Source organism: Xenopus laevis, chromosome 4S, assembly GCF_017654675.1.
Source record: "Xenopus laevis strain J_2021 chromosome 4S, Xenopus_laevis_v10.1, whole genome shotgun sequence".
NCBI classification, from domain to species: domain Eukaryota; kingdom Metazoa; phylum Chordata; class Amphibia; order Anura; family Pipidae; genus Xenopus; species Xenopus laevis.
This window is the reverse complement of record NC_054378.1, coordinates 79796593-80373308: the sequence shown is the minus strand read 5'-3', so window position 1 is coordinate 80373308 and position 576716 is coordinate 79796593. Positions and strand designations below refer to the sequence as shown.

Sequence of the window (576716 nt, the reverse complement as noted above, 5' to 3'; positions counted from 1 at the left end):
ACTAATTAAGTGTATAAATAAAATAAGAATAGCTTATTTTTTTAAAACTGCGAATGTTTGCCAGCCTGCTTGGATCTCAGACTCCAGATTCCATTTCTGTCCTGCTGTCCCAACGCTTAGCACAGATTTACAGAAGCATACCCCCTGCAGACTGGACAATTTTATATATTGGTGCTGAGCAGCTGGCATGCATTTGACAACATAACCTAATATTTTTTATGCTCTATGGTGATTGCATAATTTATATTGTTCACACTAAGTGGCTGAATTATGATAATTTAATCGTTGGGTATGGGTAAAATAAAGTCAGAAAATGCAAGTGAGTTTTCTGCCATCCATTGCTTTTTATACATTTGGGTGAGATTTATTCCCACAATATGAATTTTTTAAATAAAAAGTGTAAAGCTTGCCAGGTGGTGCAATTCTGTTGTACATATGTATGAGAGTTAACACATTGCTTACTTTGGCAGAAGCATCAACAGAAAATACAGTTGGTATAGAATGCCTAGATGCTATAATAAAGGATGCATTAGCCAGGACGTAGCAACCTGGAAGCTCTTATACAGGTATGGGTTATCTGGAAACCCATTCCGAATTACAGAAAGACTGTCTCCCATAAACTCCATTAAAATCCAATAATCCAAATTTTTAAAAACGATTTCCTTTTTCTCCGTAATAATAAAACAGAACCATGTACTTGATCTCAACTAAGATATAACTAATCCTTATTGGGGGCAAACCCCCCCCCCAGTGATTTAAAGAAGAAGTGCTACGTTCACATGATATCCTGTGCACTCAGTCCCAATGTTTGTTTAATTAAAACATGAATATAACAATAGATTGTACCAATTAATTTAATACTTTGCATTAAAGTTTGCAGTTTTTCTGTTCCTTTTTTACTTATTAGACACTAGATGAGTGTTGCTGCTGTGTGTTTTATTAGAGAACTGTCTTCAATTTTACATGAGATACTTATAAAGGAAATATTTTTCACACAATAGTGCTTACTGTATATATCTCCACCCATTTAATTGTCAGTGTCAGGAGTCATTTTCTCATCACCAAAAGCTTTTGAATGGCTCTTCTTTCCTCAGTTCAGGGTGTATAATGATTAAAATTGATCAGAACATCTGCAATAATTAGAGTTATTTAGTTGTCAGTGGGAAGAGAAGAAATTAAAAGGCAAATGTACTGTAACAAGCAGGCTATTTTGCCATTAAGAGAGCATATATATTTGTTTTTAAAGTCCTTCTTATTTAATTGAATCCCATTAGCAGCCATTGTTGTGGATTCTTATTAACAATATAAGAAATAGTTATAAATAGCCACAAGCCATGCCAAACCCTATTCACATGTATGTATAACTTTCTTTGTAAAGCGCTGTTAAGGAGCCGGGGCACCGTCCAATGCATAAAAGTACAATATAAATAAAGATACAATATATAAAATTACACACAGGGAGGACAAGTCAAATAATAAATACACACAGTACACAGAGTTTAAGCACTATGTGATAAGAGACACATTGGGAGGGAGGTCCCTGTCCTGTAGAGCCCATTGATTCTTACATTTTAGTATGACATTTTAAATAATCGGCAAGACTGAAAGAAGTATGCTTAATTGGGTTCAGAGATAAAATCTAGATAATTTATAAGATTATATTTAATCTATGCCACGAAGCTGATAATCATGAAGTGGATGAGCAACCAGTCACCGTCCATAAAAGCACGGATAATAACTGAATTCAATCAAACTGACTTATGAAGCTAGAGGTTGTCCAAATAAATGTGAAAAAGCGTGGTCACCTTGGTTAGGCTTTAACCCTGCTGTGGAATTGGTGTAACCTCAGTTTATCCTAATAAAACTCCAGAGATTAGACTCCCTCCTCTATCTGATGCTCTAATTATGATGCTTGATATGATACACTTTGCATGTCTACAAATATAATAGTGAACTTTGGTATTAAGTGCCACTGTATTATTTGCTTTGAACAACCCCTCTGTGACAAGAATTTGTGCACAATATTATGTTTTTAAGTTGTTGATACTAAAAGCAAAATCAAACCGTAAAAAAAAAAAACGCAAATTGTCCAGAAATCAAACTGGTAAGTACCACTGCAGTGTGTAAGTGGGTAAATGTAATCACCAATAGTAAGAATGCAAAGTTACATAAAAGAAAAATATATAAGAATATGAATTTTGGCTACAGTTATATTACCTGTCAGTTCATCTTTCTGAGCGAATATATGCTTCAGTATTTCTCCACACTGGTATTTACTCTAATCTTGTTTTCCACAAAACACTCAGAATAAAAGAACTCACATGAATGTTGCTAGAAACCCCATAGTCTGTAATTAGATTATAAGAAGATACTTGCCTGGTACTTCAAATGTACTTTATAAGTTCTATAAGTCTGTTGCCATAATAGATCCATTTACAGAACAAATGCTAAAAAACAAAACAACAACCAATTAAATAGTTTCCAACGTATAAATATCATGATTTTTTATCTGAAAAAAAAAATGTGAAAAAACTGTATTTACAGGCATGGCCACCACTAGGGGAAGATCTGTCTGGGGCCAGATAACCATGGTGGGCCCCAAACAGATGCCTCTGGCCCTGATCAAAGCAAATTTGACCATGGACATTTAGACTATACATAATCTGCTCAACTGGCAAGGTCCAGCTAGGTAGAATACTTCCTGAGCCTATTGGTGCAAATGGGCCCATCCAGCTAAGCACAATTGATTTCTTATAGCATCCCTGATATAGGTAAATATGCAAAAGTAAAATTGCCCTAATTCATTTTTATGAAGCTAGGGACAGAAAATTGGCTGATGTACTACAGATCCCAATACACAATGCCAGGCACTGGTTATCAGAGGATGCTGGGATATAGCAAGATATGACGAACCAATAAAAATGGTCTAAACACCCATATAGGATCTTTATCACCCATGGGGCTGCTTTACTTTCTTTGCTCCAAAGAAATTTGCTGGAGAACCAACACAAAGTTAGTTCCTCTTAGAGCCACCGCTTGGTCACACCACCCACTTAGACTTCTGTACCTTATCTTAAACCATTCTCTTTTGCTGCTCCTTACTTCTTGAATTCCATCCACTATTTTGTCAATAGAGAATTTATTACAGTCTTAAAACTAGATTGCCATAACATCTGCTTTAGTCTTAACACATTGGTTATGATCCTCCCTCTTAGATTGTAAGCGCTGTGTGGCAGGGACCTCCTTTTTTGTGCCTTAATCCTTAGCACTATTTGAATAATCTTGAATGTAAATGTATTTTAGCATTTAATTACATTGTGTTGCTATCAAACTAACAGTAGATCACTCCATAATCTCCCCTAAATATCATGTTTAGAATCTTTATTTGGCAGTCGAATACCCAAAGCAGTGAGAATATTGCCTTGAATAACATGTATTTACAGCTCAGATGACTAAAGTATGTACAATGAAGAGGTGAAGGTTCATAGAAATGTGTTATGGTGTCCATAGTTTCCTTTGTGATAAACCATTGTTAGTGTAGAAACCTTTTAAACTAGCTAATTATTTTCTTTCTCTGTACATGCCATCATTATTCTGAGTGATATTTCAATATTCAGACCTGGCAGAGATTTCTGACTGTAAATAAATGGCATATGCAGTGATAAGCAGTACTACAGAATTGCAAATGAATAGAATCCATTCATCCGCAGGCAGTTCTGGTTTATTAGTATATTTCTCCAACTTCGCTAACCAAACTAAAAATAGCTTTGTTATTTCATCTACTGAGTCCCTTTCAAACTAGAATAAAATATAAAAATAAAATATTATAACCTGTACTAATTATGCAACTAAATATACACGTGCTATGTGGTTCATTAACATCGGTATCCCCAATAATCAGGTTTCTGGAACAAACACTGTTTATAATTAAAAAGCACCATATTTTCACAGTATAGTCACCTAAAAAAAATCTTAGTCTGGGCAGACTTTGGCTAGAAACGGTATGTTTTGGTCACACCTGGGGATAAAAAGGTCCCTAGTTGGGACCAAAATGATGGAATTGATGCTGTTTCACTACGTAAAATAAAAGACATCAATGAGAGTGCTGATCCATCCTTGTTTCTCTCTCTCTCTCTCTCTCTCTCTCTCTCTCTCTCTCTCTCTCTGTCTCTCTCTCTCTAAAATTTTACATTTCTGAGAGCTAAATGATACTAGAACTTGGAAGGCAGGATCACAGTAGGTTTTACTTATTTACCTTCTCCCATATCTACTCCAGATCAGTTGTTTTGAGATATTTCACCAGAAATAAAAACTTATTTACCTTCTCCCATATTTACTCCAGATCAGTTGTTTTGAGATATTTCACCAGAAATAAAAACTTTTTTTCAATTTCTTTTTTTTTTTTTTTTTTTACAGTTTTTCCAAAATTGAAGTTTAATGTTCCTGTCTCTGGTATTTCAGTCTGGCAGCTGAGTAAACCAGGTGGAGATTCTGAACTGTTACAATTTGCTACATTTAGTTTATACATTTCTCAGCTGCAGCTGTGGATTATTAGCAACTATTGTATCAGTTCTAACAGCTGTACGGAAAGCATTTTAGGACATCCTCAGGGGAAATCGCTCTCCTGCATGCAATCTCCTAAAGCAGAGGAATGCAGCACCGCCTGCATTTTCTCTCACCCATACGGAAAGGCTACAGTTGCACCTCCGTCCTGGGTACTCGGTAACTCCGTATTTAGCCTTCAGCCATCAGCTTTTCCTCCTCAGCCCTCTCTTCTCAGACATCAGCTGTCAGCCCTCCCTCCTCAGTCCTCAGTACAGATGCTCTCTGTCCTCAGCAGTCCCTCCTCAGCCCTCAGTACAAACGCTCTTGATCCTCAGCCCTCCCTCCTCAGCCATCAGCCCTCCTTCTTCAGCCATCAGCCTGGCTTAGGAACTGAGGTCTGAGGTGGGAGGGCTGAGAGCTTAGGATGGAGGGCTGGGGATGGAAAGTGTTTGTACCAAGGGCTGAGGAGGGAGGGCTGAGAGCTTAGGAGGGAGGGCTGAGAGCGTAGGAGGGAGGGCTGGGGATGGAGTGTGTTTGTACTGAGGGCTGAGGACGGAGGGCTGAGGACCGAGTAGGGAGGGCTGAGAATTGAGCCATGAGGGGGGAGATCGCAACAGCATATGTGGGCAGCACGGAGGTGTAACTGCAGCCTCTTGGGATCAATGAATATAATAAAAGGCGAGTCTGCATACTTCTTCGTTAGGGGAGCACATGCAGGAGCAATGCGTACAGCTGCCTTTAATGAATCTCAGGAATTTGTTTCAGCAGGGCCAAATGTAAGAAATTAATCAACTAAATGTATTGATTTAAAAGGTTTACAGAGTCAGTGCCCCCCACCCCCGTCCCAGAGCAAGACATAAGAAGGTGAAAATTTAATTTTACACTTCAATATTTTAAAAAATATCACAAATACAAAATAGAAATTCATTTAAAAAATTATTTCTGGTGAACAATCTGCAAACAAAAAATCTGAACAAAAAAAAGTGTTTGAAGGTGAACAACCCCTTTAAAATGAAACAGTTACTACTAGACTGTATGTAGAACATCACTGCGTAATACCAACAATGTCCAAACTGCCACTCTCCATTTTTGTTGGTCTACAGTTCCCTAGATTGTCAGATATTGGTAGGAGTTGCTGTAAAACAGTTTAAGAGCTGCAGCACATACAGTATACCCCTGTTCTTGTTCAGTGAATGGAAGACTTTTGCAAGTGAGAGATCGATCCTAACCAGTGTGGAAGATAAGATAAAAAAGAGAAATGATCCTCAAAGCAATATTCCCAAGACCAATGGAGGTTTCTTCTGTCTTTCCACCTTGATATCAACCATTCATGAGTGCTGGTAATGGAGTCTGTACATTAGTGGAGCAAGCTGCATCAGGCAAGTTGCAGTGACAGTGAATTATTTTGAAATAAACCCCTAGTTCTTCCATTTCTCAGTTCTTTTTCCATTCTCACTGTAGAATTAAGAACATTTTTTTCACTGAGCTATGACAGCATGTCTAATCATGCAGATTGTATTTTAGAATTAGAACCAGGAACAGAACAAAGTGACCATCTTTGGAGAGTTCATTTGAAGTACCATTGTCTGAATGTAGAATTAATGTAATTGTACTTGTCTCATATACGAGCATAGTTCTGTTACTTAGGGTTTCTTCAGAACTAACTAGAAAATTCTCACATAGAGTGACTTTTTTACTCATGAGGCTCATTCAACTGTAAAAAGAGTTGGGGAGAAACACAAGCATGAAAAAATACTCCCTGGGCATGCCAAACAGTGCTGTGGTTGGCTATTTGGTAGCCAGTATGTGCACTTGCAGTCTAAAGGAGGCTCTATTTTGCAGTGCATCTGGTTTTATCAACCAAAACGTGCCACCAAGTTAGGAATTAAAATATTAGCTCCTACTTTGACGTAAGTGGGAGCCAAGGAGTTGCTCGTGAGACACTGGTTGGGGATCGCTGCTCTATGGGATGTCCATCTCTAGCAGCCAAAAAATACACCTGCTGTACTCATTCCTATAAATACAAGTGACAGCCCTACCGGTTTGTAGAACTTATTCAGTGCCAGACAAGGAGTTCACCATTTAATCAATGTATTTCTTTTAGTCCCATAGGAATGAATAGAAAGTGGATTTTTGTGTGTGGATTTTTGTGTGTGGTGAGCTCATTAGTAAAGTATTAGCATGCCCTCATCTTTCTGGCACCTTGGAATTAACTTTGAGTATCTAATGCCATATTGGTGTCATGGGGGTAAATTTATCAAAGAGTGAAGTTCCGCCATTAGAGTGAAATTCCGCAGCTCTATTTCTATGGGATTTTGAAAGGCGTATTTATCAATGGGTGAAAGTGAAATTTCACCCTTTGATAAATAAGCCTTTAAAAACCCCATAGAAATGAATGGGAAGTGGCAGAATTTCACTCTAGTGGCGGAACTTCACTATTAACTTCACTCTTTGATAAATATACCCCATGGTGTCAGTCAGATAGAGCAGATATCAGTGTGAAAGTGAATAGCTTCACATTTTTGTGTCTGAACACAGGCTGACACTGTGCCTTTCGGAACAGAGACATGGAGCAGCAGAGGGGAGTGCACTGGCTTTATTCCACCTGTACAGTGCATCTCTGATTCTGTAAAAATGACCACCTCCAACTACCTCCTTCGCTTCCCACTGGCTTCAACGGGAACCACACTTTCCAACCTACAATTCTCAGGGTAGAAAATGCTCACAGAACATTATATACAAGGAAAGTGGCAAATTGTATGCCAAGCAGATTATATACAGTGGGAGACAGTGGTTTCCTTCACACCAAAACACTTTTCTATGAAATGAAAGGCAGTGGCTACTGATACACCAGAAGCATAATTTACAGTGGGGGACAGTCTACCAATGTTCAGTCACAGGAATATAGAACAGTAAACTCATTTAAATCACTTATTATGTTTGTATGTTAATGGCAGATAAGACAACATTTTTAAGCACTGTGGGAGGGGCACAAAATTGCATTTGGCAGTGTGCAGAGGCCTGCAGCTTCCCCCAGAATACATGGGGTGAGTGGAAGCACATAGGCCCCTACAACTTGTCATTAGGACAAGCAAGTTAGGTAACATCAAGAAGCACAAGCTCCAACAGTCCCTGCAGCACCAGGAGGCACAGATGAACCCTAACCTTACTGCCTGCAATCTGCACCTTTTGCAGCTCCCTAACTCATATACCTTAATTATGCACATTTGAAAGGAAAGGGAGAAGGGGAACATCCTATGTGACCAATACAGCACTAATTAACACAGTCAGCAATGTATTAATGCAGGAAACCACAGGTCTTTGCACTCCGAAATGGCAATTTGCACACAGCTGATTGCACCCCCTTTTTTGCACTTTGCACACTGCATTCAACTAAGCAAATAACCCCTATGCTCTTGAGCACAAATACTGTAACTGTGATAGAGTCAAACATTATGCTAGCAAAGGCTTCTCCTAGGGTTCTATGTCTCATAAGGGACTAGCAGTGCCCCTAAAGAGAGGCAGATTAGTAGGTCACCACACATTGTTAAATCGGACCCCTGTTCTGTCTGCCCTTGAGGTAGCTGTAGTGTCAATCTTATGGTGGCAAAAATGTCTAATTATTCACCAATGAGCAGGTCAATAAGGAGAAAGGACACAGAACTCCTATCCCCATACTAATTGTTATATAAGGGGCATCCCATTCCCCATAGTATCACCTGGCCAGGCAGGCATGGCAATCTGACTGGGTTTCTTCCCTGTGTGCTCCCTCTGGGATGTGCGTGTGCGCGCTCTCTACTCACTGCCAGTCATTTCTGTTCCACTGTGTGGGCAGGAGACTGCTTTTAACTCTCTTTGCTCTCTCTTCCTTTTTCACTCTATTCTTTCTTTTATTTCCCTTTTCTTTTATTTTCCCACCCCCTGCTCTCTATATCCCCTCCTCCCTTTCCTCATATCCCCTCCTGTTTTGCTAGCCTTTTATAATATAAATTATTTTCTTTGGAATAACACACACGCTGAGCTAGCTAACTGCAGAAGCCATACATTAAATCAAGGTAAGCTCCTCTGCTTTCTTCTCATTCTTTTTCAGTCCGTTTACATCTCCTGTTACATTTGCTCTTCAGCAGAAGCTAGTGGGGAATTTTTATTTCAGAACTGCTGTCTGTGTTCAGGAAGGCAGACCTCTTAGCTGGAGCAGTTAATGCTACCTGTTGTGGCAGTTCTAGGAATCTGTACAGACCCCATCCCTAGCTCACAGAAATCTCTTCCCTCGGTGACAATGATACACAGCTGCAAAATGTATTTACTTTGTTATTCTTCTGAATTGTCCTTGTAAATGGGGAATGTTAGATTTGTGTGCAGCACCTGAAGGCAATAGTTTTCATACAGTGTTTGAATTGTGCTTCATTTTATAACCCACCCCCCCTATCTGTACATGTTTTGATGTTATGGTGAAGAATTTGTACTGAGCTGTATTCTGATATTTAGACTTGGATGTGCATATATTTATTTAGAAAGAGTTTGAATTGAAGTGTAATTTGAAAGATAAAGCTCCAGATATATTAAAGTTTAGTTCCCCTTTATCGTTCTGAGTACAGAGCAGTACAGGCTTTGTTCTGCCATGCCTCCTCCTTTTCAAGGTTTGCATTGCAATTAAAACGTTAACAATTCTTTTAACAAGTTTGCAGACTTGCTGCGATATGTCCGATGTTGCCTGTTATTTGCTATTTTTAACAGTGTAAACTGATTTGCATCTATTTAAGCAATGAAACATGGATATTTAACAGATCATTGCCTTTTCTGTATTATTTGGGATTTTTTAGAGCCCCTTCATTGATATTCAGCCTTTTTACACCTTTAGCTGTTGATGAACTGCAACTCTCATCATCACTTGAGCTTGTCACGAAGGACTACAAGTTTAGCCTGCGGTAGTTTGTGCTGATCTTCTGTTGCCCATTTTATCTTTCCATTTATTTAACTTGCATTTCTGGTTTGTAATATCCATTGCTATGACAACCCTATTTTTAGGGCTTCCACTTAGAGGCAGATAATCGGCATTCCCTAATCCTGATTCATAAAAATTTGGTGTTTTTCCTTACAAGCATGACAACAGATCTAGGGAAAATAGCAACAGGTTACAGATGCGTTCATTCTAAAGGCCCTTTGCCTTGCCTCATTAGCTTTCAGCCAATAAACAAAGAAGTAACATATTGCCTAACCTTTAAACCTGCTCTGGTTTTCTTTTGTAATCTCCATAATTTGCATAATAAGCAGCAATTAAAAAGATGTATGTCTGATTTACTGTATGTATGCGTGTCCATTTGCAGCTATAAGCACTTGAGTACAGGCTTGGATATTTATTACACTGGATATGGGAATATGGGAAATGGATGGAAATGTGTTTTTTATCAAGGTGCATTTTTCTTTTCCTCAGAGCAAACCTCACACCTGCAACCTGTGGATTAGCCTACAGGTGTGTCAGGCAGCAAATCTGTGTGCTGATGTGTAGCCACAGAACAACAATGTTCAGGTGCAAGTGATTTGAGCAAATCTCCCACCCCCCTATAGAGACATTATGGGGAACTATCACTGGTAAAACAAATAAAATCCATTACACTGTAGTGGATATTAAATGAATGTATGATCCCTGTAAAGTCTGCGTAAATGTGTCAGCACTATATTTTATATACTTCTTTCCTAGTAGCGATGAGTCAAATTTTATTGCTTGGCATGGATCTGTGCTGCGAGAGGAAAACACATTTAAAAAACACCCATTGACTTCAGTGTCTTCTGCACACAAAAAAATGCAAGCAAAACTTTCAGTGCATTTTTTGATTTTTTGACATTTCGCTAATTTGTCTGAGAAATGGGACAGATTTGCTCATCACTATCTCCTGGTATTCCTACAGCACATAGTTCTGCAACACTTACAAATTATAAATCATTTGTTTCACCAGTGGAGCTTACAATCTAAGAGTTTCATCATATTCACATGCAGTTGGGTCAAACGCTTTAAAAACCACCAGAGGGAATAACAGACTTTGTCCAAGCTACAAACAATTTGAGGCATAATAAAAACTTGGAGATAGTGCCCAAGGCAAAATCAGACTCAAAAAGTGTGTTTCACATATTAACTTGATCATTTTTTTTTCCTTTCACTTGCCTCTGTTTGATGTTTTATTAGTGAGTTCCTTAACCTAACATTATTTTTCTGCTGCAAACAAAACACTTCTGCTGTGAGTCACTGACAGACCTTGTCTGATCTAACTGTCAGCCATTCTTGGTGCACTACTGGCTCAAGGTAGGCCAAGGTAGCACACTAATACACCATTTAAAAATCACTTCAATCATGGGTATGGAAATCAGAGGCAAACAACAGAATACCTGCTAACAAGTGCTTTATTGTGCGTCCACACAACATGTTTCGGGCAGCAAAAAGGCCCTTTTTCAAGTGTTCACACACTTGAAAAAGGGCCTTTTTGCTGCCCGAAACATGTTGTGTGGACGCACAATAAAGCACTTGTTGGCAGGTATTCTGCTGTTTGCCTCTGATTTCCATACCCATGATTGAAGTACTTTTGTGGTGACTTGACGGAACACCAGAGGGAATCAAGGCTTGCAAATAATGCTGGGCGATTTGTGTGTTACCCTGTGAGTACCATTTAAAAATCTGACACTGTAAGGGAAAAAAACCCAACAATAAAAAAATTTTGTGAGAAAGAATCATTAATCATTCATTACAGTTTGGGTGGATGTTTATTTAGTCCGAGTATGGATTGGTGTCTTGACATTTACTGATGGTCTTTGGTGACTGGTGAAAGCTCCCCAGTTTGGCATTAGGACTCATTGCATGTAATATCTCTGGTATAGTGGAAAATCAGCACTAATTGCACACTGGTCTCATTCCCCCCGCAGTGCTAGAGGTTCCCCATTATTTATTTAAACCTGCAATTGATTTTGCTTAGGAAAGTAGTTAACATACACCACAGGCATCAGGATACCCTGCTGTATAACACACATTTTCATCAGCCCTTGGAAATAGGCTTGAAAAATACTGTGGAATATACTCTCTGACCGGAAATCATTCTGCCAAGATCTGTTCTGCGGACACGTGCTTTGTAACTCAGTAACAGCACATGAAGTCAGTTTTTATCTATAGCAGTAAATGTGGGCATGGGCTGGAGAGTCTTCTAGCAGCAGCAGTGCCTGCCTGTATGTCCATAGCTCATTTATGGTAGGCATTACTGATGGGTTATATTGGGGCAGAGAATAGCAAATCTCTTATTATACTGGCTTGCAAATGTTTAATCCTGTTAGGCAGAAATCAACACAAAGTATCTACCAGGGAAGCAGTGGGTGTGACTACACTTGAGCCAGCCCCCCATTAGGACCTTGTGGAATCACAGGCGCAACTCCAGAGTCACTGCATAGAGGCCTAACGGTAAGATCGAACACCGGCCGTGTTTTCCAATGTTACTGTAAAATAATAAAGAATATACAATGGGTATATAGCAGAAATGTAAATTACATCTATACCATCTATTTTTATGTTCTATATTCCATTTGGATATGTAGAATGGCATTATTAAATGGCAATAGTTCTTTCCTTTTTTAATTTCTCCAAACTTCTGTGAAGCTATTGCTATCTAAGCTTGTATAGTGGTTTTAGCTTTGCCTAATTAGCAGTCATCTGTGTTGCTGGAGAAGCTCAAGACAGCTGTAAGCTCTAGGTTGTTGAGTTGCCACAGCTGTGTGCCTTGGCTCCCAGGTGCCCTGGATATCTCATTGTGTGCCAGTGAAATTGATTCAAATTCCGGTGTTTCACAAAGAATGTACATACTGCAACTCTTCTGCTTTCATTGATGGAGCTTCTGACTGCTCTAATAACTAACCTTAGCCTGACTCTCAGTTGTGTAGTGAATTACAGGTATAACCTGAAAAAGAAAATCCAACACCTGGTATCAGGAAAAAACCCTAGTCCTCCCTGCATTCAGTTATTTTCAGGAATTCCTTTAATTACAAAGAAGGCTCATATAAGCACATCAATTGTTTGGGGAAGGAACAGACTGACCTTATTCCTCATTACTTTCTATTCTCTAAATTGGTAAATATTGCAATATTTTGCACAGGATGCAATTTTCCATAAGGCTTGGCCCTGCCATCTTTACAAATTTGGTCATGTTTTAGGAACCCCCCCCCCCGGCTTTCAAACCTCACAACCAATATCTCTAGGTCAATGGGTGCTCTTTATTGACTTTGCTTCTGAGTGTGAGGGGTTTTCTATTTTATTTGATGCTAAAAAAAACCCATTCATACAACTCCATTATATGTAGTTCTATGCAGTACAGAACTCTTTCTTTGAATAAAAGAGGTAATGGCCTTGTATATATTGTATCATGGCAAAGGGAAATATTAATGTTAGACCTAAGCAAATTAGAAAGAAACACTGACAGGAAACTGACATTTAATTTCTAACACTATCACAATAATGTGATAATAAAAGGGGTAGGCTTTCTGTGTGAAACAGGGTTGCAGGACTGTTGTCTGGGAACATATAAGTATTGGTATCATTCTTTAGAGACAACTTTAGATTATCTCTTATCAAGCACTGCTACATGCAATTGGAATGACTGTGACATCTGTTACCAGAAAATCTAATTGATACAGCAAGCTGTACTGTGTGTTTATTTGTGTTCACTGCAATTACCTGTGGGACAATCCTTGATCATCACTACACAAATACTCGGCCTAATCTGTCATTAGATCTATTAGACCCAGTGGTGGAATTGGGGAGGGATGCACAGGGATGCCGTCCCTTCACTTCTTTATTTTTGTGAAATAGCATCTCCTCAGAGGGAATGCAAGAGTTTAATCCCGGAACTTTCTTTTGCTCCTCTCCACTTCTGCATGCAGATACAATGCAGAGGTAAAATATAATATAGTTAAATATATAGAAGATAAAAGGAGAGGAAAGATTGCTGGGAGACAAATAGAAAAGAGATGGAGAAGTGTTAAACAGATAAAGAATTTGGAGGCATCAGAGTGGCAGTTTCCGGCCGTACGGAGGGGGGTGGGGCCCGGAGGCACGTCCTGCGCCAGGGCCCGCCCCCCTCTAGTTACGTCTCTGGCATTCTGAGTTTAGTAAATAACCCCAATACTCTATATGTGACTGGGTGTTTATGAGCGACAGCATTGTTTTCAAAACTGTACTATTAAGTTTGTTTTCCTATTAGCCTTGTTATACAGACCATACAATTCTGATTACTTCTTATTCAGGGAAACTATGCTGTGTTTTTTTTTTTTTTATTGCACTGTTCCCTCCAATGAAATGAATGAAATATTAATGGCAATGAATGAAATATCAACGTGATTATAGTTATTTTTTTGATTTTGTTACTACCATGGATACATGATGTTGGTGGCTGTGAATGTTACACACAGCTATAGCACTGTTTAAATATTTGCTTAAGCATGATTCAAGTATGATTTCAGCCCTGAGAGCATCCACCTTGATAAATATTATATATGGGCATGGCTTTTTTGTGCCAAAGCAGAAGTTGAACTTTCCAGCTCTAGTATATTTGTAGTGTTCATCTGACTCTATGTCAAAATAGGCATAGCAATGTGGTAAATACATGTAAATACACAAGTGATGTGTTTCATTACTTTAGAGGTGGAGTTCCAGAACCTGCAAATATCCTTTAATAAAGACCAAAAATATTTGTTGTGCTTTTATACTCAAAAAGAAGAAAAGCTGATACAGGAGTTATCACCTGTAATAAAGTATAGTACGGTATGGACCTGTTATCCAGAATGGGGTTTTCTGAATAATGTGTCTTTCCTTAATTTGGAAAGATTTGTTATGCAGAAAGTAATTTAAACATTAAATAAACCCAATAGGCTGGTTTTGCCTCTAATTCTTGCCTCTAAAAGGATTAATTATTGCATATTTTAGTTTTGATCAAGTACAAGGTACTGAGACTGGAGATTACCAGGGACAGGGAACCCCAGCTTTATGGTACTTTAGTGTTCACATGGTGCTTTTCCTCTTCATAAAATATATATATATATATATATATCTGGTAAAATTCACTGATCTCATTGTAGCACTCCAACCTACCAACAGAGTTAGTTTTACTCACCTGGTGGAGATATCGTATACCTCCGGCTGGTAGCACAATTAGGTGAAATTTAGTGTATTAACACTGGTGCACCACAAAATTGTTTAATGCCTACTAAGGAATATTTTGTAAACACTTTTAAATACCATTACCTGGCCTAAAAAAAGAGATAGATAAATAACAGATAGATAACACTGTTATTGCAAATTTTGTAAAAATCCCAGTTTTTTTCATTTTTAATAGTCTGTCAGAAAAATATACTTTTTGAAATGGTTCTTTCATCCAGGTAATTCTACACATTAGGTTATTTACTAAAACTCAACATTTTTTCATTATTTTATTAAAACAAATTCCACCAAACTCCCATCCACAATTTTACCTTATCAATTAAATAACTCGAAAAAATTTGGTGTGGGAAAAGACTACATAAAATCGCGAAAAATATTTGAATCGTACAATTTTTTTAGATACGACACCCAAAAATTCTGAATTTTTCAGATTATCACCTGAGTACCAAAATTATTTAGATTATTGTACGAAACCCACCGCAGATCACAATATCTTCCAATTGTAAAAGGGACATCTGCCATTGACTTCTACATGACCTCGACAGGTTTTAGATGGAGTATTTTTGGAATGGGACTTTTAGAAGCCTTGGGGTATAATAATTCTTGAATTCAAGTTTTTGATCCACGATCCTATTTAAAACCCTAACCAGAATAATTTGGGTTTTAGTAAATAACCACCAAAATTTTATTCAAAACAACTTTCCCATTTACATCAATTAACACTTTTCAATGGTTTTAAAGTTATTTGTGAACATGGTTGCCGTTGAAAGCGTTTTTTTTGGTTCTCTAGGTCTGACAGTTGTTATGTTTTGGTAGCCGAGGATGAGTCTTACAACAACATTGTAAAAGGATTCAGTTCTTCTTCAGGTTCTATATTGGCTAGCTTGCAAAATTGTTTCAGGAGTCAGAGCCAGCAGTGCAGAGAAGCAGACAAACTCTGCTTTTAATAACAATAACATTTACAAAATACTGTTAAACCTCTGAAAAATTTGAACCAATATATACTAATATAATACACTGTATTCAAATTACATTTTCTCCCTTCATTCCAAAAAAATAGTTTTTGGGTAGAGGATCCCTTAATAACAGTTTTTAGCTGTTCAATCTTCCTCTAAGAACACTTTTTGCGACATTCCCTGTGAGAGAGCTTCCTTAATTAGGATGCTCGAGGTGAAAGAGATTAACTGGGGATGAGTCACAGCAACCATTATCCTCTTAATTAGGCCCCCAGGCGTGAGACTTTTGCCTTGAGAAATCAAATCAAGAGGTGAATTGATGGCAAAGCAATGGGGTTGTATGACTGTCCCAGCACCAGTTCACACATCAAGAGGCAGTTTTTCTCTGTCCAAAATGAATTGCGTCTTTTTTCATACCATTTGCTTCCCATACTTTCATTTACAATCTTGCAATATTCTTGGCTTACTTGGATATTTTTGAAACTATTGTCATTTTCTTTTATTTCATTATATGTTGAGTCTGCTTCCTCTATAGCTGTTAGAAATCCCTACCCTGCAGCCACTTCCCTACCTACCGTGGAACTAGTAGGTGGGGAATAGGGGGCACAAGCGTGTGGTTGCTTTTTGGTTTGTTGTAGTTACATTATTAGTTTCATATTATACAGCTTCTTATTGTGAGCTCATGGATGGATTCTGCCTCTTTATGTGAAAAATGACTGTAATATAGCTATTAAAACCACTGTAATTCAATAAAAAACGTGGTTATTGACCCATGCATCAGATATGTAGAAAATTATAAATCATAACATTTATTTTGTTTGAGGCACACATGGTGAACGATAGTTGACCTTGTTTTAATCATGTTGCTAATCATGAAATATAAAGCAATTGGAGTGGATTTAGAAGCCTAACTTGACTCTTAGATAATGCAGTGCAGAAAAGTATAGTAAATAGGTACCATATATCATTCTATCACGTTGCCCTTTGCAAGCTGGTAATACATTGATTTTTTTCAGGCTGTGAGTTTGCATAATTAAGTAAATGTTTGGAGCAACATTATAGTTGATCTGTATGGCATATACACATGGATTTAGGATTAATGTATTCCAAATTAAGACTAAGCAATAAGGGATATGGCTCAGTATGAAAACAAATATATATTATTAATGGCTGAGTACATTGTTTTCACTGTTAAGGCATACAGATAAATTACAACCTTTGGAAATACAGTAATAATAGACATGCAAAAATGGCTGGGCCAAATGGCTTTACTTCAGTGGCATTAATATAATTCAATAGACCACCCCACTCATTCACAGGGGTGAGCAGAGGGACAGGTGGCTGAGACAGCTGCATCCCTTGTATACTAGAACCCCCTCCAGCTTTTTTCAACCTTAAACTTTGTTGCACACTGAAAACTAGCAGAAGTGGGCAGATAGGGAGCTGGCCATTGAGTGTTCTTGTGGCTCCATTGGCTTGTTGTTTTTCTGGGGATGGGATGTCACATCATTACAATGCCAAGCACTGTATTCATAAGGGGTGGTTGGTGGAGGATAGAGGTTTCCCCCTCCCACCCCTTATCCATCCGCTTAGTTGCTTGTCATTCTGATGTTATGCTCTTCACCTTGTACCAGATTTGTTATGGGTGAGTGAGGTGCAGAGTGCAGTCAGAACCTAGGTAGACGAATTGCCTGAATGAGCACTATGTGGATCACTCTTGTGCTCCTTAGAGGTTTAGCACTCTTTCCACAGGTCTAGGTAATTTACCCCTATAGGTTACACATCCCAAACTGTAAATACTACATTTGCAAAACTCAAAATGATATTTATGGGACATGTAACGTTTCTTTGCTGGCATGTTTCCACTGACAGAGAAATACTAGATACCCCTCTGAATTGTCTTAATTGAAATGAAGGATAACCACCTTTCACAGCTGTCATTTGTCTGTTTTTCAGCAATTGAATTTATAAACCTTAATTCCTGAAGGCCTTGTTGCTATGTTAACAGTTTAGGACAGCCTTGTTTTTTTCATTGATAACCTGATGCTGATTAGTGAGCTTAATGTAATACATTCATGTACTGTAGTTAACACTAAGGAGGCATTTATAGCTGTCCACTAACAGAATTATATATTGACAAAAACATAAAAATTAGTTACCTCTCCAAATTATTTGTGATTGTGAGCTAAAAGAGCCTTCACTGCAGATCAGGAGAAAACTCCCTTAGCGAGTGGCAGGACCATGCATTTTGGGGCACACTCTCATTATGCATGTTTGTGACACACATGGGGTACTTGCTCAGTAGCTTGCTCATATGTGCTTCATCATGGCTGCGTGAAGAAAAGGGCATGAGCTTCAGTAAGGGTTTTTTTTTTGTTTTTTAAATAATACTATTTTTTTCTTCTGAAGTGTGGGTTCTGTTAGCCTTTAGTGGAGGATGCATTTTTATGAACTATTGTCTATGCTTACTTGCATAACTATACTGGGCAACTGTGGGGTGGCAAGGTGGAACAGAGGGCCCTGGTTTCATGTGGAAATGGTTGTGTTTCCTGAATATTTGGCAGGGGAAGGGCCATAATGCCCCAAAGTTACAATAGGACATTAGGAAATATAAACATAGAAGTAATAACATTATTGTGAAATGTATATATAGTGAGAAATACAAAGAACCCTAACTAAGACCTCTGTTATTGTTATTTGAACAACGCTAGGGGAGTCTTTTCTTGTATCTCACTCTATGCTGCAAAATCCTTTCATAATATTTATTTTACTCAGCGCTGGTGTATAGTTTCTCTTGTCTCAGCGTAGATTAGGGCTCTATAGCTGTATTCCAGGAATGAAGCTCCAGTTCCATACGCAACATAACGTTGGTTCTGACCTTTGAGTGGGCATAAGCATTTATTCTGGCTTGAATGTGTGTGTGTGTGTGTGTGTGTGTGTGTGTGTGTGTGTGTGTGTGTGTGTGTGTGTGTGTGTGTGTGTGTGTGTGTGTGTGTGTGTGTGTGTGTGTGTGTGTGTATATATATATATATATATATAAAAAGCTTTGGAAATTTGGAATAAAGCATTCCCAGGCCAACACCTCGGAGTTCCATGACTTTTATTAAAACACTCGGCCTTCGGCCTCGCTACCTAAGCTACCTCAGTAACTTATAATATCCTTATATTTTACAAGAGGGGGTACTTTATTCACTATATATATGTGCCTGAGGAAGAAGAAGAAAAAGGATTGTAAAATGTGCTTATACCATTGTAGAAAGGGGTGAATTAAGAATTCAAATGTCTCACATGTTCTGTATTTAATGTCACTCTGAATGAAAGGCAATCCATTCAGACATTAATGGAACACAGTGTAATTTCTGTGTGCTGTTGTCTTTTGTTGTTAGTGCAAGTTGTGTCCCAGTGTTAGCATGTGGACCTGTAGTGGGAAATATATTTCCCACTACAGCCAGATAGATAGATAGATAGATAGATAGATAGTTAATATGGTATTCTGACTTCTTCCGCAAGGTTCATTGTTTGAAAACGTTCTATCAATAGAGAGAAACTTAGCTTTTCTCCAATCTGGAAACTATTTAAATGTAACACGTTTCAATTGCTGTGTAAGAGCATAGGGGCAAATTCACTAAAGGGCGAAGTGACTAACTATAGCGAAAATTCGCCAGCATGACGTCATTTTATTACTTCGCCAATTTACTAATGGGGGCAGGCGTAACTTCGCTAGCGAAGAAGATAGACTCTAGCGTTACTACGCACTCTAACGCCAGGCGAATTTTTGCTAGTGGCAAATAGACGTAACTACGCAAATTCACTACGATGCGGATTTCACTGATCGTTAACTCTTGCGCCAGACTTGCCTTCGCCACAGGATACTTCAGACCAGGCGAAGTTCAATAGAATAGATAGGACTTCCTCAAAAGGCTCCCCCCCTACATTTCCTTACATATGGCACATAAACTATACACTGGGCTCATGTGTAGGGCAATATAACAACTGTATTTTCTTTTATTAAGGTTTCCCGAACTTGTGTAATGTATTTGCTGCAACATATACATCCGTTGAAACTGAACTTTCAAATTAGCCAACGCTAGCGCAACTTTGCTTTGCTTGCCGAATTAACGATAGCGAAACTTTGCCACCTTTCGGCGCCCTGGACGCAAAATTCAGCTCTTGCCAGTTCTTACAGTATGTCCATTTAGCCTTGAAACAGAAACGAAACTCAAGTTTAGGTTCTAATCAGTATATTGAGAGAAAGGGGAATATTTAGGGAGTTATTTACTAAAGTCAGATTTTTTTTCTGGTTGGACTTTTATTAAACACAGCCTGAATAAAAAAACGACTCCATCTCAAACCTGTCAATGGCAGATGTCCGGTTTACAGTTGGAAGATATCTTGATCTGCACTGCGTTTCGTACAATAATCAACATTTTGTGGGTTTTGGGTGTCAAAAAAGTCTTGAGTTTTTGGGTGTCAAATCCCAATCGAGTCTTTTCCTGCACCAGATTTCTTTCATGAAAATGTATTGATAGAAAAAATCTATGACATTTAGTTGAAGCGGTTTTAAGAAAGTACTGAGAATTTTAGTAAATAACCCACTTAGTGTTGGTGTAAATAAAGTTATACACCATGATCCCAGATTTACCTGGTCCCCTTGAGATATAGACAAACTGTAATTATATATATTTTGAAAATGATGTGCTCACTGGGTGAGACATGGCATAATTCATTAAATACTTGCCATCTTGCTTACATTTCCAACACTAATTTCAAATGCAGAGTTTTAATTTGTCACCATGCCGCAAGTACATTTGAAGCAACATCTCTGGTATTGCAAATGGTGTAAATCTTTTGTACTGAGAGGGGCCCATTTACTTTAGTTCGAGTGAAGGAATAGAATAAAAAAACCTTCGAATTTGAATGTTTTTTTTGGCTACTTCGACCATCAAATTGGCTACTTCGACATTCGACTACGACTTTGCCTCGAACGATTCGAACTAAAAATCGTTCGTCTATTCGACCATTCGATAGTCGAAGTACTGTCTCTTTAAAAAAAACTTCGACCCCCTACTTCGCCACCTAAAACCTACCGAGGTGCCATGTTAGCCTATGGGGAAGGTCCCGATAGGCTTTCTATCAATTTTTAGGTCGAAGAAAAATCGTTCGATCGATGGATTAAAATCCTTCGAATCAAACTATTTGCGGTAAATCCTTCAACTTTGATATTCGAAGTCGAAGAATTTACATTCGGCAGTCGAATATCGAGGGTTTATTAACCCTCGATATTCGACCATAACTAAATTTGCCCCTAAGTGTGTTATTGCTGCTATGCAAAGGTTTAAAACAAAAGCATCGTAATGTCAGGAGCAATATCTAATTTATACAGTGTTGATATAACGGTTTTATGGTTTTCCATTTTACTGCATGGGGTGTACTGTATGTTATACAAGCTGACCAGACGTCACTGGTTTCCTGGGACAGACCACAGACTGAAAGAGTTATGCCTGGATTTATATAATCCTTTTTTTAAACTTTAGATTCCTGGAAAAAAAAATGTACCCTCTTAAAGAGGAGGGCTGGTGAGCTGATGATTACTATTTTACCCGTGTCAGATACTTGAACTATTATTCTGCAGTGAACCAGTGCTCAGACAGGTTAAAATTAACATGGGTTTAATGTCTAACTATTCTTTTGCTGTGTATCTGATCCCAGCAAGCATGTGCATTAGATTGATTAGGCCCAAATAAAGTAGAAGCCTACTTGTTAAATAAGTGAAATGTACACAAATGATGTAGAGAAGAGGATCTATGAGTATAAGTGCCATGCTTTCAATTAGACAGACATACAAGGGTTGTTGTTTGTCATAGGCCTGGTTTAATATATATATATATATATATATATATATGGAATAAAGTACCCCCTCTTGTAAATTATAAGGATATTATAAGTTACCGCGGAGTTTCATGACCATACAAAAACACTAGGTCAAAGGCCGAGTGTTTTTATACAGGTCATGGAACTCCGAGGTAACTTCTAATATCCTCATATTTTGCAACTGGGGTAATTTATTTATTATAATACACAAATTTCAGTGAGTCATGTGACATGTGACATGTGACAGAAATGACATCAGAACTCACTGTTTATAACTGATGACATCAGAACTCACCGTTTATAAGGATATAATTTACAAGATATTCATATCTTTTGTGTATTATATATATATATATATGAATTATCGGCACTCACCATTCACATAGTCACCATTCACATTTGCTGGGTGCTAACCAAAAAATTTTATAGCAGTCCACGAAAGCACTCACAGCAGTCGCCATCCAGCGTGTATCAAAAAATCATTTATTGGTGCATGGTGTATCAACGCATTTCGGCTCACCTGGAGCCTTCCTGTATAATGAAGCAATAGAATTCTTAATGAATCAGATGAAAATTTAGTGTAGGACTGGCCAGATATGGGATGACTTTGACGTAGTTGGCCAGCTTAAATATATTGCAATATATGGACAAACAATCCCTGTTTTGTTTAAAGGGTAAGGCATTTTTCAGTAGCAGTATGCACAAAATGTCTCTGTCTTAAATATATTGATAGTGGGTTGAGTGCAGAGGACTCTTGTATTTGTTTATATATATATATATATATATATATATATATATATATATATATATATATATATATATATATATATATATATATATATATATATATATATATATATATATTCCACCCTGGGACAATTCTCATTTTCAGCTACCTGGCCACAGTCACAGATTGCTTGGCAAATGACCTGACCGGTTTTTAGTGCTGCATGGATGATCTTTTTTATTTTTAAAATGTTGGGTGGTATGCATTTATCTGCTGTTTTGGTTCAATCCAGCTGGAATGGCAGCCCCATAACTTCACCACACTTTAGTGTGTGTACTGTACTGATTGTGTTTATATTTTGATGCATATAAAACTTTCTTTTTCTACTGGCCCTTATTACATCTAGAAGCCAAGATCAACCACCATATTAAATAATATAGAGCTGTTTTCACTGATATTTTGCATCCTTTTGAAGGCCTTTCTCTTGAATCCATATGATGAATTTCAGTTTTTACTTAATATTACAGTTGTTCAACTATTTTGTGCACTTCATTCGGTTGAGTGTAGTAAACACCAACTGCATGATATCTGCGTTTATGTCGATTTTTGGATGCTAGGTGCCCCTGCCACCATTACTACTTTCTATATTGTACTGCTTGGTTTGTAAACATTATTAGTGCTCGTTTTGTGGTCATCTCTTTCTTGTGCAGCAGAAAGCAAGTTACTCCAGTTTTGATTTACAAGTCAGTGTTTGCCTCATTTTATTGACCTTCAATTGCTTAACATGTACAAAATGTAGGTGATTGGCAACGCTTTGTAGCTACTAGGTGATTCAGTTTTGGAAGGAATCATTGTGGTGATTTGTGTTGTTTTTTACTGTAGCTCTATATCAGAATAAATGTGTTAAATGTTTATTCATGCTGTTTTAAAGTAATAGCTGCTGTATATAGGCTAGTTCAAGTTTCTGTCAAACATGAAAAGGGCATCTGTCCTAGAGTTTCCAGATATCATACAGAAAGTTAGAAAAGGTAATAGGCTACAAATACTGTACATGCTGCAAGAAGCAAACCCCAATAATTTTGTGAAGGCCAAAGAAAGTGTTAATTTAAGGGAAAAAAATGTTTAAATTAACGTCCAGCCAGGTTAAGGAGCCATTAAGGAGCGTGGTCATTTATACTGGGGGTTGCCCAGCCAAAAAAAAGTGAATGAGCTTGGATAAATATCTTGGTCCCCAGTGGCAAATACTTGAAAGTATTAAGGGTCAAACATCCATAGTTCTGTTATTTGTAGTCATAAAAAGATCTTCTATTGCAGTCTGGAATTGATTTCATAAACATACTGTCCATAATAGTATATAGGGATTTTCTCATTAGATGTAATTTCATCCCCCCAAGTTGCTCATTGTCAGTCACTTATACATGAAAAACATTCCCATTTCTGCAGTGTCCTACCATATCAAATAAAACTGCCTCAAAGCTATGTCTAGCAGTCTAATTGATGGTTACATGGTTACATAGTTAGATCGGGTTTTTTGAAGAGAATGGAATGAGGCATATATCCATAATACCCATAGGCGGAGGGTGATTGTTTTGTTTGGGTAGGCTAAGTCTAATGTTTCTTCAACAGTTTCTTTTGCACTGGAAGAGAAACAGATGATTCGGTCCCATGTTATAAGCATTGACAAAAGTTGTAATTCACATTTAACATTAAAATATTTTTATTGGTATACTTGCACATAAGATAAAACACAAGGGATATGCTTACTGTGTCATTTATAGGACATCTTAATGCAGAAAGTATAATGCAGATATAGTTTGGTCCCTTTGCAAAAATCATCAGCTACCTATTTACTGCAGTTTCAAAGTACAGGTATGGGATCCGTTATCTGGAAACCCATGATCCAGAAAGCTCTGAATTATGGAAAGATTTTCTCGCATAGCCTCCATTTTATCCAAATAATCCATATTTTTAAAAATGTAATAAATCGGCACCTTGTACTTGATCCAAACCAAGATATAATCAATACTTATTGGAGGCAAAACCAGCCTATTCGGTTTATTAAAGGTTTAAGTTAATTCTTAATAGACTTAAGGTATGAAGATCCAAATTACAGAAAGATCTATTATCCGGAAAACCCCAGGTCCTGAGCATTCTAGATGCATTCCAGATCCCATACCTGTAATACAATATAATAGTAGATGTGATTGAAAACAATTTGCATTCAACCATCAACACAAAGGGGCAGATGTATCAAGGGTCGAAAATCGAGGGTTAATTAACCCTCGATATTCGACTGCCGAATTAAAATCATGCGACTTCGAATATCGAAGTCGAAGGATTTTGCGCAATTCGTTCGAAGGATTTTAATCCATCGATCGAAGGATTATCCTTCGATCAAAAAATTGTTAGCAAGCCTGACATTCTCCTCGGTAGGTTTTAGGTGGCGAACTAGGGGGTCGAAGAAATTTATAAAAAAGAGACAGTACTTCGATTATCGTATAGTCGAAGAGTCGAACGATTTTTCGTTTGAATCGTTCGATTCGAAGGTCGTAGACGAAGTAGCGAATTCGATGGTCGAAGTAGCCAAAAAAAATTCGAAATTCGAACTATTTTTCCTCTATTCCTTCACTCGAACTTAGTGAATGGGCCCCAAAATGTGTGTGTAAGTGAAAGCAGCCTAACTGATCTGCTATCTTATCCTGAGGAAGATGAAACTAAATGAAAGGCATGAATGCTGCAGTCTAAATTGTGATACAAATATATTTGGTAGGTAGCTAAGGTTACAAGGCCTTTAACCCCTTAAGGAAACAGTCACTAATATTCAATCAGAATGGTCCCATTGATTCAGCTAGGTGTTAGCTGAAACTCACACAGGTGTGAATGTGTCATCTGTTCACAATGGTACCAATAAAGACTTCATCACACCTTGACAGTTTCAGCTAAAACTTGGTTCAATGGAACTACCCTTGATCATTATGTTTTGTGCCAGTAACCCCTTTCTATAACTCCTTCCAAAACCACTTATCCAGGATGAGTTGAGATGTAATGTAAGTTGCACATACCAGACACACAGGTGGAGGACAGCTGCTTTGTTTCTTGGCCCTGATTCCTAGCACAAATAACCATCCTCTGTAAAGCTCAGCCTCACCTAGTAACTGTACTTGGCACTCAAATCAGCTGTTAAAGTTTCCCATCCGAAATCTCACATGATTTTCCGTGCAATATCTCATGATGACATCTCTAGAGTTACCAGATAGGGATGCTACAACAGAACCCTCTGCCCCTCCCCCAGACAAGCTCAAATAGATACATTGGTGAGACAGGATTTTAAATGCTTTTTCTTTTAAATTTTCTTTTATTTTTTTAGGCAAACTTTGGGGAGGCTTAGTCTCTCCAAACCTTAATGCAAATATGCCTATGCATATACCAGCAAAGCAAAGTGAGTGAGTGAATATACAAGTTGATCACAGCAAGAAAAAGGTAACAGTGAACATGAAGTTAGGTGTAATGTGAAGGATGGGGGCTAAGAAAAATCGATGTATGAAGATGAAGAATTGTAGTGTAGAATCGAATCAGAAGAGCAGAATTTAAAGTGGATAGCACAAAACATATAAGGGAAAGTGTAGGTAGGTGGCGGTAGGTGAAAAGAGAGGAAACAGAAGAGATAAGGTAGTTGTTAGGAAAGCTGGTGAAAAACGAAATGAAGAAAAAAAGAGGAAAACATATAAAAATTGAAAAGGCAGGAACAAGCTTTGCTCTCTGGAGGAGAAAGAGTCATTATAAGGCCTTGATCATTAAGTTTTATCGACCACCAAGTACTGTACCTCAACTAGAATTAGGACTGTTAAAAATCTCGGGGCCCAATAAAACAAAATGGTGTTCACCTCCAATGCCTGTGGTCATTACCGCCAACCAAGAGAATTTCACGGGTAAATCAACGGGTATCTCTGGCTTTTATGCAGGAGAATTTCATTGATAAATAAACAGGTGTCTCTGGCTTTTATCCATTACTCCTCTTTTCTCTATTTCCAATCCTGCTAATACTCTTTTGTAAGTAAAAGGGTTAAACCGAGACCTTCAGCTACTTTTAACTCTCTAATTTCAAAGCCCTTAGAGGTTCCTTTCAGAAGTTGATGATGAAACTAGTTCCTATTCTCTGTTCTTATTGAAGTCCTTGAGTCAGCCCACCTACTGAAAGCTTAACACTGAGTCACTGCCTTTTCACATTATGTTTTTATATAATGTCAGTCAAGGCAATCTCAAGGGAAATTCTTGATAATTAAAAAAATAGTTTTCAATATGATAGGAGAGAACACGAATTTACAGACCTCCATAAGCCAATGAAAATATGAATTAACAATCCTTGGGCTATCTCTCTAGTGATATTGATATTACGAAAATGTTATGAACCTTATATCATCCATCAACTCAACCAAGAATAATAATAAAACAGTTCAATAGAAATAATAGAAGAACTGTATTTATTTTCAAAACCCTTCCAGCATAGTACTGCATTTGGTTTTAAAGGGGCAGAACATTTTAAATGTAATTTATGACGCAGATATCTTTGCATGAGATTACCATGTTACTATAATCTGCCTTCAAATTTGCAGTATGAGAAATATTTCAAGGCACTGAAATTGTCTTTTTGTCTTTGTTAATGTTTTGATCTAACAGTTAGCTGGTTGCTAGAACCCCACTTAGTCTAGCAACCAGCCATTGATTTAAACAAATTTTTATTTAACAATTTTCAAATTTCCAATTTTAACTAGATATACAAATGTAAGAAACGGAGAGAGATGGGAAAGCAAAGTGAGAAAGTGAGCCCAATTGGGCAATTTAAGACCAATAATAAGGGGATTAACTAGGTGAGTATAACCATTCAGGCCCTGGAGTGTGGAGTGTGCTATTCCAGCCAGGGGCCTCCAAATCCCTTCAAATCTATCAGGGCATCTACAGTATGTGGCTAAGAAATAATTTACTATTTTTTTCCAGAAAATCGGTGAGGGAGGCTATACTAACTTCTACTGAAGTAGTATTGCTTTCTTAAAAAAATAGAAAAATTGCAAATAGCAGAATTTGGATATTGCACATAGGTAGCGTTCCCACAATCCCAAGAGTACACAAACTGGGGGAAAGAATATAAGGAAGATCAAGCGTGCCTTCTATGTATGTCAACACTTCCCTCCAGAAACCCTGCATCAGGGGGCACTCCTATAATCACCCATTAATTTGGATGGTAAACTAATGCCACACTCTTAAGGGGAGTGGACTTTATATGTACGTATATTTCAACCAACCCTTTTGGTTGATGGCCTGACATTGCCAGGTTCCTTCCTGGAAATGTCATTTTGTGTTTCTATATAATTCACTTCCTCTCTGCCACAACCCTACTCCTTAACTGTTAAATGAACCCCCTACATTTATTTTCAACCATGTTTATTTACTCATCTCTGTCTGTCTCCCTCTACTCTCTTCTGAGTTTCACTGACCAGTACTCCTTGGAGATGGTATCTACTGCCTTCCCTGCTCCTTCTCCATGATCCTTTCTCATTCCACATGTTCTCTCTACTTCCCCCTGCTTATTACCCTAACACCAGTTTAATAAAAGGGTACATTTTGCTAGGAACCTTTGTTCAGAAAAAAATTACTTAAAAGATGACAAAGCTGAATTCCCCATATCTCACAAATGTTGCTGTCCCTTGGAAACAGTACATGTGGGTAATTGCTCCATCTCCTGGGCAATCTTCCTTTTTACAGTAGATCTTCCTACGGTGTTTACAGCTCTTATTTTGCCTCATGGGTATGTAGATCTGCAAACATTATTATGTATAGTGTATTGATCTATTTTGTGTTACTGTATGCAAGTCATCTTGCAGCCTCCCTGTGACTTCTGTCAAAAGAGAACTAAGGCTGCAGTAGTTTGGACTAAAGCCAGGCTGCCTGCTCTGTACTAATATTTACAGCTCCTGGAGTGAGAGCTGTCATGTGTTAGTAAGGCTTGCTGTCCTAGTAGTCATCACCATTGTGGGTGGTTTAAAGCTAGAGCTCAGCTTGATATATGCCTTTTATATATATATATATATATATATATATATATATATATATATATATATATATATATATATATATATATGTGTGTGTGTATATATATATATATATATATATATATATATATATATATGTGTGTGTGTTTTTTTTCAAAACACTGCTTCAGTTGCATGACATGTATTTGTATTTAATGAGGGGCACCTTAAGCGGCACAAGCAAATATCATAATTGAGCTGTGTGTTTACAGACTTTTTACCTTTCACTAATTAATATTCTTTAATACTGTTGCTTGGAATAAAAGCTCTGCATGCTGATTTGCTTGCAATGTCTCATGGTGATATGTTAAATAGTGACAGCCAGTGAAACAGAACCCTTAGCTACATACTGCTTTATATTTAACAACCAATTGTTTCTTTTTTTAGCTTCACTTCCTATTGAGTAAAGGCTCAGACTTGTTTAAATCACAATTCATTCTCACTGGCTTTACCTCTCAACGATCTTTCCATGCTTTACTGCACCTAGAAATAGATAATTCAATTTTCTCCTGATAGTTCTATCTTTATTTTTAAAGAGTTTGGAAGCAATTTGAAAATATTAGGAGGCTATTGTACTAAGGAGTGATGTTGTGTTTAGATCATCTTTCCTTCATGTGCATGAGTGAATCAAATACATGTTCCTTTGGAGATTATTTCCATAACTTAAATAATAATATTTCAAGAGACCTTTGACTTTTCTCAAATAAAAAGAGAGAGGCATATTTGTATTATAATTTTGTGGTTTATTAGTTTGTTCTATGTGTGTCATTGTGTGTCCAAGCTTCTGATTAATATGGTATTGTTTTTACATGGAGCTAAAAATTTATTTTATCTTTAAAAATAGCCCCTTTATTGGAGCTCCCTATAGATGTACTCTCGTCCCTGTCTGTGTTTCAAATGAGGGATGGGCGTGTCCTAATGGTCCCTGCTAGAAGCACAGTAGGAGGGGGACAGCCAATCAGCCAACCATCCCTGCAGTCACACAAGCACAGACAGACTTCAGTTCCCTATCAGGTCCTGTTAGCTGCTGATTGGTTCTTGGCCTACAGTGCAGTGAGCTGAGAGCCGTCGGCTCCCCTGCACAGCCTGGGAATTCAGGGAGCAGGAAGTGGAAGAGAAGGGAGGGATTATTGGGGTTTTTGCAGAAATATTCAATAAATCAGCCTGAAACACTACTTATTTAAGCACAATTCTTCTATATCTAAAGGAGGCTGATACATTAGATTGCTTTAAGAAGGGGTTGGATAGCTTTTTAGCAAGTGAGGGAATACAGGGTTATGGGAGATAGCTCATGGTCCAAGTTGATCCAGGGACGAGTCCAATTGCCATTTTGGAGTCAGGAAGGAATTTTTCCCCCTCTGAGGCAAATTGGAGAGGCTTCAGATGATTTTTTTTCCTTCCTCTGGATCAACTGGCAGATAGGTAGTTAATAAAAAGAAAAAAAACAAAAAACTTACTTACTTAACTATGTTACTATGAGTATAATGCACTGCTACATTCTTATTTTTTTACACAATAAAGTTTTTAAAGTTTTATCTTACATGTTTTAAGCTTTAAATGATAGATTTTCCCAGTGAGATGGATGTTTTGTTTGATATAGACAATGTATTCAAAGAGAATGTATAGGGATTTATTTTTTACTTGTTCTTATTTTTTACTTATGTCGAACAGCTCTCCAATTTTTGAATTTCAGCAACAATCTGCTATATAGGAAACTGTAGCGACCAGGATAAGAATAGGACATTCTATAACATATCAAAAATGAACTCAAAAACAAACTAGCTCATAAATTCTGATTGTACTTTCAAAAAACTGGGCAGTGCCGTAGGGACGTACATTTCTGGTGTGTGTTCAATGGCACTGTGGGCAAGGCTTTATTTATGAGGACTTTAGGGTGTTGGACCACTGGTACCTTGTACTGGATCAAAACTAAGATATAGTTAATCATTATTGGAGGTAAAGCAATCCTATTGGGTTTAATTAATTTTTAAATTATGTTTTGTACACTTAAGGTATGGGGATTCAAATTTCAAAAAGTAGCCTTACCCAGAAAACCCAAGCATTCTTAATAAAAGGTCCTATACTATGTATATTAAAAAACACACTGTAGACTTGTGGCTAAATCCATCAAGGATTGATATGAGGAGCACGATGCTGCTTCCTTTTACAATCTGAGCATGTACAAGATGCAAACACGTCCCAGTTGCCAAAGTTCGGGGGGTCCAAAGGTCTGGTGTCTAGGACATACATCCCAATAGTTTTTGACCAAACAAAATTACTGTTCTGACTGAGATATGTATGCATTAAGAATATTTCTAAGAAAATATTTGAAAGATATAGCAGCAGCCTGTGTTTGTGACTGTCAGACTGTTAGAAATGCCCTACGGGGAGCTATCAATTATTTTTAGCTGCAAAGAACATGTTTCTACAAGGCTGATAATATTTTCTTGTAAGTTAAAGCATTGAAAGATATGTCTATAAATGTGCATGAATAATAACCAGTGGCTTAACATAAATACAGAAGGCAGTATATTTGAGCATCACCCGCAAACAGTAACATTGTAGCAAAGCTCCAAAAGCACAAGGGTGTTATAATGAATACCCTGTTGACAGATGATGAGGAAGATCAGTTGTTATGTCCTTTACACATTTAAGCAGCTACTGGTTCATTTTCTCTTTCTCTGTGCAGCGATAAGGCTATAAATCCAGATGAACTGAATAAAATCTGACCTTACTTGTGAACTTACTGAACAGTAAATTATACCAAGTTTAACTGCCCTGACATACTTCTAGAATATTTCCTCTGTATCATCTTGGTTATGTAATTTCCTATGGTAATTGCCTGATGATGATAGCCTTGCCCTTAAGAGCAGACTTTTAATGCATGTTCCAGTCACTGAATATTACCAAACTCATATGATGCACACCATGTACTGTTGAACTCTGATAAAGTTAATCTAACCTAGGTGAGAGCTTACCAGGGGAAACGTGCTATATGCCAAGGAAAGAGAATATAGAAAAATCCCCAGCATGGTGGTGCTACACCAAACTAAGGTTTATAAATGTGCAAACATCTTTATTAGTACCTTTGACAAGAAATGGATAATCAATCTTATAATAAAAACACACACCATGTTAAAATGAAACACACAGGGATAGCTGTAAACATATACAGTATAATGTATAATTCAAACAGGGTTTTTTTGATGAAGGAAATAATATTTTTGTACGACTATGAAGATTTTCATTCATCCAGGTCATGGTCTATCTAATAAAAGTAGTTCTAAAACAATACTCAGCAAGTCCAGTTGTTTTAGAATTACTTATATCAGATAAATATTTTTGTATATTACTATGTGTTTTGGGTAGCCGAGTAGAGTATAACGGTGCTTTATTAGCAGGCTCATGCAGGCATTACATATAAGTATGAGAACAGTGACATCTACAGGCCATTTGTATAAACACCACATATTCCCCCTATAGTAGGAAAGCATTTGGGCAAATGTAATAAACAACAACAATGCATCTTAAAGTAATAATATACATTATTCACATCACATAGTCCTGGGTCCATGCAGGTAGTTTTCTGATTCTCTCAGTACGCCTTATAGGTTCTTTCCTCAGGCCTATTGCAGTTGACATCAGGAGTAGGAAAATGTCCTTCATCAAATGGAGCTTCTCCAAAGTCATATCTAACAGGAGCAAGACAACTTGCTTTCCATATGCGTCTATCAGACAGTTCATATGTGTATGGTCCTCGCTGGTGTCTCACTTCAAGTGGTGTAGTAAATTTAGATTGTATTCCTGGTTTAATTCTGACTAAAGATCCAGGCTGAAAATGTACTTCTCTTGCACCATGTTTTCTGTCAGTATAAGTCTTGCATTTGGCTTGGTGAAGTTTCACAATGTCAGCAGTAGATGATTTTGTAGGCATAGTATTTTGTGGAAGTTTGATGTCTGCAACATGTAGCTTAGTGTGCATCTGTCTGCCATGTAATAATTCAGCTGGAGATGATTGGGTTGTTACATGGCGCGTTGCTCTATAGTTATGTAGGAACTCTGTTGTAAATACTTTCCAAGATTTCCCATTAAGATTTGCTGTCTGAAGTGCTTCTTTCAGACTTCTGTTGATTCGCTCGATTTCTCCATTTGCTTGTGGGTAATACACTGAAGATTTCCTATGCACAATATTCCTCTCTCCCAGAAAGGATTCAAACTCATATGAGACAAACTGTGGTCCGTTGTCTGATATTAACTCCTTTGGATTACCTTCTCTGCTGAAGACTGTAGACAGAAATATAATTACTGTAGCTGATGTTATATGAGAAACAAATGCAATTTCAGGCCATTTACTGTAAGAGTCTATCAAGGTTATAGCAAATCTACAATCTATAGGAGCATCTGTAAAAAGACCGACAATATCAAGTTTTTCCCATGCTGAATCAGGGAACTGTACTGGCTGAAGTGGTGGTGTATGTGTAATAGCTGTTTTGTCATGATTCTGACAAGTAACACAAGAATGAATGGCAGTTACCACATCAGCATCCATTGCTGGCCACCAGTATAGTTCTCATAGTCTTTTGTTTTGTACGTACAATTCCTTGATGACTGTCATGTGCAAGTTGTATGAGCTTTTCTCGCAAGGACTCTGGTACCAGTAAACGGTGAGCTCCACAGACAACATAACCATCTACTAAGGACAGTTCGTGTCTAATCCTGTAGTAAGGTTGAAGATCAGGACTGAGTTTCTTCTCAGCATTTGGCCATTTGCTTTGTAAGATGTCCCGTAGTTTTACTTGAATTGGACATGTGAGGCAAGCTTGCTTAAAATCAGCAGCTGTAACTGTAGATGATAGTAAATCAGTCAATGCTACAACTTCTATGTCCTCATCCAATGTATCAGAAGCTGCAGGTAAAGGTAAACGTGACAAACAATCAGCAGTAACATTTTTCAAACCTGGTTTGTATTGCATTTTGTAGTTGAAATTCAGTAGCCTTGCTGACCATCTAGCTATACGCATTCAAGCTCTTCCTAGTCCCTTTGTTGTAAGCAGTGTAGTTAAAGGGCTATGATCAGTGCATAAGGTAAATTCTCTACCCGATAGGTAGGTTCTCCATTTTTCTGTTGCCCAAACACATGCTAGAGCTTCTTTTTCAACAGTGGAATACTTACGCTCTGTCTCTGTAAGTGTTCTGGATGCAAATGCAACAGTTTTCTCTGTATGATCAGCATGGATCTATGCCAATGAGAACTGCACCAATGCCATAGTCTGAAGCATCTGTAGTAACCATAGTGGGTAGTGGAGGATCAAATAAAGCTAGTGCTGGACTGTTCACAATTAGCTGTTTCACTATTTCAAAGCTATGTTGAGCAGACTCTGACCACACCAGACTTAACATTCCACGTAGTAGTGCTTTAAGTTGATCCACAATTGAACTGAAGCATAGTTGGGAATAAACTTAGAATACCATGTAGTAAAACCTAAGAAAGCTCGTAAGGTCTGGAAATCAAATGGAGGAGGTACTTGTGTAACAGCGTTGACATGGTCAGGGTCAGGCAGTAATCCATCTTGTGAGATTATATGACCCAGAAATGACAGTTGAGTTTGTCTGAAGTGGCATTTGGAAAGGTTCAGTTTCAGTCCTGCAGAATCAATGCATTTCAGAACCTTTTCTAGGGACTTGTCATGACGATCCATAGTTGGACAGCAGACAATTCTACACCAGACATTCTACACCAGGTATGCCATGGAGTATAGAAGACATCAGTCTTTGAAAACAACTCGGTGCTGAAGCCAGTCCATAAGGTACACACTTGAACCGAAACAAACCATCATGGGTGATAAATGCAGTGAGGTCTCTACTTTCCTCATGCAGTAATACTTTGTGATAAGCACTCTGAAGATCCAGAGTAGAAAAGATTTTTGCTCCCTCCAGTTTTCTTCATTGTTACAACAATTGGTTAAAACCCATTCAGAGGATTCTGATTTTTCAATCACATCTTGCTCTACCAGTTTCTTTAGTTCCTGTGAGACAGTCTCCTTTATAGAGTAGGGCAATCGCCTCAATTTCTGGCGTACTGGTTTTACATCTGGTCTCAACTTAACTTTGTGTACAAATTTCTTTGCACAACCCAGTGATGTGTTGCTTTGTGGTGAAATTTTAGACACTGGCTGTGTGCAGGCACTGGTGCTGTAGTAATGAGACCATCAACTAATTGTAGTTTTAATGCAGCAAAGAGATCCCTTCCAAGTATAGCAGTACCCTTATTCACAATGTAAAAGTGCAATATTTGATTCAAATTGTACAGTCGCTGGAAAACAACCAAGCACAGGGATTAGATCCTTTAAGTAACTGACCAGTTTCAGGGCAGGTGCAACAAGTGGATCTTTTGCAAAGTATTTCAAGAAAATATCCTTTGGTAGTATAGAAACAGCTGAACCTGTATCAAGCATCAGGTTAATGGGGTGTCCCTTGTCAGCAGAAGCAGTATTGACACTGACAGTGCATCTAAACTTGTCTGGAATAAATGTACCAGCTTTATCCACACTTAATACTGTATTAATATAATATTTGTTGAAATGACTTCATGAACATCTTTAGCAGAACTACGGCAGATCTTAGCAAAATGTCCTAATTTTGTGCATTTACGGCACTGTTTACTTTTGTAGGACATGTAACATGATTGTTACATGATGTTGAACCACAGCGAAAACAGTATTTTGTATTTGCTGCACGGTTTTGCAGTGTAGGTGAATTTTGCCTGTGGCTGTGCATTATTAGGCCACAGTGTTGAATTCACAATCTGTACATTCCCAGCAGTTCCCTGACTGAGCGTTTTATCCTCTGCCACTGCTGTTTCAATTTGGCTAGCAACTGTAATAGCCTTTGCAAGGGTTAAATCCTGCTCTAGGAGCAGTCTCTCTCTAATGCGAGGTGAGTTTGTTGTTTCCACTATTTGGTCTCTTAGCATTTCATCTGTTAGATTCCCAAACTCACAGGTAACAACCAGCTCTCTCAAAGTTGCTACAAATTGTTCTGTGGATTCACCATTACGTTGTCCACGTTGGTGGAATTTATATCTTTCAGCAACCACATTTACTCTTGGCACGAAAAAGTTCTTTATAGCAGTAAGAGCAGTTTCATAAGTATCATCAGGTAATGGTAATGTATAGAATATATGCTGTCCCTCTGCTCCCAGGCAGTGAATAAGTAAAGCATGCTTTCTAGCAGCAGAAATCTCCCCTTGGTCAGCAGCAATAATGTACTGTAATTTTCAAACATAGGGATCCAAGCAGTAAAAGGTATGGTAAGCTCACCAGGGTTTGGAAGAACAGGTGCAGGCTGCTGCAGAGGTAGAAGAGCCATCTCGTCCTCAATCTGTTATGTTTTGGGTAGCCGAGGATGAGTAGAGTATAACAGTGCTTTATTAGCAGGCTCATGCAGGCATTACACAACAGTAACTTTAACTTATAAGCTACCAGGAAGTATGCACAGTATAAGTCTGAGCACAGTGACATCTACAGGCCATTTGTATAAACACCACACTAAGATTTTTTGTACAATTCTAAACTTTGGTTTGGTGTAGTCCCATGTTTGGGATTCTCCTATTTTATCTTTTTTTTCCTTAAAGGGAATTTATGACCCACAGCCCTAACCAAGTACAGGTATGGGATCTGTTATCTGGAAACCGATTATCCAGATAATTCCAAATTACAGAAAGGTTGTCTCCAATAAACTCTATAATCCAAACTTTTAAAAATTATTTTCTCTGTAACAAGAAAACAGCACCTTGCACATGATCCAAACTAAGATATAATTAATCCTTGTTGAAAGCAGAACCGGCCCATTGGGTTTATTTCATGTTTTCAGGATTCTCTAGTAGACTTAAGGTATGAAGATCCAAATTACAGAAAGATCCATTATCCAGAAATCCCTAGGTCCCAAACATTCTGGATAAAAGGTTGCATATCTGTAGTAAATGGCTTTCTGTGTGTAATTTTACTACTATCCTCCTGTCCCTAATCATGGTAAATTAAATAAATGGAAACCAAAAAGCAGACCAACAGAACAAGTCATATAAAAAAATTACCCAGTAGAAAAGGTGGTCCAAATTCACCAGCCCCAGACCCTACATTAAAATACTTAACATCTACATAACCCCCCGTTTAGGGCTTCAGGGGCAATATTAAATTAGTGTCCCACTGTATGGAAAAAATGGAAGAGCACTGATATGAGTATCCCTTCAGCAAAGAAATGTGGGAGCTGAGGCATATCCACAACAAGGGAGAAGCAATATTTGCTGGTTTTTTTTCTAACATAGAAATTTCCTCTTCTGCTTCCTGGTTTCTGCTTCCTGCCAATGTACATTTTCGTCAGCCTTATGTTAATTTCAGCTGTTGTTTAGTATTCCAGGAATTAACTGTTTTTGTGCCTAGTACTAAATAGAATATAAAAAAATTAAGAAGCATCTTTCCTGGTTTTGTGGTTTCTTGAGGCCAAAGTACTTTTTATTAGCTGTCCACTCTGCAGTATATAGAGTGCTCCCACTTTGGGCATATAAGTGAAATATCCAATTTTTGTAGAAAGGTGCCAGTCCCAGAATTCACACTAGTGTAAATGTAATGCTAATGTATGACATGCTGTTCAGGACATCTGCTGCATTCTGCCCCTCCCTCCCATTTACAGAACTGCTCCAAGTCACTGTTATTTCTAGAAAACTTCAAATTGGAGCAGGTTGTCATGGCACTTTCTTTTCTTATGAATCACCTAGAATGGAAGAGTTATAGCTGCACTCAGCAGGTGTAATGACAAACTTTGAGCTGAGCTACTATTAGTTACTGTTCAATAATTAAATTACCAGAATACAGTCTCCTCACTTTGTAGTAGTGGTCCATTAAACAGAGGGTGCACTGGCAATTTAATTATCTACCTTGCAAGAACCAAACATGGAGTAGCTTCAGTTTTTAAAAATATCAGAAACCATAGACTTTCATTTAATGATGAAAATACTAAAACATAAGGCAAATAGTATGTTCAGCAAAAGCCCAATTTATTGAACTCCGGTTGAGTGCTGATCTTTGAGTTATCCTAATTTGGCTTCAGTGCATGGCATACTTGTGTAGACTTACCACACCTGTGCTGACTAGAAAAACATCTACTGGAGTCACTAAAACATTAAGGGGGTTATTTATCAAAATTCAACATTTTCTCACTATTTTCTGAAGACTCTTCCCCCCCCCCTATTTATCAATACATTTTCATGTATTGAGGGAAAAGACTCGATAAAATCGTGAAAAAAAATCCAAATCATACGAAACTGTGACTTTTTCGGATTTGATGCCCAAAACCATGAAATCTTCAGATTATTGCATGAAACCCAGCGCTAATCAGGATATCTTCAAAATGCCAATGGGATATCTGCATTGACTTCTACATGAACTCGACAGGTCTGAGTTGGAGTACTTTTTTATATTGACTTTTAACACCATCAGGGTTTAATAAATCTCTAAAAAATTCTAGTTTTTGTCTAAGAAAAAATTATGCTCTTCCCCTTTAAAAGTCTGACCAGAAAAAAAATGGACTTTAATAAATAACCCTCATAGGGGGTTATTTTATTAAACTCTGAATGCAACAATCATGAAAAATGTGATTTTTTAAATAAAATCTGAATCCCGAATTTTTCAGAATTTATTAAACCCCAAGGATGGGAAAAGTCAGAATCTGAAAATCTGGCATCTCAGACCTGTCGAGGTTGCATATAAGTCAATTGGAGAAGTCCTAATGATTTTTTGATGTGCACTGGGTTTTTGGCAATACCCCGAAGTTTTTGGGCAAATTTTTTTTTTCTGATGAAAAATCTGAAAAAAATAGTGAAAATCGGATGTTTCACGATTTATTCCCACAAACAAAATTTTCGGGGACATGTATTAATAAATAAGCCCAGAAAACCCGTCGGATTTGGTCGGAGTCTTTTTCAGAAAATATTCAGATAAATTCGGACTTTGATAAATACTTCCTTAAGTTTTACGATATATTTTTTTTTATCAAAGAATATTGAAAGAATATTCTTGTAATCCTGGTACTGTAGTTTAACAGCAAAATTCCTTCCATTATTAACCTGCCTCATAGACATGGTTGGACTGGGCCAGCAGGACAAAAAATCAGGAAAAAAAAGTCTTGCAGTGCCTGGCTTTTGTGGGCATCACAACTCAGACATGGTCATCGCTTTCCACCAGGAACTTTGGACACTCATTTTAAACCTCATTGCTGATGACAACCAAGATAGTTTTGTCTGAGGGGTTGTTTATGGTATTTAGTTGCAAAAAAAAAATCTTTTGTGTGCACATTCAAAAACACATTAGAGGGAACTTTGGGCCGATGTATGACCATCTTTAGAGCACTCCTTAAAGAAGTGAGTCTTCAATCTGAGTAGATTAACAGCTTCACTTCCTATTGATATTAATTAAAGGGGACCCTTTGTACATGGGTGAGACTTTAACCAATAAAAATGATTAAAGAATCTGGCATTTTGTTTATTAAGCTCAAGAAATGTCACTAATTTCCCCCACATTTTGTTGGTAACTGACTAAACATCCAAAAATAGCAGGACTAGTGAACATAATGACCCTCATACTTTATTGGATACTTATGCTCAGTTTTTCATATTTCAATAATTACCCATGCAAGAAGACTTATGTCTCTTCTTACTTTGGCAGTAACAGAATAATTCAGATATCCTTTATTGTTTCTTACTTTGACAGTAACAGTATAATTCCGATATCTTTTATTGTTTCTGAATTTTATTCAAACAGGTTCTCTGATTATATTTTAGCAGTGAACCTCCATCTCCTACTGCAGTTGAATTGTCTTTTAGACTGCATTTAATTAAGGTGAAAAAAATCTATAAGAATGTTAATGCTAACTCCAAAATCAATTTCTAATTAGAAAATCACATTAAAACACAAAAATGGTAATTATCTAAAGTCTGGAGTTAGACTGCTCTAATGTAATTAGATTTTGGATACAGTGTGACGTCCAACTCCACATCTAAAGGACCTTAACCATTTAAATATTTGGTTTTCCTACAGTAAGGTTGCATTCCCACTTTGTGCTGCATATTTTCTATTTTTGCAGATGATACTAAATTGTGCAGAACTATAGGTTCCATGCAGGATGCTGCCACTTTGCAAAGTGATTTGTCTAAACTGGAAAACTGGGCAGCAATCTGGAAAGAGGTTCAATGTTGATAAACGCAAGGTTATGCACTTTGGCAAAAATAATATAAATGCAAGTTATACACTAAATGGCAGTGTGTTGGGACTTGGGAGTTTCCTTAAATGAGAAGGATCTAGGGGTCTTTGTAGATAACAAGTTGTCTAATTCTGGGCAGTGTCATTCTGTGGCTACTAAAGCAAATAAAGTTCTGTCTTGCATAAAAAAGGGCATTAACTCAAGGGATGAAATATAATTATGCCTCTTTATAGGTCCCTGGTGAGGCCTCATCTGGAGTATGCAGTGCAGTTTTGGACTCCAGTCCAGGGATATAAATGAGCTGGAGAGAGTGCAGAGACGTGCAACTAAACTGTTTAGAGGGATGGAAGACTTAAATTATGAGGGTAGACTGTCAAGGTTGGGGTTATTTTCGCTGGAAAAAAGGCGCTTGCAAGGGGACAGATTACACTTGACAAGTACATTAGAGACAAATAGGGGACCTTTTTACCCATAAAGAAGATCACCACACCAGAGGCCACCCCTTTAGACTAGAAGAAAAGAACTTTCATTTGAAGCAACGTAGGAGGTTCTTCACAGTGAGGACAGTGAGGTTGTGGAATGCACTGCCGGGTGATGTTGTGATGGCTGATTCAGTTAATGCCTTTAAGAATGGCTTGGATGGTTTTTTGGACAGACATAATATCAAAGGCTATTGTGATACTAAGCTCTATAGTTAGTATAGGTATGGGTATATAGAATTTAATGAAAAGTAGGGAGGGGTGTGTGTATGGATGCTGGGTTTTCATTTGGAGGGGTTGAACTTGATGGACTTTGAGAGAGAGAGAGAGAGAGAATATACAGCTATGCTGACCTATACATTGCAAAGTTTTAGGCTTCCCTATGAAATTTCCTGTATTAAAATCACTTTAAAATGCAGCCATTATATCACATAATTACCTATTGCCTTGCTTTGTGGATGTATTATCATAAGTGATATTAACACTTATTTATTAATTGCCAAAATATTCCACAATACCGTACATGTTTACACAATCAGACTTCTGTACACCACTTTTTTGAACATACTGGTGCTTTTAAGAAGGGAAGAAGGGGCACAGAATTGTCTTTGAGTTGTCGCCCTACATCATTTATTATGAATCTGAAGACAAAGGCAGTAGCTTTTGCTGACAACCCCTTTGCTTTATTCCAAAGTCATAATGATAGTTTCCAAATCCACTACATTACATGTATGATCATAAAACTGGTATTTCAATCTAGCTCTACTGCCAAGATTATTTTAATACACCAATTTGTAGTAAAGCCATGATTGCCTCATTAGAGTGAAATGTTAGACTCTTGGGGGCCCATTCACTAAGTTCGAATGAAGGAATAGAGGAAAAATAGTTTGAATTTCGAATGTTTTTTTTGGCTAAGTCGACCATCGAATTGGCTACTACGAACTTCGACTTCGATTCGAACTAAAAATTGTTCGACTATTCGATAGTCGAAGTACTGTCTCTTTAAAAATTTCTTCGACCCCCTAGTTCGCCACCTAAAACCTACCCCATAGACTTGCTAACAATTTTATGATCGAAGGATAATCGTTCGATCGATGGATTACAATCCTTCGAATCGTTCGATTCGAAGGATTTAATCATCCGATCGAACGATTATTCTTCGATCGAACGATCGAACGAATTTCGCAAAATCCTTCGACTTCGATATTTGAAGTCGAAGGATTTTTATTCGCCAGTCGAATATCGAGGGTTAATTAACCCCTGATACATCTGCCCCTTGCTGTGTTTTGAAGGATATACAGTAAGATGTACCATGTCTCATTGTATAGGTTGTGAGGGACATAGGATGCAAAAAGCACCTCCTGCTCCTTCACTTGGAAGGTCCACAATTATATGTATTTGATCATCTCTTTTCAAGCTCTTTTAAATGAACAGTTCAGCGTAAAAATAAAAACTGGGTAAATAGATAGTATGTGCAAAATAAAAAATGTTTGTAATATAGCTAACTAACTATATTAGAAACATTTTTAATTGTTCACAGTCTATCTATTTACCCAGTTTTTATTTTTATACTGAACAATTCCATTAAAATATTAACCAGGTTATATTGTATTTTAGCCCTCAATTTGCTCTAGCTTCTTATGTCTCATCTGCAGTAGTCATGACTAAATCATGTAAGCTTTAAGCAGTTTCATCTTTTGCTGCTCAGACAGAACACTTAGGGGCACATTTACTATGGGTCGAATATCGAGGGTTAATTAACTATACTACTATAATTTCAAAGTTTAAAGAGGGAAAAATGACGCATATGATGAAAGGGACACATTTTTTACATGGTTTGTACAAATGCGTGTAAGCTGATGCATCCATCCATGGCCATGCCATTGAGTCAGTCCTAGTGATGGGCGAATTTATTCGCCAGGCGAGAATTTGCAGCGAATTTGCGCGATTCGCCGCCAGCGAATAAATTGGCGAAACGCCCGCGAAAATTCACCCACAAAATTCGCTGGCGTCAAAAAAAAATTTCGCTGCATCAGAAAAAACGGACGCCGGCGCCGGTTTGAGAATTTTTCGGCGCAAATTCGCCCATCACTAGTCAGTCCTAACTAAGTAAAGCCCCTTTGAATAAGTCTGCAGTTAATGAAGTCCTTAAAGACCATTATTTCCTTGAAAGAGGTCATGCCAAATAAAGAAATAATCAGATATAATTTTTCTTCCCAAAGGATAATAACCTTGTTTTACTTAGGGCTAATGCAAGGACACTACTATAACAAGGTGTGTCAACTTATTTTACAAACCATATAACTAAATGTGTCTGCATATTTTATACCTGGAAAAATAAATGCTAAACGTAGCCACATAATGGCATTATTATCCTTCAGTCTGCATACACTTAAAGGGATACTGTCATGGGAATTTTTTTTTTCAAAATGCATCAGCTACAACAGAATTCTGCACTGAAATCCGTTCCTCAAAAAAGCACACAGATCTTTTTCTATTTAATTTTGAAATTAAAGACATATGACTTGTGCTCTGATAAAATTCACTTACTCTGTACTGAAGTTGGAGTGAAATAACCCCCCCCTCAGCAGCCTAACAACAGAACAATGGGAAGGCAACAAGATAGCAGCTCAGTGTAAACAGTGTAATTTAGAAATAAAAAATATATCAAAAATCATGACAGAAGCTTGGTAGAAGAATTATAGGGGTATATATAAAACAAATTTATAATTAAGGTTTACATTCATTTTATTTTCTGTACATATGTACAAAATTCCCCTTTTTTCAAAGAACTAGAAAGCCATATAGTGGTCTAGTTGGTTACTGAGTTCTGAAACTATAAAGATTAAGTTCTTGAGTAACCTCCAATTTTTATAAATCACAAACACGCCTTTAAATTTCAGAGATCAAAAATAAAACTGGTTTCTTGACTTGAAACTCCAGATTTCTGTCCTTGTTTTCAATTATCTCAGTGATAAGTATAACACCATTTTCACTTCTAAACACAATGGATACTTGCACGCCTCCTAACACACACACACATATTTATATATGAAGTAACATAATGGCAGATCTATAAAATACTGAAACACTACCAGCAAAGTTACAGAATCAATTTAACATAAAAGGCAACTTTCTTTGTGATTTTTAACAGAATGAACAAGCATAATAGTAGCTTTTAAGTAATACATTCAACCCTTATCACAACTAAGGGGCACATTTACTAAGCTCGAGTGAAGGATTAGAATGTAAAATACTTCGAATTTCGAAGTTAAGAATATCTTTAAACTTTGAAAATATAGTATCTAGTTTCCTTTTTGAGTCATATAGAGTACCTGGGTTTAATATGTTTCATAAATACAAACATTAGTTGAACAGTTTATCTCTCTTCCTATAATGATGGCAGAAGTATTAGAAAGATAGGCAGCAGTATTATGGCAGGACACGGGGCCACAGTCTAACAGGTGGCTTGATAAAGGGTCCAGTGGGCCTGAAACGTTGCCTGTTTGATATGTGGTTTTTGGGCTAAATAAATCAATTTTTGCAATCACTACAACTGACTTGGTGTGCTGCTGGAAAATTGACTTGAGACAGTCTAACAGGTGGACTTTTAATATGGGAACAAATCAGGGATTGTGGAGGGCATCGAGGCAGCTAGGGTTGCCACCTTTCCCAGTCTTCCTTTCCAGGGAGGTGGGAGGTGATGTCATAGGGGCGTGGTTGTGACATTGGGGGCAGGATGATGATGTTGGGGCAGGTTAATGACACAGGGGTGGGACTAGGACATGGTGACTTCCAACTGGCCAATCGCCGCGTAAATCTAAGAGAATCCTGCCCCATTTTCCTCATTTGGAAAACAGGGCAGGGAGTTTTGACCCGGCAGCCCTTCTGAAAACCAGGTATTCCAGGTCAGGGCCAGACAGGTGCTTAAGTTATTTTTGTATGTGTTCACCAAGGTTAAACAAACATTACAGATGAAGGATTGTGTCTTCTCAGACAAGGATACAGAAAGTTTAAAAGGTTACCAAACAAGGCAGACCTATCTATTCTGAGTAGGGGTACTGGGGAGTCATGGAAAATCAATTGCAAATTTCCTCAAAATATTGTTCTCTACATCATTCTAAAAGATATTTTAAATGCGGAAAACCCCTTTAACAAACCAATTACATTTCTGCAATCACATACCATTGTAAAATTCCTATAGGCATCTGCACAGCATACGTGCCATGCTTTTGAGAGTTCCAGTTTTTTTGGGATATGATTCAAATGTATAAAATTACATGCATCATATTAATTTCTAGGGAAAATGGCTTGAAGGAAAGTGTTCTTTGTGATAATGTTATTTAAATTATGGCATTTTGTTATATGTAGTTTGTACAGTAGAAAAGGCGGATTCTGTAAATCAATTTTTGGGTGTGAATTATTGATTTTACATTTTTTTTTGCTGCATACCATTACTGGATGAAAGGAAACTACCATGAAAACAAAAATGTTACACAAGCTTCATCTTACCTAATTAAAATCAATAATAAAAGTTGATTGATATTTAGGTCCCATGCATCATCTTGGCAAAGTGTGCTCCAGTTTCCGGTACTGGTTTTTTTTTTTTGTTTTTTTTAGGACAAGGTATATTTTTCTAATAAACTAGATAACATTTTAGCAGCCTCCCTGTGTTCAATGTGACTGATAAGCCAGAAGAGTAAGGTTGTGGGTTGGGAGAGCAGAAGAAAAGCTCAACTTGCACCTGCCCATGACCTGCAGAATGTGTGTGCCAGTCAGCCCGAACTTGCATGACCCGTGGGTGTTGGGTTGACCCGCTCATCATTAACTGCTATTAAAGATGGTAATGCTCTAAAGTGAGTTTTTGAAAACCACCTGTTCTTGAGGCAATTTCAATTTACATAGATAGAAAGTGGCATGGGTTTCAGCTGTTTCTCTGTTCTGTCGAAAAACTATTTGAATTAGTGTGTACATTAAAGTATATATGTATACACAAATAGAACAAATGAAGCAGCACTCAAATCATGCAAAATAGTATATTAAAAAGTCAACGCATCACCATTGCAGCAACATTTCAGACAAACGATGTGCCCTTTATCAAGCTAAATGAACAACAGCATTACACAAGTGAAATTTTTAAAGGCAGTAGAAGAAATTACTCATAATTAGAATGTATATTCGTCCAAACCAATTTAGCATATAAAGTATCATGAATACAAAAATAAATCATAGTCCTTGTTTAAACCTGATGGATATCAGATTTGAGTGCATAATGCAATTGTAAAAAATGGTACAGTGACTGTCAAGAAGAATGTCCTGAATACATTATACAGTGAAAGGCAAAGAGTAGCAACATCAAGTGCAAAATATCCAACGGTTTACTAGGAAAAAGCCATAAGCAGATCTTGCTGCAAAAGTGTTTTATTTCCACGACAGCCCTTCATCAAAGTGTTATATACAAAAATACATTGTGCAAACATTTATAGTGTACCCGGAAGTGATGTCACCTCCTCTTTGGGTGGTACTATGTGCAAATTAGCATACAAGTCCATATATTCCACAGATAGTGTAGCTGCAAGTATCAGTCCATAGTAAATTTCACAAATCCAATAAGTGCATCTAAAATTCAAATAAAGAAAAAATAAATAATACAACCTATTGGAACTGCCCTTACACTAGGGCCTACCACAGAACTTGATGTTACATGCAGTGAGAACAAACGTAGGAAGAAATAAATGCCCAATAGTCGTAACCATTAATAACATATTATATAAGTGATATACTCACTAATCCATGTTCAATTATAATGGGCTCATAAGCAGTATTGCTTTATCTGTAAGGAAAAAGAATGTGATCAATGTTCACAAATAAATGAAAGTCATCCAAGAAAGCATTTAATACTCCAGCTATCATTTAAACCTTTAGGTTGTAATGTGTCTAGTTTTTTAATCCAGAATGCTTCTCTCTGTAGCCAAGTTTGTAGATGGTTTTTTGCAGCCCTGTGCTATGAATATTACAACTTGCTTTAAAGATACCACAGATCTCTTATGTAGACTGAATGAATTACATGTGCTAAACCCTGATGTTTCCCTATGTAGTATCGACATACAAAGTTTATACACTTCCATACCCCAAGATGAATGGATTCAAATGTCGAGGAGGCCTTACTCGATACAGATACCCCACATCAGCTAATATACTTTTTAATTGACTGCCTAAACATTGTATTGAAAAGAAATTATTTTCGTTTTGCTGGCGAATTCTATTGGCAGAGACAAGGAACATCAATGGGTGCAGCGGTCGCTCCTTCCTTTGCCAATATTTTCTTCCACAGGTTGGAGAAACGCTTGTTTCTTATTGATCCCTATCTCCAACATATATTGGGATATTATAGATTTGTGGACAATATATTGGTGATATGGGACGGCCCTATTACTGGGATCAATGAAATGGTACAATCAGCAAATAAAGCCCATCCAACAATCAAATTTACTACAGAAATAGGGATTCATACTATCAACTTCCTGGATGTTACAATTAAATTGGAAAATGGTCGGTTTAATACAGAGCTGTACCGTAAAAGTACAGATAAAAACAATATTTTACATGCCTCTAGCTATCACACACCAAAGGTGATTAAGACTATACCAAAAGGCCAATTTATTAGAGCTCGAAGAATTTGCTCAAAAGATAAAGATTTTAAAAATGCAGCCATCACCTTAAAAGAAAGATTTGTGAAAAGAGGGTATAGACCTAAGATAGTGGAAGGATGCGCTAAAGAGGTAGGGGATTTACTAATCATAGTAAAGATATTGAACGTATAGTATACAGATATTGGCCCATTTTGCTACAAGATAAGTGCTTAAAAAATGCCCTTACTAAACCACCTTTATTTAGCTATACTAAGGGTAAAAGTCTCTGAGACACTTTGGGGCAAATTCACTAAGATTCGTAGTTGCGCCAGGCGTAACTTAGCCGCACTTCGCCACACTTCGCCAGGCGTAGTTTCGCCAGCACTTCGCAAATTCACTAAAATCCGAATTTGCGCTCAGGGGTAGCGTAAGGTTGCGAAGCTGCGCTAGCGTTGATTCGTTAAGTAAAGCAAAGTTACGCTAGCGAAGGCTAATTTACATACGGCGCCAAATTCAAATTTCAATGGAGGAATACGTATCAGCACTACAAATGCCTAGAAAACCTTCAAAATATTAAATAAAAATTTTATTTTGCCCTACACGTGCCCACTGTCTAGGTAAGTTGCCATGAGTCAGGAAATGTAGGGGGGAAGGAGGGGAGCCCCAAAAAAATTCTCGATCTTTTTCAGCCTATCACCCATAATGTAGAAAACACGCCAGCGTTTTTTGGGACTTAGAAAAAATTATAACTTTTTTTGAAGCAATCCCTATCTACTCTATTGCGCTTCGCCTGGTCTGAGGTGGCAAAGGAAGTCTAGCGTAAAAGGTAGCGTTCAGTACATTACGCGCGTTAGTGAATTTGCGTAGTTACATCGCTAGCGAAACTTCGCCAGGCGTAAGGGTGCGAAGTAACACTAGCGAAACGATGCCAGCGTTCGTTAGTGAATTTGCGCAGTAACGAAAATGCCAAACGCTAGCGAAGTAACGCTAGCGTTCGGCACTTCGGCGCTTAGTGAATTTGCCCCTTTTGTCAATTGGAAGTTGTTCATATTAAAAAAGGTACCCAGAGATTTTTAGGGAAGCCAAAAAAGGGAACCTATCCCTGCTTAAATTGCATTTGTTGGCCGTCCATCATTAAAGGAGAAGTGTTACGGCATCCTACACAAGGCACCCCAATAAGATGCAGAGATTTTGCAACATGTGATACATGTAATGTTATTTACTTACTAAAATGCCCCTGTGGCAAGGGGTATGTAGGACAAACCTCGAGAGCCATTAAAACACGTATTAAAGAACACAGAGGCAGTATACGGAATTTTAAACAGGGGACAGCCACAGACACATCAGTTGCACGACATTTCCATGAAGTAAATCACAACCTCACTCAGTTAAAATGGACCGTACTTGAGGTAATACAACCACTACCCAGAGGAGGAGATATGAAAAAATTTCGCTTACAGAGAGAAGCATTCTGGATTAAAAAACTGGACACATTACAACCTAAAGGTTTAAATGATAGCTGGAGTATTAAATGCTTTCTTGGATGACTTTCATTTATTTGTGAACATTGATCACACTTTTTCCTTACAGATAAAGCAATACTGCTTATGAGCCCATTAAAATTGAACATGGATTAGTGAGTATATCACTTATATAATATGTTATTAATGGTTACGACTATTGGGCATTTATTTCTTCCTATGTTTGTTCTCACTGCATGTAACATCAAGTTCTGTGGTAGGCCTTAGTGTAAGGGCAGTTCCAATAGGTTGTATTATTTATTTTTTCTTTATTTGAATTTTAGATGCACTCATTGGATTTGTGAAATTTACTATGGACTGATACTTGCAGCTACACTATCTGTGGAATATATGGACTTGTATGCTAATTTGCACATAGTACCACCCAAAGAGGAGGTGACATCACTTGCGGATACACTATAGATATTTTGCACTTGATGTTTACACCTGAGGCGGGGGTGTGTACTGGGAATTAAAAGCCTGGAGTGAGCCGCACTTAGCTACCTGCACTGACTAAAGAGTAGCAACATAACAGGAAATTGTTTATTACTCGCCGTAATTTCTGTTTCCTGGTCACCTTCCATTGCAGCATTCACCAAATGGTTAATCGTCCTCTGGGCCAATGGACAGAACCTCCTCCAAAGTTAAAAAGTAATCTCCTCCCTCACTTACAAGAATAGAAAGAGAATCGCACACCAAATATGTTGCAGGTGGGGAACTTCCCCTTTTCTTTATTGTGACCACCTGTGCATCAACATTTCGGGGGGGATTAACCCTCCCTTTGTCAGGATACAAACACTTGTGCTACAAACATATTTAAGGCATTTGGGATACATGTGATCTCACCCCTTTACCCATAGTCCACCAGGGTTCAGTGTGCTCCAAAGTGAGGCTTGACACACATTCTCCATATGTAAATATGCAAATCCAAAAGTCCTCCCTCACTTACCCGTCTTAGTTATAAGCTTGTCCATCTAGGGTGGGAATTCCCTGGTTAATGCTGCCATGGAAGGTGACCAGGAAACAGAATTTACCGTGAGTAATGAACAATTTCCTGTTTTGCTAGTCACCCATGGACAGCATTCACCAAATGGGAACTACCAAAGGACTAAGAGGGACTAATACACCATTGCAGTGAAATCATATGCTTTTATTCAGCAAAATGTACAACTGATTGCAAGACTTTTCTTCCAACTCTGGCTTCTTGCAAGGCAAGGACATCTACAGATTACTTCTGGTGATGCTCTGGCCTCCAGCGCCCAGGAACTTGCCAACGCTCTTGTGGAATGGGCTTTAAGACCTTGGGGAACCTTCCTGCCTGCTGTATTGTACGCTTTAGCAAAATCCGCTACAATCCAAGATCTTATGGTCCTTTTTGATGGGACTTGCCCTTTTCTAAAGCCACAAGGAACCACAAACAAATGATCCGAATTTCTCCAGTCACTTGTTCTTTCTAGGTAGACCTTTATCACCCTGACTAAATCCAACGTATGCCAACAAGCTTCTTTTTCCGATCTTGGAGCCAGACAAAATGAGGGAAGTATCAGCTCCAAAACCATATAAAACATGGAAACTTAAAGGCAGGACACAGTACCACCTTGTCCTCAAAGGTGGTAGTAAAAGGTTCTGATGCAGATAAAGCAGACAATTCTCCTACCCTGCAGGCTGAGGTAATTGCCACCAATAAAATAACTTTCAAGGTAAGGTTCCACACTGAAGCTTCCTGTATTGGTTCAAATGAAGCCTGTGTTAAAGCATCTAACACAAACGGCAAATCCTATGGTGGAGACAATCTCTTAATGCAAGGTTTTATTTGCATTAAAGTGTTAAAAAACCATTGGACTAATGGGATCTACTTTCCTCAGTACTTTCCAAATGAGGGGAAATGGGGGAAAAACATATATCAGTCTTAGGCCGTCTAGAGCCACTGCTTCCTTGCATGTGAACCTTGAAAAGAAATTTGGACACTTTCTGTTTCTTATTGATGCCATGGCATCCATGTCTAGGAGCCCCCAAATCTCTACAATGTCTTGAAAGATGTCATTGTGAAGGCTCCATTCTCAAGGATCTATAGTGACAGGGCTTAAAAAAATCTGTTTTTGATTCTCTATGCCTGGAAGATTCACGGCTGTCAGATTCTCCACTGATAACTGTGCCCAGTGAAATATTTTTTCTGCTTCTTTTGGGAGTACTATACTTCTGGTTCCTCCCTGTTTTTGTACACAAGACACTGCTGTAACATTGTCAGACATCACTTTTATGCTTTTTCCTTTTAGCAAATTCCTGAATGCAAATAGGGCTTCTCCTATTGCCCTTAACTCCAAGACATTCAACGATACCTGACTTAATCCCCATGAACCTTGGGCAAACTCTTGCTCGACGTGAGCACCCCAACCAGAACCTGACTCATCGGTTGTTAGGATTATCCACTCTGGTTCCTCTAAGTAAAACCCTTTTCCTAGGTTTTCTTGAACAAACCACCACTTCAACTTGTTTTTTTAACTCTAGAGGCAGTTTTAACTTCCTGTATAAATTTGATTGAGGATCTTTTAAATTTGATTGAGGATTTGATTAAGGAAGTACTGTAGAAACCTTGAATGCCATCTTGCCCACTTTACTAATTGGATTGTTGAAGACATTAAGCCTAAGATCTTTAGACAATCATGAACTGTTACTACTTTATAGAGTACTGGTAAGGCCCCATCTAGAATATGCTGTACAGTTTTGGTTCCCATCACTCAAACACGACATTATTGTATTATAGAGGGTGCAGAGAAGGGCAACTAGGCTGGAAAAAGGTATTGAAAATCTTAGCTATGAGGAAAGACTGGCCAAATTAGGGATGTTCACGCTGGAGAAGAGGCGCGTAAAGGGTGATATGATAACTATGTATAAATATATAAGGGGACCATATAATAATCTCTCCAATGCTTTATTTACCAGTAGGTCTTTCCAGCTGACACGAGGTCACCCATTTTGATTAGAAGAAAAGAGGTTCCGCCTAAATATTCGGAAGCGTTTTTTTAACAGTGAAATCTGTGAAGATGTGTAATTCTCTCCCTGAACCAGTTGTGCTGGCTGATATATTAGAGGGGTTGGATGGCTTTTTAGCAAGTGAAGGAATACAGGGTTATGGAAGATAGCTCATAGTACAGGTTGATCCAGGGACTTGTCCGATTGCCATTTTGGAGTCAGGAAGGATTTTTTCCCCCTCTGAGGCAAATTGGAGAAGCTTCAGATGGGGATTTTTGTCTTCCTTTGGATCAACTGGCAGATAGGCAGGTTAAAAATAGTAAAAAGGTTGAACTTGATGGACGTGTGTCTTTTTTTCAACCTAACTTACTATGTTACTTCTTCTTGTCTCGTGAAACTCGTCACAGCTTGGACTATTTTCTGTTGCTTCTCGGATGGTAGGCTTACTAAATTATCTCTTGTTTGAAATTATGCTCAGAGATCTTGTCGGGCATAAATAGCTTTTTCCATTTTGATGACCCAACCGTGCTCTTGAAGAAACTCCAACACTCTTCCTGTGTGGGACTTTTGAACCAAATGAAGAAACTAAAAAATGATCTCTTTTTGGTGGTGTTATAAATTCTAGGCAAAAACCATCTCAAATTGTGTCGCACACCCACTGATCTTGAACACTTTTGGCCCAAACTTGAGCAAACAGCATTAATCTGTCTCCAACTTCTGTCTGAGCCAAGACAGTTTCATTGTCGCTGTGACGTGTAGGCTGAGGAAGAAAAAAACACCACCTCCTCTTGAAATTTGCCATCCTGACCTCCACAATGATTGCCTGGAATACTCCCTTTTAGGTCTATACTGTCTTGATGCTCTAAATGGTCTTTCCTTCTCTCGGGAGAATGGAGGTTCTTGTCTCCCTCTCTTCTTCTTCCTTTCCTGCGGAAGAGAAACACTTTTTCCCCCTGACATCTTTTTAATGATTGCATCCAGCTTCTCTCCCAAGAGCATCTCTCCTTCAAATGGAAGCTGTCATAAATTATAATTTGAAGCGGCATCTGCAACCCACAGCTTCAACCACAGTGCCCTTCTTGCTGCTACTGACAGAGCCATCAATCATGTTGTAAAACGCACAAGTCTACTGAAGCTTCTGAGATAAAATGTTTTGCAATCTGTTAGCATCTCCAGCAAAGTTTGTCTCTTCACATTGGATGATACTGCTTCTTCCAAATTTGATAGCCAAACCTTTAAGGCTCTAGAAACCAATGTGAGCGCCACCGCTGGTCTACATGCAGTCCTGAATTCTATGCGCTTTTCCGTGGGTTCCTTAAACACTACAGCATCCTCCATTGGCAAAGTGGTTCTTTTAGCAAGGCTTACCACTGTTGCATCCACCTTTGGTGTGGTATCCCAAAACCTGGAATAACTATCCTCAAATTGATATTTTTTCAAAAATGTCCCCGCTGTTTGCGGTCTCTACTCTGTCTTCTTCCATTTTGCCAACACTATTTCTTTAATTGAGGTATGTACAGAAAACAGGCTGACCTCTTTTTCAATGATGGAAATAGTTTATCTGCTGACAACAACTTAGAAGACTCTGAAGGAAACCTCAGTGTTTGATGCTCAGCCTTAATCAATGGCTCTATCACAGCCAAATCAAAATCATACTCCTCCTCTGAGTCAATCTCCTGAGAATGTATTTCCGAAATGTCAGATAATCCGCCTTCTGGGACTTCGGACACAGAATCAGTTTGCCTTGCATATGAGTGTCTTGGCTTTTTCTTGGCCCCTGCCACTTCCTGGAAACCTTGAACCACTGCTTGCTTAATGACTGTTGCTAATGATTCTGCAAAGGTGTGGTTTCCTTGTATTTGAGTTGTTCCTGGTTCTTCCTGGATCTATGTCACAGGAGTAGATTTTTCTGGTGCCTTGTCTATCTTTTCAGCGGCAGGAAGGCTGCATAATAACTGAAGCATTAGTCAATAATGACACTCACTCTGCCTCTCTCTTTTTTTTTTTTAAACTCACCTTTGCCCGGCATCCCAGAATCCAGAATCGTACTGCACATAACGAGCTAACCTCTTGTGTTCCTGGTGAAAAGGAATATATCCTTCACCTACCTGTTCTCAGGCTATGAACTTGCATCAATTTGCAGCTAAAAATGGCAGTACATAGGAAGTCCCTATTCCTTATAAGGACACTGCCTGTCTTCAGAATATTCTATATTTCCCTGCATGGATTTAAGGGATTATGATTCCTCCATGCCCCCTGTTACCATGCTACTGCTGTGTTACTTTGGCGCCAACTCCTACTGCAGTGATGACTGGCCTTTTCCAAAATGGCGCCTACTGCGCTTCTGGTTCCCCTGCATCTGTTCCCTGAGACATTGCTGTGTATCGTAAAACTGCTTGTCTTATGTAAGTCTGGCATCAGGGCTGTGCTAACATCGGCGCTTACTTTCACCACCCCCTCCTTGGCTGAAACTGCCATTCTGACTAGCTGCGGTTGTGATGCGGATCTCCTGGCTGAGGCGCCTACATGTGACTTCACTAAGCCGCGCCTGCCAACATCAACTGCAGATGATTCTGAGCGGTGATACAAACTGTGCTCCTCTTGTTTGAGTTTATCTCTTCGCTCTCCTAAACCCACTAATGGGTAGAAATGGCTGCCTCCCTGGTTAAAATTCCACCAGATCCAGCCTTCCTTAGCTAGCCCCAGAGCAGGGAGCCTCAGGACCGCCAAAAATAAAAAAATGGGGGAAGAGAGCAGAGCAGCTAGAGAGAAACCCCCTATAGCTGGGCACTATAACGGTCATGAGTGTGATGACCTGTATACATCGTCCTCCGGACAGGACAAAAAAAGACGGGTAAGTGAGGGAGAACCTCACTTTTTAGCTTTGGAGGAGGTCCTGTCCATTTGCCTGTAGGGCGATTAACCATTTGATGAATGCTGTCCATGGGTGACTAGGAAATACATTATACAGTGAGAGGAGAGGCAATTGGTTCACCCTAAACTTATACACTTTAGACTTCCCAAAAGTATGTAATCTGAAGACTAGATAAAGTTTCAGCATTATATATATATATATATATATATATATATATATATATATATATATATATATATATATATATATATATATATATATAAATGAGTATTGGAAAAACCGCACACACAGGACTTGTATGAATGAAAAAACAAAATTTTATTACGATGTTTCGGCTCTGATACTAGAGCCTTCCTCAGGTGAAATACACAGTGCAAATAACAATCTATTTAAACATAAAATGGCGCCAAACATCAGCTTGTGATGTCATCAGAGCCTGGGTGCGTCACTAATTAGTGGTGTATAAATCAGTAGCACTAAGCAGCCGCTATTCCTATGTAGGTGAGTGTCCCAAGTGTATGTGCAGCATACTGTGCGGCAGTGAAGGTGCTGCGTGTGCTACAGCCGTGCTGTGATGAAACCCATATACTGGTGCTGTTTTAAAATCAATCGCCACTTACCCAGGAGGACCGCGAGGAGCAGAGGGAGAGGAGCGCTCGTCATGTCGCTTCTGTAGACAGGAGGCGTGTTCCATAAGGAGATGCTGCAACCCCTTTACCTATCCTTCCTATGCGCAACGTAGAAAAGGCGTGAGCTTACTGCCGGTGTGTACTGGTGTGTGTATATATATATATATATATATATATATATATATATATATATATATATATATATATATATATATATATATATATATATATATATATATATATATATATATATATATATATATATATATTACATATATGAGTATAGCACCCAAACAGGAGAAATGACTTGCACTTTGCTGTGCCATCTGTTTTTGACAACTAAAGGTTGTAGATGAAATGTGTTATTTGCAATGTATATAGTGTCATGACAGAACAACTCTAAAAATGGAGACCACAATCCCTAAAGATTTTTCTTGACTAGATCCATGATAACAACAAATGCCCTTTAAGGACACATTAGCGCCTGTTTACACCAATGAAGATTTTTGTGAAGGCTACAATTTTTCGCAATATTTGAGCCATTTGTACTCTTGGTCTATCTGAGATGAAATAGACCAAGCATTAGAGTTCAATGAGTGTCACTGGCAAGACAACAGCTGTTCAAGCTAGAACTATAATGAGCAATTAATGAAACAAAGTTGACCCCTTTATTCAATCTTTAAGGCTCAGAAAGGTATCATTATTTTTGTCCAGTGTAATGATTTCCTTCTGATATCCCCTTCCACCAAATTTTTCAGTCTGATTCAACAACGAGACCACAGTCCCGGTTACCGTGTCTTCTCCAAGCTTTGTGGTGTCCCAGGGAAAGTGAACAATCAGGCAGTAGAACCTGGGACAACTCCACCTCTCCTCGTTTTTATTTTCCTACTTAATAATTCATGCAAGGTGAGAAGTTGGTTTAAACAATTCATTCTTAATTAATTTTACTGGCTACCAATTAATTCTCTATTTTTAATACTATGAACTGTTAAAAAAGTTACATAGTTACATAGTTAGATTGGGTTGAAAAAAGACAAAGTCCATCAAGTTCAACCCCTTCAAATGAAAACCCAGCATCCATACACACACCCCTCCCTACTTTTCATTAAATTCTATATACCCATACCTATACTAACTATAGAGCTTAGTATCACAATAGCCATTGATATTATGTCTGTCCAAAAAATCATCCAAGCCACTCTTAAAGGCATTAACTGAATCAGCCATCACAACATCACCCGGCAGTGCATTCCACAACCTCACTGTCCTGACTGTGAAGAACCCCCTACATTGCTTCAAATGAAAGTTCTTTTCTTCTAGTCTAAAGGGGCGGCCTCTGGTACGGTGATCCACTTTATGGGTAAAAAGGTCCCCTGCTATTTGTCTATAATGTCCTCTAATGTACTTGTAAAGTGTAATCATGTCCCCTCGCAAGCGCCTTTTTTCAGAGAAAACAACCCCAACCTTGACAGTTTACCCTCATAATTTAATTCCATCCCTCTAACCAATTTAGTTGCACTTAGTCTCTGCACTCTCTCCAGCTCATTTATATCCCTCTTAAGGACTGGAGTCCAAAACTGCACTGCATACTCCAGATGCTTACTTACCAGGGACCTATAAAGAGGCATAATTATGTTTTCATCCCTTGAGTCAATGCCCTTTTTTATGCAAGACAGAACTTTATTTGCTTTAGTAGCCACAGAATGACACTGCCCAGAATTAGACAACGTGTTATCTACATAGACCCCTAGATCCTTCTCATTTAAGGAAACTCGCAACACACTGCCATTTAGTGTATAACTTGCATTTATATTATTTTTGCCAAAGTGCATAACCTTGCATTTATCAACATTGAACCTCATTTTCTAATTTGCTGTCCAGTTTTCCAATTTAGACAAATCACTCTGCAAAGTGGCAGCATCCTGCATGGAACCTATAGCTCTGCACAATTTAGTATCATCTGCAAAAATAGAAACAGTACTTTCAATGCCCACCTCCAGGTCATTAATAAACAAGTTGAAAAGCAAGGGACCTAGTACAGAGCCCTGCGGTATTCCACTAACGACACTGGTCCAATTAGAAAATGTTCCATTTACCACCACTCTTTGTATTCTATGTTTTAGCCAGTTCTCAAATCAAATCAAATGCTTTAGCAAAGTCTTAGTAAATCACATCCACTGCCATCCCAGAATCGAGGTCTCTACTTACCTTCTCATAAAAAGAAATTAAGTTAGTCTGGCAAGATCTATTACGCATAAAACCATGCTGGCACAAACTCATAGTATTATGATTTGCTATGAAGTCCAGTATCTTATCCTTTATTAACCCTTCGAAAAGCTTTCCTACCACTGATGTCAGACTAAGTGGCCTATAGTTTTGAGGCTGAGAACGGGATCCTTTTTTGAATAGAGGCACCACATTAGCAATTCGCCAGTCTCTCGGCACTATGCCAGATCTCAATGAATCCTGAAAAATTAAGTAAAGAGGTTTGGCAATCACAGAGCTAAGCTCGCTAATTACCCTGGGATGAATACCATCTGGCCTAGACCTTTGTTAATCTTAACATGTTCTAGTCTCTTTTGAATTTCTTCATGTGTGAACCATGCATCATTCGTTGTATTACTAGAATTGGTACTATTAAGAAGGAAACCTTCACTTACTGGTTCCTCATTTGTGTAGACAGATGAAAAATATGAGTTCAGAATCTGCACTTTTATTTTGTTTTCATCAACCAGCTGACCCCCCTCTGATAGTAAGGGTCCCACCACTTCCTGCTTAATTTTTTTACTATTAACATATTTAAAAAATAATTTTGGATTTGTATTACTGCTTGCTGCAATATCCTTTTCTATAGCAATTTTAGCTTGCCTTATAGCTTCTTTGCATGATTTATTGGCCTCCTTGTACCTTATAAATGTTTTGGCTGTACCAGCTAACTTGAAAGCCTTAAAAGCACGTCTTTTCTTACCCACCTCAACACCAATGCTTCTATTAAACCAAAAAGGTTTTGCTTTGCATCGACGTTCCTTGCTTACAAGTGGAATATACTGACAAGTATATTTATTAAGCAGCATTTTAAAGACTTCCCATTTTTGTTCTGTGTTTAACCCAGTGAAAAGCATTTCCCACTGAATATGTTGCAGAGATGCCCTTATACTGTCAAAGTTTGCACGTCTGAAATTAAGTGTTTTAGTTACTCCCTTATAGAATTACTTCTGCAACAGAATCTCAAAGGAGACCATGTTATGATCACTATTCCCTAAATGCTCACCCACACAAATGTTAGAGATGAGTTCAGTATTGCTAGTTATTACAAGGTCCAAAAGAGAGTTATTCCTAGTAGGTTCTTGAACGAGCTGGAATAAAAAAGTTATCATTCAGCATATTTACAAACCTACTAGTGTTTTCTGTCTTAGCAACCCCATTACCCCAGTCAATGTCTGGATAATTGAAGTCACCCATAGCAACAACTTGACCCAGCTGTGAAGCCGCTTGTATCTGCAAGAGTAGCTGGGCCTCATACTCGACACTTATACGAGGTGGTTTATAGCATACACCAATGATAATTCTTTTTGTTACCTTTTGCCCAGTCAAAATCTCTACCAGAGTGATTCTACACCCTCACCAGTGCCAGCTATTGATTTATTGCAGTTATTTATTGAATTGCACTTTAAATTAATCTAAATTAAGCATATTCACTATATCACTAGTTATCGGTATAAAAACCATTTAATTGAATATATGGAATCACTGAAATTAACTTAATTCATGATTTATTACACTGCACTTGAATTACTATGATTAAATAAGTCCTATGGACCAGTATGGAATTAATTGATAATAAGTATATTTAGGAGATAATTAATGATCATCTTGCACAGTGAATTGAGAATAATTGAGAGACATCTATTGAATACGTAAACGGTGATATAAGTGGGGTTCTTTCTCTCTATAATCTGTTTAAATGAATTGCTATAGTGACGTGTGTCTCGCTCCAATTATAAACAAAGGGATATAATTCTAATTGGACAGACCAGGGGTATTCCATAAACTTTCATTTCAACAGTCTGATTTATTCTCTGATTCATGATTCATACAGTCAAAATCCCTAGAGAAGTTGTTCATTTCTTAGAATATGTATCTGTTGACCCTTATTCATACAATGGATCGAATGATCACTTTAGGTTTTTTTAAAAAAAGAATTCTTATTGTTGGAGCATTGAAGGAAATCAATAACAACCACATGCGCTTATGCTGGCAAGTCTGCCTTAATTTATGGTTGATGATGATGGGACTCTGACCAGCTAGGGAATATAATTTCTGCATAAGTAAAATAAAGGAATATAGAGTAAGTGATGAAATGAGTCAAAATACCAGGCTGAGTATTAAGACATGCCTTCCAGAATATGAGCTCAGGTATGGCAATGCCAGGGTACAACACCAAGCAGTTAGCTAAGCCTTAGATGCAACAAAGGAGGACCAAAAGGTAGACTGTATTTAAGACAAAAAAAAAAAAAAAGCACATAATCACTACTCCCTTATATATTGGTCTTTTCAATATGTGATTTGGACCACTTTGCAGCTATAAACACTGAATTGAAACTGCTCAAATATATATTCTTTTATTGTATGCTTTTAATGTCACAAACAGAATGTAAATATATTGCTGATTGAACAGCCCATTACAGCTTTATATCCTAACAAATGTATGTTTGAGTAAAAAATTGATTTACATGCATAAAGTATTTTTTAAATCTGCAAGAAAAAAACCCCTGCATTCTTTTTCCAGTAGTTTCAAATATACTGAGATAGGGAAAACACTACTAAGGTGTTTGAGAGGAAAATGCTAAATTATAGGGCTGCCATAACTGTTAAAATTAACATTATAAACATTATAGAATAGAGAGTAAAGGAAACCACAACAAAAAGAAAGAAAGATGTTTTGAGTTAGTGTGACAGCATGTTTCTTGTTGTACATTCTCTAAGTGGGTTTATGTGTGAGCATGCCAAGAGCAAGAAATTGGCTTGACAGTGATAATATAGAAGCGCTAAGAGGGGGGACAATGAGTATTATGTAGTGCTGCTGTTCTGTAGCTTTTAAAAGAAGAGTTATGTCCGTGAATGACCTGGAACGTAATTCCCTAAGAAAATCATTATATCCTTGATTTAGCCCTCTGACAGGTAGTACTGAAGAATAATAATAATAATAAAGAAGAATTTCTTTTTAAAACACATACAGTTGTTTAAAAATTTTTTATGAGAAATACTCTATATGAAACTGGTGTCTGGGGAGTTGCATAAAACCCTTTATCTTCAACTATGTATATAATGTATATTTGTATATATTTTATGCTCTATGAGTTATGTTACAGGGGGAGTAGTTTCACACCATTTCACAACATCTGATACATGTATCACATGATATTACGATTATCTTAATGAAAAGGAGAATCATGCAGAGGGGGCTACAGTTAATTTTCCATAATAGGATACCTGTATAACAACAGCAATGAGATCCAGCTGTTATCACAAATGGAGGTGGCTTCACAACTAGGTTGTTATTATTATGGGGGACTTCACTTATCCAGACATTGACTGGGGTAATGGGGTTGCCAAGTCAGAAAAAAACTAGCAGGTTTGTAAATATGTTAAATGACAACTTTTTATTTCATCTCATTCAAGAACCTACTATGAATTACTTTTTTGGACCTTGTAATAACTAATAATACCTAACTCATCTCTAGCATTTGTGCTGGTGAGCATTTAGGGAATAGTGGTCATAACATGGTCTCCTTTGAGATTATATTGCAGAGGCAATAACAATTTTGTTACTCTATAAGAGAGTAAATAAAACACTACATTTTAGACGTGCAAACGATGCCAGTATAAAAGCATCTCTGTAACATTAAGTGGGAAAGGCTTTTCACAGGGTTAAACACAGACCAAAAATTGGATGTTTTTAAAGTGCTGCTTAATAAATATACATGTCAGTATATCCCACTTTTAAGCAAGGAACGTGGCCACAAAACAAAACCTTTGTGGTTTGATACAAGGTGGATAAGAGGCATTCAAGTTAGCTGGGGCAGCATTTATCAGGTACAAGGAGGCCAATAAACCATGTAAATAAAGCTAAAATTGAGATGGAAAAGATAAATATGTAAATAATGAATAAAAATGAAGCTGGAAGAAGTAGGACCCTTAATATCAGAGGTGGCTCAGTTGATTGATGCCAACAGAGAAAAAGCAGAGATTCTGAACTATTATTTTTTGTCTGTCTACACAACTGAGGAACCAGATAATAAAGGTTTCCTTCCTAATAGTCCCAGCTAATGATGCATGGTTCATGTACAAGGAAATTCAAAAGAGACTAGAAGATGTAAAGATAAACTTTACAACTAAAAATTTACAAGCTTATCTCTGTGATTTCCAAATCGCTTTACTTAATTTTTCAGGATATATTGAGGTCTGGTTTTCTGTCCTCCCTACGTATTACCCTGGGGCAGTGTGTAGTTCAACATACAGCTAAACCTCCCCACACTCCAATAAAGAGACTGTGAACTGAAATCTGTAGATTTTACTGGATAGCAAAGGGGAATATGTGAAACTGTAACAAATAACAGAAAATAAGGTAAATAGATTGCAATGAACAGTGCAATATAAACATATATGCATATAAATGCAACATCAAATGCTAGCTGGCATGAAAAGTCTATGCAGCAAAGTCTCTGGGGGTGCTGGCAGCTGTGGAGGTGATTTGGTGCAACTATTTGCTTACCAGCGATGCTACCATGAGGAGAGATGCAAACTGTGCGTGCTTCTTCCACAGCATGGTCTGTAAAATGGAGTCTTAGCTCCCACAAGGCACTGCTCTAGGTCACATGGTATGAGTATGGTAGCCATAGTGGGAGTCCAAATGCGGTTCTGCCATAAGCCATGTGGAGGTGCTGAACAAATACAGGAAGGCCTTGCGCAATTACAGCAACTGTCCAGCAGAGGGAGTTAGTCAAAGGGAGCAATCAAATACAACAACATGATGACAGCTTATGCTGGGACATGACATCTGACATAATGCTGAGAGACTGGCAAATTGCTAATGTGGTGCTGCTATTCAAAAAGCGATCCTGTTCTCGGCCTCAAAACTATAGGCCGGTTAGTCTGACATCAGTGGTAGAAAGTTTTTGAAGGGTTATTAAGGGATTAGATACTTGACTTAATTGCTAATAATAATACTGTGAGTTTGTGCCAACATGGTTTTATGCGTAATAGATCTTACCAGACTAATTTAATTTCCTTTTATGAGAAGGTGAACAGGAACCTTGATTTTGGGATGGCAGTGGATGTAATCTACTTTGACTTTGCTAAAGCATTTTATACAGTACCACACAGAAGGTTACTAGTTAAATGAAGGAATATTGGCCTGGAACATAGTATTTGTACCTGGATATAGAACTGGCTAAAAGATAGACTACAAAGAGTGGTGGTAAATGGAACATTTTTTAATTGGACCAGTGTTGTTAGTGGAGTACCACAGGGGTCTGTCCTTGGTTCTTTGCTTTTCAACTTGTTTATTAATGACCTGGAGGTGGGCATTGAAAGTACTGTTACTATTTTGCTGATGATACTAAATTGTGCAGAACTATAGGTTCCATGCAGGATGCTGCAGCTTTCCATAGTGATGTGACTAAATTGGAAAACTGGGTAGCAAACTGGAAAATGAGGTTCAATGTTGATAAATGCAAGGTTATGCACTTTGGCAGAAATAATATACTGTAAATGTGAGTAGTACACTAAATGGCAGTGTGTCGGGGGTTTTCTTAACTGAGAAGGATCTGGGTTTTTTTGTGGATAACAAGTTGTCTAATTCTGGGAAGTGTCATTCTGTGGCTTCTAAAGCCAATAAAGTTCTGTCTTGCATAAAAAGGGCAATAAGTCAAGGGATATTAATGAGCTGGAGAGAGTGCAGAGAGGTTCAACTAAACTGGTTAGAAGGTTGAAAAGCTGAAATTATGAGGGTAGACGGACATGGTTGGGGTTGTTTTCTCTTAAAAAAGACACTATGTAACTATGAAATATTCCATATCTCATACCATACAAAGCATACAATGTTATTTTTACTTTGCAGTATGTAAAAAAATTGACAATCATATGTCTGTAAATACTGCAGAGCTGAGGTCAGCTTTCATAAATTCCTAAGAACGCCTCCCTTATTCTGAAACATATCAACAAATTCAATTGCATTTTACTGTCTGTAATTTTAAAAAACAGCTCTTACCATATTCTTTTGGTTTTGATGTAACCAGTGTACACCCCAGCATACTGCTGGCTTTGGAGGTGATAATCTGCTGTGTCTTATGGAACTAATACTTGACATGTTATTATAATTTCTTTCATTTAACCCCATGCCTTTCAAGAATTGAATAGCAGATTGCCACGTGCACCAATTTAATCATGTGACTTCTTAGACCATTCTTTTATAAAACCAGGAATAGTGATGGGCGAATTTATTCGCCAGGCGCAAATTCGCGGCGAATTTGCGCAATTCGCCGCCAGCGAATAAATTCGCGAAACGCCCGCAAAAATTCGCCGGCGTCAAAATTTTTTTTTTTTACAAAAAACGGACGCCGGCGCCAAAAACGGGCGCCGGCGTCAAAAATGGGCGCCGGCGTCGTCAAAAACAAGACGCCGGCGCCGTTTCACGAATATTTCGCCATTTCGCAAAACGGCGCAAATTCGCCCATCACTAACCAGGAATGCTCCATCTGCTCAAACCCATTCATTCACAATTAAGCAACTGTATAATATAGTCTGGAAGGGCATCAACATAAGTGTGCTAGTGCACTATTACACTTCTATTGGATGTTGAAAAATGAAATAAAGCCCACACATATCATGGCATTTGCATTTACAGTCAGCTATCATAATACATTCAAGCAGCTTTTGACTGTTCTTGGCAACCTCTATGGCCAACTATTACAACCCTGCTGTAATTTTTGCAACGTGGTAAAACAGTACTGATGGTATCAGATCTATGATTCTGAATCCTTTCTACCCACATGGGATATGTACTTGTTAGGAAGTGTGGATTTAGTTAGGTAATAGTGCTCAGTGCTGCTACAGAGTAAAGTTAAGCACTGTACAGTATAACCCCCCATTTTCAGAGGAAAAGACAGAAATGTGTAAATGCAGGGAAATGCATTATGTATTATAGTGTTACACAGTATATTGGTGGAACCACAAAAACAACAGTGGAAAATTAAGGAAAAATTAAAAACAGGGGATGTAAAGTTTCTCCTAAACAGAAGGAAGTGAGAAAGCTCAAAGCATTTTATTTTCTTCCATTTAAGAAAATATAATCATTGTGATTATGGATTAGCCAAATTATAGATAACACAAAATTTTACTACATGAGACATAAAAAAATTGTGAAGAAGTGGTCAATTAGACAATCAATTTCTGCGGTGAGCATGGGAGAAGACCACACTAAGGGGCAGATTTATTAAGGGTCAAATTTAATCCAATTCGACTAGGGAATTATCCAAACTTGATTCGAGTTTTTTTTTAAAAATTCCAATTTGATTTTCGAGATTTTTCATACCCTGGCCCTTTAAGAATTTGAATAAGACTATTTGCCTCCTAAAACCTCACATGAATTCAAATTTGACCCTTAACAAATGTGCCTCCCCCGTGCTTGCTGACATTTGATGCTGCCTTGACACAACACCTGCTATACCAACTGTGGGGGGAAAAACATTTGCTTAATGAGTCCTGTGATCTGCATTTATGGAGCTTGGCAATCAGTGTCATTGTTAATTGTTTTAGACTGTAGTTAATAACCAGCATTCTATGTACGGTTTTGCATTAGACAGTATCATTTAAAATAGAACTTGTATAAATATGCAGAACAAATGTGTTTTTTTATAGTATAACAATGCTCCAAACCTTAATTCACCCCTAAAACTTTCTTATATTGTGCCTATTTGCACAGTTCTCCTGCTTAATTTAGGTGCACACATGGTGAGAAGCCTAATTCTTTCACAGGGGCTCTGTAGAATGTTCAAAATGCAGCTGGAACAGACAGTGACTTGTTGAACATGTAAAGGAAAAACTAAACACTTTTGTGGCATCTTGCCATTCCTCTGATCTTGAGCACCTGCACTTTTCTCCCCATGCTGTCCAACAGATAATAGATGTTTAAAAAAGAAAATATTTTACTTAAATAAGAGTCACTAGAACCACTGACAAGTTTTGTTGAAACTGCGTGTGGTGTGTGAGCTGCAAAATGTGCTGTCAAAGGTTCAGCGAGTGCCTAATTGCCCCTGTTTAGCTGCTCCCGAATGACATGATCGAAAGCAGCTCCATTCTCCAGAGTTCCTAAGGCTTTGTCACTGTCATATTGCATACAATTACTTAACATTGCAAACGTTCTTCAGATACTCTGCATTCACTTACTGTAAATGTTTATATTTCAGAAGCGCTTGACAACCCAGGAAATGAGTTGAAAGCACTGATTTAATATCCCCCTACACTCCAGTCTAAATTGTCCAAAAAAACAAAAAACTATGTGCCCCCTAATACCACTTTATAGCTTAACTCTGCTGTTAGTGATTCTGACTGGGGTGGTTTAAATCCCTATAACTTTAAATATGCACTAAAGGGATTAAAGCATAGCTTCCAATAAAACTGTCAAGTTTTGGTGAATTTCATTAAGGCTGTAAGATACTTGTATAATAGCTTTTGTGCTGCATGTCCAAGTGTATCCAAAGCAGAAGATGGGCCCTTGTACTCAGTTGCATCAATATGGGAACTATTATCCAGAATATTGGAACCTAAGGTTTTTAGCATAAAAATATATTGTGCTCAGTTCTCTGGATGCTCCTCTCCGTAGTTAAAAATTAGAAATGCCACAAACAAAAATGTTGTGTATGGTGTAGCTGCTCCCTTATACCATAAAATATATACTGTAAATTGGCTATTGAACAGAAAGGACAGTAACAGCTCTATTCAGCATTTTACTTACTATTCACTTACTTACTATTCAGGCTTTTAGCTATGGTTTTTGTTTGCTAATCCGCTAAATCCGAGTATACAATTTTGTTGTGACTGCACCTTTTTTCTTGAGAATAATTATTGGTAAATTAAGGGAACTCCGGTTTGAGATAAAAAAACAAGTTTTAGTATATACCCCCATTAGGTTTTGAACTTGCTAGAAAAACGTTTTGGCATTCCCATATTTTATTTTGCTTCCCTATAAATAATAGTGGCATCATGCATAATTTCTACCCATCAGACTGGTAAAATACTGGTCAAGTGTCAGGAAACCTGGGGTATACCCATAGATTGCAGGACAGAGTCTGGAAGCCATGATAACGTAAAGATTTTATGAAAAAAGGTGCAAAACAGGCGAGAGGAGACATACTGGGAACAGGCAGAGTCAGGAACATAGATGAAGAGTTCAGGACCAGCCCCAGGTTATCCAGATAAGGGGTATTTCCATAATTTGGATCTCCATACCATAAGTCTACTAAAAAGTAATGCAGACATTAATTAAAGCCAATAGGATTGTTAAGCCTCCAGTAAGGATTAATTATATCTTAGTTTGGGTCAAGTACAGTACAAGCTACTGTTTTATGTTTATTACAGAGCAAATCATCTTTAAAATTGGAATTATTCAATTCTAATGGCGTCTATGGGAGATGTCCTTCCTGTAATTCAGAGCTTTATGGATAATGGGTTTCCCATACCTCTATCAAGTCATCTAATTTTAAACTTGCATATTAACCCAATATTTGCAGTCATCAGTGTGCAAAAGCTCTGGGGTTTAGCTCATGTTCTTTATATTAGAAACTGCATATAGGGTTTCTGAGTTTACACTGCCCAATTCAATTTTTTAACAGTGCAATTATCTAACCTGGCCATACTGTCACTGATGTATCCAAAGCTTAGCATCTTGTCCATAACTAAGCATGCAGCTGCCCCTTGTGAAATATCAAAATCCGCTAAATATTACTATATTACTATATATTTTTATTACAGATTAAAGCTATTGTATGTTTTGTCAATTTTTAAAAATGTAGCAAAACAACCAAGTAATGGATCCAATCTTCATGTCTATATTGTGTATGAGCAGAAAAAGAGCAATGATTGCCATCATTAAATAGCACAGTGACTCCAAGTTTTAAATGGTACAGTGGCCTTCAGCATTACATAACTGAGTATCTTGTCCATGACACATGCTATTAAATGCAATACTCATTCTACAAACCTGCTCTCCATAAATATGCATCGTATTTCCCTACAATGTCAGTTTACATCCATTCTCTTCTGCAACTCTCTCTCCTTTTTTTTTAATTCACTGGCTTGCTCTCATGTTTACTGTTTTTGTTTCTTTCACTGCTTTATCCAGTAGCACATCCACACCTTGTCCACCTTGCTGTAGTTGGGCTATGTATGCATACTAATGTCCTGTTGTGTTGCTTTCCTTTTTGCAGTTGTCAATTCATGGTTTCACTATTAAAAATACAGAGCATCCCAACATTTCTGCCAGAAATGGCAGCCTGAGTTTCCCCAGTTAAATGATGGAGACTGGAAGGAGATTTTTTGTCAAATTCCTGAGACTAATATCTCTAGTAGAGATAGGTACATACTAGGGATGTCGCGGACTGTTCGCCGGCGAACTTGTTCGCGCGAACATCGGCTGTTCGCGTCCGCCGCAAGTTCGCGAACGTCGCGCGACGTTCGCCAATAGGCGTTCGCGTCAAAATCGTTCGACCATTCGACCATTCGATCGCTAAAATCGAAGGATTTTCATTCGAATCGAACGATCGAAGCCATTGGATTGAATGAAATCATTCGATCGAATGGCTTCGATCGTTCGATTCGAACGAAAATCGTTCGATCGAACGATTAAAATCCTTCGATCGTTCGAATCGAACGATTTTCGGATGTTCGAAGTTCGCGAACTGTTCGCATTTTTTGCCGGTGTTCGCGAACGGCGTTCGCGAACACATTATCGGCGGTTCGCTACATCCCTAGTACATACACACAAAGTTTCTTAACCGCATATACCTGACATGTATTCCAGAACTGTCCTGAAATACAGAGATTCTGGGCAGAAATAATGCACTATGCGGAGAGTAAGCTTGGACTCCCCAACAAAGACGTAACTAGAGGGGGGCGGGCCCTGGCGCGGGACGTGCAGCCGGGCCCCGCCCCCCTCCGTACGGGTGGAAATGGCCGCAGAACAGAGTGCCGCGCGAGCTGCCGGGGGGGCCCTGAGGGGGTGCGGGCCCTGGCCCAATGCTCCCCAACGTATGTTCCCCTGAAGTTTGCTTACTGGGAATAACTGAAGATCTAGCTTTGAGCTCCAACTAATGGATATGCCTTTTGCAACTATTACATTTTGCCAAAAAAAGCCATCCTGATGACTTGGAAAGCGACGGCACCTCCGACTTTAACCTTCTGGAAAAAATGAATCAACAGCGTTCTTCCCAGTCAAAAGTTAACATATATGGCAAGAGGCTGCCCAGGGAAATTTGGGAAAATATGGAATGCATGGTTGGGGGTGGGCCAGAATTTTTGAAAGACATAAACCTTTTCTGTGCAGAAGACAACATGGGAAACTGCATGTTTATTGTGAAAGGACGAGGCCTATTGATATTTAAGGACAGAAACTAACCAATACACTTTTGGCCACATTGGGCTGCCCAATTGGCTGTTCGCGTCCGCCGCAAGTTCGCGAACGTCGCGCGACGTTCGCCAATAGGCGTTCGCGTCAAAATCGTTCGACCATTCGACCATTCGATCGCTAAAATTGAAGGATTTTCGTTCGAATCGAACGATCGAAGCCATTGGATTGAATGAAATCATTCGATCAAATGGCTTCGATCGTTCGATTCGAACGAAAATCCTTCGATCGAACGATTAAAATCCTTCGATCGTTCGAATCGAACGATTTTCGGATGTTCGAAGTTCGCGAGCTGTTCGCATTTTTTGCCGGTGTTCGCGAACGGCGTTCGCGAACACATTATCGGCGGTTCGCTACATCCCTAGTTGTAATGTGTGTAGTTATGTGTTGTAACTATCTTACAAGCAAATTGAGGTAGAACAAATACCTCATTAATGATGCCATTCCCATGACAAATGTTTGGAATTCACAGATCCATGCTGAACATTCCAACTTTTGCCATAAAAGTGCCGCTCTTATTGTTCATTATTCAAATGACTTAAATGTGTAATTAGGCTGAATTTGGTCCACACTATGTTTAATTCCATGGGCTCATTATTTAACATTTTTTTAAAGACTGATTAGCACAGCAGAGCACTGTATACCTGGTTATGATGAAGGTGGGCCAATAAGTGTCAAACGGGAAGCAATTAGCATTTCAATTGATTTAGCATGACAATAACTGCAAGTAATTATGCTTTTTAACACCTTTTAGGTAGCATTAATTAGATGTTATATACCATAGTTGTACAGATTTTGTGCATATAAACCGATTACTTATGCACATGCATAAAACAATTTATAAATAACACAGGCCAGATAACAAAGCCTTGCTATTTAATTAAAAATGCATGTGGTGAAAGAGAAGTGTATTGCACTTGTGGAAAAGCAAAGCAAACGGAGGGTGCTAAAGCAAGTGCAGGGCAGAGAACTGGAGACTGGGCAGAACAGAGTACAAATAATTATACTGGTAATGTGCTGAACCTGGGCACTGTTCCATCATAAGACTCTGACTCCTGGTAATTAAAAATATTTTATTCTTTGAGAATATTTTTATCAGTTTTCTCTCTTCAATTTGCAACGATTTTTATGTGTATTTTTGTATGTTCTCTGTTTAATTGAAATGTACTGTATGAGCAAGGAAACCGGATATTATCGCAGCACTTTTAGAATGTGCAAGCCTCTAGGTTAGTGTTTCTTAACCTTTTTTTTCAACTCCTCCCCAAAAAAAACGGTAGTATAAAGTCTGTTACCATACCGCTCCTCTTAGAGCCCGTGGGCTACAGTTACCAAGATCTTAGTTTTGAATAAGTAGGGGCTTCAACCTGTTTTCCCCCCTTAAAGGAAAAACAAACCCTTAATTAAAAAAAAAACCCTACCCTACATAGTCCCCCTCCCCTCAGCCTAGTTGCCCCCACTGGGCAAATGCCCCTAACTTTTTACTTACCCCTCCATGGCAATTCTGTCCAGTGGAGTTCACAAGCGCCATCTTCTTCTCTTCAGTAATCTTCAGAATGAGCCCGGCAAAGCGATGCATACGCATTTGGAAAAATTCTCTGTTTCGTGACAACTGCGCTTGCACCAAAACTCACGATAATTGCAGAAGCGCTGGTCTCTTTCTGAAGATTACCGAATTGGCTGAAGATGGAGCACGTGAACGGAATGGACAGTATCTGCACATAGGGGTAAGTAAAAAGTTAGGGGCATTTGTCTGCCCAGAGGGGCAGCTAGGCTGGGGGGGAGGAGGGGTAGTGTTTTTTTTTATTAAGGGTTTGTTTCTCCTTTAAGCTTTTCACATTTATTGAAACTCCGTACCACCAGAAGTACCTAAGTGCCCCTGGTAATGGTCGCCTGACAGACAAAAGGAAGCATAGTCACAGACTAAATCTCTGTTTGGGCAAAGACTGGTGCTTTCTGGAGTTCAGTGAGAGTGGAGGCTGAATAGTGGGAAGGGACTTTCTGCACAGGACCTGGTCTCCTATTCATGAAAGGAAGGGCAGGAGGAAGCCCTGATTACTTCCGGCTAACTGTCACAATTCTGTTAAAGAGGTTAAAGGAATTGTTCTGTGTAATAATAAAAACTGGGTAAATACGTAGATAGGCTGTGCAAAATAAAAACATTTTCAATATAGTTAGTAACTGGATGTCTAACATAATAGTCAGAACACTACTTCCTGCTTTGCAGCTTTCTTGGTTTCCAGGCAGTAAACTATTGAAGTTGAGTAGCTGCTCTCATCCTATTAGTCCATTTTAATCAATTTAGACTTAAAGGGGGTTTCTATAATTGTCCAAAAACATAGAATTTGTAGAGGATTTCTTACTATTTGGATCATTATTTTTTCTTTTTTCAATCGTGTTTTATATTTGGATATCTTAATACATTTCATGACCTTTGCAGTTTGAGTGGCGGAGGGGGGCTTGATGCGCAAAATAAGAAAGTTGCAGGAACATTGTTTCATTAGATTAGGTTTAAATTTTGGTTCATATCATTACTTGTTTTTATGACATCCCATGAGATCTGATAGGACGATCCTGCATGCAGTGATGACATAACTTCCCTTTTTCCTCTTATTGTGTCTAGAGGCATTATTGGACAGCTCTGGTATAGCAACCAGTGCCTGTGATCCCCTTTGAAGTAATAGAATAAAGGGGAATGTTATGTGTTTTACCAAACAAACTTGCTGTTCCTTTTATCTGCCATTGGGATGAATAAAGGTAGTAGTCTGGTATGCCCAGTTTCAAAGAATTTATTTTGTTTTCCTACTCTGGTGCCCTCAGTACCCAAGGTGTTCCAACAGTTTTTGTTGGGTCTTGGTATTGCTGATTAGTGATATATGTACGTATTAGGGAATAGTAAATTCCAGAGTCATGTTCCTCAAAGTCCAGTTGTTAGCTCTTTTGGCCAGAGCCCTCTTTACCTTTTTTATTGCTTTTTGTTTTTTTATATTTCTATGTTCAAAGCACTGTATATTCCAATTTGTTGTGCAGTGCTGCTCAATATGTTGCTGCTTTATAAATGCACATTAATGGTAATAATAATAATAATAATAATAATAATAATAATAATAATATAATACAAGTATGGTACTTCTTATTTGGAAACACATTATCCAGAAAGTTCTGAATTGTGGAAAGTCCATTTTAAACAAATATTATTTTTAAAAATTATTTCCTTTTTCTTTGTAATAATTAAACAGTATCTTGTACATTACCCTAACTAAGCTACATAAATCCATATTTTATAACAATCATATTGGGTGTTTGTAAAGATTCTCATTCGTCCAGGTCATGGTATATTCTATCTATCTTATAATTTTGGGTTTATTTCATGTTTAAATGGAGACTTACAGTAAGGGGTTTTACTGTAATCTGGACTTTAGTATCTCATCTGGAAAACCCCAGGTCCTAAGCATTCTGGATAATATATCCTATAACTATAATACCAAGAACACTCATGGATAAGGTAAATTGGAGACACCTGCTGTTTCCTTGAGAACACCTATCATATTACATTTTTCTGATCTGTGAACCACTTGTTCCCAGGTCACTTTATGTCATTTGGGCACAAGAGGGTCTTGGCGGTCTTAAGCTTTATGCATTGTAAATTGTGTATGGAAGGCTCTGTATGAATTTACAGCCTGGTTCTACTGGAACTGTAAATGTGTGTCTGCTTACATATTGAATACATACAAATGCATATATTGCATTTGTGAGTTTAACATGCATTTCTCTATTTTTAAATATATTTTGAATGTATAAAATTCAGCAAATTTATCATTAAAAAAAAGTAAAGGAAAATTTTTACCCTCAAAATGTATACTTAAGCAACAGATAGTTTATCATATAGTGGCATGTTAAAGAATCTTACCAAACTGGAATATATATATTTATATACTGCAGATTTACTAAAGGTCGAAGTGAATTCGTGGGAATTTTCGAAGTAAAAAATGTATACTTTATTTATACTTTGACCATCGAATAGGATACTACGACTTCGAATTTACTTCGACATAGATTTGAAGTAAAAATCATTCGAATATTCAACAATTCGATAATTGAAGTACTATCTCTTTAAAAAAATTCGACTTCAATACTTCGCCACGTTAAACCTGCTGAAGGGCTATGTTAGCCTATGGGGACCGTCTACAACCATTTTCTAAGTCTGTACACATCGATATAAAAATCGTTTGATCAATCGCTGAAATCGATTCGAAGGATTTAATCGTTCGATCGAACGATTTTTATTCGATCGCAGTATTGCCAAATTTGTTGAAAAAACGTCGAATTCGATATTCGAAGTTTTTTAATTAGAATTTTAGGTTTTTGTACTTCGAAATTTGACCCTTTGTAAATCTGCCCCTAAGTGTGGAAGCAATAGAATGCTGTCCATTAATTGGCTTATTTGTTGGTTTATTTGTGTGCACAATGAATCATAGGATCCAAGGGGGTGGCCGTTAGTTCTTAAAATGGCAATTTTTTTATTTAGGATTACCCAATGGCACTTACATTGTTTGGTGGTATAGTTTTCTTTAAGTGGAAGCTACATTGCTAAAACGTGTATCTTAATGCTTCCAGGTACAACCAGGCAGAATAAAAAGGAATCAGTTATCTTATACATTTAAGTGTACCTGAACTCTCAAACGCACCAAAACACAATCATGTGTAAGGACCAAGGCTTCCTCTAAGTTTTTTGCTAGACCTCAAAGTAATGTTATGAAATAACAGGACTTTCCTCATTAAACTAAGGTATAAATGCATGCCTCCGTGTGAAAGAACAAAACATACAGTGAGAAGAATGCCTGTACTTAGAGTTTATGGAGTATTACAACAGACCATTTACTCCTAGGGCTACTCCTAGGGCTATGTAACCCAGGCCTAAATTAACTTGTCATGAAAAAAATACTTGCATTGATATATCTTTATAATCTCCCTCAACAATCGGCAGGTAAATTCTCTTGATAAATGTGCAATACATCTTATCAGATTTACATTTTAATGCTCTGGGACATCTTTTATGACTTTAATTCCAGTACATCAGATTTTTTAAATCACTATATGAGAAAATGTATTTAATTTTGTTAGCATTTTTCCTTAAAAAACACCTGTAGATGTAACTGTAGATGTAACCTTTGGAACTGGTAATTATAAAGCTACTGAGAACTGAAAGCAAGTATTCATTGTGCTCCTAATGTGAAGAGTCAGAAATTCAGGTCACATGGAGGTAATAAAAGAGCTTGACAACATTAATTAAATCTGAATCTTCGGAAAGAGAATTGACATTTAAGACACAAGATAGATATCTTGAACCCTGATGCTTTATACAGACATTAAAATAGATATTACCGTAACAGTATGCCTATAAATGTATAAAATAGAAATAATTACATATTCAGACCAATAGTGTCTGCATGTTTCTCTTCCTCTTACATGTTTTGGAGATCTGACCTCTATTCATTTAATTTGAATGAGTGCCAGGGATCAGGGAATTACTAAAACAGGTGTAAAATATGGTTGTATTTATTACAGAGTCAAGTATAAAACGTATTGCTCATCTTAGCCCTTTGGATTTCAGTGAATAATTTAGTTATTACATTACTCATGCAAACTCATGCTTTCAATAGTCTGTATGATAATATATCTTTATGACTTTTCCTATGAATAATACTAAATTGTAATATGATAGGCTTTATAAAAAAAAAAGGAAAGTAAATCTGTTAATTAATACAGAAACCAGTTTCCCAGTATTTGTTCTTTACAACCCCAACAATATCTTCATTCCACACCATTGGATGGCTGTTGCTGGTAGCTGCTGGTCATTTGATTGTCTCTATGCTCTTAGGGGGAAATGTAATAAAATTGTCAAAGAGCAACACGTTGCCAATAAAAATTCGCCTGTCGCAATGAATTCGCCTGTCGCAATGTAATATTCTTCATTAGGCTTTTATTGCATTTCGAATCTTAATTGCGCATTGCGAACCTTTAACACCTGCTACAGAGTCGTTAAATATTTTGTTACATAAAATGACCGCAAACTTTATGAGGAAGTCGTTGAGGTCTTTAATCAGTCAAAAATGGTGCAAACATGGTCGCAAAATGTTTTTTGCGATAACGAAACATATTACATTTCTCCATTAGAAAATATAAATATAATATTATTCAATTTTGTTTGTTTCTTAAACGGATATTTATGGTGTAGTTTATATTTCTAACTACTTCTTACATGAAAAATAGTTCACACAAAATGTTATTGCTGAACCAACAAATGTATTTTTTATAATTGTAATATTGATGTGTAGGCAGCCATCTCAGATCATCGTGCCTGATCCTGTGCTTTCAGAAAGAGACAGCACTTGGCAATGGACATACTTTCAGATAAGCTATTGTTTCTCCTACTCAATGTAACTGGAGGAGGTGCAGTGGGACTTGAATTTTTACTATTGAGGGCTGTTCTCATACTGTATCACTAGGGAGCATTTTTAGCAAAGCAGGTGTCAGGGGTCTGCTTACCTGTCCATTGTTGAAAGGCTGCTGGAGGGGAAGGGGGTTATATTACTCCAACTTGCAGCACAGCAGTGAATAGTGACTTAAGGTTATCAGAGTAATAATAATGTACAGTTAGTACCATACTTGAATCTACTAAATCTGCTGAATTATGTATAAGACAAACAATGCAGTTATGTGCATGAATGTTATTAAATGCTATTTTCACCAATTTGATTATAGCATAAGTTACAGCCAAATTAGTATAGATACTGTACATTCAAACTTCCCTTAATGCACATAGAATACAGCTGTAGATTACCAAAACTCAACTGAGTATCTCTGGTTCACAGCCCTATTTCAGTCTTTGTTTTCATAATAATCTCAGATGATTTCCAGAATTACATGAACGTGTACCTTAAAAGCAGTTTGATTATGACAAACACTATGTCAACTGCATTGTTTATGGTGGGGTAAATGAATCCACCCTATACAATAATTACTTTTCATGTCACATAGACAGTGGCATTTTTTCTGCAGCTTTTCGAGTCCTGAAAATGGGAAGCAAGACTACCCCCCACACCAAATAAAATGTGTGCATGCTATTCACTTTCTGCAAAAAAAATATTTTTTTTGCTTGTCTCATATTTTGGAGCTTGCATAATGATCAGACTTGATTGGTTTTGGAGCAGTAATGTTTCATTGGAATCATTGGACAAGTGACGAGTACAGAAATAACAAACAAGGGAAAGCTGTGCTCACCAATAGTTTTTAAAACATTAAGTTGGGGTGCAATGAGGCTGTGGCCACAAAAAGGGATGACTTTGATGTAGTTGGTCCCTGCTTTGTTTAAAAGGGAGAGCATTTTTGTGGTAGCTTAAGGTACAAAATGTCTCAATGTCTTAAAGGAGAATTAACCTCCCCACCAAAATCCCCCCCTAAACTTCCTGGCATTGCCCCCCTCCACTCTCCCTCCCTGTGATGTGCTTTAGTATAAAATAAAAAACTTTAAACGTTATACATTTAACGTCTGACTCTTAAATGTAGAGAAGCACAGCGGATCTCCAGGTCGCCATCTTCCGGCTCTTCGTATAGTCTTTGGGTCACAACGCTGATTTGTGCATGCGCAGAGACCCAAATCTTTGGACAGAGACAACTTTTTTTCTAATTTTGGTTCTGTACATTACGACAATGAATTTTAAATAAAACAACTCGGATGCAGTTCAACTGTTGGACTTTCAGCTTTAATTCCGTGGGTTGAACAAAAAATATTGCATAAAAATTTGAGGAACTAAAGCCTTTTTTAACACAATCACTTAATTTCAGGGGCTCAAAAGTAATTGGACAATTGACTCAAAGGCTATTTCATGGGCAGGTGTGGGCAATTCCTTCATTATATCATTATCAATGAAGCAGATAAAAGCCCTGGAGTTGATTTGAAGAGGGTGCTTGTGGTCAAAGGAGCTCTCCATGCAGGTGAAACAAGCCATCTTTAAGCTGAAAAAACCCATCCGAGAAATTGCTGCAATATTAGGAGTGGCAAAATCTACCGTTTGGTACATCCTGAGAAAGAAAGAAAGCACTGGTGAACTCAGCAATGCAAAAAGACCTGGACATCCACGGAAGACAACAGTGGTGGATGATCGCAGAATCATTTCCATGGTGAAGAGAAACCCCTTCACAACAGCCAAACAAGTGAACAATACTCTCCAGGAGGTAGGTGCATCGATATCAAAGTCTACCATAAAGAGAAGACTGCATGAAAGTAAATACAGAGGGTGCACTGCAAGGCGCAAGCCACTTATAAGCATCAAGAATAGAAAGGGTAGATTGGGCTTTGCTAAAAAAAAAAAATCCAAAAAATCCAGCACAGTTCTGTAAAAACATTCTTTGGACAGATGAAACCAAGATCAACCTCTACCAGAATGATGGCAAGAAAGTATGGAGAAGGCGGGGAACAGCTCATGATCCAAAGCATCTATAAACTATAAAACATGACAGAGGCAGTGTGATGGCTTGGGCGTGCATGGCTGCCAGTGGCACTGGGACACTAGTGTTTATCCATGATGTGACACAGGACAGAAGCAGCCGAATGAATTCGGAGGTGTTCAGAGACACTGTCTGCTCAAATCCAGCTAAATGCAGTCAAATTGATTGGAGGTGTTTCATAATACAAATGGACAATGACCCAAAACATACAGCGAAAGCAACCCAGGAGTTTATTAAAGCAAAGAAGTGAAATATTCTTGAATGGCCAAGTCCGTCACCTGATTTGAACCCAATTGAGCTGCATTTCACTTGTTGAAGACTAACGTTCAGACAGAAAGGCCCACAAACAAACAGTAATCGAAAGCCGCTGCATTAAAGGCCTGGCAAAGCATTAAAAAGGAGGAATCCTAGAATCTGGTTATCTCCATGAGTTCAAGACTTCAGACTGTCATTGCCAGCAAAGGGGGTTTCAACCAAGTATTATCAGTGAACATTTTATTTTCAGTTTTTTAATTTGTCCAATTGCTTTTGAGCCCCTGAAATGAAGTGATTGTGTTAAAAAAAGGCTTTAGTTCCTCACATTTTTATGCTCACATTTATATACTAACTGTATATATAAAAAACAAACAAGGGAAAGTTGTGCTCGCCACTAATTTTCTAAAAACATTAAGCTGTGGTGCAATGAGGTTGTTATAGGGAAGAGCTTTTGATATGAAACATAACAAAAGTGGTGTAAAGGTGGTACCTTTATTGGCTAACCAAGATGATAATCACAGCAAACTTTCAGAACATTGCAGTTCCTTCTTCAAAGCTGATTACAATGAAGCTCTGTTGGCACTGACATATATACAGTATTTTGTTTACAAAGAAGACTGTGTGGGACAAAAGGAGAAACAACACATAAGCATAATTTGTATTACAAGCAGGGACAGATTTACAGAGAGGTGGGTTATGCAAAGTAGTCCAGACTAGGCACAAATTAGACCTACAGTGTGAAACAGATTCCCGTAGTAGTTTGTTGTCTCCACATAAAAAATGAATGTGTTTGTTGCTAGTCTTGGTAATTTGCCATGAATCCATGGCCTAAATTTAGTCCTGTCTCCAGAGTCTTGAACGTTTGCATAAGTTTGTATTCCCACACTTTGCGTTAATTTTCTGTTTTGAAATTGCCTTTGATGACAGAAATGTGAAAGTCTCCCAGACTGTGGTTGGGGCTATTAAAATGTTCACCTACTGGTGTGTCCAATTTTTTATTGTTTATTGTGAACCGGTGGTGATTGGTTCTTTTTCTGAGGCTTTGTCCAGTTTCTCCAATGTAAATGCCTCTTGTTGGGCATTTTATCCACCCATGTGGAAGAAAGAGATGTAAGACATGCCCACACATCCTCTCCACAGACAGAGTACAAATTCCTGGCACAATAGAGGAATACTATATAAACGGCCACTACATCTGCTCATCCAGCAATGTGGTTAATGCAATAACATGCACTATATGCCCAATCAAAAGATGCAATGAGGTTGTGACCACAAAATTCACATATATACGGCCAACTACGTCAAAGTCATCCCGGTGTGGCCACAACTTTTCCTTGTTTGTTATAGTTTTTACAGGAGCAGTGACCAGCTCCATGTTGTAGCTCCCACCCTTTCAGCTATAGTTATGGGATCCCACTAGTGGCCAATAAAAGGGCAGCCACGTTTGGGAGTTTTACTTTGAAAGCAGCAAGTGAGCAGCAAGTAAGTTGCAGGTAAAAAGTTCATCTAACACTGTGATTTATTTATGGGTAGGATGATATTAAGGGTTGAAATATCACAGTGTTAGATGAACTTAAATGAGCAGGGATTAAGGTCCTGAGATCCATAGACTGTAACAGTAAATTACCAAGTTTCAGTATGTAAGAGTGTTAGTTCAACGTAATACACATTAGGGGCCCAAGAAACAAAGTAGCATCCGAGTGGCAGTAGTTAAGTGGTGTACTCAGTTATATATGTAGTAAATTTTTAATAAATACTAAAGGCTAAACTAAGAGATAAACTGAAGAAAGTGAAGGGGACATTTGATACTGGATCTGTAGTAAACGAGGAAGAACACATTATATACTATTTATTTAGTGACTAGTAGCTATTACACATAGCATTACACCATTAACATTTGCTCAGAGATTGACACATTGGCAACAATGTTTATTTAATTTAAGTCTATATGTAACAGGATTGATAGATTTATATTGCTTTTTTGTGTCTTGTTTTTAATTTTAAATGTAATGATGAATTGTTTGTATATGGAGTACATTTAAAAAGTGTTTATATTTGTCTGTTGTATGTATTTACAGTGATACATAAAATGGTTGTTTCTTAATTAGAACAATGATTTCATTTCACTGTTCATTCTGCTGTTTCCTGCCAAAAAATAGATTTAAGGCATGTTAACTGTTGTTTTCGCACTTTGAGAAAGGCCTTGGATTGGGCCGAAACACTCAAATAAAATTTGTTTCTATGTTTAAATCTTTCCTCACCACATTTCTTGTAGAGTCGGATCACACTCCCTTAAACAGTGATTAACCCTTTGCAATCCAGTGCCATGAGTTCTCTTTGTGAATGAAAGATACTGGGAACTGGGATTTACAGCGCAGGGCCTCCACATAGTGAGCACTGAGCATCACACCTCAGGGGAATTCCACTAGGAAAATAAACAGATAAACACACAAACCAAGAGAAACTTTATATAAAGAATAAAGTAAAGAATAGGTTAAGCAGTGCAATGCAATAATATTCCTACTCTGGGGAAATTTGGTTCTGTCTAGTAACTAGCACAGTCTCTCTCCACTCCTGGTGGAGTGAACACAGTTCAATTCACATGAAATGCCCCTTTTTCCCAGAGCTCTTTTTTACCCAGGTAGCGCTACCTGCCCCAATGTACCTCTCCTTTAGGATAAGGCTGTAGCTCCCATGTGGCAGGCTCACAAGAAATACCTGTCCTCACACCAGCGACATACAAGGTCTGCAACTGGCATCCAACCTTGAGCAGAATACAGGGCAACCTCTCCTTGGCTGAAACTCAAATGTGTCCAACTGAGCACAAAACACAGTTTCACTTAATACTACATCTCTTTCACATTAAATGCTGCACTTTCACTCTCCCTGTTGTCTCTCTGGGACTGACTGGCTGCTGCAGTAGGGGCTCATTTTATCAGCTCTGTCTGTAACCCTGTGCATTTGGCTCCAAAATATGCACTCCCCTGGGTCCTCCTCCTCTCCCAGAGATGCACTGGGTGGCTCTCCAGCCTGTAACCGGGCTTTTGTGGTCCCACCTATATATTATGAATAATACATTTCCCTGATTTTACATTTTCTAAATACATACACTCCATTATCTCCCTAGTTGCTGGGCAGATGCCTGTGTATCTAGTTATCTAATTTATATTTTTCAGTCATTGGCCTACTGGCCTATGACCACTTTCTGTCACACTGTAACATAGTGCCTGGTTAGAGTTGGATCTTTCTCTTTGGCTTCTGGTTTCTGACCCAGCTGAATCTGTTCCAGGGAGCCTGGGTCCACCAAGGCCCAGTAAAGCTGCTTTGCCCTAGAGGGAACAGTACCTCTAGAGATAAGTCTAGGAACAGGGACTCAGTGAATGAGGCTAGTCATAGACATGTTAGATTATTTTATAGCACTCTCTAGTAGAGTCAGATGGTGAGTTCAAGTAGCATTAGCAGCCTGTGCTCCAACCAGGATCTTAGTAGGGAATAGCTCTCCACTTTGCTTTAAATCTGCCTATAGGGAAGGGACGGCAGCTGGATAGGGAATCAGGCTTTAGATTCAGTCTCCCTGGTTATTCCACTGTATGGGATCCGGACCACGCCTGGGCATTTCATTAACTACTCTATTTCTTCCACCTGGTATAGCATCTTGCTGCCTCTGCCTAACTGTCCTGGTATATTACATATGTACTACCTTGTCTCTGTGGATGTGAGTATAACCCCCTGTGGATTATTTGTTTTGGACAAATAAACTGTTCTTTGGTTATTGCAAGAACCTCCTGGCGTCCTTATTTTACTTTTAAGCACAGCAATCTATGGGAGTTTTAGTTTCACTACCCCCAGCCTTCATTTCTTCCATTTAGCAATGGTCCAGTCTGTGTGCTAGAATCAAATCTAACCCCTGCTCTATTGCCAAATAGCTGGACAACTACCCTGGTACAGAAGCCCAAAACATAAAGTACAACATTTCTAGCCTATTTCTTTAGTTCTCCTTTAAGGGGAAAATTAGATATTATACCTGGTCTAAAAATCAGAATTGGTGTGTTCTGAACATTATAGAAATTAAAGACAAAAATCCAATATCTAAACCAAGCACTCCATGTTTTATTTCCTGTTTGGTAAAGGTCTGTGTTAATAATTGGGAGACCCCCTGTTCTGCCAATATGTATTTCCATTTCTTCTTGCCCTCCCCCAGGAAATGCATGCTGTGGAGCTAATGAATAAAGGCAGCATTAGGAGGATGCTGTGCTGAGCAAAGTGCTGAATCTTTTGATGAGAGTTATTAAAATAGAATCATGCTCTTTGTGACCCATAATTCAGGCAAATGCCAGCTTCTCTTATTCACACCTATTATTCCAGGGAGAACGGCTGCTTCATGTTCTTGCTGCAGGATTAGTGGGTTACAGACAAGAGCATGCTTTCTCCGCTCATAGGTAATTGCAAATATGACCAGAAAAGCTTCAGCATACAGTAACTTTGTGTGTTTTATTTAACTGAGTCCAGTTGTGGCAATCTGTGATCTCGTTCAAAGTGGCAAAGATACTTTTGTTATATTGGTTTAACTGAAACACAGAAAACTGGAAAACAAATGCTTGTTCTTATGGAGAGAGGAAATATACTCTGCAGATGTATACACTTTGCAATTCTTAAATTGAGTAATTGTGCCTCTGTGTTTCACCTTTTTTACAGTATATGCCAGCTATTTCATGGTTAGAATGCATATTTTTCTTTACTAATGATGTATTGTGTGTTTGGTACCAGGGTGTAGGCTTTATAATTGGGTATTACCCCCCACATTTACATCACCAATAGTTTGTAAGGACTGAATAAACAATTTATTATTTCACTAAAAAAGACCTGAGGGCCATATATATGGGTTCTTTTGTTTTACGTTTTTTCTTTAAAAATGTCCTAGTTACCCAGAAGCACTGTAATGTACTGTGTCACTTAGACCAATAGGTCAATGGGCAATTTTTCAAGTCAATTTTTTGTTATGGTGACTTTTTTGTCTTGGTGACTTCTTTTTTAACGGCAAAATTTTTTCCAACAGATTTTTGCCTCAGTTTCGTGAAAAAATGTGCAGATGGCGAAGTGCAGAATTTTGCTGCAAATCCATGCCTGGCGAAAAAATTTGCTCATCGTTAGTCATTACCCTATTCATAGGGTCATATTTTATTCTGAAAAGTTGCCCTTCCATAGCTTCAGCTTTGCAGTTTTCAGGACCTGGGGTTTTCAAGATAAGCGGTCTTTCTGTAATTTGGATCTCCTTACCTTAAAGGAGAACTAAATTCTAACAATGAATATAGCTAAAAATGCCATATTTTATATACTGAACTTATTGCACCAGCCTAAAGTTTCTCAATAGCATCATTGATCCAGGACTTCAAACTTGTCACAAGGAGATCCCCATCTTGTAAAGTGTCTGCAACACTTACATGCTCAGTGGGCTCTGAGCAGCTGTTGAGAAGCTAAGCTTAGGGTTCATTGCAAATTATCAAGCAGAAAATTAAGTTTGTCTTTAATATAAACCGATGCTCCTAGGCGGATTCCCTGCTAAAGAATTATTTTTGCCTTGGGCTGATACAGAAGCCCAAAACATAATGTACAACATTTCTAGCCTACTTCCTTAGTTAAGCTTTAGTTCTCCTTTAAGTCTACTAAAAAGCATGTAAACATATACCAAATAGGATTGTTTTGCCTCAGATTAGGATCAATTATATTTTAGCAAGGAACAATGCACTGTTTCATTATTAGACAGAAAAAGAAAATCATTTTTAAAAACTGGGATTAATTACTTATCATGGGAAATGGCCTTCCCATAATTTGAAACTTTCTGGATAACAGGTTTCCAGATAATGGAAAGAAACATGTTTACAAAAATGTTTTAACATTTCTGATCTTTTATAAAAATTGCTGCTCTGAATATATGAAACTTTTTGCTAGACTGTCAGTGTTCAATTTAGTTGCGTGTCATAGTTGTAATATGTAAAATTATGTAGATTGTAAGATACAACTGTTCAGGTTATCATACATATTTCATCTTTTCACGTAGCATATCTTATTGGTAAGCCTTCTCATTCAATTCATACACAATCATCCCTGTTTCTATGGTGCTTCGTCCTGGTAATTGCTCTTTCATTGGTAATTTAAACACTGATGGTGATAGAAGCACCCTACAGAATATATACGTTCATGTCAAATTCATGGTATTTTATTTTTTAAGCAGAAAAAAAATCATGAGAAATGGTATAAAGTGGGTTTTCACTTTTTCCTCTTAATTATGTTGCAATTGTTTGCAGGGTTTTTGGTAACTAAAGATTTCTTTATTCTGTAATTTATTTTTGGATGTTTTGCTTACCTGAATAAGCTTTATCCTGGGATGTTTCCTTCAGTCAAATGAATTGCATAAGGGTGTGATACCTGGACAGTTCAATGGAGGAATCGGGGTATGTCCACAGTGATCCCTTGCAAAAATACACTGCGATATTTGCAACAGTCAGCAAATATATGTACAGTTACTTGTGTGTGCTATGTGTTATAGCAATTTTATGGCACATACATTAAAGGACATTTTTACTACTAGGGGTGTAAATTTCCAAATTCATCTTTGACTGTTATGTAGTTTACTCCTTGGTCTGCTAGAAGTCTCCTAATGAGCATTACTATAGTATTTTTAAGAGAAATTTAGTATTTTTATTGTTCTAGAGGATTTTTCTGTTTGCTTTGAAATCAGTGCAAAACAATTTGACGCTGAAAAGAAAAATGAATGCACTGATACATTAATTATTGTGTTATTAAGCTGTTACAGAGCAGTTTATAATTGAATTGTAAATTGGATTCAGTCTTTATAAAAAACACCTTAATGTTCTCTAATGCTATACGCTGGACTATTCTAATTAACATCTCATTAGTTAAAGCCTAGCATGCTAAAAGAAGATAATGTACAATCACAGTAAAGTGTAAAAAGGCATTATAACTGACATACTACTTAAAAAACGTGAAAGAATACACAATAGGGTATTTCTGGCAGCATTTAATTAATATCTATAGAAATAAATCAAATCAACTGGACTTGTTGTGTTTTTCTTGAAGACGTTTCACCAGTCATCCAAATGGCTTTCTCAATTCAGAATAACTTGTACATAGGATCTTGCTTCACTATATATCTCTGGAATGTTGCTCTAATCAGCATAATCTGTTTATCATAATCCACAATGATGTCATTAGGAAGCCAGTTGGATGACTGGTGAAACGTCTTCAAGAAAAACACAGCAAGTCCAGTTGATTTGACTTATTTCTATAGATATACCATGACCTGGATTAATGAGAACTTTCACAAACACATTTACTTAATACTTTATTTGTGCCTCTCAATCTTAGCCATAATGACGTGGCTGCCACACTCACAGGACACAAACAGACCACATAAATAAGCTATTTGAATTAATTTAGTGTATAAATATTTTTAACATCAATTTCATATTTACTCATACATTTGCAAAGACTGCAGTAGCATATGCCAACAATGTAATCAAGAAAAGGATGTACCCATGTTTTATGTGATTTCATGTCAGTTTTTGGGCAAATCTATTAAATGTAGAGGAGAAGAAAACTTGGCACAACATCAAATAAAAGAAGGCTTCAAAACACTGTTGTAGGCTTTTGATGTACTAAAAGAAATGTATTTGACAATATTGATAGGTATGCCCCAAAACATCTTGATTTCTGATCAAGATTTCATGTATCGCATACATTAATATGATTATAATGCAGTTAGCCAAACAAAAATGTAAAAGAAGAAAGATTAAAAGCCTATTTAAACTTCCCATAGATGCCAATGATATTGTCAGGTTGAGCCACAGGTGAGTGGCTAGCAGGTAGGAGCCTAGGTGCTGTGTAAGTGGGTATTTGAGGGGGTGATAAGCCAGAAACACATTATGAAGAATAATTATTTATTAACGTCAAAATAATAGAGATAAAAGTGAGATATAAAATACACAAATTCTTACACCGGGCCAGTGGCCAGGGGCAGGCAGCAACAATGGCAGGTTCATATAACAGGTCGAGTTTAGGGGCAAGCTTAAGGTAATGACAAGTCCGTATAGCAGGCCGAGGTCGAAGGCAGGCTGAAGACAGAGAGTAGTCCAGTAAACAGGTCAAGGTCAAATACCAGGAGACCCAACAGAGTACAGGTAAGTGGAATTGGAGCAGAAGAACAAGGGTACGGAACAGGAAACCAGGCAGGAACAACGTGCAGGAACCAGGCAAGGGAATCACAGGACTGAAGAAATGTGAGCTAGATCTGACAGAGAGGCTTAATGATCAAGCAAGGAGGGTTACTGGAAGTCCTCTTATAAAGCCCATTAATTGCAGATTGAAACCATTTTACGATTAATGAAATAGGTGGAGAAGTGGACAGCAGGGAGCCATAATGGACAGATCTCAGAATATCTGACCAGCATCAACCCAATGAGCCCCCCTGGCTCAGAAGTTTGGTGCAAAAACAGTCCACTGATTTCCAGTGCTTCCTGACAGATAATTCCTTATTTCTGTGCCCATTTTATATCTTGCTAGTGACTGTGCATATTGCTGCTTAGGTTACATATCATGTAGTTATATTTCCAAAATCATCTTAGTTCCTAAGGAAAGCCTTAGTTATGGGTATTTTCTGTAACATACCCTTGCGTTATACTAGTAACATACTTTAGTTGGCAGCCTCCACCTTTCTTTTGAAGATGATCACTGGTTTAGGGGTAGTTTATCCTCCCCCATTGTCATTCTGCTTAGTTCTGGAAGCCTGCATTTACCTTCTATACTGGAGACATCTTTAGATTAACCCCTGGTTGTAATGAGGTGGTAACAAGCTGTTTTTACACAAGGAACCAGGGCTGTATTTTATTGTATTTTTTTATTCAAACAGTTGTAGCAATTAGATGTTACACATATTAAGGAGTGTACCATAAAATATGTATATTTGTTTTATATCCAAGAAACAACAGTTCTGTTATAACAAAATCTTCACTAGCTGCATGAGGGGAAAGGCTTAGGAAAAGCTATAGTTGAGAAATTAAAGTAATTTATAACAGAATAACAATACAAGATCATCGAACTGTGTAAATAATACCAACAATTGAGATCTAGAGAATTCTGCTTCATTATATTGAATATTGGTAACACATTTTGAGTATTATTATAATTAACATGTATTTTTAGAGCACCAGCATATTGTGCAGTACTGTACAATGTGTTTATACAAAAAACATATAGAATTACATACAATACCAAAGGTGAAGAGGACCCTGCCCCAAAGAGCTTACATATATAATAAACGAAATAAACATGAAAAGCATGAATCAATCGGATCATCAGGATAAGCTTACCGCTTTCCTAGTTGGGTCCGGGTGCTCATGCCCCAGACCTTCAGCATAGGGGAGTAATTCACAGCAATTCAGTGATAGGCAGGCACCACTCCGGAACATCTATCAAACAAGTAGTAGAATCCAAGAGCCAAAATTTGACTATAAAAATAAAATGTTTATCTTTTTTTAGACATAATGTAAAATAAAGAAAGCCTTATGCGTTTACAATGTAAGCTCTTTGGGACAATGGTTTGTGCTCACCTCCTCATAAAAAGAAATGAAATTAGTCTGGCAAGATCTATTACGCAGAAATATTAGTATTGTTATTTGCAATAAAATCAAGTATCTTATACCTTTATACTCCTTCGAAAAACTTCTTACCACTGATGTCAGACTAACTGGTCTATAGTTTTGAGGATGAGAAAGGGACCCCTTTTTGAAGCGCGGCAACACATTAGCAATTTGCTAGTCTCACAGAACCATGCCAGACCTCAACCAATTCTGAAAAATGAAGAGGTTTGGCAATCACAGAACTTAACTTGTTTAGAACCCTGAGTTAATTGACTTCTGATTACATTGGCAAAATATATAAAAGTGATTTACTGCAGCTTCAACTTTAAGGGGCAGATCTATCAAAGGTCGAAGTGAAAATTCTAATTAAAAAAATTCAAATTACGAGCTAATCTTTGTGTACTTCGACTAGGGAATAGTTCAAATTTGATTCGAATTTGTAAAAAAATGGAAAATTCAAATGTCTAAATTTATCATACACTGTCTCTTTAAAAATTCGACTTTGACCATTCTCCATCTAAAACCTGCTAATTGCTGTTTTAGTCTATGAGGGACCACCTAGAACCTATTTGGAGTCAATTGGTGGACTCGTGGAAAAATCGAAAAGGATTTTTTTGGAAAAACTTTGTATCGTACGATTTGAATGTGCTATTACTTCAATTCATACAATTCTAATTCAATCGAAAACTGACCTATTTGATCGAAAACTGACCTATTCGGGCAAAAAAAACCTTCAATCTAATTTTGGTTGGTCTTTTTGAATTCAAATTTTTCAAATTCAAAATTTGACCCTTGATAAATCTTGCCCTTAGCGTTCTTCATTATAACACATTAGCCCATGGTACCTGAAGGATCATTAATCAGTATTCCCTGTAAGGTGCATTCATTCTTGGCTGTACACGCAGTATTTAAAAACGAAGGTCACACAAATATTTTTGCAGTTCCATTTAATATATCTCTCATAGCTTTTTAATCAGGCATTTGCTACCAATTACATTGCTATGTCTCTCCACTCAGAAAATAACACTTTATACATGTTGTTCTTTAACCACTTAAACCCACTTAAATGCAATTGAATTTTGATTTTTCTTACAATAATGATGGAAAAAATTGTAATAGGAAATGCCATTTTTCTGTCACTTCAGGCAGTAAAGAGGTAAATACCATGAATCGATTAACATCATTGCATCTAAACTGACAGTCAAAGTGCTTTGGGATTGGTACAACTAAACAGACAAAAGGCTGTAAAAGCAGAATGTTAAAAAAAAAATTTTCAATGATTTCTCACTAATTTAAAGATATACCACTGGGGAAATCTAAAGGAGTAAGCAGGAACAATGAGAGGGAGTGACACAGCCAATGATTTGTTTATAAAACATGGAAAATCTCAGATCTTCACTCAGTTTGTTGCACCAATGGAAGATAGTCATTCTATGCAACTTTACAAATGATAGCAGTATTTATATACAGGTATGAAAAATAAGGATAGGAAGGATAAGGAAGAATAACGGGTTTCCCTTTTTAGTTTCTCTCAATTTTATAAACATGCCTCATTGTTAAATGATTAAAAAATGAAACTCTGCTTAATGCATGCAAAAAATAATATTATATTTAAATAATAATATATATTTAAAAGTATGAATAAAATATTATAAGATCCACTCATTTAGAGAGGTGACCAAGCGAGTGTATTTTTCACCGATATGCCCATCTTGTAGTGGGCAAAATGCAGCTGACACAATTGTTTGGCCCTTATAATTGGGGCTTTGTTGGCTATTAGATTGAGGAACACATCAACATGCATGTACAGTCCTTGATCCAATGGGAAAATCAAACCTGACCAATTGACATCTGGCTGATTTTGGCCCAATATCAGTTGGCTAGGCCCATCAGTTTAAACCTGCCTGTGTATGTCCTTAAAGTGATACTTTTTCACTGATAGTTCTGCTTTTGTAAGTAATTGTTACTTGAAGTTCCTAAACTTGACTGTTTAGCCAACCTGACTGTCTCTTCTCAACTTGTCAGTAAGAGTTTCTAAAGCTACCGGCCTACTTCTGCACAAATATGGCAGCTCCCTCGTTTAGGAACATAAGAAAGGTAATGTAAAAGTATCAGGCAAATACCTTTATGCAAAACTATAAATAGCATTCAAAGGCAATGTTACAATAGATATTTAAAAAAGTTTATTTTCTGGTGCCAGTATCTCTTTAAGTTACATACTATCTTACTCATACCGGAGTCCCTATACCTCATAGTACGTATAGTCACATGACAGCTTGACAGATAAGGTCTTTATTGAAATTGTAGGTGTGGGAATATAAGCCGGAACATGATTTGATTAAATATTGTTGAAAGTAGCAGAAATCTTTTTTTTTTTTAAACACAATATCATGTATGTCCTTTGCAGCTAGAATACATAATTGGTGGTTTTCTTACCAATGTTGTACTTGGCTATATTGACATAATGAAGGCAGGATGCTAAAGTCTAAAGGCTTCTGTGAAAACATAGGGATCAGGTTGTTCTGCCTACAGAAAATTGAACATGAAGCAAAACTATTGTACTGTATATACCCTTTAAACAAAACAGTGCTTGCTTGCCCATACATTGCAATATATTTAAGATGGCCAACTACGTCAAAGTCATCCCATATCTGGTCAGTCCTACGCTCGATTTAAATCTGATTATACATTTTACACAGGGATTAAGTTTTACCTGCAATTTACTTGCTGTTTTCAAAGTGTAGCGCTATAATAAACTGACTTGTGCTAGGGCAGTTTTAGCTACTTTCCTTTGTGGGCTGAGACCACAGATGAGCTCTCTTTCTCAGGGGTAAGCCCTCGCAACGCGGTGGAGGCAGGGTGTAGTGTAACTGTAACCAGGTGCGATAGCACAATGATGGGCGCCAGTAGTTCTTTAACGGTTGAACAAAGAACTGTGTTTATTGAACAATAGCACATAGATCATTTAGCACATTGATCCACAATGGAGTATAGAACATACACAGCAGCATAAAGGAAGCGTATACTCACAGCACGTATAGGCTGAATCCCCACAGGCTAGGGAATATACAGCAGAGAGTAAGTTGACAGCATGTGATGGGTATAGCCCAGTTTTCAGGATATCTTCCAGTGGCAGACTAGGGGAACTCCTGACATCCCTATCTCAACACTTGGTTCCTTACTCTGGGTCAGTAATACCCTGGGATCTTAATCCCTCTAATCTCCTCGGCGGAGCCTTGAGCTGCTCAACTAAATAACCTCTCTATTACTCCTAGAGCGATCTATAAACGAGTATAGCTGTCTAATTACTAGGGCCAAAGCGCCTAGGGTCAGCACTACCCATTCCCTTCCAGCCTGCTTGGTTGGGCTAAAGCAATGGACCCAGAGCACATGGGGGCAAATTCACTAAGCACCGAAGCACTAGCGTCAATTCGCTAGCGTTGGTCATTTTGGTTACTTCGCAAATTCACAAACAAACGCTGGCGTAAATTTGCTAGTGTTACTTTGCACCCTTACGCCTGGCGAATTTTCGCAACGGACGTAACTACGCAAATTCACTAACGCGCGCATTGTACTGAACGCTACCTTTTACGCTAGACTTCCTTCGCCACCTCAGATCAGGCGAAGCGCAATAGAGTAGATAGGGATTGCTTCAAAAAAAGTTCACATTTTTTCTAAGTCCCAAAAAACGCTGGCGTTTTTTCTATATTATGGGTGATAGGCTGAAAAAGATCGAAAATTTTTTTGGGGCTCCCCTCCTTCCCCCCTACATTTCCTAACTCATACCAACTTAACTCTACAGTGGGCACATGTGTAGGGCAAAAAAAAAATTTATTTGATGTTTTCAAGGTTTCCCAGGCATTTGTAGTGATTGTACTTATTCCTCCATTGAAATTTGAATTTGGCGCCGTATGCAAATTAACCATCGCTAGCGTAACTTCGCTTCGCTTAGCGAATCAACACTAGCGCAACTTCGCAACCTTCCGCTACCCCTGAGCGCAACTTTGGATTTTAGTGAATTTGCGGAGCGCTGGCGAAACTACGCCTGGCGAAGTGTGGCGAAGTTACGCCTGGAGCAACTACGAATATTAGTGAATTTGCCCCATAGTTCCTAAACCTTTTATACTCTGGCACAGTGCCATCTGGTGTACACTGTGTGAACTACAGGGGTTACATAAGCACAAGGTCCCCATAAGGACCCACTGAGGTGTCCATATTACTAGGGATGTGCCTGTCTGTAAAGTGTAAGGGTGTCTGAGATTTTCACATCCCTACAAAATTAAAACTCCCAAACTTGGTTGCCTTTTTATTAGCCACCAGTGGGATCACCCAGCTATAGCTGGGAAGGGTGGGGCTACAACTCTACTTCTCCCACTGGTGGATAATAAAAGGAGTTTGGGAGTTTTTAATTAATTTTCATAATAGATGTTCTCTTGTTATGCTTTTAACTAACAAATAGTCTACACTACAGCAGCATTTTCTGACTTTTAGGAAAGCAAGAAAACACACTTTAATGAAAGTATCACTGAATCAAAGGACTTTAGCGTTACAGACTCCTGAAAAAGACAGCATCCCAACTGTGCGGCCTACTCAGTTAATTGTCTGGGGAATAGTTCCAAGTATATCTTCTCCAAAGGAGTATACATGCTGATATACTGTGGAAGGAGAGTTTCAATAGTTTCACAATGGGAAATGTGTAAGAGAACCACAGGGAATAGGTGATTGGATGAAGGAAGAAAGAACTAGAAGCTTGCAACATAACTCAGGGTCAGGCAAATAGTTTATATCCTTTCCATGCTGTTGAGTTAGCAGCATTTCACTTTTTTTCTATAGCAGAAGGACATTTTTTTATCAGAAGTATTTTAAGTAAAATATGAATTTGCATTATTCAGCAAGGAAAATGTATAATTACTTTAACAAGGTGAACTAATCTTTTAGATGCAGTTACAGGTTTAGGTAAGTTCAGTCTCGGGTCTTCAATACTCCAGTAGAGTTGGCATAATTATATATAACCTTTTCAAGCTTGGTATTAATGAAACTGGAAGAAATATACTTATATATATTATATGTTGTTTGAAGTAACAAGGGATCTTATGACCTGTAGCAAAATGGGTTTGGATAGAACTTCAGTTGAAACTCTAATTGGACTGAGCACATTATTTTAACATTGCTTGGAAATGTAAGCAGATTAATGCACTCCCCTATAAGTATATACAGTATATGTCTATGTGCATGTTTCTTTTTTGAATGAAACCCAGGTTCAATCTGATATTCTAGTTTTCCTTGTAGAATTACAGGTATCTGGAAACCCATTATCCAAAAAGCTCAACGTAATGGGAAGGCCATCTCCCATTGACTCAATTTTAAAGGAAAAGTAATACTAAAAATTGTTTTAAAGGAATGACAATATCATTTATTGTTGCCCTGCACTGGTAAAACTGGTGTGTTTGCTTCAAAAACACTACTATAGTTTATATAAAGAAGCTGTTGTGTAGCCATGGGGGCAGCCATTCAAGCACAGTATACATGGCAGATAAAAGATTCTGAAGAATTCCATTGTATACTACAGAGCTTATCTGTTATCTGCTGTGTATCCTGTGCCTTTCCTCCATTTCAGCTTTGAATGGCTGCTCCCATTTTGGCCAATGCCTTTGCTAACATGTGCCATAACCCCCAACTCAATCAAACATTATACTGTGCAGGGAGGGGATCTTATTGTGTTTTATTTATTTTATATAATATATTGAGAAGCATTAATTCACTCAGGTAATATATATTCATATAAAAGCATCTCTATATATGATTCATTCAGTTCCCTATCAAACATATTGGTGCTTTACTGACAGCCAGAGGGATAGAGCTGCTCCGTACAGTGTAATTTTTGAATCACTTTGTCAATTGGATCATGTCGGCAGTCTAATAGTGACCTGATACCATAAGTTGCTTTGCAGAAAGAAAGCACTGTATCCATTTGCCCTGGCTTTTTCCAAAGGGTCTTTCTCAATATAAAGGTTAGAATGGCCATGGAGTCATGGTTCAGAAGGTTAAAAAACATTCATTCTTTTTAAAAACTGACAAAAACAATTTGGAAGTCTACAGTCTCCATGAATTTAACAATCACCTGTCTTAGAATGGTATGAGTCCCTCTCAAAGCTTCCCTAGCCAGTAGTGTGCTACAACCTAATACAACCTAATGGCTAGATTATTTTGCTATTTACTTTTTTCTGAGATGCATGCTCTGCTTTAAAGGCTTTGAAGATGTGTTCATATTGGTGGGATGCTTTTTTTTCTCTTGATCTTTAAAATACCCTTCCTACAGCTAATAAACCCACACTTTGCATGGTGTATAGTGGAGTCATGAAGATTGTTATAATTTATGGAAACAGGAGGTGTCCCCAGCTCCAAAAGTTTTATTGGTTTCTTTCAAAAACCTCTGTCACTTCTTTCCATTCTAATCCCAAACGATTTGACAAGTTTTGAAATTGGACACATTGATAAGTACTATTTGTTAACCATTCTTTGAACATGCAACCCAAAACTAGGGATGTAGCGAACTGTTCGCCGGCGAACTAGTTCGCGCGAACTTCGACTGTTCGCGTCCGCCGCAAGTTCGCGAACGTCGCGCGACGTTCGCCAATAGGCGTTCGCGTCAAAATCGGTCGCCCATTCGACCATTCGATCGCTAAAATCGAACGATTTTCGTTCGATTCGAACGAAAATCGTTCGATCGAACGATTAAAATCCTTCGATCGTTCGAATCGAACGATTTTCGGATGATCGAAGTTCGCGAACAGTTCGCGAACAGTTCGCAAATTATGCCGGTGTTCGCGAACGGCGTTCGCGAACACATCGGCGGCGGTTCGCTACATCCCTACCCAAAACACTAGTATTTAGTGATGTGAGAATTTGGGGCGTTTCGCTTAGCCGAAAAATTCGCAAAACGGTGCCGGTGTCTGTTTATTACGCCGCCCTCCTTTTTTTTTGATGCCGGTGAATTTTCTCTGTGGTTTTGCTTATTTATTCGCCAGCGAGCGAATCGCGGGAATTCGCTGCAAATTCGCGCCTGGCGAACAAATTCGCCCATCACTATTAGTATTTTGTAAAACTTAGATGAAAATCATCTGTATCACAATATTTCAGGCATGACGTGAATTGTCGCACGATTTTGTCAAGACTTTTACAGTGTGTACAATTTTTTTGATTTTGTTAGTAAATTAAGCCAAATCAAGGATAGGAGTTAGGTCGAATTTTTATTTTTAAAATAATGAGAAAAATTTGAGTTTTAATTTAAAAAAAAAAACTTTTTCTAGTCAGATTTTTTAAGGGGAAAACACAATTTTTTCAGATGAAAAAGAACTTGTGTTTTTTTTTATGATTTATTAAACCCCGATGGTGTTAAAAGTCTGAATAAAAAAGTACTTCATCTTAAACCTGCCTAGGTTATATAGAATTTAATGACAGATGTCCCGGAAGATATCATGATTTACACTGGTTTCATACAATAATCCGAATAATTTGTAGTTTTCTGCTGATAACCGGAAAACAAAACAGTTTTCGGGTGTCAAATCCAACATATTGTAGAATTCGGATTTTAAACTATTTTATTGAGTCCTTTCTCACATCAGATTTTTTTAAATTAATTTATTGAGAAATACAGTAAAAAGGTGTGGAGTTTGGTCTAAGTGATTTTAAGAAAATAGTGAGAAATGTTTGGATTTTAGTAAAAAACCCTTTTAAAACTCAGACTTTTCTACAGGCCATTTGCATGAATACCACATATTCCCCCTATGGAAGCATTTGGACAACTATAATAAACAGCAACATTAAACAGTATGCATTTTAAAGCAATAATATGCATTATTCACATCACATAGTCCTTGTTCCATGCAGGTAGTTTTCTGATTCTCTCAGTACGCCTTATGGGTTCACTTTCTTCAGGCCTATTGCAGTTGACAACAGGAGTAGGAAAATGTCCTTCATCAAATCAAGCTTCTCCAAGGTCATTCCTAACAGGAGCAAGACGACTTGCATTCCATATGCGTCCATCAGCCAGTTCCTATGTGTATGGTCTTAGCTGGCGTCTCACTTCAAGTGGTGTAGTAAATTTAGATTGTCCTTGTTTCAGTATTCCTGGTTTCTTAGTTCTGATTAAAGATCCAGGCTGAAAGTGTACTTCTCTTGCACCATATTTTTTGTCAGTATAAGCCTCGCATTTGGGTGTTGATGTTTCACAATGTCAGCAGTAGATGATTTTGTAGGCAAAGTATTTTGTGAAAGTTTGATGTCTGCAACATGTAGCTTAGTGCGCATCTGTCTGCCATGTAATAATTTAGCAGGATTGGGTTGTTGAATGGCACATTGCTCTATAGTTATGTAGGAACTCTGTTGTAAATACTTTCCAAGATTACCCAGTAAGATTTGAAATGCTTCTTTCAGACTTCTGTTGAATCACTCGATTTCTCCATTGACTTGTGGGTAATACACTGAAGGATTCCTTTGCACAATATTCCTCTCTCTCAGAAAGAATTCAAACTCGGATGAGACAAACTGTGGTCCGTTGTCTGATATTAACTCCTTTGGATTATCTTATCTGCTGAAGACTGTAGACAGAAATGTAATTACTGTAGCTGATGTTATATGAGAAACAAATGCAATTTCAGGCCATTTACTGTAATAGTCCATCAAGGTTATAGCAAATCTGCAGTCTATAGGAGCATCTGTAAAAGGACCGACAATATCAATATAGGGAAATAGTTTTTCCCATGCTGAATCAGGGAATGGTACTGGTTTTACATCTGGTCTCAACTTAAACTTTGTGTACAAAGTTCTTTGCACAGCCCAGTGTAGTGTTGCTTTGTGGTGAAATTTTAGAAATTTTAGACACTGGCTGTGTGGCAGACACTGGTGCTGTAGTAATGAGACTATCAACTAACCGTAACTGTAAGTGCCTTTGCAAGGGTTAAATTCTGCTCTAGGAGCAGTCTCTCTCTAATGAGTAAAGCACACTTTCTAGCAGCAGAAATCTCCCTCCCTCTCCTTGGTCAGCAGCAATAATGTAATTTTCAAACATACGGATTCAAGCAGTAAAAGGTATGGTAGGCTAACCAGGCTTTGGAAGAAAAGGTTCAGGCTGCTGCAGAGGTAGAAGAGCCATCCTTGTCGCCATTTGTTATGTTTTGGGTATCCGAGGATGAGGAGAGTATAACAGTGCTTTATTAGCTTTCACTTTCACTTTTAAGCTACCAGGAAGTATGCACAGTATAAGTATGAGCACAGTGACATCTACAGGCCATTTGTATGAACACTACAATTACTGTATATTTTTCAATGTAAGGAGACTCTTTTTTTAAAAAAAAAATCTAGATAGTTCATTTAACTAAGTTCTGTGTTAACTGGAGTTCACAAGCTCATTCAACTGGGCTTAAGTAAATAAGCTTCACAAATCAACTGCCAAAAATAAATATAAATATTTTATTTTTAGAGACGTCCCATATTTTACAGAGTGTTGCTCAAAAGAACCACTTCCCAACAACTCTCATGCTCATAGTTACTCCTCAAGCCTTTTCCACTGTGAAGTGATGGATTCTGGGGCATGAAGTAAGTAAGGAAAATAAAGGTACTACCTATGTCCAACCCCATCACTTCCCAATGGAACAAGGTGAAGGAGGGGTTGGATCATTCTGTGGAGTGGATTATTTTCTGCATCAAAGGCAACTATCTGGGTTTTCTCAATTGTTTTCTTGTTTGTGGAATCAGTTACAGTATGTCTGTGTACAAAAAAATAATTACCATTTATTCAATCATGCACCTTTTTTACATAAGTCCAACTGAATGAGTTCATGAGGGCTATATATATTTAAGTTTTAAATCAAGCTAGAATGGCTTGTTATGTAGATATCTATTTTGCTTTACTTCGTTTTGGGTCTTATACTTTTATACATTTTTACAAATATGATGTTTGTCTTTTGGAGGAAGGTTAATATGGGAGCACTGTAATTTACTTTCTACAAGCGGGGAAGATCTTGTCGGTATTTAGCTGGAATATGTCGTTGGTATCAGTGAATTAATTTAGCAGGGATGGTCTGTTTTTTATAGATTTATAGATTTATTTATAGATTTATAGATTTAGTTGATGGCTGTCAGTCCTGCATAGACATGGAAATTAACTCACTGTGTTTTAACTATTAAGGGTTAATAAAACAAGTGGTATGATTCTTGATCTTCCAGTGAAACTATCAGTAGGATTCTGTGCAAAGAAGGTGTTAATTCTAGTACAATGCTTCTTGACTTGTTTGCCTAATGTAACTTGTTTGATGGCAGTGAAAGGGGATTTAATAAAGAGGCTGTTAACGGTGTAGGTGTCAGGAGGAGTTTGAATTACACTGTACAATGTGAGGTGAGCCTAAGTGATATAAGATGAAGCAGAACTCCTGGCTCTGAACACCCACTTTATCCAGGTAGGCTATGTGTATTCTTATTTTCTGATGAAACACTTGTTAAGCAAAGCCTGATTTTTACTAAATTTAGCTTTTTATAAATGAACAGGAACAGTGCTGGGTTTATTCTGTTCTCTTATCTATCTGTAGGTTATGTTTTTTTTAAAGATGCATGTGCCTGGAGAGAATAATTCAGACACAGAGTTGTTATTATCCGCAAATCCTTATAGCAAAATGGTCAGATACACGAGAGAGACTTCAGAGGCATAGTTACACAGAACCAGCCTCTGAATTCCTTAATTTGCGGTCAGAACTATAAATAAAAAAGGCCTACACCACAATGTGATTTTTTTGTCACATTAGCTTTATAAGGCTATTAAATGAAGAAGATCATGAAAATATACTGTAGATGATAATGTACAAATGAATGTTCCATTTAAGCTGCATAAAATAATCAGGGAACCAAGGGTGAAGAAGGCCCTCTTAAAACTGGGTAACTTCTCCTTTTAGCACCTCTTTTAGTGTGAACTTAAATTACCCAGTTTTTAAACCTTGCAGTTGGGTATCTAGTGATAATGCACACAAGGCAGCATAGGGAGATGGTGCAAACGGCTTTGAATAGACATACAGGTACATGTATTGCAGCCTCACCATTTGACTATATTAATATTACAATTAAATAAATATAATTATATGTATTTAAGTATGATTTTGCAGACTAAGGAACAGCGATTTGGCCAATGTTCAAATATTGGAAAGCTGAAGCAAATATGAGATAAAAAGGTTTATCGTACAAAAGATTAGAATTAAGCATTTGAATGCAATATAGTGACTTTGAACACAATCTAGGTATAAATCACTGCATAGCAAATTATGTACACACCACTACCATAGGTCATATTTACCTCATATAGGTGATTTCCTAGCTAATAATGCACATTATTAAAAACACCGCAGCATTACCACATCAACATAAGAACCATTTCAGCCACCAGTAGTTCTTTACCTATGTCTATGGTTCCAACTTTCCATCTGGTTTGACCATTAATGTGACCCACATCTTGGTGTTTGTGGAGTGTCTGGGAGTTTAATATTTGCTTAGCATTTTAAGATTTGATACTGCTACTAATAGATACACGCAAGTTCCTTATCTTACTCATGTTTTCTGGCATTGATTGCTTCTTTAGGGTCGGACTGGGCCGGCGGGACACTGGGAAAAACCCAGTGTATCCCACCAGCCCAGTTCCGACCCCCGCTCTCCACTAGGAACTTAGGCACTCCTCTCCCACTCTGATCACAACTGCAAGTAAGAGAAATGCCACGCAACACGACACACCAGAGGTGGTTATGTTGGTGGCATGTGGTGGAATTTGTGACTGGGATAAGCAGCCCCAGAGGTGACACCCACCCCAGTCCCCACTGGATTTTTTGTTTTACGAAGGTTTTTTAAACCTTGCAAGCTAATTTTGGAATTTAAAAAACTATCAAAGAAAAAAAAATTAATGTGATATGGAACCCACTAGTTTACTGGTATCTTTCTGTTATCCTGAGTCTGATGCTCAGTAAGTAATAAATATGCTCATTAGTGGCATCTACAGACCAGTAGGAGGAATGCTGATACATCTAAAAGTAGCCATCATCAGTTGGCTGCATAAGAAGAGATTAATGATTTAGGCAATCCCCCAAAAAGACCAACTGCTATATATAAGTCCAACAATGAGAATCCTTCTATTGCTATCTCTTTTACCTTCTACATCTGGTTGGTAGAAACATGGTAGTAAGAATGGCCAAAAAGCCACTAAAAAAAGCCAATGATCTAAAAGCATAAAAAACAGAGCCTTATAAAAATGGGGAGAAATGATTATGTGATGTATGGAACAAAGCTCTTGTTAATTAAGTTGTTGATAAGGATGATTTTCTGATGATACCCTGAAACATTAATTATTCAATTTAAGGTGAAAATGTTATTTATTTATTTTCAGTTTTTCCATAGAATTAATTGAAGCTTTTATGAGATAAACCATGAAATCAAGTTAAATCTGCCCCATTGTCCGAGAGATACCTTGCATCCTGAACAAATAATAAAAATATATTTTATCAAGATAATGAGCAAAAGTGTAAGACTGCAAAGAAGCAAAGGTTCTAAAAAAGAACAATATGTGAAAATATATTGAAATCAATATCTGATATTCTGTATTTTGCAGTTTTGTTTTGTTTTGTTTTTCCAGTTGGGAAACCAAAGCATTGTGAACATGCTAATGCAGGGGTCCCCAACCTTTTTCACCCATGAGCAACATTCATATTTAAAAAGAGTTGGGGAGCAACACAAGCACGGAAAATTTTCCTGGGTGGTGCCAAATAAGGGCTGTGATTAGTTATTGGTAGCCCCTATGTGGACTGACAGTATACAGTAGTCTCTGTTTGGCAGTACATCTGGTTTTTAAGCATCCAAAACTTGCCTCCAAGCCTGGAATTTAAAAATAAGCATCTGCTTTGAGGCCACTGAGAGCAACATCCAAGGGGTTGGAGAGCAACATGTTGCTCACAAGCTACTGGTTGGGGATCACTGTGCTAAAGCATTTCTTTTTTTTTTTTAGTATGATATACAGTACAGGGATTCACAATTAAATGGTGCACAATTCTGTCCATAATTATACTGAAATTCTGCAGAAAGGATTGCACTGTCTCTGAGTTTGAACTCCTTTTGACTCTTGGCAAAGCATTAAAATATAAATGCCAAGAGTCCAAGAGAATTACTATGAAAGCACAGCAAATTTACTGGGTGTATGCAAGTTGCATACATACAAAATTGGCAATTACAATAGGAGGCCACAGGACATTTTCATCTTCCATATCTGTGACTCCACACCATCAACTTAACCATGTCTAGACCTGCTTTGGTAGTCTGGAAGCAAAGTGGGGAGTTCCATAGAAGTAAATAACTGTTTTTGGACTTGGTGCACAACAAGGGATTGGAGTGGGCTGGTAATTTTCACTTGTATTGTGTATTGTTTTGTAATCTTCTAACCAAAAGTGTAAAAATTGAAAATAGTTTATTTGGTATACATGGAATTAGCCTTACGTGTTTCATGTTTCGCAAACCCTTTATCATAGGCTATACCTTAGATCACAGTAACAGACAATTATTCCTCTTCCCCTAAACTTTAGACACAGTACAGCAACCTGTATGGGTTTAGTTCAGTAGAGCTGTGCCCAACCTGGACTGCCAAGCAGTAACCAGCACATCAACATCTTTTTCTGGCCATCCGAATTGGCCGTAATCAAAATATACATTTTCCAACCCGCCACCCTGCGGTGTGCCATGTGACCAGGAAGTTATATTATTATTAACTAGAAGTGTCAAACTGGAATCAGATTGGGAAATTTAACATATGTATTTTATTGTCCCACATCTAAGCAGCCCACATCCCACCCTACTGGGTATTTTTTGACTTTATACCAATCCTGCAGGTATTCTGTGGGTACCTGCCCCAATGCAGGAATCTGCAGCATGTAGTATTGTTTTTGCATCTGCCAAACCTGGTCTTTTCCATTAGTCTGCCAGATAGTCAAGCATGATCAATCAGTTGCGATTACAATGGGGGTGATATATTATACTATATTAACCTCCTCTCTACTATGGCACCAGTGATGTTGTTGTTGTTGTTGATATTTTTTTTTATAACAGGTAACTGGAGCTGACATTAACCAACAACCCTGTATGAATGCTTGAGTATTCATACAAACTGGTATATTCAGATAAAATATAGGAAAGAATTTATCTGCAGATTCAGACTTGTGTCTTGTATTATTTCTAGCAATTTATATGTTAATAAATCAGTATTTTGGTGAAATCCTCCTTGTTTTAGAGGTTGAATTAACATAAATTCATTACTTGACATCCTTTGTTATGATAATTATGAACAATCTACCTTTTATGCTGCTAGTTGCTCTGATAGCTTACATCAGTTGTATTGTCTTCCCTGCAGAGAAATGCATACGGGATGGTATTAAAGATGCTGGGATTAAGCTCCTGTTCAACCAGTGCTCATACACTCACCGAGCCTGACCAGTCAAGCACACTAGCGATACCAGCATTGGATGCTGACACCCAGAGATATGTCTTGGCTCTTCCAGAAGCAGAAACATGGCGCAAGCACCGATTGGGCCTGACACAGGCTACCCACTCTTGCAATCTTCTAGAACCCGAGACACTTTCTGAAACCCTTGTTTCACGCACTGCAAGTTATGATGCCTTGTATGAACTGCGAGCAAGGGAAGTGGAGTCTAACTTCCCATTTGAAGGCAGCAGCATGTTTGAGGTGAACGCTGGGCTGGATTCTGACTTTCCATTAAGCCCCCAAGTAATAAAGCGAAGGAGAGGAGGCCTGATAGAACAAAAGGATATCATCAAGGCTCACGAGGCTCATAAGATACAGAGTACACCCCAGGCTCGACGCAAGGAATGGGAGTAAGTATAGTGAATTAACACTTTATACCACTTATCTGCCAAATAAATCGGGCTCATTTACCAACAACGGGCACATTTCATTTGTGCAGTAATCCATAGAAAGCCATCTACTACTAGAAGAGTCAAATCAAATGTGCCCAGTGCTGATACATGTTGTTAAACGTTTAGTATCCGGCTTATTTATCAACACAGGGCAAATTTTTAGTAACCTATGGCAACAGTCAAATGTTTGTTTTGTTTTTATTATTCTACCTACAGCCAACTACAAGAAGCTAATCACTAATTAGTTGCTTTGGGTTTTTGTCCAGTGTTGCTAAATAAACTGAAATGAAAATGTTTATAACCTGTTATACACTTGTATAGGGGCAGACAGAAAATGAGGTTGGCCTGTAATATAAACTGATGCTACAAGGCTGATTATTAAATGCTGATGCTATTTGCACTGGTTTCTGTGTTGCCATGTAGTAATATGTATAACATTTCGAGTCTACTTCTTAAAGGGATACTGTCATGGGAAAAAAATTTTTCCAAAATGAATCAGTTAATAGTGTTGCTCCAGCAAATGACCAGGGGCAGCTGGGAAATTGACAATTTCTAGCCCCATGTCAGATTTCAAAATTGAATATAAAAAAATCTGTTTGTTCTTTTGAGAAATGGATTTCAGTACAGAATTCTGCTGGAGTAGCACTATTAACTGATGCGTTTTAAAAAAAACATGTTTTCCGATGACAGTATCCCTTTAAGTTAAGCTTTTGTTCTCCTTTAATTCTTAAAATGGCAATTTTTTATTTAGTATTATCCAATTGTACATACTGCTAAAAAAAAGTTTATTATTATGAAAAATGATCATTTCTGTTATATATGAGCTGTTTTAGGCAATATGTTTTTATAGACATCTAAATTCTATATTGTTCTAGGTTATACTGTAGTTCTAATCTGGAGCTGAAATTATTTGTAAAATGTGATAGCATCACAGGAAATGGATACCTGTCAGCACGCTGCTTCAGAACATTGAACTGTTCTCTGTTTCAGTCAATAGATTGTCTACCATTCCAATGAAATGTCCATATACTGAGTCTCACGTAAAGGAGACATACAGGATAAGTGACCCCACTAATATTGCAGGCCAGTTCTTTCCAACTGGTGATCCCAGGCCCGGACTGGCAATTGGCCTGTTCGGGCATTTTCCCGACGGGCCGCTCTTTATTTAGTGTTAGTGGGCTGCTGATTGATCCAGCGGGCTCTAGGACCGCTCCTCCATCCTTTTTCACACTGTGGCTCTGCCCCTCCCACTCCTCTCTGCTCGGACGCTGCTGCCTCTGCCGGCTGTTTGTATGTCCCAGCACGCTCAGCATGAGCATGGAAGCCGGACAAAAAGGAGATACTGCAGCTGCTGGCCTGCCTGTCTGTGCTGAGCCTGCACATAATGCTCCCTGACTGTGAACACACCACATCAGTAATATCAGGTTGGTGTGGATTTCTGTAGAGCAGGCTGCAGGCAAAATCACTATGGGGTAGGAAGAGTCAACTGTGCTGAAAGTATCAGGCACTGACTAAATCTGTCTTTTTTAGAAATTTAACCTGGACTGTCTGTTTGTTTTCAACACTTTTTCACTTTATAAGAATGAATAAAATAGTAAAAAAAATGTTTTGTTGTCCAATGTATCCGTGTTACTAGGGTGGGCCCTGCTGGCCCAGACCGATTCCGTGCACTTGCCCCTTACCTCCCAGACCCTGGTCACACCGGCAATAGGTAGGTACACCCGGTGGGGCCCCTGCCAGCCCACACCCACTCCCTGTACTTACTCCTAACCTCCTGGACCCCAGTCGCTCAAGGAAAAGGTGTGCACACTCACAGAAGTGGTTTCCCGGCAGATTGGACTTTGCGGCTGGGGGGCCCCTCAGTCCAACGCTGCTTGGCCCAGTCATGGTTCTTGTGCCGTACAGTAGACAGCCCACTATATTTATCAAGGAATATAAAGGCAAAAGGCTGCAGAATCTTAAACATATTTTACAAGGCAGCTCTTTACGCACATATTTTTTTGCAGTTTTACCCCAATATATGAGTGGATGTGTACAAAAACCATTACAAGTGGGCTGCTCTGATGTTTTTTTGCCCGGGCTGCTTTTTACCCCCAGTCCGGCCCTGGGTGATCCCCCCCCCTCTTGTGTGCCCCCCCCACATGAAAGTCTGGCTGCTGTAATGCCTGTACTGGGATGAAGTGGCCTCTGCATTGTTTACACCTCAAATTCATACTGTAAACTCCTGCATTGATCACACCTGTAATTCCTCTATTGTTCACATCATTAAAGTTCTGGACTGTTCACACCTCAGACACAGACTGTAAATGCCCACTTCACCTGTTCACACCTCATACAAACTGCTGAAGGGGCACCCATATTGTGTCACTGTATGTAGTACATTATGAAAAGTTCATCTTAGAGTGGTCCTGATAGGATTCTCTATCTCCTGCTCAGCTGCTCTATTCCGCCTTCCCAATGCTCCCTCTGTGTGCCATACTCTGCCTGCCCTGTGCTCCCTGTGTGCCATACTCTGACTTCCCTATGCTCCCTATGTGTAATATACTCTAGCTGCCCTATGCTCCTTGTGTGTGCCTTACTCTGCCGGCCTTATGCTCCCTGTGTGTGCCATACTGTGCCTGCCCTGTGCTCCCTGTGTGTGCCATACTCTGCCTACCCTATGCTCCCTGTGTGTACCATACTCTGCTTGCCCCATGCTCCATGGGTGAGCCATACTCTGTCTTCCATGTGTTCCCTATGTGTAACATACTCTGACTGCCCTGTGCGTGCCATACTTTGCCTCCATTATGCTCCCTGAGTGAGCCATGCTCTGCCTGCCCCATGCTTCCTGGGTGAGCCATACTCTGCCTGCCCCATGCTCCCTGGGTGAGCTATAATCTGCCTGCCCTATGCTCCCTGGATGAGCCATACTCTGCCTGCCCCATGCTCCCTGGGTGTAACATACTCTGCCTGCCCTATGCTCGCTAGATGTGCCATACTCTGCCTGCCCTATGCTCCCTGGGTTTGCCATACTCTGCCTGACCTTTGCTCCCTGTGTGTGCCATGTTTATTAATGACCTGGTCATTAATAAACAAGTTGAAAAGCAAGGGACCTAGTACAGAGCCCTGTGGTACTCCACTAACAACACTGGTCCAATTAGAAAATGTTGAATGTACCACCACTCTTTGTAGTCTATCTTTTGAAAGTACTGTTTCTATTTTTGCAGATGATACTAAATTGTGCAGAACTATAGGTTCCATGCAGGATGCTGCCACTTTGCAGAGTGATTTGTCTAAGTTGGGAAACTGGGCAGCAAACTGGAAAATGAGGTTCAATGTTGATAAATGCAAGGTTATGCACTTTGGCAAAAATAATATAAATGCAAGTTATACACTAAATGGCAGCGTGTTGGGAGTTTCCTTAAATGAGAAGGATCTAGAAGTTTTTGTAGATAATTTGTCTAATTCTGGGCAGTGTTATTCTGTGGCTACTAAAGCAAATAAAGTTCTGTCTTGCATAAAAAAGGGCACTAACTCAAGGGATGAAAACATAATTATGTCTCTTTATAGGTCCCTGGTAAGGCCTCATCTGGAGTATGTAGGTGTGGAAGACTTAAATTATGAGGGTAGACTGTCAAGGTTGGGGTTGTTTTCTCTGGAAAAAAGGCGCTTGCGAGGGGACATGATTACACTTTACAAGTACATTAGAGGACATTATAGACAAATAGCAGGGGACCTTTTTACCCATAAAGTGGATCACCGTACCAGAGGCCACCTCTTTAGACTAGAAGAAAAGAACTTTCATTTGAAGCAACGTAGGTGGCTCTTCACAGTCAGGACAGTGAGGTTGTGGAATGCACTGCCGGGTGATGTTGTGGTGGCTGATTCAGTTAATGCCTTTAAGAATGGCTTGGATGATTTTTTGGACAGACATAATATCAAAGGCTATTGTGATACTAAGCTCTATAGTTAGTATAGGTATGGGTATAATTTGTGTGAAAGTAGGGAGGGGTGTGTGTATGGATGCTGGGCTTTCATTTGGAGTGGTTGGACTTGATGGACTTTGTCTTTTTTCAACCCAATTTAACTATGTAACTATGTAACCTGTGTGCCATACTCTACCTGCCCCCTGGGTGAGCCATACACTGCCTGACCTGTGCTCCCTGTGTGTGCCATACTCTGCCTGCCATGTGTGTCCTGTGTGTGTGTGTCTTACTCTAGCTGACCTGTGCTTCCTGTGTGTGCCTTGCTCTACCTGTCATATGCTCCTTAGGTGTGCCATACTCTGCCATCCCTATGCTACCTTTGTATTCCATACTCTGCCAACCTGTGTGTGCCATTCTATGTTGTCTGTGTGTGCCATCCTATGCTGTCTGTGTGTGCCATACTCCGCCTTCTCTACTCTCCAAGTGGGACACATAAATATGTATGCATACCTTTTGTTTTCCTGCACTGAAAAATTCTGACCCTCAGTACAACAGAAGTTGGACAGCATTGTTGTAGGCAATAATAAATTATATACCTTAGTTTATCAGGACGAGTATTCCTTAGCAACCATTTTGATTTTTGCTTTAAAATGGTAGAACAGCAAAGGCTACCTGCTGATTACAATGGATTAGTAGACTAGGGTCAAGAAGTAATGAATTCTCATTTTCCTCTTGCTGTGTTTCACTAACCTCTGTGACACTGCCTGCAGTTTTAGCTTTCTGTAAGAAGCGTCTGTTCTCCAAAGCCTCCCAAAGGTATCCACTTATATTATTGTTTTCATATCACAAACCCTCCAATATTTATTTAAACCTTAATAGCTGTTTGTTGGATTGTCTGGATTTAAACTATTTACACCAGAGCAACTAATGACATTGCTGTAAGTTCTAACAATTAAGAAACAATAATGTCAAAAAAGGGTTTTCAGGTAATTTAAAATATAATAACTGTTGCCCTGCACTGGTAAGAATTGTGTGTGTGTGTGTCAGAAATCCTGCTATATGTTATATTCAATGTCAGTCTGGCCTGTCGGGTTTCCAGGAATTTTCCCTGTATTCTGGAGTAAAGCATTGGAGGAGACTAAACCCTAAAAATGAATATAGCTAGAAATGCCATATTTTATATATTGAACTTATTGATCCAGGCTTAAGCTTCAGTATCTTCAAAGTTGTCACTGGAGTTTCTCATCTTGGATTTTGTTCGGAGTGTCCGCTACATGCACATGCTCAGTGTGCTTTGAGCAGCTGTTGAAAAGCTAAGCTTAGAGGTCATAACAAATCAAAGCAGAATATGAGGTTTGTCTGTCATATAAGCTGATGCTACAGGCCTGATTACTCAATTATTTTTCTACAACTGCAGTTTTCCCAGCTGCCATATACCATTTAAGGAAAACTATACCCACAAACAATGTAGGGCTGTAAACAAATATATTGCATAAAACAGCTCATATGTAAAACCCTGCTTAATGTAAATAAACGTATAAAAATATTTTTTTTGTAGCATGTGCCATTGGGTAATCCGAAATAGAAAATTAACATTTTAAGGAATGAAGGCCGCCCCTGGCATCCTAGAATTCACGATGCATACAAACATACCAAACAAACCACACATGTTAAGTCACACGAGCCAATTAATGGACACAGTTCTGTCTTTTGTGCCCAAAATTCTTCTCTGTACAGTTAGAGCTGCTGTATTTCTGGTCAGGTGATTTTGAGGCAGAACAGAGAATATAATAAAATTGTATCGCATGTGTCAGTCTCTAAGCTCAGTAAGTGACAGCAGCACAGATCAAGTGAATCAGCAGAAAAGAAGATGGCGATTGCTGAGGAGCATATTTGGAGGCACAGATATTTACTGCCTTGGGCTGGTACAGAAGCCCAAAACATAATTTACAAATTTTTGCCTAGTTAAGATTTAGTTCTCCTTTAAGGCAGTGTTACAGTATGGGGCAGATTTATCAAAGGTCAAAGTGAAAAGTCAAATTAAAAAAATTAAAATTTCGACCAAATTGTTGTGTACTTCGACTAGGGAATAGTCCAAATTTGATTCGAATTTGAATAAAATTTGAAAATTCGAATTTTGAAATTTATCATGTACTGCCTCTACAACCTGCCTAATAGTTGTTTTAGCCTATGGGGGAACTCCAAGAACCTAATTGGAGTCAAATGGTGGACTTTGAAAAATCTAAGTTTGTTTTGGAGAAAAACTTTTTAATCGTACGATTCAAATTCAATTGAAAATGGACCTATTTGATCGAAAACGGACCTATTCGCCCAACAAAAACTTTCGATTTAAAGGACAAGGATTAAAAATTAAGTCTGTTTTATTTTAACATGATTTTCAAACAGTGTTCTAAGCACTCACTGTTTCATCTTACTTTGCCTCCTTTCTCTCTGCACGCTCCAGTCTTCCAAAGCTCTCTGTACAGTGACGTTACTGCATTGCTAGCATTCCACACCCCACTGCCACGGGCAGTATCTCCGTTGTCTCTCATTATGGCGCATGCTCCTTTTGATCCTTCATGCTCCTTCTGTAGAAGAGACTTTAGCGCATGCGCAAAAGGGTCTGCAGCTAGAGTCATAATTTATGGGTAGTTGAATGCCTTTACAGCAATAAAAACCTAGTGATTCAGGTCTTACATTCCAGCAAACTATGTCGGGTAAGCTTTTGTTCGCCTTTAATTTCACTTGGTCTTTTTGAATTCGAATTTCAAAGTTTTTCAAATTCGAAATTCGACCCTTGATAAATCTGCCCCTATGTGTATGACACGAGGCATGTGAATATATTCTGTTTAACGAAGGCTCTTAGCACATGCAAATCTCTTTGCAGCAGGTTGTTGGGTTATTTCAGTTATGGGGAGGGTTGGATCTGTAAGATTAGTTTTGGAGTCTACACCTGTAGTTTGCAATCTCAATTGAATTTTATTTACTTGTCAGATCAACTTTGACCACAACCCATTATGCCTGGCCATGCCCCTGATCCACCCACTTACAGCATCAACCCACCCCAAACATCCCCATGTCTGTGACAAAAATTGTTTTCCATTGGGGCACTCTCCTGCACTTTAAACAATTCTGTCAAATTTATTTAAGAATCCCAATTTTGTGGGACCTATTGTATATCTTTCTAAGCACTGAATAAAGCAAGCTGGTTTGTAAATCCATTAAGTAAACCAACTCTCTGACTCCTCCAAAAAAACAATTTACTGCATGCAGTTTAAATGGATATTGGCAGGAGCTCTTTGTCCTGAGGCACTGAAGCTATTAAGTTGCTGTAAGCAATATTGTGATGGTTTGTTCAGAGTGCCAATTGGAAACAACCGGGGAAAGGAAAAAACTTAACATGTAGCCCGTAATTCAAACTGTAAACTGTTAACAACATATACACTACAGGAACATAAGGTTAACATTTTATTCATTAATTGTCTGATGTTACTCCCAAATAAATTCATCATTTAACTTGCTGTTAAAGGGGAAAGATACAGTACCTTATTTATACTGTAAGTAGGTAATACCATCTCACGCAGCATTAATGTAAATGAGTGGCCTATCCTATTTAACCATATTTTGTCTCTTCAGAAAAACATTTTGCATAAAACCCACAATATTTGGTGAGACTGTGAAGTTTCTACTGTATCATCCGAGACATGCAAAATGGCAACTTAAGGAGACCAAACAGTGGCTGACCTTTCCCATTATCTGTATGATGGGCCTGAGGGACAAATGGGCCTTGAGTAGTTTGAAAGAGTGGAAATGCAGAGTGAAGCTACAACACCTTTTTACATCTTTATGTACTGACCTACCATGTAGCAGCTGAAATGGTGCATTAGTAAATGAAATGTTTAAATCATTTGTGTTTCAGCAGGATCACAAGATGGTGCTGAAATTATTCCCAGACCATTAGTACAACTGAAACAGGCCACAATCCTTACCAAATCTGGAAAAGTATGGCCAGGTGCAACTATAACAATATAGACAAATACAAGAGTCCTCTGCACTCAACCCATTATCAATATATTTAAGACAGAGACATTTTGTGCATACTGCTACTGAAGAATGCCTTACCCTTTAAACAAAACAGGGATTGTTTGTCCATATATTGCAATATATTTAAGCTGGCCAACTACGTCAAAGTCATCCCATATCTGGCCAGTCCTATGCTCAATTTTCATCTGATTCATTAAGAATTCTATGGTTTAATTATACATTTTATAAAAGGGACGAATACGTTTTACCTGCAACTTACTAGCTGCTTTCAAAGTAAAACTCCCAAACTTGGCTGCCCTTTTATTAGACACCAGTGGGATCACCTGACTATAGCTGGGAAGGGTGGGAGCTACAACATGGAGCTGGTCACTGCTCTTGTAGAACTATAACAAACAAGGGAAAGTTGTGCTCACCACTAGTTTTTAAAAACATTAGGCGGGGGTGCAATGAGGGTGTGACCACAAAATACATATAGACAAATACAAGATTCCTCTGCACTCAACCCATTATCAATATATTTAAGACAGCGACATTTTGTGCATACTGCTACTGAAAAATGCCTTACCCTTTAAACAAAACAGGGATAGTTTGTCCATATATTGCAATATATTTAAGTTGGAAAACTACGTCAAAGTCATCCCATATCTGGCCAGTCCTACGCTTAATTTTCATCTGATTCATTAAGAATTCTATTGCACAAAATGTCTCTGTCTTAAATATATTTATAATGGGTTGAGTGCAGAGGACTCTTGCATTTATCTATATGTATTTTATGGTCACAGCCTCATTGCACCCCCACCTAATGTTTTTTAAAAAATAGTGGTGAGCAGAACTTTCCCTTGTTTGTTATAGTTATACAGGAGCAGTGACCAGCTCCATGTTGTAGCTCCCACCCTTCCCAGCTATAGTCAGGTGATCCCACTGGTGTCTAATAAAAGGGCAGCCAAGTTTGGGAGTTTTACTTTGAAAGCAGCTAGTAAGTTGCAGGTAAAACCTAGTCCCTTTGTAAAATGTATAATGAAGCAATAGAATTCTTAATGAATCAGATGAAAATTAAGCGTAGGACTGGCCAGATATGGGATGACTTTGACGTAGTTGGCCAGCTTAAATATATTGTAATATATGGACAAACAATCCCTGTGTTGTTTAAAGGGTAAGGCATTTTTAAGTAGCAGTATGCACAAAATGTCTCTGTCTTAAATATATTGATAATGGGTTGAGACCAGATGCAACTATGTAGAAAATGATGCACCCCATTGCTGGCATACCACAACACTCACAAACCCCCTCAGTTTTAATTTTTCCATGGCTTTGGGGCTGATATTGAATTACCATTACCTTCTTACAGGGTTTTGCTGCTCTTTATGAAAAAAAGGGAATGCTAACCTGTTTTTATAAAATAAATGTATTATTCCCATAAGAATGTAAAATTGGGTTGTTTATGCAAGCCTATATTCCTGTATTGATATCGCTATTGTAATAAGTGATTTTATACCTAAACATAATGTATAAGGAGTAGAAAGCAAGAATAGGCATTATCTGAACTGGATGCTTGTGTATAACTATGTCATTAGAACCTGTAAGCAAGAGATATTTCTCATGTAACAATTCAATGTCTTAAAGGGATCCTGTCATCGGAAAACATGTTTTTTTCAAAACGCATCAGTGAATAGGGCTACTCCAGCAGAATTCTGCACTGAAATCCATTTCTTAAAAGAGCAAACAGTTTTTTTTATATTCAATTTTTAAATCTGACATGGGGCTAGACATTTTGTCAATTTCCCAGCTGCCCTGGTCATGTGACTTGTGCCTGAGAGAAATGCTTTCTGGCAGGCTGCTGTTTTTCCTTCTCAATGTAACTGAATGTGTCTCAGTGGGACATGGGTTTTTACTATTGAGTATTGTTCTTAGGTCTACCAGGCAGCTGTTATCTTGTGTTAGGGAGCTGCTATCTGGTTACCTTCCCATTGTTCTTTTGTTTGGCTGCTGGGGGGGAAAAGGGAGGGGGTGATATCACTCCAACTTGCAGTATAGCAGTAAAGAGTGATTGACGTTTATCAGAGCACAAGTCACATGACTTGGGGCAGCTGGGAAATTGACAATATGTCTAGCCCCATGTCAGATTTCAAAATTGAATATAAAAAAATCTGTTTGCTCTTTTGAGAAATGGATTTCAGCGCAAGATTCATTTTGAAATTTTTTTTTTCCCATGACAGTATCACTTTAAGAAACCATAAAGCAGTAAAATGTATTTCATAAATCTATCTATAGGACACCTATACATAAAGCTTAGCCTTAATTCCGTTTAATGCTGGATACTAGAGTAAATTCAGCCTTCAGAAGTTGATACAGGTATGTGATCTGTTATCCAGAATGTTTGGGACCTGGCGTTTTCCTGTTAATGGATCTTTTAGTAATTTGGAAATTAAGTCTACTAAAAAATTGGGTTTTAAATAAACCCAATATGCTGGTTTTGCTTAAGGTTTAATTATATCTTAGATTGGATCACTGTTTTATTATTACAGAGAAAATAGAAATAATTTTTAAAATTTTGGATTATTTAGCCAAAATGGAGTCTATTGGCCTTGTCCCTAATTCAGATAGAGGGTTTCCGGATAATGGATGGATCCCATACCGGTACTATGTTTGTGGTTATTTCCTATTCATGTAAACCGGCGAGTGCTGAGTTGTATTTTCTTGGCAAAGGAAAAGGATGCAAGTTGCCAGATAATGTGCATCATTTATGTAACAGCATTTTACTGTCAGTCTTCAGCCATGCTGTGCTCCCAGAGCGTCACTGATGTTCCCAGCGTTATACTTAGAAACAAGGCTCGCTGCCTAATTACTGTCCTGGTGTGAAGAGTTAATGCCAAGGAATGTTAACATGCTACAATAATTCCCATTATTCACAGTTAAATATGCACAGCATACTAAAACAGCAAATCTAGGGACATACATGTGCCTCATGCCTGTTCCATATCTGCAAGGAGGTAAGAGTTGTAGTTTATACCACTTGTAGTCTGTGTCATTGTCTGATAAGAAATAAACACATAGTTGAATACAATATAACTGAATTTATGCAAATATTAGACAAAGTACTCACCAGAACACCCTGGCCTTAAAAACTATTGTTCTGCACGGTGCTCAATGTCTCCTGAGGGATCGGCACCCTCCATATTAGTAACAGATTTGTGGAAAGGCCACCAAAGCCCGGGCCTAGGGCGGCAGGATTTTATGGGCGGTATGAATCCCAACCCCACCTGTATTGGTTTGGAAGCTCTGGGCTGATCATGAGATACAATAGTTTTTTAAATTTCCCATGTGCCAATCACCAGTGCTCCAGACCTAATGATGAAAAGTTGTGCATGTGCACAAATGAAGGGGAGGGGACAGGGGTGAAGAATGGTAGCGGACCTAGGGGTGCCCGCTATGTAAATCTGGCCCTGGTAACGTGTAGAATGGAAATCAGCACAAAAAGGCTATTACAAGCAGAATAAACCCGATATAATGTTTCGGGGCAAGCCCCTCTGTCAGACATGATTTGGGACAATCCCCTTCGTCATACATGGTGCGAAACTTTATATTGCTTGCACTAAATAAATATGCAGGGTTTATACAAATATTTACATCATTGTTTTCCAATATAATATCTACGCGCTTTGCCACACTTTGTCACAAACAACACAATGTCAGCTGGTGAACTAGGAAAACAATATCAAGTCTGTAACTGTATTTGTAGCTAAATGGAGGCAAAGTACAGATAAAGAACAGTTTAATTGGGTTTCAGCTACACCACAACATCTATTTTATCAGGCCACTCTAAGCCCATTTACTTTACTGGAGTAAATGGAGAAAAAATGAGTTGCAAAGAAAAATGATTTTATCTTCATATATGTTTGCACCCCTTTTTATATTGAATTTTTAGCTCTGTTTTTCTGTGATGCACTTTTGGTGGCAAAAAGGTATTGGGATATGCGAGGCAGCAGGAGGAAGATGTGTGTTGATTTTAGATGCAGAAATATTTCTGTGGTGTTTATACAAAGGGCCTGTAGGTGTCACTGTGCACAAGCGTTATACTGTGTACATAATACTTTCTAGACTGTTTTCAAGTATTAGAGTTGAAGTGTAATGGCTGCATGAACCTGCTAATAAAGACTGTTATACTCTACTCATCCTCACTGTCACGAATTGACCCTATATCCAGAACCCAAGCTAAGCTTCCTGGTCTCGGCTCTCACTTCCGCCTATAACCTCCACCTTTCACCTAGGGAGGAGCCCTCGGCTAATTGGATGCCAGCAGGTCTTATTTGAGAGAGGAACAAAGCCAACGGTTCTGGACTAACAAAGGGGCACGATCGTCTCACCAAGATACTGGAATGGAATAACACCTCAGGAGGGCAGGTCAGACAACACAGCGTGGAACAGGCAGGCTGGGCCAGCACAAGCAGAGTAGAATAGTCAGACAGGCCGGAATCAGGATTGGAGATCATAAGATAGTCGTGGACAGGCAAAGGTCAGATTGGAGAATTCCGAGTTAAACAGGCAGGATATGGTCAGGATTGGAGAGATCAGAGGAGTCAAGAAGGCAGGCAAGGTCAAACACAGAAAATCAATCAGGATTCACAAGGATTATACACCCAGGAACTTTGGTAATAGAACCTAACAACGGGCAGTGCTTTGAAATCTGAATTCCCCTTTTATACTTTTGAATTTCGCGCCAATGTGCAATGATGTCCTCACGCCGGCGCATAAACCTGGAGGCGCGAGTGCCATAGGGGAGCCGGTACCAGAAGGGAACAGATGCATGCGTCCGTCGTCCCCAGCGGAGGCATGGTGGGCACCCCTGCATGCCCAGAAGGAAGCCACTGGACCACGAGGGTAAGCGGAGTTGTTCATTACACTCGGCTACCAAAACATAATTTCTTTAATAATTCACAATTTATTGGGAGGCTTTCTTTGTATGTCATTGTAGCAACACTTCATCATACAATTATAATGGCTGTATGGGCTGAAAGCAGGAAAAACATACATATCAGATGTTGAAAAATGTAGAGGTGTCTGGGGAATGGTAGCTATGCTCTCGATCTCAGTAAAGCATCCCCGCTCCAGGTGTGGGAACTTTATCAACTTTAGGGGGCTGAGAGAAAGCAATCAATGCAGAACTTGCTGCTAAGTGTTCTTTATTGCACACAACATGGCCCGAAACATTCAGCTGGAGATGATTGGGTTGTTGCATGGCGCTTTGCTCTGTAGTTATGTAGGTGTAGTGTTGTAAATACTTTTCAAGATTTCCCAGTAAGATTTGCTGTCTGTAGTGCTTCTTTCAGACTTGCTGTTCGCTCGATTTCTCCATTTTTTTGTGGGTAATACACTGAAGATTTCCTATACACAATATTCCTCTCTCTGGTCCGTTGTCTGATAGTAACTCCTTTGGATTACCTTCTCTGCTGAAGACTGTAGACAGAAATGTTATTACTATAACTGATGTTGTATGAGAAATCAATGCATTTCAGAACCTTCTCTAGGTACTTGTCATGAAGATCCATAGTTAGACAATTATATCATCCAAGTAGCATTCTACACCAGGTATGCCATGGAGTATAGAAGACATCAGTATTTGAAAACAACTTGGTGCTAAAGCCAGTCCATAAGGTACACACTTGAACCGAAACAAACCATCATGGGTGATAAATGCAGTGAGGTCTCTACTTTCCTCATGAAGTAATACTTGATGATAAGCACTCTGAAGATCCAGAGAGGAAAAGAATTTTGCTCCTCTGAGTTCTGAAAATATTTCCTCTGTGTGTGGCAAGGGATGATTGTCTATAACAACTGCTTTATTAGGTTCACGGAGATCAACACACAATTGAATACCTCCAGTTTTTTGTTACAACAATTGGTGAAACCCATTCAGAGGATTCTGATTTTTAATCACATCTTGCTCTACCAGTTTCTTTAGTTCCTGTGAGACAGTCTCCCTTATAGAGTAGGGCAATCGCCTCAATTTCTGGCGTACTGGTTTTACATCTGGTCTCAACTTAACTTTGTGTACAAAGTTCTTTGCACAACCCAGTGAAGTGTTGCTTTGTGGTGAAATTTTATACACTGGCTGTGTGGCAGGCACTGGTGCTGTAGTAATGAGACCATCAACTAATTGTAGGTTTAATGCAGCAAAGAGATCCCTTCCAAGTATAGCAGTACCCTTATTCACAATGTAAAAGTCACATTTTGCAGTATTGGATTCAAATTGTACAGTCAATGGCAAGCAACCAAGCACAGGGATTGGGTCCTTTAAGTAACTGACCAGTTTCAGGGCAGGTGCAACAAGCGGATATTTTGCAAAGTATTTCAAGAAAATATCCTTTGGTAGTATAGAAACAGCTGAACCTGTATCAAGCATCAGGTTAATCGGGTGTCCCTTGTCCGCAGAAGCAGTATTAACATTGACAGTACATATAAACTTGTCTGGAATAAATGTACCAACTTTATCCACACTTAATACTGTAACATTTGTAGTAGTGTGCAGTATTTTTTATTTGTATTTGCTGCACGGTTTTGCAGTGTATTTTGCCTGTGACTGTGCATTATTAGGCCACAGTGTTGAATTCACAATCTGTACATTCCCAGCAGTTCCCTGACTGAGAGTTTTAGCCTCTGCCACTGCTGTTTCAATTTGGCTAGCAACTGTAATAGCCTTTGCAAGGGTTAAATCCTGCTCTAGGACCAGTCTCTCTCTAATGCGAGGTTAGTTTGTTTTTTCCACTATTTGGTCTCTTAGAATTTCATCTGTTAGATTCACAAACTCACAGGTAACAACCAGCTCTCTCAAAGCTGCTACAAATTGTTCTGTGGATTCGCCATTACGTTGTCCACGTTGGCAGAATATATATCTTTCAGCAACCACATTTACTCTTGGCATGAAAAAGTTCTTTATAGCAGTAAGAGCAGTTTCATAAGTATCATCAGGTAATGGTAATGTATAGAATATATGCTGTCCCTCTGCTCCCAGGCAGTAAATAAGTAAAGCATGCCTTCTAGCAGCAGAAATCTCCACTTGGTCAGCAACAATAATGTAATTTTCAAATACGGATCCAAGCAGTAAAAGGTATGGTAGGCTCAAAAGGGTTTGGAAGAAAAGGTTCAGGCTGCTGTAGAGGTAGAAGAGCCATCCTTGTCGCCATTTGTTATGTTTTGGGTAGCCGAGGATGAGTAGAGTATAACAGTGCTTTATTAGCAGAGTCTTGCAGGCATTACACAACAGTAAGCTTTCACTTTTAAGCTACCAGGAAGTATGCACAGTACAAGTATGAGCACAGTGACATCTACAGGCCATTTGCATGAACACCACAATATTGGGATTCAAATTGAGAAAATGCATTGCATAATTATTCCCTATCCTTATCTTTTCTACATTTGCAAACTATTCCCTGGCAATAAATCGCTGAAATTCATGACGTTTTAAAATTTGCCTTAAGGTTTTGCTTGTTAACATTTTAGAGGGGCAGTTTATGTGGCTGGTTGCAAGGGCAAATAACGTCTCTTTTTTCAGAGAGCTGCATAAGCAAAGCATTACTGGAACAGCACTTGTAAATGTCTTTCATTTCAAAACAAAATGAGACTCTCCAGTGCTTTAATTAAAAAGCAACAAATGCCTCTTTTACATATGTCAGACAATGGATTAATGTCTGCAATGGAGACTTGAAAAAGCTTGATTTATGAGAATGCAAAATGTACAAGACAAGAGATGCAGTGAATTTGTTACTTTGATGGGAATAATAATTAAAATCTGGCATCCCTGTCATTATGCCTTATTTCAGCAGTGCTAATGCATGGAATCTTCCTGGCCTATTAAATGGAGCTGCACTTGACATGATGTGGGGACTTAATACATCAACCTCCTGTACGTGCATCTGGTGACAAGTATGCATTTGTGTTTTGTGGGATTGAATACCGTGGAGACATTATCAGCTTTTGTTAGCAATACGATAAACTGAAAGCATTTGTTAGCTGTGCACAAATGAGGGGATGATGGGATTCTGTGTCAATGGCAACATAAATCATTCTTTCCATTGGTACTGCAGAGGCTGGCATTGTATTGGTTATTTGCACACCTCTCATCCAGTGGCAGAACTTCCTGGGGAGCAGAGGGTGTGATTACACCAGGACCTGCACCCCCTCGGGGCCCACCAGCAGGTCAGGTGCCCGTGTATTCGCCAAGATGATCGCTTCTGGAGGGGGGTGGGTGCATGACCTGCACAAGGGCCTGACGCCACTTAGCTTCATTACTGCCATCCATGTCCTTTTATTTAGTACAGAAAGTGTTGACTAACAGAAAAGAAAATGTTTATTTCAGGGCCGGAACTAGGGGTAGGCAGAGTAGGCACGTGCCTAGGACGCAAAGCTGGGGGGGCGCCAGGCACATACCTGCTCTGACACCTACCCCATTGTCCGGTCCCGTCTCTCCCCGACTGCCAAGAATATTTTTCGTAATAATGCGATTCTGTGCATGCGTGCTTGTGCGCACTTTTGCGCATGCGCACCCAAGCATGCACGCAGCCGGCGCCGTGCCCAGCCAGGTTGCCTAGGGCGCCTGGCTGGGTTGGCCCGGCTCTGGTTTATTTGTTGATATATAATCTGTATTATTGAGACCCATTTGCCATATGCTGGCCAGTCACACACTGTTCTGTACCCATAGTTAATATAAAGCTAGTGGATGTTTATAAAGTATAGACCACTGCATGCAGATATCAGTGCTGAATTTGTGCAATGTGTGAATCTGCAAATAAAACCCATGCTATGAATTTCTTCTTGAACTGCGCACAATGTGGAAACGTAAAATAAATTCTTATGCTCAAGCCAACAATTGGCACTATTTGGGACTACTACACTGCAGTTATGTGATTAATGTTCTCATATGCCCTTGTGGATTGATTGACTGATGTTGTATATTTTCCAACATTAAATTTTAAGCCAGAAAATATTAAATTACCTGTTCCCATACAGTTTAGGATTCACAATTGCAAAGCATTTCCCAGAGTATGTATTTATTCGATTTCATTGTCTTTTGCTGTTCTGCAACAACTCTTTAGGCTGGTCCTCTTCAGGCACGAAATGGGTGACACTCTTTGACACAAAGAGACAGAGGTTTTGAAACTTTTTTTTGCTGTGTTCCCGCTTGGATACTTAACATTTAATTTGATCCTTCTTGCCAACAACAAATAACACACATATGCGTGGGGTTAGATGACAAATATGCCATCTGAATACATTCCTTTTTATCAGTCACTTTCACAGTTTTAATATTTCACTCTTCCTTTCCTTCACATCTGAGTTTCATCTTTTATTGATCTATCTTTCCTCTTTGCTTCTTTATGACCATTTATTTCTCCTTCCAATTTACCCTCTTCCATTTTGCTCTTAAAGTGGACCTGTCACCCAGACAAAAATCTGTCAAATAAAAGTCCTTTTCAAATTAAACATAAAACACAATTTCTATTTTTTAGTAAAGCTTTTATAGCTGTAGTAAGCTCATTTAAAAATCTTAGCTGTCAATCAAATATTGTCTGCCCCTCCTCTGCCTCTGCCTTAGACATAGAGGCAGGGCAGACAATTGCTTTCACTTTCCATTCCGCACTTCCTAGATGTCACTGCTTTCCATACGTTCCCCCATTCTCTTCACCGTTTAATTGTGTAGCCAGGACATGGGGATGGACATCGGGTCCCCATTCTGGTGCACAAACAAGATTCTGAGATGATGCAAGGATTCTCTTAATAACAGTGTCCACAAAATGGCTCCTGCCTGCTTGCTATAATTATGAATTCCCAGACTGAAGGAAACAAGATACAAATAATTTATATAGTGTAATTAATGTTAGTTTTGCTTGACTAATGTGATAAAATAGGATTTTAAATAATTTCTTTGGGTGACGGGTCCCCTTTAAAGGGAAACTGTCAAGGGAAAAAATGTTTTTTTAAAAATGAATCAGCTAATAGTGCTGCTCCAGCAGACTTCTGCACTTAAATTCATATTTCAAAAAAGCAAACAGATTTTGTATATTTAATTTTGAAATCTCACATAAGGATAGACATCATGCCAGTATCCCAGGTGCCCCCAGTCACGTGACTTGTGCTCTGATAAACTTTAGTTACTCTTTACCGCTGCACAACAAGTTGCAGTAATATCACCCCTCATCTCCCCCCCCAGCCTATCAGCAGAACAATGGGAAGGTAAAAAGATAACAGCTCCCTGGTATATCTAAGAACAGCACTCAATCACTGGCAGTGGCGTAACTAGATGTTGCTGGGCCCCACAGCAAATTAATTTTAGGGCCCCCAACATATCCAGTGTTTGTCCTATTTTACCAATATATGTTCAAATTGCTCATCAATGAGAGTCTCATGGGGCCCCCTGTACCTCCTGGGCCCCCCTGCAGCCGCAGGGTCTGCTTCCTCTGTAGTTACGCCCCTGATCACTGGCATAACTACCGAGGGAGCAGACCCCGCAGCTGGAGAGGGGGCCCGGAAAGGAGTTTACTGGTTTGTTATCTTTTGCCACTAAACCACTATTACACTTGTGGTCCCTCACTCCTAATTGCAGATACTTTTGCTGCTGTGCGTGGGGTAGGGGTGGGCCGCAGGGTGCAGTAACCAACTTACTTTTCCTCTCCCTCCGTCTAGCTGAGCAGTCCCCGCCTACATGTCTGCATCATCACACAAATGCAGAGAGAGTCGGGACTTAGAGCAGAACACATAGAAAGTGGCTACAGAGGCCCTGGCTGGGCCCGCCTCTGTCTACCTCCCCACCACTGGGCCCGCCTGCCGGTCCCACCCATAAGTCCCACCCACATCATTGCAGAGTACACAGGACTGGAGTGGAGGCAGGACACTACATTATGTAATGGCCACACAGTCCCTGGATCACCCTGCCTCCCAACCACTGAGTTGCAGGCAGGGCTCCTATCTGACTGATTCTCAATGCCTTAACCCACAGGTGGTGGAGGGGCTGGACAGGTGGGTGGTTGCAGCTCCCTTGCTGCCTGGCCATTCATTCACCTACATGTAAGGTTTGACCACCAATAACATTTAATGTAGGACATAGATTCCCTCCTGCCCCCCTTCCCTTGTAAAATAAAATAGGTGGTGAGACTTCAGGAGTGAACTGGAGTCTGACTGTTCTGACCTGGCCTGGGCCTCCCTTAAAAGTAGCCAGCTGCTGAGCCACCGATCCAGCCACACAGAGAGTCTTCACAGGTGACACACAGAAAGTCACAGGTAAGTCTTCACATGCAATTATCAGCAACAGCTACTACTGGGCACCTAAAAATGTGAAATCTTTCGGGAGAAACAGGGAGTATTATATTGATGACACTAGACTATTGTAAAATTCTGTACCTAAGCCCTACCATCCAGTCAGTGACTTGTAATCATGATTATTTTTAACATATTTGCTTTACACTTTAACTTTGACTGGGCACTTTTTTTTTCTGTTGGGTGTGAATACAAAGTAGACATGAGAAAGCACCATTAAGTTAACACTAGTGCATTTTCTGTGTGTGCAGTGACAGCAAGATGCTAGTAAATGCTTTATAACAGACCATTCTGTCCCAGTGGCTGCATAGATTCTATCCGATCCCCATTGTAAGCAGCAGTCCTGTCCTGCTTTATGGCAGCTGAGATTCTAGCTATCTGTATAACAGAGCATTCTGACCCATTGGCTGCACAGATCCAAACCGATCCACATTGGAAGCAGCATTCCAGCTTCATGACTGAGATCTTAGCTATTTGTATAGCAGGGCATTATGACCCTTAAAACTAGCACTATGTTGTCAGGGCCACAACATTGTTACATTGGGTAATCCAGATACCCACAGCTCTGGACCATGTGCAGGCTTCTTATAGTCTCTGAGAAGCAGAAAGCTGGTAATGCCATCAGAGATCATGCAATGCACATGGTTCAGAGGTGTGGGCGTCCAGACTTGACAATCTAAGTGAATGAAGAGAAGGTTATGCTTTAATTCTACAGCACAGGAAACGTTCCTCTCTTTCACTCACTATGTCCAAATACCAGAGTTGTGCACAAAGTGTGCAAAGAAAAGGGAAGAAAACCTCAATTCAAAAGCCCCCCAAGATTATCAGCTTTGCTTTGCCACCCAGTGTTACTGGTGAAAATTCAGAAATCCCTGCAGCTGGAAAGATGTATAGACTGTGACGATGGTAGACAGACTTAAGTACATTTTGCAGTTTAAATCTGTGTGGCTGTACTCCTTCTACACATTATATGCTTGTGGTTATAGCAAAGCTTTGTAGAAGGTAGCATTAATTAGGAAAAGTTGAGGCGGGGGGCCCCAAATGTATTTCTGCAGAGGGGCTCTGTGACTTCTAGTTACGCCACTGCACTCAATGGTAAAAAAACATGTCCCACTGCAACACATTCAGTTACATTGAGTAGGAGAAACAACAGCCAGTCTGAAAGCTGTTCCATCCTGAAAGCACATGACCAGGCAAAATGAACTGAGATGGCTGCCTACACACCAACTTACACTTGTTGGGGTATGAATGAAAATTTTATATGGTAGAGTGAATTCATTGCAGTGTAAACTGTGTAATTTAGAAATAGAAAATACACCGTAGAAATCATGACAGAATCCCTTTAACTTCATCCATTTTAATGGTTGTCTCTGTCTCTCCCATATTCATTCATATCCAGCCTCACTTCCTTTATTACTTTCTTCTACCATTTAGCCCCTTGTTTCATCTGTTTTGCCTCTGCCATCAGTAGGTAGCATTTACTGTTTTCCTTTTCCTGGGGGGCACAATGCAGAATTTAGTAACAAATGCTCTAGAATGTGACTGGAACAATTGTGTGCCTTCTTAGTGTGGCTCAAAAGCCCAACATTATTTATTTACATTAAGAACGGAAATACAGGTGCCACAATAGATTTAACATTTAGGATTCCATAGCAACATGATGCAAAACAGCACATACTACAGAATATCTCCTAAGTGGAATTCTAGGGGAACACACTTTTCCCTATGTTTTACTCACTCCACGGTATAGTCAAAGTTGCTAACTAAATAGCCCAAACTATTTTATAATCCTTGAACATCTACTGTGATCTGGTTAATACTTATTCAGTGGGTCTCTTTGCCCTTACCTGGGCTCTCTTTAAGCCCAAGGCCTAGGAAGGCATGTCGCAGCTCCCCAGTGCTCCAGAGCATACACGCAAGCTGGGGTGATGGTGTTTGCGAAGGTGGGCAGATGCTTGGACCATGCGGCCTAGGGGCGCCAGTGAAGAAAAACCAGACATGCCCGACGTGCAAGGCCCTCCTACATTCGATGTTGTAGTCATATGCTGTCTCCTACAGCTCCAGAATAAGCTCCTCGCTTCTCTGGGAGGTCAGTTGGGTAGCTTTTATTGCTGTTCACTACACTAAATTGCTAGCTTCTTGTGTTTTTTTGTGCTTTTTGTCTTGTATGTTAAACCCTTTAACCCCTAGTCCGAAGCACGATTAGCCCTTGGGATTTCTGGTTGCCACCTTGTCCTTTCCTTTCAACACTTTTAATTATTAATTATTAGCTATTGCAATTGGGTCTACTTATAATTATTTCAATGCCAATGATTATTTTTTCTTTAAAGGAACATAAAAATGACAAAAAAAGCACTGTTATAGTATATACTGTATAAACAAGGTGCTGTGTAGCTGGGGCAGCCTTTTAAGCCTATTTTTACTTTAACCAGGAAGATCAACAAAGGTCAAATGACATTCATGGCTCTTAACAGGACAATATATTGAAAACCTTTATCATATCAAATAGGACATTTGTTGCCAAGATACTGTTTATTTGAAGATGCTTGATTAACATACTAAAACTTTTAAAACTTTAAGTGTAGAGAAAAATATTTTCACTTTTTCTGTTAACTGGTCCTTTAAGTGGACGGTCAAGTTTGAGTTGGATGGGGTTTAATTGTTTTCCTTGCTGTTCGTTTTATGTGTGGTTTGTAGATTTATTATGGCCAGTGATCATTTCAATTGCTTCTCTGTGCCTGGATAGTCTCCAAGCTCATTTATTTGAAATATAAGTAGAGCATCTAGAACGTTATTGTTTTTTTTCCTTAAGATTGCAATGAACTGTGAAGTCTGTTCTAACCAGTTTAGTTATATGTTATTGAGGCTAGAAATACTTTTTGTGGTGAATGTATGAAATCTGCAAAAAAAAATTAACTGCAGTGATAAGAAATCTTGTGTTTCATCAGAACACAGACTGCTTATAATTATAAATATTGTATAAGCTTAGAAACATGATTGTACAATTTGCTAGCTTTCTGATGGCAGAATATTTATCGTTGCCATTTATAATAACATACAAATACATATCAGTTTCTTAGACCCCAGTCTAACCGTACAAGCTCATATTTTATGCTAATGCGGAACAGGCTTTTATATAAAGGCAGACGTTTTTCTCATTTGAATAAGCATTGTTTGAGATTTGTTGAAAAGGATAAGACCAATATATCATTTGTTTCCAATCCCGGATGGAAAAATTAAGTTAAGTGAATTTTAATTATTTAACAGTTACTGTGTTTTCCTTAGCTTCTAAACACATAGTATACACTATGTTGAATCAGGTTGAAAAGATACAAGTCCATCAAGTTCAACCTTTTATGTCTATATAACCTGCCTAACTGCTAGTTGATCCAGAGGAAGGCAAAAAAAAACCCCATCTGAAGCCTCTCCAATTTTCCTCAGGGGGGATAAAATCCTTCCTGACTCCAAAATGGCAATCAGACCAGTCCATGGCTCAACTTGTACTATGAGCTATCTTCCATAACCCTGTATTCTCTCACTTGCTAAAAAGGCATCCAACCCCTTCTTAAAGCTATCTAATATATCAGCCAGTACAACTGATTCAGGGAGAGAATTCCACATCTTCACAGCTCTCACTGCAAAAAAACTCATTCCAAATATTTAGATAGAAGCTCCTTTCTTCTAATCGGAATGGGTGACCTTGTGTCATCTGGAAAGACCTACTGGTAAATAAAGCATTAGAGAAATTATTATATGATCCCCTTATATATTTATACATAGTTATCATATCACCCTTTAATTGTCTCTTCTCCAAAGTAAACAACTTGGCCAGTCTTTCTTCATAGCTAAGATTTTCAATACCTTTTACCAGCTTAGTTGCCCTTCTCTGGACCCTCCCTAATTCAATAATGTCCTGTTTGAGCACTGGAGATCAAACTTTACGGCATATTGTAGATGAGGTTTGTAAAGTGGAAGAATAACACCCTCCTCTCGCGAATAAATGCCCCTTTTAATACAACTCAATACCTTGTTTGCCCTTGCAGCTGCTGACTGGCATTGCTTGCTACATCCAAGTTTATTACCTACAAGGACTCCAAGCACTCCACCTACAAGGACTCCAAAGTTTAACTTCCATTATGTTCAAGCGGCCATGTTGGGGCACACGCATGCACATAAATGCCACAACTTGCTCATAATGCACATGCGGGTGATGTCAGAAGTTTGTTAAGCAGATGCGCTCTGACCAACATGTGCTAGTGTGGGGGGTTTTAATAAAAAAAAATAAACTATTGTTACCGCCAGTCGCAGTGTGGGCTCTGTTAGCCTACATCTTTGGTTGGTGATAATTTTTTTTTTTTTAGCAAGAGGTGTCCTTTAAATGATAACCATTTCTGTTCTGTGTTCTTAGCAGAAAACATAATGCACCAATCTATGCTCTGAGGGGCAGCCCTTCAAGAGGTAAAGCTTTTATGAAATTCAGGGCCTTTGTTTCCTCAGTGTATATTTGTTTTTTCCATAAATATTAAATGAGATCACATTATGGTCACTATTAACCAGAGGTTCAAGTACTTGCACGTTTGCTATACATTCTGGGTCATTAGAGCTCACTATATCCAGTATAGCATGATTTCTGGTTTACTCCTCAACAACCTGTGACATAAAATTGTCATGCAACAAGTTTACAAACTTGTTCCCATAATCTGTCCTGGCAGTACTGGTGCCCTAGTCAGTATCTGGGTTATTAAAACCCCCGTTATAATTTATTAATGCTGAGCAAAACAGCTCAGGAGCACTGAGAACCATTTAATTAAATGGAGGACACCAGCATGTGTTTTAAAGAAGAATTTTATCAGTGAACTTACTTTTGAAATCTCAAACTAGGTTATTAAATTAAAAAAAGTCTATGGGAGTGCTGTATAACTTGAGAAGAAGTGCCCTGTTCAAAAAATGTATGTAAGAAATTAACACAGCAAAAATGTGAGAAATGATAGTATATTTTCACGCACAAAAAGAATCAAGAAAAGTGAGAAATGTTTGATATTATACAACCTGACTGTAAACTATAGAACTTCTAATAGGGTTTCAATTATATTTTACTTGAAACGTTTTGAAGTTTTACAAATGGGCAATAGCAATATTCATGGAAACTGTTAATTTGAGTAAGTATTAAGTATTTGAGTAAGTATTGATTATTACTATTTCGCCTTTCTACGTACAAATCTCTTAATAGCAAAGGCGGTAAGAAGGTCATTTTGGAATATATTTCAAGAATATTATTTATAATTTGAAGGTACTGCTAACCTACACTAATTTGAATTGCATGAAACATGAATGGAAATATTGGAAAAAGGAAATGTTGGTTGGATCGTATCTCTTTCAGAGAGAATGCCAAGTTCAGCTTTAAGTCAGATGATAAGAGTAAGGCTTGGCTGACAAAGCTCTCTGCAGCTAGGCCCAGATTTGTGATACAGCACTCAGAATAGAGAGCAGCAATCCCCAAGGCTCAAGTGCTTTGTAACTGAGGAGTAAGCTTTTGCACTTCACAAATTTGGATGCAAACTTTTTGACAGAGTCTTCTAGTGATGCACCAAATTCAAGATTTGGTTCAGAATTCAGGATTTGGCTGATTCCAAAAATAGTGGATTCGGTGCATCCCTAGAATACTTTGAGTTTCAGATGCTAAATCAGCTCAACCAAATGAGAAGCATAACACTACAGACTACAGTGTGAGGATTACTCACCCTGGTGGCTGGCGGGGACTTCTTCCTCTCATGCGCCGGTTCCTAAGGGCTCGTGTGGCGCGCCTTTTCCTAGTAAATTGGTGCAAATTTTAAAAAATTTAAAGGGACAATTTGTATTTTGTCTTTGCCCGTTATAGGTTTCTTCCTTGTGAGTTCCTGGTGCCTCAGTGCTGTTTAAAGCTTCTGTATTCTGTGATCTGATTACCTGTTGTGACCCCTGCCTGCTACTAAGAATCCTGACTTCTGAAATCCTGACCCTTGTCTGGTAACCGACTCTTCTGTATCTGAATCCCTTCTGATTGATCTCCTGGTTTGACCCTTGCCTGTCTGCCCCGACCCAGCCTGATTTGACTATGCTTTCTGCCTACGCCTTGTACTGTGATCTTCTGCCCAAAAGACTTTTGCTTTACCGTCGTGCCCCTTTGCTTGTCCAGAACCCCCTCGCTTGGCACCTCTCTTAATAAGACCTGGCGGCATCCAATTAGCCGAGGGCTCCTCCCGAGGTGAAAGGCCGCTGTTAAAGGCAGAAGCAAGAGCCGAGAACAGGGTGCTTAGCATAGGTTCTGGATCTAGGGTGCCGACCGTGACATACAGATACAATCAATTTTCCTTTCAGGAAAGCAGATACATATACAATATCATTTATGTAGGAATCAAACCCCCAACATAATACCATCACATACAGCATACAAGCTGAATATCAAGGATACCATACTTTCCCTAAACCAAGAACTATAAAATTGGAACAAAGCAAATATATTGGGGCAGGGACCTCCTTCCCATGATGTCTCTTACCACATAGCACTTAAGCTCTTTCTCCTATGATTCTGTATATATTTACTATGTGATTTGTCTCCCCCATGTATACTTTTATATATATATATTGTACTTTTATGCACTGTACAGCACTGCGTCTCCTGAACAGAGCTTTACAATTAAAGTTATACATACATACGTACATATCTTTTTCAGGCTGAGCTCTTTTTCATTCTAGCCGCAGGGAAGGCAGTTTGGGGATATTAGTCACCCCGAAGAAGAGGAGATTTTCACCTGGCGACTAATCTCCCCGAATCTGCATATTTGTCTCTGCCCTTAAAGGTGCCCTTATAGGCAACTCCTTGTTCATTGGTTCATCTAAAGAACTTGACGTTTCTGCTACCACTCTAGCCTTTATCAAGGTAACACACATTTATTCATGTGTGTCATGGGGTATGGGGAGGTGGAGATGGAGATGGGAGCTTCTGTAGCATCTTCTGAGGAACAGACCTCCACTGATAATGGGCTGTGGTTGCCTTGGGCTGGTACAGAACCCAAAATTATTATGTGCAGCATTTCCACCCTACTTCTTTAATAAGCTTTAGTTTTTCTTTAACAATAGAGCTTGTAGGAAATTCTTGAAATGATATAGGCTTCTCCCTGCAAGAACAAAGATTGACTCAAACTCACACTTTTTAGTTATTTGTTCTTCTCAACACAACATTGTTTTCAAATCATTACTGAATGATGATAACCCTTTAATATGTCTCAGGTGCAAACTATTCCAAATGATCCTGTCTTTGCTGTAAGCTTTTCCAACTCATTTCAGATTCATAAAACAAATATCTTGTTACTTACACAATAAGTAGATGAATTCATCTCTTTATTTTATACTTAGATTACAATATTCTAAAAATAAATACAGAATACTAACACTAGCGTATCCTTAGGCTAACACCTGTATGATGACTCATTGCCTGGGTTGCCATGGAAATAAGCAACTTAGGTGTGTGTCTTTGTTAAAATGGCTCCAATCAATTACCATGCAACAGTGGACCAATACAGAAAAGCATAACGCTATGTTTTTTTCATACCTATCTCTCTCCATATGTGTAGATATATCACATAAATTATGTTCAGAAATATTTTTTTTCTCTTTACTGTAACAAGAATTAGCCCAGTGCTTCACCTGTGAGGCTAAATCAAAGCATGGATTTCATGGATATAATCACAAAAACATTTTCTAAGTCTGCTTAATTGTCTAAGAACCCAAACTACTGCTTCTTCCTCACCACTAGTGAACCATTGCAAGTTCCCTATAAATAACTGATGAAACCTGAAGAAAAAGTAATATTTCAAGAATCATCATTGTAGGCCATTGGCCTAATTTTAGAATCTAGTTCCCCAACGGGAGCTTCCATCTCTCACTGACCTGCCATTGGATTAAAATGCATGCCAAGAGTGCTTATGATATCTTTGTTCTTGGTCCACAATATGTGAAACCCAATCAGCCTAGTGACAACAGATTGAATTTTTCATTAAGGGGCTTATTTACTAACATTAAATTCATTTTTTTCATGAATCTCTAAAATTTTGTGGGTTTTCTATGTATGTTTAAAACTCTAAAAATTAAAGATTTGTTAATTGCAAAAAAACACAAAAACTCTAATTCAAAGCTGCGCCAAGTATAAGCTGATGAGGTCCCGTAGAAGTCATTGGGAGCTGTGTTGATCTTATTGGACCATTTTTAATCAACTTGGACTTTTAGAGGTCTTTGGATTTTTATTTCACTAGTAATTATCCAAAAAACTTGAGGTTTTCAAATTTTTAATCTTTTAATTACTTTCATGGCATTTGTGGTTTTAGAGAAATAAAGTTTAAAACCACTAAAATTCTACCTTTGATGAATGGGCCTCCACATGTAAGAATGATATTAGCAATGCTAATAGCCAAAACAACAGGTGGAAATTGAAAAATATGAAACCTCGGGGAAGAGTTATAATTATGCGGCCGAACATTTTGCCTTAAAACTATATCAAAACAAACCCTCAGCTTCTTAAGTGCAAATTTTCACTTTAAAGGAGAATTCAACCCGTAACTAAAAAAAAAACCCCTAACCCCTACTCTACATAGACCCCCCAGCCTAGCTGACCCCTGTGCCCCCTGGGGAAATGGCCCTAACATTTTACTTACCCCTCGGCGCAGATTCAGGGATCGCAGTTCACCGCAGCCATCTTCCAGGTCTTCGTGTCTTCTTCCGGCGCTTCGGCAATTTTGGTGCATGTGCAGTTTTTGCAAACCGGTAAATTGCTCCAACTGAGCATGCACCACTTCGCTGGTCTAAGTCTCATCTTACTGAAGACCTGGAAGATGGCTGCGGTGAACTGCGATCCCTGAATCTACACCTGAATTTGTCATCTGTACATTATTTCCTCTAGCACAGCGACAAAGCATCTAAATTACATTACTACCAGATAATTGTAAATCTGCCATCAGCTTAAAGGGCTACAGGATTTTGGAGTTTCTGAAGCAAAAACACCAGTTTTACCTGTGCAAGACAACAGTGCATCATGATTTAAATACTTGAAAACAATTTCATTTGTTGGTGTTGCTGTTCCTTTAAGGACTTCATTGGCAAAAGTCCCTAAAGGAAATCTCACCTAACTATCTCACGTCACAACTTTTTCTTACAACTTACCTATACCCAGTGGGCATGTTTAGTTATGCAAGGCTTTTGCTAATTTCTGCAGGTTACTTTCAACTTTCTTTTGTTCCCAATATGCACTCTCATGAATAAAACAGTGTTGATACAAAAGCTGATCTTGCTCTAGTGAGACTTCATTTTGATAACACTTCCTTTTTTTAAATCCTCCCTGTGCATACATTATTTCTGATTTTAAACTTATTTTGCGGTTACACTTGCAAATCTGAAACATTCCTTTTTCTTTGTTGATAACTAGTGTACCGATCCATGTAAGTTGCATTTTTGACAAAATAAATATAGTGTTTCCTGGAGCATTTTTTGTTCTGATTCAGAAAACACAGCACTTTATGCTTTGTTGGCTGTGTAATTAGAAATATCAGATCTAATAAACATGTTACCCACCTCCAAGTGATGCTTTAAATGTCTGGCTGTGAAGTTATGATGTTTACATGAATGCACACATAACTAAGAGGCATATTTATGCAGCTGTAAAAAAAATACAATTTACTGTGCCACTTTCTTGCAGGGCACATCTTCATGTAAACGCTGCCATAAGCATTAAGGGGCTGCAAATAAAGAAATATGAATCTCCCCAGAATGCAGTGTATAGAATCCAGTTTATCTAGTAATCCTTTGTATGCTTTTGGGTAAGCTCTTGTTAATTATGCTGGTATCTAGACTTACTAGACTTGTGTTACTTTCTTACCATATACTTTCATTGAAGTGAATACTTTGGGCAAAAATTCCAGTGCAACGGTCATATGCTTATTTAGAAAAGCAGTTACATGTAGAATTTACACCTATAGGAAAGCTCTATGTAAAGGTGCTTATATAAAGATCTGCTTGCCAAATCAGCGGATCTTTTACTAATATGGCCACCTTGGGGGTGGTTGATATAGGGCGGAGTAAATCTCTTGGTCCTTGGGCCAATAATAGGACTGTATCTACGAGCTGATTAGGGCCTTGCCTTACAGGATTTTTAAACCTGTTTGATAGGTACCTGGCCGATAAATATCTAACAAATAGGCCTTTTAATAGATTCCATACATAGGTATATAAGCTGCAGTGTGAAGGGGCCAAATTAGCATCTTTAATCTGCTCTTGTATGGCCATATTTGGTTCATATGATGTAGCTTTACAAATAGGGATTTCATGTTATGCCATTTTTGGGATTTTAAGGAAAATGTAGCATTTTCTGCTGAACAGAAATATGTACAATTTTGATGCAGAAGGATCATTGTAAAATCTTGCATATTTGGAAAGCTTCCAAAGGTCTTCACAACCAGAAATATAAAAATATTTATGTGGCCCTGCTCTAGTGAGTAAGTGCCTAAATGTATTTATTGGGATCAGGTGAAACAGTGAGTTAAAGGACAGAAAGAAGGAGAAATTATTGTAAAGGACAATCTGCACTAACAGGGATTGAAGCACCAAATTGATATCATATATTATATCTACTCTATACAATATATGTTACCTATGCTATGTCCTTATATACTTTCTAAAACATTTTAACTGAACCTCTCAAAAAAGTTGGCTTCTCTAACTCAAATTGATAATTGAAATCTAAAAAATGATTTCCTAAAAAAACAACATACTACAAAATGCAATTATAAAACAACACCATGTAAAAAATATCAGTGGAAAGTGCTGTTATTTAATAGAAAAACGAATAATATTTTACTAGAACATTAGTTAAATATGAGTACCTGCACTAAGGAGGTTGTTGGATAATTACCAATCAATTTTGATATCTCAAGATATGGATAAGGTATAAAGGTGGCCATAGATTCTACTTATAAATTTATCAGGTGCCTCAATTGATAATTTTTGGTGGTGGGGGGCGTGAGTAGGTTTCACTTACACCTTCGCCTGAAAAATCAGATCTGCAGAAAGTGAAGAGAAGCTTTGGTCCCTTCATCCTTCCCCATCTAAAAACACCCAACAACAAACCGCATCTACAGATTATATTTCAGTTTGAAGAGATTAACTGTGATCCAATAGTCAGCGTTTTCTCAACCGGTGTGTGTGTATCCAGGGGGAGAAACTACAAAGGTTGTAGCTCACTCTGTGTTCTTTCTCCTGTTGGTTATGTCACAAAACAGATATGGAACTTTTGTTTATATCTTCCTTCTGATTCATGACTGAACCCTCAACTGGTCATGAGAGTTTTCTTGGCAAAATATGCACCATATGACTTTGAGAAGATGGTTGAATTATAATGGGGTAACAGACAAAGGTGAAAGTAATACAAGCCATAATAAGATAAAGGTGAGCTTAGCACTTATTTTTATATTGGGTTATTTAAATATATTGTAGACAAATAATGTTAAGAGGAAAACTGCTGACCCCTGATAACTTCAAGTACAGGTATGGTATCTGTTATCTAGAAATTTGTTATCCAGAAAACTCTGTATTACAGCAAGGCCATCTACCATAGACTCAATTTTAATCAAATAATATGAATGTTTAAAAATGATTTCTTTATATTCTGTAATAATACAACTGTACCTTGTACTTATTCCCAGCTAAAATATAATTAAACCTTATTAAAGGAAAAACAATCCTACAGAGTTTATTTATAGAGAAAAATAAATAAAATTTGCAAATAAAAATTTGAATATCGCAATGTAATATTGTTCAGGCTTTTATTGCATTGTGAATCTTAATTGCGCATTGTGGCACTTTAACACCTGCTTGAAGGTGGAGTAAACTTTTGGAGATAAATGTATAGTTAAGGAGTTTTATTACATACACTACTCACTATTGCAAACTATAAAATTCACAATTGCTATACTACTATTGCGTGAGGGGCAAAATGTTAGCAAAGGCAAAATTGCTTACTTTGCGAACATTTATTCTCATTGCGAATAAATTGCAATTGATTTTTGCCTTAGCTGAAAAGCCCAGATTCAGAGCATTCTGGATTACAGGTACCACAGCTGTATAAACTTTACAAAAGACACATGATCTGTAAGATTTTTTTTTTTCATGGTATATCTGTAGAAATAAGTCAAATCAACTGGACTTGCTCTGTTTTTTCCTTGAAGACGTTTCACCAGTCATCGGACTGGCTTTCTCAATTCAGAATAACTTCGGAAATCCAGTTGGATGACATATTTCTACAGATATTGCTATACACTTTTGACAAAGGCTATTCTGGAACGTTAGTTCCCAATAAATAGAGGAAAAAAAATAATAACCCCCCAACAGAATTGCAATTGCAGAAGAATGTTGCACGAATTCATTCATTATTTGATTTAGTTTTGTAGTCCTTGTTAACCCCTAACGAAAACATGTTAAAACTTTGTCACACACCTCAGTATTGTCTTCTTAAAGTGCCCAATTTTTTCAAACAAGAAAGTGTCACTGTGAGATTGCTGTTGTCCAGACAGGAGATGTCAGCAGTGCCCCACATATTACAATGACACCTATAAGACTTATGTACACTTTTTTGTCTGCTGTTAGGGAAATCTTTTACACAAAAAACAGCAGACTGCATAGGTTCTTTGTCATACCCTTTAGATCTAGAAATCTTTAAAATTTAATGTGAAGCTGTTTACATTAAAGGAACAAACCCAACTCTCAAAGTGAGAGCAGATTTGTATTGTGACATGTACTGTATAATGGACTGCAGAGGCAGCTCTATAAACAGATGTAAAGAGTGTCTAGTTCCCATTACCTTTTATAGAGGCCGGGAATGTCTTTTTACATTCTTCTCTTTAGGAACGTGGAGTAGGACATACCCCATTATTATTTGTAATAAACCGTGGAATTAAATATTGCATGAAAATTGCAGTGGTTAAAACCCTTTAAGTTTTGCTTGAAAAAACTGCGACCAGACTTCAAGTAAAGGTAAGAAAACATGACAATAGATGTTTGTCGTCTGTTCCTAGATTTATACAATAAGAACTGCAATATACTTGTGATTGTTAGAAAGCTCAAAGAGGAGAATTCAGTGGATTTTAGGTAACCTTTACAGCATTGTTTGTGTTGCCATTTATAACAATGCCTCATGGTTGCCAGATTGCATTGTGCCCACAATCCTATCTTTCATTAAGACAATATCTTTCATAGATTGGTGAATACAAATTGGAATGCTTTTCTCAGAGAGCGATTTTGCTAATTTTGCAATTTTACCTATGGCTAGATGGATTCGAAATTGTTTGCGATGCAATTATGCAGATGTGTCTCCTCAAATAAATGTAATTTGTAAATAATTTATAATAATACATTTCACAATACTAATAATTTAATATAATAATGTATAATACTATGAAACACAGAATACTATTTTAGTAAACTGGCAGGGATTTAAATTAAATATTATCTTTTCCTGAGGTTCTTCCTGGCATTTTCATTTCTTCCCACACTACAAAACACACAAGAAATTTTTTTAGCTTAACAATTTAATTGACTACAGAGAGTGCATGCGTGTGTGTGTGCGTGTGTATGTGTGAATGTGATAGGGACCTTATCTTGCAAGCTCCACTGGGGTAGGGACTGATGTGAATGATGTATAATTTCTGTAAATAGCTGCAGCATATGGTGTTGCTACATAATAATAATGATAATAATATCAGAAGACATTTAAAAAGGATTGTTTTTGTAATCCCTACCATCCACATAATTGGCCAGCATACATCTGGTCATAAATCACGATGAAGTTATCGTATCATTAAAAGATCCTCTGATGATTATTTTACCATACGATATGTCATCCACAGATATAATCGTATTATTTGCTTCGTGTACGGACAAACGTTGTTCAACAAACGAGGAGTGGTGCTAGCATTATATCACTGTCTGTAGTATATACGGTAGTCAGTTTCTCCTTCCCTGCGCCATGCAGACATATGGATTTATATCTTGCTATGGCATAATAAACTTCTTTCACATATGAGGTGATAGGGTGATATTCCTGCAGTCAGCATCAATTTATTTCTTTACAAGCTTTCAGCAAAGAACGTTCGGGTCCTTCCGTATATGTTCATTGTTCCGTATATGTTCGTTGGCTTATGCTACAATCCTGACATGCGCAAAGAGGGATTTTTATCCCTGAACATCTAAAATTCTTAAACTCATCCGATCAATTTTGCGAACAATAATGTTGAGACGATCGTTCGTCCGACGATCGTTCATACACCATCAACCATCCCATAAGTTATAGTTATTATCGGAACGTTCTGGAATTAGTTGTTTGGAAGTAAAAAATCTGCCCATGTATGTCCACCTTTACTCCTTGCAACCATGATCTGGGTGTGTAGGCGCACCAGAGTCCACAGTTCCCTGTGCTAAGGGGGCACTCTCCACTTTCCTGCTGGTCTGACTGCAAATCATAACATTGAACAAGGGAGAAAGTTCTCAATGTACATTGTACATACTTCGCTGAAGCGGTTGCAGTTCTAATGGCCTCATTCATTTATGAACACAGTTCATGGGGAAAAGTGTCCTTTTCAGATGAAAATCGGTGTTCTTCCCAGGCACATCACCCAACATTTCCATAGTCATACTGGTTTCCATAAAAGCTTTTCTATTTCTGCTGGGGCAGTGGGGAGAAGTGGTTGCTGAAGGCTCCATCCCCCCCCCCACCCCATGGGGAGAATATTGTAAATTAACATGTTTTTTTTTTCACATAATGCAGCATTTTTCCCACAGAATAATAATGTATATCTTTCCTTGAGTACTCTGAGGCAACTCATAAGATAGTCGGTTGCTTTATGCACTAGTGTCACTCTGCTGTCATTGTCCAGTCCTGAACAAAATATTATTCTAGTCATGTTCTAGTACAGCAGTTCTGAAGGGAAAAGTCATTACCAATGATGTCATTGATGCAAGAGACCACTTTATTATTATATATACAAACTCAGTTTGGCTTATGCACTAATCAGAGTGAACAGTGCATCCTCATATAGCCATGCCTTGATGTTTTATGCACAGACTGTCTAGAAAAGTTACTAACAATAGTCCTCTCTGTCTGCTAGGCTCTCTTTAAGATACAGCTCACAGATACTGTATACTGATACCAAAAAAAACTTATATAAAGAAATCCACCTCTACTTCTAAATTAGATCAAATACAGTGTCCAATTATTTATTTAGGAATGAATTCCACATCATCACAGACCACAGAGTGCTGAGGGCAAGTTTGTCTTGCTTTCTGCATACCAATGGGAATTATTTAATAACGCTTAACTACTTATAAGGTCTAGTCCACATGAGGAGATTCGTGGAGATTTTGAGGCAACTCGAGGCAACTTTGGGCGATTATTGAAAACGCATCGCCCCGTGTGCATAAGCGCAGGCGACTTTGCATTGTAACCTATGGGGAAAAATGCAGAGGCAGTTCGGGGAGATAGTTGCTCAAAAGACGAGGCGATTAGTCGCCAGGCGACAAAATCTCCCCGAATCTCCTAGTGTGGCCTTACCCAAACAGAATCTTTTAATATACAGATACCCATGAATCTTTCCCAATGTGTTCCAGTTGAGCTCTGTCCTCTGCAGGGCATACCGCTTAATACAAGAAATTGATTAAATTCAATGCTGAAATTGTGTGTTCTATATATTTAAAGGGGATGTTAACCCAAATGTTTAAGAAAATCACATATTAAGATACTTTTGAATATGTATTCATTAAAAACGTAATTCAGTTTTAAAGTTGTATGTACAGTAAATTTTTGTACATATATTACAATATATTTAAGCTGGCCAACTAAGTCAAAGTCATTCCTGGTACTGCCAGTCCTACACTCAACTTTTACCTGCAACTTACTTGCTGCTTTCAAGGTTAAAACTCCTAATCATGTATAACCCGAATTTGGTTACTGTCTTTTTAAATAGCAATTAACCCTTTGCAATCCAGGGCCCTGAATACCTTTTGCATATGAAAAGTACTGGGAACTGGGATTTAATGCACAGTGCCTCCACCTAGGGAACACTGAGGAGCACATCCACTAGGGAAAAATAAAACACGCAGTAAAACAAATATAAACTTTATGTAAAACTGTATGCAATAACTGTAAATGTAAATCACACAATATAACTTTGCTCTGGGGAACCTGTGTGGACTATCAACCCCTGGCACAGTCTCTCAATGCCACAGTTCCACACTCCACTCCGGATGGATAAATGTAGAATGAATCCAGTCAGTTTAATGTCCCTTTCCCAAGAGCTCTTATGTCCCCAGGTAGCACTACCTGCCCCAAGGTACCTTTCCCTGTGGAGTTAGTAGTCGCTCCAGGCGGGGCAGGTACACAAGCAAGACCTGTCCTCACCCTGGGGAATCACACGGTGGCCACAGTATCCACAGGCAGGAGATAGAAACTGGCTCTCACTAAAGCTCAAATCTGGCTGCTGCCACAGGGGTTCCTTTATAAGCTCTGTCTGTAACCCTGTACATTTGGCTTCAAAGTCAGGCACCCCCTCTCTCTCAGGGATGCACTGGGGCGCCCAGCCAATTAAATTGCTTTCCAGTCTGTAACTGGGCTGGATGAGGTCACAGCCAGAAAAACAGGGGAAGGATTTGTCTGAACCACTACACATGGTTGCCCTTTTATTGGCCACCACTGGGATCACCTGACTGTAGCTGGAAAGGGTGGGAGCTGGCCACTGCTAAACTATAAAAACAAGGGAAAGTTGTGCTCATCAATAATTTTCAAAAAATTAAGTGGGGGTGACCACAAAATTCATATAGACAAGATGCTCTCTGCACTCTGCAACCCATTATCATTATATTTAAGACATTGAGTCATTTTTAAGCTACCAAAAGATGCCCTCTCTTTTAAACAAAACAGGGATTGTTTGTCCATATATTGCAATATATTTAAGCTGGCCTATTACCAGGGATGAACTGAAGAAGCATACCCGTGCTGGGCCCCCCTGCTGTCCGTGCTTCCTTGAAATTTACGCCACTGCAGAAAATACTCCTAGCAAGAGTTATTCTGCCCTCACCAGCATGAGAGTTCCTGGTGTGGGCAGCCATGTTTGGACAAACACATAATGAGCAAATTGGGGCTCTTCGCATTATGTGCATGCATAGTGTTCCAACATGGCTGGCGACACTGGGAGCTCCTTTATCATGCAGGTGGCATTGTGCATGCTAGGCGCCTTTTCTGCGCAAAATAGTATTGTTTCCACCAACCAGATTGCAAGTTATATTATTCTGCATTTCCAGTAGGGGAAAATGTGGCCATGATAGGTTTAAACTTCATAGTCAGGATTTCAGAAAGAGACAAACTCTGCCTTCATTGCAGATAACTTTAACATTTTTTACAATTTGTAAACAATGTATTTTGGTTAGTTACTTAGAATGATCATTTCTTTCATTAGAAAAACTATATTTTTGGATTCACTGTGTATTTTGTACCAGGAAATCCTTTATTAAAGTTGTCTTAAGTGAACTATTTTCCTTCCAACAAAGTAGGTACTTTGTCATCAGCAGGGGAAGTGACATTCAACCCAAAATATAATGCGGGTATGGGATCTGGAAACCCATTATCCAGAAAGATCTAAATTCTAAGTCCTATAGACTAATTTTTTAAAAATGATTTAATAATAAAACAACACCTAGTACTTGATCCAAACTAAGCTTATTATGTTAATTTAATGTTTACATGATTTTTTAGTAGACCTACGGTATAAAGATCCAAATTACAGAAAGATCCATTAAAGAAAGATCCGGAGAGCCCCTGGTCCTGAGAATTCTGGATAATGGGTCCCATGGTATAGGATCTATTATCCATAATTGCCATTTTATTACTACAAGTATGGAGCCTATTATCTAGAATGCCCAGGACATGGGGTTTTCCAGATAAGGGGTCTTGGATCTGCATAATTTAAGTCTACTTAAAATACCTAATCTACTTAATTATACCCAATAGGATTGTTTTGCCACCAGTAAGGATTAATTATCTTAGTTGGGATCAAGTACAAGGTACTTTTTATTATTACAGAGAAAAAAGGAAATCCTTTTTAAATTTTTGAGTTATTTGATTATTATAGAATCTATACTACAGGGTCGGACTGGGGGGCCCGGGGCCCACCGGGGTTGCTGTCCCAGGGTTCCCCTCCGGCCTCCCTTGAGATATATAGATAAATGTATATATATGTATATTTAGTTATTTTTAAATTGTAGAATTTAGGCGCAAACTATTATTTACCCCTTTTATGTGCTAATTGAGATAAACTGTGTGCCCATTTCTTTCAATACACTTTGTTTGTGACAGCTAATTTGTTTGTGATAGCTAATTAAGCACAGACCATCAAAACTATTAGACTGTCCCCCAGCATGAATGGATACCCCTTTGTTGTAAGATTATATTTAATCATATTTCTATAATTCTGCACAGGATTCAGTGGGCTTTATCTTCATTGTTACTTTAAAAAAAATCAAATCTTCAAAATGCACAAGGATAAACACATGTTTTAAATAAATCAAAATGTTAAAGTAATCACAAACAAGCAGTGCAGCAGACAACATAATTATCCACGTTAGTTTACAATATAAAATTACTGCACACATTATCGCTACAGGTGTGTGGAGGCAAAGCTCACTTAGGAATAAGCGGTTCTCAAGTACAGTGGGCTGGAGTAGGCTGCCATTTTTCGTAAATGCTGAATTTAGCTAAATAGTGAAAATACAAAGGGAAGACAAAACAAGGGAAGCAGTACGAAACAGGAAATTGTGTCAAACCACTTGCATAAATTACTGTTTAATTTGCTGGTTAAAAAAATTATTTATCATTATAGTTATTTTATATTTATCAGTCGGTTATTAACCATTTATTATTATAAAAAGAAGAGGTATTTGCATATTTTTCTTATTACCAGCTGGAAAATAAATAGTATAGTATTTTTTGTTTAGTTTTTATTACATTGGTTTCACATTTGTAAGTTTTTTGTTATTATGCATATGTGACAGGAGAGCCCCCTGCTATTATGTTAGCGGCTAGAAGATAGATTGAGTAACTAATATAGAAAGCACTTTCTGACACTTGGTTTTGCTAGTTTCTATTACACCTGTTACAACTTACAATACAATGTGCAATGGGCTTGCATTTAATGGGGCTAATATTTAGTAACATAAGGAGTATTCCACAACAACCAATAAGCATTTTGGTTATTGCTGCTAAAATGGTTAAAGTAAATCCTTATTGGTTACTATGAGTCACACTGATGTATTTGTTAGTTCCAATGCTCTAGGCTACCCTTGTCATACAATTAGCTTGCTTACAGTGCTGTAAACTTTGGAAATAACTCAGATATTTTCTTTGCTCACTTTTGCAGAACTTGGCAGAAAAACTAACTAATAGTTAACTAACATCTATGACAAAGTCAAAAAGAACGTCCATATACAGTGACTGAAGTATATAGGTTGGGAGAGATGAAGTAACTACTGGTAGTAAGGGTATTGTTGTTTGGAAAGGAGGCACCAAACAAATTTGTAACTTGTATGGTATTCTAGATACACTGACCCCCACTGGAGAGTTATATCTGCCTTGTTGTAAGGCCAGCGCTCTGTATGGCATCTCGATAGTAGGAATATGCATAATTCTTAACTAATTTGCGTTGCTATTGCTTTATTTTACCTCTAAATTAAATTTTTTTTGTGGCTTTGTAATACTTCAGAGCAAAGCACAAGTACTATTACCACCTCCTCTACGGTTCTCTACTGCATTATAGATTACATAGTAACATAGTAAGTGTCAAGACCTCCGGGAGCGCGAGGAGTCGCGTCCGCTCCCGGCGGCGAAGAATCCAAAATGGCGGCGCCCAGGCAACCCACGTGGGTTCCGACGCCGGCGCCGTGACGTCAGCGCGGCGCGACGGTCGCGGGCGCGCTGACGCTGGCGCAAGGGCGCCAAATTCGAATATAAAAGGACGCCTGAGGCGCCAAGATGGCGCCCGAAAATAGGATTCTGTTCCCTGAGTATTCCTGGGTTCCCTTGCTGTTTCCTCTGCTTATCTGCCTGATTCCTTGTTGTGACCCCTTGCCTGGACCTGGACTTCGCTGATTCTCTGCCTGCCATTGACCCCCCTGCCTGGACTTGGACTTTGTTTGTATTCTGCCTGTCTTTTGACCTGTGCCTGGACTTTGATTATTCTCTTGCCTTACCCCTGGATACCACGACCCTGATTCCTCGTGAGGGGCTTCCTCCTAGATCCGGACTTCTCCCCAGAGGGGGCTCCCGGCTCCCTGACATTATTTTCGGGCCATGGATCCTTCTGAGGAAGCCACACCTCATGTCGGACGAGCGCTCCGCGGACTGGCATCCCGCATGGAGGACTGCGAAAACCAGCAGGTTCGCATTGGGCAAGCACTCGATGTCCTGCTAGCTCAAGTGCCTTCTATGCCCTCCGCTGCTCCACTTACTGGAGATCCCCCCATGGCGGCAGCCTCTACGAACGCAAGCTACCCGACAGGTGAGCCTCGCATTCCACCTCCCCCTCGCTTCAGTGGGGACCCACAAGCTTGCAGGGGATTTGCCACACAATGCCAAATTCAATTTGAGTTCCAACCCACACAGTTTCCAAGTGAGCGTTCCAAGGTGGGTTATGTGATGTCTCGATTGGAAGGCAAGCCACTGGAGTGGGCAACGTCTCTTTGGGAGAAGAATTCCCCGGTGACTTATGATGTTAAAGACTTTCTCCAAGCTTTTCGCACAGTCTTTGATGCTCCAGGTCGGGTTACGAACGCCCCTGCCCGTCTCTTGCAGCTCCGGCAGGGAAGCCGCAGTGTCAATGAGTACGCTATAGACTTCCGAACACTGATGGCGGAGACTTCCTGGTGTGATGACGCTTACAAGGCTGTATACTACCAAGGCCTATCCATCCGCATCAAAGATGATCTCGTCTCCAGAGAGACTCCTGACACCCTGGAAGGGCTGATCGCTCTATCCATTAAGGTGGACACTCGTCTCAGAGAGCACCAGGTGGAGAGAGAGCGCAGCAGACGATTTTCTCCCATGTTGGCCCCTCGCTTTCAAAGGCCGATTCTGCAAACACCCGCTGTTCCTGTGACTCATGTGTCGACGTCTCCCTTGGAGGAACCTATGCAAGTAGGAAAGACTCGCCTCTCCGAGCAGGAAAGACTCCGAAGACGTATGGCAGGTCTCTGTTTATACTGTGGTGGGCATTCCCATTTTGCCAACGCCTGTCCTGCCAAAGCCAAGAGTTTTGTACCCCGAGGTATGTCTCAGGTTTCTCATGTAGGGGGCATCACTCGAGGTCCTCAGGAGAAGTATCAAGAAAATTCACGCAGACTTCTCCTTCCTTTGCAGATTCACCTGGCAAGTAAGTCTATCTTCGAAAGGGCCTTCCTCGACTCCGGAGCGGATGGCAATTTCATGGATGCCTTTTTTGCCGAACGCATGAAGATTCCCCTGCTTCCATTGTCTTCACCCCTGCGAATTACCGCCATAGATGACAAACCCCTGGAGTTGAATTCGTCACAAAGTTCACGGCGGAACTATCTGTACAAGTTGGGGCGCTGCATCAAGAAAAACTTTCATTCTTCATCATCCCCTGTCCTTCTACTCCAGTAATATTGGGTCTTCCGTGGTTACGTCTGCATAACCCCACCATAGACTGGTCCACTGGGCAGATCTCTCGTTGGAGTTTATTTTGCCTGCAACATTGCCTTCCGCCAAAACCCCTCGAGAAGGTGAATGTCTCCTCTGCGGAATTAAAGACTTTGCCCTCCACTTACAAGGGATTTTCCGATGTGTTTTGTAAAAAGTCTGCAGAGTTCCTTCCCCCACATCGCTCCTACGACTGTCCGGTTGAACTCCTGCCAGGAGCTATGCCCCCCAGAGGGCGCACCTACCCTCTCTCTCCTGCAGAGACTACCGCTATGAAGGAGTACATCCAAGAAAATCTCCAGCGGGGGTTTATCCGCCCTTCTACCTCTCCTGCAGGGGCTGGGTTCTTCTTTGTGGAGAAGAAGGACGGAGGCCTTCGGCCTTGTATAGACTATCGGGGTCTGAATAAGATCACCGTGAAGAACAGGTACCCCCTGCCCCTGATTGCTGAGCTCTTTGACCAGCTGAAAGGGGCAAAGATTTTCTCCAAGTTGGATCTCCGGGGGGCCTACAACCTCATTCGCATCCGGGAGGGTGACGAATGGAAGACGGCATTCAACACTCGGGATGGGCACTATGAATATCTCGTTATGCCCTTCGGCCTATGCAATGCCCCTGCCGTCTTCCAGGAGTTTGTTAATGATGTGTTCCGAGATCTCCTAGGAAGGTTCGTAGTCGTATACTTGGACGACATCCTGATCTTTTCCAAGGACCTTGAAAGTCATCGCTCCCAGGTGAAGGAGGTACTCTCTCGTCTGAGGAAGAACTCTCTCTTCGCCAAGTTGGAGAAGTGTGTCTTCGAGGTATCCAAGATCCCCTTCCTAGGATACATTATCTCTCCAGAGGGATTTGAGATGGACCCCGTGAAAGTGTCGGCCATCCAGGAGTGGCCTCTCCCTTTGAGTACCAAGGCAATCCAGAGATTCATCGGATTTGCTAATTATTATCGACAGTTCATCCGGGGGTTCTCTTCCCGCATTGCACCTATTCTGGCCCTCATCCGGAAAGGGGGTAAACCCGGCCTGTGGCCTCCATCTGCCATAGAAGCTTTTCAGTCCTTGAAAGAGGCCTTCACTTCCGCTCCTGTTCTCCGACATCCCAATCCTGCATTACCCTTCTGCATCGAAGTTGATGCTTCTGAAGTCGGAGCCGGAGCTATCCTGTCTCAGAGACACTCCACTGATGGGAAATTGCACCCCTGTGCATTTTTCTCCAAGAAGTTCTCATCCGCAGAGCAGAACTATGATGTCGGGAATCGGGAACTCTTGGCAGTCAAGCTTGCCCTTGAAGAATGGCGTCACCTCCTGGAGGGCTCTGAAATTCCTGTCCAGATTTTCACAGATCACAAGAATCTGGAGTTTATACAGTCCCTCAAGAGGCTAAATCCCAGGCAAGCCAGGTGGGCCCTTTTCTTTTCCCGATTTAACTTTGTTTTGACCTATCGCCCAGGTTCCAAGAATCTGAAGGCCGACGCCTTGTCTCGTAGCTTCACTCCGGTGGACCGTGACCCTGAGAGGCAAGAACCAATCATTCCACCAGTCAAGATCATTGCCTCTCTGTATCCCCAATTTGCCGACCAGATTCTGGCTGGGCAGTCCTTGGCTCCTCAAGATACTCCGATTGGCATGGCCTTCGTCCCTCCAGAACTTCGCCTGGCCATCCTACAACAAACCCACTGCTCCAGGCAAGCTGGACATCCTGGTCCGGCCAAGACCCTTGAACTCTTGAGGCGCCTAGTCTGGTGGCCTGATATCCGCAAGGATGTAAAGGACTTTGTGGCTGCTTGTAATGTCTGCGCCACTTCTAAGCCTAGCCATTCCCGCCCCAGCGGGTTGTTACAGCCTTTGCCGGTTCCCTCTCGTCCATGGACGCACCTCTCTATGGACTTTATTGTCGAACTTCCTCCCTCCGGTGGGAATACTGTGATCTGGGTTGTTATTGACCGCTTCAGCAAAATGGCCCATTTCATTCCTTTGAAGAAGTTACCCTCTGCGGTGGAATTATCCCAACTCTTTATTAAGTACATCTTCCGCCTGCATGGTTTCCCGGTGGAGATCGTCTCCGACAGAGGCACCCAGTTTACCGCCAAGTTCTGGCGTTCCCTATGTAAAGATTTGGGAATAACACTTCAATTTTCGTCTGCCTACCACCCGCAGACGAATGGGGCAGCTGAACGTGTGAACCAAGCCTTAGAACAGTTCCTGAGGAACCACGTGTCTCTTTGCCAGGACGATTGGTCTGACCTCCTCCCGTGGGCGGAGTTTGCTCATAATAATGCATGTCATTCCTCCACAGGAAGGTCTCCGTTTATGGTGGTGTATGGACAGCACCCTCAAGCCTTTCCTCAGGACTTCGTGTTGTCGGACGTCCCGGCTGCAGATGATCTGGCAGCCCATATGCTTGCTATTTGGGCTGCAACCAAGTCTAATCTGGAGAAGAGTGCTCTAGTCCACAAGACTTTCGCGGATCGCCGTAGAAGGCCCTCTCCTCCCTACAAGGTGGGTGATAGTGTCTGGCTCTCTTCCAGGAATATTCGCTTGAAGGTGCCATCTCCCAAGTTGGGTCCGAAGTTCCTGGGTCCATTCCCCATCTTGGAGATAATTAACCCCGTAGCCATCAGACTTCAACTCCCACCAGAGATGAGAATCCCCAACGTGTTCCACGTCTCCCTGGTGAAGCCCACCATCTCTAACCGCTTCTCTGATGTCCAATCTCCTCCTCCTGCCGTCTCTGTGGAGGGTCAACAAGAATTCGAGGTGGAGAGAATCCTTGATTCCAGAATCTCCAGAGGGTCCCTTCAGTACCTCATCCATTGGAAGGGCTTTGGCCCCGAAGAATGCTCTTGGGAGGGACACCATGATGTGCATGCTCCTCGTTTGGTAAGAGACTTACACTCCAAGTTTCCCCAGAAACCAAGTCCCGGTGGTCCTGAGGCCCCCCGTGAGGGGGGGGGTACTGTCAAGACCGCCGGGAGCGCGAGGAGTCGCGTCTGCTCCCGGCGGCGAAGAATCCAAAATGGCGGCGCCCAGGCAACCCACGTGGGTTCCGATGCCGGCGCCGTGACGTCAGCGCGGCGCGACGCTCGCGGGCGCGCTGACGCTGGCGCAAGGGCGCCAAATTCGAATATAAAAGGACGCCTGAGGCGCCAAGATGGCGCCCGAAAATAGGATTCTGTTCCCTGAGTATTCCTGGGTTCCCTTGCTGTTTCCTCTGCTTATCTGCCTGATTCCTTGTTGTGACCCCTTGCCTGGACCTGGACTTCACTGATTCTCTGCCTGCCATTGACCCCCCTGCCTGGCCTTGGACTTTGTTTGTATTCTGCCTGTCTTTTGACCTGTGCCTGGACTTTGATTATTCTCTTGCCTTACCCCTGGATACCACGACCCTGATTCCTCGTGAGGGGCTTCCTCCTAGATCCGGACTTCTCCCCAGAGGGGGCTCCCGGCTCCCTGACAGTAAGTAAGGTTGAAAAAAGACACATGTCCATCGAGTTCAACCTTTTTTTTTTTTTTTATTAACCACCTATCTGCCAGTTGATCCAGAGGAAGGCAAAAAACCTTTTTGTGTCTGAATCTCTCATAACCCGAATGCTTCTACTCTATTGTGTAATTCCCTGGTGTCCATTTCCCTGTGGCAGTACAGCCTGGTTGTTTCAATTTTTTATAAACCTTTATTTCATACACAGCATTAACTACATATACTGCAAAGTAAAATAGGCCGCAGTGTTGATATAATTATAGCTTTGATTTAGAGAGCCTATAACTATCCTCTAGGTCATACCAGGCTAAGCATTAGTTTGTTGATGATTTTACTGAATGGTGTATTCATATTTAACTAAATCAGCAACATGTAGATTTCACCTTCCGCACAAACACTCACATTTCTTCCATTCTGTCTGATGACACTTAAGCTGGCCATAGACAAAGATTCATTCTCTTGGTGACTTTTTTTAAATCAGCAGATCTTGGGCACCGATCTAGTTTGATCCTATGCAGACCCATTAGGATAGGACTGGCTGATATTATCCTCTCCTGATCAAAGTTTCAAACTTGCCCAAGAGACCTCAGATATTAATAATATTTTGTAGGTAGGTCTCCTTATGGGTGAATAAAACTATGGAGTTTTACTGAGTTACAAGCCTATTTAATTCCCTTTGCCAGATATTTGCTATATGACGAGTAGAATAAAAACTTGAGATGAAGGGGAAATAATACTGTCTCTTTAGCACATTATTGGTGGCTGACTTTCAGACATATCAGAGACTTCCAGCATTCCTAAATTGAGTCGAGCTTTGATACTTCAAATACCCAGCCCTAAGTTATTTTCATAATGTGGCGCACCGAGTAAATAGACTTCTTTTACTAACACTAAATTTAAATGTTGTGTTAACATCGGTTTATGCTCCAGCAAGGCCTTGATAGCGGTGAATTTTCCAGTACAGCACTTCAATTTTAATTGAAAAAAACCTTTATTTCTTTATGGTGGAAGCTCAGTGACGTTTGAAGTGGTACTCCATTGTTTGTCAAGTACTCTGAGCACTAGGGGAGTGCTAATTTAAAGCATCACTGTGGTACTGGAGAGTTGTGTCCTTGAAAATCCATTTCATTGTGTATACACTGTTTGTATGCAGAACTGAATAGAGGAATCCCAGACGCACATCCTACTGTAAGTTTAATGTAGATGAGGTGTGGTTTGCTTGAACTTACATTTCAGAGGTGGGGTATACTCCTTGTCCCAATGACAAAGGATACTTTAATGACAGCCATAGACATTATGTAACTAATACTCATAATTAGTGATCTATACTTACTCATCAATTTGGCAGCAACTTCCACTTTATGACTAATAAGTACTATTTAAAATCGTCGCTGTCTACTCACACTACCTAAATTAAGTAAAGTAAAACAACTGAGGTAAGAAGAAAGTTTGTGCCTGACCCCTAACCATATATTATCTGACTATCGTGGAGTAGAAATTGCCTCTGCTGAAGATCTGCCTTGTCTTGAATTACAAAGAACATTAAAGGGACCAGGATAGGTAGTTACAGGAATGTTTGTTGTTTTCAATCTCTCTGTTCTGCTATCTTATTAGAAAATCAACACAACATGATGTTTAATAAATGTGTTCCCCTTCTTAGATCTTAGTTTGCCACCTTTCTAGAATGAAAAATTCAAGCGAGGATGAGGGCAGTGGCAAAAGTGGTAGGAGCAGAGCCTTAAGGGGGCAGTAATGTAAAAAGGTGGATCAGGTGGGCATTCGGTAGGTATGGTTGGGTAAACATGGGTAAAAGTCAAGCATGAATTGGAGCAGAAGAGAGTAGACTAGTTGCTAAAAATTTTAAATGACAAATTGGCAACCCTATTCAGGCGTAACACCTTTGCACTATGTTAAACTTGTCTTAGATGGTCTTTTCCCCAGTGCTGCACTCCAATTAATTCATTTTGTGTTCAAAGTCATTCAAAGGTGTTGGCAGGTCTGGATTGAGAATTAAAATAGGCCCTGGCATTTCAGGTACACAGAGGCCCAATCAGCCCACTCAGAGGCCCAAACAGCCCCCACCAGCCCACTAAATACTGACTTTATATGGCACCTTATAGCAGCCCCTCTGGCATTTGCCAGATCCCACAGATTGCCAGTCTGGGCCTGGGCGTTGGTCAACAATACCTGATAATTATTTCTCTAAAAAGCTACAGCGAAGTCCAAAAAATGTTGCCTGTATTTTGGAAAGGTAAACAGGGAGTGCCAACAGTTTAAAACTGTTTCTGGGAAATACAGAACCATCTGCTGCAAGGGCAGGTGTTATACAGATAGAGCATGTACTCCCTTTAGGGCAAGAAAGCTTGGAGCTTTGCATTTTAGTCAGTCAGAGTTCAGGTTTACACATTTTATTTTAGAAGCAGCACATCTGGATTAAAGCTGTGTAACTCCATATTGTGGATTCATTTTCCATCTAACAGTTAATTCATCCTTTATATTAGTGGAATAGCTAAGTGATCATTTATAATGAATGACCTGAAGGTCATCTAAAATGCATGACTGATTATTTTGCAAGCATTTTCATGTAAAATGCTATAGACCCAAACTGCAACAAGGATCACTGCTGCCAAGGCTTTAAGAAAAACAAGCAAGTTCAAATAACAGGCATACAGTAGCCGGGCTACTCCCAGAACCCCAATATTAAAAGTGATTTGTAAAAAAGCTTCCACTAGCACTGCAATTTTATACATTTGTTGTCAAAATGATGGAGAACTCCAGAGCTGTGCTTGGGGGGCCGAGTTTGAAAGGCAATATCATAAGAGCATTTAAGCAACATATAATTAGGGACCAAAACACCACATAGGGTGAGATTTGTTAGCTCTCCTGATACTCCTCGAAGCTAATTTAGACTTTGGGTGACTCATCTGTAACCTTGGTGTAAGTTGGGGGAGGTGCTCTGAAATGGGGCTGGCTCAAAGGAAAAAGTCTAAAAACCACTGCTTTACCCAATATGTAAGCAAATCAATAAATTCCAGAAGTTGAACATTTTTGGTGAATTATTGGTGAAAAGTATTTTTTAATTTTAGAACAGAATCATCCATTCATCTTTCCCATAGCCCACTCTGCTGTTCACCTCCTCTACTTTACTATACAGTTCACATATTTCCATCATAGGGTCACTACAGAGTCAAAACATAAAATCATTAATTGCTATTGAGTTGTAAGTAACAGAAAATAGGATTGCATTTACTGTACATATTGTCTGGCTAGAGATTTCTTGCTCATCACACACAAGGCAATACATTCTACAATGCATAAGAACAGACCAACTTGCTTATCCATAAATCAAGTGAATGTCAATGGCAAGTTGAAGAAAGTAAAAAGCAAAGGGAAGCTATAACTCACAAACAGTTTAGTAGTTCATCCCCACGGTTGTAAACTTTCCTTACAACTGTAAATGCTTTCTTGCAAAAAGGCTTGAAGGTAATACATGTCATTTTTTTTACACCACTTATCTTTTTTTTTTTTTTAACTTACTTTTTATTCAAGTTTAACATTTTTGTACAGAATAAAAAATAAGAAGTGAAATGAAATAATATGTCATAAAATAAAATCATTACAGTGTTGTTTTAACTTTCTGTTGTCACCGTTAGTGATGGGCGAATTTATTTGCCAGGCACGAATTTGCACAATTCGCTGCCGGTGAATAAATTTGCGAAACTGGCCATAATTCATTTTTTTGGACGCCGGCGCATTTTCGCCAGCGCTGCTTCGCGGATGTTTTGCGAATTTCACGGGAAATTTGTGAATTTTTCAGCGAAGCGCCCCAAATTCACACATCACTAATCACCATGTCATTCTTATCCACTACATTTTAAAAGCTATTATTGTATCTATTATAGAATTGGTACAGGCATCCTGTGTGAGGTTTTCCTTATTAGTCCAGGGGTATCACATTAACTCATATTTATTAAGTTTGTCTTTCAGAATGTAGGTGATTTTTTCATTCACCACGATCCACTAAATTTTTTACTCCAGTGCTAATTGTTGTGGGCCAGGGCCCTTCCACTTTGAGGCTAAGAAACACTTATCTTTAAATAATAACAAGTATCAGTTTGAGCTAGATAGTTTTTCTTCTAACATATGTTAAGCATAGAGACATATTGCCTGGCAGCATGATAAATTGGAGGATCCAGTGATTAAATAATATTTTCCAAATCAGCCTTTTAAAATGATACCTTGAAGATTGATTTTTGAGTATCATTTGTATCATTTGAAATATTTTTCCATTAATCTGTTCTTTTAGGTGTAACAATACATGTAAATTATGGAGAAAAAACAGCACTGGCTAATGTTGCTGGGGTAATTAGTGAATAAAGAGGGTCTTTATGTTTTTTTGGGGTTTGCTTATTCTACTGGCATTGAAGACAATATTACAGTACTCATATGAGAACATTTTGGATAGTCTCAAGATTCTGTACTGGAATCTACCAGAAGTACAGGAGCTTAAACTCTGAACAGAAGGACCAAACATCCATCATACCACTGAAATTTCCTGAGTCAGTAGTGTGTGAAAGAAAGCCAGGAGCTGGTCCTGCTGACTTTATTTAGCAGTACAAGAAGGTGCATGTTATTATTCAAACCGACATGAATATGTCATAATAGAGCATGATTTCAGGGTAACCCAGCCTGTCTATTAACCTCATCAAAATGCGAATGAGCATTGGCTAATGGAAATTATTTCAGTGGCTGAAATTGGAATGCATCCCCTCCTGCTCCAAGTTAGCCTGATAAATGATTCAGTATAGTAATGATATTCTACTACATTCTATGTAGAGACAAACATATTATAATATCAAAAATATCAAAAAATATATCTAATAACCTAATAAATCAGATAGCGCTGTCATAGCTTGGATGATCTAAAAACTCCTTGTATTACAGAGGACCTGAGAGCAGGCAAGTGTTGGCAATCGGAGGAGTTAATTACAAATATATCTGTTGTTTTCTCACAAATATACAATCCAAATAAATATTTTTTTTCTAGAAAACCGTGAAGAACTCTGATATAAAACTTCTCCATCTAAAAGCTAGCGAGATCATGTAGAAGTATATGGAAAGTGTCTGTAACGCTAATCTGGGCTATCCAGACCACAGATAGTTAGGGGGTTATTTACTAAGCCCCGAATGCAAAAATCACAAAAAATTTGTGATTTTTTTCTTATAAAATCAGGCTTTTAAAAATCACTAAAAATCACTAATTTTTATTAGACCCTGAGACTGGAAAACTCCGAATGTGAAATCCCGGCATCTCAGACCTGTCGAGGTTGCATATTAGTCAATGGGAGAAGTCTCAATGATTTTATTGATGTGCGCTGGGTCAAACCCCGAAGTTTTCGCAGGTTTCTGGCAAAAAACTGAGGTTTCGTGTGAAAACTCCAAAAAAATCGTGAAAAGCTGGTGAAACCTCCGAAAAAATTGTTTTTACTGCAAAGCAGATTTTCGGGAAAATGTAATAATAAATAAGCTTTAAAAAACCGAGCGGCTTAGATCGGAGTTTGTAACAGCCAATATTGAGATAAGTTCAGACCTTGATAAATAACCCCCTTAATGTCCAGCTAATGGTATGAGCATGGATTACATTGGACTCAATGTAATCATTGACAAAGGGGACCACCCCGAAACGTTGCATCGTGTGCAAATAAACATACGCAAGGTTTATCCTGCTTGAATATGCTGTGAGTGCCATTGCTTTCTTTTTCTGTTGATTGAGGAGGGTGCCGATCCTTCCAAGCAACTGAGCACCTGGCGGAGCTTTTAAGGCCTGGGTGTGCGAGTTTTGCCATTATCTCTTGGATTACATTGGACTCACACATCAGGATCAGGGCCTTCGCTAAGTGGAAGCTGTCTCTTTAAGGTGTAGTGCAACTACAACACACAGGCTACTGTACATGAAAATAGATTGATTGGACACCAAAGTGGATGGTTTATTATACAAAGATCAAAAATGCAAGTGACCCACAGGTTTACTCACGTATGAGGATGGTGTAACAATCACAGAGGATGGTAGATAGAGGAGGATGATACAGCAATTACAGATGTCACTCCCATAAGTCAAATAGTCAAGCGTACACCAATTCCCTCAGGCAGATACACCCTTAAGTGGTCCGGATCCCATCCAGTGGAGTCCCATCTTTTAGGGCAGTGGCTTTACTGGTCCTTGGTGTACCCAGGCTCAATGGGAAACACATAGCTGGTAGGAAACCAGGAGCCAAAGAGGAAGATCCACATCTTTCCACACACTATATTGAAGTGTGGCAGGAAGTGATCACTACACCCTTTGGCCAATAACTACTGTAAATAGGACTGGAATTAGATACATAGGCTTTTGCCTAGTAACTAAAATAAAGGATGGGTAGGGATTTAAAGCTATAGGAGCCTAGAAGATCCTATAGGTCCCTACATGTCCTTTGCAAATTCTAAAATCTTTCGTTTTGGAGCTTTTAGAGGTTTTCAGGGTTTATTTTGGTTTGTTTATTGCATGAAAAATTTCGTATTGATTCTTATTTGATTTGTTCTGCATTTTTATTTGTTCATGCTTTTTATATTTGAATCTGTTACTAAATAGGTAGACCTTTGTGCATTTTTAAAGTGTGACTTAAAGCATGGCTGAAAAAAACGTCTAAAACGACACAAATTCGAATTTTGATAAATAGGCCTCTAAATGGCTGCACATGTTTAGGTGGCTTCATGATTCGGTTTCAGTTGCTCCAGCCTAGTCTACTCTTCTTATCTCTTCTTAGTCTACATTGCCATTCCCAGCACATTATGACCTCCATATCCATTAAATTAGGCTATGTTCTAATTCATCTGTTACTACCAAGCCTCTTCTAGATGAATGCAGTAACACAATGTGCATTCATAATAAATTCTTTTCTTCTGCTATACTGTGTGTATGTATATATGTATATATGTATGTATATATAGTGAATAAAGTACCCCCTCTTGTAAAATATAAGGATATTATTAGTTACCGAGGAGTTTCATGACCATATAAAAACACGAGGCCGAAGGCCGAGTGTTTTTATACAGGTCATGGAACTCCGAGGTAACTTCTAATATCCTCATATTTTACAACTGGGGGTACTTTATTTATTATAATACACAAATTTTAGTGAGTCATGTGACAGAAATGACATCACTACTCACCGTTTATAACTGATGACATCACTACTCACCGTTTATAAGGATATAATTTACAGGATATTCATGGCTTTTGTGTATTATATATATATATATATATATATATCTATATCTATATATATATATATATATATATATATATATATATATATATATATATATATATATAGTATAAGCTATACAAGGTATAGAAGCACACAGAGGCACATTAAATATTTTATTATATATAAACTATACAAGGTATAGAGACACACAGAGGCACATTTAATGAAACATATGACAATAATTAAATACATAAGTGCTAAATATTTAACTACATTGTTCTCGTTCCTCATGTTCTAAACCTCCACTAGAAGAAACAATACTGCAGTATTGCAATCTGTACAATCATTTACCTATATTTATTCAAACTCCAGTACAAGCCTTTTAGAATAATCCATCATGTCTTTGTATGCGCTTAATCTTCATGATTGGAACACCATAACTGTATTCCAATCCTGTGATTCCGATAATGAGTTTTGACAGAACCATACCCTTTTTATTGCTTTAAAGCTGGCACAATAAATATCTTGCACTTACCTATGTTCATTACTAAACAGTCAGTAGAATGAACTTGAAGTGAAAACAAAAAAGATGATTTTAAAGTAGGAGGAAGAAAGAAAATAAAAGTTCTGCAATGCAATTTTGTAAGAATATTTTTAGCTTTAATAGTCATGGCAAATCAGTTTGTGAGCATGGTGTTAGTGGGGTAGGTAAAAGTATTTTCTCCCACTTGACAACTGTTAAATGTCATTGTTTATTTAATACAATTGATAGCTTGTTGCATGGATAATTAGTTTGACTTTCTCTTTACCTTTATGGCTGACTACTGTGAATCAGGTCAACTCCCTCCATGACAGTTTTGTTTTCTTGCAAGGACCATCTCAGAGAAACTGAGTAGCATATCCATTCAAATACACAAGTGTTGTAAAAATCTAGAATAATCTGTAAATGTGGATGAATATTGATGTACTCCTACAATATGTAGTCATGTGCTGCAACATGTGCATAGTCACATACACACCAGTATTTCTTAAGAGCTCCACTGACCTCTTTGAAATAATTTTTATTACAGTATTGTATTGTATTTCATTAATTAAATAACATTTACAATAGACAGCCTTGTGCATTTGTGCCCTTGTGGCACTTAATCATAGACCCCATGTGTCTTTATAATATTCCATTCCCTTTGGATGATGGTTTGAGGCTTGGTACCCAATCCCAACATTTGGACTCGTGAGATTTTTACTATTTATTAACAATTTTGTATTTCTTTTGAGTTTATGTAAACTTTTTGATTAGCTCTTGTGGACATAAATACACAGATATAATAAGTAGGAAAAGTATGGGTTTATTTTAGTACCCTTTAGTATTAGTTGTACAGCACAGTTCTAAAGCATTGTAGTCCAGTGTTTATCTAGGAGCAGTGTATGAACTATCATGCTTCTTCCACAAGTATCCTAAAATAAAATCAGATTGGATTGGGTCATCAACTGCTACAGACACCTAAGGGTAGGGGCACACTGGGCGATTTGGGGAGATTTAGTCGACTGGCGACTAATCGCCTTGTCTTTGCAGCGATTAAGCTCCCCAAACGCCTTCCCTCTGTCTTGCGCCAGCTATAATGAAAAGTCGCATGCGGCATGGCACACGCGACGCTTTGTATTCTGTAGTCGCCCGAAGTTGCCTCTCATTATTTATAAAGTTGCCTTTCATTATAGCCGGCGCAAGACAGAGGGAAGGCGTTCGGGGAGATTGGTCGCCAGGCAACTAAATCTCCCCGAATCGCCCAGTGTGCTCCTACCCTAACTGATCAAGAACATTAAAATAATCCCATACTTTTAATTTCCTACTTATTCTATAGGTGAATTTATGTCCACAAAGAGTTCATATGAACACAAAAGAAACCCCAAATTGTTTATAAATAGTAGAATCTCACCAGTCCAAACATTGGGTTTGGGTGCAAAGCCCTAAACTATCAGTCAAGAGGATGAAATATTATGAAGACATTTGGGAGCCTATTATAAGGTTACCCTACAAAACTGGCAGTATGGCGTATTCCTTTATGGAAATGTATTTGATGTCCCCATATTAGTTTCTAAATGTGCCCATGTTAGCCTATTTCTGCTTTAGTCAGAACTTCAAGCTTCAAGCTTCTTCTACGTTAAATTCTGTTCTACTATATGATAAGGAAGAATGGTTGCATACTGCTGTTATTTCTATTTATCCAGTGTGGTCCATTAAAAAGTCAACCATATTATTAAAGTAGGACAGTGTGTTATTGTTCAGACAGGCTGTATAAAAATGTTATAATTGCAGTACTTCCCTTAGACATATCAGAGCTGTAAACTTGCTAAAGCAATTTTTGCCACCTCAGTCAATGATGCAAACAGCTATTCTGGGCATTTCATTGCCAGAGCATTTAAGGTTTCTGCTAGCAAACAATAAACCGCCCAAAACTGTGTCAAACTCTGACTTCCATAATTTTAAATGGAAATTTACCTGACCTGCAAGGCTGCTGTGTGGTTCCAGGCAATTGTAATTGGTGTTGATTTGTTATAAGCCAGAAGTCATAATAAATGCTCCGGTGATGCAATACCTAGTATCTCTGTATTATTGCCCTTTGGGTAGCAAAACATCTGATTACTGTGGGAAAAAACTTTATTACATTACTCTCTTTGTGCCTTCCAAAATGTGCCTTCCAAACCTAATTTTAGGGCACATTTTTATTGAATTTTAGCTGTTGGTAGTAGCTTTGGCAAGCAATTATACAGAAAGTAGATCTAAGGTCTAAACAGCTTGATAGATTATTGTAGAGTATTATACTTGTTTTTCAAAGTGTTAATTTGAAAGATTCTTTCTTTAACTAAAATATACATAATGCAAGATAAAAACGCCATGGCTCTTTATTAAGGTTTTCATTTAACAAGTTTAGGATGAGGTTAAAGAAGGAGGAAGATGAATTACAACTTACAAATACTTTTTGTGTTCAGTCAAATTTATTCAGCCCTTCAAAGCTCAAATCCTTGTTACAAATCTTAGTAGAAAATAATACTTAATATTCAGGGAGAATAAATGGTTTGGAAACAAACAAACTACCTAAAATGTCAGCCTTACCCTTGACCTGGATAAAACGGAAACAGAGGAGATGTGTATGGAGTATGACAAAAAGGTATTTATTCTACACATCAAATGTGTCACTATCATTGCACGTCCACAATAAACGCATTTGACCTAAAAGGCAATTCTCATTTGAAGACTTTTTTAAGCCCCAATCACTGAGCTTTTGCTTCATATGATAGTAAGTATATTTTGTAACATGGAAGTATTTCTGTATTCCAGTTTAGCTCTTTCATAAATCATGGACTTAGTATACACAAATTGAAATGAATGGAAAAAGCTTGCACCACAAAGTTAGTAACCATGGCCTATTGTGTTATGATGGGCAATCCTTCTTCTTTGTATAAACATTATTGGCTGCATGACATTGCTCAGTGCAGTTGTAGAGAAAGCAGTGAGAGCTTGTTCGGCCGGATGGTAGGAAGGACACTCTTCATACAATGTTCGGCTCCTATAATGGAATCTGCCTTCTCCACGGATTCGCTCTTGCAAGCTGCTAGAAAAGGTAAAGTAGGTAAAACAATGAAAATGCATGTATAGGAAAGATGAAGTATTTCCAGGAAAGGTCATTTATTATACCCAGCTTTTCTACACCCACTCGGTGCAGCCTTGCATTCAGCTTCTGTCAGGTACAAGTAAAATGCTTTTATTTCTCCAAATTACTTGTATTTCAACAACAAAAGGCTCTGCATTCCTTTCAGTTTTTTGACCAATCAAATAATTTCATTTTTGTCTTTGGAAATAAAAAAAAAATCACAGGATGTTTTAGCATCAGTATGAAGACTAGACAGAACTATTTTGTGGACGTGGTTAGCGAAGCTAATCTTATTTAGTTAGGTAAGATGTGAAAGCTTTAACTATTGGCTTTCTTGATATACAGATATATTTTTTGGACAACAATTAATGTGTGCTATGTATGGTGATTGAAACACAATTTATCTTTGGAATTACTGTTTATATTCTCTCTCTCAATGCTTCAACACTCATCCTTAAATAATATTGCCTTCAGTGTAGCCCACTGGCCAGTGAGGGGGTGAAGGAATGAAATAAGTTTGTTAAATTTTCCAATAGACAAGAAACATGTAAAATACAAATGAGTTACAACTGAAAAAATGTATGTTTTTAGATCTGTTTAGTTTAGTGAGGGTTGAAAAGGAGAGAATAAAGTCAACTGGATCATGTGATGGTTGATCATATTGCAGTATTTTCTCATTTGTAACCTAGTGCATTTCAGTGGTGTATGAACCTCTTTTGGGAAATGTTTGTTAGCAATCTCATCACTGGGTGTGACCCCAAAGAACAGTATAGAGCAGTGATCCCCAACCAGTAGCTCGTGAGCAACATGTTGCTCCCCAACTCCTTGGATGTTGCTCTCAGTGGCCTCAAATCAGGTGCTTATTTTTAAATTTCTGGCTTGGAGGCAAGTTTTGGTTGCATAAAAACCAGAGGTACTGCCAAACAGAGCCTCTTGTAGGCTGCAAGTCCACATAGGGGCCATCAATAGCCAATCAAAGCCCTTATTTGGCACCACCCAGGAACATGTTTCCTGCTTGTGTTGCTCCCCAACTCTTTTTACATCTGAATGTTGCTCACAGATGAAAAAGGTCGGGGACCCCTGGTATAGAGTATTTGAAACCTTTAAAGTCATTGTTTCATTAACTTTTGCAATACATATATTTGATATTGCCCTTATCTTCTGTTACAAATATGGATATTAATGAGAAAGGCTTGATGTATGTTGACTTGTAATTTTAATTCCTGCTGGGTGCAGTATCTGTTTATCCCTTTCTCTTCTCTTCTTCTTTAACAGGAGTAATTTGTTCTCCTGGTCTCTTAATCAGCTGCAATGTAGTTGAAGAAGCCGTGTGCAGAGAATTCAAATATTAAATAATTACATTACAAATATCTTTACAAACCAATACAATGTATAATGAATGTATTTTTTTTTAAAAAAATTGCTTAAAGGATATATAAACAATTTAATGTTTGAGATCCCTTGCTTTACCCTATACCTCACTTTTAGGGCTTGAACTGATATTTAAGCATTTAAAAACAAGGTCATTGGACTGATCAGACCACATTTGTCCATACTGCTTGGCATTGGGGGGGGGGGGCAAAACAAATTCGGTACCATAAACCCCAAACTCTGTACAGCTTTATGCATTGAAAAACATGGCAGCACACACTTCGATGCTGCACCGCTGTCTGTAAACATTTAAAAGGAAAATATCTTCTAACTCAACTTCTAAATAACCCCTTTAATATGCTCTTACCCTCAAAACCTCTAGCTCTGCCTTTAGATAGTTAACAGGCTAGTAAATTATATTCTGGTTTACAGCTAATATTATTTTTTGATCTTATCCTTGCTCACCAGCTGTTCTTTTTTTTAATTATTTTTGCATTACACAACATCATTCTATTTTAATATTCCACATGGTGTTTAAATGGAGGAAACATTTTTGCTAAAATGCATTGAAGTCAAGGCAAGGCAAAATTACATTGAGGATAAAGGGGTTATTTTATATCTTTTTATATTATGCAGAGGGTAATAATCTGAGACAATTTGCAGTTGGTCTTCATTTTTTATTTTTTGTGGTTTTTGAGTTATTTAGCATTTTATTCAGTTTGCATTGTCAACAATTTGGTTGCTAGGGTCCAAACTAACCTAGCAACCATGCATTGATTTGAATGAAAGAGTGGAATATGAATAGAAGAGGGAACTGGAATTAATATGCTGATTATTCATTTTCTGTAGCAATTGTACTAGCAAGTCTGGCGTAATTATGCTGATTATTTATTTTCAGTAATATTTATAATATTTATACTGTCATGCTTGGGGTTAATATGTCCGTTATCCATTTTACTTAGGGATTAAATTGGCACACCTGGGGATTATATCATCATTATTTGTTTTGTATAGTAATTATACTGATTTATCTGGGTTATGTTGTAGATGGTGTGACCAAAAAAGTGGCAACCAAGTGCCTCTTTGCCCAGGGCCCACTGAGGCCTAAAGATCATACCTGCCAACTGTCCCAATTTTGACAGCTCAACCCACAGTCCCAGATTATTATTGAAATGTCCTGACTTTCTCTTTGATCTCCTGCACTAAACAGCCAGAAAAAGACACAAAGTTTCTAACTTAATTGGCTTTTGGCAAAGAGCCAGAACACTCAGCAGGTGCACTTAGATACTTTTGTAACAATTTAAGTTAAGCAAAGAAGCAATTGCAACAATTTAAGATAAGTAGGTCTCTTGGAAAAACTTAGACTCACAGCTTAAAGGGAAATTCGCCTTCATTAGCAAAGCTGTAATAACACAAAAACCACAGAAATGTGTTGAAACTTTCATAACCTGCCAAAAAAAAAATTCACTGCGCTACGAGTGGCAAATCTTTTTGTCCCTCTTTCTATTTCCAAAATGTTGCTAGGTATGCTAAAAATGACCCTATCTTAATATATTCTCCACCAATTGCTCAGGCCAGAAATTTCCCATATGAGACTTGGATCTTATTGGTTGATGTGGAATTGGAAAGGCAGATAATAATGTGTGCAGCTTTTTTTTCCAGTGAAACAGACCATGTTTTTTTTTTCTTAGCGAAGCAGACCACATGTCAAAATATTCTAGTGTGGATTCCATACTAGATTCCACGCTTCCGTTTGGTATCAACCCTGCCTTAGTACCTTAAGGAATAATACAGCACGTCATGCTAAGCAGTAATACATATTTCTGGTTATCGACTTACCATTTTATTCTTTTTTTTTTTACCTTACCAACTAAATAGATTTAAGTGGTGTTTTCAGAAAATGAAGAAATTACAAACCTCGCTCCTGCCTTGTAATTGCCTTATTTGCATTGCAGAAGTATGTTTGCAGTCTCTTTTCACAGCTGTGATATATATATATATATATATATATATATACACACACACACAAAAATAAAGCAGCACTCGAATAATGCAAAAAGTGTATTAAAAAGTCAATACATCACATAGCAGTGACAAACTGTGTGCCCTTTATCAAGTCAAACAAACAACAGCATTACACAGGTGAAACATTTTTCAATTTAGCATATAATTGGTCATAGACTTGTCCAATATGAGGATGAATAAATTGCTTACCCTTTAATACATATGGGCGCTGCACACATCCTAGACAGTGGAACATGCCTTTCGACCTACCACCCCAAAAGTTATATACCTCCCTAGACTTTCCTCTGGGATGAGGTAACGTGCCGCAATGGTCCTACCTCTATGGTATGAGATCAATGGTGGAGTTCTGAATTCTTGTATTAACGGGTATGCATCCCACAACTGATACCAATGTTTTCGTAAAACTTTACTAATAACCTCACAGTTTGTATGGAACTGGGTGGCAAATGGTATACGATTAGATTGCCTCACTTTAAACCTTATGTTGGGCCTGTTGCATCACCTTCTCTGGGCATCCCCTGTTCCTGGTCATGGCCTGTTCCTGCTTCTCCTTTTCCCTTTTTCCCTCACATGTCCGAAATGACGCTGGTAAGGTAACAGGATAACAGCTCCCTGATAGATATAAGAACAGGACTCAATAGTGAAAATCCAAGTCCCACTGAGACTCCTTCAGTTACCTGAGTAGAAGAAACAATAGCCTGTCTGAAAGCAGTTCCTGAAGTGCTGGCTCTTTCTGAAAGCACATGCAATAGTATATGGTAGAGTTTATTGTTTTCAGTGTAAACAGTGTAGAAAAACTAGACCGTAAAAATCATGGCATAATCCTTTTAAGTGGACAAACTCATATGTGTATGGTTTCATACCTCTGTAGGGGGTTTTGGTAACATGCATTACTCATATTTTCATTTTGTTTATAATCATTTAAGCATTTTAAACAAGTTACTCGGTATGGTTTATACATTGTGTGCCCTTGTTACATTGCTCTTGACTTTGCTAAGTGATTACACCTTCCTATAATATGTCAGAATAATGTATCAAAGTCATAATCAGAGACATAAAATTTACCAGACGGCATCCAATAATGTCATTCGTTTCTTAGTCAGCATAAAGGTAGAGGAGGGACATTTAAGTAAACTTGATCAGTGTGAAAAAAAAACATTGATTATTGTATCTCTTGCCATACGTTACATTGCTTCGCAGCGGTCAATGTTTCTGGTAAATGTCTTTGGATATTGAATACAGTATATACTGTCGAATGATCTTAATGACAGTTGTAGATGTAGACAAAAGACAAACCCAGGAGTCTGTATATTCTTCTGTGCTTATGTGGGTTACCACTAGGTAATCCAATTTCCTCCCACACTCCACAAACAGATTAATTGGCTCCTGATAATATTGATAATATAGATTGTAAACTCCACTGGGACAGGGATTGATTTAAATGATGAACAATCTCTGTTAAGCACTACAGAATATGATGTTAATATATAAATAAAGAAGGATATAATGTTATGTCATTTGTCCATCGGAGCTTACCTCACTAGCAAATACTTGCATGCCATTTAGAAGTAAAAGGGATTTTAGCTATACTCCATCATAAGCGATGGGTGAATTTCTCCCGTATCGCTTCGATACTCGAAAATTGATGGCCGCGTCAATTTTGACGCCGGCGTTAAAGTCAATGGGCATCCAAATAGTGTTGACACGCATCGATTTTGATGCGATCGACTTATCGGACACGCATCCAAAATTATTTTCGCCACCGTGAATTCGTGCCAGGTGAATTTATTTGCCCATCACTATCCATCATATCAATCAGTACACAATGATTTGGGCAGTTAATTCCTAGGATTGGCAAATGCAAAGCTGTTATCATTGCTTGCAGATGGTTCTCCGTTGCAATTTCGGTTTTACACATCACCCACATTTAAATAAGATTATAAATGTGCATTTTCACACTTGACTACTTTCTATTATCAAAGGCAACATTTGCTTCACTCCAACTCCTTGCTAAGGCATCTGCATGTAGCAGGTATCAGCCTACACTGGTTAGTCATATTTCTACAGTTTTTGATCAGTGCTTGTGATAAGTTAAATAATTCATTTTATACCTGATTAGATTATTTTCTATTTCTATAGTTCTGCAGTGCTTTACAATGATTTCCTTTCCCAGTAGAGCTTACAGTTCCTTTCATATACAGAAATATAGATAGATAGAGAGAGAGATAGAGAGAGAAAATAATTAATATGTATACTTTGGGGCAGATTTACATAGGGTCGAATATCGAGGGTTAATTAACCCTCGATATTCGACCATTGAAGTTAAATCCTTCGACTTCGAATATCGAAGAAGAAGGATTTAGCGCTATTCGTTCGATCGAACAAAAAATTGTTGTTTGTTTGTTTAATTGTTGTTTGTTTGTTTAATCCATCGATCGAACTATTTTTTCCCCCATAGGCTAACATTGACTTTGGTAGCTTTTAGGTGGTGAACTAGGGGGTCTAAGTTTTTTCTTAAAGAGACAGTACTTCGACTATCGAATGGTCGAATAGTCAAACGATTTTTAGTTCGAATCATTCGATTCTAAGTCGAAGCTGTAGTCGAAGGTCGAAGTAGCCCATTTGAAATTCGAAGTTTTTTTCCTCTATTCCTTCACTCGAGCTAAGTAAATGGGCCCCTTTATGTCCCCCTCCCTGTTCATGCACGAACACTCACCCACATGTGCAGTACCACAGCGGTAGAGGAGGAGGGCAGAGGAGAGATGGGAAAGCGGCCTACCATTAATTCTGGCCCATGACCTGGACAAAAATTGGCAGCCTAATCCTCTGGAAATTTATAGAATGGGTAAGGTCTTAGGTCCTGTAACCTATAAAAAAGGGTAGAGAAGTCTATTGGCCTGATCAACATCCTTGAATGGATATCTGAGAAGCTTCTAGCAAGGACACCTAACCTCTGGCCCAGGTGATGAACATTGGTCTTGGTTAGGGCTAGCTAGGGGCAGGTATATTAATTTATAATTCATCTCAGAATTAAGAAGCAGCTAGATTAAAGAGCCAAGGCATGCCCTGGCCCCAGTAAGGAAGTTAGTGGGGATACGGACCTTGTGGGCAAATACAGTTAAGGAATGTACTGTGAAGTGCGCAAAGAAACCAGAAGTGCTGCAGGACAGGCAGCAGGGTTCTGAATTTTGAAACAATGTAGCATAAGACAGTTGTAAGGCTGATGGCACACTAGGATATCCTTTGCCTAATCTAAATCTAAATGCTTTTCCACCAGCACTAATGTAAATCACCAGCGGGAACACATACACATTGTTCTTTTTTTCCAGAGTTGCCTTTTAAGCAACAGATGTTTGGGGTTTTGGCTTCATGTTCAAGTTTCTCCATATATTTTCTGTAATTATATTAGTCTGTTTTCTGATTTCCACAATGGTTTTCTCATTTAATGAGAAAACCATTGTGTCATTATGTATATTATATATATTACTTTTCTCACCAAGATTCTTCCTCCTTACCGCTGCCCTTGTGGCTGCTTTTCAGCGATGCATTCAGTTGGGTTCTGCTATTGTGCTGTTTGTCAAAGTGACTGTATTTTAGAAAACAACAGACAGAGATTGTTCCAGTGCATGTTACTTAATGCAGGGACGGTCTATCAGAGGAGCTATCAGTTCTGCTCAGTTGAATAATGTTATCTTAACCGGTTATGTGTGTTAAATACTTTCATCTGTTTTTATTTTTGGAAATTCTACTGCCTGGCAAATCTTCACAGCTTTTTTTTTTTTTTAAAAATTAGATCACCTTCTCCTAACAACTGATTCCTACATACAATAACAATTTTTCCCTCAACATTTTCATTGACAAGCCCAAGAGGTAGGGCCAACCACTCACCAACTACCCTCTTCTTCCCAATATGAGAATCATCTGAAAGAACTTCTGCCAAATCCCAGTGAGGTACACACCCATTGGAGGATTTTATTTTATATGGAACCAGCACTTTGTGCCATGAGCTATGGGAACAAAAACTACCACTGGATTTGTACTGTGCTGGGGTTACAAATGGAATAATCTGAACTGGGAGCATTATACATGGAATTAGACTTGTATTTATCCTGCCATGTGCTCTGGGTTATGATGCCTGTGTGATATTATAAAGGAATTGGTGTAGAAAATGCCTTTAATTTGCCTTTCCCAAATACAAAAATCACCACCTGTGTGGTTATAAAAACCAATAGCAGACTGTAGCAAGAATTTGTGAAATATAGAAATCTGAAATTTTGTGGACATATTTCTGACATCAGAATATACTTTATAATATCTATATCCATTTATGGGAAAGCAAATACAATTGTTTTATTTTTTTAATGACAGAACATTTTTCTCACAGGAACATCCTAGGCATATGGTCAGTAATCACAAAATGATGTTTCTGCAGGTTAGTAGATCTGCCACTTATTGGAATAAATATAAATTGTTATTCTAAAAGTTGTTATTCTAAAAGTTTGTCTCATTAAATATTTAGCTATGCTTTGCAGCAGCTACTTTCTGATGCACTCTGATTGTCTGAGCTATAGTTGCCATTTATTGAGTTGCACCATTGTCAATGCTGAAATTATTCACAAAAATACAATAAAATCTGTATTTTTTTCACAGAGAAGAATATCTGGTGTAAAAAAAGCAAGGTGCAGAGAGCAGTGCTAGCAGGTGCAAGGCAACACAATCCAAAGATCTGCACCCACATGTGTTGACAGTGGAATAGTGTACAAATTGAAAAAACAAACATGGTGACTTGCGTCTGTTTTTTGCATCCTGCTCCGCTGTCAGTTGATGGGTCTTTGTGAACTATGGAACCATTTTCTGTAGATTCCAAGTAAACCACACTTACTGTACTTTGTAGTTTACTTTTCCAAGGTATGGGTGCAAAAAAAAAAAATGTACATTTAAATGTAAATTGCTCAGAGGAGCATTTCTGCATACAGTATATCTCAATTAATTTTTTTGGGTTTTAGATACCCTTTAACTATGCTTGACAAATACAGTCTGAAAACAGAACACTTCCTAAAGACATGCCATGTGCATTTTGCTGATATTAGTGCATTTCCCTATATAGACCTCATAAAACATTTTTTTAGACTCACAACAGCTTACATGCTTTCCATCCAATTAGTTACCCAAAAAGGAAGTAATGCTTATTAATAGTGATGGGCGAATTTATTCGGCAGACGTGAATTTTCGGCGATTTCCTGCGTCTAAAAACGGACACCGGCGTCAAAAACGAGACGCCGTCAGTTTCGCAAATCTTTCATTGTTTCGTGGGAATTTGGCGAAATGGCCCAAATTCACCCATCACTACTTATTAATGGGGAAGGGACTGGCACATTTGGAAAGTGTGACTACTTAAATCTTTAATAATTATCAATATCAATAATTCACTGTACCACTGGAGTAGATAGAGCCATGCCTTTGTATACACATAAAAACGCCCTCATGTAAGAGCCCAGGTGTGACTAAATTATTTTCCACCACATACAGTATGCAGGAAAGCTATTCCAAGTCTTTATCGTTCTTTCTCTGATGGAAGTGGTGCTTTATGATACTTATGTTGTATACCTTGCTTTTAGAACTTTATTAATTGCCCTGAGATGTTGGCATGTTACCAGGCTACCTCCTCTCTCCCTTATCTTTTCTATGTTGTATACATTAAGGTCTCAAGGCTTTAGCTCTTCTGCTTTGTTGTTTAGACCATGAACCATCTTGTTGGCAATTTCTATTTAAGTACTATGTCTATGTAAACAGGCGCTCCAAATGCAGTATTAAAGGCAGTCCAGTGACTGGAAAATAAAATTCAACTTCCGCTGCTTAGCCTTGTAGATTTAATAGATGTTAGATTACATTTTAAATAGATCTGTGTGCAAAGACATGCTTGTATTTTCTAATGGTTTTATAATCGGAAATACCATTTCTAGCAAGCAAACTGTTGGATTTTACATGTGGAATTTCAACAAGCACCAGCATTGCTCTGTGTATTATCTGTTTAGCACTGAGCTCTGTCTGTGTTACTGTTTGTTTGTTTTACCCTCATGTGTTTTACCTCCTCATCTGTGTGTGTGCATATTTTATGCTTCTTTTTTGGTGTGTGGGTGCTGAAGTTTTTGCAACTCCTCCGTCTTGGTAACAGGTGGTTGGTGTTATGTGTATGCTATTTAGTTCCCTCTGGTGTGTGGGAGCTGTGTTTGCTGTTATTTCTCTGCCTTTTGCTGGTTAATGGACTTCACTCCTTTTTTACTAGTTGCCACGTCTGTTCCTCTTTAATGATTCTATAAACCATACACTGATACACTGATTTGTAATAAGTCCTTGGTTATGCAGCATTTCTTTGCTGCTTTTCAGGATTGAGTCGGAGCAATAAAATCTTGGTATAATGCAGAGGTAACCATGTCCCTTATCCATGATCTGTCTGACAAATCAGTAATATTATCTACCCTGGGCTGACCTTATCATGAATATGAATTTTTGCAAATGGCACTTGTATATGATTCACTGCCTCTTGATGCAACCTGCTACAGGAACCCTGGAGATGGGGTCGTAGGTTGTAGGCCGTAAAACATTAACTGGTGTAAACTAACTCTGAGTGGTCCTCATTTTGCAAATTACCTTAATTTTTTACTTTTAGTGGTTTCTGATGTAGCGCTATAGTAATTTGAGTGCACCTTACTCTACTATAAGCTTCACTCCCAGTACATATGCTCCGGATGAGACCTTAGAAACCTGAGGGAGTGAGCCTTCGCATCGAAGTGGAAGCAGGGTGTAGTGCAACTGTAACTGTATTCAGGGTGCAAAGAATTGGGCGCCAGTGGTTCTTATAACTTAACCAAATAACAGATTTATTGAGCACTGTATACAATCCTCATTGGAGTGTACATAGATCAGAACATTGCAGATCCATACAGTATATTGAATAGGCAGTACTCACAACACCTTTGGTCAGTATGATTCTCCTCAGAGATAGGAACAATACATGCAGCTTTGAGGAGGTACACCCAGCTTTCAGACTTTTCCCTAAGTGGAACCTGAGGGGAATCTATCTACCCTAGGTCTGTACACTTAGTCCCTACTTCTGGGCAATGAGTACCCTGGGATCTTAATCCCACTACAATCCTCGTAGGAGCCTCAAACTGCTCAGCTAAATAATCTGACTGACTGTCACTCCTAGAGTGATCTATAAGGGTGAGCAGCCTATTCTTACTAGACCTGACCTGTCTAGGTTCCACTCGAGCTCTGCCTCCTGCATAGGCTAGAGCCAGCACAAGATGGACCCTGAAACATGGCTTCAGAGCCTTTTATATCCTAGCACAGTGTCATCTGCTGGTCACTGTGAGAAGTAGCAAGAGTCAACAGTACCCCTCCCAACTGTATTTTAGGACCCAATAACATGGAGGGACTGCCTGCACAAAATACTAGGGGTGGCTATTTTACACATCCCTACACTGACATAGCAACTTTGTATTGTCAACTGAAATTTTGAAGGTCCAGAGTGTCGGTGACATCAACATTTCAGTTCTAATATCTTTCCCTGATATTAGTTTTGTTGTGCTAAAAACTCACAAATTCAACTTAGAGTTTGAAAAACTCAAATTTTAGAGATTTATTAAGCATGAAAAACTCAACTGTAATTGGCAAATTTGGCATCTAAAAGCTGCCAAGTTCATGTGTAAGTCAATGAGAGTTTTCCTATGCTATTCTTTTCGAGATTTTTGAAGATTTTTTTGAGAATTGCTGGATTATTGGATTTTGTTAACCCTTGGTACACTTCAGCTGACCAAAATCTTGCTATTAGGCGTTTAAATTAAACAGATATACTGTATACCAATTAATTTTTTGGGGTTTAGATACCCTTTAACTATGCTTGACAAATTCAGTTTGGAAACAGTAAACTTCCTAAAGACATGCCATGTGCATTTTGCTGATATTAGTGCATTTCCCTATATAGACCTCATAAAACATTGTTTTTAGAATCACAACAGTTTACATGCTTTCCATCCAATTAGTTCCCCAAAAAGGGAGTACTGCTTATTAATGGGGAAGGGACTGGCACATTTGGGAAGTGTGACTACGTAAATCTTTAATTATTGTCAAGTTAATTTCACTGTACCACCGGAGTAGATAGAGCATGCCAGAGCAATAATCTGACTTTACTCAGCTATGTAAGTGGTCTGTTTAAAACATTAAGAATACTTTTCTGGAACAGGCAACTTTATTTATTTGCCATTTCCATGCTACTCATATATTAGTGTCAGCCACTGATCTTTAATTCCAGGGTGAATACATCTTCTAACCTCTCTCTGCTACTTACAGGATATCTGTAAAATGAAGATAAAGACTTAATGTAATGCAATGACTAATACTAAATCCCGCTCCCATTGCTCCTGTTGAAAGCAATACTGTATTTCTAAATATATGTTTAAGTGGTTTCATGAATGTATTCAAATTAAGGTTGGTATAAACCTGCAAATAAATACATTTCCAAGTTAATGAATGAACAGAACTAGAAAGCAAACCATTAGCTGCTGTAAAATGCACACATACTAAAAGAAAAACTCTACTTTAAAATTAACTCAATTAGTGCAAAATGTGCTATGGTTTAGAAACTATTACTGAGAGCCTTTATGGGATTATATTCTGATTATAAATCCAAAGTACATAAACTATTTTAAAGATAGATATTTACTTCACAAAATATTGTAGGATATTTATTTCACAATATACCTAAAGTATCTACAGTTTTTCTGATTAAAACGCTGTTCTTGGTTTGCTTAAAGGAAGGATGGGTTTGCCTGAGAAGTAGCCTAGCTGTCCTTACACAGGGAAAATCCTGCCTTAGGTCTGTGTAGACAAAATGCTGCAGGGTTTTGTGATTAATCTAAAGGGGAATAAAAATATTTTTAGGCAAATATCAATACACCAAAAAGCAATGAGGGACGGGGGGCTGATATAACATTTTATACTTTAATTTAATGATTTTGGGTAAGGTTAGAATAATAGATAGCTATGTGAGTATATGGAGAATTAATGGGAAATATTTTGAAGGCCTTATTAATAAAATCTAGGGTGCCACTTTCATAATGGTTTAGGGCAGGTTTGGCCTGAGATTCAAAATAAGCCTAGGCATTTCAAGTAAACAAAGGCCCAAACAGCTCCTACAGGCTCAATAGTGAGATCTTACAGCAGTCCCTCTGTATGTTTGCCAGCATCTATTGCCAGTCTGAGCCTGGTCAGAGAGCTGGTTTCAATGATGCTTGGAGCCTTTTCAGTCATGCAATTTTGGCAAAGAGTTTTCTCTGCTGTGTGTTTTTATGGTATACTTCACCTAGTGGCAGGATGTTGAATACATTAATAAATATGTAGGATTCCTTTCCCCTTTAAAAATTGTAAAACATCCATGTATACTGGTTAAATAAAAGTATGGGTTGGATTCTAAATATATTATACATATATGGCCAAATCCGACAGGTATCTGCTCATTTGGTGGATCGTTTTGTATGGGCAGATTAATGTGTCTAAATATATATACTATAGTATAGGGAGGCGCTCACCAAAAAAATATATAATATGATTGGGTGGTAAGTGATGGTTAAACGATAACATGATGAAGTAATAATTCAGCACTTAAAATCGCCAGGGTTACTTAAAATGCCGTTTTTGCTAATGTTTAGTGCCGCTCACAATGAAAAAACATTAGCTGATGAATATTACATTGCACATGATCACTAAGCAAAGGTTACTGCTAACACCTGCTCTGGGGTTTTATTAAATATTTTGTTGAAAACAAAAACTGAATTGCAATTGTGAAATTATATTACATATACTGCGAATGTTCGCAACAGTCATTCAGTCCCAAACTTTGTGAGGAGGTCGTTGTGGCCTGTAATCAGTCAAAAAAGATGCAAACATGGTCGCTAACATATGCAAAGGCGTCTGCAAACGTTTTGTGCACTAACGACATATGTTACATTACCACATAAAGCAATTAAGCATACGAAAAAAGCTATCGGAAAGGGCATTGCAGTGAGGAATAAAATTAACTCAAAATTATTTATTAAATATGTAAATAGAAAAAAAATAAAGCTAGAAGTTGTGGTGCCCTTAGTATCAGAGTGAGGGCAACTGGTTGATTAGAGCAGAGAAAAATCAGAGATTCTGAACTGTTATTTTTCATCTAAGTAATCAGTCAATGAAGGCTTCTTTTTTAATAGACTCAATTCTAGTAAGAGGAGACACAAACATGTAAAGTAAACAAAGATCCAGGATTAGATGGTCTGTGACTGCTAAACGTCTTTACTAAAATTACTGGGATTCTTTGAGGTCTAGCATGGTGCCAAAAGATTGTTGAATCACTAATGAAGTGCTAGTTTGAAAATGGAAAAACATAGATCTGTTAGTTTGACATCAGGGGTAATAAGAGATAAGACACTTGAATACATTGCACATCACAATACAACAAGCTTGTGCTAGCATGGTTTTATGAGTAAAGCTGGTCATAGACGCAAAGATCCGATCGTACGAATCAACGTACGATCGGACTTTCCCATCTCCCGACCCTCCACTAACCATTCAGATCAAAGTCTTTACCATTCCGATCAAATAAGAACAGATCACCCAATGTTCTGCCCCTGACAGCAATCGGACGATACTTATGTCTGACAACACTAGTGACAGTCTCCCTCTGAAAATCGTACGATCGGCAATACACGCAGAGATATTATCGGCAGGCAACAGAAATTTTCTAACCTGTCCGATCGACCAAATGACCGATCTCCGACGGACGAAAAATGTCGGGACTCTCCACACATGGTCCGAAAATCGTACGAATCCACGATTCGTACGATCGGATCTTTGCGTCTATGGCCAGCTTAATAGATCTAGCCAGGCAATTGTTAGTGCCTTCTATGAGGAGGTGAGCAGAAACCTAGAGATAAAGGTGGTTTTGCTAAAGCATTGGGTTCAAACCTCATATTTGTACTTGAATAGAGAACTGGTTGAAGGATATATTACATATGGTGATAGTAATGGGAACATTTTCTAATTAACCATTGTTGTAAGTGCTGAGCTGCAGGGGTCTGTCCTTTGTGTATTAATTTGTTTATTAGGTTGGTATTGTAAGCGTGTCTCTCATTTTTGGTGATACTAAATTGTACAAAACCATTCCTTGCAGGAGACTGCCACTTTGCAGAGAGATTTGACTAAATTGGAGGTCTGGGCAGAACACTGGCCAATGAAGTTTAATGTTGATAAATCCCAGGTTATGCACTTTGGTAGAAATAACTTATGTGCAAATTATACACTAAATAGCAGTTGGTTTCCTTAATTAGGAAGGATTTGTGGATTTTTGAAAAAAAAAAAAAGATGTGTACCTCTAGACAGATTTTTAGCAGCTACTGAAGCAAAGTACCTTCTTGCATAAAAAAGGGAATTACGTTGAGGAACTTCAAGAAGAAAACTGTTAAGTTTGGAGTTGTTTTCTCTAGAGAAAATGTGCTTGCGAGGGGAAACTACTCAGTACAAGTATATTAGTATATAAAGAGATGATGTTCAATTCTTTTCCCAGTAGAAAAGATCTAAGAACAAGAGGCCACCCCTTTAGATTTGAGGAACCGAACTTTCATTAAAGCAGCAAAATTTGTTCTTCACAGTGAGGGCAGTGAGGTTGTGGAATGTCCTGCCGGGTGATGTTGCGATGGCAGATTCTGTTAATAACTTTAAGAGTTGCTTGGATGCTTAATATCCATCTTGCTAAGATTGTGATCTTGTGATCTTAAGATATACAGTTAGTTTATTATAACTATACAGTAAACCCCTGATTTAACATTTTCCAGTGGGCTGAAAAAAAATAGTAAAATACATAGAAACGCATTAAAATTCGTGGTTTTCCTTTAAAGAAATGATATAAATTGTAAATAAAATGCAGGAAAACTAAGAGTAAAATGTGGGACAATGTAAAACCATGGGAACTAAAATTGGAGTTTGATTGTATTTTAGTTTACATATGTGTGTATGTAGATAGGTCTGTATTGGTATCTATCTAATCTATCTATCTATCTATCTATCTAATCTATCTATCTAATCTGTCTAATCTATCTATCTAATCTATCTAATCTGTCTATCTATCTATCTATCTATCTATCTATCTATCTATCTCTATCTATCTATCTATCTATCTATTTATCATCTATCTATCATCTATATATTATCTATCTATCTATCTATCTATCTATCCATCTATATGTAGATATATGGACATATGTGTGTATGTAGATAGGTCTGTATTGGTATCTATCTAATCTATCTATCTAATCTATCTAATCTATCTAATCTATCTATCTAATCTATTTAAGCTATCTATCTATCTATCTATCTATCTATCATCTATCTATCTATCTAATATGTCTAATCTATCTATCTCATCTATCTAATCTATCTATCTATCTATCTAATCTATCTATCTATCTATCTATCTATCTATCTATCTATCTATCTATCTATCTATCTTATCTATCTTATCTATCTTATCTATCTTATCTATCTTTCTATCATCTATCTATCTATCATCTATCTATCTATCTATCATCTATCTATCATCTATCTATCATCTATCTATCATCTATCTATCATCTATCTATCATCTATCTATCATCTATCTATCATCAATATATTATCTATCTATCCATCTATATGTAGATATATGGACATATGTGTGTATGTAGATAGGTCTGTATTGGTATCTATCTAATCTTATCTATCTAATCTATATATCTAATCTATCTATCTATCTATCTATCTATCTATCTATCATCTATCTATCTATCTATCTATCTATCTATCATTATCTATCTATCTATCTATCTATCTATCTATCTATCTATCTATCTATCTATCTATCCATCTATATGTAGATATATGGACAGATAGATATGCACAGGGGTTAATTTGTAAGTGTTGAAAGAAATTGATTAATTTTTTCAAGCAAATGTAATAGTAAAGCATTGCTACGCACATTGTTTCAGGCAAAGCTGGTCCCTTATTTGATGATTGTATCTTTTTAAAATTTAGAGACCAATTAGCCAGCCTTTTTTGTTTGTATAATTAATCATGAGCTTGTATAGGGTGTTCCTTCTTTAAATCATACTATATCAACAGATATTGTAATCTGCATTTCCAAAGCCCAATAACAACTAATAATTAAAATAATACTTATTACAACTCTACCAATATTGCCTTCCCCCCGCTCACATACCTATCTTCAATATTCACAATTAGGAAACAAGCAGGAATGGCATGTGCAAGCCATGAAGCCAGTAATAGAATGTGTAGGTTGGAAAAGCATTCCTTTAGCTGTTACATGTATTATAAAAACGGCTTATACTTTTAAGTGTTTCTGTGAATGCTTGCTAACAAGTGATTAGTCTTCAAAGCTTGGAACCTGGGGTTTTCCGGATTAGGAATCTCTCTGTAATTTAGATCATCATACCATACTAACAATTGAACTCTGATTTTTTTTCCCCCCACTAATCTCAAAAAAATTGTGTTTTTCTTATATTTCTAGAAAGCTTTAAAAATGTAAGTGTAAAAACCACAAAAATCTCTAAGGCAAAACTTTACCAAGTAAAGTTGCTGAGGTGCTATAGAAGTCAATGGGAGCTGCACTAATCTTATTGGACCGCTTTTAAGCTTCCACGTCTGCTAAAGATCATTTATACATGAAAAAGGATTTTATTTTACCACCAACATGGACTTTATTTAAAAAAAAATACCTGTCATATGAAAGGTATTACAATCATTTGACAAGCAATGAATTATAGACAGTTACAAACTTTTTATGCATTTGTATAATTCGGTACTACTGGTATGGGATCCGTTATCCGGAAACACGTTATCCAGAAAGCTCCGAATTATGGAAAGGCCATCTCCCATAGACTCAATTTTAATCAAATTTTGAAAAATGATTTCCTGTAATAATAAAACAATACCTTGTTCTTAATCCAAACCAATATATAATTAATCCTTATTGGAGGCAAAACCAGCCTATTGGGTTAATTGGGTTTAAAGTTTACATGATTTTCTAATAGACTTAAGATATGAAGATCCAAATTACTGAAAGATCCATTATCCGGAAACCCCCCAGGTCCCGAGCATTCTGGATAACAGGTCCCATACATGTATCCTGTGAGTGTGCTTGCTCCAGAAGCTCCAATATAGTTTATACAAATAACAATTTAGCCATGGGTTCAGCCATTCAAGGTTCAGTAGGGCCCACACTGCCACATAAAAAAACCAGAGAAGTCGTTACAATGATTGCAGTACTTACAGGTCAATGTAATTCATGACTCTTTACACACACGTGTAATAGAACTGTTGTCATTTCATATCTGTAGGTAAGATACTTATATGTTACTGGCTCTGTAATAGGACATATAAATAAAATTGCTTACATTCATAATGATAAAAATAAAGTAATGGTCAAGAGATTGCCCTGATGAAAATGAAGGACTGTGCATTCTTTAATCTTTCCCTTGTTACTATATGCAATGTAACACAAGTTACAGTGCATACAAGCATTTGCAGAATATATTCACAGGCTAGGACAGTACATCAGAGCCAACTGTATATGAATCCCCTGAGGATATAGTCAAGGCAGCACAGCATACCTCCAGGCAGAAATTCCTCCCTGTGGTCTGGATCTCACCCAGTGGAGTGGTCAGGGAGGATAACCTAAAGTCTGACATCCTATCCACTATGGTCCCTTCACTGTAGGCAAATCTTACAGGCTGGGAAGCTACTCCCTACTACACCTCCTTGATGGAGCACAAAGCTGCTCTTCCTATCTTCCCTCACTGTCTTCATCTCCTAGAGAGTATATAACATTATATCTCTGCTCCCCGACTTATCTCTCTCTAGAGGTGCGGTCACTCTAGGGCAAAATGGCTTTACTGGGCTTTAATGTACCCGTGCTCCCTGGAAACATCCAGCTGGGTCAGCAACCAGAAGCCAAAGAGGAAGATCCACCCCTTCACATTCGCTATACCAAAGTGTGACAGGAAGTGGTCACAACACCTCTTGGCAATTAACTTGGATATGCAAATTACAACTAGCTACATGGGCATCTGCCCAGCAACTAGGGAGATCAGGAAGTTTAGGGATTTAAAGCCATAGGGGCACATTAAGCCTATGGGTCCTGACAGCAATATAACTTGTAATGTTTCATGGAAATAACACATGGAGTACTTAACTCGTCTTGGCCACTGTGTACAGATTTAACTTAGAGCAAGGACAAACATAGGGAGCAGGTTTACAGTAAACTATAACAGAAAGCTGTATGAGAGCTACAATCTGTATGCAGTTGTCAATGCACAAGCTTGCAGGCATCTGCTCCTTCCTCAAGTGAAAAGATGTGCAAGTTGTTTTCCATCATTGCATGATGTAGGAGCAAGTTCCTTGACTGCTTCTGTTATACCCAGTTGCATCACTCAATGATGGGGCACCCCCTAAAAGATTGTCAGCTGGTCAGAATAAATATGGTAAGGTTTGTATTCACACTCCACCTTTGTACTGTGGCGTCTTATTGATATATTCCATTAGATATCTATATTTTAAAAGTGAATGTATAATGACAATGTTGTTGCAGGCATTTCCTGCTTTTCTGTAAGTGCAATGACAAATGAGGAGACTAGTCACCCCATGATTAATCTCCTCTAGGGTAGGCAACTAGTCTAGGTTTGAACAAGGTTTTACTAAAGTAACTTCTGCATCTCATTTAAATAAAATACTATAAACCTATTATTGTGGGTGTAAATGGGAGCATTCATCAACTGTCCACCAGGCACAATTACTTCCAATAGGAATAGATTATTGGTTATCCAACTGATTTTTCAAGATATCCTTTATTTATATAGTGCTGACATATTCTGCATCAGAGATTAGCCACCAGTCCCATCAGTTTCTGCCACGGCGAAGCTTACAACTGAAGATCCCTATCACATTCACTTCACTTTATTTCATTTAGCTTTATCAGAAGCCAATTAACAGGCATTTATGTTTTTAGAGTGTGGGAGGGAAACAGAGTACCTGAATAAAATCCATGCAAGCATAAAGATAACATATAAACTCCTTACACATAGCTCTTGTAAGGTGCATAGGTGTTAATGCAATTGTGGTAAGATATTCTGAAGGTAATTATCTCAAATGAGTTCATATGTTCATCACTACCAATTGAAATCCACGGAATCTGGCTTAGAATATGAAACTACCTGGGATATCCTGTAAAATCATTTGGGTAATCAGTGGTCTATTTCAAGGTTTGCTTAAAGCTTATAGAGAGATGGAATATGTAACCATAACCTGCATATTCTACCCTACAAAGGTACAACTAATCAAAGAGACCTATAATGTTAATACGAGAGGCAGATATAAGATATTTTTATGGTGCAATCATTTTTATCAAACTGTTACACTGATCTGTGTTCACTGCATGGAGTAGTGGGGATAGAAGTAATTCTTCGCTGCTTGATTCCTACTGACGTCAAAAAATATATTTTTCATAAAGAATTTACATTTCTATTTTCATCAGTCAGCAATCTGTAGCTATGGCAGCACCACTGTTCTTTAAGAATAATACGGAAGAGCCTATTATTATTTTTAGCACCTTGAATTTAATTTATAATGCTCTACAATTGCCATACTAATTATTACAAGGGATTTGTGGGTGAATATCATGCCAACAGGAAATCAGCCCAAAATCTGTGTGCATATATTATATAACTATGATAGGATTTGACCATTCCCCATATCCTTTGCAGCTATTACAGTTTTGTATTCTTAAGGGTCATGCTCATATTCGTGAGGCGACTTCGGAAAACAAAGCGCTAAGAGTGCCATCCCGCTGGCAATTTACATTCTAGCTGGCGGGAGGCAGTTTGGGGAGATTAGTCGCCCCAAAGAAGAGGAGATTTGCAGCTGGGCGACGAATCTCCCTGAATATGAGTGTTTGCCTTGACCCTAAGACTGTAATTCACTTTCTTCTATGGTTTTTACCATCAAGTTCCTATTCAATACAATAGAAGCATGCATTGTAATGGATATATACTGTATAGTGTATATACTGTAGGTGAATTTATCTCAGAAGAGCAATTTGGGCTGCTTTTACATTTAATAAATATCTAAATAAATAAGGCACATACAATAATCATTATAAGCAATTGTTAAATTAAATTTACTCTCTGGTTTGGTGACGTTATAATAGCTTGAGACTATAGCAAATGAGGTAAAAGAACCTTGTACAGAGATAGACAGGCAGTCCAGCAAATTACTCTAAACTCAGTCGTATAAGAACAAAATTATGTAGCAGAATAAATTAGTGTAAGTTTGGCCTTTCACTTATAGCACTTATTCATAGCCCGGAAACTTTTCGGAACCATTCAGGACATGCCAAGTTTGACATGGTACAATGTATACCTAGGAATTTTTAAAGAAGGTCACGTTTCTCCACCCTAAGGTTTGATTGTTAAAACAGAGGAGCACCAGGTAATGGGTAAGAGATTAAAGTCATATTGGGATGCCTAAGAAATTGGCACCCCCAGTGTCTTTAGCTTTCATTGTCATTTAACGTTTAACAAGTGAAAAATGACATAGCTAATTTCTAGTGATGGGCGAATTTGCGCGGTTTCGCCGGAAAATTAGCGAATTTCGTACGAAATATTTCGGCGCCGGCGTCTCGTTTTTGACGCCGGTGAAAATGTTTTTTGTCGCCGCGAATTCACGCATGGCAAATGAATTCGCCCATCACTAATAATTTCATTTTTATGTGACTTTTGATTTGTTTGAAGTTTTGTCCAGCTGTTTTCCATATTAATGCAAGGGTCCCAGACAGTGATCTGAAAAACAGAGTCAGGTCCTTAAAAAAAGTAAAAAAGAAATTTTGTGATCGGGGAAGGTCAATGAAAGTGTGTAGACCAGATCCAACCTCACTATGTAAAGCTTTATTTATAACTGCAATAACATATATACTTTGTTGTTTATGTATTGTATTGTGGTGCAAATAAAGACATTAAAAAAAACATAAGTAATAAAAAAAACTGCTGTAGCTGTATAACAATAGCTGATGTTATCTACAAGTCACCGACACAATATCAACAAGTAGTTCATTGGTTTACATTGGTTTACACTGGTAGAAGTTCCTTAAAAATATTGCAGTTGCACATTGGCATAACTATAGAAGGGTTAACAAATAAGCAAATAATTTGACAGTTGGAGCAAAAATGATGAGCCGTGGTGAATTTCGCAGCTACATATGTTTGTATGCTGAATTTAGTGTGTATTCTTAAGTCTTTTGTCTGTTGGGCTATAATTAGGTAATGGATGCTGGTCAACCATATTTGTGTATTTTGGAAGTTATACTTCCCTCATTCTTTATATATAATTATGTGAAAGTATTTCTAAATATAAAAGATGTCAACAGACACATTATTAACATATATACACCCAAACACCTACTGTATATTAGAGCAGAGACCCCAGTAGAATGTGGTGAGGTGTTTTGTCATTTTGGCCCCTGTGGTTTCCACAGACACAAATCTCCCAGTGCAGAAAGAGATTATGGAGGCTAATGTGCTCTCCTAGGAGAGAAGATGAAGGGGAGGTTGTGTTTTGTGCTGTTAAATGCACACTGGATCAGCCTCTCGCATTTAACCCAACACTCCTCTGCAGAATAGCTCTACTTATTTCTAAAACATAAGTGGTTTGAATAGAATTGGATTAACAAACATGAAAAGATGTTACTTTTCTTTTTTTTCAACTGCATTATTTTATGGAATTGACGAAAATTACATATGGGACTGTACAATTTTCTTTTTATAGCTACAGAGAGCTCAGCATTCTAATGGGTACCAAGTAATGCAAATACCCATGTAGTTATCTATTAGTAAAGAAATGAGTGAGAACAATGAAGCTGTCACAACCCACACAATGATGCAAAGTGCTATTTTGTTCATAGTGGAACCATATGAAACAGAAATGGTAAATTTACTAGGTATCCATTTCCAGGCATGTTAACGAATAAATAAAGTATGTACACAATTCCAAATGGTAACTACTAAGCAGTAGTTTTTGAAACCTCTGGAAAGAGACAGAGTAAAGCTGTAGCCGAGGTCACTAAAAGTGGATCTAAGCCCTATTTGTTTTTGGCCACCCACATACAGGCCTAAATCAGGATCCAATCCTGTGGCCAACAATCAGCTCACACATTGGGGCTTGAGGATGACCATCGTAACAGGACCACATCATTGTGAAGATATGGTCCTCAACCGATAGGATTTTTAAACCTGCCCGACTAATTGATTTCTGTCAGTGGGTCCCACACACGGGCCAATAAGCTGTCAATTCATTCTGGAGGGACTGAGCTTATCAGTCTGTGTATGGCCATCTTTAAGTAAAGTCAGTACAGCACTTCTACAACAAATTAGTATATACACTATATATTAGTATATACTAGTTTCAAATGCACTTTCCTTATGAGCCATCATGAGAAGATTTAATTGCTGCAAGACGTACTGTAAGTGTGAATTAGAGATTCCTTTGGACCTGATGAAGGAAATGTTGCCTGCAGATATGTACTGACATTAAATACTCTAAGAAATACAGATATACTATTGTATATTTATTTCAAAATGTGTAATATGATTTAGGTTTGGAACTGCAAAGGCATGCCATGGAAGTCAACTTTTATTATCTGTGTTAGGGCTCTGCACCTACTTTGGTCAAGTGCCCATTGAAGGTAAAATATAGAAGCTGATCATCTATTGGTTGATAGTGAAGTAGTGGTCTTTTTTTTATGAAGAATGCCCACTAAACAGACCATTGATAGTCCTAATTATAAAAAGCTTAAAAACAGAATATTGATGGGATATTTAAAGGAAAATGATATTTTGAACTGTACTTCACACAGGTGTGTTAGAGGAGTTGCAATGTTTATTCTACTATTCACCAAAGGTTATTTTTAAAAAAGAGTTTGACATGGTATACTGCGGGTAAGATCACAGCAGAAATTGGACACTGACCATTTTAACCCTAGACATGGCAGTAAGATCATTTCTAGAAATGGAAAATAAGATGTAACTCATCCACTCTACTACAATAAGAATACCACTGCCTTTCCGTCTTCCCCAGTGCTCCCTTGCTGATCTTAACTGAAATGCAGGAATATTTATTAACTGAAAACACATTATCCTTCTTACTCTCTGAATAGATAAAACATGGTTACTCTCTCTCTTGCATTGCTCTTGATCTCTTTCGTAGACATTTGCTTTCCTCTCCTTAGTTAGGGCAATGACACACGGAGGAGATTTGTTGCGCACATTAAAAACAGCTACCGTGGGTGACAAGTCTCCCCAAAAATGCCTTGCCATTCACTTACCTTAAAATAAAGGTAAATGACTTATTATTATTATTTGATGCGATTCAGCATTGTTGTGTAAAAATACCTGCTCTCTCATTTTCCTGTGAATAAACTGAATATTCCAATGTCATTGACCTTTCTCCACATATCCATTGCTGTATCATACTAAATGTTATTAACTTCTCCTTTAACAACAGCACAAATCTGAGATAAAACACATGTCCTTACCCTTTAACTATGTGGTAAATAAATATGGAGACAGAACTAATGCAAACAGCCTTCAGTCCCAGATGCTTGGTTTGTTTTAGAGTGGAAAAGACATCAATTTTTATATCAAAGAAATGGTTTGTTCAAATGATTTAGAATTACAAGTAGCATACTAGCTGATATTTCCAGGAACAAACTTACCCCTAGGGCAATGGGTCGTTGCTCTGCAGCTCAGATGCCAACATTATTCACCCAAATGAAAACTATATTTAAAAAGCTCATGCCATCTCTAAATTAGAAAAAAACAAATGCATGAGATGAATAATAGAACCAGTCAGATGATGTATATGCCATATCAGAGTTTCTCAATTCATTTTGTTTAGGCATGCTATAGCAGTGACATTGATTGGTTATACAAGCATGTAATGAGAGTCTCAGAAGTAATGTTTGTCATTGTGAGCAGCTACTGGCCTATGGCACAAGACAAACGCTATAACAGAAATGGGAATGGTGGTTATTGCCATTAATTATATGAATATAATCATTTACTATGACTATTAAAATGCAGAGAAATTTACAACCAAAGAAAAGCTCTCCATAAAAGTCAATAACCGCCACCAAAGAGACAGTTTTTACTTTTAAGGGTTGAGGAGTATTCTTTTTGGTGCTTAAGCTGAACTGAAAATAACTAAAACCATAGATATATTTCTTACAAACCAAAAATATATTTTTTTACAATATAAATTGACGCCCTCCAACAAATTAAAACTGTATTTTCAAAATCAGAAACCAGGGCTGACTTCAATCCGTTAATATAACAGTATCTTTCTTGTGCACATGGTCTTCTTAGTTCTATATGTCAGCTTGTCACAGAGGCAGCAAGGCTCAACAGGGGAATCTGCTTCACTTGCTTGAGATGTAAAACCCGCTTAGTGGTAAATAGATCCTGTTAATAAGCAGGGACTGTTTTTTTATTTTAAATGTAAAAGGCTATTGGAACAGCTGGACAAGCATACTGAAATTGGAAGTTAAAGACTATTTATAGGATTGGCATGTGGCATACTGCTGGTAGCAGTAGCACACCACCATTGGCACAGGCACACAGACTGCTGAAGGCAATATATCTGTACTTAAAGGAGAACTAAACCCTAAAAATGAATAAGGCTCAAAATCTATATAATGACCTTATTGCACCAGCCTAAAGTTTCAGCTTCTCAATAGCAGCAATGATTCAGGACTTCAAACTTGTCACGGGGGTCACCATCTTGGAAAGTGTCTGCGACACTCACATGCTCAGTGGGCTCTGAGCAGCTGTTGAGAAACTAAGCTTAGGGGTTGTGGCAAATTATCAAGCAGACAATGAGGTTTGTCTGCTTATTAAATTCTGATGCTAGTTGCACTGGTTTCTGTGCTGTCATGTGGTAATTATCTGTATTAACTACTAATCAACCCTATATTACAACATTTATATTCTAAGTGTACTGTATATTTTAAGTTGGTCCCTAAGCTCCGTAAATGACAGTAGCACAGAGCATATGCAGTGAATTAGCAGAAAAGAAAATGGGGAGCTATTGGGGGAATTTTGGAGATACAGATCTTTACTGCTAAAGGGCTGTGATTGTCTTGGGCTGGTACAGAAGGTCAAAACATAATGTACAACAATTCTAGCCTACTTCTTTAGTTAAACTTTAGTTCTGCTTTAAGGCTCTGACATACTGCCGGAAGAAATGGCATAATACTTATGAAACAGACTGCTAGAGGAAATAACTCCCTGCTTGAAAACAAAGATTGCCCCAGAAGTACCAATTTCAAATATGGCTTTGTTAAGCATGGGTGGCATATTGAGCTCATTGAATAATGGCCCAGTGCCCCGTGACTCCATGCAACCTCCTGCATAAAATGGCACTGACCCACAGCAAAAACAGAAGTGTGACTTATATAAAACACCACTTTAACACTAGACAAACCCCAGCAAAATGGCACTTTCAACCCAACAGCATTGTGACAGCATAGTGTAGACCAGTATAAATTGCCTGGGGAGAAGGAGACATACTGGCTATTAGCTGGTGGACACATTAGATATGGTGCTTTTCATGTGCATGTATAGCTAGAATGTGCAACAACCATCATTGTTCTTGTGTGTTAAAAATCCAGAATGGAATACAGCGTGATCTGGCAAGATGGCATTTGTTTGCAGCAAATGGCATCTTGTCCCATCCCTCCCACTTCAAACACTACATTCTCCCAACTATATGCTCTAATCAGTGATCCCTTTGGCTCAATGATTGTAATGAAAGCAAAATTCTTGGTTGACATTGCCAGTTAGTATAATATTTAAATTAAAAAAGAAGACAAAGAAGAAAACTTTTGTTACTGAAGTTATCTAACCAAAACCATAATTATAAATGAATATACCTTGTTAAACATTGTAGTGATAAACACACAATTACTTTCATTGAGTAACTTCACCATCATCAAACACTGGTTACACAGTCTCCGTAATTATAATTAAAGCAGTGCAAGGTTTCACAGTATCCAACAGATTCTTGCAGCTCACTCAAGCATGAGGTACACCCAAAGGGGTGCAGTCAGCACAGGGCACCTTACTATTCGTCTCTGGCAGCATGTACATCACTGGCAACTTGTTGCTAGGATAATGACCCCTCTTTAGAGGCCAAACGGATCAGCTAGCTTTCCTACTTCTATTGCTCAGCACACAACATGGGCTTCACTGAACCTGCCCTACTGATGATGATGGAATTAACTTGGGCACTTTTCTGAGGCTATCAGAAGCAAATAAAGAAAAAATATAAGGTACCTAGGTGCTGGCCCTGACACACATAACCCAGACACAGTTAAAGGGGAACTAAAGTCTAAAATAGAATAATGCTAGAAATGCTGTATTTTGTATACTAAACTTAAACATGAATTCACTGCACCAGAATCCTAATTAAACAAATTATTTATGTTTTCAAAGCTGGCCGCAGGGGGTCACCATCTTGTAACTTTGTTAAACATCTTTGTGAGACCAAGACCATGCACATGCTAAGGACTTACATCTTGAGGGGGGGGGAACCGGAATTAAAGCTCTTTTTTTGTTTTTTTTCTCTTGAATCTTCATTATCAACCAGGTTTGGGAAGGCTTAGCCTTCCCTAGCCTTTAGTGAAAATCCACCCATGTCCCTCTGCTCTTCAGATGGCTTTCTATCCAAAGGTTTTCCACAAAAAAAATGTTTTCTCAATGTACAGTTGCAATGCATCTAACTGTTCGCCATACTTCACTATGTGTTTTATTTGGTATCAGTCATATTTGCATATACATGCTGAGATTCTGAACACAGGAAAAATGTTCAGTTGGGATAAACTCCCCAACTAGTTGGCTTCCTCCAAAGTCAATTCAAAATCTTAGTCCTAAGAGATGACTATTTATCATTGCTTTCAGGGGCATCAGGTAACTGGACACTCCCCAAATCCTTCAGAAATGCAAGGGGGTATGGCCTAGCAGGGCACAGCATGAGTTGTTTTTTCTTGTAAGGATGGACTGGACCCAGAATATAATGACCATAACTCCTTACAGGAACATAGAAATTATATCATATGCACTGGTATTTTCTTGCTATTGGATCCAAAGATACCAGATATCAATACTGTGTGATCTGCCCCTGCCGATATATTCCCATCTAATAAACCAAGAGCCAAACCTAGTCATTTTGGATTCTTTTGAAAGCTAATGTGGTACTGAATCCATAACCAGTTTTTTTTAGCATTGGTACAACAGGTATAGATTCTGAGATGATAAATGTTTTGGGTAACTTTATATTGTGACTTATGAACGGCCTTAATGTGGGTTCTAAGTCCCGTCTCCATGGACTTTCACTCCCCCCCCACTCTTAAAAGCTTGTTATCAGCCAGGGCTTAGAGCAGGGCATCACATGTTTTAATCCTTTTACACATGGCTGAATCTTAAAGGGGTGGTTCACCTTTAAATTAACTTTTAATATGTCATAGAATGGCCAATTCTAAGCAACTTTTAAATTGGTTGTCATTATTTATTTTTTATAGTTTTTTAAATTATTTGCATTCTTCTTAAAACTCACTGACCTCATCTTAAAACAAATGCTCTGTTAGGCTACAAATGAATTGTTATTGCTTCTTTTTATTACTTTTCTTTCTATTCGTCCTCTCCTATTCATATTCCAGTCTCTTATTCAAATCAATTCATGGTATAATATAATGCATATTTTCTATGATCTAAACCAAACGGGCATTTATAGGTGAAATTAACACTAGACCTGTTAATACATAGCCGCACGTCACACCCCTAAGCCTACTAATACGCATGTTCACAGGGATCATTTGTGATCGTATCCCTGCAATCGCTGCATGATATAATGGAATACAAATGTTATTTGTTATTCTTTGCTATTAGAATAAAAAATATATTATACTGTACTGTTTTTTCTTCCATACCTTATATGTTCTGTCTATAATGGCAATTAACATTGTACATGATGACTGTATATGAGCAGATTGCAGGTTATGGGTAGACCAGAAGATGGCACTCTGTGCATGTATTGAGAATATTTCACTGTGCAGTGTCTGCATTTAGAATTTAAGGGCATGTTTATAAAAGTGTTTAAAAAGGCACTGGCATAAACTAAATGCTATATGTCAAAGGAGAGTTAGCTTTAATAAACCCATGCAAAACCTACAGTATAATAATAGCATCATTTTCAGCTTTAGTGAAAATGCAAATCTTTGTTAATACTGTGATTCGTTCTTTGTTATGATATTTTCCACTGTTGCCATGCATGCCATTGATGTTAAGACTACAACAGACCATTTAAAATAGTTTCTTTTATAACAAAGTATTCTACACTCACTCATACTAAGACACAAGACAAGTACATTTGTATGAAATAAAGAGATGCGGTACACATACACATCAAATGCTCACTTACGTAAATAACCTCCACCCACATAGTGAAAACATGCCAGTGACATCATATGTAAATTTAACCCATGTATGGCTGGAATTTTTTTAATGCAAGTCAATGATGTTTCTTGTAAGCTCAGCTAATTCACCCTATGGCATTTTGCAGTAGCAATGCACAGGAATTTGTGATGAACAAAGTATTTAGTGAGCTCCTTGGAACCCTATGAACTCCTGTATGAGCTGCATCAACTACTACTCATCTCACCCCAGAAATTATGAATATTACGTGTGCAACAAAAAAGTGATTCTTACATTTTTGAGGCCCCTGTTAAAGCAATTATGCCGCTGTCTAGCAGGGACCTAGAAAATGTATTATTTCTGCCTTTCCAGTGTGACATCAGGACTTGTTAGAAAGTAAAGCATATGACAGAACTGTTTGTATTTTACCCAGGATTTAACACACAGAATAAGTAGCAAAAGCTATTTTAACTACAATCAAATGTCACTTTGTATTTAACCATGGTAATAAATGCTGAGAACATTGCTTCTAATTTGCCTAGTCATAACTACTGAATGTACATGTTATCTATGTGAAAGATGGTGGAAATTTAGCTGTGTGTGTCATCTTGATTATTATGGCCCAATATAGTCATTTAATAGCACAATCACTTCTGATTAGAGTCGTTCTGTATAGGCTGCCCGAGCCCATCAGCTTAACAGAATGCTTTCTTGTAGGCATTATATAGGAGACATCTCCCATCAACTATGGTAAACGTGACATGTCAAAAGATATATAGTTGTTTAGTTCTGTAACTCTCTGGCCACACTGGTGTATTTATTTCACTCATTTTACAGGGATAATTCTCCTTTAACTAGTATGGTGTAGACCTTGATGATATTTTGAGACAATTTTCAGGAGGTCTTAATTTTTTATTGTGTTATTTGAATTATTTATCGAATTGCTCCACTCTCTATTTTGACATTTCATCAGCTCTTTGGTTGCTAGGGTCCAATTTACCATAGCTACCATATAATGGAGTAAGACTGGAATATGAATAGGAGAGGAGTCATAAGTGTATGGCTGTTGGGGATCCATAAATGCCATTTGAAATCTGCAAAGAGGAAGATGAAGGCAAATAATTATAAAATGATGTAACATGCTAAAAGCTAACATAAATTTGAGCTACCCCTTTAAGGTTATAATGGTGGAAATGCAGAAAATGAATAGGCACGAAAAAAATGAAAAATATGCACAAAAATAAAGCAATTTCCTTTGGCAACCAGTAGAGGGAATAGACTCTATTTGCTTTCTGTGCTCTCTAATGTTCCTGTATTGATTTATAGACATTGTTCTTGGTTTGCAAGCACAGCCTCATTGTTCTTCTACATACATTGTGCGTTTGGGGAAAAGATGCTAGAGCTGGATCTTTTACCTTCTACTGTATATAGCACTGGCACTCAGCAGTGCTTTACAGAGATTATTTATCATTCACTGCTCCAGTGGAGCTTGCAGTCTAAGGTCCCTTATGTGACTTATACAAGTCACATAATTAAACTGTCCTGTTGTCCTAGCTGGGATTGAACTCAGGCCCCAGCACTGCAAGGCAGAAGTTCTACTTTATGAACCACCATTCTCACTCCTTTACCTAGCGCCTGTTTACTTTGACTTGTTGGGATATTTGCACCCTTGCTGCAACTTGCCTGTGGTGAGCAATGTTGCATTAAATAATATATTGTTCACTACTGTTTCCTAACTCATGATACCCGGGCTTTACCTGCAGACATACGAACCCAGTTAGATTAAATATGAGGTGTGCCTTGGTTATGCCATTTCCACCCCTGACCACATCTGTTCAGTGTTGGACTGGGATGCCAAGGGCCTCCCAGAGAGTCGTAGCTCATAGACCTATTTTACAAACTATTTTTCTTCCTCTATACTCTATACCGCTTTACTCCAGAAATATCTCCAGATATTTATTTCCAATGTTAGTAAACCTGCCCCCTAGTCTCTTTTCTTTACATACTGTGATCTACCCTGCCTCTTTGTTCCCATACAGAAATAGGAAATCATCATAAATATAGGCCAAAAATTTAAGAGCAGGAGGGTACACTGACAGCTAGGCCCACGGGGCCACCCCAGACTGCACTTTGTGGTCTGCTTTTTTCCTGAAGATTTTTAGGATATTCTCATGGCAGCAGTAAGTTTTTATTTGGGTGCTTATTACAGGGTGACTCCCAACAAATAGCACGTCTGTACCTGGGTCTTTTTTATGATACTGTTTATTACTTTTTCCCCATACTTAAAGGGGAGTCAGTTTTCCAATTCTTCCTCTCACACTAACCAGGGGCGTTCCGCCAGTGATGCGAATTGAGCAACTTGCCTCAGACGGCAGCGCCAGATAGGTTTCCAGGGGTGGCAAAAAGCCTCTCCTGGTGCCTTTAAGAGCCGAATTTCTGTTTTTTAAACAGGAAATTTGGCTTAACTAGTGCGACAGAGCGCAATTGGGCCCCCCCAGAAAGGTAAGTGGGCAGGGGGGGCCTCAGGCGGCTCTTTCCTAAGAAACGGCACTGATACTAACATTTAATCCCTGCTGCAGGCTGGCAGTTAGTTGTTCCAGATCACTGACTTATGTTTGAATGTGTGCATTAGACAAAGGGAAATTGCCATATACTCTCTTAACCTAAAAATGATCTGCTGTTACCATTAATTGTTTCTGCTATCTGTCTGGGACTCACAGCATGAGAACTTTGTTTTCAACATGAGGACATGTTAGCTCAAGAGCACTAACACAACATTCTACATTTCTAAAAACAGAAACAAAAAAAAAACGGGTAAAAAAAAAGTCTCTATTACTATGCTTTTTTTATCCTAGTAGTTCTTTTTAAAGCAAACCAAAAAACCACTATAAAAGATATTTGTGCCATTTATATCATTCTACCAAAATATTGGAGCTGAAGCTTAAGGTCAAGGCATGTCCGTTATATATTATTTTTATTCATAAAAATAAAAGAAGTAAGGTGCAGCTAAGAGAAATGAGTGTAAATTGTATATTTAACGATTAGCAATTTACTGTTAGGGTACAATCAATATATATATGTTACTAATGCACCTTAGTGCTCATTCACAAAGCACTTGCACTTCTCTATGAAAGAAATATTAGGAGTGCAGTGCGGGTGGGCACATGATAGGCCTGAACATACCTGCTATAAAACAAAAGAAGCACACTGGCACACAAGACACGTAGATCTTGGCACATAAAACATGTAGATCTTGGCATACATGTGTGCCAGTGTACTTTTTCTACATATGTAATGGGACAGGAAATTAGAACTTTGCTGCTTTGCATCATGTGCCCACTGGAACTCCCTAACATTATGTATGAATGATGCTCACATTAGTGGTCAAGTAGGGAGAGAGATAATGGACATCTAGGCTCCTCCTCCAACCCACCCTTCATGAATAAAGAACTGTCAGATGCAGGTAGCACTTTAATCATCCTGAAAGCACAAATCCTTGTGGATCATGTGGATCATTCTGGAATACAAGGACCTTGCCTGTACTTACTCAGGGCGGGACACGGTGCAAAGTACCAAAGACGTGGAGGCTTATTAAAGGGGAAATTGCTATAAGGCTAGACCACATGGGGCTGAAATCAGCCTGCTGAAATCTGCAGCAGCCTCCCTCTTCTGTTAGTGTCTGGTACCATTGAGTTGAAGAAGGCTGCTGCAAGTGGTAGGGGCCGAAAATATATACAGTATATATGTTTAGGCAAGGGTCACTAACAGAATTCACCTGCTCTAACTGCATTGGAAGAACACTACTGACAAACAGCATGGCTGAGTTGCTAGAAGCAGGGGCAAATGATAGGTTGAGGAAGCACATGTTTTGTGAAAAAAAAATTAAACATCCATTACATATATATATATATATATATATATATATATATATATATATATATATATATATATATATATATATATATATATATATATATATATATATGATACTGTTTATTTGGAGGCACATATATTATATATATATATATATATATATATATATTATATGTAATGGATGTTTAATTTGTTTTTCACAAAACATGTTCCTCTCAGACTTACTTTCCCCTTATTTTTCACACATGCAACAGCAAGGAAGCTACTTGGGCTTTGACTAATTTCTTAGCAGTTAGAACCTTTTCTATTCCCTGGTGTGGCTTCCTTGCTGTTGCCTGTGTGTGATCACCTGCAAAACATTTGTGACTCTGAGGAGCAGAGAGAACCCCACTCTGACCTGCTGTGGTCCATAGACAGTTGGACAGCCCTGCTCTAGAAGCAATTGTAAAAAGAAAAAAAATACAATGTATAAAAACAAGGGTATGCTTTGTGCATTTAGTGAACCTGCAACAGTGTTGCAGTTGTTATAATAAATCACTTTACTGGAAAAGTTTTGCACCTTCAAGCATGTGCAATAAAATATACAATGTAATAACTTTCCAACTACTGTACAATATATGAGGAATAAAAGTAAATATTTAGGATATATATTATCATTATAATACATTATTTATTTTCCTTTTTCATTTGGCTCTTACACTTCTTTATTTCCATCTCTTCTACTAAAGCCTTGTTAAAAAAGAAATAAACCCTAAAAATGAATATGACTAAAAATTCTATATTTTATTTACTGAACTTGCACAAGCCTAAAGTATCAGCTTTTCAATAGCAGCAATGGTTCAGGACTTCAAACTTGTCACAGGGGGTCACCATCTTGGAAAGTGTCTGCGACACTCACATGCTCAGTGGGCTCTGAGAAGCTGTTGAGAAGCTAAACATTGGGGTTGTTGGAAATTATCAAGCAGAAAATGAGGTTGGCCTGTAATCTAAGATGATGCTACAGGGTTGATTATTAAATTCTGATGCGAATTGCACTGGTTTCTGTGCTGCCATATAGTAATTATCTGTATCAATTACTAATCAGCCTTTAATTTTGACATTTATATTCTATGTGTACTGTATATTGTGAGTTGGTCCCTAAGCTCAGTAAGTGACAGCAGCACAGAGCATGTGCAGTGAATCAGCAGAAGAGAAGATGGAGAGCTACTGGGGCATCTTTGGAGGCACAGATCTTCCCTGCTAAAAGGCTGTGGTTGCCTCGGGCTGGTACAGAAGTCCAAAACATAATGTACAACATTTCTAGCCTACTTATTTATTTAAGCTTTAGTTCTCCTTTAAAATCTATGTATGGTGTAAACATTGTGGATACCCCAATCTACATATTGAACTCAACCCGAATGGCAATTTTGCTCTTCACTTCTTGCAGTGACACAAAGATGTGACTTATTAGAAAGAACTTTACAGGTCAAAGCAACTTATATTTTGTGAGTTTTAGAACTGCATCTCTTGAGGGAAAAATGTGCTAAAAGTAAGGTAGATCTATTTGTGCAGATCAAAAATGGTATCTGGTGATTGTATACAAATGGGGGATATATAAAGTTTTATTCAGCCAGAGATCTCTGTATTCCCCCCTCACTGATTTTCTCCAATTAGAAGCAAAAGGGTTATTACTTTTAACACACCATGGCACTATAAATGATAGTGATTACAGGGACAATGGAGCTCAGACAAATAATAGTATAGCTTTTGCAAATTATAGCTACTGTGTAATTACTGTTAGTGACCCAAAAAATCAAAAGTGTAAGTAAATGGCTGTAATCGATGTCAGCTTTCCAGTATGCTTGTGGGAAGCACAAAAATGGTTTTTGCATGGTATTGCATAAAGGGTACGCATTAGCCCCCGATCAATAGAAAACTAAATAAAAATTAAACTGAGCAATTCATTAAACTGTTTTTCCAAAGGAAACACCCTCCAATGTTTAAGTCATTCTGTTATGGCATGGCCAGTGTAGATGTATTGGTATCTAACTAAATTTATGTGTTCTCTGTAGCATTTAACAGTGATACAGATGGAGAAATATTGATTGGTAAGGTCTTATGAACCATTTCACATTCTCTTCTGCATTGGTGCCAATAGGACTTGCTCCATCTGTAAGTGATATGCATTATAAAACAATGGAGTGTTATAAAGGCAGAGAAATGAGTGTTAACCACATCACCAAAGGGATGAGAAAGCAAGGGTTTAGCTGCAATAACTATGAGGGCTGAAAGGAGTTACAGATCAGTCTGATAATTCATCCAAGAAATCTGATTTTGTTGAATGCAACAATATGCCATTATTTCTTTAAGTCCGGTCATGATTGTAAGCTACAAATCTAATCAAACTATATGATCTTTTTGTAATTCCAATTCTGCCTTTAAAGCTGTATTTAAAAAAAAAAACATTGAATTGTGAATAGACCATGTTGCTTACTGACACGTTATTTATTCCTGTTTTACAGGGCTTGTTGGAGAGCCAGTGCCAAACTAACAATGTTAGCCAGGTTGCCTAGCATTTACTATTCATGAAACAAAATGCTTTCTGGAGTAATGCATCACTATGGATATTTTCAATACCACAAGAGAACTCTATTGTCTAATATTGTGAAGCTGCTCTCCACTTAGCATCCTGCATTCGTTAACCTATTTACGCACCAGTACGGTCTGTATTGGGCAGCTCAGCACCCTGTGGTGTCAATTTTAACAGCCATCATCCCTGCTCTTGATAAATGTGAACTATGTTTAGCACATGAGGCAGAAAATATTATGATAAATGACTGGGTTCTCTTCATTGCCAAATGAAAGCTTTAATTGACAGATCTGAGTGTGAGATCTCCATAAATTCCCTTTCTTCTACTAGATCCAACAGTGACACTAAAACACAAGTTAAACTTCTCAGATAGCTGAGGGGTTAAGGAATTGTAAGTGAATACTGTATCACTAACAACGGATTTGTGTCTTTGGGGGGCGGGTCTACTGATATCTAATTGGGGTTAGAGATCAACAGGGTATGCCTTGTTAGCCAGCCCTGGTAATTAAACACCGGAGACTGTAATACACATGTAGGTTTTACATCTGTAAATAGAATGAAGCCACCCAAATGTGAACTAATTCTTTACTGCTGCAGATGTTGAGAATTGTAGTTCCCCTACCTGAGGGTCAGGACCTCCCTGATGAAGACTTTAGAAGTGTCTATTAAGCTGAGGTTTTTTTGAACCATGATTCCACACAGGGATGGAGTTAGAGAACTGAGAGCCACTCATAATAAAGGAACTGGAACCCTGTCAGTTAGTGAGGGAGGAATTCCATAAATCAGGAATATGAAACCTGAAACTCTCCATTTTTTGTTGAAACTCCCTAAGCACTCCCTCGTCAGGGCAGACACCGGTGGGGTACAGATTTGCCTTTTCATTACCGGGCCTTAAAAATCTTGACAATAAATATGTGAAACCTAGGTAGCCCCAAATGTCTTGGACTGGGGAGCAATTAGGGTTTCTGATGGTTGCCCTGTGTCTTGTTGGGAAGTAAAATCTAGACACAACAGAACACTCACCAGTAGATGTACAACAGACAGTGCACTATCTTCAGAGTAAATGCAGTGCAACATGAATGGCCTTGCATAGCCTGCAATGCTTTATGCCTACTAAGCAGTGTCGGACTGGCCCACCGAAATACCAGGAAAACTCCCGGTGGTGTCAGTGGGCCCTCTTGCTTCTAAACATTTCTAAGAAAACAAAGAGGCTAAATAGATAGAATAACCAATTATAGTATATAAAGAAAAGAGACTAGGGGAATAGAAGTTGATTGAGGAGAGAAAGAATAATAGTACTGCGAATTGGCCCCTGGTCTAAGGTTTTTTTGGTGGGCCCCTGATGTCCCAGTCTGACACTGCTACTAAGTAAACACAGCTGTGTCTATAAACAACCACACACATTTATCACTGAACATGTTGACTATAATCTTTGGTGAAAAAAGACCCTTGCAAACCCACACTAGGAGTTTTATAAGGAGCACTTAAGAGGGTGTGGGGGGATGCTGGGAGATGTGGTTGACACAGGGATACTTTCATTAGTGAAAAGATATAGCAATATGCATGTTCAAGAAGTCATCCAAACCACTCTTAAAGGCATTAATAGAATTTGCCATCACCTGGCAGGGCATTCCTAACAACGAAAAACAACCTATAGTAAGCTGCTTCAAAGAAAGACTCCATTCCCCAAGTCTAAAGGGATGGCCTCTGGTGCATTATTATTTTCTATGGGTGGAAAATATCCTCCACTATGTCTATAATTTCCTCTAATGTACTTGTAAAGAGTAATCAGATCCCCTCACAACGCCAACCTCAACAGTCTTTCTTCTAGCCTTTAAAGGAAAACTATACCCCCAAAATGAACACTTAAGCAACAGATAGTTCATATCATATTAAGTGGCATATTAAAGAATCTTACCAAACTGGAATATATATTTAAGTAAATATTGCCCTTTTACATCTCTTGCCTTGAGCCACCATTGACCAGTGACCTAACATGTATGGTTTGTTGGTATGTTTGTGAGTACAGTGAATCCTACGATCCCAGGGGGCGGCCCTTATTTTTTCAAAATGGCAATTTTCTATTTATGATTACCCAATGGCACATACTACTAGAAAAGTATATTATTATGAAAATTGTTTATTTACATGAAGCTGGGTTTTACATATGAGCTGTTTTATGCAATATCTTTTATAGAGACCTACATTGTTTGGGGGGTATAGTTTTCCTTTAACAGCCCAGTGTTTGTTAAACATAACATATCAGCCAGCTCCTGAAGCAGTCAGAGTACACTTTACTGTTTTATAAATAAAACACATTCACTCTGCCCCACTTAATTTTATTGAGTAAAAGTTATTCAAACCTTGAGGCTAGGAATCCCCATTCACTGGTTGGGCCTCCCCTAGGAGGGCCAGACCTACACTTAGAAAAACTTGTCTCAAATGAGACCAAAGTAGTGAATACTAGTGTTAAGATTATTATGAATAAATGCTGGAGGTGCCATTGCAAGTGTGTGGCATGGCACTGTGTATTTCTTTTCAACCCTATTTCACTGCTAGATTGATTACTTCACCTAAAGCAGTCATCCTAAAACAGTATAGTTGCTGTTGCAGTATGTTCTTTAAATCACTAGTGTTGCAACACTTGCACCCGTTCTTGTAACTGTACCAATTATCAGCTTTGCCATGGCTTACAAGGCCTAGAGCAATTATACATCTTTAAAGGGGCTCTAAACCCAAACAAATAATTAATGCAAACGTATTCAGAGTGATCCTCTGAGCACTTTTGCAATTTACATTCATTTTCTGTTTTCAGTTTCTGAGGTATTGTCAGCTTTTTACTACGTTTATCAAGCCTTCAGCTTTAGTCCTATGTGCTTTCCATATAATCAGTTAACCCTAGAGCTGTTGAGCCTGCTTACATCTCATTAGAAACTGTGTTTAAATTGCAAAGGTCCACTCTGACTATAATGACATCAATTATTTTTTTTTGGTTTTGGATAAACCTTAATTAAATCGCCCATATTGTCTCAATCTACCAGTTAGTTTCCAATGTTGTTTCAAATCATTAACATATATCATAACTGATTCTTCTGTAATGATTTGTAGGGATGCACTGAATCCAGGATTTGGTTCGGGATTCAGCCAGGATTCGGCCATTTCCAGCAGGATGCAGATTTGGCCCAATCCTTCTGCCCGGCCAAACCGAATCCTAATATGCATATGCAAATTAGGGGCAGGGAGGGAAATAGCGTGAATTTTTGTCACAAAAACAAAAAATGTTTTCCCTTCCCACCCCAATGTGCATATGCTAATTAGGATTCAAATTCGGTTCGGTATTCGGCCGAATCTTTCGCAAATACAAAATAGTGGGTTCAGCACATCCCTAATGATTTAAATAAGGTACATTGTTTTGTTTCTCATCAGAATGCCGTACCTCTTGTCTCTGTTCCTTTTCATGTTGTTTGTTTCATTGGTGCAAAATTAATAGGGTGGATTCCTAACTTATCAAATCAATTTTGATGGTGTATAATCAGGTCTAGATTGGAAGTCAAAATAGGCCCTGCCATTCCAAGTACACATAGGCCCAAACAGACCCCTTCCAGCCCACTATATGGTAACCTTCTATGGAACCATACAGCAGCCCCTCTGGCATTTGCCAGAACCCACAGATTGCCAGCCCGGGCCTGTGTACAATACAAAACAAAAACTGTGGTAACCCTCTCCCTAAAACAACTAAAGCAGGCACAGTTCAGCAGATGTGAAACCTGCAAATACATCCTGTGCAAAGATCAAGCTGCTATACCAAATACACAAAAAGTCTACACCATTGGGGACTACTATTTGTGTGCTTCATCCAATGTGGTATACGTGATAACATGTACTAGTTGCTCCTGTTGGAGGCATATTCATTGGAGAAACAGGGCAAAAACAATGCACAAGGATGAACCATCGCAGACATAAGATCAAGACCAAATTATGTGATACGCAGTGGGGCAACACTTCTGCAGTCAAAATCGCAGTCTTCACAACATAAAGGTCTTAATTCTTAATAATTTAAAACTGAAAAGGAAAGGAAGATTTATGAATTCAAATGTATGGAGTTATTGAATCTAGACCCCATAACTATTTACAACCTACATTAATTTTATTAGCTCTACAATTTATCTATATCTATCTTTAACTTCCTAATATATTGCCCATGAATACTTTTTTTAAGGATCTAACAGTTTATATGTGGTGTCTTTCCAGCTTTCATTTGTGTTTTTGCCTGATATTGTTTAGTCAATATAGGTATCACTTCTTCAATACTTTTTGTATTTATTTATTTGTTATTGATGGTTTTGGTTTACAATGAAATGAAAAGGCAATGCGAAGATTTGGATAATAAAAATTGTAACATAATATAGTAAATGAGGATGAACAAATTCAAACATCCATCCAATTCAACCTCTTTGCCCAAATGAATCCTGCCTAACTGATATCTGATCCAGAGGAAGGACTAAAACCCCTTCATGCCTCCTTGTCTTTAAATGAATATTTTCATTCACGTTGAAGCTATTAAACTTTGCAGTTTGTAACTGTGTGTTTTATAGATCGTGTACTATATGTGCCAAATTAAACTTCATATGCTGTAAATGCAATTAAATATTAAGAAGCGTGAATAAAATCATTAATCTGCAGATATGGTCATGAGACTAATTACATTCAGTATTGGGGTTGGTTTTAAAATAAAGGCTTAATTACATTTCTGTTTTTGAAATCATTTAATTCACATGCTAATAGGGATTTTGTAAGAAAAGGGAACGAAGGCCAGCTTATAACTGAGGGAGTAAAGTGGATAGCTGAGGGAGGAGGGAGAATAACTGAGGGAGCATTTCTGATATATGAGGCAGGAGGGAGGATGACTGAGGGAGGAGGGAGGATGACTGAGGGAGGAGGGAGGATGACTGAGGGAGGAGGGAGGATGACTGAGGGAGGAGGGCTCAGGTGCGAGTGAAGATTTCTGTGACAACGGATTCTAAAAGTGAGACAGAGTGGAGGTACAACCTGTGTGATATTGCATGGCATACTCACATTTCTAACGAAAAATGGTTTCTATACTGGCTACAGCATGTATGTAGGCACTCTTGCTGCTGGTTATTTTTTATACTATCATTGTGTTGCTTTAGTTGTTGCCTTACCTAAAATGATGTAATTCTCTCTGATTTCTTCCCCGAGGCTCAGATGTACAGGGAAGCAGCAGCTAGGGTTCAGCACAGGCTTCCTCGTGTGTCTGATCCCTGTGTGTTGCTTGTGCTTTTGTGCAGATGCGAATATCAATGCTGGAAAGTTCACTCGCAGGCAGGGGAGAGCTACAATCCTACCTGTTCCATCCAGGCTGCCTATCCACTATCTATTCTCCCTATCTATCCCTATCTAGGGAAGGGAGTGTGGGAAGATTTTAAGTGATTGAGGCTTTGTTGCAGCTTGCACATTGCTTGTGGTTTTCTTTTCTTGTCTTCCTCTCCTTGGGGTTGGGAGGGTGTTTGTGTTTCCCAAATGGATGGGATTGTGGTATCCCCAAATTGGGTTCCACACATGCTGCCAGTGTCTGTGTTTTCCCCTTAGAAGCAGTTTCTATGCACACAGACATGTTCTCGCTGTAGATTGCCAATTAATGAGGCTGTGTTGCCTATGGTGGATCCTGTTTTTCATCTTTGCAGCATAGAATTCATTGTTGTTGCTCATTCTGGTTTCATCCTGTGGTATTCTGCTTATTGGGGATTAAAGGGCAAGTGCCGGTGGTGGCATTGGTTTGTAGCAGATCCCACTTATTCCCCACTCCTGGGGCCTTGCTTTTACACCTTGTCTTTCTCTTCTAAACTTGCAGGATGGCTCGATTCGGAGAGGCTGTGACTGGCAGGTTGAGCTCGGCCGATGGGGGCTCAGAGAGGAGCAAGACCCAACAAGGTTCCCCTGCTGCACCTATTGGGACTCAAGCGGCTTTCAAGCAATCCAAAGCCCAGAGGGCAAGGACCATGGCTTTATACAACCCCATCCCTGTCAGACAGAACTGCTTCACCGTAAACAGGTCTCTCTTCATTTTTGGAGAAGATAATATTATCAGGAAATACGCCAAGAAGCTCATTGATTGGCCATATCCTTTTTTTACTTGCCGGGAAGCAAGCTATTCCATGGGATGCACACCAATATTTAAGGCACAGGTTAGTGCCCTCATAATATCCCCTGCAATTAGTGGCAGTGTGACTTCCAGCCGTGTGCTTCTAGTGCAAGGTAAGATTTTGCTTCGATAGCATGAGCAGTGTTGATGAGCAGGAATTAAACCAAATTTCCAAACACTCGCCATATGTCAGTACTATTAAAATAACTAATATATTATTTATGGTATTTTTAGTAATTTTTTTTTTTTACTATTGTAAAATGTACATTGTTTTCACAGAGGATTCCCAAGGGGGTCTTGAGTCCAGTTTGTCTAAAACCAGGAAAGGGACACAATCATCTGTGAAAATAAATTGGCCAAGTAACTTGTCACCAGCCTCCAAAACCCCCTGCAGCTGTTGCACAACTTAACCTGAGTATAGTACTGCCATTCCTTACTGCACTGGAGCTGAGAGATATCCCCTTCTTTTTATTGCACTGAGTAATTAACAAATACATGATGAGCACATGTAGCCTTTCCCACTCAGTACAATGCACTTCTTCTTCTTCTCAGCAATGATGTCAAGTGGACACGATTTTGAATATAATAATACTTGCGATGTTTATGCACTGCCTTAGCACAGGATGTAGCTAAAATGAAGCATTTCTTCATGAAGAATGTAGACAGTCGAAGGAATAATAGCGTTTCTGTAATTGGGAATATGCAGTATGTTATGTTCATGTATGGAAAGCACCCCCACTTTCAGTTTCAGCACCACAGACAGCTCCTACTGACTGACATATTCTGCAGAAGCAGAGCCCATGCACTGCAATTTAGCAGCGTTTAACCCAGGGGACTGAGAAGGTGGCACTCACTAACCAGCTGTTGTTTTACATTATGATTTCTGCTATTGTCACTGCATCTCCAGCTAAAGCCATTGTCATTTCTTTATTTTTCTTTCCATTTCTGCTCCAAGCACGCATTATCTTTTGTTCAGTACAGCAAGCACAATGCCATTGATGATCACACAGTGAAGTTGCTTGAGTACCAATCCATATTTCTCAGCACTTTCTCAGAGTAGACAACTGTAACATTCTTGGGCTCACATAATTATTACACTTTGACTGTAAGTCACATTGCATTCCTGGCAGAGACGGTGGTGTAGACATTCAATTATGTTGTTTAAGTTTTACCATTTTATGTATTATGCTATGCTGTTTGCTTATCTATAAAATGGGACCAACTATACAAAATATATTTATTGTTGTCATGTGGTTATGATGAAAATGCATACAGTCATACTAACAGGTGAAATGTGCCTGCACATGAAGGCCAGACAGCCAGTGTTGTACTGATGAGTATGTGTGTGTATATAAACAGATGGATCCAGCGTTATTCCATCTTCCTCTGTGAATATCCCAAGATAACACAGATAATTACATTATCTACATTTGTTACTGTTGCTTCTTGGAGAAGCTAATAATATAACTTGATTTTACTCACTGTGACAAATGGTTGGATAACTCGGGATCCTTGTGTTCCTATAACTATGTGTGAAATATGTAGAACTGACTTTTTTTCATCAACTTGAAAAAATGTAATTACCTCAAAGGTTATTTAAAATAAGGATTTTTAGTCTATGTCCTTCTGTCTTCTTATAGTCCAGAAAAAAGGTCTATAGTAGGACCAAAAGGCATAGGCAGCAAATAATCTTTATTGATTAGGTGTGTGAAGTTTTACTTCTGTTTAACATTAAACAATTTATTAGGAAAATCAGGGATGATCCAGGCCATTTTACTGGGTAACTGTGGCCACTGAGTCTTGTACCCCTCCCTCACCCACGTCTGTAACATTAGACAGGTAGTGGAAAAAGTAAAAGAATTCAAAATACTGGTAAAGTGGACATTTGCTTCCATGTGCCTCCATGCTTGTATATGTTTGCGGGGGTTTGTTGGTCGCCTGTGAAAGAATACCACTTGAAGAAAGGTTATCTTATTACCTTATTGTCAGAAATTCTACTGTGTAAATTATTTATTAGAAGTTTTGAAACAAATATACATTTCATAGAAATGAGTGCCTGTAGTTGGGTAATTGTTGGCCTATACGTTTGTATATCTGTAGGTCTTTTGACATGACTTATATGAGATGTTCAGGGGTGGGCAATACTTTGCAAGAAAAAAAACCCTAGATTGCTGACTAGCAGAGCTCTCGGGGCACAACGATAGGGGGGCTCTGGTCAGGTATCTGTAAAAAAAGGGTCTTCTGCCTAACCCTAGTTCATGTTCCCTCCCCATCTGCTGCTAACCCTACTACTGCTGCTCTCCCCTCTGCTGCGCTCCCTTCAATTATCACCCCCCCCCTCGTGCACACTTGGGGGGGAGTGAGGTGGCCGGCCCGGACAGCTTGGCCCAGTCCTGCTGACTATTCTAGGTCCAATTAAAGTAGAACTAAACCCTAAAAATTAATATGACTAAAAATTCCATAGTTCAAATACTGAACTTATTGCACCAGCCTAACATTTCAGCTTCTCAATAGCAGCAATAATCCAGGACTTCAAATTTGTCACATGGGGTCACCATCTTGGAAAGTGTCTGTGACACTCACATGCTCAGTGGGCTCTGAGCAGCTGTTGAGAAGCTAATCTTAGGGGTCATTGCAAATTATCAAGCAGACAATGAGATTGGCCTGAATTATAAACTGATGCTACAGGGCTGATCACTGCATTCTGATGCTAGTTGTTGCCATGTAAGTGATTATCTTAATTACTAATCAGTCTAATAATTGGACATTTATTCTATGTGCACTGTATTTTTTGAGTCGGTCCCTAAGCTCATTAAGTGACAGCAGCACAGAGCATGTGCAGTGAATCAGCAGAAAAGAATACGGGGAGCTACTTGGGCTTATTTTGAGATACAGATATGTGCTGCTGTGTGGAAGCCCAAAACAAAATGTTTAACAGTTCTGCCTTACTTCTTTGGTTAAGCTTTAGTTCAGCAGCAGGAATACATGGTACACATTTGTTTCTATTTTGTTAAAGGGCTACTGACACTTTCTAGATGTTTGCAATATCTAAAGTAATGTGCAAAAACTAACAACTTTGCTCCCCAGTCACCTTGTTACTTATCAGTGTCATACAGTGACACTTTTTTAGCATTGTTGCTGCAGCAGGATACTCGGACATATGAATACGTCTGCTGTTACAGCTCCAGGCTATAGGGTCTATGCCTCACTCAAGCCCATCATCGCTGCTGTAGCGAAGGTGTCACTAGATGACAAAGGTAAGTAATGGGGGGGGCTGGGTTATAAAACATGTTGGCACCAGTACCCTTTTTAATCAGTAGCACTTTACATTTAGTTGTATTATTATTTTGTATAATAAATAGTTGATGCTATAACTGTGATGGTGATGATATCATTTATATGGTCAAAGTGTTTGTGAAATAAATCCCAGTCCACAATTTGGAACTGACCCTTTATTATTACAACCCAAACCCAAAAATTTTTGGCACCAGTCAACACCTCTATCTTAATTCCACTTAAATCCTGTAACCTCAGTGCATGGGACTGTGCAGTTTCCTCTGCAAGGGCAGGGAGCTCACCACCCCTGATATATGTGCCCCTTTGTTTATACAGTACATTGAACAGGTCAGAGTTTATGCCCACATTTGCAGGTTTCAAATGCAGAGTGCTAAGTATAGTCTTGAGATCATTCACATAAAATGCGAGGTTCTTGAGTCTTTATCAGAAATAAGTATTTATTGTAGTCCATCTTGTAAGCATTTTGTCCTACATGCCCTACACATGCGTGGTCTCAAACACATATACACATGCATGCACAAAAATGTAATATTAATAGAACTGCATACAATATTGAATGGAAATGTTATGCTTAGACAAAAATAATTTGGATGCTCATTGGAAGAGTTGCTTGCGTCAAAACAGTTGTGCGTCAACACTATTCGGGCACCCATTTACTTTAACACAGGCGTCAAAATTGACGCGGGCATCAAAATTCGAGTTCCCCTAATTTTTCGCTGTTTCACAAATTTCGCAGGAAATCCGTTAATTTTTCGACAAAGTGAAACGGGAGAAATTCACCCATCACTAGTTGTGAGGAACTGTTGTACATTTTGAATCATTTGGCACTAATCGCAGCAATAATGCAGCACTGTGCGGGCACTTTTCAGTATCAGTCAGAATATTTTTTCTCCAGCTATCTCCAGCTATATGCTTCGTTTTGCATTTGTAATATTCTGTATCTGTTATTGTCATGGGGGGCTGTGTTTATGTAAATGTGTGAAAAATAATATAAACTGTATTTATAATGTGTTATTATTGGATAGACAGCATACAGTTATTCTGCATGGCAAAAGTTGATTCAGAAACCACAGCCTGATTTAAATACATTACAATAATGTTTAAAATGTGTCTCCCAATAGGGGGTCAGCAACAGCCTATACATCATTTGCCCCTGCTTTTACACTCCTGGAATCAAAGGTTAAGGTGGAATCCATTTTATCCCTAACTCTTAATAGTAGGGGCAATTAATATTTCTTCCTCTAATAATCAAGCATAGAATCTGTGGTAGTGGTAAGCGTTAAACATAACATATTTATGTAATGAAAACCATTTTAGCTCTGGTCAGTCAAATTTAAAAGAATTATTTAGAAGTAACGACAGATATTGCTGGGTTTAAGGAAATGATAGGATCTGTTATCCAGAATGCTTGGGATTTGGGGGTTTCGATATATATGGGGGTTTTCCATATTTGTATCACCATACATTGATGTTATAAAAAAAAAAAATTTGAACATTAAAAAACCCAATTGGATTGTTTTGCCATAAATATAGATTAATGCAGCTTAGTTACAATTAAGTACAAGTTTCTGTTTTGTTATTGCATATTAAAAGGAAATTAGTCATAAAATAAGAATTGTTTGCTCATGGTTAATTGCACAGGGCTGTATTATCTGCTGTACAGTGGAAACCAGTGGTGTTCATAACACCCGTGCCCACTTATCAAAACTTGCTATATTAGTCAATAGCGTGGTGACTGACAAACCTCCATGCAAAAACACTTGCTTGAGGCTCACTATTTTCATCAGTTACATTGCAATTAATTTGCAAGTAGCGATGGGCTAATTTCTTATTGGGTATAACATATATGCTCATCCATTGATTCATTAAATTTAGTACAGGTATGGACCTGTTATCCAGAATGCTCAGGACCTGGGGTTTTCTGGATAATGGATAGTTTCCATAGTTTTCATGCCTTAATTCTACTAGAAAATCATGTAAACATAAAATAAACCCAATAGGCTTTATTTGCCTCCAATGAAGATTCATTAAAACTTAGTGTGGACCAAGTACAAGGTACTATATAGAGAAAAAGGAAATCATTTTTAAAATGTAGATTATTTTAAAATGAAGTCTACGGGAGACAAACTTGCTGTAATTCTGAGCTTTCTGGATAACGGGTTTTTGGATAATCTATCCCATACCTGTATACAATCTTTTGTATACACCATTGTGAGTGGATAAATGCAAGCACTTTGGGACTCAGCATTAAAATGGGTAAATGCATACCATTGTATTAAATAAATAATCACATAATCCAAATAGAACAGCAGCAGCATTTCAGTGCACAAAGGCATCACTATCAAGCTATGGGCAAAAAAGATATTTGCACAGTCGTCAGCTTATTTGCAGGTGCAGCACAGGAAGTGACATAGGTATTATCACACACCATACAAGATCATTCTCAATTGTCTACTGTACACTGGTTGCCTAGCAACCTTCCAAACCCTGCAAAGCAAAAGGAAATATAATGACATATAATGAATGAAATATAACAGGGAACTTTATAATATAAATAAAAAGCTAGATTATGATGTTTGTTGAGACTGCTTGTGGCAGTTATAAAAGAAAAATAAAGAAAGAAACAAGAAACCTAAACTTTGCATTGCTTTTGATTTTGTCTACATACAGAAATGAAGAGTGTTGGGGTAGGCTATCCTCTTGGCCGGGACGTCAGAGGGGGCTCTATATACTCATTTGGTTGTTTCTCAGGTGTTAGATTCTGATTCAACCCTGGGATGTTAGTGTAAACCATTCATATTATTTAAGTCTAGCCATGAGGACCATTTTTTCTCATAGAGTCTGGCATGGCAGCTCCCTTTCTGACTTCATTGAATAAAGTTACTAAAACAGGGGCTAGTTCCTTAAGATATTTTCTGTACCATTCTATGGGGAGGCCATCCAATCCCGAGGTTTTGCCTGCTGGGAATGATTAGATGCATCTGACACTTCTTGGGCTGTTACAGGGGTTCTAATAGTTGCACGCTTTGGGCATCTAGTGTTGGAAGGTCAGCCTATTGTCTTAGTAGGGTTCAATGTCTTTGAGGTCCACGTTTAGTACAATTGTGAGTAATATTTTTGAAATGCCTCATTGATTAGCTTAGCATGTGAGGTATACCTATCTTTGGCTGTTTCTATGTTTACTATCGCGGTGTTCTGATTGGGGTCTATACTCAGGTAGGCTAGTGTTTTACCACATTTGTCTCCCGACTCTAGAATATTAGCTCTGCGATATAGTATGTCTTTGTTCGCCCTCTCTGTTTATGCAAGGAGGAGAGCCATGTTGACATTGTGTTCTCGTTTGGGTTAGCTATATATTGAGCTTCTTTGGAGGTTACCTCATGTTGGATATTGTCTATGTACATAGTCTGTTGTTTCTTAATAAGGCGACCTATCATGAGTCATTTATTCCCCTCTAATATACGCTTTCTGTGTGTCCCAGACTACTGGTTTACTTGCTGTATCTACACTGTGGATCAATAATTCCTTGATGGAATCTGCTAGTGGAGATTCAGTGTCTTGGTGTTTTATCCAGTATTGGCGTAGTCGCCAGAATCTATCTTGGGGATCTGCACTTAGTAGTACCTGAAGTATAATTGGTGAGTGGTCTGTAGTGGCCTGAGCGATATCCGAGGATCCCAAGGCTAGATCTATACGTGAAAGTGTTTTGTGGGCAGAGATAAAACACGTGTATTGTTTGATTCCTTAGTTGCAAGCCCGCCATAGATTAGTTAGCCACCTTGCAAGGGCCTGGTCAACTCTGCTAGGTATAGGCAGCCTGTCTAGGGCACCATCTGGTACATTAATGAAATCTCCCATCATTATTATGGGGCCAAGTGGCAATGTGGCGATTTTGTCCATAATGGTATAAAGCACTTCATCCGAAAATGGTGGCGGGATATATATGTTCGCTATGGTTAGGGGTTTGCCCGGAATTCGTATATGTAGAATAATAAACCTTCCTCCTGGGTCTGAAATTACACTGTGGAGGGCTTAACATATTACATCTGCTGAGTGTGCACTGTCTTATCCTGTCCCTGCACTATGCTGTCCTGTCTTGCAGGAGTTGCATATTTTTACACTTGACCTGTTTGTCTGTTGTCCGGTACATCTATGTTGTGTGTAGCACCATGGTCCTAGAGGAAAGTTGTTTCGTTCCACTGTGTACTGTACAAATGTATATGGATGAAATGACAATAAACTCACTTTTGATTCTTGTATGGGCATGTTTTTGCAATCATGCTGGAAACCCCCCTAGAATACCTAGAATAAGGTGCATGATAGGCTGCTACCACCATGGCTTATTTAGCGTCATAAGTCTACTACCATCCAAATGCGTTTCTTGTAGTAGCACTATGTGTGGGTTATACTTCTTTAAGTGCTTGTGGACCAGGCCTCTTTTTATGGGGCTGCCCAAACCTCTAACATTCCATGACATTAATCTCACAGATTGCATTATTATTCACATTAAACACATTATACAATATATCAAACCGTTTGACCCTCTCCTTTGTCCCTGACCTCGTTGTAAAAGAAGTTTCTTTTTGTTGTCTCTTTCTGCAAAGTGATATTTGTCTTTAGTTATAGAACACTGTTTACTATAGCAATGCATAACTTCCCTTTCCCCCTCCCTATCCACCACCCAACCCAAACTGTAGTGGATTTAGTCCTAACCTCAACTAGTTCAATTGTTTACCAGAAGTAAGACCAGAGTCTCTATGGTTATAAACGCCGTTAGTGTCTATCAAATGCGGCTGGTAGTCCAGCACCGGTGCCCTTACAGGATATGAGTGTGCATCCTAAGGTGGTAAGGGTGAAGATTAAGTGGCTATTTCTGGGTTCCCAATACTTATCTGGGTGGGGATCTTGCTGGTCTACATTCCAGCCATGTGTTTGCCTCTTGTGGTGAAGTTTAGCTGGGAACAGCATTTGAGAGTTGTAGTTGTCTGAGTCGTTTCTTGATATCGGTATATTTCATTCTCTGTTTGCGAATCTCCACAGAAAAACATGGATAGATAGATATCTTTGTGTTTTTGTACATAAGATCCCCTTTAACTCTGGCTTCCCGTAGAATCCTGTCTCTGTCTCTGAAGCTTAAAAGTCGTGCAATCAGCGGGCGCAGTGGGCTGCCTGGTAGAGTGGGTCTACCTGGAACCCTATGGGCTCTTTCAATCACAAAGACTGATGAGAAGACTGTTGCTCCAAATGTATCCCGTAAACATTGTTCTAGAAAGACTTAAGGGCACCCCACTTCTGCTCTTTCTGGTTGCGGCGTCATCTTGGATTTCCCCCCTCACGCTTTTTGGATGCCAATTGCGGTCTGTTTCTCCTCATTTTTGTGTTGGAGCTGGCTGGAGAGTATTATAGGGATCCCTCTGATGTATTGCCCCCACCTTAGGATGCCAGATTATCGGGTATATTTAGATGCCGGTGCAGAGTTATGCGCCATGCGTCCTTCCTGCGCTACATGCGGTCACGCCCCGATGTACATGTTTTAAGCACTAATGTAGTTTCATACACATAGAGAAGTCCACAGAAGATCACATATAACACAAATCTGTTGAATGATCTCTTTGTGGATGTATAAACAAACTCCAACTTTTATTGCAAGAAAAGCAAGGAAACATACATACTGCCCCAGAGATTCTGTTGCCTCTTACTTCACTACAGTTTGTCCTAACCAACTGGTTACCCAGAGTTTTTCCTCTCCCATAAGAAGTAACAGGAGAACAATTGAATTCCAGTATGCTGGGATAAGCTGACTTAAAGAGATACTGACACCGAAAAATAAACTTTTTTAATTATCTTTGAATGCTATTTATAATTTTGCCATAAAAGTATTTGCCTGATGCTTTTACATTACCTTTCTTACCACCCTGTTCCTCTATGAGGGGGCTGCCATATTTGAGCTTCAGCAGTCTGTTAGCATTAGAAACTCTAACTGACAAGTTGAGAAGGGACAGTCAAGTTGACAAAACAGTCAGGTTTAGGAAAATGGGAAAAGTAACAATTACTTACAAAAACAGAACTATTAGTGAAAAACGATCAACATGACCTATAGGTAACTTTTCATGTAGATTAATATTTTGAAATGAAATTTTTAGTGTCACTTTAAGTAACACCCAATGTATACACAGCAATGCAGGCACCTGAAGGCTACCAAACCAATACAGGCTCCCAAAGGGGATTTCTCATATTGCCTTATTTTCAGTAAAGTATTAATAAGGCCACTCATTAATATTTTTACCGGCAAACTGGTTAATTAAAACAGAATGCCTAATATAAATATTTCTATGCTAACGCATGGTTGACATCACTTGCCTTCATGGTTATTGCCTGCTTATTTACTAGCACATTAGCTTTTTTAAATGTGACATTTTACTTGTAATCTTGAATTTTTTTGCAGCATTTGGGCCACGGCGTATCCATCTGTTGATATGGAAATTGCTTTCTACTTTAAGGTAATAACTGTGACAGTATAGACAATTTATATAAAAAACAACATTGCCAAGACATATGACTGAAACATATTGGCTACAGATTCCATTTCAATTTAAAACTTTCATGGTCTCATTTTAAAAACTATAACAATCTGAGATAAACTTAACTCTTAAATGAATCATAGAAGAGTTCTGCATTTCTGGATGTAGCTGCATCACAAACAACTGTTAAATACCAGGGAAACAAACCTTCTTCTCTTCCCTTATTGCCTAGATGCACATCCCAGTATCCTCAGCCAGTTGTATGATTTACCAAAAAATATCAGGCATAATAATTACCGTATATACTCGAGTAGAAGCCGAGTTTTTCAGCACCCAAAATGTGCTGAAAAAGTCTACCTCGGCTTATACACGAGTCAGTAAAAAATATATACCTAGCTGATTGACACGAATGGCTGCGCTTCTGACCGGAATCCCATGCCCCTGATCGCCGGGTTCTCCATGGCGTGTTGCGAGTGATGTCACTGGATGCGCATTACGTGTGACATCACCGACCAGTGCACGCTTGTTCCACTCAATTAACCCCACACGCACTCCCAGGTAAGCCCTGTGCCCCACTCTCACACAACAGGCTTATATAACAGCCAACCTACTGCATGTCAACAGTTGCTGAAACAAAACTCCCAGCATCCTGTCACTGGGTTTCTACTTGTAAAACATTGATATAATATCTTTAATTGTACTGCTGACAACTTTCCCTGCTAAATCAGCTATATCCCACAGTGCTTACCTCAGCTTTTTGGCACAAAACAATGCACATTTTTACCATGTTCTTGAGCATTCACTTGCTCTTTCAGCTAAAAACTGCTGCATTTCTCACCCTAGGCTTATACTCGAGTCAATAAGTTTCCCAGTGTTCGTAGGTAAAATTAGGTACCTCGGCTTATACTCGGGTCGGCTTATACTCGAGTATATACGGTTTTTTACTCGCCTATATATGTAGATTATTTTCTCTTCATATATCTATAATATATTTATATAGGACACTATAGGAAATGGTAGGAAGTATTTTAGAGTTTTCTAGATATCAGGTTTATAAATAACCGAAAAATTGCTATAGCTTGCCCACACATGGACCAACTTGACCTTCACAATTAAAATCTTGGTCAGATATCAGTCTGGAAAGCTGGAATACAACTGCATCAGGCATTGGATTTGATCCTTTCCTGAATGGTCTGGATAGGCCCTCTATGTGATCCTCTTGGATCAGAAGATTTGGCCCACCACATGACTAGCAAAAATCTGACAAAGATCTGCTTATTTGATGAAAATGTCCAATGATCAGGACTAACAGTGCCTTCCTTATATTTTGCAATGTCTGCCATCTTTCTTTTTGTGTTTAGTTTAGGTGTTCTGCACCTATATGTGACATTGTAGGTAAGGAACCAATAACACAACCAATAAGCCTGTAGGCCATGGGTCCTTGATATGATGAGCTTTAATATAATACATTAGTTCCAGAATTGCTTTCAATAAAGTGTACAGTATCTGTCTTTATACCTATAATAACTTACTGTGTGCACAGTACCATGTTGAATAATTGGATGGTGAGTTCTTTATGTTTTTATTTTGGCCCAAAACTTTTGTATTGAGCATGCATTATTAATCCTACATATCTAATCTGTTCAATCATTTGTCTATGACTCTTCCACATCTAACAACAAAGCTTTGACCTCCATGAACTGTGCACAATGCTTAGTTGTTTCTCATGTTAGGGTTTCTTTCCCCCCAATGCCTTGAATCTTTTTTCTTGTGATAGATTAAAGCGGACCCATCACCCAGACATAAAAAGATGTATAATAAAAGTTATTTTGCAATTAAACATGAAACCCAAATTCTTTTTTTATTAAAGCATTTATAACTGTTGTAAACTCATTTAAAAAGCTCAGTTGTCAATCAAATATTGTCTGCCCCTCCTTTATGCCTTAGCCATAGAGGCGGGGCAGGCAGTTACTTTCACTTTCCATTCAGCATTTACTAAAGGTCACTGCTCTCCTCACATTCCCCCTGTCTTTAATTATCATATAATTGTGTAGCCAGGGCATGGGGATGGACATCAGGCCCCCCCCATTCTGGAGCACAAACAAAATTCTGAGATGATGCAAGGCTTGCCTTAAAGGGATACTGTCATGGGAAAAAAAATTTCAAAATGAATCAGTTAATAGTGCTGCTCCAGCAGAATTCTGCACTGAAATCCATTTCTCAAAAGAGCAAACAGATTTTTTTATATTCAATTTTGAAATCTGACATGGGGCTAGACATATTGTCAATTTCCCAGCTGCCCCAAGTATGCCTTTAAGGCAAGCCTTGCATCATCTCAGAATCTTGGGGGGGCCTGATGTCCATCCCCATGCCCTGGCTATGCTATGCTATGTGTTTTGAAAAAAAACATGTTTTCCGATGTCAGGATCCCTTTAATAACAGTGTCCACAAAATAGTTCCTACCTTCTTGATATGTTTATTAATTCCCAGAGTGAAGGAAACAATATTCAAATCATTTATATAGTGTAATTAAGGTTTATTTTGCTTGACTAATTTGATAAAATAGGATTTGGATTTTTTTGGGAGGTGACAGGTCCCCTTTAACACATTATACAACTCCTGTCTCTCTCTTCTTTCAGTTGCTTTTTTGAACCCTTGCAGAGATTTGACCTATTAAAATGGCATCAGTTTTCTCCTCTCTAGTGAATCAGTTAATATTTTTCTTAAAATTATACCTTTTGTTGATAATTACTGCCCACTTTTCACATTACTTAAAGTTACTCACCGAACAGCTGTCCCTCAGTACTCTGAGCCGTATATCTTGTTGTCATCTCTTGTATATTTACAGACTAACCTTATGTAGTTACAGTCAAATTTCAATCAATAATAAACATTTATTTTCTTTCTCAATTAGAACTCTCCCTCTGTCAGAACACTGCCTGTTCAGTCAATAATATCTATTAATCAGTGTTTGTTTGTCAGGATGCAGCAAAGCCCCATCCTTTTCATTTCTTTAATTACTCATTTGATTTTATAGGGCTAATTTATGAACATAGGTGTTAAAATGACCAATGCACGTTACTCACAGCAACACATCTTTTTTTTATTTTAAATTACTATTTAAAGCTAACTGCTGATTGGTTGTTGTTGACAAATAAACTTGTATTTATAGTAACGGTTCAGTGTAAAAATAGAACTAAGTAAATAGATAGGCTGTGCAATATGAAATAAAAATGTTTTCTAACATAGTTAGTCAGCCAAAAATGTAACCTATATATTTATATTCAATGGAGTGAATGGATTGCTAACATAATAGCCAGAACACTACTTCCTGCTTTGCAGCTCTCTAACCTGTTACCAAACAGTAACCAATCAGTGACTTGAAGAGGGGCTATATGCATCATAATAACTGATTGGGTTTGTTTGCTTTTGAATCTGTTCTGCATGCTAAAGGTTAACTGAACAGTTATGCCCCATGTTGCTCCCCTTTCAAGTTGCTTACTAAGACATTAGAGAGTTGCAAAGGAGAAATAGTAATGTTGTGGCTGCTACGTTAGATTTTCAGTTACTCCAGCCTTTATAGATTTACATTTTGGCTAACTAACTATATTAGAAATATTTTTATTTTGCACTGCCTATCTATTTACTCAATTGAACCCTAATATGTATAAATAAATCTACATAATGCAATAACTATTTTATTTTTATCATATTTAACCCTAGTTCCTGTCAATCAATAAACATAATGTCAGTATTGTGCTTTGTGCTGCTATGTCTTTTTACCCTATCTTTCATATTCATTTTCTGCTTATAGGCTCAACTTAGTCAAAAGGCCACTATGGAAATATCAGTTGGTAATAGTCCTTAAAGGAGAAATAAACCCTTAATAAATAAAAAAAACCCTACCCTACAATGCCCATAACTCTTTACTTATCCCTCAGTGAAGATTCTGTCCAGTGGAGTTCACGGCAGCCATCTTCCTCTCTTTGGTAAACTTCGGAATAAGACCTGCATGGCGGTGCATGCGCAATTTTCTGTTTTGTGACAATTGCGCATGCGCCAAAACTCAAGAAATTGCTGGTGCCGGTCTCATTCCAAATATTACCGAAGCGACTGAAGATGGCGCCCGTGAACTCCGCTGGACAGAATTTGCACAAAGGGGTAAGTAAAGACATAGGAACATTTGTCAGGGGTAGCAGCTAGGCTTGGGGGGAATGAGGGAGGGGGGTCTATGTAAGGTAGGGGGGTTGGGTTTTTTCATTAAGAGTTTGTTTCTCCTTTAAAGTAAGACAGATATAAAGTTGGGGGTGTAAATATACTTTCAATTAAACCTTTACTAGTCTTGGCTGTCCATTTTCTCAATATACCATGCTTCATTCTTCATCTTCTTCCTACCACTGCTCTTTCATCTCCTCCATGGCACAGACTTAAGAATATGCATTGTACTATTCTATGGTAAAAAAAACACACTTTGTGTGTTACAGTATATGCACAGATACTATGGGAGATGATACTATTGCTCTGTGTAATACATTCATTGTCCAAATTCAAAGTATAATGTTGCACAATTGAACTAACTATGAGATAAGAAGAAACAGCAGGGTTTGTACTTGCCTTGATAGAGAATATGGTTCCACACTTTATAAATCATTATAAATTATAGAAAAATACAAGATTTAGTACAGAGCCGTTTAATCATTTTTTCAGAGTCTTAATTTGTTAAGCATTTATTAATTGGTGCTAACATTTTATATTGTCACTGCCATGTATCTATAACCACATTGGAATTAATCCTTAAGTTGTTTTAAGAATTAACAGAACCCCAAGAATTAATATTTATTCCATATCATCCTCTTGCTCAAATATTTTGCTGCATTTAAAAAAAATGTTTTAATGTGTAATCCCCTCTTTGCCAATTGCCATTAAACGTGGGTTTCCAGAATTGAACTATAGGGCAGCTGTAACAATCTAATAAGCAACACAAGTGCAGATTTATTAAAATTCAGAGAGAAAACACTTTCCTGACTTTGATGTAATTAAAGTTATTGTGAAAATCAGTAGTGATGGGCGAATTTGCGCAAAATTCGCGAAACGGCGAAAAATTCGCGAAACGGCGCCGGCGTCTCGTTTTTTGCGCCGGCGCCCGTTTTTGGCGCCGGCGTCCGTTTTTCGAAAAAATAAATTTTGCCGCTGGCGAATTTTTAGCGCAAATTTTCGCGGGCGTTTCGCGAATTTATTCGCTCGGCGCGAATCGCGCAAATTCGCCGTGAATTCGCGCCTGGCGAATAAATTCGCCCATCACTAAAAATCAGTAAAGCATTTAAACTGATTGACATATTTAATACAACCTTATATAAATGTTGAGTTTCCTCTGGACAGTTTCCTCTGCTTTAAGCAGTGAAATGCAGTTGTTTTCATTTGGTTTTATCAGTAGTGCTGAATTATAACAGTTAGTTCTGCAAGTCCCCAAACATGAACAAGTCTTAGTTTAATTTTAGTGCCATGCTCATTAATGGTGTACTTACCAAATAGTAAAATATCATTTCTATCTTGTAATAATTTTCAGAATAATGTTTTTATTTTTTACAATTCATAAAAAACTACAATTAAATGGGTAGTTAACTTTTAGCATGTTTTACAATGGCCAGTTCTAAGCAATTTTCAATTGGCCTTCATTTTTTATTCTGTATAGTTTTTGAATTGACAGCTTTCAAATGGGAATCACTGCCAAAAAACTATTGCACTGTGATGCTACAATTTTATTGTTACCATGTAGCTTTTTATTTAGGCCATCTCCTATACAGCTCCTATGCATGCACAGATATGATTCAATATCTGGAAATCCATTATCCGGAAAGCTCTAAATAATGGAAAGGCCATTTCCCATAGACTTCATTTTATCCAAATAATCCAAATTATTAAAAGTTATTTCCCTTTTCTGTAATAATAAAACAGTACCTTGTAATTGATGCAAATTAAGATATAATTAATTGGAAGCAAAACCAGCCTGGTAAACCCCATGTCTTGAGCATTCTGGATAACAGGTCCCATACCTGTACCAGTCTCTCGTTGAAACCATTGGTTGCTAAGGTAATTTTGACCCTAGCAATTAGATAACTGCTAAAATTCCAAACTGGAAAGCTGATGAATAAAAAGTGAAAAAAAACACAAATAAAAAATGAAGACCAATTGCAAATCAATTCAGAATTGCCTTCTCCACATTATACAGGTATGGGACCTGTTATCCAGAATGCTCAGGACCTGGGGTTTACTGGATAACATATCTTTCCATAGTTTGGATCTTCATACCTTAAGGGGCATTTTTATCAAGGGTCGATTTTGAATTGAAAAAACTTCAAAATTCTAATTCAAAAAGACCAAATGAAATTAAGTGGAAGTTTTTTTTGGTCGAATAGGTCAGTTTTCAATCGAATAGTTTTTCCTAAGTCCACCAATTGACTCAAAATAGGAGGTTCCCCCATAGGCTAAAATAGCAATGTCTAAGTCAAATTTTTAAAGAGACTGTACATGATAAATTTCGATATTCGAATTTTCGAATTTTTTTCAAATTCAAATCGAATTTGGACTATTTCCTAGTCGAAGTACACAGAAATAGCTCGAAATTCTAATTTTTTTTATTCGAAAATTCACCTCAACCTTTGATATATCTGCCCCTAAGTCTATTAGCAAATCATATAAACATTAAATAAACTCAATATTCTGGTTTAGCCTCCAATAAGAACTTATTATATCTTAAATGGGATCAAGTTCAAGCTACTGTTTTATTATTACAGAGAAAAATTTGGATTATTTGGATAAAATTGAGTCTATGGGAGACTGCCTTTAGGTAATTCGGAGCATTAATTCATGGGGGGAAAAAAGCCATTTGACAAAAAATCTGCCCTAAATGTGTTACATTGTTGATAAATTGGGAACAAGGCTATTGGCAGTTGTTGGCACTAATATAGATAGATATCAGCATGCTGTTGATTTTGCATGAAAGTCCTCTGGAACATTAAGAATCTTGAGATAAAAGACATTGAGTGCAGCACTGTCTGTTAGCACACTGTAATACAGTTTTTCCCCTTGGATCAATATTTGTTGCACCCTTATCAGTGTTTGGAGCAGCTGCTTTGTGATAACTGTATTTGGAAACAACTTACCTGGGCCTCTCCTGTCTCACATTTCAACACCAGTAGACAATTTAGCACACATTCTTTTTTTGCACCAATAATGCACCCCATTGTGAGCATGTATCAATACCAAATATCGGTATCTCAGATTTAATAGCCCTGGTTCACTTCTTTCTATATAGAGCTAAAGCATTGGCCATGGTTCATGCCAGTTAAATAGGTTGCCTATTCACACCTGGGAAGCATTTATCTAAATTGTGCTAATGCTGATTTTGAAGTCCTATATTTTGTTTTTTACTATTTAGCAACTTGTGATGTTCACATGAATAATCTCTAGTTTATTTCCAAGTATCCTTGAACATGATGGTTTCAGCACTGAACATACATTTCCATTTATGAACTGACTGGTAATCTGCAGTTTCCTTAGCAACCCTAGATAAGGCTTATTTTCACCATGACATAGAATTTTGCTTACCTAACTTACATTTCCCAGGATCACTTTCAAATACAGTAGTTTTATAGACTAGACCTGTACATGGTTCTTATGTCACACCTACAATGTGTTCCTTCTACACAGTGTTAGCAGACAGCTGATCTGAACCAGGGGCAGAACTAGGGGTAGAGAGACATCTGCCTAGGGCGCAATGATAGGCTTGCGCTGGGCAAGTACATGTTAAACTGTCTTTTGCTTCCCCTAGTCTGTGTTCACTGCCCTCCCTTAGTTGCTCTGCCTCCGTCCCTCCCCTCAGTCGCTCTCCCCTGCCTCCCTTCATTCCCACTGTTGCTTTCCCTTCTCTCCTCTGTCCATCCCTTGCCTACAGTACATGTACATGCATGGTTTGCACTGGGGGGCATGCACGTACACAGTCACAGTCGGGGACATGCGCGCACAAGGGGGGGGTTGAGCGTGGTGGCTGGCTGGCTGGGTCATCTAAGGCACCCGGTCAACTTCGCCCGGCCCTGATCTAAACTACATGTGTAACTTCTTTGTTACAATGTGGCTTCAACGTGGCCCTGTCCTTACAGCCGGCCTGTAGCTACAATTTTGGGCTGTATTAATTGTCCTCTCGTGTGTAGTAAATGATTTTTTGCAACCCCACACTGCCAGACTATGCTGTTGTGAAACTATGATAGGTAGAAATAAGAAATGGTGTCCATACACAGGCAGGGTTGGGCTGGGGGTGGGGATCTGAGACCTGCCAGGGCTGCTAACTCAGGGGCCTACAGCCACAAGCCCTCTCCTCCTCTGGACCTCCCATCCCAGCCCCAACACCCCTCCTCCTCTTGGCTCCCCACCCAAGGCCAAAACCCCCATTTACCCCTGGTCTCCCCCCATACCTTAACTTGTTCCAGACATGATCAGGGAAGGGGTGGCGGTAAGGGTGCGGTGCCCATGGCAGGTCAGGGTCAGTGGCCCACAAGGCAGATGGTAGCTAAAAGTAAAGGTGGCATCAGAGCTGGGCTCAAGGCAAATCTCTTTCATCATACCCCCCCCCCTGAATATGGAAGCGTGTGGTGGGTCCTGGAGGGGCTATGGACTAGGGGCAGCCAGTCAGAAGAAGTATCTGCTTGGCACCCCCTCACCTTTGCATGCTAGACATTTGCAGTGTTGGACTTACTTGTGCAGAAGCCAGAATCAGATTCCAATCTCCCTAATGTCCCCCCCAAAAGAAGGTAGGCACAGGGGACTGGAGGGGGGGGGTGCGGCTCGGGGAGGGGGGCAGAGGGCGCTTTGTGTCCAAGGTTGGACATGTGCCTCTTCTGCCTACCCCTATTTCCAGCCCTGGTGGCCATACACAGGCAGATGTTAGCAATATGTAAAGGTGGCTATACACAGGCAGATTTAGGCTGCTGATTTGGCCCCTTTAGACCAAGTTGGCAGGTCATCTGACTGTGTATGGCAGGCCTCCGCAACTGATACCTGGCCAAAATTAGGCAGATATTGGTTGGACAGGGTTAAAAATCCCATCAGAGTGCAGTCCACAAATGGATTAGTGCTAAAATGACCCCCATGGTTTCTGTAGTAAATGACCCCGATGGTTTTCAGTTTAGGTATCTTTCCTGCCAATAAATTAGAATCTGAATTAAAGCTAACAAAGCAGCCTTATTAATTATTTTGATGTAGAGCAGCACTGACTTATCTAGTTGTAATTCATAGCAAGTTCCTCAAAAATGTTTGTTATTTAGTCTGTGTCAAAACCATCTACTTAAGTAAACAAGCTCGGGCACATTATACATTTTGTTTCTCCCACAGACCAGCACGTCCACAAACCAGGTCAGTGATCATTACAAATACAAAGGCATTTTGAATGAGGCATGGTAATGTGCCTGGGACAGAAGTTCTGTAAAACTGGGTGTCGGAAAGATGAATTGGTTTTAATTAGTAAGCAGCAAAGCAAGGCTGTTAAATATTGTATCTCACGGCTGGAAGGTGTAAATATGTGATTTTACTGGGTGTTTTTACTTTGCTGAATAGCATTGCATGCCACATCTACTGGAATGTTTAACACTCTTGCTCCTGATTATGGTGTGAAAACAAAGTTGTTTTATAGAGTTAAGTTGCAGAGAGAAAATGTGGAGACAACTTCCAAGTACTTAAACAGCTGAAGAGAGACAAGCTTGAATATCATTTACATATTTTTACATGTACTTCACAACAACTTTTTCCTTTAATAATAACAGTTGCATTATCTCACTTTAGAAAAATGTCTAAACAACTTGATTATTCTGTATGATTTACATGAACAAAGTGCCTTAACTAAGAGAGCAGGGATTTTATTTTGCTGTGGGTGTTTTGCTGGTCTCCCCTTATATGCTGGTACAGGTATGGGATCCATGATCTGGAAACCCATTATCCAGAAATCTCCATTTTAATCAAATAATTCAAATCTAAAATATTTTCCATTTCTCTGTTATAATAAACAGTACATTGTACTTGATCCCAACGGAAATATAATGAATCCTTATTTAAGACAAAACAATCCTGTTGGGTTTATTTAACATTTCAATGATTTTTTTTTTTTGTAGACTTAAGGCATGGAGATCCAAATTCCTCTTTTTTTAACACTAAATGGTAAGAAGAAAAAAAGTCTACAAAGACCCGGAATGGATCATTATCTCGCTCATGAAATGGGGGTTGGTTGACATATTTACCTTAAGTATAATTAAACAAATGGCCAATATTTGGATGAAATAACAGAAATCAAAACAATACTTGAAAATACACTTAAACTACTTAGAACAAAAGATGAAGATTATAGCAAAGTATCTGTCAAATTAAGAAAAATGGACCAAAAAACTTTTAAATAGATAGAATTTTTATTTATATTCTCTGTTTCTTTTTTGGGTCTATTTCCCTTGTTAGTGGCTGCTGTTTGTAAGAAGAGCTCTTGTGAATTGCTGGCCTTTTTAATTGCAAATGCTCAAATAATTTATTAATTATAGTAATGGTTGTTTTTAGATTTTAGATAATATGAACTGTGTTGCAAGTTGGAAATTAGTGCAAACATCCCATCTGTCCATTTCTGTAGAGGCAGATTTACTGCTCAGGAAGGAGAGGAGTCCTTTGCCTGTGCATGGTGGTGTGGTATGCTGATTGGCAGAAGATATGGAATCCTTGCCATTTTCTTGGAAAAATCAAGAATCGAATAGGTAGCAAGAAGCAAACCTATGTTATCATTCTGCTCTTCTTACAAGGAAAGATAATTGGACTGTGAATATATGGATGTGTGTGTGTGTGTGTGGGTGTAAGTGAGAAAATAAGTCATTCTCTATGATGAATTTTAGATATGTTTTCTTTGTGCTTTAAAGACTGTATTACTGTATTTATATGGTATGCAAAGATTTCTTATCAAATTCCACTTGTTTACATGTATGCTTTTTCTCCTTTGCTATAAATTAACAACATTTTTTACCTGATTGTTTTCTACAACAGTGTGAAGAGGTGTTTTTTTAGTTATGCCTCTGAACCTGTGGACATAATGAGCCCTTAAAGGAGAAGTAACCCCCCAATAAAAAAACCCTACCCACTACCCTACATAGTCCCCCCTCCCTGCTTCACCCCGCATAGGTGTTTACCCCTGAAAGTGCCCCTAATTCATTACTCATGTATAAGTGCAGAGTAAGCGCATCAGAGCTCATGGGCACCATCTTCCGTATTCTTCGGATCCTCTTCTTTCCCTTCAGCAATTTTCAACATTTTTGGTGCATGTGTAGTTGCTACGAACCAGAAGACTGTTGCAACTGTGCATGCGCCAATACGGCGTTCACTTCCCAAAGTATACAGAAGAGCTGGAAATTGGCACCCATGAGGTCCTCTGAGCTTACTCTGCATCTATACTTGAGCAATGAATCATGGGCTCTTTCAGGGGTTATCACCTATGCAGGGGGGACTATGTAGGGTAGGAGGTAGGGGGTTTTATTATTGGGGGGGGTTTAGTTCTCCTATTCCTGGTGACTATTTGGTGCACCAAAACATGCATGTTATTTGCCTTTCTGTAGCATACTTCACTCTACCCAGGCCTGGATTTGTGGCGACGCGTTTGTGGCGGCTGCATACTAGGGAGCGCTGGGGAGTGATCTGGCACATGCACCGCAAAAGCTGGTGGGCGCTAGGACCTGGTTGCCTGGGGGCACCAAATACGGAAATCTGGGCCTCACTCTACCCTTCCCTACAGTTTTTTACAACTAACTATTTGCATGTTGTATTATTCATATTTTAGTCAGTTGCAGTACATGCAGAAGTTGCTATCTGTTTAATTACATGAGGCATGACTGGTAGGGAATCTATGAAGAATGCATTTGCCAGTGATGTCAATGCAGAATATTGTACTTAGCCTATTGGTTAGTGCTGTTTTAAAGCCCTTTGACCAAGAGAAAAGGGATTGTATTTTGCTCTCTTTGGGCAGTCTTTAAAATTGGGATATAGCTTGAATTAATTTGTTCATGGTCAAATTTAACCCACATCTACAAAATAAGTATAAATGAGTTCCACCATTGTTTACACCGAAACACTTTCCAGCCACCATATATAAGTTTATAAGTATAAAGACAGACTCCTTCTAAATGTCTGCAGTAATAGGCCTTGACCAGTGTCGGCTTCCCAGAAATTCAGGCTTTTTGGGACCAGGATATAGCTGTGTATAGCTGTTGTAGATGCTGTAGTATCTTGGAATTGGATTTATGCAATCGGATCAGATTTCACCAACATTTTGTTACAATTTGATAATTTTTAAAAACATGGAAAGTATTGTCAGAGATGTTCAATTTAAATAGAAGTGGTTGGCTAAATCTGAATTAAAACGAATAATAATAAAGCCCTGAGCATTATAATTTACAATTTTACAATTTGAGCCACCCTACCCACTTCATTACAATATTTGTCTCATTCTGAGTGACATGTTTACCAAACTGCGCTGACTTGGCAAGTGCAACAACCCAGGACAACCAACCAAAAAGATCACTTTTCTACATCTATTCTAATCAAAGGTGATTGGTTGCTATGTGTTACTGCATAAAGGCATTTTGCACACCAGCAGTCCAGAGCGGCAAACCCAAAGGCACCCTAACAATAGCAATGACTAGGACCATAATCCAGCTGTACTAATGGTGACAGGGAGCGTTACAGGGTGACGTCAGTTTGGTTTGGGTTTACATTTTTGTGTAAAATACATTTATATTTAATATAATTCTTTATCCTGGCAAGGAAGCTTTTGCAGAAACAAACTGTCCTCATGAGGATTTGTATGATTTTGTTTCTATGCAGGTGCTCACTTGTCTTAGTTTTTTTCTGAATGTTCTCACCTGCTCTTTAACGGCACAGATGCTGTGCTGAATGACACAACGTCAGCAGTCTGTTAATCTGGACCAGATTGCGAGTGGAGTGTTGTTCCCTTAGCATGCTGTGGAGGAGGTTTAAGCAAGAAATATATCAGAAACTCATTAGACAAGTCACATTTTTCTCTCATTCTCCTACTGTATAAACTGTTCACATTATAATCAATTTCTGTCACTTAAAGGACTCTGCCTGGTTGGATATAACCTTTCATGGGCCGTGGGGATCACTAAGTAAAGACTTCAAGGGGTCTGGTAATAATTCGCTACTCATATTCTTGATATCTGTTATCAAGAATGCTTGGGTATTGTGTTGTTCTTATCATCTGTCTTCTATTTGGAACATGATGTTGGTACATTTGAATGAATGTAGGCATGGTTATTAATTTGGGGGAGCTATACCAAAATGTATATGGCATCCGTTATCTGGAAAAACCTTATCCTGAAGGCTCTGAATTACAGGAAGGCCATCTCCCATTGACTCCATTTTAATCAAATAATTCAAATTTTTAAAAATGAATTCCTTTTTCTCTGTCATAATAAAACAATAGCTTGTACTTTATCCTGTAACTGTATAATTAATCCTTATTGGAGGCAAAACCATATAGATCTAAATTACAGAAAGATCCCTTATGCAGAATTCTGGATAACAGGTCCCAGGTGCGAGAGGCAGGAGATGCAACTCCACCATTGGGTGTTGCAACTTCCCAAATTTTAAGTCATTTACTTTGGAATTTGACACCTCTAACACCATTTTCCAGCTACAACTGATAATGGAACAGTGATACAATTAAGAGGTAACCAACACCGACATACAAAGAGCAATATGTTCCCACTGTGCTTACGCATCAGGAGGCCAGAATTCGACAAAGTGCTGAGAAATATGTTACTTTTATAGGAGATGATGCAATATCTTCATTTTACTCCCCAAGGAAATTCTGTTTCTGGTCATAATTTTTGTTGGCGACAAAAGCCCTGTGAATCACATTTCTCTGTGAAGTTGCATCATAAATTGCTGTTTTTATGTTGAGACGTATAATAAGTATTTCATACATTCTAATGACTCTTTTCACCAAGATATACAGTCGGAACAGATTAATGACAGACCCTTTCCCCTCCATCAAACTAGAACAGGCTTTATTTCAACTGTTGTCTTTTTCTGAGGCAGATATAGGCTCCTCATTAAGGCTGAATAGATGTGCGTCTGATTTCCATTCTGCTCCTTTGGCCCACATCCTGAATTTATCAAATAGTGTAATTTAATTTCAAGTAGGGCCATGCATTCACTCTTGTGTAAATGGCTCATATTTGTCCTGAATGAATTTCATTATTTTTAATTTGAGATAAAGAGGTTCACAATATATCAAATACATTTTCATTACAGGTTAGTTGTATGGTTTGATATAAAGGTTTTTTTTTACCTTTTTAGTTTATTAGGTCCTATTCATCCTAAATGGTTCTCAGTGGGTATGTAAGTGCCGCTCTGTGTAGCATCTGCTGCTCTAGAGATTAGGGAGCTGAATTTGGGGAAGCCAAATTAATTTGGCATTAACAGCAAACATTCATTAAATTGTAAGATGATATAAATATTCTCCCAAATTATGTTTATCCTTATTCATCAGTTACCTTAGGCGGCATACCACACTTGTAAAAGCCGTCTAATCAATGTTCCTTGCATTTAAATCATCTAATTAATGCATAGTTTTAGCAGAGATTTAATGAAATCTCTGGTGCTCAGTCCTCTTACTATATTAAATAATGTAGTACTGGAAGTGATTCAATATAAAGTATATTTTAGTGACATACAGTATAGGGGGTTATTTATTAAAGTCCATTTTCTGGTTGGAAACTTTAAATAAACCCAACAGGATTGTTTCGCCTCCAATAAGGATTGATTATATCTTAGTTGGGATCAAGTTCAAGGTAGTGTTTTATGACAACAGTTTCCAATTCTGAATTATTTAATTCAATTGGAGCCTATGGGAGACCATCTTCCCGTGATTTGGATTTTTCTGGATAACGGATCTGATAACTGTAACTGAAAATTTGAAAAGTCAGTGGTAATGTTTTTTTGTGGCAACTTCTTCCTTTACAATAAATAAATACATTAAATATTCTTGATAAAATTGGCGTGTGACAAAGTTGTGACAAAACCAATCGCTAGTTCGAATCATGCAAATTTTTAGAATTGTTAATCGAAAAATTTGAATTTATTAAGTTGTTGCCGCCCTTTGAAATTCGACCAGAAAAATTCAAGGCTTGATAAATAGACTATGAGAAATAATTAGTGGCCACTGACTGATGGCCTTTATTATACTCTGATATGATTTGGACCATCATCATATCTACTAGTTCTATGGGAAGGGTTCATGTGCATTTGAATCCATTACGAATGCATGTGTTGGGCAACCTGAAACATGTTGCCAATTATCTTAAAGTGGAAGGCGCTCCTGTTGTATACTAATTCCCTACTGACTTTTGTACAGAATTTGTACAGATTATATTCATATAATATATGAATAATTACTAGTCTGCAGTACCATCACTATGAAGCTAAAGTGACAAATCCTCCTTGGAGAGTACAGTTTTTGTGTGAATTTCTCCTGATAGTTGGAAAAACTGTCAACATTACTCTTCCTCAAAGCAAGCAAAACAAATTGTATAGTTATTAGTATTTCAAGTTCAGAAAATGATCCAATACCAATGCACTAATGTGTGATAACACTTCTGCAGTGTAGAACCTGTGCAGCCAAGCCTAGAAAACGTGGAGAATTAGCCTGTGACTCCTCAGCTGTGCTGAACTATAATTCCCAACACAAATACAGGTATGGGATCCATTAATCGGAAACCCGTTATCCAGAAAACTCAGAATTACGGAAAGGTGGTCTCCAATAGATTCCATTTTATCCAAATAATCCAAATGTGTAAAAATGATTTCCTTTTCTCTGTAATAATAAAACAGTACCTTGTACTATAATATATTATACATATAATTAATCATTGTTGAAACAGAACCAGCCTATTGGGTTTATTTATTGTTCACATGATTTTCTAGTAGACCTAAGGCATACAGATCCAAATTATGGAGAGATGTTATTTGGAAAACCCCAGGTCCCAAGCATTCTGGATAACAGGTCCCATACCTGTATATTTGGTTTTCAAAGAATGAAGGGAATGATTGTAGCTAGCTGTTTTACATGTGGTTATGTGCCTTCCCAGTTCTTGCTGATGTCCTCTTTAAAATAGCTTTAGGGCAAGGCCAGACGTGGCGTTTTTTAAAAAGAAACACCGGGCTCAAATACACCAGTGAAACCACACGCGACCGACAACATTAGTTTTTCACGTGTTTTTCAGCACGTAGGTTTCTTTTCCCAACATGCACTTCTCATTGTTCTCATTGAGAATTTGGACGCCATATTTAAAATATGCTGCGTATTTCAAATGTGCATATCCCATAGAGTCTATTGATTTGGTAGTTTCTTGACGTATTGGCATTTCTGCTGAAAAACACCAGTACTGGTGTCCTGTGGCGGATTTTGGCTTGCAAGCACCCTGTGTGAATTGCCATAGTGCGTTTTCCATTAGTTCTAGTATTAGTGCAGTTTATGCGTATTTACGCATGGCGAGCTTTTTTAAAAATGCATAGTAAAAACGCTATGTCTGACCTTGCTGTTATGGGTTAGAATGCTATTGTCATTTCATGGACCCAGTTTTCAGTGCAATACATTTCTATTTGGCATTTAGAGGACAGGAGAAAAGCAATGCTCTTAGACACCTGTAACACCAATCTGGGCTATCCACACACCACTTTCCAGCTAGTGAGCAGATCATGGGTTACATTGGACTCTCTCTTCAGCATCCGGGCCTTTGCTATGTGGAACTACAACACTCAGGCTACTGTGCATACCAAACAAAAGATTGGGCACCAGGAGGTTCTTATGATGTAAACAAAGAACTGTTTATTAGTCAGAGACAATGACCACAGGCTTACTCACATCCCAGTGGTTAGAGGAAAAAGCCACAGGCACATCACATGCAGCTTTGCACGTGCTAACACTCCCTTAGGACAGACTTGGCAGGCATCCCACTTCACCTCTGCGACATATTCCGGTAGTGGTCTCTGGATCAACCTCAGGGCAATCACTCTCTCCTGATTCCCTGTCCACTGGGATCCCTATACTACAGGCAATATGGCCTGGGAGAGATACCTCCAATCTATCACTCCTATGTTGGAGCTCAGAACTGCTCTTATTTAGCTCAGCCCTGACTATATTACACTCCTAGAGCATACTAGTACTGGGAGCTCACCTGTCACTTTCTATTCCTCATTCACGGGGTTGCCTGGTCCCCGACTTGGACACATGACTTTCTGGGCCTTGCTGTACCCAGGCTCCCCTGGGCATACTGGATCACCATCCAGAGGCCAAAGAGGAAGAGGCCACTCCTTACACACACTATAGTGCAGTGTGGCAGGAAGTTGTCACAACACCTCTTGGCCAATCACACTAAGAAAAGGGAGGGGCCTTAAAGTCATAGGGGCAGATTAACCCCTATGGGCCTCTACACACCTAAAGAGTTAATAGGATATTTTGTCATGTAAAAAACACAATGTGATTTGTGGCATATGTCCCATGTCCCTGTGCAGAATCTGCAGTTCATATGCACATTATTTTAGAAGCATTACTTCCCTCCCCCTGTTCTTTCCAGATGGAATTGTAAGAGGCTGCTAATGAATGCGGGAAGCATTCTATTGCTGGGAGTCAGAACTTGCAAAGTAGTTGATGATGTCAGACTTACTGTGTCTCACAATGACTGATGAAGATATGAACCTGGATGAGAGATCCAGAGGGAATTTGATATAGTCATTTCCAGTAGGCTGGCAGAAGTGTCAACTCCAAATGAGCTGCTATGGCTTAGCAGCGCCAGATAACACCAGAGGGACCATTAGAAAGAGTGCACTCAAAACATTGGCTGTCATAAAATGAGCTTTATCCCCTCGGTTCTTGGTTAAATTTTATTCTGTTTCTTTCCTGGGATTTGTCTTTCTGTTCTTCAATAGTATGTCCATCAGTTTGATTTTCAGAAATGTAGGTCATCTTCTCCTTCGTGGTGTAGTGGTATTCTGTCTGTCCTACACAGCATTATAGGCTGATCATTCTGTTTTTTAGCACAGTTGCTTATTAATAGGCAATGTCACATGGGCTTACCTGCGTGCATATCTACTCTGCACTTTTAGAAGGCTAATGATTTGCTTTCTCTGAAAATATTCACTCTCTGGAGCTATCTAAAGAAATTAAAGCTTTTTGGGCCACCTTCAGCCTGGCCTTAGAGAAGCACAGACGGTCTTCCAAGTTTTGACCTCTTGTCTCTCAGTCTAAACCATTCCTGTATTTTCAAACACTAGTTGCTGTCAGTCGTTCTACATTACAGTGTCTGTCAATCTGTCCTTCTTCACATCAGTTGATCTGCAGAGAAATGTCTTTCCGTTCTTTTACTAAACGGTATCTGTTAGACGTAGTTTTATGTGCCACTCTGTACAGTGTATTCACATGGCAAGAGCTTGGTGACATTGATATCAGAACTTGGTGTCCTTAATATCCTCTGTATGTCACAAAACAACTATGGCTATAAAATGGTTGTTTAGGTTACGTACACTGTTAATATAAGTACCTGAGGAAGGGTCGTTGATCCGAAACATGTAGTACTATTTTTCAATACAAGGATCACTGTTTGATAAGGTTCTCCATATTACTGAAATTAGCAAAAACTGTGCCTGTTGCCACAATAATATTTTAAAATAGAGCAGATATTAGCTTCTGAAAATGTGTTGGTTTAAAGAAGTAATTTGGCTCATTTATAGTATACTAGCATTTTCTCATGTGTTTTTTTCTTTCTTGGATTTCTTTAAAATGATTATATTTTACCAATATTTTACCATTAAAGGTCAAGCAATACATTTCTGAACATAGGGGAATTGCACAATATGTCCAAGCAGTATTGCTTAAAAAGTCAGAGGGTGCTTCCAGGCTTTGACCTTTCCAGCACATACATTCAGCAAATGAATTCAGACCTATCTATTAGGTGCTGTGATTTAACACTAATAGCAAAGGTTTGAGAGGAGCAGCAAAATGTAATAAACTATGAGCAGGTGCTGTATTTGATTTCTGCTCTTCAAATACACAACAGTTTTTTCTGTAAATGCAGACTAAATATGCATTATTATTATATATAGAACAAATCTAAGAGGTGGCCTAAATCCACCCCAGCCATTGTCATGCTTTTGGGGGCATCCTCTAGTGGCATATTTGAGTTGTATCAGGGGTAGTAGTGACATGATCAGGTTCAGCCATTTAGATACTGTGGAAGGAGCCTAAGGCATCAAGTATAAATATTCATTCATATAACAAGTGTGTGCATAATACAATTCTAGTATGAGTTTTAGCAGCCATATCATCAATATTTCCTTTTGGTAAGACCTCAGGTGAAAGTATGCTAAGAAGGGATGTCTTATCTTGTACATTTGGCAATATGTCTACCTAAAAAGTTCTGGTTGCAGTACATTGCCATATAAGATGCATGTAGTCTGCATTTATTGTTTTGTTCATAGGGCAAAAGGAGGATTCACATACAAAATAGGTAGTGGCACCAGGTTTAGCCTGTGTAGTACCTTAAATAAGAGTAGTCTGTCTCTGGCTGACACCCAATGGTAATAAGGTCTCTTGGTGGCTTCTTCCCAGTTGTCTGCATTTCTGAGATATAAAATAAATAAACTGTAATCTGAAGGGTCACATCCAATATAAAAAGGGGGGTGGGCTGAAGGTTAACCTTTGGACTATCATGTTTCTACCTGATGGATAATATGTAAATATAATTTGAAAGTTCATTGCTTGAGCTAGAAGCAAATACATTTCAGCTAGCTTTTTATTATTTTATTTCACCGTTTATGTTTATCAGGAATAAAAAGAACTGCTGTTTTAGCTTGCACTGCTTTCCAAAGCCACTGTGCACAGGCAAGTATTTGTTCTAATGCCAACATAGCCTGAGCTTAGCATGACAGATATTGATGGTGGCAGTTAGCCATTGTTGCTCATATCAAACATTCGCTTTCAAAACAGCACACTGTTTTAAAGAGATACTGAAGAGATACCAGAAATTAAACATTTTTACATCTATCATAACATTGTGTTTGCATGCTATTTATAATTGTGCTTTAAAATATTTGCCCAATGCTTTTACATGACTTATCTGATCCCCTATGTTCCTCTATGAGGGGGCTTCCATATTTACGCAGCAGGAGTCCTTTAGCATTAAAAACTCTGTCATATTGAGAAGGGACAGCTATAAACACACCTGTACTTAAACCTATACTCACATACACACATACATACACAAGTGTGCACCTATATATACAACCTTACTTTGCCTTTATTATAGTCTCTTCATTATCACATTTTTTAAAAAAAATGGGCATTGGTTTGGGTAGTCTCTCTTTTAAAAGCCGCATATGCAGGTAGCGGGGGAGGATATAGTCCACAGATTGAAACCAAGCTTCAGGAGATTTGTACTCCAAGTAATGCTGTTAAGCAGAGAGGTATATGACCTTTTATATTTTGATCACAGGTAAACAAGTTAGGGACCGCCGTATGGGGTTTACCTTGATGCGGTATGGTGGCTTATCAACTTTATGATCATAACTTTGTAACAAAAAACCCTGTTTTTCTTTTCTTTTTTAAATACATGCACTTGCATATTCATTGAATCAATTAGACAGTGGATTATTGTACTTAAATATGTTTTTATATGGCCTTAGGAGTGCACCCACAACCCTCCTTTTTTGTATCAGTATCACTTTAACTAAAGTACTGAAATTTTGCCTCATAATTACATCTGGCCCAACTGTCAAGGTCTGTTCTTCTGCACTAACGTCATGCCAGGGCATGGTACCTTATCTCTCTCCAGTGACCAGGCAGTGTATACTCCCCATCAGACCTTGGTCACTGAGTTTAATTCCAACTACTAATGTTTGTCCTCTATGTGTCCTGCATCAGTGCAATTCATCCTACCCACCATTCTCTGCTAAGGTAGTCTTTCTTACCTGCAGAGCAAACTTTGTTTAATTTTTCTCAATTCGAGCTGCCTGCCACCTATTTATAGAAGCTGTTACAAGGCTGTACATTTTAACATACACATAGATATACAGTATTTAGAATCGCAATGAATTAAATTAAAAGAAAACATACAATTTTGGTACTATTGGCTTTTGTTGCATATCATTATAGCACTCCTCTTATATTTAGGTCATCGTGTCGTGAAGCGTTGTTTCTGACTCTTAAACATTTCTGAAAGACTAAATATTTTATGCCTAAATTTGATGGACAAATGTAATTTATTTTCCTCATTAAGAAACGCAATTGTAACAGATAACGAATAGTGCAGTATTTGCCATTTAGAATAATAATGTCGGGGGAAAAGAGTAAAACAACAAGCCTAGGATCTGCTGCTGCTGCTGTGGAATTCTGGATACCTGCAAATAGGTTTTGAGGTTTTTCATGGCATTGTTTATTTTAACACCACTGGGACTAGAGTAGAGTCTACAATTACCTGGTGGAAAAACAACCCATATGGCCTTTGTTTGTATTTAATTATGGGCAAATTATTGCAAAAATTACAGAATTCCCCTAATGATATTCTTCCCAGTAAAGAAAACATAAAAATTCATACTAGTGTACATTAATTATGCAAATGCCATATAGCATGGGAGTGCTGCACCCATATTAATGTATGCTTATGCCTGGGTTGCAACAGAACACTCAATTTGCACCCAGTAAACTTTTACACATTCTGTGGAAATCCAGATGGCTACAATTTATACCAAAACCTCACAAAAATATGCACTTTTCAAAAAAGATACATTATTTGAATTTGGACAGTATTGGATGTCCACCTGTAAAGAATAAGTGGAATTCCAGGAGTCTTGTGTTGGCAGAGTTGAATTTGTTGCACTGTATCAATTTTAAAATGAAATGCAACTCATTCATCTAAATTGTGTCATCCTGTCATTGTAGGGGTCATATTTGTAGGAGACCTTCTGATCTATTTTTTAAGATATGCACCAGTCTCTCTTTCTTTCCATTTCTGGATGTTTGAGGAGAGGAAAATAAAATGTTAGAGCTAACCTCATGCAAAGGAGCATTCATCTTTCAATTAATTGGTCAGTTAGATGTTTGTAGACGTTGGTTGACTGTATCTTTATGTTGCTAGAATATAGATTATAGGCATCAACATAGCATTAGCTGTTTCTGCAAAGATTATTATAACTACCTCCGACCTTCAAGCATACAATCTAGGCACATTAGTAGACTGTAGGCTCCTGTAAGCCAACTATATTCAATTGTGCTGTTATTATCGTCTTGCTAAGATTAATCATAAAAAATGAAAACCGGTTCCTATTATTTCAGTTAATTTAATGCAGACAAGGTTTGTCATTGCCCTGTGATCCCCAGCAGCCAGCCAGATGTTAATTTTCATTGTTCTAACTGCAAAAGATCAATAAAGACAATTGCTAGTTTCATCAAATGTTATCTATAGGCAATAGGGAGTGCCTACACTGAGTTTTGGGGGGCAGTCAGTTTTCCTGCATGCAGTGTAGTCATATCTGCGAGAGTAATGCTCCTGAAGCAAAAAGATAAAAGCAGCATATGCCATGAATTAATGCCATATCATGAAGTATTGTTTCCATGACAACTGCAAGCTTTATGGTTCCGAAATCATTGTCCATTCCTTGTTTTTTATTGATTTCAAATTCTTTGGGATAGATTCTCTTTCTGTAGAACTTATCACTGTAGGTTGTAAACTTTCACCTGCCATTGACCATGCATAAACAAATAGATTCCCTTAAAATTGCACTGATCTGTGATAGTTCTTACATCTCCAATACTGAATACAAATGGAGGGCAGAACACCCATGTACTACCTATGTAACTGCAATACTGACATTATGCACTGGCTCTTCTGAATGAGTTATATTTGAAGGGGCATTATTCTAAACATGGTTTTAGTTTGTACCTGGAAATGTCTAATGTTAGATTAGGTTTGAGTGATTTAAGATTATTTCTGGTTGCAATCTTCAGTGATGCTTGACATGGATCATTTGTGTGTATGTATCATTAAGAAGTGTATGTTAACCAAATATGGAATTAGAATTTAGGTAGTTGTGCATAAAATCAGCACCTTCTATTATTAACTATGAACCGCAAAATGCAGTGGAGACTGCAAAAGTAGTGTTCTTCAAACCTAATTTCTTCTGTTTGTTTGTACAGAAAGTTTTCATACTTATGAAAATGGTACAAACTGCATGTATATGATCATCATTTTACAGCAAAATCTCAGACAGCTGTGCTTATCATGAATCGAAGTCGGCCAGCATGTTTGTCAGCAGTCCAAAAAGTCTGTGGTTATTTGAAAATCACTTAAGAGATAGAACTGTCAATAATACTGGTCTGATGGCCACTGACTATAAGAGGCATCATATTGATTGCTACATAGTGCAGCTGTTTTCAATTCACAAGCAGATATTCCATTTTCTCTAATAAAAATATATTATTTACTTTTAGAATAAGGTTATGCTTGTATGTCCATGACGATTCTCATGTATCCAGGTCATATACAGCATCTAGTAGAATTAAGTCAAAGGCAACTGGACATTTGAGTTTTTCTTGAATGTTTCACAACTCGTCTGTCTGTGACTTTACCCTCAATGATTTAAATGCTGGGGAATTTCCTACCACTGCAGTTGAAATAAAGAAGCCACATTGTTTTCAAGATAAACTCTAAACTCTCAACCACTCCTTGGAAAGGTCTACAAAGGGCACCAATCCTATTGATTGTTGTGGAAGACAAGAGGCAGATGATAATGATGTCTGCATTTTATCCAGTGCAACAGAAACAAAATTCTAGCACAAATTGTGGAAAATGTTTACTACATTCAAAATTAGCAAATTTTACTGGGCATAAAAAGATAACATTTAAGCAAATTCATAATGGAAAGTAACAGTTAAAAATTTTGCAATAGAAAAAAGATAGGCAGTATCCAGCCTACAAAGCCCCCACCATACTGAAACAAATGTGCATCTAGAAGCTAATGTATAATTTTCATCATATGCATGAAAGAACATACACTTTATAAAGAAGCACCATATATCCGTGACTAACAGCATGTAGAATCAATTCCAACATGTGTTTTGCTTTTGTCAGGCAATACATGGAGTATATATGCAATGTCATACTGTGTTGGAACAAACAATGGGAATATGGTGTTCGTCTTCTTAGATTTTAGCCATAGATAATGGAGAGTGTCCTCCTCTGTGATACACCTGATGTCTTCTTTACAGATACTTGGCAAGAGAAAAGATACAGTATATCATATTTTCAATAGATATTCATGGAACAGAACAATGTGGTTCACATGCCAATAGGTTGTGATTTAAAGGGATACTGTCTTGGAAAAACATGTTTTTTCTAAAACACATCAGTTAATAGTGCTGCTCCAGCAGAATTCTGCACTGAAATCCATTTTTTAAAAGAGCGAACAGATTTTTTATATTCAATTTCGAAATCTGACATGGGGCTAGATATTTTGTCAGTTTCCCAGTTGCCCCACTGTCATGTGACTTGTGCCTGCCCTTTAAGATGCAATTACTTTCTGGTAGGCTGTTATTTCTCCTACTCAATGTTACTGAATCTGTCTCAGTGGGACTTGACTTTTAAATGCAGTTCTTAGATCTTCAAGGGAGCTGTTATCTTGTGTTAGGGAGCTGCTATCTGGTTACCTTCCCATTGTTCTGTTGTTGCTGCTGGAAAGGCCAAGGGAAGGGGTGATATCACTCCAACTTGCAGTACAGCAGTAAAGAGTGACTGAAGTTTATCAGAACACAAGTCACATGACAGGAGGCAGCTGGGAAATTGACAATATGTCTAGACCCATGTTAGATTTCAAAATTGAATATAAGGGAAAATTGAACTACAATACCTACTGAAATTTTCCTTTACTGGTTACTATGGGCAGCCTTCACACCTATAAGATTTCCCCGCCCTCTTACCAGTGATAGGACAGAATCCACAAATGTAAATCCACCTACCTATATAGTGCACCTCCTCCCTTTATGCTATGTCTTTGTGTCCGAGCCTAACACATTTTTTTTTTCCCTCGTGAGGGAAACGGTGTGAAGGCTGCCCATAGTAACCAGGAAAGGAAAATTTCGGTAAGTATTGTAGTTAAATTTTCCCTTTTCCCTGGTCACTATGGCAGCCTTCACACCTATGAAATCATACCCAATCAATCAGAACGGATGGCCCCTTTAAAAAAAAAAACAAAACACTTATACTCCATTTTGCTACACACCAAAAGATTTATTCTTATAATTATTATTTAGGCAATGCCGCCATTAATACTTTATTCCCAAACTCCTCTTGAGATCCGGGTTGCACTTCTACATGATAGTGCCTTAAGAACATCTTTGTTGAACTCCATGATGCTGCTTTGCAAATTTTCTCCACTGGAACTTCTGTCTGCAATGCCCATGAAGTACTCAACGCCCTCGTGGAGTGTGCCTTTACCCCTTTAGGAAATTGCTTTCCCTTATTTTGATAGGCGATGCGTATGCAATTTACTATCCATCTGTTGATCCTGAGGCTGCCTGCCCCCTCCTATTGCCACTTGGTATAATGAAAAGTCTATTCGACCTTCTCCAAGTCTCTGTTCTCTTTAGATATATTGATATGCTTCTGACTAAATCCAACATATGACACTTTTTTCTGAAGTGTCTTCTTGATAGATTGCTGGAAAATGTTGCAATCTTACTAACTTTGGCAGGTATACCGGTACTGTTCTCAGCGTTATTTTATTCTCTTGAATTACAGTGAACAGTGGTTTGGCTGAGAGGGCTTGTAAGTCACTCACCCTTCTGGCCGATACTACCGCCGCTAAAAAGATCGATTTTAAGGTAAGTAGCATGTCCGTTATGTCCTTAAGAGGCTCAAATGGCTCAGCTATGAGAACTTGTAGGACTAACGACAAATCCCATACAGCTGAGAGTGTCCTGCCTGGTGGTCTAAGGTGCATTACACCTGTTACAAATCTTATTACTTTGGAATCCTTTGCCCATTGTCCTCCTATTAAAGCTGATATAGCAGATATCTGCAACTTTAAAGTTCTCAGGCTTAATCCCTTATCGAAACCCGCCTGCAGGAAATCCAAAACCTGTGTAACTGACAGTTCTTCAATTGTCAATACTTTTTGCAATAGCCAAGGAATAAAAACTTTCCACACTCTTTCATATGTTTTGTTCATAGAACTTTTCCTGGCCGCCACAATTTTATTTATTACAGGTTCCGACAGCCCTTCATTTCTTAATCTTTGCCTCTCAATCTCCAAGCCTTCAGAGACAACCTCTGCGGGTCTGGATGTAATACTGGTCCCTGACATAACAGGTCCCTCCTGTCCGGTAGACTCCACAGTCTGTCTATCAACAATGACCTGAGAAGTGGATACCAATGCATTCTTGGCCAATCTGGAAGAATTGTGATGACCTCCGCCTTTTCCACTTTTATCTTTCTTAGGACCCTGGAGATTATGGTATCGGGGGAAATATGTACATCAATTCTCCCTTCCAACTCTGTCTCAACGCATCCGTTTCCATTGCCCCCCGGCATGGAAATCTTGAGCAGAATCTCTTGACTTTGTGATTGTTGTGAGACGCCATCAAATCCATGTGTGGCCATACCCACTTCTCCACTACTTGAAAAAAAAACCCCTGGCATAATTCCCATTCGTGATCCATCACCGTTACTCTCCTTAGGTAATCTGCTTTGACATTCAGAACCCCAGGAACATGCATTGCTGATAAGTGTTGGAGATGGGTTTGCGCTCATTGCATTATTGGTTGAAGTTCTTGCATTAACCTCCAACTGCGTGTACCTCCTTGCCTTCGTATGTAGGCCACTGCTGCCAAATTGTCCATCTCCACCATCAGGGAAGTTCCCTTTATCTGATACTTAAATAATTGTATTGCTTTCCAAACTGTTCTCAATTCCAGAACATTCGCTGACAGATAACTCTCCTCCTGAGACAATCTGCCTTGAACATAATTTTCTCCCACATGAACTCCCCAACCCCTGGGGCTGGAGTCAGTTGTTAATATCGTCCACTGAACTTCGGTCAGCTTCTGACCCCTGGACAGATTGAAATTGGACATTCACCACTTCATTTGTGTCCTCACCATTTGAGGTATTGGGATCTTTTGATTCCAATCTTGCCTGGTTCGTTTCTACTGATCCAGAAAACACCATTGTAGTGGTCTTGTGTGCCATCTCGCCCACATCACCATTGGTGCTGTTGAATTTAACAGGCCCAAAATACTGCTTACTTCTCTTGCCTTGACTACTCCCTGCTCTGTCAAAAATCTTGCACCCAAATGGATCAAATCATGTGTTGGTATTAATTGGCTCTTCTGTAAGTTTAAGACCCAACCATGCTGCCGTAGAAATTCGACTACCAACTCTCTGTGATGAATCAGGACTTCCATACTCCTTGCTTTGAGCAGGATATCGTCTAAATAGTGATATATTAGCACACCTCTCTTCCTTAGTTCTGCTATTAGGACTTGCAGTATCTTTGTAAATACCCTTGGTGAGGTTGCTAGGCCAAAAGGCAGACATGTAAACTGATAGTGCATGTCTTTTGCTATTGCGAATCTTAGAAATCTTTGATGGGACTCTGCTATGGGTACATGTAGATATGCATCCTTTAGGTCTATTGATAAAAGCCAATCCCCTTGCTGAACCTCCTTGGCTATAGTGAAGATGGATTCCATCCTGAAGCTTCTTATTTGTAAAAACAAATTTATTGTTCTCAGATCCAAAACCGGCTGAAAATCTCCAGTCTTTTCTTTAACATAAACAAAGCTGAATAGATGCCTTTCCCCCAAAACCTCTGTGGTACTGGCTTTACTGCTCCTTCTACTAGAAGCTGTTGAACATAAGATATTAGAATCTTCTTTTTCTCCACTTGTTGAGGAATTTGAGAAAGAATAAAAAGATCCTTTACTGGTTTCTCCCTGAATTCCAAAATAGTATCCTCTTTCTATTGTGTCTAATACCCAATGATCTGTGATGGACCTCGCCCAAACTCCCAAAAACGCTTGAAGTCGCCTGGGTATTTCTGAAGTCTGAGCTTAATAAAAGAAAAACTGGCACTCAGAGCTCGATGCATGCGGGCAAAGCCCTGCGTGTTTATTACAATGTGACGTTTCGGGGGCGGGCCCCTTCGTCCCGCCCCCGAAACGTTACATTGTAATAAACACGCAGGGCTTTGCCCGCATGCATCGAGATCTGAGTGCCAGTTTTTCTTTTATTACACTGACTACAATTGGGGTTGCCGATCCCTTCTGACTGTGCACCGGGCCAACTTATGCTGGAGAGGCCAGGGTGTGCTGGTGGGTTCTGGAAATTGAAGTCTGAGCTGCCACATCTTCATAATGACTTCTTTGTAAATTTACAACTCTCCTGCTTAGGCTTCGGCGTCTTAGAAAATGTTGCCTGACCTCCTCTCCATTGTGATTGCATACCCTGTCCTGTTGCCCTGGACTTTTCCTCTCGAAAAAACGGCTTGCTCCGAAAGGGCCGTCTATTTTGAGACACTTCAGATACTCTTCCAAACCTTCTTCCCTTTCATCACCCATTGGCAAGCTGCTCCTAGACTCATGTCTTGGGCTATGTATCATCTCTTCCCTGGACCTTTTTGCTGACTTCAGCCCCTGTCACTGCTTCTTTTATCCAGCGCATGACATCTGCTTTATCTGCCGCAGCATCTCCAGATAATCTTCTTGTGCACCTCTGACACAATTTTGAGTGTTTCATTGCTGGACAAGCCACACAATTTTTATGTTTCTCCTTGCTGTTCCTTTTTCTGGGGGGAGACACACTGAGGAAAAAAGAAGAGCATCCTTAGCACTCTTTTGCCTGCCTAACCACACTCCAAAACTTACCATAACTGTGGCTCACCTCCTATTTTCATTTGCAGCATTATCTGGGCTACTAGGCACTTGATCCTCAATGTCTACCTAAATAAGAAATACAGCTGTGAGTATACTAAAATAGAAACCACAGACAACCCCTAAAAACAAAGAGAAAAAACCTACTGCTCTAGAAGCTGAATAAGAAAAACACTACATTTCAATCCTCCACGACAAGCAACACACGCAGCTAGTAGTCGCGGTAAAATTACGTCACGGCTCACTCCCTCTCTCGCGTCTGAAGACACAGGATTAGGGATGTAGCGAACCGCCGTTTTGGTGTTCGCGAACGCCGTTCGCGAACACCGGCAAAAAATGCGAACCGTTCGCGAACCGTTCGCGAGCTTCGAACACCCGCAAAATCGTTCGATTCGAACGTTCGAAGGATTTTTCGTTCGATTCGAACGTTTGAAGGATTTTCATCGTTCGATCGAAGGATTTTCATTCGAATCGAACGGTCGAGGGATTTTAATCGTTCGAACGAATGGAAATTGTTCGAACGAATGGAAATCGTTCGATTTTAGCGGTCGAATGGTCGCGAACTCAAATTGCGAACGTTCCCAAACGTTCGCGAACATTAGGCGGACGCGAACGGTCGAAGTTCGCGCGAACAAGTTCGCAGGCGAACTGTTCGCTACATCCCTACACAGGATGCAGAACGCAAGAGGAAGTGAACGAGTAAAAACATCTCCCTCCAACTGCTTGCTCACGTGTTGCGTGAAGTGAAGTGAAATGAACCTGAGATGCATCCTGTGGGACGCACAATCGAAACTACCTCTCTATTTAAGTGCCGCCCATCTGCCGGTCTAAGACACGGCATTACCAAGCTCCCTGCACTGGAAAACCGGGCTGCTAATAACGGGGGTCCGACCTGCTGACCCTTGCCAGGCCCTACCAGGGAGAGAGGCTGAACTCCCCAGGTATGGGATCCCAAACATGGGTCCTTGTGAGACACAAAATAAAATACAGAGTTTCACTGCGAGGACAGGAAAAAGACATAGCATAAAGGGAGGAGGTGTACTATATAGGTAGGTGGATTTACATTTGTGGATTCTGTCCTATCACTGGTAAGAGGGCGGGGAAATCTCATAGGTGTGGAGGCTGCCATAGTGACCAGGGAAAACAGAATCTGTTTGCTCTTTTGTACAATGATTTCAATGCAGAATTCTGCTGGAGCAGCACTATTAACTGATGCATTTTGAATAAAAACATGTTTTCCCATGACAGTATCCCTTTAACTAAGCATTATATGTAGGGATGCACCGAATCGACTATTTTGGATTCGGCCAAACCCCCGAATCCTATGTGAAGGATTCGGAGAATACCGAACCGAATCCGAACCCTAATTTACATATGCAAATTAGGGGTGGGAAGGGGAAACATTTTTACTTCATTGTTTTGTGACCAAAAAGTTACATGATTTCCCTCCTCACCCCTAATTTGCATATGCAAATTAGGATTTGGTTCGGCCAGGCAGAAGGATTCTGGGCAAATCCCGAACTGAATCCTGGATTCGGTGCATCCCTAATTTTATGACATTTCCACCAGCATGATAAACTCTTTTTTAAAAGCCACACATCAAGATTTTTTCAATTCTGCCATTTTCAATTCAATTCTGTTTTTGGCCTGATAACAGTCTAAATATGCACTCAGGCACACATATTCATAATAAGTTTGTATGTACTTGAGGGACTTTCATATAGTATAATTGGTGCAATAATAGTTTCAGTAGAATCACTTTAATGATCATTTCAGATCTGGCATTTCAGGTCAGAGAACTGGCAATCTGTGCAGTCTGGAAATGCTAGAGAGGCTGCTGTAGGATGCTATAGACACTCACTATTTAGTGGGCTGACGGGGCTGTTTGGGCCTCTGTGTACTTGAAATGCCAGGGTCTATTTTAAATCTCAGTCCAGACCTGTTTTAGGTCCAAATATCCTTAGCTATTATAAATAAAAAGGCAGAGAGATTTTCTATAGGAGTGCAAAGATGAGAGAAGGCAAATAAGATGAATGATGAATGGGAATATAAAGGCTTAATGAGATTACAATAGTGTCCCAATGAGTGGCATCAGGAAGAACAGATGTGGAATGGGAGAATGATTGGTAAGGGATCTACTAAAAAGCAAAGCATGAGAAGAACAAGAATGAATGAGAGAGGAAATAAGATGGCGGAACAGTAGACAGGGACAGAGAGAATTTAAAAGAAATGTCGGGATGATTCCAACCTCTGCTTTTTGTCTTTAATGAATATTTTGCATAACATGACTAAGAATGAAATTACTCTGTGTGTGTGTGTGTGTGTGTGTGTGTGTGTGTGTGTGTGTTACATAAATCACATGCAGCCAAACATTAATTGTATAAAAAAGACACTTTTATACATAACTTTTTTTTTTTTAAAAAATGTACTACAATCCCCTTGGTACCACCTTAATCCAAGGTGGCCATGGAACTCAAAATATCCTTTAAGGTATGAACATAGCAATATAGGAGGAACAAGATACGTAAGTCTTGTATTTATGAATAACTATTAATAATTGTTTTTTAATTCAAAGTAGAGAGAGAATGTAAAAAGAATTGCTACTGATTCCTCCTAATCACAAAACGTAAATGCATCTTATTATGTCTACCAAATTCCTTCTCTTGATGGAATCTTATGTTTTCATACAAACAGAAAAGAACAGAGCATTAGCTTTGTGCAGGAAGCATTTAAGCTTCTTGACATTGTCTATTATAAAAGCTCTGAGGAATGGGTGGTGACCCTGTTCACATTAGTATTTCTTTGGATTCTTCTCTATATTGTCTATTGCTCTACTTCCACCCCCATCCTGTCTTTTTGCATATTACTTGAGGGTATTAACATCCTTGCTCAGATTCTTGATGGCTAGAGAGCATCTTAGTATACAGGTAATGAATTTCAACAGTTGGGTGTTGCCATGGCAACTTAGTGTTGCATCTCATTACCATGGAGACGAAACTTAAGAAATTGAATGTGACTACAAGTAAGTCACATGTGGGCAGCAGAATGCACCTGTTATAATTTCCCTTGCAATATTCAGCTCCCATATTAAAAGCAGTTTTAAGCAGGCTTAGATCGTAAACTCAATGGCGCAAGGACCTCCTTTCTCTTTTCTCTTTCTGACACGTAACTTAGCCTTATATGCAACTGTATTTTGTGGCTATTTGTATTTATTATTGTTCTAATAATTTATTGTTCTGCTGTACGGTGCTGCCTACATAAATACACATACATAAATAATAAATGACATGGTAAAATGCACTGTTAATATTTATAACAATATCTACATAACAGGGATGAATCATATTCATTATAATATTGTTCGCAAAATGTACTAATCATAAGCAGTTCTATTCTGCTGCTAGGAACCTACAGTTGCTTTTTTTATTAGCTCCAACATGAAAACATCAAACTTACACCTTATGAAGCATGTTGTGGGCACCAACTTAACACATATTCTTACCCAATATTAGATTCTTGAACTAGATCAAGGAGCTCCTTTATTATGACTGTGTAATACTAATATTAGAAAAGAAATCCCATTGCAACACTACCCACATGTTTCTCCACAGGCCTCTGTTATCTGCCTCTTTGCAGTCACCATAAATGGGGTTCAAAAGCCACTAATAAAATGGGTATTCACCAGGGCACATCATAACATGTGTGAGTGCTAACATATTTCCCTTACATTGCTCAAGTACCCAGGTTATATGTATGTCCATGCTGTGCACATGTTGGACTGTATCCTGTGTGTGTGTGTGTGTATATATATATATATATCTATATATCTATATCTATATATATATATATATATATATATATATATATATATATATATATATATATATATATATATATATATATATATATATATAAAATAGGAGCATCCACACTCTAATGCAAGTATATATATATATATATATATATATATATATATATATATATATATATATATATATATATATATATATATATATATATACATATATATATATATGTATATATATATATATATATATATGTATATATGTCGGGGTGAACAGTCACATCAAATGTATAAAGAATTATCTTGTTAAGACTGGTACACCATTTTAAAAGCTTATTCCTTTTTTTTTTCAATACATTGTACCAAAGTCCAACGTTCTGGCCCTTACTAGAACCTTTCTAAGGACTGAATCGTTGGACTTTGGTACAATTTATTGAAAATTAATGCAGTACTGCCTGTCTTCATGAGTTCTGTACTCATGAGAGGTGGACGTCCCCCTTCCTACCCCCTACCTGTCCTCTAATTTGCAAATATTGCTGTGATTGTGTTTAATCCCAACATTAATCCTGGGTTTTCATTGATACTTGTGCCTTTAGACCTGGCAAGCTCCAGTTCTTAAAATTGAATAGAAAGAATAAATGCACAGATACAGGACTGCAGATACAGATCACTAGTAGCAAAGTAGTTAAGTATGATGTATATAGAAATCAATATGTTATCTTGCTGAGATAATCTATTGATTGCTTTACAATTGCTGTTATTAAATGTTCTCTTTCAGTGCATATCAATGGTATGTCAAGATGATCCAGCAATGTGCATCTGCGCTGCCCTTTATCTGTTTATCAAATTCCCTCATTCGTATTTCAGAATTGCAGTCAGTTTGACAAAAGAACATAAAATTGAGAGATTTAAGTGCAGCCAATAAAGCTACATGCACACTTTGGCTAGTGCTCCTGCAATTCCCTGTGTTCAATTCCTATCAAGTGAATGGCACCACAGGGAAAATGAGGTCTAATTAATCTGATAAGACACACAGATGGATGTAAATGCAGAGCACTGTTAAAATAGGCCAAGACCTATTTTTGCTTCTTCAAGTGTTCACTTAAAGTATGTGTGCATGTGTCTGTGTACCGTCACGTGTAGTTTTATATTGCACTACTGCTTCATTTAAAGGGGGTGTTCACTTTTAAATACATTTTTAGTATGATACAGCAGCTCTCCAGTTTGCAATTTCAGCAATCTGGTTGCTAGGGTCCAAATTCCCCTAGCAACCATGCATTGATTTGAATGAGACTGGAACATGTATAGGAGAGCCCTGAATAGAAAGATGAGTAATAAAAAATAGCAATAACAATACATTTTAAGCCTTACGGATAATTTGTTTTTGGAAGGTGTCAGTGACCCCCATTTGAAAGCTGGAAAGAGTAAACAGAAGAAGGCTAATAATGCAAAAACTATAAAAAAAACTAAAAAATTAAGGCCAATCGAAAAGTTGCTTAGAAATAGCCATTCTCTAACATACACAAAGTACAGTGTGGCCACACCAGGAGAGCAGGAAACACGTCTATGCCACCCATGCTAGAAATCTGGTTGCTGTGGCAAGTTTCACAGACAACAGTTTCAATTGCCAAGAAGACAGCTGCAGACAAAGCCTTAGGGTAGGGACACACTGGGCGATTTGGGGAGATTTAGTCGCCTGGCGACTAATCGCAGCGACTTTTCTCCCCGAATGCCTCCCCTCACTCTGCGCCTGGATAAAATGAAAAGTCGCCGGCGCTAATCACACACGGCGATTCGTTTTCCGAAATCGCTCGAAGTTGCCTCACGAGGAAACTTCGGGCGACTTCGGAAAACAAATCGCCGCGTGTGATTAGCTCAGGCGATTTTTCATTTTATCCAGGTGCAGGGTGAGGGGAGGCATTCGGGGAAGATTGGTCGTGGAAAGTCGCGGCGATTAGTCGCCAGGCGACTAAATCTCCCCAAATCGCCCAGTGTGTCCCTACCCTTAAAGAAGAACTAAAGCTCCCAGAAGATTAAAGCTACACATTCTGTACAGTATCTTAAAGAGATACTGACACCAGAAATTAAACTCTTTTTTACATCTATCATAATTTTGCCTTTGAAAGCAACTTATAACTGTGCCATAAAGTATTTGCACAATGCTTTTACATTACCTGTCTGATGCCCCATGTTCCTGTATGAGGGGGCTGCCATATTTATGCAGCAGGAGTCCGTTAGCATGACCTATAGGTAACTTTTAAATATACTTTCATATTTTAAAAAGTAGTTTTTTAGTGTCAGTATGATCACTTTAAGCAAGTGTGCCGGCTCAGTCCACCACAACCCTTTACTGCACATACCTAAGCTTAGGGGCCAACAGCATACCGTTTATACACACAACATATACAATTCATACTTCAAGGATAAATTGTTATTTACAGTATTCACTCCAATTTTCTGCCAGCACAGAAACCAGATGAACTGGCACAGTGAACTCCATGCAAGCGGGACCAGCCCTGCGCACGCAGGGCTTGTCCCGCTTGCATGGAGTCCGCTGTGCCGGTTCATCTTCTTTTTATCACAAATAATTAAGGGTGCCAATCCCTGAGACTGTGCACCAGACCAACTTGAGTTTGAGTTTGTGATGATGATTTTTGGGAGCCTTAAGCTTAACTTCAGGCTCCGATTCCAGTGCTTTAGACAACCCAGGGTCAAGGGGGGGCCACATCACTAAGCAGGGATCAGTGTATGCAATAGCAAAGTGGAATTTCTATTTTGGAATGATGAAAAGTATATCATTTGTCGCACACAGTAATTTACTTCAATTTTATGATTTATTAATTATTTATTATTTAATACAACATTTGAGTTGATATTTTCAATCTATATAGAAAAACCACATTGTATAGTTCATATATACAACAATATTACATTTATGTTGACCAATAGCATTTCATATTAAACAAATCAAATGATTCCACCATATAGGCAAGGTGTGCTTTATAAATCTTATTTCATGTTATCTATTAATCAAATGATCAAATTCATGCATTTTGTTTAAGTCAATGTGAAAACACAGTCCATAATTTAATTCAGTACTGTTAAAAACATCTCATGGAGGTATTGGTTAATTTGCTCAGGAGTCTTCAGTAAGTAAGCAGCGTATCGGCGCATGCACAGTTGTAGAAATTTTCCAGTCCCGAACAATTGCGCATACGTCGACAGCCACGGAAATTGCCGAAGGGACGTGAAGATTCCCGAAGCAGTGAAGATGTCTCCCGTGAGCTCCGATGTGCTGACTCTGCATCGAGGGGTAATTAAAGACTTGGGGGCATTTACAGGTATTAACACCTGTGTGGAGGGTAACAGGGAGGGGGGACTATGTAGGGTAGGAGTTTTCATAAGTTTGGAGGTTTAGTTCTCCCTAAAACAGGTAACCAAGTAAATGCTCCCTTCTGTGAGTTACTATACCTGGTCTTGGTTTAAACTTGCCTTTTATTTTATTTGCTCAGCTTAAAAAAACAGGAATGCCTTGCGCGTTTTGGGTGATTCCACAATGCCCTCAATGTATTATGCCAGGTGCAAAATTGTATTCCATGTTTATAGTCCAATGCTGGATCTCACCTAAATGAATAAAAAGATGTAAAGTTTTTGTGCTAGAAGCATTGGCTGGAGAGTGCTTGTGTTCTTATATGTGAGATATATGCTTATTTTTTGCAGCCAAGCCAACACTGTACACCTCCTTACGAATTTGTGTTATTTTTGGACTTTTTTAATAAGAAAGGGATTAATATAGCAAATCATCTGCAGTCTTTACTCATCTAATGTTTAATAGAAAACATTTGGTACTCATGTATTACTAGACCTGGAACAAATTTTATAAAAAGGGAATATTAAAGCTGTGAGGAAAACTACTAAGTAGGTTCCAATATCAACAAGAAATCACATACCATACAACCTAACTCCCAATACAGCGAGTGAATCTTAATCCTAAATGGGTTCTGTCGGTGCAGTGCTGTCAGAAATGTTTATTCTCTTAATAAAGCAAATCAATAATATGATGTTTTTGTGTTCCTGTAGCTGAGCAGTACAGTAGGCAAGACGGTGGAAGTCTGACGGTAATGGGTTATTACCCTGCAGTACCGGCTTGATGTTCTGAGTGATTTATCTAAATTATGCTGGGTTATGACGGCTACATGTAAGCTTTGCAAATGGTTTGGCCACTGATTCATCATTTATTTTGGAGCTGTAGGACAGCTGCTTTAAAGGACAAAATCTCTATTTTAAAACCCTTGTGCTGTGAGTATAGAAGTTTTGTAGCAATTAAGTACAAATCAAAACTTCTGCAGCAGATAAATAGATAAAAAATTAATAAGCAATAGCAATTTACATATATCAATTAATTAGGCTAAGGATCAACTGGTTGATTTTCCTCCTGCTTTTAATTATTGCCATTATTCATGCCATTGGCCACATTTTGCTTGCATCTATCCAGCAGCATTCAAAGTGATGTGAGTTTCACTCTTTCGTAATTTTTAGATGTAGTAGGTTATTTATTAAAGTCGCGATGCTAAAAACTCGAACATTTTGACTTTTTTTAACTATAAAATCCTAATTTTTAGTGAATAAAAACCTCGAAATTTCCATGGAAATTTTTTTTCCGAGATTTATCATACCCCGAGGCCGCAAAAAGTCTGAATCCGAAAATCCGCCATCCCAAACCTGATGAGGTTGTATATGAGTTTAAGGGGGAAATTCACTAAAGGGCAAAGTTACTCACGTTAGCGGAAATACGCCAGGAGTTCCTCAAAAACAATTTGAATATTTTTCTAAGTCCCAAAAAACGCTGGCGACTTTTCAGTTTTTCAGGGTGATAGACTGCAAAAGATCGTAAATTTTTTTTAGGGTACCCGACTTCCCCCCCTACATTTCCTAACATATGGCACATACACTATACACTGGGCTCATGTGTAGGGCAATATAACAACTTTATTTTCTTTTATTAAGGTTCCCTGGGCTTGTGTAGTGTAATGTATTTGCTGCAACATATACGTCCATTGAAATTTAACCGTATGCAAATTAGCCAAAGCTAGTGCAACTTCGCTTTGCTTGTCAAATTAATGCTAGCGAAACTTTGCCATCATTTGGCGCCCTGTACGCAACTTTGCATTTTAGTGAATTAGCTTTGTCCTCGAATTTTCGCCTGAAGAAAAGTGGCGATGTGAGCGAAGCCGTCACTGGCGAATTTTTGGATGTTAGTGAATTTTCCCCATGGGAGAGGTCCCTATCCAATTTGGAATTTTCTGTGGTCTGCACTGGAATTAACCCAAAAATCAAAATATTTTTGGCTTTTTGGGCAAAAATCAGAAACATTCGGGCTTTTTAGGAAAAAGCTAGAAAAACCGTATGATTCAGGAAAAACCTAAAAAAAATCGTACAATTTGGGTTTCCGTTCAGTTATATTGAGTTTTCCCCCGATTGTAATTTTTTAAATAATAAATAAGTTCAAATCATGTATTCTAGTTAAGTCAGACTTTTTTATTTTCAAAAATCAGAAAAATTTGGATTTTGATAAATAACCCCGTAAATATGGATCTTTAACAGTATTCTTCCAAATACTGTATGTTGTGGAGGTTCAGGCATTTGGCCAAATCCAAAAATCATGGATCTGCTGCATCCCCAATAAGAGCAATGAAATGGTGATGTTGGAAGAGTTTTTTTTTTTTTCTTAATTTTCTCCAGCCGGAAACAATTCTCTGCACATGTTTTATTACCCCATGGGTTAGGAATAGACAATAATGTTCAGCAATGAAGGGAGTTGCTATATAAATTGCTCAGCATTTTGTCTATGAGAAGACCAAAGCAAGCTTTGCTAAAATTATAATGGTTGAATAATGAGTTTCTTTTAATGGTGTTGTGATGCAGTATGTGCCATTGTTACAGTTGTCAGACATGGAACCTCTCTGTGTTTATTATTTAAATATTGGTGTGGCATGGCTAAGGGCCTGTAGGAAATCCTGATCAAATGCAAACATGACATGTTGTGATGGGACTGAACTGTTGTATACTGGAAGCCTAGGTCATAAAGCATTAATACATACTCAGTTTCCTAGTATCTGAAGGATTCTCTTCGAAACACAACAGCTCAGAGGTCCAGCAAGATTTGTTCCATGGATTTGCTATGAAACAGAACTGCTCAGCATGGAAGGAAAGAAAATCCGCATGTTGCCCTTGTATAACATTTGTTCCTTGGATTAATATTGCTCATGTCAGTTTCATATCACAAGCAAATGATACAAAATAAGTAGCTCAATTTAAGAAGCATTAAAGCCTGCAAACCCTATTATAATTTCTGAAACAATAGAGTATGATTCCAGCATACAGAAATGGTTATTCAGATGGAAAAAGACCTGCACGTAACACAAGTGCCGATCATAATACTTAATTCTTTTTCAAGGCAAGCTACAGTATGTACTTCTAATCTCCAACAATTAGACCTTGAACTACAAGACAGCTCCCTACTGACTCTTAACCACAAACAAATGTATTGCATTAAAGTCTACAGCATGATAATAGGGGATATTGCTTGTGATTCACACCTGGTTCCACTTACCTTTGAGATATTCTGTGCTTTTATAGTAAGTACATTTACTATTGAACTTGGGGTTTCTGCTAAGTAGTTGGAATGCTGCTATAAACATATTTTACATTTTCCGTTGAACTATATTTCAGTTCACATATTAGATTTATTTCTGTAAACTTTCACTTTTTTTTAGAGCCATAATTGGTTTCTCCTGAGAAAATAAATCATTTGGTAACAACAGATATTTTCAACAAACTGTGCACTAAAAACATGTTCCTATCAATATTTAAAGAGTCCTTCAGGGACCTGGGCATGTTGTTGGTTGGGATGTTATTTGAGGCATCTGCATGTTTTCTATTTACTGACTCCTGCTTGATATTGTTCTGTATATTTAGATCATTGTCCATGACACTGAGGCAATTCTAGTTTGAATTAAAGATTTAATTTAATGAGATGATATACAAGCTTGTGTAGTTTATTGAAGCAATAGGATAGTACAGCATCTTCCCATTTATAGTTAGGACTGAGCACATTGATTTTGCACATTTTTTATTTGAAACAATATTGAGTGTAAGAGAAATGTAATGTTTTTACTGAACATTTAGATTTAGCACTCACCAATTCAAAGAAGCTATTAAGGTGCTTGGCCACCAAAGGAAATACAGTGGAACCTCAATTTTACATGGCCTGATTTTAAGTTTTCCCTCATTTTACATTGTTTTTCCATGATTTGACATTTTCCTGGATTTTGCACAAATTTATTCTGGACCCCTGAAAAACATAAAATGGGGGTTCTACTGTAGACACATTTTGCTATTGCTACTCTAGCAAGAAAGTGAACCATACTGCAAATAATATTTAAAAAAGCTTGCAGCAAGTTGAATCATCTACAAAGTTAGCAGCAGGGAGGGAGAGTGACTCACAGCATTTGCAGTTGGTCAAAAGAAATGGCTTATCAAGCTAGCCAAGGACTTGTATATGATAGGAAAACAGAGCTTTTCGTTGACAAAAGCAAACTCCCAACGAATGTATTAAGGACAGATTAAATCAGCCCCAGTTGGAGTTACATGGAGAACAGCCCCACTGAGCATTCAGATTGACATCACCTATATGTTTATCAATATGCAGTCAGCATCTGTTACTGACCATAAAACACACAGGCGTTCAGAGTGATGCATCTATAGGGGGATTTCAATTCTACATCTTGTCAAACAAAAAAGGCACAAATAAATGCCACATAGTTAAATAAACAAAGATGCAGATTATATACATGTTAACTCTATAAGCATATAAAGTAGTGGAACATTTTATTACAGGAGAGATTTAATATACATCAAATGAGGAATTCAGAAGATTTACTGATGACGGTCGGGAAAGTTTTTAACAAATTGCTGTATTTATCCAACAGCATAGCTGCATCATTTCATCAGAATGTGTGTTGCTATGAGTAGTTAAATGGCATTCTGCTCTATGGGTTTGTAGTGGTCAGTTCCGTAGGGAGATGGGATTCAGACGATGATTTCCTATACTAGAATGGATAGTTACAGTAAATACAAAAGTGCTGGTAATGTTTTACAAAGCAGGAACTGTTGTTACTTACTATTCATTAACATTAACTCATGATTTTTTTTCCACATTTTTAATAAGGATTTGCCTTTTCTCTGCAATAAGAAAACAGTACCTTGTACTTGATCCAAATTAAGATATAATTATTCCTTATTGGAGGCAAAACTAGCCTTATGTGTTTATTTAATGTTTTATGATTTTCTAATATACTTGTATCTGAAAAACCAGAGGTCTCAAATATTCTGGATAACAGGTCCCATACCTATACTAGAAGTGCTATATAGAGATATACATACATATGTAATGAACTATGATTAACCCTTTCCATTGCCTTGGTTGCCATGTAAGCAAATGCGCACCACAGAGTCTATGGGGTCTTTTAATGCAAGTGTCTATGGCACTAAAAGTGTTAATTTACTAACAAAATGTTATCTTGTGTTTTAATCTCGTTAAGACCTCCTCGTCTATGAGAAACTCTAAATGTAAGTTTTCCTTTCTGAATTCAATATGACCAAATATCGCTATGTCCTCTGGATAATATATACAGTATTCAAACAAGAGACCCATAGTATAAAGGACATGGGGTGGGGTGTTATAGTGTGTCGTAACGTTACCAAATCAAATATTATATATTGGTGTTTGCTAACATTTACAGTGAAATCAGCTTGATGTCTGCTCTCTCCTTGGCACTCAGACAATAGGAACAAGTCTCCAGGTTGGTACGGTATTTAAAAATGAAACATAATAAGAGGAAATCAATATTAAAACATAAATTGGTTTAATGTGTTTCAGGCGCTTTTTAATGTTCTACTGTATTTTATAGTCAAGTTGGAATCCTGTGAATGCTGGAAAAATGGACGACAGAGCTTGATTTTGCATAGTTAATCTGGGTTGAAATAAAAATTGGTATGTGTACACTTATCTCTCTCGCTCTATAATAAATACCAGTTTCTAAATGCAGACCTATTATTTGGGTAGTTCACAGGTATAATTGTATGTAAAAAATAGGTCTGTCAGTGACCAGTAGGGATGTAGCGAACGTCGGAAAAAAAGTTCGCGAACATATTCGCGAACTTGCGCAAAAATGCGAGCGGTTCGCGAACGGTTCGCGAACCCCATAGACTTCAATGGGAAGGCGAACTTTAACATCTAGAAAAGACATTTCTGGCCAGAAAAATGATTTTAAAGTTGTTTAAAGGGTGCAACGACCTGGACAGTGGCATGCCAGAGGGGGATCAAGGGCAAAAATGTATCTGAAAAATCTGCCTGTGTGTGCTTGGAAGAGATAGTGTAGGGGGAGAGCTGTTAGTGATTTCAGGGACAGATGATAGTAAGTTTGCTGGCTAGTAATCTGCTTGATACTGCTCTGTATTGGAGGGACAGAAGTCTGCAGGGATTTGAGGGACATTTTAGCTTAGGTAGCTTTGCTGGCTAGTAATCTACTGTTCTCTTTAAACAACTGCCATACGTTGACCTTGTAGGCATTGTTTGCCCAGTTTTTTTGGACGCAGCCACTGAAGCACAGTTGCCATAAAAAATATGCCATATAAATGCTGAAAATAGTAATTTTTCGCCATACGTTGACCTTGTAGACATTGTTTGCCCAGTTTTTTTGGTTGCAGCCACTGAAGCACAGTTGCCAGAAAAAATATGCCATATAAATGCTGAAAATAGTCATTTTTTGCCATACGTTGACCTTGTAGGCATTGTTTGCCCAGTTTTTTTGGTCGCAGCCACTGAAGCACAGTTGCCAGAAAAAATATGCCATATAAATGCTGAAAATAGTAATTTTTTGCCATATACGTTGAGTCAACGTATGGCAAAAAATGACTATTTTCAGCATTTATATGGCATATTTTTTCTGGCCTCTGTGCTTCAGTGGCTGCGGCCAAAAAAACTGGGCAAACAATGCCTACAAGGTCAACGTATACACTACTACAGCGGTGGATACGGATTACGTAAAATATATGAATGCTGCTTGAAAAAAAGTAACTCAAGTGGTTTTTCTAGAGACGATAATATTATCAATATTTAGACAAAATGTGAACAAGCTCACACAGCTAGATGGCGGGTTGAAGAAAACAGTGTGCAAATAATGCCTACAAGGTCAACGTATACACTACTACAGCGGTGGATACGGATTACGTAAAATATATGAATGCTGCTTGAAAAAAAGTAACTCAAGTGGTTTTTCTAGAGACGATAATATTATCAATATTTAGACAAAATGTGAACAAGCTCACACAGCTAGATGGCGGGTTGAAGAAAACAGTGTGCAAATAATGCCTACAAGGTCAACGTATACACTACTACAGCGGTGGATACGGATTACGTAAAATATATTATGGCTGCTTGAAAAAGTCACTCCGGTGTTTTTTCTGGAGACGGTAATATTATGGATATTTAGACAGAATGTGAACAAGGTCACACAGCTAGATGGCGGGTTGAAGAAAACAGTGTGCAAATAATGCCTACAAGGTCAACGTATACACTACTACAGCGGTGGATACGGATTACGTAAAATATATGAATGCTGCTTGAAAAAAGTCACTCCGGTGTTTTTTCTGGAGACGGTAATATTATGGATATTTAGACAGAATGTGAACAAGGTCACACAGCTAGATGGCGGGTTGAAGAAAACAGTGTGCAAATAATGCCTACAAGGTCAACGTATACACTACTACAGCGGTGGATACGGATTACGTAAAATATATGAATGCTGCTTGAAAAAAGTCACTCCGGTGTTTTTTCTGGAGACGGTAATATTATGGATATTTAGACAGAATGTGAACAAGGTCACACAGCTAGATGGCGGGTTGAAGAAAACAGTGTGCAAATAATGCCTACAAGGTCAAAGTATACACTACAACAGCGGTGGATACGGATTACGTAAAATATATTATGGCTGCTTGAAAAAAGTCACTCCGGTGTTTTTTCTGGAGACGGTAATATTATGGATATTTAGACAGAATGTGAACAAGGTCACACAGCTAGATGGCGGGTTGAAGAAAACAGTGTGCAAATAATGCCTACAGGGCAAATAATGCCTAAAAGGTCAACTTATACACTACTACAGCGGTAGTAAAATAAAAAAAAGTAAAATAAAAAAAAATGAATATTAAAAAAAAAAAATTAAAGTTGGTGCTGCTGAACTACTAGGAGCAGCAGATTAGCACACCAGTCCCACTCCCCAACACTGCTAGACTAATAGCACTGGGCTCTTATAGTAGTAGTAGTAGTAGTAGTAAAACAACAAAAAATAAATAAAAGCAGTCCTTACAAGGACTACTGTTATTGCAGCAGTCAGCAGATGAGATCAGAAGCAGGACAGCTGCCCACTGCAGCTACATACAGAGCACTGCAGTAGAAGGTAGATTACTAGCCAGCAAAGCTACCTAAGCTTAAATGTCCCTCAAACCCCTGCAGACTTCTGTCCCTCCAATAACAGAGCAGTATCAAAACGATTACTAGCCAGCAAACTTTCAACTGTCCCTGAAATCACTAACAGGCAGCAGCTCTCTCCCTACACTATCTCTTCAGCACACACAGGCAGAGTGAAAAAACGCTGCAGGGCTTCGGTTTTTATAGGGAAGGGGAGTGGTCCAGGGGAGAGCTTCCTGATTGGCTGCCATGTACCTGCTGGTCTGGGGTGAGAGGGCAAAAAAAAGCGCCAACAATGGCGAACCCAAAATGGCGAACGTCGCGCGACGTTCGCGAACTTCCGGCGAGCGCGAACACCCGATGTTCGCGCGAACAAGTTCGCCGGCGAACAGTTCGCGACATCTCTAGTGACCAGCAGTCTTGTAGTTATACTTATTAATATTATATTGCAGCGGTATAAGGTATTGTAATAGCGACTCACTAGTACTGACAGGTTTCAATTTCATGGATCATAGACTTTTATTATTAAATCAGCTTGAGACTGTTGAAAGTAATTTGCTGATTGGTTGCTATGGATTTGTGTAGTTTGTTGCAGTGCCTTTCATGGAAACATGGAAACCTTGTTCTCATTAATGGGGTGGTTCACCTTTAAATTACCTAACTATTTTGCAAAAAAGTTAATGCTAAGCGACTTTTTATTTTTCCTTGTTTTGTTAAAAAAAAAAATGTTATTTGTCTTCTTCTGACTTTTTCCAGCTTTCAAATGCGGCGGTCACTGACCCCATCTAAAAGGCTACAGATGTATTGTTATTGCTACTTTGTATTACTCCTCAAAATGTTTTAGAATATCACATTCTGCACCATAATAAGGGGCAGATTCACAAAAGGGCGAAATGTCGCCAGCGACCGCTTCGCACACATCGCACCACTTCACCTGGCACAAATTCACTACCACTAAGCTAATTCGCCAATATGCGAAGTGGCGAAGTGCCGACCACTGGCGACTAGTGTTACTTCTTCAGTGTGAGCATTTCATAGCGAAGATGCACTAGCGTTTGTTTGTGCCTAGAGGAAATTCGCTACTGATCTTGCGCTTAGGTCAGTTTGCATATGGTGGGTAATTTAAAGTTGTATGGAGGTCTTTATTATAAATGTTGGTGTACATGCTTGAAGTTAGCACTTTTTCTTACAAATGTCCAGGGAACCTTAATAAAGACAAAAGAGTTAATATAATGGCCTACACATGAGCCCACTGTAAAATGAATGTTCCATATATTACAAAATGTCTGGAGAAAACCGGTTACCCAAAAAAAGTCAGGACTTTTGCAGGCAATTCCTCTTCAAGAAAGGAAAAGTCGCCAGCGTTTTTGGAACTTTAATGCATTTTCGGCATACAGGATATGGTGTAAGTGACAGAAGATTGAGGAAGATCTAGCTTCTTTTTAGCACTTCACCTGGACTGAGGTGGCAATGTCAACTGTTGAAAGAGGCAACGTTCAGTAAAATCAGCACTTTAGGGCTATTCCACACGGGGAGATAGCGACGCGTTTGCGGTCGCGGCGACAAAGCGCCGCTACAGTCGCCGCGACCGGCGCAGGCGACAGTTTTGTATGGGCGCCTATGTAAAAACGCCTGTGCTAACCACACGAGGCGATGCGCTTTTCAACAGTCGCCTGAAAAAGCCTGGCGAGGCATTTTCAGGCGACTGTTGAAAAGCGCATCGCCTCGTGTGGTTAGCACAGGCGTTTTTACATAGGCGCCCATACAAAACTGTCGCCTGCGCCGGTCGCGGCGACTGTAGCGGCGCTTTGTCGCCGCGACCGCAAACGCGTCGCTATCTCCCCGTGTGGACTAGCCCTTACTGAATTTGCGGAGTAACGACCTTTCGCGAGAGCAAAAGGTCGACTGGTGATAGAGTGAGAACAAACGCTAGCGACAGTCACTTTCGCTAGCGAATTGCCACCTTTTCGTCCTTTAGTGAATCTGCCCATAAAAGTTATCTCATTTGTGAATAACTCTTTTAACTAACCTGGGGAATTAGCCCATAGTAGCATTCTTTCATTTGCTGTTCAAAAATCTAATTGGTTGCCAAGAGTAACTGCAATAATGCATACTAATACATATTTGCCCCTTATTAGCAGTTGAGTCCCACTGTAGCTTACCAGTATCAGAATTGTAGTTACATTGTATAACCACACATATAAAGTAAATAATTGTGTTTTGGTTTTAAAGGCAGAATATTCCTGAGTTGGAACCTTCCAAGTTAAACCTTGGCATTATAGGACATAGAAGTTTTTGATAGCTGTATTTCTCCTCCCATCCTCACTGACAGCTCCTTCCAATAAATATTAGCATTTGGATTGTGCGGTTTTAGTGGAAATTTGTTGGCATATGTGTGTCTATATATGTATACATACATATGTACAGAAGCGACATTTAAGCTCTATATGCCAGGCAACAGATATGAACAGGTTAATCAAACTGGGCTTACTTTCTGGCTTGCCCATGGATCAATAATGGTTCATTTAAGTGATTGTGTGGTTACACAGAGGTGCCTGCCCTCAGATAACAGAAACATTAATAGAACTCATTCACATTGCTTCTCAATTACCCATGAAGCTTTCTTTACAGATTTCGGAAAGTTCTCAGCACTAGCCAAACAAACAGCATGGAATCCATTCTTAGCACACAGTGAAGGGTTATTTGCACAGAGGTGAATGTCTGTTGTTTCCATGCTGTGAAAGGTGCTTCTAAGAGAACTCGGCTTCCCTCTTGCTTTCAGCCCTCATCTTTCACCAGCAAGCAATTGAACATGAAAGAATTAGAAGGGGAAAAAAGGAGAATTGGGGGGGGCAGGTGCAGTCACAGAGGCCACGCTGTAGAGGCTTGTGTTGCTATGGAAACCTGTTGACAACTCCATTGAGAGAGCTAGGGGGTAAAACACCTCTTAGGGGAGGAAACAGATAAATGTAAGGGCATATTTTCCCTTGTTATGTAAACCTTATAGCCAGCAAAATATTTCAGGATCAGAACATAACTGTGCAGCACAACAGCACCAGCACAAAGCTTGTTAAATCTCTAGGCAGTAAGTGTTGTAGTAAAGTAACTTGCAATGTTCAGACTCTCTTCCACTTTAAATTAAATATACCAGTATCTGTAGCTTTTATGCTTTGCTACCAAGAGTTGCTGTAACTCAATATTCTAGCTTTGATTTGCTTTGTTCTTAACCCCAATTCCCTCTTCATTCGATTTTTTTTTCAGCACCAGCTCACGTTTACACAGTACATGATTTTTCTTTTATTAATGGCCCTCTCTTTATCCAGGTTTCAACCCCTAATCTCTCATATATCATATATCTTCCTTCCCACTTCCTCCGTATACATTTAATGAGACTGGGAGAGGTGGCAAAGACACCTCATGGCCTATATCTCCCTTTGGCTACTTTAGAACTCATGGGGGGATGTCACAAAAAGTGGGCTAAGATGTAAGATTGACTGAGACTTGCTTTAAGCCTTTTTAGGTTTACAGTGGCTCTAAATAATATAATTAAATGTGACAATTCCTAAAAATGGAATAACATAAATCCAGTGTTGAAGAAAATAAATTCTCTCTGCTCAAAGATCTACACATTTTAGAGAAAGCCAGTTCCCCTTCTCACTTGCCTGATTTAAGATACATGTATGATCAGTTGATAGTATAAGAATTTATGAGCTTGTGCGATAATTTATAGTAAAATACAGTGACACCCAGGGTAACTTTAAACAGAAAGCAATCTGACTACCTATAATGCTTTTGTCCTCTCAGTGGCACCTAAGTGTATAATGGCCTAATCCCAAACACTTGTCCTCATGCCAATCGTAGCCCATTAAATACAAAAAGCATAAAGATGGTGATTAAAGTTTAGTGAAACAAGATTAGCATCTTCCTGAACAATGCTATCCTGTTTCAAAAATTTAAAAAATTTTAAAAAATAGTCCCCCTTCTCCTATTTCCATTCGTCCACCTCCCCCCTATAAGTAGAGTAGCAAGAAATTGTTCGTAAAGAGCTCTGTGACTGATGTGCATTTCGCCCGTGATGGCTTTGTCAGGCTCCCTTAGGTGCCTCTGAGAGGACAAAAGCGTTAGAGGTAATCCCTATAGCATATTGGTGAAGCCCAATACACTTTATTGGCGGTTGTGGTAATGTTATATGTTAATAAATACTGGCTGTACCGTTCATTATGTATTCATTATTGCAAATGTGATATACCAAGTTATCATTGGTGAATATATGCCATGTCATTTTGGCAGTAAGTTATTCAAATGGCTATAATGCTTCCAGGAATAGGAAAACACCATGTAACAACTAGTGAGCTATACATTTAAAAATCATTACATACATTGGTAAACTCCAATGTGATACTCCTGATAAGTTTTGCTGTAACTGAGTTACAGTTGGTGAAAAGGCTGTAAGTTCTACAGGGCTGCCATCAGAATTAGCCTGTATGACAAAATCTTCTGGGCCCCCCCTACAAGTGATAAAAAAACAAGAACAAAAAAAATTGGTGGCCAGGCCCATTACAAGTTAAAAAACCATTGGTCCCCCCCAACAGTAAAAAAAAAAAAAAAAACATTGGTAGCCAGGGCCCTCCAGGGCCGGAACTAGGGGTAGGCAGAAGAGGCAGCTGGGTAGGGCACAACGATTGGGGACGCTGGGCAGCTGCCTCTTCTGCCTATCCCTAGACCAGACTCACCTGGCATTGAACATGAGTGAACACTGCTCAGCGTCACCGTATCCATCTTAAGTCAATACAATGTTTCAAAACCAACCAACCGGTTCGTTTTGAAACATTGTTTTGACTTAATATGGATACATTAGATTGTTAAGAACCTTACACTGTCCAAAATAACCACTTAGAGGTTCGTAGATCGATGTAACTGCGGCTCTACCTATTATATTTAATTACATTCGTTTCAACTAACAATTACACTTATTTTATTGCTTATTATTACACTACTATTGGGTACTTCGAATTTTATCTTTATTTTTCGTTCCATAAGTTTTTTGTTACATTAATCATGTTTTCACTGATGATCTCTTTCTCACGTCACTTCCCCCTGCTTTAGGTTGCTGCTCTTTTGTTTCCCGCCACACCAGGTATTTATTCCGTTTGTTTGAACCACTTTTCACTTTGAGAAAGGCTGTTGCATCAGCCGAAACATCAGCGATTGTTCACAAATAAAAAGACATTTATTTCTTCTAAGAAATGCGAGTGCGACTTCTATCATTCCTTTTACATTCATCTTCATTGAGGACTGCACTCAGGCATACGTGACTCTATTATCGTGAGTGCCGGTTTTCTCCACTCCACTATATATATATATATATATATATATATATATATATATATATATATATATATATATATATATATATATATATATATATATATATATAAGTATATATTAGCAGTAGCAACCCAACTCATTAAACAGAAGACAGGTAAAGGTATACATCAAATGTTTCATATTTCCATCTAGTTTTCCTGTAAAGTGGGGTTTCCTTTTCTTTAACTGGTCAGAGAGCAGCAGGCTAAGGACTGTATCCATTAGATGGGATGTACAGTATAATGGGACACTATTCTTTAGGTAGAATGAAAGCTGTAGCCTAGGGGAGCCTGTGTATTAATCCACCCCTGATAATGCATCTCTTCAAGTGTTCAATCCATTTGGCATACGTCAATTGCTTCAGTGGACATAAGACTCTGATAATCACTGTATGATTTATTGGCAAGCTAAGGCTCCTGGTAATTAAATGGTTTCCTTTGCATACATGGAAACTACTGTATGTAATTAATGAGAGCAGGCTAAGTGAGTGCTAATAAGCAAGTGTGGATGCAAGTGCTCCTGTAAATATCTTCAGTATGTGTACCATTTAGCATCCATTTGAATGTTACAGTAAGTAAACAGTAACTGTATGTATGTTAAAAGCTTATATGAGGATAAACCAAACCTTTCACCCACTTTTTCCAAATAAAGTTGCTTGCTATATATGTATTTATTTGCTATGCCTGCAGTTACCACTGTCAGAATTATTTCCATGTTTTGCCTGTGCTGTATGACTGGCCACCAAAGGAAGCACCAATACATTTCTATTACTTTAAATGTTTAGGTGCTATTGGTGGAAGACCTTTAGCAGGTGTAAGGGACATCAGAGACATCCTGTACAATACATGATGGATGTTTTACTATGTTTTGTTTTACATGCACATTACTCTTTTGGAGCCTGTGCTCTTTATATTATTATTATACTGAGGGCTTGTTGCATTAGTATAAAGCTGTGTATTGTCCTGTCCCCCAGTGACAAAGGACAGTGTGTGTGTTTGCAAATACCCTTTTGTGGACAGAATTTTAGAGACTTTTATTTTTTAATAATCGAAAAATATAATAAAAGCACAGTTGTACAATGGGATATTGGGATTTGATGGCATGCCATATGTCTGTCAGCAAGATGAATGCAATAAAGCCTGTGAAGACAGCAGAATCTGTTGGGAAGAGCTGACTTCAGACATAAGCACCTAAATCCAAACATAATAAAAATGACTTTAGCAATATGATGTATTTGACAGTAATGCAACTTTCAAAGAAAGACCTATAAATTGATACCAATTTACGGAATCCACAAAAGCTAAACATTTATTACCCGTTTAATGGAAAATGATATGGAACAGGGATTGAAACTTCTCTTGAATGTGTGGCCTCTATATAAATAAAAGATAATAATAATAATAGTCAGGTTAATTAATTAGCTCTTTGCCCTTTTATTGGGAATTTCCTAGAAATATGTTCACAATTGCCAATGGAATTAACTGCAGAAGTCTCATTTTAATCTGCTATTAACTCATTAGTAATATAGGAAAGGATGCATGGCAACAGAACAGCATTGCAATCGAGTGCTTCACACATTTTATGCATTAAGCTGTGTAATGTGGGTACATAGATATACACAAAGACGTGTGTTTGTGTGTATGAATATTGTTGCAATATAATAGAGAGATCTCACTTACCTTAGGAGGATTTGCCCCAGTCCAGTAACCCATAGCAACCCATCAGATATTGGCTTTCTTTATTTTTCCTTCAACAGACTGTTCGGTGTTAAACGATCATAAAAAATGTTTGCTTGCTTAGGGTTTCTGCATGTGGGCAAAGCTGCCTAGGCTAATAAGCTCCAGAGTATCTAAGAACCAAACTAGCCATCTGATTCTAAAAGATTCCACTGTAGTTATTGATCTGCGTGTGGGTTAACAGCACAGCACAACAGCCTTAGGCTGGGAATTGAAGTTAGACATCACCTGTAGGGCAACAGGCTACCATTGGATGATGAAAACTGAACATGTCCCTAAAAGGAGTCCATTTCAAGAAGAATAAGTGGCTTGGAAATGAGGATGCATGTTAAGTATCTGGCAAATGTCATCTTGCTGCTTTTCACTATGCCTGTGCTGCTTGCTTCTGTTTTATGTTCATCAAGCCCTATCATTTGTTACCACTGTACTTGTATGTGTCTGCCTCCATTTTTGTATCTGTCAAGGAATATTGTCCTTGTCCTTGAAGTAATGAAGTTAAGCTTAAGAACACTGCTAAACTGCATCACATTCGGAAGCAACCTTTGCTCTGTATCCTGACTAATATTATTCTCCCTTATACTGAACATGCGGTCAGTCCTGTTAAAACTCAAATGATGGCTTTGTAAAACAATGATGAGAAAAGTTGAAGTTTGTATTGCTTGTAGCGTATGTAAGGGCTCGCACTGATGGGCGTTTTTACCCGGCTTTCTCCTGCGGTCAGAACGAAGTGCAGCCTGTATTTCGATATAGAGCTGTATCACACAGGCAGGTCCAACTGCCAAATGCAGGTGGAATGCAATATGATGCTGCATAGATGTGCCTGGGTAAATGTGCCCATCAGTTTGAGCCCTACAGCAGTTGAGCAACTTTATTTCATTGTTAATATTTTTTATTATTCATTGAAATCAGCTCATTTGCACTGTCCTCCATTGATATAATGCTACATCTCAATTCTCCTGTATTTCTTGTCAGTCTTCCATATGTATTTTCCCTCCTTGGGCAGAGCAAGACAAGCCATATTGATATCCAACCAAACCCCAAACATAGTTATCATCTTGGCCCCAAACAGGGACCAACAAGCTGCTGATTCAGTTAGAGTGGGCAAGTCAGCAGGCAATATTGGCACATGTATGACCAGTTTTAGTGTGAATGCTTTTCTGCAAACTACAAAAATGGCGCAGATTTAAATTTTCCGTTACATGTTATAGAGGGTCACCATTCACTACAAAGGAATGTATGGTTTGTGTCATATTACAGCATGTATCAAAAGGAGAAATGAAAGAGCTGACCCATTTAGCTGCACCCTCCCATCCATAACTTCCGAAGCTCATGTGAAGTGGTTAAATTAAAACATAACTTTTCATGCAACATTAAAACTAATGTCCAGTGTGCAACATTAAAATAACAGTTAGCAGCAGGTGGCTGATCGATCAGTCAAATGGGTGGGTTCAATTTGTTATATGCTATTGCACTTATATAACAGACTAATAATCGACTATTAGTCAAAAATATTATGTAGCATAATCAAAATGCCACCATAATAGAGTGTAATCACCGGCAAAGTCATCGAGAGGCTATCCCTCACAGTGCCAACCCCTTCACCCACTTCGAGATCCCTCCCATAGAGTGTAAGATGAGCGCACTTGTATAGTTTGTGTCGGTGACCTAAGGCCATTATCGTAACACTTCGTTCGGTGGAGTACAGTGTGCCTCAGGCACATCAAAGCATAGAATTGCTACTAGTACTAGCCCTCGGATCCAAAAGAGCCTCCAACCCCTTCACCCAGAACGATCCGTGAGTTATAATTGCCCTTCTACGTCCATATCAGCAGTCCTGCCTAACCGTAAACAAAAAGTTCACCTTTTAGAATATGCTACATGATAATTTTGACTATAAGTCGATTATTAGTCTGTTATATACAATAGCATATAACAAATCAAACCCACCCATTTGCCTGGTCGATCAGCCACCTGCTGCTAACTGTTATTTTCATGTTGCACACTGGACATTAGTTTTAATGTTGCATTAAAAGTTGTTTTTTTAATTTAACCACTTCACATGAGCTTCGGAAGTTATGGATGGGAGGGTGCAGCTATATGGGTCAGCTCTTTCATTTCTCCTTTTGATACATGTTTAACTATTTGACCCTGCACACCATTCCCTGTGTTTGATGGCTGGTGCTCTCCAATACCCGACTCTTTCATATTACAGCATGTTGCTGTACTAAAGTTTTATTGTTCCACATTTATTATTCTCCTGAATTCACCTCACCCACCCAGTTTGTTCTGTTCTCCCACACAATGGGCCTGAACTGTTTACCTCTATGACTCCCTATACTGTGGGTGTATGATGTCCCCAAACCTACACCATGGGTTAATTAATTACTCCATTTTCCACTTCTCATTGTTCTGTAAACCATATGACCGACATTGACAGACTGTTCCTGAGGAGACCCTAGGGGCCGTTTAGCTACTCTCTTACATGTACCTGCTGTTTAGCAGAATAATGAAGACTCCCAGGCGGGCAACATAATGCATGCATTTTACATTAGGTATTGTTAAAATTGGCAGGTTGTTGGGATATTGTTAAAAAATAGCATTTAGGCATGAAGTGTGCCATGCAATGTACCTTTTGTAGCCCTTTATTCATTATATCAGGGAAACAAAAATAGGATTACACAGAGATAAAGTGTTGCACATGCACTTGAGTATAGCTTGAAAATAAATATCTCTGGCTATTATATTTAATAATCATCACCAATGCAGATGGGTTTGGTGGATGATAGAAGAATGTTACCTTTCTAAATAACTACATTATAATGTATTGCGTTGGTGGTGGAAAGATGGCCTTAGGCTGTTTTCTTTTCCCTAGGTTTGGGTTCCAGTGAAAGCAAAAGTACTACACCGTACGGTAACCATTTTGACAATCTTTAAAATTCCATTTTAGGTTATGGTTACATTGCAGGTCATTTAAATCCTCAATCTACTATATTGATCACCTCTTGAAGAGCATCAATATAACTAGGCACAAGCCATTGTGCACATTTATTAAAACATAATTTAGGGCCCTTGTTTGCTGTATTACTGGAGATTCTACTGGAGGTGTTGGCATTAGCACAGGCTGCCAAGTTTCATATAAATCATATGCTTTCCGTACCATTTCCTTGAATTAGGGCATGTTTCTACACAGGTGGAGAAGCAGCTTGGTATACCATTAACTAAAATATGACAGTGCTAATAGCTTTACACAGGAAGGACGATGAAAGAAAGCTGTAATTGGGTGTCATGGATTACTCCACGGGTGCTTATTTGTAGACTGTTAGTGACTGAGCCCCAATTAATCCTCTTGGATAAAGAGCTATAACCACAGAACAGGGTACAGATACACACCGCTGTGCTTTGTGCTCCCGTGTTTGTTATAGTTCTAAAAAGTGGAAATCTGACCCTGGTCAGTTTTGCAGAAAAGTCATAGGGAACAGTGTCACCTATGCAGGTACTTTGGGGTCTCAGTGATTTTCATATTGTATTTAGTGGGGCCAAAATGTTCCATTGCCACTATAGTGGGTTAGATATTTAGAAAATAAGGCTACATATACTTTAAGCAAGTTTGAAATAAACAAGGTGTTACATTGTCAAAGTGTTGGGTGACAATTGAACATGCAGACCTGCAGTCACATGGGACCATACTGCTATGCAAAACAGGTCATGTCCCTGCAGTTTCTGAGGACCCCAAAATGTTAACTTTGGAAACCCTACTGGCTGCAGTGCTTTATATTTTCCAGGCCAGTCTGTTTAACAATATCCCCCCATTCATTTATTTCAGTTTTACTGGCCATATAAATTTCTTCACAGCTTCTAGGCATGTCACATTGCTAGTTGAATGTAGAGAATCAATTTATATGGATAAACATCTCTCTTCCCGAGGGAATATTCTCTCACAGATTTCTGTGAGGGGAAATAATTCATCCAGCACTACAAGCAAACTTTCAGTATGAAGCTGAACAACCATCTTTAAGTGCATTCTGCATTGCCCGCGGCCTGCTGGTTAAAATGGCTGGTTCCTATCTTCGGTACATACTTGTCATGAGGTAAAATGAAAACAGGAAGTCAATTTAGCAGGTAGGAAGAGGAGGTGCTTTGGTTTTATTGGTAATACTGTGAGAGCAGCTTGTGTGAGGGTAAGAATAGGCCTGAGAGTCCTGCCACTAAGAGAAGTAACTTAACTACTGCAGAGTGGTCCCATTCAATAGAGAAGCACACACACACTGGGTCTGTTTTTTAATAAGCCATAGAAAGAGAGTTCTTACATTTCACCTTCCATCTATTCACTACTCTGCTTCTTTGTGTATATCCCAGCAACCTGAGAGTTCTCACTGGCTGCCACAGCTCTGAAGCTCTGTAATTAGAAGGTGTGAGTGGAGTGTGTCAGTGAACACGGGGAGGCCTGAATTATATTTCTGTTATATCACTCCTGCATACTTGGAACCTTAGTCAAAACACTTTGCTACAGGTGCAATAGACAGGTTTTTTGCTGGAAGAAGACTAATAGTGGAAGCAAGTTGCAACTATGGTTAGCAACGTGTCTTCCAAGTGCATACACAGTATGGTTTTTAGTGTTGTCTGTCACAGCATTTTGATATTTATGTTGCTTTTGGCACAATAGATAATTAACATTTGGGTTATTTAGGAAGGATGCACTTCATATTTGCTACAATGCTGTTAGCTAAAGCAATTGGCAGTTTGAGGGTGAAGTGGGTAGAATTCCTGTCTTGCTATGTTGGGCTCTCAGTCTGATTACACAGGACAAACTCTGTGTTTTTGAATGGATGGTATTGCATAGTTATGCCGGCCCTTCGATGATCGATTTGTTAGCTTGGGCCACAACTTAGTGCATAACAGGTTTATAGACATGGGAAACATTCCAGTCATTCAGCCAGAGTCCCAAATAGGTTTTAACCTCAAATTTCATACTAATTGAGTGATATCTGTCAATTTCAATGCATAAGCTGCAACTGTGTCAGACAAAACTTTACCTGGCAACTGGAATAATGTTGTAAATTTAGGTAAAAAAATCACAGCAATTGTATCAAGAATTGTATTTTGCACGCTGTTCAAAAGTAAATGTGTAAGTAAATAACCCCTACTGGTTTTGTGGGGCTCTTTTTATTTTTGTGCAAAATTAGGATGAAATTCTGCCTTTGTCCCCAAAGTGCAGTGATTCCCTCCAGACTTTCAACATAACTGAAGTTGCCCGTGGAGAATCAAACACAAAAATTTGCTATAATAGTGCAAAATAGCATCTTCCTGAATCACATACACCAGGGGTGTCCAAACTGCGGCTCGAGGGCCACATGCGGCCCTGGATGCATATGAATGCGGCCCAGCTTGGTTCCGGAGGAAACGTCATGTCACAAAGGATATAGGAGGAGGTGGGGACTCTTCCCATTGCCCAGTTAGTAATAATAATATAATAATACGTCTATTTAATATCCAGGTGTCCCATATTCCAGTGTATAGCTCCATCTGGTAATCCAACTGGCAGTGTAGTTCTTTTCTGTGTATTTCCTTTACTTTACAAATCAAACGTGTTTGTGTATTTCATGTGTGGCCCCAGACAATTTTTCTTTTTCCAATGTGGCCCTGCGAGCCAAAAGTTTGGACACCCCTGACATACACATTGTAACTGTGCACAGTAGGAGTGTAGGGATGTTGTCATTACTAGTGACTTTAGATCTATAGCTACAATGAACATTCACTATAGTAAGTGCAATAAATAGATGTAGATTCCAACTTTTTTACCCACAATGCAGCTTTACTTTTCAAATAACAACAAGTTTTGCAGGATTTACTGCTAGTGTAGATTGCATTATATCATGTCCTTATGGCCCCAAAAATGCAATTCGTATGGTATATGTGCAACATGCAAAGGGAACCCTAGATGTCACAACTCCAAGGCAGGTTTTAATTCTAGTGCTTCATTGTTTCCAAGCATTCTGTTTTCTGCACCTTATGCAGCAAAGTAGGTGCAACCAGCATGTTAGCACAAGGAATGAGTACAGAGGAGCATGTATAAACATGTACCTTTTTAAGTATTGTTTAATATTAAATTAACCCTCTCATTATTAAAGAGCTCAATTGCAGAATCAAAATTGAACAGCAAGGTTCTCTGTTTTAAATCTGCTAGAGGATGTCACATCTGAGAGAGGGTTCTCTGGAAAAAGAGCTTTTGGTCTCAGATGGAGGTACTGGCCATGTTATAGCTAAGCTGAAGAGAGCAGGAGGGCACAGAAAGTAACAGATTTGTATCTCAATCATTTTTCACACACATTTTCACACACTCATCTACTGTATGGTAGATATAAAATACACATCATCTTAAACACCATGTATAGCTTTCCCTCTAATTCCTTCTCCTTTCAAAAAAAAATATATTTTGTGCGCACATTTTAAACTTGTGGGGACATTTTTAAAAGCTGTGTGCACAGGTCAGACTAAATGCATAATTTTGTATTTTCACACAAAATTCTTTGTGCGCACTACAATCTATTGTGTGTGCGCTGGCCTCTACATTTGCGCACAGTTTAGAGGGAACATTGCCAGTTAGATGCATTTGCTTCCACTGTTTTGCATGTTTTACAATTTTAACTGTATTTGCAACCACTAATCTCATTCTAACTAGTTATATAGAATCACACTGCTGATCTACTGCAAGTTTTCCCCTCCAAATTAGGTCATCACCTTATGTTTTTCTATGTGGTTCATATTTCAGTGCTACAATATATCACATTCTGTATCACATCTTGCCACTTAATTATAAAGTGCATCTGCGCAGATACTAATTAAAATGGGAAAAGTCAGAGCCTGACACCACCTGGTGAGTCAGTATTTCCAGCAAAGACAAAATGCCTTTCTCCTTGCTGTACCAGGAGAAGTCTGGATTAGCATATGGATGCTAAGGCCTTTCATATCATATCTATTCAATTTATCATTTAGGTTTTATTCATCCAATGTTTGCTTCAAACAGTCCATTATTATCTTTTTTCAGTACCTTAACCTATTCAGTGCCTATTCATGATCAAATTAGCACATATTAGTCTCTGGCTGACCTAGAAATGTTGGAACTTGCATCCAGCAATAGCTACTGTGGTCTTGTCGTCTTAGTGAGGTACCAAGGTACATACCCCATTCTCACCACAGTGTGTTTTAGAGATCAATATGCATAATATTTTCCGTCTCTGGTTTGAATACTTGCCCAACTCAAGGACAAGTAACATCAGAACGGAAAAAGGAAAAAGGACAGGTTATTTTGTCATTCAAATATTATCCTTTCTAGAAATGGTGCCAGATTTTTAAGAATGTTTACTAAATGAACAATTTGGAGCCTTTTTTTTTTGGCATGTGATGCTTCCTTGGCGCATATTCAAAACCTCCCATTTTACTATTTATAAAAGTGCAAGCTTTCCCAGTTAACACATTTTTGGACTGAGGCAGTAGGTCACACAGCTCAAACTCTTATTATGACATGGTGTATTTAGGACAAACTAGCTACATTTCCATTGCTGTCTTACAGTCCTGCAATCCCGCAGCCCTATAACTGCAATTTCAAAGGTAAGATTGATAACATAAAGTACTCACATTTGGAAAACAATTTTTATTCTCATTTTCATGACTTAAGAATAAATAGCAGACAATATGCAATGTTACGTCATTGGTACCAGAGATAGGTTAATACATTTTAAAAATACGATGTCACTCTCCCCTCATGCATACTTTGTCTGTGCTCTGATGGGGGTGCATCACAATTGCACACTCATTAGAAGAGAATGTCTTTTTGACAGGCCTGGTAACCTGCTGTACACTGCAGCCTTACCTCATGGCAGGAGTGGGCTGGTCCATTAGATATAACTCACTCCCTTAAAATGTTGAATATGGACAGGATGAATGTCCCCAACTCTAGAAGGTGTAGAGCAGTTGTTGGTCACTATTATATGCCTGCTATTCAGAATTTTAGGTAAAAACGTAGCAGATTTATAGAAGAGGAACTTGCAATCCTACGGGTTCTTGAGTCATATTATTACAGTTTAAAACAATCTGAAGCCTACATAATAGAGTACATCTTCTTTTTCATATACCAAGTTTTAGCGGCACATTAACTTAGCTCAAGTGAATGAAAAAATACTTCGAATTTCGAAAGTTTTTTTTGGCTACTTCGAGCATCGAATTGAATACTTCGACCTTCGACTACGTCTTCGAATGGAACAATTCGAAACTAAAAATCGTTCGACTATTCGACCATTCGATAGTCGAAGTACTGTCTCTTTAAAAGAAAAAAACTTCGACTTCGCCAACTAAAACCTACCGAGGTACAATGTTAGCCTATGGGGAAGGTCCCCATAGGCTTTCTAGCAAATTTCTGATCGAAAGAATTTTGTTCGATCGATGGATTAAAATCCTTCGAAACGTTCGATTAGAAGGATTTAATCGTTTGATCAAACGATTCTTCCTTCAATCGAACGAATAGCGGTAAATCCTTCGACTTCGATATTCGAAGTCGAAGGATTTAACTTCGATATTCGAATATCGAGGGTTAATTAACCCTCGATATTCGACCCATAGTAAATGTGCCCCTAAATGTTTGGCTAAACTACACAATATATTAATGTACTATAAGCTGTTGTGGCCGGGGCCCTCTTTTTCTCTTGTATTGGTAAGAGAAATGCCTCGGTGAAAGCCAGGGAGTATATGAAAGTTTATTAGATGGTGGTGTTTTAGCTCACCCTAGGAGAGAAAAATGACTTGGGCTATTTTATAGAGCAGTTAGAGGCTATACCGAGGAGAGCAGAATGATTTGTACCCCAGGAGTGATCAACCAGTGTTGGATGTCAAGTGGTAAGTTAAAGGTAGTGAAGAATCACTACAAGAGCACTTGGACATACTATACATTGTACAGTGTCTGGGGTTCCAGAGTAAGTAGACTGTAACTAATACCCTTTATGGCATTTGTCATCATGAAGAAATTAAATGTGTACCATGTGTGAGGACAAGTCCTAGCCAATAAATGAAATGCTGTTTCAAGAATACTTCCCCAGGGGGGTGGTTGTGGCAGTGTGTCAAATAGTGTGTCTTCCACCCTTTAATTAAGGGAACCCCCTTGGAAAGAACCCTGTGTAATGTACAATCTTGGGGTGACCAGGGGTGAATACATGTACAAAGTCATAAGCAAGCTCCTACAGTCTCTTGGCAATATCTGTCTGCAACTTAGAGGATACTGTGGTGGATTATATTGGTTCAGTCTGAGGGGGTGAGCATTTTATGTATAACTGATGCACATTTCTTGTCGTGGAGGATTATTTATTAAAGGTTGAATTTTAGTGGTTTTTGAGGTTTTTGAAACCAAATCTAAACTCACAAACTCTAAAACCCGGTTGTCAATGAACTTGTTAAAAAATCCAAATATAAAGTATGAACAAAATAAAAGCAATGAGCAATGTGCCGCAAAATACGAATACCTAGAAAACCTCTAAAAATAATAATTTTTTGGACAATCCCCAGCAAAAAAAAAAAAAATCCAACAACTCTAAGAGGCCCATTTATCAAAGGTTGAATTTGGAATTCAAGTGAATTTTTTAATAAATTTGGAAATACTCACAATTCGACTGGGAGTTTATTTAAGAAAAAATTTGAACATCTAAAACTCGAACGAATATTCCCGACCCGAAAACTCGAATACAAGCCAATTTGAATTCAACTACAGTCGAATAGAGTTTTTTCCAATTAGAACATTATTACATCTGCCCCTAAAAGTCTGAATGGAATAAAAGTGACACAATAAGATCAGAGCAGCTCCCATTGACCTCTATAGAACCTTGACAACTTTTACTTGGCAAAGTTTTGCATTAGAGGTTTTTTTCATTTAATGAATCTAACATTTTTAAAGCTTTTTAGAAATACAGGAAATACCAAAAACTTTAAAAGATTTGTGGAAATAAAATTTAATTTGATTATAAGCAAATGGGCTTAGTAGTTTATTTTGCACACTAGGGTCCTGAGTTCTAATGTTTGTTTTCCCAGGTTTGTATTTTTTGTGTGTTTCCAAACAGTTAACCCAGTTAATTTAGGAATAGTTATTATGTAACATTGGCCTTAACAAAATACTGTATTCTACTCTAAGGGACACATTTACTAAGGGTCGAAGTGAATTTGAAGTGAATTTTCGAATTCAAAAACTTCGAATTTCGAAGTAAATTTTGGGTACTTCGACCATGGAATAGGCTAAATTTGACTTCTATTTCGATTCGAAGTGAAAATTGCGTAGACTATTCGACCATTCGATAATCGAAGTACCGATGCGATAACGGAGGGCATCGGTAAGTCTTAGTAATGAGGTATGTTTTTTTGACAAAATACTTTTGACAAAATAAATGTAATTTGGTGAAAGGTTTTTCTATTATAGTTTAGAGGGATCAGTGTACAGGAACCTTATTGTATACTAAATAAGTCTTTTATAATATTATAATTATTGTTCCCTAGAAAAAATCTAAAAAGCATTTTACCAAATATTACACTTTCTTGTTACATTGTATCATACTTGCTTTGCAGGTTTTACTGAGAGTGTATAATTTATTAGTACACCCACTAAAAAAGACCAATGGAGAAAAAAATGAACAAATAGAAGGAGAATTAATGCTGGTCATAAATGGAAGTTCTCACCAAGTATAATATGGAGGTCAGATGCACATGCTCCAGACCATCAGCAAAGGTGATTACTAAAGAGAAAAAAAAAAGAAATCACCTGACCCCTGAGAGGCTCAGCAAAAAATGTATTAATCAGACATGGGCCATTTTCATGCTGTAATAGGGAGGGAGGTTCCAAAGGGAAAAAGTTTATGGCAAATGTAGTAGACTCCAGGCCTCATGCCTAGCCCTCTATGCTCAGTTATTTTGCTAGTTTGGCGTGTGTATGTGTTTTTAAACATATTGTTATTATTTTTGTATAAGATATTAATAAAGTGTATTTTTGTACATTTATTAACCTTGGCCATGGTGTGCTCCATATATTTCTTTCTTTGTTTATGATGGCTAAAGACTAAGGTAGTTGAGCAGGCACTCATGTTATCCCATATAATATACAATATGGCATTGGCATTTTTAAAGGATGAAAGTGAAAGTTTACCCTTTGATAAATATGCCTTTAAAAATACAATTTAAATGAATGGAGAGAGGCGGTATTTCACTCTAGAGAACTCTGGTGATCTCTAACTTCACTCTTTGATAAATATACCCTTAAGGCTGTAGGTAACCCAATAATTTGGGAATTAAAAAAAAAATACTGCACTTGTCTACATGGGTTAACATGAGAGCCCTCTTAATTACCCTTGTCTTTGTCACTCACTCCTTATTACTGGTCTGAGGCATGGGCACCTAGAGCACACATTGTAATAGCTGAGCACTTCTATTGACCAGCCTTATATTTCTTTTAATCAGATTTCATTTAGAGATGCTGTTCTTTTCATATATGACTTTAAGAGAGGCAAAGTAGGTCTCCCTGGTTGGCAATTGAGCTTTTGTGGGATCTTTTTTATTAGGCAGGGCATCAGTTATTTTATACTGACACTTTATATGACATTAAAAAGCACGTGTGATATGTTTGTGGAGATTTGTGTTTTGTCTACAAAATTCCCAGTGTATTCCAACCAGCAAGATGGCATAGGTTGCATTTTCAACCAGGAAGTGTTTGAATTTTAAATTTTGAAAATTTGAATGACATAGGTCTTAAATCATCATACTGTCTTTTATACTTGAATGTGAACCAGTCATGTTTTTATTATATCCATTTGAGTCTATTTTCCTTAATTATTGTCTCACTCCTTTTGAGTACATGATCCTTACCACAATTATTGCAAACTGCATTGTCCTGGCTTTGGAACAGCATCTTCCAGGTGATGACAAGACTCCAATGTCTCGCAGATTGGTAAGTTATTTCTACCACACTCTTCTTCTATATATAATTAAGAAAGAATAATAACATTTGTATTGATATTTATCATATAGGTAAAGCATGTGATCTCAGCCCAAACATATGATAATCACCCAGGATATGACACATAGCAAAAGGTATAATGTCTGCATGTGCCAAAAATAAACCCATAGACTTGTTTCATGAACAGGACATTGTATTCAAACTAGCACAAATCCTTGAAAGAAAACACTTTTTTACAAATTATTTTGTGTTCATTGAATGCCTACAGGCTGAAGCTCCCCCTCTGGGTTTAAAAGCACAGCTAGAGTAGTTGCTGCTCAACTATATGTGAAACTCCTCTGCAAAACAGAAGGATAATGTTATGAAAGTTGCAAAGATAAAAACAATTTGAACAAATAAGAATGCAAATTTGCATTTCACAATTTAATATTTTTCAAAATAAAATGCAATAACCCTCTCTGTGTGCCGCTGTCCAAAGCCACTGCTCTTTCCCCTCATTAGCCTCTTGTCCCTTTATACACTACACTACTTATGTTTCCTCTGCTTTGCTTTTAGTAGTTGCTCCCAAGATAAAGTTGATTGATGCTCTCTCAGTAAGTTTAAATCATTGCCTGCCTTTTTGACTAATCCAATAAGAGCGATCTGATGTGTTTTGGCATTTTACAAATGTTTGTCCTAACCAAAAGCAAAAAATTGACAGCTCTTCAAAAGGGCACCTCTTAAGACCTTTGCAAAGAGATCAATGTAAAGAATAGTTTGTCTTGTCCTAAGAGGGAATTATCAATGCTGAGAGTTTTAGGCTAAGTTTGCTTACATGTTAATGAAAGTACAAAGCACTGATCCTTGGTCTGACAACAGGTAATATTTGTCACATCTTTGTTTATTTTGCATTGTATTCACAATTTATTTTAATAATTTATTTTTAATGTATTTATAAGGGGCCTGTGCATTTCAGGAAGGCAAGATTATGGGGGATAAAAACATACTATATGTATACTGCCTAGTACAACCCCTTGGAATTTCAATTTTTTGTGTTAAGTAAATGAAGTAAAATGTATTTATTTGAGATTTCATGTCAGTGATATACACCAAAAAGTACATAATGTCAACAAGGTGAATCATTGTGTTGGTATTATCATGTTGTGAAGATGTTTTCTACCAACATGATTGGCAGAGCTTTATCAGTAATGATGGGGGCCCCATATCATGGCCCTTCCCAGGGTCCCCCAATAATTAGCCCACTAGTCTCCTGGGGTCATGAGAGGTAGACTCTGCCAAAACACAAATTGGGGCCCCAATAAAAAAAAACAACTCACAAATGGTTGTACCCCTGATCCACCTGGCCACATCCCATTAAGCCAAAACACCACCCAGGATCTGTCCAAACCCAACCCACTCCCTCACCAGTCCTGACCTTTTTGTTACCTGTGCATCCAGTTTTGGGCCCCAGTCCTATATAAGGATATTAATATACTTTAAAGAGTGCAGAGACGTGCATATAAGTGATAAAATGATAAATGAAAGAATTAAACTATGAAGAAAGACTGTGAAGGTTGCAATTGTTTTCTCTGGAGAAAAGACACTTGCGAGGGGACATTATTACTCTTTAAGTGAACATTAGAAGACATTACAGATAGCTAGGAATCTTTTTTTTTCAAACTGCATTGTCCTCTTTAGACTTGAGGAACTTAACTTTTTAAATAAAATGGTGCAAATGGTTCTTTGTGGTTAGGACAGCAAGGTGCTAAAAGTGTTCTGTGTTCTAATGCTCCCTCTGCAATACCCTAAAAGCCATTCCAATGACATTTTAGAAATTGGCAAGACATATCCAATGCCTTTATTTGTGCCCAGGGAGAACTGTTAGTTTAAACATGGAAAAAAAGATATTGTGCACTAGGCAAATTACTAGGGAATGATATCCTTAATGAGCAACCTGCTCTAGTATTATGCATAGTGTAGCACAGAGCTATACTGACGCTATACTGACGCTATACTAACCCTTCCATGACAAGACCATTGTAGACACCTTGAACGTCACTCAGCTAATGCACATAAGGCTTGCAGTCGATAAAGCGATTCATTTTAGCTTAGGCAGTTTTCATGTCAGTAAGAGTTTGCAATATTCGCACTAATATCTGCAATATTAAAAACAAATTTCATTAATGGACTTATTTTATCTTTATGATAATATTTATTCACTGATAACTTAATGAAAGCTCAGTTCAATTGGGGAAACTTCACATTTCACTGTTCACTGTTCACATTGTCTGCTCCTTGACTATTATTTCTTTCTTGCTACCTTTTGTTTGCAGGAAAAGACTGAGCCCTACTTTATTGGGATATTTTGCTTTGAAGCTGGGATTAAAATTGTCGCTCTGGGACTGGTTTTTCACAAAGGTTCTTATCTCCGGAATGGTTGGAACGTCATGGACTTTATAGTAGTGCTCAGTGGGTGAGTGTCTCATACAGCTACTCTTTTTATAAGGTTGTTGGTAGGTGTTGGGTTGCATATATGGCTCTTCAAGTGCAAAAAGACACATTCAGAAATAATAACCTTGATAAGATATTTTTTAGGCTAACTGTACACACGCAAGCATTTCTCCATGTAACTCTAACTTTTCTCCATTCTGTTGACAAAATATTCTTTATCTGCACAGTTAGGATCAAAGTATGGGGCCATCCCATAGCACTTTGGCTTTCTCATGGAATGTAATTAGTGAAGAATCTAATTAGGTATATTTTTGGCAAAATAAACACTTTAATGAGTGCCTATTGACTTGTGAATGTAACAACCCATCTTTTTTTCCCAAATGAGGCTGAAGGTGAGTATTGACTTTTTTTGGCTGTTACCTAGTACCAATGGTGGACTATCCAAAGCCTTAAACACTGTCTGTTTTACTTATTTAAGAATACAATTTAAGAATAAAATAATTTCTCCTCTATAAAAAAAGAAGATGGAATGCAGCAAATGGTACAATACAAGCCTGGTGGTAGGGGGACATCATCAAGCAGAGAATGAGTAGATCAGGGGATGTCTGAGAGAAGTATATGTTGGTAGTGGGGTTGGAAGGGAGAGCAGTTTATTGTTAATTTGCCCTAATTACAACATACCCTAGCCTAGCCAGTGGCAGACTGGCTAGGCTAGGGCAGCAACCTTACATAAAGTTGCTAAATGCTGTTTAAGGCTAAGTTCTTCTTCACCTTAGCTCATGGCAGAAATAGCACTGTGCAATTGTGAGGAAAAGCTTGTGACCACAAAGATTTTTTTTTTTACACAGATAGATGGATTTGTGTTAGAAGCAAATATTTCTTTTTAAGCAAACATTCTTTAAGCTAATATACATGGAAACATTTTAAAAAAAGAATTTCAATTTTTCTAAAACATATTGGTATGTTTATGCATTGCATTCCATATGACCTAGTTCTGTCCAGAAACCTATACATTCAGCAGCAGGCAAGGTATAATGCTGAGTTTCCAATAGTGTGCATAAATATAACCATTGTCTTTGATATACATCCATGCATCAATTTGCATTTGTCTTATTGAATGAAGGGATGTTTGTGACCCAGTTGCACAGATCCAGCTACAGTAAAAAATCTGAGCTGAAGCCTAATCTCTTCAAGATAAATATGATGCATTTAGTTCATTCCCTTATGTATATTCTTGTATATTGCAGCAATGCTGCAGCTTTCTATGTAAGCGTCAGAGGTTTCATCAAAGCTTTTAACCATGTTTCACACCATTTAGCAGATCAGCGCTCTCACAGCTGATATCTCTGTTTTTAATATCTGAGCAGGTGTTGCAACTTTCTCTAACAGAGTCTCTTTCTAAGTGCAAGTCTAATGGGAAACCAATATCTAAGAAGTACTTTTCTCTAGTACCTATAGTTTTTAAGACATTAAAGGGATACTGTCATGGGGAAAAAAATTTTTTTCAAAATGAATCAGTTAATAGTGCTGCTTCAGCAGAATTCTGCACTGAAATCCATTTCTCAAAAGAGCAGACAGATTTTTTTATATTCGATTTTGAAATCTGACATGGGGCTAGACATATTGTCAATTTCCCAGCTGCCCCAAGTCATGTGACTTGTGCTCTGATAAACTTCAATCACTCTTTACTGCTGTACTGCAAGTTGGAGTGATATCACACCCCTCCCTTCCCCCCCCCCAGCAGCCAAACAAAAGAACAATGGGAAGGTAACCAGATAACAGCTCCCTAACACAAGATAACAGCTGCCTGGTAGATCTAAGAACAACACTTAATAGTAACAACCCATGTCCCACTGAGACACATTCAGTTACATTGAGAAGGAAAAACAGCAGCCTGCCAGAAAGCATTTCTCTCCTAAAGTGAAGGCACAAGTCACATGACCAGGGGCAGCTGGGAAATTGACAAAATGTCTAGCCCCATGTCAGATTTCAAAATTGAATATAAAAAAATCTGTTTGCTCTTTTGAGAAATGGATTTCAGTGCAGAATTCTGCTGGAGCAGCACTATTAACTGATTCATTTTGAAAAAAAATTTTTTCCCATGACAGTATCCCTTTAACTCTATGGACTGTTTAATGTCTAAGCAGTACAGTGGGGCAGTGCCTTGCATTGGTGACTTCTTACACTTGCATGGGTTCCCCCAGGTAATCTGGTTTTCTTCCATACTCCAAATAATACAAGACAGTTGAAGGGCAACTGTCACATTTATATAAGATCCACCAAAAGTTAGTTTAAAACATCAATTTTCTTATAGCAATTTATATCTTTAGCAATCTACTGTAAACTCCTCAATCTATAAACTATCTATTCTGCACAATAATTAAAGAGTTTTTTTTTAAAAAAAAAGACATGCAAGAAACTTTTTTGAAGTCCCTGGGGTTATGTAAAATTTTTTTACTTAACCCTGGTGTCCTTTGTGTGCTAAAGACAACAACTGTTTTCTAAACAGTATGGGACAAGTATTCGACTACCTCTGTTTTCATAATTTACTGTAAGCTCCTTTGCAACTCATTTGAATGTCATGAGCTTTGCTGAATGCGCTGTTTCTGTCTATAGTGTACCATTTGCCATTGCGCATCAGTTTCGCAAGTGCTTGTAATACAGGATCTATGAATGTGGCTTCCTGAAGTTCCTAAACTGTAAGAGCTTCTGGGACAGCATGGTTGGATACAAAATTGACATATTCTTCTGCTACTTTACATTCTCTGGAATTTTGTGATGATGAAGAAGGTATGGAGTGTTGTGACATGTAATCTGCTGGATTCTCTTTACCTGATGGCATTAGTTGTAAATCCCATCTCTCTATTCTGGCTGGTGGTTTAGATTTGGGATTATTCCAGATCAGCTATAGTGTCTTGTGATCTGTCATTAGAGTGAAGGGACTCCCATACAAGTACAAGTGAAAATATTCACAGTTCCACACTATTGCCAAAGCTTCACCCTCTGTTTGAGAATATCACTTTTCTACATCAATGAGTAAATGGCTGCAATATGCAATGATATATGATACTTTTGTGTTTCTGTGTTAGCATGGCACCAAGGCCCACTGGACTGGGCCAACATATACTGCAAGGATTGAAATATGACATAACCCACTTACTTGCTTTTTTTAAAGTCTGGAAAGCATTTTCCTCAGTGTCTCCCCAGTGCCATGGTTCACCTTTTTTTGTAAGCTCTCTCAGTGGAGCTACAACCTGCAAAAAAAATTAGTGAAAGAACAGCAATAGTTAGCCATTCCATGGAAACTACATATTTTGCTGGCATCTTTGGAAGCACTTGCATCAGGAATAGCTGCAACCTTTCTGTGGTCTGCAGATACACCTTCCCCAGAGAAAATAAAACCATAAAATCCAAGCTGATAAATTCACTCTTGTTGCAGTTAAATGTTAAACATTTGGAATGGAGTCTTTTAAACAGCACAGTCATCGTGTTCCTTCTGGGTTGCTCCATACACTAAGATGTCATCACTGAAGTTTTTTTTACACCTGAAAGTCCAGACAAAGTTTGCTGTATTGCATCATGGAATATGTCACCAATCAGAATATACACTGAAACTCAGCTGTGTGTATCTCCACAGCCCAGCATATGTAGAAAATGTTGTTATGTATCTGCTTTCTTGATGTAGTTCAAGTTTCTGATAACCTGCTTTTAAGTCAAATTTTCAAAATATTTAAGCCTGGGTGAGGTCATGGATAATATCATCTGTAGTTGGAGTCATGTGACGCTCTCTCATAATTACGGTGTTAGCTATGTGGCTATATTATTCCCTCAAACAAATGAACATATTGCAACATTAATTTATATGCGACAGACTGGGAAGTAGTTGAGACAAAGTTCACAAGTTTCATTAGACCGTGGCAAGATGATGTTTCAAAACTCAAAAACTATTTCCCTTGGTCACATAAAAACGTGTTTTTATTTTTCTCTCTCAGAATTTGCATGTTTTTCATGAGTTGACCACATATATCTAGAGGTCTTTTTTGCAACCACATGTATACATTTTAATACTGCTTTGTACTAGTTGTGGTGGTGGAAAAATGTATTCAGTACAAAGTGCCATGATAAGTACAGAGTCCTCACTAGGGTTGACACCTTTTGAAAGGGCTCTCCAGGGGAAAAGTGCCTGTCCGGATTTCCAAATTAGGACACAGAATTTAATGACATGGCGATCAGCAAATCATCAGTCCCACCCCTGACTTTATCAGACCCACCCCCCAACATCACCAGCCCACCCCGGATACATTATTGGCCCCGCCTTCTGCCAGTTTTCTCCAAAACAAAAATGCAGCAACCCTACTCCTCACTGTTAGCAAGAATCAGTCAATAAAAGTTACGCAAAATGTTGATCCTCAATAGGCTGTAGAATTGCTCTGCTCCAGCTGGCTGTGTCAGAACTATAGTGCCTAGCATACTCTAAGACAGGGTTGTCCAATTGGTAACCCGCGGGCCACCCCTCTTATGTGGCCCCCACATGAAAATCTGCCTGCTGTGATTCCTTACCTTGTATAAGATTTAAAAGATATCAGTACTGAGATTAATTTCCCCTGCATTGTTTACACCTCAAATGCACACTGTAGCTCCTGCATTGTTCACACCTATAACCCCTCCTCATTGTTCACACGTGTAGCACCTCTATTGTTCACACCCTTAAAGCCCTATAAGTGCCCACATTTTTCACCTGTTCACACCTTATACAAACTGCTGGAGGGGCACCAACATCATGTCGCTGTATGTGATAGGTTTCCATTGCATCTGCTCTATTATGCCTTCCCTATGCTCCCTGTGTGTGTATGCCATACTCTGCATGCCCTATTCTCCCTGGGTGTGCCATACTCTGCTAGCCCATTGCTCCACCTGTCCTATGCTCACTGTGTGTGCCATACTATGCCTGCCCTATGTTCCCTGGGTGTGCCATAATCTTCCTACCCTAGGCTCCCTGTGTGTGCCATACTCTGTCTGCCCTATGCTCCCTGTGTGTGCTCCATACTCTGCTTGTCCTAGGCTCCCTGTGGCAAATACTCACTGGGTATGCCATACTCTGCCTACCCAAGGCTCCCTGTGTGTGCCATACTCTGCTTGCCATAGGCTCCCTGTGTGCCATACTCTGCCTGCCCTATACTCCTTGTGTGTGCTATACTCTGCCTGCCCTACTCTGTACCCTGTGGGACATGAGCCTGGTAGGGGTTGTTCTGACGGTTTGTTAGCATTTGTTGTTAGCCCCTAAGGTGTTTAATGTGCTGGGGGTGCAGTGTTATCTACAGGGGAGGAGATGGCATATGGATTTAAGGGTAGGTTTATGGTATATTGGGGGTATGAGCACCAACCATTTGTTTTTTTGTAGTCTTCGGGTCTCAATGCTGATTTGCGCATGTGCAGTTGAAGTCGATTCCTGACTTGACCCAGCTGTGCATGGTGTCAGCGAAGAGACCACAAAGACTAAACGAAAATCCGCAACATGGCGACTGGGAACTCCACTGCGCTTCTCTGCATTTAAGGGCCAGAATTTTAAAAGGGTTTTTTTAACACATCACGGCTTATGGTAGGGGGGGTTAGTTCTCCTTTAAGAAGTGCCATGCAAGTGGCATGTAATATTTGTTGGGTGGCGATGTCACTTTTTTTATTTTTAAATGTAATGTTTTCTGCAGTGACCTCAGTGATCTATGAACAGGAAAATAAACCAGGCCTTTAGTGTATGCTGCATGGCATTTCGGTTAAAACATATTACATTTTGTTGAATCATGTTACTCTTTTGCCTTAACCCATTGGAATGCCAGCACACAGCAGGAAATCTTGTCATTCTTGGCACTGCATTAGGTTATTGCTCAAATACAACTGTGCTCAAATACAATTGTGCTCCTTTTCCTTCTGTACTGTCCTAATTTGTAGGCCAGACGCCAAGAATTCAATTGTCTATGAAAGCACAGACAATAGCCTATAAAACTGAGCCGTCTGACAAGCACAAGGAGAAACATCTCCTGATCTGATTGTTTTATCACATTCCTGGGAACTGTCAGTAGCCAAAATGTGCACTTCATTAAAAGTGGTAGCAGGAAAACCATTCCCTAAATTATAACATGTAATTGCAATATGTAGATAACATTTACACCAACTGGCTTCCTTTTATCAATAAATCTGAATTGCAAGCTCTTGCAAGAAAGCCATTTCAGTTGCTTTGGTTGATATATATCAATATTTATGCATAAAAAGAGGTCCTTTTTATTACCATGTCCTAATACTGGATTTTTGCAGATAGAAAGAAGATCTACTGTACATGTGAAATATTATATTTCTCTTCTATAAAAATAGAGGTACATTTGGAAACCAAAGTAGAAAATGACATCTAATTAAAAAAGAGAAGTAAAGTGTATACGTGTGTTTGCTTTGCTGCAGACTGATCAGTACCGTTTCCGTGGAGCAGCAGTTTCTCAGATATACCACATATGCAAAACATTTAGGGGCAATGATAGATATAGCTGTATATCTCCCACTGGTGACAATACCTTGTAATACTGAAAAAAGGGGATCATTGCATGTAAAACACATTACATGCGGTGATCCGGCTTAAAAGAAAACAATACCCCTGAACATTGTGAAACTTCCTGTTTCTCCCTTCTGCAGGTTACTGTCTGTTGACTTTGCTTTGGACTATAAAGAGTTAAAAAAAAATTGTGACCTTATATCTTTACTGTAAATAATGCTCATTTATACCTCTCTTTCTTCATCTTTAACATTTCATATTTCTCTTTGAAAGATTCTTTCACCTCTAAAATGCGCTGAAATGTCACAGCACGAGGTGTAAATACCATTATTAGACACTGACACAGAAAACAAGAATATTCTAATGTTTAGCTTATTGTAGCAGTACTAGTCTCTACATGCAGCACGCTGTGTTGTACTTTCTTTCTAAAGCTTTTACCTTCTACATTTATTTGGTCATAATGCTCTAGAAGCTATTGTACTGTCTCCTGTTTCATGTAAATGGCTGTAATGTAAATGTATCTGCTGGGCTAAAAAAGAATAACTATGCCTCCATCACTGTGCTTCTTTTGTATTCTGCAGTACCACATATTTGTTAGAAAGAAGACGCTTAAATGTTCTGAAATAAAAGATGGTGGCTACTAATATCTTAAAGGGGCACTACAGCCCTTCTTCAACATGAGTGCAATGAATAGGACTTGTGCTGAACATACCTTTTGCCTTATTGTTTTAATTTCAAAAAAACATGTTTTTTGTAAATTCTGGAGATAAACAGGAAAACTGAAAGTATTACATGTTTGGTCTCTGTGATTGCCTTCCCCCTTTGCTGTGATTATTTTGTTAAAAGGAGTATATTATGCAGAGGGTTTATAATTGCACTGGCAATCTAATTATCTACTGCACAGGGACCATGTTTTAATGTTTGCCCTGTTTAGCTTAAGAAATAACACGAACAGCAGATTTTCTGTTATTCAGTTTAGTTCAGCAGAAGCCCTATATATGTATTCCCCTCTGCCTTGCCCTCTATGCCACACCATCAGTCTTTAGGGCAGGGAGTTCACTGTAAGTCCCCATGATATATAATAAAAAAGAAACAGGAACAGGGTACATGATAAGAAAATTAGGCAAATGTATTTCAAATTAAGCAAAAAAACCCACCTGGTTTCAACCTGATATACAGGGGTCTTGTTTAGGGGCACATGCAGAAAAGTACAAATGCAATATTATGGTTCTCTGAGGGGAGAAAAGGAGAAACATAAAAAAAAATAACAAAAGTAAAGGAATGAACAGGAAAGAGCAAGAACTTGTACGTAAGGATGAGATAGCAATACATAAACAGAGGGAAAGTTCCTTTCCACAGTCTTCAGAAGATGGGCCACTTTTCAATATAACCAATATATACTTCACTCTGAATTGAATATTTTCATGTCTAGACCAGCTACTTATTATCTATTGTTTACGTCTATTAAATTACAACAAGATATAACTTAAGCTGTACTTGTGACATTTTTAGTCTTGCTACTTACATGCTTTTCAATTTTAGATTATTTCCTAATTTTTCTTCTAATCACTTCATCCACTTGTGTTTTAGATAAAATTCTTTGTACAAGAACGGGATTTATTTTCAAAATGCTTGGGAGGTTTTCTGGAAAGGGGGTCTTTCTGTAATTTAGCTCACCACATAAGTCTACTAAAACAGATTATATCTGCTACAGTTGCAACAGTTTATATCAAATTAAGTGGCTTACAAAATAATCTTTCAAATACAAAAAGGGGGTTGTGGGAGCACTCCTAAAGCTAGGTAAAAATGTATTAAAGTGCAATGGAAGAGCTACTGACTTGGCCAATTAAGCAGTGCACATTCCCTGGTCTCCTGTCTAAGTAATTCAGTATATATGCAAATGCATGTGTTCACAAAGACAGGGGTTTTTAGTTACAAGTTATGACCATAAAGTTGACAAGCCACCATACCACATCAAGGTAAACCACACATGGTGGTCCCTAACTTATTTACCTCTAGTCATAGTATAAAAGGTGTACCTCTCTGTATAGTAGTATTACTTGAAGTAAATGTCTCCTGAACCTTGGTTTCAGTCTGAGGGCTAGATCCTCCCCCGCCACAAGCTTTTAAGAGACATTTTTTTAAAGGCACAGTAAAGTTGTATGTATAAATGCACACTTGTAAAGTGTGTATGTATGTGTGTGGGTATAGGTGTGAGTATAGGTAAGAGTATTTATGTTTATGCATATGAAATAATCTTACCAAACTGAGATGAGTGCTGGTTTCCTTATGATTGTGTATATATATATATATATATATATATATATATATATATATATATATATATATATATATATATATATATATATATATATATATATATATAGACAAATACAAGATTCCTCTGCACTCAACCCATTATCAATATATTTAAGACAGAGACATTTTGTGCATACTGCTACTGAAAAATGCCTTACCCTTTAAACAAAACAGGGATTGTTTGTCCATATATTGCAATATATTTAAGCTGGCCAACTACATCAAAGTCATCCCATATCTGGCCAGTCCTATGCTCAATTTTCATCTGATTCATTAAGAATTCTATGGTTTAATTATACATTTTATAAAAGGGACGAATACGTTTTACCTGCAACTTACTAGCTGCTTTCAAAGTAAAACTCCCAAACTTGGCTGCCCTTTTATTAGACACCAGTGGGATCACCTGACTATAGTTGGAGGGGGTGGGAGCTACAACATGGAGCTGGTCACTGCTCTTGTAGAACTATAACAAACAAGGGAAAGTTGTGCTCACCACTAGTTTTTAAAAACATTAGGCGGGGGTGCAATGAGGGTGTGACCACAAAATACATATAGACAAATACAAGATTCCTCTGCACTCAACCCATTATCAATATATTTAAGACAGAGACATTTTGTGCATACTGCTACTGAAAAATGCCTTACCCTTTAAACAAAACAGGGATTGTTTGTCCATATATTGCAATATATTTAAGATGGCCAACTACGTCAAAGTCATCCCATATCTGGCCAGTCCTATGCTCAATTTTCATCTGATTCATTAAGAATTCTATGGTTTAATTATACATTTTATAAAAGGGACGAATACGTTTTACCTGCAACTTACTAGCTGCTTTCAAAGTAAAACTCCCAAACTTGGCTGCCCTTTTATTAGACACCAGTGGGATCACCTGACTAGCTTTGAAAGCAGCTAGTAAGTTGCAGGTAAAACGTATTCGTCCCTTTTATAAAATGTATAATTTATTTTTTTATTTTCCTTTAATAAACCCAGTAGAATTGCTTTGCAATAAATATGAGTTTGTGAAGCTTGTTGGGATCAAGTACAAGGTATTATTTGATTATTATCTGTAGTGTCGCTGGAGGGGGGCCCAGATGCAAATCCTGCACCAGGGCCCATGCGAGCCTAGTTATGTTAATGGTAGAAGCCTAAAACTGCTCACATCTCAGAAATCGCTAAAAATGTAAAATTTCTATATACTGTAACCCCCATTGAGCAGAACAGGTCTTCATGTGGATCCATCTGTGTCATAAATACCTATTTTCTCATGTTTTCTGCCAAAAGCTTCAGAAATTACTGTTCTGAATACAGGTTTTAGGGAGCCTTAGCAGCACCTAAATTAGTCATTATTTCTGTATAAGGAACTTTGGAGGTGACTGTTTAGCTGCAGGCTAGTTCGTTGTTTAAACTTTATTTCCATGCACAGTCAAAGTAAACTTTCTTGGCATGCATTTATACAGTAAATACTTGCACAAAATGCTAAAATACAGTTTGTTTTAGAAGCTGGCTTCTTCTATAAATAATGAGTCCCAAAATATAGCAGAATGAATTAGTTAAAAATATAATTTAAAGAAACTCAAAAAAAAATAAAATCTAAATGAATTGTATTCATGGAACCTGACTGTATTTCAGCAGAGAACAGCATGTCACAGATTAACAAAATAGAGGAACACAGTGCTGCAATACATAAGGATAGCTCTTGACTCATATGGGGATAATTATCAAGCAGACTGCAGCAAAGTGCTTCAGAATGATTGCTCTAACTCAGAGGATCTCTGCTAAAATGATCCATTTTTAAATGGAAGAAAGAAAAAACAGGAAACCTGTGCAATCAAGATATTGAAGCCCATTTTATTTAATGGTAAATATGAGCAGTGCTTGAAACATAACCCTGAGCCAATCTCAGACCTTGCATCAGCTTTAGAACTAAAATTGTCATTTCTAGTTCTGAAACATCTAAAGAGCCTCAGGTTAAGGACTGTCATCAAGAGTGAAAGGCACTTCTCTAGGGTCCATTCACAAGGCCAGAGATCAAAGCCTTTTTATTCAGCCATCCTGATCCAAGCAAGGCAAAATCTGGAGAAGGTTTACACAGCACTAATAGCAACTCTGCACATATTGGCCTTTCCAAAATACACTTCATACTGAAAAATTGTATCTCCAGCTAGTAACAAATGACAGTTTAATAAGATCAATTGTTAATGTTATGATGTTATGATCCTCCTACAGGGTAACGCCAGACAAACCTTCATTTATAAACACTGGGCAGATTTGTACCTGAGCTGGAACCTGTAGCAACCATTTAGTAATTGGCTTTTTTCCAGCCAGCTGCAGGTTGAACAGTGAAAGTTTGTATTTATTTCTTTGTTATGGAAATAGGATATTGAGAATATATATAATTTAAGATATGAGGATACACAGGTATGGGATCTATCTGGAAATCTGTTATCCAGAAAGCTCTGAATTACTAGAAGGCCATCTCCAGTAGACTTAATAAATCACATTTTAAAAAGATATTTCTTTTTTCTCAGTAATAATGAAACAGAACATTCTACTTGATTCTAACTAAGGCATAATTAATCCTTAGGCAAAACAATTCTATTGGGTTTATTCAATGTTTAAACATTTATTCATAGACATAAGGTTTGGTTACCATAATTACTGAAAGATCCCTTATCAAGAAATCCCAGGTCCCAGGCATTCTATATAAAAGGTCCTATATATACCTGTATAATAATAAACTTACTGTTTTTCTTTACTTTTCCTATAGCCCTCGAGTCAGCCATCGAAGTTTGTTATAAATAATAATAATAATAAGGGCATGGCTTGTATATTGGTCTATGTATTGGAGGTTGGGCCTAACAAGAGTTTCTTACATTTGTACTGGGATATGTACAGAGATGAAACATAGATTAGAGACAATAAGCAATTTCAAGCAGTTGACAGAATTGAGACTATATATCTAATGTCTATCAATCAGCTTTTTTAGGTTTGTGTTTGTTTTTGACAAGTAAACATGTAGCAAATTAAAACCTTGTGTTAAGATATGTATTAATGGGTATGCTGTCATACAGATCCCATACTGATCTGATACTGATACAGTCTCATGTGACATGATATTTGTCTGCTAATGCAGAAGTGTTAATAAATGTATGTATTCTTGAAGCGAGAGAAGCATGGTGTCTGTGTGCAGTTTCTCCTCTATCTAAAAGAAGCTGCAGGCTCACGTGAGATTGAGCTACCGGTTATCCCTTCTCTTAAGCAGAATGGCAACACTTTGCCATAAAGAGAGACATAGGGGCAAATTCACTAAGCGCCGAAGCGTTAATTCGCTAGCGTTTGGCATTTTCGTTACTGCGCAAATTCGCTGGCGTTGTTTCGCTAGTGTTACTTCGCTCCCTTACGCCTGGCGAATTTTCGCTAGCGACGTAACTACGCAAATCCACTAACGCGCGCAGTGTACTGAACGCTACCTTTTACGCTAGACTTCCTTCGCCACCTCAGACCTGGCGAAGCGCAATAGAGTAGATAGGGATTGTTTCAAAAAAAGGCAAAAATTTTTCTAAGTCCCAAAACACGCTGGCGTGTTTTCTACATTATGGGTGATAGGCTGAAAAAGATCGAAAAAATTTTTGGGGCTCCCCTCCTTCCCCCCTACATTTCCTGACTCATGGCAACTTACCTAGACAGTGGGCCTTCGCTAGCGTAACTTCGCTTTACTTAGCGAATCAACGCTAGCGCAACTTCGCAACCTTACGCTACCCCTGTGCGCAACTTCGGATTTTAGTGAATTTGCGAAGCGCTGGCGAAAACTACGCCTGGCGAAGTGTGGCGAAGCGCGGCGAAGTTGCGCCTGGCGAAACTACGATTGTTAGTGAATTTGCCCCATAGGCTTTTTGTTATAGATGTAGTTAATAGATTGATACAGAAAGTAATCATATTTTAACAGGTTTTAACAGGTTGCTAAGTAAATAAACTGAATTCCCATTGCTGCACATGGTGACCATGTCTTCTACATGTGAATTTTACCAACTGCATCTTAGCATTCAGGAAAGACAAGGATATTAAAAAAAAACTTTTAGATTAGAAATTGATCTATCTATCTAGCCATCTTTTAATCAGAGTTTTTATTCAGTGCATAAAACTGTGCCTGATATTCCACAGAGAGCCATAAGGCATCATATAGAGATGGCATCGTTGAAGGCCTCTGCCTTATATATGAACCATCCTTTGACAGCTAATGCTGGACCTAACTGTATATAGTGTGTGTGTTTGTGTTAATTTTAAGCAAATAATTCTCATTTAGAAATATAATTTCCATTTTCTTTGTAATAATAACACGTTACCTTGTACTTGATCTTAGCTAGGCTGCATGAAGCCATATTGATGGCAAAACAATGTCAAAATGATTTTTACGGCATTATGGAAATCTCTTTTCTGGAAAACCTCAGGTCCCAAACATTCTGGATAACTGATCCCAGGGCCGCCATCAGGGGGGGACAGGGGGGACAAGCGTACCGGGCCCGGGCATGAAGGGGGGCCCGGCAGCGCTGCATTTTTTTGAAGATCCGGGCCCCCCTTACGAGCGCCCGAGCCGTACGTCATTCCTCTTGAGTGCCGAATGCGGAAGTGCCGAAAAGCCGAAGCCGATGCGCCGAAAAGACCCGAAGTCACGGAAAAAGCCGAAGTCCCGAAGTCACGAAGCGCCGAAAAGACCCGAAGTCACGAAAACAGCCGAAGCCGAAGTCCTGAAGCAGCGCAAAGACCCGAAGTCACGAAAACAGCCGAAATTGAAGTCCTGAAGCGGTGAAAAGACCCGAAGTCACGAAAGGAGGCGAAGTTGAAGTACTGAAGCCATGAGTTCAATTCTACTGAACACCAGTTTGTGTTTTTTTTTTTTTTTAATCCCCTGGCCACCAATGTATTATTTTAATATTCTATAGGCCCCTGCCACCAATCTTTTTTTTTAAACTTTTTTTTTGGGGCCCCAATTTTTTTTTTAACTCGTAAGGGGCCCCTTGCCACCATTGTTTTTTTTTGGGTTTTTTTTTTTTAAAAAAAAATTAATTTTCTTTTTGGTGGCCCCAATTTGTTTTTAACTTGTAAGGGGGCCCCTGCCACCAGTTTTTTTTTTTTCAAAAAAAATTTTTTTTTCCAAATTTTTTTTTGGGGCTCCAATTTGTTTTTAACTTATAAGGGGGCCCCTGCCACCAATGTTTGTTTATTTTTTAGTTTTTTTTAAAAATTTTTTTTGTTGGGGCCCCAAGTTTTTTTTAACTTATAAGGGGGCCCCTGCCACCAATTTTGTTGTACGGGGCCCCGTGATTTCTAATGGCGGCCCTGACTGATCCTATTCCTGTTATATATTGTCCTTTTTATGTACTGGAGCCATGGTGGCAGTAGAGAACTGATTTAATAAGTAATAGTAATTCCACGTCCTGCATCTCTAAACTCCAGTTCGTATCTGAATCATGACTCATAAAGCATAAACAGAAATTATAGGGTTCAGATTCATGCCATGATTACAATTCAAATCCAGAATCACCCTCACCATTGATTACTAATCAATGGTGAGGGTGATTTTTTAAGCATTGATTTTTTAAGCACTTTTCCAATTTACTTTATTTCAGTGTTTTAGTTTTTAAGCTGATTAACTTTTTATTGGCTGCCAATATAATGCATTTTGTAACAACACCTGCTGGTCATCTTGTGTAACTACAGTCAAAGACAGCCAAAGAGATATAACTTCAGAAGGAAAACAGAGACGTGCTGCTGATGCTGCTCTGCTCAGGAAAGAGATCAGAAGCCTTAGATGCCCTTTCCTATCTCCTTTATGATCTCTGTTTTCCTTCTGAATGTGTATCTCTTTGGCTGTCTTTAACTGTACAGTTACAGGAACTATAAATTTGTCCACAGAAGCATAAAATGTATAAGCACCTTTGGCCTGCCTATTTTGCACTGTGTTACATTGTGTGTGTTATACAAAATAGTAAAATTCATTATATTGCCAGTCAATAAAAACGTAAAGGAGAAGGAAAGGCTAAAATTAAGTAAGCTTTATCAGAAAGGTCTATATAAATACACCAGTAAACCCTCAAAGTAATGCTGCCTCCCCATTCTATTCAGTCATTAACTGTCATTGGGCCAGAAGCGTCCATTGATCAATCCGAGCCCCCTGCAAATAAATAAGCAAGCCAGTAGAGTTTAAACTGCAAATCTAAAGGCGACGGTGAACTACCATACAGTGGACCTCATGGTCCAGGTCCCCTTGGTCCCTGCAGTCGCAGGGCCTCGTTATGACACTGATTTGGGCAATGATCTGCCAGATTGGTACATCAGCTTTATTTAGTATAACACACACAATGTAACACAGTGCAAAATAGGCAGACCAAAGGTGCTTATACATTTTATGCTTCTGTGGACAAATTTATAAGTGATATTGAGTAAGCCAGGCCCATTTAACATCGCAAGAAAAAGTGCAATGTGCTAAGATTAAAGCAAAACTGATCACACTGACACCATTCATAGTGTCCACAATTGTGGACACAAATCAGCACCAATGTGTCCAAGCACCAACCTGTTCTGATGGATTATGAGACAGGGCACATATTGATGAAAATTAACCATGGAATTACCTCCAACTTGGATGTAGCAGTAGCTCTAGGGTTCAATTAGAGTGTTGCACCATTGCTAAGGGACAGAATGAAACCAGGTGCGGGAGGGGGGCAACTTTTTTTGCACTTTTAAAATACAAACCTTTTAACCAGGGTTTTTCTTTTATGTAAGTGCTGTGCCCCTTATTCTTCTGCTCATTATGCTTCTACTTTACCCCAGGGATCCTTTGCATCTGAGTCATAAATCTAGACACTTGAGCATGTGAATTGTTAATATTGCATCTTTATTTTACTGCACATGTGCAAAACAAATATGGCACAAGAGATCCCTGGGAAAAGGTGCAATTTATTATAAGGAAAACATGTAAAAATATGTAAAGGATTTAATACCCCCAGTGTATTATTCAGTCTTTGTCGTTTAATGCTGCATTCCGCAAGTGATTCCATATGGTTTTTGTCATTTTTGTCATTTCAGACAAAAATCTAAAAATGAAAGTAACATTTTACTTCCTGTCCTGCAGAACAATGTCTCAACAAGGCAGCAGTCCACTGAGAAGCTTCTCTACAATGAGCTGCTCCATATCTAAAAGTACTGCAGAGTGTTACTGTGGCAAGGGAGGGGTTTGTTTATTCTCAGTGGATTGCTGGGGTTTCTAAGCAAATCAGGGTTTCCTCAAAAAACAACATCAGTTTTAATTAGACATTTGATACAAGGCTTGCAAAACAGAGAAAACATCTGCTCTTTACACAACTATCTGAATAACTTTTATTATTATTATTATTATTATTAACATGTATTTATATAGCGCCAACATATTGCGTAGCACTGTAAAGTAAATGTGATTATACAACTACATCACATGAATTACATATATAGAATATATGGAGTAACAAACATCACAATCAATACAGGTACAAAAAGGTGAGGAAGGCCCTATGCATAGGCATACAGTCTAAAGGGAAGGGAGTAATACACAAGGTGTGGGAGTGGGCAAGATCGAAGTAAGTGGGTGAGAAATGTGGTACTGTATGTGGTGTTGCATTTGGTAGTTAAGCAGAGTGAGGGTAGGCTTCTCGAAAGAAGTGCGTTTTCAGAGATTTTTTGAAAGCAGAAAGGTTGGGAGAAAGTCGGACAGACCGTGGGAGAGCGTTCCAGAGGAGGGGTGCAGCCCTTGCAAAGTCTTGAATGCGAGCATGTGAGGAGGTAATGAGAGAAGAGTTGAGTAGCAGGTCAGTAGAGGAGCGTAGTAAGCGAGTGGGTGAGTATATAGAGATGAGTTCAGAGATGTAGGGTGGAGCAGAGTTGTGAAGTGCTTTGAAAGTCAGTGTCATTAATTTGAATTTGATTCTGAAAGGTAACGGAAGCCAGTGCAGGGATTGACAGAATGTCGAGGCAGAGGAGGAGCGGTTGCTGAGGTGTATGAGCCTCACAGCAGTGTTCATTATGGACTGGAGAGGTGACAGTCTCTGGAGGGGGAGGCCAATTAAAAGAGAGTTACAGTAGTCTAGACGCGATATGATGAGAGAGTGAATAAGAATTTTGGCAGCGTCTTGGGTGATAAATGATCGTATTTTGCATATGTTCCTTAGGTGGAAGTGACATGATTTAATAAGTGACTGGATATGAGGAGTGAATGACAGGGCAGAATCTAGGATAACCCCAAGGCACCGGGCCTGGGGAGAGGGGGTGATAGTGGAATTGTTAACTATGATGGATACTTCGGGGATGCTACTGGTGTTGGTTGGAGGAAAGAGAACCATTTCAGTTTTAGAGAGGTTTAATTTAAGGTAGCATTTCTAATTAAATTTGCTAATGGTCTTCTAAGAACCACACAACACTCTGGGGATTATCATTAAGTTATTGCTAAAGGAGGGATTAATAGTTTATAGATTTATTTTACACCAGTGTTCCCCACCTATAGCTCCTCTCTTGTTGAGCCACAAAATAGCTCCACTTTGTAGATGAGAGAGCAAGCATTTGAAACAGGTTTACTTAACAGAATTAATGGCTGAGCAGTTCACCCAAAATGTCTATAGAAAGAAAAGAAAGATACATGTGGTCTTATGTGACTTTCAAAATATCTAATAGCTTAAAGGACAAGTAAAGGCAAAAAAATAAAATCCAGTTTTTACTTTCTTTAATGAAAAATAAATCTATTTGCAATATACTTTAATTAAAAATGTGTACCATTTTTATAAGAAACCTGACTGTATGCAGTGAAATTCTTCCTTCATTTACTGCTGTGGAAAGGAATTGTCAGACGGTCCCTAACTGCTGGGCAGGGAAACAATTATACTTATGATCAGCAGGGGGAGCCCCCGCCTTACTTTCCAGTCATGCAGAATTCAAGCAGCTTTTTTTGTTTCCCTGTAGAGCAGTCGGCGACTGTGTAGAGATTTGTATTGGATTTTATTTTTGCCTTTACATCCTCTTTTTAATGTTTCCTTTAAAACCCTTACCATGTCTTTAGCTTGGGCACATATTCCCCACAGGTCAGGTAGTATCTGTATCCCCTCCTGCACTGTAGTGTTTTCCTAAATCCAAGATGTGCTTCAACCAGGCGGCCATTTTCTATTGGCTACATCATCATTTATATTAGCATATCCAGCCACGCCTGATGACATTGCTCAGAAGTTTTTTGGTAATGTAACTTTATTAGCAAGTATGTGTAATCCTATTCACTCCTACATGCAATCCCACTCACTCATATGCATAATCCCACTCACTCATGCATAACCCCGATCACTCATATGCATATTCCCACTCATACTTGTAATTCCACTCATGTGTACATGTAATCCCACTCACTCATATGCATAATCCCACTCATACTCATAATTATGCATAATCATGTGCATAATCCCACTCAAACTCACAATCCCACTCACTCATATGCATAATCCCACTCACTCATGCATAATCCAACTCATACTCATTATCCCACTAACTCATATGCATAATCCCATTTATACTCATAATCCCACTCATTCCCACTCATGCATATGCATAAACCCACTCATACCCATAATCCCACTCCCTCATACATATAATCCCTCTCACTCATATGTGTATGTGTGGGATTATGCACGAGTGAGTGGCATTATTCATGAGTGAGCGGCATTATGCATTAGTGAGCTAGATTATGCATGAGTGAGTGGTATTATGCTGTATTATGTATGAGTGAGTGGGATTATGCATGAGTGAGTGGCATTATTCATGAGTGAGCGGAATTATGCATTAGTGAGCTAGATTATGCATGAGTGAGTGGTATTATGATGTATTATGTATGAGTGAGTGGGATTATGCATAAGTGAGTGGGAGTGAGATTATGAATGAGTGATTGTTATTATGCATGAGTGAGTGGGATTATGCATGAGTGAGTGGGAGTGAGTGAGTGGGATTATGAATGAGTGATTGTTATTATGCATGAGTGAGTGGGATTATGCATGAGTGAGTGGGAGTGAGTGAGTGAGTGGGATTATGAATGAGTTATTGTTATTATGCATGAGTGAGCGGGATTATGCATGAGTGAGTGGGATTGTGCATGAGTGAGCGAGATTATGCATGAGTGAGTGGTATTATGCACTGTTAATCTTTTAACAACAGTGGCAGTTATCTAAAGATTTCAAAGAGGCCATTCACTGATTTTTTTTCACATTTTTATGGGGGTGGGTTTACATGTCCTTTAAACAATACAAAAACTATAAAATCCACATTAGATTACATGACAACACAGGACCCAGTGAAGTCTGTATATTCTGATCAGTCTTGCTGTATCGGCTTCTGGCAGATATTATTTAACTTGTGCTGTTTTGATAATTGATGACGATCCCTAAGCAGTCCAGACCACACTGAGCATATGCACAGTCTTGATATTGCAAAGATGTGTAACAAAGTTACAAGATGACAGCCCCCTGTGGCCAACTTTTAAAGCATAAATCATTTGTTAGGCTTTGTGGTGCAGTAAGGTCATGCTTATGTTTAGTATACAAAATACAGCATTTCTAGCCTTATTCTATTTTAGACTTTCCTTGTCCTTTAAGTTAAAAAAAAAGGGAAAAGAAGATGTCATCTGAGAGTGATAGCACGGGAAACAAAGCAATTAGTGCTAAAGGAATGCCAAGCACAGAGTGGAAGGTAGTTCTGAACAATACTGGGAAACCACATCTCAAATCTTTTAAAGCAGGGGTTCACACACTTATCTCCTCAGCCACTCATATCCATGCTGCTTAAAGTAGTGTTACCATCATTTTAGAAGCCATTATACATGTTTTCTATGCAGTTTGGCAACACACTATGCAGTAGATAAGGCTTGCTTGGATTTAATTGGCATTGCTATGGTTATCTTATGCTGTTGATAAAGTCACTGTGAGAATGATAATTGGTCTCCTTACACTTTATACAAAAATGGCAGTGTAGTTACTGTTTATTAAAGACTATTATATGGCAAGATAGTATAAATATGGAATTATAGGCTATATTACAGGGGCAATAGCCTGGGGTTTAAAACATGAAAAGTGAATACTATACCTTCATTTTTCCCTGTGGATTTGCCCAATGCAGATTTAAAGTGCTAAGTATATTCTAAATTTTTATGCTTTATTTCTTTAAAGTCTCCAAGGAATTTTTGACTCGGTCTGCAGTTCTATCCTTGCCTAACCAACCAGTGGCAAGCCAAAAGCACCTTATAGCCTCCCTTAGGGATCTAATTGTGGTCATAACATCAGTATAAGGATCAATAAAAGGCACAGCCTAACAGGCAGTGGGCTTGGTGTGACATCATAGAGGTGTGGTTAGTGAAACAGGGCCATACATGGCAATTTTCATAGCAGGTACAAAGAGCTGCAATAAGGCTTTGTTAGCCTCTGAGCTTCCCTGTGTAGAATAATACTGGTAGAAATTGAGGGAATAAACAATGCACCATATCCCAGAAGCCTCTTTTGCCATACTATTCAGATTCTGCTGAAACCAAGTGCCTGGCTGAACCAAATCCAAACTCTTAAAATAATGTGACTTCGACTGCTGGACTATGAAAGGTGCCAGTTCTTTTTCATTCTCTGATTTTCCCAATGATTTAGATAATTTGCATATGTAAATTAAGTTTCAGATTTAGTTTGTGATTCAGCCAAATCTTTTGTTGGGCATTTGATATAGGAAAAAATGCATTATGTTTATAACATAATACAGAACATCATGTCATACTGCAGCAAGAATGTGGTATTTTGTCACACAGTAACTACCTTTGGTAATTCACCAGGGTTTCTACAGAGAAGTTCTTGAGTCAAAATATATGAGCCAGTTGTAACGATCAGAAAATGATATTGTTCCATATGTCCTGGTAAGCTCCAATTTCCGTTTGCAGACTGATGAATGAAGTAATGCTGCAATATGATGCTTTACTTTATACTTTTGGGAACATTATTTCTAAATAGAACTACAACAATGATGTATAAATTCTCTGATACTTTCATGATCTATAAGTAATTCTAATCTTTACTAAGACCTTCCTTCATTCACTTACCTTCATCTAATGTAATTGCTGGTTTGTGGAACTGCGACACTGTCTACTGCTGCTTGCAATATGATTGGCATCAACTCCAGCACCAAGCAGCTTCTTGTAACTTTAAAAGGGAACTATCGGGGAACTATCGCGAAAATGAAAATTTAATATAAACTTTAGCACACTGAAATAAGAAACTTTGTAAATAAAATCAATAAAAAATTCGGTACTGTTTCTGAAATAATCAAGTTTATATTCACTATTCCTCTCTCAGCATATGTTTCTCTTCTTTTCTCTTTTCATGTAGGAGTTGGGTGTCAGATATTCATTGACAATAAGATCCAATATATCTTATAGGGGGGGCTCCTTTTGCCTAGAAGATGTATTAGAGCTCACTCTATTAAAATCACCAGACATCATGTTTCGCTAAATGCAGGATTTGTGCAAAAGGCAGTTATTTTGTTAGATTTTGTCTGTACTGGAATCAGTTATTTGAGTGAGTTCTAAGGAAGCCCCCTATAAGATATATTGGATCTAACTGTCAATGAATGTCTAACACCCAACTACTGTGTGAAGAGAGAATGAAGAGGAACAGATGCCGAGAGAGGGATAGTGAAGCTGTACTACCTGCCTTTGCCTCTGCCTTACTTTGATCTCAATTCTTCTGATTAACACTACTACCAATCGTATTCTTACATAGGCCTGTTCTATCCTCAGATGCTGTTTCTCTTGTGAACGAAAGCCGCAGCAGGGTGGCAACAGAATACGAATTGCCTCTGACAATATTAATATGTCATAAAGAGCATTCAATTGAACATAAGTTTCTATCTGTCAAAGAGCACAAAAAGTTTATTGTATGTTAGTATTCCAAATTGTCTTAGAATTAAAGGGGCAGTATAGAAGCTGTCTCAATTTCTGTATTGCTATGACATCCCCTTTGTACAGTTAATTACTCCTGGGCAGCAGCTTTAAGGGGCAGCCCTCAGGTGCCTATATGATATATTACATTTTTTGTCTGCTGTTAGAGACGTACCATGTAAATCCAGAGGTGGAGCTAGTGGGTGAGGAGTATCAAACACATTGCAGTGCACTGCAGGCAGAAGTGACATCAAACGTGACCAGAAGTGACTTGTAGACAGTACTATGGCCTATAATGCCAATCATCTGTTGTATTGCTTATTTACCAATGAATGAATCTGATAGTACTGCCTAGTATAATAGTCTACATTGGAGTCAGACTTTGCATCCAAACTAACCCTTGTGATTCACAAATGAGTTTTATGTAGTTATAAGACAACTGTGTTGTGCTATTTTAGTGTAGTACTACCTGTGGTAGATCTTGAAAAGACTGCAGTTAAATTAATCTCTTTTACTGAATCTAATTTCTCTCCCCCACCCCTCTCTCTCTCTCTCTCTCTCTCTCTCTCTCTCTCTCTCTCTCTCTCTCTCTCTCAGGACAATTAGCAAAGTGTTTGGTCTTTGGTTTGAATGAATAATTCATCAATATTCTTTGTGAATGATTTATATGCCATATGCCACTAAAACAAGATGTATATGTAACATCCAGTCACCTTATCGAAAGTTCAAGCAAATAATAGGAAGCTGTCCTTAGGTGAGAGAGTTATTAACAATTCCACAACCAAGGAGCTGGCAGTAATTTTATTTCACTAATATCTGGAATGCCACCGCCAGATGTCTCCCATAGGCAAAGGGTAAATTCTTTATTCACGAGCAGATAGATAATGGACTTGAAAGATGTGGGATGATTACCAGCAGAATACATCTGCAATGATCATCCATTAGACCTTATTACTTATCCTGCAAAACAATTTAGATAGACAAGAAAATGGCAACGATAAGATTTAAAAATATCTATGGATAGATTTACGTCACCAGTCAGTAGGGAAGCCTCTCTCATATATTGTCTATTTAAGGTACTGGAAGATTTTTTTAACTTCAAGTAGATGATTAAATAATCTCTCTTCTGGACATAGGGGGTTAATGTTATCAATGCTTCTTTAAAAGACTGACAAGCTTTGTAACACCTAATCAATACATGTTTTAATATAAGCATGACGTTAATGCAATTGACTTAGCCAGACTGTAACCTCCCAGGTGTAGTTACTATTTCTTTTCTTTGTCTCTTATGGGGATTTGTCATGTGATAAATTTCATAGAGAAATCATCTTCTCAAAGGATCAAAGCTAATGCCCTGTATCCATTATTATGCAAATGTGAAAAATTCATATAGAGAAAGCCCAGGGTAATTATGTATGCTTAATAGCCTATGTCCTGGCTATGAAAGCAGCATACACTGACACTGATACAGTGACAAGTCTATCTGCTATATGAATAATCATTTGGTCACACACACTTTTAAGCCATTTACCTAGCTTGTATTTCTATAGAATAGTGCCTACATTACAGTCACTCATAACAAATATCCATAACTATTCAAAGAAAGCAAATGCATATTTGAAGAATTAGAATTTCTCATTTATCTGCTCATAAATGGCAATTTCTTACATTCTTCTCCAGCAGTTACTAACTATTTTTGAGGAAACCAATTATAGGCTTGCTTCAGCTGGTCAAGAAATCAACAACACCCTTCATTGCAGCCTTTTTAAAAACTAGCTGGTACCAGATATGACACTTTTTTTGGGTCTTTATCTAAATCACAGGCTGCACAAAATGGTATTGAGTATTTAAAACTATACATTTGACATAGGCTGTAGTTCTGCCCAGGCAAGCAAAATGGTAGCTCCAACTAATGTCTAATAAATAGATTGATAAATTGTTTCAATTGCACTGCCTTATAAGCACTATAGGCCGCAATGTAACTAGTGAGCATCAGGCCCCCTTGCAAAAAATCTTCGAAGGGGCGCAGTGCACATAGATCTCCACCTTGCCCCTCCCAGTCCACTCCCCATCTCCTGCCCACCCACTTCCCACCTCCCATCCATCAACTGCCCGCCTCCCATCTTGTTCTTGTCCAACATATGTGGACATATATTTATTTAAGGGATAACCCTATTAATGCCACCTTTTTGGTGCAAGACAAGAACAATACATTTGGAGACTTGCAGGAAACCCAGCTCATTACTAGCTCGGAAATCAAACTCAGTATGTCAGTTGGTATTACAGTCGCTTTATTGTTTATTTGTAGAATCAATTTATTTATTTTTTGATAGGGTGTAAGTATTTGCACTCCTTATTTAGGGCTATGTCTTGCCATAACCTATGAATGTTTTCTATTACATGAGTTTTACAAAATAACAGAGCATTGTGATTACACTGGGCTCACCTATAGGGTGTTATTTTAATTACCTCTCCGACTGGGAGACAAGATTTGACTGTGGCTGAGTTTATGTGGCAGTGGCTGAAGTAAGACCAAGAAGCCACAGGTGACTTTTTACTTTAAATCTGCCTTTTTATTGCATTAGTGTTAAATTAGCTTTTAAACCGTAAATATTTATTTCAGAATTCAGAAGGGTTTAAATATTAATTATAGGTGTGTTCTGCTTTGCATAGAGGGTAGGGAATATTCTTTAAACAACAGTTTCAAGAGGCTGCTAAAATAGTCTGCATTAGAGAAGGGGCATTCTGGGTTTGAATGAGAATCACAGACTTGATGATTCTAACTTTTGATATCGATAGTACAGAAATATCCTTGCAGAATCCAGGGAGCAGTAGTGATCCTCAAGGGAATTACTATGGCCCCCAGCCTTCCCAAGAGCTCCCTAGGATTCTTTGTACAATATCATCATTTTGCTCTAATCCAGCTCATGAAAATGTGGTATATCAGATAATTGGCTCGCTATGTCGAAAAGTAGGACATCGCTTAGTAATGTTATTTATTTATACAGGCACAAACATGGCACTCAACCATATTAATATATTGAAGACATTTTTTACAAAAAGCTGCTAAAATTTTAAAAAAACTTTAAATCACTGGGGGTATTTGTTAGATGCCCCACTGATTCCGGTTGGTAACCTTGGACTCCAAAGGATGCTCTTCTACACCCCCTGCATTGAGTATAGGCACATCAGTGCCTTGGTATTCTGTCAGTTAACCAAAAATGTTAGTTAGCCAAAAATGTAATGAACTTCAGTGACTGGATGTGAAACATAATAGCCAGAACACTACTTCCTGCTTTGCAGTTCTCTTGGTTTTAACTGTTTACCAGCCAGTATCCAATCAGTGACTTGAGGGAGGGGCGCATGCAGGCACGGTTCAGGGGCTGCTGCCGCCTGAGGCAGCAGCCCCAATGCCGCCCCTCCTCCTGCTCCGCTCTTCTAACTACCAGCGTCGGAGCGGGTGGAGGAGGGGCCGCATCGCTAGTGCAGTGAGCGCTATTGCGCTCGCTGCACTAGAAGAGCTGAATTTCCGTTTTAAAAAACGGAAATTCGGCTCTTAAAGTTACCAGAGGCGGCTTTTTGCCGCCCCTGGTAACTGGCCGCTCCGTGCCGCCTGAGGCAAGATTCTCACCTTGCCTCATGGCCGGAGCGGCCCTGGGCGCATGGGTCATATCTGTTGCTTTTGAATCTGAGCTGAATGCTGAGGATCAATTACAAACTCACTGAACAGTTATGTCCCATGTGTCCCCCCTTCAAGTCACTGACTAACTAAGAGTTATAGAGCTGAAAAGCAGGAAGTAGTGTTCTGTTAGACATCTGGTCACTCCAGCCTTTATACATTACATTTTTGGCTAACTATAGTGAAAACATATTTTATTTTGCACAGCCTATCTATTTACTCAGTTTTTTTTATACTGAACAATTTATTTGAATCAAGGGGCAGATTCACTAAAGGGCGAATTGTCGCAAGCAACCGATTCACACACTTCGCACCACATCGCCAGGCGCAAATTCATTACCACTACCCTAATTCACTAAAATGTGAGGTTGCGTCCTGAGTGCCTAACGCTGGCGACTTTTTGCTAGCCATACTTCTTCAGTTCGAGAAGATTTGCTAGCGTTCGTTTATGTCTAGCGAAAATTCTCTAGTAATTTTATGCTTAGGTCAATTTGAATAGGGGAGGCGCATAAAAAGTCGTATACACGTCTTTTTTAGAGATGGTGTAAATGCTTGAAGTGCCCACTTTTTATTACAAATATCCAAGTTTGCTTAATAAAGACATGAAAGCTCCTCTAATGCCCTAGACATGAGCCCACCCTAAAATGTGTGTGGCAGGCCCATCAAACGTGTTAAACCAAATTTTCTTTAATAGTTCGGATTTTTGAAGACAATCCCGCTTTAAAAATAGAAATGTCGTTTTTTTACACTTTTTATGACTTTCCGGGGGTACAGGATATGATCACTGACATCCGATTGAGGAAGATGTAGCTTGTTGGCTGGTCTGAGGTGGCGAAGGAAACTCTGCCGAAAGAGGTAACATTCAGTAAAATCTGAAATTTAGTGAATTTGCAGAGCAACGGCCTTTAGCCAGAGCAAAAAGTCGTGAACGAATGCTAGCGATGCTCTCTTGCGCTAGTGAAATGTTGTCTGCGCCTGTTAGTGAATTGGCAATGTCCCTGCGAACTCCACACTTTGGTATATATATAGACTTTTGAAGCCTCGTGCAGCAGGGTTTCCAGGTTGTGCGCCATCATTCATTCCACACAGAAATGAGGATTTTTAGTCATGCTACAGTCATATGAAAAAGTTTGGGAACCCCTCTTAATTCTTTGGAGTTTTGTTTATCATTGGCTGAGCTTTCAAAGTAGCAACTTCCTTCTAATATATAACATGCCTTATGGAAAGTTTATTGGATTAACAGAAAATATGCAATATGCATCATAACAAAATTAGATAGGTGCATAAATTTGGGCACCCCAACAGAGATATTACATCAATACTTAGTTGAGCCTCCTTATGCAAATGTAACAGCCTCTAGAAGCCTCTTATAGCCTTTGATTCTAAATGGTGATATTTTTGACCATTTGTCTATACAATATCTCTCCAGTTCAGTTAAATTTGATGGCTGCTGAGCATGGACAGCCTGCTTCAAATCATCCCATAGAGTTTCAATGATATTCAAGTCGGGGGACTGTGACGGCCATTCCAGAATATTGTACTTCTCCCTCTGCATAAATGCCTTTGTAGATTTCCAAGTGTGTTTAGGGTCATTGTCTTGTTGGAATATCCAACCCCTGAGTAACTTCAACTTTGTGACTGATGCTTGAACATTATCCTGAAGAATTTGTTGATATTTGGTTGAATTCATCTGACCCTCAACTTTAACAAGCGCCCCAGTCCCTGAACTAGTCACACAGCACCACAGCATGATGGAACTTCTACCAAATTTGACAGTGGGTAGCAGGTGTTTTTCTAGCAATGCAGTGTTCTTCTTCCCCCATGCAAAGCTCTTTTTGTGATGACAAAATAACTAATTTTGTGTCTCATCAGTCCAAAGCACTTTGTTCCAAAATGACTATGGCTTGTCTAAATGAGCTTTTGCATACAACAAGTGTCTCTGTATGTGGCAGAAAGGGCTTCTTTCTCATCACCCTGCCATACAGATGTTCTTTGTGAAAATTGCTCTGAATTGTAAAACGATGTACAGATACACCATCTGCAGCAAGATGTTCTTGCAGGTCTTTGGAAGTGATCTTTGGGTTGTCTGTAACCATTCTCACAATGCTCTGCATATACCATTCCTGTATTTTTCTTGGCCTGCCAGACCTGGGTTTTACAGCAATTGTGCCTGTGGCCTTCCATTTGCTGATTACATTCCTTACTGTTGAAATTGACAGTTTAAACCTCTGAGATAGCTTTTTGTAGCCTTCCTCTAAACCATGATACTGAATAAACTTTTTTTTCAGATCTTTTTAGAGTTGCTTTGAGGTTCCCATGATGTCGCTCTTCAGAAGAGAATCAAACAGAAGAAAAACTTTCAATTGGCCACCTTAAATAACTTTTCTCATGATTGGACACACCTGTCTATGTGCAAGTCTTAACAAACTAATCCAACCAATTTGGTAATCAGTATTGAGCAGTTACATGCATTCAAATTAGCAAAATTACAAGGGCACCCAAATTTTTGCACAGCCAGTTTTTCACATTTGATTTAATCTCATAGAACTAAATACTGCTTCACTAAAAATATTTGTTCAGAAAACACCCCAGTACTCAGATGTTCCTGGGAAATGAAAGGCATACCACTGTTTTTTTTTTGTTGAAAGTGGAGAAAATTATTATGCAGGCTGAAAGGGGTTCCCAAACTTTTTCATATGACTGTACAGGGCAGCACTGAGGGCCGAATGCACCCAGTCTCCAAAGAATTAAACAAAAACATAAATAGTCTGGCTGAGGCTTAACTCCAGATACACCCATTGGGCTCATAAAAACTTGGTTGCAATGTGTTATTTGATCTGGAACAAACATGCACCTGCTATTAAATAACCACTTTATGGGATAATATAATAAAAGGAACAGAGTTTGCTACTGGGCTAATAACCCAAAGCAGGTAGCATTTAATGATCACCTTTTTAAAAAGAAAAGTTATGGGTTACTAGACTTGGGAATATTTTGTGCCTTTTATTCCCCTATTAAAAGCTGATAATGAAAATGAGATAGTGTTGTTTCTAACATGTCACATACGAGTAAATAAAAGGCATCTAGTGAGAAGAACTCATAACACTCTGAATAGAATCAGAATATAATCCTTGATTTTTAAACATAAAATATGAGAGGTGTATTGCTGGGCTCATAATGGGACACTCTTAGGGGTAAATTCACTAAGATGCGAAGTTGCGCCAGGCGCAACTTCGCCGCACTTCGCCAGGCGTAGTTTCTCCAGGGCTCCGCAAATTCACTAAAATCCGAAGTTGCGCACAGGGGTAGCGTAAGGTTGCGGAGTTGCGCTAGCGTTGATTCGCTATATAAAGCGAAGTTACGCTAGCGAAGGCTAATTTGCATACGGCGCGAAATTCAAATTTCAATGGAGGAACACGTATCTGCACTACAAATGCCTAGAAAACCTTCAAATCAGCAAATAAAAATTTTATTTTGCCCTACACATGTGCCCACTGTCTAGGTAAGTTGCCATGAGTCAGGAAATGTAGGGGGGAGGAAGGGGAGCCCCAAAAAATTTTTGATCTTTTTCAGCCTATCAGCCATCATGTAGAAAACACGCCAGCGTTTTTTGGGACTTGGAAAAAATTTTGACTTTTTTTTAAACAATCCCTATCTACTCTATTGCTCTTCGCCAGGTCTGAGGTGGCGAAGGAAGTCTAGCGTAAAAGGTAGCGTTCAGTACACTGCGCAAGTTAGTGAATTTGCGTAGTTTCGTCGCTAGCGAAGATTCGCCTGGCGTAAGGTTGCGAAGTAACACTAGCGAAACTACGCGTTCGTTAGTGAATTTGCGCAGTAGTGAAAATGCCAAACGCTGGCGAATTAACGCTAGCGTTCGGCGCTTCGCGGCTTAGTGAATTTGCCCCTTAGAATGTTTGTCTCCTCCTGTATGTTGCTAAATCTGCAGATATTGCCTCTTGTTAAATATGAAATTATCTGGGGATATTTTGCCATTCCTATGGGTGAAAAGACTAATTTGAGTATATATTTGCCTTTTCACGCTACATTTTTGGTGCCTTATGTTTGAACACTATGCCAGCAATCTGCAACCAATCAGCATGAATAAATTCAACCTCCAGATTTATACACTAGTTGTTGTTAGACTTGTTACAATTTCCACTGCCCCACATTCATTTGTATTCACTTGACCCACCGTTACTAAAAATAAATAAAAATAATATATTAAAATATACAATTTTTAAAGTCTGGCAAGGTCTGAAGCAATACCCATTCCACTCTGAAGAGACATTGGCAGTTGCCAAATAAATGACTTGGCTTGTCAACATCTTTTCATACCATCAAAAATAAAATTTTAAATCTGGGTTGTTATCTGCAGTACTTATATACAATATTCAGTAATTGTCTCTAAAATCTGGGAGCTTAATTGCAAACAAGCTGTTTCACAAAATAAACCCATGTTGCATAGGTGCTTGAATACATCAATAAAAACTTGGACTAGGTTCATCAATATGGTCCAACTTTTAAACAACCCCCCTTCCAAGCCACACTCCATATCAAGTCCTTTTTCAAACATATGTATGCAGGGCCGCCATCAGGGGGGGACAGGGGGGACAAGCGTACCGGGCCCGGGCATGAAGGGGGGCCCGGCAGCGCTGCATTTTTTTGAAGATCCGGGCCCCCCTTACGAGCGCCCGAGCCGTACGTCTTGCCTCTTCAGTGCCGAATGCGGAAGTGCCGAAAAGCCGAAGCCGATGCGACGAAAAGACCCGAAGTCACGGAAAAAGCCGAAGTCCCGAAGTCACGAAGCGCCGAAAAGACCCGAAGTCACGAAAACAGCCGAAGCCGAAGTCCTGAAGCAGCGCAAAGACCCGAAGTCACGAAAACAGCCGAAGCCGAAGTCCTGAAGCGGTGAAAAGACCCGAAGTCACGAAAGGAGGCGAAGTTGAAGTACTGAAGCCATGAGTTCAATTCTACTGAACACCAGTTTGTGTTTTTTTTTTTTTAATCCCCTGGCCACCAATGTATTATTTTAATATTCTATAGGCCCCTGCCACCAATCTTTTTTTTAAAACTTTTGTTTTTGGGGCCCCAATTTTTTTTTTAACTCGTAAGGGGCCCCTTGCCACCATTGTTTTTTTTTTGGGTTTTTTTTTTAAAAAAAAATTAATTTTCTTTTTGGTGGCCCCAAATTTTTTTAACTTGTAAGGGGGCCCCTGCCACCAGTTTTTTTTTTTTTCAAAAAAATTTTTTTTCTCCAAATTTTTTTTTTGGGGCCCCAATTTGTTTTTAACTTATAAGGGGGCCCCTGCCGCCAATGTTTTTTTTTTTCAAAAAAAAATTAATTTTTCAAATTTTTTTTTGGGGCCCCAATTTGTTTTTAACTTAGAAGGGGGCCCCTGCCACCAATGTTTGTTTATTTTTTAGTTTTTTTTACATTTTTTTTGTTGGGGCCCCAAGTTTTTTTTAACAGGGGGCCCCTGCCACCAATGTTTTTAAAAAAAAAAAATTTTAATTTTTTTTTTTTGGGGCCCCAATTTTTTTGATAAGGGGGCCCTGACCATCAATAGCTTTTTACAACTTGTGTGGGGGGGGGTTACTTTTTTAGCGCTGATGTCTGTGTGGTCTTTTAACTGCGATGTGGGCGGGATATGGGGCGGAGCTTGGTCGTCAGTGTGGGCGGGGCCCAGGGGGCCCCAAAAATTTTGTTGTACGGGGCCCCGTGATTTCTAATGGCGGCCCTGTATGTATGTACTAACAAGCTGCTCATTAAGCAATGGCTAGGCATTTAAGACCACCTTTGGTTTACTCATCTAACTACTAAAGCACATCGGTCAGTTCACATAAATTGTTGAAATTTGAAGTGAACCTCTAATGTGGGGTTAAAGGTTCTGTCATGTTTTTATGATGTCGTTTTTATTTCTAAATTCTACAATATAAAATGTAATTCCTGAACCAGCAAGTATATTTGTTTTAGTTGTAATATTGGTGTGTAGGCAGCCATTTCAGGTCATTTTGCCTGGTCATGTGCTCTCAGAAAGAGCCAACACTTTAGGATGAAACTGCTTTCCGGCAAGCTGTTGTTTCTCCTACTCAATGAAACTGAATGTGTCGCAGTGGGACCTGGATTTTACAATTGAGTACTGTTCTTAGATCTACCAGGCAGCTGTTATCTTGTGTTAGGGAGCTGCTATCTGGTTACCTTCCCATTGTTATGCTGATCGGCTGTTGGGGGAGAAAGTAAGGAGGGTGATGTCACTCTGACTGGCACTACAGCAGTAAAGAGTGACTGAAGTTTATCAGAGCACAAGTCACATGACTGGGGGCAGCTGGGAAACTGACAATATGTCTAGCCCCATGTCAGATATCAAAACTAAATATAAAAAAATCTGTTTGCTCTTTTGAGAAACTGATTTCAGCGCTGAAGTCTGCTGGAGCAGCACTATTAACTGATGTATATTCAAAAAAAATGACAGTTTCCCTTTAATACATTTCCAAAGTTAGTCTGCCTCTCCCTGGCTGGAGCTGAACATTACCACATTAGCTGATGTCTGGAGATAAACCAGGTGAAAATATGGCATTACAGGACAGATAACACCAGCAATACACGATCTGTCTTTTTTTCAGTCCTACCTCTCCCCAAATTGTATTCCATTCATGTCTGATAGGATTTTCATGTACAGTCCATTTATTAGAAGGTTGTAAGGAAGTGAACCGATGGCAGCAGTATCTAACCCCATGATATGCAATCCTACCAAAAAAACTCAGGTGTCCCACTCACTGCTTTCAAAAAGTACATTTCCATTGCTGCATTGGGTGCTTAACAATGAACATGAGCAGATTTAGTGGGTGTTTATGGTTGGTAAAAATAAAGACATTCTAGTGGGGGGTCCAAACTGATGTGGACATTCAGTATAAGTGTGCAAAGCAGATCATCATATTGGATAGTGCCTAAAAATATTTTCCTGAGGAGGCCAATAACTCCTAGCTATGCCATGGTATTGTTTTGAGAATATACAAATAATGCAGACTTCATTTATGCAATCTGCACACACAACCACACCAATTTTCTTACTGAAATAAAAAGTGTGCAATGCACGTAACTAGATGCAAAAGCCTATTACACCTTACGTAACTTGCTTTCATGCTGCTGTTTTATAACATTAGCCTCTGTAGCCCAACAGTTCCATGAATTTTAGCCAACACCTAAAGCCATAATTAAGCAACAACTGGACAAAAGTGAAAATGGGTAGAGGTATTTCACCAATGAGTTTTAATGCTACCCCAAAAATCACACTTTAATTCTTTTAATTTAGCTATCAAGATTTCAAAACGTATATAAATGTTACACTGAGAGGCGTGAACTGAGAGCTCTGAGCTGAAGCCAAGAAAATAATTAGCACATTAACAGGCTGGGAACAACTGTTAAATTGAAATAACACAATGCACTTTCACTTTGCAACTGCATGTTCACAAGGCATTGGCATGTGCCTGCAGCCAAGATATGCAGAATGTCAGGGAAGATGATAGTGCAACCCCATGATTACTGCTGGCACCATGCCCCCAAAATATCTCTGCAAAAGCTTGATTCACTCCTGCGAGGACCATGTTTTTTTCCTTTTTATTCATGTTTCTTGAACACTAATAACACTGTTAAAGTATTGATATGAAAGTGAAATATAGTCTTCCAGAGTACTTTTCTTTCTGATGACAATTCCACTTGAGTGCCATGAGTGACAATTCCACTTGAGTTCACTTGAGTGCCTACACTGTCACATTAGAATCATCACTCAGCCACAATTTCAAACATTGCTAATGAGATCATTAGGAAATTGTGAACATTTCTGTCCATCTGTTTTGGCCACACTTTATAACTGTTGGCCAGTTAGGTTGGAAAAAACAAATTGCCTTGTGTGTGGCCATCTTTAATGTTCAGTGCTTAACTCACAGGGATGTAGTCACATGGGTAAAAATAATCTGATGTATAAACTACCTGGAAAATTTTCGCAACATGATGTGAACATGCTGCGTCTTCTTCAGCCAGGATAACATCTAACGGTGTCTGATTTTTTTTCCCCTTAGAAATACATTGACTGTTGGATGTAGATGCAGGAACAAACTGCACCATCCAAATTTATCTTTACACTCTTGTTATAGCTGGATCAGATCTGGTAGCATCCTACAAATTTCGTGCTGATGCGTGGCTTTCAAAATCTGATCAAAATCTCCCATGTAGTTAGCACTTATGGTGATCTTAAATGGTCAGTGATTATTTGCTTAGGGATTGAGTTGTTTTTTTTTACAATTTCATATCTGATTGGTGTGGGTTTTTTATGGTTACAAGTTATTTTCCTTATATTAAACAATCTAGGAAAAGTCTGCTTTTCCATTTACTATATCCAGGAGTGGAATAGGTCAGATTTGGGTCTTGTTCATCTAAATCTATTTGGTCCAGTTAATAAACCTGTTCTCCAAGCCGAAATAGTATAATTCTGCTCCATTGTATCTTTGTCCAGACCACGTGAAAACTGTCAAAAAGCAAGCAGCACAGTGTAATTACAAATTAAGTGTCCAATCACAGTTTTATGTTGTTGTCTGAAACAAGAGGTAAAACGATGCAATGAAAAATTCACTCTCTCTAAGACAGGGGTGGACAAAGTTAACATAGGGCCCTATGCAGAAACAGTGCAAGTATAGGTGGGGAGTCATTATCTCATCTCTTAAATCTGCCATTGCAGTTGGAGAGAAACAGTATGTTTTCATATACAGTAAATGGCAAGAAATAGAGTGTCTGAATAAATGAGGGTTTCTGTGTTCCAGCAGGCCCTTGTGCTAGAGTTGTACATGCTATACAATATATCCTCCCTTTCACTGAGACCACCAAGGCATAAGCATTTTCCCACAGCAACAATATCTCCCATATAAAATGTAGTTTCCCATCAGCTTTACTTGGGAAATTATAGCATTCATACAATTACTGTAATTAGGCTGTTACATTTAAAGGGGCAGATTTATTAACGGTCGAATAGTGAATTCGAATTTTCGGGAAAAAAAAATTGGTGTCAAAATTCACACATTCAAATGTTAGTGCCCCAATTCCAATGTATATTTAAATGTGACATTTATCACACCTCGACCATGGGAACAGTTCTGATTTGAATATTCGACACCTTAAACCTGCCGAGTTCATTCGCGAGTCAGAGATCCGTTGAGCCATTTGAATATGTTTATTCCCTTCCAGACATTTGAGTTTTTTTTCAGAGGAAAAACTCAATTCAAATTAGATTCAAATGTTTTATTAGAGTAAAACAAAATCCACATACATTTGAAATTCGACCTTTGATGAATCTGCCCAATTAAGTGAAAACAACATTTTCAGATAACTACTCTATATTCACTGCACAAAATTTAAAAATTGACACATAAAATTCTTTTTTGTACAACAATAAATATTTACCGTAGATGGTGCATATTTATGTGAGAGTATATAAAGTGCTTATGCGGTTTATTCTTTATGAGTACTTGGCATCTTGACAGCTCTGGGGACATTTTGTGCCTCGAATAATTTTGCTTGAGTAAGTAAGGTAACTTTCCTTTGGCTGGAATATGATCTTGAGTGCAATAAGAACTGTTCTGTCATGTTACAAATGGTAATAGGATACTATTGGTTTTGTAAATATTTGTACCAGCACATCTCAGGTGCTAGTTACTAGAGGAAGCATACCATTTGTTTTTCGGGCAACTTTTACAAGACAAATTCTGGCACAAAGTCTATTTGACACTTCAACACCGTGTTTTTTTGGCTGCTTAAAATGTGGCCAAAAAGTTGCCAAAACATCCCTGTGTGCCATTACTTTTAATTTCATTCCTTTGCCTTACCTCACTTTAGTGGGATTTTAACATTCATCTCAGCCTAATTTTTTTCTAAAAAAAAAAAAAAACAGAGTTAAGAAGTCATTCCCCCCTCTCCTCCCACTTGACTCTAAAGACCAAATTAAAGAGAGAGATAATGAAGAATAAAAAATACTAGTCTTAATGAACTGTTTAATATACATAGGCTTTTTATTAATGATATGAGACGCAAAGGAAAAATTTGATTTTGGTAGATTGTTGAAATCTGGTAGATGGGGCTATTAAGTGTGGCTGATACCAAATGAGAATGTGTAGCACATGCATCTTCACACACACCTCATATCTGCCTTCTTACGCACTGGCCTGGCCTGGTTAAATATATGGGCAGAGATCAAGAGCATCTAAAATGTATGTCTTCAGGTCTCTCTTAAATCCCTATGGTATACCCATTTACAGCATAGTCCTTATTTTAGGGATGCACTGAATCTACTATTTGGTTGGTATTCCTTGGTGAAAGATTCGACTGAATACCGAATCCAAATCCTAATTTGCATATGCAAATTAGGGTCAGGAAAGGAAAAAATTGAAAAAAATCTTCTTTTGTGACGAAAAGTCACGTGATTTCCCTACCCGCTCCTAATTTACATATGCAAATTTGGTTTGACTAGGCAGAAGGATTCAGCCAAATCCGAATCCTGCTGAAAAAGGCCGAATCCCGAACCGAATCCTGGATTCAGTGCATGCCTACCTTATTTATTGGTTTTCTGTTAATTTAAACAAAGATTCTTACTGATTACTCTCATTTAAATAAAATACTCCAGATTTCCATACAACAATAAAACCAATTCCCCATCCTGTCTGTGTTGCAGCGCAAGAGAAGTGTAGATTACCAAACTGTAGCTACATGCCAAGCTTACTAAAGATGGAGTGCATGACTGGGGTTGGCTGGAGAGGGGAATTTTGCATTGCTAATTGTAGACTTGACTAGAATAACAGCAAGAGAAGTAAGCCCGACCTGTAATCAAAGGCCCAATTTTGTGGCTTTCCAGTACCTGGGCTCACTCCAACATTTTCCTTTTTCCCCAACCCCAGTGTCTGTTACATGATATCCCCATTTCTTTTCAAAATATTTTCAAATGTTTACTGTTTGCATGTATCCTGGTGCTGTTGTCTTGTCAACCACACAATAGATTTGTCTCCAGAAAAATGGAAGGAGGTTGTAATGCAAATGACTGAATATGCCTAACATGATGCCTACAGGCCACAGCTGGCTCTCCATGAGTTGTTTATTGATCTCTGGCAACTTGGAGACTCCGTAAATGTATATGAAGGACATCATGTTTATATTATCTGGCCCATGAAAAAGGGTATATCCATTAGTCATCACACAACACAGATGTCAGATAACACTTTGATAAAAGAACTACTTTGTGTTAACATGCCATAGACTGTAAAATCTACGACTACTGCAGATTATGGACTACTGTGGATTTATTTTATTTCCTTGATACCAGTAATGCAAAAAAGAAGTTGACAAAGAAAGGGTTGAATATCGGGAAATCAGCTCCATTCTTAGAAAAAAAAACAGTTTGACCAAGAGTCACTAATATTTGACGATATTTCATGTTTTGTACACATATTTGTTTCCCTTCTGCATCAAAATGACTCATGCAACTTACCAGGGACTCACAGCATGAATCATTTGGTTTCACTAGTAAACAGATTGGAGAGCAGTAAGTGGCAAATAACTTTAAGCCAGCAGATGACCCTCATCGCTATAAAGTACTGTAGTACAACCATTGAAGGGACAGCCTCATCGGTTAGATTGAAATCTCCTTGTGCATTGGTTTTTATTTATAGAAGTTTTTGAGTTTGAGAGGTTGTTAGTGACTGCATGTTGTTTTTATATCTCTCTGTCTGTCTATCAGTCTACAGTATTTATTCTACATTTGTGCTCTTACTTCATTGCAGCATCCTGGCCACAGCTGGAACTCACTTCAATACTCACGTGGACCTGCGTACTTTGCGGGCAGTGCGTGTTCTCAGGCCGCTAAAACTGGTCTCGGGGATTCCTAGTAAGAATTATTTTTACTGTAATTACACTTCACCATTGCTTTAAATTTAGCTAATATTGTATGTTGTTTTATACTAATAAAAGTACTAATAATAACAATAGTATTAGTAACAACAGAATGTTGGAATTTGTAACCTTTTTTTTCAGAGCCTGGAAAACTATTAATAATGCAAAAAATGTTCCCCTGTGTGAATTTAAAGTATTGCAAACATGCAAACTGTTCATTAATTCAAATGCCAATGAAAAAAACTTGCAAATGTTCTAGTTTGCAGTTTATAGTTAGTGAAATTCTGTTTTCCTGTAAGTTGCACAAAGCTCAAATTGTTTATACAATACTACTGTAATACAATAACAACTGTGCTGTCTAACTGGAGGCCATGCATTCAAGCGATACTTCTACCCCAAGGGCTACATATACTTCTTATATGACACTATAGCACTAATATAAATTGGCTTTTGATTATGTAGTGTGTGGACAAACTCTGGTGTAATACGTATATAAGGCAACTAAACTCCCAGCAGAAATTCAGTATCATGTTTTTGGTGAAAAGCCAACAAATATGATTTATTTAGCCCTAAGACAGGCTTGATAAAGGGCCCAGTTGGGCCTGAAAAGTTGCCCTTATCCAGTGCAGGTATGGGATCCATTATCCACAAAGCTTCAAATTACTTGATGGCCATGTCCCATAAGCTCCATTTTAATCAAATAATTAAACGTTTTAAAAATAGTTTTTTTTCAGTACCTTGTACTTGATCCCAACCAAGACATATCGGAGGCAAAACAATCCTATTAGGTTTAACTAATGCTTAAATTAATTTGAATAGACTTATGTTATGGAGATCCAAAAAACAGAAAGACTCCTTATCTGCAAAACCCAGGTCCAAAGCATCCTGGATAATAAGCCCCATACCTGTATGGGCGAGATAAACCACATTTACTGATATTTCTCCAAAATGTCAGTGTGCTACTAGATTTATGCTCTGTACATTGTACGACCCAGATAGCAGGGGAGGGTCTTTCAGTATGAGCACCTGATTCCTTCACAGGCAAGTGAGATGGGGTCTCTAATATACTGGAGAAGGAAGAAATCACCGGCACAACAGGTTATTTCCAGCAGGGAAACCCTTGCTCGTTTATTTTGCGGATGCAACGTTTCGGGGCGTAACCCCTTTGTCGGGGTTACGCCCCGAAACGTTGCATCCGCAAAATAAACGAGCAAGGGTTTCCCTGCTGGAAATAACCTGTTGTGCCGGTGATTTCTTCCTTCTCGATTGCTGTGGAGGTTGCCAACACCTCCTTCATCGAGCACCAGGTGTCATGGAACTTGGACGGCCAGGGTGTGCGAGGAGACTCCCTTCTTCTTCCCGTCTCTAATATACTTACACCCACTAAACTGCTAATGTCTGTTCCTGTCTGACTGTAGCTATTCTCTTTATACAAATATTTGTCATTTAGAGGCACATTTATCAAGTGTTGAATTTCAAATTCATGTGAGTTTTTAAAACTCACATAAACTCCCGTGAACTCGCAATTCGACCAATCTAAATTTATTATAAAAATCTAATTTTTTAAACTCTGGTGAATGGGATCGCCCCAAAAACTCGAATCAAATTTGATTCTAATTTTGAAAAAATCTTGAATGTCAGGAAGGCTGCAACAACTCCATATTGATCCCTGGATGTCTCCCATTGGCTTTAACAGCAATTCAGCAGGTTTTAGGTGGCTAATAGTCGAATCGAGTTCTTAAAGGGCCAGAGTATGATAAATCTTTTAAAAGGAATTCAAATTTTTTGAAAAACTCTAATCTAATTTGACTAACTCCCTAGTCAAATTTGAAAGTATTGACCATAAATAAAATTGAAAATTTGAATTTTGAATTCTGATTTTCAATTAGTCCCTTGATAAATCTCCCCCTAAATTACTATATCTGTCTAAAGAGAATAGCAACAGTCAAACAAGCATTGACTTTGTCTGGACCCTTTTAATTCCAGGGAAACATGATTATTTAAAGTGCATTAATATATGTTTTTAAAGTTACTTATTTTAAAGAGATTCTGTCATGATATTTATGATGTAGTTTTTATTTCTAAATTATACTGTTTACACTGCAAATTATTCACTCCTGAACCTGCAAGTGTATTTTTTTTCGTTGTAATATTGGTGTGTAGGCAGCCATCTCAGGTCATAAAGCCTGGTCATTAGTGATGGGCGAATTTATTCGACAGGAGCAAATTTGCGTCAAATTCCCACGATTCGCCGCCGGCAAATAATTTTGCGAAAATTCACTGGCATCCGTTTTTTTGGACACCGCCGCGAATTTGCCCGTGGCGTTAAAAACAAGACGTTGTTCTGTGAATTTTTTCGCCGTTTTGCGAATTTTGCAGAAAATGTTCGAATTTTTCGGTGAAACAAAATGCCCGAAATTCGCCCATCACTACTAGTCATGTGTTTTCAGAAAGAGCCAGTGCTGCACTATGGAACTGCTTTCTGGCAGGCTGTTGTTTCTCCTACTCAGTCACTTTCTTCTCTTATTTTATCTCCAAAGGTTTACAGATTGTGTTGAAGTCAATCATGAAGGCAATGGTCCCTCTGCTACAGATTGGATTGTTGCTTTTCTTTGCCATCCTCATGTTTGCTATCATCGGCCTTGAATTTTACAGTGGAAAGCTGCACAAGGCCTGTTACAGGAACAACTCTGGTATGCTGACCTGACAACTAAATCAACAGCAAAAAACATTTGCCTCTGTATATTGTTTTTATTTACTGCAAATATAATAATAAGATCCTTTAAAAGTGAAATAATTTTGGGTGACCACACAACTTTTGCATGTAGCATTAATTGTGCAGCATTGAGTGTCAAGTTAGTTGCTTTTAGGTTTTGAGTATTTTCACATGCTGCCATATTGCTTGTCATGTAAAGCAGGTACTTTGCTTGAGGAGATCCTGACAAAACTGGTGGCACCAAAATGGCTAACTGAAAAGATGTGGGGTCATAAGTAAGAGCTCTTCTTAAGAAGGAGTAAATCCCTCTGCAACAATATTTGTAAATTGCTAATTCATGTCTGTTGTGCAGTGCACTTAAAATGTTCAGTTCTTTGTCTCCAGGTGTAAAGTGTCAAGTGCTATACTGTTATTATTGCTACTATCATTTATTGATTTGTTAAGTAACATTTAAATAATGGCTTGGCCTGGACACTCTAGAGCAGGGATCCCCCTTTTTACCCTTGAGCAGCATCCTAAAGTAAAAAAAAAGTTGCAGAGCAACACAAGCATGCAAAAAGTTTCTGGAATGCTAACTATGGGCTGTGATTGGCTATTAGTAGCCCCTATGTGAACTGCCAGCCTACAGGATACTCTTTTTGGCAGTATGCTTGTTTTTTATGCAACCAAAACTTGTCTCTATACCAGGAACTTAAAAATAATCACCTGCTTTGAGGACACTGGGACCAATATTTAAAGTGTTGGCGAGCAACATGTTGTCCATAAGCCACTGGTTGTGGATCAGTGTTCTAGAGAGTGGGTCTATATCAAGGCAAGATGAAATTAAATGAAACATGTTTTTGTGGAGCTTATATGGAGGTTGATATTTTTAATGGCTTTTCACCCTTGATTTAATTCTTTTTTTTAATACATAAGGAATGGGGCTGGAGCCCATGGACCCACCTCACCCTTGTGGAGTGCCCCGCTGCCCAGCTGGGTATGAGTGCAGAGAATGGATTGGACCCAATGATGGAATAACGCAGTTTGACAACATCCTATTTGCGGTGCTGACAGTCTTCCAGTGTATCACTATGGAGGGCTGGACCACAGTGCTGTACACTGTAAGAGCCATACTTATTTGGGAATTGGGTGTTATTTGCTACTTGAATTCCTTAGTGTATACGTTTTTGAAAAATAATAACTGGTATTTGATTTGTTTCTGCATAGCGTCACAATAAGGTAGAAAGTGTAAGCATGGCTAAAAGAAAATACATTTATAATTACTTATATGTTTTCATTCCAAAAGCTGATGGCCTTTTCAAAGGTAATAATTAGGTTTCATATAAGAGCTTTAATATTCATGGTTATTACCTGTTTATGTTCTTTCAAACCCAAAACCCTTATGCTCTAAGAGCATGACATCCAACAGATAACCAGAGACTGGGAGTAGAAGAACAATTTAGACAGGACTTTAGAACTAATACTTGATAAATTACTGTTCATGTTCTGTTGCAAGTTGCTGTCAGAGGAGCAATGGAGATTGCTATATGTGTGTGTAAACGGATTTTTGTTTGGTTAAAACATTGCTGGACACAAATGCGATGAAGAGCCTATGAGTTATTATTTACTTAAACTCAACTTTTTCTCACTTTAATAAAAAAAAATTTGACATAAGTCCCAAACCTGAATCCCCTTAATTTACCAATAAAACTTCTCTAAAAAATTGGTCCAACAAAAAGTCACAAAATAGAGCGTCAATTGGAATCGTGCAACTTTTTTGAATTGTTGCCCAGAAAACTTGAATTTATCGGATAATCAAATGAAAACCAATGTGCCAACAGCTGAAAACTATTGAGAATAGTGAAGGTACAAAAAGTTTCAATTGTTAAAGGGACCATCTGCCATTGACTTCTACATGATTGACAGGTGTTAGCTTAAGTATTTTCCAGCTAAAATCTTAAGTTTTCAGCTAAAAGCTTAATAAATCTCGAAAATTCTAGGGTTTTTTTCCTCTAAAAATTCATGTTTTCCCCTTTAAATACTCAACCAGAAAAAATTGAAGTTTAAAATATACAGTCATATGAAAAAGTTTGGGAACCCCTCTTAATTCTTAGGAGTTTTGTTTATCATTGGCTGAACTTTCAAAGTAGCAACTTCCTTTTAATATATAACATGCCTTAGGGAAACAGTAGAATTTCAGCAGTGATATAAAGTTTATTGGATTAACAGAAAATATGCTATATGCATCATAACAAAATTAGACAGGTGCATAAATTTGGGCACCCCAACAGAGATATTACATCAATACTTAGTTGAGCCTCCTTTTGCAAATGTAACAGCCTCTAGACGCCTCCTATAGCCTTTGATGAGTGTCTGGATTCTGGATGGTGGTATTTTTGACCATTCATCTATACAAAATTTCATCAGTTAAGTTAAAGTTGATGGCTGCCAAGCATGGATAGCCTGATTCAAATCATCCCATAGATTTCTGATGATATTCAAGTTAGGGGACTTTGATGGCTATTCCAGAATATTGTGCGTCTCCGTCTGCATAAATGCCTTTGTAGATTAGGGTGTTTAGGGTCATTGTCTTGTTGGAATATCCAACCCCTGCATAGATTCAACATTTTGACTGATGCTTGAACATTATCCTGAAGAATTTGTTGCTATTGGGTAGAATTCATACGACCCTTGACTTTAACAAGGGCCCCAGTCCCTGAACTAGTCACAAAGCCCCACAGCATGATGGAACCTCCACCAAATTTGAAAGTAGGTAGCAGGTGTATTTATTGGAATGTGGTGTTCTTCTTCCACCATGCTAAGCGTTTTTTGTTATGACCAAATAACTGTTATTCATCAGTTATTCAACAAATGTATTGTTATTGCTACTTTTTATTACTCATCTTTCTGTTCCGACCCTCGCCTATTAATATTCCATATTCTCATTTAAATCAATGCATGGTTACTAGGGTAATGTGGGCCCTAGCAACCAGATTGCGGACATTGCAAACTGGAGAGCTACTGAATAAAAAGCTAAATAACTCAAAAACCACAAATAATAAAAAATGAAAACCAATTGCAAATAGTCTCAGAATATCACACTCTACAGCATACTAAAAGTTAACTCAAAGATGAACAACCCCTTTAAGATTTGAGCAGATGTATTTCTCAACTTCAGTTATCTAGTGCAAAATGTAAAGATTTGCATTTGATTTTGATGAACACTAAAGCATTCAGCTGAATCTTTGCAAGAATTTCTCCATGTGTTTTGTTTCCTTGGAAAAAAAAATACCTGTTTTTTTGCTGAAATAAACACATGTTGACTCCAATGCATTTGACACAAATCATTTTTTCGCAAAATGATTTCACCAATATTTCCTTGATTTGCCTGCATTTTTGGCAAAGCAAAATGGGACACTTTCTGCATTCCTGCAGGTGGTTGTACCACTAAGGGGCCTTTTTACTAACACAAATATTCACCTGATAAGCACAGATCTGAATAAAAACAGCCATTTTCTGGTATTAAGTACCATTCAAGAAATGTCACATTTTTCTTATCTTTTTTTATGATCATTACCTTTTTTTGTTCTTTTTCCCACTATTTAATATTGTATTTTTCAGTTTTCACATAGTCTATTTACACCAAATGTATTTCTTCTGGCAGAAGGTGGAATAAACATTACATCTGATGGCTTTCTTCTAGCATTCTATTGAAATATCTATTTGAAATGCAGATTACTTTTTTAAATTGTGTTTATTGGAAAGTTACATTCAGGTCAGAAAAAAATGTTGTTGTTGTGTCAGGCAATTATGTATTGATGTGTGATAAATAATGCAATAAACTATTGTCACTAATTTCACTTAATGACATTATGAAAAACAGGTTGACATGGAAAAATGAGAAAATGTGAATGTTAAGAAATAGGCCCTTAAGTATTCTGTGGGGGGGTAGGACCATAACTACTGGGCATCTGTCACAGAACAATAATAGATGTTATAAGCCAAATTAGCTTAGCAATACTCTCCTCAGGCAGCAGGGCCTCACTGCATAACATGGGCAGCAAAAGTGCAACTCCTGGTAACTTTAAGAGCTGAATTTGTGCAAAAATGATGCTCTCTGCACTAGCATTGTGGCCCCCCTCCGGTGCTGAAAATTGACATCACCTGTGTGTGCCCAGTTCAGTAAGATGTTGGGGCCTTCAGTCCTACTGTGAGGTTGTAGAGGTTATAATTTGCTATACCCATGGATATCCAAGCAGCTGGCGAACTACAACTGACAGAATCCCATCACAGCCTTTAGCTGTTAGGGTGAGGGTGCTGCTAGTTGTAACTCAATAGCTAAAGATCACGTGACTGGATTTCTCTAAATAATCAGAAATATGTAAGTTGTCAGTAAAATGAACATGGCTGTATCAAGGGCATGCTCTGGTCGAGACTTCCCTTCTGAAGCTAGGAGCCCTTGGTTATAACTTGCCCCATTAAGAGCACTAACACCTACAAGAGCTACTTAAAATACTGCTGAGGTCTTTTCTTCTATTATCTATTCAGTTTGTGTATGGTACTTGTCTGACTTCTGCTTGTTGTGCATATGCTTCTTCTTGTGATTCTGCCATATTTCTCAGCAAGAACCTCTCTTTTCAGCCTTGTTTCTTTTGGTTGCCCTTACTGTCATAATTTGCCTAAAAATCTCCTTCTATTTCTTTATATTTCCCAGCTAATTAATGTAATTGGCGAGTGAATTTGTGTTTGGCAGAGGCTATTATGTGTTAGCTATGCTCTAAGCAGCTGTGCTCCCATGCTGCTTGTCATCAGAGGCCTCCATGCTCTGTGTCAGCCCCGCAAGGGCTCCATGCCAAGGCACAAATCTGATTTTCATATTCACATTCTATTGCCACAGTCTGTGTGCCCACACGCTGTACTGACACTGCTCAGGCTCCAAATGCTTCTTGCTCAATTAATATCATTTATAAAAAGAGTGATATTTACAGATGTTTCCCTATTGTGTTGCTGAAGTTGTAACCATTATTTTCAATACTTCAATTCTACATTATTCGATGACTTCGCAAACAAAATAATACAGCATACAATATACTTGAAAAGATGACCCTTTCATGTTATTATAGTACTTATATATCCACGTAAACCCTATGTGTATGAGGTAATGCATTGTGGGGTATAGCTTAGAAAACCTTAATTGCAAGAATGTAGTAACATGTACAGTGCAGGAGTATAACAATAGGGATAACAGAGGGACCCACAGGGATAGGCTTATCTGAGGGACTAAACTGTTATACAGTTTGCATATGATTGTAAAACAGCTAGGTTTAGGAGGGTGCTTTTGGAATGGGAATATTAAGAATCTAATACATACTTACATACATATTCTCTAAGAAAGTAGTTTTAGCATTGTGGCTGTCTGGTTCCTTATCTTATTTCACTGCTCATGGAAAATCTCACTGTGGGCTGCTATGACTGGTGCATGACCACGAAAAGCAGTTACTAATAGAATGTGTCGCACACCTGTGGGTGGGCCTGACAAGTGTGAGGTTGTAGTTTTACTTGCTGACTGTGTTTTCCCTAATGCCCTTGGGTTCCTTTAAACACCTTACAGTCCGGTGAATCCTGAGTCTCCTGGTGTACAACTCTCACAGCAGTCAGGCAGTATAGATCTTTGAGTACAATCACAGAATACCAGTAGGTCCCTCACAGGGGGTAGCACAACATGTCTAGTTGATGTTCCCCAGCACTAGGGATCCCATGGGGTATCTTGCTCCTTGGCACTTTCCCTGCTCCTGAACTCAACCACTCGTGTCCCTGTCTGGAGGCTTGACCACCAACCCCAACTACTCTCCTTGTTGGAGCCAGAAAGCTGCTCACTAAATACCTGCCTCTAATTATTGCTCCTAGAGTGAATAATACACAAACTTCTACCACTAAATAAACTTTCCTTAATTTAGTGCCTGATACTGTCCAGACCCACTCCTGTACCCACCTCCCTGCAAGGTGGGATCCAGGAAGAGTACTGAGCACATGCATGCTAACCCTTTTTCAACTTGGACCCAGGAAAAGGCACATAGATGCCTGGGTGAATGAAATAATCACCTAGAATCACTTAGGGTGAAAGCTGCCTCAGTAAAACATACCTAAACCTCATGGTCTCGACAAATGCTTCTGATATGACAGATAAAAAAAACATGCATCTGTGCTGTTTGGGTATGTGCTAATGTAATGTTTTTATTCCTGCATATTATGTACTCATGTTTATCTCTCTGATCTTATTTAGACCAATGATGCCTTAGGAGCCACATGGAACTGGCTGTATTTCATTCCCCTCATTATCATCGGATCCTTCTTTGTCCTTAATCTTGTCCTTGGAGTGCTGTCCGGGTAAGACAAACTTACTGTACTATACTCGCTGTATTACTCGACTAAAATAACACTTGAGCAATTATCCATAGACAAGAAGGAAAACATTATGTAATTGGTTGATCTTGGTCCTAAAAATCGCCGAGTCCTTCATTTAAAAGACCTATTGCTACTTTATTTTATTACAGTTGCTACTTAGTGAGGCCAACAAAAAATTAAGTAGCAAAGTGGGGTTCATAAGAAAGGTAAATGGAAGCATTAATTCCAACTACACAGTACATTTAAGTAACACACAATATAATATTGTATTAAAATTGGTTTATAGAAACTGTCACTAGGGAACAGATTTATTACTATTAAATTCCAGAGAGCAGCTTAGCAGATGACTGGGTAGAAACTGTTTGGGACAGCCTGAGATACTGTATCACTTTTTGATAACTCTCGCTACATCTCTAAATAGCTGTTATAGACAACAAGTTCACAAAACCATAAGAAAGAGAATACATAATAGTCTATTAATTCTTGACCTGTTACCAGGAGAGGTAGCTCCAAGTAAACTGCAAATGATTCAAATCCATGTTGTCATGGGAAGCCAACCTGCAGCTTAATACACGTGGAACATTTTGCAGCGAGATTGTAACATTCTTCTAGTGTGTATCAGGGGTCACTACACTCTAGCTACAGATGTATCATCCAAAGATAAATCTGATTAAAAATAGCAAACCTGGTGGATTTAATGTCTCCAGTGCATCACAGGGGGATTGCATTATGCCAGAGAAGTGTTTGAACTAGATTCAGCAGCCAATAAAAAATTCTTATTAGGAACAAGCTCTCCAAATTCTGTAATATAGCACCCAGTAATACTGGAAGTAAACCCCTGTTGTGTTTAATAGGCATTGTTCAAAATGGGACCTTCAGTTTTTTGGACAAGAATGCAAGCTCTCCTGTATATCTGTATAAGGCGCAGAGCCCTAATATTTAACATTTTTTATTTGGATGAAATGAAAGGGTTATTAAACCCTTTGGGCCTAGATTAACACACCTGTCTCCTCTCTGCAATCTGTCGGATTCCTGAGTGAGTCCCACAAGTGCAATTGTGGAGGAGAAGTTGCAGCACTGCTGGTGCTCTAAGGGATACACTTTCAGCTTGGAAGTCAAAATTAATTTGGCAGCCAAGAAAAATGTTTAAAACATATAAAAAGAAGGATGTGGGTAGCCATAGAAAGATTTTAGTATTTCCAGGGGAAGGGATGAGTGAGGAAGGTGTCACTGGAAAACTATACATTTTTCATTTGTCAAACTGTTATTTTGCAAATAAAGCAGCTTTTAAGTTGGGCACTGCTGGGCCTCGTCTACACATCAATATAGGCATAATTTGGATGTGTTTTCAGCAATCTCATACAGTCAGCACAAAAAATACTTTGTGTGGAACGCCGAGCACAAACGGAAGCCGTTAATGTCTGCTCACAAGTAGGCAAAAATATGCAGAAATACTACTGCACCCTGCACCTTGCCCTATAATCATTATAAATAGTTGCTAAGCCATGGGCATTCATAGCTTCTCTTTCTATGATTTGATACAAATTTGTGCCAGTATTTGCCCCTGTTCCCACATGGCATGGAAATAATATACTATGGAGCAGAGAAGGCAGGGTCCAAAGTTGCTAAATGTTGGGCTTAAAGGAATAGTTCAGTGTCAAAATAAAAACTGGATAAATAGATAGGCTGTGCAAAATGTTAGAAACATTTTTTATTTTGCACAGCCTATCTATTTACCCAGTTTTTATTTTTACACTGAACAATTCCTTTAAAGGAGAAGGAAAGGCTTCTGATACCTGGAGGTGCTGAATGTTAGGCACCCCCAAGTGATTGTATTGACTTACCTGAAACCCCAGGCCGGTGCTCCAATCAGCAGAAAACTGCACCGGCCACAGGTTATACCAGTGAGCAGCACCACGGAGCGATCCTCTTCCAGTGTCTTTTTTCTTCAAATTTCCTGGGGCAAACGCATACGCAGTTTAACGAAATAGCCAACTTTTTAGTTAAGTAGCAGCAAGAAGGAAAGAGGAAGACAGAAGAGGATCGCTCCGTGGTGCTCACTGGTATAACCCTGGGCCGGTGCAGTTTTTTGCTGATAGGAGCACCGACCCAGGTTTTCAGGTAAGTAAATACAATCACTTGGGGATGCCTAACATTTGACACCCCCAAGTGTTCGAAGCCTTTCCTTCTCCTTTAATCCCTGTAAAGCTGCTTCGGATTTCTATTCCATACCATTCTATGAAAGATGAGAGTGATATAAGAGTGCTGCATGAATAATATGTGTTACTTATATGTTGCATTTGAGGCCAAAAACAGTTACAGGCATTTTAATAGGAGTTTATGGTATGGCATCTGTCAACATAAACAGACCCTTCAAGCCTGAGTCACAACACCTGAAATAGGAGTTAGGGCCAAAGGCCCAGGAAACAGACAAAGAAAATATAGTGTGATATTGTTTGGTGTATAACACCTCTTGTTGTGTTCAGTAGGAATTAATAAATGAAGCACATATGTGTTGCCCCCCCCCTCCACCTGCAACGTGACCTTAGGGGATAAAGGTCTTATATATACTTTTTAGGTGCATATTCGCAAATGTTATGTTTCACAATTTGCACATAGGACTCATCCTGCAACACAGCTCACCTCCTGGTATAGGCAGTAGGGTGATATACAGTAGCAATAGTGTAAAATGCCTTTTATTATTTTTAAAACCAAATATTAAAATACACTCACATATCGTTCAAAGCATAGCTATGCCACGTCCCATTGGAGCTGCCCTTTAGTGCATTACTATAGAGTCTTTTGGTATGGAGCACACAGTCTGATTCAATGCAGCTCCACCTTACAGCGTCTCCTTCCTCATGCTCGTCCATGTGGCGCTCTTCCGTGATGTCACTGGCCTTAAGCGTTTCTTCTGCGACTTCCTCAGAGGCCTATACCAGAAGGCGAGCTGTGTTGCAGGATAATATTCCTATGTGCAAGTAATGAAAGATAAGGTTTGTGAGTACCCACCTAAAAAGTACTGTGTATATATATATATATATATATATATATATATATATATATATATATATATATATATATATATATATATATATATATATATATATATATACTGTATATATAGATATAGATATGGGAAGCAAAACCTTTATCCCCTAAGGTGTGGTTGCTGGTGGATGGGGTCAACACATATTTGGTGCATTTATTAATTCCCACTGAGCACAAGAGGTGTTATATACCAAACAATATCACACTATACTTTCTTTGTTTGTTTCCTGGGCCTTTGGCACTAGCTCCTATTGCAGGTGTTTTCAAGATATATTAACCAGGATGTATTGCCCTGCAAACCAGCCCCCTGTAGGGATCTATCCTTTAAATGACCCTGCTATCATAAACTGTATAGATTATGCATTTCAGTATGCTCACATTTCTAAAAACATTTTCGGTATTTTGTGCCTGAATCAAATGAGTCTCTGTACAAATTACAAGAATAGTATATATTGATATGAGTCTTTTTTTATTTTATTTTTTTTACAAGAAATAGTATATGTGTAATAGTTCATGTTTAGAACATCTAAGGTCCATTTATTCTTTGGCTAATTCTTTGGCTTTGGTTAATTGTGCCTGTTTAGTTGCGGTAGTGTCATACACATTAACACTTGCAGCTCAAAGTTGCTCATCCCAGTAGGATACATTGGACTGGGTTTCCATGGCAACAGCAAAACCTCCAGAATGTGTAAACAGCTTGGCGTTTGTGCAGCACTGTGAGTTTTGGGTCGGGGGGAGATGGTACTGATGCATAGGTAGATATTGTGCTTAACATGACACCAACAACATCTCACCCCTTAATATCTGCAGAGGGGAACCAAGTCAAGTACTTAAGCCCTTATAGGCATTTGCTCAGAATGTGGCATAGCAGTACGAAGAGATGACAGGCTGCAGTTGCTGGAAGTGCAGGGATTTGTTTTATAATACACTGTAAAATTTCAGATTTTTTGACCATTCTGTGTTGAACTGAGGTATTTGCAGTGCTTGAATCTATTTATGTTTCCCGTTTAAACCATACTATACTGCTACATCTTGTTTTTTAAATCAATACACAGATTTTCTATAGTGATTTCAAGAGAATTCAATCGTAGGAAGGAAGTGACAGAATCCTTGTTCCTTTACACAAGCCAATAAGTAGGTCTTTACTTGCAAATAAAAGAGCAGTTGCAATAAATTGCAAGGATTTTAATCTCTATTAACATTATTACATATAAAATGCCTCCATGGCAGGTGTTTTAGTGTGTGCTGAGGCATAGGTGACCCTAGTGATGAGCAGATTTTTTTACCAAGTTACCAAGTGAAAAAAATTGTCATGCGGTAAATATTTGCCACAAATTTTGTTTCCCATAGACTTTAATGCATTTTGGCACATCTTTGCAGTTTCTCAAATTTTCGGCAAAGTGAAAAGGTTTGATTCGCCCAACTACTAGTTGCTTATAACCCTGCAGATATGATAGATTATAATATAGTAGATTATGAGTCCATACTGGACTTTGCAGAATACAAAAGCATCACAGATCTAACTAATAAAGGATAGAGAGATGAGCTGAGCTATGTATCCAGTATGCAAGTAAATAGTGAGAGTTTGCAATGTCAGAGCCTTCAGAGAGATTAGTAAATTGTTCATGTTAATAACGATTATGATGACTAAGAGTAATATGTTTTCTCATTAGTCTGTAGGCAGTCACTTCTTGTCACTGCAGTTTGTGTGCAGTTGGCTGAACTTCCATTGGACCGAGTATAAGCTGTTCAAATAATAAGACATATGCCCTAGCCCTAATAATAAATAAGCAGGATTATTATTATGTTAGTGTAATCATCCCCATTCTCCTCTGCATATCTGCATTTTGATGTGCGGAAATTTGTACTTTAACCGATCTCTATCCCTTACCAACCAGTTCAAAAAGAAAGGTCTTTGAATGGGAAGTGGTCTTTGCATGGCCCAGCTTTTCCTCTAAGGGCTATTCCACACGGGGAGATAGCGACGCGTTTGCGGTCGCGGCGACAAAGCGCCGCGACAGTCGCCGCGACCGGCGCAGGCGACAGTTTTGTATGGGCGCCTATGTAAAAACGCCTGTGCTAACCACACGAGGCGATGCGCCTTTCAACAGTCGCCTGAAAAAGCCTGGCGAGGCATTTTCAGGCGACTGTTGAAAAGCGCATCGCCTCGTGTGGTTAGCACAGGCGTTTTTACATAGGCGCCCATACAAAACTGTCGCCTGCGCCGGTCGCGGCGACTGTCGCGGCGCTTTGTCGCCGCAAACGCGTCGCTATCTCCCCGTGTGGAATAGCTAAAACATGTTTAAACCTTTGTGTAAACTTCAAAAGGTATCAGAATTGAGATTAATTGGCCCCTGTATTGTTTACACCTCAGATTCAGGCTGTAACAGCCCTGCATTGTTCACACTTGTAATCCCCATTATTGTTCATACCTGTAAAGCCTGTACCTGTTTTGGAGTTTAAGACAATGGTTCCCAAACTCTGGGTCTGGTCTCCCTTGCGGGGGGGGGGGGTGCTTAGCATGAAAGCCATGGTAAGATTCAGGAAGTTTGTTTGTTTTTAGTTATACTTGAGATCTCAGCTTGAAGGTCAGTAAGATTGATATTTGTGGTAAATAAATATATGTAAAGTTGGCTGATAGACACCCCTTACAGTCATAAGTAAATGCCTTTGTTGCAAGATACACAACGTGCGATGAACCAGGGCAGACTTTTATTGAAATTAGCTTCTTGCAGGGGCAGGTTACTGACCGGGACACTGGTTTCTGAATCAAGGATGGTCATTACACAATAAACAATTCTCTCAAACTCACACAGTGTTCCTCTCACAAAGCATCCAGGACCCATGTCTGTTCAGGGGCCTCCTTTCCTAATTAACCATTTCCTCCTGGTTTTTCTGCAGTGTCCAGCATACCGTGCCCAAGCTTCTTCCTGGGCTGTCTCACTCCAGCTCCCGTAGGGTCCCACTATCCTACACCTGAAAACTGAATCTGCTAGGAGCTCTAACCCTAAACTCACTCCTCAGGCTGCCTTTTCTAACTAGCCTCTCTAGCTCTCACTCCTAGGGGCCTATTTATTATGCTGTGAAAAATTATACTCTCCGAAAATGTTGTAAAAAGCTGTGTAAAATATTGCATGGTGTGAGTAATTTCATGCCATATGAACGTCATGCCACCGTTATTTTAAATTGCTTCCGTGGATATAAAAAAAAGTAAACATTTAAGGCCATTTTTTACGTGGAGAAGCCTGGCGATGTGTGGTTTATTATCCCACCTTTTTTAAAGAGCATAATAAATTTGCCCCTTAGAGTGTGCTCATACCCCCCCACTAACTACTGTCCTATAGAAAATAACTTCCCATCTGATCTGGCCACAACAGTCCAGTCCTGCCTGCTTGATGTTACTAGGCTGAAGCAGTGGTGCCCTGCTCCTGCACTTCCTTATATAGACTACTGCAGAGGAATTCCCCTTAAGACCTACCTTATGGTTTGTTGCCACCTGCTGGCTGAACTCTATTATTTCCCAAACTATTTACACATGAAAAATTCATTATTCACCTCCTTACACTCCTTCCATTTGAAATTCAGACTTGTCCTGGTGTCTGTCAAAATAAATCCTTATTTCACCTCCTTAAATTCACCAATATTGTCAATAACCCAGTTATAAGTTGTAGGGAGGAGTAACCAAAAGTTGAATCTCCAAGGGTTGCTTAAACCAAAGAAAGTCTGAAAACCACTGCTCCAAGCCTTTATGGGCCACATGTGACCTCACTATATAGAAACATACATGAAACATATTCAAAGAAAGATGATCAAATGAAACAACTGCAATGTGTGAAAATGACAGAACATGGTACCTCTTATTTCCAGTGTTTATAGGCTTGCCAATTTTTGTGCTACATGGTCGTTTATTTTGTTCTCTTTCCTTTGCTTCTAGCAAAGACTTAAATAGCGGGTGTAGTTGTCTCATTCATACCTCATGATTAAAATTATATATTCTCTTTATCACAAATTTCTAAATCCTGATTGCTTCTATTAAAGCCTCACTTTGCTTCAGAACTGAAAACAATAGACTGATTGGTTGTTCTAGACAAAGTCTGAGTACAAGCGCAGTCAAGATAATTTGACTAAACCATAGTGTTTGGCAGGTAGGTAAGTAGTCAGGTCACATTCTTATCAAGAAATACATTTTTCCAGCAAAGAGGTCAAATATAAAGAAAGTATATACACCCAACTTTACTAAATCAACTAAAGGGTAAAAGGTATGAAATATAAAGAAAGATGAATTTGAACTGCCATAAAATGTATGTTGTACTTCATTAGAACAGTGGATTGCTCACCTTTAAGTGAACTTTTAGTTGTAAATTCTCTAATTCTAAGCAAAAATCCATTGGTCTTCATTTTTTATAGCTTTTAAATTATTTGCATTCTTCTGACCCCATCTCTATAAACAAATGCTCTGCAAGGCTGCAAATTTGTTGTTTTGCCCAATCAGCTTCTGAAAATATGCTTGCTGTTGTGCATGGGTGTCCACAAATAGGGGCAAGGGAGGGCACTTGCCCCCCCCCCCCTTGGAGCCCCCCCCCTGGAGACTCTGACCTGAACTGAAGCTGGTTCAAGCCACTGCCTGTAGATACAATCTCGGTGTCTAAATCTCCCCATAGACGCGACGATTCTTCTTGCCGAACGACCGGTTTTAGGGATGCCCGACCAATCCTTTAAAATTATTGTGCGGTTAGTGGTATTCGAACGATCGTACATCTTACGATTTTTCGGCCGACATCTGTCAGGAAATTGATCGGCCAGGTCAAAAAATCTTTGTCGGTCCCAGTGCAATCTATCTATGTTTGCAGGGCCAAGCGGCAGCTCCCCTTTGTTTTCCTGGCAAATTGGTCTTTTTAGTTGATGGTAAATTCGTACGATCATACGATCATTCTGAGAAGATCGTGGTCTCATGATCAGGATCTGTTCTTTTAAAAATCTCAACATCTATGGCCAGCTTTAGTCCTGGTACAACTGAACACTGATTGGGTAGGCTAGAGGGATTGACCCAGCAGTATAGCCAATCACTGTGGCTCAGCTGTACACGATTGGATAGAAGGATTCACTCTGCATCCTAGCCAATCCCTGTGCAGCTGTATCGGGACTTAGACTGAGGGGAAGTAGTGATATGTGGGCCGGCCCGATACCTGTGGGTATGGGCAGACGTTCCAAATGCTAGCTTCGAACTTCCAGGTTGAGTTTTTATAGATGCACGCCTCTCACCCCGTCACTTTTGTGACGTCATTGGCGGGGTGGGTCGCCACGGGTCTATAAAAGAGACCCGGAAGTCGGCTCGGGCGGGCGCGGGTGGGAGGGTTGTTTTGTGGGCAGGTGCGGGTCGGGAAAAGCCCAACTCGCACAGCACTAATGGGAAGATAAGTTTCTGCAGGCAGCAGCAGGCTTGGAATAAGGTAATAGCAATACATTTTATTGTCAGTGAATGTGTGTGTTTTACTTAGTATATCTGATTCTGCATTTGTGTGTTTGGACCTGATAATTGAGTTTATAGCTGTAATTAACCTTCCAAAACCAAAACATCACCCTCTGCCTGTACCTGCACCACTAGTGTGTAAAGGATCAAATGAATGTCTTCTCTGAATAATGCAGGTTTTTTCTTTCACATGTGTGTCCAGGTTATTGACCATTGCATCTGATGCATTGATTCACCTGCTAATATGTGTGTGCCCAAGGCATGAGTTGCTTGTAAAGTGGATAATAGTGATGGGCGAATTTATTCGCCAGGCGCGAATTCGCGGTAGCTAATAAATTCGCGAAACGCCCGCGAAAATTCGCGGCAAAAAATTCGCCGGCGTCAAATTTTTTTTTCGAAAAAACGGACGCCGGCGCCAAAAACGGGCGCCGGCGTCGAAAAACGGGCGCCGGCATCAAAAACGAGACGTCTGCGCCGTTTCGCAAATTTTTCGCCGTTTCGCGAATTCCGCCCGAAATTCGCGAATTTTTCGGCGAAGCGAAGCGGCGCAAATTCGCCCATCACTAGACTGGATAAAGATGGCCACATTGGCTCAGAGTTATGACTCTTATATTATTTAATCTGCACCATATTTTCACCCTCAGGCTATTTAAAATTTTAGCTGACCAGTAGTTCTCTCTTTCTGTGATGCTTTTAGCTACTTGCCCCACCCTGAAAAATTTTCTATGTACGCCAATGCTGTTGTGTATTATACACAGCATACAGCAAATTGTTACAAATACAAATTGATATTTTATGGGTGAAGTTGGTTTTGCAGTTTATTTTCTTTCCTTGTAACGATCCCTCTGTTGGTTTTTTTACTTTCCCCATGTTTTTGCCTTTGGCTGATTTCAGTGAATTTGCCAAAGAGAGAGAGAGAGTGGAAAACCGTCGGGCTTTCATGAAGTTGCGCAGGCATCAGCAGATTGAGAGGGAGCTGAATGGGTATCGAGCATGGATAGATAAAGCAGGTGAGTGATAAAGCATGGCATGGAAGGCTTCTACTATTCAGGAGTTTGGGAAATTATATATTAACAATGGCAAAATCAAATAGTGACCAATTGCACCTTTGCTTTCATCTGTCTAACAGCATTAAAGTGATACTGACATAAAAAATAATATTTTTAAAAATATTAATCTACATTAAAAGTTGCTTATAGGTCATGTTGATCATTTTTCATGGATACTGATACTCCTGCTTTTGTAAGTAATTGTTACTTAAAGTTCGTAAACCTGATTGTTTTGTCAACCTGACTGTCCCTTCTTAACCTGTCAGTTAGAGTTTCTAATGCTAATGGACTACTGCTGTACAAATATGGCAGCCCCCTCATAGAGGAACATGGGGCTAAGAATGGTAATGTAAAAGCATCAGGGGAATACTTTTATGGCAAAATTATAAATAGCATTCAAAGACAATGTTATGATAGATATAAAACAAGGTTATTTTCTGTTGGCAGTATCTCTTTAAACTATGCAAGCTATTAGAATAACACAATTAACTGCATCTGTAAAGTCAAATAAAGCTTAAAGGCACGTTGCAGTTGTATACATTATTCCATTGGCCTACTGTACAAAAAGGACCACTGCCATATTGTATTTACATTTGCATATGCAAATTAGGATTCAGATTTGTTTGGTATTCGGTCTAATCCTTCATGAAGGATTCAGGGTTTTAGCCGAATCCCAAATAGTGGATTCAGTGCATCCTTAATATATAGTATAAAAGAGGTTGCGACACTTACAGGATTTCTATATCAAGAATCAAAATTTATTGAGTCCAATAAATTTTGATTCTTGATATATAAATTCTGTGTGTGCCACAACTTCTCTTATACTATTGTATACTTTTTTTTTTTGCAGGCACCCGGGTTGTTCCGGTGTCAATGGTGTGCACCTTTGGGATTTGTGTATATATATATATATATATATATATATATATACACACACATACTTCACATATTATGTTATACTCATTTTGTCATTTATGACTTTCCTGTTTTTTTTGCATCCAGAGGAGGTCATGTTGGCAGAAGAAAATAAAAATTCTGGGAACTCTGCTTTAGCAGGTAACATTAACGCCAATGTTACAGTTTTGCACATCCATTTAATTGTAATTTGAATTGCATGGTGGTGAGTTTAACATTGCTTCTTACATATTTAAGTTCTTAGACGAGCAACAATTAAAAGAAGTAGAACAGAAGCCATGAACCGGGACTCTAAAGAAGACCATTGCGTTGACATATCCTCTGTTGGTAAGAGCAGCATTGAAATTAACTAACTCATAAGTGATAATTTAAAATAGATAGAGCCCTACCAAAATATCCCAGCCAAAACAAATATGTTAAGTGTTTTAACCTGTCCTGTTACTGGTTCAACAGGCACCCCCCTTGCTAGAGCAAGCATCAAGAGTGCCAAAATGGATGGGGCATCATATTTTCGGCACAAAGAACGACTATTGCGAATCTCTGTTCGTCACATGATCAAATCCCAAGTTTTCTACTGGATGGTCCTGGGAGTGGTAGCACTTAATACTTTCTGTGTGGCTATTGTCCACCACAACCAGACCCTGTGGCTCACAAATATTCTTTGTAAGTTCTGACTTTTTATTCCTGTTGGCTTGATGATGAGCTAGTGGAGGAGCTGAAGATGTGAAACTGAAAAATTGTTTTTTATGTTTCTTACAGACTATGCAGAATATTTGTTTCTTGGGTTATTTTTGGTGGAGATGGCTTTTAAAATGTATGGAATGGGCCCACGTCTTTACTTTCACTCCTCCTTCAACTGCTTTGATTGTGGGGTGAGAATATTATATTTTTTTCTAACATGAATAATTATAATACTGAATATACACACACAGACACACACACTATCAAAATATAAGATAGAAGAAGGATCAGCACTCTTTAAATTGTGAATGTATAAGTGATCTTTGTGTTCTTCACAAGGTAAATATGTAACAATTTCAAAAAAAAAGATACGTTGCTTTCATATTGAAACAATAAAGAATAAATAAAAAATAAATGTCTTTATTGTTTTAATATGAAAGCAAAGTATCCTTTTTTTTGGAAATTGTTACACATTTACCTTACAAAGATCACTTATAATGGACGCAACACTGATACCTAGTGGTGCAAAAATGAAAGGACTCTAGTTACTCGAATGGAGAAAAAAGTTTTTGCTGGAATTAATGGACTGTATATAGACTGATGACATCATGTTTGTGCCAAAATTCACTGGTGGGTGGGGTATTTAAGTTGTAACACAGAAACTGCACAATATCCTTGAAAAAGGTCCCCAAGTTGGACCGAAATGTTGGATAAGATGCTATCACAATAAAAGTGCACACATTCACAATTTAAAGGAGAACTAAAGCCTAAAAATGGATATGGCTAAAAATGCCATATTTTATATAATGACCTTATTGCACCAGCCTAAAGTTTCAGCTTGTCAATAGCAGCAATGATCCAGGACTTCAAACTTGTCATAGGGGGGTCACCATCTTGGAAAGTGTCTGCGACACTCACATGCTCAGTGGGCTCTAAGCAGCTGTTGAGAAGCTAAGTTTAGGGGTTGTCACAAATTATCAAGCAGAAAATGAGGTTGGCCTGTAATATAAACTGATGCTACAGGGCTGTTATTAAATTCTAATGCTAGTTGGACTGGTTTCTAATCTACCATGTAGTAATTATCTGTATTAATTACTAATCAGCCTTATATTGTGACATTTATATTCTGTGTACACTGTATATTGTGAGTGGGTCCCTAAGCTCAGCAAGTGACAGCAATACAGAGCATGTGCAGTGAATCAGCAGAAAAGAAGATGAGGAGCTACTGGGGCATATTTGGAGACACAGATCTTTACTGCTAAAGGGCTGTGGTTGCCTTGGGCTGGTACAGAAGCTCAAAACATAATGTACAACATTTATAGCTACTTCTTTAATTTGGCTTTAGTTCTCCTTTAAAGAGTGTGCTGATCCATCACATATATATTAATATAAGTATGTTCATGAAATATATTTTTAACAAGTCTCTCTGCACCTTCACAGACACAGCCTCAATGGCGCTGATTTCCCCTATGAGATTCTTCTTTCTATTTTCTTCCTATGTACGAGGTGTTCATGGTATATATTATTCTTCCCACAGGTCACAGTAGGTAGTATATTTGAAGTACTTTGGGCCTTCTTTAGACCAGGGACTTCCTTTGGAATCAGTGTCCTAAGAGCTCTCCGACTTTTGAGAGTTTTTAAAATAACAAAGTAAGTATCATCCTTTGAAATGCCACCACTAATCTGGGGTAATCTTTATGTAACTATATATTCCAAGAGATAGTTCTGTAGTTCACATGTACCGTGCCCAAGTATCCCATAATACTGTTCTGTGGCCTACCCTTTCTATTTTCTAGTCATTATACTATCTGTTTCGCAGATACTGGGCCTCACTAAGGAACCTGGTAGTGTCCTTGATGAATTCTATGAAGTCCATCATCAGCCTGCTCTTCCTTCTTTTCCTTTTCATAGTTGTTTTTGCCCTCCTGGGAATGCAGCTATATGGTGGCAGGTAAACGTCAAGCTTGATTTACAATACAACTAATATATACAGTATATATATATGTATATATACAATCTCGGTATGAAAACAAAATAAATTGCATTGTTTATATATAAAAAATAATAATGTTAAACAATGTAATGTGCTGTTCATTTTGAATAGTATTGCTCTAAATTTATCTCTAATTTTATTATTGCTCAAAGTTCATGTTGCATATTACATGATCCTGATTTGCTACAACAGGAAAGTAAAAGTCTAAAAATTAGACTGGCGCTATGCAAACATGTTTAATTAATTAGTTGAGATGGCATTCAGATTAATAAGAAACTACAATATATAGTGCATGCCAAAATATTTTTAGTTTCATTAATTTAATATATATTTAATATTTATGTAAAATAATCTTCCTCTTACAGGAGTTCACCTAAAAATAATTGTTTTTATACTGTTATTTAGGTAATTGTGTATATGGCATTTGTTTTAATGTACAGTATTTTTTGTGTGATTTCGTTTTCTGACTTTTTAGATATTTTCTCCATCATCAAAGAAAACTTGTTTTTTCCCTACTTGCAGATTCAATTTTAACGATGGCACTCCTTCTGCAAACTTTGATACGTTCCCTGCAGCCGTCATGACTGTATTCCAGGTAGTGTATATTTTTGGTATAAGATTTTTTCCGCTTCGATATATTCAAAATGGTAATTTATTTGGTGTGAGGCGCTCAATGTTAGCCCTGCTGCAGATAAAAGCTTCAGTTAATACGTACAAAAATAGGAACAAAGGCACACACTACATATATATATACATATATATTTTTTGTACATGTTACTGAATCAATTTTACTTGAAAATCCCAGACTACAAATATTGGTCCATTAGCCAGAAATACTATTAAAGCTGGCAATGGCTCATGATACATCGTTTCAATAACAATTCTTTATTCTTGTCTGATTTGCAAAAATGGAGATCCAAATAACAACATCTCCCAAACACATTGGATAATATATTCCATACCTATAATCTTTAATTCTTCTTTAATTCTGCATTTGCAGAACACATTGCCTTTACACTATTATATAGTAAATTTAAAGGAAAACTATACCCGAACAATGTAGGTCTCTATAAAAATATATTACATAAAACAGCTCATATGCAAAAACCCTGCTTCATGTAAATAAACAATTTTCATAATAATATACTTTTTAGTAGTAAGTACCATTGGGCAATCATAAATAGAAAATTGGCATTTTAAAAAAAATGAGGGCCACCCCCTGGGATTCTATGATTCACAGTGCACACAAACAACACAAGCAAACCATACATGTTAGGTCACATGAGCCAATTAACAAACAAAGTTATTTTGCTTCCATACTTCTTCCTGTAAAGTTAGAGCTGCAGTATTTTTGGTCAGGTGATCTCTGAGGTAGCACAGAGACCATTACAAAATGGTGAGAGATGTAAGGGCAATATTCATTTAAATATATATTCTAGTTAGGTAAGATTGTTTAATATGCCACCTAATTTGATATAAACTGTTGCTTAAGTATTCATTTTGGGGGTATAGTTTTCCTTAACGCATTTAAAATTAAGTGTTTACAAAGATATTTGTGTTCCTGGATAGAGCCATCAAACACAAACACAGCTTACACTGCAAATTTGACATTTGTGCCTCTAGGTTTGATTTGTATCCCTTTTTCTCTTCATTTCAGATTCTGACAGGAGAGGATTGGAATGAAGTGATGTACAATGGCATTCGCTCCCAGGGTGGTGTTCGATCCGGAATGTGGTCTTCCATATACTTCATTATCCTTACCCTCTTTGGCAATTGTATCCGATTATTTAAAGTTTTTTCCACTGAAGTATTCGTTTATATTTTCAAAATAATATAACTTGATTTTTGCATAATAATTATAATCAGCGCTATATTAACCATGTGCCACTAATCTGCAGAGAATTGTGAAAAGTGTAGCAATATTGGCAATTTCGTAATATACATTTGTTGGTAAGCCTGCTACCACAAAAATATCCATTAACATTTTTTACAGCAAGACGTATATTTATGTCTTTCCTCCCTCGGTACAGCAATTACACTCACTCACACTTATCCTTTTAGTTATGTGGCAATACTATGTTCCTAAATCTTTCAATTTACCCCCATGTTCCCTCTCTAGACACCATCTCTGGTTTATGAACACATTTTTTTCTTAACTCTATCAGACACACTGCTAAATGTATTTCTTGCCATTGCCGTGGACAACCTGGCTAATGCACAGGAGTTAACTAAGGTGGGTATGCAGTGCAGCCTGACTGTTTTCTCTTCTGATCTCCCCTTTAACTAGCTCTATTTTGAAGTAGAATTGTTTGCTATGGCAGACTGTTCTTAGGAAAAGAAATAATTGACTGGGTAATGAGGTCTTTTTAGACTAACTTTCTGCTCTGGGCAAATGGAATTTATGCAGTGATGGTAAGATTTGTTTGACAGTTTGAATATTGAGCAGTTACAGTATGCTGAGCATGTACTCGGATGACTTTCTTTAAAAATAGAAATTCGGTTACATCAGAGATATAGTTGCATGCCGGAGTAAAAATGTATTAATTTGTTAAAATAACCTAAAATTTAAAAATAACATTTGCTCCAAATCAGAGGTTTCAAAGTAAAAATGAAATGCCTTATAATGAGTGATGTGCGTGTTTGATTAAATTGATTCTGACACTAAAAAACAACTCTTTAAAATATGAATGTACATTAAAAGTTACCTATAGGTCATGTTTAGTGATGGTCGAATTTGCGCTGTTTCGCTTCGCCGAAAAATTCTTGAATTTCCTGCAAAATTTGCAAAACAGCGAAAAATTTGCAAAACGCCGCCGGCGTCTCCTTTTTGGCACCGGCATCCATTTTTTTGGACGCTGGGGCACATTTCCTGTGAAAATGCACCTGCATCCAAAAAACGGATGCCGGCATCCTTTTTTTTTTTTACGCAAAATTTGCTGCGAATTCGCGCCTGGCAAATAAATTCGCCCATCACTAGTCATGTTGATTGTTTTTGCTGATAGTTCTGCTTTTGTAAGTAATTATAATTTGAAGTTCCTAAACCTGACTGTTTTGCCAACCTGACTGCCCCTTCTCAACTTGTCTCAACTTGTCCTGCTGCACAAATATGGCAGCCCCCTCATAGAGGAACATGTGGGATGGATAGGTAATGCGAAGCATCAGCCAAATACTTTTATGTCAAAATTATAAATAGCATGCAAAGACAATGTTATGATAGATCTAAAAAAAAGGTTTGATTTCTGGCATCCGTATCTCTTTAATGTTGGATTTGTCCTACCTAGGATGAGCAAGAAGAAGAGGAAGCTTTTAATCAGAAGCATGCATTGCAAAAAGCCAAGGAGGTCAGCCCCATGTCTGCACCTAACGCATCATGTACTGAGTGAGTTTTGAGAATAAATCTATTAACTGACAAAGCATTCCACCCAATTGCTATTTTTTAAGCAGGTCTGGCATTAGTTAGTTTTAACTGGCAAATGAGTGGTAATGAAACTATTTTTTAAGGTTAAACTCTAAACTGTAGGTGACGCAACCGGTTTGGCTAATTGATGAAAGTTTCATTAAACATTCCATCTCGTCAAACTGGAAGTAGTAAAATGAATAGTAGCAATTTATGTGGGCACTTAGCAATACAGGTATGGGATCCTTTATCCTGAAACCTGTTATCCAGAAAGCTCCAAATTACATAAAGGCCATGTCCCATAGACTCCATTTTATCAAAATAATCCAAATTTTTTTTTTTGAAAATGATTTCCTTTTTGACTGTAATAATAGAACTGTATCTTGTACTTGATCCAAACTAAGATGCAATTAATCCATATTGGAAGAAAAAACAATTGGGGTTATTTAATGTTTACATGATTTTCTATCCAAATTATGCAAAGATCCGTTATTCAGAAAACCCCAGGTCCTTAGCATTCTGGATAACAGGTCCCATACCTGTGTCAACATATTTTATTGAGAATACTAAGCATTCTTATCACTGAATCACTCATAGGCATGGAACAGTCATGTATTGATTCCTTTCCAGTACTGGATGTGTTATGTGGGATACACACGGACATTTTCTGGAATTTATTTGTGTATGTTTGTGCATGAGGGCAAGTGTCACTCATACTGTTTTTAGATTTTAGTAGGAATTTTCTAGAATTCTGTCTTTACTTTGTAATTTTGCCTACTGTAATAAATTGGCTTACATTTTTTTCAGCATTTTTACACATTTTTATTAACATTGGAGACAAACATCACCAGTGATTTTGCCCATAGCAACCAATTCTCAATTAGATTTAAACAATCACTTACAAGTTAAAAAACAAACATCTCATTACCTTTGATGTTTGTCTCAATGTTAATAAATATGCCCCATCGTGTCTGGTGTTTTTCTGTTAGCCCAGTCCGAGAAAATCCTACTGAAGCCTTTTAAAGATTAGAATAAAAGACTTTTACCTGTTGTCACAAGGCTGATGTAGGTGGAAAAGTAGTAATTTAACTTAAATCTCTCCTATAGCTTATTAAATGTTACTTATCTGCCCCAAAACTCTCCTCAATCCTTACACATCCACAGATTACTCTGAGATATCAGTTTAAGAGAGGATTTTACCCAAATGAGAAAATTAGATATGGGCAGCATTGGTGGTGTAATCTTAATTGACATATACCATAATGCACAAACACAGCAATTCAATAAACTGACAGAAGTAAAAATAGTTAAGTGCATTCATTATTTGTTTCATCTGTGTTTTTCTAGTAAGGAGCACAGAAGACGGCACACAATGTCTATATGGGAACAGCGCACAAGTCAGCTAAGGAGGCACATAAAAATGTCTAGTCCAGAAGCTATTCAAAGTGAAGAACTGACTGCTCTGAATCCACACTCCAGTATCTATCGCAAGAACAAGGAAGCAGATGAACAAAAGACAGAAAAAGGAGAAGGGAATCAAGATGTAAAACTGGTTATAAGTCCAGTGGAAGGACCACCAGAAGGAGAAGGGAGCCCTTCTCATAGAAATCTCAGGGAACATTGGCGGCAGAAATCCAGGCATGGAAATACTGAGCCAAATGGAACAACACCGGAGGAAGCTATACGCCGCAGGCAAAGTCAGAGACGCAGCCGTCATAAAAGAGTTAGAACTGAAGGTCGTGAGCAGTGTAGCAACTCAAACAGCACCTCAGCAAGCAGAGAAGGTGGTCTTGACAAAGTGACTGCAGAAGATGGAAGAACAATTCCAGAAGGGAAGAGCAATGGAGAACCCAAAGAAGTCAAAGGGATGGATGACGAGCCTCTTAAGATATGCATATCCTCAAGAAATTGTGAAGACCGGTAAGTAACATTACAAGGTTCTCTTTAATTTCTATTGAGCAATGACTTATAATACCTATAATCATTTAGAATTTATTTAAACACTTTAGTATGGGTTGAAAATGTTTGTAACATTACCAAATCATTGCTGATTTTAGATTTTGTATCAGTCTCTGACAGAAAAGTATTCTTCAGGTTGTATTTTGACAAAATCTTGAGGGCCATTGGCAATACTCTTATGAAATTAACTGATTTCAAGTAAATACTCTTTATTTAATTATGTATTAAATACTTTGATTTGTTTATTTATTTTATTGTTTTCATTTAATAAATTGTTACCTCTCAACCTGCTTAGCTACATAGGTACGCCAATCTCCAGAAAGAGAAGCAGATTTATCATAGTTTGAGAAGACTCCATTAGCTCAATCTTTTCTTTCACCCACATATAAAGATTTTTCTGTGATTTATCACATTTTCTAGTATTTTTTTGCCTAAATGTTTTCAGAGCTCAGCAATGACAATGCCATCATTTATTTTGTGGATTTACTAGAAAATGTTCAAATTGGATTAGTAAATTCAATCAATAGAAGCCTATCAAGACCTTCAAGCCCAATAAAACTGATGTGAAAGTAAATATGTGACAGCTAATAGATAAATAGAGAGACAAAATACACTTGAGATTTCTCACCGCTAGCAACAAGTGAGAAAAAAATAGAATATTTCTCAGATTTTGATACGTTGACAAAATGTGACTATTAGCTGACAGAATCTGGGTTTCAATATTTGCATTCTATCACCCTGTTAACCTGTCTTGAGTTATGTTAGTGGTTCTTTATGAAGAACCACTAACATGGAGTAGCAAACCAGACTCTCTCATATTGACGTATAAATGCCTAGCTTTTTTTACTTTTCATACTTTTAAACTTAAAAGCTCTTTCTAGTTTTATACCACCTCACCACGTTCATTTCTTTTCTCAATATTACATTTCTTTTTTACATGTCCTACCATTGTTTTGGCTTGGAAGAAATAACAAGATTTTGGGTTATGAGGGTATTGCCTTGAGCAATACTCCCCTGCAGGATGTGAACAGCCAAGAGAAGGACATTAGCCCTCCTGATTTGGATTACAGTGAGCAGGCTCTGCTGGGCAGCATTCAAAGCCAGGAAAGCCCTAATCCAACCAGCTGCAGTTTGCCAGATGTGTCCAGCAGCACTGAGCGAGTCACAGAGAGCACAGTCATTACGTTACCAGATACTGGAGTGCCTGCCGACTGCACCGTGGTACAGAGTGAGGACTCGTCTCACTCTCTGTATATCTCTGTTTTTTGTTGAGTTCCACCCTACATTTATGGAAACATCCCCTAGGGAGGTCAAAATTGCGGCCCTTCAGCATTTGTTTAACTGCAATTACTAGAATGCTCCAGCTGCTTTAAGTATGGAGGAAAGAATGGAATTGCAGTTCTACAATATCTAAAGGAACACTGCTTTATCAAAATGTTTCTCAATTAAATGCCAAATTACCCTAACTAAGTCTCTCAATGAAAATTGCAACTTTTTAACCCTCTGGCATATGACTTTTTACAGCGAATGAAGGAAGGGATGGCGAAGTCAACTTTGGATCTTCACAGCAAGACAAAATAGAGGAGGATACTGAGGATGGAGAAGAAAGAACTATAAAAAGAAAAGAGAAATTGTTGGAGTCCCCCAAAGCCATTGTACCATACAGTTCAATGCTCATCTTTAGCTCCACCAATCCGTACGTCTGTATGTCTGAATCTTGTAAGAGTTGTTGTTTACCTGTCTTTTCAGTATAGTATCTAATTAAGACGTGTTCTCCTTAAATTATAATTATTGTCTATCTATACACATACTGTTCAAGGAAAAACAGGGCATGAACACTTTTTGTCACTAGTTCTTAGCATTTGGAAATCCAACAAAGGCAACCAAGACTTGCATTCAGTTAAGCAGCTTGAGAGACACCAATATGAAATGAAATACTCATAGATGGGGGTAAAACTAATTTTGAAAGTAGAAAACTTTACCATATGAATAACCATAAAAGTTAGCATTTATGAATACCACTTTGGCTGCAATTTTGTAAGACCCTTAAGGGCTTACAAACATCACTACCAAAATGCACAAAAAGTACTTGTATTTAAAGGCTATTCACATAAGAACATATTTTTAAACACAGGCCTCTATACTGTATTTGCACCTTGTGCCAAAATGCTGGTTGCTTCTGCTTTTCTGAATAAGGTACAACGTAGAGGGTGCATGAACACACTTTCAGGGTTCCCTTTGTTTGCTGTGTCTACACACACAACTGACTTGAGTCGTTTTGCCACAATTTTCACATACATCAGTGCCAGCAAAATGGGACAGCAACTTGTGTACTATTTAGCCTATACAGAACACACTACTTAGTGCTTGTTCACTGCTACACTGGCAGGCCCAGATTTTCAACTTGGCCATCCCTGGGCCTTTGTGGCTTTACACAAATCTGGGCCTGTACACTGGAATTCTGAAAACAGTGCTGGTGGGTATTAGTGGGTAAAAAACATGATGGCTTGCATGTGTTTTTGCACTTTGAATTTGTAATAGTAGTAGTAGATGAGCCCTAAAATGTGCTAAATAGGCTTAAATAATTACCTTAATTTTCCATCCAAAAGTTTACATGCTGTCAGATATGGAATGCTTTTGCAGTAATTTGCAAATTTTAGGACATAATAGAAGTTTAAGCATTCGCTAATGCTGTGAGAATCTGGATAGGTATTTCATGGTTAGATTGGGGTGTAGATAGTGCAGCTACCATAGCATGGACAGGGTCCCCGACAGTCTTGTATGTTAGGGCTGGTCCAGAGCAAGGCTAAGTAAAGAGCCCTGGTAATGTCATGCACAGTCTTGGAATCATTTATCTACTGCATTGAAGGGCAAGTATAGTGATGTCATAGCTGACATTATTTGCATTATTGTAGAAGCACCTTCCAAATTATCCTCTGGTTAGGTAAAAAAAAAGTAGGTGGAAATTCAAAGTATTTCTCATTCCACCCTAATGTGATTTTTCCTGAGCATGTAAATTATAAACTGGGTTTTGCATGCTTTAGTGCAGTGATCCCCAACCAGTAGCTCGTGAGCAACATGTTGCTCTCCAACCCCTTGGATGTGGCTCCCAATGGCCTCAAAGCAGGTGTTTTTTTTGAATTCCAGGCTTGGAGGCAACTTTTAATTGCATAAAACCAGATGTACTGCCAAACAGAGCCTCAATATAGGTTGACAATCCACATAGGGGCTACTAAATGGCCAATCACAGCCCTTATTTGGGTCGCCAGGAACATTTTTCATGCTTGTGTTGCTCCCCACCTCCTTTTACTTCTGAATGTTGCTCACTGGCTCTAAAGGTTGGGGATCCCTGCTTTAGTGGAAAGAAATTGCATAACAATTTATTTTCAATCTTTACCTCTGCCTGCTATTTAGATAGACAAGGTATTATTTACCTTTGTTAGAGGAAGGGGAAAAGTAGCATATTAAATAATCTGAGCACTAGCATTAGTTTAAGATATTATATGCAAGTGTATTTGTTAACTTTAAATAAATAGCTCTAAAAGCACCTCTGCAGAGTAAATATTAGCAAATAAGTCAAGTAGTGCTTAGAAAGTCCATCTTGCCCCTTGGTAATCTGTAAAAAGCAGTATTTTGTACAGAAAATGCAAAAATTAATACTACTCTAAAGCTGTCAAGTCACACCATCAAGCCATGTAAACGGTCATTTGAATAGTGTGCTTTTATTGCAAAGATATGAAGATTTAAATACTGTACCTTCATTCAAGTTAGGGTTGGTTCTGTTTGTCAAATGTGAATCTCCTGCCACCTATTCAAAACACTATATGCATCTTTGTCTTTACCAGTGTGAGTGCTCTGAATATCTCAAGGAGGAGCCAATAATTATGTAAAGATCATCTTTTCTCTGCAATGATAGGGCTGGGCTGCACTGAAGTAGTGAGGAAGCAGATGTGCAGGGAAGCATACAATTAAGTGGGTTGGTAGAGAACAAAATGTAACTGAGCATACAAAGAATGTTGTATGCAGGACCGCCTTTGGAAATAATGGGAACCCATAATACTTAATTAGCTGGGTCCTCCCTCCAGGGTGCTGCACCCTAAGATGAGGAGATATAGGAAGAATAGGAATGAACTTGTCAACAAGCACAAAGATAATGAGTGGAGTACAGTGGAAGTTTAAAATACAGTATGTTTCTGGCATGTCTTTTTAATACAAAGAGTATTGTATTGTACTTTGTATTTATAAAGCACCACAAATGTATGCAATGCTTTACATGGGCACAAACAGGAGTACAGTTATTAGAAATAAGACAGCACAAATAAACACTTAAGTACTAGGTGTTTCAATACATAGTTGGCATGAGGTATATGCCCCAAAGTACTTCCAATCCTATTAAAGAGTCAATGTCCTTTCCTGTATTGCAGCCACTGCCTAGAGTACAGTATTTTTCCTGCAGTGTAATCCTACCTGAGAGGTTGTACTAGAGCTTTGAAAGTTGGCAGTTCCTGCTGTTATGGGTGCCTTGGTGTGCTGTTTAGCCTTCAAGTGTTCTTTCATATATTTACAAATCGTGGTCAAGAGTATTGTCCTACTTGTATGTGCCTGTATGGTGGTATTTATTTTGTTTTTATTTTAGTTTTAGTATGTATTCATAATTTGCACTGTAATACAGTAAATACAGTATATATATGGAAGAATCTGTCAGACATGTTTTGCACACAAAATATCAAGCTCTCTTTTTGATAGCCTTCTTATTTATAGGCCTTTGTTTGTTTTATAGCATAAGAAAAGTATGCCATTACATCGTTAACCTGCGGTACTTTGAGATGAGCATCCTGTTGGTAATAGCAGCGAGTAGCATAGCCTTAGCAGCAGAGGACCCTGTCCTGACCAACTCAGACCGCAACAAAGTGAGTGAAAATCCTTTTTTATACCCCCTTCATAATCGTCCATCAAGCGTATATATCTCATTGTAATTCTCAGCCTGATCAGTGGCCAGTTAAAAATATATTGTCTTTTTTTTCTTGCAGAGTCCATATCACTGTTATGACTTGTTTGCCATAATTAAGTTGGTTTTTACTGACATCTACTGCTGTTCTTTCTTCAGGTTCTTCGCTATTTTGATTATGTTTTTACAGGAGTCTTCACTTTTGAGATGATTATGAAGGTATGAATGGCACTTACAGCAACGGGCAAGCACCCCATCATATAACTGATATCAAAAGCTTACAAATAAGGGCAAGTGAGAACCTTGCCTCAGGTGGCAGAAAGCGCGCGTTACCTTTAAGAGCCATATTTCTGGGTTTTAACACAGGAATTTGGCTCCACAAGTGCAGGGAGCAATATTGCACTCACTGCACTAGCCATGCGACCTTTAAGAGACATATTTCCAGGTTTTAACCCAGAAATTTGGCAACATTCTAGCAGGTGGAAGACAGGGGGAAGCAGTTCGGGGAGATTAGTCGTCCCAAAGAAGAGGTGATTAGTCATTGGGCTCCCCGAATCTCCCAGTGTGACCTCACCCTTACTGTATCTGATGAGAAACAGGGAAGAGAGCAATTTGTATACACAGAGCTTAATTTCTCTGTTCAAATAAACTTTACTGATTATAAACGGAGAGAGGGGAGGTAGAAGAATTAAAAACAATACAGTGATCCTGTATGATGATATTGATGATATTGCTGTGTGAATAAACCCTGTTATAGACCCTCAAGACCCACAACCGTTTGGTGACTATAAGCAGTTTACCTTTTGAATGGTATCTGTAGAATGAACGTACGAGAGATCTAACATCTACCCATTGAGCCCTTCTTTAGTAAGGCGTAAATTCTTTACAGTCCCAGATCTGCATGTAGGCACCAGGTACTCAGACACATGTCTTTCTCACAGATGATTGACCAAGGTTTGATTTTACATGACGGCTCCTATTTTCGTGACCTCTGGAACATCTTGGATTTTGTTGTGGTTGTGGGAGCCTTAATTGCATTTGCCTTAGCGTAAGTTAATCCTTTCTAGAGTGGCCCAGCTAGTGTTTGTATCAGTCCTTCCTCTGTTGTTTGGTTGTGCTATTCTTACCTGTTCCTTTTCTCACTTTCTATCCTAAAACTGCTAATTTGATGCTCATTTATTGGATTTCGAACAGGAATATTTTGGGGTAAATATGCTTGTAAATGTATCTTGCTGTAGAACAGATAACTCAAGCCATTGTGAGCTCTTCTTATTCACAATAGCACATTGTGTATAAAAATAATAACACATCTATCCTTCTGATAAATACGTTTCTGTCCACTTTATGTAAAGATGTGCCACAAGGGTAACACCAAACAAATCCAGCGCATTTCCAAGTACTGTTTCATTCATCTCATTGAGCATAACTGTGCATTTTTATGCCATTCATTTTCCTTTATATCACAGCAGGGTTTCAAAATGTATCTTGGCACTGTGTCTAATGTAGATGTGTCTGGCAGTCATCCTGTTTAAACCATATGATCCATGAACTAATATTTCTTTCTTTAGCAGATTCTAACCTTTTTGTTGTATATATCATAGGACTAACAAAGGCCGGGACATCAAAACCATTAAGTCTCTACGTGTGTTACGGGTGCTGCGTCCACTAAAAACCATCAAACGCCTGCCAAAACTGAAGGTAATATAAAGCATGTATTAAAAAAATACATTAACACTATTGCTTATCAGCGCTGTGCAGCTTGAGATCACCAGATCTAGCTGCTTACAGGATAAATTACTATTATAGGTTTCCCACTCTCCTGTAGAGAGACATGAGGTTTATAATGACAGAGGGATAAAATGAAGCCTAAGATCTCAAGTCATAATGTGTAATATCTGACCCCTATACTGGGTCTGTGGAAGTACACAATAGTTGTACAGTACATATGGGCACATTAAAAAAAGGAAAATCGTTTGATCGATGGATTAAAATCCTTCGAATCATTCGATTTGAAATGCAGTAAATCCTTCAATATTCGAAGTCGTAGGATTTTGCTTCGACGGTCGAATATCGAAGGTTAATTAACCCTCGATATTCGACCCTTTGTAAATGTGCCCCCTAGTATCACTTTAAATCATATCAGCTTTGCACACAAGGGAACTGTCTTTGTTACTGAGAGATTTAATGACTTATTATTTACCTTTATTGCAGTATGTGACAATATTAGCTGCATGGAGAAATCATTTAGCACAAGAACTCCCAAAACAGGTTGAACTCCCCAAAAAGGGCAAAATATGGAAATATGTATTTAAATCTTATGGAATGATTTTTGTAAGATTGGTAAATTGGTAACTAAATAGTCAAAACACTGTTGTAAAATGAATAAAATTTGGCCTATAAGTGATTCTTCAGTTTGGATAAATGTGTGTAACAGTGCTTATTAGAGAACGTGGAGCAAATCTAAAAACAGTGTTACTTATAATAACAGTGAGCCAGTTCCAAAGGCTTGTAACAAATTAAATTAGATTATAAGGAACAACACGTTTTACCCATAATCCTATTCATTAGATGGAGAGTGGCCCTGGGATAATGGGTACTACAGATGGGTACTTTTCTAATGGTCTGGAGCAAGCAAGGTACATGAAACAGTTTAGCATAAATTCAATTCCTCCAATGGTGTCAACAGTCTCACAGTGGTAACTAGGCATAAAAAAGGATATAGGACCAGGTTCATTGTAGGCAAATAAAATGATACAAGCTACCCTATGTAAATGATAGTTTTTATATTTCAAACAAATACAACATTTAAAAAGCATCTTGGCTCCTCTAGTTAAATGGACACCGTAGGCTACTGCATAGTTTGTTTGTGCCTAAAGCCAACAGTGAGATAAAACCCCAGCAGATATGTATATAAAAGCAGCATGGGTTTGTAGTAAAGAAGGGCAAGTTAATCATTAACATAACTTTACAAAATTCAAACGTTTAGGCAGCTTATGTATTTAATATAAGTTTATGCATGACTTTTAAAGAAAAATAGTGCTGAAGTTTGTGCATTTCAGCCTATTTGATTGCATTACCCTGTCTGTCAGGTAAGCAAATTTTATGGCCAGACATGAATATGGATAATAAAACCCTGATGCTACTAGCGGGATGTGGGAGCTACACCCTGTGGACATACTTTAAAAGACTTTTTCACATTTGACTCTGGCTGAATGAGGCTGATCGATATTTGTACAGAAATGATTTTACATATACTGTACATGTGAAATTGATAATTTTTTTACTCTGTGCTAGTATTTATAAATGTGTTGATTTTTCAGTTTCCATATATACCAAGGGCCTAAGTTTTGAAAGTGTGTATTTTATACTCTTGGTTAGCCAATAAAAGGTATCACCTACTTAAATAACAAAGTACCAAGTACTGTGTATTTTTTTATTACCTAAGGAAAGGAAATCATTAAAAATAAGACTTGTTTAAATAGGAGTCTGAAAAATGGAACCCATGCTTGGAACTAAGGGCATATTTAATATATTGGATGGTGAATAGAGTGAAATTATACTTCTCTAACTCGACCAATGTTTGCCTCAATATCTATGGGGTCTTTTTTCATTTTCACCTACTGTTGTGAGACTCATGTGCTGAATTTTCTCCTGGTGAAAATTCTCGGTGTGCTCTCGACATTTGTACCAGGGAAAAATATCTGTATTGCTAGAAATAAATGATGCATGTGGGATATTAGTATGTCGATGAAGTAGAAAGTGAGATGCAAACGTGGCTGCTCTATCTTTATAATGATACTATGCTAGCCTGAACCTGGAGCAAGTTTGTTTGGCCAAAATTGTTTTGTAAATTGGCGAATATTCACAGTTTTCCACTGGAGAAAAGTTACCTGGTGAATACCGTATATACCCGAGTATAAGCCGAGTTTTTCAGCATCCAAAATGTGCTGAAAAAGTCTACCTCGGCTTATACTCGGGTCAGCGGTACCCGACCCGAGTAGCTGAGATTGCAGTCACTTTTAATCATTCCTATACCAACAGTACACTTGGGGAGAGACTGCAATATCCCACAATGCTCTCTGTTGGTTATATGAAAGAATAACAGTGCGCCCTCTGTTGGTTATATGAAAGAATAACAGTGACTGCAATATCACACAGCGCCATCTGTTGGTTATATGAAAGAATAACAGTGCGCCCTCTGTTGGTTATATGAAAGATTAAAAGTGACTGCAATATCACACAGCGCCATCTGTTGGTTGTATGAAAGAATAACAGTGCGCCCTCTGTTGGTTATATGAAAGATTAACAGTGACTGCAATATCACACAGCGCCATCTGTTGGTTGTATGAAAGAATAACAGTGCGCCCTCTGCTGGTTATATGAAAGATTAACAGTGACTGCAATATCACACAGCACCCTCTGTTGGTTGTATGAAAGAATAACAGTGCGCCCTCTGTTGGTTATATGAAAGAATAACAGTGACTGCAATATCACACAGCACCCTCTGTTGGTTATATGAAAGAATAACAATGACTGCAATATCACACAGCGCCATCTGTTGGTTATATGGAAGAATAACAGTGACTGCAATATCACACAGTGCCCTCTGTTGGTTATATGAAAGATTAACAGTGACTGCAATATCACACAGCACCCTCTGTTGGTTATATGAAAGACTAACAGTGACTGCAATATCACACAGCGCCCTCTGTTGGTTATACAAAAGATTAACAGTGACTGCAATATCACACAGCGCCCTCTATTGGTTATATGAAAGATTAACAGTGATGGTAATATCAAACAGCACCCTCTGCACATGATAGTGGGACAGTGGGACAATGCACACAGTAATCCGTTTGGCAATTCTCTGTCACCATCAACTTTGCAAAGAAGTCCGGTTGATCGCTGGGGGGGGTCGCTTTGGCAGAATGTGCGCTGCTGGGAGACAGGGCTGTAGTTGTGTCTAGGCTTATACTAGAGTCAATAAGTTTTCCCAGTTTTCGTAGGTAAAATTAGGTACCTCGGCTTATACTCGGGTCGGCTTATACTCGAGTATATACGGTAGATGCAAATGTTCAACAAAGTTAATATGCCAAAAATGATGACACTCGTTTACTCTTTTAGTAAATAGTTGAATTTTCATTTTAAATATACTCCAAATTTTAACTTTAGGCAATTCATAAATATGCCACTAAGACATATTAGACACACCAAAGTCGTGGGTAATCCCGTGGGTGTCAGAAATTGCCTAAAAATCTTGTTCATTGAAACAGTGCATGAACCACAATTTGTAACAGTGTGTCTACTAGAGAGGACATTGAATGTTTCTTCTGAAAATGAAACCTCTTTTTCTCTCCCCAGGCAGTCTTTGATTGTGTTGTTACCTCTTTAAAGAACGTCTTTAATATTCTCATCGTATACAAAATCTTTATGTTCATATTTGCTGTTATCGCTGTGCAGCTGTTTAAGGGCAAGTTCTTCTACTGTACAGACAGCTCAAAGGAGACAGAGAAAGAGTGCATGTAAGTTTTTGATAGTATTTTAAAGCTGATGATCTTGGGTGTTTTTGTTTGCTCTCTCTATAGGGAGTAAAATACTACAAAAAATAGGCACCTATATATGCATACATACAGCATAATACTTTATTTTTGAATTGTCTCCTACTTCCTTGTTGAATTATAGGTGTACAAATAGTAACCTCTGTTATTTTTCTTGCACTCTTTAGAGGCAGTTACATAGATCATGAAAAGAACAAGATGGAGGTGAAGCGCAGGGAATGGAAAAGACATGATTTCCATTATGACAATATTATATGGGCTCTTCTTACTCTCTTTACGGTATCCACAGGAGAAGGTTGGCCTCAGTAAGTATGTTGATAGTATTGGAGAGTAAAATAACATTGGGTAATCCCAATGTAATTCTGGAATATTTTTTCTGTATCAAGGGTTCTGCAGCACTCCGTTGATATAACAGAAGAAGATAGGGGTCCAAGCCGAAGCAACCGCATGGAGATGTCCATTTTCTATGTTGTCTACTTTGTGGTCTTCCCCTTCTTCTTTGTAAATATATTTGTGGCTCTGATTATCATCACATTCCAGGAGCAAGGAGACAAGATGATGGAGGAGTGTTCCCTAGAGAAGAATGAGGTGATTGTTGTTTCTTTACTAGGATGGGAAATAATCTTTTCTAACAAAACAACTCAGTGAAGTATGCTCAGTTCTGAAACGAAGCTTAGGTAGCACAAGGCCACTAAGGCTGTGGAAGTGGAATAAACAAAGCATTGGGAATACTTGTAGTGTGTGACAGAATCTCTTATGCCTTAAAGGTTGTGTAATTTCTCTACTGATGCAGTTAGAGCCTTAAAGCTGAAAGGCTGAAAAGTATACACAGCTATGTACAGCCAATTACTCTTTCTATTGAGGTATGACCTTCAGGAGCACCATTCACTCAACTAGTGCATATGGAATAACAGCTGGGGTCTCTACATAAAATATATAGCACCGCGTCTATGAACAAATGTACATACAGTATATGTGTCGCAGATTTGGTAATTTCTAAAATGAGGGGTATGTTCAATTCACTGTAGCACATTTATGTACTATATTCATGGGCAGCAATCAAAATGACCTGCAGGGGTATACTTTACATTTCTAAGTTTTTCAAATGAAACAATTGTTTATTACACGTGGGTTCAAAAGTATTATTTATTTTTTAACCTAATTTTTTTATTTTGTTTGCACAAATATCATTATAATTTATTCTTGGCATATCACATATAGAATTTTTCTCCACTTTACTTTGCCTAGAGAGCCTGCATAGACTTTGCAATCAGTGCAAAGCCACTCACACGATACATGCCACAGAACAGACACACATTCCAGTACCGGGTCTGGCATTTTGTGGTCTCTCCATCATTTGAATATACCATCATGGCTATGATTGCACTAAACACAGTGGTACTTATGATGAAGGTAAGATAAGAATATTCCTTAAAATGTAATTGTATAAAAAGAAAATCACCAAAAATTTACTTTTCTGAATTTGCCTTTGCTTAAATATGTTTTAGATAGTTAAGACAGTATTCTCACACTGAGCACTATCATTTTGTTGTATGACCCATCTAAAGTGGTGTCAGTATAGTGAATCTCTTTTGTATCCTTTATTGGATAAAAAAAGAAGTGCACTAGAGTGCATGGAAACAGGACTGCCATTCAGATATAATGTGCTACCATTACTTTTCAAATTTGAGAGACGATCTTCATCCTACTAGGCGACAGCAGCTTCTTCGTTCTTTGGTTCTTTTCATCAGCTTTTGCTTCGGCTCTCATTCAGCTTTGGCCCCCATTTGGCTTTGGCTCCCATTTGGCAGTTCCAATTTCCTGGCCAATAAAAGGAGCGGCCTTCCAGGCATTTGCCCAAATAGATCAATGGCCAGTCCGGGCCTGCTGCCATGGGAAATTTTTATACAAGAAAAGTTTATTGTCCATTGAATGAAGTATTTATTTCCTCTTATGAAAAGTGATGGATTAAAATTATTGTTGGATAACATTAAAAAAATAAAATTCTGAAACTTGCACATAAAATAAATCCCAAACTGATGTATATCCATTACACCTATATTTTTCAAGTTTCCAGTTTGACAAACTTGATCAATAATTAACTGATATAATTAAATGAACACACTGATCTTTAGCATGAGATGTGAAACTATCTGCATACTATGTAATAAATTGTGTATCTGTATAGCCATAGTTTATAAAATTACATTGTTTCTCTATATCTGGAACACTTCTTTTCTATCATTTTCAGTATTATTCTGCGCCATACACATATGAACTTGCATTAAAGTATCTGAATATTGCATTCACAATGCTCTTTTCTCTGGAGTGCATTCTCAAAATCATTGCATTTGGATTTTTGGTGAGTATTTGATACTAATTAACAATATATGTTTGTAGTGATGGGGGATGGTGAGGCGTCTGTGTATTCTCTGCTCTTGAGTTAAATAAATAAAGCAGCTCAAGGACAGTTAAATATAATTTGGCATTATTCTGTTATGAGCTTAAAGCCTCTGCTCTTTTTCTCACAGAATTACTTTCGGGATACTTGGAACATTTTTGACTTCATTACTGTAATTGGTAGCATCACGGAAATCATTTTAACAGACAGTAAGGTGAGATGTCTGGCTGATGTTATGTTCCAGGTGCTTGGCATTATTAGTATCTTTTCAGACTCAGCTAATACCCTTCTTCTGTCCAGTAATTGTCTTAAATGTACAGACTTCATAGGCAAACTGTACCGTCTATATTTAAAGAGAATTATCACTTTTATATTAACTTTTAATATGTTATAGATATACCTAATCAGAGCAACTTATGTGTTCTTATTCTAAATGTTTCCAGCACATAGCTAAATATTTGTGATGACCCCAACAATCAAAATTGACTATGGGAGCTCAATTTAAATGTTCTCATTTTTAAAAGCTAATCTTTCATTTCACTTGACTAGACTTTCTTGACTCGCAAAACTGCTGCCCGGTTCGCCGTGTAATTAAGCACTAACAACCAAATAGCAGTTAAAATTCCAAGCCCGAGAACTGCAGAAAAAATTGTAAATATTTAAAAAAACATAAAAAAATCAGACTGCTTGCAAATAGTCAGGAATACTGCTGTCTTTATCACACTAAAAGTTAGGTGAACTGCCCCTTAAGTGTGATGTATTACATAGTATTGAATAGGTGATAAGACTATTGCGCTAATGCTTTGTTTCACCCACTACATTTACTCACTTGTAAAAGAGGTGGTTCACCTTTAAGTTAACTTTTAGTATGTTATAGAATAGCTAATTATAACCAACTTTTCAGTTGCCCTTCATTTTTTCTATTTTAAAGTTTTTAAAATATTTATTTCTTCTTCTGACTTCCAGCTTTTAAATGGGGGTCACTAAAAAACAAATGCTCTGTAAGGCTACAAATGTATTGTTATTGCTACTTTTTATTGCTCATATTTCTATTCAGGTCCTCTCCTATCCATATCCCAGACTCTTATTCAAATCAGTGCATGGTTGCTAGGGTAATTTGAACTCAAGCAACCAGACTGCGGAAATTGCAAATCGGAGAGCTGCTGAAAAAAAGCTTAATAACTCAAAAACCACAAATAATAATAAAAAAGCAAGCATGAATCAGATCTGCTTCTGTTATCGATAGCAATGTGTGTCCCTAAAATTTTCTTAAAAGCAGGCCACAAATTAAAGAAACAATATATGACTGGGTGATAATTCTGATGTCATTCTGATGACATGTTCGTAATTCTGCCAATATGTATTAGGCACTGTGTGCAGATAGAATAGAAAGTCAAAATAAAGTAAATTGCAAAAAACTTTCATCTTTGTGTTTACTTAACTGGGAATTTTGATGGTTTGTGTGTGTTTTTAAGTACTTTTTTTCCGATCCTGTAGTTGGTGAACACGAGCAGCTTTAATATGAGCTTTCTGAAGCTGTTCCGAGCAGCACGACTTATTAAACTTCTGCGGCAAGGGTACACCATCCGGATCCTGTTGTGGACTTTTGTTCAGTCATTTAAGGTAATGAAAACACATCATACATCTTATCTATGTGAAGAAGAGTATCTTAGCTTAGCTATATTTTTGCAATACCATGTGCTTCAGACACTGTTTGTCTGATTCCCACAAACAGAGCATAAAAAAAGACATTTTACAGTTTAGCCTCTGTCCATGCAGCTTGCAGTGATATTCGAATTAATTAGACTGCACGATTCCTAGTTTTAAATGCATGATTTGGGTCTTGGCTGATTTGTTATTTCCTAAAGTGATAAAATATCAAATAAACATAATAACATTTGAAACTCACATTTAAATCAGAGTCATTTAGCATCTGGTGGAACTATTTCTATGTAGTGCAGCTCAAAGTTGCACATGAGTGCCTAGCAAATATTTAACCTTTGTATTGGTTCATAATTATACTACATATATGTCACCATTACAGAAAAACAAACCCAAGAGCAGGTAGGATTCATTGAAACTTCAAATTACCACCTACTGTATGTTTGACAACCAGCCTTAAATTTAGGGTGTAGTTTAACCTACTACTATAAAGTTGAGAGCTTTTAGAATAGGTCTCTAGATGAAGGGGTCTAAAGCTACATCTGATGATTGTTTCTTGAAAAAAAGTTCTTGGTGGTGGGGACCAATAAGAAATGTATATAACCTTTGAAGCTAAACTAACCCATGCCTAATGTAATATTTATTGTATTCCCTTAAATTACTAAAAATAGGGCTGTTAAGGGTGAGGGTGTTGCATTTAAACAATTTTAAGCCACAGTTACTATGCCACTGTAATATAGCAATATATCCATTTAATGATATTTTATTTCTTTTTAATATGATAATGACAATTTTCTTTATTAACAGGCACTTCCTTATGTGTGTCTCCTCATTGCAATGTTGTTCTTCATCTATGCCATTATTGGGATGCAGGTAAGATGAGCAGTTGAAAGCGTTTTTCTTACACACATGGAAAAATGTAGATACTCCCAATAGTTTGATCATTGTTTTCTTGCACGTAGGTGTTTGGCAATATCCACCTGGAAGAGGACAGCCATATTAATAGGCACAACAATTTCAGAAATTTCTTTAGTTCTCTTATGTTACTCTTCAGGTGAGTTGTGTCCTTTTTTAATTATCTTTACTGAGTCATTACATGAGATAGCTACTTATTTTATTTATTTATTCACTAAAACTAGGCTTTTTTTCACTATTATTAAAAAAAAAAATTAGGCCAAACTCCCAAACCTGAATCGCCTGAATTTACCAATAAATTTTCTCAAAAAAATTGGTGCAAGAAAAAGTAGGAATAAAATTGGGCCTAAATTCGAATCGTGCATTTTTTTCAATTTCACACCTTAAAACCTGACTTTTTCCTATTACCAACGACAGTCTGAAACTTTAGACAAAAAACATGTTCCAAAGGTTAAAGGGATCATCTGCCATTGACTTTTACATGAGTTTGACAGTTTTAGCTGGAGTTTTTTTGGATTTGAATTGTTAGCAGCTTCGGAGTATAATAAATCTCCAAAAATTTTAGTTTTTTTTCCTCTAAAAATTTGAGTTTTTCCCCTTTAAAACTCAACAATTTTGAGTTTTAATAAATAGGCCCCTAAGGGTGAAGATACACGGAGCTACTTGTAGCAGTTACCGTATATACTCGAGTATAAGCCGTCCCGAGTATAAGTCGAGGTACCTAATTTTACCTCCAAAAACTGAGAAAGCTTATTGACTTGAGTATAAGCCTAGGATGAGAAATTCAGCAGCTTCTGGTAAGTTTCAATCAAAAAATTTAGGGTTTCTGCTCCCATTGGAGGTGCCGGCTTCTCGTTTTTGGATGCCGGCAACCATTCTTGGACGCCAGCGAATATTCTTGGATGCCGGCGACTATTCTTGGACGCCAGAAACTATTCTTAGGCGCCGGCAACTATTATTAGACGCCGGCGACCGTTTTTGCACTTGACCCGAATATAAGCCGAAGTCGAGTTTTTCAGCATATTTTGGGGGCTGAAAAACTCGGCTTATACTCGAGTATATACGGTACTTTTTACAGCTACAAAAAAACAAAGCTGATAATTTACTGATAATTGTCTCTACATGTGTTTTAGTAGAGGCAATTCTCAGTGCTGTCTAGGGTATTTTCTGGCATCTTGTAGCAGTGACAAGTAGCTGCTGCTAGTACTGAATTTCAGTGTGTCTTCATCCTAAAAGCTGTCTGTTTAAATGTATACCACACGCACAGTTGGAGTTGCTTGTTTTTTTTTATAGGTAAAGTGTTTTTTATAGTCATCATCAAAAATTCACATTATTGCATTTCTGGCTTTTTCAGTCATATTTTCAGCCGCACCAGTTCTAATTCAATTAGCCCCAAATATCTTAAAATACCTGTATGCATAGAGGACTCCAGTTGGTTTGCCTAAACTGTGCCTATCCATGACTTCTGGTTTCTTAAAAATGTTAAATGGGTTTTTTATTGTATGTTCTGAATAGCTTGCACCTTATTTACAGATAGATTTAGTCTACTGGACCCCCTTTGCCCCACAAAAATACTCACACCTAGGGCCTACTTAAACAACCACAACATTTAAAACATGATATATGGCTGTATTTTAAATGACTGTATAGTAGAAATAAGACATTTAATGACAGTTTAGTTACAGTGGTGCTGTCAGGGGATTCCCTGGTACCCTGCTTCTACATCTATGTTTTTGTGCTTCCAAGTATGTTTGGAGTCCTGGTCTGGCAACTTTTTTCTTTTTCTTTTAATTAGGAGTGCCACAGGAGAGGCTTGGCAGGAGATCATGCTTTCATGTCTTGGTGATAAGAGATGTGAGCCAGACACCAGTGCAACCTCTGGACACAATGAAAATGAGCGCTGTGGAACTGACCTTGCATATGTTTATTTTGTTTCATTCATTTTCTTCTGCTCCTTCCTTGTAAGTTTCAACTGGAAAGTCCCTTAACAAATATTCAATTTTTAACAGGACTGTTAAAAGTTCAACTTTGAGCTAAATTTTCCAACTGCACTTCCAAACTCAATTCACTTTGGAGTGTATTGAAATCATTTTGTAAAGAGTTACCTTTAAACCCTCTGACCTATGGACTTAAGCCAAAGTCTCTCTTATGAGATATTCCTTAAAACAGTCAATCTTGAGATCTCAAATTGGAATCTAAATTTTATTCTAATATTTTGGAGACAAATTTTGTAGTCCAATATTTTAATTGCGCTTGGTCTGATTTGTCAGCCTCAAATTGTTGTGCCTAACAAGATTGAGAAGGAAGGACTTTGTGATGATCAAAGCCCAAGCTTGTCTACAGAGGGTGAAATTGTCATTAGATAAGGAATGGGTCCAATCATTCAGCAATAGCAGAAAATGCTAACAAAGCTTATAAACATTTTGAAAAATTAGAAAGAATTAGAAAGAAAATAGAAAACAAATGAAATATAGTGGACTGTATAAAAACAATGCATTTTGTGACAGTAGTTGTAAAAAATGATTAATGCTATGACTGTATGCTGTACCTGAAGAGAATAAAATTCACAATGAGCCCATATTGTTGTAGCAGTAGATTAGTATAGGTGGTGTTAAGACCGCTGCTGTAGTGTTTCTTCATGTACTCTTAACACCTTGCTCTCTCACTTCCAGGTAATGATACCCAATGTATCAATCTGACTAAAAGTGATTATTACGTGCGTTCTTTCCCCAGATGCTAAATCTGTTTGTGGCTGTCATTATGGACAACTTTGAGTACTTGACACGAGACTCCTCCATTTTGGGACCTCATCACTTAGATGAGTTTGTACGGATCTGGGCTGAATATGATCGAGCAGCATGGTAATCTCTCAACTTTTTCTCCTCGTTTGGACTCATACCTTTTCAAAATCTTTAAAACTTTGGTTGGCAAGCAGGCAAAGCATATCAATTTTCCTATCTTCAAAGATGCTTCCACTTTTAACCAAAATGGGGCATATTGCCTACATATATTTGACATTATAGGGTTCTCCTACTCCCTCTTTAATGGTTAATAGGCTATATTGTATTTATTCTGACCCTCTCCACATTTAATGTGCTAGGGTAACAATCATTTTAAGGTACTAGGGGGTTAATTGCTGCCACAGGAGCTCTCATGGTGCAGTGACTGAAGTTGTGGGGGGTCTCCTCTGTCCATGGAGTCATCTCCAGCTCTCCGTTTTTGAGCTATGCTCTGATTAACACACCTATGCTTCTTTTCCAGTGGCAGGATCCCCTATAAGGATATGTACAAATTAGTCCGAGTCATCTCGCCTCCGCTCGGCCTAGGAGAGAACTGCCCATACAGGGTGGCATGCAAGGTTTGGTGCCTGGTCTTTAAGCCCTTTCCACTCAGCAAGGGCATAGCTTATCCCTACCTTCCCACCTTACCCTTCACCTAACTTTCCTTCCCCCTCCACTGCTCCACTACTGCACCATGCAAGGGACCTCAGGCTGCTGCCTCCAGGTTTAAAGATTAACAGTCGCTCCCTAACTTTCCAACTAATCAGCAGCTGCACCCAAACTAGTCCCTGGGCCTCAACCATACTTTTACCCAATGCTGGTGGGGTTGCTGCGTGTGAGCAGTGTATAATAGGAAAGAGACTTAACGTGAAAAGGATTTAGGAAAGTTTAGATCATAATAGGTTGTGACGGAATGATGTAATGCTCTGCGGTCAGGTTATGTCTGTCACTCATCCTCTCCTTAGCTCTCTTATCCAGTCACAGCCCTTTCTGCACATCTCATTTTACAAGGGTCAATGTGGACTGGTGTATCTTTGGGTGTGTGGATGACATTTGGGAACAGTGTGAGAAACCCAGACATCTCTATACTTCAAAGATCCAGGGTGGCTTGTGTTGGGAGGCAGCTGGTTGACTTTAAACTGCAACTTGACATATCTGGCAAGATAGTGGAGAAACTTCTGGGTAGAATGCATGAGAGCCTACATGCATGCAGTTTGGAGCATGCTTTGCACTGGTGCATGTTAGGAGCCACATCTCACAGCCAGGAGGAAGCAACTGTGGAATCCCTACAATATAGCCAGCAAGAACAGCAACACTCTGTATGCACGATATTAAATATCTAGTAGGGATACACGGCTCCTTAAAATGCCTCAGCTCAGTCATAAATTATGATCACCTCACTCTTGAGCTACGTTCTGAGTTTGGCTGTGGAGACGGGTATCTGAGACAAATGCCACGCTTACACTATCCTTGGGAGGGAGAGGTGGTATCCCCCAGAACAGAAAATTGGGTTTGGGAGATACAGGTTTAAACAAAGTCATAAGTATGGTACAAAGCTGCCTTATTCTGCTCTGGGGTGAAGGCATATAATAACCCCTCCCTCTTTTCTGTTTCCCTCTTTCTCTCCTGTTTCCTGTGTGTTTTATACGTCTGTTTTTCTCCCTGGTTTGTATTTGCTTTCCTGGATTGCTGATTTTCCTTGTTTCCCTCATCTCTATGCTTATACCTCATTCTCATCTCACTCCCACCCCTTTTCTCTGGCTCCCCCTGTCCATAACCAGTGGCCGTATCCATTACACAGAGATGTATGACATGCTGACTCTCATGTCACCACCTCTAGGCCTTGGAAAGAGATGCCCTAACAAAGTGGCTTATAAGGTACCGGTCTTCCCTTAGTATTTGCGAAAAACATCTGCAGGAACAAAGTGGTAGACACCCAAAATTTGACAGACAGCTCTCCAGAACAACTGCCTAATAGAAAATTTAGTAGCAGTTCTTGTGATATTAGGTTAATGTATATTAGTCTAAAAGCATAGTAAATTGACAAATTCATTTATTGTTGTATATAGAAAACTTACCTAGTAATTTACTTCATGTGGGCTATTCTAAAGAAATAAAATGTGTGATTGTTTTCATATTGTGGAGTCTACTGTTTGAGATATACAGTAGCTGTTGCTGATACATCAAATGATAACTCATAGTATAATGATTTCATTGTAAACAAAACAGATAGGTACATAACAGACCACAAAAAACAATCTTATAAATCAGTTTATATGTTTGTTAATAAGCTGTTAGGAAAATTCATGGCAGCAGCCTTTGTTTAGTACAGTAGCCAAAGTTGGCTGGGGATGTGGAGGGAAGTTTGGGAGTGATGTCCTCTCCCCTGTTCTGTGTATGGTGCATTGATGATGTGCATATATGTGGTGGTTTGCTATGGTTCCCCTTGTCGATACGTCTTCCCATATTTTGGGCACCCGGTGTTTTTTGTACAGAGACTGGTCCTGATGAATATGCCTGTGTCGGAGGACATGTCAGTACATTTCACGTCGACTCTTATGGCCCTAATACGCACAGCATTGGATATCAAAATAGCCAAAGGTAAGATATACCGGATAAAGCACCCTGTTTTTTCTATCTTAGCTAAATGTCATGACAAAAGTTCATACTGCTGAAAAACAGTTCTATGAGATTCTACCCCCACCATATTTCATTGTAAGTCAAAGTCTTGAGTACTTTTAAAGAAGAACTAAAGCTTAACTAAAGAAGTAGGCCAGAAATGTTGTACATTATGTTTTGTGCTTCTGAACCAGCCCGAGGCAACCACAGCCCTGTGTCTCCAGATATCTGTGTCTCCAAATATGCCCCAGTAGCTCCCCATCTTCTTTTCTGCTGATTCACTGCACATGCTTTGTGCTGCTGTCACTTACTGAGCTTAGGGACCCATTTGCAAACTGTATATAGAGTATAGAAATGTCACAATATAGGCAGATTAGTACTTAATACAGATAATTACTACATGGCAGCTTAGAAACCAGTGCAACTAGCATCAGAATTTAATAATCAGCCCTGTAGCATCAGCTTATATTACAGACAAACCCTAATTTTCCGCTTAATAATTTGTGACGGCCCCTAAGCTTAGCTTTCTAAACAGCTGCTCAGAGCCAACTAAGCATGTGAGTGTCGCTGACACTTTCCAAGATGGTGACCCCCTGTGACAAATTTGAAGTTTTAGAACATTGCTGCTATTGAGAAGCTGAAACTTTAGGCTGGTGCAATAAGTTCAGTATATAAAATATGGCATTTTTAGCCATATTCATTTTTAGGGGTTAGTTCTCCTTTAAGAAACAAGGCGTTTGCTTTTTAAGACTAAGCCTGCACTTTGCTCTGAATAATGCAATGCTTGTTAGCCAGGACTGTATTTTCAGTTAGGTAGCACTGTATTTAGAGACATCAAGTGGTGGGAGGCACATACTGTATCTCCTGGAACCTTCATAAGTTATTTGCCATTCAAGATAGGGAACACATGGGCCACAAGGTACAGGAAAGCCTAGTCAATTTTGCATCATTTAGAGGTCTTGAACTGACACCTAGAGCAATATTATAATAGTCATAATAAAATAATAATTTTAATTTATATTATAAATAATGAAAATTAAATCTCTCAGATCATGTTTTTCAAAATGTGAAAATTAAAGTGCACAATAGTTCTTAACTTAAACATATTGGAGCTAATTTGTCTAGTAGAATGGGCCAAATCAAACTCGTACCTACTTACCCCAAAAGACTTGATGCAAGGTGTAATTGCTGCAAAATATTAAAGTGAGAAATTTAACTCCTTTTGAAAAGGATAAATAACTGTCACATAAAAAACAATTTTTCAGTTTAGGTACTTTGAAATAAAGACCACAGAACAACATTTCAGTGTGGTCAGGGGTTTGAATATAGGCAAATGAGAAAGGTATCATACAGCTGTATTATAAATGGCAGATAATAGGCCTGTTTGTGCTAGGACAGGCTGTCATTTGTTTATGCAACTAAGGATATCTAGAATGTATTGAATACTTTAGCATGGATCATAAATTGTAAAAATGCATTATACTTTCTTATAGGAGGTGCTGACAGGCAACAGCTGGACTCTGAACTGCAAAAAGATATACTTGCCATTTGGCCAAATCTCTCCCAGAAAATGCTGGACTTACTTGTGCCGATGCCAAAAGGTAGTAATAAGACATTGACCCTATTTACAAGGCAGTAAATGCAGAGTTCTACTTTATCCCATGATGTATTTGCGATAGTTTAATAATTGTATAGTATTGTTTTAATAATAGTAGATCATAACTTTACTTATGCTGTTGCAAGAAGTCAGAAATCTAAGGCTAATATGGCACACATTGTGGAAAAACCCACACATGGGTAGTGGATCATTAATTTCCCGCTTGAGTATGTACACCAGTGAAGATAACACATTTTTTTAGGATACAGGATAACAGGCTTATATCATATATCGGGTTGATTATATAATATACTGCATGTTTTGGTGCCAGACTGTATTAAAAGAAAATAATTATGTCATACCAAGGTCTGTAGAGTGCTATGGCAGAGCCATATAAATCCAATAAAGGGTCACATACAGTTCATAAGTCTCCAGTTGAACAGCAGCTTCAGAAATAAGAATTGATTAAATTCAATAACAAGTTAAAAACTTTGTTAGCTCACCTGTCTAATCAAAAGTATCCAGGAACCAGTGAGGCACATGCCTCTTTCCAAAAAACAGGCAAAGAGCTAGGGACGAAAATGGTGAACATTTATCAGCATGCATTTTTTATTTGGGCCCAAAATGGAAGGCATGTCATAGAACATGTCTATCCCCATCCTGTATGATTGCCAATGGTTATTGCTTGATAATGGGGCCAGAACTGTACTGGTATGGGCAAACCACTTGTTTATTAATGCTGGAAGTGTATACAGCAAATGTGGCATTGTGGGGAAAATATGATGTATTGAGTCAAAAAAGCAGAATGAATAAAACATTCTGCCATTGGTGTATGTCTTTGTGCAGTCAGTGGGGACCTTGTTGATGTCTAGTGCACTGGCAATAAGCCAACCACACTCCCTACTTCCCCAATAGACAAATGGGTTTCACTTATAGAATGCCACCACCACAGTGTATTCTAGTAACTGTTATAAATGAGACTCATATTGCTACAGCTATAGGGGATCCTGCTTGGAAGTTCTGAGACTTTCATCCGAAGAACATCTTACTGAAAATGTATTTATTTTTGTGCGAATAAAAAATGTGTAGTGTAATAATGAAGAATTTTATATGAAGACAGATTTATTTTATATTTTATTATAAATATTTCTGTGCAAAGTGTTCCATCTTCACCATCTTTGCATAGATAAGGCATTATGTAACGGTGCAGTTTCTTGCTTTTAATGCCTAATACGTTTTTTTGTATATTAGTGGAGGTTTTTATAGAGGACAAATTAGTCAGCAGGATTCATACCTATACAGATTCATTATATTTTGCAAATCAAAATACCTTTAACCCTGGCCAAGCATCCCCTTTTCAGCCTGGGCTAGTTTCCTACAGAGTGAGTGCAACATTGCCACTGTCATCTTTTTCTTAGCTATACCTTGCACTGACATTGCCACTGTCATCCTTTTTTTAGCTATTCCTTGCACTGATTTAGCAGGGCACATTCACAGTACTGGAAGCTCCAAAAAAGTAAACTGCACATTTGTTCAGCCCATAGCAGCACAAGGGTTACCTGGGAAAAAGATGGTGGTACAGTGCAAAACAAATTGCGTTCCACCGTTTTTTCTACTTTACTTGTGGTTTAGGGTGACGGTACACGGGGAGATGTTGCCTACGTGAAAACTGTGAGTGACAAGACTCCTGAAAATGCTTTCCTGCTGGCAATAATGTTAATCACTGGTGGGAAATCAGATGCATCTCTTCTTTTTTCTGAAGTCATCCAACATTCGGAAGTCACAACGTAATTTAAGGCTACTTCAGAACATGGAAACGACAAATTTTTTCCCACCGGCACTTTACATTATTGCTGGTGGGAGTGCATTTTCAGGCGATTTACCACACCTGGTAACACAGATTTAACCACAGTTGACAGATATCCCCATGTTATTTTGCCCTTGAAGGAATTTTATTTACTTTTCAGAAACCATAACGATTGTTTTAAAGCCTCATAAAATGAACTTCATCCTCTCCACCTTTCATTAGAAAGATGTGAAAAATGATTTACACACGAGTCAGACATTTGCTTTCTGTGACAAGCCCAGATACACTACAAATAGAGTCTATAAAACAAATTGGTTCCACCATAGGCACAACAGAAGGAGATATAAAACCATGTGCAGATTTGTGACAAAACAAAATGGCCTATCATGCACATAGTTTGCCTTAATATCTGGAATGCAAACAAATTCCATATCATGCTGCTATTGGCAGGATTCAGTAGCTCTCTAGTTAAAATTTGCAGATCTGCATTTAATTGCATTGCACTGGCATCTTTGTATGAAAAGCTTTGAGTGGGGATGTGGTCGCTGGCCAATGAGAATGTCAGGAACTACCTCAGATGAGAGGTTTGTAGGTGAGAGCCTATTTGCTGTGTAACCCAGGTTATGCATGTTGCTAGGAAGAATGGAAATGGATGCCATGTGACGTGTAGCAAAATGCTTTAATAGTAACAATGGCAAAGAAAAATAATGCAGAATTAGCTGACATGATAGGAACAAGTCCAATACAACTTGAAGTTATGAAGGTGAGCAAGAGCAAGTCTCATACCTCCCAATATTTTGTAAATAAAGAGGGACAAGAATTTTGACCACACCCAATTGTGTGGCCACACCCACTAATAACCATGTCCATTTTACAAAATTTGGCAGGTTATGAAAGTTTGAACATCATGCGACCATGGCTAAGCCAAGATAGGGCAGAAGTGACAGTATAGGGGCAGTGGAACATCCTGAAGCAGGGACCAGAAAAATTCCAATCCGGAGTAGGGCAGGGGGGCATAGAGCTTATGCCTGGCTGCTAGGACCAGAAGGTGGTGCAAGGTCCTGGAAAGGGATGTGTCTATGGCAACTGGGGTTGTATTTTTTGCTATTGTAATGCTTTACATGGCTGTGATGAGTCTTCCTGAAAAATGAATGTGTATAAAATCTGGGTGTGCCGATGATGTGAAAGCCTGTCTGAATGTAAGTACAAATTACCCTGCTAATAAATCGCATTTTCTTCTACAAATTGGTTTTGGACGCCTGCACTTTAAGTGTAAACTCTTGAGATTAGTCTACAAATAAACCCAATAGGATGGTTTTGTTTCCAATAAGGATTAATTATATATTAGTTTGGATCTGGTACAATGTACTGGTTTATTATAACAGAGAAAAGGGATTATTTGGATAAAAAGAAGTCTATGGGAGATGGCCTTTCCATAATTCTGAGATTTCTGGATAAAGGGTTTCTGGAGAACGGATCCTATACCTTTACTGTATATACCCTTGAGATAATTTTGAGCTATGTCACAGCATATCCTTTTCCCAAAGTTAAAAGCTTGCACTCTGAGCCGGTCTTATGTTGATGAGGGTGCTGGGTCAAATCATACATATATATATATATATATATATATATATATATATATATATATATATATATATATATATATATATATATATAGGGAAGTGCTGGTACAGGGATGATTCATTCCAAATTTAAATATATATAAATATATATAAATAACTAGATTGAGGTTGACAGCACTCCAAGGAAGAAACAGCAGATCAATAGTTCAAATGAATGTGGAGGTTTATTGGTGATCCCTTCGTCAGGGAAAAAGGCCCCTGTGAGGAGCCGAAACGTTGGATCACCAATAAACCTCCACAATTATTTGAACTATTGATCTGCTGTTTCTTACTTGGAGTGCTGTCAACCTCTGCAGTTTCTATAAATATATATATATATATATATATATATATATATATATATATATATATATATATATATATATATATATATATATATATATATATATATATATAGTGAAGCTAGTATCTTGTTTGGATATGGGAACCTTTCCATAGCTACTAAACCACCAAACCAACGAGTGTTTAAGTCAGCTACTCTTAGAGCTCAGATGCAGCCATTTTGATCAAACTGATGAAATTAATGACCACAGTAACTTCTGTGAGGCAGCCTTGCAACATAGCTCTCACAACTGCACTCCACATGAACCGTTACCTCTGTGTTCTGTAATTGAAGAATATATCATAGTAAGACTGGAGAAATAGATTTTGAGAGGCTTATAAAAATGAGGGAACTGAAGATTGCACAATTATACAGAGAGAACAGAAATGTGAAATAAGGGGTGTATGGAGTGTATCCAGTAGGAGGGGACCCCGTACTAATATCCGTGACATGAAAGTTACAAATTATACAGTTATAATATGGTGTAATGATATGTTATTTGTACTTTTAACATGGACATTTTCTGACCAAGGTAACATGGTATCGTATTCAAAACGAAACTCACCTTTTAACATAACGATTTGAAAATATTTCTTTATATTTGGAATTTTTTTAAATAAATATTCCAGTTTTATAGAAAAAAGAGGGTGCAACAAGAGAAAAAGGGGTATAATGTGACTCGAGTGACTATAGGTACTGATCCTCATTCCATTATAAAAGAGTGTATTTTGCTAATGTAATATTTCCATGCTTCGCAGCCTCTGATTTGACAGTGGGGAAGATTTACGCTGCAATGATGATCATGGATTATTATAAACAGAGCAAAGCCAAAAAACTGAGACAGCAGCTGGAGGACCAGGTGAGATGTGTTCACTTCATGAGACCCTCAGGGTAAATATGCACATGTGAATAGAATGGATTAAAGCAGAGATACACGTGACTGTTTTAGATATGTACTGTGCACTGTATGATCTCAGTATACCATACTCTTGCTAATCCTTTAAACCAATGTCTTCCTATACACAACCAATACCTTCCAGCTAGGCTTTTTTCTTTTTCTTCCCATCCAGACGTATATTGCAATCATATTTTTTTCCAAAAACAGAAAAGAGCCACTGCAGAAATAACTACAAAGTGTGTTTATTTACACAACATGTTTTGAATGTGAAAGCCTTTGTTTTAAATAAAATAAAACAATATTCTTGCTGTTGTGAAAGGGCAGGACCATGTGTTCCTAGGACATCAAACATCCTTTTACATGAAATATACAAAAAAGGGGAGTTGTGGGAGAACTCAAAGGCTAAGTTAAAATACAGTAAGTTTAAGTACAATGGAAGTGCTACTGATTTGGCCAATTATTCAGTACACATTCCCTGGTCCCCTGTCTCATAAGTAATTCAGTATATATATGCAAGTGCATGTGTTTACAAAAACAGGGGGTTTTAGTTACAAAGTTATGATCATAAAGTTGATAGGCCCCACACAACACCCATTTTTGTATATTGTATTGTAGCCAGAAGCTGCAGGCTAAGCTTCACATGGTTTGTAGCACCCCATACCCACCCCTTTAAACAAATGGTGGTCCTATACTTTTAAAAAATGGGCGTTGGTTTGGGCAATCTCTCTCTTAAAAGCTGCAAAAGCTAGTGACGGGGGAGGATCTAGCCCACAGAATGAAGGTTCAGGAGACACTGATTACAAATAATGCTACTAGGCAGAGAGGTACAAGCCTTTTTTATACTATGACTGGTAACAAGTTAGGGACCACCATATGTGGTTTACCTTGACCTGGTATGGTGGCTTATTAACTTTATGATCATATCTTTGTGACCAAAAACCCGTTTTTGTAAAGACATGCACTTGCATATATACTGAATAACTTATAAAACAGGGGACCAGGGAATGTGCATTGATTAACTGGCCAAATTAGTAGCACTTCAATTGTACTGTATATTTTAACTTAGCCTTTGAGTGCTCCCACAACCCCCCTTTTTTGTATATCCTTTTACATGATCTTCTTCCCTTCCATTAAAGGAGAAGGAAAGACAGCAATCACTGGTGTATTCACTTACCAAATACCCCAGACTGATGATTCTATCAGCAAAAAACTGCAACGGCCCAAGGTTCTGCCAGCAAGCACCACTGGGCGATCCTCTTCTTCTTCTTCTTTTTCTTCTTCTTCTTCTTGGGTGGTTATGCACAGTTGAGTGAAAAGCTGGGCTTTAACAAAAGCCTTCATCACTCTACTGTATGCATGCATTGGCCTCAGAATTTTGAAGAATAAAAAAAGCAAGAAGAGGCTCACTCTGTGGTGTTCGCTGAGAAGAACCCCCGGGTCAGGGCAGTTTTCTGCTAACAGGAGCACTGGCCCAGGGTATCCGGTAAATGGTTACAATTGGAGTATATGTTACAATCTCTTGGGGGTTCTTACCTATTGGTACCCTGCCATATTTTGACTTTCCTTCTCCTTTAAGCTCACCCTGTGAATGGATGCATCTTACAATCAGCCAATGCCTAATGAAGGCACCATCAGGCCTAAATTAGGGAAGGACTATGCATTGAAAGAAAAATTAAAGATTACTAATGGAGCTTTTCCTTTAACCAATGGTAAGGCAACACACCCAAAATACATCTAAACTAAGCCAAAAAAATACATGTCCAGTTACCCATTGCTGACCAGGTTCTATTCAGCCTATTTTAAAGTTGTGTTTTAATTATATAATATTAATAGTTAATGAAATCACAGCTGCTGTTGCTGCTTTCCATTTCAGGTCAGTGAAATATTTTGTATGTTCTGCTTATGAACTGTAAACTAGATTCTGGTCATTTTATTATAGGTTTGCTGTTGTCATTTGCAAATGGCCATTATGGGTATAGCAATATATGATTTTTTACTTTTCATATTGTTGCAGAAAAATGCACCAATGTTCCAGAGAATGGAGGCTTCCGCCCTCCCTGAAGAAATCTTATCCAATGCCAAAGCCTTACCCTACCTTCAGCAAGACACTGTGTCGGGCCTGTGAGTAATACGTGCTTTAAGACAGATAATGTGAGAGTTATTTAAAAGCAATGATGGTAGCAGATGGGGTGCCACAGGTCATCAGACTGTCATTTGTTTCAGTGGTGGATTCCCTTCACTGAGTCCCCTGTCCCCAGAAGAAGTATTCCAGCCACCATGTTTAGACAGGGATGATGAAGACTTTGAAGAGCAGCTGTCTCTGGTAAAACAATAATTTTCCTGGTACAGGAACTGCCTTAATCTCCATGTGCCATATCTATGAGTATTTTTCATGGGTATGAGGATAATGCATATTAAAAATTAAAGGTTGTGAATGATTGGATGTGAGGATTAAATTAAATTAAATTAAAATACATGATGTGTGATGGGTACTGATAATAAGTGGTGTATAAATCTGCAATTTGAATCAGTTTTAATGTAAAGTCTGTTTGCACATGTGCATATTACATTTGTGTCCATGTATGCACCTTTGACTTTCTTGTGACATCTGCATAAAAATGCAACATGACTTGTTGTGCAAAGTCTGCGAGACAAGTTTGTATGTGGCTATAATTGAATATAACCTACTGTTAGCAATCTGTAGGATGCTTAGAATTATGATTGTTTGTAACCCATAATATATGCCATAGTATCTGTATCTACTGTAAGTAGGGAGGGAAAACAACACGTTCCTTGTGAAATCTGTTGTGTCCTTCTGTTGATTCTGCCTGTTCACTGCAGTGTAAAGCTCATGCCCCCACAGATAGTAGTGCTACTGTGCGTCACCATTGCACTGTGTAAGTCCTTAAGTTGTGTGCATCTACTTCAGCAACATCATATACACAGTACTGTTGGACTCTTTATGCACACATGCCCTATTATACGAGTTGCTAGGAATTTAATTCCAGGCAAATAGAAAGTGGTAGAGCCTTAAAGTAGCCATTGCCTTATAGATCACTGAAACAGATACCTAGAAAGGGAGAGCCCTGAAAACATCTGTGGCGGCACTAATTCAGCAAGAGAACCATTTCCTAAATAATTTAGAGAAGGGGATGACTCAAACATACTGTAGCTAGAAAATAAATGTCTATTAAAGGTTAACAACATTTCATATTTACGCTGTTGCAAACTTGATATGAAACTACAATAAAATCCATTGACAAGGACAGGTTGTGTAAGGTTGTGTAAGGCTTCTTTGCTTTACTGCAGTGAGCATTTAGAATAATACATTCACAGGGAAACCCAATTTGTATATTAGTTGTGTGATAAAGCCAACATATAAACTGATGTTTTACCAGCCTGGGAATCCCTAACCTTGCAGTATCTTAACAGTTGGGTGTTGCCGGGTTTTTAGCACATGCAATTGTATTATGCTGGCTATTGAAAGGAGAACAAACTAAGATGGAAATCTGGTCCAATGAGCTGGCTCTCTTTGTTTCTAGGAGCCTGAGGTTAGAGAGTTTAGAAGGGAGCAGCTCCCTAACCAAGACAGCTACATCCCAGTGGAGATGCTGGAACGCCCAGCGTCTGTGAGAGCTTCCTCCATGCCACGTCTGGCTGAGAATCCTCAGGTAACAAGGTCAATTAGCCCCAAGAGCTTTCCTATGATAAAGTACAAATAGGGTGTGAAGGAGTTACAGGAAAACACACCAGTCACTTTGTGCACCATTCATAACATTGACCAGCTCACTTTCTGTTCTTCTGCCACCTCCCTGTGCCATACAGCTCTTTTTGTAAGCTTTATCGTTTCATTGTTTTTGAGCGTTTGGGGGGGGGTTACTTGTTTTTGTTGGCCTTTTGGGTTGTTTGTTTTGTTTTTATGTGGTTTTATATGTTCTTATTTGAGAGGGAGGGTTTATTTTATTACCTTGGGCTACTTTTTTCTCTTCTCCCACTAACAATATAATTTTACTGAACAAACAATGGCACATATAGCTAAAGTATAATAAGACCTGTCCATCAGGGCAGGGTACAGATGGACTTAACCTTATATAGTTGTGTTCAGAATAATAGCAGTATGTAAGAAAGTGAAGAAAAGGGAATATTAGGCTGTTCCTAAAAAAGGGCAGTTGCTACATGCTTCTTTACAAATTCAAATATCCAATGCATAAACTGAAAATGTTTTAAGATTTTGCTTTCCTTTGAAGCACTGACCTAATATTTAGTTGTATAAGCAGTGTTTCTGAGAACTGCTGCACATCTGTGTTACATGGAGTCGACCAACTTCTGGCACCTGTTACATTTCACAATTCTTCTGCATTTCTTGGTTTTGCCTCAGAAACAGCATTTTTTGATGTCACCCACAAGTTTTCTATTGGATTAAGGTCTGGGGATTGGGCTGACCCCTTCATAACGTCAATCTTGTTGGTCTGGAACCAAGATGTTGCTCACTTACTGGTGTGAGTTCATTTTGTTGTTGAAACGCTCATTTCAAGGGCATTTTCTGAAATATGACCTCTTCAAGTATTGAGACTGATCCATGATCCCTGGTATCCAATAAATGAGCCCAACACCATAGTATGAGAAACATCCCCATATCTGACAAATTGTCTGTGACCCCTAGAACCAAAAAGAACAATCTTCCTTTTATCAGTCCACAAAATGTTATACCATTTCTCTTTAGGCCAGTCAATATGTTCTTTGGCAAACAGTAACCTCTTCAGCACATCTTTTTTTCAACAATGGGACTGGCTTGGCTTCTTGACAGGGGCTTCTTGCCAATAGCTTGGCTTCACATAAGTATCTTCTAACTGTAATAGTACTCGCAGGTAATTTTAGACCATCTTTGATCTCCCTGGAGCTGACCTTTGCCATTTTGACTATTCTTTTCTCCATTTGAATGGTAGTTTTCTTCCACGTCTTTCAGGTTGTGATTGCCATTTTAAAGCATTTGAGATCATTTTAGCCATGCAGCCTTTTTTTCACAGAATGAATGACCTCACTAATTGAACTCCACACTGCTATTATTTGGAACAAGCTATTATTATATTGATTAAGTCTCAATTAATGATTCAGTTACACAGAATCAGCAACATGCATGTCATGACTGTAAGGTCTGTTGAGTTTCTATGACTCTACTATACCTACTAGTAAATTATTTGGCATGTAGAAATATAATTTTACCAAAAACAGTGATTGATCAGGTTAGTGATGTTGGACTGCTATTATTCTGAACACAACTGTATGTCAACTCAAAATTCAAAATAATTTAAAGGAGCAGCACTGAAGCCAAATAAATAATGCCCCCAGCACACCACATGCTAGAACAAATGCAGCTTTTCATTGCAGCTCTGTATTTTTTTGTCTCCTTCTGTACATAAGCAAGACAATAGAACTCTAGTGATAGCTTATTTTTGTATGGATATTTTTTCCTTTCCTTTTTTCCCCCCTTGTGACCCCACAGGTCCTGTCAGACGTCGGCTCCATGCGTCGCTCCTTCTCCACAACTGCAGAGAAACGAGCACGCAGCTCCTGGCTAGATGAGTTCACTATGGACAGGAGCAGCACAGACTATGCATACAGATACCAGAGGCGCAGTTATCATGCATCTCTAAGATTGTCTGCACATACAGATGCAGGTCAGTAGAACATCTAAGCAATGTCACCGTGTTTTGACAAAATTCTCTGTAAATCAGCTGTAGCACTAATTTAGTCACAGTCTGTATCGTTTTTGTTTTTTATATGCTTTTAGCTTTGTTCTTTCACTGCACCTTATTCATGCTGTACACTTTTAACCAATTTTGGTTGTCCTGACAAAATGATTGACAGGTTGCCATTGTATATAAGTTGGGGCATATCTTCCCCACCCAAGCCACATAATTTGTACTGCATATACCCCCTCCATTTGCCAGCACCATCACATTTTCCTAAAACAAATAGCAGCTTTCATCTAGTGGCCATTTTCCCTCTGACACATCATCACTAACACTGACATCTGCAAACAGGACATGTATGCTGTAAAGTTCATGCAATGCAGAATGCAGGTTTATACAGGGACAACATACTTTGATAAAAAGTTCTGCTGGGGTTGAGCACTGTAATGGTTAAGCTGAGCTCAGAAAAGGTGGTTAGGAGAAAAAAATAGGATCAGACAGCTATGGTTTCTATGGAAAACATGGGTTTCTAATGCTATCTCTTCATTGGCTGTTAGACTGGAGGGTGTGTTTAGTAATCTGAGAAGAACTGAGCATGCTCAGCCAAGTCAACAGCCAAAGCAAATTCCTGAGGGAGGGGTGTGAGTGGGTTAGAGGAGGAGAAGGATTTCTAAGTGATTAAGGAGATGCTGCAGCCTTACTGTTAACCTTTTAACAACCAGAGTAGCAGTTATCTAAAGATTTCATAGAGGCTGTTCACTTAAATTAAATTTTTGTGGAGGGAGTTTACGTGTCCTTTCGGAAAACAGTTTAAAATACATTCAGATCTGACCTAAGCTAACAGGCCAGGAATCACTTCCTCATTTCATGAAATGACCATGGAATTCTGTTTTATAGACAAGTCAATAGGCTCCTTTCTTTTCTTTTTACTGTTACATGTGCTGTATAATTGCCAGCCGTCAACCTTTTTTGCCAACTACTAAGTTTAAACATTTTTTAACATGTTTGTACAGGGTTTCTTTACTTAATGTCTGCAGAAACCCAGCTCATGTATTCATGAAATATACTTTTTATATTCTAAGAAACAACTACACTTTTTTTTCTATACATTTTCTTGTGTTGCACCTGAAAGACCTCTGACCAAAGACGTGTTGGCAGGTAGGAACTAAGTTTTACTGATTTTCAAAATAGCACCATGGACAGTGGCATCAACATGTTTAAAAAAAACATTTACTAAAATAAATGCTAGCGAAATTCCCACCTTTCTGCTCTAAGCCTTTAGAAGAGGAATGGCTGCCAGACTATAATAACACCAGTAACCTTGTCATTTCCACTTGCTAGGAAAATGTTTTTGTTGAACCCTTTTATAACAGCTTCAGCTAGATAATTCCTCATGGTTGCAGCTTTTTTATAATTTCAAGAGATGTCCCAAAGTTTTTTGGCAAGATCTTTTAGTGACCTTGACCATTTAATTGTCATAACTGGCATCCTTGATTACCTTAGATCTTGCAAATAGGGCCCTCTGATCCTTGTTTGTTAAATTTTTTGTAAATTAATGTAAAGTGCCGCTTAACGTGTGTGTATGTATGTATGTACGTATGTCTGTATATTTTTATTTGTATAGTGCTCCTTGAGGGCAAAGTAACAATAAGCGCATTATTAGAAATACAAGTCACATAAATATAAAATATAATTACAATACAGATTAAGTGCTCAGTGTCAAAGAAACAAAAGGCTCGAGGACCCTACCCCGTAGGGCTTACAATCTAAATGTATGGCGCTATATAAATGATTGATGACGATGGATATCTCGTCTGATGATATGTTTGAATCCTTAGTCATATCTCTGTTGATTTCTGAAGATTAAATATGTAATAACTGCTTCAAATATCTGACACAGGAGTGGTCTCCAGATGCCAATAATTTAGTTGCATTGCCACTGTGTATTCAGCTGTCTCTAAAATGACTGGTTCTGCAGATACCATATTTCATTAAAGGCTTCATACACATAAACACATAAGCACTAGTTACTGTAAGTGTTCACTTCTCTACTCCTTGTGGTTTTCAACATGATTTACACAGTTGAAGGATAAATGGTTTGTGCCAAAAATTACACTAAGACCCCTTATTGGTTTTGTATAGGATCCACTGAAAACCTATTTGTGGGTCACTCACAAATAAACTCAATGGAAGAGTGAATGATGTAAAAGTCCAAGAGTAATTTTAAAGGTTATTTAGAATGACTAGTAAATACTTGTATACTCCTTATGAGCAGGGATTCACCCATTCTCAAACACACTTCTTCCACTCATATGTAGCCTTGGCACATCCACATCACTGTATTTCCACTACAAACTATTATACAGGCCTCAGAGATAGTAAGTGCCATAGTAAGTAGATCAGAGATCTTCATTTGATAAAGATAGTAGTATACCTTGAACAATTAGTAGTAACTTGAATGGTGATGTAAAAGGCGTTTCATACTCATGATGACATACTGGTATCATGTGCTCTGACTTATAAAAGATTTTTAGCTTATTTATTGTCCTTCCAGGTCATTGGTCAGATAATCATCGTTCTGGCGGGAGAGAGCGTGGAAGATCCAAAGAGAGAAAACACTTGCTGTCCCCTGATCCTTCACGTTGTAATTCTGAGGAAAGGAGCCCACAAGCTGCCTGTGAACACCAAGATCACCAACTGTCCCCTGGGCACACTCACAGAAGTGTACAGGTAAGAAGCAAAGGAATTTACATTTACAAGAAACAGCTAAAGTAGTTACACAATTAGGTCATTATAGGCATTCCTCCCAGGGAAAAAAGACAATGAGGAAGGTAATCAAGAGATGGCAGAATAACCAGGACCATAATGTTTACTACAAAAACAAAAAGAAAATGTTAGCATAGTGCGGACTGTTATTACCCCAAATGCAAGTCACAGAAAACTAATGCAATGTAATGTAACTAATTGTACCCCGCTGTGTCCTTTTTTAAGGTGATAAGTTATGGTAGAGCTTCATATTGCATCTTATTAAGCAGAAACTCTTACTTTTGCAATTGAATTGAATTAATATACAAAATAACAGTGGTCAAATTATGTTTGTCACATTACAGATTCTTGACTCTCTGAGTGAAAGTTGCACCCCTTCAGACACCAGCACCCCAAGACGAGGCCGTAGACAGCTTCCCTCGGTGCCTCCAACTCCTAGACCCCTTATCTCCTTCTCCTCACTAATTCGCCGGCAGAAGCACAGCCCCCCTCCCCAAAATAAAAATGATATTATTCTTCCTAGTGAGCCTGGTCTGAGTGAGTCTTCCTGCTCCCTTACGGGTCATCAGAGCTCCCAGTCTACACCACAGCATTATATTTCAGAGCCCTACTTGGCACTGCATGAGGAGATGCAAAGCTCAGACTGCCCCACAGAGGACACACTCACCTTTGAAGTTGCTGTGGCTACTAGTCTGGGCCGCTCTAACACCATTGCCGCTGCTCCACTGCGTCATGGCTGGCAAATGCCCAATGGTCACTACCGGCGTCAAAGGAAGGGAGGCATTCCACCAGTGATACCCTCCAGAGAGTTAAGTGACACAGAAGAGGATGATCAATGTTAAAGGGAAATAAGGCTTGCATGCTGTAACACAGCAAGAATTGCTCAGATACTGTTCCCCTTCCCGCACAGTGAGTTTCTTCCACAGGAGCCCCACAGCACTCACTGCCAGACCCTTAACCAAAATCAATACGAGACTGTGCAGTGCTTGAAAAGAGACACAGCATGTATTTAATATCTTGTGCCAAAAACACAAACTGAATGGGGTTGTGGAGTATAAAGAAAATGTTTTCAAAGAATTAAGGTGTTTCATCCCTGTAATTGCGACTGGAGTGTAATAAAGCATCGGAAACAGGCTGTGCATCGCTGTCTCACACATGGGTTGATCTTCGGCTGGTAAACTTTAGTGTCTGCCAAAAGCACGACTGAAATGGTGAGGTGTTGCCAATAAAATGATCTGTTTTTCGACCATGTCATGAGAAAGCATAATGGTTAAATAACATTTACATGTGTGGGTTTGTTAATTGTCACCTAAGTGGACTGGGCACACAAAGTGCTTTAGTTACAGATATGTTGATTGAAGAACACCTAGTCAAGTTGCGTGGTATTTATGTAACAATGAAATGCAATTATATGGGTTATCCAAATTCTGTTGTTTGATATAAAGTGTTATCCCTGAGCCCAGCACACCTTATATACATCTTGTGCAAGAAGATCATTTTAATTTTCCCATCAACAAGAGAGAGATCAGAACTAAAATTTGTGACATTTCTATTCCATATTATGTATTTAAACACACAATGAAAGTATAAGACAGTCACTTGGGCAGAATTATAGTATGTTTATGAGAATGGGAACCCAGTGTTTGTCTTGCCAGGTTTTGCTGATGCCTAGCCAACCATTGCTGGTTGCTATTCTTACTAAAATATCACTCTACTTGAGTTCACAAAATCACCCACTTTCAAGTTTTTGACAATAATCTTTTTTTTCATTATCACAAAGAGCAACCAAGTTTTTCAAACCGCGCTTGAATTATCCATTCAGATAGAGGAACAAGAGCTCTTGTATAGGTAATAACAGTGCCAGCTTCAATGGAGCTCTCAGACAAAACCGCTAATGGATTTTAGTGTGAATATGGAACATATCGTTGCCTTAAAGTCATCAGTGGTGACACTATATTTATCAAGGGTCTGTCTAAAATTGTTGCCTACTTCAAATAATGAAAACTTTTTTTTGATAGCTATGAAAAAGAATTGAATTTTTTTCTTGCTACCTCAAAACATTATAGTAAGGAACCCCTCGAAATGTTATTCCATTAAGACTAACAAAGAGAATGAACAAGGCAGTCTGCAACTCTTCCACTGGTGTGTGCAACAACACGTTCAACTGTAGCATTGACCACACTACCAACTTGTAATGATGGAGATCCAACTAATCACTTTATGTATAGCACGACTAAGGGCAAAAAGTACATTGTCTGTAGAAATCAATGAGTTAATAGGCCAATCAGTAGTTTTAAAAAGAACAGACATTTGTCATGCTTGGAACTCCCATTCATTAGCATCTGATGTGTTTTATGTATGCAGTCTGATAAAATTCAATCTGGTCTGTCTACAGAATGTTTACAGAATGCTTTTTGAGGGGCAGGCAATCTTAGGCCATTCAATTGTCTCAATATTACGGTGTCTAGCATATCCCAGTAGCTGAGTTAGTAGGAGGATGCTGGTATGAATCACAAGGTTTGAATGCTTTTTGGACTGTATGTGGATCGTTCTGACATTTTTTTTGTACCATTGTGATCGGTCGTTTAGTCGATCGGACAGGTAGAAGATTTTTGACGCCTAATGATGATAATGTCTCTGCATGTATTGTATGATATCAATGGGTGACAGTCACTGCTATTTGTCGGACATAACTTTTGTACGATTGCTGTCATGGCCAGAGCACAGTCTGATTCGTTCTTTTACTACTTAATCTGAATGGTTATGCGCATATCGGGAGATCATTTGTTGGATACAAAGCTGCACGTCTATGGCCAGCTTAAATTATCTTTGCTAGTGGTAGTTACTTCACTTTTTTGGTTAAATGAGCATCAGGAGCAAAAAGTCAGCAATTTGTAAAATTAACACAAACAGCTAAAATAAGGCAGCATAGGATAATAACAAACCTAACCCTCCATCCAAAAGAAATTACAGCAAACTGGGCAGACTGGATTGAAAATGCCACCCAGAATAGTTACACCTTTCAGAGACCAGTGGTTCTACAGCAAAAATAGTTACGCCAAAAAAAATGCTATTGATTACATTACAAGGAGAAATAATCATTAAGTTAATTAGTTCTATGTAAAAAGCCATTTGCTGGATAAAGGCTCCATCGCATCACATGTTCTGTATTTGGTGAGGAGTCCCCACTGTGTGAAGTGTAATAAATGTATTGGCCATTGTTGTCAGCATTTAATGACAGACCTTTATGTGTCTCCTAAATTCTTGTTTTGTTATTGTTTGTTCATCTTTTGTTCTGTGGATGTCTCATGTCTCATGAAACTACAGTTTCTTCATGTCATGCATGTCCTATATCGTCTTCCCAGCCATAGCCTATACTGTGATATTGTGACATGCTGTATATAGAGATACAATATAGACAGTATATATTACTTCATTTCTTTTCACAGCGGCTAGCAGTTGCCACAATGGCATTATTTTTAGCAGTTGGTGTTTCATATTATATACACTGAATATCTGGCGTCATACCTGACCTCGGATCTTGCTGCCCATTCTCTAGGTAGGAAAGCTTTTCTAAAATACTGTCTTAACCCATCATGTGCCATGCACCTTTTCATCATACTCGCTGGCAATCATTATCTCTTCTGTCAGCACTGCAGGGAACTAACTAACCATTACATTACATTCTAAGGAGCTGAAAGCTGCTTTGAAGTAACTAAAATCAAAGGGCCAAACAAGTGGAATTATTCAGTAGAAATGATGTACAAAAAGTGGTCAGAAGCAAAATGGTTGATAGGTAGAACGTTTTCTTAATAATGTATTTTAAACAAATGTGTTAGTAAACTGTGGCATTGCCTATTGGATTTGAAATTGCACTCCATGAATTCTCTGGCCAATTCAGGTATGTCTGTTTCGAAATACATGGGAATTTCCTGCATTTATACAGGGGCGCGCCGCCAATGAGGCGAGCTGAGACGCTCGCCTCAGGCGGCAACGCCGAAGCGGTTTCCAGGGGCGGCAAAAAGCCGCTCCTGCACCTTTAAGAGCCGAATTTCCGGTTTTTAAACCGGAAATTCGGCTTTACTAATGCGAGAGAGCGCAATTGCGCTCTCCGCATTAGTGTTCCTGCCTCCCCTCCCGAAAAGTCGGCGAGGGGGGGGGCGGCATTGCAGGAGCCGCCTCAGGCGGCGCTTAGGTCTGAATCGGCGCTGCATTAATAAACACAAATTTGTAATATTCATTTAACTTGTCTTTATTTCTGAAGTGAATATGAAAACATTGGGCACAGATGATATCATAACTTTTAATGGAGGTTCCACTTCTGGCACACTGCTACCTAAAACTATGGTGTTCTAAAGCACTGCCTGAAAAATCCATTTCCACGTCCTTAAAAAACGTCCCTGCGAGCAAACGGTTAAGTCATTTGCTCTCAAACTTATGGACACTTTACGCAAGTGCTAGAAAGGAGCGAGTGCAAGACCAGGAGTTCAATATAATATCTTGCTTTTGTCTAGAAATGAAATAACAAACATTGTGGGATTTTGAGGGGAATTCTTTTGTGAAAATTATTAGGAAAAAAAAAACCCTTGTAAAGAATTGATTCTCATTTGTCTTTTTCTGGCTTTTTCAGTCTGGAAATAAAACATGATTAAATAAAAAGAACATTTGTCTCTGTCTGGCTGCTCAGCATTATTCCAGTGGAGATTGCAGGTTGGTTTCATGAAACCCCATGGTTTTAAAGAAAGACATCACACGTTTTATAACCATTTCTTGCATTTAAAGGAGAAGAGAAGTTGTCTTGCATTTTGGGGTGCCAAATGTTAGGCACCCCCAAGTGATTGTATTGACTTACCTGAAACCCTGGGCCGGTGCTCCTATCAGCAGAAAACTGCACTGGCCTGGGATTATATCAGCGAGCACCAAAAGTGTTTATTTCAAGTGAACATTCTGAAAACAACTGAACTGAAAAATGAGTTGGAACCCCTTGAATAACATTACTGAAAATTTTTCCGAAGCTTGCATTTGACAATATTATATGCCCAGGGGCGTAACTATAGAGGAAGCAGACCCTGCGGCTGCAGGGGGGCCCAGGAGGTATAGGGGCCCCACGAGGCCCTAATTCATATACAATTTCAATAAATATTGGAGAAACAAGTCAACCTCTAAACATTTTGGGGGCCTGAAAAATAATTTGCTGTGGGGCCCAGTAATATCTAGTTACACCACTGTATATGCCCTATGTACCATACTAACATACTGTATATAAAACTTAGCACCAAGGGTCTTCTGAATAGTTTGGTACCCGAGATGCATGGAATTAAAATACTATGTTTAAAATATTAAACACACAACATCATTTCTACTGGCAAAAACAAGGACAATACAAATGCACTAAAATCCAATGAAACCACTCAAAGCAATAAAATGTTTTTTCTTCACCAAGTGAGATCAGTGGTCAAAAAATAACATTTCATTGGTTTTGTTGTAATTTGGTAATTTAACAGCACAAACAAGACCTCCACAGATATGCAGAACTAAAAATGCAACACAATCAGTAAAAATGCAAGAAAGTCACCCCGAAAAATATATGAAAGTAATTAAACCTAGTCAATAAGGGCCATAAAGTTGCATTACATGGAAACCATACAGTACATTGCTAATTGCCTCTCTGCTGATGGCCTGGTCTGCTGTGCGAAACTTAAAATCAGGTTCAAGGCATAAAACCCCAATGTGTAATAAAAGGCACTGTTTGCCCAGGAGCAGTAACCCATAATAACCTATAAGATATTTGCTTTTAAAAAGGTGACTAGTAAATGCTACCTGGCACGGAAACTTTGTGAGCAGTATAGCAGGTAAGTAGCTGTACTTGGGGGGACCTGTTCTATTCATCAGTTGGGGAATAGACACTGCTATCCATGTTTGTTGTAATTCCAACTAAACGAATGAATGGTGACAGGACTGGTGACTGGATGTGAATATTTCAGTAAGTATGTCATGTGTAAAACAACCACCTGGGGAGATTTATTAACTGTAAAGCAAATGAAGAGCATTCGATGACCGCAGATAAATTGCAGAACTGGTAGAAATAAGCTCTAAGAGTTACAGGTATGGGACCTGTTATCCAGAATGGCTAGGAGACCTAGGGTTTTCCGGATAACTGATCTTTCCGTAATCTGGATCTTCATTCCTTAAGTCTACTAGAAAATCATGTAAACATGTAGAGGCAGATTTATCAAGGGTCGAAGTAAATTTGAGGGAATTTTTGATGTAAAAAAATTCGAAATTCGAAGTAATTTTTTGGATATTTCGACCATCGAATAGGATACTACAACTTTGACTTCGAATTTGATACGAAGTAAAAATGTTCGAATATTCGACCATTCGATAATCGAAGTACTGTCTCTTTAAAAAAAAAACTTCAATTTCAATACTTCGCCAAATTAAACCTGCCGAAGTGCTATGTTAGCCTATGGGGACCTTCTAGAGCATTTTTCTAAGTTTTTGGAAGTCGAATTGTTCGATTCCAAGGATTTAATCGTTCGATTGAATGATTTTACTTCAACCGCAGGATACCCAAATTCGCTGAAAAAAACTTTGTCTTCGATATTCGAAGTCAAAATATTTCAATTCGTTGGTTGAATTTCAAAGTATTTTTAACTTCGAAATTCGACCCTTGATAAATCTGCCCCTAAATAAACCCAATAGGCTGGGTTTGCTTCCAATAAGGGCTCTTACAGACGAGTGTTTTTACCTGCGCTCCCCTGCTTTCTGTTTTTCTGCGTTCAGCCGCAGGGGATTGCAGGAATAGATGCATTACATTTTTTCCAATGGGGCTGTACTCACACAGGCGCGTGTAGGCGCCGAATGCAGGTTGAGACGCAACATGCTGCATTTTTCCTGCGTTCAGCTCCTACACGCGCCTGTGTGAGTACAGCCCCATTGGAAAAAATGTAATGCATCTATTCCTGCGCTTCCCTGCGGCTGAATGCAGAAAAACAGAAAGCAGGGGAGCGCAGGTAAAAACGCTCGTCTGTAAGAGCCATAAGGATTAATTATATTTTAGTTTGGATCAAATACAAGGTACTGTTTTATTAGAGGAAATCATTTTTAAAAATTTGGATTATTTGGATATAATGGAGTCTATGGGACACAGCCTTTTTGTAATTCCGACCTTTCTGAATAACAGATCCCATACCTGTATTATATTTCAAGAATGCAGATGTAGGGGCATATTTATCGTGCTGTGTAAAAAAATGGGTGAAGCAGTAAATGTATTATTATTATTAACATGTATTTATATAGCGCCAACATATTTCGCAGCACTGTAGTGTATTTATGTTGGCATGTCTGGACAATTTGGAAAATTTCCTGAATGGACCACATCCTTGATCGACCCCAGCACATTACAGCAAACATACCCCGATCTACACCAAACTATGCCCACTCCTTGGCATGCCCTGCACTTTCCAGGATTTTGAAATCTGGCCCATCCCATTTATCTACAACCCTGACACCAGTCACAATGGACCCTGTTAACACACCAGGCTAAACACACTGATACATATTATAGTGATGAGTGAATGTTCTCTGGAACACTTACATGTTATGAATATGATGCACAGAAATTCTAAATAACCTGTAAAATAATTTCACCCATTAATAACCAGGCTACAATAAAATGTCTCATGTTAAATTGTTATATAGCTTATGTTGGAATATATACAACAGCATTCATGCTTTGTGTGTTTACTGAAACTGTCACAAGGTGGCGCTAGGAATACTGTTTTCAATGTGTGCTGTTGTATTACTGTTATTGTTGTACTGTTGTTTCTGCCTCTGTTTCCTTTCACCATATTGTTCTTAGTTTTCGACTGTGTTATCCCTGTATCACAAGTAAATCTGTGTTGCTGTGTTGAGTGATCACCATAAAGACCAACTCTGCCAACAGGCTATGGGCCCAGGCACAATCCAACTCAGCGAACAGACTGACACAAGGAATCTTCCAGATGTACAAAGCACAAGTAAGAATCATATGTGCTGTTGTATTACTGCACTCTGTTGTTTCTGTTTCCATTTCCTTCCACCATATTGTTCTTGCTTTCCACGCTGTTAAATGTAGGGATGCACTGAATCCAGGATTCAATTTGGGATTCGTCCTTTTTCAGCAGGATTCAGATTCGGCCGAATCCTTCTGCCCGGTCGAACCGAATTCAAATCCTAATTTACATATGCAAATTAGGGACAGGGAGGGAAATCTCATGACTTTTTGTCACAAAACAAGGAAGTAAAAAATGTTTTCCCCTTCCCACTCCTAATTTGCATATTTGTATTCGGTTCGGTTATTTGGCCGAATCCTTCACAAAGGATTCGGGGGTTCAGCCAAATACAAAATAGTGGATTCGGTGCATCCCTAGTTAAATGTGCTGTGTGTTATCTCTGATATCTCTGCTCTGTGTTCTGGACTCTGCCAAAAAGCCTCTTATTTTAATTAAGTTTAAGAAACATTTACATTTTAGAAACATTGTATCTTTTTCTGGTGTCAGTGCAGGAAATCAAAGAGAAACTCAGGATTTTCTTAATAAAAATCTGGGACTGCAGGCTGAGCTGTCAAAATCAGGACTGTCTCACAGAAAACGGGATAGTTGGGAGGTATGATTATAGGTGTAATTTACTACCAAGTGCAATTTTCGATGCAATTATGTTTTTACCCACAATGCAACCTTTCCCCATATTTCCAACATAATTGTGGTCTCCAGGTTCAGCAGTGTTGGATGCAATGTTACCAGTACATCCAAACTCTTGCACTTTAGTGTGAATCAGATGCAGATTAACTTGACATGCTTCAAGTCTTGACCCCAACCCCCCAAACCATTGCCCCCCCCCTCCCCCTCCTTGCTTAACATTTAGTCGGATACCTCTTGAAAAGGCCGCAGCCAATTTTATTAATCATTTTAATCATAAAACTTTATATTTTCCAACATAGTAAATAGAATTATCCAAGTGGATCCCCACCACTAGCCACTAAAAGCTCATGGAGATGCCCTGTTAGCCACTAAATTGCAAATTCTGAAGCTAGTCCCCTTTACTTTACCCCGCACCATTAATAGCAACAGTAACACCAAAAAAAATGAAAGTGTTTTAAAGACAAAATAAGGTACTGTTGCCCTTCACTGGTAAAATATGTGTATTTGCGTCAGAAACTCTACTATAGTTTATATAAACAAGCTGCTGTGTAGCCATGGGGGCAGCCATTCAAGCACAGGATACATAGTAGATAACAGATACTTTCCAAAGAATCACATTGTGTACTACAGAGCTTATCTGTTATCTGCTGTGTATCCTGTGCCTTTTTTTTCTTTTTCAGCTTAGAATGGCTACCCCCAAGGTTACACAGCAGCTTGTTTATATAAACTATTGTAGAGTATCTGAAGTAATCACACTAGTTTTACCAGTGCAGCACAATAGAGCATTATATTTCATTACTTTAAAAGACTTTAATTTTTTTATTTTGCTGTTCCTTTAACTGTGGCTCATGTTCTCAGACCTAAACAAGTTCTGTCATTGCTTCTGGTCAGTAGCTTGTGCTTCACCATAACTCCATAAAGCTGCAACTAAGTAACTCACCACCAGTCCCACCAACAAAACTCCAATAAAGGGTGGGAGGGGGTGCAAAGGTAAATTAGTTATTGCATTCTTCTGCTATTGAAACTCCCTATATCCTTGTTTTGTTATCACATAAAAACATAGGCTTGTGAATGAGCTGCTTGTACAGCAGGTTTCTACTAGTAACTTGCTGCCCCCTAGTGTCCTTCTTGTATAAATGCTGTCTGTGCAGAATGGATTATCAGTATTTGCTTCAGCTTTGTTCAGACAGAGCTCAGACTGTCACCATTGTTGTTTGTTCTGTACAACATCACTTATTGCATAACATTATATAAGTAGCAAGTGAAGCCACTTTTGGTTTAGCCAAGGGCACACAAAGGGCACACCTTGGGTACACATAGAAGCACACTGTTTGCTACAGAAACCCCACCATTATAATCAAGAGTTTTATCTTCTGGCAGAAACTATAGCAATTTCACTGCATAATCTTAAAACACTGATGTGCAATAGTTGTTTGCCTTAGACCAGCTCCATTGATCTCTATGAGCAAACTTTCATGCAGGTCACCCAGAGGATACTCTCTTATAAGTGGACTTTTGTTTGTCAGCTCTGCTAAAATGCCTGAAGGTACAGGCAGTGAATTCCCCATATTTGCATCAGATAGAAACCCAGAAATGTTCCTATGTAATGGAATGCATTTTTTAAAAAAAAAGCCACTCTATGGTGACATGTATGTGTGCGTGTGACACAATTTGAAAGTTACATGAAAATTTTAATTGTGCAAAGATACTTTTTACAGCCAGAAATCCTCTCCTCCTAAGCGTGTTCCTTTGATTTCAATAAGTTATACTAAACCTGAGCTAGAATAAAATAACATTTTCAGCAGTTCTTGGCAATTAAATAAACTACCCACCATTATAAAGACAAATTAGCTCCATGCAATGACTGATTGCTGCAACATCTATGCATGCTTATCATATGTAAGGACTACAATGGATCTTTACACAACAGCATTTATTTCACAACTTTTTTTGGTGTAAACTAATTTGCACAATTTTATAGTATTCCACATGATGTTGTTCAGAGACCCATAACACAATCTTTACCATCAGCAACCCCCCCCCCCTATGGATACATAGAGTTTGACACATATTTATATATTTAACTGTGCTTTAAGTTAAAAGGTGTCCCCTTTAAAGAAATCTTGCTTAAAGTAAAAAAACATAACAAATTTAAGACACTTGAAGACGCAAGTAGAAATTAAATCATGAGAAATTCTGTACAAGAATCTCCAGTATAGCAAACAGTAAAAGCAGCACTTACCAGCAGCTCCAGGTGCAGACAGAAATTAAAAGATCCTATCATACTTAACATGCTTTTCTTTTCCTGGACTGGAACATTGGAGTGGCACCAATGGGGTAACCCTCTCCTCAGGTGAAGGGCAGGATATAACAATCAAACTAATTGCAACTCTGGTGATAGACGCATCTACCTTTGGTGCTGCCTCCCAATCTTCTTCCTTAAAGGGGTACACTTTTGACAGCCTTTTAGGCAGAATTTCTTGTCTGGCATAAACCACCCCTCCTTGACAATGTCTTTAATGACTTGATGCACTGGAAAAACAATAGATTTTTGTAGCAGTTTTAAACATGGGGTCATGCTGACCCTCCACTTCCACAGCTGTGGACAACTTCAAAGACTCTCATAGCCCTCACTAATGGCTACACAAGATCCAAACTGAAGCAAACATCATCCCTATCCAGATGCTCCCCCTGAGAAAAATCCGAATCACTTGAAATGGGGAAATCAGACAGAGAGATTCCCAGACTCACTATTAGATCCCAAGTTGGACAGTACTTTTTCTGTCACTTTCTCCTTCAATGACATGGATTTATCAAGAGTTGTTTTCATCCAATCCACAAGAGACGTCATCTGCTGTGATTAAGAAGCACCAGCCACTTCATCCAGGCAACCCTAGCATAACTTCTTTGGATGCAGAGCCAGATTGTTGAAGGACAAACACTCTTTCCTTGCCAATTTGCTTCTCAAATCTTCATCCCTTCCTCTATATGGAGAGTAGTAACAATAACAGTTAGCAACTGCTAACAGCATGAAATGGGCTAATCCAGTCCAACTCACCCCTTGGAACTTGTGTGATAATGCCTCCCAGAGCTCATAACAACATCTGACGTGACACGTGTCCCTTCCACCCACCAGAAAAGCCACATCGGAGACAAATGTCTTACTTTGCATGTGCCTCAGCACCGCACCGAAGCATTACGACTCACAGCATTGAGAGGCAACGGAAGGCCATACCCTAGGAGCAGGCTTTAGCGAGGACTCACATAGCTAAACACCGGTCCTGCAGCTTCAGCAAGAGCCCAAGTCTGCTGGATATGGGGGTATCTTTCTAACAACGACAAGAAAAAAAGGAGGCAGTTTTGGGGCGGGGTTCAAATTTAATAGTTTGGTTGTCAATTGTCGTCCTTCACCTAATGAGGGGATTAACCGATTGGTGACCACTTCCACATGAAGGACCAGGAAAGCGGAGGACTTTACTTAAAGGGATACTGTCATGGGAAAAAAAACTTTTTTTCAAAATGAATCAGTTAATAGTGCTGCTCCAGCAGAATTCTGCATTGAAATCCATTTCTCAAAAGAGCAAACAGATTTTTTTATATTCAATTTTGAAATCTGACATGGGGCTAGACATTTTGTCAATTTCCCAGCTGCCCCAAGTCATGTGACGTGTGCCTGCACTTCAGGAGAGAAATGCTTTCTGGCAGGCTGCTGTTTTTCCTTCTCAATGTATCTGAATGTGTCTCAGTGGGACATGGGTTTTTACTATTGAGTGTTGTTCTTAGATCTACCAGGCAGCTGTTATCTTGTGTTAGGGAGCTGTTATCTGGTTACCTTCCCATTGTTCTTTTGTTTGGCTGCTGGGGGGAAAAAGGGAGGGGGGATGATATCACTCTAACTTGCAGTACAGCAGTAAAGAGTGATTGAAGTTTATCAGAGCACAAGTCACATGACTTGGGGCAGCTGGGAAATTGACAATATGTCTAGCCCCATGTCAGATTTCAAAATTGAATATAAAAAAATATGTTTGCTCTTTTGAGAAATGGATTTCAATGCAGAATTCTGCTGGAGCAGCTCTATTAACTGATTCATTTTGAAAAAAATGTTTTTTCCCATGACAGTATCCCTTTAATTATCTGCAGCTGCTTTTCCACAGGCACCATCCAAACATACCATACCATCTTCAACATGTGACCCTTAAAGGAACAGTAACACCAAAAAATTCAAATGTTTTAAAGTAATGAAAATATCATCTACTGTTGTCCTGCAATAGTAAAACTTATTCTAATTTATTTATTAAAAAGGTTGCAATGATAGCACTTGAATAGGTGGATGTAGAGATTTCCCCACACCATGCATAGTTTCTTTATTAAAAGTGTATGCAGGGCCACAATTTGTTCATGTGCACCCCTGGTAGAGTTGCCACCTTCTGCCCGATGTGGCAGTGGGTGGGGATGTGGCGTAACAGGGGAGGAGCAGGGGGTGGGTTGTGATGGCAGGGGCAGGGCTATGATGTGTCGATCTGTCATTGGCCGATCGTCGCATCAATTATAGGGAATCCTGCCTGGTTTTCCTAATATGGAAAACCGGGCGAGCAGTTTTGATCCCAAAAAAACGGGCTGTCCAGGTCAAAACTGGTCAGGTGGCAACCCTAACCCTTAGGCCAGGAAACTTGCATCCAAAAACACACACCACTTCACCACCCCACACATGCCAACCAATCATTCTGAAACATTGGAAACATTGCTTCACAATCTGGTATATCATTGGTTAATATAGAAACAGAAATATTTCTATCCTGATGAAATGAAGTTTAACAGCACCTGCTTAATGTGATACACTGTAATATTTATTTGCAATTAGGCGTACATAGTGTAACTGTTTAGAAAGCAACAGCCTGTGAGAGGAGCAGGTTTCTGTTTAAAATATTCTAATATACATAAATAAATGCTGTTATTATGTTCTTTCAATAAAAATGTTTTATTCTTTCTATTTATAACAAAAACATCTTACAGCTGCCCTGCCACTCACATTACTAGGGTCCCAATGATCTAATACAGTTAATATCCATAGACCATGGATACTATGTAGGATTGGAGGGCCACCATACATGTACCACTAATCAGTTATTAGCACAGATATGATAATTTATTTATTAGGTTTATTTTCTTGTAAGTGTCCCATACTTATTTGACTTATACTTAATTAGTATTAGTTTAAGCTCTCTGGTGATTGCAAACTCTCTGGGGTGTTGTTGTTCTTACTATATCAATGGGCTTTCTCAGGATTTCTCTAATCAAATGAGGGAGGCAATTAAGAAAGGCAAGGACAGGTCACAACAAAATACTGTATATGTGAACACTTTCCAATAAGAATGTGGGATGATGCCGCACAGGTATGTGTAATGATTTACACAGTGCCCAAACATTTGCACATACCATATTTTGGACCAGATTCAATTCAGAGAGAAAAAGTGATCACATGATTTATCAAGTGAAAAAATATGGACAAGATTCCATTTGAGGAGAAAAAAAAATTTCTCCAAATTCAGTTCCATTTTTTTCCCATAAATTTCAATAGAGTTTTCACATGATAAGCAGTGAGATACGTTTTTTTGAATTGAATTGCATCTCAAATTGAATGTCATCTAGGCGTTTTCACTTGTTAAAACTTTTTCTCGCTGAATAGAATCTTGCCCTTCAATTCTTTTTTTTTGTATTCCAAAATAGAATTTGCCGAAATATGCATTTGTTTAGCTGACAGTGGAGTAACTAGAGAGGGCAGGGGCCTGGGGAGCCTGGAGGAACAGGGTAACTGTGAGGGGGGGAGTGTGGGTGACCAGCAAATTTGCATTCATTGCACGGAGAGTTGTCAAGTGACTCAAAAAAATCTTGTGCGGGGGGGCCCAGACCTGGAAATTTATTCTACTGCCTCCTGAGGTTGCATTAACTGCCTTCACTGGTAAAATGTAATTTTACCAGTGGTGCCAATACTTTTTAACATGGGCTTATGTAGAAGTTCACTTAACATCCAGGTACTTGTGTGAAGGCTTTAGGCCCCAAGCTGTTGACTTCACATTTTTACCTAAGACACAGTGAGTATAATATTTCAATGAAATAATGCTCTAAGTTTCAAGCTATTTGTGTGTTTTTGTTAAATTTGCCATATTATCTACAAAATACAGGTTTAATTAACTAATTTGCTTTAGATAGTTATCAGTGTTAAAATCAGGACCTGTCTAGTCTAACATTGAACTATGAGGTCTCTGGTACTCTTCCCTGTTGAGCCACTGGGGGCTCTTTGTGCTTGGTCTTTAAAATAATTTAATAATTGTCTACTTATTAAGACTATCCACCAACAGTCAAGGGGCTCATCTCCCCTGTCAATCGCCACTTATAACTACTTGCCAGCCTCTGCCCTACCTGCTTCCCTACCTAGTCTGCCCATTTCTGGCCCCATCCACCTTTTTTCTGCCCAGCTTGCCCATCTTATCAGAAAACCATAAATATTATGTGCGATACTTCTAATGATAGATAAAGAATGCTGAATGTTTTAATGAACCTCGTCATTTCTCATTAGAGAGGTTGTTCTTTGCAGGATTATTTACGTCCTCTTCTAGAGTCTTTAAGTGAATGTGTAGCTGGCCTGTGTTTAAAAAAGTCTGGTCACAGGAAACACATTTAAATGGTCTGGCATCAATAAAGAGCCAGAAAAGCACGAGAAAAGCATTTTTCACAGTCTGAACACTGATACAGCTTCTGCTTGGCAGAAGCCCTTGCCACAGTATGAACATTTATAAGGCCCCTCGCCTGTATGGATTCTCAAATGGACTGTTAGGTCTGATTTTCTAGCAAAATTCTTTCCACACTCAGCACAAAGAATGGATTCTTTCTCATGAGACTGCTTGTGTTTTTGTAATTTTGAAAGTCTACCCGCATACTGAGGGACAAGCATGTGCTGTTTATAGAGGGATTAGCACTCTCCTGATTTACAGGAGACTTTAAATAAAGTGCCTTTGCATATGTAGCCTGTCCGGAGCACCGGCTTCCTCATCAACGGAGCATCCAAAATGGTGGCACCCATAGCTACCACGTGGGTAGGAGGAAAATTTGAAATAAAAACCCTTCTAGGTCATGAGTTCAATGCCCGATTGTAGGTTTTGTTTGGAACATTCCTGGGTGCTTTATAATTCTTACTAAACTGGACTTTGACCCTGCCTGAAAATTGACCTTGATATTATTCTGCCTGCCTTTTGGACTTTTGCCTCGACTTTGATTACGATTATGCCTGATCCTATTTGTACTGGGAACTAGGACTTGAACCTCTAAAACTTTCTCCTTGGTCCTGACTACTCCCGCTGAGAGCCGATAGTCATCCTGACAGTTGCCACAGGGAAGAGGGATCAGAAAATGTCTTCTTGCAAAAGGAACACTCGTAGGGTCTGCTTCCAGTGTGGGTGTTTTGGTGAAGATAAAGGGCCTATCAGGTGGATGACTGCACTGATGGAGCCTAAAGTCAAATCGACTATTAAAAACAACACCACATTTCTTACAAGGGAATGGCTGTTGTACATGTGCAAGTAAGTGCCTCTGCAATCCTAAATCACAGTTAAAAGTCCTTTCACGGTCAGAACAGAGGAGAGGATCTTCACTCAACTTCCCTGAGCCATGTATGCTGCAAGTATGAGCATGGGTGCATGATTTATTGCACATATCACATGGGACCTTTATAGGAAACCTGTGTTTTAGTGTGTTCCTGAAGTTGAGTGGTGTTGGAGAAAAGCATGTCACAAGACTTGCATTTAAATGGCTTATCTTTAATGATGTTTCTGCAGTGCAGTGAGGTTGCCAAATGCCTTACCACACTCGATGCAAAGAGAGTGCTTAGAAGAGACCGAGCAGTCCAAAGAGATCTTGACTTCTTCACCTTTAAGCTTTTTCTCACCCAGATGCATATGAGAAATCTGTTTTACAGAGAAGGAATCAGAGGTGTTTTTCCCTCGTCTTTGTGTGAAACACTTTAGGCTGATCATCTTTATGCTTTTGCAGGTGCTTTTTTGGCACTAGTAAACGTACAAAGCATTTTCCACATTTAGAGCTGTTATACAGTTTCTCTGTGAGTGTTGGCTATGCTTGTGCAACCTGAGTCCAAGCTGGTTTTTGAAAACCTCACCAAAAATATTGCAAGGATGCGGCTGATACATATTATTCTACCAATGCCTTTAAAGGAATGCCTTGTTACTAAAAGTTTTCCACAGTCGCATCTTAAAGACCTGTCCCCCGTGTGCCTGGTCCTGTGGATCAGTAGCTATTTTAGAGAGGTGGAACAAGAAAATGACTTGTCACAGAGCACTGATAGGGATTTTCACCTGTATGAGTTCTCTCATGTCTCCGTACCATGATTGCCTGGCAGAAGCCCTTTCCACAATATAAACACTTGTAAGGTATCTCACCTGTGTGAATCCTTCGGTGTCAGTGTCAAGTCTGACTTTCGAGAGAACTTCTTCCCACAGACAATACATTTATGAATGGCAGAACAGACTGGATTTAAATTATTAGACCACTGGCCCAAAGGTAGCTGCACACTTGTAGCAGAGATGTTGGGATATCTTTCCCATGTGTTTTCTGTGCTATAAACAGTCTGTTAAGATGATTCAGTTTTCTTTCTTCAACATCCTGTTCTGCCAGCTTTTTGTCAAATTCGTTAGTATATTCTCTTTTCATCTAATCTGGGTTGGCATCACTAGAACTTGCAAAGAATGTTCTTTCATGTTTTCTGGAGGCCATTAGGACCTTTTCTTCTTGGTCACCATTCATATATAATTAGTCTGGATGCTATAGATGCTCTAAGCATTAGCACCAGGAATACCATCTGAAAGAAAAAAAAATATTTTTATATGTTTAGATGTTTTAATAAAGATATTATATACATGCACCTCTAGCTGCATATTTTATTAAGTAACAAAGTGGTTGTTATAGATAATCCAATCTATTTATCCAACCGAATGGGCTGCAGAACTGTGATATCAAGAAACTTTTGCAGTGTCCAGGATCAACTCAGGTCTTTGAGAACGTTGTATCTACATACTGTACGTGTTTTTATTCATTTCCTACAGTGTCATTTCAAGAAAATATTTATTATTGGTAGCTCTGTTCAGATGCATCTTCAGAACTACAAAGTAGACTTTTCGCAGAGAGGTATGGCTCAGGAATAGAGGGAGATCCACACATGATAGATCCCTGTTATGTTCAATAACAGGGGCCTGCAGCCCAGTTTTATAGCGACAGCTTTGATTTATGACATGGGCTCTTCCTGGCAAGGTCCTAAAACCACAGTGCTTGCTGCCCTCCTGTGCCACCTCCCTCTCTATTCTCACCCACTGAGATTTGCCTCTGCTAGCTCCAAGTGGCTTCTCAGAAGTAAGGAACCAAAGTTCCTGCCAAGCAGTGTTAGACTGTGTAGACAGATATAGGGACACTTGCCTGGATGATTAATATTTGGGGTCCTTCATGGAGCTGGGTGCATGAATGACCCCAAATTTAGATCAAAATCTAAAGTTCACCTTTAGGCCCCACCATTTCAAATTCACAAAGCCCCACACAGGCACAATATAAAGCGCCAGTCTATTGTTAACTTACAGCAGCTCTCTGGCATTTGCCAAAGTTTCCGGAGTGCCAGTCTTGAACTTCTTTAGCCCAACAAGAGAAGAGAGGCAAGAATTTAGATCATAGCAACATAAAAGAGAGAAAAGAAAGCAAACAAAGCTGAAAAGAAATATGCATACATTTGTAAAAAGGCTCATAAATAGTACAATGCGACCTTCCCAATACCATAGGATGTTCAACTTTCTGATGATTTCTGATGATTCTGATAAAACTTCATTTTATATACATTTGCCTGCCATTAGACAAGAGGCCAAAAGCTGCTTTCAGGCTTTCCGCTGGCTACATAGGTTTCTTTGTGTGATATTATAATATATGTACAATCTAAACTACAAATAAAGAAGAGTGTTAATTAATGGTTCTGCTACAATGCTCAATGACTACTTTTGCTGAAAGGGCAATGTGTTCACTATGCTTGTGTTTCTTCCAGCAGAGAGCACTATAACCAAACGTTTGCATTACATGTAGTCACATATTTGTCCTCTCACAGTATCAAGGTTATTGTACAATGGAACATTCCAAAGAAATCAGTGCAACATTGTTGTAGAACAGAGATAAGCATCAACTGGTGTTCCAGATACTGCAGCTTCAAGAATCCTATAAAACGATTGCAGAGGTAGAAAGGTGCTACCCAGTGATTATTAATAAAAAAAAAAATAATGCATCATATTTAATTAGAATTGTCAATTGCAGACATTTTTTCCCTGAATTTTATATCAGCAGACCTGTGACCTGGTAAGAACCCATGTGCCCTTTGCATCCTACCGCCTGCACCACCGCATCAAATCCATATATTCCAATTACCATTCAATTCTGCAATCATGTAATTAAATATGCATACCAAACTACTTTTATTGTTTTTTTCTATCAGTCCAGACTATTTTACTTTCTCCAAAATCAGTTCTGAGTGATCCTCATACATTTTGTTCAGCTCTGCAAAAAAGACTTGTGAGGTGCTACCAGGCTACTGATTTTGAAAACATTGTTCCTGATGCCTAGGGCTGGGGCAGAATAGAAGCTTAAATCAATGTGTGTCTCCGTCAATAAGCAATCTGAAGTCTGAAAATAATATATAATATAGTTCTTGTTAAAATATAAAGCCACCCCATAAAAAAAAATCAGTTACTCAGCTGGTTCCTTATTCATTTATTCAGCACTTGAGTTACAAAATAGGCCACAAAGCTAGTTCATAAACCTGATAGAGGGAGTGACTTTTGGTAGACAGGGCCAATAAAAGGTTGCCAAGAATAAGACAAGATCTCAAAGAAGCACTCAATGAAATGTTGAACACAACAGTACTGGCACATGCAGATCCAAGAAAGACAAACAAAATCCAAAGAGACAAACAAAAGACAAGGAGTGCCAAACTAGTCAACAGAACTTTCAGGACACAGAGCTTTAAAAGAGACCTAAGGGCAAAACAAGCAGAAAAACATGTTGTAGGTACCACGGTCATTTCCAAAATAGCAGCCTACAAAAATCTAGAACAGCAGTTGGATGGAAGGGTTTGTTTCAACATTGGCTGATTTCCTTGTGGCCTTTTATTGGCTGGAGTGCTCAGGAGAGAAAAGTGCAGAAAACGCTGGCATAGTATGACTGTTTTTCTTCACCAAGTTATTGTTTCCCAAATTGCCAAAGCATTCCCAGCTCGACCTTTGGATGCAGCTGGCGATGGCCAGACTCAGAAGGGAAGTGTTTAGCGCCAAACATATGCAACAAATTTAGAATTTGGCCTAATCCTAATGATGACATTTTGAAACTTTCTGATACCTGAATTGACTGATAGCATAGTTAAGGATAATGGAACCAAGTCTGAAGACATTGACGTAACTATAGAAAAAGCAGACCCAGCAACTGGAGAGGACCCAGACCATAATAACTGCTTCCTCTATAGCTGCTCTACTGCCTTAAAATTTGTGTGCCTCAGCAGACGCAACCTGGTCAGGAGAGAGTAAGAAGTGGGCTCCATTGTTCAAAGCAGTAAATTCATGTGCCTTTAAGGCTGCAGAACTTTTAGGCTGTAAAACTTTTTTGTATACAATTGATCATAATCATATTTAATATAGTGTAACTATGTAAATTAGTGTTTGGATTTAGTTCAGCATCCCAGAGATTTCCTTCTTCATTAAATTGTTCAACTGATTTTTAAGAACAGATATCCAGCCAGACCTCCCGATGGCCCTGTTGCTGCTTAAACTGGATTCCCTGAAGATGAAAACAGGCTTAAAGCACAGATGTGACTTGCGGTTATAACCTGGATCTCACCCCTTATCATGCCCTATATCTGGTTTCCCTCACCTTTCTTGAAAGTATAATGTTATTTGGAAAATCAAAAAAAAAAAAAATTAGGACAAAGTGTACATTGTGGATTATGCCCAGTGTGCACTTGATTGCAATTCCCATATGGAGATGGCCAGTGGCCACTTTATCAAGCTGAATAAGCATCAGCAAACAAATTAGAATTAATTGGAAGACCAATAAACTTGGCTTGAATATTCATTTTGGATGGAATCATCTGCCCACATTCCTTTACCAAGCTTTGATGTGTAATAATTGTGTAATAACCTAGAAAACCAAGTGACTGAGTTTTAGGGGCAAATTCACTAACTTCCGAAAATTCGCCACCGACGACTTCGCTCACAGCACAACACTTTGCCAGGCGTAGATTCGCCAGGGCAATGCTTATTCACTATCTGGCAAAGTTGCGCTAGCGTTACTGCGCCAAGTGAAGCGAAGTTGCGCTAGTGTTGCCTATTTTGCATACGGCAGGAAGTTAAAGTACAATGGACGTATATGTTGCAGCAAATACATTACACTACATAAGCCTGGGAAACCTTAATAAAATAAAATAAAGTTGTTCTATTGCCCTACACATGAGCCCAGTGTATAGTTTATGTGCCATATGTTAGGAAATGTAGGCAGTTACCCCCAAAAAGATTTACACTCTTTTTCAGCCTATCACCCTGACGCCAGCATTTTTTTGGGACTTAGAAAAATTTTCAACTATTTTTTGAGGAAGACCTATCTACTCTATTGCACCTGGTCTGAGGTGGCGAAGGCAAGTCTGGCGCAAGAGGTAACGTTCAGTTAAATCCGCATCTTAGTGAATTCAGGTCCATTCGACAGGGTGCAAATTTGTCAGGCGTTAGTGAGCGTAGTACCGCTAGAGTCTCCTTCACTAACTAAGTTACCCAGCAACCATTAGTAAATCGTCGAAGTACCAAAATGACAGCTTTCGCCCGTGTTAGTCGCTTTGCTCGTTAGTAAATTTGTCCCTAAATGTGCCTGAGGCCAAGGTGTTCTGGCATCTAAGTAACAGAATACATGCTCAGCACAGAGATGTAACCCCTGAACTATTTCACTTTCTTTGAGGTCCTACAAAGACAAACAGAAGCACCATTTTACAACCAAGGGGGTAACGGCTGATTTTAGGTAAAATATCGCTGGCATAATAATATACTGGTAAGTAACTAGTATTGAGAAAAATAAGTAAATGCTCATTATTCGATAAGAACAATGGATACTGGCACCCACATTATACTGTATTTACCACACACTGAGCTGAACGAGGCAGCGTAGTTTCGGCAGGTGCTGTCTGATTCAGATCAAGGTGTTCTGGCTTTCAAAAATCTGAGAAAAAAGGAAATACAGATATGGGATACATAATCTGTAAACCTGTTATCCAAGAAGATAAGAATTATTGAAAGGTAATAATCAAAATTTTTAAACAATGATTTCCTTTTTCTCCATAATTATAAAACAGTAACTTGTACTTGATCCAAACTAAGATCTAATTAATCCTTATTGGAAGCAAAACCAGCCTATTGGGTTTATTTAATGTTTAAATGATTTTTTAGTAGACTTAAGGTATGAAGCTCAAATTACGGAAAGATCCATTGACTGGAAAACCACAGTTTATTAAAATGTTTACATTTTTTGTACAGGTATGAGACTTGTTATCTAGAATGCTTGGGACCTGGGGCTTTCTAAATATTAAATGTTTCCATAATTTGGATCTCACATGAAATCTTATGGACTAGATTCAATTTGAGATGCGATTCAATTCAGAAAAACACCTCAATGTTTATCATGTGAAAAGGCTTTTGAAATGTATGGGGAAAAACTGGAACTGAATTAGGTGAAAAGTTTTTTTCCTCGAACTGTATGTCGTCCATGAGTTTCATGTGATAAACCATGAGATAACTTTTTCTCACTAAATTGAATCTGGCCCAGTTTATGAAAAGCCATCAATTTTCCAGCCAGTACTGTTTGATACTGCAAAGCTGGCTTCTGCTTCAAAAGTCAGGACCAGTGGTGCAGAGACTAAAAAGGGTCAGACTCCAATTGATTCCAATAATACATTTGTCAAATATCTTAAAACCCCCTGGAAATGTGTATTTAAAATTACATTTTAGTCCCATTGAATTTGGTGCTGGTCAGGTTAGCAAATCTCACATGTGGCGCCTACTGACTGGCTCTGGCATGAGTAGGAGAAGTGTCCTATTATACTGTTTGCTAGGAACATTTTGTCTGTCAGTGGGTTAAACTTATGTGGCCAATGGGGGGTGGTGGAGGTTAATTGGAGTCCTGCCATTTTCTGGGCGAATTGTCACAAGCATTATAGGATCAGTGAATGTTTATTATTTTTATTATTATTATGACTAAGCTTATCTGACTCTTGCTCCCGGGAAATCGCTGCTTGAGCTTCCTGCTCGTCTGCTTTGTGACTCGACCAGTCTGATCATGCTTTTGGCTTCCCCTTAGCTGATTCCTTCCTGTTCCCGACCAATTTAACTCCCCCATGGTTGATTACTTCTTTAGTTGCTGCTTCTCTCTCTCTCTCAGTGCTGTTTAGCCCAGCTGTCATTGCTAATGGCTGACTAGCCCTGTTCTGCTGCAGGGTCCTAGTCCCCTTTCCCACTCCTTCATAGATTATAGCATTTCTGATATATTATAATGTAAGATCAATAGCTAAAGGCATCTCATGCACAATGAGAGAACAATTGGTTCTAGTAAGTACAGGCACCAAGGCAAGTTATACAGTGAGAGTGGTGGGTACTACTGGCATACCAGGCAAATTTTACAGTGGGAGTAGTGGGTACTACTGGTATACCAGGCAGATTATAAAGTGAGAGTAGTGGGTACTACTGGTATACCAGGCAGATTATAGTGAGAGTAGTGGGTAAATAGTGAGAGGAGTGAGTATTAGCACCCAACACACACATTGAGAGGCAGATAATGACAGTGTGACCCAATATAAAAATCCACAATAAATCCAGTTCAGACTGGCACAGTGATACTGTGTATAATTTCATAGTGATCTCCGGTATACAGAATATTAATATAGTGACTGGCATAAACTGCCATACACTAGTACAATGCCCCCAGAATATTACAGAACAGCAACATCTAGCATATAATGATACAGTGACATCCAGCATAATTAGATATTGTAACCTCAGCATGAAAGAGAATAGGAGACCACCTTCATAAATAGATTTGCCAGTAAAATATATTCCAGGAGTCTCTGTAAGTGACTCCCAACATATAATAGTACAGAATCAGGTAGAACTTGGGCATAAGTCGTCACTTTACAGTGAAATGAGCTTACAGTTTAAACATGATTGCAAGTAAATGCATGCAATCACTTACTGTCCTTGTGGCCTATAACATTTGCACAGGTGTCTGTTATGCAAGGGGACTTACAGGGCAATGAGAAAAAAACACAAAAATTACCAGGTCCAATAACCACAGCAACCAATCAAATGGTTGTTTTTAAGCAGCTGTCCAGTAAATGTTGCCTGCTGATTTGTTGCTGATGGTAACTAGACTAGTGACAGGCTTTTAATTTGTCACCCTGGTTATAAAAAACTATAGCAGTGCTGTCCAAGTGGTGGCCCGCAGCCCACCTCCCCTTGCATAGCCCTCCATCGAAGTCTGGTTGCTTTACTTATCTTTGTATAAGTTTCAGAAAGTCTCTGGCCTATGCATTATTCATGCTGTAAAAGCCCTGCATTGTTCACACTTGTAATCCCCTGAATTGTTCACACCTTTAAAGCCCTGTATTGTTCACTCCTGTAAGGACCTCCATTGATCACACCTGTAATGCCCTGCGTTAATCACATTTCAGACTGCCAGTACCCATATTGTTCACTTGTTCATACCTCAGACTGTAGGAGAAGCACTGATACTTTGTCACTATAAATAATACAGTTCATATTAGAGAGGTCCTGATAAGTCTGCCTGTGCTTGCTCTACCCTACCTGTGTGTGCCATACTCTGTATGTCCTACTCTGCCTGTGTGTCATACTCTGCCTGGGTGTGCCATACTCTGTATGTCCTACTCTGCCTTTGTGTGCAATACTCTGCCTGCCTTATTCTGCCTGTGTGTGCCATACTCTGCCTGCCGTACTCTGCCTGTATGTGGGATACTCTGACTGCCCTACTCTGCTTGTGTATGCCATACTTTGCCTGCCCTATGCTGCCTGTGTGTGCCATACTCTGCCTGCTCTGTCTGTGTGTGCCATGCTCTGCCTGTGGGAGGTGAACGTGGTTAGGGTTTGTTAGCATTTAGAAATACTTGTTAGGGGGTCCACCAAGGTGTTTAATTATGTGCTGAGGGTTGCTGCGCTACACACAGGGGAGGAGGAGGCATAAGGATTTTAATCGTATGTCTTAATATGACTTAATAAACTTTTTTCATATACGAGTGATTAGTAATATCCCTGCAGTGAGCACCAATCATTTGGTGGTTTTTTTTTGTGTGCTACCACCATTAATTTGTGTATGGTCTTGACATTTTTTGTGATACCCTTATTTTATGAGCACGCTAGAATCACAATCCATGCATTCACTGCAGTGCATGCTGTGAAAGCAGATATTCTAGTTATAGTATGGGTAGCTGATTACATTTCTGTTCATGGGTTTGGAAATGATTCTGGCCCCTTTGTGGCAGGCCCCAGCTGTGCAAATGGTATAACATTATGAAGATGTGAGCTGGCTGCCAGTGATTCTCCACATGTTAAGGTTAGGGCAACACGTGAAAAAAAATGTTCTGCAAGAAACCAGCATGAAGGTCTATTGAGTGTGCATATATATGCATGCATAAAAGCCAAACACAATATACTTGTTCCAGAATGTTTGTAGGCTTGTGATTATCATAGAGCACCTTCGGATAAGATAACCTCTCATATTAAACTGAATTTATTTCTGGGTGTATGCAAATGGTGGCACCCTGGAGTCATTTCTATCCTGTTCCATCAGCTGCTGAATAAGCTAAACTTGTCATGGAAGTATATTTTATTACATCCTATTTTGTTTAACACTTGTTGCAGCCCTTCTCTCCAACTCCGCCTCTGCTCTTTTTTATGTTAAGTATGGCCCACTTTTGCTTAAAGAACTACCCTTAGGTGAACTAATCATGGAATAGGAAAGGTAGGAAAAGCAATGGCTCAGTGGCTATGTCTCAGATCCTTATGGCATTTTGGCAAGCTATGATTGCCAGCTCTACTGGCAGGTACTCATGTAGCCTGTACATGTGCAGTGCTCTATATACAAATAATTGCCATGTCTGCTGTATATACAGATGATCTCTGTGTGCTATAACCATTTTACCTCACTGATTTAAGACAGCTGACATCTCAGAGCAACTTGGTAATCTATTCATGTTTGTATATGATTGCTAAACAAGATAGAATAGTTTGGTATCAACATATTCTTTTACTTGCTGATTACTGAGCTAATTTTAGCTCCAAGATCCTCATTTTGCAGAAACACCACCTTGTAGAATCCTGTGTGAAAGGAATTTTTGAAACTCGCACACGTGACCTCTACCCCCATTTTTACCTACATGGACCCACTATCGGACCTGACCTGCAACTGCCTTATCTACAACCCTCAACCACTATTAAACAGGAAGTGCTGTTGCTGCAAATTGGAAGTGACATCAGCAGAAGTGGGCGGGGGAAGAACAAAGTTTTTAAAAAGTTTAAGGAGTAAAATATAGATTATATAACATAAGATATATATATAGAAGAAATATAGATGAGACCCACAACCTGACGAACAGACCGGCATCTATACCCGCAACCAAAAATCCTATAACAACCTGCAACAACCTGCAGAGTACCAGCCTTTTTTTGCAGGTAACCTACAGGTACCCGTGGGTACCCAACCTTCTTCAGGACTCTACCTACGTGTATAGGCATAGTAAGGAACTTCCTGGGCAGCAACACCCTAGAAAAAGTTGACAAAATGTAGCTCAGGTGAACCATAATTTAAAATAAATAGGAAGTGGTACTACTGATTACTAACATGAGCTGGTTATTACACGTGAATGGGTACCATTGGGTTTAGCATCGTTAGCAAAATGGTAAACTATATTTTTAAATATATAAAGTTGTGCTTACCATGCTAATTATCTTCTAAGAGACAGATTAGGCAGTAAAATATAAAAATATATTGTGGCAATATATGTGGCACTGTTGCTATATCCATGTGCTATGACATTATAAACAATTACTTGTATTGGAAAGATACAGTAACTGCAGGAAACTTTAATACAGAAACTATTACCGTACTTATTACTGTAAACAAAAAATAACGTTATGTAAATTAAGAGCTGGACACATGGTCTTGACATCTAGCATACTAGACATTGTCTTCAAAATTTTGCTAGACACTTGAATGACTGACCCCACTATGTAGTCTCACTGAACCCAGTAATGACTGTTCTCAACTCCCACTTCTGTTCCCACCCAAGGTGAATCTAATAATCTAATAAAACATGATTTTTTTTGGGTGGTAGTGGAACAAGTTTCTATTTCCAGAATTCTGCTGCAGTGATCTAATTATCCATATTATTTGAGTCAGGTTGCTGCCAGACAAGCACCTGGAAATAGAGTGATTTCATCATATAGCCCTGTATAAACAAGTAGGGATACATAAACACATACATGTTCATACATTTCCTTTAGTGATGTGCATGTTGACAAAAAAATCTACCCGCAACCGACCGTAATTCACCTGGACCTGACTCGGCAAGCTATTATTATTAATATACTCATGCCTGACTGGCCAATGTTCGACTTCACTGGATTGGATGGGATGAGGCAAGGAAGGTTTTCTGGATAATGGATCTTTTCTGGATAATGGAACCTAATAGGCTGATTTTGCTTCCAGTTAGGATGAATTATATCTTAGTTGGGATCAAGTACAAGGTACTGTTTTATTATTACAGAGTAAAAGGAAATTGTTTAAAAAAATTTGGATTATTTGGATAAAATGGAGTCTATGGGAGATGGCCTTTCCTTAATTAGGAGCTTTCTGGATAACTGGTTTCCAGATAACAGATCCCATTCCTGTATAGGAACAAGCTACCGACATATGGCTGAGGGTGTAATAGCGGCACATTGACATTGCAGGTGAGAATGGCCATAGAGTTTAGTGTTTTGCAGTTTTGAACCTTCCCACCTCATGGATTTCATCCCAGCCTGCACATCACACGATGGCTGTGCTACATGTCATGCTGCTAATATGTTTAAAGAAATTGTTCAGTATAAAATAAAAAACTGAGTTATTAGATAGGAAAATGTTTTCAATATAGTTAGTTAGCCAAAAGTGGAATCTATAAAGGCTGAAGTGACTGAATGTCTAACATAATAGCCAGAACACTACTTGCTTTTTGGCCCTCTTGGTTTCTACTGATTGGATACCAGGCAATAACCAATCAGTGTGCAGCGCTATAATAAACGGACACCACAATTGTGTATATGAGCTACTTTCTTTTGGTGTGGAACCACAAATGAGACCCTCTTTACTCAGGGGTAAGCCCTCGCAGTGAGGTAGAGGCAGGGTGTAATGTAACTGTGTGCATTGCACAAGAGATTGGGCGCCAGTGGTTTTATTTTGCTTAACTGTAAATTGAGGTTATTGACCAAAACCAAAATTCACATCGGAGTATGGAACATAGAATACAACACAGATCAACCAATAGAACAACAGTACCAAATAAATACTGATTCCCTGCAGATCAGGGAATACACAGCAGGGATTTATGCAGCTTGTGAGAAGGTATTTCCCAATCTTCAGGATCACCTTATGTGGAACTCAGAAGACGACGTACTTCCCTGAGTCTAACACTTAGTCCCTACTATGGGGTCAGTAGTACCCGGGAGCTTTGAGCTGCTCAACTACATACCCTATCTATCACTCTTAGAGTGATCTATTAAAGGGTATAACTATCACTTTGCTAAACTCAGACTGAGTTCCACCACCCCTAACCTCTGCTGCATAACAGGTTCAGCAGCAATGGTCGCTGACCACATGGTTTTCAGGCCTTTTATACTGTGCCACAGTGCCATCTAGCATCCACTGTGAGAACTACAGGGATAACATAAGCACAAGGTTCCCATAAGGACCCACTTAGACGTCCATATTACTAAGGATGTGCCTGTCAATAATGTGTAAGGGTGTCTAAATTTTCACATCCCTACAAGTGGAAACCAAGAAAGCTAAAAGCAGGAAGTAGTGTTCTTGCTATTATGTTAGACACTCCCCTTTACTCAGTTTTTGTTTTTACACTAAACTGTTCCTTTAAGCTTAGGGGTTATACACTGCCCTTCGAAGCAAAGGTATGTTTAATATAGTGGCAGTAACAATTCCAGTGTCTAGTGTCTTTTTACCAGTTAAGATGTTGGCTCTACATGACTGACAGTCAGTCAGTTGCTTTTTTTTTACAGCTCTCTGCTGCTTCTAGCCTGAGGCTTGTGCAAATTATATTATATAGAGCATGCGCAAATTCCGTGGTAAAATCATGAGGAATTAACTATTTTTTAAGGAAACAGGTAATATAGGTGTGTATGTATATTTGTATTTACAGTTTATAGCACTACTGATGTGTGTAGCACTGTACAGCAGAACCTTAAATCAATCGAACAGGAGTCAGTAGAATATCAAATACAAGTAAATACGGTCGAATTAAAATTCGATATTCGACCGTCGAAGTTAAATCCTTCGACTTCGAATATCGAAGTCAAAGGATTTAGCGCGATTCGTTCGATCGAACGATCAAAGGATTTTAATCCATCGATCCAATGATTTTCCTTCGATCCCAAATTGGCTACAAAGCCTATGGGGACCTTCCCCATAGGCTAACATTGATGCTCGGTAGGTTTTAGGTGGCGAAGTAGGTGGGCGATGTTTTTTTTAAAGAGACAGTACTTCGACTATCGAAATGTCGAACGATTTTTAGTTCGAACCGTTCGATTCGAAGTCGTAGTCGAAAGTCGAAGTAGCCAATTTGATGGTTGAAGTAGCCAAAAAAAACGCACGAATCCAGGATTCGGTTCGGGATTCGGCCAGGATTCAGGCTTTTTCAGCAGGATTCGGACGAATCCTTCTGCCCGGCCGAACCGAATCCAAATCCTAATTTGCATATTCAAATTAGGGGCGGGGAGGAAAATCGCATGACTTATTGTCACAAAACAATGAAGTAAAAAATGGTCTCTCAGGGACCATGCCATATCTCAAAGAATTATTTACTTTGCATGCAATCCGTATGTTCAATTTATACCCATTTTTTATCACACTACAGAATAAGTTATTAATAATAATTATTATCATCATACATTAACTGCAGAGTGCCCTGTGAAGATTACACAGATTTCATTATAATGTGCTCCTTCTCAAAGCTTTCAGCATGTACCTACTAGCTGAACTACGATTTTTAGCTTCAGTTTTGCTAATCATCAGCATGGTTGATGCTTCATGAATCTTATGATAGTGCTAAATCATTTTTAGGAGACCTGACACCTTACGGAACATTTGGGTTAACAAAGTGAGCCCCCTGTGGTTCTTGTGTTTGTTTTACTGGGTCGAGTTGTGTGCACCTTAGCAGAAAAGACCTGACAACCAAACAATGTAGCAGAAGCAAAGGCTGTGAGAAAGCTATGAAGATCTGAGGCCCTTCTGTTGGTATTTGGCTCTCATATATGACACAATGAAAGGGTTTGTGAGGAAATGCCACTCAAACACTTTAGATTTTCCCACACTGGTTTTTCTTCAAAACTGAAAAAGCAAACAATGCTATTTGCTGAGCTGTGTCTTGCTTAGAGCTCAGGTCTTGCCAACTCTTAATCGCCCCTCATTAGTGAAGAAACAAGAGGCTAACAGCATCACAGCTGGCCTCCTGTTCTCCTCTGATTCCTGTGCCAGCATCACATTATATTCATTCCATGCATGGCTGCCTGTGCTTGTCCTTCCTTCCTTGCATAGACAGGGTTAACTTTTTTCTTCCTGGAGCGATTGCAGCAAATATATTATTTCAGTCTTGTTTCCAGGGAAACAGCACAAAGGCTAAAAGAATGCATAGGTCTGTGACTGTGCTCCTGTGCATATAGATTCAGGGTTCTTGTGTTGTGTACTAAGATCATTGCCAGTGATCCATGCATGAATACATGACTGCAGATGTTTATATACATGTTATCATTAATAACAACAAATGTTAAATACTGATGCGCTCCTTGTTTTCTGAAGATTTCGAATACAAAAACAGGACTATTCAACCTCATATAGCTGCACTACCAACACAGAACACTAGAGGTTGTTAAAGGATGCTTCTTGACTAAAATATTGAAGTACACTGAATACTGGCAGGACAAACAACACTGAAAACAGATTTTCTTCCCTCTTTAATGCTTTTCAGAGCTTCTCATACCTGTTGTCTATACTATGATAGCGTTGTTCCAAGAACATTGTAGAAACTACTGTTTTCAAGCGTGCTTTTCCCAATTACTCATATTTGCACACGTTATAATGTGACTAATCTGAACAGTTCTTAGTAGAGCGAACTTTGTGACACAAACATCACACCAGCTTCCCTGCCAACTTTAAACAGTTGTAAACAAGTCCTTCATAGTAAGCTAACAAAACAGAAAGGAATGCAAATAAGTAACTTGAGAATACATACATTATTGGCCATTTTTAAAAAAGGTAGTACAGTGTCACAAAACTATTTCTCTTTAGAACACTACAACTAATACCTGCTTATCTCAAATTGACAGTACAGTTTAAAAACTGGTTATTTTCTTTCTCCCTTTGTTTCCCAAGAGCAGTCTGCATGCTGACTCTTTTACTTTCTTAATTTGATACAACATTTAATACATTTCTCAGCGGCTTCTCCCCCTAGTGAACATGCTCCCTGACTTGAAATGTTTCCATTACATAATGTATTCCAACATACTTTATTTCAGTGCTCTTATAGTTTAGGGGAAAAACATAAATAATAGCAAACTTTACACTAAGGGGCCGATTCACTAACTTCGAGTGAAGGATTCGTAGGTAAAAAACTTAGAACTTCAAAGTTTTTTTGGGCTACTTCGACCATCGAATGGGCTACTTCGACCTTCGACTACGACTTCGAATCGAACTACTCGAACTAAAAATCGTTCGACCATTCGATAGTCGAAGTACTGTCTCTTTAAAAAAAACTTCGACCCCATAGTTCGCCATCTAAAAGCTACCGAAGTCAATGTTAGCCTATGGGAAAGGTCCCCATAGGCTTGGCTAACTTTTTTTGATCGAAGGATATACCTTCGATCGTTGGATTAAAATACTTCGAATCGTTTGATTCGAAGGATTTTATCGTTCGATCAAAGGAATTATCCTTCGATCGTTCGATCGAACTATCTGTGCTAAATCCTTCGACTTCGATATTCGAAGTCGAAGGATTTTAATTCCTAGTCGAATATCAAGGGTTAATTAACCCTCGATATTCGACCCATAGTGAATGGGCCCCTTAATTACACTTACTACATTTAGCAGTGTAATATCCTTCATCAGAGATTGGTAGATTACTTTGTGACTTTTAAGTCAAGACTTGCTTGAAGGATATGTAAACTTTTAAACCAGAACAGCCCTCTTTCTTTCTCCTGACAACTTCCTTGACTACTTGATGGTCAGACTGGTCTGAAACTGACCAGCAGGTGGCACTGTTGTAACAAAATTCATTCATATTAACAGTACATTTATGCCTTAAAGGGGTTGTTCACCTTCCAAACACTTTTTTCAATTTAGTTGTTTTTAGATTGTTCCCTAGAAATAATGACTTTTTCCAATTACTTTCCATTATTTATTTTTTACGTTTTTTCCAAAATCTAAGTTTAAAGTTGAATGTTCCTGTCTCTGGTGTTTGAGTCTGACAGCTCAGTAATCCAGGTGCAGATTCTGAACTGTTACAATTTTGCAACATTTAGTTGATCCATTTCTCAGCAGCATCTCTGGAGTATTAGCAACAATTGTATCAATTCTAACAGCTGCCTGTAACGAAACCCAGAGATTCTGCTCAGCAGGGACAAAGATAAGAAATGTATCAACTAAATGTATCAATTTAGAACAGTTTACAGGATCGGCGACCCCCCCTCCCAGAGCTGCTTCAGAAGGAGAGAAATGACACTTTATACTTCAATATTAGAAAAACCGTGACACATAGAAAATAGAAAGTCATTGGAAAAAGTCGTTATTTCTGGTGATCTATCTGATAACAACTAGTTGTTTGAAGGTGAACAACCCCTTTAATATCTTGGAATGAAAAAAAATAATGATAAATGTAAATTAGCAAAGTGCTTAGAATAGCATTCCCATCAATTTTACATTCCCCTATTTTGAAGGTTTACTTATCCTTTAAGACTAGTGGCACACTATGTTGCTTTTCTGCATAGAAATGCAGGCAGAGAAAAAGTTAATTAAGATAGATCCGTTCCCATCCGCTCCTTGCTGTAAATGCACTGAAAGGCACAGCATTGGTCTGGGTGCACATGGAGTGGATTTAAATACAAAGATGCTTATTTTTGGGTTTCCATGCTAAAATCCACTGTGTGTGTGCACAAAGGCCCACACTGGCCTGTCAATGAACTTACAGCAAGTAGCGGATGGGAGTGGATTGGGGGTTTTTTTGTTTGTTTTTTTTCCTGGTGTGCTATTGCACTTTCACCACAACCATGCTCTGAACTGGACCTAGCCCAATGAAAGAAATCTCTGGTCCAAACAGTGACAGCCACTACAGGTCAACTGTTAAAGGGATCCTGGAAAACATGTTTTTTTTTCAAAATGCATCAGTTAATAGTGCTACTCCAGCAGAATTCTGCACTGAAATCCATTTCTCAAAAGAGCAAACAGACTTTTTATATTCAATTTTGAAATCTGACATGGGGCTAGACATTTTGTCAATTTCCCAGCTGTCCCTGGTCATGTGACTTGTGCCTGCACTTTAGGAGAGAAATGCTTTCTGGCAGGCTGCTGTTTTTCCTTCTCAATGCAACTAAAGGAGTCTCAGTGGGACATGGGTTTTTACTATTGAGTATTGTTCTTAGATCTACCAGGCAGCTGTTATCTTGTGTTAGGGAGCTGTTATTTGGTTACCTTCCCATTGTTCCTTTGTTTCGCTGGAGGGGAAAAGGTAGGGGGGTGATATCACTCCAACTTGCAGTACAGCAGTAAAGAGTGATTGAAGTTTAACAGAGCACAAGTCACATGACTTGGGGCAGCTGAGAAATTGACAATATGTCTAGCCCCATGTCAGATTTTAAAATTGAATTTAAAAAAATCTGTTTGCTCTTTTGAGAAATGGATTTCAGTGCAGAATTCTGCTGGACCAGCACTTTTAACTGATTCATTTTGAAAAAAATGTTTTTTCCCATGACAGTATCCCTTTAAGAAGGAATCTCTTTATAATATCGTATTATTTTTTAAACATGTAATCTTTTTTCTAGAATCGGTCTCTACGGGTGTTATTGTGGCACATAAAGTATTGTGGTTGTAATTTTTCAGTACTAGTCTGATTATTTCCTTTTGTACTCTGCTGAATCACATGACAAGGGGACTCCTCAATTTGACCCTTCACCTTGAGCTAACCCACTGGACCCCATTATTACATACCTTAATGAAACCAGGAGACAGAGGTGGGTGTAAAATGGCCACAGCATTTATTCACATTTTATTAAATAAATAGGACCTTGCCAGCTTAACCCAAGGCAATATTCTAAAGCCAGAATTTAACAAGAGATCGCTACTATGCTCTGCCGCCAACATGAGAGAAGTTCAGCAGCCCTGCTGCCGGACCTGCATCTGCATCTAGGCTGCCCCCTAGCACAAGTAGTAGTAGCGTCTGTATCAAGCAATCCACCGTGCAGTCACAGGAGAGAACCTCCTTTCTCCCTCTTCTAAACTTACCTGTGCAGTACTCTGGCAATGTCCTACCGCCACAATGAGCCGACTGAAAACCTTCAGTTGGGCTCGCCCCACCATATCTTAATATTAATTTTTTAATAAATAATATCATAGAAAATTATGATACACATATTCTATGTGTACAAAATAGATTCCTTTTTTAAATACTTTAAAATAATAATGACTGTGTGCAACTGCCTGCAAAGGCAGCCACTCTCCTCTGGATGTATTTTGCTTGGGCAAGTTAAAGCCATGCAAACTTACTAGTAGGTTGCCTGTCATATAAAAAGACAAAGCCTAGGAAAACCTAGGAATTTGTAGTATTATCTTGCCGCAACTTACCATTCATTCTGCCCCATGTGTTGGACTAGGATGTTTACACAGGCAATTTTGTTTCATCCTGGATACCAAATGTACTTTCTTATTAATAATGGAGTGATGGTTGACCTGCCCCATCTGCTCCAGAGGCCCTAAGCTCAGAGGGTAAAATCACCAAACCACCTTGCCATGTTACTTCCCTAAAATCCCGTCCACTAAGTAGTGGCCTCCCCCAGCCACAAGTGTCCAGCTCAGAGGGCCAGCATTAGAGGGTAAGGTCAACTAACCCCTTTTCCCATGCTACCACCTTAGCAACCCCTCCCAACTACATAGACCTCCCTCCAGCCGCAAGTGCTCAGGTTAGAGGGCCCAGCTTAGAGGGTAAGGTCTCCCAAGCACTTTGCCTAAAGTCTTGATATTATGGTCACTGTAGTGACAATTAATCATAAAGAATACTGATAACCCTGTCATGACTGGGATGGGGGCCAATAATTTCTCGCTCTCGTGTACTCTCATTTGCCTTCCTCCCCATATAACCTGAGCTTTCCCAGTACCCTATGAACTAAAACCTAGGGGTTCCTATCAGAGTGGTAGTAACCCAAAGTGTAACCCTAAAAGTATTTCTGGTAGTTAGATGCTCATTGTAACAAATTTCCAGCTATGCAATCATTTTACCCTAGATGTGGCCTCTAAATGTGTTAGCTGCTGTACTACATTACCTTATTCCTCCAAGGGTAGCATAACATATGCAGGACCCACAGTAGCAGGCCTGCGCTCCAGTAGCCCTTCTGAACTATGCAGCCCCATGCTCCAGCAGCTTTTCCATGCTGTGGAGCACCCCGCTCTCCGACAGCCCTTCCATGCTGTGGTGCCCTGCGATTCGGCAGCCCTTTCACGCTGTGGAGCCCGCACTCCTGCAGCCCTTCCACACTGTGGAGCATGTGCTCCGGCAGCCCTTCCATGTTGTGGAGCCCATGCTCCAGCAGCCCTTCCACACTGTGGTGCCCCGCGCTCCGGCAGCCCTTCCACACTGTGGAGCCCGGTGCTCCAGCAACCCTTCTGAACTATGGAGCCCCGCACTCCAGCAGCTGTTCCACACTGTGGAGCCCACTCATCCACATTGTGATGACCCATGCTCCAACTGCTTTCTGCCCAGACAAAACTAGGCTCTTTGAAAGTAAAAGCTAGCATTGTGCTGGGGAGTTAAGTGATCAACAATTAACCTACCTCTCTCCGCAGCTCACAAAAGGAAGCTGCAATAGCAGGCTCATATGATATAATATTGGGGGCTGTTAATTCTATATATTTTCCCTGATACAGTGAAATTGCTAGACGAGTGGAGTGAAACTGCAAGCGACTTTGTGCTAAGTGTACAGTAGTATTATTATAGTTTTTTGCAGGCGCTATTGGTTTCATGCAAACTTAACGCATTAAGTGAAATTACCACTTTCCCAGAGAGAATGCTTGCCAATAATCAAACACCAACTGCCGTCCTGGACTACCTGACATGCTGGCCACCCAACCACTAGGGGTCAGTTGGGCAAGTGTAACCTGGTAGCCACTTGTCCCTACTACTGCAGGACCCCTGCCCATCAAGACCCTTTCTCACTACAATTTGGCTACTCAGCCCCATCAACTTTGGCCATAGCCCCCAAGGCATGTTGGAGTTGTCTGCTATAATTACATATACTGTATATGCGCACTGGTGGCTGCTTCATAATTACCCCCCGGTATCAGAGGATTACTATATGTCGGTTCCATCTGCAGTAGCAGCGGATTGTCCTCTGAGCAGGAGCTGAAATCAGTACCTCAATAAAGGCCAGTAAAATAAAGGTCAGCATCTGATAATAGGCTGCTGACTCAAGTAACTTTATCTATAGAAATACCATACAATATGCAGAATTCTGAAAGCAACACCCAGAAAAAATTATTGTATTCCAGTTTTTCCTATTCTTGACTAAGCTCCACCACCATCTCTGTATACAACTACAGCTCTCTGTTTCCTTTAATTAGTTGCTATGGCAGCAGGTCAGCGTCACCGCCAGGATTTCTATAAAATACAGAGTACCCCTTTTGGGCCCCAGGGTGACTTCCATGCTGCCTGAGTGACTACAGTGTGATTGACTGCTGTGAAACAGCAAATAAACAGTAAGAGACTAACACCCCCCAAAGCTAGCAGTATAGGGAGGATTGAATGTGTATATACTGCAGCTAATAACTTTATGTAAAAGAGAGAGCTCTGTGACATGTTCCATGATAAACTCACAGGGGAAACTGTCTTAACACATTAGAACTACTTTGCCCTATGCAACAAGCATGAGTGACAGTGTGCAGCCTCTATAGGGTATGACAGGGCAGCTGGAATGTTGTACAAATAAATATATAACTAGCCTACAGGTTCATATATATATATATATATATATATATATATATATATATATATATATATATATATATATATATCATATGTAACTCAATAAAGCTCAGTAAAATTAGAGGTGAGACTCTGAAGACAGGCTGATGAATCAAGTAACAATATCTATAGAAATACTGCCCACCACCCTCTCTGTATAGTCCAGCTACAGCTCTCTGTATAATCTAATGAGTTGCAGTAGCAGCAGATCAGTGTCACAGGCTGGATTTCTATATAATACAGAGGATGCCTGTTGGGCCCAGGCTTACTTCCAAGCTGCCTCAGTGACTACAGTGAGATTAACTGCTGTTAAAAAGCAAATAAACAGAAAGAAACTAACAAACAGCTGCCCAAATAGTTCTACCCCCAAAGCCAGTAGTTAACTAAGGAGTTAATGTATATACTGCAGCTAATAACATTATATTACAGCTCTGCCTCATGTTTCTACCTGCTCAGAAGATAAGGAAGTGAACAACTTCTTCCCCTGACATCACATCCCTGTCTTACACCGCCTCTGGGCCTGGCCATCTCCTGCTTTTAGCATCACTATGTGGGTGCGTATTGCGGTGTAAAGATGCCCCATTTTTTTGGCATATAAAGGCCCAAAAGTTCTCAAGGGAGCACTGTCAATAAAAGCAGCAAAGTTATATTAAGTCATGAATATTCTTAAATACACTTTGGGACTTATGTCTGTCTCTGGAATTCCCTACCACACCCTACTCCAAATCTCCAAATCTCCAAACCGTACCTAAAGATTTATAAAAACACAAAGTTTGCCCAAGGGCAGTAACATGTAGCAATCAGTAAGATGTTTGCTTTTAAAAAGGTTATCAAGAAAGCTACCTGCTTACTGGTTGCTATAGGTGACTAGAGCTGTAGCAAATTGTTCACCTTTTATTACATAATCCTTTATTTTGTTGAAAGAAGCCTATGTGTTGCACCCTATATTTTCAGACGTCAACATACCATAAAGAATCTTTATCACTTGTTTTTAACAACCTGATATGTCAATTATTTTCCATGCCTCTAATTTTATTATTTAATTCTGTAGGCCTTCTTTCATAACTGGTTTGCACTATATAAATGACGATGATCATAGCAAAGGGGACAGCCCCTTGAGAAACTGGGTGGTAACCCATTTTAGAGGCTCATTTATATTGTAGAGGAAAGTCATCCGTGGCAATGGTCAGAATTATTTTTATCTATAAAATAGGAGCAACAGAACCGGTTTGGTATAGTGAGACTATCAGCAATTATTAGAATGATGCAAATATCAGAATTCCAGATAAAGAATCCCTTATCTTGCTAGAGTCACATGGAAGCAGTCATGCATTTTCAAAGTTACAGACATTTCTTCAGAACCTCCATATGTAGCATTAATTCTTATGTATTGTAATAGAAGTGACCTTTTGTGAAGTAATTTAATTATCCGTTAACTGCCAGGGCCCATTTACTAGCACAGCTTATTGCACAGCTCCTTTATTATTCTAAAAAAAAGAATACCGATTTTGGTAAATGAGCCCCACATTTCCATAAGCTGAACACAAGCCCTTGGGCTATAAAGTGAAAATACACTAGTTTAATATTATGTTTGCATTATTTATCATTTGATCCAGTAATATCAGTCTAATGTATTTTCTTTTGCTAGTTTGCAATCAAATGTTTTTGTACATTTTAAAAAAATATTTAGGCTTCTAGCTCCCATCTCTTAGGCTAATGGCACTTGGATATATTTTTCTACTGGCTTTTATGTGCCAGCAGAGAAAAGGAGAACCATTGCCTTTTATCCCGTGTATATGTGTGCACTAACAGCCACAACTATTTGCCATTAGCCATATGATGATGTCAGCAATCTGCTTTAAATTTTGCAATTTACTCTGCAAAAGGACAATTCTTTATCCAAAAGTTTTTTTAGTTGGTGTGTGACCAGTCTCTGCCTTTTCACAATTTGTGCCATACATTGTAGGAAAAGAGCAGCTCACCAAAGCCGAAGAATGCGTATATGCATTTTATATGCATTTATATAATGAGGCATTAGTCAAAAATAAAAGTTTCCAGTTTTTTTTTTAATAAAAAAAAGTAAAATACGCCAAACTTATTTTAAATTGTTCTCGAAAACACAAATTGCAAAAAAGACTGAAATTTGCTAATATAACTTCCATTGACTTTTACATGAACCCGACTACACGTTTTTGTGCTTAATAAAGTTTTTGAGATGCACGATTTTTGCCAAAAACTAATTGAAAAGTTAAATTCAAATGTTGATACATCTGCCCCACACTAGTTGGCAGTTTTCACAGTTTCAGTTACCAATAGAATGCAAGGTGGGGGGGGGGGGGAATTTTTAAACCAGACAGTTACTATTTACTATAAAACATAAAGCATGATTCATTGATGGATATCTATTGTTGGTAAAGTAAGGATGGAGCGCTGATTATCTCTCTTGTTCTTATAATATTTTTATTCACACACTGAGAAAGTCATGGAAGGTAGGTGTATATAGGTAGCATATTTGTTTCTTGTTGTGTACTCAAGTGCCTGACATAGCTTGAATTCATAAGAAAACATATTACTTGTGGTATTTTGGCACTGGGAGTACTGTATGAATTAAGTATTTTTCAGCAGAGTTGTCCTGCTTATATTACTATATAATACACAAAAGCCATGAATATCCTGTAAATTATATCCTTATAAACGGTGAGTTCTGATGTCATCAGTTATAAACGGTGAGTTCTGATGTAATTTCTGTCATATGACTCACTGAAACTTGTGTATTATAATATATAAAGTACCCCCAGTTGCAAAATATGAGGATATTAGAAGTAACCTCGGAGTTCCATGACCTGTATAAAAACACTCGGCCTTCGGCCTCGTGTTTTTATATGGTCATGAAACTCCTCGGTAACTTATAATATCCTTATATTTTACAAGAGGGGGTACTTTATTCACTATATATTGACGTAAGGTGCCCTTTGCAAAATAGCCTATTCTCAGTTGCATGCATTGCTGAACAAAGGTATACAAATAGGTATTAAATAAACATAGTAAAACACAAAAGTATCATTTAAAAGGAACCTTTCTCCCCACAAAAGTCCTCCCTTTCTCATCCTTTGGGGTTGCAGACAGACCCAGTCAACTGTCACAAATCTGAGAGTGACTTAGTAAAGGCAGAAGTTGCTCCATTTAGTGTGTAGCCTTTTTTTTCTGTATGAGCATACAAACTGTGTATGTACCACAAGTGCTACAGCATGCTTCAGTACAGATTTGGGGGATAATTATCTTTTAACTTGGTACAAGGGAGACTGGAAAACATTTGTGCCATTTTAAAAAACAGAACTTTTTTCACTGATGACTGTGCATATGGAATTGATTGATATTATTCCAAAAAGAAAGGGCGGTATCTGTTACATTTGTTTTTTTTGTTTTTGATGACTGAGCAGATGAAACTGATTCACTGTAATTCTCCAGGAAAGGGTGGAACTATGTATATGATGCCAGGCTATTTTTTTTATAACAAAAGCTGAAATGTATCATAATTCTTAAAGGGAAACAAGCAACAGTGACATATTTTTCTTAGGTCTTATCCTGCTGTTACCATTTACCCTTTACTTATACTCTCCTTCCTTCTCCATACATTTGCTTTTCTGCTTTTCTACCATTTCTTTTTCTCTACCATTGCATTCTCTTTCCTACTCTACCCTTAATTCTCCTGCCCATGGTTCATGAACCATTCCCATGGTTCTACCCATCATTGCAGTTTGCTTGGAAATATCATGAGGAGTCCCAAGACCAAGGCCTTTCTAAAAGGAACAGTAACACCAAAAAATGAAAGTGTTTTAAAGAAATTACAATATAACGTACTGTTGCCCTACATTGGTAAAACTGGTGTGTTTGTTTTAGAATCACAACTATACTTTATATAAACAAGCTGCTGTGTAGACATGGGGGCAGCCATTCAAGCACAGGATACACAGTAGATAACAGATAAGGTCTGAAGAATGCCATTGTATACTACAGAGCTTATCTGCTGTGTGCCCTGTGTCCTTTCTCCTTTCTCCCCATGGCTATACAGCAGCTTGTTTATATAAACTTTAGTTAGAGCTTCTGAAGCAAACACCCCCATTTTACTAGTGCCGCATAAAAGTAGGGATACACCGAATCCAGGATTCGCTTAGCTTCTTAACAGAGAACATCCCAAAAGCCCACAAGCATGTGCATACAAAGATTTAAGATGAAGAGCTCCTGTGAAGACTTCGGAGGTCTGAATCATTGCTGTTGTAGAGATGCTGAAATGTTAACCTGATGCAGTAAGCATATAAAATATAGTATCTCTAGCTGCATTTATTTGGGGTTAAGTTTTCTTTCAACCATTACCCATAGAGCAGCGGTCACTTGAGTTTTCAGGACATTCAGTGCAGTTTTGGTCTTTTAATAATAATCTCCAGCAAATGTTATCCTGCATTGTATATGTTCAGGCCCTTCTCACAGAAGCATAAGTGGATCTCCAAAGAACTCCATAAACTCTACAGAACACACTCAAATGTCAAATTCTGCCAGCCTGATGTACAGCCTGATTTGCCCACGGCAAGGCTGCCATTGACTATCATCATCATAATTTATTTATTTAGCACTTTACATTTATTTATAACAAACAATAATAATATAAACAAGGGTAATAAAATAAAAATGGGATAATTTCCCTTCCCACAAGAGCTTACATAGAATGCCCTAATAACTGGTCTTCATAGCTTACACTTTAGTGTAAAAAAAAAGCAGTCATTACACTGCTATAAAAGTTTCGAATTCATGGAAAAATCAGCATGGGAGTTTGGTAAAATAAGAGTGCTCAGAAGTCTATTCTTATCCATGTACGAGTTTCTCCTAAGACCACTAGCCAGCTATGAAAGATTCCAAAACGTAGTTTCCGGTCTACAGTCCCATCTATACCAATCCAAACAGGTCGCTGTTCAGGAAAGACATATTGTATATTTGTGCTTTTTGGAAGTTGCTATTCTCTAAGAACTAACCAATGTGCTAACATATTTGAGTGCAGGGGAGTAACTACAGAGGAAGCAGACCCTGCGGCTGCAGGGGGCCCAGGAGGTATAGGGGGCCCCATGAGGCTCAAATTCATGTACAATTTCAATACATTTTGGTAAAACAGGACAACCTCTGGATATGTTTGGGGCCCTAAAATTAATTTGCTGTGGGGCCCAGTAACATCTAGTTACGCCACTGTTTGAGTGACAAGTTTACACTGAAAGATTAGAAGACTATGATTTATTCCTGGAAGAAACAAGTATGGCATATCCTGCAACAATGTTTTTCTTTATTAATAAATGAGTGTTATGCAAATTTTATTGGCAAATCAGTTTAATTCCGTGAAGCACCTGGTTCTCTCATGACACAAACTAACACAGTGCTAAGACTGAATGTACACAAACCTGCAGAGGCTGCTGCTTTATGGATTCATTCTGCTCCTGCAGAACATATAACAATGTACAAACATGCAAGATGTCATAAAGAAATCCAGAGCCTTAAGCTGGGCATAGATGCAAAGGTTTCATCATACAAATCTCTGTTTCGTACGATTTTCGGGCCGTGTGTGGAGTGTCCAGCTTTTGTCGGACATAACGTTCGCACGATTGCTGTCAGGGGTAGAACGTCGACTGATTTTTTACTACTTTATTTGATCTGAATGGTTAGTGGCAGGTCGGGAGATGGCACCGAATGGTCGTTCGTCCTATATGAAGGTAAATCTGCACCTCTATGGCCACCGTTAAAGAAATACTGACATGGGAAACATATTGTTTTCAAAGCACATCAGTTAATAGTTTAATAGTCCTCCCCAAACACAATCCTTTACTGAATTAGATTTTTTTAAAAGAATACATTGATTTTTTTTAGATTTCTTTTGACCGCTCAACCCACAGTGCCTCGTTTGTACTGGAAATCCCGTTTTTCTCTGCACTGAACAGCCAGAAAAAGAAACAAAGTTTCTAACATAATTGGCGTTTGGCGGAGAGCCCAGAACAGCCACAGCAGCAGATAAGATACTTTTGTAACAATTTCGAGAGCAAATAAGTAATTGTAACAATATAAGATAACAGGTCCCTTGGGAGAAGTTAGACTCACAGCTTAAAGGGCAATTCACCTTCATTAGCAAAACTGTAATAACTGAGAAAAAACACAGAAATATGTTCAAGCTTTCATAACCTGCCACATTTTGTAAAATGAACATGGTAATTAGGGGGTCCAACTTTTTTGTCCCTCTTTTTATTTCCAAAATGTTGGGAGGTATGGTACATGGAAGGTTTTGACTTTTGCTGCTGGCTGGTCAAAACTCCCCTGTGTAGCTGCTACTGCTACTCCCAATGATAATATCAAATAAATACTGCTGTGGCTGATGTGGTCACTGGCAGACCTCCACAGCATTTTTTGCCGTAGTGTTACACCTTTCACTGCTCCATGTGCTTTTCATATTATATTATCAGAAGTAGTAAGGGAGACAATTAAACCCACTGTGTGTCTTAACCCAATGAAAATCATCCAAATAAAAAATATGGTTTCAGGTATGTGCCAGCTAAAAGACAAGATAAAAAAATGTCTCATATGCCATAGTTTCAGACTCTCAGAATCAGCTTATTCAGTAAAAGTGTTACATACACTTAATGGAACACAAGAACCTCCATATCCTAATGGCATGTTATACAGTGAGAACTGCCAGGCAAATGTCCCTGACAAATAAGACACCACCTTACCATTCTAAATACATGTTTTCCAAAGGCTAGCATAAGTTTCAGAATCCTACAGGTCAATATTACCTCCGAAATTGTATTCACTACTAAATATACATGCACCTAGTGTCTGTGAAATATGGCTGTATTTGAATATGACCTGTGTGCCAACAACTGAAGTCTGTAACAGAGCAACTTACTGCTGGTAAAAAAAAAACTAGGAATGGGTTATACATACAATATGTATATACAGAGGTTAACATAATCCCTAATGTAAACTACAAGGATATAAGGAGTTCTGTGACCATATTAGGGTACAAGGGATCAGGCTGAATGATTTTATACTGGTGACTGGACAACAGATTGACTCCAGTTTTGCAACCTTTTAATCTGTTGCATTATTTGTGAGAACTGAGCAGTATGGATATCATAGTATTTTGTACTCTTACAGTACATGCATTTAATCTGGAGGAGGGGTATGGGGCAGTTAGCCAATCATAATAGGGGTGTATGTCTTGTGAACTGGAACATGGTGCTGTAGGTTATATTTGTCATTTCTAAGGCAGCTGCAGATTGCCACTTTTTTACTTAGGAATGCATTTGTTAGGCTTGCAAAGGCTTTGCACCCCTTGGTGTTTTTCCAACCTAGGCATTTCATTTCTAGAGCAGTTTTCTGAATAGTTCTGAAAATACTGTTTCCATTCTGAATTGATATTTGCACTTCAGTAACAGGTTGTTATATGTTCTGCACATTAGAGCAATGAGCAATCTTGTTATATGCATCATTATAACCGCATCACAATGCATTTTATTCACACCAAATAATAATATATATAGAACCTATGAGAACAAATACAGTATATAATATAACAAATATACAATCCTTGAACTGATTTTCAATTATTTTTACACATACATTACAATAACGCATCAAATTTTTCATTTTATTTTCAAGGTAAGAATATTTTTATTTGTTTCATTTTATCACTTTATATTATTACGTAATGGTACAAAAATGGTGGGTGAACTCATCGAAACTTGCAGTCAATCAACTTGAATTATGCATATCAATAATACTGTTAACCACTGTTCCATTTTCAGTTCATCTTCCTTAACCATAACCTATTAGCTCTAGTAGCTAAAGTAAATCTAGGCTTCCAGTCATTTCTAGATTAATTTCACCTGCTACAGAACCTATCGTAGTAAACCCAAAGTCAAATAAAAAAAAAAAAGAAGAATTAATTGACGTTAATTAATTATAAAATAATGTATAATTATTATAAAAAAGTAAAAAAATATTAGATAATATGAACAATTTACAGTATTTTGTCATTTGTAAGGTTTGTATGTAATATTTCAACTACTATTTTGCTGGCTATTTTCCCTTACCATTTGTTATGTCATTTTTCTCCAGTAAAAGATCATGGCAGAAACCATTCGTAAGTGCTTAGGAAACATAGAATTTTGTCATGGTGACTTTTCCTGAAAATTTTCCAGAAATTATCACTTGGTATTGCTGTGTGTATAAATAAACCACACAAAGGTTTATTGGCAAATAAGACAAGCTTATTGTGCCATAACAAATATGTTGACACAGTGGTATTCAACAATGCTCTAAGTTTAAGGTATGTAACTGTATGTTATAAAATATGAGAAAACACTGACACAGAAAATGAGGATAACCTTTGAATAGAACCTAATCAAAGGGGCAGTTAACCTTTAAATTAATCTTTAGTATGATACAGTCTGTGATATTTTGAGGCAATTTGCAATTGGTTTTCATTTTTTATATTTTGTGGTTTAAAGGAGAAGCAATACCATTTTCGGGGGTGCCAAAAGTGACTACTTTTACTTACCTGACTCCTGTTCCTGTTTCTACAGGTCTTCTCGTGGCTGCGAATGCACAGTAGAGCAAAAATTCGAACTAAGCTAGCTATTTCCCTCTACTACGCATGCATCTGCCCTGGGAAATTTTATTACCAAAGATGCAGGAAGAGTATCGCTTCATAGTGCTCGCTAGAGGAACCCGGGGCCGGTGTGGTTTTCTGCTGAGGTGTCAGGTAAGTAAAAGTAGTCACATGGGGGTGCTGACTTTTGGCACCCCAAAGTAAAATGGTATTCCTTATCCTTTAGGAATTATTTAGATTTTCAATCAGCAGCTCTCCAGTCTGAAATTTAAACAGCTATTTGGTTACTAAGGTTCAGTTTACCCTAGAAACAAGGCAGTGGTTTGAATGAGAGACTGGAATATTAATAGGAAAGACCTGTATAGAAAAATAAGTAACAAAAAGTTACAATCAATCTGTAGCCTCACAGTCACAGCAAAAGATTTTTGGTTGCCATGGTCTGTGACCACAATCTTTCAAAGGCAATGCACATCTAGGAATGTGACCATTTATTTTCAGTATTTGCTTTACAGATTTCTTTGTTCAATCATTATCTTACAATATGGAGTAAAGTTCCTCTTTGGTATCTATCTAGCAATTCCATGGGTATTAATGTATTAGTACAAATTTTTGCTGCCAAAAACCCAGTTCTCATGTTTGATGTGTGCCCCTATCGTTCTAAACTTTTGGTAGACACTGACCTCTCTGTTATTCTGAACAAGGTTTGCTCTACAATTTCCCTGCCTGGTCCAGGTACAACATTAGACCTGGGACAGTGGTCCACATTTGAGTAAAATAGTGTATACCATCCCACACCAAATAATATATATAAAAAAAAAAAACATTCCAAAACTCACCCTGCATGCTGCACTCCTCACAGTAGCTCCATTTGCATCCCGGGTGCTCAGCCACCAGCGTTGCAACTGTAAATAGACCCTATTCAAAGCATAAAAAAGGAGTCACTCCAGATAAAAGGAGAGGTGGTTTATTACAACAGGTCGCAGACAAGTATCACTTAATCATGGGCTTCCCACACCAGGCACCCACCAAGCTCTCACCAAGCAGAGAAAAAAACACAGATGTTGAGTGGGTATTAAAATGTCAAGTCCAATGCATTTTCATTTACATTAGCTCCTGATTACCCTGTTATTAATTTAAAATGGTCTGTATTATATCGGTTGTGATTGTTCATCCAGATTTATATGTTTTCTGCTTTGTCCACCACATATGTAGAGATGGGGGCCCCTTACTCACTATTGTACAGACTTGCAGAAGCACATTGAAGGTGTATTTCCAAACAGAATGTACTCTGGAAATGAAAATATTTATGTCATATTTTGTAAAATGCAAGAGTATAAGTTTTTTTCTGAAGTGAGTATTACCTGTATGTACATTTCTGTTTATAAATATGTGTCTCAGCTGTCATACAGATTATTCTCTGAGGTTAAATGAAAAACGTTAAACTGTACCACCACAGGGCAAATTCTTCAATAATTTACTGAATTCCTTTCTGATTCTACCAAGTAATAAACTGAATAAAGCAGTCAGGGGAAGTATCTTGTTTTTAGGGCTTTACACAGTGGGCACCCCTAGGCCCACTGCCGTTTGTCGCCCCTGTCCCCTCCCCTTTATTCGTGCAAATTTTCATCATCTGGACCATAGCAATGGGGATTGGTGCATGGGGGGGGGAAAAATGATTGTATATGCAGCGCATCCCCAGTGTTTTTGAACCAATGTGGGTGTGGTTGGGCAGCATGCTGCGCCCCTAAAATCCTGCCGCCCTAGGCCCGGGCCTAGATGGCCTTTCCACAAATACAGGCCTGCTTGTTTTGATGGAAAATGAAAAATGATGCAAGGCATATATTGTGTAAGGGCTCTTCTCACAGACAAGCGTTTTAACCTGCTTTTCGGTTTCATGCGTTCAGCCACAGGGGAGCGCAGGAGTAGATTCACTGAATTCTTTTCAATGGGGCTCTACTCACACAGACGCATGTAAGTGCCGAACGCAGGAAAACTGCAACATGCTGCGTACCAACCTGCTCTTACATGCTGGAACGCAGGGGAGCGCAGAACAACCGGAACGCAGTAGAGCGCAGCTAAAAACGCTCGTCTGTAAGAGCCCTTAAATAAATAAATATGAGTAAAGTGTTCCTATTAGTTGTGTTTGTGTAAGAGGTGAGCAGCGCATTCTCCCACAGGGCTGTCCCTCTGCAGGTGTTTATGCAAAATTCTGTCAGTCTGTTGCCCGTAATATTACCTCAAGGCACCTTTAAATCTAAAAACAGCTCTTCCAGTTAGTTGTGTCCCTAGTTGCCTTTATGATTGGGTATATTGGGGGATCACAATTCTTCCGCCAGGAACGAATACACTCCCATAACTGGTTAATACATGGACCATGAACTCTGCAGGATTCTGATATCTTTTATTCTTCATCTCTTACTAAGAAGTACAGTCACTTCTAGGAACACTAGGACATAGGTTTTCTCAACTACGTCCCTTGGTCGTACAAACAAGCCCCCTTAGCTACACTGAATACAAACACCACCCCCTTTCAGTCCCTAGCTCACACACACAGTCTGCCCAGCAACAAGCAGCTGCCCAATCCCATACACAATAAGGGAAGTGAGGATCAGGTTCCCAGCAAAACATGTTTTCCTTCACTGTTCTTTCAACAAAGTGAGCTTATTGGGACATTCATTAACTCTTCCTGCAATGTTTTACTGTACCGGAAATGGCTTTGCTTTCTAGGAGTCTGCAATCAAATGAAAAGCATAATTACAAGAACCAGCATGGGTTAATGCGTGCCTTCCTTAATACAGAAATTATTGAAGCAATTATATTATTAAGTCTAGGCAGAGTAGAATTGCTTTTTGCCACTATTCATTAAGCGGCTGACCAAATCCAGCTAATCTGTTGTTTATTAATGAGCTGCCCGTTAAAGGTTGCAAAAAGGTTAACTGTTAATGTACATTGCCTTCAGTGGCAGCGACATCATTTTCTATTGTCAAACAAGTTGTGTGTTCTTTAGACAAGGATGGGTTAAAGACTCCAGGGCTGATCTTCCTCTCACTGATGGCCTTACTCACATATGCCTCCAGCAAAGCCTAGATCTGCCGGGGATCATGGGCACAGGGGTGTTCTGAGGCTGAAAAAAATCTCAGCAATTTGCAGCTCCTCTAGGGCTCTTACTGACGAGCGATTGAATCTGCGCTCCCCTACGATCAGTTTTTCTGCGTTCAGCCACAGGGAGCGCAGGAATAGACGCATTAAGCTTTTTTCAATGGGGCTGTACTCACACAGGCGCGTGTAGGCGCCGAACGCAGGTTGAGACACAACATGCTGCATTTTTCCTGAGTTCGGCGCCTACACGCGCCTGTGTAAGTACAGCCCCATTGAAAAAAGCTTAATGCGTCTATTCTGCGCTCCCCTGCGGCTGAACACAGAAAAACGGAACGCAGGGGAGCGCAGCTTCAACCGCTCGTCAGTAAGAGCCCTAATCAAGGTGGGGCTAGTGCACAGAAACAGATGCTTATAGTAAAGTGGCAATTAATTAAGATGAATTGTGAATGGCTGCTAAGAAATCAATACAGTCTGCAGCATAAGGGCTCTTACACACATGCCTTAGGGCCCTTACTCATGGGCGTTTGAAGCTGCGCTCCCCTGCGTTCCGGTTTTATGTGTTCAGCTGCAGGGGAGCGCAGGAGTAGACGCAATGAATTCTTTTCAATGCGGCTGTACTCACACAGACGCATGTAAGCGCCAAACACACGAAAAATGCAACATGTTGCGTCCCAACCCGCGTTTGGCGCTTACATGCGTCTGTGTGAGTACAGCCCCATTGAAAAGAATTCATTGCGTCTACTCCTGTGCTCCCCTGCAACTGAACCATAAAACCAGAACACAGGGGCCCTTAAGGGCTCATACAGACAAGTGGTTTTACGGTACCTGCACTCCCCTGACAAAATTTTTATGGGCATAAACTCACACGGACCCATGTAACGCAGGTGGAATGCAACATGTTGCTAAATGCAGGGGAGCGCAGGTGAAACCTAACTGAAATGATTTTTCTCAGTGAGGTCTGTATCAATGGGAGTTGAGGGCCCCAGCCTATGACAATTCCTATCAGCGTATCCTTCTTTCCACCAGAAGCTTTTGTAAAAACCTGAATAATTTGGCACTATTACTTTTTTAACCCCCAAATTGGGTTATACCCCAAAATGTTTTAACTGTTTAAAACACATTGATATAAACATACACTGCATGAAATACTCATTTTAGATACCTCAGTCATCTAAAATATTGACAGATACAATTAAAATGCTGCCCAGAAAATGGCACATGTTGCTGCACTGATCCATTTTCACCCTGGAATGGAATCAAATATTGTAAGCAAACTCAGAATTAAATCTTGCACAGTGAGCTGTATGTATCACTGAGACTGGAGATAGGGTTAACATAAATGGCTACATGTACAATAAATAATGAGGCCAGTAACAGAAAGAGAGAACGTGGTAATAAGAGCATGCATCAGGGATCTATAGAAAAGGACAAGAGAAGAAGGATAATCCCATCTTACTGTTAGAAGGGGACATATCAGGTTGAGCGAGTCCAGACTGGCTCTGACTAGTTCCTTTCAACATCCAAAAGTTGTTTTGTTGCTGATATGAGACCCTGCTGCTGTAACATTCGGAACCTTGGGTTGGGGAGGGGAGAATGACTTTTTACCCTATTTTTTCAGGATAAACACAACAGGCATTCAGACACACTTTCACTGCATGTCATGACACTGATATCGTTATGTAAGGTTTATTTCAGCCTTAGGGCAGAGACACAGATTCGGGGAGATTTAGTTGCCCAGCAATAAATTGCCTCTTCTTCGGGGCAACTAATCTCCCTGAACTGCCCCGGCTACGATGTAAACCGCAGGCGGGAGGCAGTTCGGGGAGATTAGTCGTCCCCAAGAAGAGGAGGTTTCTCGCTGGGCGACTAAGCCCCCCCCCCGAATCTAAGCGTGTCTCTTACTTATGAGTAAAAGCTTAATTTTTCCTTTACCCTGTTTATCATATCAAAGTGGTTTATAAGCCAATCAGTTTGGGATTTTAACCTCAAAACCATGTACAGGTAGAGGACCTCTTATCCAGAATGCTCAGGACCTGTGGTTTTCTGTATATAGGATTGTTGTGTAATTATCTTTTAAATATTACATACATCCAATAGGATTGTTTGTCCTCCAAAAAGGATTTATTATGTCTAATTTGGGATCAAGTACAAGGCACTGTATATTATTATTACAGAGAGAAAAGGGGAATCATTTAAATAAAAAATGCTTTTTGATTACAAAGGAGTCTAAGCTTTCTGGATAACAGGTTTCTGGATAAGGATTCCATACCTGTATTTATTTATAGGTGCTGTAAATCATGGGCCCCACCACAAAATTTACTTTGATGTCAACCCATTGTTTCTGAAAAACAAACAGTAGAATCACACTGACTACACTGACTGGGAACAAGCTTCGGATGCCATAATTACAAAGCTGCAATGCTAACTATTGCATGCAACTTAAAGCAAATGCTATATTAGCATATTAATATCAAACTCAAACAGGTATTATTATGACCTTTATTTCCACAAGCAAAGTATATTCACTTTTTTTTCTCTGTTTGGGGACTCCTGTCACGGTCTTATGCTGTCACTTGGGTTTCTGCACTTTTGCCAGGCCAGGAAACTACCTCTAAGGGCAGGACTACACGGCCGATTCCGCTGCGATCCGACTCCCTGCGCAAAATCGCAGGTGTCACGTCGGATGCGACAGAAATAAGGTAAGTAATTCAATTGTCTGATAGTGTTGCAGCGTTGATGCAACGCGAGATATCTGTCGGATGCAGACGCTGCACGCTGCTTTTGCATCCGACAGTCTTGTTGCGTTGCATCAACAATGCGACATGATCCGACACTGGTTACTTACTTATTTCCGTCGCATCCGACGTGATGCCTGCAATTTTGCGCAGCGGATTGCGAATTGTGGCGGAATTGGCCGAGTAGTCCTGCCCTAACAATTGCAGGAATGTGCCATCTAATATATTCTTGCATTAATCATTGTGCTGCCACATTAGAGCACTATTTAGAGAATGCGTAATCTTCTGTAAAGGTTTTTACAACCTAATTTCCTATCAGTCAGTTTTACTTAAGTATATTTTTAGACTGTGGAGGAAAACCAGAGCATGCAGAGAATGCTCTGGCTAAGAAATGCAATAGTAGCACAAAAGAGAAAAAGATTAACCCTTAAAGTTGCACCACCCCATCTTTAAATCTGAGGACTCAAGGAACAATAAAACTTAACTTTTAATAAATAAATTAAAACCGTAAGTCCAGAGGAGCGTTTAAAATAAGGTTAGGGACAGGGAGGCAAAGAACCCGAATTCAAATGGACAAAAAAGTACACAGCATACAGTGGGTGTTTGGGATGTCAAAGAGTAACCCACGAGCCTACAAATGTAAATACTGGTAAGTCACATACAATCATTTAACAGCCATAAGTCGGGGTAAACCTTGTATGATGGCTTTTAGGCCTTAAAATATCCACCACCCCTTCACCCTCAAGCACACCCTCCCATAGCCAAAGAGAGAGAAGCCAGTGTATTATGGCTGTATGTCGATTAACCCTGAATTAAATCAGGTAAATTAAATACATAAACTGCCAACCCTGGCATGCGAGTGCTGGTAGGCAGCAGAGTTCAGTTAATAAGCCATAGACTGAGATAGGGATTAACACAAAGCGCAATCAGGTCTGGTGCACCACCCCTCCCCTTTTCCAAAGTAAGCAACCAAAGTAGCCGTATTCAATTAGTTTTAGATTTAAATGGAGGTAAAGATTCTATCCCAGCCACAAAATCACCGTCGAGAACCCACCCCTTCACCCACAGAGCTTCCCACCCGTTTCTGCTGTGAAGCGGTAGCCCAAAGATAAACAACCAAAGTAGCCGTATTCAATTAGTTTTAGATTTAAATGGAGGTTAAGATTCTATCCCAGCCACAAAATCACAGTCGAGAACCCACCCCTTCACCCACAGAGCTTCCCACCCGTTTCTGCTGTGAAGCGGTAGCCCAAAGATTCTTTGTAGATTCAGCCCCCCTGCCTAACAATTCTAAAATGCGCCTTTTAGAATTGTTAGGCAGGGGGGCTTAATTTACAAAGAATCTTTGGGCTACCGCTTCACAGCAGAAACAGGTGGGAAGCTCTGTGGGTGAAGGGGTGGGTTCTCGACGGTGATTTTGTGGCTGGGATAGAATCTTTACCTCCATTTAAATCTAAAACTAATTGAATACGGCTACTTTGGTTGCTTACTTTGGAAAAGGGGAGGGGGCGCTTGAGGGTGAAGGGGTGGTGCACCAGACCTGATTGCGCTTTGTGTTAATCCCTATCTCAGTCTATGGCTTATTAACTGAACTCTGCTGCCTACCAGCACTCGCATGCCAGGGTTGGCAGTTTATGTATTTAATTTACCTGATTTAATTCAGGGTTAATCGACATACAGCCATAATACACTGGCTTCTCTCTCTTTGGCTATGGGAGGGTGTGCTTGAGGGTGAAGGGGTGGTGGATATTTTAAGGCCTAAAAGCCATCATACAAGGTTTACCCCGACTTATGGCTGTTAAATGATTGTATGTGACTTACCAGTATTTACATTTGTAGGCTCGTGGGTTACTCTTTGACATCCCAAACACCCACTGTATGCTGTGTACTTTTTTGCCCATTTGAATTCGGGTTCTTTGCCTCCCTGTCCCTAACCTTATTTTAAACGCTCCTCTGGACTTACGGTTTTAATTTATTTATTAAAAGTTAAGTTTTATTGTTCCTTGAGTCCTCGGATTTAAATATGGGGTGGTGCAACTTTAAGGGTTAATCTGTTTCTCTTTTGTGCTACTATTTATCCATATAACCCTGCACACCATTTGTCTGTTTCTTTTTGATTTAGGGGTGGTGCTCCCTTATTCAGGCTTACTTACATAAGAAATGCAATATACTGTAGCTCTCCCCTTACATATATATTATATGTAGACATTCTAATATGTAGGTAGGGAATTTTCTGTGCTCAGGTACTAGATCCTTTCACATTCTTTGTATAGTCGAACACACTACATATGTTTAGAGTATACCTATTTTGTAACATTTTGCTCCATAGTTACATTTTTCATAGCATAGAAGGAATAACCTGCTTACTTTACACTAAGCGCAAGTTTATCAAAATATCCTTAGCTTTGAAAGGTTACAAAATTTGTAGTAAGTGAGGTTAAAAAAATACATAGGTACATTGCTTGAGTACATTGCTTCCCAGCTCTTTGCTTTACCCGGCAATCCCCAGCATGCACATTCTGAATGACTTGCAAGATAGGAGCAATCCAGGGGGTGTCATGTATTTCACACCTTCCACTGGCATTGCAGCTAAGTGCAGGAAGAGCTGCATGCAGGGTAAGCACAGACAGCTATTTGCATCCTAGTAGCAAGCAGCACATTTAATGGAGCACAACACATGGCACTTTGCACCTTGTCCAATTTTTTATCTTTTACAGTATCTTACCCTAGAAATGACCTAGATTTCCAAATACTGTATATATTGTAATAGAAACTACTGTCATTAAGAAGTATTTAGACTTCGAGAGATGAGATTTGTTTATTTACCTAATTTTAATCTTTAGATGATTATACAAAACACCACATATACAGTATCTGCATTTATTTGTCTTCTCTGAACTCCACCTAGAGATAGAATGTATTTATTTGTATGCTTATTTATTAATTAATAAATATTAATTTTGGAATTAACAAGTATGTTTAAGATTATAGAGTTCATTTATAAATGGCAGAACAGGGTACAATGTGCCCTTAAATGTCCACAGCTGCAGGTCCCTGCACTTCCCCTTGTGTAGAGGGCCAGGGAGGTACATACTAATTGCACTGTGACTTGCTCATTATTTGAAAACATGTGCTTATAAGACATGCATTATATACCCGTTATGCACCTGTCAACGCTGCACTCTGCCCCTTGCATTGAATTTTTAATCTAACTTGAGGTGCAGAGGACAGCAATGCCCCAGTTGGAATTTCTTGGTAAGTGAGCACTAAATTGAATTATTTTGTATTGAGCCCCTTAGTGCTCTAGCTTTTCTGCATTAGGTGTTAGTAAAAAGTCCTTTATAAGCCCTGTTTATAAATATGAAATGCATTTGTGGCTATTTTGTAATGCTGAGTTATAGCGGAGGTAGTTATATTTACACTTGCTTTTTCAATAAGTGATCTCTGATCCTTATTGTTGTATATTGTCCTACCACATACACAATATTCCATTATGGGTTACATTTAAAAAAAATAGGCTACAGTATAGGTGCTTCAACTATGCAACTCTACAATAAATAATAAAATGTTCCCTTCCTTTTCTGTTTGTTACACATTTTTACATGTTCACTTTATATTGTTGTTGCTATTAGTATTACAATAACTATCCTTTATTATCATTTATATAGTACCAGTATCTTTATGTGACACTTTACTAAGATTGTTAAACATTCACATCAGCACCTGCCCCAGTGAAGGTCCCTATTACATTAACACAACAGACATACAATGTGAATTACTGTACATCAGAAGCTATTTAATCTTTTTTTGGAGAGAGTTGTAGGAAACTGGAATACCAGGGGCAAATGATGCAAACACAGTAAAAAAAATAGAAACTGCTAACAGTGTCCAGCAGAACCATATTCATGATCCCCCCCCCACTGCAATAGAGAAACGATAACCATTGTGCCACTAGTACTAATATTCCCATTACCACATTCATATAATGTCAGTGCACTAGTCTAATCAGGCTTGGGTAAAAGTCACTGGAATGTTCTGCTCATGCCTGCAGATTGTCCAAAATCATGGGAAATCATCAGAAAGCAGGGGAACTCCCAAAACCTAACTCCTAAAAAAACATGGGGGGTTGACAGCTTTGCAATAGTGTCCAAGACTACAATAGAAGCTTCCACACCTCCAGTGATGCCAAAACTTCCATGTTTGGAAATGTCCCGAGATAAGCACATCTTGATCACATGGCCAACAGGATTATACTGTAGCTATTACTTATTCCTTATTACAGGAGAAATAAATAAGGTGCTTTCTAGAGCTTTGCTTAAATAGTGCTACAAGTTTCTCCCAGTCTGCTTCTTTTGGTGTTCCCTGTCTTCTACTGGACAAGAAGTGTGGCTCACTTTACAGACCTCTTCTGTCTAGATTACATGACAAACAGGGCTAATAGTAAATGCTGTAGTAAAGCTGTAGTAAATTCTTTGAATCCAATGGCATGTACTTAAGTTATTTCACAATATTAGGTTGGAGCATGTTCGGAAATGGCCTATTTCTGTATTGTTATGTTTTGAAAAGGGTTGATTTCTTTATTGGTTAAAAAATATAACTGCATTTAAGCCTTTGCTATAGTGTTGTTACACTTGAACTGAAGCAACTGCTTATAATATCTTAATGCAGGGATCACAAAATATAGTTATACATTTTCATTTGAATAATGTACTAAGTAATTTTATTTATGTCAGCTGCACAAAACTACCTGTTTAAGGAGAGGCAGAACATTGAAATCCTTATTCAGTGTATTTGCATCAAAACTTTTTGTCTTTGTCTGAAAATTGTGCCAAAGGCTGATTTGGCCCCTGTCCAGCAACCTATTAGCCAGCCATTCATGTTATGCTGCCTAAGCAAAAAACACAAGGCAAAAAATAATTTCTTACCAGCATACAATACAATTATTACAAAGACAATTATCTAGTGAATAGAATAATTTCTACAGCAATTCTCTTTATAAATCTGAATTTAACCATTAAAAGACTAACTGTATCTTTCAAGCTTTTTTTTTGCACATCTAGTTTTTAACCAGAACGGGCTGAAAATGGCAAGGAGGTTGCACTCCGGAGACTTGCTTAGTTCTGATGTTGCTTCCTAATAGCCTCCCTTCACCTTTTGTACTCCAACAAATGTTTCCCATGGTAGTTTTTAGAATGATACTGTAAGGGTGATGACACAAATCTGAGCTACCGAAAATGCCGTAGAAACAACACAATTAAACTACATTACTTTTAGCAGTCTGGCTTAATCATGGGAAACATTACCATGGGCGACAAATCTCCTGTGTGCAATTACTCTTTGAATCACTATCTAGGTCCTAGCGGTAACTGTGAATGGCAACTAGAAAACAGGAGCACGACTTCACCCCTGGTTACAGAATTGTCTCATGAGGTCCTGAAGTTTTCAGGTTAATGCAGTGGGGGACATTTAATAACACTGGGCAAATTTGCACCTTGGCAGTAATCCATGGTTACCAATTACATTTTTGCTTTTATTTTTCTGCGTGCAGCTGGCTTAAAAAAGCAAAAAAATTATTGGTTGCTTTGGGTTACTGTTCAAAAGCAAATTTTGCCAGTTGTTGATAAATAAGCCCAAATGTGACCCTTACCTATTAACACATTACAGAATACCCACATAGCGGCCCAGTTGGTTTAGTTGAGTATGCATTTAATAAAAATCCTAATTTTCTATTTGTCAGATGAGTTACTAGCTAGTTATTCACAGTTTATGTTTCATTCATGGAAGAGTGGTAGAATGAACCAAAGTGTAGAGTCAGTTACACATCAAAGAGACATGGTTGGCCAAAGAGGATGAAAGGATAAGAGGAGATGCCAAAGGTCTCTTTGAGGGTAGCTTGTGTGAAGCTTGTCTTACAGGATGAGGTCAAAAGGCAGTAGTAGGCCAATGTATTGCTCAGCTTTGGTTTCTCAGAGGTAAATAGTGAGGTCAGTACCCCAGCAAGCGCCAAGTTGGTACAGAGATCGCAGTAATAGTTCTAGGAATAGTGAGACCTTTATGAACAGACAGGTGTTTCAAGTGTGTGCTGAAATGAACAGACACCCAGCATAGACTAAGAGAACTATGGGTAAGAAGGTTTGTCTCCCAGCTGTAACATGTGAATGGTTTGATATATTATAGGATGGTGTAACTGTGACAGAGTGTACCCCCTATGAGTGTAACATCAGAAAGTTAACTTTTTCAGAAAATGTTACAAAATGGACCAGGTTTTAAACTGCATAAGAAATCTGGATATGTTTCTATTGAAAACTACTGTAAACTAAAAGGGAAAAGAGCTGCATTCTGTTATACACCCAAACATATTGTATTAACTTATTTACCTGGAATACTGGGAAGTAATGCTAAAATTGATGACTGAAGCTGAGAAACACTGGTGCATGCATGTCAGTTGTTAGAAGAGAGATTCACTGCCTGTGCTGAGAAGCTTCTGTACTGAGAGATTTGTTAGTTTATGTCCCCTGGTAAAAATCCATCATACAGTATGTACTGCACAGATTTCTTTGCTGAAACACGATAAAACCCCAGTGTGTTTTTAACAACTAACAAACCAGAAACTTAAAATCAGGAAAAATCTGTGTAACGCTAACTTGGGCTAGACAGATTAAACGGGGTTAATGTCCAGCTAGTGATTCGAGCATGGGTTACATGTGACTCTAACACTTAAGGCAGGGCGTTCGCTAAGTGGAAGATTCAAGGTGTGGTGTAGTGTGACTGCAACTCACACAGGCTACTGTGCAATAAAAATAGAAAGAATGGATGCCAGGAGGTTCTTGCAATGAAAACAAAGAGTAATAGTTTACTAGGACAGGCAGATGAGTCAGCTAGGAATGTGACTCCCCTGAGAATGTAGTCAAGCAGTAAGGCAGACCTCCAGGCAGATGTACCTTGAAGTGGTCCGGATCCCACCCAGCGGAGTGGTCAGGGAGAAGGAGTCTAGCCTGGCACCCTATCCACTGTGGTCCTTTTGCTAAAGGCAATCTAGGAGCCTTGGGAAGATACTCCCTGCTACAATTCTTGATGGAGCACAAAGCCATAGGGGCATATTAACCCTATGGGTCCCTACATGTGATTCAGATTTTTTTTCATGATATGGTGCTGTGAGATAATACAATTGTCATTAGCCCATTTAAGATTTTGTATAAATTTGCAAAACGGAGTACAGAGGCATCAGCAACTCTGCAATAGAGGAAGGCAGTGTGCAGAGGGTAACCAGAAGTACTGCCTGCATTGGGACCATGCTTTTGCATACCTTAGTGCTCTCCTACTTCTTCACACTGTCATGTCCATTCCTTTTGAGAGCTTAGTGCCAGACACTTTCAATGACTGTATATGTCTTTAAGATCTCACAAGTGCAATGATGCAATAGATTCTAAGCTCCACTGGGCCCCGCTTCACTCCCATCACATAAAGTTGATAATAACACACACTTACAATAGGATATAATTTTTAAACTGTGTATATAAAGTGCCTTCCTTTTTATAGCTTTTCCATTTTATATAGCATTGCAGCCACACACTTAAATGTCAGGACCATTCAGTCTTATGTTGATAATATTACAACAAGGGATCAGGTTGAAGCCATTCCAAAAACGATAAGCACCCTATTTACTGTTTATTCTTTAAAGGACTTGTTCCAGTCTCTTTATTTAGTTTTCATTTTTTGGTGTAATTATATTATATACATGTCACACTGCCCTTAAAACATTGGTACTTCTCACTACCTTAATGTTTTATGTTTACCTGACTACCTGTATGTTTTCTGGTGTTTGGAACTGATTCATTTTTCAAGGATAAAGTGTGATTCATAGTTCTGTGTGTATGTTCACAAAGATAAAGCTGTCAGTGTTCCCTGGCACAGAGCACAGATCTTTGTGAAATGAACATTGGCAAATTACGCTTTAAGCAACAGTTGGATATTAGACTTTCAGGATTAACCCCTTGTTGCCTGTGATCATTTATTCTTTGTACCTGTATTGTACAGGGTTCTCCTGCCTTGAATAACCCAACACAAATATGCCATTTTGCATGATTACATAATTAAATAGAACCAGATGGTACAATGATTTTGCCCATATCATTAATAAAAATAACATCTGCAGTGCCCTCTGTTGTAACTATCTTACATGGAACTGTATCACTGTACTATTTGTATGTTATGTGATCCGACTCTATCAGCTCCAAGAAATTTGGGAAATTGTATAACAAAAAAGAACCTGAGAGCCAGATCATTCTCACTAGTATACATCGTTTCTACTACTGAAGAGGAAAAGAAATGCAATGAAAATAGGATATGCAATATACTCTCCTGAAATCTGTTTTCCAGAAAACTCCAGTGTAAAATAATGCCTTTCCCTATAGTATCCAGTTTAAAGATTCAGTTTTTATGTTTGATTGATATGCATTTTCCCTGTAATAACAGTAAATTGTGTTTTGCATTACCTAGACAAGCATAAATACATGGTGATGATATAACAATTTCAAAAGTTTACATAATATAATTGTTTTAGCTGCATTATGGCAAGGCCTCCAGAATCCAGAAAAACTGTGACCCAAGAATTTTAGATAAAAGTTTCCAAACTTGAATTAAAGGATAAGTAAACCTTAAAAAATATTTAATGTAAAATTGTTCAGAGCTCTTTTCTAAGCACATGTGCAATTTACAAAAATAATTTATATTTTTCTTTTTAAATGTTTTTTTAACTGTCAGTTTAATTAATTTTGTACCACGGGGCCACCTGGGGTCAGTCCATGTAACTGTACGGTCAAAAAGATACACCTTCAGTAAGGAAAACAGAGAAGTGTTCTGATGTTGTTCTGCTCATGAATGACATGGAGAAGGACATCTGAAGCTTCTGACCTCTTTCCTGAGCAGAGCAACATCAGAACACTTGTCTGTTTTCTTCTGATAGTATATCTCTTTGATTGTCTTTGACTGAATAGTTATAGGAACTGACCAGGAGGACAGAACTGTCAGTTAAACGAACCGTAACACTAAACAATAAAAGCGCTTTAAAGAAATGACAATATAATTTAGTGTTGCCATGCACTGGTAAAAATGGTGTGTTTACTTCAGAAACACTAAAATATTTTATATAAATAAGCAGCTGTGTAGTCATGGGGACAGTATTAGAGGAAACACAGTAGATAACAGAGACGTTCTGAAGAATCCCATTGTATACTGTAGAGCCTATCTGTTATCTGCTGTGTAACCTGTGTCTTTTCTCATTTTTCTCCTTTTTGTAGCCATGGCTGCAGGGTGACAGTACATTATATCACTAAAACGCTTTAATTTTTGGTTTTACTGTTCCTTTAATACAAAGTAGCTCTGAAAATGAAAAAATAAATAAATAACGTAAATTGCAAAGAAAACCACCCTGTGTAATTTAAGGTTAATACATTTCAGGTTTACATATACTTAATAATATTACCAAAAACTATTTTCTATGATTCCTTTACTAGTACAGTAACACTACCAGTACCATTTAATTTTTTGGTACTATCACTTTCAACATTCTGCTTCTAGCACTAAATGGTTTGCCCTGTTTTGAAATACAAAGCTGGGGACTGCCTCTAATTTTCTGTTATAGTGACTAGTTCACTAGTTCATAAAAAGATGACCAGAAATGCCCCACTTTTTTTTAAACTGACAAATAGCACAGCATTATTTCTATGTTTCTAAGAGCAGGATCTAACCCCAATAGTTGGGTTTTCTCTTTCTCTCTTATTGATAATTTAAATGCTACATGTTTACATTAGAACTCATACTCATCCTCTTTTGCCATATCAGTTTTAGTGGGCACAGTTCCCTTTGACAAATTTTCTACCATATTTCCCTTTCAAGCAAAACAACTGTTGAATTATAGGGGTGTGGATTTGTTACTTGTTTTCCAATCTTGAATTTCATATATGACTTGCTTCTCTGGTTGTTGTTCACTACGGAAACCCAAAAATGTACTAATGTGACATCAGCTACCAGGTGAAGCCTAGAAAGGATTAAGATCAAATATGCTTCTGGCAGAGAAGACTGTGTTTATAAGACATTTCTTCTTAGTACTGATTATTTAATCTCCTTCACTGGGACATGGTATACATTGCAATTAGAACCTGTTGGCACTTAGGTTTAAACGAACAGTGACAATTAATACTGCCATAAAATATATTATATATAGAGAGTACACTGTATATGCAAAATACAGTATTTAAAAGATTATAAGGTATCACATTTCTTTTATTTTTAAGCAGCTGTTTCTTAATATTAATTAAATAGATTCAACAACATTTGTAAATAAAATTTACAAAATGTTTTTGAGAAACCCCACCCCTCGACCTCCACTTCCCATTACTGTCCCACTCCCCACTCCCACCCTCCGCCGGTTTCTTCTGCCTGCCTTCATCCTCGTTAACAGGTAGGAGAGTGACTGGGAATGAGGGAGTTCTGTACAGATATAGAGGAAGCCGACTACACGGGTCTGGGCCTCCAAATCCCAGGGCCCCCCTGCTTCCTCTATAGTTATGCCACTGGACTCTCCACAGCAGATGTTACGTATCTGAGTCCAAAAGGCCTTTATCCTATAGAGCAGGATATGGATGGAAGTGGGTGTTAAGAAGAACCCTGGTAGAAATTAAGATCTGAGAAATCTCTGCCTACTGTTCATGAAAGATTGAGGTGCATTTTTCACTTTTGCACTTTTACCATGTGTACGTAATTTGTCATGGGATTATAAAAGCAATAAGGCAATGATTTAGGGATGAGGGATACAGGGGTAAGAGGTTATATAGTCCCAGTGAAAGGCCCTCTTCTAACTCAGATGGCATCACATCATCCTTTAAACCATCATAACCCTGTGAAGTAATTTGTTTTTGTCAGCTGCCAGTCTTGCTAAATTGCCTTTTGTTTTATTGCTATGGTGGAAACCTCTGCTAGATTCACTTATTCTCACAGTTCTGATGAAAACAATAGAATGTCTGAGCCGTCCCCGCATTGATTTATTGTAGAACAATTATGTTCATTGGGCAAAACAGTTACATAAAACATCACAAGATTCTTGTTTTTTTCAGATGGGGTACATAAAGACAAGACGCCATTATGTTATTCAAGCGGAATAACACTAGGGGTTACTTAACATACCACTGTTGTGCTTGACCACAAGTGCTTGGCCACCATGCTCAATGTCCAAACTGATGTTAAGTGTTAAGAATTGTAGTTTAAACATACAAGCAGCTTTATGGCAGGACTTAAAGTGAATTTGCTGTTGGCCCTTGAATCAGAATGGTCAATCTACTCTGTTCCAGCTGTTTTCAAGTTACAGTTCCCAGCCTCCCAACAAAAACTAAAGACTGTCTATGCATAAGAACTATTGGTTAAACATCAGCAGATGGAATCTATGGCAGGCATAACTTACTTACTACTTACTTACTTACTTACTTACTTACTTAGAAAATAGCCATTTGACTTCTTACATTGTCAGGGGCCCTGTCTTATTAACTCTTTGCAATCCCAACCCTGCTTAAACGGTCACAGTCATGGCATATTTGCATTGAAGTCATCCTAAAATATGCTTATTTATCGATTGTTAAGAATTTGCTGCCAAATATGCTTTAAAGAAACTGTTCAGTGTAAAACTAAAAACTGGGCAAATAGATAGGCTGTGCAAAAAAATGTTTCTAATATAGTTAGTTAGCCAAAAATGTAATGTATAAAGGCTGGAGTGACTGGATGTCTAACAGAACAGAATACAAATTCTTGCTTTTCAGCTCTCTAACTCTGAGTTAGTCAAAACTGAATATGGCTAAAAATGCCATATTTTATATACTTAACTTATTGCACCAGCCTAAAGTTTCAGCTTGTCAATAGCAGCAATGATCCAGGACTTCAAACTTGTCACAGGGGGTCGCCATCTTGGAAAGTGTCTGCGACACTCACATGCTCATTGGGCTCTGAACAGCTGTTGAGAAGCTTAGCTTAGGGGTCGTCATAAATTATCAAGCAGAAATGAGGTTGGCCTGTAATATAACAGTGTAACAAACTGTAACCCACAGCACCTTAATACCCCTCTGAATTGTGTCTGTATGTTACCCTCCCATTTAGACTGTAAGCCCTACGGGGTAGGGTCCTCTAGCCTTTTGTTTCCTTGACACTGAGCACTTAATCTGCATTGTAATTATATTTTATATTTATGTGAATTGTATTTCTAATAATGCACTTATTGTTACTTTTTATTCCAATGACCCCTTGTTTGTTACTACTAATTTATTGTTTTGCTGTACAGTGCTTTGCCCTCAAGGAACGCTTTACAAATATACATACATACATACATACATTTAAGCCGATGCTACCTATATTCTATGTTTGCTGTATATTGTGCATCAGTCCCTGAGCTCAGTAACTGACAGCAACACAGAGTATTGCAGTGATTCAGCAGAAAAGTAGATGCGGAGCTACTGGGGCATCTTTGGAGGCACAGATCTTTACTGTTAAAGGGCTGTGGTTCCCTTGTGCTGGTAGAGAAGCCCAAAACATAATTTACAACATTTCTAGGCTACTTCATTGGTTAAGCTTTAGTTCTTGTCCCAGTTCAACTATACCATGCCTTGACTTTTGCAAACATTATTGAAATGGAAAATGAAAGTGGTATTTGGAGTGTACAAGACTTAACAAGTAAGGGTAAAAAAATGAGCTGCTACCAAACTGCCTATGATGGTAACACTTAACTCCACATAAGAAAATAAATCAAAGGAAATAATACAACAATTATGACACAAGCTCTGTTGCCGGGGTAATAGTTTGAATACACATATAAACAATACATATAAATATATGTGGTGTGTGCATGGAACCCTTTCTTGATACACTCCTTTAGTACAGCGTCACACCTGTGGCAATCCAGAAAACTTGGCCTCTTTGCCTGTAGAGGTAATGAGAAACTGGGATTTTACAGTGCAGTGCCTTCACCTAGTGGGCACTGAGGGATACTCTTCAGGGGGGTTCACTACGAAAATGAAACACATAGACAATTGTAACACTGAAAGCTAATTTAGAAATAACAAAACATCTTATACAAATACCTGCAAATGGTGACACCTGCAGGGGGAACACTTGGGAGGCCTGTCTATCTCAAGGGATGAAAACATAATTTTGCCTCTTTATAGGTCCCTGGTGAGACCTCATCTGGAGTATGCAGTGCAGTTTTGGACTCCAGTCCTTAAGAGGGATATAAATGAGCTGGAGAGAGTGCAGAGACGTACAACTAAACTGGTTAGAGGGATGGAAGACTTAAATTTTGAGGGTAGACTGTCAAGGTTGGGGTTGTTTTCTCTTGAAAAAGGCGCTTGAGAGGGGATATGATTACACTTTACAAGTACATTAGGGGACATTATAGACAAATAGCAGGGGACCTTTTTACCCATAAAGAGGATCACAGTACAAGAGGCCACCCCTTCAGAGGTTTGAGGTTGTGGAATGCACTGCCGGATGATGTTGTGATGGCTGATTCTGTTAATTTTTTTAATAGTGGCTTGGATGATTTCTTGGACAAGCATAATATCAAAGGTTATTGTGATACTAAAATTTACAATTAGTATAGATATTGGTATGTGCAGTTTATGTGCGTGTACAGAGGATCTATATGTGTATGTATGTATGCTGGGTTTCATTTGGAGGGGTTGAAGTTGATGGACTTTTTTCTCAACTTAACTATGTAACTATCTAGCACAGGGGTCAGCAATCTTTACTGTCAAAAGAGCCATTTTTCCCCTCTCCCACTAAAGAAAAATAGTCTGGAGCCCCAAAACATAACACAGCTTATAAACTTTTTTAACCTTTTTTTAATTTTAACTGTTACAACAACAGAATACAACAAACAGAAGTGCATTGTGTATATGCAGGGCTACTTTGAAATAAATTAAACACTGAATAGCTCTATTAAATGCTAGTGTTGTCATCTGTTTAATGTGACTTCTGTTTCTGAAGCTCCATGCTGATCGTCTCTCTCTTGTCTTGAGTGTGTGACCGCGGTAAGGACCATGATGAATCATCTTGCTGTGGCTCAGTCTTGCCACTCTTGGGACGTCTATACAGCCCTCGCACCTGCTTGCGGCTTCTTGAGTGTGCTTACCGCGGTCACACACTCAAGAAGCCACAGCAGGTGCGAGGGCTGTAAATACGACCTAACAGGCAAAGCCATACACACGACCAATTTACCGCTGGCAGCGCTGGAAAACGTATCCACGGGAGACGGTAGGAATAATATCAATGTCTGGCTTTATTTAAACATACATAGTGGTTTCAAAGTAGTGGGAGTGCCAAAAACTAAAAGTTTTTGGCACTCCCACTACTTTGAAACCACTATGTATGTTTAAATAAAGCCAGACATTGATATTATTCCTACCGTCTCCCGTGGATACGTTTTCCAGCGCTGCCAGCGGTAAATTGGTCGTGTGTATGTGAATGCTCGGCTGAGTGTTGCCGGGATCCCGCGATAGCTGCGGAGGACGTGGGAGAGTGGAAGGAGTGGGGTGAGCTCCGCCATCGATTTCTCTTTTCTAATAGTAACAGGCAAAGCCGCAAGACAGAGCAGCAGCAAGCAGGATGAAGAGCCGCATGAGGCTCTGGAGCCGCAGGTTCCTTACCCCTGATCTAGCAGATAAAATGGTCTGACTTACTAGCACAGTCCCACACTTTACTCTGTTATATCATTGTACAGTTCAGTCCCATGCCATATGTTTCTCTTCCAATAGCTCTTTAACCCAGGTAACCCTACCATTCTCAATTACCTCTCCTTGAATCAGTAGCTGCTCCCACCTAGCAGTAATACTCACAAGACCTGTTCTCACATAGGAACCACACATTTGTACTCTTGCTAATATCATCCCTTTAGTGGTTAATTCTTCCCATTGATATATATATATATACATAAACATGACTGATGCCTTCCCTAGAGCCTCTTTTGGTTTTATTTCATAACAATCTTTACATAGAGCTTATATCATAAAATGTAAGAATTAGAAATGATACACTATTGATTTACTGTACTTCATAAACATTCACTACAGCATTACAATATTCAGTCTTAGTGCGTTGTAATACCATGAGCATATCCAGAAATCAATGAATGTTAAAATGAATTTCAGTAAAACTATGCCCTGTTACTTGTCAAGTAACATAATTCTCACTGGTCAGTGGATAATATTACATATCATCTAGGTCTGAAACCTACTGGCAACTACTGTGACGTGGAAAATTGAAGACAACCTAAAGAAATGAAAACTTCAGTCATGTGCCTTGTATTTATTTGTACATTATTTATTATAGTATTGACCCCTGTTTATTCTGATAAGTTATTGATCTGCTATATAAAAATATGCATTCAATATGTTCTGCTGGATTTGTTTGGCTAGAATAAGAGCTGTGTCATTTTGACTATGACTACTAGGCACTGGGAACGATCTCCTTCCACCAAGATACCATACAAAACAGAATAAACATATTCCTGAACATGGCAGGGCAGTGGTTGAACACAACATTTTATTTGCAAATCTATTATGGCAGTACTCTGCAGCATAAATAAGGATTCAAAAAATGGCTGCAAATCACAGTAAATTCCCTCTACATTGGATGTATTAATACCAGATGTTTCTCCACTTCCTTTACGTAATGTACCCCCCACTGTTCTGTCAAAGATGAAGAAATGCAGAAATGTAGATCAGTGTAGGGTCAACAGACAAACAAGAAATGGAGAGAAGCATTTAGAAACAGCTTATACAAGCAAAAGAGAGGGAGAAAACTTGGAAACTTGGAAAACTAAAGAGATACCACAGTATCCAAGGGAAAGATCACATAAGAATAATGTAAATCAAGTGAACAAAAGTGTTGTGGCACAGAATTGTTCTGAGCTGCAAATACCTCCCCCCTTAGCATCTGGCACCATAGAGTTAAAACTGGCAAAAAAAAAAAGTTAAATACAATCTCCCGGTTAGGTGGAAATTCTACTCTATTTGCGTCACTATTTTACCTCTTAATTGTTCTCATCAAATCACCAAGGGCACAGTCAGTAAAGCCCAAGATGTTGGCTCATCAGACTTAATTAAGAACAAACATAAGCATTTTTATCGTATTACAGCAATTAGAGATGTCGCGAACTGTTCGCCGGCGAACTTGTTCGCGCGAACATCGGGTGTTCGCGCTCGCCGGAAGTTCGCGAACGTCGCGCGACGTTCGCCATTTTGGGTTCGCCATTGTTGGCGCTTTTTTTTGCCCTCTCACCCCAGACCAGCAGGTACATGGCAGCCAATCAGGAAGCTCTCCCCTGGACCACTCCCCTTCCCTATAAAAACCGAAGCCCTGCAGCGTTTTTTCACTCTGCCTGTGTGTGCTGAAGAGATAGTGTAGGGAGAGAGCTGCTGCCTGTTAGTGATTTCAGGGACAGTTGAAAGTTTGCTGGCTAGTAATCGTTTTGATACTGCTCTGTTATTGGAGGGACAGAAGTCTGCAGGGGTTTGAGGGACATTTTAGCTTAGGTAGCTTTGCTGGCTAGTAATCTACCTTCTACTGCAGTGCTCTGTATGTAGCTGCAGTGGGCAGCTGTCCTGCTTCTGATCTCATCTGCTGACTGCTGCAATAACAGTAGTCCTTGTAAGGACTGCTTTTATTTATTTTTTTGTTGTTTTACTACTACTACTACTACTACTACTATAAGAGCCCAGTGCTATTAGTCTAGCAGTGTTGGGGAGTGGGACTGGTGTGCTAATCTGCTGCTCCTAGTAGTTCAGCAGCACCAACTTTAATTTTTTTTTTTTAATATTCATTTTTTTTTTATTTTACTTTTTTTTATTTTACTACCTCTGTAGTAGTGTATAAGTTGACCTTTTAGGCATTATTTGCCCTGTAGGCATTATTTGCACACTGTTTTCTTCAACCCGCCATCGAGCTGTGTGACCTTGTTCACATTCTGTCTAAATATCCATAATATTACCGTCTCCAGAAAAAACACCGGAGTCACTTTTTTCAAGCAGCCATAATATATTTTACGTAATCCGTATCCACCGCTGTAGTAGTGTATACGTTGACCTTGTAGGCATTGTTTGCCCAGTTTTTTTGGCCACAGCCACTGAAGCACAGAGGCCAGAAAAAATATGCCATATAAATGCTGAAAATAGTCATTTTTTGCCATACGTTGACTCAACGTATATGGCAAAAAATGACTATTTTCAGCATTTATGTGGCATATTTTTTCTGGCAACTGTGCTTCAGTGGCTGCAACCAAAAAAACTGGGCAAACAATATCTACAAGGTCAACGTATGGCGAAAAATTACTATTTTCAGCATTTATATGGCATATTTTTTCTGGCAACTGTGCTTCAGTGGCTGCGTCCAAAAAAACTGGGCAAACAATGTCTACAAGGTCAACGTATGGCGAAAAATGACTATTTTCAGCATTTATATGGCATATTTTTTCTGGCAACTGTGCTTCAGTGGCTGCGTCCAAAAAAACTGGGCAAACAATGCCTACAAGGTCAACGTATGGCAGTTGTTTAAAGAGAACAGTAGATTACTAGCCAGCAAAGCTACCTAAGCTAAAATGTCCCTCAAATCCCTGCAGACTTCTGTCCCTCCAATACAGAGCAGTATCAAGCAGATTACTAGCCAGCAAACTTACTATCATCTGTCCCTGAAATCACTAACAGCTCTCCCCCTACACTATCTCTTCCAAGCACACACAGGCAGATTTTTCAGATACATTTTTGCCCTTGATCCCCCTCTGGCATGCCACTGTCCAGGTCGTTGCACCCTTTAAACAACTTTAAAATCATTTTTCTGGCCAGAAATGTCTTTTCTAGATGTTAAAGTTCGCCTTCCCATTGAAGTCTATGGGGTTCGCGAACCGTTCGCGAACCGCTCGCATTTTTGCGCAAGTTCGCGAATATGTTCGCGAACTTTTTTTCCGACGTTCGCTACATCCCTAACAGCAATATGTGTAACAAACTGGATGGAGATATTGTATATGCAACTAGCATTCCTGCCCTGTTCTCTGGGAGGTAGAACTGCAATGTGTTCTTGGGACATTATACATGGGCTTGGTATTGCATTTATCCTGCCATGTGTTCTGGGGTATTATACATGGAATTTGTCATGGGATACCATAAAGAATTCATTTTAAAGAGATGCTCATACCAGAAATTAAATCTTTTTTACAACTATCATAACATTGTCTTTGCATGTCCTTTAGAATTGTGATGAAAACATATCTGCCTAATGCTTTTACATTACCTATTCTATCCCCCATGTTCCTCAATAAGGGGGCCGACATATTTGTACTGTTTAAGCTAATTATGTATCTTGCAAGAGCCAAACATGAGGTAGGTTCAGTTGACCTATTTGTCCTGTTAGGGCTGAACTTTGTGCGGCTTGTTCGGATGTGATGCGCTGAGAGGAAGCGCATGCGAGGAGACGGCGAATATAAGGTAAGCAATAGAAAAAAGACAAGACCTATAGAAAAAAGACCAGACCTTGTCTTTTCGTGCATCTGACACTTTTCTTACATCTGTAGTCGTGTCGTGTTGGATGCACGCAGCGACAAGGTCCAACATTTCTATTACTTACCTTATATTCGCCGCATCCATCTCCTCGCATGCGCTTAAACTCAACGCGCCGGATCACAAGATGCATCATGTAGTTCCAGCCTTAAAGAGATAATGACACCAGAAATTAAACTCTTTTTACATCTATCATAATATTGCCTTTGAAAGCTACTTATAACTTTGCCATAAAGTATTTGCACAATGCTTTTACATTACCTGTCTGATGCCCCATGTTGATGAGGGGGCTGCCATATTTGTGCAGCAGGAGTCTGTTAGCATTGGAAACTTTAACTGACAGGCTGAGATGGGACAGTCAGGTTGGCAAAACAGTCAGGTTTAGAAACTTCAACTAACAATTACTTACAAAGACAAACCTCTCAGCAAAAAACAACATGACCTTTAGGTAACTTTCAATGTACATTCATATTTTAAAAAGTAGTTTTTTAGTCAGTATCACTTTAAGCTAAAAAAAACAAAACCATAGTTGTTTCATGATTAAAACAAGGTGATGCTAATCAAGGAGGTATACTGCCCTATTTAACCCTATCCCACTGAAATTCAATGAACGTATTCTTCGTCATTTCTAATTAGGACAATTTATGACATACTACTACTGTGGTAGATAGTTTTAAAGGGAAGTTTACTGCTAGGATGAAAAATTACCTTGTGTATGATTGAACTAGGTTTTTGAATATACATCTTCATTTACAGTATTTAAAAAAAAAAAAAACATAGGAATGATTTATTATTTGCATATAAAACATTATGACTACCAGTAGCTCAAATCAATCGCTCCCATCCTTTTTAGTAGACAACCAGATTGACAATGGACAGTGAGAGCATTACATAACATTTGGCTTTGTCTAAAATTTCTGCCTTAATTGACAGTGGCTATATAATAATTACAGGACCTGGGGCATTCTTCTGCAGCAATTGCAAATCACTTCTACATTATATTAGACCCAGTTTCCATGCTAAAAAAGGAATAAAGGTCATTGTAGATCATTTTTGTTTCAAATATGTACTGTTTCAGATTTCAAGTTTCAAATTGTACTTTAGCATTTTACAATACAGATATTGTACAAAGAGTTTTGTTTTGCAATGCCCATAAAAAAAGCATTGCCTTTATGTCTTATTCATATTCTTTGGAGTTGATGGTACAGATTATTCACTAAGAGCGATGGCAGACAGGGAGATTTGTCACCTGTGGCTAAATATTTGCTACAGCGGGTGACATACTGTATCTCCAGAGAATTCTTTCCTACTGTCAATAAAATAAATTGCTGGTGGGAAAACATATGTGACACTTGTTTTCTGAAATCAATTAAAGTTTCCTTGCGACTGACCATTACTAAGTGCAGGGTCGTTTTAATAAATGGCCAAAAGGTGCATTTGCTCAGGAGGCCCATTATCAGACATTCATCTGGTATAACTTTTGACATAAGCATCCAGCAGAAATTGCAGGCCCCTCATTCTAATCATTTAATCATTTTTTTTATTGTTCCTCTTGTAAAATATTTTTCTAAGGGACCTTTCTCAAGCATAGCTAATATATTTAGTGGATACTTTTGTGTATGTGTGGTCTCACCATTTTGTGATTAGGGTTATACAACTCCAGGGGCTCCTTAATAAGGACAGACAATTCATTGTCTACTTTATTATTTTGAAAATCAATTGCTTGATTGCACCTCTATTACAATTGTTGAGGCAGAGGGAGCCCACCAATGAGATATTTTGCTTTTGGCCCACTGATAAGGAAACTTAGAGCAACTCTGAGTAGATGCATGTACCTTTGCTTCTGTAACAGGCAGCTAAGCACATGCCATGCCATGTAGTAGCATGTAGAAACCTGCCATATCTTGTGCCTTATATATTTATTTATTGACTGTTAGGTTAGTCACTCATATACTGTCCTTAACCTGAAACTTTCTGCTTACATCAGTATAGTGAATAATGGAAAAGCTTGGTTGTTATTAGAATATAAAATCCAGCAGGTTAGGAACAAAGCAGCAGGAAACAAGGTTACATCTATTTATTTTCAAAAATCTTAGTTTGGTGATGTCTCAGCTGGAAATTCTTCCGAGACCCATGTTGTTTTTGGGCTCTCACTACAAAGGCAAGTGGTACCCTCATACAGAACAGCTTATCACACGAGAAAGGGCGGTGCTGAGGGGGAGCAGCTGGGCTCTGAGAAACAAGATCTCCTTGTCCCTGACCATGGATTTAAAAGGAAGAGCACAAAAAAAGCCAAGCATTGGAACAAATTCCAGCGGGGGATAAAAATGTTTATTGTTCAGTGCAAGAACTCTCTGTGCTGGACAGTCCCATTGAACTATGTTTTTTTTACCCTCCTTTTTCTCAGCATTGTGGCATCTTTTTTAATAAATCTTTCCCTGACATCTCTGCTATAACTCTAAAGGTGGCCATACACGTAGAGTTCGGCAAATGAGTGGATCTCTCCCTGATATGCCCACATTGAGGTGGGCGATACCGGGCTGATCCGATCATGGGCCCTAGGGCCCAACGATCGGACCAAAATGTAGGCAACACCGGCAGTCGGATTGCGGGACCGCATCAATGAATAGATGCAGCTGTGATCCAACGGAAATTTTAATCCTGCACGATCGATATCTGGCCGACTTTCGGCCAGATATCGATTGTGAAAGCCCGTCGGAGGGCCCTACACACGGGCTGATAAGCTGCCGACTTGGTCTTTCTGCAGCTTTTATCGGCCTGTGTATGGCCAGCTTTACAGAAGGTTTGGTGCGGCATGTCTTTGGTAATGCAAAGTATGAACACGTGCTGTTTGGAATAACTTAGTGACACGGCAGAATACATATCATACTATGTATACTTTTGTGTCAGCAGCAAATGCACAAGACAAATGTATCTAACTGTACTCTTTCACAATTCCTATGTGCTTTTAGATTCCCTTGTTGGTTTTTTTTTACAGAATGGTATTCATGGTAGTACCATAGTTGTACCAACACCATAAAATGTGGTGCACAGCTACAGTTAGAGCTTGCTTATACTGGCTACTCTGTAGCAGAAAGACAAATGTTTATTTTTCATAACCATTTAAAAGAAAACTATACCCACAAACAATGGATATTGCATAAACAGCTCATATGTAAAACCGTGCTTCATGGAACCACAGTATTTTCATAATAATATTCTTTTTTAGTAGTATCTGCCATTACGTAATACTATGTATAAAATTGCCATTTTAAGAAATAAGGGCCGCCCCCTGGGATCCTGTGATTCACAGTGCACACAAACAAGCCATACACGTTAAGACAAAGGTCTTTTGCTTCCACACAGGGTGCTCCTGCCAGGAGGTAAGATTTTTAAATATACCATTTAAAGAGGTGGTTCATGTTTAAGGTAACTTTTATTATGTTATAGAACGCGCAATTCTAAACAACTTTTCAACTGGTTTTCATTATTTATTTTTTATAGTTATTTGGCTTTTTCTTCTGACACTTTGCCTCTTTGAAATGGGCTTTGCTGACTCCCTTCTAAAAAACAATTGCTCTGTAAGGCTACAAATGTATTGTTATTGTTACTTTTTATTGCTGATCCTTCTATTCAGGCCTCTCCTATTCATATTCCAGTCTCTTATTCAAATCAATGCATGGTTGCTAGGGTAATTTGGACCCTAGTTACCAGATGGGTTAAGATGCAAATTGAAGAGCTGCTGAATAAAAAACGAAATAACACAAAAACCTTCAATAATAAAAAATGAAAACCAATTGTTTTCTCTCTACATCATACTAAAAGTTACCTCAAAGGTGAACAAACCCTTTATATGATATAAATATAATGTGATATCTGTTGCTTAAGTATTAATTTGGGGGGTATCGTTTTCTTTTAACCTCGGTGTAAATTTTCCCTGGAACAGTGGCCTAAAACATCCTATTGGTTAAAGGCTTTAATAGGACTAATACATTTAGAATAATTAAAGGGGTAGGTTTACCTTTAAGTTAAATATTAGTTCATGTACGGGACCTGTAATCCAGAATGCTCGGGACCGGGGGCTTTCCTGATAACAGATTTTTCTGTAATTTTGATCTTCATACCTTAAGTCTACCAGAAAATCAATTAAACATTAAATAAAACCAACAGACTGGTTTTGCTTCCAATAAGGATTAATTATATCTTAGTTTGGATCATTTTTAAAAATTTAGATTATTTGGATAAAATGGAGTGTATGGGAAATGGCCTTTCTGCAATTCGTAACTTTCTGGATTACGGGTTTCCGGATGATGCATCCCATACCTGTAGGATATATAATGGCTAATTCTAAGCAACTTTTCAATTAGTCTTTCAGTTTTCTTTTTTAACTATCTGCCTCCTTCTTCTGACTCTCTCCAGCTTTCAAATGGGGGTCATTGACCCCCATCTAAAAAACAAATGCTCTGTAAAGCATGGGCATCATTATACACTAAAGGGTTCAATTATTGCATATACCCTGTATCTATAAATCAGTGCAGGTTTATTTAGCATTCCACAGGGTGCAAGTGCATGGTATGTGTTCTGGGCAATAATAAATCACCACTTATATTATTTCTATTCCAGGTATGAGATCTATTATCCAGAATGCTCGGGTCCAGGGGTTTTCTGGAAAAGGAATATTTCCATAGTTTGGATTACCATACCTTAAGTCTACTAAAAACCCAATAGGATTGTTTTGCAACAAATATGGATTCATGCAGTTTAGTTGTGATCAAGTACAAGCCATTGTTTTATTATTACAGAGGAAAAGTAAATCATTTTGCAAAATTAGAATTATTTGTTTAAACTGGATTCAATGGGAGATGGTCTTCCAGTAATCCAGAGCATTCTGGTTTACAGGTTTTCGAGATAAGAGATCATTATTATAATTTACTTGTTCTAACACTGTATGACAGAATTAATATAGATATAGTTTGAGAAAAGAGAAACCCCACCAAATAGAAGTTTCTATGTCTATACCAAGTCAAATTAAACCAAAAACTGCAGAACCAGGCTAATTAATGATAATAATAATTTATTAACAAAGCTGCTGACTTATAAAATAAGTAAAGTGCTAGTGCAAATAAATAAAGTGAAATTAATCAGTTCGAAGACTGATAACAAAGTTAATTATTCCTGAGTCCAATGGGTGTATTACCCCACCAATAAATTACAATACCACCCCTTAATAAATAAATTCATTCATTAATTCATATAGAGTGTGATTAATCAAAATATAGTACATTGATATTGCAATAAATTACACCAATAAAGTGCAGTGCAATAAATAAGCTAAAATATGAGACTTGGTAATTAATTAAATGGTTAAAAAGGAGTTGGTAAAAAAATGGCCAACAATTCAGTATGGGTTAAAAGGTTATTCGGTCATGTTCCAAGAATAGAGTTAAGAGAAATTGGAAAATATAGCAGGTGGAGCTGTCCCAAAAACTAACTGCCTATTTTGTTTCTAGGGCCTGGGACACCACAAAGTCAAGGCAGGACAGGGTAACCGGAGCTGTGGCCTTGTAATTTAAATTGCCCTAACAGTTAAAAGAAGCTAAATAGCCCTAAAAAGCCACAAACTCACGGCCCCTTAGAATGGAAGGAAGATAAAAGAGATGGTAAAGCAAAGTATTTAGACCAAAATTCCTGCCCCCATAAAGATATCCAGTATATTCCCCTAATGAAAATATTGCTTCAGAATCAGAATTGTTATCTTAAGGAGATCAATTTTCAAATGAACGCCGACGCGTGTTTCGCTTAGAAGCTTTGTCAAGGCGAAAGTGATTGGGTCCGTGTGGTATGCGCCTAGAAATAGACTTCCGCATTGGCGTCACTGTGCTCACTTCTCGCGAGATCTTGGTCATAGTGGACACGCCGAACATAGACTGCGTCTCCACCTCCCCACTATCACATCACCAAGACCTCCCAACACCAATGATGACGCCCACAGGTGCACTCCCAATAGTGACACTTGTGGGTTTACCCAAACAGACCCATTTTATCCTGAACTAGTATAAATGATTTTTTATTTAAAAAAATATGAATTCACAATTTTGGCGATTTATTTATTTATTTATTAAACACTGGTCAGAATAAAAAATGTCTATTTTTAAAAACGAAGAAATTTATTTATTTATGAATACTATATATAAAATTAGTAAGTACTGATTAAAGAGGTAATTTAGCCGCATATAGATGCAAGGTAAAATTTACATATAGTGAAAATTAAAATTGAAATTAAAAAAGGGGAAGAATTAATATAGAGCATAATATACACTTTTGGCAGGTAGAGTACCATTATATTGCAATATAAATGAGCACAAATTATTGAATGTTGTAGCAATACAGTGATGGGAGTCTAGCTTAAAATGTTGGAATAATACTGGGTTAACTGCTGCAAAAAAAGAAATCAATCCCTTTCAGATTTCTGACTATTTCATTGCCATCTTGTAAAGTGTTTATATTGAGAAATATATTGTTATTTCCCTGGTGCAATCTCTTAATAGCACAGCATCTAATTAATCGTATGTACATTTGCATGCTTCCTGATCACTCTGCACTACATCTGTACAAACCCGCCTTTTATAACTGCATGAGAAGGGGGTCGGCCCCATTTTCCCAAGGAAATGTAACCATGGTGACCAAGCACTTTGCCACTTATGTAATTTCAGTATGAATCCTTCAGCCTGGTGTTCATGCTTTGCATCTAATAGCAATGTGCCTCCCCACAGCATACAACCCAGCACCTCCTGTTTCCTTGCTGCATTATCACCACCTTTATATAAGTGAACAAAACAGGATAATATAATAAAAAAATGCCTAAAGATAAAAAGCACAAAGGGCATACATTATGATCATGTAAAGGAAGTTACAGTAAATATACAACAATGCAGCTGCCGCTTAGTTCATTTTGTGTTGGCTTCTTCCCCACAATATGATTAAGAAAACAAAGCACATGGTGCTACTATGGGCCCAGAGAGCACCACTTTGGGACACAAATGGGCAAATAGCACAGACAACATGGGTCAATAAGTAGCAGGAGAGACATTGGCACTGGTATGGCCAGACTAGGGATGACTTTGATGTAGTTGGCCAACCTGAATATATTGCAACATATGGAAAAACAATCCCTGTTTTTTTAAAGGGGAGGACATTTTTAGTTAATGTACAAAATGTCCTAATATCTTTTAGAGTTAGAATAATAATAATAATAATGTCCAGTATATATATTGATAATAGGTGAATGCAGAGAACCCTTTGTAGTCACAGCCTAACTGCACCCTCACCTAATAGTTTAATACAAAATAATAGTTTATACAGAAGCAGTGACCAGCTGCATTTTGTAGCTCTTACCCTTTCAAGCTACAGTCAGGTGATCCCACCGGTGGCCTATAGAAGGACAACCATTTGTGAGTTCTAACATTAAAAGGCGAGTTGCAGGTCAAACTTACTCCCTATGAAAAAAGTATAATGAAGCAGTAGAATTCAGAAAGAATCAGATGAAAGTGAGTGTAGGACTGGCCAGACCAGAGGTGACTTTGATGTTGTTGGCCATCTTAAATATATTACAAAATATGGACACACAATCCCTTGAAAACAATCTGTTTTTAGAATTCCTACAGTAGCAGCAATCTTGACAACAAATGATTCAAGCTACAATAATTTCACAGGTGAATTATCATGTAATATAGCGTCCAATATCGAGACCTTCAAATTTACCATGTTTTTTTAGAACTTGTCACAAAGACAAGTTTTTTCCTGAACACTCATAAACAAAAAAAAATAGACTGTGTAAGGATAATTGTGATGACATCAAGATCATGAATTATGGTCAGATTTAAATGAAATTTAATCTTAGGGAGTTTTTATTCTAGGGATGGAGGAGGGATACCTCTCAGGTAGTTTTCTTCGCACCAACCAGGTGTCCTATGCAGGATAGTTTGAACAGCGCCACATCACAGCAGTAAAGCCCTAGATGTGCAATAAAGGCATTTTAAGTAAAATTAACTTGTGGTGCTGTTCCAACTATCCTGCATATGGTTTACCACTGGGAAGTGGCCATTGGAGCGTGCACTAAGCTGAGAAAATTTTGCAAGTTTCGTGCTGATTACTTGTTTTACAACAGAGGGGGTATATTTGAGTGAAAGAGTGAAATACTGCCACTCTTCATTCATTTCTATGGGACTTTTAAAGGCATATTTATCAGTGGGTGAAAGTGAAAGTTCATCCTTTGATAAATACGCCTTTAAAAATCCCATAGAAAATGAATGAAGAGTGGCAGTATTTCACTCTAGAGGACTGTGGTGATCTCTAACCAATTCCTTTTCAGCTACATGCACAAATGTATACGTAGATTTTATAAACTGTGTTTTCAGGTCAGAATTGATATAAAATTTTATGTTTCAGACAAAATTCTTTTGTATGCAGGGTCGGATTAGGCTGGTGGAACACTGGGGAAAAACACGGTTGTTTTAGGCCCCACCGGTGGGGCATGGGCCCCCCAGTCTGATGCTGTTTGTGCGCACCACAATTTGTTGTGTGTGCTAGCATCAAAAACTGTGTGCACGCGCACAAGCGCACACCTTAGAGGGAACATTGGCAATGCCATCTAATTTTTCTGTACCTGTTGTGAGAAAAATATACTTTGCTATTAAACTGCCACAAAAGTATATACTAAAGTATTGTAATCTCTTGCAAGAAGGACCCTCTTATCCTCTAGTTTCCACCTTTTTAAACCTGTTGTTTAAGTCTTGTTGTTTAAGTTGTTTATTATAAAGGTATGTAATCCGTTATCTGGAACCAGTTATCCATAAAGATTCAAATAATGAAAAGGCCATCTTCCATTGACTTCATTACAATCAAATTATTCACATTTTTAAAAATGATTTCCTTTTTCTTTGTAATAATAAAACAGTACCTTGTACTTGATCCCAACTAAAATATAATTAATCCTTATTGGACGCAAAACCAGCCTATTGGGTTTATATAATGTTAACATGATTTTTTAGTAGACTTAAGGAATGAAGATCCAAATTACGGAAAGATCTGTTATTTGTAAACTCTAATCTGAGCATTCTGGATAATACCATACCTGTAATAGTATAAAGCATTGACTTGTTGGTGTTATAAAAATAATGATGAAGATGATGATGACGACCGAATTTAAAAAATATAGTTTGGTTTATTTTATGTATGTGCACATATGCATAATTTGTACAGGTATGGGATCCTATATCCGGAAACCCATTATCCTGAAAGCTCCCAATTCCCATAGACTCCATTTTATCCAAATAATCCAAATTGTTAAAAGTTATTTACTTTTTCTCTGCATCAATAAAACAGTAACTTGTACATGATCCAAACTAAGATAAAATCAATCCCTATTGGAAGCAGAACCAGCCTTTTGGGTTTATATAATGTTTACATGATTTTTTAGTATACTTAAGGAATGAAGATCCAATTTACTGAAAGATCTGTTATATGGAAAGCCCCATGCCCCAAACATTCTGGATAACAGGTCCCATACCTGTATCCTGGTCTTTTAGCTTTACTGCTGAAGTGTCACATAATGTAGCTTGTAACTATGATTTTCTGGCTACATTCTGTCAGCAATAAAGTATCCTAAATTTAAATCAAGTGGCCCTGAGATGTATGAATGTGGCCTGTGTGCTGGCAAGCCCTGTAGCAGGGAGATAGAATGTTAAAAAAAACCAAGCACTAGTCTCTAGAAAGGCATTTGCAGTTCTTTTATGTTTCTTGACTTTATATGACTTTTATTCATACTTAATTCCAGATTCCAAATGCTTTGTTCCTGGTGTTGTGACGCATCCTTTATTAACTGTGATTTGTTGTGTGAGATGCAAGATTAGCCATGTGCTTGTATACCAAAGAGGCAGAGATGAGAGCAGCAAGTCACCCAAGACTATAACAGTTAGAGGGGCGTAACTATAGGGGGAAGCAGACCCTATGGCTGCAGGGTTGCCCTGGAGGTATAGGAGCCCCACGAGGCCCTAATTCATATACGGTTTCAATAAATATTGGTAAAACAAGACAACCTCTGAACATTTTGGGGGCCTGAAAAATAATTTGCTGTGGGGCCCAGTAATATCTAAATTCGCCACTGAACAGTTACAAGGAACTTTTCACAGTGGCATTCGATAAATGAGCTGCATTAGTTTAAAACGTGCCAAAGGTAAATAAGATAAGCTAAGGACTTTATATGATATGTGTTATTTAGTAGAAAGCCAAGACAGGAGTAACTTTGAAGAATCTGTCAAATTTCTCTGTTTCTCATACTCACCATAATAAAGTTTGTTCACTGGTTTTTGTGAAACTTCCATATTTATCATTATCAAATTGTTAGTATCAGCTAACGACTATTTTACATATGTCATGTCCTCAAGCCCATACAATCTATACAGGCTGTAGGTCAGCTGGTAACCTTTAAAATGTTAAAATATCAGTAGGTGGAGGGCACTACCAATATTAACAAGGGAAATAGGTCCTTTCTTAAGGTATATGAGGTGCAAATACCTTCCAGTACAAATGAGGGATGCAGGTTGAGCTGTCAAAAGAGGGACTATTGGGAGGTAAGAATAGTGTTTTCAACCTCTAACTTGCCCTCGGCCACAGAATTTTCTGATCAAAATTCCCCTTGACAAAGGCTATAGTGCCGAAACATTGGGGTGTTCTCATTTTTGGCAAGTGTATCTGCTCCCTGTGGTTTGTCCCTTTTTGTCTTGATCTTGTTACTTGGTGGTATGTATATATATTTCTGCTAATACTGTTGTATATAGTATACCAGTCTGTCTGATGTATATTTTTTTTGCTATTTACTATAAAAGAAAAATTTGTTACATTTGTTTATCAAGTGTTATTTTTCTCATTGAGTGTGCATCCCCTCTCTATTTCGATACCTTTTAAAATGTAGGTCAGACAAAGTGCTTCCAACTTGATGGACAGTTGTCTTTTTTTAAACCCTAATGAATTATGTGCCTGTGTCTATGTCATACTTTACTTTTAGCAACTTCTCAGTTCTGCAATTTGATCTTCATGGGGGCTGTGGGTTCCTTTTTTTTACATGAGGTTCATAGCAACAGTTTTCACACTACAGTCCAGTCTTTGTCTAGTGTCCTCTTAGACCAAAACAAGGTTAAAGATAAAAACATTGTTGGAACAGTAACCCTTCGGTAGTTTCAAAAGCATCCAGATAAACAAATAAATATCTAAACACCTTTACCTGCCTTTAGCTTGAATAGAATAAAACACTTTTAAAAATTGAATGTATGAATGCTGCACAAGCTGCTGAAATTACGCAGCATGGTATTCATGGGTGGACGCAAGTTTCTGTACTCCATTTTTGAAGCAGAATACCTGTAGCAATTTTTCAAGTTACAGGGAAGGGCACAAAGTGCAAAAACACAGCAGATAGCACCTATTTATTGGAATGTGCACCATGCTCTGCACATAATAAATGACCCCTGCAGTGGAGTAACTATAGAGGAAGCAGACCCTGTGGCTGCAGGTGGCACAGGCGCTATAGGGGGCCCCATGAAGCCCTAATTAATTTCAATATACAGGTATGGGATCCTTTATCCAGAAACCCATTATGCAGAAAGCAATGAATTACAGAAAGTTTATTTTCCATAGACTCCATTTCATCCAAAAAATTTAAATTGTTTAAAATGATGTCCTTTTCTCTGTAATAATAACACAATACCTTGTGCTTGAGCCAAACTAAAATATAATTAATCCTTATTGAAAGAAAAAACAGCCTATTGTGTTTATTTAATGTTTACATAACTTTCTAGAATTAAGGTATGATGATGCAAATTACGCAAAGAGCAGTTATCTGGAAAACGCCAGGTCTTGTGCATTATGGATAACAGGTCTTATACCTGCGTATTGGTAAAACAGGACAAACTCTGGATATTTTGAGGGCCCAAAAATAAATTTGCTGTGGAGCCCAGTACAGAATTCCACTGAAGCCTGCCCAGTAGCACTCAACATTGGCATCTACCCCAGGCCCCCTTGCAACTGCTGGGTCTGCTTTTCTATAGTTATGCCACTGATCGGCTCTTCTAGTGCAGAGAGTGCTCTCTGGACCCCCCTGGACCCCTCCTCCAATGTTGTGGACACCCCCTCGACCCCCTCTAGCCCATAAAGGTGAGAAAGTGGGGGAGGGGCAGCAGCAAGCTGCCTCAGATGGCAGAGGGGTCAGGATCACCCCTGGGAAGGAGGTCCCAGCCCCATAGAGGTTACAGTCTAAGTATTTCTCTTTTGTTTTGCACGTTGTTCCCTGCATTACAATCGATAAATCACTTTTTTAGGCATCATGTTACATATTTCACCACTCTGCTGAATGCAAAATGGTGGAAAGTTGCTTCATATACAAAACATAAAAGGAAAAATACAGAAATGGAGGCTGAATGCAACACCTCAATAAAAGAACAACCAAAAAGAGTCAAAACAGTGACCTCTTGCTGCTGTGACACTTTAGTCTTACCCATCCACTAAGGATAACAGGGATTGGAGTAATTTATAGTCCATATTCCTGAAAAACAAAAGTCACACTAAATCAGCCCTTTAGTTATCTAATAATCTATGTGCTATGGAAAAACAATTTCTCAGCCAAGAAGAAATTATCATTGTTGGCGTTGGTGTGGCACTGTGTGTAAATAGTGGCCTAGAAGAAGTAATCCATTAAAATTAAAATAACTTGCCAAGTTTTGAAGACCAAGAGCCAATGGGAAAAGATGGTATCTTCCACAGGACTTGGTGCAGGCATGTGTAACTAACATTGCCATGGGGTTTTTTCTAATCCCTTTTACTGGAAAGCAATGGTGTACAACCAGTTTATGGTACAGTTTGTTTACACGCTTTAAACCCTAGTAAAGTCAACTCAGAAGATCCCTTCCTGCCTTTGATTTACAGAGTTTTAACTTCATGCACAATATATTGAACTAATTTAGTAACAGTATCATATTTGCCAAGTAATAGTTTATCTCCATTGATACTACAATTTCACATCCAATTACACAATACTTGTCCAAACTTCATTTAAATCAGTAAAAAAAATATAAACAAATTCAAATAAACCAAAATCATGTGATTCTATTTTAATTTGTAATTAATCCAATATATGAGTTATAAAAACCTATGGTAGAAATTAACTTGGGCAAAAAAAGTTTTTGACATTGATGGAAGCAGTTAATTGTGCAGTTGCTGCTCTAGAGCCTTTTTTGTGTTAGGGCTGGCAATCGGCACTTAGCCATTCTGTGTTTGTTCATAAAGCAGAAAGATAGCAGATCATTTACCTTCACAAGAAGACTTGCACTTGCAAAGGTATTTTTGTTCAACATATCAAGTTAAAATATTTTAATTTCCATGAGTCGGTGGATTTGCAAGGTCTTGGGGTGAAGAACAGATTCCAATGTAGAACTGAATAACTGGTTCCAGCAAAAATAATATACAATACTACTTAGGTGGTTAACAGCACCTAGCTGCTATGAGACTGAAGCCAATTTGATGAATCATATTTATTTGCATAATACTTTAATTAAATTAGATTATAGGCAGAACAAATGTCAAAATACTTATTTCCTTTTCTCATAAAAGGGCGTCTTTCCTTGAATCATTCTAACAGCAACTAAAAAACATAATAATACCGCGCAAGCTGAAAATGATTTCTTAGGTTAAGCTAAGGAAGCCAGCTTTCTCATTGTGTAACAATATACAACAAACGTGGAAATGGTTAGCCCTTTAGAATGTCTCTCTCCTGTCTCTCATTCCTTTTCAATCTCTCAACTGCATACAAAAATATAACAAAAAAAGAAAAATATTGCAAATAAAAATATATATCCCAATATTTTATTGTGGAACAGCGCTACTAAAGCAAACGGAGAAAGCAAAAAACAGGTACAAAATATGGTGTAGTATTTTTGATTATTCTTATAACACCCTTGTGCTGAAAAAATAGAAACAAAAGCATATATTTGTTAGTGTGCGCAGTTTCAACTTGATGTTTTCAGGATCCTTCACCAGATTTTAGCAGAAATGCCTACTTACAAGACAATGGTGGTTGTGTCGCATGTAATATCAATTCCCAGTGTCTGCCTCTCCTCCTCCAATAAGTTTTGGTTTAGGGTGAAGGTGGCATTTAAACCTATGACTTGGAGGGTGATATGGTATCTGCAGTTATACAAGATATACAATAATATACAATTACACCCTTTAATTTGACAATGAAAACATGAAAACAGCCTTCGCTCTTTGATGAATCTGGAGTGAATGTCTCAAATTCAAACTCAGCAACAGAGATTACATCATTTAGCATTTCCAATCAGTGCAGTTGTGCAACACTCCTTGTGCCTTTCAGTGATGTTTCTGTTTAGCTGGGTTCTTTAAATTCTGTACCTCACAGTGGGGATTTAACAGAATTCCGGAAACACTATTACACAGTATCTCTGCATAATGGAACAAAAAGTTATTTTATTGTTGCTTTTACTGTGGCTGAATGACTCAGCAAAAGTTCCTGCTTAGGAGACTTTCCCAGAAATTGGAGCACAGTAATTCAGCTAAATACTGACCTGTAGATTTTTTCCATTAGGCATGAACTTATCCTATGTGTCACCATTTACATCTCCAGTTAATACAGAAATGCCATTCATTTTGTGTTGTATATTATTAATGTATCTGTTAATTCTGATGAGGGAGCAAGAAAGTTTTGATCTACCTCATTTTTTGGTCTCATAGTATCCCTCGCTTAGCAGCCACTTCTAGATTCATTATACAGTCCCAGATTCATATATATACATATATATATATATTTTTTTTTTCTGTATTACCAGCCACTGACCCAGGATTGTATAAAATATGCAACTACAGAAAGGTTTCCTTCCTTCTAATATTAAATGGTAATCACTAATGAGCTGGACATGTTTTGGTTGGAACTTTATAAATGCATGTTAATATTTACAGTAAGTAATGTATCCAGTATTTGACATGAACATTAATGTAGTTGATGGCTATGCAAATTAAATATTTATTATTTATTTCCTTTTTGGAAGTTTTGTTTCACTCTTCCTCTATGTCTTATTGCCATTTTGACTGGTCATTCCAGTACTGTAATTATTATCCCATATATATATATATATATATATATATATATATATATATATATATATATATATATATATATATATATATATATATATATATATATATATATATATATAGAAACAACATATTACACAGCACACTACAATAAATAGGTGTAAAGAGGGCCTTGCTGCGTATTGACTATAAATTTACATACAAGTATATATATATATATATATATATATATATATATATATATATATATATATATAGAAACAACATATTACACAGCACACTACAATAAATAGGTGTAAAGAGGGCCTTGCTGCGTATTGACTATAAATTTACATACAAGTGGACTCCCCTGCGGCTGAACATTTTAAAACTAACCTCAGGGAAAAGAAACACAGCCTATTGATTTAAATGGCCCAGTACTAACACAGGCATGTAAGCGCCGACCGTAGGTGGAACTCAGTATGTTGCTTTCCATCTGCATTTGGCGCTTACATGTGCCCGTGTTAGTACAAGCCCCTTTAGAAGAATTCTTAGCTTTTCTTTCTGCTCTCCCCTGCAGCTGAACGCTTTAAAACTGACCGCAGGAGATACTGACACCAGAAATTAATCATAACACTGACACCAGAAATGAATCATAACATTGTCTTTGTGCGCTGTTTATAATTTTGCCATAAAAGTATTAGTCCAATCCTTTTTTTTATTACCTATCTGATCCTCCATGTTCCTCTATGAGGGGGCTGCCACATTTGTGCAGCAGTAGTCCATAAGCATTAGAAATTCAAGTTTAGGAACTTCAAGTAACCATTACTTAGGTTTGTAAAGGTACATTAATATTTTAAAGAGATGTTTTATAGTGTCAGTATCACTTTAAGAAACACTCATATGTACGAGCCCTAAGGGATAGTCCGATGACCCACACTTTATTGTGCAGATCGTTGTGACATTTGTACAGTCATTCAAGGATTACCTTCCTGGTAATTAATCTCTTGCTACTGAACAGACTGCACCTTTAGGCTCCTCTGTCCATACATATGGCGTAAAATTGAAAAAAAAAAAAAACTTTGAAAACCATCATAAGCTTAGCCAGAGAAGGAAACTTACTTGGTTTTATGCATCAAGCACATACTGTAATACCTCTGCATTCTGTATCACCAGAACAGTTGTCTGCCTTGCATATTTTATGACATGGAATCAACATAATCATCATATTATAATTTTTCTCCTATGATTGGTTGCTTAGAATTCTTAGTAATCACCAATTATATGACTGTTTTTTACTTATACTTTTTATCACTTATCAGGTCAGTATACCTTATTAACTTGTCCACTTTCTTACTTCTCCTTACCCTAGCGTTGTGTTAACCTTATGTATAGAATCCACTTTCTGACTAACTTCCTTGTTTTAAATGTGCAATATCCTGCCTGTGGCTAATATAAATATTTCCATGTGGAAATGATTAATTATTTGGGTTCCTATAGAAAATATTTATGTGATATTGCAAGGTATTTCTCTGTAAAGATTGCAGCATTAGTGGCCCAGGGCCCAACAGGCATCTTTGATTCTGCAAATAATGTTAAATTGCCAGGTATATATCTTGAAAATTGCACTGTACACTGAAATTATGATTTCTACGAGAAGACTGATATTTAAGGGTAAATTTAATAAAAATGTACAGATCTATATGTCAGAACACAGTCTAAAACTGTAACTGGTCTTGAAATGTATCAACAACTTCTCTGAAGTTGACATAAATCCAATAGACATCACATTTTATTGGTATCTCCCCCTCAAAAAGTTTGCTATCTGGCTGGTAACTTACTTGACTAGGCACTAAAATAATTTTTGATGTCAAAGAATATTAACAGATATTGTCTGGCTGGTTCAAGAAAATAATCTAACCCTACTCCAACTAGGCTCATTAACATTTCTGTTTTCTGAAACTAGCCTTGAATTTTCAAGGTACAAAATGCTAAAATACAAACTTATTTACTTAATTTAATTGCTTCAGTCTTGCAAACCTAGTCATGAATGACAAACTCCTCAGCAGCTATTTTATCTCTTTACTTTGTCCAAAACAATGGCCCTACTCAACTCTTATGTTACTGTATTCTTGAATCATATACAGCTATCCCTGAATAGGAGTTTTTATCTCCAGTTATCGGGCAATAAGTCTGCGGAGGTAAAAATGGGCTACTCTGGAACTTCATTTAAACTTGCTGTATCAGTATATAAACAATAACCTAAAACAGAAGTTATTTTAGACTTTTTGGATTTAGCCCTTTTGCAGTACAATATTTTGTAAGGGCCCTGTTAGTTTATAACAAGGCACTCCAATGCTAAACAGCTGGAACAAAACCCAAGGGCTGCATAGGTTCGGACCAATTTTCACACACACTTTGTGTGTAGCAGGTAAGTTTGGGTTGAGCTCTTCTTTAGCTTTCTCCAACTGTGACTTACTCTGCTGATTTTCGGCTCTAGCAGCATGCACCTGTCCTGCCCCCTTTTGTGACATCAGAGATGGGAGTGTTGTGCACAGGTCTGTAAATAAATTTGCAGGCTGGGTTTGTGTCGGTTGCAGGTTGGGAGCAGGTGCATTAGGGTAAGGTCGAATTTTTGTTGACCCACATATTACTACTAAACAGCCTTGAGGACACCCCCCCTTTCCTGCTTTTATCCCCAATAAGTAAAAGCTCTGCTGTTTGGGAAACTCTGCTTGAAGCAGCAGTGAAAAAGGTTATTGACAGAAAACAATGCAAACAATTTTTGATTTAGTGGTTTTTTTTTATTATAAAATGGAAAAAAAATCTAATTTAAAAACCAGACTATTGTAAAACTGAGACGCGAGTTAAAAGCATTCAACTCTCACTTGCTTTTTATACCCAAAAACTGCTCATAAAAAAGGAAGAATTGGCTGAGCATTACAAGGAAACCAGCCAATTTTTATGCAAAATCTGTATGCCGAGATTTTTTTTAAGAGCCATTTATTTCATTAGTGGAACAGTAGTCTCAACTCTAAAACATCAGCATTTTTCCCTAAACTGGTTTGGCACTAACAATTATTATGTAAATAAGAAAACTTCCTTAAACTTTAGCCTCTGGAAAAAAAATACAACAAGAATTAAAAAAAGACTTCAAATATTAAGATTTCCAAACGATATATATACTTTCAAATGTAATGCTATACAGACCGGTACCGGGTTGATGTGTCCCATATCTGTGTTCTATGCTACAAAACACTTAAAAAGGATTGGTTCCTGATGCCTTGCTTTAGAGATAAAGACACACCATTACTCAGTAAATTGCATTATATTTTGTGGGCAATGATGTACTGGGTGATTTCAGGTGCTGCGACACACATTTATTAGTAGCCCAGGAAATAGGACATAAACACCCTAAATTTTACCACTTCCCATCCATCCAGCTACTGAAATCAGCCTATGTGCTATTGCCATAAGTCTCTGTAACTTTTAAGACAAGTTAACAATAATTACTATAAAAGTGAAATGGAATTATGCATAGCAATCTCAGAAAATGGAAAAGCCTACCTGATCAAAACTTCTCTCACCCCGTCACCAAAAGGCTAATCATTTCAATACTGGTTTACAGTGCCTAAACCATAAGTTATAGAGCCCTAACTTACTACCACAATATCTGCCCTGCATGCATAAAATGAAGTCATGCATCAGTTAGAATCTCTCTTGGGTCTTTCACAAAGCAGGATACTACATAACTGCTATGTCTCCTGTATTTATTGTGATGACCCTGTTGCTTTAAGATCATTTGCCTTATGCATTTGTACTGTACCCTAGCATAAACTGCAAACCTCCCACTTACTTTTAGCACCAACAAAAACTGTAATTGCAATTTTATTTTTATCAATCCAAATGCTTTAATATATATATATAATCATTTTTCAATGTTTCTTGAATCTAAATTTACATTAGAATATAAAAATACTAAACAGATGGACCCAAATTACACCATTGTTGCATGGATGCACATGTAATAATGCATAAAATTGACACTATACAACCCCTGGTTTCCTTGGCAGCAAAAATCGTACCCTGCATTTCTATCAATATTGACAGATCAAAAGCAGCACTGACCTATATTTTATCAACGGACTAGAAAGTACCTGGCAAAAGATAGGATTAAATGGGTAGAGCCCTTTGTGATTCTTATTAGTGGTTATCAGAATTAAAATGGCCAAGAAGGTTTCTTACACAGCTTGCCCTCGAATTCTTTCATTTTTTACCCAGTTTAAATTCCATACTTGAGGTTACACAAAGCAAAAGTTACGCCCTGGACAACCTAGATTTTCTCATATGTTACTCAGATATTTAGAATGAATTGTTGCAGAATTAGGGCTTTGTTAGAGATGCTGTTAGTGTACCTTACATGGGGCACAGCCCCATTAAAACATTATTTATTATATTTACTGTAAACACCTCATACCCTTTTCTGCCATAGGTGCCTATTCTAGGATCCAGTAGAAAAACAGATTTTCACAGATATATACCCTATAGCAGAATTACTGGCCTTTTAGAGGGAAGGGCTATTGCCAGTCCTGTTTCTATCTTTTTGGAGTTTTTATTTTTTGAATTTAGTTTATTTATTACCTTATTTAAGGCAACCCACAAATACAAATGCCTGGCAGTTCTCCCTTATTACTTTGTTACGAAATCAGGAGGAAATGCATGAACAGTGACAATTAAATCCAGATGATAAGGGATTATCCAAAAACAGAATTTTCTTGTCAAAACACGAATAGACATTTATATGGTAATAGAAACAGAACTGGCTAAGAATTCTCTGCATGTGGCAAGAGAACAGTATTGACTATTTTGTTCAGTTTTAGTTCTTGTATTCAAGAGGTTCATCTCCAGTTTCATTCAGCAGGCAGGTCCTGATGACAGCCTCTGTCACGGCATAAGGATCACAGTTGGCTGATGGACGACGATCTTCAAAGTAGCCTTTCTTCTCCTGACCTACAAGGCGTGGAATGCGGATACTTGCACCACGGTTTGCCACTCCTGCTGAGAACTCATGGATGCTGGATGTCTCATGGAAACCTGTGAGACGACGGGCATTGTCTTTACCACCTCTTGGATCATACATCCTAATGTGATACTCATGACGTTTGCTTAAACGTTCAATGGATTCTTCTATGTGCCTGAAAAGAAACAATGTTAAGAGATTACATTATCTGTTATTTCTGAACATAAATGTACACTATAAAGATTTCAGAAATAAGAAGAAAACTATGATCTACACTAGCATATTGGCAGTCGGATCATACATTTCTGGATATCCAATAAATAACCTGGGGTTCAGTCAACCCTACATCTTTAATTTGTATAGAAATTGGTCACTAAAAGAAGTTAGTATCTACCTCACAGCAGAACTCAACAGGCTTAAATTGGACTATACTTACTTAAGGCCTCCTTCTTCACGCATTGATTTTGTGCTGAAATTGGTATGACATCCAGCTCCATTCCAGTTTCCAGTGATGGGCTTTGGGTCAAATGAAACAATGATCCCAAAATCCTCACACACTCTATGCAGTATAAATCGAGCAATCCAAAGGTGATCTCCCATATCTATTCCTTCACATGTTCCAATTTGGAACTCCCACTGTTGAAAAAAATGAACACGGTTATTTAGGTATATTCCCCACAACACAAGTACTTAAGGTGGCCAGTAGCTTTACCGAGGCCCTGAAGAAAATGTGTAGGGACCCACCTTCAAACCTTTCACATATACAGTGTATTTACCCAGTTCCTGTACCATACTCGCTATAATCTTGTTCCCACACTCTGCACAAAAAGAGGACCTGTTTGTGCAATGATATCAGCACAGTAGGTCACGCAATCTAGATTTTAAGGGTATAAAAATAGTAAACCTACAGCACAATGAACAGTTATTGGGTAGACAGGAAAATAATAGATACTAGAAACCAAAAACAGATTTTTCCCCATGCTCTGCCAGATCTTACCTGTGCTGGCATAACTTCTGCGTTAGTTCCTGCAATTTTCACACCAGCATATAGACAAGCCCGATAATGAGCCTCCACAATATCTCGACCATATGCCTTATTTGCACCCACTCCACAGTAATAGGGGCCTAGAAAGAAATAGAACACTTGTAGAACATAAAAATATTCAGGAAATAATCATTTCTTTACAATCCTACACTGTTTATTTTCAACAAAAATATTATACAAATGTCAATAATCTGCATTATTTATTAAAGTATTTAATTGGACAAATATCATCCCTCCCCAAATAATTGTTTTTATATACACTTTCATATTACTTAAAAGATATAGCCATATTTTTACATGCATAAAAAAATAGATTTCATTTTGTCTCCTTCACTTATAGGATTTCAGTAGTCTAATTGCTGATTGAAAGCCTGATAAGATAAGATGACGTAAACTATAATCACAAGCATTTGTTTGTTTTCTTATCTTGCACACTATTCTTGTGTAACCAGAACTCTGGCTACCATGTTGTGACATAACTAAACAGGGAGCGAACTACTGACCCTTTATTGGTTTAGACATATGGCCACATGTATGGAAAATAAGAGGCAATAAGTATCAGACAATACGTAAGCAGGTAATTAGTGGGTAACTGTTCAATAAATTAAAAAAATGATTATTACTAATATTTTTCTCAATCCTTGTTGAATCTAACCATACCTTGAGGTCCTGGGAAGCCATTTGATGGCCAGCCAAAAGGGTGTCCATCCATACCCAGCAATGTATATTCCTGTTCCATGCCAAACCATGGATGCTCATTGCCCACCATGTCCATTATCTGGTTACATGTATGACGTAAGTTTGTTTCTATGAAGATAAACATATAAATATAAGAAAGGCTTTAATACAACCCTTTAGGTATGAAAACATCAAAAGTAATGCCCAATGGTGTTCATCAGGGCCTTAGTGGGTATCGAAAAGAATGGAGTGGCTGAACTTATCATCACTTTTGATATACAGCAGAGATTTATTGATATTGCTGCTAGGCGATGCGGTTAGAATCCAGGATTCACCCTTTTAAGCAGGATTCGGCCAAATCCTTCTGCCCGGGCCGAACCGAATCCGCATATGCAAATTAGGGGTGGGGAGGGAAATTGTGTGACTTTTTGTCACAAAACAAGGAAGTAAAAAATTGGATCCTCTTTGCACCCCTAATTTGCATATGCAAATTAGGATTCAGATTTGGTTCGGTATTGCAAGAGATTTGGGGGTTCGGCTGAATCCAAAATAGTGGATTCAGTGCATCCCTAATTGCTGCACATGAGTTGATTATATAAATGTATTGCAATTTATAATTGCCTTGAGTGATAGTTAAACTGAATTAACAAGACAGTACTACTTACTTACATTGGAAAAGTAAAAGATAATCTTACCTGCAGTTTTTCGGTTGTATTTTAGCACCTCGCAGAGCACCAGCTTGTTGGGATCCCTTCGAAAAGGATCTCTAAACATTGCAACTGGAATCAGGTACATGTCACTGTTGGATCCCTCAGATTGGTGTGTGCTAGATCCATCGAAGTTCCATTCGGGCAGATCTGTACAAGGTTAGAGCCATATTGTAGGGAGGACAAAACCTTGACCTCTTTTACTGCAGGTAAAGAACCCTACTGAATTTGCAGTTCTCTTTTTCATGAAGTGTAAAATAATATAGACATACAACTAATTGATTACATTTACAGGTAGAATTCGTAAGAGTTTTTATGTTACAGTGTGTTTGGGTGTTGTAAAAACATTTAATATTGGCAAAATTGCAGAGAATTGGCTGTTACTGAGAGCATATTGTTAAACACATCTCAGCATAAAATGAAGTTCATATATTTGCTTGCTTTTATGGTGCACTTGACTAGTAGTCTTACATGCAAAAACATACAGTAAGTAAAAGAGTATAAAAGTGTAAAAGAGAACATTTGCATACAGCAAGGTTCCCAAAAGATCCTTAGGGCCTCATCCCATATAACTGCGTGAAATTAAGTCACTATTCAATTCTTGTCTTGAAAACAGACTGAATCCCTAAAATGTAACTAGTCTGTTGAATGAGTGATACATTTATTTGTTTAGAAGAAGACTCTGCTGTGTTTCTAGGAAGGAAAGAGAGAGAAACAAGACTTGATTGCTTGGCTGTAGAAGGGGAAAATCCCACCTTCTATGGTCTTGGGTTCACTGTCCAGAGTGCGAGTCTTGCAGCGAAGACCCTCCCCGGTCCCATCAATCCAGATGTACATAGCCTGCACCTTATCTCCCTGCGGCAGTTCCAGATACATCTGCTTTATGGCCTTACTCAACTGAGCACTGGCGGAGGTTGCCATGACTGGAGTTGCTGGAAGGAAATGAAAGCAAACAAGAAGATTACATTGAGAGGCACATTTATCAAGGGTCGAATTTCGAATTCATACAAGTTTTTTTAAAACTTCCATAAATTTGACCAATTGAAATTGATTAATAAAATCAAATTTTCTCAGCTCAGACGTATTGAATCGACCTGAAAACTCGAAACTAATTTGATTTGAATTAGAAAAACTCGATTCGAGTTTTTTTCTCCGAAAAAACTCAAATGTCAGGAAGGCTGCAAACATCACCAAATTGATCCATAGACCTCTCCCATTGACTTATACAGTAATCTGGCAGGTATTAGGTGGCGAATAGATGAATTTGAATTCTTAAATGGGCAGAGTATGATAAATCTCGAAATTCGAATTAAAACTTGAATTGAGTTTGGAAAATTCACAACTCGAATTTGAGAGCTTTGACCAAAAATTTGAATTCAAATTTTCACTTCGACCCTTAATAAATCTGTCCATTATTAAGAAATAGTATTCTGCTGAAATTGACAGTTACGAGCCTGCAATAGGTGGATTTTCTGCAAGATTTGATAAAAAGTTACCCTGTATTCTAGCATTATGTATGTTATTTAATTTGAATTCGATTACACCAGTATTTTGGTATGAACTAAATAAGCTGCAATGATTGCAATGGAACTGCTCTGTCTCAGCTTTGTTCTAAAAACAGTTTTCTGTTCCTTAATAAAAAATCATGACTTGCCAAAGAGATTTTTGTATGCATTGCAAAACCAAATGTGACCCCTGGCAACATAGAGCGAATCAAGCAGAATAGATTTGCGGTTGCACCTACAGTACAGCTGGGAGATAGGCAGATGCACTGAGCAGAAAGGAATATGCACACATCGGTAGGATGGACAGACACCCAGAAGATCAGTAGCCAGAAAAGAAAAACAGCTGAACACAACAAAGAGATTAGCTGAGGCATACATTGTGGCATCTGTTACTATGCTACTGTACACAGTATATATCCAACAATGCTGCAAAAGGCACACAAACGCAAGTACAGAATGGGAGGACAAGGTTTGCATAATAAACAAGAATCAGGGACCTCCAGCATACAGCCCTCCTGCTGCTGTTGCACTACCATACCAATGGGCCATTGCAAGTACAGTTCAAAAACAACCAGAGAGCCTCTTTTCTGTATGTTCTTGCCACACTTGATAAAGTGGAAAGCTTTATATAGAGTAACATTGGCAACTGATATCATAAATGTTCTGATGGTAGCCACTGACTGCAAAATAATCTGACTCCTGTATATAACCACTGGACATACAGGTCTGTAGCTTATGTGTAGGAATTGTACGAAATTCTGAAACCACCTTCATTTAAAAAAATATCACCTAGTACACCTAAACTAGTGTACCTATTGTCTTTTATTATAGGATCATTTGGCCCAAAGGGGGCACTGTCTCAATTCAATCTAAGGGTCTCATCAGATGTAGCAGTATCACAGATCCATATACAGTAGATCACAATAATCCGAATAAATGGCACTTCTGGGCTGTTTTTATTGTAGCAGGTAGCTGATCACACACCTACTGCGTTTTGGGATAAACTCCCTTAATCATAGCCTATGATTAAGGGATTTTGTCCTGAAACGCGTTAGGTGTGTGATCAGCTACCTGCTACAATATAACCAGCCCAGAAGTGCCATTTATTCGGATTATTGTGTATGATACAGTGAGGACACTGGAGACTGAGCACCTGGCATAGGGAGAAGTCTGCGGTGAGCTTTTGTTTTTTTAACTTACTATACAATAGAACCCCCATTTTACATTTTTCAGGGGACCAGATAAAAATCATGTAAAATCCAGGAAAATGTAAAATCAGGGGAAAGTATTATGCATAATATGTAGGTGGGACCACAAAACAAAAATGTTAAATGAGGGAAAACTTAAAATCAGGGGATGTAAAATTGAGGTTTCCCTGTATGTTGATAAATATTGGTTTAGCTGGGAAATTTCTTATTAAATATTACCAGGAAAGCAAAATAAAAAAAACATGTTATCCTAAATAGAATGGGTAGGAATGTAGGGGGAGCTACTAGACTACAAGCAAACAGACAATAAAGACTATACAATGGAAAGGGTTAGCGAAGGAAGAAAGGCACTAGATACAAGTCAAAAAGAATTATGAAAGTAATGGTAAAATACAGGTACTATACTACAACCAAGCAGGTCATACAGGCTATAATAGCAGCTTCAGGGCTCATATGTTATAGAAAGAATTAGGCACCTCATTTTACTTGCTATTTTCTATTGTAGAGAATTACACGGGGTGATGGAGACCTGCCACAAACAACAAGAGGGACCCAATAGCTTTATGGCAGGACAAGGGAAGACACAAAGAGAAAGACAGCAACAACCGGCAGAAAGCAGCTGACAGATGCAGAGGGTCAGAGGGAGACACTGACTGGGGCTGCAGGTACCTGGACAGCAGGAAGATGGAGGTGAGGATGCTGGCAATGCAGAGGGCTGTTGAGTTGAAGGATTCAGTTCTATAGCTCAGGATCTCCCATTCTCGCCTTTGCTCAAGCGGCTTCTCCTCACAAATATATTGAGCAGCGAGGGGCCGGCCCACAATGCAGCCATTGGCTCTGACAAACTGGTTCGCTATATGCCAACCTAGCCACGCCCACATGCCACGCAGCCATTGGACACGCGGATAGAGGGGCTGCGCCATAGATACAGTGATACAGTGTACCCCTACTGCACAAGAAAAACAAGCAGGGGGAGGCTGGAAAGCTTAGAGACTGCGATAAGAAAGAAATGGAACAGATAATAGGGAAGATAGTGCTAGGAAAACATCAGTCCCCCAGTCATAATGGGAAAAAAATATACAGAAAGGAGCGAGGAAGACGGAGAGAAACAATACAGAGTGCGAGCGAGGCACGGTTCGGGTGGGGGGATGCTTCTCTACTACACGCTACATACAGTCAGTCAATGTCTGCTGGACAAGACTACAGCTTGAGCCTCTACGTCCTGTCGCAAAATATATCTGCTCCCCCGCTGTCTGGTTCTTCATTGTTTCCTCAGTCCGGTCAGGTCTCTCACCCCCAACCCGCTTTTCCAGTACTGCTCAATCCTGTGTAGGTGGAAGCAACCAAGCGAGAAGACATTAGGGGGCGCCCGTGACGCTTTCAGAGGTGGTTACTGCCAAACACTTGTGTAAAAGCCTGTGTGAGAGGGAAGAAAAAAAACTGCTATAGCAGGAGCGGACAAAACCCATAAAATGTTTTTAGTAAATGTTTATGCGCCTTGTCTTGTGTTAAATCAATGTCAGTCAGTCCGAAAAATGGAATGTAGTCTAATTCCCTTACAGACGGTTGCCATTTTAGTGTTACTGACGTCATGCAGGTCTCATCCTCACACAGAAACAGTCACTCTGACCCTGCCTACTACATTTAAGTTAAAGGAGATGCTCCCCCAGGTGACACATTGGGGTGAATTTACACACACTTTTCTATCATTGTTTTATCATGTCAAGCACAAGTGTGGAGAACTTATGATCCACACACACAGTTTTCTGGCCTACTGTGGTGACTTTACACAGTTTACCTGCATCTTCTACCCAGGGCCCACAACTGTATCATACATTAATATAAGCCTATGGGTCCATCAGGAGGTGATAGATACTTCACCAGGGAAATGTGGTCCTTAAGCAAAAGCATTTTTAATCTGACAAAAAAAAGCCATTAAGGTCTGGACTGGAGGAGCAAATCTGCAGCTGATAGTCAGCCCTTAAACGGGCAACTTTTTTTTACTTTCAGCACACAATGCCTGTAGGAATAGTTTATACGGTCTTAAGCTGGCCACAGACGCAAAGATCCGATTGTACGATCAGACTTTCCCATCTCCCGACCTGTCATTAACCATTCAGATCAAAGTCTTACCATTCCGACCAAATAAAGTAGTAAAGAACAGATCAGCCAATGTGCTAACTCTGACAGCAATTGTACGATAGTTATGTCTGACAAAAGCTAGTGACAGTCTCCCACTGAAAATCGTACGATCGGCAATACACGCAGAGATATTATTGGCTGCCGACAGAAATGTTCTAACCTGTCCGATCGACCAAACGACCGATCTCCGCTGGACGAAAAATGTCGGGACTCTCCACACACATTCCGAAAATCGTACGAATCCTCGAGTCGTACAATGAGATCTTTGCGTCTATGGCCAGCTTTAGGACCAGAAAACTGACAGACAAAGCACTGTTTGGGTGGACCAGCTGTGACCTTAGTTGTAATTTTATGGATTTGAAAACTAAACAATACAGAACCTGTTCGCTTCCATCTATAAGTTTTAATAAGCAGGGCTAGTTTCCCCACTCCCCTTTCCCAGTGATACCACATAAATGTCCAGGCTGGCACTTGCACAAGGTTACTGGGAACTTATACTAACATGCGCATGTGCTTTTCTGGAGTGAGGGGGAGGCTGACCAGATGTGTGCTTGCGAGAGATGTTGTACATGGGAAAACAACACATTTTGTTTAGGGGGTTTACGTCCCCTTTTAATTTGGCCTTCTTTTGGAGGGAAAACAATTAAAAAAAAGGCACTCTTTAGATAGATTTACTTAAATTCTAAATGACATTGCTATTTCCCCTTTAAGTCTTTCCCTGACTGTCAAAAAAATGTTGCTGACAGCCTGGAAAGTGCTTAAAGGGGAACTATCATGAATACAACACTTTAATTTTTTTAAATCTGAACAGATTTTATGTTTTTAGCAAGCAGTAAGCATTACTGACATGTGGTTAAAAAAAATAACCATGGTTCATAAATCTGGCCTTTAATCCCTGAAAGTTCTTTCCTTCAAAGCATTTAGATATAATTGAGTGAAAGTGCCCTGCTATAGATTTCATAGATTTTGTTAATATACATTCTTATTTTAAATAAAGATTAGGTGTAATGCTATTTTCATTTTTGGGCAGGTGAAATATTGCAGGTGAGATCTGGTCAGTGGATCGTGCCATGTGAGCTTACGTAATAAAGGCTGGCTTAGCACCCAGAACACAATGTCCTGTCTCTCTCCTTTTCACTGCAAAGAACTGAATCGGATATAATAGGATCATGTTTACGGGGTGAGGCGGAGTGTATAAAATACAAGGATTCCAAGGAAAGTCTATTGTGGAAGAAGGTGAGGGGCCATCTGCAGACCAGATTTCAAACTGCAGCTTGTTTGTGAGCAGTTCCTTGTGTGGGAATGTCTTGTACTGTTTATAAACCCTGCTGCTGGTAAACAGGCACTGCTCAGTCATATTTATCTGCGTATAATAACAGATAGTTCAGGGATTATGTTTTGAGTACAAGTAACAACAACATGAAACTTAAAACTGCAGAAAGGGTTTTCAAGCTACAAAAATGTTAGTTAAAACATGTTTGTTATTAAGTGCAGGAGTGCTAGTCCCCCTGCTACCAAAGGCTCTTCTACACTGTATACTCCTAACATGCATGTATGTTGAATTCCTGTAGGATAGAGTTTTTTTCAAAATCTTGGGGTCCCTAGTGATTGATAGATATATATCTATCAATATATATATGTGTGTGTGTATTTTTTTCGTTATCTATCATAGTTGTTTAGTATGTGCTGAACAGTTATGATTTATTAGCAACCTAAATATTCCGAAGGCTTTTTTTACAGTGAGAGCTGTGAAGATGTGGAATTCTCTCCCTGAATCAGTTGTACAGGCTGATACATTAAATAGCTTTAAGAAGGGGTTGGATAGATTTTTAGCAAGTGAGGGAATACAGGGTTATGGGAGATAGCTCATAGTACAAGTTGATCCAGGGACTAGTCCGATTGCCATTTTGGAGTCAGGAAGGATTTTTTTCCCCCTCTGAGGCATATTGGAGAGGCTTCAGATGGGTTTTTTGCCTTCCTCTGGATCAACTGGCAGTAAGGCAGATAAAATAAAAAAGGTTGAACTTGATGGACATGTGTCTTTTTTCAACCTTACTTACTATGTTACTATCTATTTGTAAGTGTTTACTTCTTAAAGATTGTATGGCTTCATAGCCACGATAGTAATGCATAAGAGCTGGGGGAATGCTGATTTGCACCCCCTCAGATTACATGCCAGCCAAACAATATGTGGTGGGCTGCGATCCCCTGATGAGTCTCCACAAACTACTCATGCTTGTTATTAGTCATAAGAGATTCACTAAAAAAAACATTAATAATACCCCACGCTAATTCTCGCTCAGAGATCAGGGTGATACAGAGGAAATCGCTCCTGATGAAGAATCGGGTTGCAATGTCCTCTCTTAATTTAGTCATTTGTTAAAATACAGTCATATGAAAAATTTTGTGAACCCCTCTTAATTCTTTGGAGTTTTGTTTATAATTAGCTGAGCTTTCAAAGTAGCAACTTCCTTTTAATATATAATATGCTTTATGGAAACAGTAGTATTTCAGCAGTGACATAAAATTTATTGGATTAACAGAAAATATGCTGTCACTCTTCAAAGCAGAGTCAAACAGAAGCACAACTTGCAATTAGACAGGTGCATACATTTGTGCATCCCAACAGAGATATTACATCAATACTAAGTTGAGCCTCCTTTTGCAAATGTAACAGCCTCTAGATGCCTCCTATAGCATTTGATGAGTGTCTGGATTCTGGATGGCGTATTTTTGACCATCCATACAAAATCTCCCCAGATTTTATATTTGATGGCTGCTGAGCATGGACAGCCTGCTTCAAATCATCCCATAGATTTTCGATGATATTCAAGTCGGGGGACTGTGACGGTCATTCCAGAATATTGTAATTCTCCCTCTGCATAAATGCCTCTGTTGATTTCAAAGAGTGTTTAGGGTCATTGTCTTGTTGAAATATTCAACCCCTGAGTAACTTCAACTTCAAATGCTTGAACATTATCCTGAAGAATTTGTTGATATTGGGTTGAATTCATCCGACCCTCAACTTTAACAAGGTCCCCAGTCCCTGAACTAGCCACACAGCCCCACAGCATGATGGAACCTCCACCAAATTTGAACAGTAGGTAGCAGTTGTTTTTCTTGGAATGTGCTGTTCTTCTTCCGCCATTCAAAGTGCTTTTTGTTATGACCAAATAACTAAATTTTTGTCTCATCAGTCCAAAGCACTTTGTGCCAAAATGACTGTGGCTTGTCTAAATTAGCTTTTGCATACAACAAGCGTCTCTGTGGTGTGAGTGCAGAAAGGGCTTCTTTCTCATCACCCTGCCATACAGATGTTCTTTGTGCAAATTGCGCTGAATTGTAGAACGATGTACAGATACACCATCTGCAGCAAGATGTTCTTGCAGGTCTTTGGAGGTGATCTTTGGGTTGTCTGTAACCATTCTCACAATCCTCCGCATATGCCGCTCCTGTATTTTTCTTGGCCTGCCAGACCTGGGTTTTACAGCAACTGTGCCTGTGGCCTTCCATTTCCTGATTACATTCCTTACAGTTGAAACTGACAGTTTAAACCTCTGAGATAACTTTTTGTAGCCTTTCCCTAAACCATGATACTGAACAATCTTTGTTTTCAGATCTTTTGAGAGTTGCGTTGAGGAGCCCATGCTGTCACTCTTCAAAGGAGAGTCAAACAGAAGCACAACTTGCAATTGGCCACCTTAAATACCTTTTCTCATGATTGGACACACCTGCCTATGAAGTTCAAGGCTTAACGAGCTAATCCAACCAATTTGGTGTTGCCAATAATCAGTATTGAGCAGTTACATGCATTCAAATTAGCAAAATTAACCAAATTTTTGCACAGCCAGTTTTTCACATTTGATTTAATTTCATACAACTGAATACTGCTTCACTAAAAATCTTTTTTCAGAAAACAACCCAGTACTCAGATGTTTCTTGGAAATGAAAGACATACTACTGTTATTTTTGTTGTTGTTGAACGTAGAGTAAATTATTATGCAGGCTGAGAGGGGTTCCCAAACTTTTTTATATGACTGTATAAAGTGGTTACACAATAAACATAAATATGTGGCATCAGACTGACATGCCTAATGCCTACCAACTGGGCCAGAGTTAGAAAGAGGGAAATACACTTCTAGAGGAAGGGAAGGATAAGAGATGTAACATTCAGGCTGTTGTTAAAGGAGTTTTTCACATTTAACTTTTCATATATAGTAAAATGGCTAATTCTAAGCAACTTTTCAATTGGCCTTCGTTTTTCTTTTTTATAGTTTTTGAATTATTTGCCTATTTGTTCTGACTCTTTCCAGCTTTTAAATGGGGGTCATTGACCCCATCTAAAAATAAAAGGTTAAACATTTATTATTATTTCTATTTCTTTCCTATTCATATAGTATTGTATTCAAAGCAATGCATGGCTGCTAGGGTAATTTGGAATTACTCAAAAACCACGAATAATAACAAATGAAAACGATTTGAAAATGATCTCAGAATATCATTCTCTACATTATACGATCTGGGGGTTTTGTAGATAACAAGTTGTCTAATTCCAGGCAGTGCAATTCTGTGGCTACTAAATCAAATAAAGTGCTGTCTTGCATAAAAAAGGAACTCGAGATGAAAACAGAATTTGGCCTCTTTATAGGTCCCTGTTTAGGCTTCATCTGGAGTATGCAGTGCAGTTTTGGGCTCCAGTCCTTAAAAGTGATATAAATGAGCTGGAGAGAGCGTGGAGACGAGCAACTAAACTGGTTAAACTGATGGAAGATTTAAATTATGAGGGTAAACTGTCATGATTGGGGTTGTTTTAAGAAACAATCCGAGACTGAGGGTTGAACTGTCAAAATCGGGACTGTCCCGTGAAAAACTGTACAGTTGGGAGGTATGAAGCCTTTTTTTAGCCGTAGTGAAGATTCGCCCATGGCGCTGAGCATTATTATTAGGGGCTCTTATTTATAGAGCATTTGTAAGCCATCTATGCTTTTGGGTTATATTTTTATGCATATACAATAAGGTTCAAGGCAGCACAATTCTAATTTACTCTCAACCACCTATATGTATTGTGAAATTGACACCATCCCTAAACTGAGGAGGGGGCCTTTGATACCACTTGTCAGTTAAACTGCAGTGCAGTTTTGGGCTCCAGTCCTTAAAAGTGATATAAATGAGCTGGAGAGAGTGTGGAGACGAGCAACTAAACTGGTTAAACTGATGGAAGATTTAAATTATGAGGGTAAACTGTCATGATTGGGGTTGTTTTAAGTAACAATCCAAGACTGTGGGTTGAACTGTCAAAATCGGGACTATCCCGTGAAAAACGGGACAGTTGGGAGGTATGACTTAGCCTTTATTAGCCGTAGTGAAGATTCACCCATGGCGCTGAGCATTTCTATTAGGGGCCCTTATTTATAGACCATTTGTAAGCCATCTATCCTTTTGGGTTATATTTGTATGCATATACAATAAGGTTCAAGGCAGCACAATTCTAATTTACTCTCAAGCACCTATATGGATTGTGATATTGACACCATCCCTAAACTGAGGAGGGGGCCTTTGATACCACTTGTCAGTTAAACTGAAAAAGCTGATTGGATCAGTAGTTAAACATCTTTAATTATTACTCCGCAAGTCTAATTGCTCTAGATTTACTTCAAGTAGTTATACCTTGACCTGGATGAATGAAAAGGAATGAATGAATGAAGGAATTTTTCTGGCCTATGTGGTGGAGGGCCTATAATGGAAGTCAGTGTTGACCACGTCCCCTTTTAAAACACACCCGTTTAAACCATACACATGTCATCTCAAGAACTTTAAAGACCATGTCAGCATTAATGGTGATCATCATCAACATCAAAAAAAAACCAAATGGTTGGTGCTCACTGCATGGATATAACTCATCACTTATATATGAAAAATCAAAGTCATACCCTTAAATATACCATAAATATACCCTTAAATCCATATGCCGCTTCCTCCTCTGTGGATAACACTGCACCCCCACCAGCACATAATTAAACACCTTAGGGGCCCCTAACCACAATTTTCAAATGCTAACAAACCCTACCGGGCTCATGTCCCACAGGGTACAGAGTAGAGCAAGCAAAATATGGCACACACGGGGGGGGGCAGAGTATGGCACACAGGTTACAAAGTTACATACATATATACTCGAGTATAAGCCGAGTTTTTCAGCCCCCAAAATATGCTGAAAAACCTCGGCTTATACTCGGGTCAATATACGGTAGTTAAATCACTATGGAAAAAGACAGAGTTCATAAAGTTCAATCCCTCCAAATGAAACCCAGCATCCATATACACACACCCCTCCATACTTTCACATAAATTATATCTATACTAACTATGGAGTTTAGTATCACAATAGCCTTTGATATTAAGTCTGTCCAATAAATTATCCAAGCCACTCTTAAAGGCATTAACTGAATCAGCCATCACAACATCACCCAACAGTGCATTCCACAACCTCACTGTCCTGACTGTGAAGAACCACCTGCGCTGCTTCAAATGAAAGTTCTTTTCTTCTAGTCTGAAGGGGTGGCCTCTGGTGTGGTGATCCACTTTATGGGTAAAAAGGTCCCCCTGCCATTTGTCTATAATGTCCTCTAATATAATTGTAAAGTGTAATCATGTCCCCATGCAGAGAAAACAACCCCAACCTTGAAAGCTTACCCTTATAATTGAAGTCTTCCATCCCTCTAATCAGTTTAGTTGCACGTCTCTACACTCTCTCCAGCTCATTAATATCCCTCTTCAGGCCGGGTCGAGGCAGGCAGAGTATAAACGTAGTCAGGCAGGCAAGGGTGAAAACCAGTGGATCAATCAGAGGGATATAGAATAGGCGAAGTCGGAATTCAGGCAGGGGTCAGGATATAGAAGTCAGAATCGTCAGAAAGCCAGGCAGGGGTCACAACAGGTATCAGAATCAAGAATTACAGATAGCACAACGCTCAAAACAGCACCAGGAACAAATCTTATAACGGGCAGTGAGAAGGAGTACATTGGCCCATTAAATACCCGAAACTTTGCACGCTGGCGTCGAGACGCAATTAATACACCCATAAATACAGTAGAGGCGCGCCGCGCGTGCCCTAGTATGACGCATTCAAGGCACAGGAGGAGGGCGAAGTGGGCGTCCCCACCGTACAGCTGGACCACCAGGGTAAGCCGTTACAGTGGCATCCTGCATGGAAACTATAGTTCTGTAAAATTTGGTATCATCAGCAAAAAGTTTGGTAGGATTGTTTAATATGTCAATATTTGATATAAACTGTTGCTCAAGTATTTATTTTATGGGGAATAGTTTTCCTTTAAGAGTGGCTTGGATGATTTCTTGGACAGACATAATATCAAAGGCTATTATGGTACTAAACTCTTTAGTTAGTATAGATATGGGTACATATAATTTGTATGATGGTATAGAGGGGTGTATGAATGGATGCTGGGTTTTTATTTGGAGGGGTTGAACTTGATGTAACTATGTAGCTATGTTATACCAGTATACCACAAAGAAAGGCATGCTAGCAATAGGTATGGGACATCTTGTCCCAGGCTGGTATTGCATAATAATGTTTGGAATATTGGTTGTCAGTTTATTTTATAAACTCAGCTACGTAGGTATGCTACATAGCAGAAATCCTATACAACACTGCCATCTAGTAACCAAAGGGACAAATAGCAAGTAAAGTGAAAATGAGAAAGGTGCATAGAAATTACTAAGAAAGCAAAATATTATTATTAACATGTGTTTTTAGAGCGCCAACCTATTTCGCAGCACTGTAAAATAAAATAGAAAACAAATATAGGATGATATACAACTAATTTATATAATAAAGCACCAGAACTGGGCTATTGTCAAAATTATTTGGGCCCTATATAATTTCATCCTCAGCACTCCCAAAAATCATATCTCCAGTTGCATGTCATCTCATAACAACAGCACAGTTAATGTAACAGTGTTAACCATGTTTTCCTTCTCTTTTCTTTCACATTTGCCATTGTCTCCTTTTTCTTTACTTTGGAACATTCTTTACAAATTTTCCTTTTACTGCCACTAATCTGACATTCTAATCGCCTGTAGTTGCCTCGCGAGGAAACTTCAGGCGACTTTGGAAAACAAAGCACCGCAAGCGCCATCCTGCTGGCGATTTTTCATTATAGCCGGCGGGAAGGTAGAAGAAGGCAGTTCGGGGAGACTAATCTCCCCGAATCTGCTTGTGTGCCTTTACCCTCAATTGTTATGCCCCCCATTGTATCACCTTATCCTTTTTTCTCCTAAATACCCTTTCTTTTATTTACCTCTGCCCATATTATCAATAACTTTTGTTTTTCTTTCCCATTTCCCTCCTAGACATTTCTCATTTATTGTTGTTGGGGGTATTTTTGACTAATTTTCATCTATTCTTTTATTCCTTTCCCAACTTTTTATGATCTGCCCCGTTTATTGGATGCACTGCTTTCACCTTATCTCATTCTCTTGCCCTATGAGTGTATCTTATCTCCCACCTTTTATTCTTTCAATTCATCTTTCGTAGGGATGTAGCGAACGTCGGAAAAAAAGTTCGCGAACATATTCGCGAACTTGCGCAAAAATGCGAGCGGTTCGCGAACGGTTCGCGAACCCCATAGACTTCAATGGGAAGGCGAACTTTAACATCTAGAAAAGACATTTCTGGCCAGAAAAATGATTTTAAAGTTGTTTAAAGGGTGCAACGACCTGGACAGTGGCATGCCAGAGGGGGATCAAGGGCAAAAATGTATCTGAAAAATCTGCCTGTGTGTGCTTGGAAGAGATAGTGTAGGGGGAGAGCTGTTAGTGATTTCAGGGACAGATGATAGTAAGCTTGCTGGCTAGTAATCTGCTTGATACTGCTCTGTATTGGAGGGACAGAAGTCTGCAGGGATTTGAGGGACATTTTAGCTTAGGTAGCTTTGCTGGCTAGTAATCTACTGTTCTCTTTAAACAACTGCCATACGTTGACCTTGTAGGCATTGTTTGCCCAGTTTTTTTGGACGCAGCCACTGAAGCACAGTTGCCAGAAAAAATATGCCATATAAATGCTGAAAATAGTAATTTTTCGCCATACGTTGACCTTGTAGACATTGTTTGCCCAGTTTTTTTGGACGCAGCCACTGAAGCACAGTTGCCAGAAAAATTATGCCATATAAATGCTGAAAATATAAATTTTTTTGGTTGCAGCCACTGAAGCACAGAGGCCAGAAAAATTATGCCATATAAATGCAGAAAATATGCATTTTTTTGGTCGCAGCCACTGAAGCACAGTTGCCAGAAAAATTATGCCATATAAATGCTGAAAATATAAATTTTTTGGTTGCAGCCACTGAAGCACAGAGGCCAGAAAAATTATGCCATATAAATGCAGAAAATATGCATTTTTTTGGTCGCAGCCACTGAAGCACAGTTGCCAGAAAAAATATGCCATATAAATGCTGAAAATAGTCATTTTTTGCCATATACGTTGAGTCAACGTATGGCAAAAAATTACTATTTTCAGCATTTATATGGCATATTTTTTCTGGCCTCTGTGCTTCAGTGGCTGCGGCCAAAAAAACTGGGCAAACAATGCCTACAAGGTCAACGTCGTTGACCTTGTAGGCATTGTTTGCCCAGTTTTTTTGGCCGCAGCCACTGAAGCACAGAGGCCAGAAAAAATATGCCATATAAATGCTGAAAATAGTAATTTTTTTGGTCGCAGCCACTGAAGCACAGTTGCCAGAAAAATTATGCCATATAAATGCTGAAAATATAAATTTTTTTGGTTGCAGCCACTGAAGCACAGAGGCCAGAAAAATTATGCCATATAAATGCTGAAAATATAAATTTTTTGGTTGCAGCCACTGAAGCACAGAGGCCAGAAAAATTATGCCATATAAATGCAGAAAATATGCATTTTTTTGGTCGCAGCCACTGAAGCACAGTTGCCAGAAAAATTATGCCATATAAATGCAGAAAATATGCATTTTTTTGGACGCAGCCACTGAAGCACAGTTGCCAGAAAAAATATGCCATATAAATGCTGAAAATAGTCATTTTTTGCCATACGTTGACCTTGTAGACATTGTTTGCCCAGTTTTTTTGGTTGCAGCCACTGAAGCACAGAGGCCAGAAAAAATTAAACCAGTAGGGTTTGCACCCTAGTTTGTAACGGTGGCGGAGGGAGGAGGAGGACGCTAAAGGACAGCTGTGTGTGGAGTCATGAGGCTTGAAGAGAAGGACAGCTGCATAGAAGTCAGAACAAGTCTTCCGGCGTGCAGTAACCCTCCGAGATCCACCCCTCATTCATTTTAATAAAGGTCAGGTAATCGACACTTTTGTGACCTAGGCGAGTTCTCTTCTCAGTTACAATCCCTCCTGCTGCACTGAAGGTCCTTTCTGAGAGCACACTTGAGGCTGGGCAAGACAAGAGGTTCATGGCAAATTGTGACAGCTCTGGCCACAGATCAAGCCTGCGCACCCAGTAGTCCAGGGGTTCATCGCTCCTCAGAGTGTCGATATCTGCAGTTAATGCCAGGTAGTCCGCTACCTGCCGGTCGAGGCGTTCTTTGAGGGTGGATCCAGAAGGGTTGTGGCGCTGCCTTGGACAGAAAAACATTTGCATGTCTGACGTTACAGACTGGCCAAAGGGCTTTGTCCTTGCAGGTGTGCTCGTGGCAGGATTACTGGCACCTCTGCCCCTGGAATGTTGATGAGTTCCTGAAGTGACATCACCCTTAAAAGCATTGTACAACATGTTTTGCAGGCTGGTTTGTAAATGCCGCATCTTTTCGGACTTGTGGTATGTTGGTAACATTTCTGACACTTTATGCTTGTACCGAGGGTCTAGTAGCGTTGCGACCCAGTACAGGTCCTTCTCCTTAAGCCTCTTGATACGGGGGTCCTTCAACAGGCATGACAGCATGAAAGACCCCATTCTCACAAGGTTGGATGCAGAGCTATCCATCTCCGCTTCCTCATTATCAAGGACTGCATCATCCACGGTCTCCTCCCCCCAGCCACGTACAAGACCAGGGGTCCCCAAAAGGTCACCACTAGCCCCCTGGGAAGCCTGCTCCTGTTGGTCCTCCTCCTCCTCCTCCACAAAGCCACCTTCCTCCTCTGACTCCACTTCTGGCACCTCTCCCTGCGTTGCAGCAGGTGCCTGGGTTCGTTCTGGTGATTCCGACCAGAAATCGTGCGCTTCCAGCTCCTCGTCACGCTGGTCTACAGCCTCATCTGTCACTCGTCGCACGGCACGCTCCAGGAAGAAAGCGAAGGGTATTAGGTCGCTGATGGTGCCTTCGGTGCGACTGACCATATTTGTCACCTCTTCAAAAGGTCGCATGAGCCTGCAGGCATCGCGCATAAGCACCCAGTAACGGGGGAAAAAAATCCCCAGCTGTGCAGATCCAGTCCTACCACCCAGTTCAAAAAGGTACTCGTTGACGGCCCTTTGTTGTTGCAGCAGACGTTCCAACATAAGGAGCGTTGAATTCCAGCGAGTCTGGCTGTCAGAAATCAAACGCCTGACTGGCATGTTGTAGCGCTGCTGAATGTCAGCAAGGCGTGCCATGGCTGTGTAGGAACGTCTGAAATGGGCCGACACCTTTCTGGACTGGGTGAGAACGTCCTGGAATCCTGGGTACTTGGAGACAAAACGTTGGACTATTAAATTTAACACATGTGCCATGCAGGGCACATGTGTTAAATTGCCTAGTCTCAACGCTGCCAACAGATTGCTTCCATTGTCACACACCACTTTTCCGATCTGCAGTTGGTGTGGGGTCAGCCACCGATCGGCCTGTGACTGCAGAGATGACAGGAGTACAGATCCGGTATGGTTTTTGCTTTCCAGGCACGTCATCCCCAAGACAGCGTGACAACGGCGTACCTGGCACGTCGAATAGCCTAGGGGGAGCTGGGGGTGCACAGGTGTGGAGGAGGAGAAGGAGGACCCAGCAGCAGAGTAAGAAGAAGAAGAAGACGAGGTAGAGAGCGATGGAGGAGTAGAGGTGGTGGCAGAACCGCGTGCAATCCGTGGCGGTGACACCAACTCCACTGTTGTTGTTGAGCTACCCATTCCCTGCTTCCCAGCCATTACCAAGTTCACCCAGTGGGCAGTGTAGGTGACATACCTGCCCTGACCATGCTTGGAGGACCATGCGTCAGTAGTCATATGGACCTTTGGCCCAACACTAAGTGACAGAGATGCGGTAACTTGGCTCTGCACATGTTGGTACAGGTGTGGTATTCCCTTTTTAGAAAAAAAATTGCGGCTGGGTACCTTCCACTGCGGTGTCCCAATTGCTACAAATTTGCGGAAGGCCTCAGAGTCCACCAGCTGGTATGGTAAAAGCTGGCGGGCTAAGAGTGCAGACAAGCCAGCTGTCAGACGCCGGGCAAGGGGGTGACAGTCAGACATTGGCTTCTTACGCTCAAACATGGCCTTCACAGAAACTTGGCTGGTGGCAGATGACTGGGAATGGGAACAGGTGGTCAAGGTGGAAGGCGGAGTGGAGGGTGGTTCAGACGGGTCAAGGAGAGCAGAGGTAGAGCAGTAAGATGCTGGACCAGAAGGAGTGTGGCTTTTAGTTTGCCTGTTGCCTTTGAGGTGTTGCTCCCAAAGTGCTTTGTGCTTGCCGCTCATGTGCCTTCGCATAGAAGTTGTACCTATGTGGCTGTTGGGCTTACCAAGGCTCAGTTTCTGACTGCACTCATTGCAAATTACAATGCTTTTGTCAGAGGCACACACATTAAAAAAATCCCACACTGCTGACTTTTTGGAAGTGTGCGATCTGGCGGTAACAGTAGAAGTTGCGGAGTTGGCGGTATTGGCGGCAATGGCGGGTGCGTTGGCCGGCTGAACACAGGTGCCGATACATGTTGTTGCCCTGCTGATCCCTGCGGGCTGTCCTCCCTGCTTCTTCTAAGTCTTATTCTCCTACTGCCTCTCTGACTCTCCGTCTCTCCATCTGAACTACCCTCCTCTTGCTCTCTTCTACTAGGCACCCACAAAACATCAATCTCCTCATCATCATTCTCCTCAGATGCATCAATTTCTTCTGACACATCACAGAAGGAAGCAGCAGCGGGGACCTCCTCCTCATCACTCATTATGTCCATCTCTATCGTGTTCTCTGCCAGAATTAAATCTGGTGTAAGGTCCTCATCTCCTTCATCTTCTTCTGGCAATAATGGTTGCGCATTACTCAGTTCAAGAAACTCATTGGAAAATAACTCCTCTGACCCCAGTGAAGAAGGGGCACCGGTGGTGGAGGAAGTGTTACGTGGGGTGGCCATAGCAGTGGAGGATGAGGAGGATGTTGTGGTAAAGTTAGAAACGGTAGAGGATGGGGTGTGCTGTGTAAGCCAGTCAACTACCTCTTCAGCATTTTGGGAGTTCAGGGTCATTGGCTTTTTAAAACTGGGAAATTTGCTAGGGCCACAGGATTGCATAGCAGCACGGCCCCTAGCACGGCCTCTGCGTGGCGGCCTGCCTTTGCCTGGCATTATTTTTAAAAAAACAACAACAACAACAAAAACTCAGTTGGTTTTTCTGGAAACGATAATACACACAGCTAGATGGCGGGTTGAAGAAAACACTGTGCAAATAATGCCTACAAAGTCAACGTATACACTACTACAGCGGTGGATACGGATTACGTAAAATATATGAATGCTGCTTGAAAAAAAGTAACTCAAGTGGTTTTTCTAGAGACGATAATATTATCAATATTTAGACAAAATGTGAACAAGCTCACACAGCTCGATGGCGGGTTGAAGAAAACAGTGTGCAAATAATGCCTACAAGGTCAACGTATACACTACTACAGCGGTGGATACGGATTACGTAAAATATATGAATGCTGCTTGAAAAAAAGTAACTCAAGTGGTTTTTCTAGAGACGATAATATTATCAATATTTAGACAAAATGTGAACAAGCTCACACAGCTCGATGGCGGGTTGAAGAAAACAGTGTGCAAATAATGCCTACAAGGTCAACGTATACACTACTACAGCGGTGGATACGGATTACGTAAAATATATGAATGCTGCTTGAAAAAAAGTAACTCAAGTGGTTTTTCTAGAGACGATAATATTATCAATATTTAGACAAAATGTGAACAAGCTCACACAGCTCGATGGCGGGTTGAAGAAAACAGTGTGCAAATAATGCCTACAAGGTCAACGTATACACTACTACAGCGGTGGATACGGATTACGTAAAATATATGAATGCTGCTTGAAAAAAAGTAACTCAAGTGGTTTTTCTAGAGACGATAATATTATCAATATTTAGACAAAATGTGAACAAGCTCACACAGCTCGATGGCGGGTTGAAGAAAACAGTGTGCAAATAATGCCTACAAGGTCAACGTATACACTACTACAGCGTTGTGGATACGGATTACGTAAAATATATGAATGCTGCTTGAAAAAAAGTAAACTCAAGTGGTTTTTCTAGAGACGATAATATTATCAATATTTAGACAAAATGTGAACAAGCTCACACAGCTCGATGGCGGTTGAAGAAAACACTGTGCAAATAATGCCTACAAGGCCAACGTATACACTACTACAGCGGTGGATACGGATTACGTAAAATATATGAATGCTGCTTGAAAAAAAGTGAACTCCGGTGTTTTTTCTTGGAGACGGTAATATTATGGATATTTAGACAGAATGGGAACAAGGTCCACACAGCTCGATGGCGGGTTGAAGAAAAACAGTGTGCAAATAATGCCTACAAGGCCAACGTATACACTACTACAGCGGTGGATACGGATTACGTAAAATATATGAATGCTGCTTGAAAAAAAGTGACTCCCGTGTGTTTTTCTGGAGACGGTAATATTATGGATATTTAGACAGAAATGGGAACAAGGTCACACAGCTCGATGGCGGGTTGAAGAAAACAGTGTGCAAATAATGCCTACAAGGCCAACGTATACACTACTACAGCGGTGGATACGGATTACGTAAAATATATGAATGCTGCTTGAAAAAAGTGACTCCGGTGTTTTTTCTGGAGACGGTAATATTATGGATATTTAGACAGAATGGGAAACAAGGTCACACAGCTCGATGGCGGGTTGAAGAAAACAGTGTTGCAAATAATGCCTACAAGGCCACGTATACACTACTACAGCGGTGGATACGGATTACGTAAAATATATTATGGCTGCTTGAAAAAAGTGACTCCGGTGTTTTTTCTGGAGACGGTAATATTATGGATATTTAGACAGAATGTGAACAAGGTCACACAGCTCGATGGCGGGTTGAAGAAAACAGTGTGCAAATAATGCCTACAGGGCAAATAATGCCTAAAAGGTCAACTTATACACTACTACAGCGGTAGTAAAATAAAAAAAAGTAAAATAAAAAAAAAATGAATATTAAAAAAAAAAAATTAAAGTTGGTGCTGCTGAACTACTAGGAGCAGCAGATTAGCACACCAGTCCACTCCCCAACACTGCTAGAACTAATAGCACTGGGCTCTTATAGTAGTAGTAGTAGTAGTAGTAGTAAAACAACAAAAAAATAAATAAAAGCAGTCCTTACAAGGACTACTGTTATTGCAGCAGTCAGCAGATGAGATCAGAAGCAGGACAGCTGCCCACTGCAGCTACATACAGAGCACTGCAGTAGAAGGGTAGATTACTAGCCAGCAAAGCTACCTAAGCTTAAATGTCCCTCAAACCCCTGCAGACTTCTGTCCCTCCAATAACAGAGCAGTATCAAAACGATTACTAGCCAGCAAACTTTCAACTGTCCCTGAAATCACTAACAGGCAGCAGCTCTCTCCCTACACTATCTCTTCAGCACACACAGGCAGAGTGAAAAAACGCTGCAGGGCTTCGGTTTTTATAGGGAAGGGGAGTGGTCCAGGGGAGAGCTTCCTGATTGGCTGCCATGTACCTGCTGGTCTGGGGTGAGAGGGCAAAAAAAAGCGCCAACAATGGCGAACCCAAAATGGCGAACGTCGCGCGACGTTCGCGAACTTCCGGCGAGCGCGAACACCCGATGTTCGCGCGAACAAGTTCGCCGGCGAACAGTTCGCGACATCTCTAATCTTTCGTTCCTTCTTGTCTTTCATTTCCCATTCCCTTTTTTCATTCTCTCTTTAACTTTCCTGTTTTATTGATTTATCTTTGTTTTATGCTTTCATTCATTTTTTTCATTTTTTTGCTCTCATACTCATACTTTTTTAACCATTCCATTATCCATCTTTCTCCAGCGAACTACCGGGGGAGCAGGGGGTACGAGCGGGCCAGGGCCCGCACCCCCTCAGGGCCCCCCGGCAGTCCGTGCGCCACTAACAAATGCGGCCGTACGGAGGGGGCGCGTCACGCTCCGGGGCCTGCTCCCCTCTAGGATCGCTACTGTCTTTCTCTTTAGCTCTGTTTAAAAATATTGCACATATGTCTTGTCGTCATATCCAAGCCTTGTGCAGCATTAAGCCTTCTGGGGACTGGATATGCTGGCAGTTGAAACCTTTGCCCAACTTCATAGCCCACAGAGCTTGCTTGCCTCTGACCTGGATTTAGGGAGAGGACACCATTCAACATTAACAACAGCAATGGCCCTATGTAAACACAGGCACTATTTAGTTATAAAAACAGTTTAAAAATCATTATCACCAAGACTCTACAAGGCAGTTTGCCTGCAAATTACTAACACAATGTCCAGTTTAGGGGATAATTGCTAGAAGCACTGGCCTAGCCACATGCCAGAACACCCATACCCAAAACCTCAGTTACCTTCCACGGCTACAAAGTAGCTGATGGTTTATAACCTTTTTTATATACATGTGGGTACTAGATGGCAGTGTTGTTCCACTTTAGCATATTTGACTGCCTGTCAAACTACAAGCAAATAGAGTTAGCCCTTTGAACTCTGTTACATTATCAATCCTGATGGAGGAAACATCTCCTCCCAAGCAGAGAGATGTCAGGAATCAGCTCCTGCATTAGTAACTTAATGGAGAACTCAACCCTAAATATAAATATTGATAGAAAAGCTATATTTTATATATTGAACTTATTAGACCAGCTTAAAGGTTCAGCATCTCTATAGTAGCAGGTTCATTATTAGTGATGCTCCAGGCCTTATAGTTGTCACAGGGTTTTCCCATCTTAGCAGTTAGGAGCGTCACTGTGCTTTGAGCAGCTGTTAAAAAGCTAAGCTTAGGGGTCACAACAAATAATCAAGTAGAAATTAGGTTTCCCTTTCATATTATAAGATTAAAGGAGCTTAAAGGAGAAATATAAGCTACAGGGCCGATTATTAAATTCTGTGCAATTTTTTGAGCTGCCATGTACCAGTAATATGAATTATTTACTAAGCAGCCTTATATTGTGACATTTCTATTCTGTATATACAGTAAATTTCACGTGGGTCCATAATCTCAGTAAGTGAGATCAGCACAGAGCATGTGCAGTGAATCATCAGAAAAGAAGGTGGGGAGCTACAGGGACATCTTTGGAGGCATAGATCTTTACTGCTAAAGGGCTGTGGTTGCCTTGGGCTGGCAAAGAAGACCAAAATATAACATGTACCATTTCTGCCCTACTTCTTATAAGAACAGTAATATCAAAAAATGAAAGTGTTTTTAAGTAATAAATAAATAATTTCGTTTTGTGCTACACTCAACGGGTGCATTTGCTTCAGAAAGACTATTATTGTTTATATAAACAAGCTGTTGTGTAGCCATGGGGGCAGCCATTCAAGCACAAGACAATTCGTAGATAACAGATAAGCTATGTAGAATCACATTGTATACTACAGGGCTTATCTGTTATCTGCTGTTTATCCTGTGCCTTTTCTCCTTTTTCAGCTTTGAATGGCTGCCCCTCAGCTACCCAACAGCTTGTTTATAGAAACTATAGTAGAGTTGCTGAAACAAACAACAGTGCATTATATTTTAATTAACTTAATAAACTTTCAGTTGTTGGTGTTACTATTCATTTAAGCTTTATTTCTCCTTTAAGCTTTTCTTACTTTAACACTCTTGTTACAACTTAATAATACAGGTATGGGATCTGTTATCCAAAATGCTCGGGACCTGGGGTTTCCCAGATAACGGGTTTTTCTGTAATTTGGATCTTCATACCTTAAGTCTACTAGAAAATCATGTACTCAATAGGCTGGTTTTGCTTCCAATATGGACTAATTGTATCTTAGTTGGGATCAAGTACAAAATACTGTTTTATTATTACAGAAAAAAAGGAAAAAAAATTTAAAATGTGGATTATTTGGATAAAATTGAGTCTAGGAGAGACAGCTTGTCTGTAATTCAGAGCTTTCTGGATAATGGGTTTCCGGATAATGGATCCCATACTTGTAATAGCAGTATCAAATATAAATTAATATCAACAATTTATGCAAATTGCTGTCCTGTCTTGATTTATGACAACCAACCATCCCCCAATTCAAGGCAGGATCTATTGCATTTCATCAAAAAGGCTGATTAACATTTGGTAACGTGAAAGAACAAAAACACATACAATATATGTATTTAAAACTGATTTATTTGAATGCATGCACAGTATGTTTGCCATCAAGTCTGTTGTGTATTATCTGTTATCAACAAGAAACTGAACACTGTCCTTAAAAAAAACACATCATGAATTAGTATTTTTATATTGGAACGTGAATGGGCTTAATTCGTTCATAAAGAAAAAGAGGATTTTAGCAGAGCTAAAAAAACTGAAATCAGACATAGTTATGCTTCAGGAGACTCATCTTTTAGAAGTTGAATCTGAAAAATTAAAAAAAGGATGGGTTGGGAATGTAGTATATTCTCCTGCAGTAAAAAAGAAAGGGGGAGTGGCAATTTTGTTTAACAAAGCCTTAAATTTACAATTGATAAATTCAGAGAGTGATTCCAATGGTAGATTTGTAATTGCAGAAGTTCTCCTACAAAATAAGGTGTGGTATATGGGCTCTTTATACGCTCCTAATTCAGGTAAAGAGGAATTTTACTCCCAGATGATTCAAAAAATAGGGTCTTATCCGCAGAATAAAGTAATAATTGGAGGGGATTTTAATGAATCTTATTTATGGCCTTTGGACAAGAGTGGTCCAGTCCAAAAACAATCTTTTAGGAAATCTAAATTGTTGGCAGATTTTGAAAATCAAACAAAGTTGGTAGATCTTTGGAGAATGTTAAATCTGACAGATAGAGACTTTACTTTTTTCTCTCATCCCCATGGAGTAGGTACTCGTATTGACTACTTATTTTCATCGATTGATGTATTAAATAAAACCACATCAGCTAGCATTGGTAATATTAATTTGTCAGACCATGCCCCAGTCTTGATAGAAGTAGAACTAGGCTTCTTACCAAAGTCCTATATCCCTTGGTCATACCCATTATTCCTAAAAGATAAGCCGGAATTCAACAATAAATTGAGAGAAAGATGGGCTATATTTCTTAAGGAGAATCAGATACATCAAGAGGGTGACTGTAATTTACCTTTATTATGGGATACATGGAAGGCAATAATTTGTGGGGAAATTACTTCCTATAGAATTCACTTTATGAAAAAAATTAACAAGGAGTTTATTCTTCATACTAAAGCTCAGAAAAAGGCATATCTGAATTTTATTATGTATCCTACTAAGCAACATAGTGATAGATATAAAGAAACTTTAGATGAACTTAAACATTGGACTAATTTGAGAGATCAATCTTCCTTAGCTTACTATAAAGCTAAATTTAATAATTTATATAATAAATCCAACAGATTTTTAGCCAATATGTTCAAAAATAGTAGAAGTCCTCATAAACCAATGTTAATTACAAATCACCTAGGTCAATTAACTAATCTTCCAAAAGATATAGTTACTATATGTAAGGGGTATTTTGAATCCATTTATTCTCCTTCACTAATGAATGAAAATGAAAGTTTAAAGTTTCTTTCGAAGGTTAATTTTCCAAATCTATCTGAAGAACAATTAACCTCACTTAACCAACCTATTACTATTGAAGAAGTACTTTCCACTATAAGCTCACTTAAGGACTTTAAAGCAGGAGGGCCTGATGGTTTAACTTCTCCATTCTATAAAACGTTGAAATTGGAACTAGCTCCCTTTCTGACTAATTTATAATGAAATTTATTGCCATGGGAAAATTTTAGATTCTAGTTTGGTTTCCCACATAAAATTAATTCAGAAAGAGGGTAAAGACCTTTCTCAGCCAGCTTCTTATAGGCCAATCTCACTAATAAATCTTGATTTTAAGATATTAACAAAAATAATTGCGGATAGGTTATCCCTAGTGTTACCTAGTATCATCTCTTATCAACAAAATGGTTTCGTGAAAAATAGAACAGCAGTAAAAAATATTCGTACTTTATTAAATGTCATCTATAATGCTAAGAAATCTAAGATTCCATGCTCTATATTAAGTTTAGATGCCGAAAAGGCCTTTGATAATGTTTCTTGGAAATATCTTTCTGAGTGTTGTGATAGTTTTGGACTTAAGGGACAATTTATAACTCTACTTAATTCTATTTATTCGAAACCTAAAGCGAGAATTGCTGTAGTGGGAGAACTTTCAGAGACTTTTGGTCTTTATAGGGGAACTCGTCAAGGTTGTCCATTGTCTCCACTGCTGTTTAATATTTCGATGGAGCCTTTAATTCGATTTTTAGATTCCACAGACCTTTTCAAAGGATTGGTGATTGATGGTAAACATATAAAATCCCTAGCATATGCTGATGATCTTCTTTTAATTGTAAGTAATCCCACAATATCAATTAGGAATATATTTAAATTTTTTTGATTACTATAAAACTTTTTCAGGGTATTTTATCAACTCTAGTAAAACAGATATTTTAAACATAGGTAATGCCATCCCAAGACAATTACTGGTAGACCTACATATTAAGCCTTCTTCTGGTAGAATAACATATTTGGGCATTCAGATTTCTTCTGATCTTTCTAAATTATATTCTTTTAACTTTACTCCTTTAATTCACAAAGTTAGTGCCCTTTGTATTAAATGGAAGGACAGTCCTTTAAATTTAATGGGAAGAATGGCATTATTTAAGATGATTATTTTTCCAAAAATTGCATATCCTATTCTTAACCTCCCGTTATTGTTAAAGCACTCAGATGTACAACAATTGGACCAAATTTTAAGCAACTTTATTTGGCATAGTAAAAAACCTAAAATATCTTTATCTAAACTTAGTAAATCCAAATTTTTAGGTGGTCTTAATGCTCCGGATTTTAGGAAATTTAATGTAGCCGCTAACACAAGATACATTGTTGAGTGGATATCTGGTAAAGAGAAATTTACTAATCTAGATCTTGAAGTATTTTTAACTTCTAAGGAACATATTATTTCCGCTTTACATAAAAATTGATCTGAGCAGCATATTGATATTAAAAGAAACCCAATTTATAGGGACACAATTAGTACTTGGAAGATTTTATGCAAACAAAACCATCTAAACTTTAATATTTCACCGTTCCTTTCTCCATTCTATTTGGGAGGTTTCCCTAAGAAACAGAGGATTACATTTTCTTATAAGTGGAGAAAATTTGGTATATATCAGGTCAGTCATATTATTGATCAAAATTCGGGAGATCCCTTTCCATGGAATGTAATAAAGGAAAAATATGGTCTTTCAGAAAAAGAGAGATTGAGTTATTTGCAGATCAGACATGGTTTTCAACTAATTGGTAATGAAACAAAGTCACAACTAAAACATCATCAGTTTTATAATTCAATATTACAATTGGTTGAAGATCCTCAGCTAAATTGTATTTCATGGATTTCATCTCATTTATTTTATTCATTGTCTAATGATTTCGATCCACTTGAGAATCCAAGTAAAAAATGGTCTTTATTCTTAGGGGTTAATATCTCTTTCAAGGATCTCCTAAATTCTTTTCTAAAGTTTAAAACTAATATAGTTTCTGAAAGTTGGAGAGATCAACAATTTCGATTTATTCATTTGGGTTATGGATTACTATTCCAGCGTACTATAGATTCTAAGAATGTTTCTTTCTGTCCAAAGTGTAAAGAACAGCATATTGATTTTTTCCACTATATTTGGGAGTGCCCATTTATTAAAAATTTATGGGAAAAAATTATTGGTTTTATCAAAAAAACAATCCATTTGGATTTGAAATTGAACCCACAGTTTGTATTGCTAGATATGAAAGGTTACTTTCAACAGTCCTATATTAGACCTTCGATAGTTGTCACTGATGAAATATTGTCTTTTTGTTGGTTAGTTATGGCAGCTACTAGAAAATCAATATTTTTTTGCTGGATTAGGGAGAATCCCCCAACTCTTAATGATGTGCTTTCATATTTATTTAATTTATGCACTCAGGAGGTAATTAGGTTTAGAATGGAAAACCTACTTCAAAGGAATAGAATTAAATGTAGATGGTCCCTTTATATTTCATCCTTGGAGACTAATAAAAAGGAGTTTATTCTTAAACTCATGGGGTAAACTGAGGTTATGAATGAATAAGGTAACCTTGTACAGTCTAAGTCATTCACACATGTCATTGTTTTGGCCACATTGTATTTATTTTGAAATGAGAATAACAGGTCAATTTGTTTCTAATTTGTTTTGGTTTTTTTTCTTTTTTTATTGTTTTCATGAAGAAATCTTTGGAATTTCATCATATGTAATTTTTTCATTTGGAAACATATGTATTTTATCTTATTAAGTCATTGTATTTTATTGAAAACTTAATAAAAAGAATTTTAAAAGAAAAGTATTTTTATGAACTGGACCCAAAATCACTGGCAAATGATATTACGTGTATGTTTAAATCAAAATATCATACTTTGTACAAGTGGTGCAGAATGTTTGACCTGTCAGTATGAGCAATATAGACATCTAGGACATTTTGATTTTAGGATGTTTTGATCCACCGCTATTCCGTTTTCTAACAAGATTCCCTGCAGCTAAAATGAAACAACATATGAATTTGAGTATGAGGAATGAGGGCTGAAGAATGTTTTTAGATCAGCAAATTAATGCTGCACACAACAATAGCATGGAAGAAACTCAAGGTGAATCAAAAAAGGAAACAGGCATACTAATTTTATTGTCAAAACTGACACTGGCATTTAGGGCTTTCCTTCCTGCAGCATTTTACAGCTTGCCTTCCGACTGTGGAATTGTGTTCCCCAAATCCCCTGGCATTTTACATCTGACAGTGGATGCTGGATGCTGTAGATGAACAACAAATAGGCAGGGCCAGATTTACATAGTTTACACTCCTAGGCCCACTGCTACTCATGCCCCTCTCCCCTTCTAACGTGTGCATGCCCAAATTTCCTTTGTCAGGTCCAGAGCACTGGGGATTGTTTTTTGGAATTAAAGATGTAACCAGCAGACTTTTATTTCTGGGTGAAGCATTGAGCTCTGTTGGTCTCATGTATGGCAGTTTTGGACATACTCCTCTGGCTTTTCCGGCTTGCTGGTATACCTTGCTAGAGTGGAATGTCCAGTATAAAATGTTTAGTGGGAGCACTTACCGGACACCAGATTCAAACGTGCTGCACAGCCAGCCGCCATCCCATGCGGTCAAAGGGATCCCAAGGATAAGAAGAAAAAACAGCGGAGCACCGTGAGAGTCCAGTAAAAGTATTAAAAAATGGAAAGTTTTATTCAGTAAGCATGTAAAAACAGGTTACAGCAGCAGTTAACCCTGGCTTGCTAGAGTGGAAAATTATGCATTAGTTCCACTTTTTCTTTAATGTTTGGGAATGCCCTTCCAATAAGTGCATAAGCTTTATATCTTGGCTGAACGGGGATAGCTAGGTGGGGGACTTTTTACAAAGGATGAGCCATATAGCTATTCCTACTGGTACTGCGCACATAATCTTTCCAAGATGCTGATCTTGTGCTGAATCAACCCATTATCCTCCTCTAAAGTGATCTAGTCAACTGGGATCTCCTAGGATAGGCGCTTAGTGCCCATGCAATACATTTTCTGTTGAAGAGTGATGCAGGCCCCAAAGTCTAGGAATAATTTGACTGGTCTATCATTAATGGTCACAGAATGGTATGGTGGTTATTTATAGTTCTCACAATACAACCCAATCATGGCATACTTTAGGCAAGGTGGGTGGAAAGACATCTGCTATTGAATCTGGAGTTGCTTAACAGCTTATGTGTAGTGATTGGGTGGCTGCAATGACTCCAGGAGCTTTTGGTACTAAAGGTGGGAACTACAACCAAACTGGAAGTAATTCTTGTTAATTATTGTAACCTCCGTTTCTCATCAAAAGGGTATCATGGTCTTATGATTCACAAAGCTTAGATTGGGGATGTTTTGCAAAGGTGGGTGTGTAGAAGCACCCCTTTTCATTCTTGCATAGCAAGTGGAGCTTCTCCATCCGAGTGAGTTTGGCCACAATTGGGACTGCCTCCAGATAAGCCACAGTAATATTCATGGAGCTGATACTGAGTCCCATGTTATATAAAATCAATTTTCTATTTGCATGGCTAGCTCAATATAAACATGGCATAGCAGGTGCGTAACTATCCGGGGTGCAGGGGGTGCGCCTGGGCCTGCATCCCCTTGGGGCCCTCCGGATCCTCGCGCCGATGCGAAGGCGCTCTGAAAACTGTGTACAGAGGGGGTGGGGGCCCTGCTGCACAGCCTGCACCCTGTCCCGACCCTCTTTAGTTAGGTTACTGTGCCATAGCAAGGGGAAAATAAAAAAAATATTCCTTCTGCAAAGCTTCTTGGAGATACGGGCGATCCACAGGTTAAATAAATATATCCACTAGTCTGAGCAACTGTAACTTCTGACTGGTCCATTATACTGGATACATCCTACTGATATCTGCACTCATCTCTGCAATCATAAGGATAAAGAAAATAGACAATTGAAACTACACAAATCAGATCTAAGTACATACCATACTACAATACACAGTATTAGCACCTTCACAGAAAAGGGATATGTCCATGAGGCACAGCAGTGTTTTTTTAATTCCATTTGGATACTACTGCTCCTCTATGGGGCCCCACAATGAATTGGAGCTGGCTGTGCCAGCAGTTCTAGACCCAGCTCTGATATGTGCAGTTATTGTGAATCTTATAAAAACTGTTCATTTTAGTTTCACATGTTTCATTTTAGTCACATGGGGCAGTAGTGTTCTGCATAATGCTGCACTGCTTGTTACTGGCAAGGAAAGAAGCAGATAAATATCTGCACCAGGAATATAGTCCAATCACTTTTCTATGCAAAGTTCCCTTGGCATCACATTTATTACTGACAAAAGACTGGAGACAATTATAGAACCATACATAGATGTGTTGAAAAAATTAACATTTTTATTTTAGATTTTGGGGGTACTAGCAAATAACATGCCGATCTCACACACAGGAAGTAGTGTCAGACATTCAGGGCAGTTATCAGAAACCTTGAGGACAGAAAATATCACACTTTACATGCACTGCCCCCACCAAAAAAGATTTGACCTATTGCCACATAAATGCAGGGGTACAATCTGAAACATTATGAAGCTATAATCATATTTATTTGTTTGGATTACAAGACTTGGTTCTGCTTCTGTGGCTAAAACCTGTTTCAAATATAAATATAATCACAAAGGGCACACGCCAAAGTACAAGGAACCAACAGATTTATATAACTAGACTATTTAAATGACTAAAGATTGTGTGTTGGTGGGTCCTGGAATGTATGAATGTTTCAAAGGGTGGGTGGCTTGGAAAATGTGAAGCCTGTAGGACATTTTTCAGCAAAGCATGCACACACCAACTGAGATTTACATCCTTGCATTTGAGTTTCATTATTGGGTAGTTTTATGGCTGGCTCCATACATCCCAGCATGAACAACGCAGACATTATTTAACTCAGAACATGCCAACAATAAGATTCAGGGATGCCATTGCTAATTATGTAGCTCCATACTAATAAGTTAGCATGGCCATCCTGCCCAGGGGACCCCACAGGCACCCTGGGCAAGTTGAATGAGACCCTTATATAAAAAATGCCCCCATGCATTTATGGTCACACCCCTTACAAGTCCTGACCATGACCCATTATACCAAAACCTACAGAAATACTGACTGAATCCTACTCTCCAACATTATATGGGAAGAAGTCAAGCAAATCTGGCATACAAAATACAATCAGTAATGCATATCACATATCTGGCAGTTGCACCTCTGCTGCACATAAAAATATGCCCCAAGGTAAATATGTGTTCATGGCTGTCCCAAGAGCATATGGCTTTTGTAGGAAGACTTAACCAGTAACAGCACCCTGTTGATCTACACTACAATCATTCTTGCTGTCTATTTCTGTTCTGTATCCACTGCATATTGATGAGCAATCTTGTTACATGGATATTCTGCATCCTTAGTCAGGTATCTGACTGTAACTCTCAGTACCAGTTGATTTATACTCTCAACTCTTATTTACTTCATTCAGCTCTGGGCCTCTGAATTATCACTTTCTTCTATGATGAAGTTGGGCCTCAAGTGAAGGACATTGTAACTGTACTTGGAAATGACTGTTTCAGCAGCGTATTGTATACTGGCGATTTAAGGAAGCGCGGGTATGAGTCTTTTTCCATTAATATTTGTATCTGCTCTTGTGCTGCATCAAAGCAGTTTCTACAGGGAACAGCCATTTTCTTGTAAATAAGTTCTCTGGTCCGATGGTCAATATTGACCTGTAAAAAAATGTATAGCAGAAACCTATTAGTATAGATGCATCTCCCATTGATATTTCCATTGATTTACATGTTCCATTATGCTTGGCTATCTTACTAGATAATTGAACCCTTGTTCTTAGCAATGTCATGAAAATGATGTCAATTGACTTGCAACTTGATTTAGTGTTATATTCAGTAACATCATTTATATTGTACAAAGTAGATTCATTACACTGAATTACAAATGTTCCTTTCACCAAAATGTTCTACATTAACATTCCTTGTAATAGCCAAGTAATTGCTAGAAGTAAATTTAAAACATAAAATCTTGCCTAATAAAAGAAAATGTCATTGTAAGCAACTTTCCATAATATATTCATCACAACTTTTCAGTGGTTCTATTGTTATTTTTAATTGTAATTGCTTTTAAAAAACAGCATTTGCCTGGCCATTCGCTATCCTATGCCCTGGTGGTTCTGACCTTTAAAGCAATGTAGAAGAATAATCTGATTAACAGACCAGTTAAGATGTATGCAAGTCTGTTACATTGTTTCAGAAAACAGAACCAGCAGTGCCAAAAGGGACAGACACATAGTTACAATTAGGGATGCACTGAATACAGGATTTGGTTTGGAATTCGGCCAGGATTCGGCCTTTTTCAGCAGGATTCGAATTCGGCCGAATCCTTCTGCCTGCCGAAATCGAATCCTAATTTGCATATGCAAATTCGGGGTGGGAGGGAATTCCCGTGACTTTTTGTCACAAAACAAGGAAGTAATAAATGTTTTCTGCTTCTCACTCCTAATTTGCATAAACAAATTAGGATTTGCATATGCAAATTTGGTTCAGTATTCATGTGAATCTTTCATGAAGGATTCGGGGGCTTGGCCGAATCCAGAATAGTGGATTAGGTGCATCCCTAATTACAATTACAAATAACTTTTAGACCATTTAACATTTTTTATGAATGTATAATGGAAAGTTGCTTAGACTTACTGTTTCAATAGTTTTTATTGGATTTTTCAAAGATAATTTTTAAATATTTATTTATTATCGGCTTCTTTAAAGGAGAAGAACGACCTGGAAAATTGGAGGACCTAACCTCCCCACATAATATTTATTTATTATCGGCTTCTTTAAAGGAGAAGAACGACCTGGAAAATTGGAGGACCTAACCTCCCCACAAATATTCCAGGGACTCTCTCCAATTAAATTACTCAGCACAGTTGTCTACCACATTATTAAGATAGGTATTAATCAATAATTTCTTGTAGGGTATTGATGATGTTTATGGTGTTTATGAAATATCCAACAAATTATGTTTTAAAACAAACTATAACACATATACTAAACAAACTAAACTAAATAGTTGCTTAGACTTACAATCGCACTGCTCCCCTCCCCAGTGGAATTATTCCCAAACCTTACCTCTCTGGGACTGCCAATCTGTAAAAATTCCTGGGAAATGCCTTGAGCTTTGCTAGGGAGCTTTTTAACCCAACGAGTCTTCTTGTAGTCTTCACAGGCCTCCCAGAACTCCAAGTTTTCCTCACTAAATTCTGTCTGCAAGAAGGTATGAAAAGCGTAGCGTCCCTCTGTAAATAAAAAGCAAGGCTGAATATTCTGCAGTAGCAATAATGCTCCACATGTTGCTATGCAACAGCTGAAAGTTTTATTTCAGACTATTCACCCATCACAACAGTATAATTTCATATTCAATATACAAGATAGGATGAATGATAGGTTTTTACCTTTGCTCCTGAGAAGATGGCTGAACGATTCCTTCCATCTCAAAACATCATTCAAAGAACTGTTACAAGGGAAAAAACTGAATATAAGCCACCTTGCAAAAGTAAAGTAAAATTCAATACTTCTCCAGTTATTAAACCACATTTGGCTCATTTGACAACATGGTAAAAAATTGCTTTAATGCAGTAACAAAGAAACCAGGCTCTGAAGGTAACTGCTGGCTGGTTGCCTTGGATTATTGTATAAGGGGAAGTTGTACCATATAGATAGATAGATAGATAGATAGATAGATAGATAGATAGATACAGCTGTGTGTCTGCACTTGCTTTATTAGAATGCTGGATCTAAAATAGATAAATATCAGCAGAAGGGTCCACACACCATTTATTGAAAAAAGGTTCTATTTTATTTCACTCACTGGGCATTCCAACATTTTGATCCACATTGACCTTCATCAACACTTTTTTTTTTTTACAATAAATGGTGTGCTAATGCTTCTGCTGATATATATATATATATATATATATATATATATTTATATGCCATTGTTATATGGTGCAGAACATACTACTATGCTTGTCACAATTCATATCCTGTTTACTATTACTAATAATACTATGCATAGATTCAAGGAAAACAGCTGACACCAGAACCCCCTGCATAAAGGAAAAACTGAGAACAATACATAGCAAACAAACAAGCAAGAAGCCCATGATTTATTGATATATGTGACCAATGAAAATAATCAGAGCCGGAAACTGTTTCTCTATTTACTGACCTGGCTTTAGTGTTCCTCGTGTACCAACCAGAAGTCACAAGATGGTATTCCAGATCTACCTTGTGTAGTAGCGTAGCCATGGATGAACGCAGCTCCTTTACCCTGTTGCACAAGAAAGGCATCCAAGTTAAATCCCAGAAGATAAGTAGAGCTATTCCCAGAGATAAGGACAGTTCTCCTTAGGGCACATTGTTTATGTCTTACCATTTTCTGTAGAGGCGCTGCTTCTCTGTTAGTCCTGTGCACATGATTGCAGCTCTGACTGTCAGATTCAAGGATGCTGTCTTTATATTATGCCTGGGTAGTGCGCAGCCTACTTAGTAGGAGGATCTGAATGCAGCGTGCAAAAGAATAAAGTTACGACAAGCACAGACCCCCTCCCACACTGGCTGTGAAAGGGCAGGATGCACTGTGATGTGTCACAAGGAGGAACCCTACTGTTTCTCTTATAAGGAAAGCTATTTCCGTTGGTATTGATCTGTAATTCACTTAGCTGCACCATTGATGTATAAATCACTATTGTCACTCGTGTATAAGTGTTTCTTAATCTAATTCTTAAGGGACCTCAAGTACAACATAAGCCAGGAAATCTGTTTTAGAACCCAGAAAATGTTTTAGAACAAGGAAACGGTATCTGTATTGTTAATAGAAACCCATTGTTAACAGCATGAGGAGCCATTTTTGGGTGATGAATTTGAACTACAGTTTATTTAACGTAAACACTTCTTGCCACTTGCTAGCCACCTGAGAAATACTGTTTTGCATCAAAACCCTGATCTCTAAGTATCTTGAATTACTCTATCCCTGAATCCCTTATGTTATAGAAACCTCACTTTTCATTTAATAAATAAAAAGTTCCCAGGTTTTAAAAATGTGGCATGTATGAACTTCTTAAAATATAAGGGCCATTTCACACAGCCCACGAGCTACAATATATACTCTCTGCCAGGTCCAGACTGAGAATTAAAATAGGCCCTGCCATTTCAGGTACACAGAGGCCCAATCAGCCCACATAGAGGCCCAAACAGCCCCCACCAGCCCACTAAATAGTGTCTTTCTATGGGACCTTATAGCAGCCCCTCTGGCATTTGCCAGAACCCACAGATTTCCAGTCCGGGCCTGCTCTCTGCAACACCTTTGAGCTGACAATCTAGAGAGGCAGGGATAACAAGGCTCATATCAGGTATAATACACTGATCTTTCCTAAACTGATCCTCAGATAGCCATAGATTTTTATTATTTTTACTTATATATAGTACTGAAGTATTCTTTAGTGCTTTAAAGAGATTATACATCATTCAAATCAAGTCCCTCCCCACTGGAGCTTACAGTCTAATGTAATTTAAGTGCATTTATATACAGTGTTTTCACCCTGGTGTGAAAACCATGCCTTTTCAGCTTTCCTGGGGCAGGTATATGTAAATAAGTTCTTTATTAATAGAAGTTATCTACTTTTTTTGTTCTGTATAATTGGTGTAGCTAGTCTTTTAGGACATTGTAGACTGCGATATCTTAAGACAATGCTAGCTGGGTGATTATGCTAGCCGGATTTGTCCTAATAAATGATACACCAACGAGATTCATATAATAACAATGTACGTGCCCGTTATTTCTCCTGACGACCTTTGCACACTATTTTTAGTTTTTAAGATTGGAGCGAGCACCGCCCAAGAACAGGGTTCTTTTATATTACCTGCACTAATTACATCTAAAGTAATTATTAAATATTTGAAGACAATGCTTGGGGCTTGTGAAATTATTTATCATTTCATTCTGTAGCTTACAAGTGGGTGATTTTGGGTAACTAGGGTCCCATTTTCCTTAGCAAACTGGAACCCTGGAAGATGCATGAAGTGGTTTGAATAGAAATATAAATGCTAAAAAATGAATGACAGTAGAAATGTAAAACAAATTTACCAAATGTCTTGCTGAAACAGTGCCCTCTGCTGGTTATAAGCATTGATCAGACATGGCAATAACAGTGATTTTCAGCATACTATAATCAGATTGATGTTTGTAGCATTCTTTTCCCTGAATGCCATAGCGTGATATATTGATGCGTTATTTACAGCTTGGAGCATTTTTAGTAATTGCATCCATTGATTCTCTTACTTAATGACGTACGGCTGAGCTGTCTCCTTCTGGGCTACTACATCACTGACATTTACAGAGAATAAAGCTCACATCTAGTAGATTTATTAGGAAATTATGCTGCAGGACGGATGTGTGTGTGTATTTATAAATCATATTTACTGTTGGATGGAATATCATTATGATAGATAAATGTGTACTGTAAGAATTTCTCATGCCTGAAGCAGCCTTATGTTTTGGGACATTTTCTTTTAGGGCTACTGATGGTTGAGGTTTGTGGTATGGACTTAAGATGATTCCTTATGTTGTTGTGCAGGTATAGGATCTGTTATGTGGAAACCCGTAATCCAGAATGCTCAGAATTACAGAATGGTCGACTCCCATAGACTCAATTTTATCCAAATAATGAAAAGTTTTAAAAATGACTTCCTTTTCTCTGTAATATTAAAACAGTACCTTGTACTTGATCCCAACTAAGAATGAATTAATAATTTGAAGCAAAACCAGCCTATTGGGTTTATTTAATATTTACATGATTTTCTAGAAGACAAGGTATGAAGATCCAAATTACAGAAAGATCCGTTATCCGGAAAACTCCTGGTCCCGAGCTTTCTGGATAGCAGGTCCCATACCTGTACTTCTATATTTACCATGTGGAAGGTGTTTAGTTGCCCTTTAATTGGGTCTGTATACCTGTATCACACAAACCTGTTGTTTTCTGCCTTCCCATAAAGAACCACCTTTGTTTTCCAGATCATTTTAGTACAGTTGTCCAGATTGTTAAATTCTGTACTGAAAGTGCTTTAAAAGAGAAGCAAACCCAAAAGTTAAAAAAAAACCTACCCCCTCCCCTACATAGACCCCCTTCCTCCTCCCCCTTACCCTGGGCAAATGCCCCTAAGTCTTTACTTACCCCTCCAGGCAGATTCTGTCCAGCGGATTTCACGAGCGACATCGTCTTCTCTTCGGTAATCTTCAGAATGAGACCGGCGGAGTGGCGCATGTGCAGTTGGAGCAATATTCTGCTTCGTGACAACTGCGCATGCGCCAAAACTCATGAAAATTGCCAAAGCACTGGTCTCATACCGGAGCCATTCCGGCTGAAGATGTGAACTCCAATGTCTGAATCTGCACCGAGGGGTAAGTGAAAAGTTAGGGGCATATGCCCGGGGTAATACTTAGTCTGGGGGGGAGGAGGGTGGTGTAGGTCTATGTAGGGTAGGGTTTTTTTAACTTTTGGGTTTGCTTCTCCTTTAAAGTGGACCTGCCACCCACACATAAAAAGTTGTGTTGTAAAAATCTTTTGCAAATTAAACAAGGAACCCAATTTATTTTCCATTAAAACATCCATACCAGGTGTTTAAATATCTGAGCTGTCAATCATATATTGCCTGCCCGCCTCTATGCCTTCAGTTTCAGATTTTGTACTGTATAGTGCAAGCAATAATAAAGCCTGGGCTATTTATTAAAGCAATAGGCAAAAATGCCGTTCAGCACAAGCCCCATTCATTGAATTCATGTTGAATAAGGGGGTTATACTGTCCCTGTATGTAAGGCAAATGAATAAAAGCATAGACAATAAGAAACTGTTAAAACAATCAGCAATTCACACATTTTTTTTGTGGTTTATGAATTATTTTCTTTCTTTTTATATGTTAAATATTATAAGTATTTTTATTGCTATACTTTCATTCTGCAAGTTGAACTGCTAATTAACATGATGCACAGGCCCATACTAAGTAACCATGTAAGATTTAAATTTAATATTTGTCTGGTTTTAAATGGGGGATGGGACAACTGTATGTTATTCTGAAGTGCCTAGATTATAGGGGTTGATAAGAAAAGATGAGAAAATAATAGCTTTATAAAAAAAAAGTAAAGAAAAACCATAAATTACTTGCACTGTTATTTTCTACATATTATTAAATGTAAGGTGAATGTTTGTGCATGTGTAGGGTATAAAAGATTAGTATTTATCCGATTTATTTTAGTGGATTAGTAATAAATTCTTCTTCCAAAGTATCTTTATCAAAGGTAATGTGATGATTCAGTTATTGGCATCACTAGACATTTTATAACTACCAGCTCCACATTGACAGACTTTACAGAACAACACAGTCTCATGCTCATGTTGCCAGCAGCTGCCATTTAATTTTTACTTAGTGAACTGGTATTCGCTCTAAATAGACTGCTTTTACATGAACACACTTTACAAAATAAGGGCATTATTAGGGATAGCCGCATGGCTATTAACAATTCAGTTGGACACGCTGGGCAGGTCAATATTCAGCATGGCCAAATTCTTTATTTTTTAGTTCCACAAGCAAGAATAAATCCCTCTCTAGGTTAATTTCTAGGGTTGTTTTTACAGTTTGTCTTAAAACCACTAGATATGACTAAGCATTAGTTATCTCTCTGTATAATAAATATTACGAAAATAAATACGTACAATAAACACTGCAACCTTCTCTATCTATAGAGCCACCGTTGTGTACCAGTGTTGGAAGACTTGGATTGTAACCCAGTTTGCAATGTGAGGCAAAGGAGTAGCAGTCCTATAGTACATCTACTCTGAGCTATTTCTAATGAATGGTAAGTTTTGTTTTTTGAGAAATGTCTCATAAATATTTCATAAACTAGACATAATAGGGGTCTGGAACCTAGGTGGTTATTTATCAAGCGCCGAATACCCAAAATCCAAAAAATTCAGATTTTTTGGATAAAAAAAAAAGAATTTTTCAGGATTTATTAAAGTTCGATGGTCTGAATAGCCCGAATCCGAAAATCCAGCATCTCAAAGCTCTCGCTCGGGGTCCTGTATAAGTAATTGGGGAAGGTCCCAGTGTCTGTGCTGCTGTCCGTACCAATATCAAATGATTTTGGGGATTTCGGACCAAAAAGTCTGAAAAATTCGTAGTATTTGCGGAAAAGTCCGAAAAATTAGTACTTTTTAAGCAAAGGTCCAAAGTTATTAGATTTTTGCCCAAACCTATTTTTTCTGACTTTTTTAATGATAAATAAGGTCCATACAGGCAATCTGAGTTGCTCAGATTTCTAACTTAGAAATAAATTTGGACCTTGATAAATAATCCCCCTAAACTGTAACTTTTGTATTAGCTAGTATTGCACTACAAGTGGCCTGCAGTAGTTCCCCTGGAATTATTCGTTGTATTAATGTGAAAAAATTTAACTGTGACATTTTATATATAAGCCTTCTTTTCAGCTCTTGCCATATTCGTTATGAATAGTAAATATTCATCTGATGAATATGTAGATACCTTGAATATGGCACAACTGTCTTCTATTGTGCAAGTAGCAGTTGCATCAGGTGAGACTGAAGCAACTGTGCAACAATTTGTTTGAATTTTGGTCAAATGTGTCTAAACCGTATAGACACTGTAGGAGAAGGAGTTGTATTAATTTTGCATTTAGTGTAGAGCCTGGTATTGTTATATTGAGATTACAGCCTTGTATAACAGAGTGAAGCAATGCAGTTTCACATTCCTATTGCTATGTTAGTTGTAACTGATATCTATAGTTGCCAATATGGGTTGTCAGATATTGTCATAGTTGAAGTTAAAGTAACCAGAAGCCACCCTGCTTGTCCTAAACGCATAAGTTCTATCATTCCCTATTTAAAATATGCCTGTTTTACCCTGGTCCTGGATTTTAATGGTTGAGCAGCAAATGAAGTTTTCAGCTGTGTTCCCAAGAGTACTGTTTCTTTTAGTTAGAATTTAAAGAAGCATCTGTACTAGTAAGATGCTAAGTATTACTACTGCGCATCCATATGGGCACCAACCCCTGGGCACCCACATTCTCCACTGCACCACTGCATGTGTTGCCTCTGACTTTTCCTCATCTTACCAATGGGGTGCAATCTCCTCTGGCTTAATTCATTTGGTTAAATTGCCAACAGTCTTTCAAATAATGCAGACTCAATCCCATTTATTTCATGTTGCCAATGCCGAGTATTATTTCATCAAAGAACATGATCAGGGGCAGTGCATTTACAAGCAAGTATACCATTAACTTTTTGTGGATTACATTATATTCAAAGAGTATGATAGTTTTTTCCATAGTTTTGTTCCATTTTACCAATGTGGAGTCTTGATTCTGTCTGATAATGAGTTACGATGAAGCTGGGTTCCACAGCTTATGGTTCTCACCTGTCAATGTTTTCACGTTCAGTGTGTGGGGAACACTATTATAATCACAAATTATTACAGAGTGTCCACATAATACAGAACTGATTTGTGTACATTTATTGAATATGACATTAACAATAACAAGGGTTATGGCACATGCCAGGGAAAAAAACTCACAGAAATGCTTGAGATTGTCTCTGATAAAGTCTGTGGCTATGTCACATTCAGGTGATTATTACCACAAACATGTGCTTTAGGCACACTGATAATTTCACACTTTTCTTTGAGTCCATTCCAGGTGAAAATGTTCTAAGACAAACCACCAGGAACAGTCCCATGTGCCATAAGCCTGAGGACAGTGGCACACTTAGCCTTTTAATCACTTCTACTTGTGCAATTGATCTAAATGTCAATACCACCCCAGCTCAGATATATGTGATGTACCAAGGATCTCCATGCACCGACTGCTAGTAGAAGGAGCTGGGTATCCTATTAAAATGAATACATTGTGACGGTAATAGGTATAGTAACTGCATTTAGATTACTTGCACCCGGTAGGATTAAAAGCAAATATCTCATTGGTTGATATGTGTTACTGCTCGTGAGCAAACTTAGCCCCTCTTATTGCTCATTGGATATGTATTTAATGTAGATACAGCTGTACTGAGAGTAGTTCACTTTTAAGTTAATTTTAGTATGTAATAGTAGGTGCTAGATTTATCAATGTTTCAGTAGTTCTTTGTTTTATGCAGTTTTTGAGTTATTGCATTCCTCTTCTCCCTCTAGCTTGCATTTTAAAATGCTATCTTTTTTGCTGGGGGTCACTGGCCTATAAGGCTGCAGTTTTATGGTTATTGCTTATTTTTATGACTTATCTGCCTGTTCAGGGCCTCTTCTATTCATTTTTTAGTAGGTCATTTAAACACCTGCCTGGTGGCTAGGGTATATTAAAATCTACCAAACAAATAGATGCTTAAATTCCCAACTCTAAATCTGCTAAATAATAAACTAAATAATTCAAGCACCACAAAAAACTGCCTCAGAATAGCACTGTGTGCATCATGCTAAAAGTAAATTTAAAGGTGAACTACCCTTTTAAGTATACCCAACACAACACAGTCATCCAGCACATATTGCAACCAAAGGTAGCATTTGCAGGATACAGGGAGTTAGTTTAGCAACAAGATGCAGCTGTATGCCTATGCATGAAGCACAAGTGAGGAGCTGAAATAGAGACTCGTGTACCTTGTCCCAGCAGTGACATCAAAGTTGCCCACAATAGTGGCACTGGTTTGAGGACTATAAAGTCCCTATCATGATAATGCACGTGATACAATCCATTGTTGTATAAGCATCTGTGAACTCCTCCTTTTGAATTCTCATGGTCAGTACCTTTGTTAGGTTCTCATTACTGCCAATCTGTAAGTATATATATATATATATATATATAATGTGCTTACCAACCGTAAACTAAGGTTCCTTAGTGACATATCTGCAGACAATAGGTGAAAATACAGAGGAAGATATTAAGAAGCCCTAACAGTCTTGACGCATTTGCATTGATCAGATACTTTTCTTTGCGTTCAGTTATTTTTTTATAGCAGGTCTTGAGGAGGTATAGGTAAACAAGCATAAGCCAGAAAATGGTTTGCAACACATAGACAGTGATATTTAGTCAGTCTTTGTCCACTCATTAAAGTGCAAGTCAGTTCTTTTGAGAAAGGCAGCAGGTCACAATGTCCCTGTAGCCACTTCTTCACTCTTATTTCTAGCTTGGCACTAGCATGGGCTCTTCTGAGTGTGGCTGAGAAGCTCATTGTACATTTTTGAACGAAGAAACCTTGGGTAAGAATCTCTCTCCATTAGGCTGTGTATTCTCAGCTGTGCAAGGTCAAAACAAGACAAAGTAGGGTGCAGCAGGTTGCGCTTTATCAGTTCACGACTTGGGTAATCAAGATTCACCTATGAAAGAAACAGCACCAAGTTTTAAAAGGAAATCACTGCGCTTCATCACAAGTCAGTCGATAGCTCAATAATGTGGGCTAAACAAATCAAGATAATGCTACATAGTGATGTCAGACATCGGGCAACAAGAGCACTGCTAAAACTTCTGCCGAAACAGGGTGCGAGTGATTCTTTATACTGTTGTGGTTTTAGCTCTGTAACAAGCAAGGGGCAGTTTACTAAAACAGTATGTTTGGACCAGATAAAAGGTCAAAGATGAGATCAGTCATTCATCCACACCTTAAGCAAAGCTGACACTAGTAATCTGAATTATGGGTAATATAAAGGTTACATACTGTGAAATAACATACTTGCCATCTGTTTCACTACTGTGCCACCTTCAGTTTCTAATAATGACCGTGCTTTTCATTTACTTCTAGTAAATTATCAGCAAAAGACACCACTTGTGCAACCAAAACTACTGAAAAGTTTATAATATCATGAAAATTCAGTATATGCGTATTACAATAAGGGAGCCGATTTGTCAAGGGTCGAATTTAAAATTCGAATTCAAATTTTCAAAAAAAAAATTTATTGTAAAAACTGTCAAATTTGACTAGGGCGTTATTCAAATTCGATTTGAGTTTTTTAAAAAATTCTAATTTGATTTTCTAGATTTATCATATTCCCTTTAAGAGCTAGAATTCGACTATTCGTCGCCTAAAATCTGCCAAATTGCTGTTTAAGTCAATTAGAGAGATCCAGCGATCAATTTAGAGATGTTTGCAGCCTTCCTGACATTCGAGTTTTTTTCGGAGAGAAAAAACACGAATCGAGTCTGATCGAATTCGATTCGAATTTTTGTGACATTTCAGCTCGCCCGAGTTTGAAAAATACGATTTTAATATGAATTTAGATTCGTCGAATTTCATATTTATAGGAGTTTAGGGGAGTTTTAAATAACATGAATTCGAAATTCGACCTTTGATAAATGTGCCTAAACATGTCCAGCCTTAATTAAACCAGCATAAAAAATCACGTAGATGTTTTGAAATAAATGTCATTTGGGAATTTTTATATACATTTTAAAAATACACATGTAGGGTATCACTGGTATAAGTATAATACCACTACAACTAGGGGAATATGTTGCTAATTAAAGGAAAACTATACCCCCAAAATGAATACTTAAGCAACAGATAGTTTATATCAAATTGAATGACATATTAAAGAATCCAAACTGGAATATATATTTACATAAATATTGTCCTTTTACATCTCTTGCCTTGAACCACCATTTCGTGACTGTATCTGTGCTGCCTCAGAGATCACCTGACCAGAAATACTACAACACTAACTGTAACAGGAAGAAGTGAGGAAGCAAAAGGCAGAACTCTGTCTGTTAATTGGCTCATGTGACCTTACATGTGGTTTGTATGTATGTATGCACAGTGAATCGTACAATCTCAGGGGGCGGCCCTTATTTTTTAAAATGGCAATTTTCTATTTATGATTACCCAATGTTACATACTACTAAAAAAGTATATTATTATGATAATGGTTCATTTACATGAAGCAGGGTTTTACACATGAGCTGTTTTACTCAGTATCTTTTAATAGAGACCTACATTGTTTGGGGGGTATAGTTTTCCTTTAATTAAAATACAGTATACTGTGTACAGTGAAAATGCATTTTCCTATTTTATGTACACTAACTAAGATCCACTGACGCAAACAGCAGAAAGCCAGTGACGTGTTCACTGCAGCTAGTAGATTCGTTTCCATGCTATATCTCATTCTTACTTCTCTTGGAGCCTGTACATCAATAAACTCCTGGAATATGTGATGAGCTTTCGCTGAAAGCTTATTGAGTGAACGGGTTTTTCTGTACTCTTCACAAGCCATCCAAAATTCAAGGTTCTCCTCACTAAATTCTGTCTGGAGGAAGGCGCGAAACACTGTGCGGCCATCTGTTGAGGAAAATTACAGTTGGACATTGAAAGATTATGAATCCAGGCTCAAAGAAACATTAAAATGACCTTCTTAATGCATTCGAATTTAGTAAAAAGACCTGCAGTGAAGCAAAAATTATACATTCAATTACCATTATCTGGAACCCCATTATCCATAGAACATCAAATAAGGGAAGGCAATCTACCATTGAATGGATTTTAATCAAATAATTCATGTTTTTAAAAATGATTCTTTTTTACCTCTGTAATAATAAAACAGTAGCTTGTACTGGATCCTAACTAAAATATAATTAATCCTTATTGGGTTTATACCAAGTTTAAATGATTTTTAGTGGAGGTTATTAATGTATGGAGATCCAAATTACAGAAAGAAAACTTATCCAGAAAACTCCAGATCCTGAGAATTCTGGATAACAGAACCCATACCTGTATTGCTTTAAGCTTACGTTGAACTTTCAGAATAGGGATTGTTTTAATTAGCTGGGGTATAAAAGCTCTGGCTTTTCTCACCTCCTCCTGAGTAATGGCAAGTGCACCATTAGTATTTATATTGCTGCTGGGGTTAAATAATGATTTTAAATGCCTTATAGATTCAGTATACCAGTTGACACACACCTACAACTACCAGTACATGCACATTAGTGCTTGAAGCTGGGATTTCTCTACCAACGTATGATGTCGCAATTCATAAAAAAGCAACTTTAAATTTCTGCTATTTGAGGTTTATCATAAATGTTAATAGGAAGTGGATCATCTAAATTTTGGCATGTGAATAAACCCATTTCCCCCCACAAAAATCCAACAATCCACAAATGGCTTCAAAATGTTTGAAAACAGCTATTTGTGAGAATAGACATGGTTATTTTCTGCAACTTAATACTTTTTCTTAATTATAAAAATACAATTTTAAGTGCAATAGTTTCACTGGATATGATGGTCATGATTCTGCTCACTTTTTTAACACAACTGCAAGGTTTTTAATATTGTGTAAAATGCAACAACACTAAAAAATATACAGTTAATTTCACCTTTTAACATCTTGTGTTTTGTAATGTGCAATCATGCATTTCACAAGCAAAGCCGTTCTAAAATCATCAGGCACTTACATTTATGAGACAGAAGAAGGTCAAAAGAACGTGCCCATCTTCTTGCTTCATCGGGAGTTAATCGTCTGTAAAATACATTTTCATATCAGTACTGACTGTTGGGAAACAAGAGTAAGGCAAATCCACAATAAAGGATTCCTGAAAACATTTTGAGACTGTGCTTTGGAACACTTATCATGTGCCTAATCAACTGACCAATTAAAGGGACTCTGTGATATTTGCTTTGTTAACTGATGCTGTTTATTCATCTGGTTTATACTTAATGGAAAAATCATATTTGATTATGTTGAAGAGAAAAGGACATTAACATAGCAATTGGTATCTATGCTATATTTATGAGAATTTTTGATCATTTGCTTTTCCATTTAGACTATTCCAGTTCCTAAATGTAAAATAAGTAGAGGCAATCAACTAGAAAACAGATTAACAGTAAATGAAATAAAGTAATGTAGTGTCTCTATAAAAATATATTACATAAAACAGCTCATATGTAAACCCTACTTCATGTAAATAAACCATTCTCATAATAATATACTTTTTTAGTTGTTTGTGCCATTGGGTAATGCTAAATAGAAAACTGCCATGTTAAGTACTAAAGGCCGCCTCCTGGGATCCTGCAATTCACAGTGCACATAAAAAACCCAGCATGTTAGGTCACATGAGCCAATAAACAGACAGTCTTTTGCTTCCACACTTCCTGTTACAGTTACAGCCAAAGCATTTCTGGTCAGGTGATCTCTGAGGCAGCACTGAGACCATCACAAAATGTGGGGCTCAAGGGAAAAGATAGAAAAGGGGAATATTTACATAAATATATATACATTACAGTTTGGTAAGATTCTTTAATATGCCTCGACTGTTTCTCACTATATAAAAAATATTGACCGAACTCCCATTCACAAATCCCCTTAATTTATCAATAAATTCAAATGAAAAAAGCATGTGCTGGAAAAAAGTTGCAAGAAAATTGTGCATCAAATCGAATCATGCAACTTTTTCAAGTTGACGCCCGAAAAATGCCAGATTTGACGCCGGAAAAACACTACTTTTTTCATATTATCAAATGAAAACCAGACCGAAACCCTTGAAGATCATGAGGGCAAGAAACATCTTCAGATTGTTAAAGGGACATGTGCCATCGACTTTTTACAGGTTTTAGCTGGAGTATTTTCGGACTCTGAAAACATTTTAGGGTTTTTTTCCCTCTAAAAATTCAAGTTCCCCCCCTTAAAATGTCAACCAGAAACATTTGAGGCTTCATAAATAGGCCCCATAATATGATATAAACTATCTGTTGCGTAAAGGGGTTGTTCACCTTCCAAACAATTTTTTCAGTTCAGTTGTTTTTAGATTGTTCACCATAAACACTTTTTTCACTGCTTTCCATCTTTTATTTTTTACCATTTTCACAAGATTCAAGTTTAATGTTCATGTCGCTAATGTCTCAGTCTGGCAGGTCAGTGATCCAGAAGCAAATTTTGACAATTTTGACAATTTTCTACATTTAGTTGATGCAATTAGTTAATACATTTCTCAGCAGCATCTGTGGAATATTAGCAACTATTGTATCAATGTTAACAGCTGCCTTTAAAGGGCATGTAAAGGCAAAAATATAAAATCCCATTTTTACTTTCTTTAATGAAAAAGAAATCTATCTCCAATATACTTTAATTAAAAGATGTCTACAGTTTTTATCATAAACCTGACTGTATGCAGTGCAATTCCCCCTTCTTTTACTGCTGTGGATAGGAATTGTCAGATGGTCCCCAACTGCTGTGCAGGTAAACGATCATACTTTCAAATGGCAGGGGGAGTCCCCCCACCTTACTTCCCAGAACTCGAGCAGCATTGTTGGATTCCCTGTAGAGATTTGTATCCAGAGACGCAGTGCAGTCTCTATATTATGATTATTAATCAGTCTTGCTGTATTGGCTTCTATGGCAGATATTATTTGACTTGTGCTGTTTTAATAATTTATGACGATCCCTTAGCTTAACCTCCCAACTGAAGCCCATACCACACTGAGTATGTGCGAGTCTTGATATTGCAGAATTGTCTAACAAAGTTACAAGATGACAGCCCCCTGCGCCAACTTTGAAAGCATAAATCATTAGTCTTATTAGGCTGCTGGTGCAGTAAGTTCATGTTTATATTTAGTATACATAATACAGCATTTCTAACATTATTCTATTTTAGACTTTAGTTGCCCTTTAATGAAAATCAGGGATTCTGCTCAACAGGGACAAACATAACAAATGTATCAACTAAGGGGCATATTTATCAAGGGTCGAATTTAGAATTTAAAAAACTTTGAAATTCGAATTCAAAAAGTTCAAAGTTTTATTTGTGTCGAATAGGTCAGTTTTCGATCGAATAGGTTCGTATTCTGCCAAATTCAAAGGAATAGCGCATTCGATTGAATTGATTAGAAGTTTTTCCCCAAAATAAACTTTGATTGTTCCACCAATTGACTCCAAATAGGTTCTAGGAGGTCCCCCATAGGCTAAAACAGCAATTTGGCAGGTTTTATATGGCGAATGGTCGAAGTTTAATTTTTAAAGAGACGATAAATTTTGATATTAGAATTTTTTGCAAAGTCTAATAGGATTTGGACTATTCCCTAGTCGAAGTACACAAAAATAGCTCATATTTCGATTTTTTTCAATTCAAAAATTCACCTCGACCTTTGATAAATCTTCCCCTAAATGTATAAATATAAAACAGTTAAAGAGTCGGCGACCCCCCCCCCCTTCCAGAGCTGCTTTAGAAGGTGAAGAATTAAACTTTACACTTCAGTTTTATAAAAATGGTCACAAATAGAAAATAGAATGTAATTGGGAAAATTCTTTATTTCTGAAACCAACTCTACTGAAAAAAGTGTTTGAAGGTGAACAACCCTTTTAAGAATTCATTTTGGGGGTATAGTTTTCCTTTAAAAATCTATTTGGATTAGGTTTATTTACGTCAACATCAATGGCTAAACACAATCATTTTCTGTATTCAATTACTTTAAAAAGGCCCTGGCAGAAGATCTAGCTGATTTTCTAGCCTGGAATTAGATTCTATAGACCACTAGGGAAATGCATATTGATTTGAGTATCAGTGAGTCCAGTCTCTGATGACTTTATGAAGTTCAAGATTTAGTAAAGGCATTTAGAATGTGCAAAACCTCATGCACAGTGCTGAATTCATTTTGACAATTGATCAGCATGGACATTTCTTTTTAAATTAGACTAAGGAATCCCAGAGCACTTTGTTCTAATCAATCGATAGATTTATTTATGGCCACATTGGGTGTATGGCTTCCGATGTAAGATAACAGGGGCTATATAAAGATAGATTGCCTTTAATAATTTATCCTCCAACTCCACTACACAATAGTAATGAAGTATACTGACATATCAGTTTTACCTGACAACATACTTTTCCCGAGTTAAATTAATGATGTGTTGCATTGCAGATGCACTAGTAAGGTCTGCTCCAACTACATCTATCATGGAGACAAATGTTATCTTTCGCTGAAATTTAGATAATTTTTCATGCATATAAATAGCAAATAGAACAAAATCAGTCACATTTGATATAATATTCCCTTGGAAAAATTAGTTAACATTTTTTACATACAATTAGCAAAAAACATAAAACATGTATAAATATGAAATGATGAATATACCGAATGGAATTCTGGTATCTGCACAAAATAATCCCAGGTGGATGACTGATGTTCCATGTACTGTATGGCAACACTACACACTGATGAGCTTGATTCTGCTATTTCTATAAAAATTTATATCCCTTCAATTTTATAATTGCCATAGATGACACTTTGTTTTGTGCATCATTTTCAACCCTGTAGATTTTATATTCTGAATTAATACTGAGAAAGGAAATCAAAATGAATACCAGAATACATTTTGTTTGGAAGAATGTAGTTGTTTCTGCACAATTTTCTATTTATTGCTACACTGTAGCTGTTGTTTATCCACTTTGATTAGATTTAGACTCTGCAATCGAAAATAGTATCCTTCTGTTTAGGACAATTGGAGTACAGGCAAAATCAGATAATGTTGCTAATCTAATCCTCAAAGCAATTCAATTAAAATGTATTGCATATATATTCTGCAGCAGTGATGCCAAACCACTGGCTCATGAGCAACCTTGGATGTTGCTACCAGTGGCATCAAAGCAGGTGCTTATATTTGAATTCCTGGTTTTGGGGCAAGTTTTGGTTGTACAAAAGCCAGATGTTTTGCCAAACAGAGCCTCCTGTAGACTGCCAGTGCACATAGGGGCTACCAAATGACCAATCATGGAGCTTACTTTGCACCGCCCAGGAACATTTTGCTATTTGTTATACAATCTAATAGAATCAAAGCCATTCTAAGGGCTCTTACACATGGGTGTTCTTACCCTGAGCTCCCCTGAGTTCTGTTTTAATCAGTTCAGCCAGAGGTGAGCGGACTTAATGCTTCCAGTTCTTCTTTATGGGTGTGTACTCATGGCACCCCACATAAGCACCGAATGCAGGTAGAATGCAACATGCTATGTTTCAGGCATAGCAGTGGAGCAGAGATTATCAGTGCAATTGACTCATTGTGGTGCAGAACACAGTTTTTGGGCTATGGCCCTAGTCACCCGCTATAAATCTGCTCTACCAAGTCAGAGCACATGTTTTACCAGAGGCAACTAATCTTCTCATGGGCCATCATCCTTATATGGAGGTATATAATTTTATCATGCAACATGCTACACTGTTATAAGCCATAATGCACAATTAAGGCTTGCCTTGTATGTACCATTATTTATACTCTTACTGATATAGCACCTCTCTGAGGCATCTCAAGTGCACTTCCCAATCATTTCAATGAGAGATTTTTATAATCTAGGTAGGACACAAAGACATTTTACACCCACAAGACATCAAACACTACTCACTTCAGTGCCTGGCTGTGTTTACTGTCATATTGTAAAGATGAGAAGTCACTGAAAGAATCAGACTTCTGCGAGAGGCAGCTCAGATGAGTCCGAATTCCTCTGCTCCTACTGAGAATTTGAGAAGAAAAGAGTTATTGAAATGTGAATAAAATATGTGTAGACATTGATTGATTACCTATTGCATGAATTTACCTCTATGAAAATATAATGAAATACTTCTTACTGTACAAAAATTCATCTCAGTATTTAGACATTTAAAAATAAAAAGGAGCATCCCAAAACATGCCTTTAAGTCCCACTGTACCTTGAAACCAAAAATATTATTGGACTGAAATTCCCAGCATCCTTCAACATAAAATCAAACATTAAGGCATTCTGGGAGTTGTATCTAACATCACCATGTAAATTAGCTTTAAATGATTTGTTTAACTCTTAGTATGATGTAGAGATTATTATTCTGAGACAATTTGCATTTGGTCTTCACTTTTATTCTTTGTATTTTTTTTAACTTTTTGTTCAGCAACTCTCCAGTTTGGAATATCAGCATTTATCAGGTTGATAGGGCTCCAATTACCTTAGCGAACCACAGAGTGGTTTGAATGAGAGAATGATATATTTATAGGAGAGTACCTGAATAGAAAAATACATAATAAAAAGTAGCAAAACAAAGAAACGATAAAATTGTAGCCTAACAGAGCAATCGTATTTTTGGCTGCTGGGCCATTTGAAAGTTAGAAAGAGAAGGCACGTAATTAAAAATCTATAAAAAAATAAATAATGAAAACAAATAGAAAAGTTGATTATAATTGCTCATTCTGTAGCATAAGAAAAGCTAACATCAAAGTAAACCACCCCTTTTTGCCAAAAGGAAGACACATTGGGCTCTTCTAAAATATAGTCTCTTCTGGGTGCCACCAGGTTAGGAGATTCTGCTATTTATACCATATTCCAATAAAGTAAAGTCCCAGGTGCAATTAATTTTAAAGAATTGCTTCATTAGGACTATATCTAGATATGCATCAATACATTTGTTTAATCTCTTAAAATCCAATGTGCTGGGTTTGAGATTCTTCTTTTAATACTTGTGTTGAGGAACAGTAGCTATCAAAAATGTTTTTGCAAGTTTGCAAGTTTTTCATAGCTATACAACTTCCTACATTTAGCACTAAAATATAGTTATTTACAAAATTAAGGATAAGAAAGAATAGAACCGTTGGTTATTTGAGGGGCTGCCATAATGGTGCTAAGAACATGTTTAAAAAAACATATTTAGGAGCAGAACATTACAATGTTGAAAGCCGTGTTTATCAAATGGTAAATTTTCACTTTCACCCATTAATAAATACTCTTTTAAAAATAGCATAGAAATGGAAAGTGGCAAAATTTCACTCTATGGCAACCTCTAGCTTCACTCTTTGATAAATATACCCCGATGGGTGTTGCTATCAATTGAAATGGATCCACATTTGGTAAGTGCTAGGTTTTAAACCATATTTCACTAGCTGTCTTAATAGTTATTAAAGTTTGAGGCATGTTTACATTTATATAATCTCTGTTTCAATCCAATGTTTTATATTTAGTTGTGTTATTTAGTCAAGTACATTATTAGCTTTATAGTATTGCAAGATATTGGGTATCTTGGAAAGATATTACTCTTTTGGCTGTTCTAGATTTTTTGCCTTTTCCCATATAAACTCTAATACAGGATACAGTCTTGGTTTTGAAAGGATAGTCATCTTTGGGGCATTTAGGCCTTCCATGCCAGACACATAGGGGCACATTTACAAAGCTCGAGTGAAGGATTCGAATTAAAAAAACTTCGAATTTCGAAGTGTTTTTTTGGCTACTTCGACCATCGAATGGGCTACTTCGACCTTCGACTACTACTTCGACTTCGAATCGAACGATTCGAACTAAAAATCGTTCGACTATTCGACCATTCGATAATCGAAGTACTGTCTCTTTAAGAAAAACTTCGACCCCCTACTTCGGCAGCTAAAAGCTACCGAAGTCAATGTTAGCCTATGGGGAAGGTCCCCATAGGCTTGCCTGCGTTTTTTTGATCGAAGGATATTCCTTCGATCGTTGTATTAAAATCCTTCGAATCGTTCGATTCAAAGGATTTAATCGTTCGATCGAACGAATAATCCTTCGATCGTTCGATCGTAGGATTAGCGCTAAATCGTTCGACTTCGATATTCGAAGTCGAACGATTTTAGTTCCTAGTCGAATATCGAGGGTTAATTAACCCTCGATATTCGACCCTTAGTAAATCTGCCCCATATTGTGTTTTCTCAGAAGTTTTCTCCTTTTGCTCATAACTCAATTTGATCATACAAGTGAATATAGTTTAAGTTATAGAGGAAGTATATTAAACTAGGAAACTAGATGCCCCAGTATATTATCAATTTATGAGTTTTCCCCAATTGTTTGTACCAGTGGTTCTATATCCAATACAAATATTGAAGGAGACAGAGGACAGCCTACTTAATTCATTTGTGATATTAAATGGAATATGTAACCTAGATTATTAACTGAAGCAGAATATAGAGTTTTGGGAAATCAAGATAAGTCAAAACAGAAGATATATATTCCCAATAATCTAACACTTTCTCCATGTATGTATGTGGTGTTAAGATGCTGCAGTGTCATACAATGCATAAAAGTACAATGTATAAAAGTATACACAGGGAAGTCACGTGTTAGATACAATAAATATACACAGTACAAAGAGCTTATATAAGGACATAGCGCTTAAGTGCTATGTGGTAAGAGTAGGAAGGAGGTTCCTGCCCTTTAGAGCTTTCAATCTAAGTGAGTGGGTAGTTAACATACAGGCACTAATTGGAGGGGCAAAGTGTGCAAGTTAAAGTCATTGTCCAATAGGTGCCAGGACAAGGCTAATGTTCTAGTGCTCCAAAGGGGTGGAATTCCAGAGATTAGAAACAGCAAGATAGAAACAATTTAAGACAACAGATAAAAGTTGATGTGGATGGTGTGAAAAGAAGGTGGCTCTGAGAGGCGTGGAGGAGATGGCCAGGAACGTACAGTGAAGAAATGTCATGAGGAGCAGAGGCATGAAGGGCTTTGAATGTTAGCAGAAGGATTTTATATGCTATCCTTTGCTTAACAGGCAGCTATGCTAGGGATTTCAGTTGGGGTTGAACAAGGTCCCTCTTAGGAGAAAGCAGGAGGATCCTAGTAGCAACATTTAAGATTGATTGGAGGGGAGAGAGGTGGGAGTCAGGAAGATTGCAATAGTCTAAACAGCAAATAAAAAGTTAATAATGTTTTAGCTGTTGCTTGTGAAAGAAATGGTTGTATGTTGGATATATTGTGAAAGAAGAAGCAGCAAGTTTTGGCAGTAGTATTAATATGATTAGAGATGTAAACAGACGGGGCAAAGCTGACCAACAAGCAGTTTGCTGAATTAACACGGTTAATGGTCATAACAGTCCAGATACATATACTCGGATAATGTCCTTAGCAGACACTGGTCAAATATTACAGGCTAAAATGTGACTCCAACACAGCATTGCAGCTTTTCATTTGAGCTCTGATGTACCCAGTAATGTAATAAGGTAGGTATCTGTCCCATTCTGTAATTTACCTGTTCAAAAACAAGTATGGGGAAATAATCTGACACAGCTGCATATCCCAAAGGTGATTAAGTCATTCAAAAAAGTCACTAGTACCGATTAAACTATAAATATGTCCATTAGACTGAAATAAGACATAATATGATATAGAAGCACTTTAAGTAAGCTTTGCTCTTTGCCAATGGTAAAAAAGGTCCCCGTTTATATAGATACAAGGCATTATCTTTTATGTTTTTGAAACTTTTTGGATGCATGGATGATGAGAATACTATTAGTTGACAAACATTTTTAATTCTTCACCTCACTCATCACAATGCTTAGGTGCAGAAGTAATTGCAGATGAGAAGTGGATACTTTTGTTTTGAAGGAAAATAGCTCATGTATGGGAACAAAATTATGGTCTCTCTAAGTGATAATTGATAAGGCTTCTACTGGCATCCATAAAGACAAATCCCTTTGGGCCATGGGCAATCATGGCTCCATAGACCCCCCGTTTAATCCAAATGTTGGTCTGGAGGACTTCAAGTCATGTCAGTTGAAAGTGGCCCACTACTTTGTCACTTGTGAAAAAAGTGAATTTTTTGAGTATTACCAGCTTCAGAGAACTTTCTTTTTGTCACTTTCTGTTATTCTTGCAATGGTACATGTGGATCCAAATTTCTTAGAGGGTGATTTATCAATGTTGGAATTAAAATTTTTGCCACGATTTGAATTTTTTGCACAAACAACTCTAAAAAAATTCTAGTTATATGCATTAATTATATTTATTTCAGTTTGGTTTGGTATTTATTAAGCACAAAAAACTCGAAAGTAAAACTTCGGAATCTAAAAGCTTGCAAGTTCACGTAGAATTCAATGGGAGTTGCCCTAGGCAAAGTTTATCTTGTAACATTTTTACATTTTTTTCATGATTGTATTCAAAGTTTTTATATTCTGTTTTTTAATAGATAAACAAACTTTCAAGGTTTTTTAAATTGAGTTTATTTGGAGTAAAAAAAAACTCTAAAATCTCATAAATGTTTGATAAATAAGTCCATTAGTTTTTAGTAAAAACCAAATGCCTTTTGCCTAAGTGTAATTAAAATTGTAGCTCCCATAATTGTGGTATATAATGGTGTCATGCGGTAGGCACATTTGCACATATTTAATAGAATAAATGTGCCTTGATGATTGGCCATGAATGAGTGTATTGCTTTAATGGATTCTGCTACTCAAAGCTCATATTCCCAGGAAAGGAGATTTTGTTTGAAAAGATTAACAGAAAATAATTATTTAGAAGATGGATTATCTATTTTAAACTCTTTGCGGGTTTAAAAAAACATCAGAAAGGATTGATGGGAATCCTTTATATAGCAGTGAATTTCAAACATGATGTAAGCAGATATTATACAGTGGGTTTTCATCCTGCTATAATAACTCAGCTGAACTCTGTCACTATCCTTGCTTGCTCTCAGCACAGATGGCCACAGACCCGGGTCTAGGTGCCAGAAGGCGATTTGTGATTTCACAGCTAGCTCCTCAAATCTAATAATCTCTTTCTATTAACCCCTACTTTGTTGGCAAATTGTCGAGTTTATTTCCAAGGCATCCTCACAGGTGTCATTCAAAGCAGATATGGCTCATTTCAGCACCTGAGATAAACTAGTCAGTAGAAGTGAGGAGCAGAGGCTAATACTGTTTGCTGTATTTGCTTGTATATATCAACATAACTTGTTTTGGGCTTAACAGTCAATTGGCACTTGATAAAGTTGCTAAATAAAAGCAGCAAAAGGATTGGCCTATGTTCCCTATTATTATAGACTGTTGGGAATGCATTCTATTATACCTGAGAACTCTCTGAGTCATTCTCAGGGTTTTGACAAAATCAGAATGTCAGGGTTAGTAGTTAGTCATACACTGCCATGTATTTCAGGAGTTTGCCTTTCTGAGGCGACTGCTGAGTGTTGTAGATTTAGATAATGATTCTTAATCAGTAAGTTCTGATAAGTTACCACTCTGATAGGGTTGAGACTTAGGTTAAGATAGGGATAGGTTAAGAGTTAGCCAAGTTGACAACACCTTAGCTACTTACACATCCATATTCAATCATGTTATAGCAGCCTGTGTTACTATACATTGTGTTGATGGGCCTTTCTCAGTAGAAGAGGATTTTTTTAGGATTAACGTTACTTAAGGCACATTAGAATTTTATGCGGAGGCATATTTATTATTTTGTGTAAAAAACACCACACCATTCTACACCACACATCGTCAGGCTTCGCCATGTAAAAAACGGCATCTATTTTTTACCCGTTTATACTCTAAAAATGACTTCCACCGGAATAAATTTATAAAATCTGGCGTTCGCATGGCATAAAATTACACACACCTTGATACATTTGCCATTTATTTTACACAGCTTTTTACACCGTTTTTTCAGTGAATTTAGTTTTAGCATAATAAATATGCCCCTGACTACTACTGTGTACAGACAGCCATGTTGATTATTAATATGCCCTACAAATAAAAGGTACAATTTCAGCAAATGATTCAAAAGCTAAAGCATCTGCAATCTAAAACACATAAATAATAACAATATAGCATTCTAGTATAATAGTAGAGGCAACCTGAATGTATCTCCTCTCACTTCAACAATTCATCCCTCAGTACACTCATATGTTTCTCAAACCATGATGCCCATGTTAAGGAATGGTTCTAGGTTTAATAGGCGTAACCTGCTTTAATTAATTTATGATATAAATACAGGAATGGGGCCTGTGATCCAAAATGCTCGGGACCTGGGGTTTTCTGGATAATGGATCTTTCCCTAATTTGGATCTTTATACCTTAAGTCTACTATAAAACCATTTAGAAATTTTAAAAAAAAATTGGATTATTTGGAAAAAATTGAGTCTATGAAAGACGGCCTTTCTGTAATTTGGAGCATTTTGGATAATGGGTTTCCAGATAATGTGTGTGTGTGTGTGTATATATATATATATATATATATATATATATATATATATATATATATATATATATATATATATATATATATATATATATATATATATATATACACACACAAGTCCAACGGTTGCCAGCACTCTCGATAAATTTGCTTGAATTTGCCTGGGTGCAGTGCCAATAAATTATCCATAACTACTACAAGAAGGTCCGCACTCTCAGGACTTATAAAAATCATAATATTTATTATAAATGACTAACGTTTTGGCTAGGTCAGGGACCTAGTCAGTTATATATATATATATATATATATATACAGTATTTTTTTATTTTTTTTTGAGGTCAAAATGACTTAAAATAAAAACGTTGCTGTTTCCTGAGATATGTGGATTGCTGCTTCAATGTTTATCACTCTTCCTCCATATACTTCCTCCATATATACACACACAAAGCAGATTATGCTGTGAAAACAGTGAGGAGCTAGGTGAGGCACCATAACTTCCACATGTTCCCATACTTGCTCATATGCCTGCATTAGGCCTTGGCTTGACTTTGGGTCAGTTTGGTCTGCTTTCTGAAGATAACTAAAGACTGCATAATACATCACTTTTCTATTAGTGATGTGAACCAGCCCTCCCTCCACCCGTGCCCGCCTGCACCCGAATTCTGGGCTGTTTTTCTAGACCCGCGCCGCCCCACCGAGGATGTCACAAAAGGGGCTGGGTAAACAGACTCGGGACTATAAAACCAGAAGCCGACAGCGCAAGGTGGCGGGTGGGGATAACAGGAAGATGAGCTTGACCCGGACCCGTCTGCCATCCGCAAATGGGGGTGCGAGGTCGGGCTGGTCGACTATTTTCTATGGATGCTTCTATGGCAGCAGATTAAGAATGCAATATATTTTAGAAGTATTGTCTTAGAACTCAGGTATGATCTACAATTGAGTAAGCATATAGACACACGGCAACGTCTTAATTGCATTGATTGAAATTATGCCTATCCTTGAGCTTTGACGAAACGTTTTGGACAGCGAGGAAACTAACCGCAATGAATACAAATGTTTTCTGCTGCAATTAAAACCTTTGCTATGAATTGGTTTATTTACATGAACATTTTGGTCATTGCAAAGCAAGGTCTTACAGAATTCTCTGACAAAACACAACAGGATATGTTTCATATTTTCATCCACTCACAGTTTGCTCACAATTATATCCCAAGACACCCAGCCCAAGAGGTAATTGTAACTGACAAACTCTGTTACATCTATTACATCATAAACAATATATTTTCTGCACAAAGTAGCTATGGATAATATCATCTCATCAACATATTGTTTGGAAAAGGGCAATATTCACTGTTATCACCAAAGAATATATGTGTATATCATAGCATACACAAGACAGAACAACATTCCTCCAATAATCAGTTTTTCTAGTTCTATATCTTTAGCTCAGAAAAACTGGAAATAGTTTTTTTTGTTATTTGTGCAGAGTCTGCAGATCTGAACATCTCAGCCCATTCCCTTTGACATCTTATGTTTCATATTACTGCTATATAAAGAAATCGTATCCATTAATCACTACAAACGATCAGTTGATCACTGCCCAAAAATCATCTCCCCACACCAAGAATGGGCATTCATCTGCCCTATAACCAATGTGATTTTTTTTATATACTTCTTAGATTTCATTGAATTAATGAAACGTGCAAGGATGAAATGTGGGTGTAGAGTAATGTGACTATAAATACACATGCAGTATGCAACAGCCCTGATGTCATCGTTCAGGTGAAGGAATGTTTGATCCAGCACAAATGTGAGCAGAATTCAATTGCGAATTAGAATATCCTAGTAGAAAATAAGAATGATTTTTAGTGAGGGGAAAATGAACATGACAATAGTACAGAAACCATTATAATCATCAATAAGACACACAACATGCCGTTAACTGGAACTGATGGGTGATTAATGTCAGCTGCATATGCTGTAATTTGCATTGATCTTAGACATTTGATCTTCCAAGGATGGAATTCTATTAAGCTGACTACCGCATAGGATCTATGGGGAGTATATGCAGAGGAAAAGGAATAGCAACAAAACAGTGAGGGTTTTTAGGTTTTAGGAAAGGGGACAAAGAAAATGAACGGGTGAGATGAAGGTTGGTGTCCTTACCCCAGATTAGACCCACATGGTCTGGCTGGTTTTCCTGTTCCGTGACCCCCCAGTGCTGCATCCATCTCGCTGGCTGAACGTGTTGGGCAGCTGAGGCTGAGAGAGCGGAATTTGGTGCTTTGATGCATATTGTTCTAAAAGGCTAGACCCCCTGCCTAACAATTAATCCCCCCAAGCCTTCTGTCCTGGTTTGTGTGACAGCTCAATCTCAGCCCTGTTAATCCCCCCCAGATAGATCCTCAGTCCATATAAATGATGTGTGGAATGCTATTTGGATTCACCATTATAACCCCTGGCATCCCTTGCAATTGTCTGATGCTCAGAAATATCCTTGCTGCATGGGTACCAAAACACTCATTGTCACATGATGTCTGTTTCAGGCATCATAACCTCTCCGCCTCTTGTACCTATTTATAGAGGCATTCGGGAGCCTCTGCAGTGAGTGATGGACTATAGGTTTAGGATTAGGTTTAAAGATCAGTTATTATCCATTGCTGTTCTGGCATCAAGAGATAACAGTGTAACAGGGAGAAATATCTGCAGCTTTTTCTACACTGAGAAACCTTGGAGAATGAGCAATATGCAGAGAGAGAGAGAGAGAGAGAGAGAGAGGAGAGAAAAAAGGAGAGAGCTCTGGGAATAGCAGTCAGAAAATATCAGTGCATAAGGCAGAGGCATTAAAGTGATACGAGCATAGGCTCTGAAGCAGAACAAATACAGAAATGATAGGTCTCCTGTGGCATTTGCCTCAATTATGTCACATCTGTTAATTTTGCAGCTTTCTTGTTTTTCAGGATAGCCATCTGATTATATGTTTTGCTACAAATAAAGATAATTAGTAATGAAATTACATATACTGTAATTTCCTATTAAGTGCCTAGCACCTAGCTGTCCCTACAATGTGGCATCATCTCCATGTTATTTTACATTGAAGTAGCTTAGCTGAATAGCATTTCATTGCCATTGCATTATTTGCATACACAAATGCACTTTTGGCACATCTGGGCCACTGGATGTTTCACTTTTCAGGCCTCTCAAAATTTGACTTTTGACTGTACTTTTACAGTCAAGGAATCTCTTCACACATTAAACTGCAGAGCTCTTGCATTTGTTGCCACCACTGATTGCTTCCATGGCCAAGTATTAGTCTGACAAAGATTTTAGTATTTAAAAGTCCAAGCAAGACTTCGATCTCACCAGAACTGCCCTGACCATTGTGTTCTTCATATTCATTGCAAACATCCGTTTGCAGAACTGGTGCGTAGTCTCATTACTGATAGTTCATGTATAATCCTCAGATTTGTAGACTTCCTTTGCTATTCTTTATTATGCATCATTTTAAAGAGATTGTTTATAACAGTGTCTGCCTCTGCCTTAATGAAATTTACTATATGAGTGCCCTATTTTACACATACTAGGGACAACCTCATTAGTAGTCAGTCAGTCCATCTTGTGTTTTTAGAGTGTGGGAAGAAACCAGAGTACCTAGAGGAAACCCATCTTGATACAGGGGAACAGTGCCCAGGTCAGGACCTTTTGTATTTGTCTATATGCATTTTGTGGTCACAACCTCATTGCACCCCCACTTAATGGTTTTAAAAAATAGTGGTGAGCACAACTTTTCTTTGTTTGTTATAGTTTACACAGGAGCAGTGACCAGCTCCATTTTGTAGCTCCCACCCCTCCCAGCTATAGTCAGGTGATCCCACTGGTGTCTAATAAAAGCGCAGCCAAGTTTGGGAGTTTTACTTTGAAAGCAGCAATTTGTAGGTAAAACTGTATACGGAAGCAATAGAATTCTAAATGAATCAGATGTAAGTTGAGTGTAGGACTGGCCATACCAGGGATGACTTTCACGTAGTTGGCCAACTTAAATATATTGCAATATATGGACAAACAATCTCTGTTTTGTTTAAAGGGTAAGGCATTTTTTAGTAGCAGTATGCACAAAATGTCTCAATGTCTTAAATATATTGACAATGGGTTGAGTGCAGAGGACCTTTGTCTACACTCAGAACTGAACTCCAGACTCCAGTGTTACAAGAAGTAGTAACCACTGAGCCGGTGTGTCACCAGTGTTTGTTTATCTGGGGCCTTCTATGTCTGTCCTTCATGACCCATATTAAATCTCTTTATGTTCCTACTTATTTCTGTGTAACTGTATAACCTTGATTTCCTGGTGAAGTACTTATAATAGATATTCACCACCACACTAAGGTTGCCAAAGATTTTGTGTATAACATTTTATAGAGTATAGGCATAGACAGAACAATATCTTCAGATACAGAATATTTGGATTAGGAAGAACTGCCTGCCAACTGCTTCATCTGCAGGTCCCTTAAAACACAATTTGGAAACCCCTATCCGCTGTTCAAATTACAACCAAATCAGAAAGTGTCTGGTTTTACAACCTACACTGATCTAAATTGAAAGAAAAGCATCAAAAAATATGTCAAATTGTGTTAAGAAATATCTGTTTGCACCATCTAGTCATTGGTGGGAAATGATGGAAAATCACAGGGAGTGCAAAGGAAGGCTAAATTGATAGCAGCATCCAAATTTAACCATAGCACAGATATGTGCTATGAAAATGTGTTAGACTATAGGTGACATTAAAGATTAAAGTTATAAATACTAATCTGTCTCATATGACTAATAGTGCATAGCATAGTCACAGGATATACTGGTTCCTTAAAGGGATAATTCACCTTCAAATTAATTTTAATGATGATATAGACAGTGATATTCTGAGACAATTTGCAATTGGTCTTCGTGTTTTACAGTTTTTAAATGATTTAGACTTTTATATAGTAGCACTCCAATTTGGTCCAACTTACGCTAGCAACCACGAGAATGAGAAACTAATATGAATAGGAGGAAGCCTGGATAGAAAGTAATAAACATTAACAATAACATTGTAGCCTCACAGAGTGTTATATTGGTAAATACGGGTTTGTCTTAGGGACTCAAACAAAAAAGGTGTGAATACTCAGGGCTTCACAGATTTCCAGATGTAGGTATGGGTATGATGGTGGTAAGGTGTACTAGTCTAATAAACACAGTGCTGGACCTTATAAATGTAAGCCAATACAGTGGCATAAGATTAGTGTGCCAACAGCAATATAGTAAGGCAGTAGCACAAAGATTAGCTTTATGCTAAATGTAAAATGTACCTGCAACTCTGACTTCATGGTAACAATAAGATCTTTTTATTATTGTTTTGGGATTTGCATCCAAATTGTTGTTTATTTTATATATAGTACTGGAAGCTGTTCTTACTTAATTTCAGTTAACCAAGTTAAAATGTCTCTGGCAGGAATGAATAACCTTCAAGCAAATTCAATGGCATCCTTTGTCTCTCTATTCATTTGCTTTTTGCTCTCCTTTTCTGGCAGCATTTCCTCGCTCTGCTCTCAGTCTCCTGACAGCCATCCTTCCTGTTTCTGCTGCAAACATTCAGATGCTGCTCCTGCGTCACTGGACAACAATAGACAAACACCAGCAGCCAACGTAAGCACTGCTCAAGGGGACAGGCAAATCAGCAATGCTCACTGTAAAATGCAAGAAAAAGGGATGCTATGAAATGTCATTTTAGTTTTTATATTGCCTGCTTCTTCCTTGTGTCAAAATGTAATGGGTCCTTGTCCCTGTGATTGTCAAGCACAGGAGCACATATTATTCACTGGTTCCTATGGAAGAAGTTCTGCTAAATTTCAGCACCAAAAAATGTGATCCAAATAACATTAAACTGATCAGCTGCATTTAGGCTATGTAATCTTCATTATGTAACATGAAAAATATTAGAGGTACTTTAGTCAGAGAGCAATTCACTGCACAGAAAGGGAGTGAGGTTTGAGTTTGAGTGGGTGTTATTTTGTTGCAACATGGGTGAGGTTTGGGCAGAATTAGAGAGTGCCTGGGAAGGATTTGGAGGATACCGTGAATGCATTTTTATTTTCATTGGGATCCCACTTTACTTGTTGACAGGGTCCACCACCATGGGGCAAATGTGACCAGTGGACCAATAACTGGGGCCGCACAGGGGAGGGCCCTGCAAACTTAGAGCATGGGGCCTCATGATTGGTGATGATGGCCTGGGCCCTACTCAATATAATGGGCAATAGGGGGATGTGATTTCTCTGAAATGTACTATGGGTTAAAGAGAGTTGTCTGTGCAAAGTAACATGGTCAATGAAGGTAGAGAGTCAGCACAATACAATTTGGACTACCCTGTGATTTTTTTTAAATGTAACGTGGGGTTTTGTGTGCCACACCATCATCCGTTTCTGGTCTTCCAGGCCATATTTAGCTAATGGAAATATTAAGAGATTAATTATTGGGCTTGGGCAACACTTACACAATACTGAACTTTCCCCAAGATTTCTCTACTGTGCTTGCTCCCTTCTAGATAGGGAACAACTAAGAGAACAAAAAATGGTGGCATGGCAATAAGAATACAGTTATTCGATGAAGGGAAGTGCTAGTCCAGGGTAGAATTTAAGCGAGTAGAAGCACTGGGGGAGTGCCTAACATCTTCACCCCTACCTCAGTCATTTTTCCTCTTCTCTTTAAATTTAAAACTAAGCTATTCTGAAAATATCCTGTGGTTTATAGACCTCTTGATACAGTGTGTGCAATAAAAAGGTATGGTGAGAGAAATTCCTAGTCTTAAAAACATGATATATGGCTGAAAGGAGGAAAGCAAGCTTACTGGTGAGGGAGCATTGTTCTACATTAACAATAATTCCTATAGACTTTGCATGTTATTCTTCCAACTGTTTCATTATTCAAAGTAAAAAAAATGCTCTATCCGTCCTTTTCCTCCCCCAACCCCTTTTTCCCTTGGGCCATGGCACACAATTTAGCACAATCTCTATGCTGCTATCTTTATGTAATCTGATGGGAAAATGTAGCATTTCCAAGTAGCAGCTAAATTCAAGGAATGCCAGTGAATTTCCTCAGCCAACACCAAGGCCAACTGGGGAGTGAATGATGTGAGTCAAGTAATTTATATGCTGATGCTGGGTGTCTGACAGTATCTGACAATGTACTGTATATTGCACCAATGAGTAAATAAACCCACAGGGCTACTATATTCATTTTCTATTATACTGTATGGGGCAGATTCACTAACTTCGAGTGAAGGATTCGAATGAAAAATACTTCGAATTTCGAAGTATTTTTTGGGTACTTCGACCATCGAATTGGTTAAATTCGTTCGAATTCGATCGAAGTCGAACGAAATCGAACGATTCGAAGTAAAAATCGTTCGACTATTCGACCATTCGATAGTCTAAGTACTTGCCCTTTAAAAAAAACTTCGACCCCCTACTTCGGCAGCTAAAAGCTACCGAAGTCAATGTTAGCCTATGGGGAAGGTCCCCATAGGCTTGCTAACCTTTTTTTGATCGAAGGATTTTCGTTAGATCGTTGGATTAAAATCCTTCGAATCGTTCGATTCGAAGGATTTAATCGTTCGATCGAACGAAAAATCCTTCGATCGATCGATCGAAGGATTAGCGCTAAATCCTTCGACTTCGATATTCGAAGTCGAAGGATTTCAATTCGAGGGTCGAATTTCGAAGTATTTTTTACTTCGAAATTCGACCCTTAGTGAATCTGCCCCTATGTGTATAGCTCATGGATGAACTGGAAATAGACTGGCACCAATGTTTACTTTAACTGGATGTTGCATCTAAATACCAAAGGCATTAGGAACACTCAAACATAGAGCTCCCATCACATAAATCCTTGAGTGAATTCATTAACTGGATTTATCTTTTACTTTCTTCTTCTCTAGAGGACGCAGACATTTGGGGTATATTTATCAAAGAGTGAAGTTAATAGGGAAGTTCCGCCACTAGAGTGAAATTCCGCCACTCTCCATTCATTTCTATGGGATTTTTATAGGCGTATTTATCAAAGGGTGAACTTTCACTTTCACCCATTGATAAATACGCCTTTCAAAATCCCATAGAAATGAATTGAGAGCTACGGAATTTCACTCTAGTGGCGGAACTTTACTCTTTGATAAATTTACCCCTTAGTTCAATGCGGGCCTCGGGTATATTATGTTTTTTTGTTTTTTGTTTTAAACAAATATTATGAGATTAACTGTATAATTATATTTCTCTAGCTTAAAATAAAGAAGTGCTTGTTCTCAACCATTGTCTCTCCTTTTGCCACAAACCAAATATGTCCAGTGAGTATGATACTCTTGTAAGTAGAGCAACAAGAAGGAGCAATGGGTGCCCTTCTGTCCTTCCCTCTATTACATTGTTCTGTGATTTTGTCTAGAAGCACTACAGGTATGGAATCCGTTATCAGGAATCCCATTATCCAGAAAGTTCCGAATTAGGGGCAGATTTATTAGAGGGTGAAGTGGCTAATGCTATGTGGCGCAGACGACAATTTGCTAGTGAAAGAGACAGTCGCGAGCGTTTGTTCGCCAGGCAACTTTTCGCTCTGGCGAATGGTTGTTGCCTCGCAAATTCCCTAAATTGCGGATTTTACTGAATGTTACCTCTTTTGCCAGAGTTTCCTCCAACACCTCAGACCAGGCGAACTGCTGAAACGAAGCTACATCTTCCTCAATCTTATGATCATATCCTGTACCCCGGAAAGTCATAACGAACGAACTATTAAAGATTTTATTTAACACATTTGAGGGGCATGCCACATATATTTTAGGGTGGTCTAATGTCTAGGGCATTAGAGGAGCTTTTATGTCTATTAAGCTCCCTTGGACATTTGTAATAAAAAGTGGCTACTTCAAGACTTATACCAACATCTCTAAAAAAAGACTTGTATACGACTTTTATGCCCCATCCCTAATCAAATTAACCTAAGCGTAAAATTACTAACAAATCCTCGCTATGAAATGCTCGTTCGACGCCCAGGACGCAACCTCGCATTTTAGTGAATAAGAGTAGTGGTTACGAATTTGCACCAAGCAAAGTGGTGCAAAGTCTGTGAAGCGGTCGCTGGCCACAATTCGTCCTTCTGCCCCATAGACTCCATTTTATCCAAATAATCCGAAATTTTAAAAAATTGTTTCTATGTAATAATAAAACAGTACCTTTTACTTGAGCTAAACTAATATCTAATTAATCCTTATTGGAAGCAAAATCAGCCTATTGGGTTTATTTAATCTTTACATGTTTCTCTAGTAGACTTAGGGGCAGATGTATCAAGGGTCAAATATCGAGGGTTAATTAACCCTCGATATTCGACTGGCGAATTAAAATCCTTCGACCTCGAATATCGAAGTCGAAGGATTTTGTGCAATTCCTTCGATCGAACGATCGAAGGAATAATCGTTCGATCGAACGATTAAATCCTTCGAATCAAACTATTCGAAGGATTTTAATTCATCGATCGAAGGATTATCCTTCGATCAAAAAAGTAGGCTAACATTGGCCTCGGTAGGTTTTAGGTGGCGAACTAGGGGGTCGAAGAAATTTTTAAAGAGACAGTACTTTGATTATCGAATAGTTGAACGATTTTTAGTTTGAATCGTTCGATTCGAAGGTCGAAGTAGCCCATTCGATGGTCGAAGTAGCCATATTCGACCATTCGAAATTCAAACTATTTTACCTCTATTCCTTCACTCGAACTTAGTGAATGGGCCCCTTAAAGTATTAAGATCCAAATTACAGAAAGCTCCGTTATCCTGAAAGCCCCAGGTCCCAAGCATTCTGGATAATAGGTTCTATATCTGTACTAGCAATGAGAGAAGCCTGGAACATAATTGTTGTCTGTATACGTAAATGTAAAGCTACCATCTATAGCTAACATTTACTAACAGTAACTATATTTTTACTTTAGGTTATTAATAAAATTGACTATAGTTTGCCAATAAGGTTTTTAACATGCTGCTATATCTTCAAACGTTACATGAGAACAATGTTCCCTCTAAGCTTTGTGCAGCTTTTTGAGGGCAGCGCACCCAACAAATTGTGGTGCGCATAAAGAAATTTGTGTGAAAACACAAAATCTTTCATTTATTCTGACCTGCGTACACAGTTTTTATAAATGCACACACAAGTTTAAAATGTGCGCACAAAATATTTTTTTTTCCGCGTATAGCTGAAAAGAAATTAGAGGGAACATTGCGTGAGAATTATGCTTACTTTAAGAGAATACCTATGCTGGTATTGCTTTACTATGTGGCATCTCTCTGTACAATTTTTTAAAAAAAAAAAACATAATGAACAGTGTTATATATGGCATCATTTGGCTGGCCAGATCCCCGGTGATGTCATGCCACATCCATGGACTGCTAGACCTGTTTCTTTAAGCTTCCTGTACTGGGATTACAGTACAAAAAGAGACCTATGGGTTGTAATACTAAAACCTATTGCTAGCCTTCCAAATGGCAGTGGTTTGTAAAATAAGTCTTGTAGTCTGCATGAAATTGCCTCCCACGTGTATTCTACACATATGGGACTGTGTGTCTCTGTGTTTTTTCTACCTACAGAAAAAATGACCTAAATTGAGGCAATTCAGATTCTCACCTCTTCTCTGACTTCTTGATTTCCTTACCCTGACTTCCCTGTATTTCCTCAAGTTAGGAAGTCTTTTTGGAGCGGTTTGCATGTGAAGATTTGATTTCTCTGCATTTCTCTGAAAATCTGAATTGCCTCAAGTTAGGAAGTCTTTTTGGAGCGGTTTGCATGTGAAGATTTGATTTCTCTGCAGTACAGAGTTATTTTAGGGTGACAAAAAAAAACCCCATCTGACATTAAGGGGCCGATTCACTAAGCTCGAGTGAAGGATTCGAATTAAAAAAATTAGAATTTCGAAGTATTTTTTGGGTACTTCGACCATCGAATTGGTTAAATTCGTTCGAATTCGAACGAAATCGAAGGATTCGAACTAAAAATCGTTCGACTATTCGACCATTCGATAGTCGAAGTACTTTCCCTTTAAAAAAAACTTCGACCCCCTACTTCGGCAGCTAAAAGCTACCGAAGTCAATGTTAGCCTATGGGGAAGGTCCCCATACGCTTGCTAACCTTTTTTTGATCGAAGGATTTTCCTTCGATCGTTGGATTAAAATCGTTCGAATCGTTCGATTCGAACGATTTAATCGTTCGATCGAACGAAAAATCCTTCGAACGATCGAACGTAGGATTAGCGCTAAATCGTTCGACTTCGATATTCGAAGTCGAACGATTTTAGTTCCCAGTCGAATATCGAGGGTTAATTAACCCTCGATATTCGACTATTGATGAATCGGCCCCTAAAACTTCAAGTTGAGCCTGCTTAGGGCTAAGAGTAATGTAACATGGCGTTTTTTCTGTAGGTGGAAAAAACAGAGACACGCAGTCCCATATGCACATGTGGGCATATAAAGGTATCTGCCTGTCACTGCCCCCACACAGGCTGGATTTCTGCCAGAAACCTTCAAGTATGCATTTGTTTGCCAAAATCCACCCATCTGCGCAGTGACAGGTGGATGCCACTTACAGTATGTGAGTAGAACAGAATAGTAGCAGTCTGTATCAGTGAGAAAATGCATATTCTGACATGAGCCTAAGATATACCAGAATACCCAGTGGTAGATGTATTAAAAGTCAAGATTCTTATCCCGCTTCATTTTGGGCACAAATATTGTTTTTCACTGTAGGTGGACTATTTTTACATTCACAAAAGGATTTTAACATATTTTATTTCTTTTGTGGCCTTGCCATTTGTTAGATCTACAAAGTAAACACATAGGGGCAAATTCATCAACGGTCGAATTTCGAGGGGTTAAATCCCTCGAAATTCGACTGGGGAATAGAATCAAATAGAATCGAATAGGCAATTCGGGCGAATTTATGCGCTGGCGAATAGTCGAATTGGCGAATATTCGCCAGGCGAATAGGCGCTCGATCGAAGATTCAATCGATTGATTTTCATTCGATCGAATGCCTTTTTATTCGATCAAAAACTTGGAAAACAAGCCTATGGGACTTTCCCATAGGCTTTTAAAGCAATTCGGTAGGTTTTAGGTGGCGAAGTAGGCAGTCGAAGTATTTTTAAAAGAGACAGTACTTCGACTATCGAATGGGCGAATAGTCGCAGCGTTTTTGCGCTCGATCCAGTACTTCGACTGTCGAATGGCGAATAGTCGCAGCATTTTTGCACTCGATCTATTCGAATCATTCTACTCAGGCAAATTTACGCCAATTCGATAGTCGAGGAGCACAAAAATTTGAAGTTTTTTTACTTCTAATCCTTCACTCGAAGTTAGTGAATCGGCCCCATAGTAACACCAAAAATTAAAGTGTTCTAAAGTAATGACAATGTAAAGTCCTGTTGCTCTGCACTGGTACTACTGGTGTGTTTGCTTTAAAAAAAGACTACTATAGTTTATATAAACAAGCAATTGTGTAACCACTGGGACAGCCATTCAAGCTGGAAAAAGGAGAAAAGGCACAGTATATACAGCAGATCATAGATCATCTCTGTAGTATACAATGAGATTCTATTGTGTATCCTGTGTATAAAATGGCTGCCCCACTGCAGCTTGTTTTTATAAACTATAGATGTGTTTCTGAAGCAAACACACCCGTTTTACCAGTGCAGGGGAACACTACAAGATACTGTCATTCCTTTAAAACACTAGATTGGTGTTACTGTTCTTTCTTACTGATATACAGCATCTAAAGCATATCACAAGACGATTCTGATCTGTAGACAAATGGACAGGGAGAATTGTTTTGATGGTTCCCATACATTGTTGGCCATGAGACAAAGGCTATGGCAGACATTTGTTGCCTGTGCTTAAAGGGATACTGTCATGGGAAAAAAAAAACTTTCAAAATGAATCAGTTAATGGTGCTGCTCCAGCAGAATTCTGCACTGAAATCCATTTCTAAAAAGAGCAAACAGATGTTTTTATATTCAATTTTGAAATCTGACATGGGGCTAGACATATTGTCAATTTCCCAGCTGCCCCGAGTCATGTGACTTGTGCCCTGATAAACTTCAAACACTCTTTACTGCTGTACTGCAAGTTGGAGTGATATCACCCCTTCCCTTTCCCCCCAGCAGCCAAACAAAAGAACAATGGGAAGGTAACCAGATAGCAGCTCCCTAACACAAGATAACAGCTGCCTGGTAGATCTAAGAACAACACTCAATAGTAAAAACCCATGTCTCACTGAGACACATTCAGTTACATTGAGAAGGAAAAACAGCAGCCTGCCAGAAAGCATTTCTCTCCTAAAGTGCAAGCACAAGTCACATGACCAGGGGCAGCTGGGAAATTGACAAAATGTCTAGCCCCGTGTCAGATTTCAAAATTGAATATAAAAAAATCTGTTTGCTCTTTTGAGAAATGGATTTCAGTGCAGAATTCTGCTGGAGTAGCACTATTAACTGATTCGTCTTGAAAAAAACATGTTTTCCGATCACAGGATCCCTTTAATCTCTTCTAGCTCCTGCATCAAAATGTCCAAAGTTACATTTCTGCCAGGGTTTATGTAAATTGCCAGTGGTAAAGCATATACAGTACATTGCATAGTAGCCTGCAGTTGCCCTGTATAGGTTCAACAGCCAAAAATATACATTAATCCCAGAAGAATTGTAAATTTCAACGTGTGGTTGCCACTGCTGGAGGAGATTAACTATGACAAAACATCCCATATACTGGAAATTTGTCTCTGTAAGTGCAGACATTTCCTCTCCTCCCTCTACCTTCTCCAAGTAAAATAACACAGTGGTATAGCCCCAGGACAGCTACCTGTTCCCAAACATCAATACTTCAATTTTTTTTAAACTTTGACGTTACAGAAGACAGACTATAGGATCAGTTGGCTTACATAACAGTGGTTATATAATTAATATTGCCAAGCCGCTCAGTAGAAAAAAGTTCTTAGGCTTATGCTTTAAAGGGGATCTGAAAAATTATGATTTTAAATACTTCCAGTGGTGTAACTATAGAGGAGGTTGACCACTGGTTGGGGGAGGCAAACTGCGGGGTCTGCTTCCTCTATAGCATTAAACCCCTCATGCAGAAAATCCAGAAAAAAACGTTGCTGGGGGGCATGCTCCACTGTACTTCTCCTAGTGGTTTTTCTAAACTCATCAAAGAACTGGGCCACATACACACAACATTAACTCTTACATTCAAAATAAAAATGCCCTGACCAGGTTGCAGTACCTCTGTGTGCTTCATTCCAATAGAGAAATCACTGTTATTGTAGCCAACAGAAGGCACTGGCCCCTGACTGTACATCCAGAACACCTACAGTTGGAACAGTACAAGCAAAACGTTCTTAATGGGGAACTATTGCAAAAATGAAAATTTAATATAAGTTTCAGCATAGTGAAATAATAAACTTTCTCAATACAATCAATTAAACATTCTGTACCGTTTCTGAAATAAATCAAGTTTATCTTCACTATTCCTCTCTCAGCATCTGTTTCTCCTCATTCTGTCTTCATTCAGGAGTTGGGCGTCAGATGAATGATCCAATATATCTTATTGGGGGGGCTACTTTTGCCTTGAATATGTATTAGAGCTCACTCTATTAAAATCACCAGACATCATGTCTCTCTACATGCAAAGTTTTGCAAAAGGCAAATTTTGTTAGCTTTTGTTTGTACTGGAATCAGTTATTTGAGTGAGCTCTAATAAATCTGCTAGGAAAGGGAGCCTCCGTATAAGATATATTGGATCATTCATCCAACACCCAAGTGCTGCATGAAGACAGAATTAATAGAAACAAATGCTGAGAGAGGAATAGTAAATATATAAACTTGATTATTTCAGTAACAATGCAGAATTTTTAATTGATTGTATTTAGAAAGTTTCTTACTTCAGTATGAGGAAGCTTATATTAAATTTTAATTTTCGAGATAGTTCCCCATTAATTTTTGATCTTTTTTTTGCCAATATGAAACAGTTCAGTTCCGGCGTCATCTCCTTTTGGAATTCAGAAATTTATTTGCAGGATGTGAATATGCCTTCCAATATAACAGTGTATATACACCATCATCTGTCTAAAACCATTGTTTTAAACACCAGTCTCAGAAAGTAACTGATAGTGGTAGTTCTGCACATCATGTAAAAACGGGTTAACAACAGTTGGTTTCATCATCACAAAAAGGGAGTCATATTCTGTTTGGAACACATATCCCAGAGAAGTGTGGGGGCCTGGCAGCTGTTGATAGAAGCACTGTACAAAGACACTGCTGTCTTACTGCAACAACACAAGAGCATCTTAATTAAAGGGTAGAAAGTCTTGAGACAGACAGTGCTTCTGATATATTTAAAGAATTGCATTGTCTGCCTACATAGAAGGAGCTTTGAGGCTCAAAACTCTGTATCACTTTGGGAAAACCCAGTGAAAGCTTTTTAAAAATAATGACGTTAATGTTAGCTATGGGTAAATGCAATTATGGGGAAATTGTTTACCATTGGCTACTTTGTTAGTCACTGTCCTTGTGCAGTAATAATAATTGTTGTAACAAAATGGTTATTGCCTTTTCAAATGGATGTCCTTTAGTCATGAGAAAAATTTTTCACCAGGTCTCGCCTCAAAAAAGGCGCACATTCTATTGATGAAAAAATTGTCACGCATCAAAAAAAATTGTTGTTCGTCCAAAATTTTGTCACCCATTGACTTTAATGCATTTGTGAATTTTTAGCGTTGTCCATATTTTCGGTAAAAGCAAAACAGGTCAGATTCACCCATCACTAATGTCCTTCCATGGTGTAGGTCACTTGTTTCTACTGTGTGCATGTGTGTGTAAAAATGATAAAATTATATTGTTAGCTACACTGAGGCAATGACTGATATGAATGTTACATAATAATAATTTAGCAAAAAAAATATATAATACTTAAAGAAGAAGAAAAGGCAGCATGATAGTACTACTACTATGTAGTCGTGCCCCACTACTATGATAGTAGTGGGGCACGAAACGCGTTAGTTTTTGGCACTCCCACTACTATCATACCACAATGTATGTTTAAATAAAGCCAGATTTTGATACTATTCCTACCGTCTCCCGTGGATACGTCTCCCTGCGCTGCTAGCGGATATTTGGTTGGATGCTCACTGGTATAACCCCGGGCCGGTGCAGTTATCTGCTGATAGGAGCACCGGCTCGGGGTTTCAGGTAAGTCAATACAATCACTTGGGGGTGCTTAACATTTGGCACCCCCAAGTGTACAATGGCGTTCCTTCTCCTTTAAAGGAACAGTAACACCAAAAACTGAAAGTGTATCAAAGTAATTAAAATATAATGTAGTGTTGCTCTGCACTGGTAAAACTGGCTTCAGAAAGACTACTAAAGTTTCTATAAACAAGCTGCTGTGTAGCCATGGGGGCAGCCATTCAAGCTGGAAAAACGGAGAGATGGCACAGAAATGTTCTGGCATTGATAAAGGGGCAGGTGGAGCCATACACATTGCTGTGCACTGCTGTAATATTCCCTTGATGGCAAATAAAGGTGATTTCATAGAACACAGATTGGAGCTGATTAATGTTGGCATTTCAAGAGTAGCGTACTCAGGGGCGTAACTACAGACGAAGCAGACCCCGCAGGGGGCCCTGGAGGTACAGGGGGCCCTGGAGGTACAGGGGCCCCACAAGTCCCTAATTCATATACAATTTCAATAAATATTGTTAAAACAGGTCAACCTCAAGACATTTTTGGGGGCCTAAAAAATTACTTGCTGTGGGGCCCAGTAATATCTAGTTATGCCACTGAGCGTACTGTAAAATACAGAATAATACTGCTGATATCACTATTTATTGGCTTATATAAATTGGGCTACGTGAGCCCTTTATGCAAGAATAAACAATTTTATAGGTTTAATTAGATTTCAGGAGTGTGTGTATACAAACTACCCTCATTTTCATAACTACTGCTATTCTACTTATTCTAGTAAAAGGGTGACCAACCAACCTTATTTTCCTTTTTCACATTTATGTCCATTGATGTCCAATATTTAGTCAGTGCACAACACACCTCTCCCACCAGGAGGTTCTTGCAAGCAAAGAGGCAAATGCAGGTACATTCCCTGAGAATGTAGTCAAGGCCGCATTTGCGTCCCTGGCACCCGAGGCCTCGCGGTCCTATCGCCCGCCGTCCACGACCTCGGGGTCCTATCGCTGTGGTCGGCACGCACACCCTCCCATGAGCACACGTACGTACATGCGCTATTGCGAAGGGGAACGCTGTGTTCCCAATGCGGCTGAGTGGCATGCCACCCCTAAACTTTCGCTGCCCTAGGCCCGGGCCTATGTGGCCTTGCCACAAATTCAGGCCTGAAAGTAGTCAAGACAGTACAACTTCTCTCTAGGCAGAAATTCCTCACACGTTGTCTGGATCTCACCCAGTGGAGTGGTCAGGTAGGAGAACCTAAAGCCTGACACCCTTTCCACTGTGGTCCCTTTAAGGTAGGTAAATCTTACAGCTGGGAAGCTACTCCCTGCTACACCTCCTTGATGGAGCACAAAGATGCTCTTCCTATCTTCCCTCACTGTCTTACTCTCCTAGAGAGTCTATAATATTATATTCCTGCCACTCACTAGCCTCATTCACAGGGTCCCTGCTCCCCGACCTCCACACTAGAGGTTCAGGTCCCTCTAGGGCAAACTGGCTTTACTGGGCCTTGATGTACCCAGGCTCCCTGGATGAGTCAGACACCAGGAGCCAAAGAGGAAGATCTACCCCTTCTCACTCACTTTTATGTAGGCTGTTATGTGTTGATAATTGAACCTATGCCTAATTTCCTTATTTTATTTTGTAAAAAACACTAGAATCAAAGCCCATCAAGGCCCATACACTCAAAAATGCATCTAAAATAAGTCTATTTGCTACTGCTAAAAACAGATCAAACCCTAAAAAGGATCAACACACCACCAGACAAAAAAAATCCTTATTCAGAGTAACTTCACATATTCTCCTTGCTACAATGATTAACATGAAAATGGTCACTCGCATGAATCAAAATATGATTCACAGAGAATAATTTGGGTAGGTTTATTATAAAGGAATCCATCAGAATAAAGAGATACATTGGTATCTAATGTATGCAGCTATTCATTTTATTCTGAATCCCCAAGGACTTCTTTTCTTCTTAGCATTTACCGGTTAAAGAAAACAAGGTCACTGCGTGGTTACTGAAACAGAATAATATCTGGTTACATAAACCTTGTAAAACTGCATTTCATTCAATGCACATCCCTTATAACTGCAGGGAAATCCGTCGTAATATACATAATTGTTCTTCAGGGTCATTTAGCGTAACTCGTGTAAGGGGGTCTTTCTAGTTTATTTTTATCTAGTTTGCGTCACTTGTATTTTCTCCTATGCTAAGTGAAGCAAATTCTATTTATTTCGTGTGCCTAAGCTCCTTATATAAAGTCTTTCTTTATGTTAAAAATAACAATGTGACTTATAAAAAGTTATATAAAAGTTTTCAGTTCAGTTTATGAAAATTATCTTTTTTTCTGAAATGAAGGAACAAACCCAAATACAAATATATTTAAGTAAACCCAGAGCCATTATTAGGGGGGACAGGGGGGGACAGCTGTTCCGGACTCTGGTGGTTTTTAAGGTTTAAGGGGGGCCAGCCATGATGCCGTGTTTCCTGGACTAAGCGCCCCTCCCCTAGAGTGGCCGAAGCTACTGGAAGAAGCTGAAAGTTACCAAATGGAGTCTAAGCTGCGGAAAGCCACCAATTGGATTCATAGGAGTTGAGATTCTGCCAATAGGAGTTGAAGTCGCCAAATGGAGCTGAAGAAGAGGATAATGAAGAAGACCATTAAAGGTATTGTAAGCATGGGTGGATTCTGCCAATAGGAGTCGAAGTCGCCAAATGGAGCTGAAGAAGAGGATAATGAAGAAGACCATTAAAGGTATTGTAAGCATGGGTGGATTTTGATTAAAGCTAGGGAAAGATAAGCCTTCCCAAACCTAGCTGATAATAAAGAGAAGAAGAAAAAAAGAGAAGAGATTCCAGAGAAGAAGAAAAAATGAACAAAAAAAAAACAAAAAGAAAAAGAGCTTTACTTCCTACCCCCCCCCCCTCAATATGTAGGTCCAGGCCTCAAGAGGATTGGCTAGGCAGGTGGAATAAATTTGAAGCTTCCTGTAGCTTAGCCAATCCCCTAGTGGCAGGACAAGGATGCATTTTGAGGGGGGGGGAGCTAAATTTACTCTGTGTCTGTGTCTACAAGCCTGGAAATAGTAAAAAAAATAGTAGAACATGCATATCAAGTTAGGGGAACATGAAGTCAGAGCACAGAAATATGGAGGGGTTACTAGTAAAAAAACACAAAGGGACCTGTGACGTGATAGAAGAGAAGATGGATTTGGTAAATGAGAAGAAACAAGAGAAAAGGTATAGGTGATGGTGGAAAGCAATATAAAAAGAGAGAGACAAATAAAAAATGAGGAATACAGTAGTGGCAACTGCAGATAAGAAACTAGTAAGAGAGCAAAAGGAAAAATACGAGGGTACATGGGACAGCAGAAAAAACACCGTAATTGCTCTTTCTTCTATGACATGCCCTGCGTTGACAGGAGATAAGCAATGGTAACATCAAAGCATGCTGGCAAAGAATGGTTTAAGTAGCCTTAAGGCAGAATCGCGGCAAAATCGCGCCGTGTGGCCCTAGCCTTACCAAGCACAAAAATCACCCTCCACCTATGACTGTAAATTACACTGAACACCAAAGCCAATAAATGGCTTTTTATAACTTTTGGGAGGGTGTTTTTACTGTATTAGTGCTGAGGTCTATGTGGCCTTTTTAACCTGGTGTGGGGTGGGTGGGACTTGGGGCCAGGCCGGGGCAGGCAGGAACCAGGGGGCCAAGTAAATTTTGTCTTTTGGGGCCCTTTGGTTTAGGATGACAGCCCTCAGTAAACCATACATTTTATCCCATTGTTAAAAGTCAACTACATGCCCACATACAACTCTAACCTCATAGTTACATATTATTTGAAGTCTGACCTTTGTGAAACCTTCTGTTTCAAATTGTCAGTGTGAGCGTTTTTAACAAATTCTAAAAATATTCTCTAAAAAAACATTTGCATGCAAATTCCTGGCAAGCTGTTTAACAGATGCTTTAACAATGTTTCATTTGAATGATTTCCTAGCTATCTAAATTACTTATTTTAAAGTTGCAACAAGCTGTGTAACAAGGACAAGGAATGGCTCAATCACTGTGGGGAGTCAATTGGTTGGGCACCACCACTGATTATTTTCACTAACCTCAGACCCCAGGCTGGCTCTCCTTTTAACTGAAAGATACAACAGCAGGGCCCATTATCTTGCCTCCTCGCACAGTACAATTTTCAGGTTCTAGGGCTCTTACATACAGATGTTTTGAACCATATTCCCCTTTGGTGGATTTATCCAGCATTCTATTGCACGGAATGCAAGAAGAAATGCAGCCTATTCGGGTTCAGGTTTGTATCTGATTGTACTTATGCAGTGGAACGCATCAAGTGTTCCACCTGCGTTTGGCACATACCTGAACCTGAATGATTACAACCCAATCTGGAAAAATCTACTTTTTTATTATTTGTATAGCTCCATCATTTTACTTATCACTTTACAGGGTAACGTAGAACACAGGAAAGATTTGCTGCATTAGAATGCAGTGTGAAACATCTGTGTTTAAGAACTCTAAGGGGGTTATTAAATAAAAACATCTCACTATTTTCTGAAAACCACTTCAACCAAACTCCTGTGCACATTTTTACTGTATTTAGCAAAAAATCTGGTGCAGGAAAAGACTCAATCAATTCATAAAAAAATTGAATCGTACATTTTTTTCAGATTGACCCCCGAAAACTCTTCTTTTTGGATTATCGCTCGAAAACCACAAATTATTCCGATTATTGTACAAAACCCAGCGCAGATCATAATATCTTCTGATTGTAAATTTTACATCTGCCGTTGATTTCTACATGACCTTGGCAGGTTTGAAATGGAGTACTTTTTTTTTTGGACTTTTAGCAACCCCAAGGTTTGATAAATAGTTTAGTAAATAAACCCCTTAATGTCTAACATCCAATTTCACCTTACTGTGCATGCACACAGCCCAGGGCTATGTCACCTATATTATGTAAATGAAGCAATCCTTTTGCACAACATTAAATCCAGCTTCTCACAAGTCAACCTGTGTTGCTTATATGAATTACTTTTTGGGCTGAACTTTTTTATCTAAAACTCACAAGTGCTTTATGGGAAATTTCAGTTCATATTTTTTATTTTATTTGATTTTTACCATATATTCATGGCATATTCAATAACCAACATTTTGAGCTAATGGTATGTTTGTGCTTGCTACTAATAAGAGACTAAAAAAAATACTTTGACATTAAATTAAATCAGGGTTTATAACCTTCCTATCATGGGAGGAGGGTCAAGTTCCTGACCCAAGAATTGGCTCTTCCTTTTAATTTGTATATTCTATTTTATGTACTGAGAGGATGATGAAGACAAACCCATGGATGATGTGCCTTGTGCAGACCATGTTATTTTTTAAGATCTGATTTAATTTAAATCTTGATTACCAGAGTTTTGGTAAGTAAAATTGTACTTAAACAGTAAAATAAGGCTGTGAAACATGCAGGCCCTACAGTTGTTGTTGAACTACAGCTCCATCTGTCCCCATTTTAAATACATAATTCAATTTACGAGAATTTATGCAATTCTGAGGGTTGATCTCTTGACACTATGTTGTCTGTGTGGATTAGCACTGGAAAACACCAGCAGACTCAGCTCTTTGTTATAATTCTTTAACCTTGATCCAAACACCTTTTGTTGGAGCTAAATATTATTCAGTTATTAGAAGTGACAACTCTGCCAGATTATATTAACATAAACTACTCCTCATTCCATGACAATTGCCTGGCCCTGTATTAATAAACTATTATATTATTTCTATTATTATCATTTATATAGTGTCAATGTCTCCTTGAATGCATTACAGAGTAAGGGGAGTCAAACACGGTGGAGTACATAATAGTTTACAGATACTTAAGAAAATAAACATTGTATAGTTTGCAAGGTATTAAAACAGTAGGAAGGGCGACCCTGCTCAAAAGAGCTTACAGTCTATAAGGGAAGTGGAGGAAGACATGATGGAGCATATTAAAGCTGTGTCCACCATGTGTATCATCACCCAATTGAGCATCAATAAGCCAGGCATATTTGCATGGCAATGTATACTTGCAAAATATCATAATTGTGCCATTTTGAGTGTAATGTGCAAATACTGTATATTGCTGGTGAACATTTGGCATGTCATTACTTAAGTGTATTGTTCAGATGGCTAAAATTTGTGCGGTAAAATGCTACTTTATCAAACTTCACCTTGTACACTTCCACTGCCTAAGGGTAAGGCCATATGTGGCATTTTTGCAGCGTTTTTACGTTGTGTTTTTAAAAAAGAACAGCCAGGCGTAAATACGCTACTGAAACCACACGCGACTGTTAACATCCGTTTTTCATGCGTTTTTCAGCACGTACGATTATTTTCCCAACATGCACTTCTCATTGTTCTCATTGAATTTGGACGCCATATTTAAAATACGCTGCGTATTTACGTAAAGTGTGGTTTCAAATGTGCAGATCCCATAGAGTCTATTGATTTGGTAGTTTCTTGACGTATTGGCATTTCTGCTAAAAAAACGCCAATACTGGCGTCCTGTGTTGGATTTCAGCTTGCAAGCGCCCTGTGTGAATTGCCATAGTGCTTTTCCATTAGTTTCAGTGGTAGTGCAGTTTATGCGTATATATACGCCTGGCTGTTCTTTTTTAAAAACGCAAAAGCCGCAAAAACGCCACGTCTGGCCTTGCCCTTAATAATCATGTTAAAAGGTAGCACAAAAACAAAGAAAATGACACTGGGACAGCAACGTATTCACTCTTTAACCGTGGGAAAGATTATAAAAAAGCTCCCAGTATGTGTATTTATTGGACTCCATACAATTGTTTTGACCTGAGCACCAGTGGTAGTTGTAGCATTGCTTTAGCCACTCTCAGTCATGTCAGCCTCCTCACACTATATTCTATCCAGCAACCATGGTCACCCTTCTTAGGATCTTTACTCTCAAAAGGCATATGGGGCCATTTACAACTGCAAGCCCAGTTGCACTTCCACAGCTTTGCTCACAGTTAGTTGCACAGCAAACCCCATTCATTATAGGTACTTGTATGAAACTGTGCTCTTTGCCTCATATTTCAATCCAAGGGGCAGATTTACTTGAGGGTACTGCTTAGCAGCCATCGCTACACTTTGCCAAGCGAAAATTCGCTCAGATAATGCTAATTCACTGGAATGTAGAGTTTCGGCGTGGGCGCAGAACGCTGGTAATGTTTCGCTATCGTTACTTTGGCAATGCAAGCAATTGAAAGAGAAGATACACTAGCATTCATTTCTGCCTAGCGTAAATTCGTCTAAGGTCTTGCGCTTAGGCTAATTTGCATTCGGCGGGAAATTATAAAGTTGAATGGACATATATGTTGCAGCAAACACATTACATTACACAAGTCCAGGGAACCTTAATAAAGACAATAGAGTTGTTATAATGCCCTACACATGAGCCCACTGTATAGTTTATGTTCCATATGTTAGAAAATGTAAGGGGGAACCCGGTTACCCAAAAAAAAAATTATGTACCTTCACAGGCTATCATTCTGAAAAAAGAAAAAGACCCCAGCATTTTTTGGACTTAGAAGCTGTTTCCATTAAAAAATATGTCACAGAAGATTGAGGAAGATCTATGCACTCCAGTGCACTTCCCTGGTCTGAGCTGGCGTAGGCAAGTCTGGAGAAAGAGGTAACGTTCAGTAAAATCCGCATTTCATTGAATTTGCAGAGTAACGTTCATTCGCTAAAGCGATTTGTCGCCTGGTGATAGAGTGTAAATGCACCCATTAGTAAATTGGCAATGTTCCTGTGGGCGGTAACCCTAGCGAATTGAGGCTATTTATTCTTGGAAAAAACTTGCTATTACGGCAACAACAAAAAAACATAGTGATCAAAATTGCAAACATTTGCTCTATCTGTCTAAACACAATTACAGATTTATGTGCAATTAGGAATGATATCATATAATATTCATCTGGAACCACACTGTATTCAGATAGTATTGCTTATTAATACAAACATTTAATACACGAGGGAGGGTGAGATAACACCCTGACCTTGAAATAAATCTATTCTGATCCCATATGGAAAGCTTGTATAACGGAAGTGGCTGGCTGACAGAGATATACTCTAATCTGTGGGTTGAAAAATATCTGAATCACAAGGTTTTTTTTTTTTCTTGACACCTACATAGTGTGATTTTGACAAGTCATTTAAGCATTCCTAAGTGCCACATCATTGTATTGCTATCAAGTGACGGTGAAAGTAATGATGGCCCTGATAATAATAGAATGCTCTTCCTAGCTCCAGAAGCCTGCTGCATTTTAAAAGAGTTGCTGCTGGACTAGCTTTGTGTAGGGAGGGTATTAAATTGGTGCAATTTCAAGATATGCACTTACATACTGAATGTGGCATTTAGACTGTATTTGCGTCATTAAAGGTAGTCAAGCATTTGTGTCTAAATCATAACAATGAGCAACTGCAAAGTCAAAAGTGTGAGGACATGTTATTAGTCCACCTTTGTAGGTAATATAAGAATATAAGTGAACATGAAATACATTTAAGGCTACAGTACTGCTCTTGCAAGCTTATATAGAAAGCATGATCATGCATACAAAGTTCTACCACACAGAGGGAAAGCAGTTTGGTATATGTAAAAGGAAGAGGTCATGCATTCAAATCAAACCACGTTTAAAGGTGTGAGTATGAAGAAACCAATGGGAGTCTTGGTTAGATTAAGTACTGTCATGTGGCATTGCTCACTTTCTGCATTGCCGACTATATTTTGCAATACCTGCATCCAGTCTTTACTTTTTACTTCACCATGGTCAGCAGTAGGACAAGATCTGGGCAGAGAAAGATGTGCTGTTCATGTTCCTATTACTTCCCAAGGTAGTAACTATGGGAACATTATGCCCAGATGCTGCTTAAACCAGAATTATTTTCTGAAGAATAATAAAACTGATACAGGGCAAGGAGAGAACCTTGCACCATACATAGGCGCAATTGCACTCTCTAGACTAGTGATACATCCCTTGCCTTGCCTGTGCAAAATGTAAGTGCAGGAGGTGAGACGGTTCGGCATCAGAGGCAGTCTCAGGTGGCATGGGATGCAAAACGCCCTTACAGGGACAGCAACGTAGAGGGTTCTTCACAGTGAGGACAGTGAGGTTGTGGAATGCACTGCCTTGTGATGTTGTGATGGCTGATTCAGTTAATGCCTTTAAGAATGGCTTGGATGATTTTTTGGACAGACATAATATCAAAGGCTATTGTGATACTAAGCTCTATAGTTAGTATAGGTATGGGTATATAGAATTTAATTAAAAGTAGGGAGGGGTGTGTGTATGGATGCTGGGTTTTCATTTGGAGGGGTTGAACTTGATGGACTTTGTCTTTTTTCAACCCAATTTAACTATGTAACTAACTATGTAACTATAACAGTATAGAATACATAACCAGTTCATGCTAAGAGAATGAGAAATAAAGAGAGCCTATTAGGAACCTTCTTGATAAGATGTCTCAAGATTTATGTACAGATCATATCATCTCCCTTAAGGTAGGGGGGCTTAGATATATATCTTTGTAATGCACCATCAATTTATTTTCCAAATCTGGATGCAGCCTGGCCTGAAAATATCTTAAAAGCTAGTATTACCCTGGTGGAATGAGCCATAAGTATAGAAAATCTTAACTCTACCATATGTGTACAAAATGAACTCAATAGGCATCCCCAGGCTATATAAAAATATAGTCATAGCTTTAATTATAATATAATGCTCTCTCTATATATATCTATATCTGTATATATATATATATATATATATATATATATATAGTTCAATGTGAGACACCTGCACTCTGTCCTCTGTAGTTCCTTGCCGGGTGCTCGGTCAAAAAGATATGTATCAATTGAAGATGGACCAGCACTCCGTTTTCTTTGTCAAAAGTGTTTATTCAATACACTGTGCATCCAACGTTTCGGCCCGCATTGGGGCCTTTATCAAGGATCAAGGATCAAGGATCCAATTGGGGCCTTGATAAAGGCCCCAATGCGGGCCGAAACGTTGGATGCACAGTGTATTGAATAAACACTTTTGACAAAGAAAACGGAGTGCTGGTCCATCTTCAATTGATATATATATATATATATATATATATATATATATATATATATATATATATATATATATATATATATATATATAATTCAGTAAGCAGGACCCGCACTCGTTCAAATTCAGTGAAATAAATATCCTTGAAAAAGGTCCCAGTGAGGACCGAAACGTTGGAAAATGAACCTGTGAATAAAGACACTTTTATTTCACTGAATTTGAACGAGTGCGGGTCCTGCTTACTGAATTGTATTACACTTTGACCAACGCACCAACATCGATTGAAACAGATCCGGAAGGAGTGCGTCCACTGAACCGACAGTATATATATATATATATATATATGAGACAAAATGATGGCACTCGCAGGATTTTAGTAAAAACAGACAAAAAGTGTCAAAAAAAGAAAAGGTTTATTTATCCAACGTTTCGGTCCCACACAGGAACCTTTGTCCTTGTGTGGGACCGAAACGTTGGATAAATAAACCTTTTCTTTTTTTGACACTTTTTGTCTGTTTTTACTAAAATCCTGCGAGTGCCATCATTTCGTATCCTGCATTTACCCTCTAAGCATGAGCACCCAGGTTGTGATTATACTTAGGGTGTGCGGCTCATATCCACCATTTTCTCTCTCTCTCTCTCTCTCTCTCTCTCTCTCTCTCTCTCTCTCTCTCTCTCTCTCTCTCTCTATATATATAATGCCCTTTTTCAGGGTGATAGGCTGAAAAAGAGTGTATATTTATTTTGGGGTAACCGGCTTCCCCCCTACATTTCCTAACATATGGCATATAAACTATACCGTGGGCACATGTGTAGGGCATTATAACAACTTTATTTTATTTTATTACAGTTTCCCGGGCTTGTGTAGTGTAATGTATTTGCTGCAACATATACATCCATTGAATTTTAACTTCCCGCTGTATGCAAATTAGGCAACGCTAGTGCAACTTTGCTTCGCTTGGCGCAGTAACACTAGTGCAAATTTGCCAGCGTTGGCGCCCTGGAATTGAATGAATTAGCGTTGTCCTGGCGAATCTATGCCTGGCAAAGTGTTGCACTTTGAGTGAAGACGTCGCTGGCGAATTTTCGGGGGTTGGTATGTTATAAGTTTATTTTATTTATTTGTGAGTTTAACATCCTCACATTTTATTCTGTTGCTGCAACAAACACCCTTATGCAAATTACATATTTTACCTTGGCTGGTTCAGCATGGCTGAGTTTTTGCAATAGAAAAAAATGTTGGGTTGAGTAAGCACACTAATAAGCCAGAGACAGAGCCCAGCAGAGACCTGCCTAAGTACAAGTTGATACAGAGAAGGCAAAAAGCCTTTCTGAAAATGCGTTCCTTCCTCCAAGAATTGGATCAATTTCTACTAAATGTCAGTTTTGATATCCTTATATTTTCTCCCTTGTTAAAAATATACGACTCTTTCTTGAAGCTAACTAATGTATCTGCCACCAGGTTGTCAGTTGCCATAGAGTTTGAAATATAAATCCACTAAGAAAAAAATAATTAATCCTATTTGTGAAAATGTATTGGGCTTTTTTTTAATTAACTGTAGTGTTTATTATATGAATTCTCAGATGAGAATCACTCAATCATTACATCACTAATATTGATGCAGGATTTTTCAGACTAATTGGTTGATATACAGTATATAATTCATATTAGATAATGTCTTTCAATAGGCTCCTCTTTTTCCCTAATACTTTGTATATGCCCAACCAGTTTTTATGCTGGTTTTAACAGTTTTACTATACATTGCTTTAATAAAAGGTATGTTTTGGCCACATGACTCTTGATAAATCTCTCCTTGTGCCATTAACCAAACTGGTATTAGAAAATATGTTTCCACTTTCTTATGTGCCATTTTTTATCTTATCTCATTGTTTGTGTTTCTTGCACACAGACTGCTAGGAGCATAGGAATTATCTTTAGGAATGGAAGGTCTTAAGTTAAGGATTTGAGATAAAAAAAGTCACAGTTCTTTAGTCATAGTAGGTTGCGTTTGCACAAAAATTGTGTCATCTCTAGATTCCGTATTCTGATGAACATTTTCAGAATGACATCTCAGCTATTTTTCCATGTAGTATATTTGTGGCACAAATGTAATGTGGCATTTCTGAAAGCTTTCAGTTTCTTTCTAGTAATATTCTTTTATGACCTAGCTGATTTCCTCGAACTGGAACTCCAGGAACAACACATAACTGGAGGGCTTTTCAATTCTGTTTCAAAAATATGACATGGGGGCTCATTTATTAACACGTGCCCATGGGCAGTTACCCATAGCAACCAATCAGTGATTAGCTTTTTTATGCCAGCTGAAAGTAGAACAATGAATGCAACAATCTGATTGGTTGCCATGGGTTATTGCCCTTGGGCAAATTTGCCCCGTGTTGATAAATGACCCCCATGGTCTCTAGTCTCTTGCTCTTGGCACATTCAGACAATGATGATGATAGGGACAGTAACTGTCCTTAAAGGGGATGTAAAGACAAAAAAATAAATAGTAATTTTTACATTCTTTAATGAAAAAGAAACCGATCTCCAATATACTTTAATTAAAAAATGTGTACCATTTTTATAAGAAACCTGACTGTATGCAGTTAAATTCACCCTTCGTTTTATTTGCAGCTGCAGTTAGGAAACAGGGAGCCCCCACCTTACTTCCCAGAACTTGAGCAGCTTTGTTTGTATCCCTGTAACAACTGTGTAGATTTGTATCCACAGACCCAGTGCAGTCTGTATATTCTGATTATTAACCAGTCTTGCTGTATCATCTTCTGGCAGATATTATTTGACCTGTGCTGTTTTGATAATTTATGACGATCTCTAAGCTTAACCTCCCAACTGAAGCCCAGACCTCACTGAGCATGTGCGTAGTCTTGGTATTGCAAAGATGGTTAACAAAGTTACAAGATGACAGCCCCCTGCACCAACTTGAACAGCATAAATCATTTGTTTAATTGGGCTTCTGACGCAATAAGTTCATGTTTATATATAAGTATACAAAATAGAGCATTTCTAACTTTGTTCTATTTTAGACTTTAGTTGCCCTTTAATATATTTGGTTTATGTGGGAATATAGTTAAGGGTATTTTTTCACTACAATTGACCTTTAGCTATATATGGAACCTTACTAAAATATGGTTATTGTGCCAGAATAAATGTAGGAACAGATACACCAATGCAGAATCTATGCTGCTACATTGTTTATTCAACAATAAAAAATTTTAATTCAAACAATGTAGCAGCATAGATTCTGCATTGGCGAATCTGTTCCTACATTTATTCTGGCACAATAACCATACTTTATTGAGGACATAAAGTTTGGGAACAGGATACCAGCGTGGATAAAAGCCTTCACAATCTGGTCCAGCACCTTACACACCTATATATGAAACCTTATAGTGAAATATATTAGCAAGCAAAATATCTTGATCACTGCATGCAGATGACAATTGCATATACAAAAGGAATTCTAGAAAGGTTGGATGAACTTACTGTGAATCAAGTTTTTAAGTGTGCAAATAGGTTTTGTGGCAACAAAATCAAAATACCACTGCCTGGTAACATGGATCTAGAGGGCGAAATAAATTGTTTACATTCCTATGCAGTTTGATCAGTTTTTGCTTAATGACAACAAAGTAACTTGTTTTGCCAAACAATTAAAAACATTGAAAAATATATTAGAAAGTTTAATGCTGGAATGCTCCCCTCTGTATACGAGAGCATTAGATTGCTTTACATCAGAAATACAGCTGTACCGATATTTAATAAAATACATTGAAATTAAAATGTTAGAATACAAAAAGAAACTAATTGCCTTGCTGCAAAGCCATTTCTGGGTCTGCATTCAATAGAAGAGTGTATCATATAATGTTAGGGCAAGGACACTCCATTTCAAATGCTTATTGCCACTTGCCATTTTTAATTAGGCGAGAATTAGATCCAATGTTATCAGCAGATTCCTGTAGCTGCACCAACAGTGTGGCTACACCTTTGATAAATAACCCCCTACAATTATAGATCAGTGCCACAGGCTATGGGAAAAAAACAAATAACAGAACCTAGTGCAATATTGTTAAAATTCAAGGCAGTCACCAAAGTGTTACAATACTAATCTGTGTGTCTTGAACCATAGAAAGTCTATGCACAGATATTTCGTGTGTGTGTTCTAAAGTGCTATAGTGATTTCTACAAAGTGCTATCTCCAAAATAAAATTATAATTAAGTCAAACAAGGTGCTTGCTTCAAAGGGTAAACCCTTGTTTCATGCTTGTGTTGCTCTCCAGCTCTTTTTACATTTGAATGTGGCTCACAGGGAAAAAAGGTTGGAGACCCCTGCTACAGCACTATTCATTGTTGCCAATTCTTTCAAGCTGCCTAGAGTTAACTTTGTAGAAAGATGCCTGAGAGACTGGGATTTAGTTTTAAGAACATATGTTTACACAGATGCAAGATTAAACGTTAATGATCCTCTAATCTAATTTATCCTTTTTCTAATTGCTTCCTAAATAAACACGACTGTCCCTCAAGAGAAAACATATGATTTTCATTTTAGGAATACTGTATGTTTCCATTAGGTGCTACAGTTTATGCCAGAATACTAAACAGGAAATTGTGGAAACAAAATGTACTTGCAAATCCTCTAAATGGGCCTATACACAAGCAGTCAACATGGTTGTGTTCAGACCATTGGACCACCCTGACTTGTGGTATACATTCTGTCGTTGGGTAAATTTACGACAAAGTGTAGTGTGCAAAGTGCAATTTCAGAATGCCCTGAAAGATCACACTCCCTATTATAGGGACAATGGGCATGGGCATTTAGACCGAGATGTTTGTGCTACCAACACTCCTTTAAATTAACTTGTAGGATGATGATGACACTAGTACAGTACAACACAAGCACTCTCTAGCTTGAGTGTTTGAAAGCCATGAAAGCTTGGTAGCATTCCAGGGGACACACAGAAAGCAATCAGGTACACATTTTGTGTATGACAGCAGTGGTCACAGTTATAGGGCATACTTGAAAAAAGGTGCCTTTTTGTTCAAAAACCATGGCACATGTTTGTTTGCACTTTGCCCTTTTTGTAACTATATGTTATCATTTTACAAAATACCGATCAATACTTTCAAACGAACTTATGATTATACTGTCTTGTCTGCTTTCACTATGCTTCCTGTGTGTGCCATACTCCACCTGCCCTACTCTCTACCCTGTGTGAGCCATACTCTGCCTGCCCTATGCTCCCTGTGTGCAGTGTGTGCCATACTCTGCCTGCCCTATGCTTCATGTGTATAATAATAATAATAGAAAATCCAGAAGCACACCAATAGTTGCTTAGTGAAGTCTGTGTTTTATTAAGCCCATATGTATCTGCAAAAGGGCCCTTTTGCAGATACATATGGGCTTAATAAAACACAGACTTTACTAAGCAACTATTGGTGTACTTCTGATTTTCTATTATATGCATTCATGACCCTGTGCAGGGGAAGGGCCTTCCGGTTAAGCACCCAGCACTTTCAACAAGTGATCTACAATCAGGTACTCCACTATCATGCAGTACTATGCTTCATGTGTGTGCCATACTCTGCCTGCCCTATGCTCCCTGTGTACCATACTCTGCCACAGTAAATTGTTTGCTTTCATTGCAAAAACCCATAAAAGGTTAGACATTTAACTTCCCTTAATATAGCCATGATCCAGGGTTCAGTAAATATCACTGAAAAATAGGTTTCAAATAAAATGAAGCTTGCCATTACAAACTTAAAAAAAACACAAAATAAACAATGGTTTATCACTGAATGACCACAAGATGGCACTTCAGTACAGCAGAAACGGATAAAGACACACACATAGGTTGGGAAATTGCCCTCCGAATTATGTAGATATTAAAAAGATAATCCGTTTAACAAAATTAAATTCATACTCACAAATGATGTTTTACAGAAAATGTTTCAAGCAACTTGGGTCTTTATTACAACCTCTTGTCTAGTAGGTTTGTAAAAATAAAACTCAGCCACAAAAATCTATTTTTTGTGATATTTGCAGCATAATTTCTTTATGAGTTTATACACTAGAGTTAGACACTATAATGTCCACTCAGAGTAAAGCACACATATGCAGACTATGCTGTTATTGATACCTAGAAATTAGTAAATAAATGGGAGGAAATGTGATAGAAGTGGAACAATACATTTAATACCCACTTATATTGCTTTGTGCTGATGGGGACAGTTATTAGTTCCTACACTTGTGCCAGCCCTTCATCAGAGGAGCTCCCAATGGCGCGAAATGTGTCAGGAGGGAGTGGCTGACATGAGTTATGCAGACGGGGAAGACACTGCCTTGTGGTATGTTAGGATGTAATACCTATACATTGATTTTAATAATTTGAAACTATTTGCTGTGGTGATTTTGCACAAATAAATGTTGGAAGTGAGTCACTTTGTATGTTCCATTGATTAGCCAGTGACAGCAGCAGCAGGAGGTTTGGGCTGAACAACACCACATGTTTCTTTCATTAAATAAAGGTCAATTTTATCAGAATAATGTGGTTTCTGTGATTCTTTGTAAGGGCTATGTCTTCTTTTCATCATTATAACTGTACAGTGAATATGAAAGCAGTGTTTTCTGAGGCAGACTTAGCTACTGCATAACTGGAGTTCATTAAACATGTAAAGTACATGAACACATGTGGTGTCTGCAAGAATTACTATAAATGGAGACAGCATAGTAGCAGAATTGCTAGAATGGTTAGCACTGCTGCCTTGCAGCACTGGAGTTTTTTTATTTGACTCAAACTACTGCATTGTCTGCAAGGAGGATGTATATTCTCCACGTATATGCATGGGTTTCCTGAAAACCCCAAAACATACAGGCAAGTTATTTGGCTCCTGATAAAACTGAACAAAGTGAACGTGACTGTAAGCTCCATGAAGGCAGGAATTGCAGTGTCAATGCACCGCAGTAAATCTTAGCACTATATAAAGAATGATAATACAATTTAGTGGTATTGAGCTGGCATTAGCAAAAAAGCTTAAAGCACTTCATAATAACCATGTATTGGGTTATTAATAATAGATTACATACAATAAATAATAACAGATCAAAATAACTTTTGACAAGTCTAGAACACAAGACTGAGTAAAAGTGGCATAACTACCTATACTGCAGGGGTGGGAAACCAAGGGGGCCAGAGCATAGGGGTCGATCCCCAGCTACTTTATAATTTAGTATTTGCTGGCTGACCGGCCCTTTTGGGCAAGGCAGAAGGGTAAGTTTGTTTGTTGGTGCTGTGTATGCTGGGCCACTCTCCATAGGTTTTGTGCACCAATCACAAAACTACTGTGAACTAAAAAGAACACACACACTAATACACAATTCATTAGGCAGCAGCACAAAGATATCTGGGTCAGGTCCAAACACACAAATGCAGAATCAGATATACTAAGAAAAACACACACACATGTACATGGCAGACACACACATACACAAGACATTAGAAGATTAGGACAAATCTGGAGCTTTCAAGCAGGAGCTGTGGTCATGAACTGATATTCTGTTAACAGTGAAATTCAAGAGTATACATTTCAAGTACATCCTCATAATAATAATTATGATTTCAGCAAGTTCATTTTTGTGAATGAAATTATATAAAATATATAATATTATCATATATACCCCTTCCTATTATTGTTTAAATATACAGAATGTATGAATGTTGCATATCTATATCTCCAGATGGCGGCAAGGAATAAAAATGTCTGTAAGTGCTCAATATAAGATATTTCTGTGCAGCTACATCTTTTTAGTGGCAGATTGTGCTCATAGTCAAATACAGATGTATTTATAGAGGCAGAAAACAGTACCCGTTGGCTTCAATGCCTGACGTCATTTTGTATAGACAAAACTTAAATGTTCACTGAAATGTAGCCTAATAAGCAGAGATTTGCCTAGAGATATGTGGCCTTTATTTACTTATGGAAATATTATGCTTAGAAATCTTTCTGACAATAACAACACTGCGTATAAAAGCTGCATAGAACAGTGTAATTCTTCATTTGGAGTTTGCATTGGCATTTATTGGCAGCGCTTTTAACATACATTTTCCCACTAGATACATACAGAACATTCACATTTCATATAAGTCAGAGCTGATCATGTTGGCATATGTTAATGAAAACTGACAGCGCAATATCTATCATAATAATATGCAGCTACATACTGATATGTCATTACATTCGCACAATATATATTTAACTTCCAAATTAAATAAGTATAAACTCTAATGCTCAAATGTTATAAAAGGCACCAGGTGCTCAGTTGCAATAACCCGTAGCAAACAATCAGCTGGGCCAGTTGGGCATGAAGTGAAAAGGAATCCGTGCTGCACAGGTGTGGGACCCGGTTGGACCCAATTGGTCCAAATCAGCCTATGACTGGCACTGCCCCTCAAGGAGTGGGCAATTGTATAAAGGAGGATACAAATCTAGATTAGGATTCTTTGCAGCCTGCACTTTTAGATACCATAAAACTATAACAACATAGGTATTCCTCAGTACTGAACATTATCCAGCAGGAATAGCCCTTTAAGTTTGCTTATAGCCTGTATAGAGAACAATACCCGAATACTATTACAGCAGGTCTATTTTGCCCATAGCCCATAGAGAAACCACAAAGTGAAGGGCCAACCCCTAACTGGGCAAAATCCTACTGATTGTGATACTGTTAATAAAACATTTAGGGGCAAATTCACTATGCGTCGAAAATGCGCTAGCCACGGCTTTGCCGCACTTTGCCAGGAGTAGTTTCGCCAGGGCTGCGCAAATTCACGAAGATCTGAAGTTGCGCACAGGTTACCGAACGGTTGTGAAGTAGCACTAACGATAATACGATAAGCAGACCGAAGTTAGCATACGGCGTGCAGTTAAAGTACAATGGACGTGTATGCTGCAGCAACTACATTACACTACACAAGGCCAGGGAACCTTAATAAAATTATATAGAGGTCTTATATTGCCCTACACATGTGCCCACTGTATAGTTTAGGTGCCAAATGTAAGGGGGAGGAGGGTACCCCAAAAAAAATTTACGATCTTTTTCAGCCTATCACCCAGTAAAAAGTAAAAAACGCCAGGGTTTTTTGGGTCTTAGAAAAATGTTCAACTTTTTTTTTTGACAAACTCCTATCTACTTTATTGCACTTCACCTGGTCTGAGCTGGCGAAGTAAAGTCTGGCGCAAGAGGTAACGTTCAGTAAAATCCGCAAGTTAGTGAATTAGTGTAGTTACGTCCCTTCGCCAAAGTGCAACTTCGCCTGGCGTAAGGGTGCAAAGTAGCACTAGAATAGGTCTACTTCGCTAGCGAATTTACACCAGCACCCATTAGTAAATCGGGCAAAAATGACGCCACGTTGGAGAATTTTCGCCAAGTAAATTTGCGCCTTAGAAAGAATCATGGGGTTAAGTGAGCAAAGTCACAAATCCAGACACCAAGCTGACATTTGTGTTGCATGGTCTGTTTCCATATAATGTTTCTGGAGCTGCCTGTCATGTCTTTTTAAATGATCCTTAATACTCTGAAGCGCGAGTGACAGTGCAGCACTAGGACAAGTTCCATGGGCACAACCAATAGTGTCAGGAACAGTGAATATTGGGGCTCATGTCGATGTTTATTGTACTAGGGAAGAGGCCTCACAAGCTGAACTATAAATCCAGGCAGGATGCCATCAGGGGTGTTACAGGGGGTACTTAGGTCAGGGCCCCAATGCAAAGGTATGATTGCTGGTTCATGAAGGGACCCTTCATGAACCCTTCAGAAGGGGGCATTGTTGGATGGGCTTTTGGGCATATTGTGACCATTCTGGGGCAGATATGTGTGAGGCATACTGTCTTTTTAATTAGAGCCACATTTATTGATGACAGGGCTCCTTGCCTAGGAGGCTATGGTGGCTGATTATAAAGGGTTATAATGTCCCATTATGCCATAACCCTGCCCATTCCCCTATAAGCCCCACAGCTTCATATGACCCTTCATTGCAGTACCCCCTGTGTCCCCCAGTTGGAGGCCAGAGGGGGTTTTCCTCTGAATTAGAGAGAGGATTGTGAAAATATTTCACTTTATGGATTTGTGTTCTCTTTTAGCCCAATTGAGTACATAATTCCCTCTACCTGTTGCTGGCTTATCTTCTGACTGGGCAAATAATTGTGATGCGTTAAAGAAGAAACACAAATTATGATGAAAATTCCCCAAACAGCAACTATTAAAAATAGCAGTGCGGTCATCAAAGAAAACTAGGGAATATTTCCCCTTTAAATGTGTTAGACCTCCACTCCCTCTCCTGTTCTGCTGTCTTAATGTAGGTAATGTGTGTGAGATTTGGTGCTGTGAGTGCAATGAAAAGGGCTTGGACTGAACATACATTTTGCCTGTTGTTTTAATCACAAAATAATTGGTTTTATTATGGTATTACATGGTGGGTTGAGTTATACTGGTGGGACTAGAATAGATGGGTTGTGTTACGTATCGGACATGACTACATGTAATATACAGGGGGGCTTTTATGCAGGGTGGGACTGACTATATTAAATCTATATTAAATGAGAGATGTATACAGAGCCGATTATGGGGCGGCTGCCGCCTGAGGCTTTTTGCCGCCCCTTGTAACTGGCCGCTTGAGGCAAGGTTCTCACCTTGCCTCATGGCAGGAGTGGCCCTGGATGTATAATCATATAGGCACACACATCAATCAGAAGTCCTTGGTGGGTGCCTTTCATGGGAATGGTATAGCTGTATTAAAGAAAATAACTCATAGCTCAATAACACAATTTACAACTTGCGTGTTGGAGAATGGCCGCCGCATATTTATTGATAAACAAATTTTTTATAACATACCATGTTTTTTCTTAGACTTTAATTTAGCCAGACCAATTCCTTCATTGGGGCGCCTATCCCAAAAAAAATCAGACTTTTACTTCTTCTGGCCAGGAAACTAATTATTCAAAAAACTTAATTTTCCTCCGCGCCAATTCACTTTACTTCAGGAAATGTGTAATTGGCACAATTCCATTTAAACATTGCTTTTCAATGGCGTTTAGTAAACCAACATTAAAGATAACGTTGCCAATGTCTGACAAATGAATACCATCTCTCCTGCGCAGGCCATCTCCTCCTAATTCTAACTCCTCATGCCTGTATGCAATTCAAAGATTTCATGAACTTGGATATCCTAAAATGTAACTTTTTCTTTTTTTATAGCATTCCAAAGCCTTCAAATGAGGCTGTTGAAGCCACGGCAACCTGGACACCATCTCCAACCAAGTAATAATTCCTTGAGGTAAGTGGAAATGCAAAACTACTAAATCTTTTTCCATTTGCCTGGTAAGATCCAATAGTTTTGTCTTTCTTACATCATTCCCTCCCAAGTGAATATTTTCAATGTCAAGCTATCCCCACTTGTGTAATATTAATGGAAACATTTGCCATAATTATTAAAAACTGCACCTCTAATGCCTAACCAATGAATCTTAACTTTGTTATTGGACTTAAATTAGGTCCATAACTCCTCTGTAATGCTCGTCTCCTGGCCCAATATATGAATGAATAGCCAATGATCCATACCAGATACTGCTTTTCACCTGAAATAAATCAATTAACGTTTGTCAATTAAATTTGACCTAATGTAAGACATGTGTCTTTTTAAATCCCATCATCCTACCTTCTTGATAAAAAACCCTCGCCAAAAAAAAATGCTTGGGTCACTGCTCCGATACGAAATGAATGAGACTTGTATGCATTAAGCTCCATGAACAGCAGCATTACAGACTAAGAAAGCAGTTGATTTTGACAACTATTTAAACTTCCTACCCAGTCCTAGGGTTGCCAAATATATTACCAGCCTGGGTGGGTCCATGAGGGGCATAGTCATGCCACCAGGATCACTGCTGGAAGGAATTATGTAAATTGAGCGTGGGCGCTTGGAGAGGGAATTTGGGTGGATCAGAGGCGTCCTGGGGTGCTAGGATTAATTATTACAAATTGGTAAATCTGTCAAACCAGCCATGGCATTTCTGGTATTTTACTAGCTAGGCCAGTGAAATACCAGCTAGATGGCAACCCTACCAAGAGAGAAAGTAAGTGGTGTGCCGAAGAAAATGTATGCTGATATATGTTGAACCCTACCCAGTTCCCAGTGCAGATGTGGCATTTGCAGTATGGGAAGATTACAATGGTGATTTTTCATAGAGAAAATTCACCACATTTTTCTTGCAGTGTACGATTTTCTACACAGTGTTACGATTATTTGACATGTGTTCTGAAAACACACTGTACAAACTGAGGTGAACTTTGTTGATGTTAAACAAGGACAGACAGAGAAAAGACAGCAATACCAAATCAGGAGACAGAAGTATAAAACAAATGACAGTCACAACAGGCTGAGGAAAAGTCCAAGTCAAGGAGTATGTAAAGATAAGACACCACAAGGCTAATCATAAGGGAGAACAAAATCGGTACCAGGGCAAAAACTGAAGGAGTTCAGGGACAGCACACAGGATCAGAATTAGACAAAACATTACAGGACTGAAACCAGGAGCAAAGAGCTCTGCTGTACTTTGGGATATAATGACCTGTTACAACATTCAAGCTCAAGTTAAGCTAGCCATAGACGCAAAGTTCTGACTGTACGAATCGAGGATTCGTATGTTTTTTGTACCGTGTGTGGAGAGTCCTAACATTTTTCATCCGGCGGAAATCTATCGTTTGGTTGATTGGACAGGTTAAAAGATTTCTGTCGGCTGCCGATAATATCTCTGTGTGTATTGCCGATCGTACAATTTTCAGCGGGAGACTGTCACTAGCTTTTGTTGGACATAACTTTCGTACGATTGCTGTCAGGGGCAGAATATCGGCTGATCTGTTCTTTTCTACTTTATCTGATCAGAATGGTTAGTGGCAGGTCAGGAGATGGGAAAGTCCGATCGTATGATGATTCGTACAATCGGATCTTTGCATCTATGGCCAGCTTAAGGCCAAAAAAGTAAGCTCATACTTTATCAAGATGGAGGGACAAAAAGGTAGAGCTTCCTTCAGTTTACAGATACCCAGATCAGTCCATGGACACTCAGACTCATTTATCAAGAGAACATAAACTGCTCATCTAACATGTTCCCACTGAGAAGGTATTGGTGCATTTTCTGTCAGCAGTAAATGCCAAGTTAGATATTATATATATATAATATATAGCAGTAGAAGTATTTGTTTAAAAAAGGAGCCTGTTCTTAGGAACACGTAACAATATATGGAAGTCATAAAAGAAGGAAGGCTAACACTGTGAATGACATATTACAAATTGTGTTATATTAAACACATGCAAGTTTGGGGGGAAAACAAATATATGTTGTCAAACACAACAAGCATAAAAACTCTGTTGGTGCGCTAACTATAAATTGTCAAGCTTTTAACACACCCACCACCCATTTTCCCTTTGGGAGACAGGATACAAAGATTTAAAAAACAGTTTATAACTTGGGATGCTGCCCCATGCAAAAATTATTACGATAGGCATATAGTACAATGTGCAAATTCCTAATAAGTTTAAACTCTTTGGGCTACCAACACTGCTAAAATGTTGAAGTTAATTCTTTATCGGCCCTCAAAGGTTCATGTGCACATGATGAAATATTGGGAAATATTTCCATATTTTATGATGAACTTCTAAAATGTGAGCTGCTGTGTCTCACTGGAATGCTAGGAGACCCCGAAGAAAAATGTTTTCTTCTCTTCTCACTAAAAATCTTTATTCTCATTGTCTCTTTTCCTAGCACCCCCCACCCAACTATCCCCAAATGTGCTCACTTACACAAAGCTCTCTGCATATCAAAAGTGACATCCTTCAGATTTAAAAAAAGATCACAATATGAAGATTTCTCCCTGCAAATAAACAACATACAGTGCTGTCACATCTGCTCCATGCATTCTGGGCAAATGGCATAGCACTTACTTACTTACTGGATCTTCACTCAGGGAGCATTTGGAGAAGATGATTCTAGAGGAGCTTAATCGCAGGGCAAAATAAAACTAAACCTTCTCCTAACACTAAACAAAGAGCAGTTCAGACTGAGATTCGGTGGATTCCCTTAGTGCAGCCATCATAAAAACCATACTGCCCCTCACACAGTCTCTCTCCCCCACATACAGGGCCCTCATCAGGGGTGGAGAAGGGATACTGGTGTGCAGGGTCCAGAGAAATTCTGCATTGGAAGGGGGTCCAGCCGCATTGTGAAAGTTACACAAATTGCATAAGTTCCGCATAAGAGCAAGGCCAGACGTGGCGTTTTTACGCTGCGTTTTTAAAAAAGCTCAGTCGGGCGTAAATATGCAGAAACTCCACTTCCACAGAAATGTACTATGGCAATTCTCACAGGGCGCTTGCAAGCTGAAATACGCCAAGGGAAGCCAGTATTGGCGTTTTTTTAGCAGAAACGCCAATACGTCAAGAAACTGCAAAATCATTGGACTTTATGGAATCTGCAAGTTTGAAACCACATTTTACGTTAATACGCAGCGTATTTTAAATATGGCGTCCAAATTCTCACAAGATAAATGATGCATATACGTTTTACAGCTGGTGGCATAATTACGTTGCGTATGGATGATCATTCCTGCTTCATTTTGCATGCAAATAGTTTTTCTATTTCTAAATAGCTTCTCTATTTTCTATTTCCAGCCAGCGGAATGGGGAACGAGAACAATGAGAAGTGCATGTTGGGAAAAGAAACCTACGTGCTGAAAAACACATGTTGACGGTCGCGTGTGGTTTCAGTGGCGTATTTACGCCTGACTGAGCTTTTTTAAAAACGCAATGTAAAAACGCAATGTCTGGCCTTGCCCTAATGTTACATTAAACCTTTAACATACGTTAAATTTTGCACAAACTGCCCTGACTTGCCTAGGAACTTAACTTGCATACATAACTCGTGAATCAAGCAAAGACAGTGTAGAGAAGCTTAAAGGAACAGTAACACCAGTATTTCACATTCAAATATCTTCCTAAAGTTACACTGTAAACTACTGTAAAATTACTGACTTATTAGCCATGTAATTAATTATTTTTGCTATTTATATGAACTATGAACTATTTATATGAACTACTACTGACAAATTATTTGGCCCCATAGCAAGATCATTGGTCTCTAAACATATGCAATTTATGTAACTTATGCAAAAACTTACATTACTTAAAGAAACTTATATAACATGGGTATCAAGCAATGGCAGGCAGAGCAGGGTAGATTTCTAGGGTTTAAACTTTGACCAAACTCCAGTGTCCTCCCAATGAAACAATTGTAAATTAACACATTCATTTATTGGAACTATTTATATAAACTACTTATTACAGAGTAACATCAGCTGTTTATATTGGGAGTTGTTAAATGAATTATATGAGTGTCTCCTACATGAACAGTGGAAGTTATTAAGAATATATCAGTTCCACAGGGCCACCTATATTACCTGGGTCCCAGCAGTTGCAGGGCCTGTTCCCCCTACATTTACTCTACTGTTTTTCAATATAGGTATGGGATCCGTAATCCGGAAACCTGGTATCCAGAAACTTCCAAATTATGGCACGGCTGTCTCCCATAGACTGCATTTTATACAAATACCACAAATTTTTAAAAATGATTTCCTTTTCACTTTAATAATAAAACAGAAAACCCCAGGTCCCAAGCATTCTGGATAATAGGTCCATTACCTGTACAATTGTGTGTGGTGAGGTGTATCATAGCTGTGGTGGGAAAAAACATCCAACAAGTCAAAACCTTTTGCCTTAGCAAAACCTACCTGACTTCTAGTTGGTCATTTATGTAGCACACATAAAGGGTGTGGCCAAATATTTTGGCACTGACTGTTAGTGTTCATGGGGGCCCCTGCAGAGACCTGCTTATCTTAAATAGGTACAATTGTATCTTTGCTTATTTTAAATTGTTACAATTGTATCAATGTGCAGGCGTTGAGTATTCTGGGCTTGCTGACAAAAATTATTTTATTTAATTAAGTTTCAGAAACTGAGTAATTTTTTTGGCATCAGTGCAAGAGATCAAAAAGAAAATCTGGACTTTTAAATAAAAATCTGGGAGTGTGGTTTGAGCTTTGAAAATCGGGACCACAGAAAACAGGACAGTTGGGAGGTATGCACACACACTTCATCTTACACACAGTCTCTCTCACACACAAACACACACTGTCTAACACACACAGTCAGGGCTGCCATCAGGGGGGGACAGGGGGGAGAGTTGTAGGGGGCCCGAGGGTAAGGGGGGGCCGGCCACGCCACACTTACTTGATTATCTGGGCCCCCCATCTTTCTGAGAACTGCTGACTTCGGGAAGGCATGGACGTTTAAGGGGCCCTGGCCACCAATTTTCTTATAATGTGGGGGGTGGGGCTGGCCACCAAATTTTTTTTTCTCATGTGGGGCCCTAGCCACCAATATTTTTAATGGGGGGCCCTGGCCACAAATGTTTTTTTATGGGGGGCCCTGACCACCAATATCTCTTTATTAACATGTGGGAACTCTAGCCACCAATATTTTTTTGTTTTTTTACTGTGTGGTGGGGGGCGGACCTGTGGGTTGGGGATGGTGGACCTGTAGGTGGGGCTTGCGGTGGGTGCAGCCCAGGGGCCCAGGAAATGTTGTCGTATGAGACCCTGCGATTTCTGATGGCGGTCCTGCACACAGTATCTCTTTCACACAGTCTCTCTCTCACTTTCTGTCTATCTCTACCACACACACAGTCTCTACCACACACACACAGACACACTCTCTCACACACCCAGTCTATATCTCTGTCACATACAGTCTCTTTCTCAGAGAAACAAACACATGATTTCTTCCCCCGAGGCAGTATGAGGCAACAGCAGCTGTCAGAGACACCGGCAAAGTTACCAGGAGAGACCCACGGAATCTGTGTCAGATAGGCGGCATTGCTTTCAGTCCCTCCCAGGATGCAGTGAGAGAGAGGCAGTCATGTGATTTGGCTTATGAAGTGTTGCCGCTGACTGGAGAAAGCAGGAGCTGGAGCATAAACAGCAGCAGGTACAGGAGCACTGACAGAGCTACAGGGGACTTACACTGTGAAGCACAGACAGGCACTGTGAGTAGCATCTAGATATTTGTTTGCAAAGCACAAAAAGGGACACCTGTTGTCTTAAACAGGGTTAGATTCTGTGCAAGATATTCTTCCACTTATACCAATACACTCAATCAGCCAGTTCATTCTGCCTTGTGTTTTACTGTTTCTGAGTGGGCTTTATTATTATTATGTAGTATGTCTGTTTGATACCTGAATGTCTTTATTAACCAATCAATAAAATGAAAAAAGGGGATTTTAGTACTTGTAGAGCTCTAGAATTCTGCTTGGCTTTCTATCAGGTATGTCTATCCTGTAGCTGTACGCTAAAGGGTTGTTCACCTTTGAGATAACTTTTAGTATGATGATGTACAGAGTGATATTCTGAGACAATTTGCAACTGGTTTTCATTTTTTATTATTGAAGGTTTTTTGAGTTATTACGCTTTTTATTCAGCAGCTGTTCAGTTTGCATCTCAAGCAATCTGGTAACTAGGGTCCAAATTACCCTAGCAACCATGCATGAATTTTAATAAGAGACTGGAATATGAATAGGAGAGGCCTGAATAGAAGGACCAGCAATAAAAAGTAACAAATAACAATACATTTGTAGCCTTACAGAGCATTTGTTTCTTAGAAGGGAGTCAGCGACGCCCATTTGAAAGCTGCAACGAGTCAAAAGAAAAAGGCAAATAACTATAAAACTATAAAAAAAAAAAAATATATGAAAACCAACTGAAAGGTTTTTAGAATTGGCCGTTCGATAACATAATAAAAGTTACCTTAAATGTGAACCACCCCTTAAATGATATACTTGCTAACTTTTATTCTCCTGCTTTTCAATTTCATTGATAAATATCTGTGCCTTTTCTTGTTCATTCTAGTCATTTTGTTGTGTAAGAAAAACAGCTCTATCAGAACGACCGAGGTTGTTCCTGCTCATATAAACTATTAAATTGCTGACTTGGCTTGTTAGATCCCAGACAACAGCTAATGAACTTCTGTCCCCGAATGGTGAAAACACATAACAGAAAGGAAATTTGTCCAAGAGGTTTGATAAAATTGTTGTAACAGCATGTTCACATCCTGTCTAAATCCAGACAGAAAGTGCAGAAGAGAACAGGACACGGATGTATCCTAAAATTATGACCCTAACAATCTCTCACTGTAGCTTGTTTTAACAGAGCCAATAAAACCAGAATCTAAAATAATTTTGCAGATACCGCCCAACTGTCCCTTTTTCGGAGGGACAGTCCCTCTTTTGACAGCTTGAGCCACCATTTTGTGATGGTCTGTGTGCTACCTCAGAGATTACCTGACTAGAAATACTGCAGCTCTAACCATTTTAACAGGAAGAAGTGTGGAAGCAAAAGACAGAAATGTATCCAGTAATTGGCTCATGTGACCTAACATGTATGGTTTGTTTGTGTGAAGAGTGAATTGTAGGATCCAAGGGGACAGCCCTTATTTTTTAAAATGGCAATTTTCTATTTAGGAATACCCAATGGCACATACTACTAAAAAAAAGTGTATTATTATGAAAATGGTTTATTTATATGAAGCAGGGTTTTAAATATGAGCTGTTTCATGCAATATATTTTTATAGAGACCTACATTGTTTGGGGGGTACAGTTTTCCTTTAAACTATTTTAATTTTAATAGCTTATCTGTTATGTGCTATGAAGCTCCTGGGACTGATTGTTGAGCTCATGGAACTGACATACCATCTACTACAAACAATACATTTCTTGAGTACAACTTCAAACTGGGTGAGGGACTGTAATACAACTTGATTAGGTTATGCTGCATGGGCAACTATATTGATCATCAACAAGACACAATATTCACATTGACTTGCATCCATCCAAAGTTTGCTAGGACCAAGGGAAAAAGTAATGCAGTGCCACACCACTATCATACTTAATTTTCCTAGTCATCCATTAGCAGACTTACGGGCAAATGTTTTTAAATTAAAGGAGCAAAGTTTGCTACCGTCCAATCACCTTAGTGCCTTTTCTACATATACGGGTTGGACTTGTGAATGTCCAGCAGAGTTTGACGAGAACACTCATATAGTGTATTAAAGAATGGGGTTAACTGGATTAAAGTTTAGTTAATATTTCTCAGATGTATCCTTCACATTTGGATTACTGCAGTATAAGTATTAACCCAAATTCCATGCATGTTTCCTTCATAGTGTTTAAAGCATCTCAGATGGCAGTGGTTCATGTGACATGTACATGGTGGGCCATATTTGCAGTGGCATTTTTCTGAATGGTAATACATAATCCTTTTTCCAGAATGGAAAATGATATACCAGGAGTTTCCAGTTAATGCCTTAATTTTTATTGATTACAATTTTTGACTATGAAGCATGGACCTGGCCTATTTTAACTGTACCGTGATGAGTTTTTCCAACTCATTTTAATAGAATGAGATGGTAATTATCAAGGATTACGGACATTACTATTTCTTTATATTTTGCAGGGTCATGGCATTTACTGGGAAGAGGTTGAAAGGCTTAATAGCTGCCACTTTTACCCCAATGACACCAAACAGGTAATTGATCATGATTTGGTGCTGTTTCTCTGCTAGAACAGAAATCTATTTACTTGGTTTTACATTAACATTTAATTAAACATTTACAACATGTATTTCTGTTATTTCCTTTCCATTACATGATTTAAAGAAATTTTGCCACTTAGCTAATTATTGGTTACATTTCTTGTTCCTCTTCAGTGACATCAACCTGCTGGTTATTGAGCAATATGTAGACTATTTAGTTCAGAAGCAGCATATAAGAAATATATTTGGTAAGTTTGACTGATGAACTAAATTACTTATTACATTTTAAGTTTTAAAAATGTGGTTGCAACTTTTCCTGCAATTTGTTGTGATTTTCATATTCAATAAAAATATGGGTTAAAGGAGAAAGAAAGCTACTGAAGCAGTTTATTGCCAATAGATAAGTCACAATAGTGCACGCTATAACACTATATTTATTCTGAAGAATGCTTTTCCATACCTGAGTAAACCACGCTAGAAGCTCTCTATGTTTATTTAGTATAGCAGCTGCCATATAAGCTTGGTGTGACATCACTGCCTGAGTCTCTCACTGCTCACTCATAGCTCTGGACTCGGATTACAGCAAGGAGGGGGGAAAAGGGAGGGAGAGACAAACTAAGCATGCTCAAGCCCTAGCCCTGAAAACAGGAAGTCTGATACAGAAGCCCATGTGTACACAATAGAAGGAAATAAATACTGTGTTTCTTTTGACAGAGGACTCAGAGCAGCATTACTTTGAGGGTTTACTAGTGTATTTATTTAGACCTTTCTGATAAAGCTTACTAATTTTAGCCTTTCCCTCTCCTTTAATTGTAAATTAGTTTTCTCATGTTTTTTTCCCTCACAATTGCTTTTTTATTGCTCACTATTTGATAAAAATCTTAGTCATGCTTTTTTCAGAATCTCAAATAAGTTAATTGGGTTGTGTTGTGGCACAAGAGAAAAACCCAGTCTGCGAATAAAAACAACTTTTTTCTGTTCCGTTATTACACCAAAAATATGCATTTTTCATTTGCTTTCCCATTTACTTAGCTCGAGTGAAGGAATAGAGGAAAAAAATTCAAATTTCAAATGGTTTTTATGGCTACTTCAACCTTCAACTTCGACCTTCGACTTCGATTCAAACGATTCGAACTAAAAATCGTTCGACTATTCGACCATTCGATAGTCAGAGTACTGTCTCTTTAAAAAATACTTCGACCCCCTAGTTCGCCACCTAAAACCTACCGAGGCCAATATTAGCCTAGGGTGAAGATTCCCATAAACTTCTTAACAGTTTTCTGATTGAAGGATAATCCTTCGATCGATGGATTAAAATCCTTTGATCAAATGATTATTCCTTTGATCGTCCGATCGTAGGAATAGCGCTAAATCCTTCGACTTCGATAGTCGAATATCGAGGGTTAATTAACCCTTGATATTCGACCCTAGGTAAATTTGCCCCTAAATGTTATTAATTTTAACAACAACAAACAGAAGCAGACAAAATACAATAGAATGGTAGAATGGTATTGGATTGACGTTGGGTCAAGCGCAGGCTAGTACAGGTAGCAGAACACGATCACTGAAAGTTAGTGTAAAGCAAGTCACATCAGGTTTAAAGGGATATGTTACATGTCCAGAGAGTCCTGATCACACCAGTCCCCCCAGATTTTGTCAAACTTATCATGTGCCCCCATTATTTCATAGGTTAAGTTAATAAGCTCCATGCTTGAAATGCTAAAAATACACTTCTCATTGACTCCTACGACATCTCAGCTAGTTTTAAAGGAACAGTTCAGAGTACAAATAAAAACTGGGTAAATAGATGCAAAATAAAAAAAAATTCTAATATAGTTAGTTAGCCAAAAATGTAATGTATAAAGGCTGGAGTGACCAGATGTCTAACATAATAGCCAGAACACAACTTCCTGCTTTGCAGCTCTCTACCTCTCAGCAACTTTAAGGGGGTCACAAGGTACATAACTGTTTAGTTAGTTTGCATTTCATCTTAGCATGCAGATTCAAAAGCAGTTATGACCCATATGCCCCTCCCCACAAGTCATAGATGGTTACTGCATGCTAACCAATAAGAGAGCTGCAAAGCAGGAAGTAGTGTTCTGGTGATTGTTAGACATCCACTCACTCCAGTCTTTATAGATAAATTTTTTTTGTGCTAGCTAACTATATTGAAAAAATTTTTATTTTTCACATCTATTTGCCCAGTTTTTATTTTACACTAAATAATTCCTATAAGGCTAGTTTCTTATTTTTTTATGATTGTGATAGAAAGTTGCAGGGAAAAACTTTTAGTTTTTTCCAACATGATTGCTTTTTTCACCCATATTTTAAAGAAAAGTGTTGACCATAAGTTTTGTGCTGTAACCATTGCCAAACCTCAGCAAAAACCTGATCTTGAATTTTAATATATTTTCCCCTAAGCTTTCGCATGTAAATGGGGTAGCTCCTGAGCAACTTACCAATTCATACTTGGCAATATTTCTTTCACTTTATGGGTTGTTTATTACTAAAATGCAATTATCTGTTGGCTCTTTATAATAGCAGTACATTTATAATCATGTAACAAACCTAGTTTGCTCTTGCCTTTGTTAGTGAATGGCACGACAGGAGAAGGAATGTCCTTAAGTATCTGTGAGAGGAAGCGTCTGACTGAAGAGTGGGTGAAGCATGCAAGAGGCAAGTGAGTAGTCATTGAATATCATGTTTGAAACAGTAATGACGAAGTAAGGCATCCATCACTGGTAGGTAAAAAAAAAAGTCTGGGAGATGTGCAGATTAAAAAAGAGATTAAAAAAATAGCACTTGGTAGATTTTTATGTTTACTAATATGTTTTCTATCAATACCTTACATAGTATTGTAAAATACATGAAATAATTACGAATAGCTCAGAAACTTACAAATCCAGACCCAATCTCTACTTGCAAACCCATTACTTATCTTTAATTTAATTTTAATTACATGATAAGCCAATTACAAATATCACATTGCTCTACATACTGTGAAACCTATATGATTTATGTCTTCTTATTCTGCTTTTAATGGTTGTGTCTATGATGAACTAGTATAAAAAAATCTATTCATAACATCTCTTCTCATTCAGAATGGACAATGTGATTGTACACGTAGGATGTCTCGGCTTGAGTGACTCAAAAGATCTAGTGAGTGTCTTTTGTTGTTCCCTATAAAAACACATATTGCATGGATTGTAATATATATATACGTGTATATAACTGTCTCAATGGGAAAACAGTTTTTTTTTCATGGTTTGCAGTGAAAGAAACTGCAAATCTAAGCAAACTTTCAAATATACATTTAACAATTTCAATGGTCTTCAAGCTGTTGTAAACTGTAAATCACTTTTAAATGCATTGACTTTCTATGTCTCTTCTGTTGACATTCTCTGCAGTTCTTATTCTGATTTCTGAAACAATGAAGCAGAAGCTACCACATTAAAGGAATTGTTCAGTAAAAAAATAAAAAAACGGAGTGAAAACTTGCAAATATTTTCATTATAGTTAGTTGGCCAAAGATGTAATCTATAAAGGCTGGAGTGACTGAATGTCTAACATAAGAGTTAGAACACTACCTACCACACTATAGAAATATTTATTTTGTGGCCTATGACTAAGTGTGTGTAACACGAAACGTGTAAGGCTATGCTGATCTGACATAATAAATATTTTACTTATTTTACTGCCTGGTGGAAGATTGCCTTTTTGAGTGCCTGCTGTACAAATTTTTGGTTTGGACCGCTCCACTTGCTGAAGTCTAAGGGCAGTGCACCTGGGCCTCTTCCATTACTTGGCGAGTTACTGCTTGTTGTTGGACTACTATTCCTGGTCTGTAACCAATGAATGACTTGAGGGGTTGGCACATGGGTCATAAGCGTTTGTTTTGAAACCTCCTGCAGTTCACTTCTACTGCACTGGGGGTGCTGGTCCTCCATGGACCAGGCTAGGTCCCTTAGCAACAGCAAAAGTTTAACGGATCTGCACACACACACGATTATCCGCAGGTGGGGCATTTCCCCTTTTATTATGTTACCAACAGTATTATTGGTAACATAAAAAAGGGGAAGTTCCCCAACTGCAGATAATCATGTGTGTGCGAAACTCACTGAACAGTTATCTCCCATGTGGTGTGTCCCCCATCAAGTCACTGACTAATACACAGGCAGATTAAAGCTGCTGCTATTGGTCCTTTAGACCGATTCGGCAGCTTATCTGCCCATGTGTGGGGGCTCCCGACGGGTCCAACCCTGGTCACTCCAGCCTTTATTGATTACATTTTTGACTAACTATATCAGGAACATTTATTATTTTGACAGTTTATTATTTTACATCGAACTGTAACAATTGGCAAATGTTTTTTGACTTTGTGCTTCTTGATAGTTTTTGGTTGTTTGATTCTGGTTTTCATTTAATAATTTAAAATGAACATTTTTGGTTTTTCAGGTGTCCATTTTGAAAAAGATGTCAGATCCTAATTGTTGCGACTTTTGCCGCAATACAATTGTTGCTCTAAATTTTTAGTAAATTAAGCCAGATCATGGTTGTTTCAATAAAAAAAAAATTAGAAAAAATACAAGTTTTAGTAATTATGCTCATTGGTGTCTTTTAGCTTTAGAACATTTGTGGGGGTGGGCTTTTACGTATTTATGTATTTATGTATTTACATGCTTAAAGTGAATGTTTCCACTAGATCTTGCCACACACCTCTCTGTTTAGGTTAAATAGTTTCAAATTAAGAAAGATTAGGTTTATTTAAAAGGAATTTTTATTGCAATTAATTAAACTCCTAAATTTTCCTAAATGTTCCCTTTAATAGTATTTCACTGTGTGACCTATTATTTTTTTGCAGGCTGCCCATGCTGCTTCCTGTGGAGCTGATGCAATCAGTGCTGTGTGCCCTTCATTTCTCAAACCTGCCAATTTAGGTAATCCATAAGGAGCATCCCATGACAGTTCCATTCATAACTGGTATCTACTATCTCATTAGACTTTATAACTCATCACAAAATCCCACCCACTGAAAACATTAACCCTATATAGCAGATTACACCGAGATCACATAAAAATACATCGAATTCTCAAACTCCTCATAGTAGCACACAACAACATGATACATGCTAACATAGTACAAAAGAGATACCAACATGTTACAAAGTATATGTTAATATGCTGAAAAGTATACAAAATAACATGGTATTGCAGAGGGTAAAAATGTAACAATAAAGTCATGAAAAGTCATATACAGTAGTATCATAATTTTAAAGACAATGCCCAATATCATCATAGTGGGTTGCATCAACCTAACAGTAAAGAATAATAAATTAAAAAACACTAAATAAATAAAATGCCTACGTGTCCAAATCAAAAATTCAAAAGAAACAAAATTGGTAATGAGAATAAACAAAAGAAAAATAAGGAAAAATAAACAGTTCCATGAAGTAAAATGTATCATTATATTAATATGTTATTACCTATAAAATAGGCCCTGGACTTAAAAATAACATGAAAAGTCCCATTTTCTATTTAATTTACAATGGTTCTCAGTGGTCTTCAAATGATAGGTCCAGAATACTTCACTCTTGGAAAGTTTCATATCAAAGTCTCCTCATCTAATATCATAACAGGGTTTATCTATAATCTGAAAAATTACATGTTGTACTTCCACTACATGTTTAACAATTGTGGATCTGTATTCT

General features: G+C 38.4%; 5 protein-coding genes across 8 annotated transcripts in view; 2 read left to right on the top strand and 3 right to left on the bottom strand.

Moving 5' to 3' along the window:
* The first annotated feature begins 101263 nt into the window (after window positions 1-101263).
* On the top strand, window positions 101264-379811 carry LOC108715639 (voltage-dependent R-type calcium channel subunit alpha-1E). Of its 2 annotated transcripts, XM_041561512.1 has the most exons (48): window positions 101264-101745; window positions 198507-198773; window positions 271933-272038; window positions 274360-274499; window positions 311805-311908; window positions 314454-314606; window positions 315545-315729; window positions 320892-320995; window positions 330429-330544; window positions 331586-331639; window positions 331736-331825; window positions 331952-332161; window positions 332258-332370; window positions 333717-333829; window positions 333999-334130; window positions 334695-334767; window positions 335830-335947; window positions 336338-336405; window positions 337454-337551; window positions 338917-339489; window positions 340494-340756; window positions 341053-341224; window positions 344309-344438; window positions 344636-344695; window positions 345418-345524; window positions 345671-345682; window positions 346078-346174; window positions 349838-349998; window positions 350202-350339; window positions 350421-350622; window positions 351283-351447; window positions 352286-352396; window positions 352566-352649; window positions 353933-354058; window positions 354905-354970; window positions 355060-355151; window positions 356808-356973; window positions 357746-357873; window positions 359574-359670; window positions 360288-360393; window positions 361905-362012; window positions 366539-366639; window positions 368693-368799; window positions 368902-369001; window positions 370221-370349; window positions 372182-372356; window positions 374926-375101; window positions 375482-379811. In XM_041561512.1, exons 1-48 carry the CDS (start codon window positions 101279-101281, stop codon window positions 375977-375979), a joined length of 7161 nt encoding a protein of 2386 aa, XP_041417446.1. In that variant the 5' UTR covers window positions 101264-101278; the 3' UTR covers window positions 375980-379811. The 2 variants fall into 2 exon arrangements, with proteins under 2 accessions (XP_041417446.1, XP_041417447.1); XM_041561513.1 differs by lacking the exon at window positions 370221-370349.
* Window positions 379812-465251: 85440 nt separating this feature from the next.
* Window positions 465252-471629, bottom strand: glul-like.1.S (glutamate-ammonia ligase S homeolog). The gene is given in 7 exon segments (NM_001087430.2): window positions 465252-465831; window positions 466093-466292; window positions 466654-466781; window positions 467362-467508; window positions 468075-468236; window positions 468842-469018; window positions 471469-471629. Coding segments are annotated over 6 exon segments (1122 nt in total). The 5' UTR covers window positions 469008-469018; window positions 471469-471629; the 3' UTR covers window positions 465252-465512.
* Window positions 471630-498264: 26635 nt separating this feature from the next.
* On the bottom strand, window positions 498265-502501 carry rgs16.S (regulator of G-protein signaling 16 S homeolog). Its single transcript, XM_018260974.2, has 5 exons — window positions 502365-502501; window positions 502161-502262; window positions 501385-501443; window positions 501062-501228; window positions 498265-499651 (listed from the first exon to the last, which is right to left on the bottom strand). Exons 1-5 carry the CDS (start codon window positions 502406-502408, stop codon window positions 499454-499456), a joined length of 570 nt encoding a protein of 189 aa, XP_018116463.1. The 5' UTR covers window positions 502409-502501; the 3' UTR covers window positions 498265-499453.
* A 5697-nt stretch (window positions 502502-508198) lies between these two features.
* Window positions 508199-527626, bottom strand: rgs8.S (regulator of G-protein signaling 8 S homeolog). The gene is made up of 5 exons (XM_018260973.2): window positions 527073-527626; window positions 518358-518465; window positions 513423-513487; window positions 512147-512313; window positions 508199-510361 (listed from the first exon to the last, which is right to left on the bottom strand). The coding sequence occupies exons 1-5, from the start codon at window positions 527198-527200 to the stop codon at window positions 510179-510181; spliced, it is 651 nt and encodes a 216-aa protein (XP_018116462.1). The 5' UTR covers window positions 527201-527626; the 3' UTR covers window positions 508199-510178.
* A 40443-nt stretch (window positions 527627-568069) lies between these two features.
* Window positions 568070-576716, top strand: part of npl.S (N-acetylneuraminate pyruvate lyase (dihydrodipicolinate synthase) S homeolog) — a 15397-nt gene continuing 6750 nt past the window's right edge. The window contains exons 1-6 of one of the 3 annotated variants that reach the window (XM_018259689.2): window positions 568070-568410; window positions 570931-571002; window positions 571183-571256; window positions 573601-573688; window positions 574110-574167; window positions 575870-575945. In XM_018259689.2, coding sequence (XP_018115178.1) covers window positions 570935-571002; window positions 571183-571256; window positions 573601-573688; window positions 574110-574167; window positions 575870-575945 — 364 coding nt within the window. In that variant the 5' untranslated portion in view covers window positions 568070-568410; window positions 570931-570934. Of the gene's footprint in view, window positions 568469-570697; window positions 570721-570930; window positions 571003-571182; window positions 571257-573600; window positions 573689-574109; window positions 574168-575869; window positions 575946-576716 lie in introns of those variants that run through there. The other 2 variants (XM_018259688.2, XM_041561511.1) reach the window with 2 other exon arrangements.

What these genes read in the sequence shown, in the direction of transcription:
- rgs8.S (XM_018260973.2), bottom strand. Translation starts at nt 527,200, where the DNA reads ATGCATCAAAGCACCAAATTCCGCTCTCTCAGCCTCAGCTGCCCAACA. An exon ending in CCATGTGGGTCTAATCTGGG is followed by an intron (nt 518,466 to 527,072) that starts GTAAGGACACCA and finishes TCAAATTCTCAG; the next exon opens with TAGGAGCAGAGGAATTCGGA. An exon ending in AAACACAGCCAGGCACTGAA is followed by an intron (nt 513,488 to 518,357) that starts GTGAGTAGTGTT and finishes TGTATTTTACAG; the next exon opens with ACGATTAACTCCCGATGAAG.
- rgs16.S (XM_018260974.2), bottom strand. Translation starts at nt 502,408, where the DNA reads ATGTGCACAGGACTAACAGAGAAGCAGCGCCTCTACAGAAAATG. An exon ending in CAGCGCCTCTACAGAAAATG is followed by an intron (nt 502,263 to 502,364) that starts GTAAGACATAAA and finishes CTTGTGCAACAG; the next exon opens with GGTAAAGGAGCTGCGTTCAT. An exon ending in AGATTGGCAGTCCCAGAGAG is followed by an intron (nt 499,652 to 501,061) that starts GTAAGGTTTGGG and finishes ATTTTTTTACAG; the next exon opens with GTCAATATTGACCATCGGAC.
- LOC108715639 (XM_041561512.1), top strand. Translation starts at nt 101,279, where the DNA reads ATGGTATTAAAGATGCTGGGATTAAGCTCCTGTTCAACCAGTGCTCAT. An exon ending in GTGGCTCACAAATATTCTTT is followed by an intron (nt 332,162 to 332,257) that starts GTAAGTTCTGAC and finishes TGTTTCTTACAG; the next exon opens with ACTATGCAGAATATTTGTTT. An exon ending in GGATATCAAAATAGCCAAAG is followed by an intron (nt 360,394 to 361,904) that starts GTAAGATATACC and finishes ACTTTCTTATAG; the next exon opens with GAGGTGCTGACAGGCAACAG.